This window comes from Corvus hawaiiensis, chromosome 26 (genome assembly GCF_020740725.1).
Source record: "Corvus hawaiiensis isolate bCorHaw1 chromosome 26, bCorHaw1.pri.cur, whole genome shotgun sequence".
Lineage (NCBI taxonomy): Eukaryota > Metazoa > Chordata > Aves > Passeriformes > Corvidae > Corvus > Corvus hawaiiensis.
The window spans coordinates 42,543,453-43,120,168 of NC_063238.1; the positions used below are offsets into that span (position 1 = coordinate 42,543,453).

The following is a 576,716-nucleotide window of genomic DNA, read 5'->3' on the forward strand; positions in this document are numbered from 1 at the left end:
CAGGTGTTCTCTCCTTGGCCCAGATGATGTAGAAGATGTCAAGTCCAGAATGACAATTCCACCCTTTTATATTCAAACAATAATCCAACACTTTTGGAGTGCCCAGGTTTTAAAAATAATCTTGGTCTTCATATTTTTTATCCCTAAAGGGTGCCTTTTTTTTCTTCATAAACCTCCAGTTTTCTTAAAGGAGACATGAGACTGACCTCAGGCAGCAATTATTATTCTTTACCTAAATTTATGTGCCTCTAACCAGCAATAGAAATATGACAAATGAGTATCAGTGGAAACTGTAAACCCCAGACTCCCCTGGGATTTAGCAACTTTCTTAATGAGAAAAACAATAACCATCCCAGTCCTGGGAGGGTTGAAGATAAATGACTGTCTGTTGTTGATATTTTGATCTATGGGACAAATATGGTGTTTCTATTGAGAGAGAATTTATATAAAGGCAGCTGAAACCCATAGGCTGTGTTCTTTGCAGGTAAATCCGCTTGGTCTCACTGGTAGAGAAAAGCAGAAATATGTTTTTTAAATCACTACTTTTCCCAGGCTCAAAAAGGAACTTTTTTCCCCCCTTCTCTTTTTTCCTTATTTCATATTTTTTTCTTTTCTATTTCTTGAACTAAAGGACTACCTAATGGGTGGAATAATACCTGGAAGGTCATATCACAAAATTCACAGCTTTCTCTTAAAGTGTCCTTTGGACAGTCACATACAAAGGTTCTGAAGGCTAAAGATGTTTTTTAATGTCAACGAAATATTTTAGCAGGGAAAAAAAAAGCACATGTAAAGAGACAAATTCTAATGGATCTCAAAGACAGAATTATGGTAATATTTCACAGAATTTCCAGTAATATTGCTATTTTTTCCCTTAGCTTTCAGACTGTATTGTCATACTCTGTGATGTAATATCATTATATTGTATGAAGACTATATATCACACTTACTTTAATTAACCCAGACAAGTAATTTTCTGTCTGACGGCAAGTTTCTTGGTGTCCAAATAACAGATGGGTTTTACGTTGAACAGAGCATCATGACTTTACTGACACAATTCTCTTGTGGTTTAACCCCAGCTGGAAACTCAGCCCCACAAAACCACTCGCTCACTCACCCCTGGTGAGATGGGAAAGAGAATCAGAAGGGTAAAAGTGAGAAAACTCATGGCTGGAGATAAAGACATTTTAACAGGTAAAATCTGCACACACCAGCAAAGCAAAAGAAGGAATTCATTCCCTGCTTCCCATGGGCAGGCAGGTTTTCAGCCACCCCCAGGAAAGCTGGGCTCCACTTCTGGGGAAAGAGCATGACAAGAAAACTATCAACAGATTTAGTATAATTCTGGCAAGTGGAAGCATGGAAACTTTCAGTAGGGTTGAGTTTGTTTGGGTGTTTTATTAAGAGAAGGAATTTAGCCTCTGAAACAATTTACCATATAGGATTAGCCACTTTTGGAGAGTTAAAAAATCCAGATTAGCATTGGTGAGGACACAGCCTTCTGAGTAGTAGCACACCTCCTGTCAGACCCTGAAAAAGCATTAAAAAATGAGCACAGTCTCTGTCTTAAAGTTTCCAAATTCTCAGAAACTGGAAGTCACAGCAAACCCGACACAGTGGAGGGGGTGTGTCATTTTGGGACCCTGCAACTGGATTTTCACTGAATGCATTGACTGTGCCAGCAACCAGATTAAAAAGGGAAAGCAAAGGAGAAGAGACACATTTTCACAGTGGCACACATGATGTTTTTCTTGTGAACTGTGTTTTTAGTGCCCTCCTATCGCATTTCACTTCCCGCTCGTATAGTTCCCTCCACAAATTTCTGATCCTTTCTCTCTTGGGGTCATTTTATCCTGTAGAGCTCTACCTCCACCATCTGAACTTTATAAAATCCATCTTTCCAGATTTTCCCTCTCTACAGCTCAGATGTCAAGGGATTTTAGGCAGCAGGGGCTTTAACAGTTGTGCTCACTTTTGTGGTAGATGTCAGGGATTTTATAATTGTCCATTAAGATCAAGGGGGGGAAGAATGACTAAGAGAAAGAGAAGTGTTCTTTAAAAAACTTTATTTTACAAAACTTTCTTAGCATAGCTTTGGTTACATATAATGCAAAAACAGTGAGGTGAAACCAGCAGTGGTGTTCATAAGATAAGTTAGGTCTTCATTACACAAGAGCAGTGGTTGTGTGATCATGGAATAAACACTAAAAGGCTTTCACCAACACTGCTGAGACTTTTGTTGCTTACCCTCCAAATTCTCTCTCTTTCTCCTGCTCTCCTGTTCCACTCCAGGGGTTTTATCTCACCTGCAATCATCTCTTTGGACCTTCTGACATGTTCCAGCCAGTTCCACTGGCTTCTATGCTTTTATATTACACTTATTGGCTGTGATAGAAACCAGCAAGAGGCCGTTCTCCCACTCCCAACCTCCTGCCTCCATGTAACTGATAATTGAGTTGTGGTTGGGGAACATTAACTCTCCAAAGGCGTATGGAAATGTTTGCTCTGACTGGTGATCTGGGAGATTTTATTGTCATGATTACCATCTTGCTTTTCTATTCTTAGCTCCAGTTCTTGCTTTTAGTGCTTGCCATATCTCAAGGGGTTTTGCAGAGACAGAAGTAATTTTCTGGAGAAGAATGTGGAAGTTTCCATGTGGCACGAAGTATGGAAAGGGGGTGTGGTCAAGTGAGCAACAAATCAAGATATGAATCCAAGACTGCTAAAACCGAGAGGAACAATAATATGAACTGCAGGGGCTTTGGGTCCTGGGAGGCAAACTACATCTTATAATGCCACAGCTTAGTGTACAGGGCAAAAATGTGAAAATATCACCTTTTTTGTGAAAAACTATGTTTAATAATATGTAGGAGGGACTGCTGAGAGCAGGAGAGTAGTGTATTTCTCAGTACTTCTCTATAATATTTTGTCCCTTTAGCTGCAAAATGTTTTACTGGGAAATTAAATACAATCCTTAAATCCTTTACTATCAACATAGTCTAAGTCCAAACCAAACAATGCACAAACCAGCAGCAAGCCTTTATTCCTGATCAAGTAGGGAATTAATGAGCTCAGAAGACAGTGCCAGGATTGCCTCTCTTGGCCACATGTAAGGAGAAATCTCTGCTCCAAAACAAGCATCTGTGCTCTTGCTTGCACAGATCAAATTACTCTTTATACTATCACCAGTTTGGGAGAAATCCATGGGAGACTGCAGAGAGGGAAAAGGTTTCAGTGTGGTGGACAGAGCAGTGGAAGAGGAAAAAGTGACTTTTTGAAGCTTTCCAAACTTCCTCACCACTCCAGACCTCACTGAATTGTCTTCCCACCTCAACACCTTCCTTTAGCCTCCCTCTGGTTTTTTTAACCTGTATTTCTTGGAGGCCTGGCATCATCTCCACATCCTTCCCCTGGAATTCCACCACGCATATGATGCCTTAAGGGCTGGAAATGAGAGTGAGGATCCCAGAGGTACCAGGCAAGTGTTCTGCCTTTTGGGGCCACCTCACAGATATTTTTTTTGCCACAGCTGACAGAACAACGAGCTTTCTGATTCAATTACAAACTTCCATGTCCCCACACCAGGAAAAAGGAAGCAAAAACCCCATGCACACTCAGCAGTAAATCAGGAAAAATCAAGCTCATGTATAGCCAGTGATTAACCAATTGTGAAGAATAAAAACATACTGTGGTGACATGTGGTATCATTTGTCTTTTTAGTGCTTGTCTGTTGTCCTTTAGTCTTTGGAAACCACCAGTGCCCTGTAGGAGAGGGCGAACCTTGATGAACTGAGTAGCTGGAGAAAGGTAGAATTATTCACCTCATATAAGAACCTGACAAAAGCGAAGTAATCCTTCCTGTCCTGGTTGTTCTTCAGCTTCTTATACAAGAGAAATATTGACAATTTTTAGCCCACAGACACTTCATGCATGCTGTTGATCATGGAAGAGGGGTGGCTGACTGCCAGGATAACATAATAGATCCTGTTTATGTTTTAAAGCACAGAAAATTTGATGCCATTTCTCAGTAAGATCAAAGATCAGAAACTGATTTCTGCTGATACAGATCCAACATGGAATTGGTCATACCAGGAATCCACCTGACTTGGAGGAACAAAACACATAAACTGAAGAATTGTGAGAGTTTCCACTCCTATCTTGGCTCAAACATGAAAAGCTGTTTTGTTTTTACTATATATTCATATAATCTGACTTCTCTTAAGCTGGTGTTCAATTTGCTCCCCATGCATGTATCTGCCATCTCTGAGTTATCCCAGTAATTCCTTTCACACTGTCCAGTACCAGAGTTTTGTGACCAGAACCCATGGATATAATTTCTCAGGTGTCATCTACAGTGAAGTTCTTCACAACAAAGTTTTCTGATTTTAGTAATATATAAAGCCATTGATGAGTCATCTAATGACTTTAAGGAAGGGAGAGTGACTTTTTTTCAGTCTTTGCACTATGCTTGCATTTTCTCCTTTGGGGACCTTAAATATTTCAGGGCATTTATAAAGGTTGACTTCTTCCACCTTGCCTGCCTACCTTTGTGGAGTATTTTATTTGGTCTTATGTCAAATGAAGATGCAGGCTCAGAAGGTTAGTAACACTTAAAAGCATAGGAAAGATCAATATGGGATTTGGAAAAGTGGGAAGAAGCAGCCCTGATGGAACTTTATAGCCCACCAGGGAGTCTTTTTATATTGGAGCTCTGTGAAGGGAAAATCAGTCTAGGCTCACCCCACCTAACTGAGGCTCTAAATTTTGAACACAGCAGCCCTTGGGAAACATAAGAATCTCCAGAGGGTAGTACAGTCTATCCCAAGATCTTTTTCCACTGACTGTAATAGGAGCTGAAAGTGGCTGTGCTCATTTTTTAATGCTTGAAGTAAGATAAGGTAAATCTGGGCTCAGCAGTGAATCCAACTTACCTGTAAAGAAAACAAGCTCCAAACCCATCCTGTATATTGAAGAATTGCTGAGTCTGTGCTCAGACTGTGCAGGACTGGAGGATCCTGGCACAGGCTTTCCAGCACTTAGAATTGCTGCTGAGCATGTCAGAGACACCCCAGTGGAATCATAAAGCCAGGAAACAAAAGGCAAAGGACGTCCCAGACCTGTCTGATGTTTTCCTACCTGCTGCTGTCAGCACTGCCGCTCATCCCAAACTTCTGCCTTTTGCTAACTGCCTGGTGGCCAGGAATTCCAGGAGCTGTTCTGGTGTGTCAACATTCTCTATGGAGTCCTTTTCAACTTTGTTTTCTTTCTTTATCTAGTGTGGCAGCAAACTGGATACCACAAAGTTAGTGCCACAGTTACACAGAGGGTTGCAGTAATCACTCCTGGGGTCTCTTTTCAGCAAATTCTACTCTGCTCTTGTGAGACCCCTCCTGCACTACCATGGCCAAATCTCAGGCCCCCAACACAAGAAAAACAGGGACCTGTTGGAATGAGACCTTAGAGCTTCTTCCAATATCTAAAGGGGATCCAAGAGAGCTGGAGAGATAGGACTAGGGATGATAGTCTTAAGAGAGAGGAAAGAAGGAAGGAAGGAAGGAAGGAAGGAAGGAAGGAAGGCAGGCAGGAAGGAAGGAAGGCAGGAAGGAAGGAAGGCAGGAAGGAAGGAAGGAAGGAAGGAAGGAATTCGGAAGGAAGGAATTTGGAAGGAAGGAAGGAATTCGGAAGGAACTCGGAAGGAAGGAAGGAAGGAAGGCAGGCAGGAAGGAAGGCAGGCAGGAAGGAAGGAAGGCAGGAAGGAAGGAAGGAATTCGGAAGGAAGGAATTCGGAAGGAAGGAAGGAATTCGGAAGGAATTCGGAAGGAATTCGGAAGGAAGGAATTCGGAAGGAAGGAAGGAATTCGGAAGGAATTCGGAAGGAATTCGGAAGGAAGGAAGATAATTGTATTGGAATTAATAGAATTAAGCTTTTAAATATTCATTTTCCTGCTTATTTTCCTAAAATGTCACCACATGAGCTTCCTTGCTCTCTTTATATAAACCAAAAAGGTTGTTCACCTTGGTGGTAGGTTCTAATTTAATTTCTACATATGTCTGCAGTTTCTAGCTATAATGGTTAAAGATTTTGGCATTGGTCATAACTCCATTCCACTGAAACAAAGGTTGCAAAGCAGCAACGACCTATCTTATTTTCTAAATGTTGTCTGATACTCTTAAACCTGATATTCCAGTTACTGACAGCATCCAAGAATCAAGAATCCCTGTCTTTTATTGTGAAACTCAGAAATTTCTGCCATTGCTCTGTATAATCAACAACCAAATTACTAATCATCATCATCATATTTTCATTCATCTGCTTTCCACAGCAAGGTGAGGTGGAGTTGGTCCAATGTCCAAAGCAGATGATAAATTCTAGAGCCAGTAAAACGAAGGAGAAGCCAATTAAACTTCCTTATTACATATTACTAAGCTGCCCCAGACCAATTGTAACCATATTTCTTTGTGGTCTAAGTAGTTAGTTAACTCAGTTCCACAGTGTGGAAGCCTGTAATGAGAAAGCACATGAGAAGCACAGTCCAGATTCCACGTGAGGGATCATTAATATGCTCTGGGCTGCTGCCTTGGAAGAGACTGCACCTCATTATGTGGGTTAACGCACTTAAACTAAATGAATGAGTTGCAGCCACTTTCAGTGTTTCAAGTCCCCTTGGACTGACAGAGCTGTAGATTAATAAGTTGTTAGAGAGTGATCTGTTGACCTGCTCCATCATTCTTCGCTTTCACTCCATCCGCTCTTAGAAGCGTGAAATGCTAAAGAGTGGAAATGTGTCAATCACTGCAATTCAGTTTTGTGGCTTTCTCTGGTTTTTGCCTAAGAAATGATCAAAATAGGTGAAACAGCAAAATAAAACACCTGACATGTCCAATAACTTCAGTTGGCTTTGGATCAAAATGCACCATGCACAGGAGGTAACAGGTCCCCTGCTAGCACAAACCAGCTTAGGATGAAGGATGAACTCCTTTCAGACGGGTGGGGCTGTCTAAAAGTCAGGCATATCATAGAATCAGAGAGTGGTTTGGGCTGGAAGGGACCTTCAAGGTCATCTCGTTCCAACCCCCTGCCATGGGCAGGCACATCTTCCACCAGACCAGGTTACTCCAACTTGGCATTGGAGACTTCCAGGGATGGGGCAGCCACAGCTTCCCTGGGAAACCTATACCAGTGCCTCACCATCCTTATAATAAATAATTTCTTCCTAATATCTAATCTAAATCTCTCTTTGAGGTTTATATCCTGTGTTTAACAGGCTATGAATTTATGATGAGGTGGAAAGGGTGTATTGAGATAGATTGTCAACCACTTTCCTCGATGGAAGGAAAAAATGGATATGAAATTATAGTAGTAGGAGCCAAATTCAATGAGAAAAAATAAACAACAAAAACAAACCCTGGGATTTTGGGGTTTTCTTTTTATTTTTTTTTTCTGTTGGTAGTAGAGCCTTGAAACTTGTTTTCAAACCACACCATGACCAGGAAATCCCCTCAATGGAAAAATTAGAATTGAAGACTGTGTGATTATTAGGGAGAAAAGATCAAAGGTACTTTTCTGTCTCCTATTTACTTGTTTATGGCCAGTGCTGGAGACAGAATACCAAGTGATTTAGAGCATTGTGCTAAGGCAGTAGAATTGTCCTCATGTCCTACCTTGTGCTGATGAAGGCAGAGAAGGCTTCTCAAGGCTCTCTCCTGCTTAGTTCAAGCAGCTGTTTTTCCAGCACAGGAGATTTCATAGAACCATAGAATATCCTGAGTTGGAAGGGACCTACAAGGATCATCAGAGTCCAGCTCCTGGAATTGTATATCCAGTATGTCATAAAAGGGGAGAAAAAGTCAAGCAATTGTTGAAGAGTTGATGGTATGTGCAACACTATCAGCTTTGACATCTATTTGCTTTTGTGGACCCAGCTTTGGGGAACAGTAATTTTTAAAGATCTCAGATCTGAGAAATTTCCCTGGCTCCTGCGTGGCTTGTCAGCAGCAGCATGAGACATCCAAACAGGTTTGTTTTCTCATGTTCACATTTGTCCTTAAGGCACCAGAGAAAAAACTGTTTCCTATTCCACTCCAGACTAAGAGGACCTGACAACTTAATAATTGAACTGGGTACTTAGCTCACTATGCCTCTGATGTGCCTCTTTTTAATTGATTTTGTCAGGATCTTTTTAACTTCTCGTCCTCTGTTGCCAGCGTGCTCTCGCTCCTCATAATGCCTTTGCAAAGAGGTTTTATTAGAATTTTCCCTTGTCATACCCTATTCTCACCTATTTGTTACCAATTAAGCCTCTACACCACAGTGGTTTGCAGGATCTGCCAAATTGAACTGCCTGCTGTTGGAAATCTTTGAGCTCCGTGTCTCTGCCAGAGATACTGTAAAGAAGAAGAAACTGTGCCTGTATTTTCTTCCAAAGCATCAGTAACAAAAAAAGCTGCTTAATGGCATTGTTACATATATTTTACATGAGGAGAGCAAAGGAAAGTACACCCATGAAGTGACTAAAGAAATAGAAAACGAGTCTTCAGTTGCAGTTGCAACAAAGCTTGCAGTCAGTGGCTCATTGTCCAAATGGAGATTGGTAACAAGTTGTGTCCATATTGGAGCCAGCATGATTTAACATCATTATAAATGGCACAGATAACAGGACTGAGTGCACCTTTCTGCAGGTTTGTGGATGACACAAAGCTGAGTGGTGATGCTGATGCACCAAAAGGAAAGGATGCTGGGCAGGGGGACTTTGACAGGTGTGGGAAATGTGAAGTGCGTGAAGCTAAACAAGGCCAAGGGCAAGGTCCTGCACCCCAGCAGGTGACAGCACTCAGCAGTTACTGTCATGGGCAAAACACTCCACTTGGGGAAATTAGTTTAATCTGTTACTAATGAAATCGGAGTAAAATGATGAGAAATAAATCCAAATCTTAAAACACCTTCCCCCCACTCCTCTCTTCTCTCTGGGTTTGACTTCACTCCTCAGTCCTCTACCTCCTCAGTGGGGCAGAGGGACAGAGAATGGGGCTTGCAGTCAGTTCATCACACATCTTTGCTGATCCTTTCTCCTCAGGGGAAGGACTCCTCACACTCTTCCCCTGATCCAGTGTGGGGTCCCTCCTATGTGAGACAGTCCTCCAGGATCTTCTCCAATGTGAGTCCTTGGCATGGGCTGCATTTCTTCACAAACTGCTCCAGTGTGGTCCCTTCCATGGGGGGCAGTCCTTCAGGAACAAGCTGATCGCTTCTAGGGTGCTTATGGGGACAATCAAACCTGCTCCAGCGTGGACATCTGTCTCCACAGGGCCACAGGTCCTGCCAGGAGCCTGCGGACCTCCATGAGTTGCAGGGGCTCAGCTGCCTCACCATGGGCTGCACCCCAGGCTGCAGGGGAATCTCTGCTCCAGCACCTGGAGCAGCTCCTGTGCCTCCTTCTTCACTAACCTGGCTGCCTGCAGAGTTGTTCCTCTCACATATTCTCACTTCTGCTGGTGTTCCACTGTTCAGCCTGGAGAGGAGAAGGTTCTGCCCAGACCTTATTACACCATTTCAATATATGAAGGGAGCTTATAAGAAAGACAGATTTTTTTTTTTTTACCAGGGCGTGTAGGGACAGGAAAAGAGGCAATGTTTTTAAACTGAGAGAGGGTAGATTTAGATTAGACAGAAGGAACAAATTGTTTACAGTGAGGGTGGGGAGGCCCTGGCACAGGTTGCCCAGAGAAGCTGTGGCTGCCCCATCCCTGGAAGTGTTCAAAGCCAGGTTGGGACAGGGCTTGGAGCAATTTGGTCTAGAGGAAGGTGTCCCTGCCTGTGGCAGGGACTTGGACTACACAATCCTTGAAGGTCCCTGCAAAACCAAACCATTTCCTAATTTTATGATTTAGCAGGAATATATAATGCTTTATAATGACCTCATGAATTGTTTGGGGTTTTTTAATGACATTTGCCATTATAACCAAGTCTATAATATACAACAGCCTCTCTTTGTTGCCACATGATTTCCTTCTTGCTCAAAGCCAGGCAACCTCTGTAGTTTCAGCAGAAAAATTCTTTACCTAGGTCATCGGTGCCAAATGATCTGCTGTGTGAGCTGGCCCAGGGAAAGCTCAATCACACTAATGAGGTAATCACTGAGCTCCTAATGAATGGGATTAGCTACTGGGCAAGTATTGTTTGTCCTGGATCCCTTGTCCAAATGCAGCTCGAAGCTCTCAAAATATTTGCGTGCAATCATCTACAACCTGGGTTCATTTCAGCTCTCACTAACTAGATGAAAATTCTTTTCATCTCTGCAGGATTTTCCAAATGTGCTGATGGAGGCTGTCTGCAGTTTGTGGTGGATAGAAGAGGGGAGTTCTATTTCAGAAGTAAACTCTCTGCAGTAAGGTAAAGCTGTAGGTGTCATAATTTCTAATTTCATGCCAGCACGAAGCTTGGCTGGAGAAAAAGAAGAGTATCACTCTATTAATTAGCTTTACTTAAAAGCAATTAATGAATATTTAATATAACATATACCAGTTCAGTTAGATAGATTGCGTAGATCTAAAGAAAACTCACCAGAAACTGTGGCTTGTGTTTCTTCAGCAAATCTGGCTGTGCTGATTCAAGAAGTTTCACAGTTTTGGCCCTGAATGAGCTTAAGCACCTACAAGATTTCTCTGAGCATTTTCTTTGCTCAGCCTTTACTGACCAAAGACTGTGTCAGCTCTTTGGAAAGGGAGCATGTAACTGAAATCAGTGCAGGTGAGAATCCAGTTTAATATTTGTTATTCTTTTCTAAAACTTCACGGTACCCAAAACCCCATAACATATAGAGGTAACATTTTTTTTCTCTTTTTTTTTTTTTTTTTTCCTGGTGAGAAATATTTTTGTCAAAAGATTTTGCTTTTCCCAAAGAGTAAAAAATATATAATTTTGTTAAATTCTCCTCAATAATTCCTATGGCATTTTAATTAAAGCCATTTTTGAAATGCTTTATTTACTAGAGGAAAGCTGCATTTATAATACATGACACATTTAAAGATGAATTTAAATGGCACTTTCAATCATGTTGTCAGGAGAAAACATTGTGGATGAAAATGGAACAAAATCACAAATGCTGGTTGGATTGAAACCTATGAAATGAAATCTAAAGTAAGATTTGGCATTTTTCATGAGATATCTTGCTTGGTTCTTTTTAAAGGCCTTAAAAAAAATGTAATAGTATGTTTTGCTTATTTGTCCTGCTCTTTCAGTGGTGTTTCTCATGAATAAATGTAGCGTTCTGTGCATACAGTGGGATCAAATAAGCATCTAACCGATGTGTTGTAAATGGCACATGTAATTGTGGAAGTGCTTAGCTCAGATCCAGCAGAGCAAATTCTAAAGCAGCAGTGCACAGTAGGGGAATCTGAGCTAAGTTAATTTTTAAATGTACAAAAACAGTAACAGAAAAAGAAAAAAACAGAACCAGACAAAGCATCTTGACTTTCATGGTTTTAAATGAGCAGAATTGGAGAGCAGGAGCACGTTAAAAACACAAACAATAGAGATGAATTAACAGCTACTTATCTTACAGCACATTGTATGGCAAATCTGGAGGCAAAGAAATAGCATTCCCCAGACACAGGGGATGTAATTAAAATCTGTAACATAAGGTAAAACATTTCTACAATGAAGGGGGGGAAATAGGCAAAAATATTCACAATGATAGCAGCACACAGTATAAAACTTAGCTTTTCTTTCATACAATTAGTGCTTGGTTATAGCAGGTTTAACAGGACGTGATCAGTAGCGCAGACATGGATGTAGGGCCTGAATGTGCAATGCCTTGAGAATCCATTCCACTTCCCAGGGTGATCACAGGCTCTGCAAAACCAAGAACAGCTGGTGAGTATTCACAGGATCCTCGAAGGATTTCTGATGCAAAGCTGTCACTGATGGAAGGGTGGCTGCTCCCCAAAAAAAGGCACAGTCAACGACGAAGCAGATTAAGCTTAGGAAAGTCTATTTTAACTGATTCCAGTCTAAGGTAATTGTGGAAGTGGAAGGAATGAGGAGACTGGGACAGTTACCCACAGAGGATGTGGACTCCCATCCCTGGAGTTGTTCAAAACCAGGTTGGAAGGGGCTCTGAGTAACCTGGTTTAGTGAAAGATTCCCTGCCCATGGCAGAGAGGTTGGAACAAGATGATCTTTAAGGTCCCTTCCCACCCAAACGTTTCCATGGTTCTGTGGTTCTATGACTGAGAGTACAGACAAAACAAATTCATCAAGAAAATAGAGCATAGGCTGGTGTACCAAGGAAAAGAGTAGATTTTGTGTTCTCTTCAATGCCAGCAGTTCTCATACCTGGAGAAAAGTGCATTTAGTTTTAAAAATACATTTTTCTGCAAAATAGACAAATAATAGAAGACAGTCTGTGACACTGGTGCACTTTGCAGCACAGAATATTTCTAAGAAATTTTAATGTTTCCCATTTTGCCAATCAATGAAAACCTTAGACACTCCTCTGACCAGGAACAACTCATTATAACTTGTAGATCTCTAATTAGAGATCAAAACTATGTAGATCTAAACCACAAAATGTTTACACTATTCATATAGACAGTTAATGGAATTTTAAAAAGGCAACTTTTTATGAGAGAGCCTGTTCCTCTCCAATTACTGTAAAAGAAACTTCTTAAGAAAGACGTCAGCAGCAGGGTAGCACCTCCGGGATCAGCACTACAGACTTCTGAGGTTACACAGATCGTATTTTTTCACTCACCACCCCACAAAACAGCCCTGTGTGTTTGTAGGAAGCATCACCTACATGATGAAATACATCAGCAGGCTTTTGTAGTGTTTGTGTTTATTCTACCTCTACTTCCTTAGTGACTATTGTTTGTGTGTACATGCAGTGTAAGAAAATCTTGTTAAATTTGTTATCCAGGGTGAGGAAAGGAATGAAAAACTGGTTTGTTATTATTATTACTGAAGATATAACTGATAACAACTTTTTTTTCTTTTTTTATAATATTTTTAGTACAGGTAAAAGCCTTAGAAACACTGTTTTAATTATGCTTTACTGCAAACCAACAAGGTGTTAAAATAGTCCATGATCAGACACAAAGCAGCCAAATATAGACACACACATATTTCTATTTATGCTAGTTTTTTAAACTGCTCATAATAAGATTGTTCAGATAATATTTTGAAACCAGATGTCCATTGTGTGCTGTGCTGCAGATACAAAGCATAGATGAGGGTTCCTCCCTTGTATTCACATAAACACCTCAAAGAGGCAATAGAAACACTCTAATGTGAAGGGTACTCTTCTGAAGATGACATTCATCGCAGCTAATTCAAGGTGTAAGTACCTCCATCTGAGTATAATGACTCCCAGGCTTCAGGCTCCTATTACATTAATTACAGATCTAATCAATACAGCTGAAATTTTTTAGGGTGGGGATCATCTGAATAAAGTAATCAACTCCCTATTGACCTAAATTTCACTGGCTGGTATTGACTTGTATTAACTGCAGAGGGATCTTCAGGACGACACTCTCAGATGCAGAAAGGTTCATTCTGACATCTAAATTTAGCTGCACCAATTCAGCTGGCAAAGTCCTTTTAATGTCGCAAAAGGAGTTGCTCGAGTCACTCACATAAGTGGAAAAGCTCTGGAAAGGGAATGGACACCACTAATCATTTAACCTTTCCTTCCACTTGGGAACTATTCTCGCTTTTCTCTTCATTTATTTCACAGAACTTTTAAAAGAGGCAAGGCTTTAAAGTGACCCTTGAAAGCCCCTTCCAACCCAAACCATTTTATGGCCTTATACAATTCTATGATATTTCTACAGGTGCCAATCACCAACATTTATGGCCATAAAAGTCACAGAATCACAGAATGGTGATTCTGGAGATGAAGCAGGGTGATCAGGACTGTGAAAAGCTGGAATTTGAATAGCTCCAAGGCTTTAGGCTCCATAATTCTCAGCATCCTGTTTTCCTCTTTGACCACTCTTCTATTAAAAAAAAAAAAAAAAAAAGCTTATGTTTAAACAAATTTTCATATATTTCAGGTTGTGCCCATTGTCTTTTGACCTGTCAGTAGAAATCACTGAGAAGAGCCTTGTTCTACCTTCTTTATCCCCCTGCCTCAGGTATTTATAGATGGGAAAGGTCCTCCTGAGCCTTTCCTTCCCCAGGCTGCAGTCCCAGCTCTCTCAGCCTCTCCTCATGTGTCAAGGAGCTCCTGTGTAGGCACACACATGCCCGTGTACAGGACAAGAAGAACACAGATCTTGTGGACCTTGGATAGGATTCTCCTCCACGGACTGGGATGAAGGGTACCAGGGGTTAGACATGAAATCAAACCCTACTACCAGCCCAGGTCATTGCTCTTAGCAGGCCCTGCAGCTACTGGGGATTCTGAATTTTGATTTGCAGGCAGGGAAAATATTTAACGTTAAAAAAGCCATTTGAATTAGAAATAGGTATTCTACAGACTTGGAGTGCAACAAGAGAGATTCTCCAGAACACAAGCTGGCTAAAAGATATTCTGGGCCAACAACCCAACAGACTTCATATATGTTTCAGGTTTACTTGAGGGTAAAATGAGTTATTATGAGTTACTGAGAAAGAACTTGAGTTCTGTCATACTCTAGGTTACGATTAAAGATGGTTTTTTACTTTTTGCTGTAGTAACAATTACACTGAGTTTAGCAGATCTACTTACAAAGTATACAGTCTTGTCTTGGTTGCTATACAAACAGAGAAATAAATAACAATCTTTAGAAAGAAAGAAATTAAAATTATGTTAGAACATATCTTAGGGGTTTTATTAATATCTGGGGAACTTTACCAGTAGAAACCTGTCTGACTTGAGGCTTTGTCTGTGCATTTTTCTGTGAGTTATTTCTATTACTTTCATAGTCATTCAAAGGAAACAAATTTATTTATCTTGATTTTTTTTTTTTCTTCATGCATAAAGAGAGAGGGCAAATAAAAAAAGGACCCTGCTGCTATCAGGGTGCTAAAATTACGTTTCTGTGCAAGCTGACAGATCTCTTTACTAAGAACTGTAAAAACAGACTGTAAAGAGCTGCTTCGGCCACATGGTAGCTCTAAGCTGCCACAGAAACCTGAGCTATGGATCCATCCTCCAGCCCTCCTTGGCTTCAGAGAAGCATCTCTCCCTTCTTTGAGGTTTACAGTGTAGACTCTGCTCATTTATTTAGTCTGGGCTGTTCTGCCTGTGAATTAAAGAGGTGTTCTCATGGGACGATAAATTATCCAGAGTAATAAACTAATTTGTCTCTACCTGCTGTTATTTCAAATCAAGTGAGATCTCTGTCTAGGCAAATATGAGGACACGTATCACACTGTGTAAATAAGCTGTGATAACGCAACCTTCGACTTTTGCAAATTTGTATGGATTTAAGAATTTCTCATAGATATGAATCTCAATGAACTTCTCTGTTGGAGAAGGCTCATCCAGATAAATCATAGTGCATTATTAATAGTAGATGACCATTATATATGCAGAGGGTTTTGGCCAGTTAAATGGTTCTCTGAAAGTGTGAAACAATGACATTCATTAGAAGCTGACTGATATGATCAGAGGTGGCTCACGAAATTATCAAGTGGAATTCTGCATCTGTGAAAGAGGAGAGATGATCCAAAGCTCATTAAAGTCCACATAAACACTCTCACTGACTTTATCCAGCCTTGCACCAGGCCCATATGAAAGCTCTTGCAGCTGCTCTGCAAAGTCATAGTCTGCAAACCCACACTGTTAAGGAAAGACTGATTGATTGTCCAAAGGATGGAAAATATAGGACAGAATGAACAGATGCATTTTGGTGGTGAGCACTGAAAACATGGACATGAAAACAGCTTGTCTGAGTTATTTAAAGGCTCTTCCTCAACATGTCAAACTCAGGCACGGAGTGAGCACGTGCCAGAGCTGGACCCTCAGCACAGGTATCCTGAGTTGCAGCCAACAGAAAGGAAATTTAAAGTCCTTGAGTCAATTTTGCCTTTTATTTTTTTGTTTATTTCATTTTTATTTTCTTTTATTTTGATTTTTTTCAGTGTTCTAATGGACCCCTTTCCAAGGCACTACTCGCTTTTGATATTTTCAAACTGAAACTTTCCCATATGCAAATTTACACTAATTAAACCCATGTCACAATATACTTTATTTATCTACTTTCCTCTGAAACTGTTGCATATTCTATAGAGTTTCAGATGTAAATTGCAAAGTAGCTTCCAAATATCACAGAGCTGAAATCCTGTGACACCATCTCATTCATGATAAGAATGTAGAACCTAAATTAATCTGTGAGGCTGATGGTGGAGGGAGCATCTTGTAACATGAGGATCTAAATTTTCTATTTCTGAACCCCCTAAGAGAGTATTAAAAGGAAAGTAGGAAATCTCTGGTTGTTTACATTTTTCTGGCTCTAGTCCCTTGTAGTTGCTAATATTCTGATTTTCTTTTCCTGACAATATGGTAAATATGCTTTGGTTCTCTGTTCAGGATTCAACAGATCACCAGCTTTGGATATCGACATCGAATTTACCCTAAGTCAGATAACCTTTCTCTGCAGCTGGGGTGCAATTCACAGCTTAACTCATTTGAAATTAATCTCTTCCATCTGTGCTGGTGGGAAATGGCCTCTGAAAACCCTTTCTGATCACTTTGATAAAGGTTTCAACAGGGGCCTGATATAATGGCTTTATTATATACATAAATTTTAGTGATGCATTTTCAGGATAGAAAAGAAAAAAAAAGACATGGAAAGGAAGAAAAAGGTCACAATACTAAGAAAACCTGTGGTGTTTCCTGTCTCTTTCAAGTTGAAGTTAATCAGATAGCAGATTAATCTGAGAATTATATTACTGACATTGTAAACCTTCCAGGCCTTTAGCTGGACCTTTTTTCAAGGGTAGTACATGATGATGAGATTTTGCCTTCAGTAAAGACTGTTTCATCAGCTAAAGTTCGTCTTTTTAAAGAATCCTTCCCAGTAATTTTCTAGGGAAGCAAATGATGTCCACTTTTCATTACAGGATTTCTTTAGTGCACAACTGCCCACAGCAGGAAAGCGGCTGTTTTTATTCAGCCACACTGGTCATTTCTGCTTATACTGGAGTTTTAACAGCAGCTTCTTAAAATAGGACAGACCTAATAACCCAAGAGTCTTGTGTCAGAAAAAAAATGAGATGGCAGGATGATGATATACCCCGTGCAATATTGCTTAATATTCACTTACACATTTATTTCCCCTGTGCATTCTCTAAATGGCATCAATGGTTCCCAGCAGCCACCTTTGTTTCAACTTCACTGAAATAATTTCTTTTTTCTGTTTAGAAAGATGCCTCAGTAGAAATCCAGGTCCTTTGGAAGTATAGAAGATTTTTGGCCCTGATATCAAGTTCTTCAAATTTGGCAGCTGCAGATCATTGTTAAAATAGGAGTTTTAGATAAAGATATTAGTGTAAGTGCATGGGCATCTTTTAGGGACCATCACAAGAGCACAGGTGGGTTTTGTGGAGAGTATGGGTTAATCCTAAAGCACAACTAAATCAAGGAATTAGATAACACTGGGAACAAAACAAGACAAAAAAACCCCCAGCAACAAATCCCAAGCCCATAGTCCAGGCACTGTTTGGGGGTCCAAGGAAGGTGTTGTCTATCTAAGTCACCTCCTTGGGATTCACTACATTAAAATAAATCCCAAATCTTTTCCATCTTCGTGCTTGAAGTTAGTCATGTGCCCAGTAGGAATTTGCCCCATGCATTTCTGTCAGAACCCTAAAGATTTGTCTTAGCAGTGAACAGGGCATGGCAAAGTTTTTAAGAAACGTGCAACTGGTACTCATATAAACCTGTAAAAAAAGGTCTGCAGCAGTTCAGAGTTTGCACCTGGGAGGCAAAGCTGCAGAGGATGGCATAATAATGGCAAGAGATATAATAGCTGATATCACATTTCAGAAGTGAATATTGCTAGCTGAACTTTGGGGATCATGAGAAAATTCATTTCACAAAGGTGGAATGCCCAGCGCCTGGGAGGTGACACGTAATGAATTAGAGTAATTTGCCCAACCTGTTAAAAACAAATGCTGTTATAGAAGTAGCAGGACCATCTGCATAAAGATTTTTAAATTACCTGATGTTGAATATGTGAAACATCGGGTAATGACATTGCAAACTCAGCTCTGATTAAATGGTAAGTGAAGAGTGAATCTCAGCAGCATTGTCTTATCACATTAAAACAAGGGGAAAATCTATTTATGAGTGAGTTGACCTCATTTTTTCTCTCATAGCCCGCTGTACGTGGCAGAGTTGGGTTTGATTGAAAAGTCATTGCATAGTTCTTTAACATGACAGTGTTTAATCCAAGTAAAAGTTCCTTTCAACCTCCAGCAACATTTTTTTTTTGAGTGATACACTTGATATAAGCCCTGAATGCATTTTTCGAGGTTGTGTGAAGTTTAAAATTTGGGTTCTAACAAGTTCACCCAGAAAGTTTTGACAGGAAACCCCAGGAGCTACCTAAAGCACAAACTTCATGCCTGTACTACAGCAAGTAAGAAGAGAGAAAGAATCAAACCCACTCAATAATAAGGTCTTGCTTCTTCTCAAGGTCACAAATCACAGAAGATGCTTCCTCCAAAAAAATGTGTACTCATTTTCTCTTAATATTACTTTTCTTGTAGAAGCATTGTCATCCTGTTTAGCCTGGAGAAAAAGGAGGCTGAGGGGTGGCCTTATTGCTGTCTACGCCTACCCGAAAGGGAAGTTACAGTGAGGTGGGTGTCAGTCTCTTCTCCCAGGTAACAAATGACAGGAGAAGAGGAAATGGTCTCAAGTTGTGCCAGGGAAGATTTAGAGTTGATATTAAGAGAATTTCTTTCACAGAAAGAGTTGTAAAGCATTGGAACAGGCTGCCTAGGGAAGTGGTGGAGTCACCATCCCTGGAGGTGTTCAAAAAATGTGTGAGTATGCACCTGAGGACTTGGTTTAGTGGTGAACTTGGTGGTGGTGGTAGGGGGACAGTTGAACTCAATGACCTTAGAGGTCTTTTGGAACCTTAATAATGCTATGATTCTACTTCTCAAAAAAAATCCTTGTCATTTGGGAGTTCCTTCACAACACTGCAATAACAAACTAAAGAAATTTATCTGGAGTCATCTTTTTCTGAGGACTGAAATGCAGAAGAGTGAGGCTCAAGGTGCAGAGAAGAGCTATGACTTTATTTTGTTGCCTTGACAAAAAGGTTAAAATTTCCAGCAATCTATGATCTAAATTTAAGTGACTGAATGACCAAGAAAATACCATTGGTTGTTCTCCATCCACGGGTTCACTTTGCACTTTAAGCTGCAGTAACTTTGCTCAGCTACAAGAGGGTTCTGTGAAAGAGGCCACATCTCTTCTGGTCTGAGAAGCCACTGCCTTTCTCTAGCAAGACAGGGCTCCCTGACTCACATTTGGCAATTCCTGTAGTGAGGAGGGAGGAAGGAGAGAGAAGAGCAGCTTCATGAATATGTGGAATTATTCTGGGAAGCACTCAGGATAATGTGAAAATGAGACACATAAAACACTGGCCAGCTAAGAGACTAAGAGAGATTAGATAGCAGACCTGGCAAGTCATCCATTTGCACCAATGTGGCAAATCTTGTGGTATTTTGGGAACAGGCAGAATTACTGGCATTTGGCTTTCATCTTGGATTAAGGATCAGGAAGAAAAATGCTGACTTATGTTAAAATGTGTCTGGTTGCAGGACAAATTCAAGGAGATGGATGCTTCAGCACTGGAGTACACAGCCAAGGCTGCCAAGGATGCAAATCTCTCAGTGCCCATCCAGTGCCTCGTTACTATTTCACCATCCCTGAGAACCTGCCGTGGGGAAATACCAGGCTTTCACCTTGCAGCTGCTTTTAACTACAGAGCAAGCAAATCAGAGCTGTAAAAGGTGACAGAAACCCTTAAATTCTCATTCACGTGTTACTGGAAATAAACCTTAAAAAAGCCCACAAAATGGTTGGCATTAAACTATTCCAGCTAAGGGAGCAAGAGCTGTGTGCTCCAGTTCTGCTTAAAGGGAGCTGGTGGAAAGAATAATGTGGTTTGTGCAGAGCTAGAGAAAATGAGAGCTGAAAAGGTTTCCTGTGAGGAAAGAAAAACACACTGGCATAGCAAGTGTTGCTGTCTCACACACTGATGGGTGTTTTCACAGCAGCAGCAATACATATTTAAACACAGGAAATACCTTCCTCAGATAATTTTTTAAAAGACTACTTAACTATGAAGGAAACAAAACTGACTTTAGTCAATGAGGACAGAGATGGAATGGATAAAACTCCTAACGCTGGAAATAGAACTGCAACTTCACAAGGTTTTCATTAAGAACAGCACTGGAAATAAATTGCTGCATAGAGAGATATTTAAAAAAGAACTAATAAATTATATAGATGTAAATACAATGCATTTTTTTCATCCATCTGAGCTCTGGCTGTTATACTCTGGGTGATGCTGGTTTTACACACATATGTTGGTGTTATTCCCACAGATGGTGCCAGGGCTGAGGCACAGGATGGAAGGATGCTTCACATGTTTGCTTTGCTTACACTCTAACAGTAAGTGCTGGATTAATGCAAACCCTAATCCAGAAAGGAGATATTTTAGTAGACACCAGGGAGACTAATGCAGTTGATCCCTGTTTATGGCAGGAAAATGCACATATGTCAGGGATTTCACTCTGATATTTGTAGATAACCTTGATAAATCTTTTGGACAGCTCCTCATTTGGACCTTAGTGGGCTGTTCATACATACGGGTAAAAACAGCTGAGCTGACTTTCCTTTTGATCTCTTCCACCATCCTTCCAGTGTAGATGGGTGAAATATCCTGCCTAGTGGATGTTTATTCTGTTTTCTACTGCTCTAGAGTAGTCAATATGGAATATTATGGATGAGATTCTTTTCTTTCAAATTCAAATGCTCCAGATCAACACAAATCACCCTCATTTCTCTTTAGAGAGGAGAGAGGACAGTCTGGCTCATCTTTAATGAATCTATCCAATAGCTAAAAAACCAAAAATCTATGTATTAGCCTGAAAGGGAACATCAAGTGACAAGTTCAGGTTTGGTTGTCTAAACTTCAGTGACATTAATCTCATCTTTCTTCTGTTCACAGGTTTTTATGATTTGGCTTGCATATTTTTTCTATAAATAATTTTTAGTGACCAGATAGACGAGTGTTGCAACCACTAGTATCAGAAAGAAGCCGTTATTCATAATGTGCCCTGAAATTTAGAACATCTGCCCGCCCTTCCTTCCTTCCTTCCTTCCTTCCGAATTCCTTCCGAATTCCTTCCTTCCTTCCTTCCGAATTCCTTCCGAATTCCTTCCTTCCTTCCTTCCGAATTCCTTCCTTCCTTCCGAATTCCTTCCGAATTCCTTCCTTCCTTCCTTCCGAATTCCTTCCTTCCTTCCTTCCTTCCGAATTCCTTCCTTCCTTCCTTCCGAATTCCTTCCGAATTCCTTCCTTCCTTCCTTCCGAATTCCTTCCTTCCTTCCGAATTCCTTCCTTCCTTCCTTCCTTCCTTCCTTCCTTCCTTCCTTCCTTCCTTCCTTCCTTCCGAATTCCTTCCTTCCTTCCGAATTCCTTCCTTCCTTCCGAATTCCTTCCTTCCTTCCTTCCTTCCTTTTTTTTTAATGTACACACAGAGTGTTCCCATTTTCATATGGAATCCAGATTATCTTCATTTTCTTGGGCAGCATTATTGGAAATAAACATAAGTATCAACTCTCATGCTAGATCCTACTGAGACCCATCTAATGAAAACCTTATAAATTCTTTAGTTACCGCATGGATACAACTCCCATCTTATTTTCCCCATAATGCTCTTCATGCATGGAAAAGCAATCCTCTCCTCTAATATGTATGTTCTCCTGCCATTCTCACCAAAAATGAATAAAATAAAATCCACAGACTGAAGGGAAGAATAGAAAAATATTTCAAAGAAAGAACTCTGAGTTACTAAGCAAGAAACAATGTCAGAATTTCCTGAGCATGAAAATCAGAAGCTTGGACAGTGCCTGAGAGAATATTTTATGTACATCTGTCATTACTCTTCCTTGGGTGTCTGTTCATGGGTGCTGCTGGAGACAGTGAATGGGTGAAACATTCTTTTGTGCTGGCCAGGCTGGGTGTCCTCACATTCCCCAAATCAGCTTTGTCAGATTTATCAGGGTGCTGCGTCCATTTAACTCCTCCCTGTTTATTATCACTGCTGGGAAGAGCAGCACTAAAGGGATTAGGTAGAGTTCCAGAAGTGTCCTCATTTTCTTTTGAAAAGAAACAGGAGTTTGTTGGGGAGGGAGGATAATCATGAGTAGTCACTGAAGAGCCAGTTGTGCATTATATAGTCTGCATTGTGCCTCTGGTTCCATTTCTGTGAACAGAAATGATTAAGATTTTACTTACTCCTTAGCATGCAGTGCTATAAGGGATTAAGAGACAAAAGAGGGGAGATGAAGTATTTAAGGGCTCCAGGAGACAAAGAGAAAACTTTTGGGCTTCAAAGAAGCCTTTTTACAGCTCAAGTCTACTAATAAACTACTAAACAAAAGGCAGAGAAAGAAGAAAGGAATATTTTTTTAGGCATTTTTAACATATCTTGGATACTACAGTGACTGAGGTGTTTGATATGCTTAACATAAAAGTGAAAAACTAGTGTAGACAAAATACAAGATAGGAAACTCCAGGGAGTTACTGTGAATCCATGGAATGGAAAGAGATTTTTCAGTTTTCTTTATGTCTGTGTAGTTGTTTGAAAAGCAGAATAATTTTGGTAGTTGATGCACAGCCTTCTCTGTCCAGCATAACCGAGATCTCCAAGACAATGGCATTTAGCAATGAATTTTGGCACTGCCCATGGACTTTTTCAGAGTGATTTTACTGGACATCATATTTAATGGGATTGAACAGAAGCCTACACATCCTCACATGCGCCAAGCAAGTGGAGATCCTCTCCCCTCGGATACTGAAATTTCCTCTTAACAAGAATGACAGCAGCACTGAAAAACAAAGCAAGCAACCACAGAACAAAAAATCCATAGTATTTATTATTTATCAGCTGCAGTTGGCAGCAGTTGGAAGAATCAGAATAAACTCAAAGTGTACCTTGCCAAGTCTCTCTTTAGATATCTTTTGCCTTCACTGCATGGGATTCCTAGTTTGGAATTCCTTCTTTGGAGGTGGCAGATTCCTGCAGCACCACACCCCAGTCCATCACTCGAAGTGACACCTCAAAGCACACAGATCCTCTCTATATCCCCCCCTCAATAAAGCTGAAGTGCAGCTGCATCTGGAAATAAAGAACTCCCTCCTCCTCTGCAGCAGATGGAGCCCAGAGCACACCCTTGTCTCAGAAGCAGTTGGAAAGATGTAGTTGGAAAGATTCCTCCACAGTAGGAGAGACCACATGCTCTTAGGAGAGCAGTTTGCCTGTTATCACCAACTCTGAGGATGAAGGAGAAGTGAATCATTATGAGAAGGATGGGAACACTCACTGATACATGTCAGGCTGTGATTTAGACCAGCTTCATCTTTGTTCTTTGGTGAGGAATAGTAAATATTTTAAGGGGAAACCACGATGCTACTTAAAAAGCACTTACCTAATTAAACCTCAAGTGCAGAAATCTTTATTCTGCAGAGCAGCACTCTGTGGTGCTCAGCACCTCAGGCTATACCTCAGCCATATGGCACTTTAATAGGCACTAGCAGAGGGAGCCCTTTTTATATTTTAACAGATGGGTGCAAGCTACTGGGGTTGGAGCAGAGGGCAGAATGAAAGAAAATGTAAGGAAAGAAAATCAAGAAAAAGTTCAAAGGATGAATTCTTACTGAACTCTTCCACTTCTGCTTAAAACAGCTTGAGGTCTTGTTTCTTTCCTAGAAGGAGCTTCTGTTGTTTCCGGCCCCTTGGACTCAGACTCGCTGATCACAAACCATTTCACAGCAGATTTACTGTGTGAGGCATTGTCCTTGCAGCAGAAATACTGCTGATTTCAGTCTGCTGGTCCAGAAAATACTTGCATAAGTTTAAGAGTAGGATTCAAGTTTTACTAGTGGGTTTTTTTTGCTGTACCTGTGCCCCTGCATATCTCAACAAGTTTGGGCTGTACAAAAAAAGACTAGAAGACCTCAGAAGGGAAAGTCAGTGCAGAGCATGTGGCAGAGGAAACAGGGTAAAGAGAATCTAAGAATTGAGAGACCTATTTGAAAATAACTAATTTATTGAAATTATTAACTTTCAGATAGGTCCTGATCTTGTGGCCAAGAAGGCCAATGGGATCCTGGGATGCATCAGGAAGAGCATTGCCAGCAGATTGAGGGAGGTGATCCTGCCCCTCTACTCAGCCCTGGTGAGGCACATCTGGAGTGCTGTGTCCAGTTCTGGGCTCCACAGGACAAGGGAGACATGGAACTCCTGGAGCAGGTCCAGGGAAGGACTGTGAAGATGATTTGAGGACTGGAGCATCTCTCTTACAAGGAAAGGCTGAGGGAGCTGGGGATGTCCAGCCTCGAGAAGAGACTGAGCGGGGAGCTCATCCCTGCCTGTCAGTGTCTGCAGGGAGGCCTCAGAGCAGGGACCAGGCTCTGCTCGGTGGGGCCCAGCAATGGGACAAGAGGAATGGGCAGGAACTGATGCCCAGGAAGTTCCACCTGGACATGGGGAAGAACTTCTTTCCCGTGCAGTGACCGAGCACTGAACAGATTTCCCAGGGAGGGTGTGGAGTCTCCCTCACTGGAGATATTCCAGACCCCTCTGGACACAATCCTGTGCCCTGTGCTCTAGGATGGCCCTGCTTGAGCAGGGAGGTGGCACCAGATGACCCCACTGTGGTCCCATCCACTCTGACCCATTCTGTGATTCCATGTGATCTGGTGAGACTGTGCTTTTAATTACAGCAATTTAATTACAGCAATTAGACTATCAGCCAAAGGGACCATAGGGCTAAAGGAATATTATTCCATTTACATTGTGGTTGCTACATGATTTAATGTTTCCCAAATCTGTTTGGATGGCTGCCATTTCATAGCTTTGTTGCCTCACCCAAAATGTTGTGTTATGCCTGCCACACCTTCCTATCTTTCCTTTCCAGTGTTTCCATAAATACCATTCCTTTCATCACATGCACTTGTTTCCCACTTCACAGGGTAAGTTTAATTTGTCCCAAAAGGCCTGCAGCAACTTGGTGGCAAGTTTTTGCCCTCTGGGGATTGATAGGCACCTCATTCTAGGGAGCTCTGATGCAGAGCTGCATCATTCAGCATGGCATTGCAGATAATGTTCTCTGCTGACATTCCTGCACCAATTCTGGGACTGTATCACCCAGGGTTAAGTACCTGCAGCAGCTCAGATAACCTTCTGCAAGAACACACAACATGCAAGGTATTTAATGTGTGCTCTTGATAAAACACTGTGTTACCTTATTCTATAGAAACTCGGAATCCATAAAATGTATTAAATATTTACTTAATCAGTGATTTTTCTCTATTTGTTCTATCTTCCAGTGTCCATCCATAAAAAAAAATGTTCTGTGAATGTGTTCTCAGAGCATTAATTCCTTTATTGAGAAACTTTCTCATTATTTTAATCCTCCATTTGAATTTCTTATGAAGAAAATTATAATTAATGTAGAGTTTTTATTTTCATTATTATTCATCACTCTCTGCAATAGTTCAGTATTTTAAAAAGGCAAAACTGGATGTTTCCAACAAAGCACAGATTTCATATTGGATTTTACTGAATTTTAACTCCCAGAAATAGTAAACGGAAGTGTGTTAAAATGTTTATGTGTATTTCAAATTGTATTTCCTGAAGTGTCTGTAGATCTATGCCAGATTTGAATGCCTGTGGGGGAAAATTAGATCTACTCATGGCTGTCACACTGGAAGTCTTTTGATGGGCCTAGCAGGTCATGCCAGCCATGGTATCAAATTATATTCTTAGAACATTATCAATTCTTATATTAAAATTTCCTTTTATTTAACACTCTGGAGACTTTTGACTGGAACTACCTGGTTTATATGTTTAGGGTTTTTTTTTATTTTTTCCTACATGGCCAGGCCTGTTTTGGTCAGGTTTTACTCAATAATTGAGAAGAAATTGTCATGGATCAGCTGTACACAGGGGTACGATATTCTAAGTCCAGCGTGGGGTTCATGCAGTCAACAACAGAGTTTCGGCAATGCATCTGCTTTTTTCTGCTTTGGAAATGCCTGGTTTTAGTTGGGTTTTTTTTTGGGAGGGGGATTCTTTTAATGGATCTTTTCTAGCTGAACCAAACCTGTGCAAACTGAAAGCAAGAAGCTCTTCCAACCTGAAAGTGAGAAAACAGCCGTGATGAACCCTCTGTTAGGAAACTGGAAGGCGTTGCACCATCTTTGGGAAGCTGGTTGTAAAACTGCTGCAAATATACTGGGTCTGGTTCTCGCATTAGGAACATTTTATGCTTAATGTAATTCAGTTTATGGCCCCAATGCACTGCAAGAGTGGTGTAAATTGGCGTTAAAGTTAATGAGAATTAGGCCTAGGGAGTCTAATATTTGCTTTCTACAGTGTTTGAAATTACTTCTGTTGTTTTATAGCAATGTTTAAAAGTCAGCACAGAGACATTATAAATAAAAAAACTTGGGTCACATCCATCCCTCTATCCATCCATCCAAGAGAAATGCAACATTTGATACAGAATGTAAGCCCTGATTTAATTACAAGTAGGATTAATTTGGCCTTTTAAATGTAGATGTGGATACAGTACTTTCTCTAAATCCATGTCTTTCAATCATTTAAAATCAGCAACACTTTATTCAAAGGTAAAAGTTTTCATGAGCTTCATTTCACATTTCTTCTGTGAGTAAAAAATGATGCAAGGATAACAATGATAAATGCAAATAGTGTCTCATGAATAAGTTTCAAAATGCTGACAGAAAATATTTGCCCTTGAATGAAAGAAATGCTTTGGGAAAACAGAAACAGAGATTTCCTTTACCTTCAAATGTAATAACCTTTTTAATGACTTGGGAGCCATCTGATTGTTTGTTATGAAACTCCCTGTTTCTGCTTATGTAGGGATTTTGTTTATTATTATGGTGGTATTTGTCTTTCTCGATCTAAAACTGGTTGGTGCCCAAAGGAAAGCATTAAAAAAGAATTCACAAATTTCTGGTATTTCATCATTTCAGTTATATTTTAGCAAATATTCAGATCTCTGAGGTACTCTCAGAACTGTATTTTGCAGTGGTGTTATATTTCTATGAGGCTGGAGAGAAATATCGCAGAAATCCAAGAATACAAATGCATTGAGACTGTTCTTTTTAGAAGGGAAAATCTGTATGACTACAAAAAAGCAGTTGCAATCCATGCAGATGCTCTTTGCATTTTCTTACTAAAAACTATCATTTTTATATGGACCAAAATAAAACAAAAAAATACTTTTAAGTATATTCACTGCCATACATTATTTGAAGACAAAGGGCAGGAGATAAACCTTAATAATTCACACGACAAGGGGAAAAGGCCTCAAGTTGTGCCAGGGGAGATTCAGGTTGTATATTTGGAAAAGTTTCTTCACTGAAAGAGTGGTTAAACATTGGAACAGGCTGCTCAGGGAAGTGGTGGTGTCACTATCCTTGGGAGTATTTAAAAGATGTGGCACATTTGATATGTTTTACTGGGCCTGATGGGATTCAGTCAGAGGTTGGATCTGATCTTTGAGGTTTTTTCCAACCTTAATGATTCTATCATTCTATGATTTAATACAGGTAATCAAAATATTCCTTGGAAATGGTGCTCAAAGTTCAGTGTCCTGAAAACCATCTCAGAGAGAGAGCAATACTCAAATGACATGGCAAAGGAGGTGTCTGATCTTTACATAAACTTAAGTATTCTTATTTTTTGAAATTTCATAGATATTCAAGGTTGGTCTCTCTATGGTATAAAAATCCTATTGAAGAAGCATTTTTTACATGGACTATCAATTTGTGATAACTGAAAATATGTCTCATGGGAATCTCTGCAAACCTCAGTGACAAAATTATATGCTCCAGGCTTGAGGTTTCTTCCAGGTAATTAAAAAAGGACACATAGCAATCCCAAATCCAGTGAAGAAAAGATCAAATTAAAAATATTGCCTCCAAAATGCTGCAAAGTATAGTCCAGAAAACCATACAAAGGCTTTAATATAATCCTTTAACATAAAACTGGAGTGGTTCTTTTGGAAACTCAAGGAATTATGATTCACTATTCACAGAGTTTAAAATCAAAATACACATAAACATAATTTGTAGCTAATTTTTTTGGGGTAGTCATTACAGAGAATGTTCAATAAGGGACTTGAAGAAGAAAGGGGAAATAAATTTCCTTTTCTTTCCCTATCCAGGGATCAAGAAAGCAGAAATGCCAAGGTCCACTTACTGCCTTGAAACACAAAGGCTGTCAATTAACATTTCTATTTAGAAGTTGGTGTAATTTTCTCCTCTCCAGTATGCACTAATTAGCTCTGGAAATGCAAAATATGTTTGTGTAACTTTGTGGATTCTCATTTTTAAACTTCGCAATCAGAAGGACAGAAATTCCTATTAATGCCAATCTTTTTGCTTAATGCTTTCCTCTTCTGATTTTTTTTTTGTTTGCTTGTTTTGTTTTAAAGCACTGCCAGTGGAAGAACTACACTTATTTTGTAGAATATGTTTCTAAAGTGCATAGATGAGTTTCCAAATCCTATAAAATCACACTTCTTATGGTAAAGGAAGAGAGGAAAAAAAGGACAGTTTGCTGAAGCAAATTATCTCTTGAAGAATTCACAATCACATGGGCTGCCTTCAACATCAGCAGAACATCACACTTCAACATAACCATATGTCATGGTTTAGCATAGTTTGGTTTTTTAGTAAAGAAGGCTCCATCAGCCACGGAAGTGATTCTCTTGCAAAGAGGTGCTTACAGCTTCCTCTGTGACCTGACAGAACCTATCAACTGGCTAGTTTGAATACTGGCAACTTTTTAAGCCACTTAAGAAGCTTGACACACCTCTGTGATCCACATTTAAGAACAAACAGAGCCTCTCTTGTCTTCCGGCTTTCAGACAGGTAGCAAGGAAGGAGAAGGGCCTCTATTCCAAGAGATGAAGATGCTCCCAAAGATGGGTGAAGAGAACTTTTGTTTTTGAACAGCTCAACCTTAAAATGGTACCCCAGTAGCTCAGGATTGGACCCTTGAAAGCAGTTGTGGGGAAAGCTGTAAGTTGGGGAAAGGGACTCTCACATGACGCGAGCAGAGAACCAGCTCGGGCGGCTGTCTCGTTGTGATACTGAAGCCATGAGAGAACTTCTTGTGGAGATGTCTCCATAGCACGAGCAAGAGAGACTCCTCTCCCTAAGTGAACTGGAAAAGATTATTACAGAGGTGGTAAACTGACTGAAAATCTCAAGGGTTGTCTTTTTACATTGTCAAGAAAGGTGGGGGGAGGAGAAGTGTTCTGAAGGTTTAGTCTGATTTTTTTTTCTTTCTTTTAGGTCTGTTACTAAACTTCTTTATATTCTTTTAAGTTTTGTGCCTGCTTTGCTTTTTCCTAATTCTTATCTCACAGAAGCAAAATAAGTAAGTAATGGATATTTTGAACCAAATCACTACACCATAAGTTTGTAGAAAAGAAAAGTTAAATATTCCATCACCAGCACATCCATCTCCTTCTGCCATATGCCATTTCCCTTCTCCTATTTGCATTTGAAAGTCTTCTACAGCGTTGCCTCCATACCATATTTGGGGAAGAGACCTCAGAAGAGACGGCTTGAAAGGGAAACATCTGTCATGGGCCCTGGTGTCACATGCTAGAAGTGACTTTGTGAGTTGACAGTTCATTTGAAGTTGATAGTCCTGTTTTTGCTACTTTCTCTTGCTTTCTAGCCCTGCACACACTGTGCCATGAGGCCTTGACACCCTTGTATTTTTTAGCCCATGGACTCTAAATATGAACTATGTTCACAAAATAATAGAATCAGAATGGTTTGGGTTGGAAGGAACCTTAAAGACCACCCAGTTCCAACCCCTGCCATGGGCAGGGACACCTTCCACTAGACCAGGTTTCTCCAAGCTCCATCCAGCTTGACCTTGGACACTTCCAAGGATGGGGCAGCCACAGCTTCTCTGGGCAACCTGTGCCAGGGCCTCACCACCTTCACAGTAAAGAATCTTTTTCCACTATCTAATCCAAACCTACTCTTTTTCAGTTTGAAACCATATGTTCTAAATTATACAAGCCATGTCTGAACATAAATGAAAACTCACTGGGAAGTTGGGCTCTTGCCTTATCTGTGAGGAATAAAACTCCCTACCTGGTACTCTAGTTTTAGGGATGAGATGGGCAACCAAATGCAGAAGGACCTCATGGAACCTGGAGTGACAAACTGGAAAGTCCAGGTCTCACTGAAGTGTTTTACACTTAAGGACTTAGAATGATCAAAAAGCTTTAGTGATGTTCTGCCAAGAGGTACTGATGCCAAAATTAATTTAGGATCATGGAATATCTCAAGTTGGAAGGGACCCATACTAAAACTAAGCCATCTGGCTAAAAGCGTTGTCCACACATTCCTTGAACTCCGACAGATTTGGTGTCAGGACCACTTTCCTGCTGAGCCCACCAACTGACCTCCCCCTCAGAGAAGAACCTGAAAATACCTCTTATCCTAATGGAAAACCTTTGAATCCTGCTGGATGAGGATTTGGTTTGACCCCCTGTGCTTCCTTAAAGCTTATGTGCTTTCCTCTTCTTTTCATAAAACATTTGGAACAGACCATGTAATTTTCTGTTTTAACAGTGGCTTATTATATATGAGGTCATTAGGAACAATTAAGTGATAAAGTTGAGCATTCTAATAATGGAATTAGAAATCTGAGAAAGTACAGGAAATGTATAATTTACGTAATTTGGGTCCCAGTTCACCCAGTTCTGCTGCTGCAACTGCTATGTGTACCTTCATCACAGCAGACTTGCCTCTGTGACCTCTACCTTGGCACAGAGTGAACAAGATTTACTTTGAATTCCACTCCATTTGTGATAATTAATGAAAACTCAGTGGATTTTAATATTAAATCCCATTGATAGTGGGCTGGATTTGGTTTGTGTTCAGAGAAGAAAGTCACATTTTTCAAAATGACAAAAAAACTCCACCAATAAAAAGGAGAGAACAAAAACATTATTTACAGCTTGAAATGAAATAGTTTGGGATAACTCATTCAAATTCCCTTTTGTCTGTTGAACCAGTGATCTCGTAAAGATGGGAAAAGTGTGTTACAAAGGTAATATCTTTTTTATCCCAATTCTGGTAGCTGCAGGTACTGTGTTCAGCCTTAGTGGAGTACAGGACAGGGTTCTGTGCGTTGTTTTAGATCTTTTAAAAGATGCACACAAGTTTAGCTTTTGATTTCAGCTCTGGAAAAAAAAAAGAGTTTGGTTTTCTCTGTCTGAAGCATCATTCAGTCCTTCTGGCACCAAACACCAAACAGCTGCAAAATTCATTAAAAACTAATATCCTATCATGAGTGGTTACATCAACACCCAAGCTGAAGCCAGTCACCAATGGGACTTTTTTCTTTTTTTCTGTTTTTTTGTTTTTTGTTTTTTTTTAGAACAGCAAAACAACAACAACAACAACAAAAAGACAAGAATTTAGTCAGATGAATATTTCATCACCCGGTTTACTTCTCCACTTTGAACACAAATTGATGCTTCAGCAGGACTACAAGGCAGCCAGCCACCTACAGAACTTCCCCAGGCAGAAATCACATGTACTTTTTGAAGTTAAACAGAAATAAAAGAGTGACAATTTTTCCATTTTGTTCCCCTAATTGCCAGACAAAGTGCAATTTTCTGTTCTGTTCTATCAACCAGATGCCCTTGTCATCCACCATCATGCTACAGTAATGGAACTTGACGTCCTCTTTGTTGTTTCTCGCTGCATTTGTGTGACTCACTGCTCAAAATAAAAATGTACTAAGAATACCAAAGGTTGTTGTCATAGAAAAGTTATGAAATTCCTTTAATCTAATTGCTTTCAGTTAGGCTTTTTTTCAGTTCTGGGGCTTTTGAAGTTGTCTTGATATGCTGTGAGCACTCAGCCATGGGGCTATGTACCAGCCAACACATCAGTTTTCAGCAGAAATGCTGCTAAAGGTGAAGTTTTCCAAGGTACTTTGGCACCAAAGCACCGAGTGCAGACCTGTGCAAACTTCTCAAAGATATGAAAGCTGCTGATTGTTTTTGAATATTTTACTCAGTTGAAAAGCTGTCCAGAAATGACAAATGGCCATGAATTACCCCAGAGCACTACAGTTCACGTGAAGTTGTGGTGCTCACCACTTGAGGTATTGGAGCATCAGAAAAGGTTAAGAGGAAAGGAAGGACCTGTGCCATTGGTTCTTGAAGCTGGGACATACAGGTGAGTCTAAGTAGGAGAAATTCCTTTTGTTTGTTAAGAATTAAGAAAGCAAATCGGCGTTTCCATGATGGCTTTACAGCTCCATGTCAGTAAAAATCTCCGACCAACTTTCATTTGTGAGGTCAATCCAAGACTGAAACAGCAATTTCACTTGGAAAGGTAATGACATACTGAAAAATAGAATGGGATGGGATGGGATGGGATGGGATGGAATGGGATGGGATGGGATGGGATGGGATAGAAAAAAGGAAAGGAAAGGAAAGGAAAGGAAAGGAAAGGAAAGGAAAGGAAAGGAAAGGAAAGGAAAGGAAAGGAAAGGAAAGGAAAGGAAAGGAAAGGAAAGGAAAGGAAAGGAAAGGAAAGGAAAGGAAAGGAAAGGAAAGGAAAGGAAAGGAAAGGAAAGGAAAGGAAAGGAAAGGAAAGGAAAGGAAAGGAAAGGAAAGGAAAGGAAAGGAAAGGAAAGGAAAGGAAAGGAAAGGAAAGGAAAGGAAAGGAAAGGGGAGGGGAGGGGAGGGGAGGGGAGGAAAGGGGAGGGGAGGAAAGGGGAGGGGAGGAAAGGGGAGGGGAGGAAAGGGAAAGGGAAAGGGAAAGGGAAAGGGAAGGAAAAGGGAAGGAAAAGGGAAGGAAAAGGGAAGGAAAGGAAAAGTTCAGTAGGAATGAGGCTACAGTGACCATCCAGACCAGGGGATATATTTTAAAGTTCAGATCACTTTTCTTCTTTACAAAAAAGTAGGTGCAGAAAAGTCAAAGCAAGGACAACAAACACTGAAATAAAACTGATGGACTGACTCATGGGAAGAAACATTAAAATTTAATATATTTAATTTTCCTTAGTGATTTCGGAACATGATGAGAATTTGCAACAATGGCAAATGTAAAATTAGAGGTGGCAGGTCAAACATTTAGAGCCCAAATCAGAACGAGGTGAGGAGATGGTGATGATGGAATGACTGGTAAGAGGAAAATATTCTCCCAAACAAGAGGAAAAGTTTGGGAGGTTTATTATGCAAATGCAATGACATGGTAATGTAGTCAAAAGCATGTAAAATAATCACATTTTACCAAAGTCAATTTATAACTCAGAATTAATCCAGAATTATATAGAATTATAGAGTAGGAATAAATTGAAAGGCTGTATTCCAAATGACTGACAAATCCCACACATAAACTTACATCTGGACTGTGAAGCCCACTGCCCTGTGATGCATTTCAGGTTTTAGTAGAGCAATTGCTAGAGGTGTGGATAATAATGCTATCAAACTTCATCCCAAAATATCAAAAAATATTGAGAGGATATCGCACCTTCACTGTTAATAGTTTTAAACCCCAACTTTGGGAATCAACAATTAGTATGAAATTATAGTTTGGTCAAGGTGCAGGAGGAAGTACTTTCATCTTGTATTTAAAGTAGTCTGCATTTTATTCTGAATAGCTGCACCAGAGCTCAGGGATGCTCCTCTCCTGTGATTCCAGTGTAACTCAAGCCAAGGAGGTTATGGGCTGAAGAGTAAGAATAGAAGTAAATCAATAACATTCTAGGAAGAGGGGATAGGTGAAAATCCTGAAGTGAGATACATTTATAACAAAACCAGACAAATTACTTCATCACAGCACCTCAGCCAGACAGGAGCCTCTCTCCACAGCATCCCAACTGTACTATGGCAGCACGATGGCCTTATAGATCGTTTTTCACCTTCAAGTCTTGTGAAGTTTGTATATATTCTATATATTCTTATTTTAAAGGATTTTTTTTTCTGCATTTACCCTTATACCTCACTCTCACAAGATTTGATGCAGGCTTGACCAAGTCCGAAATTACATAAAATCGTTCTCAACCCAGAATGGGAGTCACAGCACAAGGAAAAGCTACAAATTCAACTATTTTCACAGTCAAAGGAGTTTGAAAAGAAAAGGCAAAATTCTTAAACCTGGAAACATTAACCTCTGTTTCAACAGGACTCTGCCACACTCCTTCTCCCATAACCAATGTCTCATTCCAGGTACAGTGAGTTGTTAATAAAACTTTGCTTGCGTTAGGAATTACATACTCACGTTTTCATCCCAAAGGAATTTTGCTGTGTTCTGGGTGTCAGATGGTGAAAGTAAAACAGAGTTTAAGACTCCTTACAGGCATTTTGAGCCACAAGGAATTCAAATGGCTCACCAAGAGCAGTATGACAAGCAGATGACAGCTTTTTATCACGGAAGTGGATAAAATAAAGCTCAAAATTCTACTGCAACAGCTATGGAAGACAGTGACCCATGTGCTTTAGTACCATTTGTTTTGTATGAATTTATCCTATAATTAGACAGCACAGAGTTCCCACCTTTTTATGCCAGAGTTGCCTAAATTTATTTCAAGCTTTAATTTCCGCTCCCTAAGGATTTATTTCCATTGTTACATGGTTTATCGTGGATGCTCGATCACTGGTTATCTCTGAACAGCAGTAGGAATGAATTGGCTTTGTCAAAATCCTGTCTTTTTTTTTTTTTAACTTCTTTTTCTCCCCGTTTTGCTGACTTTTTTTTTTTTTATTATTATTCTCTTCTTCTCCCAAGTTTGTAATGTGCAAATGTATCCATTGCTGGAAATAACCTTAGCTTTAATAGCCTCATTGATGAGGCCATAAGGGGGCACATAACCATTTAAATGAGCTTACCCAGAATGACTCGCTGCCAGAAATGCTTGAAACATCCTGTGCATCTCTGCCTCCCTTTCAATGAGGGTCATTCTTTGCCTGCTGATTACCACAGATCACTTCATACAGCAATGCAAACTCAGTAAAATTATTAAACTTTGCTCTTTTTTATACACAGTCCTGAAATAGTCTTCAGATGCCTCCCTGAGAAATTCTAATGTAGCCATTCTTCAAACAGGGGACTGATACTGGCAGTGGCACCCAGAATATTGCTTTTGCCATTCATCTGAAAAAGAGATGCAGGGCTGGATTTGCCTATGTTAACTATAGGCATCAGGATGTTCACTTCTAAATTCTTCAGGAATTTAAAATTCTTTAGAAATGTCACCTGCATGACCCATCCAGTTGCTCTTGTCTTCATCCCACAAGCTCTCAGGAAGTGCAGGTAAGGGGAATGACTTTGCTATGCTTCCCTTGAATTTCACTCACAGGGAAACAACCATCCAGATCTTTGGGTATCTGCAAAGCTTCTGGGAATGCACATCTGCTGCTAAGATCTGTTGTGAACCTACAGGCTGTCATATGGCTCAGCTCTCTGAATAAAAACGGCCGTAAGCATGAATAATTAAGCATCCAAATGACACCAATCACTTTTGACAACAACATCTCTGCACTTCAGGTTTTCATTCATAAAATCTGATCAAAAAAGAGTGATCCTACATAAAAGGGATGTTTGGGAGATAAGTCCTGATAGGCAATGGTTAAGTGAGACGTGGATGCTCCCAAAGGAGAGATTAAATTTACGTTCTGGGTTTGGGTTGTATGCAGCAAATTAGACCTGTGACCACACAGTAAAGATGAGAGAGAGAAATGATTGTTCACTGACCACTCACCATCCTGTGCCTAATGTCATGTTCCCTACATGAGTGAAGTTTTTATCATACCAGAATACATACAAGAGAGAACTGAAATAAATAATACAAGCAATATTAATTTTTATCTTTGCTAACCATAAAATAGTTTAATTTTTAAATATTATACTTTTTAAAAGTTCTATATATTTGCATAGTTTATACTCATTTCACATGAAACACACTCCTGCTTTGTTACTGAATCATATGATTATTTTTTCTTAACAGATTCAATTTAAGTTGAATATATGTTGAAAAGTGGTAATTCCCATGTGACAAGTATTTCATTTAAAGTATCACCAGACCACACTGAAAGCCAAGCACTGAATGCAAAATTTTTCAGTCAGACATGACAGCTCTCTTTGCCTTTTCTTAGGTGCTTTGCCACACCATGCCACACATTTTTGGCGACAGCCTATTAAAATCCAAATGCCAAAGAATTCCTCTCCTGTTAGGTTCCAATTAGGATTAGCCCTAACTACACATCTGGCTGTTCCTCTTTTATGAGGCTCATCTTGCTTTGCAGCCTGACTGCTGAAGGCTCATTGCCTCTCCCTGGGTGTCAGATATAACTCGATGGGATGTGCCTTTAGGGGGTTCTTACACTCCCTGTTGGAGGAGTCAGTTGCCATTGGAGGTTAGAGATTCCAATATATTAGTTTTGTCAAGGCTGCTGTAAAAATAAACCAATCCTTCTCTCTGTGTGGAGAGGCTGAGGTGCCTTTCACATTCGTGGCAACTTTCTTTTGATGCTGCAGGGAGGCTCCCTGTGGTTTCAATATCACTGTTCACATTTCATCGGGTTTAATTGCTTAATGCAGGACGCATCGGCCTGGTGCTTCCCTGTCAGTGCTCTGAACTCTTCTCCCTGAGCAGGGACAACAGAACCATTGTGGAGTAGCTGCTCATAATGTCATTGATTAAGAACCAGAGCAAAAGGGGCTTCCTTGCTCTTTTCGTAGATTATCATGGTCCAGGTGTTACTTGAGATTGGTGTCTTTAGGTTGTTTAAGTCTGATGCTGCCCAGCTGTGGTCTGCAGCTTTCTCACTGATCTCTTCTATCTGGTGATCAGTGACATGACCTGAAAGAATGTCCTAAAGTTGTGTCAGGGGAAGTTTAGTTTGGATATTAGGAAAATATCACCCAGAGGGTTGTCGGGCACTGGAACAGGCTCCCCAGGGCAGCAGTCACAGCACCAAGCCTGGCAGAGCTCAAGAAGTGGAAACTGTTCAAGGCCAGGCTGGATGGGGCTCTGGGCAACCTGGTCTAGTGGAAGGCGTCCCTGGCCATGGCTGGGGTTGGAACTGGATGATCTTTGAGATCCCTTCAACCCCAAACCATTCTGTGATTCTTTTACTCTCTAGAATTGGACCTACCAGCATCTTCAAGGGAGCACTGCCGAGTACCAAGCCAGCAGGGACAGGACCACACAGGCTCTGCTCTCAGACTATCTCATCCATTACAGCTCTCACAAAAAGAACAACCCAAGCCAGGATGAACTGCGAGAAAATCCCTACAAAAGTGAATCCATTACAGCAGAGTTTGGGAGCACAGCAGTTGAGATCCTACCACCAACGGCAGGTCCCACCAGCTAACGACAGACTTCAAAGGTGTCTTCATATAAAGAGAAGGTTCTTTTATCTGCCTCCTGCCAGGGAAGCAGGTTAGGAGAAACTGAGCAGCACTTTTTTCTAACGATGCTCAACAGGAGCCTTGCTGCAGCGATTGAGATGAAAGTGATATCAGCTTCTCAATGCTGGAAGGTTCAATTTGGTGGCAGTCACTTTGCAGCCTCTCCAAAGCAAAGTCAGTGGCCTCATCCCCATTCCTGGGAAGCCTTGATGGTTAAAGGTACCAACGATTGTGGCTGTGCTGCTGATATTGTCTGGAGAGGTGCCAGGGGATAAATTCTTTGTGCCTCTCAAAGGTTTTAGTGACTTTGAGGGACAGCATGAAGTCTTCTATGACTTTTGGTGAGAACTTAATCACTCATTAATTTCTTGAGCTTTGATAACACTTTTTTCCTCACAGAGGAAATATGTGCACTCATATATATATACATGCATAGGCAACTTTACCCAAAATATATAAATTAGCAGTTCAAATTCAGGATGTGAAATGGGGAGAATGTGACTGAGGATGTGAAATAAGATGCACCATTCATACTTTGAAGAGGGATCTGGAACAAAACTTTTCACTCAACCTTGAAAGATGTCCTTTCTCCCTGTTTTTTATTTCCCCCTCCTTTCCATGTAGCACTTCTCATTTCCCATCACTTCAGCCTGCTCTGTGTCCATGGAAAGGAGACTGAGGTGATTTGAGGTGCTCCCACTGTGCTCAGAGATGGTATTTTGGAGGCTGTGGATTGCAGTAGTTGTGGGGGCTGCAGAAGGGTGGGTGCAGCACAGCCAATCCCTTGGGACATGGTGCTGCAGAGGAAGGCATAAGGAGGATATTCCCCGCTCCCCCCATGTGCTGAGTGAAGGATCCTACCACAGCTCCCCATGACATCAAGACTGCACCTCCACACCACAGTATGAGGTGTTTGTGGGCACAAATGTAAACCAAAAGCAATAAAGACAAAACTAAATTTTGATTCTTCTTGTTCTTTCTTTCCTTCTGATTTATCCTAGGGGAGTTTATAGAAGTCTTTTAGAATGTTGTACTTAAATTTGTTTAGTATGGCAATTTATAATCTTAACTAACCTCATAGTTCTGCCTCTCATTACAGCTCTTCTGATGTCCCAGCTTAGATTCTATAGTGCTTTGTCTTCTTTTGAGAGACTGGAGAAGAGGGAAGAGCTGAATAATCTATTCTATAAATGAGTGCACTTTTAAACGAGCAGATATACAATGAGAGTTAAAGTGTCAAATTTTCGTCCTGTTGTCTGCAGACAGAACTGGGAACAAAATCACTGCAGGATCAATCAAGTTCATAGAATAGAAACACAGAATCACAGAATCATTAAAGCTGGAAAGGACCTTTAAGATCATCAAATCCAGCTGTCAACCCAGCACTACCACCATGATTACCATTAAACAATATCCTCAAGTGTCATATCCATATGTTTTTGAGCACTTCCAAGGATGTAGACTCTACCACCAAGATGTTTGGCTGGTGAACTTCACTATATATTGTCTACATAGCCATGTCTTTGGGTTTTTTAGATAGCAATTCTTTTTCTCTTCAGTTCTTCTCTGAAGCTCTCATAAATCTACCTGAATTTTCAGCCATTAAATATGAAATGTTATATTAAATTTTACAGGTAACAGAGTTTTATTTTTTCTTATCTCTTCCCTTGTGGCTGGAGAAGTATCTGCCAAGAGAAAATGCTTGTGTCCTTGTATTTGAAGGTTGTGCAGAAGCAAGGAGGAGACCGAAGGTTGTACAGAAGCAGGAGGTTATCGTTGGACTTGAAATGTGTTTTCCTTCTGAATTTGTGGATTAAAAAAAAATCAAGATCTGTTAACAACAACAAAAGAAGGCATTGGGGTTTTGACTAAAATAATAAAAATAAATAAAAGAAGCAGGAGGATAAAACCCTATGCTTAAATACTTTCAAAAGCAAAAAAGAGAGAATTCAAAAGTCAAACAATTTTATTTCCATTTAAAATTTCAAAGTTAAGAAACAGAAGAAATTAAAAGTAACCAGAACTGAAGAATTCAGTTTGACTTCAAGCCTTAACTTTCTGTAGTCTTCTAATAGTCTTTTAATTTTAACTTTGATTTGACTTGATTTTTTTTTTTCCTTTCTTGTTCTTTAGATCTATTTGACACTACAAATGTCCCGGATTTTCTTAAATTTTGGAATAAAAATTGATAAAAATAAAAAGACTATTAAACAGTGGCATCAGGGGGATCCATACCAGAGGAAAAAATAACTTCTCTGATGCGCCTGAGTAAACTAAGGATTCAAATTATGAAAAAATACTTCTTGTTAGGTTTATCACCATGATGTGTCTGAGGGAGAGATTCCTACAGGTGCTAAACCCCAACTTCAGCCCTTTAAAACCAGATATAAACATGAGTCCCCATTATAGACTGAAGTTCAAGAACTTTGTACAATTCTAGTGGACATTTTATGGGGATCAGTCCTACCAATTGACCTGTGAGTGATCCTCAGTTTTAAATTCCTTGCACCACAACACTTTTCAGCCATAATCTCTGTCCCCTATTTCTGCACTCACTGCAATAGGTGCACACAGATGTGTTTTCTCCTGTGCACACAGTTTCATGTGTCAGCTCCAAAGTTATTGGGAATCATTTAAAAAAGTATTTCCTACAGAATTCCTCTTGACACCTCCCAGGCTACTCCAGATGTCCTACAAACTATCTGTGCAACATAATTAAAAAAGCTGACATCTTTTCCTCTGCAGAATCCTGCCTTAGAAATTTCTGTACTATTTTCATAACTCAGTCTTCCCTTCCCCAGTGAATTAACTCGAGTTTTGCCATTTAGTTCCATGGTCACAGGACTTGACCTGCAGACCAGGCAGGTCTGACATCTGATCCATGCTCTAACACTGGAAAAAACTATGGTGACCTAAAATTAAGGCATTTCTAAGTCTTCTCCTAAACTTTAGGTGCCAAAATGTTAAAAAAGTTGTGTTTAATTTCCAGACACCAGTGGGAATTTTTTTGTTGTTGTTGTTTTGCTTTTGTTTTGGTTTGTTTGGTCTGGGTTTTTTTGTTGGTTTCATTTTGTTTTCTTTTTTTACATATGAGATAATCTAGGACAGGTAATGGCAATGAAACCATGTTTTAACTGCTCCATGAGTAGGCCTCAGCTGAGGCATGAAGGATTTCAGACAGAGGTGAGAGGCTCATCTTGTTCCCAAATTATTCCAAACTCTAATTGTTTCCAAGCAAAATGAGGATCAGCTGATGGCAATGATGGTGGAATTAGGTGTTAGGAGGAAGATTTTCAAAGGTACAAAAGTACAGTGTTCTTCTCACTGGAAACCAATGCATTGTAACATTTTAGACTTGATTTGGACCTTTGAAAATCTCTTTTTTCTCATTAAAGAAAAAAAAAATCTTCCTGCTGACTCATTCTGTGCAGATCCTTTATCCAAATAAGCACTAAAACTCAGAAGAAATACACATGGCTACACAAGCCCATGTTTAGGCTTCTGCCAAAATGACTGGAACTCCAGATGATAACATTTGAGACCACCAATATATCTCAAACAGCACTGAGGCAAATGCATCAGCTTCAGACTGAGAGGCAAAAAGATTGTGAGATCCCTCCTGAACCCAAACACCTTTTGGTGGTGTTGCAATACCCTTCCAGATTTCCATTCCCTCTGTTCCTACTTGAGGTACTTCTGAATTTAAGCAGCTTTGCAGGTAGCACAGCAGCAATAACCAATGATGAAGAGCTACAAAGGTCTGCGAAGAGAGCACTTGCAAAAGCCATAATCCTGGAGAAATAAAAGAGTTCCCCTGTACTACTTAGCAAACTGAGAAGTCATGATTTTAGGTGGGTTTTTTTCTCTCTATGCATAAAGAAGATGCACATCCTGTATTGAGCATTCATTGGTTTGCACTCTTCCCCCAGTTCCTAAAGAGTGTGCTTAAAGTGAGGAAAGATATTGCATGAGTGGGGTGCTGGCATTTTTCCCAGCAAGGATCTGAGCACTGGCAGTTTTCCTGAACTAAGAGGGACATTTCTATTTTGTCCCTTTCTGTTTTACTTGAAGAAGGACAAAAAAAAAAAGTGCAGCAATAAACAGAATCAAGAAACCAACCCATCCTGCAGATAATTCTACTTCCAAATCCTGCTATTTCACTCCAGCACATGCTGCAGTGTCCAAGCCACTCATTTCCCTGGATGCCTCTGCATAACACACCTGTGTGTCGTATTCCAGGTGGTGCCTGTGGAGAGCAGCTGTTCCCAGGCCTGAATCTGAGCAAGCAGCTTCACTATCAAAAGGTTTTTCACAGGAATCATCCCGTATCTGTGATCAGCATCATTGCCTTCCTTTATATTTTGTTCCATGTTTCTATAACGTCCCGAGGCAGAGCAATTAGTCTGGCGTGCAGCTTCTGTATCAGTGCATCCTGTGAATTTTTACAGGACAGCTTAATGATGTTTTCTGGTCTATTCTCAAACAGTTTTCAAATAATTCTTATCATCATAATTGCCCTTTTGGCTACCACTGAGCTCTGAGCTGGCTTTTTCAGGTGATGACTTTACGATTACTCCCCCAAGCTGGAATAGATAATTTGAGTTCTGACAATAATTACATGTGGGTTTTGTATTTTTTTCCTATGCACCCATTTTTGGTTTTGTCAACAAAAATGCAGCCATTGAGATAATTTGAAGACTCGTTAGTTCTAAATAATCTGAATAACTCTCTGTAATTTTACCAGACCATTACCTCACTTCTTGAAAGAGCTTTATGCACAGCACAGCCAAGGCTCCTGTTCATAATTTCCTCCACCATGAAAATTAATCACCTTGTTTCTGATCTCTTTTTTTTCTGATCTTTTTCTCACTGTTAGTTATCAACCTTATCTCTTCCACTGTTACAACTTCTTTGAATGTGTGGAAGAATTTCTTTGGTGCAGGACACTGTGGGAATCAAAGTATCCTGTCCTGACCACTTGTTCTTGCCTGTGTGTTCTGGGCTCTGATTCTCTAGATCTGACCCTCTTCTCAGCTTTTTAAAAAACCTTTTTTTTTTGCTGTGCTTCACTTATACAGCGCTGCTGAAGATTCCTTTGAGAAATTATCCTGCTGGATAGTCATTTAAAGTTTGTAACACTGAAATTATACCAGCCAGGCTGAGAGAGACTCACAAAAGGAGAACAGACACAAACAGAATAAGAGCGAAGCGGAGGCTATGACAAAACCCCAGATAACAAATAGCATATGGAATTGCAAACTTGTGCTGATATAAAACCAGATAAACAGGCAGGGATGTATTTCCAGTAAATCTCCGAGGATATGATCTCCAGTTCTGCAGCTCATTCTGCTTACACTGCACACCCAGCTCTCTGAAAAATACATTGTTTTGCTCATCCCAATCTTGCCCTAAAACATCTGACGGGTTTTATAACATCAAGCTGAGTTTATTTGTCTGCTGGGCAGGAGCCTCTTTGGAAGTCTAACAAGCTGAGTTATGGGGACTGACTGGGTCAGTGAGATATTCCCTTTGCCTGAGTGCTATCAGTGATAGAATAACAAGAATTTCAACCGGGTGCAGAGGCAATAAATGGACTCATCATTTGAAAGGAAAGTCACTGAGAATTAAGCTCTGCACTCCTTCATTCCTAAAAAACATCTGCTTTCACTTCCAAAAAGGTTTTAATTTGAGTTTTCATGAATACAGGGCTGTTATCTTCCTACTGAAGGTACAGTGCTATAAATAAAGGGTGCAAAAAATATATATTGTTTTCTTCCTGTTTACTCAAAATCCGGGTGGTTTGTATGCCTGGCTAAAAAGGCACCAATTTATCTTGCTGTTTCCTATGTAAGACATTTTTTTCTGATTAAAAATAAAGGTAATCTTCATTTTCAGAGGCAACCACCAACTTTAGAGGAACTGGGCTCAGGCTCTCTGAAGAGGCTCTTACTTCTCGACATATCATGAACAAGTAATTTGTGCAAGGCATGTATGAAGAAAAATACAGACTTGAATAGGACTTCTGAATTCTATTTGACAACAAACACATGATAATTACCTGCACCTCCAGCTCTCTGCTATTTTAATAAATTTATGGGACTGTTGTGGAAATGGAAAAGTATGTGATGGATTTTTGGAGTTTGTTGTGTTTGCAGTTGTGTTCAGTTGCTATTTGAAAACACAAACATCATAGGATTTTTACCTTGGGATCAGCAATACTCAGACAAAGTCAGTATAAAAGTAACTTATATGAAATTATTTGGAAGTCTGTAGTAACTATAATGCCTCAAAAATAGTATTTTTGTTACAACGACTAGAAATCATTTTCATGTGTCATTGGAATCCCTGGATCATAGAACAGCCCAGGTTAGAAAGAATCTCAAAGCATCATCTGGTCCAACCTTTTCTGGGAAAGGGAGACTTGGTGAGATCATCTAGGACTCTGTTCCACCACAGATTGAAATCTTCCAGGGACAGGGACGCTGCCACATCCCTGTGGAGGTTGTCCAAGTGCCTGGTTGTTGTCACTGCAAAAAATTTGTTTCTTCTCTCAAGATAAAACCTTGCCTGGTACCTTGTCTCATCCATGTGCCTCCTTTTGATGAGAGAGCCTCTGTCCCCTTTGTAGTCACCCTTTAAGTACTAGAGTACCATAAAGAGCTTTCCCTTCTCCAGGAAGAGAAGGTCTAACTCCTCCAGTCTTTCCTTGCTATTTCCCTTATTATTTTTTCCGCTTTTATGAGGGTTATAATAACACTAAGCCTATATTTGATATTGTGCTTCTCCTGTTGGCACCTGTGTCAATCTCCCACCACTGTCGCAGGGTTATGAATGTGCAGCCCTGTCTGTCCTGCTTTTTTTTATCCAGACTTCCATCTTGATCCCAAAAAGCTGCCCTTGATTCACTTCGACAATTTCCCACACTGTGTGGATCTCTACCTTGCCTAACAGGGCCACTGAGAAATTAAACTCTCCTTGCAAACATCTTCAGCCCCCCATGCTAAGTGAGATTGATGTGAAATTAAGAACACTTTGGGGAGGGTTTGTTCAGCTTGTATGCTCTGCAGCCCCATCTTTCTGCATGGAATGTTAAACTTATGTTAATTAAAGCTGAAAAATTGCTTCTACTGCAATTGAGTATTTGCAGGATCTTTTCTCTCCTTTTATTTTGGAGTCAGAAAGCAAGTTTTACTGAGGGAAAAGCTGGAAAGGGGCCTATCAAGGGTAGTATGGGTGTACCTTGAATTCTTTGGTGAACCAACAAACCTGAATATCATGACATCACCAAGCTCCTAGCCTGCCAAATTGGAATCAATATCACTTAGGACAACATTTCATTAGAATTTTATGCCCCTAATTATAATATATACTGCAGCTCTTGGAGGCCCTGTTCTCTGCTTGTTGATTCAAGTGCCCTTGCCAAGGTAACCTGTAAACTGCATTATATAGGATTTATTACATCATTTCCTTTGTGAATATAAGGTGATTATCACCTTCATTACCAGTCATAGATGTATGCACTATTGTATTTTAAGTGTATTAGTGCCTTCCACGTGGCACAGGGTAATTTACAATTACAATCGCTTCCCCTTAATCGTTACACTACAGTCTATTAGCAAATTGCATTTCTTAAGGCCTGGAAACATTTTTTTTTAATCATCCTTGAAACACAAGGGGTTGCACTTATATACCAACTCCTAAATTGTTTTTCCTTGTCTTCTATCACCCTTGAAACAAGTGTGCTGAAGGTATTAGCCAGCAATTCTCACCTTCTTATGCTAGAAAACACAAAAATACCTAGGATGACACTGAAAAATACCAAAAAATAAATTAAATTACCCCTTACCTTACTCTTTCAAATGAATTACTCAATTCTGTGCCAAAACCATCTCAACTGCAAAGCATCTCCAAAGCAATCTCTAAACCAGACCTGGATGGGAAGGGAGTTGTTACTTCATGGCCTGAGTTGTTGTTGTTTTCTCAGTGTTTTAAAACCCAAGGCTATCAATTAATCATCACTGTCACACTCTATCCAGAATGCCACTATGCTGATTGCTAAAAAAGCACCCCCTTCCCAGTGGAATAGAGTAATAAAGGTAATATTATAGGATCTGTGTGATATTTGTTCTCCTTTAACTTCATCTTCAGCTGTCTCCCCGTATAAGAAAGTGTCTCAGATTTTTTTTTATACTATTTATACTGTTTACTCTTCAATTTATCGGCCAGATTTGACTTATCTGTAGTTTTCCTGTCACTCAGGGTATTGGCTCATATCACAGAAGTTAAATGAAAATTTTTGTAAATTCTAAATGAAAAAGAAAAAGAACAGAATGATCTGTCCTCAAATTTGATCACTGGGGAAATATGCTGGAATCTCTTAATGACCAGCAGTTTGACAACTGAATCTGAAACCTGTGTTTTTCCTGAGCGTATTCATTTCATGTGGATTCAGAAGGAAGGAGACTGTATTTTGAATATATACCGACACTCTTCCATCCATTCTTCTCAATGCTTTCTGGCCAACAGCAGCGAGGAAAGAAAAACCAAGATTTAACTTGAGGCACCACTGAGTAAATCCCTGGTCTAAACTCAGCTGAGTTCTTGAACCAAAGAAACCATCCTTGGGAGCCTTCAGCATGGCAGAGGATAGATCTTCACTTGCGGGAATGGTTTGGAAAGTGACAGTGAGAGCGGTTTGGGAAGTGACAGCAGAGCTGAACAAGCTCTGAATTTTGTATTGAGATCTGTGTTTCCCCATCAGAAAGGTTCTGGATGAGTGAAGTTGAACGAATGAGCCCTGAGTAGATATTCTGGTTCACTTATCTCCGAGCTGCAGTCTGCATTTAGCTGTGTAGCAGATTTTCTAATCTCTGTTTCCCCAGTGCTAGAGTCGGGGAATGATGGGATTCTCAGTCAAGATTGCAGGACAGACTCTTCCTTTCTCTCCCTTTGACATTTAGAGATTTAATCCTTCCTAATCTGTGCGTGTCTCACTGCCCACTACAAGATGGTTTAACCCTTTTCTAGTCTCATTCAGCATTTTTGAAACAGGACTGAAAAGCAGGAAAAAAGCACCAAAAAGCAACAGTCTGTTTGAACAGTCTGTTTGCTGGTCTCTCTACTGATCTGTAGCAAGCACATGAAAGGGAAAGGAGGAAAAGTTATATATAAAAGAGAACTTGCTTTTGCAACAGTGCATTGATTTATTAACAGTTTTAAAAACTGAATCTGCAAATCCTTCTTAGCTGGAGCTTCCTGATGGGTTTATAGAGAGTAGTTGCAGATTCCCTTTTGCAGATTCCCTTTTGCAAAAAGAGGCAACACAAGCCCTTTGTGGGTTCTGTCACATTCCATTGAACACAGGAACATGGAAGTGCTGAAGGAGAACGCACACTAAATTGGGAAAGCCATTGTAAGTGACCTACACTACTTCTAAATAGGATCAAGTGCCCCAGCCCAGGAATGAAATATAGCCCTGCTCATGGCCACGCTGAGCTGACTGGGGTTTCTCTAGAGCTCAGCTGATCAGTACAACCTCATTAGTCACCTTTTGTAAGACAATATCTCTACCTTGTTGTCACAACAACCCCATTCAGCCCTGCAGGCTGGGGGCAGAGTGGCTGGAAAGCTGCCCAGTGGGAAAGGCCCTGGGGATGCTGGGCAGCAGCAGCCAAATGTGAGCCGGCATGTGCCTAGGTGGGCAAGGAGGCCGGTGGCCTCCTGGCATTCTGTGTCAGCAATAGTGTGGCCAGCAGGAGCGGGGCAGTGATTGTTCCTCTGTGCTGGGCACTGGGGAGGCCACAGCTCAAATTCTTGGGTCAATTTTGGGCCCCCTCACAAGAAGGACATCGAGGGGCTGGAGCATGTCCAGAGAAGAGAACAGAGCTGGGGAAGGGTCTGGAGCATAAGGCTGATGAGGAGCAGCTGAGGGAGCTGGGGGAGGGGGGCTCAGCCTGGAGAAAAGAAGGTTCTGAAGGGACCTGATCACTCTACAACTCCCTGAAAAGAGGCCGTAGCATGGTAGGGGTTGATCTCTTCTACCAGCTGACAAGCAACAGGACAAGGGGAAATGGCCTCAAGTTGTGCCAGAAGAGGTTGATATTGGGAAGAATTATGTGGTCAGACATTGGAATAGACTCTCCAATGAAGTGGTGGAATCACCACCCCTGGAGTTGTTCAAAAAACAAGCAGATGAGAAACTTCGTGATATGGTTTAGTGGGCACGGTGGTATTTGGTTGACAATTGGACTTAATGATCTTGGAGGTATTTTACAGCCCTAATGATTCTGTGAGTCTATGATTCACTAAGCAGTAACTGCTTCTCCCTCTGCTCCATCTTCCCAGTGTGCGTTTATATATCTTAACCATAAGTATGAGCTACATTCCAGAAGGAAATCCTGTCATCGCCTGTGCAATGCCATAATTGTGTATCCCCACTGGAAATAGATTAATTGATCAAGGCATGATGAACACACCACATCAATGCCTCACCCTCTGATCGGCCACGTCCCTGGATGAGGGAAGAAGAAGTGGCGTCATTTCTCTGAGTATCTCTGCACTGTGCTGGTAAAAATAAGCTTTGTTTCTCTGAACTATCACTGTGAGGAAAATGAGATGAATTCTACTCTGCCTCCTATATAATGCACTATATATTTTGTCTGAGTATCTGTGACAGGATGTACTATTAGTAATGATGGGTGATTCAGAAAGAATAGGGGGATTGTCATATCCCAGGCATGATCTGGTCTGTATCGAAAAACAAAACTTTAAACTGACATATAGAAATGTCAGTTCATTTTGTAGGAGTGATTTTCGTTTCTCTTTCCACTGGAGATGTACTATCTTTGGATTTCACTGCAGCATGATGTTAGACTCATTGTAGTACTGAAGAAACAACTGCTCTTGTGAGCAGGAATGGCAAACAAAAATGCTAAATGACCATTAATCTTGATGTTCTGGTAAAATGTAAAAGAAGAGGAATATTTTAAAATATTTTAAAGTAAACAAGATATTTAGGTTAGATGTTAGGATAAAATTCATCACTGTGAAGGTGGAGAGGCCCTGGCACAGGTTGCCCAGAGAAGCTGTAGATGCCCCATCCCTGGAAGTTTCAAGACCAGGTTGGATGGGGCATGAAGCAACCTGGGATAGTGGAAGGTGTCCCTGCCTCTGTCTGCCAGGGGGGCTGGAATGAGATCATTTTGAGCTTCCTTACAACCCAAACCATTTTATGATTCTATGATTCTGATTTTTATTTTCTCTAATTTATCTCATTTAAAAATTAAATAGTAAAGTGGAATTGAGAGAGAATAAAAACCTGTTGCCTCTCTCTGTTCCAGTAGAATCTGATGCCTTTGTGTGAAATGGGAGAGACCCATATGTATTTTCTAAAAGTAGGGGAGATAAAAGGCCCTATCGAATGCATGTGTTGCACAGCTGCAACTATTTTAGAATATGCAGATGACCACCATGCAAACAAATGGTTGTTTGAGATCCCAGAAGCAAGAGAGAAGTTATTAACAAAGCATAAATCCATTCTCTTACATTACAAGAAACAGCATTAAGATCACACTAAATCTGAAGGGAGCCAGAAACTGGTGGTTTTTTTCACAATAATTCTAGAAGCATTGATGAAACTCCTAATAAATAAGTAATGTTGAGTTTTACTAGTCCCACATGAAGAAAAAAAATCTAAAATCTTGGTAGAAGTGTAATCAAAATTAATCTTTAATGTTCCAAGAACAAAATCCATAGCTTTTTCCACAGGAGAAGGAAATCCTGTGCTGACTGCTCCGACAGAATAGAAACGATAAAACAAAAAGACCAGATAACATATGAGGACAAATGTTAAATGCTTCGTCAGGCAGGAGCAAGGAATTATCTCTTAACAGAAGAAGTTCAACCCTCTTTGGTTTGTTTCTGTAAAACTGAACTAAACAGACAGTAAAAACAACCTTTTACTTTGGAGTGTAATGGAACAGATGCTCTTTTTTTTCACCTCTGGTGCCTTTTCAGAACAGGGTTGTGTAAAGGTAACTTTTAAGTAATGGAACATCTACCTTATCTGGAAATGCATTTTTAAGAACAACATGGTATACAGTAGGATTATAAAGGTATTTAAGTTTACATAGTTTTCACTCTTTATTGGTGAAAAGAAAAAAGGAACATTTTGAACATTTTGGTAATAAAAAAAAGACTCTGTTCTCATCCTTTAAAAACCTAAATTTTGCCCCTTTAGAGTTTTATTTTTGATCCCCAAAATCCTGTTTCTTTGATAAACCTGTTTAAGAGATTAATTTCTTAAACTACTAAGAATTAATGACTGAATTAAAAAGCAGTCCTGACTTCAGCAGATATATCATTGAGGAGTGCATCCTCACAATATTTGTGTTCCTGCAGTTCCCTCACTCACAAATTGCTGATTACCCTCTCACCCTACTACAAAATACCCCAAAAAGTTCATAAAAAGAAACAAAATCTGAAATAATTAGATTTGGTGGCAGTTGTGCAGTTCTCTGAAGGAGATAGCTGACTCCTAAGGAATTACTGGAGAGGAAAAGGCGATTACAGCAAATTTGAGCTGTTTGAGCCAACACATTCTGCTGGGCAGAAGGAACAAGGTAGAATAATTTTTGTGCATTCATGAATTTATTTAGATTATGTGGACTGAAGGGCATTGAAAATGATGCCCTGGTTTCCTGTTGGCAGGCAGGACTGTCCCAACACAATTAACTCCCAAATCCATTTAATAAATCCACAAATAATGTAAAAATGCAGCAGTAGGTCTCCCAGATATCCATGGAGCCAAATACAAAGCACAAAATCCAAACAGATCTAAGAGAATTTGGTAGAGGAAGTTCATGTCACTCACTATCTACTTGCTAATGAAATTTGTGAGAAGCTGTAAGCTTGATCACCCCATTGTTTGAGGATGTTTAGCTTGTCCAGGCAACAATGTTCCCAGTTTTCTCTACTTATTGGCACCTGGAACCAGAGACTCATGGAATGGTTGAGGTTGAGAGGGTTGCTGTCCAGAGGGAGCCTCTTGTGTTTCAGTTTGTGCCCATTGCATCCGATCCTGTCACTGGGCACCCACTGGAAAGAGCTTGGCTCCATCTTTGCACCCTCCCTTCCCATTTTTATGGATATTTATAAGATTCCCCTTCAGCTTTCCTTCTCCAGGTGGACCAGTTCAAACTCTGGGAGAGATTCTCCAGACCCTTATTCTGCTTTGTGGCCCTTTGCTGGACTCTCACCATTACATCCATGTGTCTCTTGTACTGAGGAGCTCAGAACTGGAAATAGCACTTCAGGTGTGGCCTTGGAAGTGCTGAGTAGAGGTAGAGATCACCTCCTTCACCTGACAATACATCTAATGCAGCTAAGAATTCTGTTTGCTGCCTTTGCAGCAAGGTCCTGCTGCTCGCTCCTGCTCATCTTGGTGTCCACCAGCACCTTCAGGGCATTTTCCACCTGAAATTTCAGAGAGCTTTTTCATACGTAGTAGGACCAGGTGTTCTTGAAAGAACCAACATTTCTCTTAAGGGCTTCCAGACCTTGTTGAAAAAGTAGGAAAGATGCAGTACTTGAGTTCCAGGCTGTTCAGTAACACAGACAAAGTGCTCAACCATGTGAAGACATCAAGCTGTGTGGGATGAATCTTAAACCATGGGGAAAGACAATTGTATGGGAGACAACAGGATGGTTGGTTTATGGATGTGGATCATTACCAGCGAATCGTATTACAGAGTTAGAGAATGGCTTGCGTTGGAAGAGACTGCAAAGAACATTTAGTTCCACCCCTGGCCATGTGTAGGGACACAGTCCACTATCCCAGGTTGCTCCAAACCCCATCCAGCCTGGCCTTGAACATTTCCAGGGATGGGGCATCCAGAGCTTCTCTGGGTAACCTGTGCCAGGGCCTCTCCACCACTCAGAAAAGAATTTCTTCCTAAAATCTAATCTAAACCTGTCCTCTGTCAGTTTAACACCACTGCCCTTGTTCTATCATACATGCCCTTGTCAAAAGTTTCTCTCCAGCCTTCTTGTAGGCTCCATTCAGGCACTTGAAGGCCAGAATAAGGTCACCCTGAAGCCTTCTTTTCTCCATTCCATAAAGTCAACATATATTCACAACTGGTGAATTTCCAGCATTGTATTCATAGTTTTGAGCTACAAGTTCAGGAAAATGCTGTTGGCTAAGAACACCACAGAGTCCTCCGCTCATAGTAGGAAATAACATTGCATTTGACATTATTCTTATGAGGACCCCATTAATTTTATAAAAACTTTGATAAATTTTAAAATACCACTTTCTGGCCACAAATTTCAAGGGTTGCTTAGTGTGCATGACCCTCCCCATAAACCACAAAAAACTAATAAAAATAGGGTTTTAACTCAACTAGTGCAGTCTATATTCAAAAATACATTGGTTCCAGTTTTAAGTACTGGCTGCATTAGCACACAGGAGCCAGCAAGTCTCACTGCTGGATAAAGTACTCAGTCATTTGATGAAGACTGTTAAACTATTTAGTCATTACTGATAATATAATTTACCTTGCTATTATGGTCATTATTATCAGTATTTATGTTGCTCCTGGAAGGTTGGATCAGAAAATGCATTCAGTCACCTGGACTTTACCTGAAAACACAGTAATTCCCTCCAATATGTTCCCCAAGCCTCCTGCAGCTACAGAGTGGCAGTCCTGCAGAGGATCAGAGTGGCCTTTCTCAATTCATAGAGCTATTTCCATCACAGTTTTGGCCTGGGACAGCTACTCCTGCCCAGAAGAACTTACAGCTGTGGCTGAATGGTAGAAAGGATCAAGGACAATGGACCATTCCCCACATGGATACAGAAACTCCATGCCAGTTGAGCCTTGACACTCTTTTCTGGAATGGATGTCATAGGAGAGCTCTGCTCTTCCCAAGCAAACAGAACATGGGCAAGACAAAAGAGATCAGCTTCTATTACTGACCTCACTGCCATGTGATGGTGGCAGATGTGGGGCTGTGATGTGCCTCAGGAGACACAACCTTTCTAAAAAGGCTTGGTAAAATACCTGTCCTGATATCCTTTATTTTACCTTTTTTCTTCCTCTTAAACAAAGTCTGGTTGCTTTTTGAAAGCTGGGACTGCTAAGCAGGACCCAGCTGAATTCACCTGCACTGGTGCAGGGCACTCTTTTGCAAGCTGGCTGATCACAGTGATCCCATTGTGGGTGGCCCCTCGAAAGCTCCAGGGACACTTCAAAGGAAATACATTGAGATGGGGAAGGACAATGGAAAGGAATTTGCATTTTAAATATGACACTTCCATGAATGAATAATAAGGGATTTGTAAGGCTGGCCACCAAGAATTAAAATAATAAAACCCTCTTCATCAGTGCTACAGTTAATTCTTCAGGCCTGTTTTCCAGTGATACTAACTCACAGTTTCTTCCAGCAGAGGCTTTTTGGCAGCCAAAACGATTAAAGCAGTCCATCAGTTAAATAACAGGCTACTCTAGGGAAGGTGGAGCCCAGAACTTAATCTTATGACACTTGAAACTTGTCAAATTGGCAGCTGGACTTTTACAGGCGGTCTCCAGTCAATCTTAGAAATGAACTGGACATCTTAATATTATGAAAATTAGCATGAAGCAGTTTTCCTATTATCTCTTTAAAATGGAAGTAATGGGGATTTTTTAATTTTTTTTTTTCAATTCCACTAGATTTCTAGATTTTCAATACTTCATGTGTAGTGGGTTGTGATACTCATCAGGAGTAACTCAACAGCATCTCCTCTGTGCTTTGGCCCTACAGTGTTGTGAGAGAATGAAGAGAATGTGGAGAATGAAGAGTTACCTTCACTGTGGTGTTGTGTACCCTTCATTAGTCCTGGACTTATTATTGTGAGCATTTTAACGTACTACAGGATTTAGAGCCATATCTCATTTATGGCCCCTCAAATCCTGGTCTTCCAGCAAGAAAAGTCTCGTATGACACTGCACGTGCTGAGAAACCTCAGTGATGAGCACCATCAGAATTAATTAATTAATAGATAAACAAATAAATAAATAAATAATTAGTCTCATCTCTGAGTCTCAAGTAACTCCTCCCCTCGGTGACCAAACTGCATCCTAACTATGATCAGTTTGAAAAAGAAGAGATTCTTCCTCTCCTGTTATCAGGGTAACAATTAAAAGATGGATTTATCATTAAATCACATCTAACCAACCGCAGCCGGTGCAGGAAATTCAGCTGACAGAGGATGGAAATGGAGGACATGTTGCAGTTGAAGTAATCATGTGGCAATAAAACAGGAGGAGTTGTGGTCCTGTGCTCTAAAGTCCTTTACTGTGGACTTTCAGTGTGATACTGGGAAAATTGCTAAACTGTGTGCTGCTGTTTCCTCAGTCACTAAGGCATAGTTAATATCATGTGATTTCAAAAGCATTTGGAGGTCTCCAGATGAGAAACTGTGCTGCACAGACAGACAGAATACTTCTCCTTTTGATTATTATTATAATAGAGAAAAAAAGGACAAAACCAGGGTTGTTTCCTCCTCTGTAGTTTCCAGTATCATTTAGAAAGGAAAATAAAAAGCTATTTCTGGAATCATTCAAGTCATAAAATAAGAGCATAACTAGTACCTCACATGAATATAAGAATTATTTTGAATTTTAGATGATTAAAAAAAAAGAAAGAATTATCAGAAGACACAACACTGCTTCTGGTAGCTGAAGGCAAATTATATATGATGCCACTTGAGCTGCATTTTCAAGGTAAATTTCAAAGAAAGAGGTCTGAAGCATAAACAAGAATTTATTTTTAGACATCTTATTCTAATATTTGCCTTATTTTTATCTTTCAAATACAAGGGAGAAAATAAAAACATTTTTCTGGAGAAGTACTGTGTTCTTCTTGTGAAGTCCTGTCCATTTTTTTGAGCAGATTGTTTGTGGCTGTGAATCACATTACAGTAAAAAAAGGTAGCAGTCCTAGTTCCACGTACAGACTCCCTGAATATGGAGCTGGATTCTGTAAAATATTTAAGCATTCAGTAAAGATTAAGTTGTTTTGGAAGGTACTAAAATACCGTTCCAACTCTCTGGTGTTTTAGCAAAGCCAAAAAGAAATGAACACAAAGCTCTGGCCCAGCTGGAATAAAGGAGGCCAGAAATCTGAACTTCACACTGGCCTGTTGCAAGTGTTTGAGGGCTACTTTAAAATAATTAACAATTTTTTTTGACCTGATGTCCTGACTATAACACCAGGGCTGAAGAAAATCACCAATAGTTTGGAAATAACAATAAACTAGATAGTGTTTTTTGTTACTTAACATCAAACTGTCCCCCTGCCTACACCCATGACCAGTTTATCCTACTCCATTTTGTCCTCAGTTTTAGCTGTGGGCTCTTCCCAAACACATGGGATTAAGCTTTATGTACTGCACAATCCTCACTGTCTAGTTGGGTGAATTAGAGGCAGTAAGCAGAAAACAATGAGTTAAACTCCACGGTGGATCTTTTTTTAAAGCTTTCAATGATCTAATTGGTTCCTTAAATGCTTCTTGTGCTTTTTTTCTCACCCATTTTCTTCAGCATCCCTAAATAGGTCCCATCAAAAATCAGGGCTGTGGACTGGATGGACTTCTGTCTTTAAATTCTTCTCTCTTCCCTCTTCTTCTCTTCTCTTCTCTTCTCTTCTCTTCTCTTCTCTTCTCTTCTCTTCTCTTCTCTTCTCTTCTCTTCTCTTCTCTTCTCTTCTCTTCTCTTCTCTTCTCTTCTCTTCTCTTCTCTTCTCTTCTCTCTTTTCTTCTCTCTTCTCTCCTCCCCTCAGTTTTCCAAAGGACATTTATCCAGACCTGTGCAAAGGGGAAGGGGAAGGCAGCTCCAAAAACTATTTAATCCTCTGAGATATTATTAAAAGAGAGGCAGGACTGCTCAGCCTCTGGTTATAGCTACAATTTTGACTGTCCAAAGGGGAGTTCAGAGAGCTCACTTAGGCTGAAAATTTAACATTTAGATGGACAAGTTCAAGATGATGAATCTGACTTTCTTCATTGGACTTCAGTTTGCTTTTTCTTGGGAGTCCTTACAGCTGGTTCACACAGAGGTCTGTTTTGTTTTGGGTTGTTTTTTTTTTTTTTTGGCATGAAATGAGGTATAAGAAAGAAAATTTGATGTTAAGTATCAACACCTTCCTCATGCAGGGGTCACAATCAATATTTGACCCAAACACAGAAGTGAAATTATTAGTAGAGGTTGTTGGTGGGGGAATACATTTACACCTGAAATCCCTTAGATGGTGAAAAATATACTGGGGTGGAAAATAATGAAACACTACTAAATCCAAACAAAATTATCAGCATGAAGACCAATGACTTACTGCAACCCAATACAATCAATTCCCCAGCAGCCCCAATAGATGGGACCAGTGCTCTTTAAATACACACAGCAGAGTTCCTGGTATCTACTCAGAAATGAGCAGATCAAATTAATCCCCAAAGCACTTCTGCTGAAATCGTCAGATTTATGCCACAGATATTTTCCCTTCATTTATCTAAACATATACTTCGAAAAGAGTGTGGTGCAAATAAAATCTCTTTGAGCTTCCATGGCGAGAGCTTGGGAGCAACTGACACAATTGTGCTTCTCCAAGAGCCTCCAGCAAGTGACTTAATCTCTTTATATCTCAGTTTTACTTCCTTTAAAACAAGAATATTGAAAGTTCTGCCCCTCAGAGGGGTGCTCAGAGTGTAAGCTGAGACCTGCTGGATGAAAGGCATGCAGGGCTTTTATTTACATCTGTGTTACACCACCTTCACTTCAGCACACAGGTTTACAGTCGATGAAAGGAATGTGAGGCAAACAGCACTGTTCAGCACTAAATGCTTCAATTCATATTTCTAAAAAAAACAGTACCTGGATTCTCACTGAGTTCCAGAACTGACAACCTGAGTTCACTTAATGCCAGCCCTCGCAATACCCTTTTATAAATCCATTTTTAATTTATTATTTTTTACACTTGGCTACATGCAATTCTGCTGCTTCTTGCTTGTGAATCAGACCCTTGGTTTCAGGCTTTGCAAAACCTGATAGTGAATTTCTCATTATGTCCATAGTAATTTCAATTATTTTCCTTTGTCTAAGATTTCCGTTACGCTTTGGTGCCTGTAGACATTTTAAGTAACTACCTTTTTTATTAGCTGACTCAACACATGACAGATTATTCTGTCCAGCTCTTCTCCTTGGGTCCTTTTATCAGCCTAAGTCCTTATACGACCTCTCTTAATGTTCCTGTATTATCTGTGAGGGTGGAAGCATTCAGTGAATTTGACATAAAAACCCACCTTTGGGTCAGAGATTTACACTCATTTTTAGAAGAACTGACCCAAACGACCCAAATAACATATAATTGAAACAATTGGTCCAAACACCACTGACCAAATCTGGGAAAAAGAAATGAACACAAAAATGGGCTGTTTTCCCATGGAAAGAGTGTTTTCCCATGGAAAGAAACACGTCAAAATCAAGATTTAAGCTGGGATTGTCACTTCTCCATCCAGTTCCTTATCAGTCATCAAATCAGTTCTTCAGTACAAAGAATGAAAATAAAATATAGGTCTTGTGCATTCTGAAACCTAATTGCTTGATTGTTTCTTGGGGTTTTCTTCTATAGAAAGACAAAGGTGAAGTCCCTCAGCTGGAGTTGTTTTTCTTGCAGGAGTATTTTCACTTTTGTCATTGTCTGTGTCTCACACTGGTCCTCTACAACATCAGAGCAGTCAAATATGTGAAATCTGTGCTACCTGAAGGTTTCCCCATGGTAAAACTGACATTCTCAAGCAGAACACACCACTTTCCTTCTACCCAAGAGTCTTCCTAGGGGTGGATGCCTCAAACCTCCATTCCATTCCATTCCATTCCATTCCATTCCATTCCATTCCATATTATTCTATCCTCTCCCTTTGCTGAACACCACCATGCCTTTGAGAAACCTTACCACAAATACACCTCTCCTTGCTGTCTCTCTGGAGATGACTCAAACACAGAAGTTTCAGACACAATCTACCACAGCTCTGCCAAAAGGCTTCCCAGCTGAAGCTAAAAAATCTCTATACTTCTTGCAGAAAATTTTGTGGCACTTCTTAGCTCAAGTGCTCATCCTCGCCAGCAGAGTGTAACAGTGTGGGTACTTCCAGAGACAGAAACAAAACAAAAATGTATAAAAACGTTTTAGGACCACAAAAGAATCACACAGGACCCAGACAAGACTCAGAGTGAAGGAATATGAGATGCTACTCTGCACTATGGAACTGCAGGATTTGCTTAAGTAACAAAGCTGTGTAATTTAGCCCTGAGGCCAGAGAAATGTTCTTGGTATTTTTAAAATAAGCAACACACCTGAGGCCCCTGGAGGTCTTGCTTGAGCTAGAGCAAGGGCTATGATTGCAGAATACACGAGTGTTTATACTCAAGCATCCTTTAGTCTGCTTTTCACTTGCATGGCAGGAATTTTCCTGTCAGTACCACCATCACACTGAGTTTTCAACTCTTCTTCTCCCCCAAGAAAAGCAACAGCAAGCAAAGTTTGTGTCTGGAGAAAAATCCTCATTAACACTCTAAAATAAGTTGGGTATATTGTGACATTTTCAAGAGATCGTCCTTCCTCTAGGATTCATTTCTCCAGGAATTGAAGTCAAAATGTACAGAAAAGAAACATCAGATCCAATGAGTGGCTCTTCTGTCAAAAGACAAAAGGACAAAATAACACAGAAATTTTCCCAAGCCCTGAAACAGCCCCCTTAAAAATCAAAGTTTTCCCTTCCTTCTGACATAACATCCTCACCTGCAAAACAGGCTCTTTGATGGGACTGTTTCTGCTGTCTCTGGTTCTGGACACTGTGAGTTAAAAAAGAAAAAAAATTCTGAAACTAATATTAAGTTCAGAACAAGTCTTAGTAATCTCACTAAATGCTAATCGAGTTTTAATGCTGTTTTCATTAACTTTGTGCCCTTTCATATAAAGCTGGAGGGCTACTCAGTGATAAGAAAGCCCCACCAATAGAGCCATATGAATGGACGCTAAATGCAAATTCTGGAAGCACTGGGCAATGCTCACAGCAGGGCTTTGACAGGATAAAGATTTTATGGAGTGTCATATCAGGACTTGTTGAGGAGGCTGAATGTCAAGAGTAAAAGCAACAGCAGAGAAAAATGAAAGCAAGAAGGACTCTGAAGTGAAGAGGGTGTGTTTTATTTTGTTGGAAACCACAATTTAAAAAATTAACTTTCTACTGTAAGTAGCTAAAAACCCAATAGGAAGCTCATCAAAAGGAGATTAAAAATAAAAATCAAAATCTGACAGAGAGCAAAACCCTGCCTTTCATTGGAAAGCCTAAGACAGGCTTACAAAATATTTCTGGCAGGCCTAAACTTTCCCAAAACGTTTCAGTAAGGGATTTGGTTCTCTGAGCTGCAGCATCGAGCGCAAAGCTTTGGCTGGATGAAGAACTTGTACGTAGGCTGGCAGGAGAAAGAACCCTCATGAACACGAGAGTCTTACAAAACCAAAGTGTGTCTCTACATGGAACTGCAAGGAAGGTTTTGGGGAGACATTAAAACCCCTTCCAGTACCTAAAGAGGCTCCAAGAGAGCTGAAGAGGGATCTTTTACAAGGGCATAGAGGGACAGGACAAGAGGGAATGGCTTCACACTGCCAGAGGGCAGGTTTTGATTCAAGACTAGGAAGAAAGTCTTTACTGTGAGGATGATGAGGCACTGAAACTTCTCTGGAAGTGTTCAAGGCCAGGCTGGCTGGGGCTTTGAGCAACCTGGTCTGGTGGAAGGTGTCCCTGCTTATGGTGGGAGGTTGGAACGAGATGGTCTCAAAAGTCCCTTCAATTTCAGTTTCACAGTGGGTGAGAGAAGTGGTGCAGTGCCCTGGAAGATGAAAATCTGCTTTCCTGGCTACTGAGCAACTTTTCTCCACTCAAGATCGTACCAGAAAAAAGGCTTTGTATGGACTCACAGTGGGATTTTCTGTTCCCATGGAAGTAAGCTCATTAACTTCCCGGGTGTTCAGAAAAAACCAGCCCTCATGATTACTCATTATAAATAATACAAAAGAAAGAATGGCCACCTTTTTGGCTTAGAAAAACATTTCAAAGGGAAAGCATTCAGTGCTTATTCACAGCAATGGAGAGTAATTTTAAAGTCCTTTGTTTTGAACTAAAACAACTGAAACCAACAGTATCTGATTTGCACCATATTTTATTGTGAAACTAAACTGGTTTTAGCAAAGAAAGTGATCATACAATCAGAATGACTTGGCTTGGAAGGGACCTTAAAGGTCATCTCATTCCAACCCACTGTCATGGGCAAGGATGTCACTCACTGGATCCAGTTGCTGAGAGCCCCATCCAACGTGACTTTGAACACTTCCAGGGATGGGGCAGCCACAACTTGTCTGGGCAACATTTTCCAGTGCTTTGCCACCCTCTGTGTAAAGAATTTCTTCTGAACATCTCATCTGAACCTGCTCTCTGTCAGTTTAAAACCATTTTCCCTTGTCCTGTCACTATCTGCCTTTACAAAAAAAGTCCCTCTCCCTTCTTTTTATCAGCCCCCTTAAGGTACTGGAAGGTGCTCTAAGATTTTTCTAGAGCCTTCTCCTCTCCAGGATGAACAACCCCAGCTCTGTCATCCTGTCTGACACAGATATAGACAGAAAAACACACATACACACACCGGTTCATGCACGTAATACCTAATCCTGGTAGTCCTTCAGCTCCAAGAAAATGGAAGGGAAGGCTGGCTGTGTGTTAACCTCATGCACTTTGATTCCTCTTCATAGCTGGAGCAATCTTTATTTTTATCCCCAGCTGTAATAATTTTTGTGCGTTTTTTTCCACAGACCAAGTTCAGGATTTTTTTTAGTGTTGCTGATTACCCCAGATTCCAGGTGCGTGTGTGTGTGCATACACACTGTGTGTGCTCTAGCAAAATAATGAATGTTGAGTTCACCTAAAAAAACCACCCACAACAGAAAATTGAATTGAAATTGTCACTTGAGCACCAAAACGTCAGCAGGTTCTAAAACTCAGTATATCCACAGTTTTAGAAAAGAAATCCTAAGGTGATGATCTTTCCTCACCTATGTTTGTCGACAGTTGTATGAGACTCAAATTTTGCTTTATCCCTGTGAGAATGTAGGACAGAAATGGCTCTGCCTTGGAGTACTCCTGAATGCTGTCACATTGGTCCCTTTAATCCCACAAGAGTGAAGGAGAAGAGTTTAGTGCTCCTCACAATATTCCTTCCTGCTTAAATTTAGATGGTTAAATGAGAATTCAAATCCAGACCTTGCCTTAAACCCTGAGTAAGGATTTGAACCGGATTCCTGCTGGTATGAGGGTATGAGACAGGCAGGAGAGGTCACCATTTAATCTGTTTTGAAGTTGCTTCACTGTTCCAAAGGTGTAAATGACTGCTAAGACAGACATTAAACAGGCACAGTGCCATTGCTTGATAGCAAAGACAGGAATCAGAGGCAGTGCACTCCAATTCTGGTCTTTTCATCAATAAATATTTAAGTATTCATTGAAAGTGGAAAAGATGTAAGGAAAAGAAATCTATTCCTCCCTGTCTCTCCCATATCTGAGCTGATGTGAGTTCCCTTTACCAAACTGAGCATCGTTCTGTCTCTGAGATAATTCGATTAGATTTAAGGTAAAGTTGCTCTTTAGTTTCGCTTCAGATCAAAATCAAGAATGTATTAGAGATGGAGAATGTTCCCTGGTGATCTGTTGGAGAACCTGAGCCATGAAAAATCTGCTTCTCTCTGGCAGATATTGAATCCAGGTGTGCCATGGATGAGGTACCCTCTGGCTGAGCCAGACACTGAGCAGAGGGCAGGAGGAAACTCACTTTCCCATAAAACAGCTCGTTACAAACAAAAAAAATAATAAATATTTAACTCAAATCCAGCTTGGAAAATTGGCTCTCCAATTATCTCTGGAAAATTGGTGAGTTTAACTGTTTGTCAAGCTACTGTGATATGCTTTGTTTATATTAAACAATAAACTATACCAGCCCTTTTTGACCCAGGAGAAGTAGATGTAAATTAATATATACCTGACTCAAGATTAGCATCTGCTACTGCCCAGAAAACCTGTTGATTAAAAGCCACCACTATGTAGCTCACAGTAAATACAGTGGAAAATTAACCAGGACCAAAGAAGAAAATCAGAAATGATTGCTAGTAGTAGATAGCAGAGAAACATTAAAAAAAAAAAAAAAAGAAGTACAACTGGCTATTAAAATATATTTTGTACTGATAAAATTAGCCTTAATGAACTATAAAATAAATAAGCCTTAATGAACTATAGCAGCCACTTGCAATTATTTCTGTACTAATAAGCTTGGAGAATATATTTGCCATATACTGGTCATTAACAAGATATTCTTTGAAATATGTAATTCACTAAAGGAGAAGTTGCTACAAATTAAAGAGATTCCAGGGAATTTTTGTGCCTATCACCCCACAGAAATATTTGAGTGTCAAAAGAGAAGATTTCCTAGGCCAGTGAATACCCAAATTTGTTCATACAAGTTGAAATGGAGTTTTTATAGCTCCTCTCTTGCATTACATTTCTTCTCTATTGTTTCTTTGATACTGTGCTCTGGAAAAAATGTAAATAAATATTGGTCATTGGGATCTGCCTTGTAAGAACACTTAATTGGAGTCCTTAATTTCCTGTTGTAAACATAATACAAATGGCAGTTGTAAAACTGAGAACAATTTTGTTCCAAATAATCAACAAGAATGCCTCTTCATAGAGGAAACTCTTAGAAGACACAGAACTATACCAAAAAAACCCCCCAAAAAATCCACCAACCCAATCCTTGCAGGAATTGAAATAGAGGAAATTCCATTTTTGGGTTAAGAAAGAAACTCTTGCTTCATTGGATAGGATTCTGTGAGAAAGCAGATGCCTTGAAAATATTCCACAGATGATACAGCTTTTTTTTTTTTTTTAATATCTGAAGAGCAGGCACACAATGAAAAGGGATCAAATGACTGCTGTTTAATGAGTTACTGCTTGTCAGCTGAGAGGCAGCAATGGCTGGGACATTATTCTTAGCAAGTTTTGATGACATGACATCGAGACTAATGCGTTCTGCTCTGCACTCTCAGCAGGCTGGGCATGGACGGCCACAGCAGTTCAGCTAACGAGAGGTAATTCAATCAACTTCGCTAATGAGCAAATTGAGGTGATCTTCCTCCATGCCACCTTGCTCATTGTTTCAGTGACAAGAAGCTTTGCCCACCTTCTGGGCTGGGATGATGAGATCCATTTGAGGCGCACAGTTGTAAATATGGTGCCTCCGTGTACAAGCCCCACAAATGCAGTAATTTCTGGTGACCTACTTGTGAGAGGAATTAAATGGTTTATTTATAGCAACACCGAAATGTAAAATTCCCATTTCAGTGTCAAAATATGGCTGTTAATTGGGGAATTCATGATCTGTCAAATCTCAAGCACCTTCCATACCAAACTCAAAAGTAAAAACACTATTTCTCCAGCAGTTACTCAGGAAATAAAGATTGCTGACTACTAAAGTCAAAAGTCTCCTTTTCCAGATACATCTAAAGAGCCTGTTTTGAGAGCTGAAGCATATTCTGTAAACGAGTGATTGTTGTGAAGCAGATTCCAACTCCTTTTAAACCTTAATGAAACTGCAAGGAATATTTCAGAAAATTCACTGAGTGGGATGGAATTATAATTCTCTTTTTAAAGCTGGTTTGAGAATCTCACATCAGAGAGATGATTGCAATTAGGAGGTTAGTATCTACATATTGAACAGACTATACATTGTCAAAGATATTTTACCAAAATGTGGACATTTCTAGTTCATCTCTAGCAGGTGGAGAGCTAACAAAGACATGGTTACCACTACATCAGAAAGGATGCAGAGAAGTGGGATTTTTAGAATTTCTATATTATTTTTATGATTTTAGAATTTTTATATTTTTATATTTTTATTTCCTAAGAAGAAAAGGAGGCCACAGAAACACCCTTGAAGAAGCCCTCTACCCTTTGCCTGACGTCACTCTCAGTTTTAAAGAATAACTCCCAGATCATTGCGGCTGCTTGGAAAAAGTCACGTGGCTGCAAAGGAGAATTTAACAACCTGCAGCACATCGTGGGATGAGGCCATGTCCCAAAAAAAGGTTGGGATCACCACCAGGGCTTCAGAGGAAATGGCTGGGACAAAGCACAGCAATTCAAAGAGTACATTTAATCACTTGCAATGATTTTCCTCTGACACTGAAACTCTTTACAACCTGGGGAACATCCCAAGACAGCATTTGAATTTTGGCACTAAAGAAACAGAACAATCTTCCCATCTACCTCACTCTGAGAGGCACAACACCAAACACACTGTCCTCTTGAACATCTTTCTTCTTTAAGAAATAATCACAGATGTATTGCCTTTCTAAGAGTCTGCCCTGCTGGGACATGAGATTTTCCAGCTAAACTGACAAAATATTTATTCTTTAACACACTTTTGCCAAAGAAAACCTCCTGTGCTGATTTTCAGGTTTTCTTCCACAGAGCACTGATCCAAAATTACTTTGTTTTGACACCACCACCAAGGATAATAGTCAAGTAACACTTTCAAGCAGCTTGGACACTGTCATGTAGAGAATGGCTCTGATGAACTTTGTGCTGCCCTATTCCCAAGGAAACCTCTGAGAATCTGTGGTGGGTTGACTTTGACTGGACACCAGGTGATCACCAAGCTGCTCTATCACTCCCCTCCTCAGCAGGATTGCAGCAGGGGTGGGGGTGGAGAAAATAAAATGGAACAAAAAACATTTGGACAAGGTAAAGGCAGTTTAATAAGACAAAAGTGAAGGCTTCACATGGAAGCAAAGGAAAACGAGATTTATTCTCTACTTCCCATCGACAGGCAATGTCCAGCCAGTTGAGATGACTGGAATGATGATGAAACATAGAGAATTTGTGGGGTTTGTTGGATCAATACAGGCTAGAACAGAACTGGCCACCCCTGATCCCCCAATCACCAAGCTCTGCACCCAGAAGCAGCAACCTCATCCATGTTCCCATCATTCCCAGGCCAAGAAGAACTGCTCTCCACAGAGGAATTCACTCCTTTAGCTTTACCAAAAAGAACCACACACATTTCCAAACTGACTTCACTGCAAGTCCATGGGCACCAGGATGAATGATGGACTCTCTTGTGCTGATCTTTGCTCTTGTCCCTCACAACAACAAAAGCTCAGTGTATTTTTGGGGCTCAATGAGAGAGATAATTCCAGAATTTCCAGCTGAAAATATCAGCTGATAGTGGTGCAGTGACGTGAGAACAGTTTCTGACTCTGTGTTGCTCTTCTAAAAAGTTTAATCCTCCCTTCTCCTGGGGCTACTGATTTATGCCTCAGAGAACCCTCCTGAGCCATTAATCACTGCAACTGCTCCCTGAGCCAAGCACCAACTTCTCCCTCCCTCAGACATCGCTGCTCCCGAGGAACTGAGACTATCCATAGGGAAGAGGATACTTGGCACTGACTCATTCAAATATTTTAGACATACATTTATAACAGGTTTTCTTCTCCAAGTTGAAACTGAAATTTTAGCCACCTAAAGCCACACTTGGGCTGCTGTTGCCCACAATTCTAGCGGAAATACCAGCTTTTCACATGTTATTTCCTTAAACATCTGTGAATGGGACAATAAGTGAGAGACAAACCACTGGTCTGAATCAGTGCATCCATTTTTGTGCTGTTTCACAGTTCAAACTGTGAGTGCTGAAAATCTCCCTCTTCTGCCAGGTCCTTAGAGGTGTGTCAGGATGGTTTAAGTTTAAAGGAGTTACAAAGCATAAATAATTACTGTCTTCAGAGTGCTTTGGGAAGTTCAGATCAGAGACTTGGCATCCATCGGAAGGGTCAGCATCGTGCACAGACATTCAGTGGGAGTATCCCATTTTCCTACTGATGGCAAAGAAACCTGAGATGGGACGAAGAAAGCTGCTGGCAGTTCCAGAGTCCTACTGACTTTGGAATCAAATCAATGAATTCAAGTTAATTGAGCTGCAGGAACTGCCTGCACATCGACTCTTAAGCAAAGGTAATGTGATACATCCTCCCTTCACTCTCTCACAGAGTTAATGACCTGGCGTTATGTGATACTTGTAAAGGTCAAAGACCGTGAAGATGGGCAACAATCATAATCTGAAGCACGTTAAAACACAGTAACCTGATGGTGTGATGTCCCATCCAAACATTAATCTGTTTGGAGGTTTGTCTCAATGGTAGAAACTCTGAAATGAATCTGCCTATCTCCTGGCACTTCTGCCTTTCTTGCCCTGTTATTTTGAAGGATTTTTTTGCATAAAGCAGACTCTTGTCTCTTACAATTTCTTTTTCTTCTAGTAATCATTTCTCTCTTCTGCGCATTCATGGCAGAGATTATATTGTGCTGTCAGGGAAATAATTTAGCAGAGAGAAGTGGAGACATGGCCATTGGAATCAAGAAGGTCTTGAAGAATACAAATGTTAGCCTAATTTAAGAAATTGGGCAGATCATAAACCTAGGCCCATTATATATTATTCAGTGAAAATTCAGATCTCATTTTTGACTAACTTAAATTTGAAGCAAAAATTTACTGCAGAATCAGGATGTACCTCAGTCTTCTTGCCAGAGCAACAATTGAGCAGGGATGCCAGGATAGGAGCAATTAATTATAGACTAAAAGATCAGAAGTGAAATGACAAGAATTGACACCTGACTCTAAATGTAGGAACTTTTTCAAATTAATAGGATACAGGGGAAAAAAAAAATATTGCAGAGCTATTGATTCCAGATCGTACTGCAGAGCAAACGTGGCAGCAGTGCCACAGCCAGGGCAGAGGGGTGAATTATTTTAGGATTTCAATGACAGCTGCCAAAAATATTATGACCCTTACAGAGCTTGAAAGGGCCAAACAAGCTTGAAAACTCAGCCACTCACATATTAAGCCACATATAGAGATGTGTGGTGAAAACAGAGACACCAAGTAAAGCTCTGTGATAACAATTTAAAAAGCAAAAGGAATGCCACGAAAGAGAACTGTCTGTGCTTTGCCCTTATTTACAGTGTTCCTTAGGTTAAATTATTTCTCTGTTCAACACTGAGTAGGAGCTGCTGTGCTTTAGCAACCTGACATTGCCAGGGAGAGATGCACCAGACAAATGTCAGAATTTCTGTTGTGTGTGTCAGAAGAGGGTGCCCAGACTTGTCTCCTGCTTGGAAGGAACAACAGACCTGCAAATGCCAAGTGCCACAAAGCCACTTGTCAGTCTTTCCCTCTCTGCCACCTTGGCCCTCACGAGCCTGACACACAGAGGCTGTGATTGCATTTGTTGGTGGCAACAGGAACAGCACACAGGGACAGTGTAGTGCACGAGGGACTAAAAAAATCCAGCCAATTCAAAAAACATAAGTTCTGAAAGGAAAACAAACACCAAGGATGAGCTGTGTAAAATCATCTGTCTGAACCTCATCTTCATTGATCAGGTTACATAAAACACTTAATCACATAAGAAACCCATAAATGAATTACACAAGGAAAGCTGTAACTGTGAGGGAAGGGAAAAATAATCCAAACTAAACCAATATTTTCTGTTTTTCTATGATAACTAATTCAATTTAAATTCAAAACAAGACAGTTGCATATTCAGGAAACACATACTTGGAGCCTGATTATTACTTTTTTACATGGACTAGAGCCCCATTAAGGAGACACTGCCCAAGATCTTACGTGAGATATTAGAAAGAAAATCTTTATAGTGAGGGTGGTGAGGCTCTGGCACAGGGTGCCCAGAGAAGCTGTGGCTGTCCCATCCCTGGAAGAGTCCAAAGCCAGTTTGGATGGGGCTTGGAGCAACCTGGTCCAGTGGAAGGTGTCTCTGCCCATGACAGGGGGTTTGGAACAAGATGATCTTTAAGGTCCCATCTAAACACAGACCATTCTACGATTCTATGGATTTTCTGTCTGTACATTCAAGATTACATGGAGACTGTAACTAGAGTGCAACTCCTTGCTCACGATATTTAATATTTTAGAAGCTTACGATGGTTCAAAATCCAAGTGGTCAAATTATCAAAAAAGGAACGAATCAATGTCTATTAAAGATTAAATAACTCTTCTCCTGTATCAGTAAGGCTTTGAGTTTCAAGTTGCTGAAGGCTGGGAGAATCTAATGAATCACAGTCCACAGGATTTAAGGAATCTACACAGCCAAGTCTGTGTGCTCAGTCCTGTACCTTTGTCTGACAGAAATGTGTCTTGGTAATGGGGTAGGCACCCTCTGCTGCAATGACTTCTTCCAAGCAAAGGGCTCAGTCAAGTCATCATTCATTCTCTCTTTGTTTGGCTAATGGGATTGAGATGAGGAAGTTGTTACTGGAAACCATATTTTCCAGCTGTCACATACATGCAGCATCTTTCTCAAAGTTTGTCACCTCTATTTTCCTATAAAAAAACTTAAAACTTAGGATTCTAACAGTCTTGATTGTCACTTCGGGTAAGTGTGCACTCATGCAAATGAGTCAACAGAAGGGCACAGAAGGTCTGTCTAGGCTGAAATATTGACATTACACAAAGCTGCTGTTAACAAAAAGGCTTCTCTCAGACTGCTCCTGCAATACTTTCCTTTTAAATGGTCACTGATGTTGATGGAACAGCAACAAGAGCAGCTGCAGTGTTGCTCCAATATGTGCACAATGTGACCCAAAAGTTCCTGGGCTATTTTCCTAAGGTGTCAGCAAACAAATGTTCAGACATAAGTCCTCAGGAGTTTCTCTGCATTCGCTGTAGACACTTTTCTCTCTCTCTGCCAGACAAAACTGCCCCAAGGGAGCAGTGACACACTTATGGCAGGGCCCTCGACAGGCAAAAGTCAGGGCTGGGAGCTCTCCTGAACAGCTGCTCTCTGCACGCACTGAGCCAGCAGCTAATGATGGCACAACTGCTTGGGAAACTCACAGGGAAAACTGCTTTTGATTTTGCAAGATTCATCAAGTGATCTCCCTTATAGAAGGAATGGGCTTGTCTGTCCAAGCCATGTCTGATTTGTGTTAGGAAAAAATTCTTCTTTTGAGAAGAACTGTTAATTCAGTATCATTACTGCAAAGCAGAAACACCAACCAATTAAAAAAAAAAAAAAAAAAAGTAAAAATACTTTTTATGCTAATGATCAAAACAATAAATAGTGATAATAGATATTAATGGCATCATTTCTTTAATTCCCTGAATAGTGACCTTCATATTTTTTATCATCTGTAATGGAAGCTAAAGAAGCCTAACTTTAATATTCTGCAAGTGGGATTTAAAACACTGGAATGGAGTGACTGGTGCTTTTTCTTTTGGCTCCTTACTAATCCAGCATGGAGCCAACACTTTGAGGAGATGTTAAATGGAAGTTCTTTCCAGTCATTACCAAATTTGGGATTTTATTCAGTGATATGTCCTGTGCCAACCAGAGTATTTAGTAATTAGTTCTCTCACTTGCTTTCCTCCCTTTACTTTCTCTGAAGTTATGCAGAGCTGTTACACATTAAACTCCAGCTGTTCCCAATCTCCCTAAAGTGTGTAAGAGAGTTTTATATGAACCTGTTTCTTGAGGTGGTCTTTAAATCCACTGATATTTTAATATCCACAGACTTTTTAAAAATCCATTTGGATTAAAATTCAAAATAGAATTGTATCTATCTCTATGGACATGGAAACCCTGAAAACATCCTGGTTTAGAAATCTTCAAAGCATAAATAGGAAATCTGCTGCACACCACTTGGGCTAACCCAGATGAAGAACCACTTATAAAGATCAGAAATCATTCTTGTTCCAGTAGAACTCAATTCTGGTCCTGCCTCCAGTTCTACTGCTGCAGAGCAACTCTTGTTTTAGAAGCTCAATAATTAGTTTCACAACTAATGATGAAAAGTAGAGCATTATATTTTCCTGGGGCTTTCATTAGTATCTCTAAGTTCACTTCCCTCAAGACATGGATCTCTTAACAGGAGATTAATTTTACTTTTCCAATGGAGTTTTAGTGTAAGAATATTTTGTTCTCTGACTTTCTCCACTAAAGGGGTTTAGATTAAAATGTGTCTAGATGTAGTCAACTGTTGATAAGATTTGTAATTTCCAGTAGATAGGAATATTTAACTACACTAAAAGAAATTGTATTCTATTGCAGATTACTGTGATGGAACACATTTCCAAACTAATGCAGAGTAAAACCAGAGTTATGCAATTAAAATTATTGTAGTTGCTCTAGATTTAAATTATCAGGACAGATCACTGTTTGCACCCATAACAGTGTCTATTCTATAAAAATGGGATAAAAAAAAATATAGAAATGCTAAAGAAAGAAAGAAAGAAAGAAAGGAAGAAAGAAAGAAAGAAAGAAAGAAAGGAAGAAAGAAAGAAAGAAAGAAAGAAAGAAAGAAAAGAAAGAAAGAAAGAAAGAAAGAAAGAAAGAAAAGAAAGAAAGAAAGAAAGAAAGAAAGAAAGAAAGTGCTTTAGCATCAATATTCAATCAATTAAAGGACCATTTCACTGATATCATCCTCATATCAGGGCTGGCCAAACTAAGTGAACATTCAAGGGTAGCAAAATATTTCTGTCTGGTTCTCCTAGCAATGATGTAGGGCTTGTGATCATCCTCATCCAAACCAGGGAGATGGTTCTTGACATCCTTCAACAACTTTGTTTTTCTTTCTTTGGTTTGTACAATTCCTTCTTATACCCAAATTTTGACGTCCACAATGTCATGGCAGAAGAAGTTCCAGAGCTTTAGAAGTGTGAAGAATCATCTTTCTGTGATGGTTTTGAACCAACCCTTTTTATTTTCCAGTGGAAAGAAGGCACATTAGAAGCCTTATCCTCAGGTGGAAGGAGAGCATTCTCAAGTAGCACTGAACCCTTGTTAAACAAAAGAATTAACAAAATCTCTCAATCCCATGCGCTTTCCCTAGGAGAGTTTCACAGGAAAGCTGCTGCCTGCAGGAAAAGTCCCATTGGTGCTTTTGGGCTCTGGCTTTACCAGGTGGAACCCCTGCCCTGGCAGCAGGCACACAGCTCCCCTTTGGGAATAGAAAATCTGTAAATCTGATATGCTCTCCTTGAATAATGGCCTGGTAGCTTTCTAAAGAAGAGAGACCCAGACATGCTTTGCATCAGAAGGAGAATATCAGAAATAATTGATGAGTCATTGTCCCAGGGCAATGAGGGAAAAGAAAGGAAAATAAAAGGGGTTTTGGGTCTTATACTTGACACTTAAAGCAGATTTTGTTTTACAAAGTAAACATACCATAGGTGAAACTTCACTAATAGGATGAAGTTGCTTTGATATCTCACCTGTATTCATATATTACAGTCCAATCCTCTTACTAGAGACCAATATTCCTTTTAGGGGTAGGTCCAGAGCAAAGTTCACCAAAATTCCATTTTTATTTTTCATCCCTACTAAAATCTCCAGTTGTTTGTCTTCCTGCTCCTCAGGAGGGTCTCTGGAACATCTCAGAAGACAAAGCTCTTGGAAACACCTCTGGGCTGTTGGATTGCCCCTCACCCTGCTCCAGCCGGGAGTCTTTAACACTCCTTCTGCATTTCTAACTCTTAATCCTAAAAATTAGTATCCATTAGTTAGCAGTGCTACAAGATTCATGTAAAATCAAACATGACACAAACAGTAGAGGAAAGAGTCATATGATGTTTTGTTGGAATATCACCTTGGCTTAATTTTTAAGGATCCATTAAGAATATTTCTAATACCCTTTAAAAGAAAATATTTTAGAAGGCCAGACCTGACTCTGCAGGTGAAGATATTTTTTTCTTACCATGATTAGCTTTTTAAACTGTCTCTCAGCCACCTTAGAGTATGATAAAAGATTTGGTTAAAGGGTTTTACCTGTGCAAACCTCAACCAGGTCAGCGCTTGACGGAGACTGCAATGATTATGACAATGAGCAGCAGAACGGCCAAAGCGATGGAGAGAAGGCAGCACTTCATCTTCCTGGCTCGTAGCTGAGAGGAGAAAGACAAAGAAATGAATTCATGGAGATTAAATCCACAGAGAAATGTTGTTATTTTTCCATTGGAAGAATGGTTTGGAACAAGAAGCAACATAGAGAATTTGTCTACTTTTTTTGACTGACTTATCCTTCCAGATAATCCAGATTCTTCCTCGTCCATACAATCCACTTTTCTCCACTACTTTCTTGCTGCTTAAATCACTATGTCACTCTAAATTTTCAGGCTTTTCAGGATCAGATTATCTTAATATTACTGCTGCTACCCACTTTCCCTTCCTTTCCTTCCCCTAACTGCTGCAATCAGGTCTCCCAGTCTGCCTTGGATCCTTCTCTAACTGCGTTACACCACTCTGCACTGCACTGCATTTCCCACAGAGCCATTGTTTCCCAGCTCTTCTGTTCTATGGATGTTTTGGTCTCTTGTACTGCAAAAGACAGGCGATTCATCTCTTCCATTGGTGCTCCAAACCCAGTGTTCCATTCCCTCTCAGTGCCCAAACAAGCTGGAGAAGCACTTCCAGCAGGGAACTGTGATTCATGACCTGTCTTCCAGAATCAACCACCAACCAAACTGGTGCTTTCATCAAAGTGTGGATTTCCAGATATTATTTTTTTTCACATTAAAATGCTGTACTGTCCTGCCTCCCTAGCAGATAATCAGGGAATCATCGTGGCTCTCCATCAGTTTTTCAATCATTCAAATAGATACGTTTTCTTTGGTTTGGAAGAGAAAAAAAGGTGTTTTAAATATATCATTCCACGTGCACATGTGAAGAAAGAGCTTCTTGTCAGGTGTGCTCAGAGGGAGTGTGTGAAGGGACACTATTCCCCTTCCCAAACCCCTACTTTGGGGCACAGATTTATTCACACTTTTCCATCAGTTTACTGTGACTCTTGGGGGAGAATATGGGTGGACAAAGGCTCACAGAAATTACTGTGGGGCTGGTGAGGGCCTGGCACAGGTTGCCCAGAGAAGCTGTAGCTGCCCCATCCCTGGAAGTGTCCAAGGTCAGGTTGGATGGAGCAACCTGGTCTAGTGGAAGATGTCCCTGCCCCACGGCAGGGGTTGGAACTGGATGGTCTTTAAGGTCCCTTCCAACCTAAAACATTCTCTGATTCTCTGATTCTCTTTTTTATTTTTTACACACACAAATGGATGTTTCTTCATAGTGGATCCTCACCTGACGGTTTAATTTCCTGAGGAGTAATTGCAGGGCATCCTGAAAGCTCAGCCCATGAGACAACAGACTTGCTACTGCCTCCCCTACAATTTTAACCTTCATTAATTCCAAGTCAAACCAGGAAACCTCTGCTTCAAACTGCAGACTTTCAAAGGCACTTGGATGTCCTTGCCCACTTCTAAAATGTCAGAGCCTGTGTTTGGTCAGCAGAGGATGCTAATGGGTCATTTAGCTTCAAGCAGCATTCTCAGATAGTCCCAATAAGCGCTTCAAAGACTGCACAGTTATCACTTCACATGGCTTTTCCATCACTCCCTTGGCAGAGAGATTCCCTTCTTTTGCTCTTTCTAGCACTACAAAGTCCTAGTCCCTCTTATTTTGCATTTGCATAGTCTCTTCTCCATTCCCTTTTTCCTTGCTTTTAACCAACTAAACCATAAACAGACTGAGACTGATCAGAGGGCGGGAGAGATGCAGCCCAGCCTGAATCCTGGGATCTGGTTCATATTTTATGAGCTTGTCCTGGCTGGAAAGTCAGGATAATTATTCCTGTTCTTTAAAATATCTCCTAGCAGATTTAGTATAACTGTCCTTCACAGCTGTATATCCTGTGGCAGGATTCTCCTGTTTATTCCTAGTTTTGTTGCATTGGTTTTTTTTCCTTATTTTATATTTCAATAAGGAAAATGTTGAATTTGAATTTCTTTAGTCTCCAGCCATAAATCTGTACATGCTGGTGGAGCAGTAGAAGCAGCTTCTGATCCCTGCCTGAACACATCACCTTTCCTACAGATCCTGAGGAAGCGTGGCAGGATACCATCACCCCAGCTTTTTGTCACTGGGTTAGAAAAATACTGATAGATGAGCAAAAGCAGCATCTCCCTTCACTGCACAAGTGCACACCCTGCTTCAGGAAGGGCCTTGAAAGAATCCCTTCAATGAGACTTGGCACAAAGGTTGGATGATCTTGGAGGTCTTTTCCAGCCTTAATACTCTATGATTTTATGATAGCCCGTGGAGCTCACCAAGCCTGTCCTGTGGAGAGGACCAGCCTGAATTTCTGTGAGCTCCTGGGACCCTTTCCCTGCCTTTATCAGAGGAGAAAGACACAAGCACAGAGGGTGTTGAACAGTTCCTCTTCCCCAGACAGAATCTGAGTGCTGTGGTATGGGCACCCTCACCTGAATATTACATAAATATACACCAATAAGCAACATAAATAATAACATTACATCTAACTCTGCTTATTATCCCTAATTTAGGTTAACAGAATCTGATTGACAAACTGAGATTATAAATGATGCCTTAATGCCTCACTGCCGTTCTTGAGGGAAATTGAGAGACAAAATAAACACATCCCTTTTAATGAGTTTTTCAAAGAGTTTTTTTAATAACCCTGAAGTAACCATCACACACTGGAAGCACAGCAACATCAGAAATGTAAGCACTGAGCAGCTGAGACATTCCAGAGTTTGTGTTTTCCATGTATGCATATATGGGAGCAATTATTCCCCTCCCTCTAAAGTAGGATTTCTGCCTTATTCAGTAAGGGAATAATTATTATGCTGTGTGCATCATACATGTTTAGAAATGTTACTTATCTACCCAAGTTTTTTTAGGACATCTATCTAAAGTCATGTTCACACGAGACCATGCAAAGCTTTCAGTTAATGTAAAGATCCTAATTTTTTAATGGGGTTTCCATGACAGTAGATTCCTGTAATTAATACTTTTTCTCCCAAACATCAATGCAGTGATTAGGTTATATCTATTTTAAGTGGAGGAAGAAGGGACACATTCCATGGGTGAAAGTACAGCTGATCTCAAGAGAGTTCCAGTTTTCCAAAGGAATAAAAAAAAAGAATAAAAAGCAAATGTGATTTATGATACCACACCTTGAATCAAAGTTAATCTACACTTATATGGCAATGGAAAACTGTTTCCAAACATGTAACAGGATTTCTCACCAGGACAAGTTCCTCACTGCCCCGAGACAGACACTACAAGGTTTCTGCCACAATTTTAGTAGTCTCAGAATAACAGAACCACAGCCACAGAAAAGCTGAGGCAAAATTAAAAAAAAAAACCAAAACCAAAACAACCCACAAAAAGCCAAACCACCTGTAACATGAATCATTTATATTACAGCATAATTCTTCAGGGAGCTTTGCATTTTTACAGCATTTCCCACACATCTGACTAATACGCAGTTGATTCCACTCATCTTCTCCCAGCTCTTTCTTCCCTCAGCTGCTGAGGATCCTTCTCTCACACTGTGCATTATTCCTATTCCCTATCTTCCTTGACTTTCCTGGAAGCTCTGAGGCAATGTGACCTCCTCTCAGTTCCTGCAACCACACCCATGGTTCCTCAGAGGGGCATTTTAAGACCATTTTGCCCAGAATCTTCTTCTTGGATTTGGAGCATTCTTAGATGTTTCCAGACAAGATATATCCAGGACCACTGGCACAGCAGATGGATCAACAGCTGAGGGGCACTCTTGGTACAAACAAAATTTGGAGGCTCTTCACTTCAAAAAGTATCCAGAAAACCTGAGGGAATAACTGTTTTGTTGTTTGTTTGTTTGTTTGTTTTTCCCAGAGACCTGGAGTTTTTGCCAAACACTTCTGGAGGTCACAAAAATCTATGGCTGCTTTCTCCAGTGTTTGTCCTGTTATATTGCAAAACTCTGTCCACATACAGGAGCTTCTGGAATTTAACAAAACCTCCCAAAAAACATGTTCCTACCAGGGAAACATGCATCTTGGAACTCACTTTGGAAAACACCAACTCCCTTTAACTATCTGTTAAAATGAGTGTTTAAATAGAGATAGAGAAGTCAATGCAACAAACAACTTCAGGCTCAGTTTGGGAAAAGTTCAAAGCTACAAGATTATCTTCTGCTGGAAAATGTATGAGAAATAATTATAAGCCCACTATCTGATTTCATTTTAATTATCATAGCTTATTCTAAACCTTGAGTGCTATGCAGCAGCACTGCTCTGGTTTTATAGCTCTGTCCCAACCTGTTGTAAGTCCATTTCCCATAACACCTAGAATTTGTTGATTAAATTGGAGCTAATCGATTTTCTTTGTACACATTCTCCCAAGATGAAAAGGATGCAACATGGGACCAAAAAAATTCGAATCCTGTAGCAAGATGTAATGGCTTTTTACAGCTGTTTTTTTCTGGGCTCTCAGGGTTTTTTAGTAAAATAAGTAAAGATATATTTTAATCCTGACAGAGGCTCTTTAAACACACATGTGAAATAGGAGTGAAAAGCAGGGAAGAAACGAGCAAGGCTATTTAGGGACACAGCTGAGAAGCACTTTATATTGACAGGCAAGCTGGATGTGACTGAGCCTGGAAGAAACCTTTCCCTCATTGTTTCAAAAAATTAAGCTGCAAGTCATATTTTATAGCCTAGAAGATATTTATTTCTTGGGGGTGAAATGTTTGAAGATATTTTAATTATGTCACAACAGATAGTTAAGTAATTAAAACCCATTAAAGCCCATTACGGCCCCAGGCCCAGAAAAGCAACTTTCATCTTGGAAATTCCTAAGCAAACCATTTACAAGGAGGAAAAAAAAATGCTATCTTGCTAAGGATTCAAAAACTAGCTGAGGGCAAGCATAAATAATAGAAGAGGCTAAAGGAAACTCTTTTTCCAGTATTTATATTGAATAGAAAAAAACCAAAAAACCCCAAAAAATAAAACAAAACAAAAAAAGCAGCATTGAGCTTCTCTACCCTCTGTGGATTTGTTACATTATGGACTGTAAGGCTGGGAGGTTGAGATTTATCAACTGCCTCCACAAAGGAGGTGAAAATCCCTAGAAACAGGAATTTTAGTTCAGACAGGGATTTGTACTAAAACAACTGCTCTATTCTGGGAACATCAGAGCATGTGACACCACTTCAGAGCAAAGATACACCCTACAAATTCGTGGCTGGGGCATTTTCTACGTCTTCTGCAGGAAAAAATCGGGCAGGTTGCTTTTATTAGCTCAATTAATCTCTCGAGTATCCCACCTTTATTCCACCTCTCCCAGGTCTCAGTCCTGGCACTGGGATAAGGATGATGACAGTAACCAAAGAGCTTTGTCCAAGAGGGTTAACTCAAGACCACATGACTCTGTCCCTCCCTCCTGCAGTGTCAAATAATATAAACATTCATAGAAAAATAGGATTGTTAAGATTGGAAAAGACCTTTACAATCACCAAGTCCAACCATCAACCCAGCAAGCACCACCATGTTCACCATTAAACCATGTCCTCGAGTTTAATATCCACAGGCTTTTTAACAACTCCAAGGAAGGTGACTCCACCACTTCCCTGGGCAGCCTCTTCCAATGCTTGACAACAGTTTCTGTGAAGAATTTTCTTCCTAATACCCAATCTAAACTTCCACTGTTACAATTTGAGACTATTTCCTCTTGGCCCATCACTTGTTACCTGGGAGAAGAGATTGACCCCTACCTCATTGCAATCTCATTGCAGGGAGTTTTAGAAAGCAATAAGGTCTTCCCTCAGACTCCTTTTGTCCAGTTTAGGAGAGAGGCCTAGGAACAGGCCTGGAAATACCCTGGGCTTTTCAGACTTTGGTTTTATGAGCAAGACTGTCTTAGAGGAAAAAAGTCAACTTCTTCATTATCACTTCTTAGGTTATTATGGTGAGCAAGCAAAAATCTAGCCATGTACTCAATGCCAAAAGTCCCGATAAGACAACCCATTTTACTTTCAGAGAGGCTTACCCATATTTTAAATGCAATTTTAAAATAATGAACAAATCATGATGCATTTTCAAAATGAGCCAGGACTGCAAGAACTTCTGAAAGTACAATTCCACTACGCGAGCAAAGAAACCACTGCAGACTAATCTGCTCTGGAAATTTATTTCCTGCAAACCCATTCAGCAGATAACAACAAAAATTATTAAATTTAGCAACCACACAATAAGAGCCTCCAGTTACCAGGTCAGGTCCTTTTAAGGGCCTCTGTTGGGCAATGAAAACCCACCCTGATTAATTTTCAAGTGCTGCTTCCTTTATTGTAAGATTAACAAATCTGTTTGACATAAAATGGTTCATTTTATATGCAAATCTCTGTAGAGAGTTTTGTGACATTAAAGAGGTTCACACAATTTTGTTCACCCTGACCTCAGAGGTCATTTGGAATTTCATGAAAGCATTTGTCTATGCCCTTAATATGCATTTTGAAAGCTAATTTCAGGTCTGCTGGATTGAGAGCCCAGGTTCTTAATTACATTTGGACGTGTTTATACAGAGATGATATTATGAATCTGAAACTGTCATTCCAATGGACAATAGCGGAAGCTCTGCTGAAGGCTGGGGAGTTCTCATGGGAGAGGAAAAGGAAATATTGGAGAAACACAGCAGAAAATCAGACTTTGTAGATGTGTGTACCTCCAAGAATTATGTAAATATACAGAGGGGAAAAAGTCCCCTTGCACTTGCAACATTACTTTCATTATTATTACTCTTATTATTGTTATTATTATTATTAGCATTGATAAGATCCGTTAGCTAAGCCATACACAATCAGCTCTGATAAGAGAGTAAACACTCTGTGTTATTGCAGTGGAAGGGAGGAACCTGACCTTTAACGTGCGTACAAATTAAAACGCACTGACCAAATTTGGTGACCTTTATGGTATAGCTTCCTTATAGAGCCACAATGAATTTGCTATCAAATATCACTGCTTCTGCAGGCAGGCTAGAAAAGGCCAGGAATATTATTAAGCACTTACAGTGTTTTTAAATGAGAACAAAGTAGACAAGTTACATATTAATAAAACCCAGAAGATATGAGAGCAACAGGGAAAGGCCAGCCCACAGCAGCAAGGAAATAGATCACTTGGCTTTGACATATTGTGTTTGGGCCTTCACTTCCACGTCATTTGGACTGATTCCACACTTTCCTTTATGAAGCTGTGTCTGTGTATTTGCTGCTTTCCACTCATTCTGTGCAGTATTCCCATTCCCCATAAGTCTCTTCATTATTCCCTTCTTATTAATTACATTTCTTCACGTATTTCTCTGGAAGTGTTCAAGGCCAGGTTGGATGGGGCCCTCAGTAACTTGATCTATGGGGAGTGTCCCTGCTTATGGCAGCAGGGATGGAACTGGATGATCTCTAAGGTCCTTTCCAACCCAAACTATTCCATGATTCCACATGTTTCTATGCTATATCCCAAGTGAAGCCAAGTGCCATCAACAGATCTGATTCCTCAGCATATCCTACAGCAAGACTGTATTTTCTGCCACTTATTTAGCCAGGGATAACCATCTAGGACTGGATTTCCACACCTGGAATCTACCTCAAAATTAAAAGCTATTAAAAGCTTTTCCTTTAAGCTATTAAAAACTATTCCTTTTAAATTAAAACATGCCAGCCAAATCAAAGAAGAAAACTATTGAAAAATGTCTAAGTGTCCCACCCTGAAAAAGAAAATGGACACATTTTCTCTAGTGCCTCCGTGCTTTGGGGAAAAATCACAGAATCATTAAGGTTGGAAAAGACCTCCAAGACCATCAAGTCTGACCTTTGGCCGATCATCACCTTGCCCAATAAACCATATCGAGAAGTGCCACATCTACTTGGTTTTTGAACACTTACAGGGATGGTGACTCCACCCCATCCCTGAGCAGCCTGTTCCAGTGCTTGATCATTCTTTCAGTGAATAAATTTTCCCTAATGTCCAACCTGAACCTCCCCTGGTGCAACTTGAAGCCATTTTCCCTTGTCCTCTGTAATAAGGAATGGGGAGAAAGGGGATTGTCCCTTTGATGAGGGTGCTCATTTTAGTATTTCTGGGAAATTTGGCTCAGTTTAGGAAAGATATGACTTCTCTCAAACCCTTATTCATGTACACTCTTCACTAGTTCAAAATCTGAGATAATTTTCACCATCTGCCACATCGATCAGGATGAGGATGGCAGCACAATGCTTTCTGTGTTGACTTGCCTAAAAGCTGACAGGGGCTGATGTTGAGCCTGTACACACAGATTTAATTGCTGCATTTTCTACCTTCTGAATGCTTGAATTAGCAATCTTAATATTCCCCTAATACACTTGTTTTTCTAATGGCTGAGACATCATTTGTAATAACACATGATAATGGCTTACATTTCCAGCACGCCTTTCAAGGCAGCAAACCTCCAACGTGATTTACAAATTCACTATAAAGAGGATTATCTTTTTACCAGCTCTGGAATGAAGCCACCTACCTCTGGCAGCTGTCTGAGTTCTACACAGCAAACCCAGCCAGCAATTTAAAGCAGGTAATGACTGGTGTGTGCACCTGAAACACCAGAGACCGCATTTCCCAAATCAGAATTCACCCAATGTAGCAAAACAAGCGCTTATACTTTTGCAGAAACCACCTTGAGATGCTTAAAAGCCCCACACAAGCAGATTCAGAGACAACTGAACTGCCCCAGCAATTCAAACCCGGCAAGGGAGAAACACGGCAAGGGAGCAGAGCAGAGAGAGAATGATTTGACCACACTAAAGCTGTGCAGTGCTCAAAGAAAACCTTCCTGCTGAGCTGTGTTTATTAGTAAGATTATATTATTTTATGAATGGGACTACTTGGAAGGAGTGGAAATGACAGATTTTGGCTCATTATGCTGCCAATCTCAGCATTTTGAGCCCATCAGTTCATCTAGCCTTTGACCAACATCACTTATCAGTTTCTCTTTCAGGGCAGAAAGTCTTAATTCTCAAACCAGCTCAACCTCTGCCCCCAAAAACACTTGAGCCCACCCCCCCCCCACAAACTGGCCCCTTTTGCCAACAACAACCAAGTCAAACTCTGCAGAATCTCATAAGGACCAGAGCCAAAAAAAGTATTTAGTCTGGCTTAACTCCAGTGTACTCTGATGAGACTCTGGTCCAAATAAGTTAAGAATTTCTCCTCACTACGCTGTGTATAGCTAGAGGCAACATTTTTATTTGAAAATTCTGATAAAAATAATATACTTTCTAAAAGGGTGGAACATCAGCCATGAAGGATCTTTTGAACATCCTGAGACAAATGCAAACGTCATATAAAGAAAACAAGGGCACTTCCAGGGGGTAGTAGAAAAAGAATCACAGAATCATTTGGTTGGGAAAGACCTCTAAGACCATCAAGTCCAACCATTAACCCACCACTGCCAAGGCTACCACTAAGCCATGTCCCATTTTCACGTGTTTTAAATCCTGCCAGGGATGGTGCCTCCAACACTTCACTGGGCAGCCTTTTCCAGGGCTTGATAACCCTTTTAGTTCAGGAACTTTTCCTAATATCCCACCTAAACCTCTTCTGGCACAATTTGAGGCCATTTCCTCTTGTCATATAACAATGTTGTTCATGCTGGAATGGAAAGAAAAGTTCTCTGTCTTCAAAACACTGTGTTCTTGAACTAAAATTTGCCTTCAAATCTCACCAGTAATTAAGATAAATTATCCTCAGTGAAAGTCTTCAGGCACCAAACAACTGAAGGTCTAAGCTGGCCTGACCCTACCACCAGAAGGTATCTGTGTACATCAATAGAAGTCAGTACATTACAGTAACTGATCCACAAAAAGCTCCTCCCAGCCCTAGGAATCACAAGTAAAACTAAATTTTGGAAAGAGTTTCATGAAGTACTGTGCCATTAATGCCTCAGAGTTAGGAGAAGATGACTCTCCAGAGAAAAAATGTCACAGAACCATAACAGGCAGTGTTTAGCGTCTGTGTTGCTGTTAGATTTATTGATGTGGCTGGGAAAAATCTTTTTGTTATTTTCTTTACTATGTCCATTGATTTAATATAGAACATTACTTCCTACAAGCTTTGCTCACCACTATCAACATCACTCCTATCTTTACCACTACTAAAATATTCCCATCATCAGCGTGTCAAGCAGTGGTTGACAGGCACAAACTACCCTGCATTATTTCATAATGTCATAAAACAGAGCTGAACTTCTGTTCCACTGAATTTTAAACAGACCTCTAAATACAGTAAATTGTTTTGGTTTTTTTTCCTGGTACTGAAATCCAAAGAGTGTAGAAAATATTCACAAGTACCCACCATGTCCCTGCTGCTCCTTTGCACTGTGCAGGATACTTGGGAGCAAAGGACTAAGGAAAAGTGAGGAAATTACCTGGAGTCCAGGCATGAAAATCTTCCTTGTGAAAAGCAGTAAGTTGCGTCCTAGGATTTTGCTCCTTTGCACTGTGCAGGATACTTGGGAGCAAAGGACTAAGGAAAAGTGAGGAAATTACCTGGAGTCCAGGCATGAAAATCTTCCTTGTGAAAAGCAGTAAGTTGCGTCCTAGGAACACAAGGAAGGCACACCCCACAGTTTGCCTAATGCAGACTAATAAAAGCTAGTTTACAGCTTCTTAAACCCATTAATACTTTTATAAATGTGAGTCTTCACCTGTTCAAAGTAGAGCTGAGACATAAAAGCTGAGAATCTTTAATAATTGCTAAATGACAAAAGGATATTTCCATTTTACTACGTACTTATGTCTGTCACAAAAAAGAAGTGGATAAAGTCACACCTCATGTAACACCAGTAAGAAATAGAGCTTCCATATCATTTTACTGGGTGGCACAGAATTAAATTTGAGGCAGCTTGATTTTCTGTAGAAGCCACAGAGAACTAGTTAGGTTGTCAAAATATCTGATCTAAGCCTTTGTTTAAAATCAAACAAGTTCTTCAAGGTTTGAAGAGTATTTTGACTCTCTATTGTTTTTTCATTTTCATTTTTCTGGTGGATTAAATGCACAAATGGCAGGAGGTAGCCTGAGTTGATATTGAACTCCTGACTCCAGGAGAAAGCACAAAGTATTGGAAAATCTTGTGTGAGACAGTATTCTCCTGAGGTTTGCTGCTCAGTTTAACAGATGGAGATCCAGGGAATGTCAAAGAGCAGAGTTCAGGACTTGTAAGAACAGCATTCAAATATTGTAGTGGGTTGAACCTTCAAACCATGACAAACATAAATACAAAATAAATAAATCTCAAAATAGCAGGCAATGAGGGCAACTCTACAGACAGAGTACATTTTCTCATTAAATTGTTATGTGACCATTTATAAGTAATTTAACTTCTTCCTTCCTCATTTTCCATCTAACATCAGGGATGTGACTTCATTAAATGAATAGAGCAAATATAGTGACACCTGTGATGATGGAGCCATTATTTGCCAAGATCAACACACAAACACTGTTTTTTTTAAATAGCCAGGTTTTACAGGGTTGCGTTTTTCTTTGGTTTCGTTTTAGGTCAACTGTTTCAGCCATTTCTAACTTAAAACCTTTAAAACTTTCTGGGATGAAAGCACTTCATTATGTAGTCACACAATAGAGTTATGGATATGACACTGGAGCTCATATTACAGAGGAATGAGTTTTTGTCCCTTCCTTCATCTCTCAGACAACCATTTTAAGCTCTTGGCATCATCCTTAGATACACCCTAAAGTGGAGTTTTGTCTGATCTAAGCTAAGGTGGACAATGAATATGAAAACTGAGAATGACCAGAGGTCAAAATGTTTCACTGTTCCTCAATCCCTGGCAATGAGACAGCATTCAGAGCATTCTGAATTATTCACTGCCATCAAAGCCGAGAGTTTCCTGCATCTATGTCAAAATCATTGTGTAATTGCAAATTGTAATGGATTCTGAATAAAAGAGATGATTGTAACAAATAATGGAATATCAGCATTGCTTCACAAATAGCCTTGGAGCCTGACTTTGCTGGTCAGAACCTCTGTCCCCGTGTCTAGGCAGAGTCTTGTCAGCTCTACTAGCACAAAGGGCTTCTTACGTGAAGTGTGTAGGAATAACTCGACTGTGATAGACAACATAATAGAGCTCTGGGAATGTCACAAAGCACAGTGCCAACAGTCTGTCCTACAGAGCATATCAATCCCTCACAGCAACGAGAGGACAGGCTGGAAAAGAAAGAATTAACTTAAATTACAGGTCTATAACGATGGAAGTGAAAACAGTTTTCATGTTTGAGTTTTATCTCATTGCAAGCATGGAAAGGGGCAGAAAGCAATGAAATGTATTAAATCCAACATATCTTTGTGTTTATGATTTCTGTCATGGTGCCAGTTTGGAGCCAGGTTCAGATTAGAAAGCTCATCCACTTCATCCAGTTATGCTGTGTAAGGAACAAACAACTTGTAAACATTTCCTCCAAGTAACAAAACAGCAGAGAGATGGGATTCTCCAGAATCGTAGAACCCGGGACACGCAGCCAAGAGGCAACATGTCACTCAACCATAACTAACTTTTAGCCAAGGAAAAGAAATTTAAATTACACACCACCTACAGAAATATTCTTAGAGATGCACAGACAACAAATTAATAAACTGCCAACTAAGTTAAGTTAAAAAGGGGTATATGTAGTTCAGTTTGTTACATGGCTTTCTTAAAAATGTGGTGAGTGGTTCTCCTACACTGTTGAGAAGATGAGGACATTAATCACTCTTTAGGATAAAGCTGATCTGAAAATCCTCCCAAACTTATCAACAAATTCTCCCAAAGTCCTGAAACTTGGACTGAATGACTGGTTTGAAGCTCTGAGAAAGTTTCTAAAGTAGTTCTGAGCACTTCCACCTAAACTGAAACCTCCATGGGAGATTATGCCCTGGTGCTATTTGGAGAACAACTCAAAGACAGATATCTCCAGGGAGGTCCCGCTTACAGATTTTTTTTTTGAGGTTGACATTGAAGAAACCAGATATTTTTGAAGAGTCTGGAGAAGTGAAGGGAACTTCTGGACTTGTGAAGTGTCCCAGCTTTTTTTACATGCAGCTGATCAAAGCTTTTAACTCTCCATTCCTTTTCTTCCAGCATCTATGACAAGAGCTTAAATAGTTGAGCTGCACATGGGGAAAAACCCATATAGATATCTGTATGGATGTGTGTACATTTTCCCCTTACTGCTTGTCAGAGCCTCTGTACTTAACATATTAATTTACCAAGTTTAACTTTTTAATGCTAGCTCCTTTAAGTCATTAGAGATCCTTTTTTCACTATAATCCTCTTATTTGGTAATCAGTCTAAGCCTGTCTGTAATTTTAAAGAATATTTTAACGTTTCTGGTGGAGATCAAGGAAAGTTTTCTCTTGCTCTACTTCACAAACTCCAACTTATTATAAGTGGTTCAGTGCAACACTTAGACTACAGCTGTTTTTTTGCACTTCTATCTCATCCTTTACAGAGTCATATTATCATATAACTATTTAGACTGAAGAAAAACCTCAAAGATCATCGAGTACAACCATTATGAATGGAAGTGTGACTTTTAAATGCATAATGGCTGTTGAAAGCTGACCAGAGGAGAGCTGGGAGAATGGAAATGGATATGGCAAAGATGGTGGTAATAGCTATCGTAATGTGCTTCAACTGGAAGAGCCACCAACAGACCCTTTTCCTCCTTGAGTCATTCCTAAAATTGGTCATAATGCATTTCTTAATGCTCCTAATTATTTGCCATATGGGACAGTCTTTACACAAGAGGTCTGAGAAGATGAACTGATCTCAAGGCACCAGGCAGATATTACACCATGAGCAACAAACCTCCAGCTACCTCTGACTCAAGTTTCTATTTCTAAAGACAAATAAATCCACCCCTCACCATTATCACCCCTCCTGCTGCTCACTAGATGTGCTTTAACAGCCAGAGAAATAATGAATTCATAACTACATCACATCCCAGCTTGAATGTATCAAGGAAATTCCTCATAATCCCTTTGGATCTCAGCGATGGGGCGCAGTGAAACTCACTGAAGCAAAGGGCCACAACAGACTCTGCAGAAGTTTAACAGCTCCCCTACACCCTCTGTGAGCTTTCAAACTGTATACAAAGATAGAACTTCATTTATCCACTTCAAGCAAAAAGCTGTAGACAACAAGCTGCTTATGCTTCTCCCTCAGATCTAATGTTCACTGGGGTAGGAGGAAAAATAAGAAAAGCAGGCAGTGTAAGGGCAGGCCCACATCAACTAATCTCTGCAACCAATTAGTGAAACAATTATATTAGCCAAGCCTTCGCTTCTGACATGGCACAGCTGACATTAATTGGGCCACAATCAAGATAGTAATTCAGGTTAATTGGATTTCCACTGTCAGCAGCTATCAGCTTGTTTCAATATGCTGCTGTCATTTAAGAATAATTAATCATGGATGACTTTATTGGATGGCACTGGTTGACAGCTGATTGCCTGGTGACGCTTGAAAAAGTTGGTGACTGCTTTAGGCCCAGGGAGGGGGAAATCTGGATTCCTTTGGAGAGATTACTGTACTACCACTGAATGTCGAGACCCAAAATGAGCTGCGGGAAGTGTTGAGCCAGTGATAAAAAGAGTGGGCTGGAGAAAGAAGGAGCTCTTCCCATGGAAACAGTGCAGCAAAAGGTCAGAGGGATGTGCATGTTCCACCACCTTCAGTTATTGTTTGGCTCTTGCTACAGCAGCACAGGATTCAATAAAACACCCACTGACGTGCTGCAGGAGCAGAAATGCCAACCTTCACCTGGTGTTGCTTTTCTCCATTCATAATAGGCCATTACTCTGTCTAACACTGGATAATATAATTTATTCAAATCTGTTGTCAGAATGTCTGCAAAAATGTCAAGGAACTGATGAAGCCAAGTCTTTATTAATAACTAGAAGAAGAAACAACAACAAAAAAAAAAGTGATGCAATTGTTGTGGGGAAGTGGGGGAGGAAAAGCTAGAAATTAAAATGTAAGCCGAAAATAGTTTAGAGTGTTCCATAAGGAGTAATAGGAATACATTATGCCTCTGAAGAAAAAAAAAATAAAAAAGCAATTTAAACTTCAGGAGAGAAAAAGCTTTAGCACCAAGTTCTATTAGACTACATAATTATTCCCCAAAGGGGAAAATATACATATATATATAAAATTAAAGTACGATTTTAGGTTATTCATGACAGAGTGCTAAAAAATCATACCAGAAGTGGCAACACTACTTTGACAGCTGGACAGAGAAAATTTTCCATCAGAAATATGATGAATTTATTGTGTAACTGCCAGAAACCAGTTCAAGATGGATGGAGTACACAGAATCAAATTTCTAAAGGAAAATTCGACACCATGGCTGATGAATTTGGCTCCCTCTTTTTTAGCAAAATATTGGGCAAAAAATGATCATGTTCACTGCTCAGCAGAGCACCAATTTCCACTTTGGATATATTTTCTTGCTGTCAGTCAGAGAAGTCTGATGATGCAGAACCACCATTAACCAAAGCTGGGCAGAAGAAGCCATTTATTGTGACTTCTCTTCAAAATGGGTCTGGCAGTGCTGGAGGTACAAGAGACCAGCACACAGGAGGTTTTTCCCTTCTGGGGCTTTCAGTTCAGTGAACTTCTCCAGCATTTTACCTTCTATAATAGCCAAGACCTGGTTGCTTCCTTTACCTTATTTCCTTGGGAAATTCCTGGGTTTAGGGCATGCTTCTCTGTTAGGATGCAAATAAGCAGTCTATAAGAAGCTAGGAAAAATCCTTGCTGAAATCCAGCCTAGCCTGAACAATAGGAAAAAGCATCTACATTTTTTGGCTTTTTTTTTTTTGTGTTTTGTATGACCAGCAGGTCGAGGGAGGTGATTGTGCCCTACTGCTCTGCCCCTGTGAGATCCCACCTGGAACACTGTGTCCAGTTCTGGGCTCCTCAACACAAGAAAGGTTTGGACCTCTTGGAGCGAGTCCAGAGGAGGCCATGAAGATTCTCTGGAGACTGGAGAACCTCTGCTGTGAAGACAGGTTTAGAAAATTTGGGTTATTCAGCCAGAAGAAGAGAAGGCTTCAGTGAAACCTCATTCCAGTAACTAAGAGGGCTTTTAAAAAGGAGGGAGAGGGACTTTTGAAATGGACAGATAGATAAGACAAGGGGGAATGTTTTTAACTGAAAAAAGAGATATTTATATTAGATGTTAGGAAGAAATTCTTTACCGTGAACGTCAGGAGGCCCTGGCACAGGTTGCCCAGAGAAGCTGTGGCTTCCCCATTCCTGGAAGTGTCCAAGGCCAGGCTGGATAGAGCTTGGAGCTGATAGTGGAAGAGCTGGGATAGTGGAAGGTGTCCCTGCCTGTGGCAGGGGGGTGGAACTGGATGATCGATAAAGCCCCTTTCAACACAAACCATTCTGTGATTCTCTGATTCAAACCATGCAGTAGGTGGTTGCCATTTAAAAGAGGACTAATTGGGAATGTCAGTGAACTGCTTTGCTTAGTTCACTGTTGAGTTGTTTGGTTTTTTTTTAATCCATAATCCTGCTAAATCTTATCAAAATGCTTTGTTAAATTGTGGGTGTAAATTACTTCTCAAACAGGGAGTTCCTGAATAAAGAGCCAAAAATGCTGCCCTACAAGTGAGGGTTGAAAACAGTTGATGCTTATCAGATTATCTGTGGGATCATTGCTGACAGATAAAAATTGAATCTGAAGCTACATGTTTTTTAAATCTTTTTTTGTCCTTCTACACATATCCTTTTAAAGCAGGATTGATGCTCCCTGTCAGTAGCCTGTAATTTGCAGGAAAGCAGGTATTCTGTTTGTCAGTCCTTTTCCTGCTGCCAAGCGCTCCAAAACTTCTTTGCCAAATTCAATCACATCTGAGAGAGGAGCAGAAGCATCTAAAGTACTTCTGTGTTCAGGATACTTGATGCCTTGTAGAGAAGACACCTCCTTCTCTGGTTAAGCAGAAGTTACATGGTTAAACAGCAAAGAGTGCAGTTTTTAGAAATACCATGTTCATACAATTTATGTATAGTGGAGTATAAAGGGAAGAAAAGCAAGAAAAAGAGAAAACTACGGTGACCATGGCCACAGCTGAAAGCAAATTAGGCATTATTAATTCTGCTCCTGGGAGAAAAACTTGGTTTTCAGTCCTAGAGTTTCAGGAAGTGCTTCTGTGACACAGTGAAATGCAATGTCCTGTTACCCATGACAGCTACTGCCTGTAGGTCCCTCTGGAGACTCTGCAGACCACTATGGCAATATTTGGACTGGATGTTCTTCCCAGCTCAGGATATTCTTTGATTCTATGATTCTATTTGAGGAAGAACCTATAGCAGGTAAAGATATGATAAAATAATAATTCATTTCCCTCTGTTCTAGTCTCTTTATAAGGCAAAGACCCTTTTTGGATCTGGTCTCAGATAATTTCTCCAGCCAATAAAAACATGACAAAGCAGGAAACAGCAGCCATGCCTCTCAAGCAAGTAGATAAAATGCTATCTGAGGGGTTGGATCAAGAACAAACACTGCTCCCAGCCTTTTAGCAGTAAGGCCAAAGACTGAGATGATCATGAACTTTAGACTATGCTCACATCTCCAGATTTAATAAAAAAATGAACCATGGGGGAAGCAAAGGTTGCCTTCACAGGCAACCATTTTTTCACTGGAGGTTTTGCTCTTGAATAGGAAATTTTCTGCTTCGTTGTCTCAGCCCACCCTCACTCAGGAGCTCTCCAGTTACTAAAAGCATTTGAAAACCAGGAGGAAATTCTAAGCACTCAAGTGAGCTACATTGCACCTGTGATGTGAACCACGGGAGTCTGTCCCAGCAATGTCAGAACAAAGCTAATGGTGCATGGACATGAAGGATGTCAGGGGAGCTGTAAATTTGGGACTGCTGTTGCCTTTCAGCTGTTCACTGACATCTGATATCTCACCCTCCAAGGAGCTGGTAGGCCATGACAGTATTGCCAAGTGCTGTCATCTCTACAAGCTGTCACTGGTGCCAAGGGTTGGGAGAAAGGAACAGCCAGTGATGTTGGAACTGTGGTTTCAATACCATTCTGGGCATTAAGCTCTTAACCTTGTTCCTTGCCAAATATTCTTGGGGGTTTTTTTCTCTTTGTTTTCATGCAAAGATCTCGGAACTGTTTTCATTTATTTATTTATTTATTTTAAATAAGGCTCAGAAAATGATCCAGATGGCAAGCAGGTGAATGTAATGGGTTTTTTTCATCTTGGAAAGACACAAATATGATGTTTCCAAGAAGGAAAAAATACCTATGTCTTTTGCTCCACCTGTTAGAACAGAAATTATATCAAAAGATTTGTGGAGGGAAGTTATTCATTATTCGTTTGTTTCACACAGCTAAACATTGGAATATTTTGGGTTTTTGATAATTGTCTGCACTTGTGGCTTAATCCCTCAGAGCACATTGCCATAGATAACAGATCATAAGGACCTCAAAGCTTTTAGGTCTAAAAACTGCAGAAAAAGCCAAGGTGTGTGGGTAATTCAGGATAGAGGAGGGGGAAATGTAGGTGATTAGGGACAGGCATTCGGAAGATATCGCGTTGTATGGGACAGGTAGAACCCCTCCCCTCTACAGGTAATACCTGACCAGAAGGAAGTGATGCGGTAAACCCAGGTTATTTAACCCTATGTAACCCATGAATAAACGCCATTTGCCGTCCACCACATTGGTGTATGTGAGCTGATGGCCCGAACGACCTGAGGTGGTCGTCGTGCTGTTCCTGAACCAGGTCACTACGCCTCCGAGAGGCAACAAAGGTGTTCCTCCTTATGTAGAATTACCATCTGATGTAGCTTATACTTAAAAAAAAAAAAAGGTGATTTTACCTCTCATGTTTACAGGTATCTAATACCTGGGTGTTAAGGAAAAGATAAAAACAGGTCCATCCTTTTAACCTCCTGTTGGAACAGCAGCTTACAAGAAGACAAGGTGGGTGGGGATCTTGTACGTAGCATTTTTCTGAATTTCTCAAATTCACATGCTTAGTTTGTAAAATCCCTGCAACTGGAGCCTTTTTGGATATATCAGCCTATGATGTTCAAAGCAGTGGAACTGAAATAATTACCATCTCTCTGTAATTAGTTCTGTTAATCTCATCAGCTGGGCTCAGGTGTTGATCTGTTGATTGTCAACTTGTAACTGCCATGAATCAATAAATGACTATGTGGGTGTGGTGGTAAAAGGGAAGTGAGAAATTGTGTGGTTTTTAAGAGAGGTTTCTCTTTTCCTTAGACCTCCTTATTTTATTATTTGCACCTCCATGCAGTGGATGATTCAAGTTTTCTGACTTCTTTATATTTTTTTTCCTAAGAGCATAGAATTTCTGGGTAAGCAGGCTCCAAAAATCCAAGTATTTCAGAAGAAAACCCCCATAAGATAGGCAAGAGAACTTCCACTTATCCTTCATCTTCTATGACACCTTGGAGGTGACATTGCAAGAGAATAACTCATCGAAGAAGAGGTGTTCTGAGCTTGTGGCCTGTTCAACACTTCATCCTCACCAGGACAGTCAATGAAGATGCTGTTCTTGACCAGATTTTTCTGGTTAATAAACTGGCTGATCTTTTGTAGAATCACAGAAAATTAAGGCTGGAAAAAAACTCTCAGATCATGAAGTCCAGCCTTTGACCCAAAACTGCCACACAGACTCTTCATCCAAGACACTGTTTTTTATTAAATAATTATTAACAATTAAGAACTTCAGGATTATTTCTGAGACATTATTGCAAAATAATTCACAATTCTGAAATTCAGTGCTACTAAGTAAAGCCCAGGAGAAGACACAGAGGTGGGGATTTGTTATAACTATCAAATAAAACAGAGAAAATGAAGTTATTCCTTAAGCACCTGCCTGTTGATGAGGGAAGATTAAAAAATTAAAACCAGAATCTATGTTGTGAAGGGAAATTTCAGTTTGTTAGAAATATGATTAAGGTTGAGAAGAGTCACTATTAATGCATAAAAACTGCAGCTGCTATTTCTTTTATCAGGGTACTGTAGCCACGACAAAATGACTTCGTTGCACTTGATTATGAGGGATATAGATTAATTACTTACTGGGTTGGAAATCTGTAGGCACCCAGGGATGAGTGATCATGATTTGATTACATTCAAGATGAAAAACAGAATCAATTCTCAATCAGTAACATCTTATGTATATAATTGGTGCCTCAAAAGGGCACATCTCCTGAAACTGAGGAAGTTCTGAGAAAAAAATCACAGCAGAAACCATGTAAATAGGAAAATGAAAGAGAAAATTGAATGTGCTCAGAAGAACAGCCCATTAACTGGCCAGGATGCCTTGATCTGACAATTAAAAAATGGAGAGTTTTAGTTAAAACCTCATGCTGATTCAGTGATAAATTTTGGGCAACAACTAGAAGTTGAAGGATTTGTGCTGTGAATGGGGGAGGAATGTTCTCTGCAATCCTCTAGTTCTACATCCAGACTGGAAATGTCCCTGCTTTGGTAACAACGGCTCTTGGAACTGGATGATCTTTAAGGTCCCTTCCAACCCAAACCACTCTGTGATTCTATAATTCTCTTACAATGGTGGCACCAATGGCATATTCCATAAAATCCCCATGAGGGACACCCAAACCCCACGTTAATCTGATATCCCCAAGTCTCAGTGACGACAGCTTCTGACAGAGATTGATTAAATACACCTCATTTACTTAAGAGCTGGAGCTTAAAAATATAAATGTAATATAAACAGACAGGATGTAACGACAGCTACACGTTACAAAGAGAAGATAAAGGCACCAGTAGAAACAATTCCTGGCCTGGCTAAAGAAAAAAGTTTTGAGGATTTGGGGCAGAAAGAAAGAAAACAAACAAGTCCAGCGAGACAGGTGACTACAATGTGCTGTTCGACCTCAAAAGAATGCAAAAACACAGAGCTCAACTAAGAATGAATTAAAGTGTGGGGCTGGACCAGTACTGGACAATACATATATATATATATATATATATATACTTAATTTTTTAAAAACATTAATTATTGGGCTTAATTGCATTGCATTCTGAAATTTAAAAAAAAAAAAAATAAAAAAGAAAACCGATTGCTGAAAGTGATTAATAATCCAATTGTCAAGTATGAGGTCATTGACTTCCACAGCCCAGAACACTCTGATGGAAAATGTAGCACCGAGAAATTTCCATGGAATCGTAGAATGGCTTTGGTTGGAAGGGACCTTAAAGATCGTCTTGTTCCAACCCCCCTGTAATGGGCAGGGACACCATTAAAACATTCCCATTTCAAATAAAGGTGTGGGCATATTTCCAGTATAGACATCACTAAGGAATCAAGTTCAGGAAAGGCAAGGAAAGTCTGAGAACATCAGTAATCCCTCATGATCCATTTCCTGCAACATGGTCAAAGCTTTCCAATTCTTCATGCTGTTGTTGAGGAACTCATTGGACAGAACAAGTTCTAAGGTGGTTCTCTGAAATAGCCACTGGATCTGACATTTCTGGTCTTTGCACCAGTGTCCAAACTGCTGCAATGAACACAAGGCAATAGAGATGATAAAAGAGACCCAGTCAAACAAATTAAAGCATTTCAATGCAGATAAATGTAAATCCAGACATCTGAGAATTGCAAATATATACCCTGGAAATGGGAAAATGTATTGTAATATGCAGAGAGTGCAGAGGATTTAAGAGTCAAAGCAGATAAACAGGTCGAGATGAGCTATTGGTGCAATCATATGACCACAGGTCTGATGCAAACCTTGGTCACGCACTGGTGCAATTGGGAGTGGGAGATTTCACGGCTGTGTGACACTGATGAAATTGGTACGAAAATGTTCAATGCATTTCAGTACTGGTGGTTTAAAATGGATGTTAAGTAACATGACGTGAGTCAGAAGACAAAAATTATTTAAGGCTTAAGAGACTCTTTTTCAGTAAAAGACAGAACATTAAAACCTTTAAATATTTCCAGGGACAGAAAACAAAAAAACATCTATTAAAAGACTCTTTAAGCTAAAGGGAAAGACAACAAAAGGGAGTGTAGTTGAAAACATCAGTTATATTCTAATTAGAAGCAAGGTGTGGTGCTTGGGAGGTTGATTAACCACTGGAACAAATGGTCTAATGTCTGAGTCTGGTTTGCTGGTTAAGCCTGAACATGTTGGAGTAATAAATACTTTTAAAAAACACAGTTATGAGACTCAATGGACAAGTAATTAAGCTGGGATATAAGCAATCAGACAGATCTTCTAATTACTTCTGAAAATCAATGCATCATCAGTGTCATACACAAAGTTTTTTTGAAGTTTCAGAAGTGTAAATTTCACCACTTTGACTCAAAAAAGAGAATATTTCATGCAGCAGGGTTGTGTGCTGCTGCAAACTGGAAAGCACCTATTGCCTAGACGTTGCACTTGCCCTGAACGTGAGCTGCACCATTTCCAAACAGAATTATCAAAACTGTGTAAATGCATTCAACGTAAATATATCCATAAAATATGTCATTCAAGATAATTTGTTTATATTTAGACTGCATGTCAGTAAAATACTCTAGAAATACACCATTTAGATAGATCCAGGTGGAGCGTATTTATTTCTCACGTGCTGCTGTCTACAGTGCTACATTTAATAAAAGAGTGCGTTGCATTGGGGAGAGACAAAAAAAGGATACCAAAACATGTGGATGTGTAAACAACAGAACTCATCTGCTGAGAAATTATAATTACAAAAAGCATTTATTAGTTGTCTGGTAAAGGTAGCTAAGACCACGCTACTTTCTTTGGAGGTAAAGTACTGATCTCATGAATAACCGGCAAAGTGTTTCATCACACCAACCCTCCCTGACTCTGTGAGGACCCAGATCCACAGTCCCTTGTCACATATCTAGTGGGTGACATCCCTTCCCATGCCAGAGGGATTGGAACTGAATGATCTTTGATGTCCCTTCCAACCCAAACCATTCTATGACATCCAGGAAGAAAGGCTTTGTGTCACCTTCAGTGCAACAAGGTCTGTTCATGAGGCTTAAACGTACTTTATAGTCTATGTAGTTATGAAGAACTCTGTGAAAATGCCTAAATTATGTCCACTAAATTCCAGAGTACTTCCATGTGGCTGGAAATGATCACTACATGCCCTCCAAAAAGTTTCTGTAGTGTCAGCCCACAGGCACATTTTTCAATTGCTATTCCATTCCCTGCTCTGAGAAAGAATGGTGTGATTCCTTCTTCACTCATTTTAGTGTCACCTAAAGCAGCTCAGGTGGGAGGTAAGGAGAGAAAGAGGCCCCTCTTTTCCCCCACTGTTGTTCACTAAACACTTGGAGCCAAGGAAGCTTCTCTTTGCTCCAGAACTATCTGCAAACTCGAGAGTGATCTCCATTCCAGATTGTTCCCAACACCATCACCAGGAACCCTTACTGCCCTGGAAGGCAGACAGAATCTGCCTGTAAATACATCATTAGCATCTCCCATCTGCTCATATAGACAGCTTCGTTTGACAGCAAGACCACCTGCTGTGAAAGCATGGCTGTTTTTCCAAAAATTGTCTCCTATAATAAATAAATAAATAAATAAATAAATAAATAAAATGAGGAGGGGGGCCCACGCAAACCTCAACAAGGCCAAGGGCAAAGTTCTGCATCTGGGTTGAACCATCCCCAGCATCACGAGACTGGGGATTAAAGTTTGAGAGGAGAGAAGGACTTGGGCATGCTGGTGAACGGAGAGCTAGCCAGGACCCAGCAGGGGGAACTTGAAGCCCAGAAAGTCAATGGTATTGGGGGTGTAGCAGGATGCCTCGCCCTGACAAATCTTACCTGCTTGGTCTGGAACCCAGTCAGAAGATACGAACAGTACAAGCTGTCTGTGGTGAGTTACCTGAGGTACCAGTGGGGCTTTTTTGGTGTTCAAAGTGCTAAAAAGCCACTCTGGCCCTGGTTGCTTCCCAGGGATTGAGAGGAAGAGGGAGAAGTACCCCAAAAATGGAGGGGGAGTGGTGACATACATCAACCTCTCCTTAATGTTTCTCTTGCTAGCTTTAATATATGATTGCTTTAATGTTGTTGTTTCAATACAGTGCACTTTGCCATTTTATGTTACAGTCAACTACTGGTTTTAGCTTTTGTGATGTGGAATAAGTAATTCTGATTTAAATCTTCTGTCTCTTCATTTGTCTTAATAAATAACTCATCTTTCATAAATATAGCTGATTTGTCATCATTAAAACCTGCAGGACAAAGTTTCAAAACTTAAACTGTTGACAGTCCAAATTCAGGCTAAAATTGGATCCCACTCCCCGCAGGCTCCTCTCTGAGAAGGAGTTTAGAAAACAAACAGTTCTTCTCTGTCCTTCATGATTCAGGGGCAGGGCTCCTTTAATAAACTTTGTCTGAAGCTCCCATTCTACCCATGACCAGGGGCTGCAACTAAAGCAGTGTGGGCAGCAGGTGAGGTCAGGGTGATCCTTCCCCTCTGCTCTGCTCTGGTGAGATCCCACGTGGAGCACTGCACCCAGCTCTGGGGTCCCTGACACAATAAAGACATAGACCTGTTAGAGTGAGTCCAGAGGAGGGTCACAAAAATTATGAGAAGGAGGAAGAAAGACTGAGAGTGTCTGGGTTGTTCAGCCTGGAGAAGGGCAGACTCCAGGGAGACCTTTTTGGAGCCTTCCAGTCCCTAAAGGGGACTTAGAGAAAGATGGGGACAGACTTTTTGTGTCACTGTAGTGACACAAGGGACAATGGTTTTAAACTAAATGAGGGTGGATTTAGATCTGACATAAAGACGCAGTTTTTTGGCAATGAGGGTGGCAAGACACAGGAACAGGTTGTCCAAAGAAACTGTGGATGTCCCATCCCTGGAAGTGTCCAAGGCCTGGTTGGATAGGGATTTTAGCAACCTTGTGTATTGGAAAGCATTCCTGTCCATGGCAAGGGGACTGAACTAGATGACCTTTAAAAGTCCCTTCCAACCCAAACCATTCTATGATTTTATGATGCAGAATCACTTTGATAATGCCATAACCATATCGAATAGTTTTATGTTTCATCTGGTTCTTCTCCAGTGCTGTTTGCTACTCGGTACTAAGCCAAGTGCTGACTAAATCTGACCACAGTGCACCTGGTAATATTGTGCCCACGATTCAATAGGCAGTTTCAACCAGTTCTGGAGAGAAGAGCTGAACACTTCCAAAGAGAGGGAGTTTGCAGTTCTGCTCCATTAGCCATTTCCAGTTCTTGCCTTCTCAAGAAAAATCCAATGCAATAATTCTCTTTATGTCAAAGTAATGAACACATTTCATCACAACCGAGTCCACAACTGAGAAACTGGAGTATCCCATGCTGTACACTGTTGGGGTCTCCCACAGTACACAGAGAAAAACTGTTGAGAGGAAGGAAAAACCCTAAAATCTCTACTATTTTTGGAAGGGAAGAACTGCTGGCAAGCTCCATATTTTGTTTAAAAACAACCAAAGTTCACAATGGTTCAACAAAAAGGGTTGAATCGTTTGGTGCCTGAAAAAAATCTGTTTACTCACTTGTTTTCAGGTTAAGCAGGAGAAGGAAGAGGTACTGACTTGGCCATTTTTAAGAGGTGCACTCCTTTCAAAAATGGTAGTGCTCCTCTTTTTAAATGGAGTTTGTGCCACTGATGGTGTTACTACATCATTTTCCACTCTGCTATTCCAGACCAGCACGAGTAATCAATCATTTACTTATCACACCAGCAAAACAGACTTTTCTCGGAAGGAGTGTAAAAAGTACTACAATAAAGCAATTTTGCCAATTTGAGTGTTCCACTTGACAACTATTTGCATAATAAGGTTTTGCCAAGATAAGAAGATTGGTAATTTTCAGCAGTATGGAGGGGATTGAAGTTTTTAAGCTTTTTTGCCCACTATCTACACACTCACAGACCTCCGCTCTTGATGTATGGTTCTTTTTAAAGTACTCCATCTGTCTCCGTTGTGTAATGAATTCTGTCACTCTCAATTGTGCTCCTGAGCACTGAGCAGTGGAGGGGAGTTTGCATTTTGATTACAAAAAGGTACCGTCAGCTCTTATTACAATGGAAAACCCATCTCCATGTAAAATTTTAAGGAACTTATAAGCTTAGTCTCCCCCTCAGAAGCTGCCTGTAGATCACACTGTCACTGTCTGACAGGGAGAGTACAGGGCTGGGCTGCACTGCCAGAAGAGTTCAGAGAAATGGGAGTAAATCCAGTTTCTTCCCTAAGAAGCTCATGGGAGGGATACAGCAGTGCCGTCATGTAAAAGTTGTTCCACGTGCAGTTTGTGCTGGAGCTCTGAGGGGCTATCTGGAGGAAAAGGGTGGCAGGAGGAGATCAAGCCTGTCAGCTTAAGTCTCTTTCCTTCTCCTCACCTTCAAGAGCCAGTTTATCTCATCCTGAGACTTGTCAGAAGTTTTCTGTTTGGGATAGTGGGAGGGCAGGAGAAAGATTAGCAGAGCTTTTTTACAGGTTAAGCATTAACATACTTTTAGGGGCTTTGACAGGAAAGCGCTCAAGAAGGATTAGGATGTTAGGGGAAAATGTAGAACATGTCTGCACCATGCAGAGGAAAGAGCTGCACAGATCCTGGGCTGGTGAGAATAAACCTGCTCAATGTGATGCTGTGTGGAACTTAGACTATCACTCCTGCTAAAGGACCCATAAATTTACTTTTTCCTAAATATTCTGGAAGCAGGTTTGCAGATTCAAAGTGTCCAGTGTGCAGCCAGCTCAATGCGCAACTTTTAGCCCAATTTTAGCTCCAGGTGTGGTGCAGGTGGACTTACCTGGGTGAACTAATCACAGGGAAGTCTTGGCTGTAGTGAGCCTCAATGAATGTAACTCAAGATCCCAAAAGGATAAGGAGGAAGTGAAAATCCCAGACTTTAAGAGCATGTTTTGATTTACTGAAGGAACCAGGCAGTGGAAACCAAGTGGGGCTACTCTGAAGGGGAATGGAGTTAAGAAAATTTATCAGAGTTTTAAGAACAGCATCCTCCAAGCACAAGAATGGTGGGAATGGGACATCCCAACACTCAACAAAACAATCAGACATACCAGAACACGAGTCTGGCTATGCAAAAAACTCATGACAGGCTCCAATGCACAAAGGTAGGACTCAGGGGGAAGAGGCAGCAGGTTTTGAGCTGGAGTTTGAACTGCAGAGCTGTTGAGGTCCCTTTCAGCCTGAATTATCAACCAATCTTATGCATTCCCCTGGAAAAAATCATCATGTACCAAACCCAAACCAGGAGCTAAACAATCTGGAAAATGAAGACACCCTTTCATTCACAGCTCTGGATTTGTGTGTCCTACATCTGGGGAGGAATAGTCCCACACACCAGCATGGGCTAGGGCTGACTGGCTGCAAAGCAGCTTTGCACAGCAGGACTTTGAGGTCCTGCTTGGACACCTGATTGCAAATCTGTCAGCAACAAAGACCAACAACCTCCTGGGCTACACTGATTACATAAACATCGACAGCAGGCTAAGGAATGTGATCCTTCCCCTACACACAGACCTGGTGAGACTTACTAGGGTGCTGTGGCCAGTGCTGGGCTTCCCAGATAAAGATGGGAATGGACATACTAGAATAGCTTCAGTATATGGCATTTAAATTCATTAAGGGAGTGGACTAAGTAATACAAGGAGAGGCTAAGAGCTGGGTTTTTTTCAGCCTAGAGAAATCTCAGGTGTATTTTATCCAGGTGTAGTAGTACCTGAAGGGAAGCCCTAAAGAAGAGGGTGCCAGGTGAGAGAAAAAGAGGCAATGGGCACAAATTAAAATAGAAGAAATTTCATTTAAGCACAGAATTTAACATTCTTCTTGTCTTGTGAAGGTGATCAAACATGGGAACACCTTTCCCAGAGAGGTAGAGAAGTCTCTACCCTTGGAGATATTCAAACCTCAGCTGAACACAGCCCTGAGAAACCTGCTCTAGCTGACCCTACTTTGAGAAGAGGGCTGGACGATGTTTTCTCCAGAGACGCCACAAACGGAATTATTCTGTGATTCTGTCAGTGCATTCCTACCCAGCTCCCAGACAGACATGGACTTCCTAGTCTAGACCCAACAGTCTGTTTTGCTTTGCCACCCCTTTGTCCTCTCATTACAAAGTCCCAGAGAACTCCTAGTTGACAGCAGAGAGCAGTGAGAAGAACACTGCACAGTTAAAAAGCAGTGGTACCCAAAAGCCACCAGTGCAAGGTCACAGAACGTGTACAAAACACCATCCAGAGGCTACAAATGCTGCTGCTCACTGCTCTCCAATCTGGGCTACCAGCTGTCATATTAAGGTAGGAACTGGCATGATAACAGCGTAAAAACTCCTTGTTAAGACTACATCTGTGCCTCCAAACCGTTCCTCCACCCCTCCCTTCTAAATCCCTTTTGTAAAACCCACTTTATGGCTGACAGCCTCTCATACACTTAGCAATAAAGAGGTTTAAAAGAAATAATCACAATAACTAACTAATAAACATTCTTCATTATTTCGAAGATGATAATAATCCCTTGCACTTGCATTGCACTTTACATATTCAGGCACTTTATAATCATTAACTAATTAGTCCTTGCAAAGCTCATCTAAATATTATTATCCTGTTAATGCAGAAAGAGAAGCTGTAGGAGAGAAGGTAGAGAATTTGCCTAAGGGCATACATCAAGCCATTTGCAGAGCCAAGACTGGAATTCAGCTCTTCAGCATTCTAATCCTTGGCTCATATCCCTCTTGCTGTCTCTGATAATAAGGGCTAAATTACGTGATAGTAGGATCATTTTCTTTAATATTCATCCCCAAATACATGACGTGGAATATTACATTTCATCTCTTTGTTGTCCTCAGGATCACTTATTTCTTTCTCCCCCTCCTTCTGTGCTGATATTTGCTCCTGCCTTTATATCATGACGAAATATTAGTAGCACCCAGGGCCTAGCTCCCATTTCTGCACTGGGATAATGGACTCGGCCACGTTATCCAAGGATAAAAGAGTGAAATTTGGGCATGCACCTTTGAGCAGGGGTAGGAAACTCCAGGTCTTAAGGGAATAACCTTATCGATGGTTCACACACAGAAACTCCAACATACTTTGTTATTCCCCTTCTGGTGCTTCAACTTCACAAGGAGGGGTTCAGGCTGATTTACCCCAATACCCCTTTAATACCCCCAAATTAGTGTGTGGATAACCCCCTTTCCATATTTTGTTTTAGATCAGCTGAGGTTGGTAGTAATCACAGAATCATAGAGCGGCCTGGGTTGAAAAGGACCGTAAAGATCATCTCATTCCAACCCCCCTTCCATGGGCAGGGACACCTCCCACTAGACCAGGTTGCTCAGAACTCCAGCCAACCTGGCCTTGGACACTTCCTGGGATGGGGCAGCCACAGCTTCTCTGGGCAGCCTATGCCAGGCCCTCACCACCCTCAAAGTAAAAGATTTTTTGTCCTAAAATCTAATCTAAGCTTACTCTCTGTCAGTTTGAAGCCATTCTCCCGTGTCGTGTCACTCCAAGCCTTTGTAAATAGTCTCTCCATCCTTCTTGTCATCTCCTTCAGGTACTGGAAGGCTGCAATTAAATCACCGAAAACCCTTCTCTTTTCCAGGCTGAACAATCCCAATTCTCTCAGCTTTTCCTCACAGCAGAGCTGCTCCATCCCTCTGATTCTCTTGGTGCCTCCTCTGGACTCACTCCAACAGCTCCATGTCCTTCCTGTGCTGGACCCCAGAGCTGGATGCAGCTGTGCTGGTGGGGTCTCACCTGAGTAGAGCAGAGGGGCAGAATTCCCTCCTTTAACCTGCAGGTGTAGACAGGATTTTGGGGAAGGACTTTTTTTTTTTTTTTTGTGGTTATTTTTCCCCCACTCAGATAATTTATACAAGAAAAACAGACCTTCACATGAACGTATCATATGGCAATTCTGAAACACAATGAAGGATTTTTTTTTTCTCCTGTCATATGAATCCAGACTGTGGAAATTATTCCTACACAAGAGAGTGAATGCTGAATGCCTGTATGGTTGCAAAATGTGAGTAAAACCATAGAATCATAGAGCAGTTTGGGATAGACAGGACCTTAAAAGACCATATAGTTCTAACCCTCTTGCCAAGGGAAGTGACACCTTCCACTAGAGCAGGTTCCAAGATGGAGTAGAAAATAATGGGGAAAAAAAAGTATATTTCCATCAAAGAGTATTAAGGACGTGATTAGCATGGTTAAGAAAATGCCTGAGCCAGGGAAAGTGGTGTCAGGGATGTATCATCACATGCCTGTCCCTGTCGTTCTCCACAACACTGAAATTATGAAGAAAGTCAAGTTTTTCAAAACATGGTCAACTCCTATGCAGAAACCCTACCCAAATCAACCAAATTTGAGGTAGCTCCTGATCTCCTACTGTACTCTCTCAGTACATTCTCATTGTCATTTTATTTCCTGCAGCTGTCATCCTAATTCCCTAAAGTAATTTTGGTTAATTGAAAAGGAATGATTGTGTTTGAAGGCACTTTTCCTAGCGAGGTAAATAATGTGTTTCCCTTTACCTTAATGTGCCATTGGATTTTGTTTAAAGATTTAGTTCATTTTAATTATATGCCTTTTTATAATTGAAAAAAAAAAAAGGCAATAAATTAAATTATTATTTTCCACACCTGTAGGGACAATTTTCTCAAAGAAATTAAGCTGTTTTATGCCCATGACTGCGTCTTCCATATCTGCAGTAACATTCAATGTGCCCCTTAGCCTTCCAGCACAAGTCCTTTTGCCATTGATGAGGACAAAAAATCAGACTGTGATCCTGCAGCCCTGAAGATTAAATCTGAATTAAAACATGGTGGAATCACCATCCCTGGAAGTGTTAAAAAAATGTGTGGATGTGGCATTTGAGGACACGGTTTAATGGTGAACATGGTGGTGGTGCTGTGCTGGTGGTTGGATTAATGATCTTAAAGGTCTTTTCAAACATTAATGATTCTGGGGTTCTATGAAATCACCAGCCAGTGATCAAATTTGAATGGGAAATCATGTTTCTGTTGAATTATTCAGTAAAATGGAGTTCAGAATATCTTCACATGGTATTTGCTTTTACAGAAACTTAATAGAAACTTAATACAACCCCTGGCTGACCTACAGTCCATCATGGCAGGCTACTCCAGCCAATTTGAACAGATTTAACCTGATCAATGCCTTCAGACAATCAATACATTACATTGCACTGATGCAGCATTTTAAATTCATTATTAGACATTTAAATCACAAATTTCAGAGCCTCATGAACTTTTTAATGGAAAAAAAAATAGCCATTCTGTTTTTTTCTGAAGCTCACGGATGTATTCAGTTTACTTCCAAATAACAACTGTAACAAAAGCAGTGATGAATTCCCAGGTAAGCTTTTCCATGATGTGGATTCACACCCAGGGTACATCCAACGGAGTTAGTTTGGCATTGTCCACCAACATTCCCTGAGCCAGCACCTTCAGACATCTCAGCTACCCCATGAGCATCCACTAAAAGCAGTTAGATTTGAGGTTAGATACCTCCTTTTCATTAAAAAAATGGGAGTTTATTGCTCCTTGGGTCCTTCTTGGTGCCTCCTCAGTCAAGATGCTGTCCCTGATACTCTTCCTGCTGGAACAGCCCGGGAACACTGATGTGTTCATTCATAGCAGCTCATCTGATAGGTTTTAATTGGAAGTTGAGGTGTGGAGGCTTTTTCAGCTGCTATAACCTGACTGCAAGATTAGATGAAACTCTATTCCCTTTAGCAATGGAGAACCTTTGAACTAAGAATTGGGAAGGACTCAGAACTCCCTGATGGTTCCTGAAACTCAAGGTCAGCTCCAAACAGATCATGGAAAATGAATCTCCAGTAAGGAACAGTAGGCAAATTAGCAAAATAACATTATTTTGGGTTTGGTGCATGTGCTTCCCATAATAATGGGCTTGTAATTTTTAAATACATTTTCTCAACTAAAATCCATATCACTTTAGGGAAATTTTCCATCTCAGTCCTGTATCACACCCCCTTTGTTTGCAGTTGTGCTCCATGACCATGGAAGCTTTACAAACCCAGTGTGGTTCATCTTGAAGAGGTTTTCTTTTTGCAGTGGAAGAAGCTTGTGAAGAGAGGGTGGAAAGCTGATGGAAGCATCAGCCTGAAGGAATCTGCAGCAGCCACTGCAGAAATTATTAATATATGCAAGCCAGAGGGGCTTCTGATTGCAGCTGGAACAAATTTCTTTCCCAAGTTGCTGAATCCTGTGTGCTGCATAACAGTCTGCAGTGATAACCAATCTCAAACACTTACCACAGGGTAGGATAACTTCCTTATTGAAGGAGTCTTTCTTTTCCCACTAGGAGCCCAGATGAATTAGTTTAAAGCAGGCAAATCATATTTGGATGGTGTAAATTAGCTACAGCAAATCCTGATGCTTTTTACAGATAATTCATAAGCTGTTTCTTAAACTGAAGTGACTCTCCACTCTCTTCTAGCATGCAGGAAGGCTGAGTGTGCTTTACATACTGTGACCTGTGTCTAGACCTGCCTTCCTTAAAGATATTTAGCCTTAAGGTGGTCATAGTGACCACAGGAAATTTCCCATCCCTATTTCTGAGGGATAGATTTATTGGTCCATTTCTTTTGGTCTGCTTTTTTTTTTTTTTTTTGTTTTGTTTTGTTTTGTTTTGTTTTGTTTCAGAGCAGGCTCCTAGGATTTAAAGACAAGTATTTTTCCAAGTGGGCTCGTTACAGCTCTTTAATTACACCTACTAAAGTAGTAATGCATAGTGATACCCTGAACTTGTCCCTAATTAAAAATACTGTACTCAAAGCTTGCATGATTCCCTTCTGCTGAAATCTTTAATCAGGAGATGAATAAGGCTCTGGAGCCTTGATTAATAATAGGACCAAGTGCTGTGCCGCTGAAAATGCCAGGGTATTAAATTTCCTTAAGTCACCTGGTGTCCCCATCTAATAGAGATCCTGGCAGTGTTACTTATGCAATAGCACAGAATAATTGAGGTGTAAAGTTACTGGTCCCAAGTGAGACAAATTATCCCAATTCTCCTGGAGATAAGTCACTAAGGTAATAAACAAGATCCCTTCATAATTGCATCATTAATTTAAAAAAATGGCCTTCTTCAAAGTATCACCCATGGAATCCAATGCACAGGTGAGATGCACTGAAATCTGAGAAAATCTGAGAAAATCTGAGAAAATCTGAGTATGAGGGAGGTTGGGAAAGCACACGGAGATAAGTGTCCTAAACAAAAAAACAAAGATATGACAACCCTGAAAGTCAGATGAATTTTCAAAGGAACAAATTTTGCAAAGAAGAAAAAGGTGTCTGATTCTTTTACTAGAAGTGCTGGGTTTGGATCAGGCAAAGAAACAAACCGAACATAATCCAAAGCTCATGGATATGAGCTGTGCTTTTTCTAGGCTGGTTTGAGAACAGCTGGTGGCAGAACAGATTCACAATTCTCAGCAGCTGTGAACAGTTAAAACCAAAAAGTTAAGAAGAAACTGATCCCCTACATTTTTAGGTACAATCTCCTCCTCTTGAAGAGAACTGTGTCATGTAATCATAGTTCTTGGCTATTTCACTGCACTTAAAATAATGCAACATTATTACTTTAAAGGCATATAAAGGAATGAAAGTGATAAGAAATAATTCCACAACAGGTCCCAGGTACCACTAAAACTAAAACAAAGGTTGGACTTTTGATCTTAGAGATTTTTTCAAACCTTAATGACTCTATGATTCTGTGATATGGGGAACACTGTCACAGGAGCAGTGTAGAGTCCTGAATTAAGAACTGCAGATGGGAGGCTGCAAAACTTTTCTTGAAAGGGCTTATTACTATGATTATTTTAGGAGCACACACTGAATCAGGCACCTAAATTGGTGCCCTGTCCCCTGCTATTGCCAGCTGATCAGGATCCACCTAAACCCGAGTCAGGTGGTCTTTCCTGGACAGTCTGAATCCAAATTTGGCATGAATTTATTCATGGCTATGGTATAAGTGTTTGTTCTTCCAGTATTAATGATCTGAGGGACAAACAGTTCCTCTCAGCCCTTCATTAGCTCTGCTATTATGTTGTATAGAGACAAACTTAGCTCTGAGTGACTTCACTGAAGGGTCAGGTGCAGGAGCCCTGGGTTTGGTATTTGGGAAGTAAACAGCTGAGTTTCCATGCTGGAACTTTATCCATGCACTGCCAATATTTGCATTTTCTGAGCTATCCCATATGGAGCCAGCCAGCACATTTCAGTGCTGAGCTGCAGATCGCAGCAGGTAAAAATGTGTTTCTTGAGGTAACATCCCCCTCTTCCCATCATGTCACCTTTGCTCTTCCCTAAATCCACTTTTTTGCTCAGAATAACCCACAATACTCCCACTGAAGTGCCCATAGTATCTGGTACAGTGGCAATAATCACTCTTAGCACCAGAAATACCTTGTCTAACACATATTATGGCCACATGTGTCTTTTCAGGAACCTGTACATTAATAATTTATTCCCACCCTGGAAAGCACAAGCTCTTTTCTTTCTCAATTTCAGCTGATGTGATACCATTTTACACTGAAAATTATTAATCCCTAAGTGAATAACCTGGTACTTTCTGTTAGGAAATGTATTTGCAGCTTCACTAACAGGGGTAAAAGTATTCTCTGTGATATCCTTTTCTTCCCCTGAGCTCCCAATACCTCCTGACTGAGCACCAGGATAGAATAACACGTTGTGAAAATCCTAAACAAGATCAGTCCCAGTTTGCACTGCCAATTCAAATCCAGCAGCTACTGATCATATCTCAGCATCTCCCCTAAACCAGTGCTTTATCCACTTTTAAGGGCTTCCTGTAATCTCCATCTTTTTCAAATTAAGTATTCACTTTCCAAGTGATTATATATCAAAGAGCTCACTGATTTTTTACATGCATCCCATCAGCTTAATTTCCTTATCTAAAACCCCTGGAATATTATCATAAAAATAAATATTTTTTGTGGCTGATTTAGCAAATGGATGTTGGTCTCTGAAAACAGATTACACAGAAAAACAGAGATAACATATCACTACATGATTTTGACCTATAGTTTCTAGTGTCTAGTTTAGTAATTCCAATATGGAACAGTCCATGAATTAAAAGCTTTTGGTTTCCACCCCATGCATTGCCTGCTACCACTACCAAGGGCTGTAATCCTTGCACATACAATCTGAATATGATCCCTGAAAGACAGATGAGGGAGAAATTATAGTGAAAGCAATTGTAGCCAAATTAAAAAAAAAAAAAAAAAAAATCTCTTGTGACTCCATCTGCAGGTAATAAAGTGTTATTGAATTTTTTTTTTTTTTCTGTTGCAGTGTAATAATTCCCATATTGTTTTGGCATAGGTAGAATTGTAGTTGGAATGCGTGTTTTAAAGGCTGTGGATGTGTAGAAGCCTCGTAAAATGCATAATATAATGTGCACTTTTAATAAATACTGTTAATCATGCTTATGGCAGTACTTAAAAAGGGGTCTGGAGTGCCAAGCACGGTACAAATACTGTCAGTCCTCGGCTAAAGGATTGGAGCTGAAGTGGTTGCCATGAAACAGGTGAAATCAGTGGAGTGCCAGAGGTCAGCTTCGTGTGTGGGACAACAAAGAGGATGACAAAGCTTCATCCCCCAGCACAGGTGGAAGCCACAACTCCGCAACACAAAATGAGCTGGGCACTGGGGATGCCTTTGCCACACTCTGCTGGGTGCCAGGCAGGGCATGACCTGGGCTGGGACATGTGGACCTGCCTCCCATAACCCGCCCACCCTTCTCCTGTTGTCCCCCACTGCCAGGCTGCTGAGGCTCTGGCAGTCGCTTCCAAGATGTCCTGCCTAGCCAGGCAAGAAATGATCAAAGAAGAGGAATTGCATAAATTCTCCCAGGCCTTGCTTACCGCTTTTAATAAGAAGCGGATTTTATGTAAGCAAATTCATTTGTGTTTCTTCACTTATATTTTCATTGTGAGGCTTAGATCAATGCCATATTAGAGGCTGAAAAATAATCCACTCAATGGTTATTACATTTATTCCTTCCTTTTTTTTTTTCCTCTTAATGCAGGCAGCTTAAGTACATAGATCACTGAGGAATTTGGCCAGTTTTTAAGACATTAAAGTGCACAGAAAGTGAAGTAATTCTTCAAACGGATATGATGGCTTGGATGAGCAGTAGCATGGCCAGCAGGGCCAGGGCAGGGATTGTCTCTTTGTGCTGGGGACTGGTGAGGCCACACCTTGTAAATCTGGAGTCAGATTTGAGCCTCTCATGATAAGAAAGACATTGAGGGGCTGGAGCACATCCAGGGAAGGGCAATGGAGCTGGGGGAGGGTCTGGAGCACCAGGAGTGGCTGAGAGAGCTGGGGAGGCTCAGCCTGGAGAAAAGGAGGCTTGGGGGGGACCTTCTCATTCTCTACAACTCCATCACAGGAGGGCGGAGCCAGGTGAGGGTCAGGATCTGCTCCCAAAGGGGCAACAAGATAGGGTGAAATGGCCTCAAGTGGTACCAGGAGAAATTTAGATTGGATATCAGGAACAATTCCTTCACAAAAGGGGTTGTCAAGCAGGAGTTGCTACAGGCTGCCCAGGGAAGGGGTGGAGTCCCCATCCATGGAGAGATGTAAAAGATGTGCAGATCTGGCACCTGGGGACATGGTTTATGGTGAACCTTGCAGTGCCGTGTTAACAGTTGGACTCAAGGAGCTTCAGGGTCTTTTCCAACCTAAGAAATTCTATAATTCTACATAGGAAATAGATCAGAATATGAAGATGGGAATCTACACCAGTGTGGGCCAGTGGAAAATGGATAGAACTGCAGGAATGATTTCCCCACTGCTTTCAGTATTTAGGTTAGGATTGCCTTATGGATTCTCCTTTGTCCCTGAATTTTCTCCTTTGACCTGGCCAAAGGTGAGTGATTTGTCCTGTACCAGAGAAAGGGCTACTTCTCTTACCAGAACCTTCTCAAGTACCTCCACAAAGCAGCACAATTTAAGATGCAGATGTTTCCTTAGAAGGGTTGCTGAAGTTACCTAAGACTGCCTGCATTAAACACTGTGGCTCCCAAATCCCAAACCAAGCTCAGGAAAAAGTGTGCCCCTTAAACACAAACCTCTGGCATCACCCAGATGGTGCTTCAGGTCTTTCTTGAATTCAGGTAACAATAAAATAATCATGATAATGACTTTACCTTTTGCTTCCTCAGGTCTCGAGACATCAACTGAGTAGGCATTTCCTGACAGGGGAAATCCTGACATTTAAATGACTCTGTGACAATGTGGGGAGTGGAAACTCATGGAGTTTTCCTGGAAAGCCTAGCCATGGATTTCAGCCAGGAGGCAATCAATCAGTGGACCATCATTTGTTAAAGAAGTTGGGCTGAAATTCGTTTGGCAAAAATTCTCCCAGCATTTTGTCTGACTTAGTTCAGATCATAACTTACCATAAGATTTTTGAGGTCTAATTAGACTAAACCAAATAGCAATTACAATTCCATCGCTTATGTTATTCTGTTGTCAAAAAAGAAGGGGGAAACCACGCAGATTTTGTTTGATTTTAGCTTTGTATGTTAACTAACATGAATTTACCCTTTTTTCTTTTTCTAAACAAAGTGTCATCTTGTCACACCTCCCCCAAAGAAATTACAGTATAATTAAAGAGCAAACACAGGGAACCAGATGAATCGCATCTTCAATTTGCACAGAAAATATTTGAACAAAAGTAAAGAATTTTTTCCAAGATTCACTGGACATAAGGGGCATCTTTCAACAATGGAAAATGGAATTCCAGTGTCCAAATTGTAGTCCAAGTACCCAAGTGTGCTTTCAAACAAATAGTGCATGTTTTTCTAGAAGAATATAAAACTTCCCTTCCCTTCAGGATGAACAGAATTTAAATATTCCAAGACTTGGCACTGTAGTTTGCAGAGGTGAGATAAACCAAGATATTTGTAATGAGAAATCTGTCTGTTTTAATATAATCCTATACTAATCATTTAACAAATTAATAATCTCACGATAATTAAACTCTCCATAAAGAATATGCACGTATTGGAGAAACTAACTGATTAAATTCTAGCTTTAAATCCCACCATGCATTCATTTTCTCTGATTTTTTTTCTCTCTGTTTTGTAATATTGAACTTAGTCCTGTCAGGAATGTTTTAGCTCTCTGCTTGTTTGCTTCCCTGACTTTTGGAAGTGAATTTCACAAACCTCACCACTTATAACTCTCTGTCTCCCCTGAAGATACGGGGCAGATAATGTCAACAAACGGCTCTTCGTGCGTTCAGTGAACTAGAAAGCAAAATTTTGTACCTTAAAAATGCTCTTGTTGGAGCCCAGACTCCTGGACAACTGTGGAAGGTTAAGTAAATTGAGAGAGACTGTCAGTGCTACAGGGGCTTTGCTTTCAGTACCTGGGAGTTTTACTGAAAAGGCAGCGTTGAGATTGGCAGAGCACAACAACGCTTTTAGGGTCAGATGAGTTCCTTTGAATTTTAGCCTCACTGAAAACAGTAGAAAGCAACATGAATGAGGATCTGCTGTGCTTTGCATTTTGGTATGAAATCCTATGTCTGGGATAAAAAAAAAGTGACAACTAAAGCTATACTGCATGATGTCTTTTTCTTTTTCTCTTTTTTCTTCTTTTCCTTTCCCTTTCCCTTTCTCTTTCTTTTTCTTTTTCCCTCCTGTCCTCTCCATTTGCTGTTTGGATTTATATTTATCTACACTGAAATGCTTTCATTTTTTTGGATGGATCTCTCTCATCCATATTGCCTCATGTTCATTGCCAGTTCACAGAATCACAGAGTCACAGAATGGGTCAGGCTGGAAGGGACCACAGTGGGGTCATCTGGTGCCACCTCCCTGCTCAAGCAGGGCCATCCCAGAGCACAGGGCACAGGATTGTGTCCAGAGGGGTCTGGAATACCTCCAGAGAGGAAGACTCCACACCCTCCCTGGACAATCTGTTCAGTGCTTGGTCCTTGCAAAAGGAAGTTCTTCCTCACATCCAGGTGTTAACTTCCTCGGTATCAGTTCCTGCCCATTCCTCTTGTCCCATTTCTAGGCACACCGAGCAGAGCCTGGGCCCTGCTCTGAGCCCTCCCTGCAGACACTGACAGACAGGGGTGAAGTCTCCTCTCACTCTCTTTTTAAGGCTGAACAGACCCAGCTCCCTCAGCCTTTCCTCATAAGAGAGATGCCCAAGTCCCTAACCACGTTTGCAGCCCTCCACAGGATCTGCTCCAGGAGCTCCATGTCTTCCTTTTATTATCTGTATTACCCTGTCATGAAATCATCAAATTCCTGCCCAGTCTAACTCTTAAAATATGGCATGGAAGAATGCCAAGTGTCTGTGCCTGTAAAATACCCCAGAGATCACAAAGGCAGCATCTGTCCATGCAAGGCAGAGCAAGACTCGACCAACAGCCTGATATCAGATGGTTACTGAGTGCTGGAAACAAGTTACGAATAAATGACAAAAAAGTGCCTGCTCTCCTCACAGAGTAATCTGAAATGTGCAACTTTGCTTGCAGAATGTTGTATTTCCATCCCCTCTTGCCAATTACTGAGTTAAGTGGTGCATGGAGCCTTTTAAAGACTAGAATTATTTTCTAAAGAGTAAGAGAATGTGAATCAAAGCTGCTCATTACATATTCTCCCAACTTGGATGGTGTCCTCCACAGTAGGCTGCAGCTACTGGTTATTACACTTTTTTTTTCCTGTTAACAACAAGAATAAAAGGCTCTGAGCCAAAACCTGGAAATATCCACCAAGCAATTATAAAACCCCATCAGGAAATAGCTGCTGGTTGATTCTGCTTATTATAGCAACTCCTAATAACAACAATGTACTTCTAAAGTCAATTTGGGCACCTCGTGCTGGATGATGATATTTAAAAACACATTTTGGAATTTTCCAGGATGCCTTTCATTGTTGGATGTGGTCACAGAATATCCTCCTGAATTAACAACCCTTTCCTCAGTTTTACATCTATTATGGATGTATGGGGAGACTTAATTCTACTAAAATAGAATCTACCTATCTATCTATTCTAAATATATATCAAGGGAGGAGAAAAAAAAAAAAAGGTTTCCTCTGTTAGATCATTTTCTGGGAGAAATGCGCTTTCCCTTTACACTGAGGAGTAGAGTTGGTGATTTATTATTGATCTTGACACAGAGAGCAGAAGTTTAACACAGCAGTTCTGCCACAGACTGCTCATTGACTTGCTTAAAGCTGCACCATTAAAAAAAATCTGTTAATGTACAGTTCTGAAAAGAATTCAATGATCTGATACAAATTCTGAGCTGGAGGAAACAGTCATACCTCCCACAGACTTCAAAGGCTGCTTCGCATTCCTGCACTAGACATACCTTTTTTATCTCTCTGGGATGTATTTAATCCTGCCTCATCTCCTGTGTAGCTCCAGCGAAGATCCAACTACAGAAAATCAGCATATTAAATACACGTCAGTTGTACTGAGTAACCCTGAGACATGTTTGGGCTGGACAAATGGACATGTTCTCCTTGAAGACATGAAACTGTGAAGGCTGTCACATTTCTCTGCCCATCAGCCCCTTCTTCTCCCTTGTTCTTACTAAAAACCAGACAAAGAGGAAGCTGCTCTGTTGCACTATTTCTAATCTTTAGAGCAAAAAATATCCGTGGTAGAAGATCCAAACATGCACGAATGTGGGTATAAATGACATGATTTTAAGATTCTCCTGTGAAGAAGAAATGGCATTGCATGTAGCAGCTTGCAAAAATGGTCCTGATAAATCAAAGCAGCACTACCAAGAAAACAGACAAGGCTGCCGCTTCTGTTTTGTTGTGGATTTCATGTTTTTGTTGGTTTGTTGTGGTTTTTTTCCCCAAACCTCTAACCAGGAGGGCTCTAATGAGACATTGGACTTGCAGTCTCCAGATCTAAAGCACCTGATGCATGTGCAGCTAAAAATACTTGAGTACCCAACAGTTAAAAATATCCTCTCTCCCCAGAAGCAGAACCTTAACACTTGTGTTACCCTATGATTTCCCTTGAAAAAGGATGTTCCTTGAAGACTTTACACCCCTGAGGGTCTAAAATAGCAGCCCCTTTAAAGGGGTACAAGCAAGACTATGTTATGTAATGTCTGGGGTAAAAATACGAGAGTTTGAGTCACGATCCTGGTTCACGCAAAGCTCCCAGTAAAATCCTGAGGAGCTTTGCCTCAAATATCTCCAGTGCCTTCTTGTGCTGGCTCCACATTCAGTTGTTAAAGCTGTGGACCTAAGCAAGCCTCTTCATCCCCAAATTTATAGGCTGCTGGATTTATATTTGATCCCATTTCTCATTAGCATCAAGGTAATGAGCATAACTGAAGGTCTTGGAAAACTTATTTACACTGCACTATTTGTAATTGCTGAAAAATCCCTTGAAAAGAGACATCTGTTCCATATGCCCGGTGGGAATCAGAAAGTAACATTCTTTGTGTGTAGGTAAATCACAGGATATTAATAGATCTCGAGAAGGAGCTGGCTGTGGAAGGATGGGGTGGAGGGAAGGAGTGGGCTGGTGAGACACAATGAGAGTTTAACCAAGAAAACTCAGAAATTGTTGCTAATTGCTGCTTCAGGGGCTCAGTGCTGCACACAGACCTGATCCCCTTAAAGACAGCACATGTGGGTGGCCGGGCAGCTCTGGAATGGGAAAGACACTGACTACAGTCTCCAGGAATTGCCTCATGACCCAGGCAGTGCAAACAGAGTGTTGGTCTTGCAGGAAAACTGGGCTGAGTTTGGGGTTTTATCTGGGAAGTGGCACAAATTGGGAAGGTGGCCACTTGCAGGGGTAAATGCAGATCCCTTGGGTCTGATCTGTCTATAGCTTGTCCAGATACTCCATATAATAAAACCAAAGAGCTTTTGAGAGGAGCAGAGAAGAGGACATGAAGCCATACCAGGATGAAGTGGTGACTGTCCCGCTCTGCTCTGCACTGGGGCAGCCTCACCTTGAGCACTGTGCTCATTTTCTAAATTAGAAGAATATAAAGCTATTAGAGAGTTTCCAGAGGCGAGCCAAAAAGATGGTGAAGGGTCTGGAGGGGAAGTAGGAGGAGCAGCTGAGGTGGCTTGGTCTGTTGAGCCTGAAGAAGAGGAGTCTGAGGAGAGACCTCAGTGGGGTCTGCAACTTTCTTGTGAGGGGAAGAGGAAGGGCAGGCACAGATCTCTTCCCTGGTGACCAGTGATAGGACACAAGGGAATGGCCTGAAGTTGTGTCAGGTGGGGTTTAAGTTGGATATCAGGGAAAGGCTCTTCATGCAGAGGGTGGCTGGGCACTGGAACAGCTCCCCAGGGCAGTGGTCACATCACCAAGCCTGACAGAGCTCAAGAAGTGTTCGGACAATGCTCTCAGGCACAGGGGGGGATTCTTGGGGTTATCCTGTGCAGGGCCAGGAGTTGGACTTGGTTGATTTTTGTTCAACTCAGCATATTCTAAGCCTCTATAATCCTACGATTCTACGACCAAACAATCCAGCCCTCCCCCACAGTCCCAGATCTTTGCCCACTCCAAAACAAAAAGTCTACTGACATCATCTAACACCTGAGGACTAACAATGTCCCACATCCCGTGCTGCTGTGAACACCAGGGACTGCTCCACAGTTACATGCTCCACCTTCAAGCTGTGGAAACTACCAATTCTAACATTTTTTAATTCCCACTGATGCACAAACTCTTGAATTCTACCATGTGATCCCACTAACACCACTTCACAACATGATCCTACGTCCTCCTTTACCAGAAACACCCCACTTTCTACCCAGGTGTGGAAAAGATTTCTTCTGTTAAACTTTGACAAACAGCTTGTTGAAACACCCCCAATCAAGATTTAGTGCTCAGTGTAGCAATTGCAGTTCTGGTTCTTGATTTTATTATGTTGTTTTGATTGGATTTTTAATTTTCTTTACCATGTTCTTCCAGGCCCTTCAATCTCTAACTTGTCTCTAAGGGTGTCTGTCACCCAGAATGAGATGAGTGGATGATCAGTTTGTCAACATCTTCCTGGAGCCATTTACCATCAGGAGGAGAACATGCTTCAGGATGAGGAAAACCAACAACCAGCATCCAGGATCTTGCTCTGTGGCAATCAATCATTTTATACACCCAAATACATACATACATACATACATACATATATATATATATATGAGAAGGTTTAATATTCTCCAGCTGTTAAAACCCCAGAGCTGAAGGAGAAGGCTCCTATAGCTCATACTGAAACATAACAAACCTCTTCTTGTAAATTGTCCAAAAAATAAAAAAGCCAAAACCACACCAAGAGCAAAACCCCAGAAAACCCCAAAAAATTTAAAAAAAAAAAAAAAAAAAAAAAAAAAAAAAAAGACAAAATCCCCATACCAAAAAAAAACCAAACCAAAATCCCCACATCACCCAAAGGGGATCCTGTGACTAAGTGTGTGTTATACTCATAAAAGCCAAAGGGCTATTAGTGCACACTTGAGATCACTTAGAGGAGCCCAAGGGAGATGCTCCAGTATTACTGTCAAAGTAACGCACAAAGAAACTATGTCTCTGAATACCCTGAAGGGATGAAAAAAATGTTTAATAAATGAGTTCTTTTCAGAGGTCAAATATTAATGATTTGTGTGTGTGTTTTCTATTGAAATTTCATTTTCTCTGTTCCAGCCTGGACAGGGAAAAATATCAGGAGACAAAACTTTGATTAAAATAAACGAATCAACACAGAGCTGCGTGCCTGGGTGAAGCTAATGCATGAGATTATAGAGTGCGACAGCTGCAATATTAATAAGGTGAAGAAGAGGAGAAAAAAGTGATAGAAACCTCACAGACTGATTTTATTTGGCTTGATTGTTCCTGCATTATCTCTAGGAAAAAAGTCAGGAGAACTGGACAAAGAATGATCTCTATTATTCTGGATATTCTTGTTTTCTGATTCTCTGGTATGGTTAAGCAGAAATGGAGAAGGAGGGGCAGAAAAAATTAAAAAATAGACATCCTGGAATCATAGAATGGTTTGGGTTGGAAGGCATCTTAAAATCATCTTGTTCAATCCCCTGCTGTGGGCAGGAACACCTTCCACGGGACCAGGTTGCTCAGAAAGAAAAAGAAAAAATAAATCAAGAGAAATATTTTTTTTTAAATGCTGCCTCTGAGCGGAGCCCACCTTGGAGAATCCTTGATGTAAGCCCTGTCCAGACAAAGTTACAGCTGCAGGATTTGTGGCTGCACAGGGCTGATGGCAAAGCTTCCCCATGCACCTGGCTCTGCGTGGCAATTTGTAATAATGAGATTCATTAGTGCCACGTGCTCCACTGGAAATGCTTCCAAAGGTTTAATCGGAGCCACACAAATGAGTATCTACTTAGGTAGCACTTCATTAGCTGCTCCTGCCCTGCTGTGTAATATGGGATAAATTACTGCCTGGTGTCGCCAGCACTGCACCCAAACTGCCTGCCCTGCTCATCGTACCACCATGCAGGCCATCAGCTGCATGGGATTCTGTTTCAGAGCTGAAAAGATATCACTCCTGAACAAAAAAAAAAAAAAAAATCCAAAATGTGTGCAACATTTCGATTTCCAGGCACAAAATTTGTGGCCTGTATAACAGAATGTGGTAAGTGCCAGAGAGAGAACCAAGTTTCCTCTCCTAGGTAACAAGTGTCAGGATGAGAGGAAATGGCCTCAAGTTGCACCAGGGGAGGTTTCTATTAGGTATTAGGAAAAAATTCTACCTGGAAAGCTTTGTAAAGCCCTAGAACAGACTGTCCAGGGAAATGGTGGATCCACAACCCTGGAAGTGTTCATAAAACGTGAGTGTGTCACTTGAGGACACGGGTTAGTGGTGAACACGGTGGTGGTGCTGGCTTGACAGTTGGACTTGGTGATTTTAAGGTCTTTTCCAGCCTCAAACATTCTATGATTCTATGAATAACTTGCTATGCATGGCTTGAGTTTTTTCCCAAGCCTTATAAATCCACAGAGCCCACAAAACAAAAGTGCCCTTTGCAGCCTCCCCTGCTTTCACCCCTTTTGGTTTTCACCATATTCTTCACGGACGTTCACCTCAAGAGCACCAAGATCTCAGGTGTTTAAAGCAAGAAGAAACCATAGGTCAGGCAAGGAACTCAGAGACCCAGAGCTTGGACTTGGTCTGTTTAGGGGACCTGGGACCCAAACCGGTTTGATAGTGGGGACCAGAAGCCAGTGACAACACCCCATTGTTTTTAAATGCTCCTCTAGTTTTAAAAGATACCAGTCCCAGCTGCTGCAGCCAAAATCAAGCTGGTTTTTACTAATGGGTTAAAACTGAATGTCAAGCCATATATTTTTTACTTCTCTATGAAATGAGGCTGTTCCTGTGTCTGTGGAGCTGACACTGCATGCTCCCAGCCTGTGAAGTGTGGCACGTTCCTTGTCATTTAGATTGCAAGGCAAAGGGTGGCAAGGAGGGGTCTTTGCATGAAGATCTGGGCCAAGACAAGTAGAAACTTGAAATCTTGCAAATTGCTTTCTGTGGGATTTCTAATAACACAGAGTCTTCTGCAACTACTGAAATGTGAAGAGGCAAACACAGGCTTTATTAATTAAGCCTGTGAAATACAAGTGAACATCTTCAGCTAATGATGATGCAGGCAGCAGCATTCCCTCCCCTCATTCCACAGGGAAGCCCTGGCTGTAGTGGCAGTGGCCTGGTGGACAGACAGGCACTAGACTTGAATCCCTTTGGGCTGCTTTGTCAGTAGGTTCCATGGGTAAGTTCTATGTGCTCCAGCAACTCCTGGATCCATTAACCTTTACATTAGGCAGGATGAGAGGGGGCTGTGAAATCCTGATGTGTATTGAGCCATTTTCCCCACCAGCACCAGCTAATCACCCTGGTTTTAGACTTAATTACTCAAGCATAGGACTCAAATATTTCCTGAGGCTCTTCCATCCCAGCAGCAATTTTGGTTTACATTCATTAGTTGGATGACAGGAGACCTCAGGACAGCCACAAGCTGTCACATAACTCTTTAGGATACTTCACTTAGCTCACAAGACCATTATCTTTGTACTATTTGCACAGCACCTTTTAGGCTGTCTCTGACAATGATTTTACAGGCACGAGTCACAGACATCAGACTGGATATTGGGAAATCAGGAAATTAGATTGGATATTAGGAAGAAATTCTTTATTGTGTGGGTAGCGAGGCATTGGAAGAAATTGCCCAGGGAAGCCGTGGCTGCCCCATCCCTGGAAGTGTCCAAGGCCAGGTTGGATGAGGCTTGTAGCAATCTGGAATAGTGAAAGATGTCAGTGCCAGGGGTTGGAATGAGACGATCTTTAAAGTCCCTTCCAACCCAAACCATTCTATCGAAACACTTAGAGAGCTGGGAAGATCTGGAATGATATATTCAAAGCCCCCAAAAAAGAAAAGTGGCCAAGCACTCTTAAAAACTGTAGGAAGCTGTAGGTTTTTCTCAGTGTCTTTCAAATTCGTGCTCCTCTGGCTTCAAATTTGCTCCAAGCAGAGCACCATGAAGGACAAGCCTTGCAAACAGAAGTAATGAAAACAAACCAAAATTATTTAATTATTTTCTAAAAAAAAATAAAGTAGCTATGGCAGTAAAAAGTGATGAAGCCATGGCTAAGATGAACACTATCAGAGGAGGCTTTTGGGGTTATTTTCCATGCTCTGGGTGTGAAATTCCAGAAAATCCTTAATGGGCAGCACATCATGCCCCCGTCCCAGACTCTCACCTTGCAGAATAAATCAGTGCAGTTCCAGTGCAGGCTACCGACTTCAGCAATATTGAATCACACCATGGAGAAACCGGGGATGCTGCCACGGATGGAAAATGATGTGTGATAAATATTCATAACCAATCATTGGGATTTCTTTGGACAGACCAGTAGAATCCTGGACTTGACTGGGAAAACCACCAATCATCACTTTCAACCCAGAGAAGCTGCCACAATCACCTAACACCTCTCAGGGAGTTACCAGGGATCTTTATAGCTCATGTCTGCCTTGAAACTGCAAATATCCAAGGATTTAGCAACCTAAAGAAGCAGAGCATCCTATTCCATGAATGCCTTCCTATGTCTGGAAAGTCATCTTCTTCTCCCCCATCTCTTTCTCATCCTACAAATAGTTCCCAAGACTCCTCACTCAGCCAAAGCAGTGCTCCATGCACAGATTTTATGCAAATTATTTTGTTTATTTTTATGATGTATGCAAATGAAGTCTTTACTCCGAACATTCTTTATGGTGCTATAAATGTAAGAACAGATCTTGAATTAGCCCTGTTCATTGTCAGAGTGGCATTAAAACCAGCTAAGGGATTCAGAGGTTTAAATGTGTAAGCAGTTGGGTATAAAACAACTTTTATATCTTGTAAAAATTAAGGGTCTGGGCTGAGGTATTTGAGCATTAAAACAGGATCTCTAAGAAGTTAGAAAAAACACATTTTTTCAGAGCTAAATGGAGATCAAGACAAGAAATCAGTGAGTGAAGCAACCTGTGGTTTAACAACCTCTTTCCTTTTAGTATTCCTTTTCCTGTATTAACTGGGAACTTCTAATGGAGCTAAAGATGGCAATTCCAGCAGGAACTGAATAAACAGGATGATGCTCTATCACTTTTTTTCCTCCCTTATGCACTCCATTCTCTGCATTTTCACATTGTACCCAATAGCCCACACTACTCTAAAAATAGGTTTACTTGGCAAATTATATCATCAGATAAGCTCCACTTTTACACAACTGGGACAAAAGGAGGTGCACAGGTAGGAAGGAATAAGAAATAGGGAAGAACTGGAATAACAGGAGCAGATGAGGGAAGATCAGAGGCCACGGACTGCTGGCAAGCTCTGAGGTAAACACTTGACTTTGCCTCTAATTTTGTGTAACTCAGGCTGCTGCTCAAATATAATTCTTTTCCCTCCTTAATCTAACTGTCCTGTTCATGGAAAAAAAGGAAACTATATCCCAGCCTTTTCCCACAGAGAAGGACAAAAATTCCTTCCATTGGGATAGTGGAGTACAAAGAGTCAAGCAGGAGAACACTCCCACTTTGCAGGTGATCAAGGTAAATATTCTTGCCTGCAGATATTCTACACTTAACAGGTGCCTCTTCGGTGAATGAAGGGAAAAGGTGTAGGAGATGCTGGCACTTGCACAGGGCTAGTCCCCATGGTTAAAAAGAGTCTCTAAATTTATAGATATGGATAAATATTTTCTCTTACTCTACTGATTTACAGTAGAATATGGAAACGTAAAGGTTATTTCATTCAAAAATTCCCCTCCTTTCAAAGAGCCAAAAAAACACTGTTGCTTCCTGTCCCATGGCAGGGGGTTAGAACTGGATGCTGTTTAAGGTCCTTTCCAACACAAACCATTCTGTGATTCTATGATTCTGTGTTATTTCCATAATATCAGCATCCTGAAATCTGCTAACATGGGTAAACAAGAAAGTCACTGTTCTAACTTTCTTGAGGAAACTCAGGTCTATCATATTTTTGTATCACTGTTTTGATCAACACAACACAAAAAAAAATCACCTAACATATGAAGCAAGGAATAGGAGAGATGAAGGGAATTTTCTTCTCTAAACTTTGTTCTCAAATTGAATAGCCAGGAATACTCTGTGAAGACAGAATTGATAGTCTGTGCTTAGGATTTAACTGCACATGCCAGCTGGGATAAAACTGATGCTGGAACTGGGAAACTGCTGTGGGAACAGGTTTAACACACAGTAAGAGGGGAAGGTAGAGTGGAGGCTCAATGAAGGAAAAGATTTGAAGAGCTTAAGGGTTTAAGTATGAAAATATCCATGTTGACATGGTGCCAGTGGTTCTCTGTGCCCCTTGCAAGGAGTCAATATAACCCGAAGCTCCTGTGAGGAGAATTGATCTCCCTGCCAGATGTACGGCTGGCAGGAATTTGCCTTTACGCGCTGATAAAGTCAGTTTGAACACAGTGTGAACACAGGCTTATGCACACAGCAATTCTAGACCTTTCTGTCCCAGAATGTCCAGACGGTCATCTCTGCTTCCACTGGACCATGGAATTCTTGGAAACCTTGACTTTCTTTGCAGCAGCCCGTGATGCCACCTGCCTTGCTGAACAGAACTTAGCACACTCCTGCTCATCTTCCCAAAGAACATCCTTTGCATGGGCAACACTGGAAGTTTATTAAGATTAATTTAGACTTGACTGCATAACCAGTTCCTGTCTCCAACTTCCCTAACCCAGAAGAAGAGATGAACATGTCTTTTCTCACAGAGTGGTTGCTTCTGAGGCCAGTCCTAGAGCAGGTGCCTTGGTAATGCCCTGTCAATATTCTCACTGCTGGAGCCCAAGATGTCTCCACTGTGCTCACATCACATCTACACCGCACTTCCTACAACACAGGACAGAAATCCTAAGGCACTGAAGAGTGAAAAGGTCAAAGATCTGCTGGGAGGAGTCTCATGGAAGAAAGAGAGGCTCTAGAAAGTTGATTAACATTCAAGGAACACCTTTTCCAAGTTCAAGAAAGCTTCCATCCCAGTGAATAATAATAATATAATAATAATAATAATAATAATAATAATAGCAAGTTCCTAATAAGAAGTTAGATTAGAAAATGCTGTTTTATTGTTGGAGAATAAAAACTCAGTGAGACAAAGCATCTTATTCAATATTTTTCTGTGTCAGGAACTGACCTGAACTCAGATCCAAATTCTTTTTGTAGAGATGAGGAAACTTCCTTCCCTAGACCTCCACCTCCTCTACAATCAAAACAAAACAAACCACAACAATTCAGCCTAAGATTTCCATACAGCCAGACAAAAGTTACTGTGGAAAATAAGAGTGAAGAGTTTGCCTTCTGAGCTCGTAATATAGAAGCCTGCAGTGACCTCTACATTCTTCCATTCGGAGTCCAAATATGGATATTTTCATGAATATATCTGCCACATCCACAATGGCAGTTGCAAAAGAAAAGAAAATCCTATTGTGCAGAATGCATAGAACTGAGAATAACAGTGGAAGTGGCACCATTATAGCATTTAATGAGATGTCCTTGTCTGGAATATTGTGCTCAAGTTTCACTGTACTGCCTCAAAATTGAAATGAAATTAAATGAAATTAAATAAAATAGAGTAGGTAGAAGGGGAGGAGGAGGCTGGAAGAGGTAAAGAAAATGATCAGAAGCCTGGGACACCTTGTGAAAAAAGTAAGAGAGAGAAGATGGGAAGAGAGAAGAGAGAAGAGAGAAGAGAGAAAGAGAGAAAGAACAACAAGCTATTTCATTTGGAGTAACAGCACAGCAGAATTGTGATTGGCACAAGGAAAGCCAGGCAAACAAGAGAGGGAAAAGATAGGGGGAAGAGAAGCTGGGAAAACTAAGACAGCACAGCCCTGTAAGATTAGGGCAGGAGACAGAAAAGGAGAGATAAGCATTTTGTGCCATAGTACTGAGTAGATTTCCTAAATTACAACTTATGCTTTTGCTTTGTGAAGGTTTGAAAATCTTGTCTCTCTGCATCTTAAATAAGCAGGTGGGGCAGATAGAAGTTGTTTTACAAGTGTGAATTCTTCTTGTAAGAAAAGGCAAATGAAATTAATGAAATGAAATTAATTAGATGAAATGAGATTAACAGCAAGGAAGAGAAGCATCTATCTCATGTACATGGCTACATGGTTCACATATATCTGAAATAAAGTTTTATTACAAATAATAATAACACAGCACCATGAGGCAATTAATTAACTCTTCTGGCCACAAAATATCCCAGGTTTCCTACTAGGATTCCACATGTATCAGAAAAAACCTGTCTTCCTAAGCCACCCAACCAAGTTTTATCCTTTGCTGGTGCAGTCTCTTACAGTGTTTCAAGAGTTTAAGCAAAGACCTCACATAGTACAGACCATCCCATCCCAGAACACCCACTAAAGCCTTTAAAGTCTTCAGCCAGGATCCACAGCAAGCTGCTGGGTACAGAGGACCAGAAAATTTGATGCATCACAGAGGATTTTGGGGGGTTTTGAGTAATTCTGGGGCTTTGCAGAAAACCATCTGATCCGAAGTGAACACCTTACCCTAAATACACACAGTTTATAAGGCCTTGGGGCTGGGAGCATATATGGGATGTGGAAAAGCATAACCAAATCTTTGTGACAAGCTCCTTTTTGTTCTCGTGTTTCCATGTTCCCACTGCTCCTGTCACCACTGCTCAACATGTTCTGACCATGTTGTCACCACCCCTTGGGAAGAAGTTAGATTTAAATCTTCCCTTCAAACCCCTTTCCCCAAGTTGGGCTCAGTGGCAAGGAATCTGGAGCTGGGAGAAAGACACTGGGAGTTGAATAAACTTTTCTGTCTCAGGATTATTTTCTGTTGATATTCACACTGCTACAAAATGTCTGCTCTGGGACTTTGACTACAAAGGGCAGAGTAGCTCTGTCTACCTTGTCCTGAACTGGATTCTCTGAAACGGATCAGGCAGGTCCTTGGTCAAACTATGGTACCTTCGTAGCTCCAAGATAGGGAATCATAGATTAATTGAGGTTGGAAAAGACCTCCAAGATCATCAAGTTCAACCATTAACCCAACACTGCCAGGTCCACCACTAAACCGTGTCCCCAAGCACCACATTTACAGGCCTTTTGAACATTCCAAAGGAGGGTAATTCCACCACTTCCCTGGGCAGCCTGTTCCAATGTCTGACCACCCTTTTGGTGAAGAAATTTTTCCTAATACCCAATCTAAACCTCCCCAGTGCAACTCACTGGTTACCTGGTAGAAGAGATTGATCCCACCTGGCTCCCATCAGGTGGTTTTAGGGAGGGAGAAAGTGTCCCCTGAACCTCCTCTTCTCCAGGCTGAGCTCTGCCAGCTCCCTCGGCTGCTCCTCATCAGCGCTCCAGCACCTCAATGTCTTTGTTGTTGTTGTGATGGGCTGAAAACTGATCCCAGGTTTCAAGGAGTGGCCTCATCAGTCCAGAGAACAGTGGGAAATAATTATCAAGTTTTATGTGTAGGGTTTTTGTTGGTTTTTTTTCATGTCAAAGCTGCCTGAAACACCTGAAAACTTTGCTGCTGCCACCATGGTTGCGTTTTATGGCATGATTGTATGAGGATATTGGAGGCTCACTGTGGAAATCCAGTGAAGTGTTGGAGTGCTCTGGATGGGGCAAGAAACTCAACCTAGTGTGTTTCCATTCACACAAAGGGGATTCATCCCACAATCATCCAGGTTTCACTTTGGATTGGACCATTTGGCTCACACAAATAAAAAAATAAAGGCAGATAATTAATATTTCTGCAATGTGGATGATTAGGGAACCAGGGTGTGGGAGTTTTTTGACAGTGCAGATGCATCTTCTGCAGTAGCCTTTGTTTGCTCCTCCATCCTTTATCTCATATTGATGTTTACAACTTAAGGTTCCTGAAGCAGGAACAAATTCTCCCTCTGGATTTGGGTAATGTCTGGTATGAGAGGTCTGCAATCTCAGCTAAAACTTACTGTCATATCAATACCAACATTCTGTCTTATAGATGGAAGAACCTCACAGGACTTTATAATTTTAAGTGATTTACATAGGCTGGGATTGCTCTGTCTGCTCCTGAAACGCTGCAGTCTCTAGGGGAGAAGGTTTTGGCCTATAAAGAACATACAGACTGTGCATGAGGGAATTGGGATTGAGTAGTGATCTCTCTCTCTCCCACAGAAACTTGTTCCTCAACTGCTTGCACTTAAAGGAATTTAAAATGCAGCCCATAAAATAGATGCTAAGTAAGGAAACCAGCAGTCTGCAGAATAGGTTGTACATATTCTACAAAAACCTATTGAGGGAGAAATATTCTCATAAATTGTGTGAAGCACAGTGTGCTAAGTCAGAAGCACGATTCTGACAGAAATTAAAACAGTAGTTGGAAGGCAAGATATTTTGGATCTTGTACCACGCCAAACAGGTTGTACAAGGCCTGCTTGGTGGGCCTGGCAGCAGCAATTCCTGGTGTTTTCCTCTGCCACAGCCATTCCCCAGGAGATGCACCCCTGTGGGGAGAAATTCTTGCACAGAGAGGTTGTAGGCTGCCTATCCCTAGAAATGTTCAAGGCCAGGTTGGATGAGGCTCTGAGCAACCTGGTCTAGTGGAAGGTGTCCCTGCCCGTGGCAGAGGGTTGTAACTGAATAAACTTTAGGGTCCTTTCCAACCCAAACCATTCTGAGATTCTACAATTCTCTGAAATTTGGCCCAGGTTGAACAAACTGAACGTTAATATTGTGCCCATCGATTACAAAGAATTTTTGGATCACTTTTAGGCCTCATTCCTCACAAGTTGCTCAAGTTTAGGCCCCAGACCTCTTACTCCTGGCCCTGCCTCTCTGTGTTCACCTTATGGCAGCCAAATTCACGGCTGCTTGTTTTTAGGTCACCAGCAACAGAGAATCTGGCAGGAGTGACAGCATCCATCCCTTCCCAAGGATACAGTAGGTGACATAAATCCTCGCCCGATGGTTGGGTTTAGACCATTTTGGGCATCAAAGCAGGACTTCCATGGCTTTCAGGACAGTCTGGCTTTTGCACACATAGGTAAAAATAAATTAATAAAACACCTGGCTTCAACTGGCTTGAAAATTGACCAGCTCAGCCTCAAACCGGATTTGCTTCCCTGTGCTGTATTGATGATAAGGGAAAAATATTTAGAGTAATTTGCTGTTAAAACGTAGAGAGCTTAGCAAGCTCAGAGATTCTTGAATACAGGGAGAATTGATTTTTCCCAAAAATAGCTGATGGGGAATTTCTCTGCCATTTATACAGCTCTAGTGCCAGAGGACTGCTTCTAGCTTGATGTAGAAAACCTGCTAAGGACAGGACAAATGGGAGTGTGACAAAATAGAGCCCTGCTGTTCTTTCAGCAGTATCAGCATCTCTCTGAGTGCAGTAACCACCATTTTAGGGCTCATCCCCATGTTTCATTCCTGCCATTGTCCATACTGCTGGGTTCACTCCCAGACCAGAAGCATCTGGTCCCTTCCCTCACAGACACTGGTGAGATTCCAGGTGATGGTTTGGATTTGTCTGCTCTTTACAGAGAGTAGGGATGGGCGTAACACTGGGAGTTGCTTCCTAGAGGAGGTAAGAAAAAAAAAACATAGAAAAGTGTTTTGGGAGGGTTTCATATCAAGGAAAGGTCATGTTGACTCAGGAGCTTCTGCCAGATTCTGGGATGCCACCTTCCTTGAGTACTGAGGACAGTATGGATTCAGCATGCTATTTTTGGAGGTCAGAAGCAAACAATGAATCCAAGTCAAATGAAAATGGATTTTTCTTCTGATTCTGAGTCAAGAGGAAGCCACTCACAAATAAAACCTAATAATAAAATAAATGAATAACAAAACCTCATTTCGCAGACCCCCTTTAGTCACCAATATTCTTGAGTGGCTTTTCCTCATGAGGACAAAACTGGGTCTGCTGGGAAGGAAGGCTGCTAGGAAGATTTCTCGCCCTTTTGTGGGAGGAAGTTTTTACCCTGAATTACCACCCAAACACTATTTGCATTTTACCATACTCCTCATTCACATCATTTTGTTTTTCCTTTAGCTGACAGATCAATACAGAGAATTCAGAAGCTGGTAAAAAAAGACATGTGCAAGCAGGATTCTGAATCATAATGTATAAGACATGTGTTTGCCCCCTCAGCAGCAGACAGTGAGGATATATATAATTGGCAGATTTTTTTCTTCTTCATGCGCTCTAACTTTGCCAACAGCAAGCTGACAGGGAAGCTGAGAGAACAGCAAAAACTTCTCAGGTTGCAGAGGAAATGATGGCCTCCAGCTTAGCCCCAGCTTACAGAGAGTAGGTAAGTGGAATGTTAGTTAAATGTGGAAGGCCAGAGTGCTTCAGAATTCCTTTTCCTTGGGACTGCTGTAGGGAATTAAATGTGAGTATCACCTTGTCTTTGAACCATGAGTGAACAAATCTGACACCCACAGGAAAATGAGCAATGGAATTCCTCTGGAAGGGACGGCTGGAGAATGCATGGAATGAGGATATCATACAAGGCCAGTATCAGAACCAGAGAATCACAGAATGGTTTGGGTTGGAAGGGACTTTAAGGATTATCTTTTTCTGACCCCCTGCCATGGGCAGGGACACCTTCCACTAGACCAGGTTGCTCCAAGCCCTGTCCAACGTGGCCTTGGGCACTTCCAGGGATGGGGCAGCCACAGCTTCTCTGGGCAGCCTGTGCCAGGGCCTCACCACCCTCACAGGGAAGATTTTCTTCCTAATATCCAATCTAAACTGACCCTTTGTCAGTTTGAAGTCATTCACATTTGTCACTCCAGGCCCTTGTCCAAAGTTGCTTTCCACCTCTCTTGGAGCCCCTTTAAGCACTGGAAGGGGCTCTAAGGTCTCCCTGGAGTCTTCTCTTCTCCAGGTTGAACAACCTCATTTCTCTCAGCCTGTCTTCATAGAAGAGATGGTCCAGCCCTCTTATATGGCATAGCCCCTACCCAGACCATTTAGTAATGATCCCTGTAGCTTTCCTAATGCAATTCCCCAACACAGGAGTCAGTGCTGTGATAATTAATGACAGGACAGTGAAGGAGGACAACAACAAATAAACTTCTGCACCATCACATTCATTTGTCTCCTGTGCTAAGTCTTAAATTCTCCTAACACATCCCATAACAAGGAAAAGTCAGTCAGATCCTGCACGACATCCTGCTCTAGGGTTTAACCTGTAACTTCCTCATTTTTCTGTACATTAATGATATTTTCCCCAGAGGAACTGGATCTGATTGCACTGATGTCAGGAGAAAGCATTCCAATTGCCTACATACAAGTCATTACTGCTTCTGAAGGCCTGAAAGGAGCAATATCACTCTTGAAAAGTAGAACAGAGAAGTCTTACAACTGCTCTGTGGCTTGGGAGATTGTGACGAGGCTGTTTGTTCCACCAAAACCAAGTTCAAATCCCATGAGAGTTGTTTTGACGATTGTGTGTTTCATTTTGAGTGTGTGTGTGTGTGTGTTTTTACACTACCCATGGCTGGTTTAGACCATGAGAACAAAGGCTGAGGAAGGGGATGGCCAATCTCTATGAATAAAAGAGAAGAATCAACATGAGGGAGGGAGACAAGCTACTTAAAGCAATTGAAAAAGTTGTCACAAGGACATATTCTCGCAAACTAGCCACAAAGACATGGAGACTAAAAATTCGAAGGCTGTCGACACAAGAGTTGTAAAGCTGTGGAACAGCCAGAGTGGGAAGTGATGTGGGAAGGAACAAACTGATAGGTACCAAGATAGAAACTGATGCATTTATATTCTTAAATAATGAATAAATAATGCTGGTTGCATGCACTAAGTATCAACCAGCTCTCCTCTCCCTGTTAGCACACAAACCTTGGGGAGGACCCAAGGTCAGTTTCGTGTTTTAAATTGATGTATTTTCCAGTTTTTTTCTCCTCCAGAGAATCAGTAAATAAATACCCACATAAATTATAAATCTGAGCTGGAGAAAACAAAACAAAAAAATGAAAGCACCTAGAAAAAATCAGAGAATGAACCATCCTTCAACCCCAGAGGAATTAGGAGCTCATTGCAAAGAAAGTCACCAAGCACAGTGACTGCGTGTCCCTGAAGCCCTGTCTGTGAATGTTTCATCTGTCCCTACAGCTAGGAACTGAGAACACTTAAAAAACTATACAGTGTTCACAGATCGGACCCAGTGACATGTGACTGACATACGAGAAATATTTGGTTCTGTTGGGAAAACACTGAGAAATTGAGATTTTTTTTTCCCTGCTTTTTACTTCAGACAAAAGGCTTTAAAACCATGCAGGCAAGCTCCACAAAAAGGAATTTTCTTAGAAGAAGACTGACCCACTTAGGTTTATTTTTAATAGATCTGGAAGACCTGAGATTTTTCAGAGGCTTTTATTCAGAAAAATAAAAGTAAATAGCACACCCTTGTTTTACTCTGTAAATGGTGTAATGAGAGAAATACTGGAAAACTGCTGCCTTTCAGGAAAAAAAAGGCAAAAGAAAATAAAAACTAGATAGTGGGTGGGAAAAATAAGCAAATATTATTCTAAAGCTGAAGGAAAAGCTTTAAGGAGACAAAGAGATAAATTTATTTCTTAGGATGGCTTTCTCTTTTATACAAAGAAATGAGAACAGGTTCAGGCATGTTCCTGGGAGCGTGACAGAATACTGTGCCACACTGGGGATTAGGGCATCTGGAGCTGAATTCAGGCCCCCCTTTCTTATCTGTGTTTACTTGTAAAACTCAGTTTGGTGAGTACTGAGATGCACAGGTTTGTTCCAAATAACAACATGATCCTGATCCTGCAGCAGCACCTTCACCCCGGCTGTATCCAGTTTCCATGTCCTTTATAAAGACATTGATGCCAACAATTTTCTACCATTGTTACACTTCAAAGAACAAACAAAACAAGAGTAGTGAGTTGTCCACAATACCGAGAACTGACAATAATTACAGAGACCCAAATGGTTTTTCTTTTCTTCTGGTAATGGGAATGCAAATCACCCACTTCCTGGTTCTTAGAAGCATGAAATGACAGAATCATTAAAATCGGAAAAGACCTTTAAGACGATCAAGTCCAACATCAACCCGCCACCACCACCATGTTCACCACTAAGCCATGTCCTCAAGAGCCATATCCACGTTTTTTTAACACTTCCAGGGAAGGTGATTCCACCACTTCCATTGGCAGCTTGCTTCAGTGATTTACAACCCTTGCCATAAAGAAATTTCTCCTAATATCTAACCCAACCTCTTCCAATGCAACGTGAAGCCATTTCCTCATGTCCTGTCACTTGCAACCCAGGAGAAGAGACCAACACCCACCTCATTACAACCTTATTTCATGTATTTGTAGGGAGCATAAGGTCTCAGCCTCCTTTTCCCTAGTGGAGGCTACTAAACCTTCTTCCTAAGATTTTCTTCCTCTGGTTGCAAGCACAGAGAAAAGTCCCTGTCTCAAAGAAAACTCGTCAGTGATTGTTTCTGCAGCAAAGTGCAGCAGGATAAACATTGATGACCAGAAATAGTGGAGAGGTGGGAAGAAAAGAGCCATAAAGTTCCTGCCCAGCTTTGGGGAAGCGGAAGATAATTGAACTACCTGAAAGGAGGCTGTGGTGAGGTGGGGATAGGGCTCTTCTTCCAGGCAACTTGTTATGTGACAAAGGGAAACAGCCTCAAGTTGCACCAAGGGAGGTTCAGGTCAAATATATAGAAAAAATTTCTCTGTTGAAAGAGTGTGTAAGCATTGGAACAGGCTCTCCAGGGAAGTTCTGGAGTCACCAGTCTGGAAGTGTTCAAAAAAAAATAGACATAGAACTTTGGGGTATGGTCTAGTGGATGTTCTGGTGTTCCATTAAAGGTTGGGCTTGATGATCTTGAAGGCCTTTTCCAACCTCAATGATTCAGTGCTTCTAAGACAGAGTTTCCAGATCCCATCACTGGCTCCTTATTAATTCCTCCTGTGGCCGAGACAGTATTTGTGGCAAAACTGGTATCCAAATGCAAAGAAGCCTTCCTTCAAATTTCCTCCCTCTCCCCCTCCTTCAGAGGGGATTACAAACACGCTTCAGCCTTCACTTTTTCCACTTGTGCTTCATTGCTAAAATTGCTGCTGGTTCTGTAAAGGTTCCCTTTGTTTCAGAGTCATCGCGTGTTGTACGCAGCAGTGGAAAGAAAAAAAATAAAAAAGCAAGAGGAGGCTGCAAGTGAAACTCTGCCACGTTTATTGTCATTTCATGGGATCCTAACCAACTAAGAGGCTTCAGAAAGCTATTAATTTGCTCAGTTGTGGCTGATAGATGTTAGCTCTTTCATTCCTGAGAATCCATCTCTTTCCTCAAAGCTTGTCAACAAGTACCCTGAGTGACACTACAACCTTCACCAGCGACAGATCTTGGGGCTTCATTGTGAAAGATTTTTACATTGTTCAGTGATTTGTGTGTCAGTAGGTGCTACATACTCACAAATCTGCATGCAGAGACAAGAGAAAGACAGCGTGACAGTTTGGTTCCTTCAGCATTTTCTGCCATGGAGTAAAGGAACACATTGTTCAATCCTCACAAAAAGAGAGGTTTGGTAAAACCTCTTGTCCTCAGCAACTCAGCCCAATCAGATCCAAAGTGCTCATTAGCTGATGTACTCCATGACAAATTGTCTACCTACTACAATATGCAGAACCTTTCATACCAATTGCACCCATGAAATGGTCTCAAGTTAAATAAGATCGTTACAGCTAAATTATAAGTGAGGGAAGGAGAAATTAACAGCCAGGAGTCGGGGAGAGATGAGCTGTTCTCAACTTATGTTTGAAATGAGTCAGAACAAATGGGACACAAGGATAAAGTCAGAGCTGTAGAGAAGACACCGGTAGCAGAAATAGCCCAGGAAATGCCTGCTAATAATGAAAGAGAGGACAACTGTGGCAGAGGCTAGTCTGCTGCTATAGTGAGTTTTATAACACAGAAGGGTCATTTTAAATTGGATGGTGTCATGAATGAGGGAGTTCAGAGGAAATGTCTAAGGCAGAGGACAGAGTGGACTTTGTCTTTTAAATATGTAGAAAGTGGCAATAGCGTCTGTGCTTATCCTTGATGAACTGCAATAGCCAAAGATGGTGATAGTGGTAATGAAGACCAGAGGAGAACTAATTAAATTCAATTTATTATTATTACTCTCTATTGCTCCATGTTCCATGCTGATTATTACATCTCTGTTTCATAACTAGGCTCCTCCTGCTGTGCTGTTTCCTAAGCTGCACTGACAAGCATTTGGAGTTTCCAGGATGCACCAGGTAAAGCCACTTTGTTTGGGGTAAACATTCAGATTGGAAATTAACTGCTGATTCCTACAAACAGAAATCTGGGAGTTAGCCCACAGGGAACTTCCCAAATCCTAAATGAGTGTTGAAATTAGAAGGAATCAAAATTTAAAGTCTCTAGTTGGGGCACACAGCTGAGGATAAAGATGAATTTGTATTGCAGAGCAGGTGGAAGGTGTTTGATAGGTGATCTCACACGGGAGAGGTTGTAGCCTGTCCTACAGAGATCCCAGCAGATCCTATCAGTCCTTAGAGCAGGAATCAGAGAGGTCCTGGAGCATTACACAGCACACAGGAAGGGTCAGGAGGAGAAACTGCCTACCCCTGGTGAAAATCTCCTAATCTAGAGAATAATAGTGAAGTTGGAAGAAAAATAGGATGAACCATAAATTTACATGGAAAGAAAATGGCTGAAATATACCTTGGCAGTTCACTATCACACTTAGCTTTTGTTTCTTTTTCCTTTCTTTCATGTTTTTTTTTTTTTAATTCTATGAAGCAAAATTCTTATGTGAAAGAGAAAGACTCCACTGGATTTAATAAATCTGCTCCACTTTGCCCAACCTATGACTCCATCTGACTTTCTGCTATGACCTACCATTATCTTTCTACTTCACTACTCTTTATTACTTGATTCATTCTCTGTAGACACCAACACAGAAGTCCTTAAGGAAGGAGGTGAGTGTGATTTATGCAGTGAGTTGATGGATGGGTTCACAGAAGGGATGGGACTAATTTAATTTCACTTTAAGGTTCTGATACAGGTGTCCCACCTGAGTCTCTTGTCTCCCATTGAAGACACTGGAGGTACAGAAAATGTAGTCAACGGAGCTCAGAGTGAGTCATCTGGCCAAATGTGGGTGCCTATTTTGGGATGGGAAATCACACCCTAAGCTCCACTGACTCTGCTGACTCACCCTCCATTGACTGTGAGCAGAATCCAGGGCAACTTGCCCAGATACTGACACCCACACTGCAGATAATCACAGCTAATCAGACAACTCCCACCAAATGTGCTCCAGGTGAAGAGCACGACCTGCAAGGTGTCAGGCGAAGGGGCTACCTGGGACAGAGGGACAAAAGTAGTCCTTCTACAGGGTGTGGGATACAGAGAAGTTTTTTTGGCTTGAGAATGAAAAGGAAGGGATGGGAAGGATTTGGCTGTTAAATATTTTTGCAATATGCTGATCATTAAGAGGCTGATTTTCAGAACTGCTGAGCAGCCATGACGCCCACTGAAGACAATGGGAGCTCAGCACTTCTGAAAATCAGACTCTTGATGCTTACACTGAATGTAATCTTTAATATTTAAAGGAAGAAAAGGGTCTGGGGGGTGGATGTGCAGGAAAGTGAATGAGCTTCCTCCTCAGATGCTTTGCAAAGCCCTTTCCATCATAATTATTAATGCTTCCAGACATTATGTACTAAGGAAAACTACAGCTGTAGCATTACATGGAAATGAAGACTGCAGAAGGTTGGGCAAACTTGCTGCTGTGTTCCAAAGGCTGATCCAATGATTAATTAAGTCTAAAGGAAAACACCTAGTGGAGTGACAATCAGAAGAGAGGTTTTATCTGGTTGAAAAGAGGTTCCCAGTGGTTGATGTCTATTGAGGGGCACTGGAACTCACTGTCCCCTCAGGGTGAAGCTGTGTCACTTGATTGAGCTGATGTAAAAACACATCTCTCAAAAAATGGGAGTCTTGCTCCTTAACTCCTGTCCCTCCTCACCCACCCTATGTGCCAGAGTGTGACAGCTCCAGTCCCGGACTGAGAATTGCAACTCCTTTCTGCTTCTGAGGAATTTCTCTGCTAGGTGAATAAGCTGAACTGGCTCTCTACAGCACTGGGCAGACACCACAGCCAGTGCAAAGCAAGGTGAAGGATGAGATTTTGGGAAAAGGGGAATGTGTCCTCACCCTTTTACAGGTGGTAACATGGTCACCTTGGGGAAGTTTGCCACATGTAGCTGCACCCTGCTGTGCCTCTCTAGAAGGAGGCTGGAGTGAGGGGGGAGTTCTGACATGTCTCAAATGAAAGAGGAAATGGCCTTAAGTTGTGCCAGGGGAGGTTCAGATTTTTTTTTTTTTCTCCCACTGAAAGAGCAATTGGGCATTGGAGTAAGTGGCTGAGGGAGCTGGTGGAGCCACTGCCTCTGGAAGTACTCAAGAGATGTCAGGATGTGGCACCTGGGGATATGGTTTAGGGGTGATTATGGTGGTGCTACACAGATGGTTGGACCCGGTGACCTTGAACATCTCTTCCAACCTTGACGATTGTGATTCTGTGATGTGCTCTGAAAGAATTTATGAACTCACAAAAAGGTGGTGAGGAAAACAATATACTTCTTTCTGGTTTATTATTTGCTTTGTATAAAACCACCTGGATTATTTTCCCGGCACAGTTTTTGGTGTGACCAAACGGCAACTGCAGCAGCAAAACAGGGATGAGGCCACTTCACCACTTAATTGCTTATTTCAATAATCAAGAATACACAGGAGCCCTGGTGAATCCCATTTGCAAAGAGACAAAGCAACTCCTGAGCTTCAGCTCTACCATCAGAAAGATAATAATGCTTCCATAAATCAGAAGTAAAACAGAGATGATTAATAAGGGTGCAGAGAGAGCTGAGGTACCCCACAGATGTTTTGTTTGTCTTGGCAAGGATGGTAACCTGTGAGTAGGTGCTGACAGAGTTAATCTTACCACAGGAGACTGGATGGAGTTTGTGTGACAGGAAGAGTGGGTTTGAAGTATTTCATGATGGCAGAGATGTTTGAATCAGTTGGGACTTCAAGGTTTTGCAGGAAACCAGCTAAAGCAAACGGAGTCATTAGTGATTATCTTCAAGAGTTTGCGGAGGATCCAGAAGTACCAGAGGACTGAAGAGGGACAAATATAGAACCTGCCTGCAAAAACAGAGTTGATGACTGAGAAATTACAGACTGCTAGGCCTAACTTCAATTTACGGGCAGATGCTAAAAGAAATTATTAAGCAATAATCTGCACATACCCAGAAGATAATCATCTTCTTAAAGACAAATAAATAAAATGCAAATGTACTATAAGAAATAATTCCAAATAACCTAATTTAATTCCTCACTTAGAAAAAGCCAGATGAGAGAAAGATGGTAAAATAAGATGCTGTATGAAGCTAGGAAAAAATTTTTAACAGTAAGGTTAGGAAGAACCAATTGTAGTGAAGAACGGATAATTGGCAAATCAGTTTTGAAGAGTAATTTTCAGAAGCTTCTTAGCATCAGAATAGAAGAGGATCTTAAATGAGATATCTTGGTGATGTTTCTGCTGCTATTTCAAATACAACCACTGACTTGTTTCAGTAAAAAAAGTATAACTAAATGTTTGTGAATAACAGCAGGGTGGGGTAAATGTAGAAGCATTTAGGTGAACAGAAGTGGAATCTAAAATGGTCTTGAAAAAATGGAGAGATGTGAATTTAGGAGGAAAAAAATTAATTTGCAGACATACAATATGCTATGCCAAGGATTAGGAAGTTAAATCATAGAATCATGAAATGGCTTGAGTTAATGACCATTCAGTTCCAACCCCCTGCCATGGGCAGGGACACCTTCCACTAGACCAAGTTACTCCAGGGCCCATCCAACCTGGCCTTGAATATTTCCAGGGATGAGAAATCCACATCTTCACACCTTTTCTGGGTATAAAGCACAAATGTAACAATATTTGGCAGGATATTAGACACAATTCTGGTACTGAAAGGGGACCTCCAACTCCCTATAAAGCAACGGTGTAATGTTGTACATGAAAAGTAGAACTCCTTTGGGAATATCTTGACAGGACCAGTATCAGTCAGGCAGAGCAAACCTTTCAAGAGAGCTCAGTGCCAGCAGGGTCAAATGCTGCAGCTGATTTTGGACGCTGCACTTCACAAATTGTAGATATCACCTGGTAATAGTCCTGGTGGAGCAACAAGAATTACAAAAAGGTTTGCACACTTGTTATATCAGGAGAAATTGGGTAAATAACCCTCTTCTGTTTCAGCTACTTCAAACAATTCTTCACCTCTCAGACAGTTCTCTGATTCCCAGAAGCAAAGTAATGCTCACATTCCACACTTGATGTTTTGACCATCCTGACTTCTTCCTTAAAGACCTTCCTCAGAATACCCAGGCAAAATTCCTTCTTGTTGCTTTCCACAGAAGATCTACATTCACTGCTTCTCCACACTCATCTGTCAGTTCCTCATTGAAATTTGGATCCCCTCTGCTCTGTTCCTTATAGGATGTGGGTCCCTTCTGCCCCACCGCTACCCTAATCCCCTCAGGGGAATTCCTCTTTTATGTCTCTTATTGGCCTGACTGAAGAGGGAATCACACTTCTTAACTTCAGGAATGAAAACCAAACATCTTAGTTAGATCTACATTTACCAAGACTCCTCCTCAGTTAAAAGAAAGGGAATAATTACTGTCTTCTGCAGGGCCAGGAGTTGATGATCCTAGTGGGCCCCTTCCAGTTCAGAATATTTCTATGATTCTATGATAATCCAGTAGATAATCTGGTACTTCAAAGGTTTGAGCCCTAATTTGGGTACCTCTATTAAATGCATAAAATCAAATGCTGTAACTCCACTCCAAAACGTCCTTCCTTAAGTCATCCACATGGACTTCATCCTTCAGTGGAACCTTCAGAGAAGTCCTTTTTTGTTTGCAAGGATGCTTGCAAGAAATTTAGAATGTCATCACACAAGTCACCATGTTCCCAACTCTCTTAGAAAAAATAATAAAATATATAATACTTTCCTGCCCTAACCTCCATGTATTTTCATTTAAATAATAGGACCTCCTCAAAATAGGGAGCTTTCAAGAACTGGCACCTCACAAGCACTATAGAAACATTTTATAAGCAATACATTTAAAAAATTCCCATTTCTCCCTTATCTTCAGCATTCTTGTCCACATAAAATATAAACTGTCTTCTATTTCCATTCTTCCTCCCTCTAAAATCTTATTTTCCCTTACAAACCCAGAATATATGTAATTTGACATATATTTCCAACATTTCCAGAAAAAACACTCCAAGTTACTTTAAACCCAACCCTTTAAGATAATCCCCTGCTAATCAACCATGAGCTTCTCTATTCCAGAAAAGACTCTCCAAAAGCATCACACACTAATATTTAAGGAAATATATTTTCAACCCAAAATTTTGACTAAGTGCAGTGAAAAGACATTAACTGCAGGCAACACCTCTTCATATGTGAACTTTTCATCCTCAGCAAGAAATGTAGCCTTGTGGACAGGGAGAAGTCAGGTTTCCAACCCAGCTCTGCAGATGATTTACTGCCCAGTCTCTTGGTTAATTCAGTTATAAACTCTGCTTATTTCCTGCTGTGTAAATCAGAAGGGATATGAACTTAAAAATCTCATCAGAAGTGGAAAGTTCGCTATGGTAAAGGAATTAATATTTCCACACTGGCACTACTCATCCAGTTTTCTGTTTAAACTATTATTGTCTGGATCTGAGTTAGATGCCAGTTGAAAAGTCACAAGAATTAATGATAATTCTTCATAAAGTTGTAAATCAGAAAATTCAGCACTGGAAAGTAAAAGACCTGATTCTGAAATAAAATGGTTGCAATATAAAACTCAGAAAAGTTCTGAAAAGAAAACAAGCAGTGGTAGCTAAGCCTGTAACCTAGATTTCCTTAAAATTTATTCTTGAATTGTAGGAACATAAATTGTAACTAAATTTCATTTTATACCAAATTGTCATTTGGCACCTTTGCTCTAGAGGACTTACTTCCCATGCCAGTCTGTTCTGTAGGGTTTGATCAATAAAAATCCCCAGATATTTTGCAAACAGGGGAAAAAAATAAGGATGTGTTATAAATCAGAGGATGGGAAATGAAGAAAATTCATCAGGTGAACTACAGGGCACATGACAAAAACTGTGACTGGCAATAGTAGGGACAATAAAGAAAAATTTTCCACACATGAGAAAAAGAAAAACCAAACCGTAACAATCTTAAACTAGAAGCTATTATTGCAGGTGAAAGAAAGAGTATCAATAATAAACCTGAGGGGGAAAAAAAATGGTAAGGTGACATTTAGGTGACAATTCAGTGACATTTAGGTCCACTCTTTGTGAAGAAGATGATGTAGACAGATCAAAAAAAGGAGCGGCCAGGTAATTACAGGCCTGTCAATCTAGCATTGATCTTAGTCAAAATAGTGGAGCCACTGATGCAGGGCTCTATTAATAAAGAATTAAAGAAAATTAATATAAATCAGTATCAATCATCACTGGCTTCTGGAGAAGAGAACTCATTAAATAAATGTTATGTCCCTGTTGGTGAGGATATGGGACAACTTGGTGTGATAAAGCCAATTATGTAAAATTAATGTCTGGACTGGTGCAATGAATCCCCAGGACACAAATGATACCAAGCAAAGGATGGCCAAGCACTCTGGTCTCTGGTTGTCCCAGTGATCAGGAAAATATCCCACAAGAAAGTGGTGATATGGTTTTCCTACAGAAAAATGGCCCCTCTGAGTATTTCTGTCAGCAACATGACCAAACTACCACGTTGGACAGATTGTTGTGGGATCCTTGTTGGTATCAAGGGATGTCCATAAGATCAAAGCAGTCAGTGGGAACAAATTGACATCCAGATATGGATTAAAAAAGAATTTGAGATCCTGGAAGGAATGTGGGACTCCCAAGTATGAATGAGAATTTATTGCTGAAGTGCTGAGATCCACATCCAGGATCTACAAGCCATGAAATATTTTTTGGCAAATTGGAAAGAATCCAGCAAATTTCAGTAAATGATAAAAACCAAACAGTCCTACTCACAAAAAAAAAAAAAAAAAAAAGCCAATCAAACAAAGAAACAAATAAAAATCCAAAGCCCACATAAAGAGAATGGGATAATGGGATCAGGAAATTGTATGAACTGTCCTTATAAAAGAGAAATGGAGGTCTCTCGTGGCACCAGGATATGGCTGGTTGGGGAATATGACTTTGTTAATGAGGGGTTTGATAAATGATGTAAGGGAAGAGTAAAATACCATGGTAGGATCATTAGATGGACAAATTCACTTTGGGAATCCGGTGTGGGTTGTGAGCACTGAAGGGAATTTCCATCAGAGAAGCAGAATGCAGGTTATGGTCAGGCCTCTCATCATTCAAAATTTAAAACTGTAGTTCCTCCCTCTATCTCTCTTGTCTCCAAGGTGAACTAGTTGAAGTCAAAACTTATTTGGGTGAAATTCACTCTGTAATGGTCACTTTATGTGATCACAGCAGTTCCTTCTGCTTTCATCATTTAGGATCCCATGCCTGAATCCAGCAACTGATAAAAGCTTGCTGGTACTTCGATACATTTTCTGCCCCTGCAATGTACTTACGTAGTGTAACATATGTTCACTGGGTGCACAACACGCTATTGTTGTTATTAAAAAGCAAAATTAAAGGAGGAAGCCAAACAGACCTTCCCAAGCTGTATTTGCTTCACACTGATGTGTGTTTTTCATCCCATAAATTTGTTATGGCTTCAGCTCCCAAGCTTGAGTGAACATTCATCTTTCTTCCTTTACATATACACCCAAACAAAGCCGAGCTGTGGGCTGGCAGTAAAGAAACGAGACTCACATTATTGGCTTTGCAGTAGGTTTGTTTATAAAAGACAAGGCATATTAATCATAGATATCTACACTGGGAGAAGCATGCAGCAATGCAGGAAATGTATTCATTCCAGAAAAGCAGAATGTCAAGCAGACCAGGAGGTGCTGGGGATTGATGCACTGGCTTCTCTCTCATAAAGAAAACTAAACAAGATTTTGCTCCAGCACAGGCAGAAAACACAAATTAACCCTGCCCATTTCTGGCTCCCCAAGGGGCACTTTAAAACAGGCTTTTTTTCCTTGGAGTTGCCAATTTGCTTGCACTGCTGTGACAGTCAGTAGGTGATGCGTAAACAAGGATTTGCTCCAAAACATGGTCCTTGTCATGCTCCCAGAGGACATGCCTCCCCCATGTGGATGAGGTAATCGGCTACTGAAGGACAGGCTGGAGAGTCCATTTGCTGCAAATCTGGTTGCTTCAAATTTGAAGGTTAATTCTGCTTTGACTTTTTAATTCCATGCAAAGAGTCAGTGGTACTCCACCGGGGAATATCTGCTGAGTGGTGGGAACCTGCCTTTAAGATGGAAATTTGCCTTAAAACCAGGGGTAAGGGAACCTTATCCTATTCTGCATACAAATGCTCAGGCAAAATTAGTGGGGAAAAAATGTTTTGATAATGGGAGATATTCCAGAAGTGTCTGGACAAAATTCTGTGCCACGTGCTCTGGGATGGCCCTGCTGGAGAAGGGAAGCTGGACCAGGTGATCTCAGTGTGATCCCTTCCAACCTCACCCATTCTGTGATTCTGTGATTCACAATTACGAATTCACTGCTATTAAAAGGCAGCACAAATTGTGCAATGACACACTGAAGGAAAGAAAGGGACTCTGTCCAAAGGAACTTTGTTTTAAAACAGCAGCCCCTGGGGACAAGTTCTGTTCGTAAAATCTTCCACAGAGCTGTGTAGGAGATTTGGATACATAGTCCCAAACAAGAGAAATTTGACCAAGAGTAATTTGTGGTGACTTGTTCCTAAGTTGCTTCTCAAATTTCTGCCTATAAATGTGACCAAAATTTTTTAGAGGCTCTCAGCTAGCTGCACAAACAACTTTCAGATGGGTTGAAAGACACAGCAGACAGTCCCAGTTTCAATGCTAAAATAGGAGCTCTTTTCCTGTGGTGGTGTGGCATGGTGATAGATCATTAACCCTGGATTTCTCTCTAGCATTGCATGACTGAGAAAAATGGGATTGACAAAATCCTGGGAGGAAACTGAGCTCAGCTGGGTTTTATGGGTTCAGTGACCCTGGAGTTGTTAAGAAACAGCTGTTGATAGTGAAAATAATACAAGAATGGCTGCATGACTGTCTTGCATGGAGGTGATTTGGGAAGTCATTCACAGGAATGTTAAGAGGAATGTCAAAGGCATCACAGAGTCTGGAGATCTAGAACAGATGCAGACACCTGGGATATTTCAACCAGAGGAGACAAAAAAAAACTTCTAGAGTTGGAAATGAACCACCCTACACAAAAGAAAGTAGTAGAGGCTTCCACATTTATTTCTTTGCATAAATATAATTAAGCAGCACAAGAAACTGACTGTCAGCTGACTGTGGCGCTCAGAAGTCAGCAGATACCGAGAAGAAATGGTCTTGGTGGAGAAGCAAACTGATGCAGAATTAATGAACAATGGATTTTATTCTGCAGACAAAACTCTTGCTCAGTCTGAATGGGAACAAATGACTGGGAGCCTGTGAACATCTATCTTTATTGTTTTATTTCAGATCAGCCAGGATCTTGATCTAGTCATGCCTCCAAAGTTCTTTGGAGGATTTCTCTCTCTCTTTCTTTACAAAACTACTACTCATGGGAGATGGAGGTTTTGACTGGTCATGTAGTCTTGAACATCACAGACAGTCAAAGACTATTCCCTTGGCTATGATATGGAATCAAAAATGGGTTGAAAAAGTGAATTAACTTAACCTTCAAGGATAAGATGTGTTGTCCTTTAGAAAACCACAACATGCCCTCTGTTTTCCGATATTAATCTCTCTTGAGAGAACGCTCTACAGAAAATCTGACCTGCAGTTCCAGTGGAATGCGAGTTCTTTCCACAGCATCTGTTCTGTAACATAAGCAAAGCAGAAGAGACAGTCCACAGGACAAGAAGAAAAATACTAAAATCCTCCCCACTGACAGAGAGATCTCACAAAATCACAGAATGTTTGACGTTACAAGTGACTTTTGGAGGTCATCTGGTTCAACCCCCCTGTCCAAGCAGGTTGACCTAGAGCCACTTACCCAGGCCCATGTACAGGGTTTAACACTTCTTGTTCAAGTTAATGAGGTTGCCGTCAGCCTATCTTGATCGGCTTTGCTTTCTGCTTGCATAGATTAGAAAAAAATACCCCAAGAATTCATTATCCATCAATCCTGGTTATTGTTTGTGCAGGCCACGTGGCAATTTGACTTCTCACCTGCAGCAGTGATGCCACAGATCATAGAATCATAGAATCATAGAATGGCTCTCATCACCTTGGTGGCCTCCTCTGGACTCGCTCTAACAGCTCAGCGTCCTTCCTGCTGGGAAGAACATGTGCTGGGACCCCAGAGCTGGAGGCGGCTCTGCAGGTGGCGTCTCACCAGAGCAGAGCAGAAATGCCACCTTAGATACCACAACACGTAACCCCTGTCCATACCAATGTCCTGTCCCTCTCCAAGCTGAAATAAGAGGAATGCTTGGGGTTGTCCTCTGCAGGGCCAGGAGTTGGACTCAGTGATCCTCATGGGTTCCTTCCAGCTCAGGATATTCTGTAATTCTACAGTGCTTCCCCTCAATCATCCTCTGGTTCCAGCCTCTGGCAGTCAGTTTAGTATTTTCTTGACCCAGAGACCCACATGAACAGACATAGCACACATGGTCTGACAGCCACCTCAGCAGGCCCAGCCACAGAAGAGAGTGGTAGAACAACCAGAAGAATGAGTCACAGCCCTTCTCCTTCACAGCCTGTGTCATCAGCAGCAGCTGCAGCCCAATTCAGCTCAATAGTTTACAGGTGTCTCCAGGAACAACTGTCGTAAAAAGCTCCTAAAATATGCTTTTTTATTTCTTGTTTTATTTTTTATTTTTTTTAATCAGTCTTAAAATTTTGTACAGCAACAGTTACCCAATGAAAGCAGGAATTAATGGAAACGAAAGGAAATGAGAGACACTGAAGGAAAAACAAACATAATCAGCCCCAGCTGCAGCTCAATTAAACAACTGCTTAGAGGAAACTACTCATTCACAATTTACTCACAGAAATCCACTTTCTTACATTCTCTTTAGGATTTCAGAAGCACTCTACACTTTAAGACTCCTTACAAAGTAATTTAAGGCCCTCCAAATTGCTGAGGCAAATGGCACCTGCTTCACTGGCCACCCTCGAGAGGTGAGGTGAGAGGTGCGGCCAAGACATGATCTCCCACTTGTGCCTTAGGGAAGAGGTTCAGAGCCTGCACTCACAAGGATAGAAGGAAAGAAACCTGAGTTTCTTCTCTTCAGGGGTCCTGAGCTCTGCCTGCAGCCTCCTCTTCGTGGTTTGGTTGGTTGGGGTTTTTTTTTGGCAAGAGTGTGCACTCACCATTTTTCTTCACCCACTTGGCCTTATCTCACATCCTTCTTGTCTGAGATGATCCAAATGTTTTCAGTTTGCACTAGAAATGTCTTGTGAGTGCAGTACAGATACAGCTGGTGTCAAATGTCCCGGGAACATGATTGAAGATTGAAATACTTTTCCTTCAGACCGACATTGAAATGTTGATCCCTCTTCCCAAGAGATATGAGCCCTCTCTTCATGTACTTGTCTCACCCCAGGAGAAATCAGCTTTTATTCCAGCATGAGCAGGAATGAGCTGTGCAAGCAGCAGTGAGGAAAACTCTCAAACTGGAGAAGGGATCAAGTACAATAGTGTGCCTTCTTATTTTAAACCCAGCTCCAACTGTGACTAAACAGTGTCCTGAAAACACTTCTCGTATTGCCCTCTGTGGGAGAGTAGCTGATCCAGTGTGACCAAAGCAGACTGTTGGAATCTTTCCTTCCAGCATTTAGGATGGGTTTGTTTTTTTTTTTTTGTAATGTACCATGGTTTGCAAAACCATGAATTCAGAAAAACATGGATGCAAACAAAGTTCCTCCAAATATTTCTCAAACATCAGCAGAATATACTTCATCTTAGGATTTCAAAAAAAAAAAAAAAAAAAAAAGTCTTATCTTGAGTTTTAAAGGATGGATAGGTAATATAGAGAGGTAAAGGGAGAAAGTATTTTGTCTAAAATCTTGCTGCTACTGAAATAGTTTTCAAGGCTCACAATACTATTGGTGTGTTTGGGGAAAGGTGGATGTCACTCAACCACTGACAAGTTCTTAAAGTGCAGCCTGGGAAGACCAATACTCACTGGCTTTGCTACTTATCTATCAAGCCTTAATTTCCAGTGTCTGGACATTGGATACTGCTATAGTTTCTTTCAGCATGTATTTCACATGATATTGTGATTTTCTTAGGCAAGCACAACTGCACTGACATTTCTTTCCTCCTGCTGCTCACAGATAGCAACTAATAAGATTCTATTCCTACATTTTTTGTCAAAGAAAAGCCAACCCTCTTGTCCACTCACAATGGTAAAGGAATAAAGGATTTATAAAACATGAAAACAAGACATTCACTGCATAATCAGTGGAATTAGCACTATTTGGAACCTTGGTTATAAAAACACATTTGTGTTGTTTTCAATGTCTGAAAGCCACTGAAGTCTGAACTCTGCTCTTTCTTCAGACTTTTCAAACCAGAATTGCCCTGTGCTGAATCACACAGTTCTTCCATGAGTGAGTACAATTCCCTCAATTATAGGGCAGGATGTGGGACAAAATATTGTGAGTAGTCTCCTTATTTAGTAGGGAATGGTGTTGAGGAGCACAGTCACACATTGATTCTACATATGGGCCAATGAAGAGGACCTGTCCAGAGAGGTTCTGGACTCCCCATCCCTGGAAGTGTTCAAGGTGAGATTGGATGGGGCTTGGAGCAACCTGGGATAGTGGAAAGTGTCCCTACCCATGGCAAGTGAGGGTGGAAGGAGAATATCTTTAAGGTCTTTTCTAACGCCAAACACTTTATGACTACGGTTCTATGATCCTATGACCTTCCTTAAGGTGATCTTCTAAAATATGCCACCATGCTCTATTTTTCCTTTACAAATACAGCTTCTACCTCTCCTCATCCTGCTTCAGTGCACACTCATCATCGCATTTAATATCATCCTGAAGTATCTGTAACTGATTCAACCTCTGGTGAGTTGCTCTGCAGCTTAAGCATGTGTGGATGCCCTGGATCACAACCTAATAGAGAAACACAAGGAAAAGGCTGCAATGAAACAAGGGCCCCTGAGGAATGTGCTGTCAATATCCCTGCCCTCCATCAAGCCCCCAGCCTTGAACTGATGGTCCCCCATGAATTTCCCACCAGCAGCTTGAGCCTGTTCTGGGAGAGCTGTTTTTTCTTCCTCTCTAACACTTTGCAGCAGTGCAGCTCTCAGACTGAGGGAGATTCTATCCATCACTAAATGAGTATTTAATTCATTACCGAAACCTCTCCTTGGTGTAACACCAGGTCTAATGACCAGGCTCTGCCCTTGGGATACACAGAATTGGGAAGAAATTACAAGACCCTGGATTACCTGCACCCATCTAAGAGTGTTCTGAGCATGAGCCTCTTCAGCATTCTGGTGTTGAGAAAAGTGTTTTTGCAAAATTGGTCTATTCATTGCAGTAAAATAGGAAGAAAACTCATAAATATTTAGATTTACTCCAGAGCAAATTTGGGATAACAAATTAAATATTGAAAAGTTTCCAAGGGAGAAACAGAACCAAACCAAACCAAAATAAAATCTTTCCTGGCTCTAAATCAGAGTCCCCTGTCCTGCACATACCTCTACATAATTTTATTGAATTTTTTACTGTTAAATTAATTTTCCTTTGCTCAAAGTCTGAGACTGAGTATTATCTTCCCATGAATTTGGGCGTGCTCCTTCCTTCCCCATTTTAAAAGCCCAAAAAGGCTTATCAGGACATTCTGGGCAGAAAGTTCCATGGGATAGCTTGAAGACATTTCTCTGACTAGAGAGTCTCTTTGTCCTGTATTTACATATTTACAGCTGCAGTCCTTGGGAAAGCTGTTGTGTCATCTGGCTTGGTGACCAACACAAAAGTGCTGTGAACACCTTTTGGGACTCTGTAAATGACAGATAAATATTAATAATAATGTGACTTAACAGCTGTTTTTTTTATCTTTTACTACCCTGCTTCCATGCAGTAAATTGCAACGCTATAAAAATGATTGAAGAGAAATTTTAAGATACATTATCAATTAATATTTCAGCATGGAGAGCTGAATAATTCTTGGCAAAGAATCTCACTGAATTTATTCACTCTAAATTGCATTCAGTGCCAGGAAAAGGTGACCAGCTGACATCACTCGAGGCAAAACTTCTGAGAAACAGATCTTCACTAGGAAAATCATCTGTGCCTAATGGGACTTAGCAAATGAAAGCGAAAGGGAAGGTGTGGAAGTTTCCAGGTTTTACTTTATCTAGAAGGCCACAATAAACTCAAGACACTGCAGTCACTAGCCCAAACTCACAGCTGACTGTTGTGATAATGATTTTTTTTTTTTGGGGGGGGGGGGAGGGGGGATAGAGTGAAAAATTTGTGCCTTTTAGTAAGAAAGGAATTAATGAAAGCAAGCACAGAGCCATCGCAGTGGGCAGGGGCAGCACAGGCTCCTGCAAACATTTCTGTAACACATCTCTGATGTCACACAGAAGGATGATGTCCAAGGATAAAATCACAGAATCATAGAATGGTTTGGTTTGGAATGAACCTTAAAGATCATCTGTTTCCAACACTCTTACCAAGAGCAGTGACACTTCCCATTATACCAGGTTGCTAAAACCAAGATCCAACCTGGTCTTGAAAAATGCCAGGGATGGGGCAGCCACACTTTCTCTAGGTAACCTGTTCTAGGGCCTCACCACCCTCACAGGGAAGAATTCCTTCCTAGTATCTAATCTACCATTCCTGAAATTTTTTAAAAAAACATGTGGCTCTGGCCTTTGAGGACATGGTTTAGTGGTGAACACGGTGGTGGTGTTGGGTTGACAGCTGGAGCTGATGATTTCAGAGGTCTTTTCCAACCTAAACAATTCAGTGGTTCTATGAAAAGAGGTGTGAGACACATCCAGCAATGTTGGGCTCTCTCTGTGTTGTGTGGTGGGAAACTGCATCATCCTGTGGCACAGAGCACGACATGTTGCAAATTATGGGACAAGTGGAATGGAGCACTCACTGCCTTAGGCCTTTCCTTACTAAACTGGCACTTCCAATGTACAAAAAAATACCAAAAATACCAAATTACCACTGCCAAACAGAGCACATGTGGTTTTAAACAGGGATTAAATATGGGAAAAGCAGTGATCTTTGGATTAGTTCATGAAGAGTGTCTCATGTAAGTGGCAAAAGTCAGTCCGTGAAGAGATGCCAAGCCACCCAGCTCTTCCAAAAGCTGCAAGGAGGTGCAAAACCTGAGCTAATAAACCCTTCCAAAAATTTATGGTGTTCCCATAGAAGTTCAGGTGCTGTGTATGTTCCTGTATTTCTATATAATGCTGTATCACACCATGGGTGTGTTTTCCTCATGACACACTTAAAAGCTGGGAAGACCAGTGGATCATGGAGTTTATAAAAACTCCGTTAAACACAGTCAGGGTTTCTGAAAATGCTCCAAAAACACTTTTGCAAATATTATCCCCAGAGGTCTGAGATGGAAAAAGGCAGAGACCAACGTGCATCCCACCTCATCCAAGCATCAGTTCAGCTGAGCAGCCCTTGTGCAAACATTTTCAAACATTGCGCTTGGAAAAGAAAAACACAATTTGGGAACATGAATGAATGAGAATGGAAATTACACGGCTGCCTTGGAAAATAAGTGGAAAACAATGGAGTGAAAAATAAGTTGAATAAAAGAGAGAGAGCAAGCACAACGCTAATGATAAGGCAAACTTTTCCAGATGTGAAAATCAATTTTATTCCAAAACTTCCCAGCCTTTTCATTTACAAAGCAATAAAATTCTGTTTGTCCCCCGTTCATTTGCTACATAAAGTGCCACTAAGCTACTTGCTCTCGGCAACCACACAAAACTTAATAGGTTAGGACTGCAGCCTTAAAATATATTAGGGTTTTTTAATGAAACCAATTTATATCAGTTTGTGCCAGTGAAAGGGCTGAAGCAACTTAATTTAGTTTCATTTTCCACACATTTGTGGCCAAAGCTAGGATTCACTTATTTCTAATTCAGCCCTGCTTCCACTTCACTGCCTAAGCCGTTTCTAACTGATTTAGCTGGTGACCTCTATTAAATAGTCAGGTGTTGGGCTCTATTAAATGGAAAATCTGTTGGTACCTACACATCACCACGGCAGCCACCTCCTCATTTGTACAGTTTTGATTTGCACATGTGCTCAGTCAGAGGCCACAGGACTTCGTGCAAGTGAGGGGGAAAATTACAGCCATAAAATTGACCATTCTTGTAGCTAAAACCTGTCTGTGTCTGTCCATGCTGCATGCAACATCATTGTAATCTGAGATTTAAACATTAAAAAAGTCCCAGCTGCACAGATTTTCAGGGCTTGAGTCTCTAATTTAAACAAAATAACTTCTTCTTTTTTTTTTTTTTTTTTTTTTAAATCTTTCCTTGTCTGGACACTGTTTCTTCACTTCATAAAATCATTGAATCACAGAATGGTTTAGGTTGGAAGGAACTCTATGGATCATCCAGTTCCAACCTGCCTGCCATGGAGGATTTGTGGCTAAGTTAGATCAGGGTGATGTCAGCCAAAAAAGTTTTGTAAGAGGAGCGTAAATCTTTTATTTGAGAGAGGAAACAGCTGAGGGAAGAAGCAGAACCTTTGAGGCACATGAGCCATTCTTCAGGCCACTCCAAGGGTCTGTGCTCCTAAGACAGTCTCCAGTTTTGTTTTTTCCCAGATATCTGGGTCAGTCTAATAAAAAACATAATATTCACTACAAATCCTGTTCGATTTTTATCTCAGAGCACCACAAACATAGTCAGTCCATTTGCTCCATGCTCTCCACTGCAGTAATGGTGGATGATTTTGAAGTTCAAAATTTAGTAACTCAGAGAGCACCAACACTGTCACAGTTGTTCTTCACAAGCCTTCTGTTATGTGGGGTATTTCACATCTAGCAGGGAATGAACTTGTCCTATACCCATTCCCCTGGTGGAGGTGTTAAGAGTATTCCTCCTCTACCTGGGTAGAGGTTTTTGCAAAACTTCATACGAGTGTAAAACTGAAGATTTCTGCTTTGGCCAACTTGGTAGAAATCAGCTGAATGATTGTAAATTTATGCAGAGTAGAGAGGACACACAGGTGGGAAGACCCACAAATGGTACACGCATGGAAGCAACATGTCTGCGCACAAATTGGAAAGGAGACGAAGGGAGGTTTAAAAGAAAAAGAACCATCCTGGTTTCTATAAATTCAAATCCAAAGTCAAACTTGTTGGAAAACAAATTGGGAGGAGGTCTTTCCACCTGTCCTCACCCTGTTGAGACCCTGCCTTGGCCACAGGGATTAAAAAATCTCTATCCAAGGGATTCTTTGGACCTGTGGAAGGAGTTTCATTTTATGTTCAGTGGAAAACAGCAAAACAATCTCCTGTGGTCATTTCTCAAAGGAGTGATGAAAGGCTGAACTTCTCACCTCTCTGAGGATGTTTACTTTGCCATTATTCCTTAGAGGATTACCATGGGACAACGCAGTTAACTGTTATACAGGAATAACATCCTACCTGAGGTGTCCCATGAACAAAAAGGTTTGGAAAAAGCTCTTTTTTTCCCAACACCTGGGAGCATTAAATATGAGAATGAACAATGTGTTGCTGTTTTGGGATTTCATTTTTTGACAGTCCAAAGCTAATATTCTCCGGTCTGGGACTATGAGATCAAACACGATGTTTGAATACAGCAATCTTTCATACCTTGTTTATTTACCCTCAGACAAAAGGGGGGTGATGATTTTTAATGTATGGGGTTGTTCAGCCTGGAGAAGTCTCTGGGGAGACCTCACTGTGACCCTCCAGTACTTGAAGGAGGTTTATGAAAAACAGGGAGAGCAGCTTTTTAAACAGGCAGATAGTGATGTCAGGAGGAACAGCCTTAAACTAAAAGATGAGAGAATTAGATAAGATGTTAGAAAGAAATTCTTTATTCAGAGGGTAGTGAGAAACTGCAGATGTTGCCCAGAGAAGCTGTGAATGCCACATCCTTGGAAGTGTTCAAGGTCAGGTTGGATGGGGCTTGGAGCAATCTGGGATAGTGGAAGGGATCTGTGCCCGTGGCAGGGGGACTTGGAACAAGATGATCTCTAAAGTCCCTTCCAACCCAAGTCCGTCTATGATTCCATGATTCTATGATTATTCTCTTTTCCCTTCTACAAAATGTGAATGCTTTAGTGAACTAATTGGTTACTGCTACACAGATTGAACTGTGGTCGTGTCAAAGTGTTTAGAGATTCATTCCACACCTGATGGACTGAAGTGCCTGTTCAGTGTGGTTGGAAAAGCAATGCATCACATATTTGGCTCTGCTGAGACTGATTTTCTATGCAGAAAGTTATTTTTAGTAGTTTTCTCTCTCTCTTTTATTGCTGTTGTGATCAGAAAAGTGACTGTGAATATTAATCATTTTACTTTCCACATTTCTCTCTTCATCTGGTGTGAATTCCATCACTGTATATGCCAAAAGTTTATTTCTGAGAGCCAATATTTTAAACTTCACAAGGGATTTGATTATCAAGATGTCCGTCCTTTCTCCTTTGCTCATCCTCATCATTCACAGAGATTATAGAAAAGTATTAAATGACTGTGTTGTTGTTGATGCACAAGGCAGAACACCACGACATCCACCCTGCTGCAGCTCCATCAGTCTGCCAAAAAACGGGTGACATGAAAACTAATACGTTTTAGTAAAATCCATCAGAGTCAACGTCACAAAGGACAAGACTGGCGAGAGGTGGGAGTTGATGTAGTGCCACAGGCTGAGGCTTTGCCAAGTTTTGCGGCTGAAAACACAGTCCAAGGGGAGGAAGTTTCAGATATTAGATTAAATATTCCTTTATCTTATAGACTATAGTGACACTTCATTAAGTATGAAGGGGCAGGGGCGAGGATGTCAAATATGATGTGCTTCTTCATTTGCTTAAATCTATTTGAAAAGTTGAAAATCCTAGACTTACTTTTCCTTGAAAATTAAAGCTGTCCTTTAAAACTCTTCTGGTGTCTCTAGCTGTACTGGTAAAATACAGACCTTCAGGAGCTCTGGTTTGGTTTCTCTTTGTGCTCATTTGATCTTGCTTGTTAGCCCTTCTCTTCACAGTACAGCAAATCACTTCAATTAAAGCTTCATTAAATCGACTTTGCCATAATCACCATATGGTACTTATATATTTTTAAAGCGTAACTGTTACCAACTGATCAAAATACAAGTGGGCATTTTATATGTCTGTATTCTATAGTATACATACACTATTTACGGTATACTTAAATTTTCACTTCTCTCAGCACGGACCAGAAGGAATTGCTGAAATCATTTCTACATCCTGATCACAGTTAGATGCACTTGTGGATTCTCAGCTTTGTAGTATCTGTGTTGGAACTGCTGTAGCTTGAAGTTGCAGAAGGGCTCAGGTAAAGAGCAGCTGAGAGCGGGAAAGGATAACCAGGAATAAAACTCCCAATTTTCTAAGTGAAAAAAAATAATTCCTTTGATCTCAGTGATATCAAGAGGCAGAACGCTGCTGGCATACAGCACTAGCTCCTGCCCACCTGTGTCTCTCTCACAAAGACATCTGTGTAGGTTTATTTTGTCCAGTGCTCAGTACTGAGGCCAGTTCTGTTCAATATCTTTATGATCACCTGGACAAGGGGATCAAGGGCACCCTCAGACAGTTTGCAGGCAACACCAGTTTGAGCTGGAGTGTTTATCTGTGGGGGGTAGGAAGGCTCTGCAGAGGGATTTGGACAGGCTGGATCTGTGGACAAAGGATCAACAAGGCAAAGTGTCGGGTCCTGCCTTCATGTCCCAACAAGGCCCTGCAGTGCTCCAGGCTGGGGGCAGAGTGGCTGGAAAGCTGCCCAGCAGGAAAGGCCCTGGAGGTGCTGGCCAACAGCGGCCGAACATGAGCCTGAGTGTGCCCAGCTGGGCAAGGAGGCTGGTGGCCTCCTGGCATTCTGTGTCAGCAATAGTGTGGCCAGCAGGACCAGGCTGGTGATTGTCCCTCTGTGCTGGGCACTGGGGAGGCCACAGCTCAAGTGCTGTGTGCAGATGTGTGCCCCCTGTTCAGATGTGGTTAGGGAGAGGCGCCTCTGCCCGAATTAAGGTGCCAAGGGGACCATCCACCAAAGTCAACAAGAGGGATTGTATTTAACAATAAATGTGGGGTGGGGACATAGAAAGGCATAGGAAAGAGCAGGGTGAGAAGGGAAGAGGGTGGTTGGGGTGGGGAGGGAAAAATCGGGGGTTGGAGGGTGTGGGGGAAGAGCAGGGCTGGGGTGAGGTGGGGAAGAGATCAAACAGAAGAGAGTCCGAGATGCTTGGCTCCAGCAGCATCCCGTCGGTCCTTTGTCACCCCGCGCTTCTCTGCGCTGGGGGTGCTGGTGGTTCTTGTGGAGGTGAGGACGCCCGAGCTTTCATCCGGGGTTAGCACCTTTCTCCCATCCATGTCGAGGGTATCCAGGGAGGCATTTTCCTATTTGCCATGTGAAAGGAGGATGGGCTTTCCTTTGCCTGCAATGCAGAGGCCCAAGGAGCATTTCTCAGCTCCCAATGCAGCCTGGGGGCAGGGGGGGGATGGACCCCCACAATAAAGCCTGGGCCGAAAGTCAGCTTCTGTGGGATTTGCCAAGGCAGCACAGTAATCCTTCTGCAGGCAGCTCTCCCTGACCAGGCTGCCTGGCAGTTGGCATGGGGGTGAGGGGCTGGGGCCAGCAGCAGGACCTACCGTTGGCAACTGGTTGCCTTGGGCACCATCCATCCATCCATCCATCCATGCATGCATCGGTGCCTCCAGTGTTTGTTTCCCTCTCCAGTGCTGTTGCCTCCGGTAGCTGCTGTTGCTCCTGGGAGCTGGGCGTCCTCAGGGTGAGCCGGCATCTTTGGGGATCGTCCTGGTGCCGGCAGTGGGGCTCACTCCTCCAGCTGCCTACTGAGGCAGCTGAAAGAGAAGAGCCGGCGCAGAGCCCGCCGGGCCGTCTTGACGATGGAGCGCCATCGCCGTGGGGCCGGGGGCCGCGGGACAGTGGCCATGCCAGCGGGGGGAGAAGGGCCACTGCGTGCCAGGGGCTGGGCAGGCAGCGGGCAAGCTCCTGCCGGCGTCCCATCCCGGCAGGGCTTTGCCTGGGGAGGGGCGGCCTGGGCACGGCCAGCCTCCATGCCTGCTGCGTCGGCCTCGTCCGCGGGATCGGCAGGCGAGGCACAAACCGCAAACAGCTCTGGCTCTTGGGGCGGTGCCGTGGGGAGAGGCTGACTGTGCCCCTCGTCATGGGGATCGCTGTCCACGGTAGAAGCTGCTGGCTCTGCTTCTTCCTCTTGCGGTGGGAGAGACGAGGCGCTCTCTGGCTCGCTGTCCCTCTCTCCTGCCGCTTCTCTGTCAGGGAGCTGTTCTTCCTCCCACAGCTCCCTGATGAGAGCGTCGCAGGACAGCGAGTCATCGGAGACGGGGCACAGGTCGGCCAACAACTGGTCAAGAGACACAAGCTCTGAGGAGCTTTCTGTCTCTCCTTCGGCATCTTTGGTCCCTCTGCAAGTGCCGTGCGGCACTGAGGGACCTGCAGCTGGCTCCAGGGTGGGACTCGATGGATCCCTGCGGACGCAGCTGGACGTTGTGCGGCTTTCTTTGTTGTCCAGGGAGGAGAAGATGGCTCTAAACCTCTCTTCGTACACTTTGTCTTCCAGCTCCTCCAGCTGCTCTATCTTTTTCCGCAGAAGATGCATCAAAGCATCCTCATCCTCTGGGCACAGCTGCTTGCGCCGCGCAGTTTGCTCGGCCGGCCGACGCGTTCCCTGCGCCCCTTGGCGGGCACTCAACCACTTGGGAGTGCTTGACGTGGAGCTGACGGACCTGTTCTCACGCAGATACGGGGCGAGGTCTCTAAACAGGTCACTGCAGGTGTTGCCACCATGCCCCTCCTGCACCTTGATGAGCTCCTCTGTCTCAGAGTGCCCCAGGTGCTTCCACGCCGGCTGGGTCCCTGTGCACATCTGCACATTGCGTGCGGGTTGCACGGGTGGCAAGCGATGGTCCTGCCTTGCTGCTGACCCATGCCAGAGCCCATCCCTTCTCCTTGCCAGGGAAGGCGTTACCCAGGCCCCACCAGCAGCCAGAGTGCCCCTTGGCGAAGGTGGCACAAGCTCTTGGTGGCCACTGGCCACAGGGCCCACCGAACGTGCTGTGCCTCTGGGAAAAGACCCAGGGATGGGCGTGACGGTGGTCCAGGTGACCTGCGCTGCCTCCTGTGGCTGCCTGTGGGTCACCTGTGGGAAGCAGGGGGAGGCGCAGGATGGAGGCGGCTGTGCGGGCACGGTGTCCCCCACGTGCCGGCAAGCCCGGCCCTGGCCCCGAGGCAGGTGCTGGCCACGGCAGCCAGGCTGGGCTGGGTTCCCAGCTGTGCTCGCTGTCCCTGGGGCATTGCTGTGCCGGGCCCATGCCAGCACTGGCCCATGCCAGCGCTGGCCCCTCCGCAGAGCAAGGCCTGGTGCCAGGCCTGGCTGTCTCTGCCCCAGGGCTTTCCCCGGGTCCCACTGCAGCCTCTCCCTCCATCCCCGTCCCTCACCTGCCGCCACTTGTAGAGCAGTGGCTGCCCCTCGCGGGGCTGCCCGTGGGCATTCGCCTGCTGCTCCTTCGGCATTGTGGGAGTGCTCAGATGAACACTGGCCACAATCACCCAGGGGAGCTGCTGCCTCCAGAGAAGCTGCTGCCTCCTCAGAGAGCTGCTCTCCTGGGAGTGACCGCTGCAGGGATTTGGAGCGCCCAGGGACATGACACGGACCCACGTCACAATGGCCTCTGGGCACGATGCCACCGCGGGTCACAAAGGCCTGGTGGGCACGGCCGCCCCTTGTCCCAGAGTCCTGGCGGTTTCCATGGAGCCGCCCCTGGTCACAAAGGCCTTTGTTAGGCCTTTGCCCCTCAACTTTTCCTAAGTTTGTTCCTCTCCCCACGACCTGCACCTCTCTCTTGTCCCACCTTATGTTCCTCCCCTACACATCCCCAAAGAAGCCCTGTGCCGTTCCAAAGTGCTTAACCCACCCAGCCCGCCATGTGCCCAAGCCCTTGGCCCCGGCCTCAGGTAGAAAGATCATCAGGAAGGCAGAAAATCTGTTTGAATTTAATCTGGCCACCACTGTAAAAGACAATTGAAAGTCTTTGTTTAAAAAGATTAGGAACACAGGAGTGCCAAGGAAAATCACCTTTCTTTAGTCGGTGCGGGGGTGAGGGGAATATGCTCACAACGGATGAGGAAAAGGCTGAGGTACAGAATTCTTTCTTTTCCTCCATCTCCTCCAACAGTCAGATGGGTTATCTGGAGGACGAGCAGCCCCCTGAGCTGGCACACAGGGCTGGGGAGCAGACCAGACCCCCTGCAGTCCCAGAGGAATTTGTTAGTGAATTTGCTGCAGAGCCACTTAGACGCTGACAGGTCTCTGGGCCTGGCCCAGAGTCTCCCAAGGATGCTGAGGGAGCCGGCAGAAGAGCTCACTAAGCCACTCTCCCATCCTTTATTATCATCATTCCCGGCCAGTCGGGGAGGTCCCGGACGACTGGAGGTGCCACTGTGAGGCCCAAGAAGGGCCGGAGGGAGCACGAGGGGAACTGCAGGCCTGTCAGCCTGACCTCGGGGCCCGGCAGGGTTCTGGAGCAGATCGTCGTCAGTGGGATCGCACGGCCCATGGAGGGGAACCAAGGGATCAGGCCCAGCCAGCGTGGGTTTAGGAAAGGCAGGTCCTGCCTGAGCAACCTGACGTCCTTTGAGAAGTGCGTGACCCGCCTCAGAGCTGAGGGAAAAGCTGTGGATGGAGTCTCCCTGGACTTGAGCAAAGCCTTTGACTCCGTCTCCCACAGCGCAGTCCTGGAAAAGCCGTCAGCCCAGGGTTTGGGCAGGTGCACTCTACCGGCTTAAGAACTGTCGGGATGGCCGCGTGCCGAGAGTTGGGGAATGGTGCCGCATCCAGTTGGCGTCCGGTCAGTAGCGCTGTCCCCTGGGCCCAGTCCTGTTCGGTGTCTGTCCTGCTGATGTGGGCAAGGGCATCGAGCGTACCTCGATGCCTTAGGTTTTAACTTTCATATTTTTGAAATCCTGTACTGCCTAGTGTGTAACTCTGAAGTTTCTTGTAGCCTGTTGACTTCTGCTCTCTCATGCTACGTAGACATAATAAAGCCTCTCCAGGCCTGCTCTGCAAGGGCACTCAGACCGTCCTAGGCCCAAAATGTGTAAAGCAAAGCCTCTAAAAGGGGGGCAGGCTTGGGGAAACGGCATTATTAACTGAAGGTTTAATTGGAGAATGAACCCTGATATGCAAATGAACCGGACTTAGAAAAGTGTGAAGAACCTGTGACCTGTTGTCCATCTTGGGGTCCATTTTTGGCAGTAGCCTCTGGGCTCCCCAGGGTATACCTCAGAAGGCCTTTCAAATAAATACCTACCTTTATTCCCTTATTCTTGTCTAGTCTCTGTTTTTAGGTGGCCTTTCAAGCATCACCCTCAGTAGTAAATTTGTGACCACACCAAGGTGCGTGGGGGTGTCGATGCCCTGCAGGGTAGGAAGGCTCTGCAGGGGGATGTGGACAGGCTGGCCGGATGGTGTGAGACCAGCGGGATGAGGATCATGAAGAGCAAGGCCTGGGTCCTGCCCACGTGTCCCAACAAGGCCCTGCAGTGCTCCAGGCTGGGGGCAGAGTGGCTGGAAAGCTGCCCAGCAGGAAAGGCCCTGGAGGTGCTGGCCAACAGCGGCCGAACGTGAGCCTGAGTGTGCCCAGCTGGGCGAGGAGGCTGGTGGCCTCCTGGCATTCTGTGTCAGCAATAGTGTGGCCAGCAGGACCAGGCTGGTGATTGTCCCTCTGTGCTGGGCACTGGGGAGGCCACAGCTCCAATCCTGGATTCAGTTTTGGGTCCTCACATCAACAAAGAAATTGAGGTGCTGGAGTGCATCCAGGGAAGGGAAACAGAGCTGGGGAATGGGCTGAAGCACAGGTCTGATGAGGAGCAGATGAGAGAGCTGGGGGGGCTCAGCCTGGAGAAGAGGAGGCTCAGGGAGGACCTTCTCACTCTCTACAACTTCCTGACAGGAGGCTGTAGCCGGGTGGGGGTTGGTCTCTTTTCTTGTGCAGCAGCAGGACAAGAGAAAACTTCCTCAAGTTGCACCAGTGCAGGTTTAGATTGGATATTAGGAAAAATTTCATGACAGAAAAGATGGCCAAGCATTAGAAGAGTGTGCCCAGGGCAGTGATGTGGTCACCATCACTGGAGGGATTTAAAGGACATGTAGATGTGGCACTTGGAGACAGGGCTCAGTGGTGGCCATGGCAGTGCTGGGTTAATGGTCAGACTCAGTGATCTTCAGAGCCTTTTCCAGCCTAAACAATTCTATGATTCTGTGATTATTGGTTTTCAAAAGCCCTGTGCCCCTGTGATAATGCCATCCAGCATCCATGGCCTTAACTACTCTGATACTTTTCAGGTCTTTCAATCTCTCTCCTATTATTCTGATATCATTATTCTGATATCAATATTATGGAATCCAGAGGGAAAGAGAGGCAGCAGAACTCTCAGTGGGATAGGACCTGGGGGATGGACAGGGCTTTAAGCAGGAAGGAGGAGCTCCAGCCGTTGGTAACAACCTAACCACAACTCCACAGTCTGTCCTCACTGGCAGGAGCAAGCTGGATATGGTGGCACCAGTCCAACAGCCCTTTTGATGGCCACAGAAAATAATTCTCGCAGCAGCGAAGTCCGGATGAAGAGGAGCTGTTGGAAATCACTGGGATTTTCTTGGCATGCCTCTCTAAACAGCCTGTGGTTATGTGCAGATGGACCAGCTGATCACATCATGCATTTCACATGATGTCAAAGACAATAACGAAAAACAGTAGTTGTCAAACCCCTGTGTTTATACCTGCATTTTTCATTGTCTTGGAGCCTGATTGAGTTTGAATCAATAATATGATTCTGGTGCTTTACAGAGCAGGGAAAAATTTCAGATCCAAACCTCTCCAAAGAGTGACAGTCACATGGATCCAAGACCCCGGCTCAGACCCTTGTGTGAATATTTATCACTTCTAAAGGTCAAAGGGAATAAAGGCAGGATTGTATACTCAATTATAAAACAAAAGTATAATTATCTCAATTTTGCTTTCCCCCAAAAAGTCACTGACAGTCTGTATTCAAAACCAGTTAATACCAAAGAAATACACTTTTTTTGTTTACTGATGAAGGTCATACAAAACAATCCTGACTGCATCCTGCTGGTCTTCCAAAGATTTAGTAAATGACACATATGAATTATTCTACTGCTCAGAAGAGTAGATAAGGATTGGGGTTTTTTTATAACCTGATAACTTGCTCTTGCAACTGCTGAAAACTGGTACTACGTGCTGTATCTGGATTTGTTGCTGGTGTATGGAAAGATGCATTTTATTCAAAGAGAAAATGTCCCAAGATTTCTGGTGTAGCCAGAGAATATGCATATGAGGAGACAGACAAAGAAAAAGGAATGAGAGACAAACAAAAAATCCAGGGGAAAACAGCAGGTATATAAAACCTTGGAAAACTGGTCCTTGATTTATTAGCTGTAATTGCGTTTAGGCACACATTATTAGTACTTACTGTTTGTGTGCCAAAGGAAAGACTAAGAGATAAATTAACACTTTGTGTGTCTTCCAAAAATGTATTAAACAAATGAACAAGGTACTTACTAGGAAAGCAAAGCTAATTAAAATTGTTCTGTTGTAAAGATTGTTCTTTGCAAAGATTAACTTTACAATGCCTAGTGGTATCAAGGCATGCGCATTTTTTGCTCGCCTCTCTCATCCCAAAGCCTCTAAATGCAGAGTTTGATGTTGCTGTTGGTTTTTTTCAGAATGCTTCTTGTTTAGGAGCAAACTGCAGTTTAATACAGGGTGAAAAGAGTTTTTTCCTTGTTCAGAGAAACAAGCTCAGATGCCTGTCACATTCAGCTGTTAATCCATATTTATAGTCAGTGTGATAGGAATAAAAGCCCTTCACGACCAAGCCACAACTCTGAGTTCACAGTTCAGAAAGGGTCACAGAAAGACAACAAAGGGAATAATCGATGTAAATCCAACCCTGCACTTTTAGACTGGCTCTCATCAGAAGGCAATGAGAAGTCAGACAGAAAAGAGAGTTAAAAGGACAGTTCCACACAAATCAATGCAGAGAGACAGAGGAACAGCTCTTAAAACTGGATTAATGCCTCTTTTCTTTCCCCTGCTGAGAAGCTATGATGCCAGCCTAAGCCAGGACTTCAAAAGGTATTTGGGTACCAAGTGAAGAAAAATAAGCATTGATGAATGTATGATGGATACAGGGAACACAACTCAAAACCTCTGGAACGTAGTACATGAGAAAGTAACTATCTATGCCATTAGAAACTGGGACACCAGAGCATCAGGGCAAGGTATCTGTGGTGTTTCCTTAGGGAGGTATTTGTTAAGTGGCAGGGAAGAGCACAAATCTGGGTAGGCAGCTCCTCAGGCAGGAGCAAGAGGAAAATAAGTAGGATTCGAATTTGGGGCCTCAGCTCAGATGTCTCAGAGTTTAGTGCCATTTGAAAGACTTTGGGGCATCCCACACGGCCTCCAACTGCTGATCCAGAAGGCAATGAATTTGCCCTGGTCCTGTATCTCACCTGAAACAGAGGATTTCATTTGGGGTGTCTTGAAGCCACTGAAATGTCACAAGCAGCACTGAAAGTTTTGCAGGGTAATTCTTTGGTGACCTATAGCCTGGACAGTCTATTTAAACTGTGAGTTTCCTCAGGAGGAGAATTTCTTTTGTGATACATCTACCATGACGGAGGTCCAGCTTCAGAGGCACTAACATATAAGAAACATATGTAAGAAACAGAGAAAAGGAGCATTTCTTCTATTCTGTGATGTGGAGAGCAGGAAAACCCTGTTGTCTCTCCAGCTCCTCGATGGTACATATCTCCCACAAATCTCAGAAACATCCTTCTGCATCGAAATCATAGGAAGCTTTCCATGGACTCTCACTGCAGGAAGCCTCAGCGCTCCAATATCTAAGCAAATTCATCTGTCAATCCCTCAAAACCTCATATAAAACAATTTTGTTTTCACTGTAGTTCTCCATTCTGCTCCAACAAAAATCAACACTTCAGCTTTGCTTCTTGTCCCTCAGATACTGGAAGCTTCTGGAAATGCTGTGGTGATGTCAAAGACCTGACTTAATCACCTACAACACAAAAGGTCACAGTATCCTTTCAGAAGGGGTAAACCGAGGCATTTTAACGACAGCTGAGGACACTGAACCACTGACAGACCATGAATAGATTCACTCTCCACTATCCTATGTATTGGCCTTTTCTTTTAAACACTCCTTTTGTCTTTGTAGAAGGACTTGGTGATTTCTTTTAAACACTCCTTTTGTCTTTGTAGAAGGACTTGGTGATTTCAGCTGATCTCTAAACTGACAGGTACCAGCCCAAACTCTACTCCAAAATGTTTCCAACAGCTGCCAGAGCTATCATCTTTGCTTGGACCCATCTGGCTAAAACTCAGCCCTGGAGCTTTTGGCTATGACAGAATGTATTTATTTTGTATTTAAGGAATAAAGCTAATTAATGTTTTAGACCTTGCTGAATATGAGACTCTTCTCCTTATTGCTAGCAGTACTTACAATGGATCCTTTAATGCTTTTTATACTGACCAAAAAAAAAAAAGAAAATTTAAAAAAATCACAGCTTTAGCTGAATAAGGCATTTCCTAATGGTGGTACAGGACCTGGAAGCATTAGAGCTAATTGAACTTACTGTTCTTGGAGTAGACACACAAAGGTCAGGTTGTCTTAACAGCTTGTAGGCTGTCAGGCTGTATTTGTTCTTGAACACATACAGCAGTCCTTTCCACCCCAAGCAGTAATGACTCAGTGTACCCAGCTCCAAGAACCCTACTTGAGAGCCAATCCCTTCCCTGCGCTCTACTAAAATAGAAAAAGGCAGGCAGCAAATACCAGGGATTTACTCCATGAGTTCCCACAGACTGGGGATGAGAAGAACAATTATGTCATCTGCATTAATTCAGGCTGCCTGCCTTGGCACCACGTGTTTGGAGCAGGGTGTCTCACCCCCCTACAAGAGCTTATCTGCTGTGTGTTATGCAGTCAGGTAACTCAAGCAGGACAAGCTGTTTTGTAGGGAATTATTTTGGTGCCTTGGGGGTACCACTGGTCTGGCAACTCCCAGCTGCCAATAAACATCTTACTTCTGAAGTGAGATCTGGCAAGAGAGTCTGGATTTCTGACTGACAGACATTCACTTTACAGCTTTAAAAGCCACACCAAACTTTAACAAAGTAGAAATCTTCTATACATTTCCCTGGAAACGTGTGGAGCTTTTCCTGTGAGTGGGTGTGCCGGTTTGAGACAAATTTGGAGGAACATCCAAACTTGAACGTCCTCTGATAGAAGGCAGGTTCCAGCTGCCCCTCTCCCACCAGGTTTGGGAAAAAATTTTCTCGCAGGAAAGTGAAGGAAAAAAGACTATTTATTTAACAAAAAACACGGGAAGAGAATAATGCTAAGTGATAAAACCACTCGCTGTGGAGAGAACCTGGTAAAATTCAAAGTGCTTCTTCTGTAGGTGTGGCTGTTCTCTCTCGGGAGCTGGGGTGTGGCCCCTCCAGGCTGTGGCGTTTGCCTCCCGGTGCTGGTGGTCCGGACCGGAGCAGAACAGTGCAAGGAAAGTTCTTGCCTCAACTAGCGAGCCGGCTAAACAGCAAAGAATTTTAACTCTCTGTCTCTCTCCTGAGAAAAAGCCAAAAAACCCGGGGGAAAAAAAAAAGGAAGGGGGCTTCCTCCGCTCTTGCTGCCGTAGAAGCACGCAGAGGAGTAGATTGACCTTGGAGCACAAACTGCTTTGAAAAGTTCGTCTTTTTTTTTTTCTTCTCTGGCACCCAGTTTTAAAGACACACAAAGGCACAGGAATCATGTCTGGGCCTAGAGCAGTGACAGGGGATACACATCATAAAGTCACCCCAAGACAGCAGGGGACAGAGCTTCGTGGTTACTCCCAGGGGTAGAGTGAAGGAATCTGTCCATTATCATCATTTTGCTGTAAATTACATTCGACTCCTAATCAATACCATTTCTTTTGCTGGCTTTATTACAGGTACCTTGATATAGTGCACTGTTTTATGTTATGCTGTAATCTATTAGTAGTTCTTTTAGTTTATACTGTGCAGTAAGTATCTCTGATTAAGGTCTTTCATGTGTTATCTCTTATCTGCTTAATAAATAGTTATTTTTTACAAATAGATCCGATTTGCCATCATTAGAACTTGTGGGGCAGAGCCATTCCTTAATGTGTTGCCAAAATTTGAGGCCAAGGCAGGGCTTGTCTGAAGCTGCCACTCCTTGTGACAGTGTTTCACATGCACCAGGTACAAATAATTCCCAGAGAAAGCCATCACTGAGGAAGGAAAGCAGCGTGGATTGCAATACAGCAAGATGAAAAACCTTCTCTTTTAGTAATCTCCACCAGTTTTCTATTACCCTTTCTGTTAGAAAAAATGAAGTAAAGTATAAAGTGCCTGGCTCCAGCTTCCAGGCATTGATTCTTGTTATGTTTTCTCTCTGCTACATATCAGAACCCTCAGTGCTCAGTATTCTCCTGCAAGCACAGTACAAGTACAGTGTAATAAACCTCCCTCTAAATCTTCATTCTGATAATCTATACACACTTCTAGTTTTTTCATATATGCTATTCTTTTCAACTTGGCATTTTTCCATATCCCTTTTGAAATGTGGCAGAAAGAGGTGCCTATTCTTGACCATTTGATGCAGAATTAAAACCTCCTCCTGCATCCTCTGGGGGACTCACCTCTCCTGGATTTCTACTGGGTGGAATTGAGAGTACTCAAAGGATTATATCTAAAGATATAGGTCTGAAGTTACAGTAATGTAAGAACAGGTTAAAAATGGCAAGAAAACACCACAGTCATGAGCTTCAGTAACAATGTTACGGAATCTTGGAAAAACTGATTCTTCCCTTTCTACTATATCACAGACGTGGAGAGACTCATCCCTGAAGTCTCTCACTAAAAGAGATGCTTAAACTGAGCAGTAATTAATCCTCACACATGCAACATTCAGGATCAGGACACATCACTGGCAACCAGAAGAACTTATTTCACTCATTTTTAAGCCACTGTTTCTTTGGGGCTCCCTTCTAAGTCCCAAAGTCCCTTTCTCAGTCCTTTTGAACTCTTAAGCAAGATTGATCTGGTAACTCAATCTCTGCACTTGCAATTGCTAAGTTGATTATCTTCCCTCACAGGTCTGCAAAGGCATTATTTAGCTTTCTTCAAACTTTAACTCCCTCAGATTGTCTGAGAAGCTGCCCCTTTCTTGAGCTATTTCTGTTCCAGCCTGACAGGAACAGTAACTAAAGCACAGGTCTATTGATTAAATATCCTTATTTTTTTCCCCTGCAACAGCCTAAGGCATTTAATCAATATGGCAATGCCCCATATCATGGACCAGAGATACAATATCCAGTGATCATAAACTGCTCTAAGAAGTGGTATAAAGTGATTTTATAACCTGACACCTGCTAAAGTATCCATTCTTAGTGGAATGGATACATGCATTTCCTTCTGCAAGCCACTTAAATAAAAAGAGCTGAACATCACATGGAGCAGCTGAATCACAGAAAAGACCCGTACAAGATTATGATTTCACATACATCAAAAGGAAACAGGTTTTGCTAAAGCATTTCTATACAAAATGCCATTTATTTCTTGAAAGTGATGCACAAACACTTCCCAAGAGGAGAAGGACATGGCAGTCTATAGAACATTATTTATATGAATCCTCCTCCTATAACCCCTGAACTGCTCACAAGCTTATTCTTTTTTGAATTTAATTCTTCTCACAACCTTTTTGGGGAACTGGCTGGTATATTTATCCTTGGGAATGTAGAGCTGATTTGTATTAAAATAGTTTTTCAATTCAATAATGCCACTCGAAGCCATTATTCTTGAGGCTATGTATAAACCGGTGAATGCCCTTCTGCAGATACACCTGTTTGTAGTCAAACAGACAAAGAAAACCCAAATGAACTAAATAACAGCCCTAATAACTTGGAGGTAAGTAATGGAAATAGGATAGTGGCAAGTGTTACAAGTGAAAATACCTATGAACAAAATAGTACTTTTTTTCCACTCCGGGCATGGTTAAAAAATTGACATTTTTTGTGCCACTCTTTAAGACCATGTGTCCATGTGGCAAGAATTTTAAGTGACTCTTTTGTCAATGTCCTAATTGCTTGGTTGGAGTTTGGAAACTGAGACTAATTATAAAAACTCAGTGGTCATCAGCAAAACTCAGTATTCATCAGCTCAAAGCTCTTGAAAAATTAAAGGGCCAATCAATTTCTATGGAAATCTTAGGAGACAAGCCAGGGTTATTCATCTTATATAAGACCCATGAAAGACTGGGAAACAAAACTTACTCTGGTGATCACTATTAAAATCTGCTTTTTCCTAAAGTTTTCCAGTCATTTTATCAGTAAATCCATGAAAAATAAACTAGGTAATTCTGAGTCCTGTCCATACTTATGACCCTGTTCTGAAAGAGAAAATTTTTTAAAGCTTCTTCACTCAGTCCTATTTGGCTGTGAGGAAAGATGTATATTTACAGCATTCCTTCATTCCCCACCATCTCCTATTTCAGCCCTTCAGGGCAAAAATCTCCAGGATTAAACCTGATTTGTTTGGTCATAGCATGGACTGTCTATTGAGGTACCTTGTGTTAGGGAGCCGTTTGGGCTATGAACCAAAATGTTCAGTGTGTCAGATTCAATGCACTCAGCATTAAAAATCTAAACCCCAGGTGATCAAACAACCTGGGTAAGTCATTGAATCCTGAATTAGATCTTTGAAAAGGGGGAGGACCTTCTACAGGCACTGATATTTCTCAAGTGGTTCTGAAGCAGAGCTTGAGAATTGGTTTAGCACAGGTTCAGAGTGAGATCTATGTAGCCAGCCTAGCCATCCTCACACTCCTTAGAGCCAGGAAAGGGTTATAGATGCTTTTTGGATATTGGCTTGTTTGTTTTGGTTTTTTTATTCCTAATTTTAGCTGTCTACTGTAGGAAGATGTGATTGGTATCCAAGTACAGGATGAATGAGAAAGAAAATAAATGGAGAGACAGTGACTTCCTTCAGATTATTTATGCAGTTATTAGGAATGTTTAAGGAAATACAGCTATACCTATATATGTAATTCTCAGGCTGATGTGATAAAAGGTTGAAAAATTATGTACAATGTATTCACATTTTACTTGGAAAGACGTCTTTTTTCCTTTAGACATTTTGAAATAGCTCAAAATGTTCCATCCTTATTGTGAAAGAACACACTGATTAAAGTTTTTTCAAGGTCAGTTTCATATTTTGCATTAGTGTTTGCATATAACAGAAACATCCAACCACTGCTTCTGAAACCAGGGGGTCAAAGGCATGGAGATCTGAAGAGACTTGACAGGAAACCAGCCCTCTGCTTTTAAAGGGGGGAAAAATCAGTAATTAAATGTGCAGTTCTCATAAGCACAGCAGCGATGGTACATAATGCCACAAAAATAAAAATTTATAAAAATCTGATCAACTGAATGACATTTGCAAAACTGCTGCCTTCAGGGGAGTTCTGATTTGTTAAAGCCCATTGTAGATTTGGATGAAATACAGTTCCTTATAATTTAGTTTGATGCACCTGAAATTAAAAGTGTAAGCACTTCTTGGGGGTGGCTGGTGCTGGTAACAATAAGTGAAGTTCTGTTTTTACTGCCCTGAAGATACACTTGGAGTAAGTTCTAATTTCAGCATTTAGTCCAGTTTACAGTGGAGTAAGTTAGAGTCAAATATTCTACAGGAAAACTGTAATTTAAACCTCAAAAATCCACTACTGACAGAAGGATAAAAAACATTAAAAAAAAAAAAAAAAAGGAGCAAAACAAAACAAAAGGACAAAATAGTCCTGTTACTTGGATTTATCCCGGAGTGTAGTTTGGTTTGTTCACTAGATCTGGACACAGATAAGGCTAAGGAGAAGGAAATCTATTCTAAATTGGATTTTCTGGACCATTCTTTATTAGGAGGTGAGCTCAGCTGGAAGCAGACTTTGTTTTTAAGATATGATTGTAAATGCAAAGAAGCAGAAACAGCCATAAATAGGGAATTTCTGTGAGGAAAGAAAGGAGCAATTATTTTAATCCTATTAAGAGCCTGATTAATGCAATTAAAGAAACATATTTCAATTAGGCCATGTTTCAAGCTGCTTTACTCCAAGGCACTTCTCCCTGCAGTATCACCCTTTAGCATCCTAGATACCACATCGAGGTTGGCACTGGCAGTACAATCCTTCTGTCCCATTTACCCTTCAGGAATTAATTTTTTTTCATAGTTTTAATAATTTCAGCCTAAAGGATTTAGACATGTAGAACAGGGATATAGGTAGGATATATCACAAGTTCAGATTTCTTCATTTCTGGCAAAGCACAGAAATGCTTTTGTTAGGAGGCTGCAAAGCAAACAGAGGAATAATTTTTACGTTTTCCTGTTTGAGGAAGAGGGAGGAAGATTTTTTTGGGGCTGAAACACAGCCTTGATAAGCTGAACTCATGCTGGGGAATTATGGCTGTGGCCAGGATTGGTGTTATGGGATGAAGGAGCAATGGCACCTGATGTAAAGAGAAGGTAGATTCTTGTTTTGCTCAGTGAAACTCTCAGGAAGGTCAGGGGGAAGTTTTGACTATTTTGTTTGTGAAGCTCACTGCTGAATCTTGGACTATTGAAAAAATAAGGCAACTGCAGGGAGAGGGAATAATTCAGTTTGGATTCATCCTGGGTTCAAGAAAATCCCCAAACCACCCCACATCCACAGAAAAGACCTTTTCCACTCCGAATTAAGTTTGGTACTCCAGACATCATCTGGTAAAGGATGTCCTTAACTTTTCATGGTGTAGGGAGAACTGGAATCTCCTGAATTGCATTTGCCTGTATAATTAAAAATGGGATTTCAAATGTGAAATGCTGACTTTCACATTAGCACCCCTGGACTTTTCCTGAATATGGGGTAAATATCTGTAGAGCTTCACTAATGAAAACATAGGAAACGCTGATTGTGAATGAGAGAGAAAAAGAAGCTTAGGTGATGAAACATCAAGGTACTTCCTTCTTCCCAAGTGCTTCAAAAACACACATTTTGCCATTGACTCATCCTGTTCGTTCCTCAGTTTGAGGTAGATGGAGAGAAAAAACATGAGGGGAAGGAAGCTTTTCACCCTGAAAAGCAATTTTGTCTTTGTCTTGGAAAAACAAAACAAACAAAAAAAAAGAACAAAAAACAAGAAAGAAAGAAAAGTGAGAAATAAAGCTATGTACAAGTTCAGTCCAAGAGACCTCATAGACCTGGGAATGAAAAATTTTAAATGAACCACTGATGCGCTCTGATGGAGAATGCTATGGAGGAGAGAAAAAAAAGGAATAGAAAACAAACAAACAGGAGTGAGTTTCAGTGGGAGATTGGCTTGTTGCCAAGAGCAGCATCTGCAGAGCAAGAATTACAAGGGCCACCTCACACTCAGTGCTTCTGGGTACCGGATGCTCACCAGCTGAGGTCATGAAGACATCTTCACCACAGGGCATGGATGTGCACATCTGAATCTCACTGGATTTTTCATGCATTTGTCCAGAAAAAAGCCCCAAGAATTCCATAAAGGAATTGAATATATATGCTTATTTTAGGCAACCTAAAAAATGTTGACAGCTGAGCAATGAAAAATTTTCCTCAGATAAAGGAAGAGTTATAGCAAAGTTAGTCATGCTCTCCTCCCTTGTGCTGGTGAAGGAAGAGATGGCTAAGCCTTGACTACAACATTAATGTAAATGCAAGGAAGACAAATAATTCAACATTTGTGGGGCACAGTTATTTCAGATTTGAGGAAGATTTCTATCACACTGCTTAAATCTGTGTTTGTGCATCAACAACCAACCCTGTTGGTTTGTGTGGTGGGAAGCATCCCAATCTGTGGTGCTGTTTGTTCTTCATCTGCTGCCTCCATTCCAAACTGGACTTTCTGCTTCCTTCTGCTTTCATTTTGAGAGTCAAGGGGTCACAGATTGACTTGCTTTGCATGTAGACAAATGAGTTTGGAGGGGAGCATCCACACTTACCAAAAGGTTGGTAAGAAAGATCAGCTACAGGTGGAATGTTTGGGAAAAGACTGGGAGGAAATATAGCCTAGGGAGACAGGTTAATTAATAAATAGCAAAAAATCCCATAAAAAAGAGATGTTTGTTTTAGTAATTAGTGAAGTCAATGTTAGACTAACATCCTGGCAGGGGACATTTAATGCTTCACAAAAAAATACACCCTCAAAAAGCCATTCAAGCAATTGATCAGTCTGACAGAGAGGAGTGAAGAAAAATTCTCACAGGAGTATAGAAAATTCTCATATTTTTCTTTAAAATACAGAAAAACCAAATCAACTACAATGAAATGAGACCAACAATACTGGAGTACTGCTGAACCATTCCCAGCTGGAGGTGACACAGGGCCAGATGTTGGTGATGGGCTTTGCAGTACAGTCCTCCCCCAGGTATCTACAGAACAGAGCATAAATACAAATACAATCTAAAAAAGAGTGATTAAGACCATGTTGATGGCAGGGGGATTGAACTAGATGATCCTTAAGGTTCCTTCCAACCTTAACCATTCTATGATTATCACAAGGAAAGTGCCAGGAAATTTGAAATTAAACGTTTTTGGTGATTGAAAGGAAATTGAGAAAAATGCAGTTAAAGTAAATCTTGGTTTTGGTTGAAAGTTCTGTGTTTTCTTTACTGTCAATCACATCCAGCATGGACATTCCATGGCAACACAGGAGCAGTAGGAACTTCCCTGCACCTGTCACCTCTGGGGTGTAGACATCCATTTATCCATTTAGTGCTGCAGACCCTGTTTTGCCAGCAGTCACTGCCAGCAGGGACATCTACACTGGGAAAAAATAATGTATTGCACTGCCACAGCAGAACTGAATCGATCTACAGCTTTTCCCAGGTTGACATCTGATGGTGCTTTCAAGTTCCAGCACACTTTGTTAGCAAGGTGTCAAGCCAGACCCAGCTCAGGGTGCAGCTTAACCGCACATAAATGTACTCAGCATGCTGACAGACTTCATGAACCTGCAGGGAGCCACAGAAGCTTTATGCTGGGGAAAAAGAGGCTCACAGGGGACTTATCACTCTCTACAACCCCCTGAAATGAGGATGTAGCCAGGTGTGGGTTGGTCTCTTCTCCCAGGCAACCAGTGACAGGGCAAGGGGACACGGTCTTAAGCTGTGCCAGGGGAGGTTTAGGTTGGACATTAGGAGGAACTTCTTTACTGAAAGGGCGATCAGATATTGGAATGGGCCGCCCAGGCACTCAGTGTCATTGTCTGGTTGACAAGATGGTGTTTTGTGATAGGTTGGATTTGAAGATCTCAGAAGTCTTTTCCAACCTATTTAATTCTGTCATTCTGAGGTTGGGGTGCTTTGGGGACTTGAGCTGAAGCTCTTTTTAATAAAAGTTGTTGTCTGGTGTGTTGTTACAGTTGCAGTTACACAGATTTTTCAGGCTACTCAGATGATTTCCTGATGCTGCTCTACCCCTGACATACCCCTCCCCATCTTTCATCTTGCTCCAGGTAGGTTCAACAACTTGGGATCAGCCTTTTCTCCCAGGCAGTTAGTGACAAGACAATGGAAAATAGCCTCAAGTTGTGCCAGAGAAGGTTCAGGTTGGATATCAGGAAAAAAGTCTTCACTGAAAGAGGGTTAAATACTGGAACAGGCTGCCCATGGAGGTGGTGGAGTCACCATCCCTGGAAGTGTTCAAAAGAGGAGCAGATGCGGCACTTTCCGATATGGTTTATTGGGCAAGGTGGTGATCAGCCAAAGGTTGGACTCAGTGGTCTTGGAGGTCTTTTCCAACCTCAGTGACTCTGAGATTCTGTGAAAAATAAGTCTTCCCTTCCACCTTCTGGAGGTGAGTCCTTTTCTTATTGCTCTCCATCAATCGATCTGAAATGATTTTGTTTTGCTTTTATTATGAAAAGAGTCTGCTGGCTCCTTACCAGGTCTTCAAGGATTGGAACTGCATTTAGGAGATGGACCACAAAACCCCATCTGTGAGGCAAAGCTTTACAAGTTTATGCTTGTTTCTCTCTGAAGAACCATCTGTGGATGGCTACACAGGGGTCAATGCTTTATTCATTTGTGCAAACAAAGCAGGTACACCAGAATTTTATGATCTGCTCGAGAACACGCGTTCACTAATCTCTTTCTATTGTTCAATCCTAATTAGCTTTGGATGCTAAAAGGCAAGGAAGACCAGAGTAAAGCAATAAAACAACACCCACACTGCCTGTTGCTGAAGGCAGTGCTGCTGAGAAAGGCCGGGATTCCTGTTGGAGAAGTAATCCAGTTCCTGGTATCCACTGGGTGTTTATGGCAATGGTCATGGATGCAGCAGGCTGAGGGCCGCAGCCAGCAGACAATGCAGGCATTTCACTACATCTGGGGCTGGGGAGAGAGAGCAGACAACGTCCCTCAGCTGGTGCAGAAGCAGCATGGTCAGAGTGGGGTCAGAGTGCTTTCTTTCTACCAGATTATTCCTGCCCCAATTCCACAATGATTCTCCAGATTCATGGCAATGACTCCAAAAGAAGGCTGTGACTCGCTGGCTCTTTTGCTGCATGCAGGAAAGCACTCCAAGTATTCAGAGAGAAACTTAAATTAAAAAAAAAAAAAATTAAAAATTAAGCTCAACTTTGTCTCTCATATCCTTCTGCTCCTTTGTATTTCTCTGTGCTCTCATTTCCTGCTGCACAGATCAATCTGCTGCCTGGTCTTGGGCATGCTGCTCTCATTTCCAAATCCTTGGACTTTCAGGTCTTAATTTATGGCTTGCTGCTGATCCTCTGCTATGTTTAAATCCTCTCTAAATGCAATACCCAGAATTCAATGTCTTCCCTGCCAACACAATTTGGCTTTATGCAAGCAGTACCTATATTCAGCATTCTTTTTCCCTCTACAATGAATTTCCAGGTAGATACAGAAATACGTCATCCCACTTTTGTCCTCCAGCATATCTGTTCCTAAAAGTTGTGAATTCTAGTTGCCATTTATAGAGGCTTTCAGACAATTAATGACCATCACCTTTGTGATCATGGTGGAAAAGATTTGTTTCCATGTGTTATTCAGGATTAGTCTCTATCGGAGCCCAAGGGTCCAAGTAGCACTTCAGTCCCCTCTTCATTTTGTCTCTATTATCTCTTTTAGCACCAAAAAACCCCTGTCTTATCAAACTAAGAATTCCTTTTGGCCATGGAAAAGTACCATGAGTAGTAAAACAGCTACTCAATATCCTCACTGATCACACTGCAGCTATTTCAAAGTCAATGGGTCAAAAAAGGTTTCTTCTCTTTGTAAATACATCCCCAAAAAACCAACAGAGAAAAAAACAAAGTGAAAAAGCACTGAATCAAACAATGAGCACACAAAGGTCATCTCTGACTGCACCATCAGAAATAAAATTTAGGTTTCTTGTGACTCACAGCACAACTACCAGAGCTGGTGAACACTGGGCTCAGCTTTCTCAAAAACCATTTGAAGTGATGAGTAAGTTTATGCATCCCTAAGAGAATTTTTATTTTGAGTTGCCAGGGAGCTTCAAGCCCAAGCTGCTCTTCCAGGGAGGGCAAACCAGGAGATGGGGTGACAGGAAGGGGAGCTGGGGCAGCACCCTCACCACTGAGGGCTCAGTCCCACAGCACCCAAGCAAGAGCAGAGCAGATCCAGTGACAGAAATCAGGGTCAGCCCAAGGGTCAGGGATCTCCAGAGAGGAAATAAAGGAGATGCAAGGCCAAGACAGAGAGATAAATGAGTGATCTGGGTCGGGTTCAGCAGAGTGCATGGGCAAGGAGGGCAGAGTAATGGCACAGCTCAGGCAGGGACGAAGAGCAAGGGACTGGAATTTCAATGTATCTGCCAGTCAAAGAGGTGCTGCTCCCATACAGGCACCTCACAGCTCTGTAATCCAAGGATGCAGAGGGGTGTGTATCAGACCTGGCCTAAATCATGGTCATACAAAACCCTGGGGCAAGGGGAGGATAAGCAGAGAGTGTCTGTGCACAAACTTTGGCAGAAAGCAGCTGCTTCTGTACTCATATATCAAAGAGGGATGAGGCAGAGGCACAAATGGTGGCTCTTCATCATCCATGCATCCTTTTGGGTGCAGCTTTGTCCTGTTCTTCCAAGGAATGACCCAGGTCCCATGTAGCATGTGGCAGTGACCATTCCCAGCGGAGTGTCTGGATGCTGTCCTCTTTCCGCATGGGAGATGTCCCTGCTTGTTGCAGGAGGTTGGATTAGATGATGTTTAAAGGTCACTTTCAACCCAAACCATTCTGTGTTTCTCTTTCATAATTTAATCATGAGGACATAACCAGGCCTTGGATTCACAGGACAGCCCCCGGCCTTATTTTATTCAGCAGCGGGGATATATTCCCTCCTGAATTCTACCATCACATTCATTTTCCCTCTTGCTATAAATCCTCCTTATTTCCAGCCCTGATGCTAATCAAACATAACCAGAACTCAGAATTCCAACAGCTTGTTAAAGTGAAATGTGGTGATTATCTGTTACCCTTAAAGGAGGATACAGTGCCAGCCCAGCTCCCACAAATGTCAAATCAATGATTGTGTGGCTCAGCTGCCTCATCCAAAGGACTACTGAGGACACACACCATGATTGTATTGACTGCAATTCTGTGGAAATAATTTGAAGAACAAATCTGGGACACCTGGAAGCCATGTAGAAAATACTTGGATAAAGTGATTTATGGGATTCAATGGCTTTAAGATGAAGTAGGATAGATGTAGATTAGGTATTAGGAAGAAATTCTTCCCTGTGAGGGTGGTGAGGCCCTGGCACAGGTTGCCCAGAGAAGCTGTGGCTGCCCCTGGATCCCTGGAAGTGTCCAAGGCCAGGCTGGATGGGGCTTGGAGCAACCTGGGATAGTGGAAGGTGTCCCTGTCCATGGCAGGGGTTTGGAACTGGATGATTTTTAAGGTCCCTTGCAACCAAAGCCATCCTGTGATTCTAGGACTTGTCCCCAAAAGCCAGTCTAAGCAACAGAAGGTGACAGAAGATGCTGAGTCTCATCACCTTTGTCAAACTAAATCAGCGATTTTGGTCCCTAAAGCAGTTTCCAAACACATTTCTTTGGAGGGGAGAAGGCAGGCGAGGAGGAGAGGATGGGAATGAAAATCAAAGAATGATTCACAACTGCAGCATTTTCTGATTAGATAACGATGGTTTGTGATACAATATGAACGTGTCCTGTTTACATTGGACTTTGCAGCGTGATCTGACAGGCAACAGTAAAAGCAATTATACAAACACCACTCCTGAAATATGTTTCACTAGATACTGCTACAGATACCCAGTGCTAGAGACTCTAAAATCTCCCCAGAAAGTATTTCAATCTCCTTATCATTATACAGCTTTTCTTAATATCAACCCTGATTCTTCCTTGCTGCAGCTTAAGTCCATTACTTCTTGTTCTTCCCAACTGTAATAAACAAAAAACTAGTGATTGTTCTTTTCCTCTTTGCAGCAGACTTTTATGTACCAAGAGACCTTTATATTCAACTCTATCTTTTAGCTAAAGCAACTCTTTCTGTAATCTCTCCTCTGCAGCCTGGCTTGGCAGCTCTTGGATCACTCCTGCTGCTTTCCCATGCCCTCAGTACCTGCCCCATGCCTCAAAGTGAGTGCCCAGCACCAGACAGAAGATTAAAGTGGCCTATTCTAATGTAATGAAGACTCACACAAAAGCCACATTAGGATTAATTAATTTAATAGAGAATTAAATTAATTAAAGCTGCATTAAAGTCAAATTAATTAGAGAATTTGTTTTTGAGGAAACTAAAGCTTATGTTCTCAACCCAGGCATAATAAACTGCCCTGCAATGGGATCTCTCCAACTCAGTGTGGCTCACTCCCACCTAAACACAAACATCTGGGTATGAGATGCCCTGTGGGAACTGGCACATCCGCACGGACCTGGGGGATATGGCACAGGCCATGTCTGAGGCTGTAACAGACCCCAATCACTGATCCCATCTTTCAGTGGCCATATCAAACCAAAATGCTTCCTAGATCTCTAGTGAGGATGTAGGGTACCTGGGCAGCACAGCCAGTGATGAATTCCTAATTTGGATACACCCAAAGTCAGTTGAGGTGGATCTCACCTCATGCATCAGCTGAGCTGTAATGAATTCCATGTTCATGTTCGTTGCTTGTGGCAAAGAGAAGCAGCACTTAGATTTTCTTCTGCTTGAGATTTAAGGAAGCCATGCTGACAGTCACCAAAAATTAGGTTTAATTGTTTCTTCACTAGTTTCAGATCTATTTAAATCTTGTCTGGATGGGGAGAAACATGGCTTAGTATTACCAAGATTACAACCTCTCAAACTGGATCAAGATTAGCATCCTTATGAATCCTTATACTCCTCAGTATTCAATAATAAACCCTTTCAAAGACACATCTGGGAAGAGTCAGGGAAAGGTTGGAGACTGTGAGTAGAATTTAAGATTTCTCTGCTTAGAAAAAAGTAAACTTACCTGCATGCTCATGAATTCTACCCAGTCCTATTAAATCAGCAAATGTGATCTGTATAGTGGATAAAGCTCTATTCTCCTTCCATTCATTTGCCTTTGACATCAGTGAAAGCCTGAAGTTACAGATTATTCCCTTTTCTTTAAACTCTTAACCAAAAAAAAAGTGTTTCAGGAAGAGGGTAATATCCACTGGGACGGACTCTAAAGAGGAAAGATAAATACAAATAGAGTTTATTTTACTTTTTATATGTTTCAGGTCTATGTAAGAAAAATGTCTTCTACAGTAAAAATAACTGATGCAAGAATTGTTTCTCGTAAATGGAGAGCATTGATGTCTGTAAAAAGGAAGAATGATACATTGTGGCTCACTAGGCAGAAAAGGAACACTATGAAGAATATACCCAAACCCACTAAAAATGGATCAAATGCAGCATTTACCATGACATAAAAATCATAATGAATTTTTGACCCACCATGTAAATTGTTTTTCCTAGAGTCATCTTAAAAAAAAGTAGTAATGAAGTTGTGCTTTATGAAGAGGAGCCGGTTCTTGTACATGTTTCCTAGTCTCCTAAATTCATTCCACAGAAAACCTTAATCCCTTAATTCCCCAGTATGGAATATAGGAATGACTGAATCTTGTCAAAGGCTTGAGCTGCCAATCCTGAACTCATAACAGGGTGTGATGTAGAAAAAAATTAAGGGACATCAGAGTTGGCCATACAAAAGCAAGCTGTGGCCCAGCAGTTCCTCCTCTCCTATGAATCTTCCAAAGAAGGACAACCCTCATGTGATAGAATTGTAGAAAATATTTCTCTGAAGGCCAGGAAGTCAAGTGTTCCATTGTCTAAGGAAATCCTTTCTCCTCACAAAGAGAGATATGCAATGACTCTTTCAAAGTGAAATGAAATCCCAAATTGTCCCACCCCATGCAGAACTCCTTGCTTTTCATTCCACATTTCAAAATGTTTTCAAGAGCTTTGCGTGTTGCTGAAGTCAGATTTAGAAGGACTATAATTGACTCTCTTTTCTCCTCTTGAGCACAAGTTGAACGTAACAATTCCCATTCTCCACTTCTGATAGCGCCAGGCCATGACCCGAGAGCTCTGCTACAAAGGTGTCCTACCAAGCCTGTCATTTCTTTCAGGAATATGGAAAAGACCTTTGATTAAAGTGCTTCCAGGCTTTGTCAAAATGGAAATAAAAGCAATTTCATTTTCTGTAACTTTTTTCTCCTTACGTATCATTTTCCCTTCATGATCAATACAGTTATTAAAGCACAACAGGGGAATAAGCATTTACTTTCTCAGCTACTTCCTGACGGTTGGAGATGCCCCAGGTTCTCTGCAACATTTAAACACAGCTGGCACAGGTGACATGTGATTTGGGGAGGAACAACAGCCTGCCATAGCAGAAGCCAGAAAGGCAGCAGGATTCCCGACTCAGCACAAAAGGATACTAAATATTAGTTTTTAGGCAAAAAAGTCAAACTCTCTCTGTCCAGCAAAGTTCTTTTTTGAAGGTACTTGTCTATCGGCATGAAAGCAAAATGTTCACCTCCCAGGCACTGTTCATCACAGACACTGAGGTACAATGTCCAAGAGAATCAGGATGAGCAAACTTCAAGAGGCATGGGAAAGAAAGCTCAGCCTGTCTTCTTCCAGCTGCCTAAATTTTAACTACCAAGTCTGATGAGATGATGCAATACTGACTGCAGGTCCCTGAACTGTCCCTATGGAAAGATGAACTGTTAAACTGGTGCTCATCAAGTAAATCAAGTTAAAAATCAAGACACAGAAATCGGAATATAAATCCCCACAGTACAATGAAATTATTAGTTTCACTGTGGCTCTGAAAACCAGTGTAGCATCTTTAGAATTACCCAATGGTTTTGGGTTGGGAGGGACTTCAAAGATCATCTCATTCCAAACCCCCCACCACAGGCAGGGATACCTTCCACTATCCTGGGTTGCTCCAAACCCCATCCAACCTGGCCTTGAACACTTCCAGGGATGGGACAGGCACAACTTCTCTGGGTGATATGTGCCAGGGCCTTCACTCTCATAGAGAAGAATTTCATCCTTATATCTAATCTAAATTAACCCTTTGTCAGTTTAAAGCCATCGCCCCTTGTCCTGCCACTCCAGGCCCTTGTTAAAATTCCCTCTCCAGGTTTCCTGTCCATTCCCTTTTGGCACTGGAAGGGGCTCTAAGGTCTCCCCAGAGCCTTCTCTTCTCCAGGCTGGACACCCCCAGCTCTCCCAGCCTGGCTTCAGAGCAGAGGAGCTCCAACCCTCTGAGCATCTTTGTGGCCTCCTCTGACTCACTGACACTTTAGTGACATTACATGAAATACTTGAGGAATGGTGGCACTGCCTGGACAGTGTTGCTGTGCCAGAAAGGAAAACTGAGCAGGAGAACACTGCTGCCTGCATGTGCAGATTTTCAGCAGAGGTTTCCAGTGTGAACACTGACTAGGCTTGACCATTTTGCAGCTTGATGAGATGTGACAAGCTCACAGCCCAGTGCAATAACACTTCAGGCTACACAGCTGGGGCTCAAGGATACTTAAATTCTGTTCCTCATTTTCATGGATCCCAGTTAGGTATACATCTCCAGGGATAATATTCCTAACTCCTTGGTATCCCCAGCCCATTTAGAGGTAAGTTTAATACAATTTCTCAAAGCTTTGACCTTTGAGCAGGGCAATTTATTATATGTGCTGCCACTGGGCACAAAGATGAGTCTAAATGTGGTTTTCCAGTCAGTAACCAAGGATTTCCATTCACTCCTCTGTTAAATGAGGCCATTAAGAGAAATGTAACTCACTAGTTTATGCTGCTGCTAGCTAGGGAAAATTGCTTTTTAATCTCTGGCCCCTCAAAATGAAATTGTACCCTGGAAAGAGATTCTGTTAAACAAATGAATTAGAAAAACAAAAGGACAGCCTGTGATTTCCTTCTGTCTCTGAATTGTCAGAGATCAGACTTTTTCAGAGCTTTCAAACAGAAAATTCTTGCCTTTGAAATACTGAATGCAGGCCACCACCAGCAGTGTAACTGGTATTCTTAAATCTTGACTTGGAACAGTCCCAGTGCTGCATTCCACCAAGGTGAACAGCCAGTAAAATCTGTGTTCTACCTACTCATCTTCTCACCAGAGAAAGACAGATTGATAACCAGTAGCTCACCACTAAATGTGCTCTCAAGTCTTTCATATCACACAGAATCAAAGAATGATTTGGGTTAGAAGGAACCATAAAAATCATCCAGTTCCAACCCTCTGCCACGGGCAGGGACACCTTCCACTTTCCCAGGTTGCTCCAAGCCCCATCCAACCTGGCCTTGGACACTTCCAGGGATGGGGCAGCCACAGCTTCTCTGGGCAACCTGTGCCAGGGCCTCACCACCCTCACAGGGAAGAATTTCTCCCTAATATCCAATCTAAACATTCCATCTTTCAGCTTAAAGCCATTCCCCATTATCTTATCACTCTGTGCCCTTGGAAAAGTTCCTCTCTAGATTTGCTGTATTCCCCTCCAGGTACCTCAAAGGCTACAGTCAGTTCACCCTGGAACCTTCTCTTCTCCAGGCTGAACAATCTTAATTCCTCACAGGAGAGGTGCTTCATCCCTCAAAGCATGTTCATTTCCTCCTCTGGATTCCTTCCCTTCTCCACCTGTGCCCCTTCCACTTCTTCCTTGAATGGTTTGTGCTTAAATGAAAAATGAGCTCACAGGGGATAATTTTTTTTCTCCCAAAAATTTCACAGTTGGTGTTTTATAATAAAGGAAAAAAAAAAAGACTAAGCTACTACCTGGATCAGGCATCTCTCCCTTTCGGATGGTACAAATGATGAGATGTTCTGCTGTGATTAAAAATGGCCTGAAAGATTTTACCTTTACACACAGGAACACCCAACTTCATGACATCCAAAAGCTCTAAACAACCCCTTTCTTAATAAATATTTGATCACACAGATCCATTATTTACAGAAAACAAAGAGAGGTTTAAATAAATTTTGTGGCTCAGACCTTGCTGAGGTTAAGTTGCTGCATTCACACAGTTCATTTATCACACGGACTGGCGCTGACTTGAACACCACTTCCCACGGAAAGCAGCTGTTTTGTAAATGGCTGCATTAAAGTACAGTAAAAAAGCAGGCACAGACAGAAGCTGCTTCAAAATAAAGCACTCTTAAATCTGAAAACTTAGCCTGCCCTTCATAGGGAGCCAGTGAGCAAGGAAAAAAGGAGGCAGAAGTTTTATACCAGCCAACTGCTGTTGGTGAAAGGTCTGGAGCACAAGTCTGGTGAGGAGCAGCTGAGGGAGCTGGGGGGGCTCAGCCTGGAGAAAAGGAGGCTCAGCGGTGACCTCATTGCTCTCTGCAACTCCCTGAAAGGAAGGGGTAGCCAGGTGGGGGTCAGTCTCTTCTCCCAGGTAAAAAGTGGTTAAGGGGAAATGGCCTCAAATTGTGCCAGGGGATGTTTAGATTGGATATTAGGAGAAATAATTCTTTACTGAAGGGGTTGTTAACCACTGGAACAGGCTGCCCAGGGAACTCATTGAGTGGCCATCCCTGGAGGCATTTAAAAAACATCAAGATGTGTCACTTAGGGAAATGGTTTAATGGTGGACCTGGCAGTGCTGGGTTAATGGTTGGACTGGATAATCTTAGTGGTCTTGTCCAATCTAAATGATTTTATGATTCAATTTAATTTTAGAAAGCACTGCCCCAGACAGATCTGCTTTCTGCCCAGACCACGCTGCCAAGACAGATGGAGCCTGAAGGAAGGGGCAGCCCTGCAGCAGCAAGGACTTGCTTCAAGGCTCTGTAGCAATACAGACCATGTTCAGGGCACATCTGACAGGAAATACAGGCAAACATCCTCATGTGGGAGGTTTTGAGCAACCAGCAGATTACTGGGATCATTATAAGGGAATGTTTTGAGGCAGCAGTGTTGCTGGCAGCCATGCTTCAGCAGGGGAGGACTGGGAGGTTGCAACTGGCAGCAAAAATGAAAAAAATACGGCTTAATGGGAGAGGGAAGGGGTGGAATTTAAACAAGTGCTATGGGGGAGAAACTGCTTTGAAGTTGAAGAAATTCAATCGGAGTAGGAAGCCCAGGCAGGGGTTCCTGAACTGAACTGGTGTGAATGTGTTGCTGTGGACTGAGAGACAGAAAGTAGAGAGGGTCTGCAAATTGGTTTGAGAGATTCAAGCAATTTGTGTAGGACTTCTTTTCCTAACTGGAGTTCATGGTACAGAACCATGAAGACTCTGGAGGGCGGCAAAGTTTCCTTCTTCTTCTGAAGAGGAGGATTAAGGCTCAGTCGTGTAATTAAAAAGTCACTTCAGTAACAGCTTTTGCTTGGAGACCTTACAGAGCCCTGGGTTCCTACTGCAGCTTTAATTCAGCTCCCATCACTTTCACAAGCAGGAACTGCCAGGAGAAAGAATAGCTCTGTAATCCCCCAAATGAAACTTCCAAGTGCTAATTATCCAGAGGAGCTGCAAACTCAGCCACGCTCACCACGGTGACAGACATGGACAAACAGCAACACGAGGCTGATTGTTTACCTTGCATCTTAGAGTTTGCAGTAGAGTGACATAGCATCTCTGTCACAAATCTGTTGTATGAGCACACAGCCTTTTCTTGTCCTGGGAGATCACAGAATCACAGAATTATGGAGTCATTTAAGTTGGAAAAGACCTCTAAGCCCATTGAATCCAACCCTTGACTGCCCACCACCTTGTCATCTAAGTGCCAGCTCCAGTCATTTCTTGAACATCTTGAGAGATGGTGATTCCATTACGTCCCTGGAGAGCCCGTTCCAATATTTGACAACACTTTCCATGCAGAAATTCTCCTTCAGCCACTTCTCATTGTCATGGGTTAGCATAGCTACGGAGGTGATTCTCTTGCAAAGAGGTGCTTGCAGCTTCCTCTATGACCTGACAGAACCTATCAACTGGCTAGTTTGAATATTGACAATTTTTTAAGCCACTTAAAAAAGCTTGACACACCTCTGTGATCCACATTTAAGAATGGACAAACCCTGGGAAAGCTCTCTCTTGCTTCCGGCCTTGGGACAGGTACCTGGGCTCGGCCCGTGCGGCCCAGCGGGGCCGGGCCACAGCCATCCTGGAGCCGTGTGGTCCTGTTCCACCCGTGGCCCCTCCACAGCCCTGTTACGTGCAGACAGCGTGGCCTGGCTTCCCCCTCTCCAGTGCGGCTGAAGATTCAGCTGAGGCTGCCCTGCTGTCCAGCAAAGATGATGTGACCAACAGCGATAAGAGAACTCCAGCTGCAAGGCCCGGGTGAGGTTAACCCTTTTAGTGCTCTAAGTTCCCTCCAGAACAGATGAAACCTGCAGACATCAATCCTCTCCCAAGTCTGAGGAAGAGGGAAGGTGAAGAAAACACCATAGAGACACCAAAGCCAGTAAAGAAGGAACAGCTTAAACCCTGAGGGAGGAGAAAGAGGAGATGCTTAGAAGCTGAAATTCTGTTGTAAAGCTATGGTGATGGACTATGATATATCAGAATACCCATTGTAATTTCATTAAAGCGTTGGGGGTGGAGCATTCAAACTGTACTTGTGAGCAAAAGTACCTGTGCTGAAACAAGCAAATGCTGAATTAGCTGTGATTTGAAGAGATGTTTGAACAGGGAGAGATAGAAGTGATGAGGACTCTTGCTCCAAATTGGAAGGAGAAGACCTCTGTTCCTAGAGATGCTCCCAGAGATAGTCCTAGAGATGAAGATGATGAGAACCCTTTTTCTCCCAGGGAAGGGGGAGGGCCTCTATTCCTAGAGATGAAGATGCTTCCAGAGATGGGTGAAGAGAACCTTTGTTTCTGAACAGCTCAGCCTTAAAATTGTACCCCAGTAGCTCAAGACCGGATGCTCGAAAGCAGTTGTGGGGAAAGCTGTAAGTCGGGGGAAGGGACTTTCCCATGAAAGCAGAGAACCAACTCGGGTGGCTGTCTCATTGTGATACTGAAGCCATGAGAGAACTTCTTGTGGAGATGTCTCCATAGCATGAGCAAGAGAGACTCCTCTCCCTAAGTGAACTGAAAAAGGTTATTACAGAAGTGGTAAACTGACTGAAAATCTCAAGGGCTGTCTTTTTACACCGTCAGTGGGAGAAGGGAGAAAGGGGGGGGGAAGTGAAGTGTTCTGAAGGTGTGGTCTGACTTTTTTCCTTTCTTTTAGGTCTGTTAATAAACTTCTTCATATTCTTTTAAGTTTTGTGCCTGCTTTGCTTTCTCCTAATTCTTATCTCACAGAAGGTAAATAAGTAAGTAATGAGTATTTTGGACCAAAACCACTCCATCATCCAGACCCTTCCCCAGTTCTGTTACCCTTCTCTGGACATGCTTCAGCACCTCAATGTCTTTCTTGAAGTGACAGGAGCAAATTAAGCAGCTCGCTTGCATCAAGATAATCCAACCATGCTGGTCCCCTGTGGCTTTGCAGCTACTGGATGACTGCTGCACATGTCAGGGTGCAATCCCATCATATCATGGTGCCAGTTGGCTGTTAATTATAAAACTAAGGTTAAAATTATTTAATGGCAGCAAAAGACAAGGTCTTAGGGCATATCCATTGTGAAGAGGAGGAGATGATCTTCATTGTCACAATATTTATAAGTAACAAGTGCTTTGAGGGGCTACCATGCCAGAAAATTTCAAAGACTCTGAGAAGGTGATTTTTGAAACTCAAGTTTTCTTTTGCTGTTAAAATACCAATGAGTTATTTGTGTGAAAGTTGAAGACACTCCCTTATCAGTGGTCCCCAGGCGATAAGATCTCTGCAAATATCACAGACTTATGAGGCTTTTTTTCCTTAGAGCTCCAGCCTTCAAAGTGCCCCTCTGTGTACCCATGAAAGCCAGACCCAGGAATTGCTTCTTTACTGGAAAAAAACCCCATTGTTCTTAGACTACACAAGTGGGTCACTGAACTGCTGTTTGCTTTTGCAGTACCAGTGCATCCAAATTAGCTTGACTTCCACAGAGGATACAGGGAAGGAAAGTAACCAGCATTAATCAGAGCAACAGAAGCAGCTCTTCTAAAACAAATTAGCTTCAGCAGTCAGCACACAGAGTCCTTCAGTCAGTGAGGCCAAGCTGAACTTAGGCCAAACTTTGCATAAGAAAAGAGCAACTGGTTTAATGTGTACCCATGGAGTCTGCATTGGTTTCTTTTTCTTCCTCTCAATCCATCTCAATCCATCTGCAGGAAGCTCTGAGCAAACTGAGAAAAGTAAAAAGCCATCCCTTTAGTATGATGTCCAGCCCACCTAAACTAAGCTCAGTGGCAGGTTGGGTGTCTAGATACTCCCTTTTTTCCAATAAAGAGACAGGTGATAGGCATGGGATTAAATTTCCATTGAAATATTTGTGTTATAATTGATATAATCTGAATTTAATGGACAAAGGAGAGAACAGACCTGTCATGAGAGGCAGCCATCAGACCTACCTATGTCAGACATCTCCTGTGAGATAAGATGTGCTGAAAGCAATTTCTTCTGAATCATGGAAAGGAGGTTTAGACACTTAAACACACTTCACCACCAAACACACTCATATTTGGTCTGATAAATCCGTCTCTTCCAGAAAGCACCAAGCTAAAATTGATGTTTTGAGATAGGTGGGATGAATAATTTTCTCTGGGGGCAGGGACAAGGAAATTTCAAGATGCAAATCTGGGCCATTGTTATTAATGGCCAGAGTCATCGTTCCTGCTTGAGACCCAAGAGAAATGAGACCCTCACCAAAAAGAAAGGCATTGAAAAAAGACCAGTGCAGGAGATAATTTCTACTGGCTTCTCCCTACCAGATTTGTTCACCTCAGCCATTTTTCAAACTCAAATTTTCCAGGGAAAGTAGAATAAAAAAGTAAAATTGTCACATTTCTGCCACCAACAGGGAAAAAGGCCTCTATTCCTCTCCTTCTTGTATCAATATTCAACTCTTACTGCTTTCATCTGCATTTTGACCCTGTGTTCCCACAGATAACGCAGTGGCCTAGCTTAACTGCTACCTGTACTAAAAGTAAGTTTAAGCACAAACAATTATTTTGCAATTATAATTTAAAATGAAAGGAAAAAAATGTGCTAGTATATATATATAAATCTTTATTCCAAAGCTCTGACAGCTCCCACTAAATCTTTTAGAGTTTAGATGGGGCACATGAGAATTCGCTTCAAGTAATAAAACACTGCTGTTAGCACACACATCTCAAGAGGAAGGAGCACCTTACCAAATTTAAAATGCAGACAAAGGAGCCCTGCACGAAGATATTTACTTTTTTTTTAACATTTCTATAATTTCAGGGAACCTAAATGCTTCATTTTGTAGTAGCTAAGGAAAAACTATTTACTGGTGCTTTGTTATGTTAATGTGCAGGTTGGGACTGGTTCTCCAGGTTGTATTGTTGAAGTGACTGCATGGATTGCTTCCAAACATTGTATTAAATAACCAGCCACTTAATCATTATTCCTGAGAGAAATCCCTCCATTAAGTTCCACAGAAGGTCTTAAACTTGAATGTTTCAGCAGTGTTGACATTTCTGATTTCTCAATTTATGTATACATTTGTTGACAGACTAATAAAAAACCTACACAGACTAATAAAAATACTGCATACACACACACACACACGTTTATATACATATAAACAGTAATAAATAACCAATGTTTGTAAGCCAGTCTGCGTTTACAGGATAATCACACTGTAACATAAGTAACAAGCAAATATACTCATGAATTAGCAGTTTAACAAAAAGAGGAAAACTGCTCAGTAAGATTTAAGAAACAGCCTGTGCCTCTGATCCCTGAGCAGCACAGATGAGCACAGGCTTAATTTAGAGTGTGTAAAGCTCTGGCAGGTCCCTTAAAAGCAGTTCACCCATGGGGCCATCTGGCTGATCACTCTCCCAAACCCATCCCAGATATTTCCAAAGCAGCCAAAACCAGGCAAACCACCCAGGAAGGGTGACCTGTACTCACACTGCATTATCCATATGTATGCAAGGGGCATCAACATTCCTCCCGACAGCAGCCCTGAGGGCTGTGGGATCAGGGCCCTTGCTGTCACACCATGGGGACAGTGTCCCTTCGGGTGTAAGATGAGCAGATATCATGGCACACAACACATGAGGCATCACATGCAATTTGACCAGCCCCAGGCCAGCAGTGAAAGTGACAAAAATGCTGCCTCATTTTCCGGTCACATCCCAGGGAACCTCATGAAAGAGGTGACAGAGGGCGAGCCATTTTTACATGTGTTTGTCTGGTGATCCACACCCAGTAGGGTACAGGCGAGTTCCCTGTGCTCCACAGGAGATCTGGATTGCATATTTTCGTTAGCAGATGAAGTTTTCTCAGTGATATTTGTCTATATGGGCTCATTTCAAGCGCAAGAGAGACTCTGTTTTCTCATGTACACCAATCAGTTTATATTTATGCCCTTAGCAGGGGTTGCCTTGCTAAAACTGGCTATATCTTTATCCTGATGAACATATTTGAGGGAAAAATGGCCTCCTGTCTGGGCAGACTCTTTCAGCAGTTCCTGCTGGCTGAAGAAAGCAGATCCTTTAGACTGTACTGCATTCATTTTCTGCCTGACTCCTCTTCGACCTTTTTAGCCAAAGTCATCATTAACTCATTTGCAGCTTTGCAATCAGCTTTACAGTCAGGTCAAGTATTAAATTCATTCCAGTTTCATTTTAGACTTCATGTGGTATGTAACAAGTTATTTTCAAAGTGAATGCAGGATTACATGCAGGGTGACAAACATAATCTTGAATAAATATACATTAAAAACCAAGATTTTGCTGTAGACCACGCTTATTTTCTGCAATATCAAAGTTCTACAAAACTCATTACCCAAAATTGGGACAATATGGTTCACCAGAAAATGAGCTATAGATAATTTTCAAATCACATCACTCCATTACATCAGAGTAAAACAAACACCTGTGAGTCTCACTCCCTTGGTCTGGAGGTTTGCCCCAGAGCTTCAGAGTCCATTGTGCCCAAGGACCAACTAAAAGGCACTATGTGCTCTCTTGGAGCTCAGCCACATTTTGTCAAAACTCCAGGCACATGAAAATAACCAATTTATGCTTGAGGAAAAAAGAAAACTAGCAGGTTTTTTTTTTTTCTGTCAGTCATAATGCAATTGATAATAAGTTTTTCTTTGTTCATTCCCCCACCCCCGTTCATCCCTGGAAAGTACTAACAATTACCACCGAAGAGTTATTTCTGCACAAGCTGTTTTCAAAAAGATTAATGTTTCTCTGTGTGTATGTGTGCGTGTGTGTTTTATTCTTGCTCCAATGAAGAAAAAAAACCCAATTCATAAAAAAATCCCTCAAACTGCTGTTGAAAAGTGCTGAACACCAACACCACCACAGCCATTATTCACCAACCACATCATATTGTTTGACAACTCAAGTTCTTTTCCTAAAGTACTGTTGCCTGATTATAGGGAAACACACCAAACAAAGCACATATAAATGATGTGCTTTTTATGGTGTCTTTCCAAGAACAAAAGTAGCTAATTGTTGACTTTCCTGCTGGGAAATGTCTGTTTAATATGCAGATCTCTTAATGACTGCTCTAAAGCAAATTGTCTGTGCTACGGTAATTTAATCATATATATATATACATATATATATATATATATATATATATATATATATATATATATATATATATATAAAAGTTTAGCTCCTACTTGGAATATGCTTTATTGTCTTTCCAGGTAGCACAAATCCATGTGCCCAGTGGTTCACAGCTGCCAGGTGTTTTGTTTATTGCAAATACTATTACTGAAAGCATTTGTAGGGTTTTTATAGTCCCACTTACTTGGTGCTGACTTGCTTTTGCCAACTGCTCGTTGGCTGATTCTACGTTAGAAGAAGAGGTCTCAATGTTGGCTTCAATGCTATCTGCAAATTAAAAGAATAGAAGATAATTACAGGGTGCAAACCAAAACCAAAGGCTTTACAGCAACAGCAATTCAGCAAATTATTCATGGGCATAAAGAGAGGAGCAGCCCCTTGTTTGTGACCTGTAGTTCTGCAGGGAAGTAGGACCAACACCCATTTTGATGAACATCCAACCCATCAGTCAGAGGCAGGATGACTGACAGCTCTCCATGGGTTCTGTGACAGGATGGAGGTTACCTCTCATCCCATTCCCACTGAAATCGACGGGAAGAGTGACAGGGAATTCAACGAAAAGCAGCTCAAGACTGATAAATTTACTAGATTAAATTATAGAAGGGACATGACACCTGAAATTATCTCGTTATTAGAGTTCAGGGATAAGATTCATTCCGGTCCATGTGGGTTATTGACCATGCCCGGGTATCTGTTCTTGATCAAATCATCTCAGACAATATCACAGAGAACAAATCCATGGTGTGCAATTCCTCCCACTCTCCAGGAGTTGATCAGATTAAACAAACCACAGGCCAAACTCCTGGACCACATTTCCAAGCTGCAGTGGAGCGGCAACTTGGCTCAGATTGAGGCAAATTGATGGAATCTAAAATTAAGCAAGGAAAATCTCACCCTAAATTGGTTTGTCTGGCACTGGGGGAAGCCTGGAGGAACCACAAGGAATCAAAATGAGACTGGAAAAGAAAGATTATCAGCTACACATCAGAACTGGAAGGTCCCCACTTCCACAAAAAACAAGTATTAACTTTGACTCTTGACTATGCTTAGAAAGCAAGACACCTATGGTATAAAACCTGCATTAAAAGGGTTTGTTTTTCCAGCAGAAATCTTGGAAATCTTGACCAGTTTGTCCCCCAAGAGATGTGCAGCCAATAATTTCTGGCCACAGTGGAAGAGGAGGTGCTCTTGGTCTGTTTCCAGGAGCATTTGAACACAAAATACACCACACAGTGCATGAACATGATCAGGAGAACTCAACCTCAGGTAGAAATTGGAGAATAATGTTCCAGGGATTTCTCAAATCCTTAATAAAACCAATGGAAATTCTTCAATTAATAGTATTGGGGGTTGGATTAAGACATGCCACAAAAGATTCAAGTAATTTATTCTTTGGTTCTAAAGGAAAGAACAGGAATTAATCTTGCCACTTCTGTGGTGGACAAAGAAATGAGAGTTTGCAGATAATTTGTGGAAAGTGATTGCATTCAGGTTTTGCCATTTTTAAATGGAACTGTGTTAAAGTCTGTTAATGTAATTATGCACTTAAAATAAAATAAATTTTTAAAAAAGCAAAGAAAAGAAAAAAAAAAAAACAAAAATCCACAATCAAAGGAGAAGAAGAGCAAAACCCCAAGGGCCTAATCAATGTAACAGAACTTGCTCGTGTATAAAGTTTCTTGGGATCTTAGTGCAGACACCTTTCACTGCTCAACGTCTCTTAAAGGCTGACTGGCCTCAGAAAATTAATCATTTAGGCAGAGAGGAGCTACAGAGGAGAAATGTATTAAATATATCCTTCTAAAACAAGAGTAATCTGTCTGTGCTTCTCCTGGGGAAGAAGGCAATCATAGAAGCTCCTTAATTTAGCTCCCTTAAAAGGCCCTCTGGAGGAACCCAGCGCTTTCCGCTGCCTGCAGGGAGGCCTGAGGAGATTTGCCATCGTTAGATAAAATTAAACACTGTGCACACCCCCTCAGCGCTCCATGGAATGGGAGAACCATACCTTAGGCACTGTTTTTGCAAACAGCATCCAGGTTTTCCCCAGAACAGGCTTTCCCAAGTAAGGATGTGTGCTACCTGTCCTGTATGAGTCGAAGGATCTTACAGAGGGAGGTTGGGCCCTGGTGGAACTGTTTCTGCTCACTCATTCTCCCAGTGGGCGAATACCAGCCTTGGAATAAGTAAACCTCCCATTTAAATTCTATTTTTTGAAGCAACTTGTAATCCTGAGGCACAGGGGAAAAACTAAAACAAACGAAAAAAACCCACCAAACCAGCTCTAAAGCTCTAAAATAATGAGACATTAATATGTAAAGCAATTTAACTAGAGATTTCTGATGATTAACACAGGAAAGCAAGGAGAGGAAAGAGAATTTGGCTCAAATCACAAAAAAAATAAGCAATAAGTCAATATGTTACTAAGTCAATGATGAATATGTCACTGACAGGCATTTCAGTGAATGTTTGCTGAACTAGTGGTGGTTCAGGACTCACCTTGGCCACTTTCAGGCTCCTTGCCAAGGTACCTCGCTTGGGGATAGAGAGATAAGGGTGGTAGCATCCTCAGTAGGCTGAAAAAACCTGCTGGAGGGATCTGCCTTTTCCTTTCCTTTTGGCTTTGTGATGAAGGGACAGTGACTTTGTTCCCAAACAGATGAGATAACCCAGCCCTGGGTCTGGAATTTCTCAAAGAAGCTGAATCCCATAACAACTTTCTGCCCTCAGACTCTGATGACAAATTTATTGTACAACTTGAAAACAAAAATCCTAAGGGGATGAGATCAACATTTTGGTAAACTGAGGGACAGGCCTGCACCAAAGCACATGGTGTTTGCAACCAAATACATCAGAGAATTAGGAAAATATTTATAATTTTTCATCTAAAACACAATATTGCAATAGGAGTTGTGAAGGTGACAGAGCTAGCCAGGGTTTAGATTCAATTTTTTATGATTTTATGACACATTTATCACACGGAGATGAAAATAATGATGACCCCAAGAGGTAGCTTTCAACTATCCAGCTATTTATCTGGGTCCTGCGATCAAGCCCTTCTAATGACCAACAGGAATCTTATATGGGAAAATACTGGAATGACAGTGGCTGGAGTGGGGGTTCTGCCCTAATCTTTCAAGGAATCACTCACATGACCTGAATTTTTACAGCAGCAACAATGGATTGGTTTCACAAGGCAGAATTTCAGCTAAACCACTTTAAAGACAGGAAAGTGAGCTTGTGAATGAGAATTTTTAAATGCTCCCACTTGGCAGTAACCAAAATGGGCCTCTTCAGGTTTTCATAGTATGGTTTTATTTTTAGCACTTTAATAAGCTTAACTCTCTTTTATCGCTACAACTTCTGGCTAAAAATAATCAATACAGCATACTGAGAGGCACAATAAAAAGAAGAAGGGGGGAAAAAAGGGAGTATTTTGGTAATACATAAAGGTTTCTTTCCTAATTAAAAGCCAAGTTTGGAGGGAAATTGCTTTCAGCGTGAAAATGAATTTTGCCCATTCGAATTTCCATGTACTTGGAAAGTTTTAAGCGAGTGTCATTCCACGAACAAAAGACCCTCAGGCTTAGTGCAGACAGAACTGTGGATGTTAAAGGGAAGGAAAACTATGACAATTCTTCCAGAGCAAAGTTTAAAATGGCTCAGGGTTAGTAATTTGCAAACTTCAATGTAAACATTGAGTTATAAATCCTGCACACGAGAGGATTTATAAAATAATTGTGCTCATATGTTAAACTCAGGCTAAATGGGTCACACTGGCTTAGATTGGTGCAAGAAAATACAATTTTCAGCTCTGTGACTCATCAGGAGCTGTGGTTATTGCTTCCAAAAAAAGGCAGATAGAACCTACCTTCCTATCTGATTGTAGCAGATCTCTAATTCTTCCACACAACAACACATCACAACCCTCAGAGGTAAGGACTGAGGCACTGAACAACCAGTCAGCACCATTTTCCAGGCAGGCCTGGAAAGAGTATTTGAAGAACCCTAAAATGTCATAACCAGCTCTTCCTGTTGGTTTTCTTCAGCCAACAGCCCAAACCCCTTGCTCTGAATGAATAAAAGTGGCTACAGGGCAATGGCTGAACACCAGCATAAATTTACAGCACTTTTTCTCCTGAATGATTTATATTGTCCTTGAAATGCATCTTGGAAATGTCAAGCATCTGCTACATATGGATGTGCTGAAAAATGGTACTGCCCGGCCAGAGGTTTGCCATGCCTGCCAGAATACCTCTCCCAAGGATTTAAAATTCAAACATTGTCCTGTGTGTATCTATTGGAAACAACACATCCTGTCAGAGAATAAGGCACTTCCTATCATCTGCTCGGTGCTAAATGGCAGAGTGCAGAAATATTATCACTGTGGCATTTGCAAAGCAGTTTACTGCTCTTTCTTACAGAGACAAGTGGCCTCAAATTCCTGATGTTTGCCACAGGAGAAGAGTCAGCACGTGACGAGCGTCCTGAGGGTGCCTGTTCTGGACTCAGTGACCACTGCACACTCTCAGTTACCCATCCAAGGTGTCCTTAATTCCCATATGATGCTCTCAGATGGCCTGGGATAATCAATCCAAGGCTCTAGCTTTAAACCCACAAAATTTGCACATGTGAGGATTTTATATCATGGCAACAGACCTGATCAAATTTTTTCCCTATTTCCTTCTTTTTCTGATTAAAAAAAGTTATTTTGACAACAGGGTTTTTTTCATGAAGTAATTTATGGGTGTGTCAGATTTTTTTATTCCCCAAATAATCTCTGAAAGCAATTTACAGAGCAAAACAGCTCAAATTGCTTTGAATGGGAAGTTCCAGATATTTTCCTGTAGCACACCCTTTCCTTCCATAGAATCAGAGAATTGTGGAATGGTTTGGATTGGAAGGGACCTTAAAGGTCGTCTTGTTCCAACCCCCTGCCAAAGGCAGGGGCACCTTCCACTATCCCAGGTTGCTCCAAGCCACATCTAACCTGCCCTTGAACACTTCCAGGGATGGGGAGTCCATAACTTCTCTGGGCAACCTTTTCCTTGTGATTTACACTCAGTACATTTTTTTTTTTTTTTAATTCTGTAAGACATCCAAGTTAAAGAAAAATAAAATATGTTTCTTTAAATTTGCAAATAAAAAAAAAGAAGTAAAGATCAAAATTTTATTTTTTCTGCAAATACATCTAATACATCTCATGAATTGACACAGTTTGGATAAATCCCTTAATTTCATTTGCATGCAACATTTTTCAGAAGTCCACTTCTGTCTATAATTAACACAAAACTCACTTCCCATCACACAGCTGAGTTATCAAGTCCTATTGCTGATGAAAGAAGTTTCTGAGTTTGTCACAGGAATAAATAAGTTTGGTAGGGGTGTGGATTCATAGAAATAAATATATTTTATTTCTGCTTGCTGCCTTGGAAAGATCATATATTTTACCTACCAAGTAAGGTCACTGATATTTACAACTTGCTTGACCTCTTTTGCTTTACATGGCTCTTTTGATTTACTTAAACTTCACCAGTCATGTTTCCCAAACAGTCTGGCAGAGAATTGCACCTCCCAGCAGAAATAAACCACCCACCTGGGCAGCTTCTGCCTTTCTGACATTTACTGCTCAAGTGCAGTGTTATTAGAAACTGCGACTGCGGCAGTTCTAACTAAAAAGCCCAAAAACTGCTCTGGATAAATTGATGTGAGAAGAATCCTACGGGTGGCAATAAACCTTGTGGAAGGAAGAGCCTTGCTTCTTGTACAAAATTAGCTGGCTCATTAACTGTAATTATACCAGCCCAATCACATTATGAGGGTCAAACACAGAAGCAAACACAGCAGACAAATCTTTAGGCGTTAGTAAATTTGCAAGTGTGGAGTCGCCCATTATTCTTCTCCTTGTAAGCCAGCATGTGCTGTCTTACCAGCACTGCCAGCATGAGAGCTAAATGTGAGAGTCCTCATGCAAAGGATGACACAAATAATCACATTCACAGAGAGCAGAAAGAGGAGAGAAACACAAAAGTTCATGCAGTTTTTGTGCTGCTTGTTATCTCAAGTAAAATGAGTCGGTCAGAGATCACAGTAGTCCACACCTGGCTCCAACAACTCTGTCGTAGCAGAGGTCACCAAGCAGTGCCTCATATGACACTGAGCACCTTACAGGCTGCCCAGCCCTGTCCAGAGAGCTGTTCAGTGGACGCCACCACTGCTGCAGTCCAGATAAACAGGGAAAGCAGAGCAGTATAAAACACAACATAGAATCACAGGCTAGTTTGGCTTAGAAGATACCTTAAAGATCATCTCATTCTAACCCTCTGCCATGGGACACCTTCCACTAGACCAGGTTGATCAGAGACCCATCCAACCTGGCCTTGGACACTTCCAGGGGTGGGGCAGCCACAGATTCTCTGGGAAACCTGTGCCAGTGACCCAATGACCATGATTTTCAAATTGTTGCCTACAAGGCAATTAAGAATAATAATACCATACAATTTCAGCAGCTGGGGTGGTTTGCAATAAAGCTTTGTTAGACTTAGGAGAAACACAACTGATGACAAGGCATATACTGAAGGTGAACAAAGAAATGGGAAGTTTCTTGGGAAGTTATAGGGAGTTTTAAGATAGAATTGGGTTGTGAGCTGTAAAACCTGCCTGCAGAGGCACATGGCAGCACAAAGGAGCACATGGTGGCACACAGAGGCTTGTCTCCACCGGACCCTGGGGGGAGGAGGTGTCACAGGGCAGAGCCCTACCAAGAGGAGTCTGCCGGGAGCTGACGGGCGGGTGAACAGCGAGTGATCATCCCATAAAAGGACATTGAGAAAGTGTGTTGCTGATGTGGCAACACGGGATAGGTCACGCCATATAAAGAAATACCGTGCCTTAGGAAAGTGTATAAAACCAACTGACTCCTTTGAATAAAGGATTCAGATTCCCTGCCGATCTGTGTCTGTCATTCAATCACTGATAGGAAGTGAATGGGAAGTGGAATACATTGTACATGACTCAGAAACACTCCAGTGTACCCTTCGTGCATGGGCTGTGCTCTGTACTGACACATCATTCTGGGTCGTATCAAGTCGCTGAAAGCAACACAGCCAGGAGAAGATTTTCCAACCCATCAGGAACCAATAAGAACATAAATGTACATGCTCCCATAACAGCCTCCTCTGAGAATCACTTAGGAATCTTAAGCAAATGAGAGACTTTGCAGGTGACATTCAACTGATTGGAGATGTTAAAGCTGTTACATTCAGGTGTTAGGGGACTGTTCTCAAGATGTGCTCATTTTCTGCAGATGTCCCAAGCTGAGACATATAACTCGGGAGGGTTTAGTTAAGACTCCAGTTGAATGATTTCCCAGCTCAGTTTGCAGTCTGACAGCAGACTCCTGGCTGTGCCATCCAGGCAGTCAGACTGGAGGAGGATGTGCTGATGGGCCCTCTTGACGGCCTTCAGGTCAGAAAGGCAACAAAGTGGACTTGATTTCACAGGAAAAAACCAAAAAAATATTAAAAAAAAACCCTCAAAAACAAAACTGAAAAAACCTCCCCATATCCCAGAGCTTCCAAAATACGCAACCTATTTGCATTCATGCAAGTATCTTTTCCTTTGAAGGAAGTTTATTGCTATTGTTACCATCACTAGGCAATAAGTGACAGTGTGGCACATCAGTGAATGGCAGCATTGCTCAAGGACTGAATACATTGGCCCATCAAGAAGTTCCTCCTGACTGAAGGAAAGCAGCAGCTGCCATGTCTTGACTTCTTTTTTCAGGTCTGTGGGCTCCAGCCTGACAGATACCAGGCAGAAGTGTTTGTTAAGTGAGGAAACATCAACTTTAGATCACATAAAGAATTTTTTTCACCCAGTTATTTTTAGATATAAAAAGTCCAGACTTCAAGAATCAAGTGAAGTGAAAGCTAAGTAGCACCAAGATCTAAGTCTGGATGAGTATTGGTCTAAAAAGAAAGTCTGAGGAAGTCTTAAGCTTGACACAGTAGGACATTGATCTGTTCTGAGGAGGCCACCAAGTTAATTAGAGGGATGGAGCACCCCTCCCTAAGAGGAAAGGCTGAGACAATTGGGACTGGAAAAGAGAAGGGTTTGTGGTGATCTAAATGCAGCCTTCAAGTACCTGAAAGGAGCCTGCAAGAAAGATGGAGAGACTATTTACAAGAGCCTGGAGTGACAGGACAAGGGGGGATGGATCAAAACTAGACTAGAGTAGGTTTAGTAGGAAGAAATTCTTTCCTGTTAGGATGGTGAGACCCTTGCACAGGTTGCCCAGAGAAGCTGTGGCTTTCCCATCCCTGGAAGTGTCCAAGACCAGGTTGGACAGCGCTTGGAGCAATCTGGTCTAGTGAAAGGTGTCCCTGCCCACGGCAGAGGGTTGGAACTGGTTGATCTTTAAGGTCCTTTCCAACTCAAATTGTCCTATGATTCCATGATTCTTTCAGCCAGTGAGATTTGCGCAAAGATAGATTTGTCTACATTTATTCTGGACAAAGAGGTAGAGAACTGGTAAATTCCTTCCTGTGTTTCTGTTCTTGCAATGTTAAAATACGTGGCCACTATGTGAACTTGGGATCTTTTCCCAGTTTAGGGAGTTGGGGAGGTTACAGATACAAAAAACTTGTTTCCAAAACTGCTCAAAAGAGTCAGAAATGTGACACTTTTAAAACTGTAAAATGTTTTCAGATCTTTCCTTGTAGCTTTGAGAAATGCGATTGAGCTGTAAACAGTGATAGAAGTGGTGAAAGTTGAAATCAAGCAGTTTAGATCAGGAATGTAGATTTTGGATGTTATTCTGGCATAACTACTAAGGTTACATACACAGGTAAGATGGAAAAAGAGCTCTTCTAAAACACAGGACAGCATTTCCTTTAGCCTCGGGCAAAAAAAATAAGCACTCATTCCTATTCAGGTCAATTTTGTTCTTGGTTACAAGACAAACAGAAGCCTAGAAAAGTGGACAAATGTGCACTTGCTTTCATCAGGTTTCAATACAAATATTTGCATTTGTGTTGTTGACACTTTCTTCAGAGGAACTGAGGATTTAAGGATTCTCTTCTCCCTAACACCAGTCACAAAACTGATTCCATGGAAGTTTGCCTACATATCCCAGTACGACCAAAGTACAAGCTCGCACATCAAAACAGAGATGTTCAGCGTGAAACACTGGGAATGTTTCAGGCTGTTGGGGAACTTACATTTCAGCTGAGTGGACATCTATGAGTATGGAAAGGAGGGACTGTTGCAGCTGCAATCACCTCCAACATAATTTTCTTCTCACAGTGCCAAGCCTTTAATCCTTGAATGCTTTGGCTGCAGAATCCTTCTGCTACCATGACAGTAAAGTTTAGTGGAGATGAACCTCTTCTGGCCATCTGGAGATCTTGCCATTTGTCCATCAGATCCCCAAAGTTGTCCTCAATGCATGCCAGGAATAGTTATGGAATAGTTATGCCCTGCTGTGTTGTCCTTCCAACTGATGCTGAGGTGGTTGAAATCCCCTGTGAGGACCAGAACCTGCAAAGGTGAGGCTGTTCCTGTCTGTCTGTAAAGGGCCTCATCCACTTTGCCTGTCCTCTTTTTAATCCTGACCCATAAAATTTGCACCAGCTTTTCATCCATCTCCAGGCAGCATGCCATGCACTCCAGCTGCTCTCTCACATAAAGGGCAACTCTTCCTCCTCATTTTCCTATCCTATCCTTCCTAAAGAGCCTGTATTCCTCCAAGGCAACACTTCGTCACGAGAGCCAACCCACCACATCTCCATGATCCCAACAAAATTGTAGCTCTGCAACTTCACACAGATCTCTAACTCCTCAGGTTTATTCCCTGTACTTTGTGCATTTAGCACCACAGAATCTTCAGTTCCTGCAGAGGATTTGGGATATTTGTCCATGATGGTGGTGCCTGGTAGGCAACTTCCCTGCTCACTTCCAGGTCTGAAGGTGACCCTGCCCACACCCCATTTTGATGATTTTGGGAACCTTTCCTGTCACATCACCCCATGTCCTTTTCTCAGCAATCCTGTCCTCTGCTGCCAGGCAGGGACTGCTGGTCACACCCTCCCTCCCCCATCATTACTAAAGTCCTCCTTATGTAGTGGATCCCATCTCTCCCAAGCAGCTGCAAATCTGCAGACAGGGTTCCATTGAACCCAAACCATGTCACCAACACCAGTTCTAGAGCCAATTATTGCTTTGTCCCACTAGTGTCCTCCTCCTTGCTCTCTTTCCCCTCACGAGCAGCCTATGTGATGAAGCTGCACTGGGATGCTTTTGCCAGGAGCTCCTGCAGGATTGTTTTGGGGAGACTGCTGATTCCCAGCTAACCCAGGCCATTGGTTTGTTTTGGTTTCAGAGGCTTGGGCTCACTGATACGGTAATGCATAATTAAATATTTGTACCAAAAAGATGCCAGGACCAGGAACTTGGGCACAGAGTTTGTTTGCAGAAGGTATAAAATAACAGAGATATCCTCTCCCAAGTCTGCATTTTATTTCTTTCCTGCATGACAGAAATTGCTCTCTCCCCTAGGGAGCATTATCAAGGTGTTCCTTAAGGAACTGGCCCACATGCCAGAAAAAACTCCTTTTAGGTTTTTGCAAGAAGCACGGGTTACTCTGCCTGTGCCATGCACAGGCCAGACAAACTCTCCCCACAATTCTCCCCAGCTCAGGTGAACCAGAGAGGGGATTTCGTTGGGAGCATTTTGCTGAGGGGCTCATCTCATATTCCCTGGTTTGTGTCTTCCCTGCGTTTCCTAAACAAGCGCACACAGAGCTTTCATTCCATGCATGTCAGAGGAACAGACTTAAAAAAAAAAATAAAACAAGTGCCAAGAGAGCTGTCTCTTGTCATCATGAAATTATCACTGTGGGGGTTTCAACATCCCTTGCCTCCTGATTCTTCACCTCACTTACTTTTGTGTAATATGAATGTCAGAAGATAAACAGTGGGACCCTTCAGCAATTGGTTGGGAAGATACCTTGATTGGCTGTCAGGATTAAAAGATAGTCAAAAAAACCTGTTAAAAATCTGCTGGAGTCTAAGAGGAAGAAGAAGAACAACAACAAAAAAACCCCACAAAAACCTTATGCTGGCTCAAAAACAAAATGTCCTACTTAGTCTAACAGCTTCTCACAGGGAAGTTAATACTGGGATGGCTTCTGTGCATGGGTAACATCTTAAAATAATAAATATTGCCTTAAGAAAAGGAGTTGTGAGGATCTTGAAGCTAGTTGATGTATGTTGTCATGTCCCTCAAGGCATTAGCATCTGATGTGCTTTTAGAGATGAATCAGGCTCCAAAGTTATCCATGTACAAAAATAAGCTTTCAAACCAGCATTAAGGGAAAAAGAAAAAATAAAAAAAAAGGAAAAGAAGTAGCAAAAAAGAAGAAAATATACAAAAAACTTATTTTAAATATAATTTAGATTTTTTCCTGCCCCTGTGAACCCGAGTGGTGTTTCTCAGAGGGGTGTAGTTCTTGTATCTTATGCTAATGGAAATTTGCAAAGGTATGAACTTGGCAAAGAAATCCAGAATGATTAATAAGCAGAAGAGGAGAGTTTCTGCTTTAAAGGTCTGCATATGGCTTGCTCCTGCTCCCAGGAGCACCAGTGAGAACTCCAGCTGAGACTTGAGGTGAGAAATAGCCCCACAAACCTTGCTCCTCTGGAGTTTAGGTCCCTCAACGAGCCTTTAGGACTATTAGCTCTCAAATTTGGAAGTAGGCTGTTTCAGAAGTACCACATATTATTATTGTGCATACACAAAATTAGAGACAGAAAAAAAGTCCGATTTTTCTTCATCAGAAAAGAGCAGTGACAAAGACAAAGGTCAGAGGGAGCTGATCTAAAGTGTTTTATTTCTCTTTTCACAAAAAGTGGTGGCTCTCAGTGATGGGGCGCTTCTAAAGATAGGACTAGGGGTCACTCTCATCTCTTTTCCCAGTTTCCTCCATCCGGTTTTTTCCTAGTCATTGGTAGCTGGAGAACAGGAGGAGATCAACTAATAGGTAGAAACTTCAGACTGTATATGAGCACATCTTGATGTCAGGCTTCTGTAAATTTAATTAGACACACCCTGCTATGTGGAATGAAAATTCTATTTGGAAACAAAAAGCTGCTTAATTTTCTCTAGTTTCATCAATACTCATAATAATAATTACCACTACTATTGTTTTTTAATTACAGTTCCAGGTAGAAAGGAAGAATTAGATCCCTTTCCAGTTAATGTTATATATTCTCCATCTTCCTTTTTGCAGTCTAAAGGGAATGGATTTATCTCCCTGTGAATTCTATTTTATGCTAAATATACCAGCAAACTGTCCATAACATGAGAACCTTATTGCACAGGGCAGCTTGTCAGATCAAAACATCTCTGGATGTACAAAAAGCTCAAAACACAGGGAAAATAATCACAGCATCAACAAAGGGCTGCTCGTGAGGGACAAGATCACGTTGGAATGGTGGCAGAGGGTAATAAAGCCCATAATTTTCATGTGACACCTACCTATTGTGTCTCCTTGCTCATGCACCATGGAGGCCAGGTCTTTGATGATCTGGTTCACATCCAACATGTCACTCTGAAAAGACAGAAATCCGAACATTAACGAGGAATGGGGAATATCCAAGCATAAAAGGCACGTTCCACAGTCCAGCCTGGCAAAGAAAAACACAAACCCAGAAATCTTCATCGGAGTACAAGTAAAAGGGAAAATTGTAATGCTCCCATAGTAAATAAAAAAGTCCCTCAGAGCCATGGTTTGCTGGATCTAAGTCAGCCAGCTGACTCAAGCTTTGTGAGAGGAACAAGTGAAATGATCAGATTTTATGGCTGCTTTTCAGAATTGTGGAGGACTAAGGAAAAACAACAATAAAAACAACAGTGGCAAACCCTTCTCTTTCTAAAAAAGTTATTGGTGACGCAGGCTGTTCCTCCATTCAGACTGTTTTCTCCTACACAGAAAAAGGCCATCTTCAGCACAGCATCCATCTGATGCTATTCATAAACTGATGGAGATACAATCAAAAACTCCCTATTGCTAGGGCAATAAGGAAAGAGCTGTTTCATGAACAGATTCATTTATACGTTTTCAAGTAGTAAAAAAAAAAAAAAAAAAGCAACGACATTCAGCTCTGAAATTTTCTCTGTGAAAACACAGCAAATTACCCATGAGTTTGTTTCCTTCATTTCTGAACACTCACCATATAAAGGAGCAAATGTGAGCATATGTTGACATCATATGACACTGTCTCTCGTAAAAAGAATTAATTTAGCAATAATAGACATAATAATATAGACACTGCTAAATGCATTACCAGTAAGGGAACATTACCAGAGCACAAAAAACAACACTAAAACAGGATGTATTCTTTTTTTCAGCTGTACAAATCAGAGAATCGCAGAAACATTGAAATGGGCAGGAAACTCTGGAAATTATTTAGCCCAACAGCCCTTCTCAGAGCAGACAATTAATGTAGTTTGCTCAGGGCCATAGTTTTGTCTGCCTCCAAGGATGGAGATTCCACAGACTGTCTGGCAAACTGTAAGTCCATGGAACCCTGTGTGTGGTTTGACCATGGCTGGATGCCAGGCACCCACCAAATCTGCTCTCTCACTCCCCTCCACAAGTGGACAGGGGAGGGAAAATATAATGAAGGGTTCATGAGTTAAGAACGTGGAGATCTCCTCCTGCAAATATTATCATGGGCAAAACAGACAGTTATTAATTGAATTTATTACTAACAAAATCAGAGCAGGATAATAAGTTTCTCAGCTGTCTGGACACAATCCTGTGCCATGTGCTCTGGGAAGACTCCGCTGGAATGGAGAGGTTGGACCAGATGACCCCACTGTGGTCCCTTCCAGCCTGACACACTCTGTGATTCCATGTTCATCCCAAAAGATCCAATTGCTGCCACCACACTTTTTAAAGGACTCCGTTTCCCTACTAGGAAGTTTAGAAAATGGTGCAAAATGAATTCATGTCCTCCTACTGAAGTTTGCTATGAGAATATAACTGGCATAACACTTGAACACGTAATGCAATAGAACTGCATCAATTTAAAATGAGGTCTGGGAGTCCCACTGTGAGTGGTAGAATACACCAAATTGTTGAATGACTGAAGATGTAGGAAAAACAAAAGATTGAAAAAGCTGTGAGAAATCATAATAAAGCAAAAAACACTCCCCCCACCAAAGACTCCCCCCACCAAAATGCACTTCATTCCTTCCCTTGTCAAGCATAATGAAGCTTTAATTATGGATGGTATTATTCCTAACTTGTAAATACTGCAGAATATTTTGCAAAACAATGAAGATTAAGTAACTTGAGATTGTACTTGAGCACTGTGTTAGTAAATCATTGCTGGGAAATGAGGAGAAATTAGTGGTGATTTTTTGTTTTGTGTAGGGAAGTTTTCTGAGCTTTTTGTGAAAGTATTTCAAAGGAGAAAGCTAAAGTTTAGCAAAATGTGAAGAATTGTGATTTAACTTTAATGTGTTGTTCTGCTCTTGTTTAACTGCTTTGCAAAAGATGATGAAGGAAAATACAAACAAAAAAATAATAATACTAAAAAAACCCAGAATGCTGATTTTTCTGTCTTGGCTAAATTGTTACTGACATAATTTTTGGTTTCTGTTCTTTGCAATATAAACACAATCATTTCTGCACTTCAATCTGCTTTATTTTGTTGTACTTCTTTTTCAGCACTTTAAGTGAAGGTGGCTTAAAACTCACAAATACATTTTTGCATGTACATTTGTTTAGACAGAGTTTATTGCAATACATTGAATTATACATGGCCTTCACCCACCCCAAGCATTTCCACTGGAATAAAACAGATGATACACTGACTTCTTATAGGGCCCTTCCCAGCTAATTTAGCCATGAGGAGTTGGGCTGTCTGTGTCCTGATCCCCAGATATTACATGAGGCAGGGAAGGATGAGAAAGGAAATTCAATGCTGTGTGTGAACGGTGCCAGTTCAGCTTTGCCATTTGTATTCAGGTGCTTGGGAAGAACCAGCCATCTGCAGCTGCAGAGTAGAGATCCTTTCCATAATGTTGCAATAACACTTTAAATTACTGTTTAGCAAATATGCATCAGTGAGAGCCAGCGCTGAGTTGTGAGGCAGGAAACGCTGTGACTACTGCACTTAAGGAAAAGCAAACAGGAGTGAGTTATAAAGCACAGAGAACAAAAAAAAATCTGACCTGAAGGAAGAAATCTGTTGAATAATTTAACCTGGCAATGTGAAGTTTCAAAGTCCTTGATATATGTCAGGAAAACAAAGGAAGAAATAGAAGAAAGAAAAATACCCAGAAATAAAGACCTTCCATAATGGAATATACCTTGGAGCTAAGCTCCTGCTCCTTCTTGCCAGGTCTGCTCCATCCCCAAGTACCTCTGAACTTCCAGGCATCAGAGTTTGTTAGGAAAATCAGATTGCCTTTGGTTTCCCATGTTTGCACACACTTTGCAGAATTCCCAATGAAATACAGCTCCTCATAAATCTCTGACTCCACAGAATCCAGCAGTGCAGCAGCCACCACCATTCCCAAAATTCTGTCTCCCTGCCAGCTAACTAGGCTGGGGCTCCCTAGGTTTTAATTAACACCAGCCTTTCCTGTCTGGCGACAATTCATTCAGTGTATTCTGCAGCAAGAGGGAGACGGGTTTAAACTGTTCCATATAAATCCTCTTTACTTTTCTTTTTTCCCCCAAAAGGAGAAATCCGTTGTTCAGATTAGTTGACAGGATTTAATATCATCCATTCTGGAACAAAAAGAATTAAACTAGTCAACAATAAAATGAAATGGCAGTAGCTAAAGATGGCCAAAAAAGCAGAGAAGTGATAGAGAAGAAAACGAGAGATGTGAAAGAATTTGAGGCCCCTAAGTTCCAGAGGATTAACTCTCACTAGGGAAAATTAGTTTGGGAAGTTCTTAACAGAAAGCACTGGGTTAAAAAGGCAGGACTATTTGAATAATTTAACCTGACTCAACAAGAGAATAATGTCACTGCATAGTACTGAGATTTTGGGAAAAAAATTAAATTTCTAAACCTGACACAAAAATGGTTGGAAATATGATTTTGCAGATAAACCAGAAATTTCAATTTCAAATTTTTGCTTTAACAAGATAGAGATTTCAGCATTTTTGAAATTAATTTGTGAGCAAGTTGGGTTATAAAACCCAGACATTGTCACCAATGTGAGAACAATAAGTCCCAGCAGCCCATTTCCCCACGTAATGAGCATTACTGAAGTTTTTCCAAGACAGCAAAGAAGCAAACCTCTTCTCTCTTCCACTCTCATGCTTCGTGGGGTGAAGATTTACTCACACTGAAAACTTCCAACATAACCCTGCCTTTAATGATTTCCTAAGGACACTGCTGTATTCCAGCCATGGGAATGGTGTTAAATAAACCAGAGAGGGGAGCATGCTCTCCTCAGAAGGACACAGAATAAATCTGTGTAGTCAATAATTCCTCTCTCACATGGAGCCAGATCCCAGCCTCCTCTATCAGTGTCAGCTCAGGTCCTCAAGGGAAGAGTCACACTAATTTCTAGGAATGTTTGCCTTAGGTTTGTATAAAAATGGGATCAAAAGTCTCAGTGGTCTATCCTATTTAGCATATGCGCTTTTGTATTTACTCACAAATCAGCCACTCATTTTTTTAAAGGACTATAAATTAGCATTTAAGTTAATTGCTGCCTCAATATTCAGGAGCTGCTGAGTTTTTACAAGCGAGGTGACATTCTGACCCATCATCTACTCTGCAGCAAGCAGCCAGGAGAACTATAAAATAAACCTCAAGGAGATGCTGAAAGATGTCCTATAAGGCCCAGGTGTGTATTTCTGCACATGGAAGCACTCCAAAACACAATAAAGCAAAACAAAACCCTTGTGCTTGTTATCTTTGGGGAAAAGAATAAAGAAACAAGAAAAAAACCCCAACCAACAGCTCTTTGTAGTGTCTGTCATGTTTTACCAAAGAGATGCTGAGATGTTTCTCGTGTGTTGTCCCATCTGCAACACCCGTGGGGCATCTCCTGTGGTCCACCATGTATGGACATGGAAAGACAAATCAGAGCATGGTGTTTGTCTGTCCTCATTCCTTTCTGAGAGACAGAGGAAGGAAAGGAAAAGGAAAAAATAATATAAAATGTGAGCAAGCTTCTGATGCAAGATGGGCAGAAACTAAATCTTGCTGCAACAGCCTTTCAACAAATATTTTCCTCTTGTCTATGGGTGGGGAGAAAAAAATGACATTCAATAAATCAATCTGATTCAGCCTAAGCAACAACAGACCAGCAGAAAATTGTTTTGAGGGCAGAAACTATCCAGAACAGCAATTACAGACTGAGTTAGATCTCCTCTGGGACTCAACAACAGCCAGAGTGTGGAGTTTCTCTCTCTCTCTCTTGCCTGTGTGCATTTCCTTTCTCTTTTGCTGTCTTAGAGGTCTGTGTCATCTCAGGGAGTGTAGAACTGTGTTGCATAATTAAAGCAGGCATGCTGAGCTTTGGGATGCAAGTCCAGCACCTACCTGGGGACACCAGGTCAAGAAACACAACAGGAAGGGGGTTCCTGTCCACCAAAAGCCAAATGGGGAGGCTGTGGGAGGTGAGATGCCTGGAGCTCATCAGACAGAGCCGAGGCCATTGCAGAGGGCACCTCACCAGGGATAAGTACAGAGATCCTGCACGCTGCCAGCTGCTATTTTATTCATTCTGCCCCTGGCTGGATGCCACGTGCCCACCAAAGCTGCTCTGTCACTCCCCTCCTCAGCTGGACAGGAGAGAGAAAATACAACAAAAGGCTCGTGGGGTGAGATAAGGACAGGAAGAGATCAGTCATCAGTAACTGTCATGGGCAAAATAGACTTGATTTGAGGACATCATTTTCGTTTATTACCAGTGAAAATCAGAGGAGGGTAATGAAAAGTAAAACTAAATCTTAAAACACTTCTTCCCAGCCTTCCCTTCTTCTTGGACTTAACTTCACCCCCAAGTTCACTCCCTCCTCCACCACTGTGGCACAGGGGAATAGGGAATGAGGGCTGTGGTCAGTTCATCACACATTTCTTCCTTCTCCCTTAATTCCCAGCTCCATTGTGGGGTCCCTCTCATGGAAGACTATCCCCCACAAACTGCTCTAACCTGGGTCCTTCCCATGGGTGCAGTTTTTAATGTGGGTCCCCCACAGGGTCACAAATCCTTCCAGCTGTATCATCATGGAATCAGAATCATAAAATCACAGAATGGTTTGGGTTGAAGGAAACTTAAAGATCATCCAATCCCATCCCCTGCCATGGCCAAGGACACCTTCCACTATCCCAGGTTGCTCCAAGCCACATCCAACTTGGCCTTGGACACTTCCAGGGATGGGGCAGCCACAGCTTCTCTGGGCAACCTGTGCCAGGGCCTCCCCACCCTCACAGGGAAGAATTTCTTCCTAATATCCAATCTAAACGTGCCTTGTGCTGGTTTAAAGTCATTGTCCCTTGTCAGGCTTGTCTAAGGGAAATATAATAATACAAACATAGGAAGAGGTAGCTTGTCTTTTTTAAAACCCTTTGGATCTGGAAATAGGAGATGTGTTAATGGAGGAGGTCATCAATAATTCTGCTTTTTGAGTCAAAATCCTCACTTTATATTTGGGAAATATAATAAAGCATCAAAGATCACATAAAGCATTCTTTTTACCGACTTTGATTCTGATCTTCAAATTAATTAACACCCCAAACTTCATTTAAATTCTTCAGTTTGTAAAGGTGAATTCCTGTATGTACGTGCATGTCAGTATTTATACAGGCACATAAGCACATGTATTCTCATGTACCACGAACACTCCCACCTGTATAAACAGCCACTGGATATAGAGAGACAACTAATAATTTTAAGATTAACTTGCCCTGAACATACACCAGGTGTTAAATGCACATTTGAGGCTTAGCAGATTGCAGAGATATAAACACAGCCTATTTCTGTCTACAGTAGCAGAAAACATACCTTAAATCTCAGGCTTCATTTTCCTGGCTAAACACTCTGGTGTAAAATAAGCATGAACACTGATATGATCTGATAACAGGCAAGTAAACAAAAAAGAAAAGAAAGGAAAAATTTGTTTGCTTTGCTTAATTTTAACCCCCCCCCCAAAAAAAAAAAGCTGTGTTGATTCCATTTTGTCTTCAAGTTAATGCTGTGATAGCTTTGATACCAGGGAGAGCAGGAGTGATGTGAGCAGGAATGGGTCACATCAGAAAACTGAGATATGACAGTTGTGTCAGAATCATAAAGTCACAGAATAATTTAGTTTGGGTTTGAAGGGACCTTAAAGATCATCCAGTTCCAACCCCTGCCATGGGCAGGGACACCTTCTGTCACTGTTGTCCCCAGGGATGGCGAGAAATGACACAAGTCCGGGATAGGGTTCAAAGGCCAGAAATGGCTATATTTAATTATATAATTCAGCTTTTATAGCTTTATCCGCAAGGGTGGCATAAAACCATTGGATGTTTGACCATCCGCCTCCCAGAGGGATTGGCTGAAAGGCATAACACCCAATTTCAAAATATTTTTCCCAGTGAACCAAAACATTCCACTATGTTCTCACAACAGCCCTGCAGGTGTGAGATAGAGAGTTAGTTTACAGAACTGTCTTCCACTGTTTCTCAGCTAAAGCATGAGAAAGGAAAACTTCACAAAATGCTTCAGCAGCTGGAAAATTCCTCTGCTCCTTCTTTTTAGCATCCACAACCTTCCACTGCCCCAGGTTGCTCCAAGCCCCATCCAGGACACTTCCAGGGATGAGGCAGCCACAGCTTCTCCGGACAACCTGTGCCAGGGCCTCACCACCCTCACAGCCAGGAATTTCTTCCTAATATCTAATACAAACATGTCCTCTGTCAGTTTAAAGCCTTTCCCCCTTGTCCCATCACTGCATGCCCATGCAAAAAATCCCTCTTGAGCTTTCTTGTAGCCTCCTTCAGGTAGGTCACCACCAGGTCACTCCAGAACCTTTTCTTCTCCAGGCTTAACTATCCCAACTCTCTCAGTCTTTCCCCATACGAGACATTTTCCATCCCTCTAATCATCTTTATGATCCTCCTCTGGATCTGTTCCAACAGGTTGATCTCCTTCCTGTGCTGAGGACTCCAGAGCTGGAATCAGTGCTCCAGATCGGGTTTCACAAGGGTGAAGAAGAGGGACAGAGAGATGTGGATAACAAAGGAATTATGCTACAAATTCGAGGTGAAGGGCAAATGGAGAAAGTTTCAAAAATCATCCATGATGGAGAAGAGCATGTGAATTTACATGTTTTGCAGTGCCCTGCCCTTCTTTCAGCCCCACCACTCTCCTCTTCCACCAGACACTCATAAAGTCCACAAAGAGTGAAAGAGGAAGGGAGATCCACAAACTAAGGAAAGGAAGTGATTTCATTACTCTCCAGAGTGACCACCAGCTCTGCTCTCCAAATGGGAATGTGCTGCAATTTTATTTCTCTTTACTGAATGTCTGATGTTCCTGTACCTTGTTAGCACAGCTGGAACATGATTCTGGGATGTTACAATGCATATTTGTAATCAACAACCCTGAGCAACCAGATCCATGGCAGTGGAGTTGGACCAGGGTGATCTTTAAGGTCCCAACCCACAGCAGTCTATGATCCTATGATTTATTTTCTCATGGTTGCAAAAGAAAGTTTCTGCACCCATACTACAAATCCAAACTTTTGCTCTCCTACAGCCAAGTTTCTATCTGCTTTACCACCAAAGAAAGATTAATATCCTTGCTTTTCCAACAAACCCTTGGGCTGGATATGAAAGAGACTCACAGATCAGAAATATTGCTTCTGTTTTCTGATATGCTAGGAAGGTTTTTGTGGAATTTTCTGCCTTCTCACCTGTTCCAGCTCCCTGGAGTTGAATTAAGGAGTCCATTCTGAGTTAATTCATGTATGTATATAGGCTAATCAAATGGCACAAAAGTAATTGCATGAAAGACCCCAGGTGAGCAGAGATAATGAAGTGCCTGACATTGTGGCCTTTGTAGACCAGGAATAAAAACACTCAGTGAAGATGAAGGTTCTCCCAATAGAGGAGGATATCCATTTGTATTTCAAATATATGTTGTAGCTTAGGGTTTGTGAAATTTGCTGGCCTGACACTCCAAAAGCAAAAAATTAAATGGAATACAAAAGGTAAACATAAAAGCCATGCAAACCAGAGCAGAATTGTCCACCCACAGTAATCCAGAGCCTTGCCCAGGAAAAGGCTTTTATTAGCAACAGATCCTTTCTTTTCTGCAAGAGCTGGGCAATAACCACAGTGATTTGATGCAATTGTCACCGAGTGCTTCATGTGGTAGGTACCTGTCCAACAGGAACTATTTGTCTGCATTGCACATTTATTTTGCTCTCCAACAGCTCCGTGGAGCCATTGGTCTCTACAGCAGCAAACTGCAAAAAGTGAGATATATGAGTTCTTACAGCAACCTATGAAAAAAAAGTTATTATTTTTTTATATGCAATAAGAATGCTTGTTGGGGACACTTAGTCTTTTTAAAATAAAATAAAATAAAATGCATTTAACATTTACAGCTACACTTTTTTGCAGCTGCTCAGAAGAAGGTCTCCTGAGTACCAAGTCACCAAAGATATGGAAATCCATAAGCAACTCCAAACTCAGTTTGTTCCACACTGACGTTTCCTTTAGCATCTCCTGCTTCCTGCCCCAGGCTGCAATGGATGAACTAATAGCAGTGGTGAGGGAAGTATTTGTAATCTATCACCCTGACTGATACCAGCCCCAGGAAAGGCAGTTTATTGCAGGTGGTATGTTATCTTCAAAAATAGAAACCGTGCAAAGATTATGACAAAAACTTCAACACTTTCTACACTTTGTTTGCAGCACTATTAATTCTCCACTCTGGATTTATTTCCATGAGGGTCATGCAGCCAGAAAAAAATACAAAGGAGGAATTCATTTTCTTTTTAGGAGTGTTCTGGGAAGCCAAGCAATTAGAGCAATTTTAAGCTGTCATGTATTATCAATTGCTGCTCAATTATTTTACTTAAATAAAATACTGATTGCAGAGTCTGATCTGCAGCTATCAACAGAGTGATTCATTTAGGTGCACTATTTATTCTTGACAAATTAAAAAAGAACATCTAACTTTAACTGAAAGGAGAAAGACAAAGGGACAAGGGAAATACGCAGCATTTTTTTACAATTCACTGCTATGCTGCCAATTCTCTGTTTAGAAATGGCTGAAACTGCTGTGCCCTGTACAGAGTTTGGAGACAACTCAGTCCTTATAAATGGAGTTCATGGGTTTGGTGCAAGAGAAGAAGGAAGTCGCAATCTCTTACAGAGGTCACTGAAGGTTGGAATCATAAAATCAGAGAAGGGTTTGGGCTGGAAGGGACCTTGAAGATCATCTGGTTCCAACCTCCTGCCATGGACAGGGCACCTTCCATTAGACCAGGCTAATCGAAGCCCAGTCCAGCCTGACCTTGAGCACCTCCATGGAAGGAGCCTTCGCAACTTCTCTGGACAACCTCTTCCAGTGCCTCACCACTCTTGAAGGAAGGAATTTCCTCCTAATATGTAAAATAAACCTACACTCCTTCAGCTCAAGGCCACTTCCCCTTGTCCTGTCACTCCATCCCTTGTCCGAAGTCCCTCTCCAGCTCTCTTAGAGACCCTTTAGGCACTGGAAGGGGCTCTAAGCTCTCCCTGGAATCTTCTCTTCCACAGGCTGAACACCCCCAGCTCTCCCAGCCTGTCTCCATGGCAGAGGTGCTTCAGCCCTTTGATCAGCTTAGTGGCCCCCTCTGGACTTGTTTGAAGAGGTCAACATCTCTCTTGTGTTGGGGGTCCCATAGCTCCAGGTGGGGTCTCTCAAGAGGAGAGCTCTTGTCCTCTTTCTTCAGGAGACTGAAGAGGCACAGCCAAAAAAAGTGGTATGGCTGTCCAGGCCACCAGTAACTCCATATCCAAGGTCTGCCCAAAGTTCACCTTCTCCTCAATGGTGCAAACTGGGCAAAAAGAAGATACATGTTCCATACAATTAAAAAACCCTCTCTGCTTTACATTTCCGTGTGCATTCCAAAGCCAAATGCTACGGTCTTTGTAGGCTCGTCCAGATTTTGGCTCTGTGGACTGCAGGCAATGCTGCTGACAATTTTCTTACGTATTTTCAGTCAACAGTGCAGGTTACCTAAAAGGCACAAATGCTGAGTAAAGATGTCTGAGGAAAAATTAATTACAGCTGTAGCTAAAAGGCTCAGAAAAGAAAGGTTGATGGGTATCGCCTCCTGCAAGCTGACTCTTCCAAATAGCCTCACATGGTTTTATTCTCCATTCTATACACAAGAGACTGTCCATTTTAAAAATATCCATTATATCCAAAATGATTCATCTCATTGTTCAAGGGTTTTTTTCTTAATATTTAATTTATTTCTCTCTGTCCTTAGTTACTACCTGGTAATTTTTTACTACCTTCAACCTTAATATTTTAAATTATTCTACCCTTTTTTCAATGCTATTACACATCAAGTATTTCTACACAGTCATCATGGCTCAACTAATCACTGCTGCACTTTCTGAGCCTGCAATTGGTAAATTCCTGTAATCTCTCTTCATAAATTATACTTAATACTTCTTCCTCATTTATTTCCTTCTGGATCACCTCCAAAATTCTAATAGAAAAAGGAGGCCAAAATGCTCTCATTTCTCACACACCTTCTTATCATATAAAAGGTGCCAACGTTTAAGGCAGACACTAAAGGCTGTGTGACAGTTCACTTTATTTTCCAACTGTCTGTTCTCAGTATCCAGTTGAAAATTTCCAAATGCTGGTTAAAACTATCCAACAGGTCCAGTGGCACAGCTTCTTTAGTTGGCTCACTCACTAGCTGTGTCAGGAATTTATCTTCTACACACTTCAGGAACATCCTGGACTGTTTCCTCTTTGCTGTGTTGTATTTCCAGCAGACATCTGGTTAAATTGAATTCACCCATGGGAACAAAGGCCCAGCGATCATGGGACTTCTCCCAGATACTTCTAGAACAATTTATCCATGTCTTCATCCTGGCTGGGTGCTCTGTAACAAACTCCCACCAGGATATCTGGCCTTCCCCAAGATTCTGACCCATAAACACTCAGCCCTATTGACACAGGGGTTACCCCACTGCCTCTCCTCCCTTGTCTGTCCCTTCTGAAGAGTTTACAGCCATCCATTGCAGCACTCTGGTTGTGTGAGTCATCCCACGCTGTTTCCAATCACAGTTTTCCAGTGGCACAATGGCTTCTAGCTCCTCCTGTTTGTTGCTCATGCTGTGGGCATTGGAGCTCTCATGTTTGCAGAAACAGTACAATAACAGCTGGTGTCTTCCACCCCAAACCCAGAAATCTCATGTTCATTCTCACATCAAAATTGTGAATTGCAGTTCCATCCAGTAATTAAAATTACAGGTCTGAACAACAAGCAGCTTGCTCTCCGATCAAAGGAGGTATTATTCAAGCAATTAATCATTCATTTCATTTTGACAGTTTTGCTTATGTGTCATTGGCAGATGGGGAAGATGCTCTCACAGAACAAAGTCTGGGTCATTTTGATCTCTAGAGGAAGGAGGCATTATTTATAGTGTAGGGTTGTACGGGGAAATTATATGTTGATGTCTTCTACATTTACTGCTCAGCAATTTACCCTGGCTCCCTTCAGAATCAATGGGGAGCCGACACTGGGATTGTGGAGCTCAGATTAAGGGTTAGGTATTTTCAAACTGTCTAGGACTCATAAATTCTAAGGTGAAATTTTTCGAGAAATATTGAGACAACCTTAGAGCTGTAAACTGAAAATTCATAGGGAATCAACTGAATTTCCAGAAGAGAGAAATGAGAGAAAAGAGAGTGTCTGAACAGTGCAAAATCCAAAAGTCTGGGAATTAGAGGCCAGACATCTTAATGCCAGCCCTGTGCAGTCCCAGTTGTACAGATGACGGGGGAAATAATCCAATGTATGATTTTCTGATGCACAAAACACAGCAGGAGAATGAGCAGCAAGAAGAGTGCATTTGTCAAAAATTACCTGGTACCTTTCTAGGACAGGCAACACCAGAGGAGGGGGAAAAGCAGCACATGACAAATACTCAAGTAGAGCAAACAAAGTCTAGATGAAAATATTGTAAAAAATGGCTGAGAAGTCATAGTTTAAAACTACTACAGAATTTACTGTCCATCAGTAAATTCTCTTTGGTAATGGACTGCAAGGATGCACGGAAAGGACTTCAACATCACAAGTTCAACAACGACAAATACAAGGCTCTGCTCCTGGACAGGGACAACCTCCAGAATCTGAACAAACTGGGTGATGGAATGGGAACAGTCATGCAGAGAAGGAGGTGGGAATAATTCATAGATGAAAAACTGGTCATGAGCTGGCCATGTGCACTTGGAGCCAAGAAAGCCACCCATGTCCTGGGCTGCTGCATCAAAAACAGAGTGGGCATCAGGTGAGGGAGGGGATTTTATGATACCCTGAGTTCTTGTGGTTTTCCTGGATCCAGGACTGACCAATATTTTTCAGGAATGGTTTAGGTGATGGCATAGAAAGGACAGTTCATAAATAAGAAGGTGCAGTGAAGCACAGACATATTTTGAGCCTGTCAGAAGATATTATTGGAATTCAAAGGGATCTTGTTGAAATGGGGAAACACTGTAAGGAAAAAGGGTGAAGCCAAATAATGAAAACACAAAGTTCTACAGTTAGACATAGGGAATAGGAGGCAATTTCCCAGGCAGAAGTCCTCAAAAAGGAAATAAATAATCAAGCAAAGGTGCTGAGGGGTGCTGGGGACAAAGCTAGTACTTGTGAGATAAAATATTGTGTCCAATTTTGAGCAATAAATCTCAGGGGGACCACCTGGACACAGCTCAGAGCAAAGCCATGGGAATGATCAAAGGTGTTAGAAACACAGCCTGATATGAAAACCAGGAATTCGTGTGATTTTCAATGTAGAAAAAGCAGGGTGGGTGGGGTTGGAGGAGTGGGGGGGACACAACAGATGTGATAATGCTTTTCTGAAAAGAGGAACAGTTGCAAATAGGAAGGGAATAACCCGTTCTCCATATTTCCCATCCAGATGACAGAAATTCATGGACTGAAACTGCAACAGGAGACATCTATATAAGAAGTTAATGATTTGGGTTGTTGATCCTGTCTTAGAGCTGAGAAAAGGATTTGATGATGTTTAAAGATTGCTCTTAATTCCACTTGTCTAATATTCAATGCAATCAATACAAACCCTGGGAAGCAGAGAGAGAGAGGGGCTATTTCAGACTGCAGCCACAAACTTCCCATCAGCTCCAGTCACTAAACTAATTAAATCATGCACCTCTCCCTCAGCCTTTCCGAGTTAAGACAAATTCAGCAAATCTCTGCTCTGTTAAACATCCTCGTCCACAAAAACAAAAGGTGAAGCTCAATAAGCTTTAACCAACTTATCAATAGCCACAAAGACACTTTCTGTCATTAAATAGCAGCAGATACAATCAGACAGCAGTGTCTCCCCTTCAGCAAGGAACAATGGCAACTGCAGCAGGGAATTTTGACAACAGTGTGCCATCTATCAGCTGTGTGTGACAACAAACCACGGCCAGCCCCTGTCCCAAGGGCTGCATTTAGAAACCATCAAGCACATCTACAGTGACAGAGCAGATACTCCTGCACTTATAAACCCACCAGTCACTTAGCAGAGAAGTGAGTTATCCTGCTTTCCTTCCCACCTGCATTGCCCCCTCCCCAAGGAAATGCTAATTTGGAAGAATGTGGATTCAGCTCTCCAGTTTATGACAAAGTTTTAAGCATTTATATTCAATCATGCTCAGTTTGTGCTCCCTGAGTTCAGATTAGCTTTCAGAGGACTATTTTAATTTTGTTTTAATTTGCAAATGAGGCAGGTGAGGGTCTAGACTCGAATAGGGGATGGCTCAGCTCATTCCCTGCCACACACTGGTGTCTCTGGCTCAAAGGATGAAGCACTGGGAAAGCTGGATGGATCTAGAGATGTGGGGAGAGAACTGGAGGAACTGGGGAGCTCCTTTCTGACTGAATGTACCTTGAAAAGGCTGCTGTTTACTGTTAACACTGGAGATAATTCATTGCTTTTTCCATTCAAGGAATTTCAGATTGCCAAAATAAATTATTTTCCAGCACAGAGGACTTTAGGCACTACACCTATCATATCTCATGCTATGATATGTCATAGAGTATGATACAGAATCATAGAATCATTAAGGCTGGAAAAGACTTCCAAGACCATCAAGTCCAATCTTTGACCAAATACCACCATGTCCCCTAAACCTTATCATTAAATGCCATGTCTGCTCATTTTTTGAACACTTTCAGGGATGATGACTCCATCACTTCCTTGGCTAGCTTGTTCCAATGTCTGATCACGCTTTCATTGACAAAATTTTTCCTAATATCCAACCTAAACCTCCCCTGGTGCAACTTGAGGCCACATGTATATTTGAACTTTTATTAATACTAAGTAATATCAAAATACTTTTATCAGGCTTTAATGAACAATGCTGAAAGGCCACTGAATTAGTTCAAATAGTTCTATAACCAAGAGGAAACACCCTTTTTTTAGGTTTTTGGCTCGTGACAATAAGTTCTCACTGTTTGATGACTCTTTGGGATAAACTGATGTGTCTTCCTCTCTGTCCAGTCCGTACCAAACACAACTGCAGCATTTCTTTAGTTGATAATATAAGGAGGCAATTTAGAACAGAAACTGAATAACGTTTTAGTTTCCATAACCAAACCCAAAAAAGATAGAATTATAGAATAATAGAATATCCTGAGTTGGAAGGGACCCATCAGGATCATTGAGTCCAGCTCCTGGCCCTGCACAGGACAGCCCCAAGAGTCCATGTGCCTGAGAGCATTGTCCAAAAGCTCCTTGATCTTTTAAATTTGGGCCACCTTCATGAGCAGCTACTGTCCAGCCAGCCTCAGCTCAGCAGAAAACGGAACTAACATCCCTTTGCATATTTTGCCCATGAAAGACCCCAAGCCATGCCCACAGAGTGGCTCCTGCCTTTGCAAAGTGTGAAATATCAGGAACCAGCCCCCCCTTCCTCAGCATCATCACACACTGCTGCATTTTGATTTACTGGGCTCTCAAAATGGTTCATTACAGGAGAGTGTTTCTGCCCTGATTCCCACCCTTACATGTGCACTGAATCCTCACCTCTGTCTGAAGCCTCTCTGAGCTTAGGTTTGTATCTTTTCATTGTGTTCTCTTTTTTTTTTAACTGAAAATAGATTGCCATAAATTTTGCCCTTTCAAGTGTTTAGTGACAGAGTGGTGTTGCCCTCACTCACATCTGTTTATCCTGGTAAGCACATTTATAAAGTGATTGCCTACCCTCGTTATTCTGTCAATGGCATTTCACACTGCAGCTACTTTAATGCAGCATTTTATCACTTGTCCTGAGGGCTGCTGACAGCTGCCAATTTCAAGGCTTCATTCCAGTCTTAATTTTCTTCTTTTCCTTTTCTTTGCCCTCATTCCCTTTCCCTATTGCCTCCTTTATTTTCAGAAGAAAGGGGAGTTAGATGAGTGCAACGAACAATGAGGATTTCCTCTCCCCTTTAACACAGAGACATTATAATCCCATAATAATCCCATAATGTGAAGTATGTTAGTGAGGAAGAGTTAAAATTCAGGAGAGTGAGGTTGCATTTCAGTTGACTATTGGACTTTCCTTCTTTTCTCTGACAAATTCTTCATTAATGCTCTTGGGTTAAAATTTCCCTGCTCCCTTGCTATGAAGAAATTGGATTGTTCATCTCCCAGGGAAGTGAAACATAGATTTAGAAGAAACATAAAGATTTTAGTTATAGGCTAGCTGTGTTGAGATTAGTTGGAATAGGAAGAAATTTGGGCCCAGCTAGAGTTAATTAAAATAGTTAAGAGAGCTGGACCTGAAATGGGTTTGAAGATGTTAGTAACTGATTACCAAATAACTGATGATCTGTTATTTGCATGTTTGCTTAGCTGTGCTTAGAACGAGGAATAGAAACTTTGATAAGTTGGTGTAGGGAACAAGGACAATTACCAATTTCCTCCCTTGGTGGGAACCCGTTCAAAAGTCATGCAAGAGGAAACTTAGAGGTCACTAAATTAATTAGGATTGTTAAAGTTCAGAGAGGCGAAAAGGTCAAAATGAGGAAGATGAGTTACTTCATCTTTTTAAGACCACTGACCCAATTCAAGACCACCAACTCCATTCAGAACACACACTACGCATGCTTAATGACATTTAAGTTCATTTCCATACGAAGTGGAGAATGGGAGGTGTTAATGTTACGAATATGCATTTGTATTTTGGATATTCATAATATTTAGAAATAAAAGGTATCGTGTTTGCTTGTATCGGGGCCCTGTGTCTTAGGGAGCTATCCCACACAGTGCCTGGCACCAAATAAAACATACACTTTCTAACTCTGAACTGTGAGAGAGTTTTTGTCCGTCTCAGTTGGATATCGATATTAGATCGATATTCATATTTTGGTAAATCAGAAGGTACTTTATGTTCTTGCTTGCCATGATTCTCCTGCCATCCAGAATTATCTAAATCAAACCAGAATAGGCTACAATCCAGATCAAAGCACAGGAGGACAGAAATTTTACCTAAGGAATGCTTTTTAGAGCACTTTGGGAAAGTTTCCTTCTTGCTGCAACACTTGTATTTCATAAAACCATAGAATCATTTAGGATAGAAAAGATCTTTAAGACCACTGAGGCCAACCATTAACCCAGCACTGCCAAGTCCACCACTAAAACATGTCCCCAAATACCACATCAACACATTTTTTTAATATCTTCAGGAATGGTGACTCAACCACTTCTCTATTCCAGTGCTTGACAGCTCCTCTGTGAAGGACTTTTCCCCTAATATCTGTTCTAAACCTCCCCTTGCATAGCTTGAGGCCATTTCTTCTTGTTCATTTGTTCCTTTGGAGAAGAGACCGATCCTCACATTCGTCTATCCGTGACCATCCAAGGAAATTTTTCATTGTCTCAGGCTGAGTTTGCTCATGCCCTAATGGTAATTCCTAGTTTCCTCAGTGTTCCAGCAAGGAGCCTTTTACATAGGAAGAAAGCATCACAGGAGCCTGTTCCAGTACCGTGGTTGGGTACTGGAACCATCAAGCTGGCTGTTTGTTTGTTGATATTCCTGATATCCAACCTAAACCTCCCTGGACACAACTTGAGGCCATTCCCTCAACTCCTGTGTCTGATCACCAGAGAGAGGAGATCAGTGCCTGCCCCTCCTCTTTCCCTCACAAAGTTGCAGACTGCAAGGAAGTCTCCCCTCAGTTTCCTCCAGACCAAGTTGCTTCAGCCTCTTCTTGTATGGCTTCCCCTCTGGAACAAAAATTATGTTTTGCCAGCACCAGAAATGTTGGCGTGGTTTGAGATATTCTCACTGGTTTGCAAGGCCATATCAAAGTGGGTCTTGCATCCTTTTCCAAGACCAAAAAAAATTTCATCTTGACATGAGCCAACCATTCTCTTGCTCACATTTTCACTTAGTTTTCTGAAATAGTAAAAACAGTTTTCTTCTTCTGATCTGCAATTAACATGAAATTCAATTACTGGGATTTTCTTCCAATCGAATCGATTTTTTCCCCATTTTGTTGCTGGAATGTACAGTCACGTTGGTGAAAAAGGGCAACGTGCCAGAATATTACTCAGATAACCCTGACATGCTTAAATGGAAGACTTTTCATTTGTTCAATTAAAAGTACACATCAAAATCAGGATATTGTTTTCCTTTGATTTCATTATCTGAACTGATGGCTTATAAATGCATTTACTCATGGGATCATCAGTCTGTGATTATCAAGAGAATTGAATCATAGAATGGTTTGGGTTGGAAGTCACCCTAAAAACCATCTAGTTATGCCATACTCTGAAGAGGAAGCAGAAAACAAGTAGGTCAAGAATGGTCTCTGAAAAAAAATACTTGCTATTTCCTTGAATACTTCCAGAGATGCCCCATCTCTGGAACTGTTCAAGGTCAGGTTAGAAAGGGCTCTGAGTAACCTGGTCTAGTGCGTGGCATCCTTGCTGAGGGCAGGGGTCTTGGAATTAAATGATCTTTGAGGTCCCTTCCAACCCAAGCTTTTCTATGATTCTATTATTTTTATGATTTTATAGGTGCAAGTTCAGATTACAAAAACTTCAGATGACAAAAATCTTTCCAACTTAGACACAAAGGGAGGAAGTGCTCTAAGAGATCGGGGTGACAGAAGCTGGGATGCAGCACTGCCACTCAAAGAAAATTTAAAAAAAACCCAGAAAATAGTATTTTGTCCAAACCATCTGGTGAAGAAGCAGCCTACAGGTGTCATTGATTATGGATGTATGTTTGAGCTTTTAAGATAGACAACAGGAGATGTTCTAGAGCAAATTAAGAGAAAAAAAGCTGATCATGGGTCAGCTCATGATGGAACAGATGCCTAAAATCTTAGTGGATTACCTGTGTTCTAAAAGTGTGTTTTCATAGATTATTTTGAGACCTTAAAGTCAGTCAGGGACATCTACACCCTAGAAACCTCCAGTTACGGAAAAAGTACCTTGCTCTGGGTGACAAGAAATCCTAATGACCTGTAGAATCCCCCAGACTTGCTAACAGGAACATCTAATCCCTGTTTAGGAACAAGCCCTGTTGCAGATTTCCAGTTACAAACAACTGAGCTTTACAAAGTCTTGGCTGTTTGAATGATGAATAGAGTAATAAAACCTTACACATCGTGGTAAAATGGCTAAAACAGAACAAAACAACAAAGCACATGCAAGGCTGTGATAGTCTGGTCCTTGTAAGGAAAATCACAGCTCACTTAGCCCTTGCAATTCTTTAAACAAGTCAATAACTCAGTGGAAATGAAAAAGAAACTCCAAACCAGTTGCTTTAATTCTTTTTCAGATTATAGAGGTCTGTGATGTTGTCACTCCTCAGGTGACTACAGAAGGTAACTACCATGGAGAGAGGTACAAAGCAATGCCAAATGCAAAAGCAGGTCAGGAGAAAGAAGATAAAAAAAAAAGAAAACCAACCAAAAAACCAACCCAAAATAAAAAGTAGGTCAGTTTTCATCCTGACAAAAGGTTAACAGCCAGCTTCCTCTAGGAATTTTGCTGGATGCCACATTGTTAAATATATTTATAAGTAATCCAGGAAGGTGAATCAGTGGTGGAGAGAGGCAAAAGAAAAAAAAGAAATCCCAAAAATAAGTAAAAAAAAATCTCAATCTGTCATCATGATAATCCTGCAAATTCCATGTTAACATGAAGGCTCTATTCAGGTGCAGAAGACTGTAACCTTTGGTGAGCTCCCTGGGGGCAGAAATCGGATACAGAACTATCAAAAAACCCAGGATCACTTGAACAGTCTCATCTGGAGGCTACAGAGGTGAAGTAGACACAGTTATTCCAGGACAAGGGGGTTACAGGTAGAGCCAAAATCTCCAGGCAAGCCTTGAGACTGGAGGATGGAAAAACCTGCCAGAAAAAATGGAACATGGAGCTGAGTCTGGCTGTCTGGGGAGAAGCAGAGTGTCTCCAAAACCTAGGGAGGGCCTGGCTAAACATTACCAGGTCTCAAAATACTCTAGGAGGTGCCCAAATCCAACAAGCCTGAATTTGGGCAGCAGATCTTGGGCCTTGTGGGATGTGCCAGCTGGATGTTAATGCCAGATTGCATCCAGAGCAATGCCCATTGTGCAGGGCAGTGAGAGGACATTGTCTGGAATGGGTGGAATTATGAATAGCATAGACTTGGTACACACAAGATGTAGAAGTCAATGCCTGGGGAAAATCACTGGGCAGAACCAGACTGTATTTCTGTAGTCAGGCTTGTCAAGACTGGACAGAGCTGTTGCAATCATTAGAAAGTCCTGAGCACTTCCAGTAATACGACACAGAATGATGTTCAACACTGATTAATTCAAGTGTGAGAGAAGGAAATGAAAATGGCTCCGGCAGCTCCTGTGACTCCACATTTGGCACACAAGTCCAGCAGAGAGACTCGAGCAGCCCAAGGAAAACCACTGCTTAATGCACTGGTGCCTTCCAGAACAGCAAACAAGGTATGAGGACACACAGTGAACCAGGCAATAAATAATACAAGGTTGGCAGTCTGGCACCACTTCCCAGCTCCAGCCTCGCTCAGGAGAGAGGATTAATTTATCCCTGTGCTAATGCAACACAGCCAGTGAGTGCCAGCACCTTGGTGGCTGACAGGAACAACGTGGCCGAGGCAGGTGGCACTTCAGTGGCACTCCTGACCCCGAATCTCAGAGGAGAGAGTCCTGCCTCACCTCGTTTGAAGGTCACCAAGCATCAGAGAGCCTTCAGCACAAAGCCATCTGCTCAGCCATCCACTCGACTCAACCCACCATGGCGCGGGGCCGTCCCGACGCCTACAGGGAAAACCCACCTGGGAAACAAAGCACTGGTTCCTCACAGCTCCTCCAAAGTGATTGTGGCAGCCTGTTTGATGGCACACAACAATAGGTGCTCTAACTCCACAGGCATCGGGAGAAAAAGAATAGCAAGAGGTATTTGTATAATAGTCTTTAACCCAAACCCCACCGCTCCCACACAGAGTGCTGCAAAATTAATCAACACCAGTTTCAGGGGGAATGGAGGGATGGAGAAGAAGAAAAGAGAGCTCTGACTGAGCCAGATTTGAAGTATACACTGTTCCCCATGGTATAACAACTGCATGGGTTTGGTGGGGATGTACTGGTGCCCTGGGGACATCAGAGCTGTAAAAACTCCTGATATGGCACTGTCCCCTGTTAGGAGATGATGGTGCTACTGTGATATTGGAGATACTCATCTTGCCCCTCAGCCTGCTCCAGACCTTCTCTGTGTTACACAGTCCGTCTGGACTGCCCTCTGCCTGCAGCAAGGATGGTGATCCCATGAGGTCTTCTCAGCCCTAGGAACACAGCAGGAAGGAATCCTAAAAATATTCTGTCTTCTTCCCATCCCCCAGCAAAGGTCCAGGGTAAAGACTGGGACAACAGGGAAGAACCACTGCACCCTGAGGTTTGGGGGATAGCATGGTACCTTGAGGGAGGGACAAGGACAGAAAAATGTTGAAAGATGATCTAGTATGGCAGGATCTGTTTGAGTGTGGCTGTAAATTACCTTGTGCTCCTGCAAAAACACCCAGGGGAGAGGAAAGCTGTGCATGACAGAAATGCTGTTGATGCTTTTCTTTGGAGGAGTTTGAAAGTCATTCAAAATGAGACACCAGTTCATTGACAGCATGGAAGTTAGCGGATCTATAGCATTTTGCCATAGCTGGGGATCTACCCTATAAGCAAATTAATCCACTCACCAAATTCCCGAAGTTTGTTTAGGGAAGACCACCTATATTTAAAATCTACTCTTTTACAAGAGACTCTCCTTGGGTCTCTCCTATGAGATGACTCAGGAGAAGCAATAATCTTCCTCCTGCAGTCCAAATAAAAGGAAGGAAGTTCCTCTAAATCATAATAGGTGAGCTGTTAAAAGTTGTGACACTCAGCAGCACCTGGAGTTGAATGGGAAGACGCAGGACTAAAAGACACAGAGTCCTTAATCCTCAGATAGGGAGACAGGTGACTGGTGGAGAAATGCACAGCCAGTCCCTGTTTGCATTTAAAGCTCTTGATTCCCTGGCTCAGCAATTCTGCTGCGACATTTATTTTTAATGCTTTAGTTTTGCAATTTGACTTTCTGGTGGCAACACCTGAAGTCACCTTGCTTAACCCTTCACAGTGATATAAATTAGAAAGAACATCAGGGAAACAACTGAGGGAACACGACTTAGCCCTGTCAGACTTCAGCAGGAGGTGACTCCCTCCTTAGCAATCAGCACCAACATGCAAAGGTGCAGGATTTCCTTTTATTTCCTTGAGACACACTCGGGATAGAAGGACCTAATCCCAAAAGTCCTTGCATCCCAATGCTGAGATTTATATTTACAAGCATGAGCTGAAATCAGGGAGGCAGAGAAGTCATGGGGTTTGCTCTTAATTTCCTTTCCCCCACCCCTCCATCCCCACTTTACATTGTTTGGATGCATGTAGAAAGGAAAAAAAAAAAGGGAGAAATCCCTTGTGTGGCAACTGCAATACTCCAGAAAGTTTATTTTTAAGGGCTGTTTTAAAGGATCCTGCCAAATACAGGGGGTGATGCTTACAGAGTGACTTTTGGGTCCTGGCTGCTGGCAGCACCCAGTAATCAAATCAGGCTGAAGGACTGAAGTTTGCAGCAGGGTGTTTATAAGGACTGTAAAAATGAGACTAAATATGAAATTCTGCTGAATCATTGCTGATCAAGACATCCTTCACTTTGCCTCTTTACTGGTCTCCTAGTCCCCACTGCCCCTACTCCATGCTAAAAATACCAAAAATAAAGAGACACTTCTGCTCTCACCTGAGTTTTATTGAAAAAGACACAAATCCCTGGAAACAACAATGAGGGAGACTCTCCAGGAGTAGCTGTGTGTGTTTTGGGCAGTGGGGAGAGCACGAGTTGCTTTGTGCAAGCCCCTTCAGCTGCAGTGATGGGGTACAGGCACTTTCTTGTCTGAGACTGAACCACCAAGTTAATTCCATCCTTGTTAAACTGAAGTTTTCTGAAGGCACTTTGGTTTACCAGAAGCCTGGTTGGTACAAATGAAAGAACTGCTGAAAAGACTCCATTCTGAAGGCAACAAAAGGCACAATGTCCAGACCAGACCCACTTCTTAGGGCAGTCTGCTGCCTCCCTGGGGTCTGGGTTAAAGCTGTGAAGAGAAAACTTCCTATCCTGTTACAACCCTCAGATTATTGTCCAGTACTGATTTTTTTTCTGCTATGTAGCAATGAAGTTGCAATGAAAAGGGCAATCAAGAGAGTTCAAGGGTTTGGGATGACTGATTAAGGGATCAAGAGCACAAGCAGTGTTGTCCTCTATCCTCCCAGGAGGTTGCTGTGAGGTGGGGCTTGGTCCCTTCTCCCAAGTAACGAGCAATGGACAAGAGGAAATGGCCTCCAGCTGCACCAGGGCAGGCTTAGGTTGAATATTAGGAAACATTTTTTCCCCAAAAGGGTTGCCAAGTCCTGGCACTGGCTGCCCAGGACAGTGGTGGAGACATCATCCCTGGGGGATTCAGAAGATGTGTAGATGTGGCCCTTGGGGACATGGTGTAGTGTTGAGTTTGGCAGTCAGATCAACGGTTTGACTTGATGATCTCAAAGGTCTTTTCCAGTCAAAACAATTTTATGATACTATAATTCCTCAAAATCACTGGATTTATGGCCAATTCCTAAAAATTGGTCAGGCAAAGAAACAGTAGCTGCTACCTTCAAACACTGGTCTTGCAGATGAAGTTGAGTTTTTTCCTACATGAGGAAATAGCAGCCTTTTTAAAGAGCCTGCAAGAGCTCTCAGTGCTGTATGAGATTTAAAGTTGCTCCTCCTCAACACTAACAGATACCTCACCACTTCCAGGAGAGAAAGGGGTCTGCCAAGAACCATGAGAAGGGCAAAATAAGCATAGACTCCTTTTGCAGCCAGCAATAAAGCATTGTTCAGAAAATCAGCACATGCTCATTGAAGTCTCCAGCACTCAGCTCTGAGCACTGAATCCCTTTTGCACATCTGTCTCAGGCCCACAACACCCAGAAACTCATCTTTTAATCCCTCAGCAGCATGTTGTCTGACATAGCTGACATTCACCTGCAAGCTTTCCTGCAGGTGTGTTTTGAAGGTACAAGCACAGAGCAGATCGTTTCCCCCCTGCCCTCACTCCTGCAGCCTCATCTTCACGTCGGAAGATTTTTCAGAGGGTAAGAATTTCTCTGTCTCTGACAGAGCAATCTGTGCTTTCAGAGACACAGGACGATGTTCAGCATCTCCCGATAAAGTCATGATATCATGGGTGAAACTTCATATCCCAGCAAGCCCCCCCTGTAGGGAAGATCTGCCTTCAGCTACAAATGATGATCAGTGTTTTCCTTGAGCTTCATCCAAGCTGAATGGATGACAGGGTGTTTTCTGAACAGGAGCACGTTCCTTCTGCCTGGCAATTCAAATACAGGGAGAAAAATTAGAAGCTAAATATGCCAGATCTTGTATTTGGATCTCTCATCCCAGCACAGTCTGAAGAGAATTGGGTACGGAAGTACAGAACAAGCAGCATTTTAATCCTGGCACAGATCCTGACTCTTTCCCAGGTCTTAAGCAAGGCATTTACATTTCTATGGAGCTCCACTGGCAGAGAAACAATCCATAATGTCTCAGTTTCTCCAGCTGTGAAATGGGAATAGGAGCATGGTAAGAAATCTGTGGCAGCTTTTATTCCTTGTGGGAGAACTGACAAGGAAAGATGAAACTCAGGAACATTTGATCCAAAAAATCACCAGCTCCAAAGGTGGAGTTAAAAATAAGCAGATGTTTATTGCTGTAGGTAGAGCAGAGAATCATGGAACGGTTTTGGTTGTACAAGACCTTAAAGCTCATCCAGTTCCAAGCTCCTTCCATGGGCAGGGACACCTTCCACTATCCCAGGTTGCTCCAAGCCCCCTCCAATCTGGCCATGAATACTTCCAGGGATGGGGCAGCCACAAATTATTCGGGCAACATGTGCCAGGGCCTCCCCACCCTTACAGGGAAGACATTTTTCCTAAGGTCTAACATAAACCTGCTCTCTTTCAGTTTAAAGCCATGCAACAGTTTAAAACCTGGAGAGAATGAAGTCTTATACATTCCCAGGAACACTTAGAGTGATCCAGAAGAATCCTTTTAGTCCTGGCAGCTTACTAAAAGATGTTAAGAGTAAAATTACAAAAAACTGTCTGAACATGTTTTGACCTTTGATCTAAAATCCTACCACACATCCTTCAACAGCAATACCTTAGCCTTAAATTAGAAGAAATTTCAACTTTTGTTTTATATCAACAAGAGTCCACATTTTTCAAAAAATGCAGTTTTAATACCAACATGAGCAAACCACATCTGCATTCCAGTTGTTGCTGGACAAGAGAGATCTGAATTCTTCTGAAACATGACTCTGGTTTTATTCCTGCATCAAAATCACAGAATGGTTCGGGTTGGAAGGGACATTAAAGATCATCTCGTTCCTATCTCCTGCCATGGGCAGGACACCTTCCACTATCCCAGGTTGCTCCAAGCCCTGTCCAACCTGGCCCTGAAGACTTCCAGGGATGGGGCAGCCACAGCTTCTCTGGGCACCCCCACTGATGGTACACAGGCACAGGGTCACCTAAGAGGACTTCTCTTCCAGAGACACCTATCTTTCTGATGGGTAAAATATCCTAATTATTTCCCCAAATAAATGACAAATGTGGTATGAACAGAGGAGCAAAGAATGAACTCCTGCCTGTGGTGACAATGGATGGAAGAGGAGGGAGAATGAGGCTGACTTGGGAGCTCACACAGGCAGGGAAATCGAGATGTTTTGGCTTTAGATTGAAGCAAGATTAACACACGAACTTCTGGTAGCCCTCAGTGGTGCAGTCAAAGGAGATGGAGAGATAATGGGATCATGAGATCACAGGATAATTCAGGTTTGAAAAGGCCACAGGAGAGCTCAAGTCCAGCCACTCACTCACAGCAGAACCAACTCTGAGGTCAGATAAGGTTGCTCAGGGGTCTAGCTAAAAATTTGCACTGAAGGAAATATATTAAAATACTAAAATTTGCAATTCTTCATAGTTTCTAGGTGAGTCTTAATAGTCTTTCTGCCTCAAGTGAGCTGTCTGAGAGCCTCAATACAGAGGAGAAGAGGTGACTTCAGTGCAGAGAAGGAAATGACAACCAGAGGAGATACTCTAGGTAGATAAATGGTGAACAGGGTGGTGAGGAAAGACAGTTCTGCAACATCCATCCACTTTCATAAAGGAGCAATTAAAAGTATTAAAGAATACCTGAATGAAATGAGCCTGCATAGTGCAGAGGGCATAAACTAATACTGCCTTTGTCATCAGCCTCTAAAATTTGACATTCATTGTTAACAATGTTAACAATGTGATTTTCAGTCTAATTTCTGCGAGGATGTGGGAGAATATTCCTGTCAAGGATAATTTATAAAAGACCAGGCACCTTTTGGTAAATAGGAGGGAATGGGAACTGGTCTTGCTGTGAAATGTGGATTTCATTATCCTTCTCAGTTATCTCTTCCCTTGTTACCTCTGTGGGGTCTTTATCCTTGGTTCATTTCCCTCTCTGCTGAGCTCTGATGAGGGAGGCCTGACTCAGTCTCCAGTGGGTTCTTGAGATGCTCCAGGGCTTTGCCAACAGGAACTTTTATATTTCCATGACTTAAGACTCACCTGTGGTTACTTCACCCATCTTGACTGGGGAAAATTTTGATTTCCCTACCCCAAAAAAAAATTTTAAAAAGAAAGCACAGCACTCAATCCAGGAAGGTAAGAAGCCAAACCTGCTGGGGCAGCTCTTTCGAGCACTGCTAGAGGATCTCAGCTGGTTGATGGGCTATCAATGTCCATTGTTATTAATTAGCATCAGAGAACTAGAGAGTGAACTGCTCTAACCTAAGTGATGGGTGAGAGGGGTAATTCCCCTTTGGGGCAGAAAATCACAGCCACAAAAATTGCTCTATTGATGTTCGTACTCTCTGTGCTAACAGAAATAGGGGCAAGTAATTACCTTTGTTGAGACAATCATCATCTGGTGGCAAAAACTTAGGCAAAAGTGCAGTAAAAGGAGGATTTTAACAAAAGAAATATTAACACTTAAGCAGGAGGATTTGCAGAAGATAAACAGTATTTCACCACCAGCACTGGAGATGTCTCTCTTTCCAGCTCTCTGCCATATCAATGAACATTGACAGGTCATACACAAGACTTTAACTCAGCTCAGTTTCTGTGGATATAAATATGCAGATGTGTCTCGCTAAAATTCAGATTTTTAGCAAGTTATGTGTGTCTCAGCACTATTTTCTCCTTCTGCAGAGGAAATACTTCACTTTTAGTAGGTTCTAAAGTCCATCCCTATTCAGCAAAGCCGTTAAGACACACATAAGGGATTTGCTGAATCCAGGCTTTCATTACTGCCTTCTTCATGCAAGCTCACTGAAGGAATAGTGCATGAAGGAAAGGGTTTAGGGCAGGACTCTCTGACACTAACAGTCTTTGGATAAGGCACTGGGAATGTAAGTGAGAAAAGGAAAATTATCTCTAGCCCACAGTGGAAACCTCTCCAATTTAGTTAAAAACACTTCACCACACACCGTTTACTCATAAGGTTACACCTGAGACATGAGAAATTGCCTAGGGCTAAAAAAGATTTGTGACATATTCCTGAAACCTCTCTGTCTTGCGAAGGGATATCCAAGGCTGTACACATATCCCTGGTGAAACTGATTACAAAAATGTACAAGCTGTAATCATTTCCATAAGGAGAAGAAGAAATACAGTTTTAGCCAGGCAAGAAGAAAAAGTTTGGGCTTTTGCATGTAGTCATAGCAAAAGTGATGTTTGAGCAGAAAGGAGATGATGAGAGAATCTTCACAATGTGTTACCCAGTGGTATTTCATCTCTTGCCTCTCTGTCAGGATGCAGTGGGATTACAGGACCGATGGATGTGAATTGACATATTTAAACAGCACTTAATAAAGAGTAGGAAATACAGCATGTGATGTGCTTGCTATTTTAGTGGTAGAACCTGAGGGAATGGCCTGAAGCTGTGTCAGGGGAGGCTTATGTTGGATATTAGGAAAAGATTCTTCCCCCAGAGGGAGGTTGGGCACTGGAACAGCTCCCCAGGGCAGTGGTCACAGCACCAAGCATGGCAGAGCTCAAGAAGTATTTGGGAAAAGCTCTCAGGGACATGGTGGGATTCTTGGGGGTGTACTGTGCAGGGCCAAGAGCTGGGCTCGATGAACCTTGTGGGTTCCTTCCACCTCAGGATATTCTGTGATCCTCACAGAACCCCTGAAACTAAAATGAATAAACATTTCAGTGCTGCCTGGCATGACAGTGGCAGTTTGAAAGCAACACACTGAAGATGTGCAGATTGAATGTGAGTGGTTTTGGCATGAAGGGAAGTCCCTTATAGCAATTCAGGAGTGTTGGAGGCCACATGGGCACACAGAGGGAGGCACAGTTTAATCAATATTCAATGGAAATGGCTACTGCAGGATTCCACTGGGATAGGCTGCTCTTTGTTCTCCAGAATTGCTGAGGCTTCTCCACATTTTCAAACAGGCCAGATTCTATTTTCACATACACCTCATTTTGCCCTCAGGCTTGCACAGCTTCCCACAAAATTTACCCTTCATTCACCTTACTCTTCCTCTTCCCTAAATGTTAGTGAGGACTAGAGGAAACTTTTGCGATCAATTCATAAATCAGTAGGGCTGCAGCTGTACAAGGACATGGGAGATGCCTGTTCTCAGGCACTGAAACTGCACTTCACTGCATGCACATCATTAAGTCCCCTTACCCTCTGAAAAGGGTGGCTGCACCAAACTGCTTCTGGAAAATGTTACCTCTCAAATTGTGTCAATAACTGGGTAATAACTGGCTTATCTGGGTCAAAAGTGTGTCAGGATATGCTTAACAGTTACAAAGTGTAATGAGCAGGCTCTAGTGTCTTTGGTGAGTTTACTTGTGCAGAAATTATCTAGAAATTTTCCATCAGCACTTGTAAGCTCTGAAGTGGATCCATGGAGCTTTTTACACTTTTTTTCTGTTCAGCTCTCGTACAACACCAAAATCCTATATACAGTCTGCTGCTGCAGGAGCAAAGAACTAACAAATGGGAAATAATTGAGAAGAGAGCACTGGAGTGACTGAAAAGCCACGGAGACCAACTTGTGAAGAGGAGGATAACTGTTAGCATTTGAGGAGTTTAAAAGCCAAAGGGGAAGAAGAATTATTTGAAGGGTCCAGCAGAGTTTCACTAGGTGTAAAAAGCCAAGAATGAGAAAGGGATCTTTAGCAAGAACAGAGGGAAGCATTTCATCAACACCGAAGCCTGCTGGACCGTGAAATAGTCTCCCGAAATAAATGGTGGCAGTCCTGCAGCTCAGGTAATTTTAAATTAGACTGGGCAGGATACTGGAGCTGGTTCTTTAGGGAACAACTCAATACCAGTCCCAGGGATGGCCATGTCAACCTGGCAGGCAGCTCTGCAGCTCAGGATAATTAGGCTCCCCAACGCTGTCATGAGAAGGGTTTGACACTCACACAGATTGTTCACAGACGGTGCTTGTCATGATCTTGTGTTATTTATACATTACTCTGAGTCAAAAAGCCTCTGTGAAGACACAGGCAGAGCCCTCATAAGTCAAAGCCCTGGACTATTGAAGTTGATGAAAGGTATAAAATAGCTTGCACTAAACCCTCTAAACCGCAACCATCGGTGAGAGATTTTACCGAAAACACCCCTCAGCAAGAAATGATATGTAGTAATGAGGGAACAAGGAACATGTTTGAACTAACAAACACACTCTTCCAGGCTCTGTGGGGCTTTCTTTTGTTTTATTTTTATTGTGTTTCATTTTCTGTCTGCCTACAAAGGCTTGAGTGACAGGCGTGGAGGCTGGCATCTATCACTTCTCTTCAAAACAGATAGGGAACAAACATCAACACTTCTAATGACGACCCAGAGGGAACATCCTCTCCTAAAAATAAAAGCAGTTTCCTCACACCTGTTGCCACAACCTATCCATTTCTCCTTCTTTTGCCAAGGGATGCATCAGCTAAAATGCAGTCGCTGTGATGTGTTTTGCTTTCTTCAGGATATCACGGAATCACAGAGTGGTTTGAGTTGGAAGAGACCCTAAAGATCATCTTGTTCCAAGCCCTGTGCCATGGGAAGGGACACCTCCTGCTCTTCAAGGTAGGAGAACGCCCACTCTATGGAAGCAGAGGATGGGGATAGGAAACTGCTCTGAGAGAGGAAAAGGGTTGGTGGACCATCTTGGGGGAGGTTTTCCTCATTTTCCTTTCTCATCACCTCTGGGGAAGCTGTCTGCATGGGGAGGATCACAGGAGACTTTCTGAATCAATACAGCATTTAGAATCTTTTTTTTATATATCTTTCCAGTAACCAGCTGAAATTCTGTGAAGTTACCCATTCAGTGCTTATCCATTTCTTCTCAAACTTTTATCACCTCCCGTTTTTCAGATGACCACAGGTGCAAATGAAAGGCACGGGATGGTAAATTACATATATTATATATATATTGGCTATGACAGAGCTTGTGCCAGCACTGAGCACTGACAATGCACATTACAGTTCAGCTCATGTATTTCTGATGGCACATTTTACAGTGCTATATATAAAGTTGTTATGGCATCTATTATTCACTGCCAATACAGTTCAAGTTAAAATAGGTTTTATATAACAGTTCAAAGCAATATTTTAAGAAATAACACTTGTGTCAAGGCTGCTGCGTCCTACCAGATTTTGACATTTCCAAGCAATAAAGATCTTTATCCAAAATGTAAGGTTTTGGCGAGACATCTCCCTTGCAGACGTCTCTGGTTTTAATCTGCAAGCAATAGCAAAAGGAGCACATTTAAATAAAATGAACAGCCAGGTGAACTTTTGACTTGGCTCTTATCTTTCTAGGTGGAAACTGTGAACATTGCAAAGTGCCTCGAGGGATTTCCTGACAGAGAACAATGTCCTATTAACCTGAACCTCTGAAGAGATTCTGGAGATGTGGAAAACGCACAAGTGGGAAAAAGTCATTGGAACATTAAGAAAATGTCTATTATGGGCACAACTTCATATCTGTTTTTCAGGGCACAAGATGGGAAGAGAACATATTTCCTTATTTCTTCAGCAACAAAAAAGTTTTTATACCTGTTCTTGCAAAAAGGGCAAATTCAATGTCTCTTAAAAAAAGCCCCATGACTGGTACCAGCACCATGAGCTTCTCCAAAGTTGTGTGTAATCAGAAGATGTGATGTTCTTTCAACATCTCCTGCACTGCTCAAGATCTCCATGTTTCTGGTGCAGGATATGCAGCAACATGGAAATCCCAGTGAGACCAATCTGCTTGCACAAGACATATTTTGCACAGCTCTATTCTTCATTCAGGTCCCCAAAGAACAAACGACAACAAATGCTATACATCAGTTTGGCAATAAATTTAGTTTATTAGTCATGTTTGACAGGAATAATGTGTCATGTTAACCTTCTTGGCTACTCACTGGTTATGAAAATATACTGGAAAAAATTGTTATGGTGACTTAGAGTTCAGGGAATCCCCTGTGTACCCACAATTTCTACTGAAAACAGGGAAGCTTTAATTTGCAAGATGAGTCCTTTCACAAGAAATATGCTCATGTGGGTCAACAAACAGAAAAACAAAACACAGTGAAAATTATTTAAAAGCACCATCTGCTTGTTCAAATACAGCTGGGGAGAGGAACAATGCTGTCCAAAAAACCTCATTTTCATTATATTTCTTTCAAAAGAGATGTTAAACAAAATGCCATCGGTCCTAAATGTTTTCCTCCTGAGGAGAAATGTTTAAGCTACATTTGAAATAATGTTTGTGGAATGCAGCCCTCCTTAGAGGATGAACAGGGATCTTGGAAAGCAAATCAAAACGGATAGAGGAGATGGGGAAAAAACAGGTAAAAAGAAAGTGCACACATTCTCAGGAAGCAAAAGCCTAAATAACATTAATTGCTTAAGCTGACTAAATCATTAATTGTATAAACTGAGCTATTCAGAGATAAAATCATGTCAGGCAGAAAGGTATCCAGGACCAAATCAATAGATACAAACCCTGCACAATACATGAATGTAGATTTTAAGTTATTTAGGACTGTGATTGGGTTCATTTCACCCCCCTCAATCACCCCACCATTGCCACACAGTCCTGTGCAAATTGGTGCAGAGACACCAGATTGTGGCACAGAAATGGGATTTAACCAGCAAAATAAAGATCTCTCCAAGGAGACACAACTGCACATCTTGACTTTCCAAAGCTGGTGTGCTTGAGGCTGCCTTGGGGGTTGTCATTCCCCACTGCCTAATGGGAAAATATTAAATGGGTTTTTTTTTCTCTGGGGAGGACAGGGGCAATGCAAAGACAAAATAAAAAAGGCTCTGACTATATTTCAAACCAAAAGGATCACAAAATCACAGAACCACAGAATGGCTGAGGCACCACGGTGGGGTCATCTGGTCCAACATCCTTGCTCAAGCAGGGTCATCCCAGAGAACTTGGCACAAGATTCTACTCAGACAGTTGTTAAATATCTCCAGTGAGCTGGTGGTGTTGCTCACAAGATCATTTCAGAAATACATTTGCTACCATCCTTCTTGAACATCAAAGTGCAGGAACAGTCCAAAACATGCATTTTCTTTGCAACAAAGTTCCCTACACTTTGTCCTGCTGGATGCACTGAGATCCTTCAAGTGTAGAATGACAATTCACAGACAAAGATACTCAGTGTGAGAATATTCTTTGACAGTTTCACCCCTAGTAATGGACACAAGTCCACAAAGCTCATTCATCTCTGCTCAGTGAACCATAACAGAAATTAGACAAACACTGACCTCGACCTGCTCCTGTAAAACTGTCAGCATTTCTGACTTGGAGAGTTGAGTCATATGTGGGCACCACTGTTTGCAAACAGAGGGCCCAACCTCAAAGCGCCAGCCCCCAGCAGGAACTTTTGTCCCCTTTTTGCACTGTTAGCTCAATCACAATTCCTGCAGTATAGCAACCAAAATCTATCCTGATAAAATTAGCCCAATCCAATTAAAGGACAAAGTTTAGGCCTTAATTAAATGTTCTGATTATTCTGAAGTCCTCTTTTTTTGGTTCATCTTGAGTTTAGGTCTGTAAAAGCATACAAATTAGAAAGGTTTAATATGTTCTTGTTTTACCCATTTATCGCTTAAATTTACCTAACAAGAGTTTCCCAAAAGCATAAAAAGAAGTATAAAAAGAAAAATGTGGGATGCTTAACTTATTCAGGCCTCTTTTTGTTCCTTTTATTTCATATTTTTACAGTGCTTTTGAAAAAAATAAAAGGAATAAAAATAGTATGTCCTCTTTTAACTACATCAAGAGCATCCAAATACTTTAAAGTAGCAAAATATTGAATTATTTGAAAAGGTTAACAAGTTGTTTCCTTTTGTCTACCTATTATTCTCTCTAGTGGTAAAGCTGAGTATTTTTTGCCTGTGACAAACTCCAGTTTCAAGTTTGAGTGCACTGAGAAAGTTGCTTTGCTGCAGAACCCAGCTCAATTAAACCATCTCACTACAGACTCAGCTGTGGAAGACTCTCTGGGAAGAACCCAACCATTAGCCCATGACCATTAATTAACTCTTGTAATTTTCATTACTAATCATCTGGCTTTCCAACTTTTCCTTCTGTCACTGATTCCCATGTTTAGAAACACTGGATAATCTCCCTGTCTTTCGTGATGCTGTACCGACAGCAATGCAAATCAGCATTTCCTTAATCACGTTGAGCAAGGCACAAGGCAAGGACTCTGCCTTTCCAGCTCACAAAACCATGGTGGGAGGAGGTTACTGACCTCAATCTGCTGAATGGCTTCTTCCCGCTGGCGGATGGCTTCCAGATCCTCCTCCGTGATTTCCGAGAGCAAGGCTTGGTCCTGGCCCTGGTTCTGCCACACGCCATCGCCTCCGTTAAAGATCTTCTCGTCGTCAGGCAGGTCAGAGAAGGGGGTCTTGGGGCTCTGCTAATTTGGGAGAATGAAAAGAAAGCAAAGGAAGTGTAAATGTTTTCTGGTTTCACACAGCTTTAGTGTGGGAAAAGAAAATACTGATATAAGAGATGGAGTAAACAGTGGCGAAAAGATGGAGAGGAGAAAAGTAAATTGCATGAGAGGAAACATTTGAAGTCTCAAAGGAAATGTTGGGACCTGAAGTCAGATCTCCTGAGCTGCTTTGGGTCCCCTGCAACCAACTTCAATTTTCCACAGTTCTGACAGAACAAAACATTTATGTGCAGCTGAAAAATAACACATTTACCTTGTTTAATTTCCCTGCAAATTCTTCCTGAATTAGACACTTTCTCAGGTACACAGAAATCCTATTTATTTGTCTTGAAGACTTTATGACCCAACTTATAAGGTTCAAAATACAAAGGTTCCAGTCCTCTCCATTTATGACATAAACAGCACAGTTTATAAAAGGGGAAATCACTGCAGTGATGTGAGTGCAGAGTGATCAACTCGAGCAACTCACAGGTTTGTGGTGTTCACTCTGTGGAGTTGACCTGGTTTTGCTGACACATCAGATCACAGTCACTGAACCACAGAATGGTTTGGGTTGAAAGGACGTCAAAGATCATCTTATTCCAACCCCCCTGCCATGGGCAGGGACACCTTCCACTATCCCAGGTTGCTCCAAGCCCTGTCCAGCCCGGCCTGGAACACTTCCAGGGATGTCCTTCTCTGGACAACCCATTCTAGCACCTCACCACCCTCTGAGGAAAGAAATTCTTCCTAATAGTTAATCTAAATATCTCCTCTTTCAGTTTAAAACCATTCCCCAATGTCCTATCTGCCTGTTTAATAAGTTTTTTCCCCTCTTTTTTAAAACTCCTTAACTTGTTTTATAAGCCCCAAGATACCATTTCCTACTATCTTGGGAGCTGCACTTATATTCATATCCAGATTTTAAAACCTTGTTCAAGAACCAGTTGTATCTACACAAAAAGTAGCAGAGGTTTAGCAAGGTCTTCTCCACCCAGCCTGTTTAGGTTCTGTGCCAGTTAGGTTCAGTCCTGACTGGACTTGGAGAATGAACTGACTCAGGGTTGGTTTGGAGACTGAGCTCAAGTTCTAACCTAAGAGGTGCTGATGAAGGCTCCAACCTTACAACTGCATGAGGGTTTCACTTCAAACAATGTTCATGGTCACCTAACTTGCTCTTGAGCTGAGCTTTGACTCCTAAATAAAAGTTAGAATAAAAAAGCAAACCATGATGCTCTGCAGTTGAACGAAGAAATGGAGTGGCCACAGCACATCCTTGACCTAAATTTCCCCAAAGCCTCTGAAAGCTATAGGAGAGAACAAGAGCAAGTACTCAGGGGGGTGCTCAGTTCTCTGAGTCTGGGTTTACCTGAAGCACAAACACTGGGAGCTGTGCCTGAAAAATAAAAGCCTTTGCTGTCTCGCTGTGGCTACATCTTCAGAAATATAAATTTCCCCAAATTCCCACAGAGTGAACAGGAAAAGGAGCCATGGGACAGTTTAATGGAAGGGCACAGGACTGCAGAACTGGAAGGAGTGGGAGGACTTGAGTCTAGAAATGTTTGTTTAACTCTGTAACTCTTCTTTAGCTCTTTAAAAAGGATATAATTCCAGTATTTAGAAACAAAAGAATTTTTGCTTTTGCCTAAACTTAGACTTTGTGTTAGGAAATTATTTTTTTATTATTATTATTATTTTTATTATTATTATTACCATACCTAATTGGAGACAAGGAAAACAACACAACTTGGTGAAGGAAGTGGGGTGATGGAAGAAGTAGCAGGAAATGGGAAAATCAGCAACAGTCAAGTATCTTTCAAAATATGAACAGCAGATGAAAGTCTTTGACATTGATGTCTTATTTTTTTTCACCTTCTGCTTTCCAGGGATCTACTGAGAAAGGGTGTGTTACAGGAAGAAAACCATCATTTAAAATTAGGTTAAAGATTAATTTACACTTTAAAAGACATATTTTAATAGGATTAAGATACTCTTGGGGGTGTTTTATTCACTAATTATCACGTGCCTTGGACACTAACTTCCCTGGTAGAGTGTTTCAGTGCAAAAAGAGTGTATTAATGGACTCAGGAAAATAAAGCCTTGGGGAATCCTAATGCTTCATTTAGTGACAGAGGTGTCCTCTCATCTTCACCAGTGGGTTAAGATGAGCAGAGGCAAACTGCACACGCCCAAGATTCTTGGAAGATCCCAAGAATCTGCCCTATGGAGACACAGGAAAAGTGTTCTAATGAAATTCGTGCACTCTGGTCACAGCAAGGACTCTGCACCAAGGACCTCCATGCCCATGAATGGACACACAAAGCCATGCTTGTCCTATGCAGGTCTGAATTTCAGTGGAAGACGACAAATGTGCAAGTGTTCAAATGTTTCCTGTTCTGATTTGGGAGCAGAGGGATAACAGGAGAGCCAGCAACCAGCTCTTCAAATTAGATTAGTCCATGGAATAACACAGTTGTACCACAAATATGCTTTATCTTGGCCTGTGTCAACTTTATTTGTCATCCTCACTAGCTGGGCCTGGTATCTGTAAATAACACGTCCCCCCTGCAAATTACTCAGATAATGCATTGCAAGGGCTGCTGCTCAGTCATCTCTTAAAAAAAATCAGCTACTCATGTGTTTAAATAGGTAAAGGTCTAGACACAGATCGTTTTCTCTAAACAAAGTAGCAACCTAAGCTAATTTCAGAGTTGCTGAGGCAATTACATGTGTTTGTATCCTTAACATCTGAAAAAATCCGACCACAGCTGCTGAATGAGTAAATCAGTAAAACAACAGGATGCTGGGGGGCTGATATTTCCTTCCAGACGTAAAAATGGCTCCATAATAATGTTAAATACAGTCACCATGACCTGCTATCAGAGTCTGTATGCTGTGCTAACAAATAAAAGTGATTTTGTGCTGTCGATGGTACAGAGCCCCTCATTTCTGTGATAAAGTGAACAAATCTTAAATCTGAAACTGGGAAGAAATCTAATCACTTCTAATGCTTCTGATTGAAAGCTACATATAGCTTGGCTTATCAGTGTTCTTCATTCCCTTTTGAGCTATGTTCATTGCCATGTCTGACAAAACATTGTATTTATAGCAAGAAAAGATCAGATGGAGGGCACTCACTGAGCCTCCACAGATAAAGGTCCCTTTGACACTGCACTGGAAGGGGCCGTAACTCCCCGTACAGGCATTTCCACAATAAATTTGATTTAGTGCCAAATTTTATGCCCTGTGAATCTCTGTGTAATTTTCTGTTGGATTTCCTTCCATAAATTGTTAATTGGATGTGTTTGAAGTTGTTCTTTTGTTGAAATTTGCCTCTGGCAGATTTTTGTCAAGACATATCTATAACCTGAACTCTGCCAATGAAAAAAAAATTATAGCAGAGAAAAAGTTGAGTATATCTGATATGCTCAGTAGTTCTTTTAAGACTAAATCCCTAGGACTGAGGGTCATACCATTCTGTTGTTCATCATATCTGAAAAATTATGCCGAGACACAACATTTTTCCTGTTGGATAAAATCTTTTCACCAGGATAAAATCATTGCTGCTTACAACTACATTTTTTTATCAGATTTATTCTACCAATGGGGAGATGCTATATGCAGCTGCTGATAGGGGGGGGGAAAAAAAAAAAAAAGGTTTTATCTGGATGGTGACAGCTTCTGTTAGTGCCTGTGCTTTATCAGCAGCAGAATCTTTGCCTCAGAAGTTGCATGTCTGAGACCCCTCCAAAAATAACCCCCTCCCAATTGGTGCTGCCTCACTCCCCATTTGTCTATCAGAAGGGACAGAACATCACAAGTTTGACAACTCATGTCACACAAAATCACCAAGCAAGGGGTGGAAATGACTTCTCTTCTAGCTCCCATATGGTCTTTATTCCACAGAGAAGCAGAAATCCAATGGGAACTCCAGCTAATGTAACACCAACCAGCTCATCAACCTCACAGCTCATCTCCAGAGAGCTGGGAGTCTCCTGTAGCAGTGAGAGTGTCCTGATACCTCCTAGTCCTGCAGCACTTTTTTACCTCACTGACTTTAATGATGACATTCCTGATTGCTGGTTACAAGACTGTTCCCTTACCACAAATTCAGGGCATGAAATATTGACTGGAGATGGATGAAAAATGGTTTTTACTTCCAGTGAAATGTTTAGCAATTTCAAAGGAAAATTTCCTCTCCAATCTCCCCAAAACCTGAAGATACAGAGAAAAATTATACAACAGAGACAAATAGAGATACACACACTCCCTCCAGCTCAGGTTAGTAAAAGACAGATAATAAAGGTGAGAAATAAAATAAGCCTCTCACAGCCTTGCCAAAAAGAACTGTAAGAGTTGATGTAAATAACCAAGATTTATTGAAGCTGGGTTTACAGACTGGCCACCAGGTGAGTGACACCACAGGCATGGGAGAAGGAAGGGCTGAGGAAGACATTCACAACCTTCCACTTTCAACCTCAGCATGAAGACAGTTGAGAAGGGAACTTGATTAAGCCTGGAATGAAACGTGAACCCATTTCTACACCATCTCCTTCCACTCCAAACTCCACCAGGACTTGTGTCCTGGGGAGGAGGGTTTCATTTCTGCGTGTGAAAGTTTGGGAAGAGGAAACAGGCACAACATCTCAGGATGGATGCGGCAGAGCTGTTGTCAGAGTGGGGATGGGGAGCAAGAGGCTTGGAAAGGGATCTGGGGGTCCTGTTGACAGTAAGTTCAATTTGAGCCAGCAGTCCCTCACTTGGACTGAAAAACTAATTCTGGACAATAAGAAGGAGCACAAGTTCCCTTTTTTCTGACAACTACTCCATTCACATGCACATTTCACAGCTGGAGCATTGCTGGGCTGTAAGGCCCTGGAGATGCCTTCGATATGCACAGCACCATTCACAAATTCCTTGTTTCCTTGCAGTTTATACGAGCACAGGTAAAACCAGTCTCACTTGTCTGAGCTAATTTTGTACTACAGACTGCCGGCAGCTCCAAGGAAATCTTCTGCAACCATGAAAAGAGAGTATTTCAGAGCTTTTATATGACTCAGGGAGTAAACCAAGGAAGGTTGCTCTCTCTTCCCAATCTCCAGAAGTCTGCTGCACCTCTAGCAGGGATATGGCCAGCTCCAGCAGCAACCACCACACATCCCACAGCTCCTGCATACTCTCACATCTCCTTGGGTAACATTTTGGCTCCGGCTTTCAAACAAAATGCAAATGCAGAGATGTTTATCTCTTGCTTTATAGTACATATAGACACATAAACAGCCAGGCAACACTTTATGAGGATCTCCTATTCTCAGTAGCATCCAGGCTCAGAGTTTCACATTTTATTGCATGTAGAATAATGAGGCTGGAGTGTCTGCATTAGAGATCAATAAAACACCGTGCATGGAGGGCCACAGTGCAGAGCACTGCTGGAGTTACTCTGCCTGACGCATTTTTAATCGCAGGTTGGCACCGCAAAGCTGCCTGGGACAAAAATGACACAGAGCAGCCAGTTTAGCCTGACTATCCCCAAAATACAGCCAGGTTAAGGCTGACAGATAAATTGGATTAGATGATCTCTCTCAAACCATCCTTCCAAAACAACTAACCTTGCAGGCTCAATGAGATTTAGAGCTGTACCATGCCAAGCAAAAGCCCAAAGCAATTACAGGTAGAAAGGCCTCTGGCAGGCACAGAACAAGCAGCCTGGGACTTCTAAATCTTTTAGAGGAGAGAAATAGTGATATTACAATTTTGCATTATCTTTCACACAGAAGATCACAGCAGTGATTGGTAATCCAAGCTCTGTTGTCTTAGGAGAGGAGCTTCCTACAACTGGGAAAGAAATGCATCACAAGAATTCACAAATTAACCATTCTCTGTTCTTCCTTTTCACTAAAAAAAAGGCCAAATGTAAAACTACCACAACAAGGACAACTTTCAAGTGAAATGTGTTGAATCCTTCCTGCATGCATCACTGACATGGGCAAATACAGAAATGGATTCCACATTTTCTTCAACTTATGCAAATTTGATTACTCTGCACCAATCTAGCATGAGACAAACCAGGATAGGGAAATTAGCATAAAGGGAAGGGTTGAAGTGCATTTTTATTTAAATTAACTAGAATCCTTCGTGTGTTTCTGTCCTCACTCTTGATCAAGGTGTTTGCTTTTGATTGAAAGGAATGTGAAATTGAGCAAGAAAACCACCCTCTGTCAGTTTCCTACTACAGAATCTGCAAGAAATTACTGATTTTAGGGAAAATGTATTAACAGAAACTATTTTGCTAGTTTGCTTTTCAGCATTTTTAAATTTACTCGTTCAGGTCTCTGCAGTCATGAGGACTGAGAAAATCTTTTCAGTTTCCTGGAACTGGAAGAGACTTAGCAGCAGAGTACCTAGTTCATACCTCCTACTGTTTTCTTCTTCTTTCGTTTGCCTTCAAGACTTTATTACTTCACCAAATTCATTCTAAGCAATCCTGACCTCATCACCCAGGGCTGCTTGAGTTCAGAGTTGATCTTACTGTACTCAGGGTGGGAGAATTAAATGACCTGTCTGTGGTAGATGAATAAAAAGAAAATAAGCCAGGGGCCCGAGGTTTAGCTCTCTGATAACTGATGTGCTTTTAAGAAGCACAGCACATTTTCTCCCCTCAGTGAAGACCAAATTTAGGAGGAATGTCCTTCCTACCAGGCTTAGATGGTGGGGCTGACACTCGTATTTTGCTCATGGAGATCATCAGCTTCTAGGTCAAACTTCAGTTGATCATGAGGGCTATGTTTGCCATGTACTTTCACCCTGTCTGATTGAAGCAAGGAGCAGCTTGTTCTGTTCCTATTTCCAGTCCTTCTCCTTTTTTTTCCCCCCTCTTGATTTGGCAACTTTATCTACCATGTAAATAGACGGTCCCACGGCGATGTGAGTGAAGCAAAACAGCATCAGTGAAGAGAGGCACACATCTCCCCTCTCTGTAACCCAACATGCTCTGCTTTTCAAACCCATTTCACTGAATGACTTCAGCCTGACTGCACCCATCCTTCCCAGAGCCAACTGCCTGGGCTGCCACCACCTCCAGGTGGCATCTCCATACGCGAAGAGCAAGCAGATAAAACATTTCTTTAAGACTGTCTGGAAGGAGAGCATTCACTGGTGTTTTTATAGCATCACAACACATTCCTAAAGCTGCTCCTGCCCTTTCCTAGCTGTCTGTGCTATATCCTCAGCATCCTCTGTCTCCGCACATCTCTGCTGGCACCACATTTTGGCTGGCAGTGCTGTCTGAGAGCTGAGCTCTGCATTGTCCCTGGATCCTGATGCAAGACAGAGACTCCCTCACCGAGCAGCTGAAACCCCCAGCACTTGTGTAAATGGCCAATGCTTGAAAGAGCTCACAGACACATCAAGACTGTCTAGAAAGGATCGTGTTGTCTCTGCCTCCCAACATATGTGCTGCCCAGCTGGTGAGCAGGTTCCTGCTAGAAAGGCAAACAAGAGGAAGAATGAGTCACTGGCTCACCCATTAACACCCATCTAGTACCAAAAAAAATAAAATAAAATAAAATAGTGAGGAGTCCTTTTTTCCTGGGTTCACATGGAGTCAAGAACCAAATTCAGCTTGATTTCCTGCAGCAGAGACAACCCCAGCACGGGCACAGTGCCACTCTGGAGCTGTGGAAAAGTAGAAAGATGCTGGAAATAAAAAGTATGTCTCTATCTTTCAAAAAATAGACTGCTTTTGTATTTTGCATTTTGTTTTTGGACTGCTCAGCCACTTTTATTTTTAGAAACATGGTTGACTCCCACAAAACTTCATTGGCATCAATTTTTTAATCTCTCTTTGTTCCTGGCCTTTGGCAGGGTTTCAGTGGACTGCTCAGTGTCTGAGCAAATGTTCACAGCCTGAGACTGAGAATCACTCTCGTTTAGTGACTCTTTATAAAAAGTATCTGCCCATTTTACAGCCCTTCACTGCCAGGATGTTTCTGTTACTGCCCAAAAGCCTGATCCCAAATCAGGACAAAAATCAGAGGAATCTTGTCACCATCTGGAAGAGCCTTGTAGGGGTGAGTGGTCACTTGATGGGAATGGGGCTGGGGACTCAAGACAAGGTTAGAGTGGGGTCCCCCCTTTGTGGGAGAGAAGGATGAAAGTAGGAGAAGAGCTTTGAGCAGCAGGATGGGACAACACCTCATCATCCCACCATAACTTTTGGCACCATCGACAAAAGAATCTCATTGTGAATAATCATAGAACCAGAGTAATGTTTGGGTTGAAAGGCACCTGAAAGACCATCTCATTCCAACCTCCCTGCCATGGGCAGGGACACCTTCCACTATCCCAGATTGCTCCAAGCCCTGTTCATCCTGGCCTTGGACACTTCCAGGGATGGGGCAGCCACAGCTTCTCTGGGCAACCTGTGCCAGGGCCTCACCACCCTCATATTAAATAATTTATTTCTAATACCTTATCTAAATCTACCCTACTTCAGTCTGAAGTCATTTGCCCTTGTCCAGGCACTCCAGGCCCTTGTCCCAAGTCCCTCTCCAGCTCTCCTGGAGCCCCTTTAGGCACTGGAAGGGGCTCTAAGCTCTCCCTGGATCCTTGTCTTCTCCAGGTGAACACCCCCAGTTCTCCCAGCCTGTCTCCAGAGCAGAGGTACTCCACCTTCCTGAGCATCTTTGTGGCCTCCTCAGGACTCACTACAAATGATCCATGTCCCTATTACATTGGGGGGACAGAGAATTGATTTCCTATTACAATCTCCCCATGCTTCCAATCAAACTTTTTTCCCCCCTTTTCCTCCAAACATCAGATGGGACACAATCATCCAAGTGGCAATACTGGGATGAAATAAAGATGCTTGGAAATTAGAATTTGATTACAGTGTTGTCTTTTTTAAGTGCACAGTTATGGGAGAGCACTGCACAGCAGAGCCCAGTTAGACAGGAACTTTTACTATCAAAAGGTTCTGTAGCATTTGTTCCTAAAGATACATTCAGTGAAACAGAATGTATTCAACAAAATTGGCCAAATGGCTTCTGTCCCTCTAAGTGTTCCCACTAAAGCCCCAAAACATCAATGGGGACTTTCCCAGTGCCCACCTATCCACGCAGGAGGGGTTGATGGTTCTTTCTCCTGGCCAGTGATAATTCCCACCTAACTCAGCCTAATCTACCCACCTGTAAACAACCTTAAAATATCCTTTTTATTGAAGGGAATTAAATGCTTGCCCTGATTTCTGTGTGCTCTGACAGTGAGGGCTGACATGGGCAAGAGGACATTGTTTTACTGGAGATATTTAACAACAGTCAACTTTGTTCAGAGGATGCGAGCTTCAATCTCCAGAAAAATGAAGAGTGACAACTTGAATTTCAAGTCAAATCAAGTCAGGATATTTACTGATTTAGAGAAAAACACAAGAGCAGAAAGAAAATCATATTCTTCCTCAAGAATAGTGATAGAGTTATTACAGATCTAGGCAATGTCTCAAGGAAGAGAAACTAACAATATTAGGGAAATTTGGACACAGAGGTATATTTGGCACCAAAGTGCCTGCAAAGTGAAATAATGAAAATAGGAAGAGTAAACATTGCTGAAGGGAACAAAATCTTGCTTCTGAGTTAGTTTGTCCAGGGAGAATGAAATAGGGAGAATTTGGCAGTTTGCTAATTTATCCTGCATGAGTCCTTTACAGGGAAGGATGAAGTGAATTTAACCTTCCAAACAGTGACAAGAAATAGGAAGTTTCAGGGAGAGAAGCAGTGCAGAACAGCTTTATTATCCTCAGGTGCTCCGTGCTGTCTTGGTGATATACGCTCACAGAGATGTTAACCTTTCCTCACTCAGTCCCACACCACCCCATTAGCATACAGGCTTTCATGAGGATTGAAAAGCTACCTAAACTGTTTCCAAAATAAAGCATTCAGCGAAAGGATTAAGATAAAAAAATGCTGAAAGGTTTTCCGCTCAGCGCCTCCGGAACGTGACATGTAACAAAATCGTCCATAATCTGCCCATTTTTCCAGTTAATATCAGGACAATGTCTTAACTGCGTCAGAGGCAGGAGAGGCCACAGATAAACATTCAGATAATTTCTACCACAGATTTTTATTGCACTATCATTATTATTTATTTTACTTCTGTTTTAACTGTGCTATTGACTTTGCAAACTGATGGGGTTTTAACCATCCACATGAGTGTTCTTTATTAGTTTTAGCACTTAACCTACATGTTTCTTTCCTAACATCAGGCTATTCTGGCTTCTATCATTTAACTCCGTGAATAATTCACCTGGTCTTCATTTGTATTTTAACCTTGAAAGTATTTATAGACTGTAATCATGTCTCTATTGATACTTTCTCCAAGACTATTTAATTTAGCTCCCTCATTTTCTCATCTGATGTTTATAGACTATATACCTCATGTTATTTCACTTGCCCTGTTCGTGTTCTTTTTTATTCTCTCTGTACATACCAATGCCCTTCCCAAGTCATAAACTCCAAGATTTCATTGCTTGTGCCATAAAAATATATTTCTGTTTGAAACTTCCACCCAAACACAGGAGAAATTTTGTCACATGTTAAAGTCCACTCTCAAAAATGCTGCATGGGCCTTGGATTGGTTGACTTGTTGCATCTTGATAATTTTCCTAACTATCTGACCTAGTCCCAAAGGACTCAAATCTGATCATTTTCCACTCCTACAGTAATAAAGAAGTAATGAACTGATTCTGAAAGGCTGGGACACACTCACTGAATTAAAATCATATTTCACTCCCTGAAAGAGACCTCTGTCTGCAAACCCACATTGGAGCAGGACTCTCTGTGGAAAGAGGACAGTTTTCTGCTGTTCCTCTGAAAGTCTGTGTTCATGAAAATGAGATTTTTATCACATAAACCCAGATTTTCACTGCACAAGAAGCCCCTCACTAACACAATTGTGTGCAGACACTGGCACTGAACCCATGAATTCTGTGGGGACAAAGGGATCACAGTGAACTACAGAAAGGATGTTTGCAGGAATTTATTTCCTTCTGCTCCCTGTCTACTCAAAACAGTGAAGTGTATTTCTCCAGCAGGAGATTCAACCCAACAAAGTTCTGCCCTTCTTTTTTTTGGCCTTTTCTCCAAACTGGCAATAGAGACAAGGAGCTTTATCCTGTTACCAGAGCTGCCACTTAACTCTATCAGATATCAAGTGCCATTCAGAGAAGAAGGGATAAACTAGGCAGATGCTGGTTCAGGACCGGTGCCATTGACATGTAAGTGGGATCCCTCTTAACACCAAATTGAGATGTTTGCACAGTGGATATCTTTGTTTGAATTGATCAGGCAGAAATTGAACTGCCAGAAATCCACCTCTCCAAGCTTTACATACCCACAGTGGAGGCACTGACCTCCGAGCTCCTGATTAAGACTCCCACTATAATCAATGGAGACATGGTCAATAAAGTCAATGGAGATAAGAGCCCTATTCTCCAGATTAAAAAGATTGACAGCTACTTAACATGAGATTGTGTCATAGACTGTAAAGGGAGCTTGAATGTCAGGCTCAGAAGTAGAGATTTACACTACACGTGCCCAGTTGTGGCCAAGTGAGATGGGAAATAAAGAACAAACCAAAACAACACCAAAAAACCCCTTGACTGAAAACCACACAGATTTTTTTTTTCCCCATGGAAAACAATATATCCTACTTAGCTCAGCTGAGTACAATAAGATGTGTTTGTTTCTCCCAGCTACCTGTAGAAAGAGTTTTGTTGCCTTCAGAGATAGGAATCCACACTGTGGAGGAATTAACAGAGATTCCCTCAGCATGCATGGTTTGAGTTCCCAGTAGATTTGTCAGGGACTAGATGAGGACAGAGAGGCAAGACAAGTCTGGGGTGATGCCTTAGAACCTGCCTCCTGGATTCCCTCCTCATGGAGAAATCCTGTTTTTCTCCACATGGCACATGTTAGAGTAGAAAACGTGTTTGCAATTACCTGGCCAGTGTGACAAAGAAGCGGCAAAACCGCCTCTATTTTACTGATGTGCAGTTTGTTTATTTACCTGCCACACAGAATGACCTTCTGTCTCACCACACAGAAGGCAGAATCATGTGAAACGTTCAACTTATTCTGACAAGTTTCCCTTAGCTGGTGAAGACGGGAGGCAACCAGCATCTCCCTCACAGACCAGGTCTTTAATAGACTCAACACCATGAGAATATGAAGTGATCTAAGCTATATATTCACACTGTATGAGATCACACTGCATCAAAACTTTGATAGATGCCTCTGCTGTTTGCTCATCCTTAAGGAGCAATGACCCGGACATTAGCATGTCTAGTAAATTGTTCTAATGTGTGGTGAAAGGGGACTAATGGATACAGTAATTGATTGTTTGATGGATAGCTGGGGAGCCCTTTGATTATGAGTTTTTGCTACGGTCCAAGACATTTTCATTCTCCAGTTAACCCAGAGCTGATTGCTTGCATGAATTATCTCCTTCTCTGACTGCAAATATCATTCACTTAATAAATATTTCATTAGAAACAAACCAGTGGTGGGGAGAGAGGAGGAAGCAGATGCTCAGTGCTGTGTTTTTGAAGATGTTACAGAGTTTACAGAACACACACAGATTATCCATGAAATGTGCTCGGGTCAGACAAGAGGTCTTTGCTTGTCCAGGATTTAGTGCTCAGAACAATGTGAGAAGCAAAAAGAAGCCTGGAGGTCAATTTATATCAATCAAGGGAGGCCCAGTGTGGACCAAGAAGGATGTACTGCAGTGCTGAGGCCACTGTGTAAAAGTTGGCTTCCTCACAAATCCCACCCTCTTCTCTCCCAAGCTCCAGGCTGAGCTTTCATGTTACAAGGAGGGATCCTGACCAAGAAATATAATATCACCAAGAAAACAGTTATAATTCCTGGGATTTAGTTGGTGAGAGTGGAATTTTTATCCTAGTGAAGGCTACAGAAAAATTTTCCTGCCTATTAATGGAGTCCTTTTTGATCCTTTATTTTCCCGTGATGTCTCTTCAAAAGTTATTTCCACCTTTATTTGGCTTTTGATATTTAATTATTCAGTGGCACCTGTACTGAACATGTCTGTCTCATTTCAGATGGTTACTTTCCAGCATGACACTTTACTTTTGAGTTATGAAGATCACTACTTTTCTCTCCAAGGAGGCTGCCCCGTTCTCCTAAAGGGCAGTGCAGAAATCAGGCAGAAACTGACTTTTTTTACCATTCAAACTCTGAACCCTGGATCAACCCTGTTTCACATCTCTTCAAGTTTTCAACTAAGAAAAGAGCAATATTTGCTGAGGACACTTTGGACTTCCACAGGCTCCAGTGAGATGAGGAACTTCACAAACTAAGCTTGAGTCACAAGTAGTTTGTTATAACATGGAGTCACTACAAAAGCTAATCCCAATTCACCTCACACTCTTAACATACTGAAAACTGCAGCAGTTTTTAAATCCTCTTTCACTGAAAAATTGTTGATGAGCAAAATACATAATGTTCCCTATTACTCTCCACCTTGTGTACGTCCCCTGGGCATTGAGACTCTCTTATCTTGTTTTCCTAGCTGTTCCTCCAGCATATTTATATTGTTAGTCTCACAATGGGTATCATTATGTCAATAAGCACAATTTAAATACTAATCCTATGGTTATGGGCAGAAATGTAACTGATCATATCATATGCTATAAAAGGGGGATTTCCATCACAAGGAAATGGCTTCGGTGCTGTTTGCTCTCAAATGCTTTTTCAAGAATTTTACAGAGGAGAATGACATGAACAGAGTAAGGGGAGAAAGCAGAGATGGTGACAAAGGAAGAGGGACAGCCAAACAAATGAGAGCAGGGACTGTGCAAGAGTGAAAGAAGAACATAAAAGGTGCTCAGAAATGGGACCCTTTAAAGATTAAAGAAAGCATGGAAGTGAATTAAAAGGAAGCCAAAGGCAGATCCAGGTCACCTTCAAAATGCACAGATCTCCCACGCAGGTATGACAGGGGCTGACATAGGACCCTCACAGGGACTGGAACTCTTGCTAGTGCTGATATATTTCAGCAGGAAGGGTAAGAGAAGGAAGGCAGAGAATCTTTCCAAAACTAGAGTAGCCATTATGAAAATCTACAAATTCCTGTTGTTTCTCCTTCATTACCATACACAGACCAACTATTGGGGAGCAGGAAATCTCATTTATAGGCAAAAATATCTCTCTTCTGTTGAAGAAATATTTGTCACTAGTTTCTGAAGATAAACTAACATTCTGCCCACATTCTGGAAAAGAATCTTTCTTGCCACAGAGTACTTCTAATAATAAAGACAAAAATGGGAAAAAAAAAATTGGAAAAAACTGCTCCTTCAGATAAATACTAAACTCTGTATTTATCTGAGATCAGACTGAGAGAAGAAATTGTTGGCACAGTTAGTGTTGGACATATATTTTCCACGCCAAATTGCGGAAGGTGACTGAGTCCACAATATCCCTGCATATTTTATCATAATCATGAGGCTGCACACCGACTTTCTCCATGGGAAGCTCTCCCTGAACCACTGACACTGCCTGCTGAGGGAGGTGACACTTTCCATCAGCAAAGGAGCATCGATCTGGCTCAGCATTTTAAAGTCCCTGGGGAGTTTACATTACCTTTCTGCTGGAGTCCTTCTATTTGCATCCACTGCCTGTGCTCTTACCCCTGCTGCTGCTCAGCTCAAACACAGCTGTGCTAATACACCAAAGCCACACAGCTAATCCATACTCCTCGAATCTATTTTCAGGTCTCATCTGGCAAACGGAAGAGGGTGAGACCAGCGGGAACACAGAGAAGAGACAAGCCCTTGAGGTGTGTCCTGGGCCAGTCTCCCAAGGACGCTGATATGGGCTTAAGTTTTGTAAGAATTACAGAATCACTGAGGTTGCAAAAGATCTCCAAGATCACCAAGTCCAACTTTTGAACAACTACCACCCTGTCAACCAGACCAGGGCACCAATTGCCATGTTCAGTTGCTTCTTGAACACTTCCAGGGATGGTGAGTCTACCACCTCCCTGGGCAGCCCCTTCCAGTGCTTAACCACCCTTTCCATGAAGAAATTCTTCCTGATGTCCAACCTGGGCCTCCCTTGGCACAGCTTGAGGCCATTTCCTCTCATCCTGTCCTTTGTTCCCTGGGAGAAGAGACCAACACTACCCTGGATACAATCTCCTGTCAGGGAATTGTAGAGAGGAAGAAGGTCCCTCCTGAGCCTCCTTTTCTCCAGGCGGAGCCGCCCCCCCAGCTCCCTCAGCCTCTCCTCACAGGACTGACTCCCTAAACCCTTCCACAGCTCTGCTGACCCTCCCTGGACACACTCCAGCCCCTCTTGACCTGAGGGGCCCAGAACTGGACACAGCACTTGACGTGTGGCCTCACCAGTGCTGAGTACAGAGGAACAATCACTGCCCTGGTCAAAAAAAGAAACTACACTTGGCCGAGTTTCAGAAAAGGTTCTGAGCATTGCCCACATCCTGAAGTCCCAGGAATTTTTCCAAGAGGAGCTATGATAGCTCAGTTTTCCTGGATGAGTGTTGTCATTGATAACTCCATCCTGCCAACCAAAACATGTCTACTGGAGTGTGAGGATGGAGATATTCTTCTCCTCCAGTCTCCCCCTATCATGCAGTGACAGTGCCCAGTCCAACACTCCTCAGAAGAAATTGGCTTTCTCTGAAAGAAATCTGAGGCCTTCTACCCTGACTTATTTTAAATATGCCTGGTAGGTCTCATGAGTAATGTACCTACACAAAGAGATCTCAGAAAATGTACAGATTGTGCGGGAACATAAATTTTGACTGAGCAAGTGATGAATAGAATGCAGAGCAACATCCTCAGATTTTGGGCAAAGAATATATAATCATTCAGTGGTGTTTGCGAAACATGTCAGGCTCTGTCAGGAAGAAGGGTTATAAATAAATGTGAGGGAGATACTTTAATAATACTATTTCATATACACTCAATAATGAACTTTAATTATTTCTTTGGGTTTCTTTCTTCTTTCACTGTAGCAGATGAGTCAAGCCCAGATGTGTAATGAAACCGATACCGGCATCGCAGCATTTTCTTTAGAGGTGGCTGAAAGAGCTCTATGGATCAGCTGTCAAATCATTTCTCCTCCACTGGGGTTTCCTTCATGTGTCTCACCCAGAATTTAATTCCTCCACATATGGCATGAGTGAATCATAGCACAAGGAATTTTCTTGATGGAAAAGATTTTGCAGACAAGCGGTCTTCTCACATCACTTGTCCTGAAATGAAGCCAAAGTCATCTTTATCATAGGCAGTGGAGCAACCTGCCAAGAGGAACCAGTTGCCATGGTATGTAAGACCATAGCATCTATAACTTTGCATTCTGAAACTATGAAAACTAATTTAGAGCTTATCAGTAACCTTATCACCAAATATTTGCAGCAGGGAATGTGGAGATTGATTTGTTTCCTGCTGTGATGCTGGGAATTAACAGAGGATATCAAAAGGAAAGCTCCGAGGTGTTAAATGTAATGATGTGGATAAATATGAAATATCTCACCCATTCCTTGGCTTTTCAGTAGAAACTCAGGGAAATGAACAGAGGAAGGTGTCACATCACTCCTTTTGCAAAATGACTTCCTGTCAACATCTGCAATGACTACACTTCTTTCTTGAAGAGGAAACCACATGTGATGAATCTCACTGAAATACTTTCATTCTCCCTTCCATCTTTCCTGCTCTGTAAGCAAGGAAAACAACAACACAACCCTACTGAAAGAAACAGGATGTTCTCCAAATCTCCTCACCATGAAGACACTGCGGCCCGATTCCTCTGCTTTCAGAGACAGGAGCTTTCACCAAGGGGCCACACAAAAGTGTCTGACTTCACTTGCCAGGTTTACTCCCATTCCCACACCCAATATTCCATGATAAAGAGTGGATAAACAAACCCAGGAAACACACCAATGCTGTAGGCTCTTTGCATGCAAAAAGTCCTTGCACCTGATAGCTACTCAACCTATTCCTCTTTATAAACACATCCAGACCCACCAATTTCCATTTCCTTCTGAGAATCATGAAAAAAACAGAACAAAGAAACAGAACAAAAAACCCAAGACACAGCAAAGCAGAGAACCCTGGCAGGACCTGTGGATGTGTGGAGAGATGAGCCTGTGCTGGAGGAGTTTTGCTGGTGGGACTTGAGACCCTGTGGAAGGGCCCCACTCTGGAGCAGGGTGAGGAGGAAAGAGGAGCAGAGATAACTTGTGATAAACTGGCCCCATTTCCCATGCACCTGTGATGCTGGTGGGGAGGAGGCAGAGAATTCAGGAGTGAGTTCTCCTGGGAAGATGGGAGAGGTAAGGGAAAGATGTTTTATGATTCCGTTTTATTTCTCATTATCATACTCTGATTTAATTGATAGGAAATTAAACTAATTTCTCCAAAGCAAGCCTGTTTTGCCGGTGACAGTAACTGGTGAGTGATTTCTCCTTGTCCTAATCTTGACCCATAAGCCTGTCATGACATTTTGTCTCCCCTGATCAGCTGAGGGGGGTGACAATGCAGCTTTTGTGGGCACTGGTGTCCAGCCAGGGGCCACACACCACAAATGGGGATGGGTTCTTCCCCCTACAGAGCAGAAACATCTCAGTTTGCAAACTGTTTGTGATCTGCAGGGGCATCTACTAAAATTCAGCATTGGAAGGTTTCCCAACTTACCTCCTCTTTAGTATCAAGTCTTATATGCAATCACCAGTTTGTAAACAAAGAAGCAGTTCCAAATAAAGCAGCTCCAAAAATAGCCCACAAAGCTCCAGACCACACATTTTAAAACCTTTGCTTTCGTGGTCAGTTAATAATTTGCAACGTTTGTCTGCTCCTCACAGCTTAGAAGGGCAAAAAGCAGCAGTGGTGAGCTCTGAGATTGAAGAGGGAACAAGGGGAGAGTCAAGAAGACAAAAGGGTGATTAAAGGGATTTTGTGTGAACTCAAGTCTACAACGGGTCAGTGCCTGTAGGCTTGGAAGCAACAAGCAATGTTAGGAGGAGAAGAAGGTTTTATAACACTGGGTATCATCAAGCCCAAAATAAAATGCATCTCAAGAGAAACAGGATTGGTGTAGGACAAGAAAACAAATGACATCCCACATGCAAAGAATGCATCTTTGTAAAACGAGCCTCTTTGTATGAGGGACAAAACATATAAAAACAAAACAAAAAAGAAGGCAGACAACAAAACATTTAAACAAAAAATATGGCTCTCTGTAAATAAAAATCCCTTTCCCCCTTTTTGTGCAAAACACTCCCTCATACCCCACTTTTTGCAGTCTGGGACTGGCTGGCAGCTCCGACCAGGCAGGCAGGTGTCCAACAGGTGAACACCATTTTCTATCACCATTTACCTGCTCTCACACTGAAGAGCTGAGGTTTCTTGTTCATTTAAAAAATTACAAACCTTTTAAACTCAAAAACAGCAAATTAGCACTTCCCCATGCTACACCAGAAATGTGTCACCATGTCACCCTCTGCCATTTATCAGATGGCCTTCCAGACCCTACTGTGCCTGAGGCAGATGTGCTGATGAGCAAGACCTATGCTCACTCTCAGTGCCAAAACGATATGAACTGGGTCGAGAGAGGACCTGCACAGACAGCCCTGTGGACTTTAGTAAAGATGAGAACCAGACCAGCTGAGGCTAAAAACTGCCTAGCTCCCAACAGATGTGAGCTAAAGCTCAAATTCCTCCTTCCTAGGAACCTCAGAAGTCATATATTTATACACAACATCATTAATATTATACTTATTTAAACCCTGTTATTATGTGTGTTCTCCTCAGTACAGAGAGGGGACATGGAGCAGATTTCCACAATAGAGCAAGGAATTCTGTCCCCAACAGACACACAAAACACCCTGTTTCACCCCAACTCTTTGCAGAGTTTATTCTCATCTCAGTGATTCATCAGGGCTTCCCTGACACCGTTTTCATCTGAGCACTGCAAAACCAGGCTCCCACATCCATCCGAGTCCTGTGCCAGCAGATGGCACTCCAAAGTGTGCAGCATCCACAGCTTCCCTCACCCCACTCCCAGCAACTGCTGTGAAAGATGGTTTGTGTTTTTTTTTTTTTTTTCCTGTGCCTGACTCTTCAGTGGTGCTTTTAATCATGCTTAAATATAGGGGTCAATGAAGGAGCTCCCACCGTAGGGCCATCAAACTTCCCAGTGCTCAGCTTCTGGAAGAGGTCACTATGTCCTGCTGCACATAAAAGCCACATTCCCAGTCTCTTTCCTTAAATCATCTAACTAGTTACAAACTACTGGGCACAGAAAGGGAGAAAACACCTTCCTTGCTCACCAGAAATCAGTTGTGATTGCAAGAAGATGCTTTGATGTTTTTATTTTTGTTTGCTGTTTTGTTTTTGGTTTTTTTTTAGAGCAATCATCTTTGTTTCTCAGCACATCACTGCTGAGCTCTTCATGTGAATGCAACCCAATACAGAAAGGAGAAGGGGAAGGGGAAAGGAAAATCTTTCTTAAAGCAAGAAATGTAGCAGATCAAGAGATTCAATTGTGTCAGGTGTAATATTGACTTAAGGTTCTAGGAAACATCTCAATAGTTTTATTACATTCAGGACTTTACAGACTCAGTGAAGGTAGAAAATAAAACACTGAAGCATTTCATTTCATCCAAGTGAGGTGTGCAAACCACAGCTCACAAAAAATCCAGGGCTTGCACGGATTGGAAACAGGATCTTCAGCTTTGCCCCATGGAAAACTGGGTTCATGGAAGTAAACATTTGTGGTTTCATCCAGTCTCTCCACACAGCCACTAAAGGTTTCTCCATGGCACGGTCTCTGTGTGCCAAGGAGGACCTTGGGAACCTCTTTTCTGTGAGTTTGGCTTTGGGAAGTTGCATAAAAAGGGGCAGAAGAACAACTTTCATTTCCCATGAGGAAGAGCCTTCCTTGCTCTACCATTCCCAGCTCCCTTCCAGCATCTGGAGAAGACAGTGAGACAAGAGGTGAGATTAAGGTCTTAACTGGTTTAGGGAGCAGGGAAAAAGTCCTTTTGCACCAAACCAAATTAATCCAAGGCTCACTGGAGTGACCTAATGCTCATCCCAGGGTATCACGTGGTAGCACAGCTTCAATTAAAGCACATTAGTGAAGGGGCACTGCAAAGCTTTACTGTGATTTACTGCAGGGGACACACTAAGATGCAGTCCTGTCACCTCACTGTTGAAGTGACAAACTGCCCATTTGAACACCCACAAGAGGAGAAGATCTGTGATGTCTTAGCTGCATCACTTCCCCCAGGATTCATTAAGACTTTACAGGGATGAGCAGGGACAAGGGTGATGCTCAGCAGGTACCAACCACACAACTTTGATTTGCTCCCAAGAGTGGCAGTGATGAACAGCACTCAAGGCTGTTTTTTCATTCACAGAAATCACAGAATAACTCAAATTAGAGAGCAGCCATGAGGACCATCAAGTCCAACTCCTTTCCATTCTTATCTGTGGAAGCATATCCTGGAATTTTCATCAGGGTTTGCCCATGGCGTAGGCTCTGAACCACCACCTGTTTCATATTTGGGACAATTGGGTGAAAAATTCTCTTACACTTAAAGGAATTATTTGCTTCAGAGGCACCTTCTCAAATCAACAAGTTTGTGAGATTGCAGTGGAGAACCTCCATCTGTGTTTAGGTGAACACATTTATTTTATTTATCACACAGACTGTTGCTATCAACTCAAAAATAACTACTTGAAATGTTATCTGCACCACATGCCTTATCCTACAGAACCTGTTGTGTTTTATAATGACACTGCATATAAATTACCTCTCTGATACATGTCCAGCTTTACGAGTTAACTCCAAAGGAATTTCAGCATCCTGGATTATCATTAAAAGTGAGGATGAAACTCTATAATAAACCAGTAAATCAGCAGAAGTTTAACTTGGCAAAAACAACACAAATTTGGGTTACAGTTTTCAGAACTAAGGAACAGAATAAAGAATCAGAATTATAAGCGTGATGCTGTGTTTCCTCGTATTTTCATTAAATCAGAAATAATTGGGACCAATTGAAAGAGCCTGAACAACCTGGTCTAGTGGAAGGTGTTCCTGTTCATGGCAAAAAGTTGGAACATTCAAACTCAAATCATTCCATGATTCTATGATTTCATAGGTGAGATGCAGTACAGGGGAGGTAACAGCACTGCCTTGTACACAGGATTGAAAGAGGTTAAATGTCTTAAAGTTTTATGGTGGAAATAACAATGGTTATTTAGACCCTGAAAACAAATAAGACATGCCCTAGAAAGGTCAATAAATATTATTTTTGTCTTCACCCTGGTGCAGCAAGGGTTAACATATTTCCAAACACATTTCTTAGTGGGAAAATACCATTGCTGTCCCCATTTAATCATGTGATAAATGCAGCCATCAAAGTGGGTTTAGAAGAATACAATTTCCTTCCTTTCAATAATTCATCTCCACAGGGGGGTTTAAATGTATTAAATAACACTGCATTCACTTTGGAGCAAGGTGACACACTCAGTAAGGTTTCACATTTGTTACTCTGGTTGCTGCATGTGATGCTCACCAGGGCAAAAGTCAATTTAGACTCTTGCAGTGCAACTCAGGGACGGTGAGGTTGAAGGAGGAGAGGTGGATGGGGTTCTATGAGCAGCCCCCTCACTCCAGCAGAAACCACTTCCACTGGGAAGAAACACTCACTATATAATTATGCTTCTGAAAAAAAAAAAAAAAGAATATACAGGGAGTGAAGCCCATAAAGTGAACAAAATTCAAGCTTTTAATTCATTTTTTAAATAATTATAGTACTGCCATTGTGGTCACACACGTCCTGCAGACCCAGCCTACATTTTGTCAGCTCTGGGATCTTGGCCTGTGTTTGCTCTCCTCTTCAACTGCTGTCACACAGATCTGGCAGTGCTGCCAGAGGTGACCCTCACTGCCCAGAAAAGCTGCATGCAAGGACAAAGCTCTCTGAGCAAGGTGAGTGTCCATCCAGCTGCCACTGTATTTATAGTTATATTTCATTTTATTTTTTATTTGTATTTATTTATATTGATGTCGGTGTAGATATCTACAGATATATGCATATATTTATAGATAAAAATCTGTGCCAGCAGTGCTGACTGGAACCATGAACTGCCCACATTCACTGGGTAAAAAGCAACACTCAGGAAGAAAGAAAATTCAGAATTCCTTAAGACCACATCTGGATTTCATATGATAGGGGAGAAATGTTTTTCTCATCTATATGGGTGCAGCGACCCCCTCCATGAATGAACCTGATGCGGCAGGAAGATGTGCATTTTCAGTATCCTTTAAATTTAGGAGCTGACAGTACCTAAGGGGGTAGAAAGGCTGGAGAGAGATTTTTTGCAAGGGCATGGAGTGATAGGACAAGGGGGAATGGCTTTAAGCTGAAGGAGAGTAGATTTAGATTGGATATTTGGAAGAAATCCCTCCCCATGAGAGTGGTGAGGCCCTGGCACAGGTTGCCCAGAGAAGCTGTGAATGCTGCATCCCTGGAAGTGTTCCAGGCTGGGTTGGATGGGCCTTGGAGCAACCTGGTCTAGTGGAAGGTGTCCCTACCCATGGCAGGGGGTTTTAACAGGACGATTTTAAATGTTTCTTCCAACCTAAACCATTCTGTGATTCCACGAGACAGAAACACAGCAACCACCCCGGCAGCCACCACAAGCAGTGGGGAAAAATATTTGCAGAGCTGTCTCTGGGCTACAGCAGAACAATAATGTGGGCATCAGCTGAGTGATCTGTCCCAGCCTCTGGGCACAATATAGATTTTTCCCTGTCAAAGTGCTCTCTCCCATTAGCAAGGCTGGTTCATGGCCGTGTTTCATCCTGTGGCCTCAAACGCCTCTGTGCAACCCTGGTGTCACCATTCCCTGGGCACAGCCCTCCCAGTGGGGTCTGTGCCAGCGTGGGGTGAGAGGAAAGTGTCTCCCAGGATTTGGGAGCATAAAAGCAAGGGGTTGAAGAGCTGGGGACGAGGCTGGCACATTCCAGACAAAACAACCAGCAGTGACTCAGAGCTGGGGTAGAGGAGCCAGCGAGCTGCTCTGGAGGAGGCTTCGTACAAAAGAAACCCTTTCCTCGCCTTCATCCTCTGCCCACACAGAAACCTCTGTCCTTTCTCACTCAAACAAAAGGGAAAAAAAAAGAAAAAATAAAGAAAACTACACAAAGGAACAAACAAACTGAAAAAACCCTTAACTGACCAAAACCCAGATAGTGAAAACTCAGTTCTTTGCCTGGGTGCTGATAGAGGCAGCTGGAGTTTCACCAGCAGACACAGGCAAAGGGGGCTGATCCCTTGACAAGCACTCGATAGAGGATTGCCAAGGAAAATCCACAATGCTCAAATTGTTTGGGGATTTAGGAAAAGGCCAGTTCCCCCCAAACCTCATGATACACATTCCTTTTTTATATAGGTTTGGGTTTTTTTTATTTTTCTTCTCTTGTAGGATAAGGAGATTGGAAGCTCATACCTCCAGCTTTTGAAAATTCCTTCAATTAAAGATATAATAGCATTTGGGGTGTTTCTTACATGTTTTTACTGAAGCCCAGAGCACTCCTGGTGTCCCATAAAACCTGCCCCCAGCAGCACCAGGAATCTGGGTGTTTTCCCAAGGGCTCTGGTGCAGGATTCTTCATTTTAAGTTTTACAGTTGAAAAATTCTGCATTCCTCTGACAAAAGGGGAGTTTAATGGTTACTTAGAGAACTTCTGTGTCTTTAAAGCCCACTGGAATTTTTTTTTCAAGATCGTGGGCATGCTGAGAAGAAAAGACCTTCCCCTCCCAGGCACACTGGAAGCAGAGCAAGAAGAGTACTTTGGGACATTCGGAATAGATTCCACCTCCATTGAAAATACAGGGAACAAATTAAAAGATTAGGTGTGAATCTATTTCCATCCACTTATTAAATCCCTCTATGAGAATGTATTTCTCTACCCCCAAAGAGGCAGGAAAAGAAAATATTTAAATTTTCTTAAGAAAATTGCTTTAATGACTGCCTTAAAAAAACCCAAACTCTTTAAAACCAAACAAAAGCCCACACTTGAGTAAAGTCAAGAAAAAATAACTGTGTGATTTAAATGCTCCATATTGACAACCCTAGGAACAGGGGAGTGGGTTGATTACAATATGGCTTTTAATGGATGCACAGTCATTTAAAACAAAGTTGACATTATTGAAATAACACTTTCTACAGAAGTAGCTGCATCCCAAATGACCTTGAAAAGACATAGCAATTACTACCACATATGCAAGATAAATTATCACCAAAGCTAGGGCTTGATTGTTGAGATACTGCAGCCAGACTGGAACATTAGGAACTGGGATGAGTTCTGAGATAAGATGGTGGAGTCAATAAGACAAATGTGTAAATAAAAAGCTCCATTTGCCGAGGCAAAAGCTGTATTTTGATTGTGAGAAATTAAATGTTGCATTTCAGGAAAATACACACCACGTCCTCTCACAAGTGTAGAAGCTGATTTCAAACACGATGAGCATGAGGAGCACCCACTGCATTAAAAACTCATCATTAATTATTGTCCAAAATAAGCTGTTGGTGTTGGCTTAGCCTGTGAGGTCCTCAGGATGGCACAAGGGAGTAGCTGTGCTTATACAACACCTGCCATGACAAGGGCCTGCTAAAAATAAAAGCCCAAATAACCAAAGTCATTACACACACACACATCCATATATGCAGTTTATGCAGACATTATTGCCAAAAAAAGTTATTCTCCCATAAAGCCAAGGATTGGATTGTGCTGCCCCCAAAATGAGAATTCTACTCTAATCATATAAAAAGAACAACTTCATAAACACAGGAAGAAAGGGAGAAATGATGCTTCCTGTGGGAAGGAAGTCCATTTAAAGCAAGAATAAACTAATGCAGTCAGGAGGAAAAAAAAAAAAAAAAGCTTGTGTATGCAAATAGATGTTTATTACCCATCTTTGTGCTCCTAAGAAACATAATTTACTGACCTTTGAGAGACAGGTCAAGTAGGCCCATAGAATATGAAACAAAGGCATCTTTCTGGCAACTGCCATATTCCAGAGCAGTAGTTATCCTTTCCTCTCCCCATGTGCAGCAGGAAATGAAGAGGGATGCCATTACACCATGACAATTACTGTAATTTTAATTTCTAAATATTGCTAGGAAAGTTTCCTCCAAAAAAACCCACAAAAGTCTGTTCAGATTTTTGGTGCGGTTTTAGATAAAAACTCATTCCTCAGCTAAAACAGAGCTGTGCTTCCCCTTCTCCCACTCCGTTGGGGGAACCACCCACAAAGTCTGCATGGTGAGAAAAACCCACTTTTCTCCCCATTAGTGGAGAAGAGAGAACTTCAGAGAATCACAGAACGGTTTGGGTGGGAAGGAACGTTAAAGATCATTTTGTTCCAACCCCCTGCCACAGGCAGGGCCACCTTCCATTAGACCAGGTTGCTCCAAGCCCCATGACTTGAACTTACTCAACCATGGGCACAACAAGAGATTCTTTCTGTCAGAAGCAGATGAAGTTGGATGCACTACAACCATAAAGAACTAAAAAGAAGGATTCTTTTCATCTCCTGTGCTCAGAGACATTATTGGCTCTGTTGTGGATTTTCCACAGTCTACCATTAATTATTTTAATATAATGGATAATCTATCCTGTGCTATTAGAACACCGATGCCACCCAAGAGGACACATCTGCTTGGCTGTCCAGCCTCTCCTGCCACTGACCACGCTGTCCCAGGCTCCAGGGGACACCTGAAACACTCCTACACTGGACTCTGCCTGGGAGAAGGAATTTACACCTTGGTGCATCTGTTCATGGGGAGAAGTGGGATTTGAAGCCCATCCCAAAAATATTCAGGAGCAGATATCCCCAAATCGTGTCTCTGCTGTAGGCTGTGCCATCAATTCCCATAAACTGGAAACTACCTTCCAAAATTCCCCTTAAAGAGCCTTTTGAGGTCTTATTTTGGCTAGCAGGTGAATATTTAAAATTACTTTCACAGATTCAAGGGAAAGCATTTGGTTGGGGTTTTTTAATTGTTGCCACAAGGCACGTTCAACAATGATCATTTAGTGTAGTAAAAAGTTGTTTCTTTCAATATATGCACCTATAGAACTCCATCGATTTGTCTATACACAAATACATTCCTACAAACACATATTTGATTAAGAATTTATATAACTTCAGGCTTCAAGGAATTTTGGATCAATGCCTTTATTTTGCCTTTATAAACAAATAAACTCAATTAAAGAGTACTTACAACAAACCACAATGGGCAGGAAACTAATTTTCCCAAGGCTTCCCATGGCAATTTTTACCTGTTACATGGGTCTAGGGAATCAATTACTCCCTAAAGGGAAATTATTAGGGCTTGTGTTACCCAACATCTCACCTTTCCCACTCACCATTGGAGAGAACTATAGGGACAGGCATCCAGAAAAACGAGCATTCTTCGAACCTCTTACAACTTGCTGTAATAAATTTAAGTATAAATAAAAGAGAACAAAGCCCTACAGGCAAGCAGTGTTTGAATCAGGGCTGGATCTGCACCAAGTCACTGTGCAGCTTCACAAGGCCCATAAATCAGGTCTCCTGAACATATGTAGTATTTTGCATTACTGTATAGGGCGTTAACTTTAATGCCTTAATACATTCACATGGTGGTCAGGTTACAGTTCCTGTGGGAACCATAAATTTGCATGTCCTGGCCAATCTGCTGCTGGAAAAATAATAATAATAAGTTAAAACTAATCATACCACCACATTGCCTTCAACAGGCTTTATACCTTTAATTTTTCTCTTTTCTGTACTTGAGGGACGAAGAAGAGGAGACGTGTGAAGCTGCAAACGTACAGGGAAGCTGAAGCAGATGTGGATTAATTTTCATCCTTTTCTTGCATGAGGGCTCATGTGTCCACAGCCCAAGCAAGTTGTCACTGCATGAAAAAGGTTTGCTCTTGGGTGTGAGCAAGCCTCTTTCTGAGTCAGAACCATCTCACCAAGGACAAGCTACAACCTCCTTTTTTGTAATCCACCGAAAACACTTCACTTCACCTGCAAGTGACAGCTACAAGGAGAAACAGCCTGAGCTGATCCAGTTTAACCCAATTTCTGCTGATTCAGCCTGACTCACACCAAACAGATCCTGCTGCAGTCTCCCAGTGGTTGGATTCCTACCTGGTTTAAGGCAAAGGGCTTTGTCTCTGTCCCATTCTTCCTCCAGCCTCCTTTTGCTTCCAACCCCACTATTACTTGCTTCAAGATTTGAGTATTTTTGTCTGACATCCTATTTTTTTTCCCATATTAAAACTCTGTTTATTTCCAGAGAAAGTTGGTTTTGGAGTCATCAACCATTTTCAACATACCAAAAAATTCTGGTTTCATCCAGGCTCACTCCCAGTGCCAACAATTCGCAGTAATGAGCACTCTTCATTCTATTGGCACTGGTTAATGGCCAGCAGAGTCCCACATCCTAAGGAACAGCCATGACCATGCCACCACGTGGTAGCCCAGGCATGAACAGAGCTGTTCCCTCCTCTGCAATCCACTCCACCAACAGCAGTCAAACAAAAGTGGTTAAAGGCCCAAGAAGTGATGCAATACAGATGGTGTGAAAACAAATCACAGTAAATTTGCACAAAATGACCCAAGAAATATTTGATGTATGTTGGATTTGACCACAGTTAAAGGATATATTATTTATGCCCCTGTTCAACACAGATCACCAGCTGGGGGACAAAAACAGTTAGTTTTTATAAACACAGAGCTGAAAAGTAACATCTGTGCACAATCTCTCCAAAGGTGGTGGTGGGAACCCTCACTCTGCATAAAGGAATTCATCAGCCCTTTGGTACCTTATCTTCATTTCAGTGACACCTAAACCACCTAAGCAACAAAGTCTAAGGCAGAATTGTAATTGCTTGAAACTCAGTTAATAGTAAAGCTTTGGTTTATTTATCTGCACTAATGGTGGGGTCTTCAGTGGGACTGTTCCACCCTTCTTCACAGAAAAAAATGAATTTATAAGGTACAACTATTTCTTATATACATTAAGGAGGTTGTATAAAATCAGGTGGCACAACAAGGTAGGGAGAGAAAAGTCATTAGGAAAGGAGAAAACTTGCTGACTGCCCCTTAAATGAAAAAAGTATCAAAAATATCAGAAATGATCACTGAAATCAGGCATAGAGTTCTGGGTTTTGGTGGCACAGTATCAGTTGCAAATGCCTACATGTTTCTTACCATGTAGGATTTAAGAGACCAACCTAATCTCTATTGGACCCATACTGCAGCCAAAGGATCTCTTGGCATCAAACCTTTCTTGGAAATCTTTGGAGATTTTTTAAACACACACACACACACACCCCTACAGATATTAAATCTATAGCATTTTGCATTGATATTTGTGAAAGAATACACACATATGCATATATACACATATACATCTACACAAAAATATCTTTATATTCTTCATAATTTGCATATGTTCACTGGCACACCTGCATCTAATTATATTTTATATATACATTCACAATACATGCACATATGAAACTTAATATATGCATCATATATGGAGTAATCAGAGTAGGTATGAATAGGCATCCACAAATCAGAATAAATATATATACTCTGATTACATATAGCATTTATGCACTGAAAAAGTTCCTAATATGAGCTAAAAGAGAATAAAAAGGCTCAATTTGCATATGTATATAATAGTTAAGCACAGTGCAATGTAGCCAAAGAAAGAAGAATACATAATCCCTCCTAAAACTGGGGAAAGGTTTGATAAAAACTCCTCTCAATTCCTTCCATGAAGTTGTCCTTGGAATGTGATTTCACTGCGCCTACAAGCCCAATTTCCAGGAAAAGGGAGTGTAGGACTGCTTTTTGATATATTTAATAGCAGACAAAACTCCCATGAAGAGTGGAAAAACAGCCCCATGAGGACAGAAAAGCAGAGAATAATTAAACAGGTTTTATGTAAGTCTTTTTTTCCCCAAGTCCTGTTATCATCCACCTCCAAAGACGTCACACATCTCTATTGGAAAAACTCCTCACTGGCTTCAGTGTAGGCAGTGGAGGAGCTCCAAGCTCTTCAGCATCATTACTTGGGTTAGAAAACAGCTTTATTTTAGCACTGTACTTACTGCCACACAGACTCACGTGAACTTACCTGCTTGGTGCTTCTCTGCCCAGTAGGGAGCAAAGCTTTGGATTTCTCTGCTATTTTCTGTTAAAAGGAAAAGAAAAAAAAAATTAGAGGGAAAATGGCTGAGAAAACAGCATCCAAATATTTAGGGAAGGAGTCATATGAAGCTATTTTCTTCTGCTTTCTAAAGAAAAGTACATAGAGAAAGCTCTTACTCTTTAGAAAAAACAAGGGAGTATAAAAGCATTGAAAAGTTCAGTCTTGCAGGCACTAAAAGTCTTCAAAGCTTCCAGAATGACAAGGTTATCAAAACTGAAACAGGCGTTTAAGGAATGACAGCTAGGACGTGGATAAGTAGCAATTTATCACTCAGATTGGTTTCCTGACGCAGCCGGGCATTCACAAACTGCAGTGGTTAATTTTGGCACTTCTGAATTGATGACAATTTTTAAAATAAAAGAAATCCAACCTAGATATACAGTTCAGATGGACTGTACTCAGGAACATTAGAGAACAAAAAGCATAAAAAAGATGTTTGTGTATGGGGGGGAGCTCTACCCGAATCATTCCAACTTTCATTTAACACATGAAATAATTTCATATAAAGACCCTACACTTAGTTTCTTGAATAGGACAGGTAAATAATTTAAAATATGAGGCGGCACTAGAGATGATGCAATTCTATTACACAACAGACATGCTGTTGAACTGCAATCTTATGTACATCCATCTATTTATTTATTTAATTTTTAAGGCACAGGCAGCAAGTGCTGGGAAATCAATCAGTCCAGAGTGTTTCTAATAGAGACACATTATTAAGTGCATGTTGCCAGCCAAATTTCATTACACCTCTATAATTACAATATATCCTTCCCATTGTTGTAGGCATGCGTCAGACTCATTAAAGTGATATAAGAAAGCCACCAGAGTTTGTCCAGGTTGTATTTCGATTAATCCAGATAGATCTCCTAACTTGCACTGCTGGGGAGGGAAACAGTTTGGGGATGCTAAATTTAAGTCATTACTACAGTGTTTAAAAGCAAAGCAAATCTGCTCTCCAGCAGAGCCTCCCCAGGGTAAAGCGGGTGAGCAAGAAGCAAATGAAGGAACTGGAGCTGCTCAGGATTTGTTTGCTTTATTAAACAGCTTGATCTTGGTGACACATCCATTCCACAAAATGTGCCTGGAAACTTTCTGGCACAGCTAAACAGCAGAGCAGAATTATCATTTGAATTATCAGTGCTGCCTGCCCATTTTCCGCAAGCAGAAAAGGAGAACTGTTACAATCCTTCTCCTTTTCCCGTGAGAGCGAAGACGCACCCAAATAATGTCATGGCTAAGCCAGGGGAAATACAGACCCCCTCAGCTTGGCACTGCGGAGGCCACACCTCAGATCCTGGGGTCAGTTTTGGGCCCCTCATGCCAAGAAGGACATTTAGGGGCTGGAGCATGTCGAGAGGAGAGAAAGGAGCTGGGGAAGGCTCTGGAGCACAAGGCTAGTGAGGAGAGGCTGAGGGGCTTGGGGGGGCTCAGCCTGGAGAAAAGGAGGCTCTGCAGAGACCTCACTCATTACAAACTCTCTGACAGGATGATGTAGCCAGGGGAGGGTCAATGTCCTCTCCCAGGGAACAAGCAAGAGGACAAGAGGAAATGGCCTCAAGCAGCCCCAGGGGAGGTTTAGATTGGATATCAGGAAACATTTCTGCAGAGAAAAGCTTGTCAAGCATTGGAACAGGCTGCCCAGGGAAGTGGTGGAGACACCATCCCTGCAAGTGTTCAGTCAATGTGTGGATATGGCCCTTAAGGACACGGTTCAGGTGGTGCTGGGTTGATGGTTGGATTTGATGATCTTAAAAGTCTTTTCCAACCTCAATTCTATGATCCTATGATTGCCTGACTGACAAAGAAAGAGAAGAGGGAGGAAAGTATACATTAGCAGCCCTATGGAGATGCTCCAGGCTCCTAGGAATTGCACTCACACTTAACACATTCCCAAATCCACAGACTGGAGAGTGGAAGCAAGAGAGACACTCACTTTCTGCACAGCTCCGTATCTCTGGATGGCATCTGACAGCTGGTTCTTCAGCCTGTCCAGCTGAAGCCGTTCTTGCTGTTTTAGGACAAAAGAAGGCTGGTTATCAGGTCTGTTAGAGATAAATCCAGTAGTAGGCTCTGCCTGCGATCATGAGAAATTGTCCTGGTGGGAGACACCAAATAAAAAAGGTGGGCACAAATGGTATCCTAAAAAAATCAGTCACACTGGGGCTGCCAGGATGCAACAGGATTTTATTTTAGGAAACGTGATGCTTTGGTCTTTCAGGCCAAAGCAACCAAAAAAATGCCACTTTGGATATTCAAGATAGCATTGGACAAAATAACTGAAGGGATCCTCCTATAAAAAGTTCTTTATTCAGATAACTCCTGATAGAACTGATCACCTCATTTGGGAGATTTACTGGATTTGAGAGGTCCATCAGCCGTAACATTCCCTCTGCTTAATCTGACTGTCAGAAACCAGCTTCATGTTTTCCAACACAAATGTCACTGCCTTTCTGTCTGGATCTTGCTCCAGCAAGGTTTCAATCTATGTTTTTAAAAAAAATGCTCTTGGAAGGAAGAACACAGTCAACCTGATGTAACTCTCCAACATGCTTCGAAACCTCTGCTCTCAGAGGGAATGACCAAACCCAAATAGCTCTCCTGGAACTTTCCTACACCCTGGATTTTGGATTTCACATGTGCAGGAGCTCACGCATCCAGATTTTACAGAGGGAAATGCTGCAAGGAAGTGGGATGTTACCTTAAAAAACAAGTGGCAAATGAAACCCGATCTACACTAATGCTACTGAGCAGAAATGCTCATTTTACAGCCATTTCAGCTGCTTCAGAAAACTGCGTAAGATTACAAAAGTAGATTTCATAAAGGATGGGACAAACATCTTTAATTTTAATGGCAGTATTTTCACACACAGAAGAATACCCCAGTCTTACAGTTCTTCATCTCAAGATTTAAAACCATTTTTAGAGCAGGGCAAGTATAATTATTCCCATTCTATAGACAAAGGTCCATAAACCTTATGTTTGTTCCACATACAAAATAAGATAAGACTGTCACCCCCCGGAGAGCTGATCTTATGCTCCAGCACTCAGCCTACCAAAAAATGGAATTGCGGATCTACCTCTCCATTTACATCCTTTGAGGTTAGTTTGGAGTGAAGCCCTAAAAGAGCCATTTTACATCAGTCTCCTGCCTTGTGGCACAATGTTCCACTTAGAGCAGCATCTTTGCTCCTGCAACACTATCAATTTGCTCAGTTGGGCACCCTGACTCCAATAGCTCCAGCAGCACTTGGAGATTTATGGGAAGTCAGAGAAAGTCCCATATTGCATCTCATTGGCAGTACATTGCTGGTGGAAAATAAGGAAGAAAAGGGAAAAAAAGCTTTTTTTTTTGGTCCTTGTGTGCATGCAAAGCAATCCACAGAAAAATGGATTGGTAAGGGCTAACTATAAAGCTCTGTAGGGCTTTTCATGCTGTGAGTAATTTTATGGGAGGAGAGTTTGCAGTGCTACTCAGATTCCCAAGAGGGACTTACTGACCAGCAGCTAATATCCACCAGAACAATTTATTCTATATAAGAGATGGGGGCTACAGGCTTTGTATCAAAACTTGTAGTTTAATTACTTAAACTCCATACTGTTAGAAAAGAAGAGTTAAAAAACATAAAATATGCTAAATTAACTGACAAGTGAGCAGAAAAAAGTTATTATGAAATATAATAGAGAGCAGCAAGTTCATTCGTCATATTGCTGAAATTTTTTGTGTGTCTATTTCCTTCAGCTCTTAAATATTTTCCCTTCAGCTTTGCATTTTTCTCCCCATGACAGTAAAACCTCTTCTCCTGAGAGTCCCCATCATCTTCAGGAGCAAATAATGACATTTTTGTGTGACACTGCAATTGGGTTTAATGTGACCTTGCCTGATTCTGCTTTGGACCCAATTTATGTCACAAAATAGAGCCTGGAGACCAGCACAAAAAAGCCCAGATTCCCATATCTCCAAGGCAGCATCTTCAGTTTCATCCAGCTCAGATATAATTATTCAAGAAAATGAAAAAAACCCAGTCCTTGCCATCCATCACTAATCAAAGCAACATGTTAAAAATTATGCTGGTATTAAGTTTGATGTCTACACGTGGAAACAATCATTCCAGGCTTATCTCCCCACCCTCTGGAGTAGACCATCACCCATTCATTTTTTTTTTTAGGTGGGCTGAATTGCATATGGTCCTTCACAGGTTACCAAGGTAGCCTGGGGTGATTCAACTTTTAAATCCAACTGCCTGTTGCTAAGTGCCATAAATCCAGGCTGTAAAAACCACTTGGCCAGAGATGAGTAGTGTGTTTAGAGCAGTCTTATTTCTAGGTGGAAGGGCAGTGAGAACAGAGTTGAAGTAATGCAGGACTTTGCAAAATGGCAGGAAGTGAGTGAGAATAAAACATGAATTCAGGAAAGTTCCTGACTGAGAAACCATATGGATACTGGCAGCAAGAATGTAACAGAAATTTTCATTTCAGGTGGTGAATCACCTGTTACGTGGGTGAAACTTCTCCTCAACTCTCACACCAGCTGGAATCTGGTCCCCACAGTTTGCTTGTGTTCTTGCCCATGATGCACATCATGGGACAAAGTCAGCAGGAACATCTGGGGTATAAAACCAGTGTAGGAAAATCAAAGACCCTCTGTGTGTTCAGTCTTTGCACTGGGGACAAAGGGATGGGGGTTCATTCATACCCTGTGACACTGCTGCTCATATGAGTTGAACCTACAGATGACAGCCCAGTCTGCCCATGAAACAGATGGGATTTTCTGGAGTAAACTGGAATTAAGAGTGGGGTAAATTCTAATTAAAAATCCTGCTCTGATCTGGCCACAGCCTGTATTTACCCATCCCCAAAGCTGTCTTTGCACTGGCACACAGCACCAAATCAGTGTCATATCCAGATATAGTCCATGGCTTTGGCCTTTCCAGACACTTAACACACTCCCAAACACACCTGCACCCCGTGCACCCATAACTGAGCCTTGGAATGCCAAACTCATGTGAAGCCAGATGATTTCTGCAATATTGTCACCCAAACTGAGACCCTGAGATGGATGTGAACTGGCCAAAGGCTTTGCTGCTGAGTTCTTGATTTCCAATTCCACTTGATCCAGTTTTGGGAGGAGAACTGGTGTCTGCAGCTGTTTTCCTCTGGGTCATTTATAAGTGAAAACTACACTTGTGTAACAGGAAAGGAAGTTATAGCAAGACACAGAGCTTAACAGCTTTAAAGCACCCACTGCCACTTCTTATTTTCATTATTCCTCCTTCCATAAGACCCATCATTCTCCCCCAACAGCATCTTGACTGACACATACCCTGGATGAGCCTCTGACAATCTCAGACAGCTGCTTGATGGCTTTGGTGCTAGTCGTGATGGTTTTATTAGTCTCCTGCTGGGTGGCATGCCTGCAGAAGAGAAGAGATGATGGGAATTGCAATTGAAATTAATTGCATAATGAGACACTTGGAGAAATTTATCAAGCTGCAGAGCAATCGAGACAACACAACAACAGCAGCACATGGAAGCACAGCAGGGCTACAGGAGTCCTGGGTCTTGACCAGCAACGGAAGCCAGAAGGAAATACTGGGAAGGAGGTGCCCAAAATATTCTTCCTGTTGTCAGCACAAAGACAATGCCTGTGGACCATTCAAAGGGAAGTGATAAGGTGGAAACAGGGGCTGGACAGGGAAAAAGGCCATCACAGATAGTTGGCCTTGCAAATTTTCAAAGAAGGGTTGTACAGCAAAAGGAGATGGGACTGGGGAGTGGCCTGACAGCTTGCCCAGGAAAATATTGTACTCGGGAGAGAAATCTGAAATTGAGCAGGACGAATTTACTTACCCTGGTCATCTACCCCTTAATGACACAGTATCTCCAGGAAAGCATTGGGGATGTGAAGGTGCTTTACCAGCACAAAAACAGGCAGGAACAGAGCCAAACCCCTCCAGTCATGGGTGTCCCTCCCCTTTACCCCCAAATTCCAGTACCATTATTCCTTGTAAGCACTGGTTGCTGGCCTTGCTCTTTGGGACCACACAAACGAAGGGGAAGAGACATAAATGCTTCCCAAAGGTATTTATTAGCTCAGTCCACTAGTTCTCAAGATTTGTAAGGTCAACAGAGCACTCTCAGCCTCTAAGCTTCTCCAGAGAGCACTTTATATCCTTTTAGTCAAAAAAGAGTGGTTTTCCAAGAGTTTTCGTTCAAAAACGCAAGAAATACTTGGAAAAGACCTGGAGAAAATGATGGTTTTTCCCCCTTAGAGGACATACATGAGCCAAAGTTTTACTGAAAAAAAAGACTCATTTGTCAGTTGTTTTTTTGCTGGTTTTTTTTTTTTAGAGTGGTGAGATATGGAATGAATGGAAGTTCTTTGACCTAAAAAATGTCAAGATGTCTATTTATGGTCCCTTAGTCTTGAAGACCCAGAAGTCCTCGCTTGTCCTGACTCTTCAGCTCCTTCCTGCTTCTCTGTCAATTCTGATGGAGAGCAGCTCTTTTGAGACTTAAGTCAACTCTTCCAGCACCTCTTTTGAGGAGCAAAGCCAGTCCCCAAACAGCTTTTACCAAACACAACCTTAACTACAAATAAATTGAGACCTCTCTTGTTGAGGTCATAAGCCAAAGGTTGGCAGTTTTTTTCCCACTTCAATGTTTTTGTGCAAACAGCTCAGTTGGGAAAGCTGTCCAGGATCATGGAATCATGGGATGGCCTGGGTTGGAAGGGACCTAAAGATCATCTTGTTCCAACCCTCCTGCCACAGGCAGGGACACCTTCCAGTGGACCAGGTTGTTCCAAGCCCCATCCAACCTGGCCTTGGACACTTCCAGGGATGGGGCAGCCACAGCTTCTCTGGAAAACCTGTGCCAGGGCCCCACCACCCTGCCAGTAAATAAAAGTACACTTGATTTCATACAAGGTACCAACAAGTGAAAGCTTAGTGTACCATGAAGACAACACCTCTTAGATGCAGAACAGGAATTCAGATGTGTGTCAAGGGTTGAACACTCACACAGAAGGCATGGATTCCTTTGGCATCATGCAAGAAGGAGAAATAATCCCATATGAAGACAAAATTGGATCCAATAATGAGTTATTACCTCTGTTTATTTAAATTAAGATACAATTTCTGTGTTCATTCATCAAAATGCACTTCACTTACTGATGATCCTAGGACTCACTGCACCAGCTGAGCAATTACATCACTTTTAATTTGAGATGGAAAAGATCATATCTACCACAGACAGGTATTCCACACTGCCATTGCAAGAGAGGGAGCTGGGAATTGAACCCTGTCACATTGCTAACGCTGAGGAGCACACAGTCAGCCTGATCCCCAGCCTCTTAATCAAGTAAATCTTGCCACCAAATGCATGAATTCTATAAGGAGCAGATTCAAAACTCAGATTTCCATACCTAATTCCTCTTACTGGAAAGCAAAATGCTGAAGTTGACATCCATTTTGCAGACCTCATTAAATTATCTGCCCACAGAACAACTCAGGGATTTACACACCAGTAAATCCCCATCCCCAAAGTAAAATGGCTTGTTAGGCTCTTGCATCTGATCCTTCCCAATCTCTAAAGTTAAATAAAGTCTTCTTCATTTGCATTGTAATGTAAATTTTATGTTAGATATCTTATGTAATAAATTCGTGCTGGGCACGAAATTTACTCTGCTGCAAAATAACTGGGAGCAGGAGTACAAAAAAATAAAAGTTCTGCCTTACACCTCTTAATTCAAAATGCACTTTAACCAACATTCTGGTGCTTGATTTTTACACTTCTCACTATGTTGTCAGTACAATTAACTTCTTATTCTTCAGCGCTCAGGAATCAGACAATGATTATATTTAATTTACATTCAATGCTATTAAGATCTTAATTTAAAAAAAAAAGCCCTCTCGAAACTCTGCTTCCTGCAGCATTTTATTTTAATTTGTAATGGTAACAAGATATGTTGTTGTTTTTGTTGTTGTTTTTATTATTAACAGTAGTAGCACTATTAGAATTATCATCTGTCTTTATATTCTGCTCCCCATGGAAGTGTGGAAGTTAATTAAAGGGGTGTCTCTGATGAATAAAATTTCCTTTTCAAAAGAGTCCTCCACACAACAGTAAGTTAGTACTCCATCTGTGGAGCTACCAAGTACCCAAAATACAAATGTAGTAAAAGATTTCCCTCTCTACAGCTCTACTCTGAAAACAAGTCCTGGAAGGGTAAAAACCAGAGAAGGCATCTCTTAGGAGGAGTAACATCTCTTGCTGAGCATTTCTGCGTGCACAGACACTGCAAAGACAATGCACTAAATAATCCAGGAGATGCCAAACTGCTGCCTAAGAGTTCCCCATGGCTGCTGTTTCCTTTGCTGGAGGAGCACGGTCCAGCGCTCTGTAATCCCCAGCTGCTCACGGTTTGTTCTTTGAACGATCATCTCTCTGATTTATTTACCCAGTTTTAAAAGGAGCACTGCAAACAGGCAGATGTTGCGGCGGCTGCTCCCCTTCTCCGCAGGGACACCGGGAAGGAGCTGAACTTCTGCCACTGCTGCTTCTTTGAGACACTCGATGAATGACCAAGTCAATGGAAAAATAATCAGACCCAAAATGCAACAGCAAACACCCACAAGGGAAGGAGTTCTCTCTGCCTCACCGTGCCTGCTGATACTTACAATAATCCCAAAGAGCTTTGTTTTCCAGCTCCAGCAGGAAACGGCATTTTCACTTATTAAACAAGATGTAGCTTATTTTATTTTCATCTGATCCCTAATGGAAGAGCAATAATGAGTTCTTTGGGTACAGATCAAAGATACCTTTGTTGTAGTGGTTTGAACATCATTAGATTTAGAATCCTCTTTGCCACAGGGCAACTGCACAACAGTGGAGTAGTTTTTTGCACTTAGGAGTGGTCAAGTAGGATTGGCAAGAGTTAAGCCAGAGAGCTCAGCATAACTCAAAACTTGTCTTTTTCACAGCTGCTCTAATATTTACTGCAGTTTTCTTATCCAAAAAGAGGTAAAAATCAGAGCACTTTGAGCAGAGCACTGAGCTGCAGGATCTGTGGCTTAAGCAGAAGTAGGTTGAGCAGCTGCATTTACATTTGTTCCATTGCTGCTGGAGACAGAAATGCATAAGGATGCATCAAATATGCAGAGGGAAATTGTTGGCACCACAGGACATCCCCTTCCTGTCTTACAGATAGATTCTGTGAAGGACTGGCGGCTGTGGGAACTGATAGGCCCCAGCAAACCACAAATACATGTAGATAAAACTTCATGCACTGTCCACAGGGACAGCAATGGATCCTCAGTATCCTATCCCCCTTTCTCCACCTAATAAAGGTTTTTAACTACAGAGCAAAGCCAGTGGAGGTCCTTTGTAGTCTGTGGAGGGGGGCACCTGTAGCAAGATGTTCTGCCCTGGAATGTGGTCAAAAAACCTCAAACAGTGGGATTGCAAAAGAGGGATTTTGCATGCTATTAGTGGTAGGCTGAGAGGGGCACCATGTGCTGGGTTTTGGTGTTGAATTGTATTAAAACCCATCTGCCACACCAACCTCAACACCCTGATAGTGAGGCAAAGATTTGGCAGATGAGATTCTAAGCTGACCTAGAGGCACACAACTGGCAGTCAGCCCCTGTATACTTTTAAAGTCCAGTCCACTTTCCATAGGGTAGGTTCTTCTATCATATTCTTCCTTGGAATGTGTGTGGAGATCCATTCCTGTCCCAGTTGGGTAGGGGATGCTCCCCAAGGATGTCCCTTGAGGCTGAGTGAAAGAGATTTGCCCACAGTCATTGGCCTGGGTGAGTTACATCAACCTCTAACAATTGTTTCTTTTGGTAGTTTTAACATAATTTCTTTAATATTGCTTTGATATAGTGCACTATCCTATCTGATACTATAATAGTAGTTTCAGCTTTTGTGCTGTGCAGTAAATAATTCTGATTGAGTTCCTTTTGTCTAAACATTCATCATAATAAATAATCCATATTTATAGACACATATCTGATTTGCCACCATTAAAGTCTGAGGGACAAAGTTGTAAAACTTAGACTGTCGACAAAGTCCAGGGTTAAGCCAGGATCCAGCTGTCCCAGGCTCCTCTCTGAGGAGTTTAGAAAGCAAAGGGGTCCTCTCTGCACCTCATGATTCAACAAGAGCTTCTCTAATAAACTTTGTCAGAAGCTCCCACTCCAACCTGCAACAGCACCTCAAAAATGATGCAGAGAATCCACACTTCAGTAGTGACCCACCATTCCAGTATCCTACACAACCAGGATGATCCTACAGCAGAATCAGAGAATCAGAGAATATCCTGAGTTGGGAGGGACCCATGAGCATCATCCAAGACCAACTCCTGGCCTTGCACAGGACAATCCCAACAATCTCACCCTGTCCCTGAGAGCGTTGTTCAAATGCTCCTTGAGCTCTGGCAGGCTTAGGGATGTGACCATTCCTTGAGGAATGTGTTCCAGTGCTCGACAACCTTTTGGGGGAAGAATCTTTTCCTAATATTCAACCTAAGCCTCCCCTGACACAACTCCAGACATTCCCTCAGGTCCTGTCACTGGTCACCAGTGAGAAGAGATCAGTGCCTGCCCCTCCTCTTCCCATCATGAGGACTGTGAAACGCTCATCTATAGGATGGAAACTTCTGATGCCTTAGATCACTGCACTTTACTGCCCACAAAAAGCCCCGAACCTCATTCTACAGGACGTACAGAAAATCACGCTATGAAAAGGAGACAAGAGGAGTCCTGCAACTTTATTCGAATAAAGGGAGAGACTCCACTGGAGCAGACACCCAGGGGGGGTTTTCCTCTCTCGAGGTTTCGGAGGACACAGCCTCCTTTTATCACAAACCCCCGGCTGCTCGTTGCCCTCTTCCTTTCCCCATTGCCTGAGGTACCAGGAAGGTGCAGCCTTCCCGAACCACCTACTACATATCCCCCCTTGAACCTGTCATTACACCCCAAAGTTCAGAAACTCAGGCTTATGTGGACCCACACGTCTGTTTCGGGAGTCAAACTGTCTGGGCTGTGTAACAGACCTGCTGCTTGAAGTTGGTAGAGACATTAAGACCCATCCCCTCACCCACGGAATGGTTTGTAAAGACATTAGCACACATCTTTCCTACCAAGGACCACGGGCTCTGTTTCTGCATGTTTCCGCATTCTGAATGCAGGGGGAATCTCTCACCTCTAAGCATTTATTGCAAATGTAAACAAAGCAGAAAGATGAGCTAGGAGGAAAAGTTATTTTTTAGAATCATAGAATCACAGTCTCACAGGATGGTCTGGGTTGAAAGCAACCTTAAAGATCAAGCCCTGTGCCGTCCCCGGGCAGGGATGCCACCCACTAGATCAGGTTACTCAGGGCCCCATCCAACCTGACCTAAGTTGTTTCATTAGGTTTCACCAAGCCCTAAAATATATTTACTGTGTTGTTACGGTCATCAAAGGAAGAAAGGTTAAATCTACTTATTCTGGCTCCAAACTGACTTTCTCAGCCTTTTTTCCCCTCCCCACTTTTTCTTCTTCAAGACCTAATTGTGCATGTTGAGGAAAAGTTTACAACAGAGCAAAATAAGAGCTCTAACTCTGATCTGTCAGCAAAGCCCTTTGCATAGGTGTAAATCATGCAGCAGAGTAAAAGTCAGGAGAAATACGGACTGCTGCTTCCAGGATTCAAGCCACACAATATTCTAAAATAAAAGCATCATGGATTTCCAATTTGCCTGTCACTTGAAAGTATTAGGAGACATGGCACTATTTTTCTTACAGGAGCTTAGGGGATGCTCTGTGGCTGTGTGGGAAAAGAAGGGGAGGTATTTCAAACCCACCTGACACGGGTGAAATACCATCTCTAGAGGGGAACACGGTTTGCAGTTCTGTTGTTCAGTGGTTCTGCATTAAAACAGGAATTTCTGTCAGATAGCAGCCCTCACAAATTTCATCACAGAAGTGCAAACCTTGGCAAATTTTTTCATGGCTTTTTCGATACCTATTTTTAAGTACCTTTTTTATCATGGCTTCTTAAAATTAAATAATCATAAATAAAGAAGCAGTTAGTGCTGGAAGAAGGAGAATGCTTGCTCCCCTGCAGGATTTGACCAGCTGCACGCAGCTAGTTACTCATTAACCACTACCAGCAATTCAGATTTGTGTTTTTCAACTAAATTATCTGCAGAACAGTTTATAAGACCCCCCCCCTTAACCCTGCATCACCTACAGATTAGTTCAGCATCGCCTCAGACTCCATCTGTCAAGTCATTGCTGACAGCTCTCAAAACAGGACCCCACGGGAAGCAGCTCAACAATGTCACTGTCATTAGTCACCTCTCACGTTGTTTTTCTTTCTCCCACCCATACTATTCTCAAGTAAGTTTTAATTTTAAAAGTTTCACTTTATTTCCTAATGGGAGAGCCCCTTGAATCCTTTGTAAGAACCCTGCTAGCACCGAAATATATTACACCTCCCTCTCCCTCATTATGCAGTAAGCCTCTTAGCTTATGAGAGGCAGAAATTAATTTAATTTGCCATCATTTCATTTTGATGAACCCTGGTGCCTACTGATTATGATAGTTACATTTTTTTTTCCTCCAGGTGCTGATAAACTGCTTATTTCTTTTTAACTATTCTTGCAACTTCGCTTGTGCTGAGGTAAACCATCCTCCTGCACCAGATTTCTGCAAAAAAGCAAACAGATCCCTCCCTTCCCAGACCAAGGACCTCAGCTGCCCTCTGTGAGCTCTTAATATTCACCCGACTTTCCGGAATGGCCCCGATAATCCTTTTAGCGCCCAAAGATAAATGGCACCAAACTGTGACCGCTCTGATTTCTTTGCCCGAGCTTTCTAATTCTGTCGTGCCTTTCACATTCCTGCATTAACGAGGGGACCACGGCTCAACATCTGTCAGGGAAAGGTCACTGGGATGTGTTCCTGCAGCAATTCTCAGCGGCAGAGCCGGAGGTGCCTGCAGCAGTAATAGAAAGCAACTTGAGCGACACACAGCCTACAGAGTTGTTATCACGCCTTCCTTCCAGTGATTTGCTGCAGTTCCTTGCTGAAGCTTGGATTGGAGCTGTATTTCCAGGTTTTTCAGGGTTGGAATTCAATGATCTTTAGGGCCACTTTCAACCCAAGCCATTCTATGATTTGACGATTTTGCTTCTGCGCAAGGAAAGCTCAGGGTCACTGTTCTTAGGGCTCTGTAGCAGGATTTAAGTCAACTTGCAGGGAGAGATGGGGAGAACTAAAGATTTTTTGAGTCCTGATTGTAGTCCAGAAACACAGAAAAAAAAAACAAAAAAAAAAACAAAAAAAAAAACCATATATACTGTAAAAGAGTGTTGGAAACTGGTGGAAGGTGTCCCTGCCCATGGCAGGGGGGTTGGAACTATGTGATCTTTAAGGTACCTTCCAACCCAAACCGTTCTATGACTATGATGAAAATGTCCTCCTTCCCTGGAATGGCAGAGATGTGGATGTTGTCTTGGCTTCATCCTCAAATCTATTTGTGTGTGGACTCCAATAAATGCAAACTCCCTCTCACAGTGTGCTCGTTGCAGAACACGGGCTGGAAGCTACAGACACAAAATCCAAAATATAACAAATCCCAAGGACTTCATGAAGATAAAAATGATGACTGATGTATCTGCTTAAATAAGTTTACTCCAAATTTATTCTCCTGTATAGATTAGCTCATGTGTTTCAGTGTAGAATCACAAACAGTGCTTTGAGAGTACACAAATGTGCCAGAAAGTGTCCTGCACACACACAGACACGTATGTAGGAAAGACAGAGACAAATGGACAGGAGACAAATGGCACTGCAGATTAATGTAGTCGATTATCCTTCCCACACTCCCTCTCTTGGTTCTAGCATTTAACATGCATTCAGTACTCGATAGGGCACTCTGAAAAGCAAAGATGAAGGGTACTTTACTGATGTGAATGAATGATCGATTGCTTCAGCTCTGCTTGAGAAATTACAATGGAACCATCGTTAATAAAAGAGCCAGTACTTGGAGGGTGAAAAGTTTTGGCGAAGAGAGATGTAGAATTTTTTTAGGCTTTATTTCGATTTTAAAAGTTGCTTTTGCTGTTTCATGTGTTTTCTTGCCACCAAAGTTTTTTCAGTGGTGAGAACACGAAGAGCAAACATCTGCAAAAAGGGAATAAATCACATCAATTTCTGAGATGTAGGCATTTTCATCCCAGAAAATACATGTTTCATTTAAAAAAACCCAAAAACCAAAAAACCCAACATTGCTTAAACCCAGGCAATTTTAATTGAAAAATGAATCCATTTCACTCAAACAACTGCCATGAGTTTTGTTATTTTGTGAAGTGAGCAAGAAATCAAAGGCAAACAAACAGCTCGAGACACTTTTCAGCTGGCTGTGGTTATTTGTGTATTTCTAGTTAGGGGCATTAAAGCACAAATGCTCCTGTGTATATGCTTAAATTAAGTGATGTGCCCAAGCCCGGTTCCTCCATCAGGATTTAAGTGAGGAGGAAAAGGCATTAGCAGCAATTGTGCCACCGGAATTGTCAATGTGGAGCAAACAGGCTGTCTCATACAGCCATGAAAAATGTCCACCCTTGGACTAGCAGGAAATCTAAACAGAAAGGCAATGACCAAGCAATTCTTTTGCAGTCCAAAGAGCAAAGCCAGGTGGTTTATCATCTCCAAGAAAGTCAGCTTTAAGAACGAGCAGACAAATATCCAGAGCCCTGCAGCAGTACACAGACACGGTGGCTTCATGCACAAGCCCAGCAGGAATCAGGTGCTGTGGGGTTCAGGAAGAAGTAGCTCAGCAAAGGAAACACAATTGTTACTCTGATCCCTAATTCCATCCCAGATTATAAATCAAGGAAATGTCACCATAACGTTCATAGACCGAGCTGGAGAAAGGTTTGATTCACACTGGTTTCCTTAATGGGGAATATGAAGACAATGTTTCAAAACAACAGCACCAGAGACACCAAGTTTGTTAGAAATGCACTTTTTAGTCATTGTAAAAAGACTTCATAAACCTCCACATGGACATTAATAAATACTGCCCTGTAAATGTCAATTATTTAAACTGTCTGTGCAATGCAAATGGACTGATATTTACAACAGGTGCTGAAGATGATGAAAACTCTACTAAGAGTGAAGTAACATGCAAAGAAATCCAGTGTTTAGCCAACTCCTGCTCTATTTGATTTGTTTTGGTACCGTCACTGGCAGAGGCAATGGCGTAGCTTTTGGCTTCCAAGATAGACATGTATAGATCCCACAACTTGGGTTTCTCCTGACATCTCTTTCTTTTCCATCTGGAAACTCCATTCAGATGGGACAAGACAATTTTGGGTTTATTCACCTCGGATTTAAATGCAACTTCACAAAACAAGTCCTGCTTCAAACATGGCTCATCCATAGAGTTCTTATCCTTCCAAACAGAAAAGCATCTTTTGCGCCACTCAGGACACTGACAGACCCCTTTCTGTCCCCAAAAAACATGGTCTTAATATGCTTCATTTATGTCCCACATTTCAGCTCCCTGGACCCAACCCCTCTCTCTCACATGTGCTACGGAGAAGGAACTAAATTTTCCCTCCATACCATTTCCACACCCTCAACAATATGAACTTCACCAAAACCAACCACCACCACAAGTTCTCTAATTCCTAAAACAAAAAACCCCAAACACTTTCACACCAAGAGTTTGCTACTATACTTTTTTTTACATCAATCTCCCTAAACTCCAATGCCCAATTCCAAACTCATGTGTAAATCTCCCCAGCCCTGGTGAGGCACATCTGGGGTGCTGTGTCCAGTTCTGGATTCCTCAGTACAGGAGAGACATGGAGCTCCTGGAGTGGGTCCAGTGAAGGGTTACGAGGATTATTTGGGGACTGGAACATCTCTCTGATAAGAAAAGGCTGAGGGAGCTGGGGCTGTTCAGCCTCGAGAAGAGACTGAGAGGGGACCTCATCCCTGCCTGTCCCTGTCTGCAGGGAGGGCTCAGAGCAGGGCCCGGGCTCTGCTTGGAGGTGCCCAGCAATGGCACAAGAGGAACAGGCAGGAACTGATGCCCAGGAAGTTCCACCTGGACATGAGGAAAAACTTTCTGAGCACTGGAATAGATCACCCAAAGAGGGTGTGGAGTCTCCCTCCCTAGAGATATTCCAGAGGCATCTGGGCACAATCCTGTGCCCTGTGCTCTGGGATGGCCCTGCTTGAGCAGGGAGGTGGGATCAGATGACCCCACTGTGGTCACTTCCAATCTGGCCCATTCTGTGATTCTGCATTCCCAAAACATTTCCCCAACCACATCACCTGAGCTAGGGCAGGACCTGCTTCCCCATTACATCTCCACGCACTTGTGCAGCACGGCCACTCACACCCCTCACCTGTCCAGCTCCAGCAACTGAGACCAAGATACCAGCACTGATCACTCTGGTCCTCTGATCACATCTTCCCTGATAGGGGATGTCCAAAACACCTCCTCACCCACCAAAAAATTCACCCCACGTTTACACCCGCTATCATGTCCTGAGCCAGACCTGTAGCTCTCAGCCTGCTGGTAGAAAAATACTGGGACCATAATGGGAAGCTGCAAACTGCTGCTGCTTCGGGCAGAAAAAAATTACCTTCATGACTCCTTCTCAAGGTGATCACTGCTGCTGAGAACATCTCTGACTGCTCCATGTCCTGTGGGTTGGGGATCTCTGCTCTCACCAGTGCCACTTCTGCTCACACTGAATCTGTTGTACCTTCTTGAGCAGCTCCCTCAACTCCACAGCAAGAGCAAACACCAAGTGCTGCACAACTTTGCTTTTTCTCTCTCTCCTCCACCTCTTCCTCTGCTGGAAGGGATTTTGGAGTACGGTGCTATGCAGAGAGGGAGGTCAGCTGGAGGAAAGAGAAATTTTAAAGTACAAAGTGAAGCGTAAAAGTCAATGTTGGTAACAGTGCTGGCACTTTCTGAACACACTCCCTTGAGGCACTTGCGCCAAGATCTATTTCTTCCAATTTTTTTTCTTTTTTGAGAAGAAGATGGGAGAACAGAAAAATGTGAAAATAATGTAAGGCAGGAATCAGCTTTAAAACATGTTTGTTTGAGAGCAGGATTTTTTTTTTTGTTGTGGTTTTATTTGTTTTCATATTGCACTTTGCTCTCAAAAGCACAAACATGACTGGAAGGAATTGTGCTGGGAAGAGAAATGGATCTCAGCAGCCTACTTACCACCTATTGCTCTATCCCTTATACTTCATGTGCCTCTTTAAATCTGACATCTCTGCAACTTTCTGAACATAAGGGCAAGCTGTGAAGTACAAGGCAAATTAATATATTTATCCCGCACAGAGTGCAACATACTCAAAATATAGAGTCTAAATCTCTAAATACTTTTCTTTCTCCTTCACTGTCCTTTCCATTCACCTTACATTTCCCTCTGCCTGGAACTGCTTTTTGAGCAACACTTTAATCGAGCAGGCAGAAAGATGTATCCGCTTCTTTTCAGGAATGATTACGTTTCCAAAACAGGCAAAATCTTAACAGAAATGCCACCAGTGAGACTTCTCTGCTCATCAGCCCCACATTTCATTACTTTAAAGATCCTTCATGCTCTCAGGTGACAATAATGCATAATTTCCAGCGTGCCAGAAGTCGCTCTTCCCCACCACCCTGCAAGTGACATCAGACCATAAAGCAGACAAGCACTTAGATTACAAAAACACAAGGCACTTTATTGGCCCATAAAACACCCGCTAGAGCGGCCATGTGAATGAAGACCCCGTTTTGTGGGGCAATAAATTTTGCACTAGCACCCAAAAGGCACTGCTATTACAGGAGTTGTGCAAATCACCATCCCTGGCCCATGACAAAAATCCTCAGGCTGTGGCCAGCGGGATCTGTGCCTCCACAACAATTAAAATGCACCACTGCCCGTCCAAAAAATTAAACTTCAAAGACATCCTGCCCTAGTAAGAAATGGGTACAAATAAAAGGATAAACAAACAGAATAAAAGACCTGAGGAAGTCCATTACAAATCACCAGGCTCTGAGGTTTGTTTCAGGTAAGGCAAGCCTCTCTTTCTGCTGGCAGAAGGCAATGAATGAAGCATTTAATGAACTCAGATACAGCAACTCTCTGTTTACAGGGAGGGCCAAGGGAAATATCCAAGTGTTCCAATCCATTCAGATGTGAAAACTGTAAGCCCCGTTATCAGAAACCTCTGCTGCTGATAGCAAATTTGTTCTCTAGGGGGAAAATGGATTCAGCTTAAGAACCACTGTTAAGAGTCCAATGCAGGTTCTTGAAAGAAAATTACCTGATGAAAGATCAATAATGTTTCTCCTCTCCCTGAATCAAGGCTCATGTGCAGAATAAAAAATTACAGAGACTGATTCTCTATCACCTTGCTTCAACACGAGCCATTGTAAATGTAACCAGGGTAGGAAATTAAGTATTTAAAATCATGTGGTGAAAATCACATTACATTTGTGCAGGTAGGGACCCAAAAAGAGAAGAAAACAGAGGAAGTCACACTCAGTACACTGTAAAAGCAGATGGAGCAACCCAAACATGTTTCCTTGCCTCCTTAGTGCTTAAAAACAGGCTTTCATACAAAATGGTTAAGTGTGCTAATTTTATGCAACAGCTGCCAAAAAGTTGAGCACACAGATCCAGCTGACCAGTTTCCTAAATGAATTCAGCAGCAATATCCTTTAAAGGACCAAAGCACCACAGGAAAGATGTTACTGAAGCATGTGACTGACCTTTCCTTTTAAAATAAAAGGATTTTACATCAAAACAGGGTCGGTCAGGCTGACGTGCAAGAAGCTAAAGGGAGTAATCCTAAATATATTTTATATTTTTTTTTCCCTTTTCCTTCCCGAATGGACAGAAGAATTTGTTCAACTGAAAATGGACTTCTGGAGTACAGTGAAAATCTGGAGAATTTCAGACGTGAGATCTTGGGTAAATGATGATGGTTCAGCTATTGTGGAGCAGATTTTTCCCTCCTTGTCAGCTCACTAAAATGTCTCGGTGTGTGCTGTGGTAGCAACAGGAGGCTCCAAACGTCAACTCCAAACTTCTGGGCTGCTTTTGAGTGATCTGAATCAATAATCCCATAACTTTGTAAATAAAACCATTGAAATTAAAAGTTGGAGATAATTCATTATATGGAAAGTCCTGCCCTTGGGTCACACCAACCCCCTGCAGTGCTCCAGGCTGGGGGCAGAGTGGCTGCAAAGGGATTTGTTAGTATCTAGTGTTAATTCTTTAATTGAGAGAAAATCAGTCAATATCAGATATCCCAAATCCCAAACCAGTTCTTGGTTTGTTGTTTTGTTTTGGTTTTTTTTCAGGCCTCTTCCCAACTGAACAAAACATGAACACTAGGTGAGATCCAGACTCATAACTACTGATGCATGTGACATCCAATCCACCCATCCAACCACCTCTTATCCAGGACTGAGTCACTCTGCAGGTACCAAAACACAGAGTGTGGCTCTCTAGTTACTTGAAAGCCTGTAGGAATATAGTGGCTGTTCCTTTCCCGGGTTTAGAAATACCAGCTCCATGGAGAGAGGCAGATTTGCTGCCCTTAAAGCTCTTCTGCTCTCCAGGCTGATGGTTCCTGCGCAGAGAACGCCACAAATCAGTTCTGCTGTCAACCCACAAGTTGCACCATGTCTTCTGGCTGGAGCATTCACCTGGATCCCTTCCCCTTATCTCGAAATTGCTGAGAAGATACAAAGATAAGCAAGCTGGAGGCATGAAGTCGGCATGGGTAAGTGATAAGACATGAATGAATCCCACTATTTTCCTTAACTGAGGTCTGTTGCCACTTGAGGCTGCCAGAAGCCTGATCAGAGTTGGCCTTGTTCTTGTTGTTTTCCCAGATGACATCCAGAAAACCATCCCAACCAACATGATTTTGTGATGTTTTGAGCTCTGCTCAGATTACTGGATTGATGCTTTTCCCCAGAATTTATCACCCTTTTCCTTTCCCCACTTAATTCCAAGGGTAACTGAGGGTTATCTCTGGTCAAAAAACCAGAGTTTATTGAAATGTTTGGAAAGCCCTGAAGCAACCATGCAATTTAATTTTTTTTTTTTTTTTTACATCAAAAATCACTGCTTCCTGATTATCTACTTTCGCTTATTAATGATAAAAAATTAAAAGAAATTAAGTCATCACTGGGTGGAACAGCTAAGAGAACTGGTGATATTTTTAGCTGTACTGCCGAACAGAAGTGTTCTGCCCATACATTCCACCCCGTTAGACCAACATTTAACTGGGTATTTTGGGGCTGTGGGCTCCTCTAAGCAACTCCATCAGACCACGGTGCCCATGGTGGTCCTGGACACAGCTCCAGCCATTCCCAGCCCTGCCTGTTCCTGTCACTTCGCTGTCACAGGCAGTCACAGCTTCAGCTCAGCAAGATTTTGGCAAATTTTACACCCTTGGTGAGATACAATTTTGTGCCATGGAGGTGCCTGATAATATCTGCTCCCACTTGTCACCCAGATGGGTCCCTGTCACCTGCTTCTCCTCCATCTGCAGGCACGGTTCAGGGTGGTGCTGGAGGCTCCTCTTCCTCCTCTCTCCAGCTGTGAGGACACTTTTTCTTCAGATGGCTGCTGGAGAGGGCACTCAGCCAAGAGCGCCAAGGAGCTTCATGGAACCAGAGTCATCTCACTGCCAGTGTGAAGTTGGATGTGCGTCTCTGACACAACATCCCTGTCACACCCGCAGGATCTCAGGTTTAGTTCTCAAGCACTTTCCCTACCAAACAGTCATGGAAAACAGAACCCTTTTACTCTCTCTTACAGAAGATAAAGGATCTCTATCATGCAGGATCTTATCTGCCCTACAAACTGCCAAAAAGGAACTTGCTGAATCAGCTGTATTCCTTTGATTACGCCACATCAATCCCTTGCATAAATGTATTAACTTAATGCCACTTCAGAAGTGTGCTTTATTATTACTATTTCGGAGGCTGGAAGATGTCAGAGATAACTACGAAGAAAGGTCTTTGGTGCTGTCTCACTGAGAACAGAAAATAAAACCAGCAATCCACAGCAGCAGCTTTAGAACAATGATAAAAAATCAACTTGTCAAATGTCTGGATGTGTGGCAGGGAACCTGATGAGGCAACTTTTTTTCTTAATAGAGATAAAATTTTGCAGAAATATCCCTCTTCCCTTCTCCCTTCCCTCCCTGAAGAGCTGATTTTTAACACCCCTTTACTACTTCCCAACCAGCCTGGTACTGGCCAGGACAGTAAATTGGAGATCATAAAAAGTTTACCAGAGCTTAAATAACATTCCTTGTTAGAAGAGCCCAACAGTTCAGTAACAGCTGTTATCTCTTGAGAAAATCTGTTTGCAGGTGGGAAGGCTGGGGGAAATTCAAGGTACTTCAGTTAATTGTTAAAAATGCAGAGCATCTTAGAGTCCCTCTGAAGCCACACAGATGTTAAGTAATAATAATAAAAAACTAATAAAACTGTGTTCAGGAGAAAGCACTGACCATAACAAAGCCTATTTCATATATGCTGGCTTCTTCCATGTTCCCTATTCAGCAAATCAATTTCTTTTGTTGTTGTTGAAGAAAAAACCTATTCCTTACCTGCATGATAAGATGAAATTTAACACTGTGACTGCCATAGCTGATATTTGTTCAGATGTTGACTGGAGGAAAAAATGATTTTTTAAAAGCTTGAGGAAATAACCTTAAAAATGAGATGTTTTCCTACCCTGCATTTTCTGTCAGATTCCTTTTTTTTTTTTTTCCTGCAAAGATCAAAAACCTGAGGTCACCCAAGACTGCTCCTTTCCAGCCAAATATCCAACTGTCTCACATCAGCTGCCCCTTTCAACACTTTTTCTTTGTTTGTTTTTTATTCCACAATGGACTCCAAGGACAAGCTTTCCTCCACACTGAAAGCACTGGCCAGGTGCACACTGCTCCCACAGAGAGCACAGCACTTGTTTTTCCCTTTACAGCACTATTTTTAAAAATGCATTAATGAGCCAGGTTACTTCTGTTTTAACATTTTGGCTTTTCTGTTTCAGTGCCCCTTTCTGTTGCACCCAGAACTAATTTCTGCTCCTTTTCTCCTGTTTTCTGTGCCTTGTCAATGGGGGCTGGAGGTTCACCCAGTACAGCAGAATGATGCTCTCATTTGTGCTCTCAGTGCACTACAAATGCTGGCAAACAATATCAAAATCTCATTTTAGGACCAAGATGTAATTGGGTCTGAACTTACCTCCGGTCTTACCCTGACGTAATTCCATTACCTTTAATGGAATTACTCTCGATTTGCACCGGTGTCTTGAATTGAACTTTTGCTTTTCAGGATTTATGTATCTTGTTTTCCTACCATTTAAAACAAGAAGCCAGCCAAAGTCATTTCCAACTCATTTTCCACTCCTCAATAAATTCAGGCATTATTACAGTTTATCTCTGTGACCTCCACTTGCTCTTGTACATCATCCATCTCATTATTCATGGTTTCTGCAGGACGTTGCATTCCATTATCTTCTATTTATAATCCGAGATGTCTGAGAACAAAAGCGGGCAGGGTTCTCCAGAATACACCTTTCTGGCCTTTTTACAGATTTTCTTACTCTTTTCCAGCTGCTCTCTGCCTACAGCCTCTTCTTTATCCTCCTGAAATTTGTTTTCTGTCCTTTCATTACAGATCCCTGTGACCCACCTCGTGACTAACAAAAGGAAGATCCAAAGAGGCATTGCAGATAATTTGTGACGTAGCAGAAACATAAAGAGACATTTGCCATGATCCGGTGTTTAGTCCAGTCCAGGTGGGAAACCACAACTGGTGATGTGCTGAGTGATCAGAAAAGGAGAGGTAGGAGAAAGGCTTCCAGTTCATTATCAAAAAACATTATTTAGCCCACACTCTGTAAATAATACTAAATTACTTAGCAATGTAGTGGTGGACAAATTTTGTAAATTAAAAAGAAAGGGGAGTAAGAAAATAAAGGAATTAATATATCTGGATACAGTCACCAAATGGGAATATTCCAATCAAATACAGGCAGCTCTATGTCTTGGCTGACTAAAGAGCATTTTTGTGTGACCAGCTCAGTGAAAACACCTCTGCTGCAAGGTGTGAATCCCTCTCAGTAGGAGAGGAGACCTTCTCACCTCCAGCCTCTGCCCATCTTCACAGGGTAGGAGCATTTCCTCCTGTTCTGGGAGCATCTCCTCAGAAAAATGCAGTTCAAAAGTCTTTCAGGTACCTGCTCAACCTCTCTTTCATTTCACTAGTGGAGTCAAACGTGCACAGCAAAGCCTTGGTGATGAGTTTCCCCAGTTAAGCACACTCAAGTCTATTCGTTAATTTTTTTTCTGTATTTTTTTGTGTATCTTTTTCTTTAAATTTTTCTGGTGTTGACTTCTTACCCTCTCTTCTTTTCACTCCTTTCCCTCATAGACTTAAAAGCTTTTCCCCCTTGAAGGGGCTTGTACTCTGAAACAAGTCACTTCTCAGCCTCATTTCTAAAAAAAATAAAAAAAACCCCCAAAAAACAGACTGTGTTACAAGGTTCACTGAGAAACACCTTCTTTTTTTTAACAGACCTCGATTACATCTTGTGTTTTCTCAGGTTTTTTTTTTTTTTATATACTTTTGCCCCAAAATGTGAACACTGAAAAAAATTCCACTCTGTCCTGCTGCACAATCCCTTAGTTATACAGAGCGACAAAAAATTCATCCTCCTTTTCCAAACTCATTAGTGAAGTGTTCATACCCGGGAGTGCCATTCCTGGGAATTCCTGCTGAGTTTGTTGACCCACATCAGGTCACTGCTTTGCAACGCACACCCCTGTTTTAAAAACGGTTCAGATAATTTCTTTCTTGCAATAACTTCATGCCTGGCTCTACAGGAACATGCTGCTGGGCAGCGCTCAGCCTAACACAGCTCCTCCAGCCTCCTCAGGAACTTCCTTGGTCTTTGTGCCAGCTCTGAATTTTAGTAGAAATATTTTCACAGCCACTTAGCACTGACAAGAGAAATCACTTATGAGGATCAGGCCTGATAGCAAACACAGAGAAAACCCATTAGAAATGCTCAGTTTTGATTCCAGTTAACTTTGCACAGAGCTGTCACACACCTTATCCTGCCTTTCAGACTCAGTAGACCATGGAGAAAAACTCCTTTTAGGTGTGTCTGTGCTGGGAGAAGAGCAGAGAGATTTGGGTAATAAGAATGATGGTTTTAGGTGACAAGGGAGCGTTTAGTTCTTCATCAGAGTGAGTTGTGGGCATTTATCCTTCTCCCTCAAGCACCCTTTGCCTTGAAAACTGAAGCAGGTTGTACAAGCTGGAGGAAACACAGTCTATCCCAGCCACATCCCAGTGGCATCCTGGAATTCTGTGTCAGCAATAGTGTGGCCAGCAGGACCAGGGATTGTCCCCCTGTGCTGGGTACTGGGGAGGCCACACCTCAAGTGCTGTGTCCAGTTCTGGGCCCCTCACGACAAGAAGGACATTGAGGGGTTAGAATGTGCCCAGAGAAGGGAACAGAGCTGGGAAGGATCTGGAGCACCAGGAGCACCTGAGGGAGTTGGGAGGGCGCAGCCTGGAGAAAAGGAGGCTCAGGGGGGACCTTATCTCTCTCCACAACTCCCTGACAGGGAGGTGTAGGAAGGTGGGGGTCGGGCTCTTCTCCCAGTTAACAAGTGACAGGATGAGAGGAAACAACCTCGAGCTGTGCCAGTGGAGGTTTAGATTGGATACCAGGAACAATTTCTTAACCAGAAGGGTTGTCATTGTTAAAAGCAGCCCAGGGCAGTCCTGGAGTGACCATCCCTGGAGGTGGATGTGGCACTTGAGGACGTGGTTTTGTGGTGACCATGGTGGTGATGCTCAGTTGGCAGCTGGACTTGATAATCTAAAAATCTCTTTTCCTATCTGAACTGTTCTATGATTCTCTGACTCTGTAACACCACACTCATACAATCCATGCCAGACTCCTGATGCACATCTCACCACGAGGGTCAGATACCCTCACAGCCCCGAAATAACTCTGCCCAGGCATGTGATTGGCTGAACATCCTTCACAAGGGCTCAGTTTCACAGAAACCATCTTCTGCCTCCACAGGAGCCAGGGATGCACTCCATAGTGCATCTTCACCTGCAGCAGGCAGTGAGGAACATTGGCTCTTTGTCCCCTCCACAGACAAATTATCATTCCTGGGACTAATGAGGAAAGTGGAAGTGTCTGCTGTGGGCAGCACCAAGACATGAGGAAGCAACACATCTCATAGTGCACAGCACACTGCTGAAGAGCTGTTATCATGGACCACCAGCCCAACACAATCAAAGGAATTTAACAATCTTAATTAAAACTCAAAACCCTAGGTGATAAAATCCACTTGCAGAACAATATGGGTGAAAAGTCTTCATTTATTCTGTGGGGTTTTTAGCTAAATTTTTCTGAGCTCAACTTCCCATTAGATGAGAGCATCAATCCTTGCCAACTCTGCTATGCTTCTTCACTAACCTCAGCCAAAACTGGAGTGAGCTGTCAAAAAACCCAAAAAAAACCCCTTTGATGTCTGTGTTTCCCTAGATGTTGCAGGGACAGGGAGAGGGTTTCCTTCTTCTTCTTACTGAAAAGGGATTGTTTGAATTGCTGCTGATGCAATCCTGTTGATTTAGAAAGAAAATGCACAAAAACCTGATCCTCGAGTTCAGTAAAATGAGGAAAAAATCCAACTAACAAATAACACTAAACCAAGAACCAGGGTTTTTTTCCAAGCTGCCTCTCTGGTGAGCTCGGTGGCCCAAAGTCTCCTGTCCATCCCAGTGCTTCCACAGCCACCCCTCCAGTCTCGTTTGCTCTGCATTCTGCAGGGTGAGAGCTTTTATCAGCTGCATAATGGAGCTTAACTGTTCCTTCTGGTTAGTCAGAGGAAAAAGCGGCCTGAATCCCATCAGCTTTGGGAGAGGGAGGTTATCGCTGAGCAGTTACACTTGTGGGACGCAGCCACCTATTTCTAAACACTTTAGAAAATAGTGTTACCCCTGGAACCTTTGCTGGCTTTTTGTTGCTGCAATTACCGAGCGCAGAAATAAAGGTGCTGCTAATGCTGGGGTAAAGTGTGATTCCACTTCTGACTGACTTCACATTTCTGCTTTGTCTTCTTTTTTAAATTTTTTTTTCCTAATGTTCTCCTTTATGCAAGACCTTGAGTATTTATTTTGACAGCTTACATTATTCAGCAAGCAATTAAACTTTCAAATGTATTGTGTTCTCATAGCTTAAAATAGCTTTGGCAACATCAGTAGGGTTTCTCAATCCCCCACACAACGCAGATAAAGAACTTCTCTGTTGAATTTTTTTTTTTTTCAGGTTGCTTATTTTAAGCAAATACAGTATTTTAGAGAGTCTTCATGTTTTGACATCCTTACACAAACCAGGCAAATACTACCCATGGAATTTCCCCCAAAAAAGTTAAATTGGCAACAGGTAAATAAAATGTGATATAGGATAATGGAAGTAAACAGACAGAGTGTGAGGAACAAACCAGACTGCTCAGCTCCATAAGTTCCTCTCGTTCATGGCTCTGCCTGTCCCCTGCACTCACCTGTGGAAGGTTATGGGGGTGGGAGAGAGAAAAATATTTCCAGGATTCAGTTAAAAGAGATAATTAAAATAATTGTGAACACCCCCAGCTCTCCCAGCTTGTCTAAAAGCAGAGGTTTTCCAGCCCTTGGAGCATCTTTGTGCTCTTCTCTGAACTCACTCCTACAGGTCCACATCCTTCTTGTCTTGGGGGCCCAAAAACCCAAAATCTTTGTTTGAATAAGTCCTTTGGAAAACTCGAGGAAATATAAGCTACCAAACACAAACAGTTTTTTCCACATTTCCAAGTACAACTCCGATGCTGTTTTCCTTCTTTTACTGTTTCTCTAAACCTCCATATTTTGCCAGCTGAAAAACAAGATTTTGTGTCATCCAGTCTTCCTTTTATGCTGGAAATCGCTACCAACTGAAGAGCCACCTCTGCTCACTGCCAGGTGCTCACAATGCTGACCGGCTAATCCACAGAGAGCCTTCAGCCAGCGATTGCCTGCTCAATTCCAGGACAATGGTAAGGCTGCTCCTCCCATCAGATAGTGCCTAAGGAGAGCTAGGATGGCTTTTAGACATCCCTGCTAGCTTTTAAATGGAAATGGGATGGAAGGGCTCAGGGAAAGTGTAATACCAGAGTTTCCAGCTCCACATTGTGGAGAGGAGAGGAGAGGAGAGGAGAGGAGAGGAGAGGAGAGGAGAGGAGAGGAGAGGAGAGGAGAGGAGAGGAGAGGAGAGGAGAGGAGAGGAGAGGAGAGGAGAGGAGAGGAGAGGCTGCATGGGATACACATGATGACATCCTGTGGTTATTATTCTTTCTTATACCATTCAATATCCCGGTGACGTTGGACTGAAGGACTCGTACCTGCGAGTGCACTGAACTGCTTATTAGAGTAGTCACCACTCTCTGTAAACACACTCAGCTGTCTCTGCTCAACAGAGCAAGGATTAGCGGCTATTTTTTTCCCTCTGCGATTTAAAGGAGACAATCTCCTTTTCTCCCTCCAGTAACCTCTGCTCCACAGTAATTTATTGTCCTACTCCTCTTGGCTTCAACCACCCAGTGCCAGAGGAGAGAGGCAGGCAGTACCTCAGCTGACAGCCTTAAAATCTAAAACTTGCCTTAGATTTTCCACCCTTTAAGTTACATGTTCAAGTGAAGGGATGTCTCTGCAGAGCAGCTTGCAAGTTTCTGCACGGCAATCCAGTCCCACCCAGGAACCACAGCAGCCCCAACCACCTGCAGAAAAAGGAGGTTTTTCTTCCTGAGTACCCTGGACAACCTCCCTCCTTTCCAAAGGTAACAGATAGTAAATGGCTGTAGTTCTGGTCTGAGAACAAACATAGGGCATTTTTAGGCAGAGGTAACCTTTTTTCATCAAAACAAGTGGTGGAGCTGGAAGAAGCCTTAGGCCTACAAAAGTTCAGCTCCTGTACAGCTGAAGGAAATTTATCTATTTTTACAGCTCTAACACTTGGTCTAATAGAAGATGCCAACTCTGTAACACCCAGACTAAGCTAGGCCAGGTCTCCCTGAACAGCACAGTGCTGAAACATCCATCTTTACAAGGCAAAGCCTAAGCTTGGTCTGCTCACACAATCCTCCTCATTTTATACCCCCAGACAAAAAGTGCTGCTTTTCTGCCTTGCTTTGCAAACCCAGCATTAAGGCTGCCGTTGCATGCAGCATCACAACCCTTGTTTTCCTTTCCATTAATACAAGAAAATTAACAGGAAAAAAAAAAAAGCCTGCTCTAATTTGAGGCTCAGCAGAGGAAACTCATTTGCAAAACTGGCAGGTCCCCCTCACTGCCTTGTCCCCTGTGTAGGAGGTAGCCAGGCAGGAGCAGGGATGTCACCACAGCTCAGCCATGCGTGGTGGGGAGGAAGGGGCACAGCGTGCTGGGGACCTCAAATTTGGTGTCTGAAAGGCAGAGCCACAAGGCAAGGTCACAAAACCTTGGCATTCTGGATGAGCCATGAAATTTTTGTCCACCCCTGCTGGCATGTCACAGCCTTGGGGGAAGTGGGAGATGGTGAGAGACGTTTTGAGGCAGCCTGGGAATGTGTAGCTGCTCTGGAGGGAATGGTTGGTTCCTTAAGCCCTGCTGATTTTTGTTTGCTGCATTCACCACTCTGAACACTTTGAATCCCTAGCACCATCTTCAAATCAAACGAGCTTTGCTCCACCAAGAGCTGTGTTCAGCCCACAGGGTTTGTTTAGGTAAAAAGCAGCATTCCCATGGCTGGAGCTGGCTGTTATCAATCTGTGGTTTCCTTGGAGACATTTTTCATGGAATGAAAACAGTGACTCACTGGGTTGCAGGAGTGTCCCTCTTCCCTGCTCTTCAGAGACCAGCACCATCCTCTTTGTCTTCTGTGAACACACACCAGGGCTCCTTTTTTGACACCACATCAACTCACACTTGGCTTTGAAGTAGCCCCTGGGGAGAAAAAGCCTTTCCCTCCCATCTCCCTTGAAGACTGGATTATGGAGGTCAGTCCCAACAAACCCATTTGCACATCCCAAAGTGATTGATCACCACCCAGGCTGTCCTCAGACAAGTAATGAGCCACCAGCATTAATCCAATGTTCATGACAGAGAAAGTTTAATTAACAAATTGTATTTTTATATGAAATTTAAGATTCAGTGTGTGCAGCTGATAATTGAGAGTTTGAATACCACCCTGCCAGGCAGAGGAAGACAAAATGTTTTAACTCTCATTAGTTTAATGATCTCCCCATAGTTTAGTTCAGTGCCAGGACAATCAAAAGACTTAGGAGAGGACACTGGAAGATCTTTTTGAGGAAAATCAAGAAATGCAGAAGGAATTGGAAGAAGCACCAAAAAAAGGAAGGGAACTCCAGGAGACTCCCAGAAGGTAAAAAACCAAACCAAACAAAAAAAAATCAAACCAAACAAAAAAAAAAAAAAAAAAAAAAAAAAAAAAAAAAAAAGAAAACAAAAATAAACAAAAAACCACCAAAACAAGCAAACAAACAAAACCAGAAAAATCCCAAACTCCCCCAAAAAACCAGGGGTGAATTACAAGCTGGGAAAAAACCAAAACCCCAAACATCTCCATCAATCATCTCCATCTCATCTCCATCACTTTATGTCTCTTTGCCACTTACAAAAGCAAAGTCAAAACCCAGTCTGGGAAGATGGGACAGAACACACAAAAGCACAAAACTGAATCCACAACAAAAGGGTGGGGATAAACCAAGTTAAATCTGCATTGCTGGGAGCTGCATATGAGCAGTATGATCCTTTGGGCAGGAAAATCTTTTATTAAGAGGACACCAGGAAGGATGAAGGGAATCTTTGCACAGAAAAATGACAGACCTGATGTTTTCTCTTTGATATTTCCCTTTAATGGGAGTGATTTCAAATTTATCAGGCATGAAAAATGAGTGAACACTGCCTACACCCCGAATTTAAAAAAAAATAAAAAATCCAGCTTTAATTAAACTGTGCAAGTCCTCAACACTCTTTCTCTAGAGCACATCCTTCTTTTTGTTCAGGGACCGACACCTGTGAAAATATTCCATATTATGACAAAGACGAAGAAGAAGAGGAAGAAGAGGAAGATGATGAAGACTATGAAGACAAAGAAGAGGAAGAAGATGAAGAAGAAGAAGATGATGAAGAAGATGAAAGAAGAAGAAGAGTTTTTAACTATAAAAAAGACTTATAGAAGATCTTTTGGTTGCTTGTTCTACATATTGAATAGTAATTACCATTTGTTGCTTGCCCTCAGATTAAGTGAATGACCCTGGAAGAGAGGGGCTACACTCCAAACCTGTCACCAGGATTATGCCTTTTTAGAACTACAATGCTTCACCCTCAAAAGTAATTTCTAATTTGGGACACATTGGTCACTCAGAGTCATTCATTCCTTATTTCAAAATTATTTCCCAAATCTGGAAGGACTGGGCACAACACAGAGCTGTTTATGACACTGACCTTAGCTCTTAACAGAGTCTCAAAATTAGCCTCAATCCTGTTTTCTGGGATAACCTGGGTTGTCACTTTTTTTTTTTATTAGTCACACCAAAATTTGTTGTTTCTGCTTGCTGCTCTGACCAGAAAAGCAGTCAGAAAATAGGATTTTTCCATCATTAAGCAAAGAGCCAGTTTTTGGCCTGACCTGACAGTGCAGGGTCTCAAGGACTTATCTGAACTTGTCTTGACCTGAGCTCATCTGAGATTATTTCAGCTGCAATAACAGCTGTCTGGATGATTGCCACTGACCAAATTTGTTCTGGTTTTGTGTCAGCTCACAGAAATAACAGGTAACTACTCTGTGTAAAGCCTGGACTAGAATGAGGTGTGGATGAGTGCAAGCACAGGAGAACAGCAGCAATCCCAGTCTAACACAGCTCACTGTGGTTCATCACTGCTCATGGCAGCAGCGGTGCCTTGTGAACCAGGCAAGGACTTCAGGGAAGGTAAGGACTTTAATTTAGAGACAAAAAAGAACAGAAAACCTGAATAAGTGGGAACTCACAAAACAAAAGTACTGGCAATAACAATTTTAACTGTATATTAATTCATGAACTGTAGCAATAAATAACTTAGACAATAAGAGTGTGAAAAAATTCTCTAGACTAACAATAAAACAGTAAAACTGGAGTAAGAATAAAACTATTGTGCTCCCTTTTGCCTCCAACAAGATTTGGGGAATAACAAAATGCACAGCCCTGTGGTGTTGCAGGGTTGGGGCGACTGGAAGACGCCAGGAACACACTGGCAGGAAAATTGATGGCATTGATCTGCTGGATGCTCCAGTCCCCAGACGACTGCTACAAACCTGCCCTGAGAGACACAGCCCTGCTTTGGAAGTGAAATACTGATCCTGACAGTGACTAAAACACCTCCCAGCAATCTCTCTCATTCTTACCACTGTTACAGCTGCTTCTGGCACAGCCGCTGCCCCAGCGAAGCAAACACTGTGGGAGTTTTACACACCTTGTTTTGCTATTCAAAGGACTGCTGACTAAAACCATAATAAATACCAGGAGCTCGGACATCGCTGCAATGGAGGCAGGGTGGAGATAAATTTAGGTATGTGCCAAACCAAATGCTCAGGCTGTGATGAATTATTTTAAGCCTGGAACTTCACTTGTAATATTTTACCCAGAAACACTGGCTTTAGTCAAGAACTTGAGTCAAAGAGCAAATTTAAGCCTGGCTACTTCCTCAGGGTGAAGGGCAAACCAAATTAATTTTATAGAACATTTGTTGTCACATTATAATATAATTTATTTTGTTTGTTTCTTACTGAAATGTAAATTTACAGAACAAACTATTTGGCAATAACAGAGCTTTTTATCAGAGGAATAAAACAGAACCATAATGGTGCAGGGACACCCCAGAAGTGCTTGCAGAAATACAAGCTTTAAGCTTTACACATTTTCAAACAAGTCAGGTTATTTATCAAAGCAAAGAAATGGATAAAGCCCCAAAATAAATAAGTAAATAAATGTCAGCAGGCCTTTTTTAGTGTGTTTAAATCAGGCATCCCCTAATTACCCCATTAAGGAGTGCTCTACACCCAGGAAGTGCAGTAGTGCTTCTGTCAGAGGACAGAGGACAAAGCTGGAGACTGGGAATGAGCAGAGGGATGGACAACAGGCTTGACACGTCCTTCTTTACCCAAGCACTCCTGAATTCCAAGGATTTTCCCCTCATAAATGTGCTTGGAGACTGGATGGATAAAATAGCTTGGACAATTGTTTCTAGATCTTAAAAAAGGCAGATGCCAACATCATCTAAAAGCTTAAAGCCTCAAATATTGTCCATGTCACGTGCTTTGTTAGGGGCATGGGGGTGCTCAGGGCTCCTCTGTTTCACCCCTTGAAAACCAAATTAATCATTCTGCATTACAGCACTTTAAAGACATTGCAACAAATTGTTTAATATGAAGTAACTTTGGATTATACGCAAAGCATGAGGTTGAAGACATTTCAGAGGAATTGTTTTACTACATTCCAGTACCACATATGTACAGAACATTTTTTTCTTAAAATATCTCCTCTGAAAAAATTTGGGATTGTCTTAAGGCTTTACAGGAAATAAAGGATTGTATTTTTTTTTTTTTTTTTTTGCTTGTTTGTCCTTATTCTCACCAATCTGGATTTCAAAAATCAGAGTTAAATGTTCCACCATACACACAGCTCAGACTCTGCAGCCACGTGTTAACAGCAAAAAAACCAGAGGGAAAAATGATTTAAAAAGGATTAAAAATAATCTGTTCATTGTTGTTTTGCATATTGAGTAATCACAGCTGCGACAAGTAAATTGAATTAAAAATCACTCCAGTCCCTAAGAAACCCCAACAAACAAACCCACAAAATAACCTGAACCCACCACTGAAGGAAAATACAAATCACCACAAATAGTAAGCATCTTCCCCAAGCCCTCAGACATTTATGAATAGAGCAGCACCTCTTTAAATGCTGAAAAAAAATACAAATGGCTGCATATAAATGTCAGACAATCCCCAGGTGAGCAGACACCTGCCTATAGGCATGTGCTTTGCTAAGATCTTACAGCTCTAGTCAAGGGAACCATTTATAAAACCAGTCCTCAGTTGTCACAAGGAACTAAAGCATCCATGAAATCAGCATTTAATTAAGAAAGTCACAATATGTGATTATATTAGATCACAGAATTACCAAATTGTAAAGGTTGGAAAGGACCTTTAAGATCATTAATCAACCAGCACCACCACCATGTTCACCATTACACCACGTCCTCAAGTGCTACATCCCACATTTTTTGAACACTTCCAGGGATGGTGACTCCACCACTTTCCTGGGCAGCCTTTTCCAATGCTTGACAACCCCTTCCACGATGAAATTTTTCCTAATACCCAACCTAAACATCCCCTGGTGCAACCTGAGGCAATTTCCTCTCATCCTGACACTTTCTACCTGCGATAAGAGGTTGACACCCACCTCACCACAACCTCCTTTCAGATAACTGTAGGGAGCAATAGGGTCTCCCCTGAGCCTCATTTCCTCCAGGTTAGACATCCCCAGCTCCCTCAGTTGCTTCTCATGAGACCAATGTTTGAGCCAGCAAAATACTAAAAAGAATGCCCTAGAAAATACAGCAAATTCACAAGTGTAATAAATAAGGATACAAGGCAGGTAGGTCAGAGTGTAAACATGCTGCCACCAACGTGGAAGAAATCGAGCCACAAAAGCCATAAGAAAGGTCATGAAAGAAGGGAGTGATTTTTGTTAAGCCCATTGATGAGAGAGGGAAGAAGGGCCTGAAAAATCCTGGAAAAGATGATGCTTATGGGTACAAACAGAAAGGATGGAGTCAGCTTTCCATGTTTTCTCTATTATGTACAGCATTCTTTTGAAGCCGATCCTGTTCTTCCTTTCACCCAGGAATTATTCTGGGTTTGTGTTTTCCAGGCATCTTTGCAATTTTACAATCATCCTACACTGTGCCAAGGGTAGTTTAAAATGTAATATGAGGTTCTTTACTTACGTTATTTATTTTTTTTCCTGGTTTCTCTGAACACTGTTTTGTTCCTGCTTGGGCAAACTTTGATTTCAGCTAGAAACTCTATTCCTCCATGAAAACAGAAGGCAATGGGGAAAACAGTGAGCCGTTCACACGCCCGTCATAAATCTCTCCTCTCTCACAATAAACAGTCCATCATGTTCCAGCTCCCCCTCACGCTGATGATTTTCCCACTCTACAAATGCCAGATTTAATGCCTCCTTCAGCTCCTACTCCTCTCTTTGTGCCTTCATCTGCACCATCATTTATTAATAAAATGCTGCCTGTATCATAATTTATTAAGGTACCACATTTTCTCCATAGGTCCAACAGCTCCTGCTGATGTTAATAAGACTCTGTACAGAGAAACCTCAGAGAGGGATGTCACACCAGGAACTGTGGAGCCTCTCACAGAATGGTTTGGGTTGGAAGGGACTTTAAAGATCATCTAGTTCCAATCCCCCTCCCTAAATACTCCTGTCCAGGTGTTAATCAACATGCAAAAGCAACAGATTTGGCCAAGATCCAGCCAGGAGGGTTCCTGGTGAACTATTCAGAGCATCCTGCATCATACAACAAAGGAAGCAGCTCTTGGCACCACAGCTTTATTTTAAGACTAATCTTGTTTATTTTAAGCCTAATCAGCACTGAATTATTTCTTAATGCTTTAGAAGATAATAAGAAGTTAGGGCTGAGCCAACAAAGAACTACATCTTGATTTTGACCAGTCCCCTCCAAAATCAAGGGAAAAGATCCATTTGAGCACAGTCCAAGGCAAAATCCCCATGAGCAGCAAACCTGTGAATAATAGAACCACATTCCGTGCAATTACCCAGCAACAAATGACTTTGATCCTGGGTAGGTGTCATCTGCCTTGAGTCTTGCAAAATACGGAGGGAAGGGATGAGAGAGGCAATCCACCAAGGTGCATTTTTTGGGAGCACTACCCATCTGCACAGGAATAATCTCCTTTTGCTGAGCAGGCACAGCAGCTCATGCATAAACCAGATCTGCCCAGCCCTCTCCATGTCGCAGCCCCTGCTGAATGCAGAGAGGGAAGCAGGTGCTTCTGTCGTTTTATGTGTATTATTTGGATGGGTAGATTGGGAAAATTGCTCAGACCAGTCTAGGGAAAATGCACTTTCTCTGAAAAGGAAATCTGGGCAACGGCAATAAAGAGATGCTCTGGATTTCTGAGACCTGCACAATGACTCTGTGATCTAGCAGCTGGATTCAGGAATATCTTCACAAGAGAATATAATGTGGTTTGCTTTTAACAGAATATAAGCATCACTGACAAGCACAAGAATCTCTTTTTTTCCTCTTTATTCATCATTTTTCCAGTTGACAGGCATGAGAAGAGTACTCACAACATACTCATTTCACTTCTAAACAATGGAGAAAAAAAAATGGCCAGCAGTCTTGAATGAGAGACGAGCCCAATACTAAAACATCCAATATTGGATGAACTTTACATATTAGAAATGGAAGAGGAGGTGTATAACTGATTATATATTGTTGCTATCCACATAAAATGATACCTTTATTAGAATCGTGGAATGGTCTGTGTTGGACGGGATCTTAATGATTGTCTTGTTCCAACCCCCTGCCACGGGCAGGTTCCACTAGAGCAGGTTGTATTCTTATATCCGTTTCCTCTATGTTGCAAGATGGAGCAGGAGAAACTTTTCAGTGGGAGCAGCAACTACTGCAGCAGGATCAGGAACTGCAAGTGCTCTGTTGGACACAAAACCATGCCCCTGAATGGGGGTTTAGACAAATGAAAACCCCAATCTTTTTTTCACTTCATCTTTTTCCATGCCTAAGTTAATGTGTCTGTCTAACAGACACACCAACACAACGAGACACTTGGAAACACAAACCAAAATGATTATTTCATATGGGCAATTAGATCTTTTACATATTTATATAAGAATGTCTATGTAGCGTACATAGACACACATATATATGCACACAGCTACATGTACAATTTATCTCTAATTATATAACTGGAAAAAAACCCAAACAGGTAAATGCTAAAATAATGCTTGTTGGTTGCACTGCGTGAGCAGAAAGAAAACGAGCCCCAGTGGCTTCATAAAAATTAGGATGAAACATAGCTGACATTTCCTTGGCTCTGACTAATAAGCACTGAACAGCAGAAATGACGTGTGCAGGAGCACTTCTCCCTCAGGCAATGGCCACGGCTCTGAGTGTGACTGGGATTACTGAGCGGCAGCACCACAACCCATGTCCCAAATTCTCCTGGCTCAGCATGCAAGTGAGCTTAGATTTGGGGAGAGGTAGGATCCAAAAGCCCACACCTGCCTATACAGAAGAAATCACCGTGGGAAGTGATGCGTTGTTGGAAGTGGGTGGGTTTGGGCATGAATTTTGTGTGGAGTCAGACGTCAAAGCTGAGATCAGCTCCTGGAATTAAGGTGTCTCATGTGCCAGCCCCCCAGCCCAAAGTCCTGGACGCATGGAAATACACGACAAATACTGTCCTGTATCTTTTGGCTTCTCTTTCTTTCCACAGCAATGAGCCTTGTGGAATTTCCTGCAAGGCAGGACAGGGAAAAACAACCACCCTGAAGTCCACCACCTCTATCCAAAGCATCCATCCATCCCATGTTTCCCAAGGGGTGGAAGGATCCTTTGCTTCCTCAGGCTGTGTGCTTGTTACAGGAATTGTGTTGGGTGACACAGGCCTGGTCTGATGTCCAAAAGTATTTCCAGTGCCACAACCCAACCTCTTATCCCAAGAGCATTAGCCCCAAACCAGAGGGACCAGCTTCCCACCAACCCTGGTGTCTGCCCCTTTGTCCAGCATTTTGCTGTGTTAAAACTAGCCAGGCAGCTCAGGGGTGCACACCCAGCCGACAGCTTCTGGAAGAGAACTTTCAAACATTTATTTTTCTTTTTTATTTCCTCATGACCACGTTTTCCATCCCTCATCTTCCTCCCCTAGGTACAGACCCGCTATGGCACATAAAATGCCAGAGGCAGCCGTGCTCTTGCCATAAAAACAGATGCTTTTTTAATTGTCCATCTCACAGGCATAATTGGTTGAATGAAGAAACACATAAAATAGACTGCAGCACACGTGTCAAGGGAGGGAGCTTTCCTCAGCTGCTGGAAGAGGAAAAAATCTGCCTCTCACAGCCTGAGAATGTAGTAACTTACATGGGCCCACTCAAATTCACTTTTCAGGGCTGTAATTAGCATGTTCTGGCCCTGTAATGTAGCAACCTTTACCCTGTGACCCTGCTGTCTTTTTATGGCTTGTTAGCAGTGTGGTCACTCAGGCACAGCCAGGAAGAGCAGATTCATATGGAGCCACAGCACTGCTGCCATCCGTGGGAAGGGAGCTCCCGGGTAAAATGCATCTCCTCACCTACTTAAAACTAATATTTCTTACCCTATTCTGATCATTTCTATGCAGGAAAAAAGGTTATTCCCTCTTTCCCCCCCCCCCCCCCCCTTGTCATTTGCTCATTGAAGGAAACCTTTTCTCTTCTCAGCTCAGTCAACTCTAGAATTAACCAGGATGCAAAGAGCCTGCACTACCAGGTCTGTGTGAAATCATAATCATATTCAATAAAGATGATTAACAACCAGAATTCTGGTAAAAGAAGTATTTAAAAAAAAAAAAAAAAAGGATCATGGCTTCTTTTATTTAAACTTGTTTTGGTATTTGACTAAACCTTTCATAATGGACTGCTCCCCAACTTTGTGATTAATTCACTGTAGAACCTTAAAAATTCATAAGGCTTCTTTTCTCCATCTGTAAAATGAGGAAATAAAACTAGGACTAGATTTTCAGCATTTCTACCAAGGCTTTTAAAATGCCTGTTGCTATAGTACTGTGAAATCTTTTTACAAATGAGTCTGAAATATTACCAGCATTCCAAGAGGCAATTACAAAAGAAAAAAAAAGGAGAAAGAAATCACTATTTTTTCTTGTGTCCTTTACAACCTTTAAACCTAGATTTGTAATTGAAGTGCAAACTGACCTTTATAAACTGTACAGCATCACTAAAATACATTATTCTGCAGGGCTTGGGGGAATTTCCCATGCTCAGCAATTCAATAATCTCACTTCCTTCCATTTCTGCTCTCCAGACAATGTGACATAGCTGGATTTTCCTTCTTACTCCAGTGACAAATCAAGCAGGAGAGACTTAGGAGCTTTATTAATGTTATAATCTAAATCTCCTGTCAACTTGCTGCTGTCACCTGCCTTTTGGCAAATAACTCAGCAGTCTTGCCCACCTTCTCAAACATCTCAGCAGTTAATACCAGCCCATATTAAATCCCATTTGCAATCTGCTACCTCAGACAGTTCAATGGTCTATGTAGAGAAATGATCCATCAGCACCAGCTGAACCAGTTGAGATGATTTTATCTCTAACCTGGCTGTACAATAACACAACTGCAATCACGTGCAGTACCACGAACACAGCCCAAATGTCAGGCACCAGGCTTTGCTACAGGGTAACGACACTGAAAGGAAAAAAAAAAAGTGCACGGAGAGCTGCACGTGGGAAAATTGCTGCAATCCTGCACAGAAGCAGGAAGCTCCCAAAGCACCGGTTTCACAAACCTCTTTCAGTTCTTGGGAGTCCACCCACAGACAATCATTTTAACTGTGCCCAAACCCCTGCTCTGCCCCAGCCAGCTCTGCTCTCTGCCAGTACAACCCCAGCGTCTCCTGGTTCAGACGGGTTTGCACTGTCAGGGCTGTAGAATCACAGAATCATTTTAGTTGGAAAAGACCCCTTAGATAATCAACTCCAGCTGTTAACCCAGCACTGCCAAGCCCACCACTAAACCATGTTCCCAAGTGCCACATCTGTGTGTCTTTTAAATCCCTCCAAGAATGGGGACTCAGACACTTCCCTGGGCAGCCTGTTCCAATTCTTGATAATGCACAGTTTTTCCTAATATCCAGTCAAAACTTCCCCTGGGGCAACTTGAGGCTGTTTCCTCTTATTCTGCAGCTTACTATTTCAGAGAAGACATCCCTCACCTGCCTACAGCCTCCTGTCAGGGAGTTGCAGAGAGACAAGGTCTGCCCTGAGCCTCCTTTGCTCCAGGCTGAGCCACCCCAGCTCCCGCAGCTGCTCCAGGTGCTCCAGACCATTCCCCAGCTCCGTTGTTCCTCCCTGGACATGCCCCAGATCCTCAATGTCTTTCTTGTCGTGAGGGGCTCAGAAATAAACCCAGAATTTGAGGTGTGCAACCTCTGTGCCTGCAACTGCAAGGCTTTCATTCTGCTCTCAACCCCTTCCTTCCACTAGGGACAAGTTCACCTGAATAAGGGACACCAATTTGCCTCCCCCCATCCTGCAGGCAGCATCATTTGTGTTCATCAAACAGCAACTTGTGTCACCCCTTTTCTTTTACATGTTTTTGTCAGTCCTCTCCATCACCTTCCTCAGGAACCCTGAAATGCTGCACAAAGCCATGCTCAAAAACACATCCAGGAGTAGCATTTTCACTCAAGGGTGCTACAAGCTCTCCAGACAGCCCAGATCAGCTACATTCTATTTTTGGCCATAACCGGGATTTTTCAGTTTGCACCTCTTGGAATTCAGCACCAGAAACAAAAGCTGCTGCTCCATCTCCTGCTGCTGTGTTTGTGTTTCTCCCCAGGTTTTGCCTCCAAGAAGCAAGACTGGACTCCAGCCATAATCACCTCCTCTCAAGGCAACAGATTTATCCTTTTTTTTGCCCAAAAGGGGGTATATTATAATCTATAACACCATCCAAAAGGGTGTTAGACAAGACTTGGGCACACAGGGTTAATGCTTCCTGCAGCTTAAGGGAAGGAAGAGGAGAAATACAGCTGAAACAAAACACTCTTGAACGTCGTAACAAGTTTGCTTTGTCTGCACCTTTCATAACATCATTGTTGCCATGGGACCAAGTGGCAGAGCACTCATGGCCCTCAAAACCACTCAAACTTCATGGAACTGTTTACTGCTGCAAAGAGCAGGGAGTCAAGTGAGCAGTTTGAACCTTCTGTAATTATTTACCGTATCAATACTAAACAAATAACTTTAAAAGGAGGTTGAAAATTCCCCCTCAGCTAGTTTAATCCCTAAGGATGTACATTGGGGAAGCAAGATTTTTTTCTTTTTCTCATTCATTATCTCCAATCTAGAAAGAAAATTCCCATTTTGTGACACTGCAATCTAGGAAAGAAGCATGACATTACTTGTTCATTATTCTGCAAGACTGAATGCATGAAGATCACAGGATGTGAGCAGGGAAAGTCTCCATGTACAGATTGCATCTGTGTTTTGTGAACAAAGAGAATATAATCAGACAGCAATATAAAAGATCCTGGTAAACACATATAATCCCCTCGAGGTTTCAATTATTTCAAAATAAAACACATCTGTTTGTTGAACACTTGACCTTCAGCTTTGTTATTCAAGAAGATGTCATGGACCCATGGCTGATCACAATTATTTTCTGAAGTAAATATGTTAATTCGCATGCTAAATGACAAAAAGCTGTGACATTAGTAAAACACAGTCAATGTTGCACTAAAATTTCCTTTCCTTTCCTTTCCTTTCCTTTCCTTTCCTTTCCTTTCCTTTCCTTTCCTTTCCTTTCCTTTCCTTTCCTTTCCTTTCCTTTCCTTCTCCTTCTCCTTCTCCTTCTCCTTCTCCTTCTCCTTCTCCTTCTCCTTCTCCTTCTCCTTCTCCTTCCCCTTCCCCTTCCCCTTTTCCCCCTTTCCCCCTTTCCCCTTTTCCCCCTTTCCCTTTTTCCCTTTCCCCTTTCCTCCATCTTTTCTCTTTCCTTCTTTTTTTCTGTTTCCACCTGGCATTATTCACTTCTATTTCTCCAAGACATTTTCCCAAAGATCATCCTTGTCTGCCTTACCCAGTTTCACTTCAAACAAGACAGTAAAAGACATTCAAACCAAATCCCCTACGAGTTTCCAGCTTTGGTGGAAGGTGTTTCTGCCCATGGAAGGGGTTTGGAACGTGATGATTTTTAAGGTCCCTTCCAACCCAAACCATTCTATGGTTCTATGATTTCCTTCTGACCTCACAATAGTGCTGAACTTGGAAGTGTTATTTGCCAAAAAAACCATCTCCTTACTCAGTTTAAGCATCCAGTGTCCACACAAATAACCTAAAGATCTGCTTAACCCCTGGTGTGCCTCCTGCAGTGGGCAGATGGAGGGGTGTCTGCTCAGAGGGTTTATTCCTGACTGAGCAGCGAGAAGGAATCACCCACTAAATCACTGCAGGAAAAAAGTGCAGCTATTCATCCCAGAGTGACTTCCTCAGCAAGCAACAGATCAGCAAATCCTTGTACTCTGCTCTGAGGTTGGACTCTGTCTTTCTTTCTTGCCCCTCAAGCACAGCAGACCTTCCAGAGGATGCCAATTGCTTCCACAGACGCCCTGCAGAAACGTGGGATGGATCAGCCAAAGCCACAGGTCACAACAAACATCACTCCTCATGATGGGACTGTCGCTCCCAGCTTTTTGGGCAGCATCAGGCTCAAAGGACAAGCCAGACCTCACCCAAAGCCAAGAGAAGGATTCCAAGAAGCATTGGCATGTTTGGATTGCTGTGCCAGAGCCCTGGAGGAGTCCCTGGAAAAATGAATGCTCAGCCCTGAGAACTGCTCACTCCACATGTGAATTCCTAAACAAACCTCATCCCACAGGTCCCTCCAGCCAATCTACAAGAACTGCATGGCTGAATTTGGAACTAATGGCACTAAATCCCACCATAAACATGCAGCTGTCCTATCTTCCCTCCAAGAATTTTTTTTTTTTTGGCCTTAAAAAATTTACAAAACTTGCATTTAGAGAGCCAGAGGGAAGTTGCTGCAGTCAGGATCACAAGTCATTAGATAAACTTCCTGCCTGTGGATATTTCAACCCAAATATAAAATTATTTTCCCTCTGCAGGCTATGCTAACAGAAGGTGATCTTGTCTTGCAGTTTCTGTAACTCTGCAGGAGGAAAGAGGCAAAATATCTGAAGCTGGTTTGTTTTTCAAGGTGAGGGAGGATGAATTTTTCTCTGTTGACTCAAAACGCCAATTTTTAACCTAATCATATCCCACGTTTCATTGCTAATACATGAAAATGTCAAAAGACGTAAACCCCAAATTAAAAAGCTACTATTTTGGTAATATTAAGAGGGGAAATTTGCATATATTTGTAATGATTAATCTCAGAAAGGCATCTGAAAAATTAGCAAAACTATCATGGTGGCCCAAGAGATGAAAAGAGAAGAATGCTTTATTCTATTTATTTCTTCGTCCTTCTGTCACCCATAAAACAAAAAAATAAAAACAACATCAGTGCAAAATCAGCATTTCCCAGATAAACATCTAAGAATAAATTTATGGAAATAAAACCCCAAACACGACAGTATTTTTATACATTGCAATATCCAGCTACACTTCTGGTAGTGTACAATTTTCTTGCTACAAATAGAGAGCTCGCTGGGGGATGCAGTTGGCTTCCAAAAAGGGAGATGGAGGAGCTTGGAAGCTAAGGGGGAGTAATGTGAATCTCTCAAACACTGATAGCTGGATGGTCGTGGAGCCAAGCAAGGGTTGTTGGCAATAAGACACTGTGAGCAAGAACAGGATGTGGCTGGAGAAGGGACCATGCACAGGTAGGGGCAGCTCTTTTCTGGGAAAAACATCCAGGTTCTGGCTCCTGGAGATTGGCACAACAGCACAGTGCAGGTTCAGGAATGAGGTCGAGAATAGGGCATGGACTGTAGGAGGGATCAAGACCACACAAGATCCCTGAAGGCTCTGACCCATTTCCACACAGGTCTAGAAGAATTAGCTGTCCATGACAACTTATTTGCATAAAAAGAGAGAAAATAACAGGGAAAACTTATTTATAAAAGGTACCCCCATGAAGCCTGGGCACATGGGCACCCCAGGATCCTGGACACCCCATCAGCTGGATCAATGCTGGAGCCAGCACTGATGATCTCTCTTCCCATGTTTAATCCATCTCTTTCTCTTCCCTTTCACCCTACCCCCTTATCCAAAACTCACTTCCTTTTGCTTAGACAGGAAGTCAGGGACTAATTTATACTGATTTCCATGCCAAATGTGTAATTTACTAATAAAACTTTGTACACTTGGGTGGACCGTCTGACTTTTGCCAGTCCTTTTGAGTATGGACATCCATAAATCTCAGGTGTTCCCTTCCCCTTAAGGCTGAACACTTTTCACCTGGGGCACCAAAGGGGGAATGGGGTGAGAAGATTTATTTTTCCAGTATCTAGTCACTGGCAGAAGACAAAAAATCATCTAATTGTTTACCCATATCTGTGCTCCAAATGGTATAAAAACCATGGGACGCTGCTGCAGATCCTTGGAGCAAATGTGCAAGGGCCTGGGCTCACATTGTGGTAGCTTCTCCTGTTCCTCATTTCCCCTAGAGATGTTACAGCCCTGGTGTTTAACCAGCTGGACCTAAAGCCAGTGGGCAAATCTGCAAACAGGAGATGGGAACAAGGAGATATGGGAAGGCTTGGGCTCTGAAGCAACACAGTTTTCACCAGCGCTGAGTGTGCTCTTCTTCCCTTGACTCTTCAGAGCTCTGAGGAGTAAACCAGGGAGTCCTGGTGCACAAGCAGCAAGGTGCCCATGTGGCCAAGAAGGCCAGTTGGATCCTGGGGTGCATTGGGAGGAGCATTGCCAGCAGGTTGAGGGAGGTGATCCTGCCCTCTACGCAGCCCTGGTGAGGCACATCTGGAGTGCTGTGTCCAGTTCTGGGCTCCTCAGGATGAGAGAGATGGAGTTCCTGGAGCAGGTCCAGTAGAGGGCCACGGAGATGATTTGGGGACTGAAGCCCCTCACTTATGAGAAAAGGCTGAAGAAGATTGGCCTGCTCAGCCTTGAGAAGAGACAATTGAAAGGGGACCTCATCCCTGTTTGTCAGTGTCTACAGGGAGGGGTCAGAGCAGAGCCCAGGCCCTGCTCCATGGGGCCCAACAATAGGAGAAGAGGAACGGGCAGGAACTGATGCCCAGGAAGCTCCACCTGAACATGAGGAAGAACAGCACAACCCACTGTGGTGCCTTCCAGCCTTCCTCAGGCTGTGATTTTCTGTGATTCTCCAACTCACCACTGCACTGAGGAGAAGACAGAAACCATGAGCTGAGACATGAAAGCATTAAAAAATTACATAAACAGCAGCGGCAGTAGGAGACCTTCAAGAGGAGATTGTTGGTTATCCCACAGATGCCACCGTTCTTTGTCATCTCCTGGAGCATACATCCCTTGCCACAACAAATAATCATTGTTCCATCATCACAGGCTTTAAAATTCCTAGCCTACATCTAAAACCCTTCTTGCTGTGGGAAGACGCTTTCGCTTTGGCCAAGGTTTCTGGCCACCTCGGAACCCTGGCAAGGACGATTTGGGAGGAAAAACACTGAAAAGAAAAACTTTGCTGACAGATTGATTTGTAGTGACCATTAGAAATTGCTCAAGCATGTGAAGGGATACTCCAAGGACCTCTCTAAGCAGGAGAGGCAGTTCAGAAGTGTATGAATTTATCATCATTGGAGAATTCTGCAGTTCATCACCAGCTTTTGTAATTTATCACAGGGATGTCACATATCGGGAGCTCTGGGATTCTTAAGGGTGAGATGTGTCACATAAATACAGTTATTAAGGCAGCGAGTGTATTATACAGTTAAATACAAATGTTGCAATCTGGCAACCAATTTTTACTGCCAAAACCTAGAAGGTTTTTCCTGTCAGAAATTGATGCCAGCAGCGATAAATGGGGGATAGATAAAGTTAATCCGACTGCTTTGAGTTGAACAGGGAAGGTATTACTTTGAAGGGTTTAACATATTAACGGAATCAAAACGACATTTCAAAATATTTATGGAAATCTTTTTTTTTTTTAAAGCTTCTACAAGCAGTATAACAAAACCATATAAAACATTATTAAATCCTACCCTTAATTAAACATGCTGACACTTAAAAGCTTCTGTCTGATTTACTTTAACAAATCTTCTTTCCGTAAATTATGACTTTAAAACATCATTCTGCTCTAAATGAATCTGTATTGCAGAGGAATTAAAACCTTTTTAACAGACACTTTAAAAAAAAGTAAATTTTTAAGCTATACCTCCAACTTATCAAACATAATGGTGAAACAAGAAAAGAAAAGGGAAACAATACACATAAATGGTAAAATTAACTGAGAAAAAAGTCTTTATTGTTTCATGTCAGTTCAGAAAAGCTGAAGGACATGGATTCATCCCCCTCTGCAGCAGGTTGGTGAGGCTTCAAGCTATGAGGGGAACTATTCAACCACCTTGGAGCAGCCAGAGGAACACGAGAATGTCCAAAGATCACTTTGGTACAGCTAAGGTACAAATGACCCCACAACCCTCCCCAAAAAGCCAAGGGCTACTACGTTTCTCAGTGTAGTATGAGTTAGGTAGGAAGAAACTGAAAGATGAAATACCAGTGCCAGTTCCCTCACTTGATTCAGGGGGTCACGTAGTGTCCCTTGAGATGTCCCAGTGTGCCACCACACCTAATGCTGCCATTTCAGAAGTGAAAGAATGGCAAGTCCTGTACCAAAACTGCCAACCCCACCAATGTTTCTCAGACACCCTGGAGTGTTGTATACAGGTAAAACCTTATAAAATGAAGGCCTTGTTGCCTTTGTAAAATCGTGGCTCAGGCCTGTTACTTCTGCTAGAGAAGGAGCGTAGGAAAGAGGCATAGCTGAAGTAGAGGTAGAAAAACATGCTGCGTGATTATCACCCAGTGGTGTGTGGTGATTGGTTGAATTAAGCTTGTTGTGCTTTAAAACTCTGTAAACAGCTAAGAAAGCATGAAAGACACTGTGTGGTATTAAAGATAAGCTTTTTGCCTTCTGAACAGAGTTGGTGTGCGTGATTCATGAGTGTCACGTCCATCTCAACTGCGACACTGAGGCACCTCAACAGCCCCAAGAGCCACCAATCACATCCTGGGCTGCACCATAAGAAAGTGTGGCCAGAAGATCAAGGGAGGGGATTCTTCCCCTCTGCTATGACCTCGTGAGGACCCACCTGCAGTGCTGTGTCGAGCTCTGGGGTCACCAACATCAGAAGGATATGGAGCTGTTGGACTGAGTCCAGAAGAGAACACAAAGGTGCTCTGAGGGTTGGAGTCCCTCTGCTCTGGAGAACAGCTGGGAGAGCTGGGGGTGCTCACCTGGAGAAGAGAAGGCTCCAGGGAGACCTTAGAACCCCTTCCAGTGCCTAAAGGAGCTCCAAGAGAGCTGGAGAGGGACTTTGGACAAGGGATGGAGTGACAGGGAAAAGGGGAATAACTTTGAACTGAGAAGGGCAAGTTTAAACTGGACATTGGGAAGTAATCCCTGGCTTTGAAGGTGCTGAGGCCCTGGCACAGGTTGCCCAGGGAAGCTGTGGCTGCCCCATCCCTGGAAGTGTCCAAGGCTAAGTTGGATGGAACGTGGAGCAACCTGGATTAATGGAAGGTGTCCCTGTCCACGGAAAGGGAGCACTGGAACTATACAGTCTTCAAGATCCCATCCAACCCAAACCATTCCATGATTCTCTGACCTTACCAGGATGAGCTGAAGCTTGACAGACTCCAGAGACCAAGATAATGTAGGCAAGCACCTTTAGGTTCTTACCCATAAGAGGGTGTAACAACCTGTGCCAAGCAAGACTCATAGATAAGTCCAGCCCATCACAAACTGACTGATTCTATCCTGAATGTCAACATGGGTCAAAAGTGCTTCTACAAATCCAGCAAAGCACCTCAGACCGAGACTGAGAGCTCTGAAGAGCTCATTCTCACAGTTTAATTGACTCTTGATGTTCATAATGGCTTCCAGCTTGGACGTGGATGCTGCTCTTCCCAAAAGCACTCCAAACTGACAATACTTCACCCTGGGCTTCCATCGATTTTAGGCTGGCAAAATAAACTGATGAAGGGATTTTGCTGTTCCCAAAAAAATCTTCTGGTGATGATACAAATTTCCTGGGGAAGGGTGAGGAAGATGGAATTCCCTTCAATCCCAGTAAAGAATATAACAATCTATATATGCATGCCCAAGGAAAAGAGGTGCTCTGTGAAGTTAATATTTGACCAAAAAACAGGTAAGAGCAGCAATACAAAGGCTGAACTTTCAGCCTTTTCCAGGACTCTTGGATTGTGTCACCCTGAAGCAGCTCAGATCTCAAACTCAGCTTTCCCATTTGGAAAATACTTTGAAACTCCTTTGTGGCCAAAGGAATTCTCTGCCATGCACCATTTTAACCAAAGTTTTGTATCAGTTCAATCAGAAAAGCAGGTTTGTTCTCTCACACTGTGCAGATGTAGAGCTGAGCCCTCTCTCTGGTGCAGGAAAAAAATCCTACATATTTCAATAATGTGCACTTCTTAAAAAAAATTAATACCAGTGGGAAAAGTGAGGTGAAATCCAGAAGTCTTTTTTTTTTCCTCAAATCAGGAGAAATCGACACTTTTTTTAGTAAATCTCATCAATGCTAAAATCTCATCAGTGCTAAAAGCCCCAAAAATATCCTTCTTATAACTCCTTGAACAGGCAAGTTCTTCTGCTAGGACTAGTGAAGGATCCAAAAATGCCATGGAGTGAAGACTCATGGGCTACATCCCAGACACACCTGAAAATGGGTAATAAACTGTGATTGTGACTCAATGCTCTTATTCCTCTTGACACACGGTCAAATGTCCAATAAGGTGAGAAACTCCTCTCTGAGGTGAGCAGTGCAGGCAGCCTGGTTTGGAAAGCTCAGATCACTTCTGTAGCCACCCAGCCTCCAAGGAAAGGACATCAAGGACCTTTCATTGCCACTTCAAGCTCAATCTCGTGTCTTCCAGGCAGTCAGCAAATGCCTCTTGCAGCCCACACGGCCACTTTGCTTTTCTTGAGATCACAGTAAGACAGGGTTGGGTTGTGTGAAAATGAAAGACTTTTAAAATTGTTTTTCTTCTTCTAACACACTTCTCAGAGAGCATTTTCTGGGTTACAGGGATGTGTTCACTGCCAGCCGCTTTGTGGAGGATGCTGGGAGACCAACCAGCCACACCAGTCAAAAGAAAAGAGACTGACTCTTGGAGACAGTGCTCTACCTGGGTGTTTAATTTGATTTGCCTAAATTAAAAGCTCATTACCTTCAGTGCCTAATGTTGGAGAACCCCCTCATCCCACATACTCTGGCTAAGGAGGCAGATAAATGCCTTGGAAGCCTAGATTATTAAACCAAAGGTCAGAGAAAAAAACCAAATCAGTCGATTTTTCCTGCGTCACTGGAGGAAGCCTCAGCTTTTCCTCTTGGCCTTAGCTCCACAGCTCAGCTGCATGCACTTTTTTTCCTTTTGCTCCCACTCCCTTCCCAATTAATCCAGAGCCAGTTGCATTCAGCCAAGAGTTCTGTATGGGCATTTATGTTTTACTTGCCAGGACATCCAGCTCCAAGCATGCAGCACACAAATATTTGTGCTGGCTTTGGGAAGAGCTTTGACCAGGATTATTCACTTTGAGTCCCATATACACCCTGCTCACAGCAGCAGCCAAGTCTGTCTCACTGACTAGAGCTGGCACTCCACTTGAGATAAACTCTCCCAAATTCACTCGCCACAGATACAATCCTTATTCTGAAAGACTCAGCTCTCAAATGCAGAGAAACTATTTCAGAATAGGGAATAGCCCAATTTGACAGAAAGAATCCTGCCTTCATCTCATGCCTTTGTGAGTCATGTTCTTAAGAGGCAGAAAGTCTGCATGAATTTGAAAAGGAATCAGGTAACTTTGGTCTTTTTTTTTTTTCTGTTTTAGCAGGACCCTGCTGCTAGGTAAGCAAAACTTCTGCAGTTTACAGTCCGAAGCTGCTGAATGTCCTGTGTGGCAGAACAATTCACCATTAATCCCTATTCCCAAATACTCTGCCTTCCCTCATCTGCCTAATTTTAGGCAGCCTCATTTTAGGCAGAGTGACAGCCACTTAACAAGAAAGTAGAAACTGTGGCAATTTTACTACTTAGAGACCCAAAAACATGGTCGTTTTCCTAACAGCCAGGGCTATAAACCTGCCAAATGTTCCCTCACTGCTCCCATCTTCCAAGCTAGAGGGTGTTCAAGGAGAGACATACATCAGCCTCTGAAGGAAAGGGATCAAGTGGCAGAGGAGGAAGATTAAGCCATGATTTGCAGCCGGGGAAGCAGAAAGCACTGCCCCAAAGGTCTCACCTGAAGAGCTGACCCTCCTGAGCAGAGATCTACGCAGCCCTGCCAGCTCTCCTGATTCATGGCACACTGCTTTTTGCTGGTGCAGCTCTCACAAGAGACAAGCAGAGGTTCTTGTAGAGCACCCGAGGCTGTTTGCCTGCATTGGTGATGAAAAAGGGGGGGCAGTGGAAGGACACGTCAGTGTCAGGACAGGATGAGAGAAAGGGAAGATTGAGGGGAAGGGAGCTGCTGGTCCTCTTCAGCAGAGCACCCTGGAACTGTTCTGCCTGGAGATACGAGAAGTCAAATGGGAGAAATGGGAGACCTGCTAGAGCATGGGGAGAGGGGATGAACCAGGAGACAGCTGGAGGAATTCTGGAGCTGATGACAGGGGTAGGGAAGCACGGTTAAAATTGAAAAAAAAGCTGCATTAACTATCTGGACAATTAATGGTAATTCCAAGATCAAAAAATAATTAGTGCAATTAGTGCCTTATGCATCTATTTATGTAACTGCTCAGGAAAGGGGAAAATTATCCATCCATGTTTCTGGAATGCTCTGAAGAGTCGAGGAATTGATTATTTAATTTAAAAAAAGAGAATAGTTTAGGAGAGCAGACACAGTATCTGCATGATGCAGAGTCTTTCCTGGGTTAAGGATCTTCAGCAGTTATTAAGGTGCTTTATGCTGCAAATAATTTTGTACATGTAAACATCTTTCCTGATTACATCGATCTCCACAGGCTGAGTTTATACTCTTACATCCTCTCCAATCTCCTAAATTTACTTTCAAATCTTCTGACTATTACTATTACTATTTTTAATGCTCTGGTTTGCAAAACAGAGTATATGTGAATTAGGGCAGATCTGATGCCCTGATGAAAGCAGTGGATTGGAGAGAAAAGGAGAGACACTGCAAACAGGTCTGAGAGTTTATATTGCATGGAAAAGGTCAGCCAAGTCAATCAGGCAAATATAGAAATAAACCCCAAATTCTCCTCTTTCTTCTCAGCCAAGTCTCAGCAGGAACTGCAGTCACACACACGAAATCAGAGCCATATCCTAAACACTTGGTTTTTGTGCGCAAGCTCCATGAAGGGAGGCACCTTTAATGAATTGTGCTACATTTGGAAAAGCCATTTGAATTCTGTAATTAGCACACATACAGTGAGAGCTAACTGTACGTGTTTGTGTGTACACAGCTCTGGAAGAGGCAGTTTAATGAACTGTATCTACTGCAACTGCAACGCAAGTTTCATTTTGTCAGTGTTGTGCCACATGATGCTGTGATGCAGCTTCCAACAGCAGAACACACTTCTCCTCCTATAAAATCCTCTTCCCTCCTTTTTTTCCATGGAGTTGTGGAATAGTTTGGGTTGGAAGGGACCTTAGAGATCACCTGGTTCCAACACCCCCTGCCTTGGGCAGGGACACCTTCCACTATCCCAGGTTGCTCCAAGCCCCATCCAACCTGGCCTCGGACACTTCCAGGGATGGGGCAGCCACAGCTTCTCTGGGCAACCTGTGCCAGGGTCTCAGCACCCACACAGGGAAGAATTCCTTCCTAATATCCAATCTAAACCTACTGCCTTTCAGTTTGAAGCCACTCCTCCTTGTTCTGTCACTGCATGCCCCTGTCACAAGTCCCTTTTCTCTTTCCTCTTGGGTTCACGTACCTTGGCCAAGTGGAACTGGGGGGTAAAAGAAAAGGCAAAAGAAAAGACTACACAAACATCTGTTTAGGTTTAACTCCAGCCAGCAATTAGCCTCCCACAGCTGCTCATTCACTCCTTACTTGCTGGTGTGGTGGGGTGAGGTGAGAAGCAGGAAAGGCCTTGACTCTGTAAGAACTGCTCAGCAGTAACTAAAAAATCCCTGGATTATCAACACTGCTTTCATTACAAATCCAAAACATAGCCTCACACTGGCTACTGTGAAGAAAATTATCTCCATGCCAGCCAAAACCAGCACAGCTTCCTACTCCGGCTTCACTTTAAAAATAAATAACCACCACCCCCAACAACAAGAAAACAACAAAAACCAGAAAAATAACTCCACCTACAGAACCACAGAGTGCCCTCTTTCACTGTGGGCCATCTTTTTTGTGTTATCTCCACACCATTCTCTGCCACCTGAAACCAGCACAAGCAAAGCTTTATACGATCAATACACATCCTACTGCCATTAATCACCAACAGAAACGGAAAAAAGCAAAGTAATCCTGACAAAAACATGTCCAGCTATAATAAAAGGATGGAAAAAAGGGTGAGGATAGATGAGGGGAAAAAATGGAAAGGCTGGGACAAAGAAAGATCTGCAACAATTTAAAATAAACTCACAGTCCATCCTGCAGCTCTTGAGTATCATTTGAGGTCCCCAGGGATCGAAGACTTCTTTCCAGAGAGGTCACTGTCAACAGCAGAGAAAGAAAAGATAAAGAAGCAGTACACCTTTTCAGAGAAAAAAAAAAAAAAATACTGGATCTTAGTTCTGTTGTTTGTCTTTTAATTTAATTTTATTTTTTAAAAAAATACAATGAAGTATTTGAACAAGTAACCTGTGAGAGAAAGGGGACAACATCTACCAATAGCCATTGCCACAGAATGATAAACTAGGTCCTTTGAAAGCATAAATGGTGAATCCCTGTATAACATTCCATGACAGGATGGAATATGACCCCTTGTCAGGAAAACCTCATTTCCATGGACCTTGCACAGGTCTCTGACTCCTCCCGCCCTGAGGTGATACAGAACTGTGCACAGAGCATCTGCAGCTGGAAACGTGCCCCTGATGAAGAGGCAAGAAATTGCATAATAGCTATTTATTGCTCTGAATAATAATTAAGAGGAGGAAAACTGATGTCTACTCTGATATCTTCCACCTTCTTGTTCAAGACTTTAACAGTCGAAACGTTGTCTCTCTTTTGGCTCAGATAAAATGGAGCTGCAATCATCTCCTGTGTTTGTGCTCAACTACTTCTTGGGCTTTATCATCAGGAGAAGAGAATACTCTACCTTAAAAGCAGCTGGAAGGTGGAAACATAGTTTGCTTTGTAATTTGCAATGACTTCAGATTTAAAAAAAAAAAAAGTATGTGTAGATAAAAGCAGAAATCTAGCAGTACTGTTGTCTTTTTCCACCCTTGAATTTCACTGTCTCAAATCCAATTTCAAATTAACAACAGGTCACTACTTTTGGACTTAGCACAGTGAGCAAGAAAAGCACTTCAAGATTTCCCACAATGGAACATGTTAAATAAATTACATTCTTGGTATTTGCATGTGGGATTTCTCTCAGGACGTTTCCAGTTGTAAAAACCCATAACCCATTATCAGTCACGCTTCAATATTTAAGGATAGAAAGAAGAACAGATTAGAAACATGGCTCAATTATTTCTGCAGAAATTTAAGAAATCCTCTGTTTTAATGATTCTGCAGACTTGGACTTGGCCTGTAATTTTGAACAAGCCACTTAATTATATTTCCACTGACAAAATCCTCTCTTCTCTTTTGGGTTCTGCTGGCTTGACACCAAAAGTCACTAAACAGCATAAAAAGTTACTAATATGCCTGAACTACATAAATATTAAAAAAAACCTTGAATACCACCATGTATTTCCACCAATGCTAGTTCTCAGTAACAGTTTTTACTGCTGAGTTTGGAGATTCAGTAAGATAAAGCCTCAAGGAATTGTCTATAACTGAGCTAATAATTACTCTTTGCTGGAAGTACAATGTTTTAAAGAATAAATTGGAAGTTTTCACTAATAACCATTTGCTTCTGTAGAAGGACAGCACTAACCCTACAGAGATCTCATGGATATTATAATTCCCTCTTTCCCTGTCCACAATCCTAACAAATCAATTCCCCATGGAATCCACATGCTGTCCAGTTCAAATACAAAGTCTTGCATCAACTAAAAATACTTTTGGACCCATCAACCCTTTGGAACAAAGCAGAGTGTGGTCCTTGGAGAACAGACAGCAAGCCGAGGTGAAGAAAAGACCTGTGAGGACATTGAATTTGTAAGAACAAGTTAACATCATGTGTGCAACTCCAGAACAAAACCAGCAGCTACAGCATCCATGAACCTTTCTAACCTGACCTGCAAAAATAAGGACAATTCCAAGTGAGTTTTGCTGCCGCCTGCTTTGGAGAAGACTGGAGTGGGAAGCAGCTTTCCTACTGTACAAAACAGTTCAAGACTTCACACTCACGCCATTGTACACTGAGGCAAATCAAGGAGCTGTCAGATTTGTTCAGTATTTTAGAAAACCCACAAAAAGGTGAAAAGAATCTGAGACATAAATGCAAGGGGTGAGGAAAGCGTTTGTCAGTCAGATGAGAAAGTGACCTGGGATTAAGTTCTTATCCAATAATTTTACCTAATATTCCAGTTCAAACATAGTATTTGGACAACTAAATAAATGTCAGTTATCTCAAAATGACGAGTTATGCACTCTGGAGGAGCCAAAGGTCACCATTTGATATAACCCTCATCTGGAAAATAGCAGGACTAAGACTCCAACATGAGTCTCCTGAATCCCAGGAAAGCCAAAAGTATCCCAGGCTACCTCAAAAAAGAAGTGGCCAGAAGCTCAATGGAGCTGATTCTCCCCCTCTACCCTCCTCCCATGAGACCCCACCTCGACTGCATCCAGCTCTGAGACCCCTAACACAAGAAGGATGTTGATCTGTTGGAGCAAATCCAGAGGCGGCCACGGAGATGATCACAGGGCTGGAGCCCCTCTGCCCTGGAGCCAGGCCAGGACAGCTGGGATTGTTCAGCCTGGGGAGGAGAAGGCTCCAGAGAGAACTGGAGAGGAGCTTTGGACAAGGGCATGAAGTGATAGGACAAGGGGGAGAGAGGATTTACTCTGATGGAGGACAGGTTCAGACTGGATATTAGGAAGAAATTCTTTACTATGAGTGTAGTAAGGCCCTGGAACAGGTTGCCCAGAGAAGCTGTGGCTGCCCCATCCCTGGAAGTGTTCAAGGCCAGGTTGGATGGGGCTTGGAGCAATCTGGGATAGTGGAAGGTGTCCCTGCCCCATGGCAGGAGGTTGGAAACAAGTGATCTTCAACCTTTCCAACCCAAGCCATTCTATGATTCTATAATTAAATCTGAGCTACTCTGGGCTAAATCTAACTTGCTTTGACCAAGAATGACTTTATCAAAATCTGTGCAGTTCTTGTGCTGGATGTGGAATATCCCTCTCCAGGTACCAGTTCTGGTAACATGAGCAGTAATTTGATCAGAGGAGCAAAACATCAAGCTCTGCTGGAAGGATGTATGAAGCCATTCTTCAAACAGGAATCTTATTTTAAAAGCCTTGCACTTTTTGTTATTAAAAGGCACACCCAAGTCCTCCAGGATGAGACACACTCACAAGGCATCAGTGATGTTGGAGCTGCACTGATTTACTGAACAGAGAGCTTGGCCCAAGCTGTCTGTGCCATTGCAATCCTTAAATCAGGGGGGGATAAGAAACCATCCTGAGATGGCCATGGAGACTCTATCACACCTGAGGGAGCTGGAAAAATCCTTTACTCAGCCTTTAAGATCAAGGTAATGGGACTGCACATGGTACCAACCTGTTATGGGCAGTCATTAATGAGTGAGGAGCAGGAATTAGAGAGGCAAGAGACCCATTAGAGAGTTCAGGTTCTCCATCTGGCCAGCACAGGTCTGATTCCTCCAGTATATTCTCCACAGATCAGACAAGATGCACCAGAGCAACTTCATTTAGGAGTGTTATTTATTGTACTTATTTATAAGACACCTACTAAGAGGCAGCTAAAAGTTATACATGAAAAAATGTAAAGCCTTGATAAAAATATGTAGAAAAAAAAGACATAAATGAGACAAATTCAGGCAGTAGTTGAGCTTCTTTTTGTGTCCTGATAGGAAAATCAACTAAATTTAAAAAAAAAAAAAAACCAAACAAACAAAACATAAAAGTTGCAAAAGTCAAGGCACTATGTGAAAATCTGGTCTCGTGGAAGGTGTCCCTGCCCATGGCAGGGGGTTGGAACAACATGACCTTTAAGGTCCCTTCCAACCCAAACCATTCTATGACTCTATGATTCTATGAACCTTCCCCATTTTCAACAGGGACAGCCCCAAAAGATTAAGAGAGAGAAAGCAGATGCAAAGATTAGGAAAAATCTCCCTCTATCCCTTCACACTTCCATAAGAGATGGCATAAAAAAAGTCTATAAGCTCATGACCTGGCAGGAGAGTGACTCAGTAGCACATAAACAGAGCCAGCTGTCCTGGCTAAGATTTCTATTCAACAAATAAGGAAGATTTCCATTTTCATGGCAGAAAAAGGGAGTAGGAAGCATTTATAGGTGAGAACAGCCACAATCAACTCAGAGCTATAAACTCCCCCTTGGTCAGGAAACAAATCCTGAAGTGACCAAGAATTTAAGTCACCCCAAAGGCTCAGAATTCTGCAAAAAGAATAAGGACAGCAAAGAGGGACAAAGTACACAGGGTTTATTACTTCTGCAGTGTTACTCAATAAAATTCAATGGTGCTTTAAAATCCCGGTACAAAGTTGACTTCTTGTTTCATTAAAAATAGTCATTCCCCAAAGACATAAAAAGTATTGCAGAGATAGGCCACAACCTGGGATTTTTAGAACCTAAACAACAAAAGCATAACATGGCCAGCTCCTGACAGCTTGGAACAGCCCGGCCAGGGAAGGGGCAAAGTCACAATTCCTGAGAGTGTTCAAAAATAAATCGACAAGGCACTTCACAAGGTTTAGTGGCCTTGGTGGCATTCAGCCAAAGCTTGGACTTGGAGATCTTGGAGGTCTTTTCCACCCTTAATGGTTCTATGACTCCATGATTCTATGATCTTTAGCACCCCAAGAGGGAGAAGAGCCTTTCAGGTGCGTGGTTTGATCTGCAAACACAGCGGGGAACCTGAAAAACCCCAGAGAGGCTGCAGAAAGCCAGGAAAAGGAGGGAAAGAGGGATGGGATTTATGAATTTGTAGGATGTTCAACACATCACACCTGGCACAAGAGGAGTAACCCCATCATCTGCTGAGCATCTGGAATGTAGATGCTCATTTCTTGCTCAGCCACTTTCATGGTGCTACACAAACAACAGCACTGACTTATTCTCCATCCTCCAAGTCAGAGCTTCCCGAGTTTCCTGAAGAGACTTTATGGTACAGGAAGAATCATGAGCATTCTTCCCCATTTTCTAACCCTCAAAAGTTCTTTACCTAAAGTGGATTAGCTCTGCCAGATCTTAGCAGTACACTCAGCAGCCTTCCCCTGAAAAGCTTTACCCACTTTTTTGGGGAAAGACTGTAAAAAATAAACTGGTTTTATCAGACAAAAAATACTATGGGTAGTGAACACAGCAACAACACTAGAGTATCTTATGGGTATTTCTTCAACCTGAAAGCACTTTAAAAGGCATTATAGATTCATAGATTCATAGATTTTAAAAGCCAGAGAGAGCAATTCTGATTATCCAATCTGATTTCCTCCCATAAAATTTTGTCCCATCACTCCCACATCAAGACTGTAGACTGCAGCTGGACTAAAGTGTATCTTGTAAAAAGACATTTGAATCTTGATTGAAAGGTTCGTGGCAAAGCCAAATCCATCGAGCCCCCTCCATAAGCAGTTCTAATGGCTGCTTATCCTCATGCAGAAGGATTGAATTTGTGTAGCTTTAATTCCTATCTCCTGATCTCCTTCTGTGTGAGAACGACAGATTAACGAGCCCCTTGCTATCTATTTGATGTCTTTCCTCCTAGAGAGGTACTTATCACGATCGAGTCCTCTTAGATGTCTCAAACAGAAATTGGGATGGCACGAATTTTAAGGTCTGATTTTCAGACATCAAACAGGTTTGGCTTTTCTCTGCACCCTCTCCATTTTTTGCAAAATAGTTTTAAGTATGGGCATTGTCATTACCTGCTTCACAGAGCATTCAATTCAGGCAACTCTTAAGAGAAAACACATCATCACCATCTCAAGAGGAGAAATAACAGCAGCAGAGATTGTCAAACACGAATTGAAGGGGTTAATGCAATTCTAACAAAGAGTGAAAACAGAAATTGGGTTGTGGCATTTCAAAAGAGATGTGCCATTCACCTTTATGTTTTCTCAGCAGAAACTCCACCATAGAAGGAGTTGTGATTAAAGCACAGGGACACATCAAGTCAGCCCTAACCCAGCCAGTTTGGGCAGGAACAGCACACACAGACTCATGAGTAGGTTGCACAACTTCAGTCTGAGCCCTCAGTTTGGAAGCAGAAGTGCTACTACCACTCACCACTGCCATTGTCAAATTAAAACCATTGGTGCTGGAGCAACAAAAAGCGGTGCTCATGCAGGTATTTCTGTGTGTTATGGTGTGTTTGTTCACCCGCCTGCAAGCCAAGGACCTGCGGCCACAGCTGGGAGGTTCAAGCTGCCACAGTGGCCATAATCCCTTTTTTACATGGGATGTGGGTCACCAATACAAGAGTCACCGAACCCTTGTAGTCATGGAAAAACTGGTGCTTGAATTTTCCTGGCAGATGGAGCGTACACAACTCATCAAAAGTAAAGACAACTTTGTTTTATAAGTTTTTAATTCCATCCTTCTTCTAACAAGGATACCCTGCTACAACAACTGGGGCTCCACCCCTGGGACACACTGGGGAATAATTACACAAATAAGGAGGCACTTAAATCCTTTCCCCACACCTAGGCCAGGCCTCTCTGTCACCCAAGACACAGAAAAAACAGACACCGAAGCTGTCCAAGTGGTTCTAAAGCAATTTCAAAGTCTATCATAAAAACAGTTTAGATCCCTGTCTGACACTGTTGTATTTTAGAACTGGGGTACTATGGAATTACCTTCCATTCAGCAATGACAGTTCATATCTGTCTGCAAGATAAATTCCTCCAGCCTAACCCAACAAAACTGATGAGCCAGAGATTGTTCCAAAGGAAAGAAGACTGCACCTCTAGGGGCTGGGGAGCCATGAGGAGGAATAGCACCCCTTCCCAGCCTACAGAGAGGAGAACAGCAGAGTTTTGGTGCTGGTGTTTTTCTAAGGGAGACAGATGTTTTGCAAGCTCATGTGACAGGCTCTGAACACAGTAGTGCTGCAACATATTGGAAAACGAGCCTGGCTTGTTCCACCTTTCTGAGCTCTAACTCTCTATTGTAACAGATGACACAATTAAAAATAGAAAAAGGATGTGGTCTCAGCAAGGATTGGAATATATCTGTGCCTGTTGGATGGAACATATGGTGGAATATTTTTACATCTTATAAGGAGCTGTGTATTGGACATGTGCTGCTGCTTGTGAGATGCAGCAGCAGAAAAGCTGCATTAATATTTGCTCCCTGACAAGAGGAGCTGCCAGGGGCTGTATCCATGCACAGGAATCATCTGCAGGGCAGCACAGAATGCACCGGGAAACCTTTCATTTTACGCACCATTGGAGTTAATTCGGAAGACATTGGCTGAAGTCTCCTGAAAAAGTTCCTGCAGTTCGCTGGGATCAATCTGGGTGGCTGTGAAGAGAAAAACAGAAAAAACTGTATTAATACTGGACACCACCAATCACTCTGAAAGGGGGATGGTGCTTTGAAAGGGAGAATGTAGGTTCCTCCTTGCTGCAGAAATTTAGCCCAGGTAGGGTGTTCTGATGCAGCTTTACACAGTGCCTGGTCATGGAACTTGCACTGGACAGGCAAACCCAACACCACCAGGACAGTGAAGATGCTGCTGCAACACAGGGGGTGCAGCCCACATGGATTGACATGGCAATTGTAGGGATCATCAGCAATCAGAATAGAAATAATTCCACCTCATTTATGAAGTGGGAGTGTCAGAACCACGACTGAACAAGAGACCACAATGCCAAGTGATGGTCAACCAGCACTTTACAGAGCAGGAGGGCCCATGAGCAGGTCCTGCCTATGGAAAAGGGGAGGAAGAAGTGAGCAGAGGGCACCTGCCCCATGGGGTCAAAGCTTTTGGGGTGGTGATGCCATGAAGATTTTTTGCCTTTTCTTTTATACCCCTTTGTACCTTTTTACAACTTCTGTATTCTTAGTGCTTTTTGCCTACATTCTTGGACTTGTTTGTTCAGCCAGGAGAACAAACATTTTAGAAGCTTTTTAGGTAGAGGATAGTATGCCAGACCCCAAGGTCCTCTCCAGGACACATTCTGTAAACTAAGATAGAACCATCCAGGGGAAGGTTCCTTGGGGAGGGGGCTCACCTGAGCCTCTCATTGGGGAATCTTTGATAGATGTGCTAATTAGTAACACCTATAATGTTATACCCGATCTATGGTGGGTGTGCATTGCAGTGGGCATTGAGGTGCATTCAACCTGGATGTGTGCACCTAAGGATCCTTAAAGTAAATACAAAGTAAAATCCCTTTTTCCCTTCTAACCGTGTCTGACTCTTGATTTTAAGACCAAGAAAAGGCATCAGTAGGAGGGAGGTGGGAGCTCAGATGGGACCTCCACACATTCCTCTCCTAACCCCCAAGGGAGGCTCCTCTTCCTATTTCTACCTGATAGCTCAAGTGCAAGGGGCAATGAGTCAGTGCCAGGAATTTTTTCTGCTGATGCCCAGAAAATTTCTCACAATTTCATTTCCAAGGTCCACTTTAGCCAAGGTACTCAAATCTGCCCTGCAAGGAGAACACTGAAGTGAGGGTTTGAATATTTTGGGGTTTCAGGGTGGCAGGTGTAGGTGGAATTGTTTGGGGTGTTTTTTGCCTTTTTTTGTTGTAGTATTTTGTTTGTTTGTCTGTTTTAGGTAGTTTTTTGCTTCTTTGTTTGCTTTGGTTTGTTTCATGTTTTGTTTTTAACTTCATTTCCCAACTTTAAAATCCCTGAAACAATTCCAACCTTCTCCACACTTTCATCATCCCCAGAAAAGGAGTGATGTGATGTTGGACTGAGCTATACCAGAGAATCACAGAATCACAGAATGGTTTGGGTTGGAAGGGTCCTTCAAGATCATCTCCTTCCAACTCCCTGCCATGGGCAGGGACAACTTCCACTGGACCATGTTGCTCCATCCAACCTGGTCTTGAACACTTCCAGGGATGGGGCAGCCACAGCTTATCTGGGCAACCTGTGCCAGGGCCTCACCACGCTCACAGGGAAGAATTTATTCCTAATATGCAATCTAAATCTACCTTCCTTCAGCTTAACACTAATAACTCTGACTGTGTTAAGTTCATATTACAGAGAAAGGATATGTCACGAAAATAAGATTTAAACAAGCATTTCAATTTTGATTGGGCACAGTCACCAGAGAAACACTCATTTGTAACTATGTCTTTGGCACCAGTTTTATGGCAGCAGCTTTCCAGAAGATTTTCCCATGGTTTTCAGGCCTATTCTGCCTCCCACCTGTGTCAGCTTTTGTAGGGCTCCCAGAAGCTGCTCTACCTGAAACTTTGGTCATGTCCTAAAGCACCCCAGGGCTCCTCCACCCAACACAGCCCAACAGCCCCTGCTATTCCCCAGCTGTTCCTCTGAGGTGAAGCGTCACAGATTCAAACAGGAGCTGAGATCAATTTCTTCCAGTCAGCAGACTGGAACTCTGACCTGCTCTTCATCCCTTAACCAGATTTCCCTAAGCTGCTAAAACACCCCACACCCAATCTGCACCTGGCAGAGCAGAAAGCCAGCAATGGAGCAAGGCAAAAATTAGGGAAATTGGGCAAACTGAGAAGCCTGCTGGATGCAGTGCTCAGGTTACGGCTGAGGATGCATCTCCCAGTGCTGGAGGAGCAGCTGCACACACAGAGAGATGATTTCCACTGCTTCTCACACTCACTGAGACGGTTCAGCCCTGTAACAGCTGTAAATAATATCATGGATCAGCCTGTCAGGATGACACAAATCCAGGGAATTGAATGGTGTTTAATCCAAATGCACAGGGCCTCATTGATAGAGATTTTCTCACTCTTCTCTTCCTGCAATTCCTCCTAAAACAACTGTCCCAGACACTCCTTTCCTTTGCTTTAGAGATGAGGCTGCAGAACAGCAGAAATTCCCCTGTCCCCCAGGAATGTCACTTCTTACTCACAAGATCCAGCTCTCATTAAATCACTGGCAAAAGAGCAGCACAGGATAAGATTTCTAGATCTTTACAGATTCTGATGACCCCCATTTTAGGAGGGGGGAAATCTTGGATTTCCAGGGTGCTAACATGTTCCAGAGAAAATTGATCTGCACATTTTGGGATAGAACTCATTTTGGATGGGTGGGGGTTTTTTTTAGAGGAGGTGGGGAGGGTTTATTTAACTTCATTATTTCTATTCTTTCCTTAGAAACACTGAATTTACCTCAACAGATTTTTAGCCTGGCCCAGTAATCCTGACTCCATATGCACTGAGGTACTGGACAACGCCGCAGATGAACCATGAAGCAACCAAACCAAGGGCTGGGAACTTCCTCAAGACCTCAGTTGTAATCACCCAGCTGGGAATCATCCAAATAATCCAGACTGCAGACTTCAGTGTGTTCCCATGTGGGGACACTCCTGCACAGCATCCAGCAGGTACCTCTGAGGACTCATTTAAAACGCCAAAGTCACACCAAGACCAAAGATGAAATATCCCAAATGTTGCAAAAGGCAGGAGAAGCACCAATTTCACTGCACAGACTGTGCACACCTGAGAAAGAAACACTGAGCAACACTGGGAGTCCAGAGTTGTTCCATGAAGTTAAAAACTACCCAAAAATTCAGGCGCTAATTTGGGAGGGTGAGATTTATTTATACTTATTGGTGAGAGACCAATTTTCTTACCCTGTGCCACAATTCCCTAATGGAAAAGAGTCAAAATATAACAGGACAATGTGTGAGGACCATACTCTGGATAAATGGAAATACTTCATTTTTTAAGTCTCCATGTATTCACTGTAGTGAAGATTATTTATTCATTTAAATGAAAGAGGACTGTGAGGTTATGAACTCCCCCTCAAAGGCCTCTCAGTCCACACCTATCCAACAGCACCCACAATCACCCTCCCACCTAAAAAAAATGCAAATTAAATCTAAAAAAAAACCCAACAAGGCAAATGAAACCTTTGTCCAAAATTTCCAAACAATTACTTAGAAAATGCAATTGTTGGAGAATGTTTTTTTCTGAGGAAACTGCACTCTATCTGGCTTGCAGTTTCCTGCTCCTGGACTTTTATTTCGTGTCACAGCATGCTGCCAGCTCTGGTTTTATTTTGTTTTTATTTTGCAAAAGAAAAGAAAATAGTAACAAGGAGGATGTTTTAACTACTCCAATTTCAAGCTTCAACACATCAAGCTGAGATGATGTAACTATTCATGGAGGATGCAGCAATTCAAGCAGACAAGCAGAACAATTTAGAAACAGCAGCGGAAAGCAAAGCAAAACCGCATCTGTACTACCAAGCCAAGGAAGAAAAACCCAGACTGAGAAGTAAAGTGGATGTGAAGTCTGATAAAAAATTAAACATCTTGATTACATCAAGTGAATACTTAAATATTAGGATTCCCCAAGAAGGAGTAGGAGGTTTCTGATATGCATTAAATGATGTTATGCATTAAATACCCCTGACACTAACAGAGTTCAGGGTCACAGCCAGGAAAAAATGACTTTTATTTACACTGTGGGTCCTCGAGGCTGTGAAGGTTTTGCAGTGGATGTGTTACAGAATCCCACACACAAATGGTTTCTCCTTTACTTCCTTAACTGGACATTTCCAAAAAAACATTTTTTCTGTTTCCATTTATTTTCCCCATTTTTTTTTCCAGGAAAATCTCCTTGGATCCCAGGACAGCTCAACTTCCTCTGCAATCAGTTCAGCCTTCTCCCTGCCTAGCATACAGTGATGCCCTGCTATATTTATTGCTTTTGTATTTATTTTTATTCATAGAAATCATAGAATGTTTGGGGTTGGAAGGGACCTTAAATATCACCTGTTCCTGCCACCGTGGGCAGGGACACCTTCCACCACACCAGGTCACTCAAAACCCCAGCAATTCCTAAAGCAGCAGCAGCAGCTAACATTGGCATTTCTGATATTTGCCTATTTAATTCTTCTTTCCTTTGCCTGAAAAGCCCCACAGGCACCCAGGTAAGTGCAACAGATGGAAAAAAGAGCTTTTCAATACCTGCTCTTCCAAAGCAAAGTGTGTCAATGCTGTGAATGGGATCTTGAGGAACTTTGTGATTTGGGTGTGGAGTTTTACCCCAGAAATTGCTTCCTCTAGGCAAAAAATCTGTGAGACTGCAGCAAGGTTGAATCCAGCCACGCAACATTGCCTCACACCCATCTGCTATGCAGGGCCGGCATCTTAGACCTCTGTGTTACCTGTCACACTCTGCATCAGCGCAAAAAAAGGAGAGGAAAAAAAAAAGGAAAGAAAGAAAAAAAGAAAAAGGAAAACTGAATCATTGAATCATTTAGGTTGGAAAAGACCTTTGAATCCAACCATGAACCCAGCACTGCCAAATCCACCACTAAACCGTGTGCCTAAAGTGCCACATCTACACATCTTTCAAATACGTCCCGGGATGGTGACTCAGTCACTACCCCTGACAGCCTGTTCCCATGCCTGACGACCCTTTCAGTGAAGAAATTGTTCCTAATATCCAATACAAACCTCACCTGGTGGATCTTGAGGCCATTTCCTCTTTTTTTCTACCACTTCCTCCTTGGGGGGAGTGACAGACCCCAGCCTGGCTGCAATCTCCTTTCAGGGAGTTTCAAGGAGTGGTTGAGAAGCTTAAAAATCCATGCAAGCCTTACATATGATTTTTGCAACCAGTGTAGCAGAGAACACTCAGAGTGCATCACTTTCCATGATTCAGAGCAGTTATAATCTTTAATTCATCACAATTCTGTGAGACGCTCTGGATGAGGACTGGCCAGTGGAGGGATGTGGTGTCTGTTCTTGGAGCAAAACAGAACCCAGGGACACATGGGCTGCTTCCCCCAGTCCTGCTCAGGAGGGAGAAAATAGCTCTGCAGCACCTGGGCATCCCTGGGGCTCCCAGGCACTGGGACAGTCGACAGCTCCAAGCACCACCACCAGTGGCTTTGGTAAGGAAGGAGAAATCCCAGCAGGAATTTCTTACAGTTCCTCTTCAAGACAAGCCAAATACGATTCCTGACCAGGCCTATAAGGTCTTGTTTTGAGTGATCTGGATATAATTAATGTCCAAAGGGAATTGCTGGAGGTCCAGGACAACACACATGGCAAAGGAACCCACATGAACATCCTTTTGCTTAATGTTAATGAAAAGTGCCCGTGTTTGCCACGTTAATCTTCCTTTCCTATTAATTATTTCACACTAATTTGGAGCTCCTAATGGCTTTTCTGCAGCCAGGTGAAGTCAATTGCCTCCCTGAACTCAATTTTGCAGCAAACTCAAAATAACCTAAAAGCTGCAGAGAAGAAGAAGAAGCAGTAATTAAAGTAATGCCAGTAAAAAAGGGGAAAAGAGGAAAAACAGAACAAGAATTTGATCTTTCTACTTACAATACTTAATGTGGCTGTAGAAAAGCAACTCAGCACCCCAAATTGTCATGGATTTATCCCCAAAGCATCACCAAAAATTATATCTGTGGTCTCCTTAAAGAAAGTCACAGATTTCAGATTTCCTGCAGCCTCTCTCCTTTGAAAGCTTTAACTGAATTTACAGCATCATTTTTGCCAAAGAAGCTCCCACAGAAAGTTACTTGGTCTCCAAACTCCTCTTTCGTACCATGAAACACCTGCAAGGAGTGAAAAGCAGGCAGGAAGCAGCCTGCTCACTCTGATTTCAAACCATCCACCCCAAATCCTCAGTTTACCTCTACCAATAAGGATCAAGCACCACCACACTCAGCCCTGTGGCTCAACCCTTCCACAGCCCAGATGAGTGGATGAGTCTTACCCATCCAGCACTTTGCTCTTTCTCCAGGACCACTGGAGTCATTGCAAGGCTTCAATTCCCCTCTTTTCGTAGCATTATCCAAGAGAAGAATTCCTTATTGAAGACGGAGATCCACAAGAGCCATGTGCCTCTGGCACTGGGAAATGAACTCAAGAGAGAGGAAGAGATTGATTTCTGGCTGCTGGCCATAGAGGAAAAGCAACTTGCTCTGGAGAAAAATGGTAAATTCACGCCTTTATTTTAGTTTTTTCCACAACAGTTGGCATAAAAATGAAAAGGTGGAAGAAAATGAAGGAGGCAAAGGAGGAAAAAGAGTAAAGACAAAGAAGAAAATTATGATGGGGATTAAAAAATGCTAAAGAAAACAGACAAGCAAGAATTAGTGGATGCACAGACACCTAAACACACCCCAGACAAGTCCTTTAGTCCCCAGTACTCAATAGCTTGCCAGGGTGTTCCTCCCTGTGGATTCTCTGGTGTCTGATCCCATGTTTCACACAGCCCTTGGTCTCTTCCACTGCCAGAACACTGTTTTGGTCTTCCACTGCCTTCCCATTTCATATAATCCACAAGAACCTTGATTCTCCTTATCGCCTCTGCTCTCCTGTTGAAACTGGTCAAGAAAAGCTTCAACAAACACCAGAACAGAAAGGATTGGCCCAGGGCGTATTTGAACAAAGTTCCTTTCCTCAAAACAAAGGGCTTAAAATAGAAAAGGAAATGGAAGAGAATGAAAGCAGCAGCACCATGTGTAATGTGAAGTTGCTCCTGGCATGCAAGCTCGGGAGGTTTTTATTTCCTGCTGATGAAATCTGAGTGAAATAAGGGATAAAGGAAAATGTAAGCAAAAATCATACTCATCAGGCAACATGATTTTCATCAGTGTTGGAAAATGTGAGGCTGTTTCACATGGAAAAGCTCTGAGACTCTTTGCTACAGATTTGTGAGGTGACTTTTTACAAAAGGCCTGGGCCTCCTCACCATGGCCACAGCACGAAGATGGGGCACCTATGGAATTACAGGCGTAAAAATTGGGATGAAGCTGGTGTTTGCATCAATCCTCCCTCAAACCTCTTCTCACACAGCAGGGTCAGTGCATTAAAGAACTCAATTCCCTATGGGTTAACTCAAGGTCTCTGTTTGCATTAACACTCATAAACCCTTATTCTTTTTTTCCTTTTTTAATCATCTTCCCCATTTGTCCAACTTCTCATGAATGTACAAAATACTTTTTTTTTTCTGGTTTTAGAAATGAAGCTTTACCTGAAGGCAAAATTCTTCTCAGCTGGAAGAACTCCTTTCATCCCACTCATCTAAAAGGGAGAGGTGTAAGGTAGTAGAGTACCTGCCCCAAGGGAAAACCAAGAATCATAGAATTTATTGAGTTGAAACCCATAAGATCATTGAAGTCCAACTCCTGGTCCTGCACAGGACACTCCCAACAATCCCACCATGTGCCTGAGAGCATTGTCCAAAAGCTTCTTCACCTCAGACAGGCTTGGTGCTGGGACCACTTCTTTGGGGAGCCTGTTCCAGCACCCGACCACCCTCTGGATGAAGAATCTTTTGTTAATATCCAACCTAAACCTCCCCTGACACAACTTCAGGCCACTCCCTCACGTCCTGTCACTGGTCACCAGAGAGAAGAGATCAGTGCCTGCCCCTCCATTTCAGCCTTGCCCTACATAAGGACACTGCTCCCACCTTACTTCCCCACCAGATACACGCCCAGAAGAATTATAGAAAAAATGAGAGTAAAACCAACACATCTACTTTCACAGAATAGATTTTTTTTTTCTCTGAAAGTCCTACCACAGCTATAGCAAGTTGACCAGAGGAGACAGATTTCAAAATCTCTAAACCAAGTTCAGGGCCTAAATTCAATGAGTGGATATGACCAAGGAGGTAAAGCAGGGAGAATCATTTCAGGTTGGTAAGGACCTCACCTAGGGTCTCATTTTTGTCTTGGGCTCTCTGAAATGGTTTCCATTCATAAACCTTTTCCAAGCCTCTAAATTTATGCTTAATTAACACATTCCCAGAGAAGCAACTGCAGTGCACGGTGTCCCCAGCACAAATGCTCCTGGTAGAGCTTGTAAGTTTTAACTGGAGCTCAGCATGAATCTTTCTTGGAAAATCCTGTCAAATAAAATAAAAAGAAGCTTTGAATATAGATACAATACATGTTTCTGAGAGAAACAATAAATACAGTGCCTATCCTAAGGAGAGTTTAGGAAGCCAAGGAACAAGGCTATTCAGGCAAAAGTTTCCCATGTAGGTGATGTCCAGGGAAGTGGGACCAAAACTTTGCAGCTTGGTGGCACAGGAGGCATTTCAAGGGACAGTCCAGACATGCAGCATTGTCCCTTATGGAATATGAGAAGGTAAAGGGTGAGCATTAATTGCAGTGAAAGTCAACTTCAGAAATTGAAGAAGATACAAAATTTAGAAACTCTCTCCTTCATAACCTAGATGTACACAATTTCTGCACTTCCATTTAAATCAGCCAAGAGATGATTTTGTCCTAAGCCACTTGGAAGGAGCATTAAACCCAGGAGTGCTTTGCCATATTCCCATCCTCCCCATGGGGGAAACCGCCCCATGCAATTCCAAACACAGCACCAAGTCCTCAGCCACAAAAATATAAACCTGTGTGTACCCAAGGAGTGGTTCAAAGAGAGAAGGAAACACTAGGAAATGTTAGGAAACATTAGAGATTGATGAGGCACCAGCACAGGTTGCCAAGAGAAGCTATGGAAGCATCAGCCATGGAAGTGTTCAAGGAAAAGTTGGATGGGACTCTGAGCAACCTGGTCGAGTGGAAGGTGTCCCTGCTCATGGCAGGTGGGTTGGAAGAAGATGATTTTGAAGGTCCCATCCAACCAAAACCATTCTCTAGTTCTATGATTAATTATCTTTTTACAGTGCGATCAAGAGTCAATCTGATTTGCTTTGTATTATTTCTGGTTAAGATGTTTTTCTTCACTTTGGTTTCCTTCTTTAGCATATATGCCAGTAACAAACTGTTGAAGAAGAAAGGAAAAGACTCTCTAGTGAAGAGCACCTCACCTGGTGTGTCCAGGACAGCACAGACAGTGCTAGAGTCTCAGCTCAAGTAGGAGTCTGGCCAAGGAGATCTGCAATTGTGTTAAAATCACAAGAATCACAGAATGGTTTGGGTTGGAAGGGACTGTAAAGATCATCCAGTTCCAACCCTCTGCCATGGCCAGAGAAATGTGTTGACAACTCACTGTTCAGCTTTGCCAAACCACTTTGGATCCATCTTCCTGAGGGTACAGCTCCACCTTTCTCACAGCAGCAATAGTTAAAAACATCCTCCCAAACCCACCCACGTGGTATTAAGGAAATAAAAAGAAATATCCAAACTGTCCACCGAGAGAAGCAGCTGCTCCTAGAGCCAACCCTGAGACAAACACTCTGCCCCACCATGCACTGACTCTTGGCCAAGTGGAGAGGCTCCTCCTTGGTGAGCATCGCTTGTTCCATGCGCCCAGATGCGAGCAATTAACAGCCCTGCCCAAATTAGGTCCAGTTCTGAAGGTGGATTTTGCAACTGAATGGCAAATCCATGACAAAAATCCTGGAAAGCATGTACAGTCTTGACAGAGAACAGAGAAATCTCAGCCAGGATCAGAAACAGCAGGAGAAAAAGCTGTTGGCATCAGGTGTCACCCCGAAGATGAGCTACACTGCGTAGTAAAAGGAAAGTGGTGAGATGAAGCGGAGATGCTGCTTCCAACTCATGATGGGGAGGAAAACACTCAACAAAACTCAAGAAAAAAAGCCCCAACCAACCAACAAACTTTGTTACATTACTACCCAAACAGTTTATTTTAATTTATTATTAACAAGTTTAGTGCTTTTGAAAGACCACTAGAAATACATCAGATATTTTCCCAGCAGTGAGTGACAGTTTGTGCTTCTAACTCTTTTCTTCTCAAGCTTGTTAAAGATGTTACAAAGCAACATCAGCCTTCAGTTCAAAACCTGATACTCTCTGTATCTGCACTAATGCTGACAGAAAAACCTGCTCTTATCCTATGCTCCTGCTTAGGCAGCAGGGAAAAAACTAAAAGCAAAAAAACAACCAACATGGAAAAAAGAAACCCCAAACACACTGCCTTCTAATTCCTACAAGAAAAACAGCAGCTCTCGTTGATTTAGTAGAAGGAAATGTCAAAGACTCACAAGGCTGTTACTAAAATAAGGAGCCCATCACTTCATGGGGACAACACAATGGTTAAAAGTGATTTGAAGGTCAGGCGAGGCTGGCAGCCCATGGGAAAGGAGCTGGTGGGATCCTCAGCCCTGTTCCACCTGCTCAAGCCTCTACAAAATGAACATTCAGAGAACTCCCACTTTCACTGCGGGAATCCACACGGGCTGCGCTGCTCTTCTCCAGACAGGACAATTATGGAGAACGTTGATTTTCCATGATGGTTAAATGCAAAACAGACTTGGATTTTAAGCAAAATTTTATGAAGAATAAATGCAGAGCAGAGCTGGGCAGTGGATTAAGAAGCTGCTAATTCTGGCAGTGTGGAAATTTTGGTTTTGGTTGGACAGTTTTACAATTAAGAGTTTTTCTCCATTTTTAAACAACGGGGAGACAAACTTTAAAAGGTTTTGCATAATTCTGATGTGTTACCACGACACAATTAAATCCCTTTTAAATGAAACCAATAATTTTGGTGGGTTTTTTTCTTTTTAATTATTTTTGTTGGTAGTGGATTAGGATAGAGTTAAAAGGACAATTCATTTTTTATTGAAATAAATCAATGTACTGGAAAATACCAATTAATTTGTGAAATTTCCCTATCAAATCCTATTGCTTCTTGCTTTCCAAGATGGAAAGTCTAATCATGTTCCCTCCTTCATGCTCCAAAGCAGTGGCAGAAGCAAGCAATAAGGCAGTGTCTGCCTGTATTTTTAAAAGAATACCCAAGTTATTTAAAAAAAAAGGCAATTTAAGGCAATTTGACAGTTTGTATCATTTTTTAATATTGATGCTGTATGAGGATATAAATAAAACCTGAGAGGAAAGCAAGTTTTGTTTGTACTGCCATATTCCTGGGATAGTCTGCAGTCCTGTGCTAATGCAAACACAAACAACAGCATCAACAGGATGCGAAAATGTAAAGGAATTGACTGGAAAAGCAAAGTGGAAATGATTAATCTTACACTTACTGCCTGAGCTGTTGGGACTGTAACGTGAAAACAGCCAGCAAAAAAGATGAAGAATCCAAATATTTTTGAAATGCCATTATTTAAAAATTTATTGGTGATATAAATCACAAAATACTGCTTTTATTTTTAAACTAGCAATTAATCAGCCTCTCTTCTGGCCTTATTAATGAACTCAGCGCTAATTGCCTTAGAAAATATCTTTTTAAAGATTCAGGCTATTAATGACAAAATGGAGATGACTTTTTTAGTTCTGATTAAGTTCATGTGATGCAAGGGAGTGGTATCAGAAAAATCAGCCCTGTGAACAAAAGAAAGAAACCTTAAAAATATTACCTTGCCACAGCTCTCCGGTTGAACAAACACATCCACTGGGATGGGAGGCTGTGGCTGCCTCATCCCTGGAAGTGTCCAAGGCCAGGCTGGACGGGGCTTGGAGCAACCTGGGATGGTGGAAGGTGTCCCTGCCTTCCCTGGCAGGGGGTTGGAACTGGATGAGCTTTAAGGTCCCTTCCAACCCAAACCATTCCAGGTAAATGGGTACTTCTATACTCTTTGTAAATGTGATGCTGGACCCTCAAGCTCATCCCAGACTCAACATTTGTTGCAGCACAAGGCTGAAGAAGTTTGAGAGAAGAAAATGCCTTTTCTTCCCATTTCCTTCCTCTTCATAACTTCCTTCATAACTAAAATTTCAGGCCGTTTCAAGGACACAGAAGACAAATTGCTCCCACAGTAAGTAAATACAAAAATCTCAGAGAGACCTTGCAGTGCCATTGAGACCTGCATGAGGGGTTTTCACAAACTGAAAGCCCTGGAGAGATGAAGTGAGATCTGGGATGACAGGACAGCAGAAATGACTGAAACAGAGACAAAGTGCATGCAATGGACAATGGCAATGGAGCAATGCAACGGCTGGCATCCATCTATGGGAAAAAGAGTTTTGTGCATGGGTAGTATTGCAAATGCTGGGGTAGATTTCCCAGCTCAGAGTAAAAGTTCCAGTTGGTTCACCCTCCTCTTCTGGAGAGCTTCAATTCTCCAGGAAAAAAAAAAAAAAAAAATAGCAAGGTCCTTTATCAGACATTCTAAAAAGAAATGAAAAAGGCTAATACACCCCTGGCCATTTATTGGTAATCTTTATCTACAAGTTTAAATAAGAAAACTATACTGCTAATTTATGCATAATACTTTATATACCTTTTCAGCATTTACTGAATGAAGGAAGGAAAATTACTTTTGTTTGCTTAAGATTAACCATAATAGAAACCATCTGGCTCCAAGAATCAGCTCTTTTGGAAGAAATCATAAAACCTATACAGGGTTTTATAATCCATATGTACCAGACCCCATACATTGTTCAGAATGATAAAGGGCCATCTGCCAGAGCTTCTGGAAGCCTCCTGGGTTTGTTTCTGTGGGACATTTTATGCAGATCTGATCATCCACAGCTTATGGGATCTGCAGCTGGTCAGTAGAGGTTGTAGCAATGGCCATAAAATGTTCCTTGTTACACAGCTACTGCTGTAGTTATTCCCTGGAAAAGAAAAATTAGTAAGGAAGGGACAGGCTCATCTGCCTCTCCCTGGGATTTACATGGACCAAATTTTGATTTCTTAGACCCTGAGCAAGTTACTGGTGAGCCCTTGTATTGTTCATCACAGTGAAATGGTCAATGTGGGGAAATATTACAGAATTAGTCTTTTATTTTTTGTACAGAGAGGAACATTCACTCAGGAACAGACCCTCCCCATCTACCAAGGCAGGAGAGCAGAGAAGATCATCTTACTGCCAAATATTACATAAAACAAAAATTACTCTGCTGTTCCACAGATGATTGCAGGCATAAACACTGAGTTGTGGAATGATTTGGGTTGGAGGGGATGATAAATATCATCTCCTTTCAACCCCTTGCCACGGGCAGGGATACCTTCCACTAGACCAGGTTGCTCCAAGTCCTGTCCAACCTGGCCTTGAACAGTTCCAGCAGCCACAGTTTCTCTGGGCAACCTGTTCCAGTGCCTCAGAACCCTCACAGTAAAGAATTTCTTACTCATATCTAATCTAAAGACGTTCTCCCTTGTCCTCTACACACCCTTATCAAAAGTAAACTCACAGACCTGTTACTGTACAAGGAAACCTCTAACCCAGCACAGCAGCACAGCCCTAAAAAGACAGAGCTAAAAAATAAAATTAAAATAAAAGAGAAGTTCATTAGAAGCTTATGCAAAGCTACAGAAATGTTTCTCTCTGTGTGATGTGATTTGGACGATGAACTTTACTCCCATACTTGCACAAAAAAAAAAAAGAAAAAAGATAAAAAAAGGACTGTATGGGTGTCAGCATTTATTAGCCATTATTATATTACCCTCTGCACCTTTGTACAGGAAAGAATTTCTCTTCCTCATGGGTAAACCAGCAGCATTTACACTGCACTGGGGCTCAGCCCTCATGTTTCTGGGGACTGATCCATCCTCAGGGTCAACTGTGCCTTCAGCTGCAAGACAAAAAGTGGCTTTTTGCTGTTTAATTCAGCAGAACTTTCCTCTGTTTCTCATTCTCAGCATGAGTCATTAGATATCTGCGGATCAGATTTTGCTCTTCATCTTAATTGAAAAGACTCTATTATGTACTTGAACGCAGACTTTCTCCCTTTCTTTCAAAATAAAACTGAGACATGGCTTGAAGTATTTGCCTAAAAAAAAAAAAAAGAAAATTCCACGGTACTGTGATACTGATGAGTATAAGAAAGTGGAAGTGAAAGGAAACTGATGAAGAAAAGGCTGAATTAAATTTTTTAGACAACTGGTTTATTAGCTGAAGCATTCGGGTTTAGATCAACAGATACAAATGCCAAACCCAGTAAGCTGGTTTCAGATGGAAGTTGTATTTTCTTCCTCCCTTTACCTTAGTTGAAGCAGCCCATTACAAGCTTTCAAAGGGAAATATTTTGACATTTTGAACTGAAATACTGTGTGTTCTCAAAATTTGCTCACATTAAAAAAACACAAATAGCAAGAAAATTAGGAAAAAAAGAGGGTTTTCCCCAAATACTTCAGTCAGTTCAACTCTCCTTTTTTGTTTTTTTTCATTTGCAGATAAGTTATAAACATAATTAGCAGCCACAAGGAGGAAAAACTTTAAAAGTAAATAAAAATAATTTACTTGTAATAATTCACCCTCCTGAGTAGCAGTATCACTGCTCATGCAAAGAGAAATGCATCAATGCATGTACAAGACATAGCAAAGAGGCGAAACCAAAACACATCTGAAAGGTTTTGTCTCCAAATGCAAAGCTCTGGTAGATGCGCAGCCTCTAGAGAAGTCAATCCTTTATTCCCTTTGGAAAATGTCAAGGAATCCCAAACTGAATAATCATTTAAGGGCTGAGGCAGTCATTCTATCAATAAATCAAAGAAATTCCATTTTTAACTATTTCATGTCCCTTTTCCTCCTGTAGCCTCTCTTCAAACATTCTTGCAAAGTGCTACAGGAATTTTCTAGCACTTATTCCATGACATGTGATAGAATCACAGAACCACTGAATGGTTTGGGTTGGAAGGGACCTTAAAGATCATCCAGTTCCAGCCCCCTGCCATGGGCAGGGACACCTTCCACTATCCCAGGTTGCTCCAAGCCCCGTCCAGCCTGGCCTTGGACATTTCCAGGGATGAGGCAGCCCCAGCTTCTCTGAGCATGTTGCTGTAGCTGAGGTCAAAGAACACCCATTCCCCCACACCTATTCCCTATCAAATGCCTATGAAAGGGTTAACACCTGATTTCCAGCACACCTACAACCATTCCCTTCTCTGCACACCTCTGTTAATAGTAAATCTGAACATGTGACCAGGGTGCTGCCAGCAATGGCTCTCTGGATTGTTGTTGACACTGGGATTGCAATAGGAAAATATAATGTTCCAGAAGAAGGAACAGGACTGCTGCCAAATCCCTGCTCCACCACATTCTCTCACACTGGTTTTGCATCCACCAGCATTAAATGGTGAGGACAGCCTCTGGCTGGGGCAGGGGATTCATTCACCCACGAGCCAATAGCGGCCACCTAATGGGGACCTATCTCAGATGTGAGTCTGGGGATACCCCATCCCTGGAAGTTGTGAGTGTCCCATCCCTGGAAGTGTTCACAGAGAGCTGGATGGGGATCTGAGCAACCTGGTCTAGTGGAAGGAATCCCTGTCCAAGGCAGGGGATTGGAGTGAGATGATCTTTAAAGTCTCTTCCAACCCAACCTATTCTATGATTTCTTTTACCTCTTTTTGCCTCCTTTTCCTTTTCCTCATTCCCTCATCCTGTCACTTACTTTTCCCACCCACCACTTTTGAAGTCAGCAGCAACTGCTGCCATGCAGAGCTCACAAAGCAGGAGCTGAGGGAGACTGAGATGTCTCACATTCTTCCCTGGGAAAAATTCCCTCCTTGTTGCTTCTTAGGAAGAGAAGGTTGAGGCCAAAGGGTCCTCAAAACTGCCTCCCTCTCTGTTGCCAGGATGGTGCACCCCCGGTGCCTGTGTTCATCTGCAGCAAACTTCAGCCCATCCATCCATCTGGCCCTGCTTGAGTGGAGATCTTGGACTTTATGAACTCGAGGTTCCTCCCAACCTTCCATCATTCTACAGCTCCTCAACAGACCCTTCCTCTTCTTCCTTAAAATAAATAGTTATGAAGATCCAAGGAGCAGGACTGCTATGATTTTCTAGTCAAAAGTTGGATTTGATGATCTCAGAGGTCTTTGCCAGCCTTGATGATCCTATAATTCTTTTGTGGTTATATCCTGCCTTTCTTCCTTCCAGCTCTCTGTGCAGAGGGGACAGGCATTGAACAGCAAAACAATCTGCAGGAAATGGGCTACACCGCTGCTCAAAAAGGTAAAATGGTGCTTCTCAGGGGCAACCATTGATCCTTAAGTGGTCAGAAGTTGCAACCCACAGATTTTCCATCATCTTGCAGCTCCCAGGTGTTATCCCTGCACCAGCCCCACTGCGTAACCACAAGACAGATCATGTAGACTAGGTGGGACACATGGATCTACTGGGGAAGGAGATGCTTTGCAGGCCAATGACTCCACTGCTGGTCAGCATTGGTGAATGAAGTCCAGGAAAGCACAGAGAAAAACACATTGGGCATGCAAAAGTCATGGTAGTCAACTCCTCCTGAAAACAGAAAATATCTCCCGCTGGATTCAAAGACAATACATCCTGAAGCTCCTGAAGGCTTGTCAAGAAGGTGGGGATCACCCTGTAACACCCATCCAGGTCCAACAAGTTCACAGCCTATTTGGAAAGTTCATTGGGTGATTTCCCCCAAAACAGGTGGAAACGGGAGTTTGGCAGCCTCACTCATTTTCATTTCCCACTCCCTGCACTTGCTAATTCCTCACTTGAGATGGTTTAACCTCCCCCAGAGATCTGAGGAGGTCAATCAGCACTTGTCCTCTAGTTCATTGTACCCAGCAGCCCGAGCAGTTAGCAGCAGTTCCTTTGAGTGAGTTGATTTTATCAGAAATTCCTGCTGCCACCTCCGTGCATGCACAAATGCCGTCGAGGCTTCTATAATTAGAGCACACTGAGAGAGAAGCAATTTGTAAGGAGAATGACATCTCTAAAATGTGTCTTTCTCAGAAAGGTGCTGCCTGCATGACTGGGGGGAAAAGCTTGAATATTCAGGAGGAAATTCTCTGTACTGATGCCACTAGACATTAACTAGAAAACTAAACTAATTGGTTTTTTTCTCCGTGTCTAACAGTCCCAAGTCATAAAAAAAAGAAACAAAACCCCACATAGGCACACACAGGTGCAAGCTTGCGCACACCCCTCCGTCACCTGTGCTTAGTCAAAGACAAGATACACATAAAATAACCAAAATATCAGCCAACATGCTGAGCACTGTGACTGTGGATCTGTTTGCAGTGCAGAGGCACGAGACCTATGGGAACAAGCCTGGGGTAAATTCATACAGGTTGAGATTCATAACAGCAGAGCATGTGGTGCTTTGGACCATGCTGGTATTGATGTTGCTCCAGAGCAAGAGCATTTTGATCTACCAAACCCCATTCCACTTCTGTTCCCAGGTGTTTAAATGAGGCAAGATGAGCTTGCTGGGGAGTTGCATCCACCAACTGCTACTGGGTACTGGGGTTTTCAGTCTGGAGAAAAGGGGGCTCAGGGGAGACCTCATTGCTCTCCACAACTGCCTGAAGGGAGGTGTGGTGGTGAGGTGGGGGTTGGACTCTTCTCCCAGGAAACTGGTGATAGAACAACTGGAAACAGCCTCAAGCATCACCAAAGGAGGTTCAGATCAGATATTACAAAACATTTCTTCACTGAGAGTGGTTAAGCATTGGAACAGGCTGCTCAGGGCAGTGGTGGAGCCACCATCCCTGAAAGAGTTAAAAAAATGAGTCAACGTGGCCATGGTGGTATTCAGTTATAGGTTAGACTTGATAATCTTTGAGGTCTTTTCCAGCCTTATGGATTCCATGGTTGTGTGATCCCATGAAAATGTTCCCACCCACAGCCAACCCAAGGCTGTTTGCTGGTTTGGTGCAGCTAAAATGCCCCTGTACAACCCTGACTGGGGTCTCACCTGAGTCACGATGGCTCCTTTTGTGTCCCCTTCCCTCCCTGCAGACCCACAACAGGCAGACATGGCACCACAAAGCAGAACCACTCTGCTCTCTGGGCCACCACACGAGAGATTTGGAGTTATTTTTGCAAAACAGGAGGAGAATAAGACCTTACCAGACTGTGGGCCATGATCTGTGCAGGCTGAGGGCAAGAGCAGGGGAGTGGTCCTGAGTCTCGGCCCTGACCCTGCAACATCTGAAGCTCTCTCCCTTCTCCACTGGAATCCTGTCCCCTATTTCTATGGAGGCTGGAAAATCTCTGTGATCCTGCCTGCAAGACTGAGGGGAAATGGCAACTTGGGGTCCCAGTTGCAAGGATGATGCAAGGAGCTGAATATACATCCAATAATACTGCAAGAAGTTTTTAGCACAAAGGTAGTTCAAAAAGACTGACAAAATAATCTCATGATCCCTTCCAGCTTTAAAATCCATGATTGCAAGAGCTGAAAGATATGCCAGAAAAAAATATATAACGCTACTTAACTGGTAATGCCAAGGCTAGATGTATTTTCACCCCAGATCATGGCTAAATAACAGGATTTCAAAACTTCCAGTAAAGTTTTGCACCTATAGACTGTCTGAGTAGGTGGAAAACAACACTTTTAAAAGGAGCATCTTCCAGCAAGAATGCATCACTAAAAGCACTCTCTGTCTAAATGGGCTGGAACTACGTCTGGGGACTTCTCTGGCATTGTCTTGAAATATTGTAAATATAAAAAATTAAAAAAACAAGCTTCGCAGACAAGGAAAGTTAAAATTCTTGTGCCGCCATTAAAAAGCTGGAGGCTTCCATTTCTCAAGCAGTTCTTGGTTTGTTTTAAGAACAAAGCTCAAAGGCCATTAGCAAGATTCATCTTGTTAATAATTCATTATCATTCTTTTCCTCATTCATCAAAATGTAGATTTTTACTCAGAAGGTTGCAATATACAGAGATTTTGAAGACTGTTTTGTTCTTACCCTGTTTCCCTATTGACAATAGACGAAGATGATACTTTGGGGCATGGTTTTGTGGTGGATTTGGCAGGGCTGGGTTTATGATTGGACTTGATGATCTTATCTTTTCCAAACTAAACAAATCTATGATTCTATGATATTGGTCATTGGGTACTAATGGGTTGCCCAGAAAAGTCGTGGCTGCCCCATCCCTGGAAGTGTTCAAGGCCAGGCTGGACAGGACTTCCAGCAAACTGGTCCTGTGGAAGGTGTCCCCATCCATGGCAGGGGTTGGAACTGGAGGATCTTTAAAATCCCTTCCAACCCAGGCCATTTTACGATTCTACAATTCCAAAAAATGCATTTGCTGCCTGTATGAAGGAGACACAGTCCCACATGCCCTGGGTGCATTTTGGTAGCTCTAGAAAACAACTTCTGGCAGCTGGTGAGCTCTAAGATACACAGTGACATAGAAGATCTCTGTAACCTCTGCTGGGATCTGAACCCAGGTCAGATCTTAGCTGTGCCAGTGTTGGACAACCTAAATACAGAGACGTGGTACAGCCCAGGGCCCAGAACACAAATATGTGTATCAAATACTGGTCTTCTTAGAGAAAACCCATAAAGGGTGCCCTAAAACACCTGCAAGTATTTCCTGTCCTTTGCTTAGCTCTTATCTGACTGCTCCACCTCTTCACCCATCTCATGGAGGGAAATTTCCTCGCAGGCACCGGCTCACCTCAGACAGGGGATGAAGGACACACCTGAGCTGTGGAGAGCAGCACAAGGGAAATCTTCCCAAGCCAGGATGTTCACACCAGAAGTCCTCTAGGTGAATGTCCCTTCAAGTTGGTCTGGACAGCCTCTACCCTCTCTCATGAAGAGGGTCAAGAGCTTCTCCAGTCCCTCTACCCAGCCAGAGCTGGCAGCACTGCACTGAGCAGCATTCAATTAGGAGAGCTCCCTGTGAGCTGAGAGAGAGCTGAAACACAGAGGGAGGAAGAAGCCAGCTCAAATAAATGGATAATTGCCATTTTAATTCCCACGTATTAGATTTGGCAATACTCGCATTACGGTTAAGTCAATAAAGGAACTTTGACTTGAGCCTTATTTGAGGATGGGACAGACTGATCAATCTGTCTGACAGGCAGCTCACAGCCCTGCCAGGGAGGCCTCAGGGTGGGGACAGAGGAAAGGCCACTGCCTGACTGCCACGTGTGGAGGGAAATGGTCCTTTGTGAGCCAAAATGAGTATTAAGCAATGATCCCATTCGTGCTCTTCCTAAATTAGGCAGTTTTGTTCATGGACAATGCATCCCCTTATTCCTACACCTCAATTAGGCTGCACAGCAAAACCCAGCCACCTTGCTGGGAAGGTGTTGCTGTGCCAAGCCAGTGTGTCCATCATGTCCACATGAACACAGCTCAGGAAGCAAGTCCATGTAGGAAATTCACTGGCAGGCAAGTGGCTCAAGAGAATGAGCTAATTAAAGTGGCAGCAGAGAGATGAAAACTTCCCAGTGCTGCCTCACAACTTGTCATTCCCACCTGGCTGCACATCAGTGAGGGAAGGATGTCCATGAAACCTGCCACTGCCAGTGGGAAACAGCAGAGGGCTGGGAGGGAACAGCCTTTGCCGATGTGTTTAATCCAAATCAATACTAGTAAATGTTTCCTGGCATCCAGCATCAATAGATCTAAAATAATTCATTTACAGGTGCAGCTCCCTTTCACTGAGACAAGTGAAGCCCTTGATTTTTTTTGGTGAGCTACAGTTTCCTTTGGGAGGGACAAAATCTGCCTCTACCACAACACAGAGTTGCTCATAAGAGGAGAGGGAAAGCAAGTGAGACCATGGGAATTTGAGTTCAGCAGAAAATATATCGAGACGGAAATGGCACCAATAATGCAATATTATTATTATTATTATTATTATTATTATTATTGCTGCTGTTGTTATTATTACTGCAACCAAAATGCATTATTTTGCCTTACATGGCATCAATAAAATAGAATTCCGCGTTATGTAGCATTGTTCTAGGTGTGTGCCAGGCATCTGCCCTACCCAATATACACAAGAATCTATGAAAAGCAGAAGAGGAAACCACGGCAAATTGGTTTGGGCGAGCACACAGCCAGGCATTGCACAGGCTCTCAGGCTCTATATTCTGATAAACCTGGAAATCCCTGGAGATATTGCCATTAGTTTCAGTGGATTTAACATACAGAAGGCACATTCAACAGCAGGATGCATCATGAGAGTATTCAGCCATATAGACTGAAACTTCACCAGTGTGAAGAGGGACCTGTTCATTTCTCACTGCTTGAAAGGAAAAACAAACAAACAAATCAACAAAAAACCCCTCACAACAAAAAACACATTAAAAAAATCAAAGATCCCCCCAAAACCAAACTAACACTTTATTTTATGAATATCAGAGCAAGCAAACTAAAGAAAATATCTACATTCCTCTGTACATTTGTTACCACTAGAATATTAGTGATAACTCTTCACCTTACAGCAGTTAGATAGATGTGATGTGGCTATGTACATACGCAGACACAAATATTTATTATTTATATATAATAAATAACATTATCTGTTTATTAAAACACATTATTAGCATATTACTGTTTCAATGTAAATATTTTCCTGACATGTCCTACAAAGCAAGAACATTAAAAGCACCTGCTATTAAATCTCTGCTAAAACCTCCAAATTTCTCATGAAAATTCAAAGTGTGCTGTTAATGAAATTGTTGAGTTTTTAATGTACATGTCATTCTGATGAATGTAGAACATAATTTCCATAATGTCTTACATGTTTCACGCACTTCTAGGTATTATACCATCTTCTGAATAACCCAAGGAAACAGATTATTAGTAGATTATTAGGAAGGAAAACAGAATTATGGAGCCATGTATGGTTACAGAGAATTTGCTTCAAGGTAAGAATTACTGCATAAAACTTCCCAAGCACTTGCTCACTTTTCCAGCCACTAGATTAATACTTTCTAATCCTTGCAATAATTTAATTAAAGTGATCAGAATATGAGAAGTAATACTGCATCACTGAATCTAATTAAACTTCACGTTTATCCTCTAGAAATCAAGAAAAATACATATTTCTTCAAGGAAAGACATTCATTTTATTCTGACAGTGGAGAGGATAAAAGTAAAAAACCAATCAGATTTGTTGATAACATCTCTCTTGTCTCTCTCTCTCTCCAAATGACAATTCTTGCCTGGCTAAATAATCAAATAATAAGCATTCTGCAGAGCTAATCTTCTTTTTCTGAGCTGTCTGAGCCACTTTATCCCATCCCACCCCTGCCACTGTATGGCAAAACAGCAGTGCCTGCGTTAAAACAGCAACAAATACACAAATGGAGGGGAGGCCTCTACCACGCTGGAGCCTGCCCAGAAGAGAATCATGGAATCATAGAATGCCCTGAGTTGGAAGGAACCTACAGGATCATCAAGTCCAACTCCTGGCCCTGCACAGGACAGCCCCAGCAATCCCACCCTGTGCCTGAGCACTGTCCTTGAGCTCTGTCAGGCTGGTGCTGGGATCATTGCCCTGGGGAGCTGCTCCAGCACCCAACCACCCTCTGGGGAAGAACCTTTCCCTCATGTCCAACCTAAACCTCCCCTGACACAACTTCAGGCCATTCCCTCAGGTCCCGTCACTGGCCACCACAGAGAAGAGATCAGTGCCTGCCCCTCCTCTTCCCCTCATGAGGTTGCTGAAGACCACAATGAGGTCTGCCCTCAGTCTCCTCTTTAGGCTGAGCAGACCAAGTGACCTCAACCACCCCTCATGTGGCTTCACCTCCAGACCCTTCCCCATCTTTGTAGCCCTCGTTTGGAATCCTCATAAGAGCTTTGTATCCTTCTTATATTGTGAAATATTGTCTATTTATTAAAACCAACATGTGAACATGAGATGGTGCAAATGAGATTTTGAGAAAGGCTGAGACCACTCAGGTCTCTGATGAGAACTTAAATTCCACATTCACTGAACCAAAGCCACTTTTCATTATGGTATAATGAAGAATAAACACCAGAGCATTACTCAGCTCCCAGCACTTAGAGCTCAAAGGACTCCGAGTGGGTGGCAGAGAAAAGCTGAAAGCAAAGGAAAAAATCAGACTCTGCACCATGGCATTATTTGGAGCTGGTCTTCTGTTCTGGCTTTGTCTAGAGGCCTATTCCTGATAAATCATATTGTCACACCACAGTGCCACTCTCAGATCAGCAGGACCTAGCTTTACTTCTCTCTGCTGAGCGTCTCTCTGATGTTGATCCTCACCATGGTGAGGCAGCTGTGCCCCTGCAGCCATGGAAATACAAGGGGGAGCAGAGATACACATGCAGCCCATGAAGTATCCCACACTGGTACAGGGGGAGGCCTGAAGGGGGCTGGACTCCAGGCTGGAGCAAGTTTGCTGGCAGGAATTGTGACCCCATGAGGGATCCTCGCTGCAGCAACCTGTTCCTGAAGGACTGGCCCTGTGGGATGGATCCATGCCGGAGCAGTTCACGGCAACTGCAGCCCACGGGAAGGACTCGTGTTGGAAACATTCACAGACGACTGTCTTGCATGGGAGGGACCTCACGCTGGAGCAGGGCAGGAGTGTGAGGAGTCCAATCCCTGAGGAGGAAGGAGCAGCAGAGACAACCTGTGATGACCTGACCATGAGCCCCATTCCCTTTCCCCTGCACCACTGGAGGGGAGGAGGTAATAAAACACTGAGTGAAGTTGAGCCCAGGAAGAAGGGAGGGGTGGGGGGAAGGTGTTTTAAGACTTGTTTTTATTTCCTGTGACCCTAACCCAACTTTTGACTGGCAATGTTAAATTCATTTTCCCTAAGTCGAGACTGTTTTGCCCATGACAGTAATTCTCTCCTTGCCCTTATATCAAACCAAGAGCCTTCAATATATTTTTTTTCTCACCTTTCCAGCTGAAGAGGAGAGTGAGAAAGAGATTTGGTGGGGGCCTGGCACCCAGCCAGTGTCAACCCACCACAGCCAGTACCCACTCCAGTACCTTTATGGGCTGTGCTTAATGCAACGGAAAGTGCTGTGGAACATTAAATTTCCACCTCGAGGACAGACAGGACTGAAGCTGCTGCTGCTGCTGCCTGCTGAAAGGGATGTGCTGGAGCCAGCTCACCCCTGCTGAATTCCTCAGACACAGGCAGGATATCTTCTTCCCTCAGAGGCACCTGCACCTGACACATGAAGGTGAACTTTGCTGCTGTAACGCTGGATCCAAAGAACAAATATTAATATTAAATACATATATATCTAAAAGAAAAGTAGACAAGGTGAAGATTCTGCTGCCACAAGGGAATAAATGCAGTAACAACAAGGAAAGATTTGTTTTTCTCTATCAATATTAAAGAATTTAAAAGCAATTAAATTGATTCATTAAATACTTAAAATCACCAAGCAGACAGAATCACAGCCTTGTCTTTATCCGTGTGTCTATGTTTTTAGCCATAAATTAAAATCCAGAAACTTTTAAACAAAAAGAGGAGAGACTTAGATTAGATTTTAGGAAGAAATTGAATGTACTGTGAGGCCCTGGCACAGGTTGCCCAGAGAAGCTGTGGCTGCCCCATCCCTGGAAGTGTCCAAGGCCAAGCTGGATGGGGTTTGGAGCAACCTGGGATAGTCTAGGAAGGTGTCCCTGCCCATGACAAAGGGTTGGAATGAGGTGAGCTTGAAGGTCCCTTCCAACCCAAACCATTCTATGATGCTACCATCATCCCAGGAACATGAGAGCAGCCTTTCCACATCAGATTCTGCCCAAAACCCTTCCAGAAATTCCTCCCTTTAAAGAGGATACCCTTCCCCAAACAACAAAACCCACAGAGACTGCCAGGGTGGCTTATCAGAAAATGCAACACTTATAATTGCAGGAATGACGATAAAAAGTAGGTGGAAGTTCTAATCTTAAAACATCCATGTCTGAAAAACAAAATATATTTCCAAACCTCACTTTCTAATATACCTCAGAATTGTGAGGAAGGCAATAATTATCCCTAATTTACAGAGGGAGATGTAGCAGAGAGAATTAAAGGCTCTGACTCACAGGCACTAAAGCAAACAGTGGCAGGAGTACACGCTGGTTCACACCCCAGGCAGATGGGTGATGCCAGTCACTGCCAAAAATATTAATAGAAACTCTTTTTTATTGGTTCTTTAGGATAACACAGGTTACAGCGCTCACTTGGGAGAGAGCAACCTCCAGATCTGAGCTGGACTCCACATATGAAAACAGGGCAAAATTTCTCTGAGGTCAATCTGAGCCCAAAATGACATCATTTGGGACTCATTCAATTAATTATGGAGCATGGCAGTGATGAGCACAGCCAATGTCGAGGCTCCTCCAAGGATTTGCAGGCCTGTCCAAAATGCCCTTCAAGCCCATGGAAGTGCTCACCATGAATTGTGCACGTGCCAGAACAAAAGCAAAGTTGGAAGTGCCCATGGCTGTGGGAGCAGAGATGTTTGACACACACAGGTCCCCAAACGCGGCTTGAAATATCTAAAGGTATTAACCAGGTGCTCAGCTACCATGAAAACTGACCTGATGGGAAAAGGAGTGAAAGAGCTCTGAGGGAAAGTAGATAATAAAAGTTGTAGAGTTTCTTCTGTGCTTCATTAGTTGAACTCAGGTTCAACTTTACCTATGAAATAATTATGGATGCATAACCTAAGCATAAAAACATACTTCAATTTTTTAACAGGATTTCACATTACTTCAGATTTAAAAAATACATTTTTGATAGGTTTTCCCATCACTGCAGACTTAAAAAAACCTTTAGTTGTTGTTTTGTTGTTTGTTTGTTTTTTTTTTTTTTTCTGCTGTAGAGCAGTTTTTATATCCCTGAAGCTGCCTGTACAAATAGGCTGAATTCCATAATGCTGGTCATAGGCACAGGCTGGGAGGATGACTCAGCCCAGTCAAATGATCAGTCAGAAGTCCTGCCAGGATCTGCAGGACTAGAAACAGGAGCCTTAATACAGTGTTCCAAGGTATTGCACCTAAACAAATTCACAAAACCAGAAAATGTAGGACAAACAAAGGAAAAAAGTCGTATATCCATGCTATAGAATTATATACACACAGAAATGCAATGTCAGTTTTGGGAACTGATTCACAACACCTGACATATATTAAAGCAGATAACAACAGAAAAGAATTGCTTGCTCATGATTTAAAAACTGTAAGGAGAGGGAGAACAGCAAAATCCCCCACAGACACACAGACCCAGCTGCAGAAATGAGCCCCAGCAGTTCTCAATGATGGTCACGTCGACTCCTGCACCATTTGAGACCAGACCTGCAAAAGGCACCTTCTCTGCTGGGAACACCTGCTGCTCACAGAAACAAGACTGATGTGTATTGTGCTCCTACAAATAACTTACATTCTCATAAATGGGTCAGATTAACCCTGATTTATAGAACTGAAGTTCCCACTCAAACTCCTGCACAAGTCCAGGAAGACAAATTCATTCTTATTGCAGAGTCTTAACTCACCTTAAATTTCTCTGTTATGATGAAGAACCCGATATTTTAAACCAGAAGAGGCTGTTGATCCTTTCTATTGCAACGTTTTCAAAACTTGTTAAATAGAATCATAGAATCAATCACTGAATGGGTTTGGTTGGAAGGGACATTAAAGATCACCTAATTCCAACCCCCTGTTATGGGCAGGGACATCTTCCACTATCCCAGGTTGCTCCAAGCCCCATCCAGCCTGGCCTTGGACACTTCCAGAGATGGGGGAGCCACAGCTTCTCTGGGCAACCTCTGCCAGGGTCTCACCATCCTCCCAGGAAAGAATTTATTCCTCATCTAAAGCTGATCTAAACCTGGCCTCTCTCATTTTCAAGCCACTACCTCTTGTCCTGTATCACTACAGATCCTTGTAAAAAGTCCCTCTTCGGCTTTCTTGTAGACCCCCTTTAGGAACTGGAAGATTGACTTTGGATGCCTAGCAAGGGTCTCAGAAAAAGAAACTTGGGCTTCTCAGCTCCCCAAAATAAATCAGGCTTCTGAGGAGCAGCAATGGTACCATTGGCTTATTAAGAAAAACACACCTCTTCCCTTCCCAGTAGAATTTGCGACATCTTTTCCAGAGGTTTGACTGGACCAGAATATCACAGAATCATTACGGTTGCAAAAGACCTCCAAGATCCATCTAGAGTTGGTCTTAGTGGCTACAGCACCATGCAGAGAACATCCCTGCACGCTGACAAGCCTTGTAACCACCTTTGCCTCATAGAAGAGTAGAATCATGGAATGCTTTGGGTTGGAAGGGAACTTAGACATCATCTTGTTCCAACCCCCTGCCATGGGCAGGGATGTCATTTGCTGGATCAGGTTGATCAGGGCCCCATCTGATCTTGGCTGGATGTCATATCAGGACATGCCAACCTTTAATTCAAGACGCTACTCCTCACAATTTATACAAAAATCAGACCTCAGGACACATGCAGAATTCCACCATTAATCAAATTGCAGCTACACCTCATATTTAGCTTCCATCCAGACATTACTGATCTTGCAGAAAACTACCAAGAAGGCAAAACTGTTATTCAAAGAGTACCAAAAATACTCTTAATGCCTATGTAAAAGTTTTTCCTTTTTCTAGATAGCTGTCTTAAAATTCAGGCAGTCTTTGTCCATAATTAGTAAAAGAAGCTATTGTCTGTTCTTCTTAACACGACACTTATCTTCCCAAGTCTAGTGAAGTATTTCTTAAGTACTGACAAAGTTCCTCACTTCATATTAATATTTTTCTACTTAAGCTGCACCCCAAAATAGCAACCAATTATTTCTTCAAACACTCTTATGACACTGGTGAGCAAAGTGCTTGTTGATCCAATAATGCCACAAGGATGTTGCTAAATCCAGCCTTATGTTCAAAAGAGATTTCCAAATATTTTGCATCTCAAAAGTAGTTTGCATCAAAAGTAAACTTCTGAAGGCTGATGGAATCTCCTGGCTCTTGCAGAAGGATGTGACCCGGGCACCATCCACGTCTTGCACGAGGCTATATCCAAGCATAAAACACATCTGAAATTTAATAATCCCACCATAAACACACATCTGAAATTTAATAATCACTCGTGGAAAATCAGATTCAGCGGGGATGTTTGCAGAGCAGCCTGTGCACTTTTAAACTGAATTCTTGGTGCGACGCGAGAGCGATTGGTGTCAGTATTCCAATGACTGCGAGGCACAACCAAATTACACCACTGAGCCTATGGAACCAATGTGCTCTCAGTCAACAACCAACCAAGATAAATCTGCCTTGCTTGCACCCATGTGAAAGATTTAGGTGTGTGGGTTTTATCTCACATTTGCATCAGGTTCACTGGACAAACCACAGCAACTTTTTACACTGATGTGGCTTCTCTGCACTACAAAGCATTCCAGGGGATAAAACCCCACACTCCTTGATCTCAGCAAAAAGCACATCCATTCTGTATGTTCACTCAGGCCTTTCTTCTAAATCAGAAGTCCATTTCCTTGATGCAAAGGATTCACATTGTGAGAAGAGTTAACTACACTTTCTCCCCCCAACCAAAGTTCTGCTTCTACCTTTATTCACCGTATTTGAGACTCAGCAGAAAAAAAAGGCATCTGTGAGTCACACCATGAACAACACAAAGCTGTTTTACTCACCTTTCCCAATTTTAAAGGAAAGTCATATCTATTGCTTCAACTTTACTATAATACTCAAGATTTACTATAATATTCAAGATACATTACACAGAGTACAGTGTTACTTTCTGGCTTGATTTTTTTTTTTTTTAATAGTAAGGCACAAGTTGTCTTCTGAAACACTTGGTATATTCCTGGTTGACAGAGGTAGGGGTTTCCCCAAGTATTTCTTTAACTAACTTGACATTTCATATAATTATATCTGCATCCACAGAGTAAGCACTCGAGCTATCACATTATCCTAGTTTTGCATATATGAAAATAATTGCACCATCTCCCGAATCAGGGAAAGGCACAACCAGCCTGGTTAAACCCTAGTATTAGTAGGATAAATGGCTATAATTTTATTAATCACCGCTTTTGCACCGGTGCTGGGGATGAACTGCTCCCTGACGTTCCAACACGTGCACAACACACACGATTAAACCCTTCCTGCCCAGAAGAGCCCACTCTGGATGTTTCTTTGTTCCATCCCAGTACATGAACTTGCCAGGTGTGTAATTAAATCTGCTCGTTCAGGGTGGGCCTGATCCCACGGACATGTGTCTATTAACAGCCCCTCCAAGAATAACCAGCTCTCCCAGGTGTGAAGCAGGGCTGGAGCCCCAAAACAAATGGATGGGATGAAAGGCAGGCGTTCAGTGCCGTGGTATTTATTCCTTTCAGGCAGCCAGGCCAATCTTTTTCACCCAGTCCATGAATCCTGTTTTCTTGAAATGGAAATTATGCTCACACCACACCAGTGTCCTTGGGCAGGAGACATATACAACCCTCTCCTGGAAACTACAGTTTGGAAGAAATGAAAGATCTTCTCTACTTTGAGCACATTGAAGCTCTACCAGTCCTTCTCTGCAAAGAACAAAGCCTGGTGAACATGATATGTACATCTGAGAGACCCAAATATGTGTGTTCAGTATTAAAGGGGGCTTATAGAAATGAGGGGGAGCAACTTTTTACATGTGCAGATAATGACAGAGCAAGGAATGAATGTTTTAAACTAAAAGAGGAGAGGTTTAGGTTAGATATTAGGAAGGAATTCCTCCCTGTGAGGGTGGTGAGGCCCTGGCACAGGGTGCCCAGAGAAGCTGTGGCTGCCCCATCTCTAGAAGTGTAGAAGGCCAGTTTGGATGGGGCTTGGAGCAACCTGGGATAGTGGAAGTTGTCCCTGCCCATGGCAGGGGGTTGGAAGGAGATGGTCTTTAATGTCCCTTCCAACCGAAACCACTCTATGATTCTACAACTACATATATTTATTTGCATTTCTCAGCTGTGGGCAAATTGCAAGTAGCAGCAAATTTTCCTCCCCCAGTGACGAAAATAAACTAAGCCCAAAAAATTTAGCTGTTCTTTTGACCTCTTACAAGAGGTTCTTTTGACCTCTTACAATTTTTTGCAGATTCTTGTGATTGGTGTCTTGCCATTCTTTTGCATTGCTGAAGCATGGGGAAGAACACTGGCCAGCTCCAAGGAATCCTCTGGAGGCTTCACAGGCAAGGACTGAGTTGTCAGCACTGGTACAGACTGTGAGGAAGCTGCCTGGTCACTTTTCTTACCTCTCCCTTTTCTTTCCTTACAACACACGAAAAATCACGGAATCACAGAATGGTTTGTGTTGGAAAGGACCTTCAAGATCATCTTGTTCCAACTCTTCCTGTCACGGGCAGGGACACCTTCCACCAGACCAGATAGCCCAAAGCCCCATCCACCCAAGAGACAAAAGCCTGCCAGATACAGATCGAAGGATGGCAACCACACCAGGAGAGGGTTTCTGAGCTAAATATCCCTGCCAGTATTAGCTTAGGAGCAGCATTAAACTAAATCCAACCATCCTAAATGGGCAGCTGAGCTGGTGGCTCACAGAGCCTCATGCCCCTTTAGGAGAATGTATTGAATTATTCTCTCCAGTGGCTAAAGACACGAAAAAAGAGTGAGAGATGTAGGCTCTGCAATCTCTTACAGCAACCCTCCAGCAAAGTGCACAAAGTGACTTGATATTGCTTCTCATAAAGCCACTTGCTCCCCTCTTCCCTTCTCTCTAGAGGGAGAGATGCATTTGCAACACAGTGCCTTGCTTTGCTTGAGTACTTAACACCCCTGGTTTCCTTAAGAGTTAAAAAATGCTGCTGAGCATATTTACAGCCCACATAAATAGTGTTTGAAAAGTAAAAAAAATACCCTTCCACTCCCTCTTGCTGTGGAGCAGCATTGGAGGCGATAGAAGGGTACATTCATCCCAAAGCTCCCTTTACTGCAGCTGTCCTCGAAAAGAAGGAAGACTTATTTTCAGTACATGAGTATCAGTTATACCGGGAGAGAGAAACAGTAATTCCCTCCAGAGGAATTCAGCTAAATCCACTCTGTGGTCCAGGAAATAGCTGGTGGAAGAGATCACACACATTACATTCCCAGGCTTTGCTTTAACAAATCCCAGTGTCACAACAGCACACCTTAAGCATCAGCAAGATCTTTTCTGTACTTGCCTTCCCAAAAGACAGCACCACCTGTCCTACTCTGTTTTCACTGCCTGTCCCTCTGTGGTGGGAAAACACAACTTGGAATTGTAAGTCTTTGCTGAGAATATAAAGCAATGAGTAAATGCACCAGAACCACAGCTGAAAAGGGATGACAGAGACAGATATAATCCCTATTTTTCAGGGAAAGAATACTGATCCCCCTCCATTAGTTTTGGGAAGTGATGTTTACATAAATATTAACAGTTTTCATTTACTAGTTTCCCACCTTATGGCAGATACCCCTCTGAGGAAACTATTTTTCCACTTTCAAAACTACACCCAAATTTCCCAGCTGAAGCTGTGAAGCAAAAACAAGAAATTCCCCAGAAATCAAATAGCTTTCACTTTTTATTTGTGTCTTCGTTTGTCTTAACCCTATAAAATATAGGCACACAAGGTTTCATGCCTGAGAAATTACATCTTTGCCATTCCTTTCACTTTATGTGGGACAAAAGATGAGAGAGGGAAGAGGTGATGCACTGCAGTTGGTACGTGTCAATATGTTAGAAGGCCAGCAGCAAGAGGTCTTGCTGTCTTTGTCTCTTTTTCAGAAATTTGAAGGTTTCTCTGTCTTCCACTACAAATTCTGGGCCAAGTTATCCCTGCATCACGCCATACAACAATCATTGAATCACAGAATGGTTTGGATTGGAAGGAACCTTAAAGATCAACTCATTCCAACCCCTGCCAAGGGCAGGGATGTCATTCACTAGACCAGGTTGCTCCAAGCTCCATCCAGCCTGGTCTTGAACACCTTCAGGGATGGGGAGTCCACAACCTCTCTGGGCAACCTTCTTGCACCTGAGTAGATCCAAATGGACGAAGACATTCTCAACACATCTCATAATCTGTGAATAAAGAAGGAAAATGGGCAATTGCTACAAATTAGTAGGAAGCTCACTACACACAATTGAATTCACCACATTCCAGAAAAAAATAAAACACTGATAAAGGGATTTCCCACCCTGGTGAGCAGATCTTCTCTGTGGCACAAGTGGTGGATGGTCAATCACATCCTCTCCAAAGCACTTCTGGAGAAACAGAAGGTGCACGAAGTCCTTGGTGCTGTAAATTCAGCTCAGACATTAAATATCCATTAGAAATGGGTAATTAAATTAAGGAGACAACTGATAGGAAGCAGTGCACGGAGGGAGCCCTGCTGGTGCTCAGCAATGGGGCCAGCCGAGCACCAGCAAAGAGCAAATTGAGTGTTGGGAGGAGGGAAATAAAGCAAGTGCCAGAGCTCTGCTTGGCAGGAAAAGTGTAATAGATTCTGTCTCGGAGATGTATCAGCATCTGGGGCTTTTAAATCATGGAGGAAGGCAGAGGGGAGCAAAACTTTTAGCACTCAAAGCAAAATCTGCAATGAGACCTTTATGATGATGAAATGCACTTGGGAGTGAGGGAATTAAGAACAGGCAAAAACATCTGGAAGGAGACTGGACGCTGCAGCTCTTCCTCCATTCTTTACCAGCATTTTGATCCCTAAGAAGAAGATGGTAGGATTTTTCCTCCTTCCTTGTTGCCCAGTCTGACAGCTTGGAAACACAAAGCTATTTCTTTGCAATTTCTGTAATTACAGCAAGATCCTCAAAATGCTTCGAAAGAGCAATGTGTAACACAAATTACCAACATGATTACAGAAAGAAGTACTGCTTCCGATTCTTCCCAGAAATGGTGAAGGAATCAGTGTCAGGTTTGAGGTAAGACTTGCAGTATCCAACTCTTCAGTCTTGCCCTGAACACCAGGAAAAAACAAGTTTATACAGTTCCCACCATCTCCTCTTCCTATGCAGGAAAGATGGAGACCTTATTGAAAAATGGGAGACTTCTGGGCCCCATATATTTTCAGAAAAGCTTCAGATCTAAACTGAACATTTTGGAGATAACTAAAAGCATCTGATTAAGGAATTGCTCATTCCAAAAGTTTATTTTCAGTGACACATCTCGGCACTGCTTGAACAGAATTTACTGTCCACGTCAGATGGCAGCTGAACCATCACATCCTCCCCTTTGTCCACACAAACAGCAAATCAAATAGAATAATTCCGCATCTTTTTCTGCACCAGCATATCCCTAAAAGAACAAACGCTTGCACATTACTAGGCTGGTTGTGTCAGAGGACAGCACTACTGGAGATAAAGAGTGCGTAATTATATTATCCACTTTACAGTGGCAGAAAAAAACCTCGTTTACCCCTTAAAATATCTTTGCAACACTAAGAAAGTGGAATTTGCTTTGTGTATCTACAAATGTACCTCTGCACACACTGGCAAAGTGCAGCTGCCCATGGCATGAGGCGGAGAGCTGCTTAACCCCTGAGCTAAAAACCCACGTGGAGCTCTCCATCAGACTGATCAGGACCTTGAGAGGGAAATAATTAATACAGACCAAAAAGCACAAATTTCCGCCTCAACAAGGCCAGGAAAGGTGAAGCAGCATCATTTTCCAGTCTCACACAAGGTAGCTCACAAGTAGGGAAAGGTGTTAAGAGCCTACAAGATTAATTAAGTTAATAGTTTGGGATTTAAGACAGGACATCAAACATGCCTGCTATATTACAATCCATTTGTGTGTGCCTGCTCCAAAATCCCAGAGCAAAATTATGTCACTGCAGATGCAAAGACACGGGTTCTGCTTTGCAGATTTCAATCAAGCAGGATTTGCCATTCAGCTGGGTCCTTTCTGGAATGCAAGAAGTTGACCTTGAAGAATTACTATGAAAGCTTCAAAAGATGGCTGGTGTTTGATCCTGAATAAAATGCAATCACCAGGAATGTCAGGAGATTGTGTCCAAATGAGCACCCTGCCCTGTTCCACGATGGTCTTGTTCTCCTATTAGCAAAGTCAGTGATACATTCTTGCTCCAGTCTCAGGAGTGGGAAACTCACCATGCACAAAGTATTTCTCTGATCTCACACAAACACCAGGCAATGTTTGCACAGTCTGACCAGGAAATTTACTTTTACCCAAGTGGGGTTGCAACTTTACCTTGGTCTGCCCCTAATTACTGCAAAGAAATTAAAATATTCAGACACGGCAACTAGCTGTTCTCCATTTCTTCTGCCCTGAGGATGGCAGTCCCACTTCCTGAGTCTTATCATGGAATCAGAATGGAATCCCAGGTTGTTCCAAGCCCCGTCCAACCTGGCCTTGGACACTTCCAGGGATGGGGCAGCCACAGCTTCTCTAGGCAGCCTGTGCCAGGGTCCACCACCCTCTGAGTAAAGAATTTATGGCTGCTCTGCCCTGTGGGATTGCCGCAGCCATTCTCTCCATCTCTATCTTCCTTCCCCACTTGTTTCCTCTCCCACACATGGCAGTGATGTGAAATCCTTCCAAAACCTCCTTAGGAGGACAGCAATGAATCTCCTCTTGGCCAGGTTGCTCAGAGAAGTTGTGGATGCCCCACTCCTGGAGGTGCTCAAGGCCGGGTTGGATAGGGCTCTAAGCACCCTGGGATTGTGGAAGGTGTCCCTGCCCATGGCAGAGGGTTGGAACTGGATGATCTTTAAGGTCCCTTCCAGCCCAAACCATTCTGTAGATTCTATGAATCTGTTCATTCATTCATAAAGTCCCAACCAGATACTGTAACCACTTCTGTAAGAGATGATTTTTTTTTACCTTGTCCCTAATCTCCCTAAATTTATACTGTGCTGTTCTACAGACATTGACTGATTCTTTATCCTCTTTATCCTCCTTCCCTTCCAAAACATCTTCCAGCAGAAAATTTGGAAGAATTTTCTCCAAATAAATTTTTTCCCAAGGCAAGCATAGGTATTATACAAAATCTGAGCCAATGGCTCAGGGCAGAAATTCATGTTTCAACACCTGCCTCCAGGACCTATGGAGAAGTTACAAAATGGAGAGGTAACCTACAAGGGAATGGTCTGTCTAAGCCTTCACTTTTTAGGAGTTTTTTTAATACCTTGAAGGAGAAGGGTTCCATCTCCTTACCCTTTCCCAGAACCATTACAGTTGTGTATATTCTTTGGGGTGACAGAAATAGTTGGTTCCTCTTTGTGCTCAGATGAATTTTTGGCCATGGTGATGCCTTCCCACAGCACCTTTCACTCACTGATGGGTAGCTGGAGTCTTCCATGACCAACTTCGGACCAACCAACCAAAACAACTTCTTAACACTTACATCCCAAAGCATAAAAATTAAGCTCTACACATGGCTTAATAGCAGAGTATCTGATTATAGAGCCTTGTGTTTTAATGACCCTCAAGTGTGCAAGCCCTGAAGGAGAAACAAGGTGTCTACAAACACATTCAAGCACTTGATCTGTTTCTAGAGCCTCCTTGCTCCTGCTCAAATGTGTTTCTCGATCCCTGAAGCATCAAGTTCCACAAATTATCTGTGAGCAGAGCAGTTACAGGTTTGATATCAATGCAGGTATCAATAAGCATTTTACCTTTTTTAACTTTTAACCTGGAATTACAAACATCCTCTCTAAAAAAAGCAAAGCATTTAGCCCACCAGAATATCCAAATGGAGAACTGTCTTCAGACTTCCTCTAAAGCACTGAAGTTTGAAAGCCAGTTATCAAGTATATTAAAAAAAAGGAAAATAAAAAGGAAAAAAAAAATAAAGAAAGTGCAGAACAGCTCCTGCATTAGAGCACTCCAACACGAATTTGTTTATTTTTAAAAAATTGCCTCTTCAAACCTGGTGATGCTCCTCCCAGGAGGCAAAGCCAATATTCGGATCTATTTTTTGATCTTCTAAATGCAGGCACAGCTAGAGGAAGCCAAGCTCAAGCCTAGGGGGAAGCATTCACATGCTGCAGCCCAGGAACCAGCCCTGCCACAAGGAAATTCCAGTTGGGTCCCAGGCCTGGGTTAATCACTGCGTTATTTCCCGGCGCTTGGGCAAGTTCTGTACATGACTTTTGCTGCAAAGCCTTTCATCTGTGGGCATGTGTTTCTGCCAAGCTGCAGATAAAACTGATCTCGGCCACTGGGGGTCATTAAAAGGCCTGTTAGAGCCTCCTCCCAGGAACTGAGCTATTTCCCCTGCTGGAATCTGACATCTGCGCTCCTTTAAGGATTTCTCAGGGCCTCTGTGTTATAACCCTTTAGGACCAGCAGCCACTAAGTCATCTTCGTTTTCTGACTCACTGTAGAGGTTTCCTCTCCTTTCCTGCTTCACTTAGATCTGACACAGTCACTGTTGAAAGGCAAATCAGCTCCCAAAAATCATTCCAGGCAAATGAATATGACTTAGAATAGAACAGCAGAAGAAATGTATCAGCAAAGTCTCCTGACTCTTGAGCTGGTCTCCTGATTGCTGTCCTGTTTGCAGGCTGGGCAGGAAAGGAAACCTTCCAAGGAAGTGGTGATAATTCTCCCCCTCCCCTCTTTCATATCAAGGAAGCAAGACACACATGAGGATACTTTAGTAAAGCCTTTGACACTGTTTCCCACAGCATTCTCCTGAAGAAACTGGCTGTTCATGGATTGGACAGGTTTTCTGTGTGAAAAACGAGCTGGTGGTGAATGGAGTTAAATCCAGGGGGTGGCCAGTCCTGAGTGGCTCAGTATTGGGGACAGACCTATTTAATATCTGTATGGATGATCTCCATGAGGGGAGGATGTTTAGCCTGGAGAAAAGGAGGCTTGGGGGGAACCTTCTCACCTTCCACAACTCCCTGACAGGAGGAGCAGCCAGGTGGGGGTCAGGCTCTGCTCCCAGGGAACAAGGGACAGGGTGAGAGGAAACAGCCTCAAGTTGCCCCCAGGGAAGGTTGGATTTGATTTTAGGAAAGATTTCTTCACCAAAATGATTGTCAAGCATCAAAGCAGAATGCTCAGGAAAGCACTTGAGGATTGTGCCCACCCTTCCCATGCAGATGCAGGTCAGAGCTGGAGCTCCAGAGGATTTCAGGGTAAGGGCTGGGTTTGAGCATGAAGCCATTCCTCAGTCTGCGCTGACCAGGACGTGGACAGAAATAAGCTCGTGCCAAACTAGGGGAAGTATTTATACAGCACAAAACCAATGTAATAAACAATGTCATTGTCTTGGGAAGCCTGGTCAAGCAAAGCAGCAGGGGCAAGGAGGAAGGGACTGAGAGATGGAGGATGAAAACATCTGGGGAAAAGAGAGAGAAAGAAAAAAATGGCAGGCGGAATAAAGATGAATCCCTGCTGTGTCTACACCAGTGGATATGGAGGGGGTGGGATTTTTAGAAATGGGAAGGAGAGGGACAGCAGATCAAGCGGAATACCCAGCATTTCTCCCTGAAAGCAAGGCTGGCTTTTGTTTTCAGCCAAGAAAAGGAATTCACAGCGTGTTCCAGCAGTGAAAGTCCCCGGCCGTGGGCAGGGAATCTCTCCTGCCTGACTCACAGGCCCCCTGATGCAAATGCCAAAGAGGAGAGAGATGCTACCAGGAGCTTTTCTAAGGCTTTCTGCTGCAGACAGGCCCTGCCACTGTCTAGGGTGATGCTGAAATGCTGGCCTTGTCCTCACCCCTTCTCTCTCAGTTTTGAGGATGTCTCAGACATGCCTGGAAGAGGTAAAACATGGCAACTGAAAAAAAATAAAAGAAAAAAAGGGGAATGGACCAAAGAGGATGGGACATTCAACCAGAAACCTGAAACAAAAGAGAAAGCAGCTGCAAGACAAGCAGCCCTCCTTCCACCAACTAGACATCAATAAAATAAAATAAAATAAAATGAAATAAAATGAAAAATAAAATTAAATAAGAGAAAAATAAATGAAGCAATGCTGGATTCTTAACAAGTCAAATCTGAGGGAAAAAGAATCATTGGCATAAGACTCTGACAACTCAATTAATATCCCTCATCTTGTGGGAGCAGAAGGTTCCCCAAATACAAAGTGGCCCAACCTCTTTGATCTCCAGGAAGTTCAATCTCCCAAAAGGAAGCTCTTGTTTGCCACAGTGGCTGTTTTCTTATTGTACATAAACACACACTTTCTCTCCTTGTCAGGATGTCAATATGGGCTGGTTTCTTCTTCACTAATGAGCAATAAATTTGAAAATCCCGTGGAAAAGAAAAGAAAAAATTTTAAAAATCACTGAAAATACTGAAATGGTGTTAACAGACCCAAAATTTAAAAGTATGAATTGAGAGCACTTTGGTTTAGCAGTAAGAATATAAAAGGAGAGGTATGAAATGACAATATGACTGAAACGGCCAAATTGCATTTCAAACCAACACACACACACTGCACATCCATCCCCCCCAGGTATGCACATCCTGCATATTTCTAGTGATTTTACTGTTGTTAGATCCTGGTTTGGAATTATCTGTGTATTGTTCAAAGTCCCAGCCATCTGGCTACAGTCTGGCTGCTAGAGCACTTCAGGAAAAGCAGCAGACAACTCCTCTTTCCCCACCTGCTTAATTCCTGCAGTACCTGAAATAAATCTAAAATAATGACTACTAAAGGATTGTAATAAAGGGTGTTTTTTTGCTGCATTTTGTCATAAACCCAAGTTCTCTGCAAACTTTATTTTACAGTAAACCCTCTTTCTAAATCTCTGCTTTACACCATCTTGCAGAAGTGAAAATAATAATAAAAAAGAACTTGGAGGAACGAGTGGGAGAAAGTGGTACAGAAATCTTATTTTGCTCAGCCCATCGCTTTGGTTGCCGCCACACATGTGGAAAAGTATAGGAGGTCTGAAATTTTCAGACTCCCAGGACTGTTTTTTCCCTTCAAAACCTCTTTTTTAAGGGAGAATGGGATGGTTCTCAGTGGTCTTCCCACACAGCTTCATACCCAACAGACCTGTTTCAAATGCCAAGTTCAAGGCATGTGCTATTCCCAGCCCCAAAAGACGGATTTATGACTTTGAAAATCTTCAGATGGATTTACAACTTCAAAAAATCTTCTTTACATAACTTTGTCCTTCTACTTTGCCAGCTGTATTCCTATTTCCATTTCTGTATCTCCACTAGGAGAGGAGAAGGAATAGAGGATATTCTATTTTATGCAGCATGGCTGTGGTCAACTCTTCATTTTTCTGCTCTCCACTAAGGACCTGAGAAAAGCATTTAGAGACAAAAAATAAAGTAAAATCCCCCAGCTAACCAAATAATGCTCTGTGCATTCACATGTATGGGGTATTCTTTGTCTCTCTGAAAATCAACTCCCAAATCTCTGGGTGAAGCTTTCAAGGCAAGGAACAGCCAAACACACAGAAATATTCATGGGAAATATTCCACTTTAGCACACTGCTGGGCACCAAGGGATTTAGGAGCAATCAGGTTTGGCTGGCTATTAAAAAACCAAACCAAACCAAACCAAATAAACATTGGTTGAAATTTCAAGAGATCCTTCCTTAAAAACCTTCCAGAGCAGAAAGGGGCCTTGGACTATCCACTCCCACACCCCAAGCTTCATCATTCAAGTACTAGGAGATCTGTGAGGTCTCACCTTAAAGAGTTTCTGAAAATAGGACATAAGCTGTAAAAAAGCCCACTGGGAATATTTTAATTCTGGTACTTTATCTCCCATGAATCACCTGCCTTCCACTTCAAGCTTGATTTCCACAAAAAATATTGGCTTTAGAAGGAACTAAAGAAATTTACTTAGGACGTGTTCATGTAGGAAAGTATCATCATCCCATTGCAGCCCTCCGCAGCCAGAAGAAGATGAGAAACACAGAGATATCCCCCAAAGGTGTTTCCAGCTTGGGATCAGGAAATAATGGGAAACCGGTTTTAGAAACACCCATACAACCACTTGTACACCTCAGAACCTCTTCAAGCTGCTTCTTCCACCCCACCACAACCACCTGCAGCACCGCCACTACCTTCAGCCACATCAACAGCCACGGAACGTGCTCATAAATCCCAACCATTAATATCCAGGTATAACAGAGAAATGCAGGGAAGATCTGCAATGCATACATGCTAACATCCAATTTAAAATCCTTCCTTGCTCCTAAACACTTTCCATCCACACTAATTCACCTTAATCCCCAATCTACCTGCTTACATCTGTCAAGTCCTTCCCCACTGTTGATCTTTAATCCCTGCCCACTTCTGGCTGCCAGTGTCAGTCTCTAAGCAAACGTCACCTGGAAGAAGAGATATTCAGAAATAATATTTCTGGCCTGACAGCATGGATAAATGCTTTATTCCTCTTTATTTTTTTTCTCTCTCCACTCAAATTCTGTTTGTGTCATACGTATTTGGGTCAGCTGTGTCTACCCCTCCATTATGTACAGAAGTGAGATTTGTGTATGTTCTGCAAATAAATACATCCTTAGAGTGGGGCTGTAGAACAGAAATCCACAACTGTGTTTTTTCAGTATCTCTATAAATCTCCATCCCCATTTTCCTGGCAGAAGGTAATGCCATAAAACTCCACTTGCATTTTCAAGGAGAAAAAAGGAAGATGCATCATACACAAAGGATGCTAAATTCTTTTCTTTCTAATCAATTAAGAAATTCTATATCCTTGAGAATTTAGTTAATTGGATAATACTAAGTATAGGAGGGAAGGAAACAAGAAAACAGGGAAGTTGAGATTTACACCTGGCCACACTACAGAGTAGTGACAGAGGTGACCAAGAGATGGATGTGCTCTCCAAAATATCAAAGGTAGGCTACAAGCTGCATTCATGCACAGAGATTTTACTACTTTATCTACTATTACTTTAAATATTAATATTTTTAATATTATTAATATATGAACATCTCAAATACGCAGAGTTCCATCCCACTCAGCATGTCCTGCAGCATCCACTGTCCCTATCACAACAGCACAGGCAACAAAGACGTTTTCCCTTCCTAAACTTTATCCCAGGCTTTAGACTTTTTGGATTTGTTCCCTCTCACAGCCAAAACACCAAGAAATTCTGCAACAGAAAAAAAAAAAAAGGGTCTGAAGCAATTCAGTTAATATCAAGTTTAGTTTGCAGCCAAGGATCAGGGTGAGGTAGCACAGTCTCACCTGTGCTAAGAATCTCAGCTGTGCCAATGTCTGATTCACACCTGGGGAATGCTTGGGACAAAGAAAATTCATGCCAGGTACTATTCTAGCTCTTCTTCCAAGGCCCAGGAATGTCCATTCCCAAATTTACTGGGGTTACTACAGCAATAGTAGAGGAAACACAGCAACACTGTACATGGATATCCTTGCAATCCAAACTAGGACAGACCAGGCTGAATTCAATTTCAACCTCATTTGGTTTCCTGATGAGCACATTAATAAAAAAAGCCAAAAGAAAAAAATAAGAAAAAAAGATCTTTTAGCAGCCATAAGGGCAATAAAAACTGACAGCACCTTCCCAAGAAGGGAATACAACACGGAGTGGAAAAAGCTGTGCTAGAAATGCCAGCCTGCTCCTGGACACCAGCTTTTCCAGTGAAGTTTGGGGGTTCTTCCATTCATATATTAGAAAAGAGTTGCAGAACCTCAGGAAAAATGCTGGCTGCAGTACCTAGCCTGTCTGGAGCCCGGTTCTGCTTCCTCCCTGGGGAGACAGCTTGATGAACCAAAAGAGGTCGGAAATATTCAAGCAAACATGGAAAAAGCTTTGATCTGCTCTACCCCTGGTTTCAGAATGAAACCATCGTGGCAGCACATCTGCCTGGCACAGCAGGATGCTGGGGAGCACTGGGATGTGCATGTAGAGACAGCTCTGATGGAAAAGCAAACAGCTGCAGAAGGGTTGCTCCAACCTCATCCTCTTTCCCATGGATCCCCATTCAGCAAACATGGACAGATGTTCATACAAGGTCATGCAGCAGTACTACTGCTCAATTTCAAATGTATCTTGTTTCAGGTGGATTTTTTGCAGGCACAGCTCAAGAAAAACAGGCTTCAGATCCTATCCAAGCACTGGATATTGCCATGATGGAAAGAACAAGGATGCAAAGCACAGGGTGGAAGCCCAGTGGTGTAGAAAATGTTGAGGAAGCCTTGCAGCACTCGCGGGAATTTCATATTACAGCCAAGGACTCCCTTATGGCCTGTTGGAGAAGGGCTCTGCTCTCCTAACTGGAGAAGTGCTCTCAAGAAACTGAAAATGTTTCAAAAAACACAGTTGGATTCAATCTACAGAATTAAAGAATCTTGGGAGCATCAATCAGAGAATCATAGAAACACAGAACGGTTTGGGTTGGAAGGGACCTTAAAGATCATCTCCTTCTAACCCCCTGCAATGGGCAGGAACACCTTCCACAATCCCACGTTGCTCCAAGCCCTGTCCAATCTTATCTTAAACACTTGTGGGGCAGCCACAACTTCTCTGGGCAAGCAGTGCCAGGGCCTCACCACCCCCACAGGGAAGAATTTCTTTCTCACATCTCATCTAAACCTTCCCTCTTTCAGTTTAAAATTGCTGAAGTCTTGTCTAGGTGTGAACAGCTTAAACAAGAGCTGGTACAAAGTTCAAATGAGGCGGTAGCTGAGTTTTATTTTGTTAATAAAACTTTTCTTTCCTCCACATCCAAGACAAAGAAAAGCTTTTGCAAGAGCAGCCAGAAGAAAAAAAAAGCGTTGAGCTAAATTAATTTCAGGAGCTGAAACTAAAGCACAGGGCAGTCTCTTCTCCTTTAGGAAAATATACCCATGTGGAAAGACAACCCAGAAGGGCAGCCCCAGGTCTGGGCACACATTGGGAAATTAAAGGAACCACAATCCATGGAATTATAGAATCACTGAATGGCCTGGGTGGGAAAGGACCTTAAAAACATCTGGTTCCAAACCCCGACAAGGGTCAGGGACACTTTCCACTGGACAGTTTCCACCAGCAACATTCATTCTCTTCTGCTTTCCCTACCAAGGGACCTCTACCCACACGACAAGCAGGCTGCAGGCAGAGGATCTTCTTAAACTACTTCTAATTCCACAGTAATTGAGTGGAAAATGAAGCAAGCTGTTCTGAGAGGATGTTTAAATGCATTTCCAGCTGAAATGCCCAAGGAAGGGTAAGTGTCTTTGATTTCTGATTTTCTCTCAAAGACTGGGACCGCCAGCGTGATTTTTACATGTTTACATTAAAATTGCTTTGAGTAACCAAGACTAGCAAATAAAATTGGTAAAGAAAAAAAAAAAGTTTATCTTTACCCAAGAGGTTTTTGGATTGGTTTGTTGGTTTTGTTGCTTTTTTTTTTCCCTGCTAAGAAGTTGTCATCTCGCCCTCACATATTTCATTAAAATACTTATTTATTCCAATGGTGTGTTCTGTTTTTTCTACTTATATAAATAAATGCATAACCACTTACATTTCCTGAAATACTGAAATCATAGCAAAACATTTATTATAATGGTTAAAAGTGCCAGAAGGGATAGGGCAGAGGTTTTCAAAACAGTTTCAAAGTCAATTTGCGTATGAAAGTTAATTCTGCTGGCAATTCCTTTTGCTATAAAACATGTTGTTCATTATTCTTTAATATGTTTTCTTAAGTTTAGGCTTATTAATTCATTAAATCATGAGATCTCTAAGAACTGGATGTAAGGCAAAGAAGATCCTCTAAATCTAGTGAAAATGGACTGAGAAAATAAATGTATAACTTTTGGAAGTTTTGCACAATAGCAAAGAAACAACATGGAATAATTCTGTAGATGCCACAGAAATGTTTTTTGGGGTTGTCTAGTGAGAGAGATCATCTACTTATTATTTTTTTTTTTTTTTATTGTTTGCACTGAGACTTTAACCTGCACTTTACTAACGACTTATTAAATGACACCCAACTCCTCAACTTCCGTGGGACCACAAATTCAAGAAAATACGATGAGACCCAAGACTTAGAAGCAAAACTCAATCATTAAGACTCTCAGAAATGTTTTACACAACATTTGACAAGCCACGTTATTGTTTAGAGCTCTCTAACTTACAGGCAACTCCAGGAGGTAACCTTGAAGCAGTATTTTGAACCCATCTATGCATGGCAGAGAAAAGCTGCCACAGGAGGTCACATCTTCAGTCCTTCCTTTTTTGAAGGCTGGACTTGATGGTCTTGGAGGTCTTTTTCAACCTTAATGATTCTCTAATTCCACACTTGACAGGACTCCATCCCAAAAGCACACTTTGGTTAAATTACTGAATGTGATCTGGTCCAGCCCTTCAGTTTGAGACTTCAGCCTTTGAAAAAATCACCCCTAATATTGCAGAGTAGCTTCCAATCTCCTCAAAAGATTCAATGATTTTGTTCTTGCTTTCTTTCACTCTTTTAACTCTTTCTAGCACTCTTTCCTGAGGACATTTAAGTGAATGATTGTGTTCCTCATTGCCCCAGTGAGGAACAGTTGCCACAACCAGACCTGGACCTCCCACCAGACCCTTTGGACAATGCCTCACACTGCAATGACCCCAGGTTTCAAGTTCCCTTCAGCAAGGCATTCCAAGTACTGGAATTAATTTAAGAGGCCAATGCAAAACTAAAGCAGCACTCAGGCCCCAATACAGCAAAAAGATTAACCAGCTGCTCAGTGTTGATTAACCTCAGGGGGACTCCTTGTGTACTCAGGAGTTTGTGCTGCGCTTCAGCACTTTGCAGTGTCGAGACATGGAGCTGGCAGTGGATTCCTTCCCATGGTTTGACACCAGACCTGGGGCTGCAGAGAGGCCACGTTGGTGGTCAGGCCATGGTGCTGGTTTGTACCCGAGCTTTTGAGTGAGTTTTGTGTTCAAAACAGAGCTTCTGCCATCCCCACCCCACCAAAGGCTCTGAACATCTCCCTCCCATGGAGCACAGGAGCTCTGTGACTCTGCCAAACTTCGAGGCAACCACGAACCCCATGATGGCTTTTTAAGGACAAATCACTTTCCGAAACTTCTAGAAAACCGAGGAAAACAGGATTGGAGAGGACAGAAGGGTGGTTCATGTGTAAGAAGGATATTTATATCGGATATTTGGGAAGAAGTCTTCACTGAGAGGGTTGTCAAGCCCTGGAACGGGGGAGTGGCTGAGTCACCACCCCCACAGGGATTTAAAAGAGGTGTAGATGTGGCACTTAGGAGCATGGTTTAGTGGTGGCCCTGGCAGTGCTGGGTTAACGGTTGCACTTGAGGATCTCAGAGGCTTTTTCCCACCCAAACAATTCCATGACAGGTCAGTGACAGCACTGCCAGCACTGGCACATGACTTTCCACCCAAGAGCTGGTTGGTGCAGCACAGAGGCCAGTGAGTGGTAGAGAGGGGAGGGCAAAGAAAATTATAGACATGATTCCAGGAAAAAAAAAAAGTTAGAAAAAATCATTTAACAATTGTTAAGTATTAAAATGATAATTAGGTGATTTATACCCAGAGAACAGTGCCAAGAACAGCTTGCAGGGACCAATCTCATTTTGTTCAGTGACAAGATAACCAACCTTATCCAACCAGGAGAAAGACTCATGTGATATATCTTGAGTAGAACCCTGGCCAGTGTCCCACACAAAATCTTCAGGAGAAACTGAGGGGAAAATAGTCCAAATGAAGTCACAGCCAAATTAAGCACTGACCCTTGAGTCCCTTGAGCTCAACTGGAAGCAATGCACTGCGGGAATATGAAATTAACCTCACCTTTCCAGAGCTGGCATTTAACGTCCAGGTTACAGTAAGGTTAATAAAAGCAGTGCTAAAAATTTCCTGTCTTGTGGCATTTTAATCCAAGCTATTTAAATTCCCTGACCTATATGCCTCCTTGTGTAAAGCAGGTTTTGTTCATTTTCCCCACAAAAAGATGGTTTGGGGAAGATAGGTTGAACATGGTAGAGAGTGCAGGCTGCATACAGTAAGAATCCAGGGTTTAATTTCTACTGCTGTACAATGTTTGGTCTCTGTTTATCTCAGACATGTCACATTACTTAAAAAATAATATTTTTGAAGTCAATCTTTTCCACTTCTCAGATTTAAACTTAAAAACAAAACAAAAACAAACAAAAAAAACAACACCAAAACAAAACAGTAACTTTCTACCACCTGCTTTCTAATTTGTCCATGCAACACCAATGCCCAGCTGAATCCCAGAGAAGCTCCTACAAGGAAACAGGGGAACACACAGGTTTACACTGATTTTGGGGATCAGAATGAGGATATGAAAAGCAGATGTTGCTGGAGGAGGCTGTAACTCCCAACTGCAAAGCAGGGACATGGCTTATGCGTCCATGTGCCACTCCTGGCTGTCCTTCAGTGGCTGTGGGACAGCCAACCCGCCAAAGTGCTCTACTCCAGGTAATCCTGGTGATCCTGCTTGTGACACACCTTAGGGTGCTCCTTGGTTAAGGCTACAGAATATCTGAATTCTGCTGAGCTTCCCTCTCACTCCTCCCAAAACCTTGCCGATATTAAAAAGTAATGAGTGAAAAAAAATACTTGTTTTTGTTTTCACCAGGAAACCCTGGATATCCACCATCAAAAACAGAGTCTGAACTAGAGTTTTCTGACACCAAGGTGTCCAGGGCAAACCAAATTGCTGAAAACACTGCCTTGGGATTCTTTCCCAAACTGCTACAGATCAAGTCTGTGGACCTCTCTAATTAGGCTGGTCAGCAAGATTAACTTCCACATGGCCTGAGGATGGGCTCTGAGTCCATCCATCATCACATCAGCCTGGAGCCAAGGGGTCACCTTCAAGTAATTAAACTTTCCCATCCTGGCAACACATTTGGATTGAGCATGGAGGAGACAGAGCCAAGACAAACAGATGCATAGGCACAGAGGAAACCCCCATGGCAGTGTCACCCTTCACTAAACAAAAGCAAACAAAGCCTAAGCCCCCTTTCCTTTGCTCTCTGTATTACAGATGAAGCAGTTCCGTATCTGTCACTTTTATTGTCACAGTATCTCAGGGATTCTGTTGGATTCAATATCTGTTGGATATTGAGTATTACCACTGGACCACTGTTGGACATTTACCTGCAGGAATACCTGGGGTTTTTTATTTATTTATTATCTATAAAGAGAGGGACAGGTTAAAACTCACACAGAACATTCCCATCAAGGTTTGCCCCTGCTGAGAGCAGAGACACAAATGCTGCCAGAAGGCCACGCTCCTTTGTTCCAGCCGTACCATGATCTAATACAAAAGCCAATTTTTCTTAGCAAACCAGTCATCCATCATCGAGAAGCAGGAGGCAGATAATTAGTGTTGCATTACTCTCTCCTGACACTTAATTAATGGCAATATTTGGGGGTAGTATGACAAAAGGCATCCAATGTGTCAGTCTCCCATGGCGAAGGGATCCAGGTTCAGATGAGCACAGAACAGAATCACAGAATTGATTCTGAATCCACAGGTTGGAAGGGAACCTCAAAGATCATCTGATCCAACCTCTCTTGGCAAAAGCACAGCCTGGACAAGATGGCCCAGCACTCCATCCAGATGAACTTTAAAGTTGTCCAACGTTCAAGAATCTGCCATTTCCCAGGGGAGATTATTCCAAAGGCTGATTGTTCTCACTGCAAAAAAATGTTCCTCTTGTCTGAGTCTCTGATAACTGAATCTCCCCAGGAGTAACTCGAACCAATATCCCACATCTTTTCCATGTGAAAAGAGAGTCTTCACCTCATTTGTAGCCACCCTTTAAGTGCTGGAACCCGGTGAAAAGGTCTCCCCTAAGCCTTCTTTCCTCAAGGCTGAACAAAGCCGCCTCTGACTGAGACACACAGAAAGGAAACTTCTCCAAGGTGCCTTGGCCAATGGGAACCAAACAGGTTCCTCCCCTCACAATCTCTTCCACAGGGATGCTTAGCTAAGGTACCAACCAATTTTGGCTGGCTGGGAAAATCCACCCTGAAGGACCCTGGAGATGTGTCCATGGCAATGCCACCAGACAGGATGTGTGTATGTCTGGTGGAAATCAGCACTCAACTCCCAGCCATAATCCAGAGCATGGACAGGCTCTGCTGGGCAGCCAACAACACCGTGGCTGTTCCAAAAAAGCTGATTTTTCCACACCAGCTCCTCTTTGCCATCCACTAAGGGTGCCTTCAGCATCACAGCTCCAACTGCCAAGCCGTGGGCAAGCTGGGCACAATGAGGGATCTCTTCAGATATTTAGAGATTTCAAGTGTCTTGAGTTATTCTGTGAATTTGCATTAAAAACAGTGGGTTACTCATACAGCACAATAAATACTCATTTTTTTTAAATCCAAGCTACAATGCACTGAGATTCATTGTTTGTCTAGTCCACATTTCAATTCTCTTTTCTTACAGTTCTTTGATTGTGCCCAAGTATCCCATTCTTCCTTGCTTTTATGCCTTTAATTTTGCCTTGCAGAACAGCCTAAAAATCACCATTCACAACTGAACAGACAATTTGCACTTACTTCAATACCTTCTTCCTGTTCAAAGAAAAAAAATCAAAATTAAACCCAAATTTGTAAGAAAACAGGAACCCAAGAGACACTTCTATGTATTTGGTTTTTTTTTTTTTTTTCATATTTCCATCCAGGGAGAACAGCTATTTGCAAAACAAAGAAATGCTTCCCAAAGAACATTTGCAACCCTCAAAACATGAACACCAAATCATGCTGTGTTAATGAATGGCCCAGTTGAAATCAAAGGCAAGTGGAGAGAGGGGTAATGTTCTTCCGTGGTGAAAAAAGGAAAAGAGAGTTCTTTGCCATGTTACAAGAGCAAGCCAGCTCCACGAACAAAATGAAGGATAAGTTCCAGATAAAAAGGCTTGCTGAAAGCCAGAGTAGATAAGCCCAGATCAGCCCTACAGCTGGTCTAGTGTCTGCTTAAAAAAATGACACAAAGAAAGAATCCACGGCCATTTGCAAGCCACTGTTTATGGTCTGAGCATTTCCTGAGTGCGTTTTTGATCCTGTTTGCCACATCCAAGCATGTTTCTCAGGTTCAAGCAGCTTCCACCACAAAGTTATCCTCTGGGAAAGCACAGCCCACTGCACTTTGTACATCTTCCCATCCACTCCCACCGTCAGCCAGCCCTAGAACAACCACTGAGACAAACTTCTTATAAAGGTGATGGGGAGATGAGAAAAGACACAAGCCAATTTAGAGAATATTATGCATTTCTCCTTCTGGTCCCCCAAAATTCCTCAAAAACCCTCATTAGTGCTGCTCTCCCATGTTGCAGCCTCAAATCCTGAGCATGGTGAGATGTTGGGCCTCAATCACACAAATCAAACTGAACAAGTTTGGAATTCACCTTTGAAAATCAGTGTCAGAAATGACCCCTGGTGAGGGTTTGATATTTATACAGCAGCCACACTGAACCTGAGCAAGTCAAACTTCAGCTCTCAGGGAGCCAGGTAGAATAAATTACAGCAAGGGATCAATACTTCACCGAGAGGTTGATAGCCTTGTCTCGAAGGGCCTCCAAATGGGTTCCTGCTCCCAAATCCACTCCCATCAATGGATCCATAAGACATTTTCTGGATAGTGATGGATGCGGGATTGCACTCCAAACCTAAAAAACAGAGAAAAAGACAGGCACAGCCCTGTTAAAAGTCAGTTAAACCCCAGCAGTCCAAGAAAAAAAGAGGACTGAAAAGGCAAATAGAACATACAAGGCAATCTCCAAACTTCAGGATGCCCACCTGCAAAAAAATTAAAAGCACTAAAATCCAGGTTGTCTGGACTACAAATGATGTTGAGGGCAAGCAAGCCATTTGACCTCCCTGTGTCTTATTTTCTCCACTGATAAAGGGCAACTTTTAATTCCTCCCTGTTCACAAAGTGCTTTGAGATCCTGAGCTAGAAGGCAAAGACTTAAGCACTTGATCAAAAAACGGTAAAGCTGTCTTCTGGAACATTACCAGTACACAGCTGGTTGGAGTCTATCCATCACACTGCAGTCCTGATGAGCTCTCAAAAAAGACAGTTTGCTGCTACAATCTCCTGGGCCTCCAGTAGAAATACTGGAGCCAGAGTTATTTTGCCTGCAAGGCCTAAGGTAGCAGAAGCAGAATGAAATAAATGCAGCAGTCAGAGGAAGACAACTTCTTGCTCCTTCCCATCTCCTTATCCACAGAAATGCCTCACCCAGACATCCTCCAGCACTTCAGCAGTGTCCCAGCGCTTTGGTATCAAAATAGTTCAACTCTAAGGCATGGAGATGATGGCAGCAAAGGAAGAGGAGAGATAAAGGTGCTGTATGAGCTGGGAAATGATACAGGACCAAACCCAGCTTCTGCTTTCTGACACCAAGGCTATAAAAATACCACTCCAAACAGGTGTTTCTACCACAAAAAAAGGTTACAATCCAACAAGAATTGCAACATCTTTGGTGTGATGGCAGACTCAAAATGGTTTGGGTTGGCAGGGACCCTTCAAGGTCATCTAGTCCAACCTCCCTGGCCTGAAATGTTTCCAGTGATGGGGCATCCTGGTCCAGTGTTTTATCTTACCATAAAATAAAATTCTTCATTATAACTATTCTGTATCTAATCTTTTTAATTTAAAACCATTGTCCTATCACTACAGGTGCTGCTAAAAAGTCTGTCTTCATATTTCTTATATTAAGTAGTGAAAGGCCACTTTCATTAAAGACTCCCCAGAGCCTTCTCTTCTCCAGGCTGAACAGCCCCAACTCTACAGCCTTTCTTCACAGCAGAGCTGGTTCATCTCTCTGATCATTTTAGTGGCCTCCTCTGGTCCTGCTTCAAGAGGTCCATGTCTTTCTTGTACTGAGAAACATGTTGGGGTATTAGGCTGGATGATATGAGCTGCGATGCTTCATTCTGGGCTCGGATATTCAAATCTCTCATGTTCTGGACCAGCCATTTTCCCTCTGACATGCAAAAAGCTGGGAATGGCCTCCACTTTCTGTGGCACATGACCACGTATCACATGATGTCCTCATTGATAGATACCTCAGGAAAGGGCTAAAGTCCCTTTTTGGATGCACTGACTGACACTTGCAGCTATTCCTTTGGTTTGTTCTCCATGGAAAGTAAAGCACCAGAAAATCCCAGTTCTGCGCTGTACTGGGAACAGCCTGATGGCTCAGGAACCTGTTCTACTTCATTCCCCTTTTTTTTTCCTTTCAGAGTTTCAAAACCAAGCAAAAAAATCAGCGCTGAGATGCACCAGCCAGCGAAACTTCAGAACCAAAAGAAATCACTCGCCATCCTCCCTTAACTGGGCCAGACACATGAAAGAGGATGAAAGTGCAACCACCTTGAGAGAGAAATGGTTGGGAGCTAAATCCATTAAAAGTGGAGTAAATCCAGAGTACAGCATCCCCAGCCAGCCTCAGTGTACCACATCCACACATAACTGGCATCTGAGAGGCTGCAGGTGCCCCCCGACCAGAAATCCTTCATTTTAGGGAAACAGCCTTCAGCCCAAAGTTACGGAAGCCAAGCTGTGAAGCCCAAGCAGCCAGAGAGAGGGTGAGGGTGTGTACTGGAGTGTGCTTCAAGGAGACGGAAAATGGAGCAAACAGGAGGAACCAAGGAGCAAAGTTGTAAATCACGGATTTGCGAGACACTCAACAGCAAAACAACCCATCGTGTCAGCTGTGTAAAACCGTAAAACCATGAGCTCCATGGAAATACACCCTACAACTGTACTCTCTCCCGGAGACCTTAGAGCAGCTTCCAGTAGCTCACGAGGGTCTTCAAGAGAGGTGGAGAGGGACTTTGTAGCAGGGCATGGAGTGATAGGACAAAGGGTAATGGCCTTGAACTGAAAGAGGGTAGGTTTAGACTGGATATTTGGAAGTAATTCTATATTCAGAGGGTGGTGAGGCCCTGGCACAGGCTTCCCAGAGAAGTTGTGACTCTTCCAACCCTGGAAGTGTTCAAAGCCAGGTTGGACGGGGCTTGGAGAAACCCGATCTAGTGGAAAGTGTCCCTGCCCATGGCAGGGGGTTGGAATGAAATGATCTTTAAGGTTCCTTCCCACCCGAACCATTCTGTGGTTCTGTGGTGTCTTGATGGAAATTCTTGATCACAACCACAAAACATTACAAGAAGCAGCTGAAGATTTAGTTGAGGAGTCTGTGATAGACCTGGGAACAAACCTCAGCTCTCCCAGGTCTCAGGTGAGCTCAGAACTACCAACATAACCTTCATCACAAAATGCAACCCAAGATCCAGCAAAACTCTTACCTGGGAAAATATGGGCACATGAAAGATGGTTACAAGAAAGTCTCTGGGCACAGATAAGGAATTATCTTATTTTCTTTATCTCCCACAGTTTAAGACCACTGCAAGCAGGGATGTGGGACAACCAAACAGCTTGGGAACTGCCTCTGTACAGAGATTGTTCCTTACCCACCCTGTCTCTTTAGAGATAAGCAAGTGGAAACATTTCCTGCCATGACTTCCCCAAGGCCACAGACAACAAACATGGAGTAAAATTCTACACCCAGTTGTAAAATGACTTGATTACAACTGGGCAAGTGTTGTTTTGGCAAACAGTGAATGTATCTATTTTTTCTCCAACAGAGTGGTGTGAAAGGGGGAGAGAAGCAGGGCTTTTAGAGCACTCCAAGTGTTTCATGTTGATTTATCATTTTCAGGACGTGTTTCCATTTTAAAGCTTTTTCTCCTTGTTAGGGAGGAAAAATAGAAAGAATTGAAAACGAAATATTTTATTGTAGCTTAACCAATCTTTTTAGCAGCAGGCACCTCCCACCCCATCCTACCAAGCCATTGAAATATCCCTTATTCACACAGCTCTGGAGCCACATTCTTACCCCACAGTAGTATATTTACAGGAAAATTTAAGAGCAGATCTAAATGCCTTTAATTTGATTGGCAATAAAAGCATTTCCCTCCCCATCCCCATGGCACTTCCCAACTCTTTTGTCTACTGCTCCTCAGGGAGACATGTCCAATTTACTGTGAAGGCAGTTTGTACAAATTGGAACAAGCATTTCGTAACGTACTAGACACAGAGGGAAAAAAAAATTAAAAAGAAAGAAGAAAAAAAGATTTTATCACAGGTTTATCCTCATCACCTAAAATACAAATAAAAGAATAACCACATCCAAGCCAGACTAAAAGGACAACTATCCTGCCAGGGGCATGAATTTGTATTTTAATGAATTCAACTACTTCTTGCTTTGTATATCCTGTAGAAGCCAACCATGCCATGACTAGAACAGTAGGATATAGGATCTCAAGGAAAGAGTTGGTCCATATTTCTTGGACTAGGAAAGATACTGGCAGGTAAAACCAAGCAGGCAAAATTATTTAAGAGTTCTACACCCATCAGTCTCCATTTAGAGATACTTGGGTGGGCAGCATTAGTGGTGAAAATGAAAGGTGAGATTATAGCATGGAAGAAATTGGTTTGTTGTTATTATTATTATTATTATTTTACTATTACGTCTCAATCATTAAACTGTTCTTATCTCAACCCACAAGCTTTCTCACTTTCACTCATCCACTTCATTTCCACCAACCTGCTGGGGATGGCAAGGGAATGGCTGTGGAGAGCTTATTTGCCAGCTGGAATTAAACCACAGCAGCACTTCAGACAAGTGATATGTATTTAAATTTGAGTTTGGCTGAGAAAGACATGAGCTGGGACATTTCTTTCCAGACAATACTGGAAAAAAATGGGAAAGGAGGAGAGACATGGACATATTGGAGAAAATCCAGTGCGGGACCATAAAGATGGTTAAGGGATGGGAGCACCTCCCATAGAGAGGCTGAGGGAGCTGGGACTGTTCACCCTGAAGAGGAGAAGGGTGTGGTGGTATTAAGGTGTAAAAATATCCGATGGAAAGAAGCAAACACGATGGAGCCAGAGTCTTCCTGGTGGTGGTCAGTGACAGGACAAGAAGCAAGAGGGATTTAAATACAGAAAATTCCACTTCAAAAAGAAAAAAAAAACCTGTTTGTTTTGGGGTTGGAGTGGCTTTTTTGCTTATTTTGTGGGGGTTTTTTTATGGTGAGAGTCATCAAACATCAGCACAGGCTGCACAGAGAGGCTGTGCAGTCCCCATCCTTGGGGATATTCAAGCCCTGACTGATCATGTGCCTGAGAAACCGGCTCTAGGTGACGCTGCTCTCAGGAGGGGTTTGGACGAGATGACCTCCAGAGGTTCTTTCCTACCGCTGGGATTCTGCAATTTTCCTCCTGTGATACCTGAAGCAGCATCAGGGCAGTTCATGGCCCTCTTGGCAGACTGAAGGACACTTGCTGCGCCTATTTACTAAACGGGTGGAGAAAAGAAGAGTAAGGAAATTGCAAACCCACAAGGTTTTTTCCCATTTCCTGTAAAAACACTGGAATAAAGCCACTGAAAGTATGTGATGGTGGAAACCAGAATGACAGCCCATTTTAAGTCAGCAAGAAGTCATATCAAATCAACCTTCAACTCTTTATAGAAGTTAGCAGGTAGTGAAGTTAGCAGAGAATCAGCTGATATTATCCTGTTAGGCTGTCATGTTTGCATGGCCAAAGAAATGGATTGGAGGTGCAGGGAATTTTTTTTATTTTTTTTTTAAATCAGAAAAATCATACAATTATTGAATGGTTTCTGTTGGAAGGGCCCTAAAAATCCTCTGGTTCCAACCCCTTGTCATGGGCAGGGACACCTTCCACTGGACCAGGTTTCTCCAAACCTCATCTAATCTGGCCTTGAACAATTCCAGGGATGGAGCAGCCACAGCTCCTCAGGGCAACCCGTGCCAAGGCCTCACCACCCTCACAGTAAACAATTTCTTTCTAATACCTAATCTAAACTTACTCTCTTTCAGTTTAAAGCCATTAAATGCTCCCAGTGGACTGTTGCCATAACCAAAGAACAATCTTTGTATGGCGTCCACCATACTCTGCTCTCCCCATGTGTATTTTGAGCAGTGAGCTGGATGATGGAACAGGAATTATCCTCGTCAAACGCACACACAGCACCCAACAGGGGAGTTAGATGACAGCTCCAGCCTCCAGAACAATCTTAACAAACCAGAAGTGATGTGCAACGAAGAAAATAAGGCGCTGCATAATCCAGGTCAACTGCAGGGGCCTGAATTTAGAAAGAGTAAACAAAAACACCAACAGAGGATGGGGAGCTGCTGGCCAGTGCTGCAGAGAAGGATGGATGGATGCCACAGACTTCAAGCTGAACACGGATCTGCAGTGACATTTCCTGTAACAGCGGCAGGCATCATCACGGGATGTGTAAATAGGATTACAATCTTCTCGACAAGGGAAGCAAACCTTTTGCTTGACCCCACACTGAGGAGTAGGCAACAAGCTGTAGGCAACAGGCTCCAGCAAAGATTTTGTCAGAGACTGAAGAGAGTCTGGAGGGAACTCAGAGAATGACAACAGGTCAAGAAAACATAACCTGATAGGAAAGATGGAGTAAATGGGGTTGCTTGTCCTATAGAAGGGAAGATTGATGGGAAGACTTAATCCTTCAGTTCTGCAAAGCTGCTGCAAAAAGACAGGGAGGAAAACATTCTTTACACTCCTGTTGGGCAAGACAAGGGACTAGCTCTAAACCAAAGCTGGAAAGATGAACTGAGACATTGGGAGAGCCTATGAGGAAGGATGGAGCACCTCTGGGAACAGGCAACATGGAGAAAGGTCTTCTTGTACCTGGAGGTGATAAAACCAGATAATACTGGGTTCAGCCCTGTTTAACATCTTCATTGATGACCTGGATGATGGGGCAGGGTATCCTCAGCAAGTTTGCTGGTACCACCAAACTCAGAGGAGTGGCTCCAAGTCCAATCCAGCCTGGCCGTGCACACTTCCAGGGATGGGGCATCCACAGCTTCTCTGGGCAACCTGTGCTGGGGCCTCACCACCCTCCTAATATAGAATTTCCTCCTAATATCAAATCTAAGCCAGCTCTCTTTCAGTTTGAAGCCATTACTCCTTGTCTTGTCACTTCATATCCTGGTCCAAAGTCCCTCTTCAGTGCTCCTTTAGGCACTGGAAGGGGCTCTAAGGTCTCCCTGGAACCTTCTCTGGTCCAGGCTGAACAGCCCCAGCTCTCTCAGCCTGTCTCCACAGCAGAGGAGCTCCACCTCTCTGATCCCCTTCATGGGTTTCTCTGGACTAGGCAGCTCCACATCCTTCTTATGTTGGGGACCCAACAGCTCCAGGTGGGATCTCACCAGAGCAGAGCAGAGGGGCAGAATCCCCTCCCTCACCTGCTGCCCACCTTGCTCTGGATGCATTCCAGGACAGGATTGGCTTTCTGGGCTGCCAGAGCACAGTCACTGGGTCATGTTGAGCTTCTCATGCACCAACACCCCCAAGTCCTTCTCCTCAGGGCTGCTCTCAATCTATTCTCTGCCCAGCCTGTGCTTGTGTTTGGGATTGCTCTGACACAGGTGCAGGAACTTGCACTTGGTCTTGTTGAACTTCACTGGGTTCACACAGCCCCACCTCTCCATCCTGTCCAGGTGCTCTTTTCCCAGCTCTACCACCACCTTGCTGATGGAGAAGTGTCTTCACCAGGGGCTTCAGAACTCATTAATGATGATGACACCTCCACTTCTGGATGACCCACCTGATATATTTTTCTGAGAATTTTCATCCAGATAAAATCCTTTGATCAACCAGCCTGACCTTCATAAAGAGCTTACAGATCATTTCACATAAATCATCTTTACACATCAACCCCTACATCCTCTGGTCAGCCTGGGTCACCTCTTTCCATAAGAGCCTCCCTGAGGCTCCAGTTAATGAAGGATCAGCCTCAGACACTCTGTTAGGAGAGCTTTGTCTTGTCAACTCTTAAACTTTGCTGTTTGATCTCTCTTTTGCCTTTTAACCTCCCCTCAGATGAACTAAACAGATTGACCTCCTTTCATTTCTCACTGGGAGATTTGTTTACACAGGAACCACAAGGAAGAATACTCAGCATTTCCTTGCTTTCCATACAGCTGCCTCCACTTCCCTGCCTGTAAAATTGACAGACAGATGCAGAGCTCTCCTGCTGGCAGAGTACAAGAGACTCATGGGACAATTTGTGTTGGAAGAGACCTTTTTAAGGTCATCTAGAACAATCCCCCTGCAATGACCAGAGACCTGATTGAAGATATCTTCAATCAGGACTCACTTGGTTAATATGAAAGTTTTTCCAAGTCATGAGATCAAAGGGCATATTTGCAAAACCTTCCACATAGGATTGACTCTGTCACTCATGTCCCAGACATGCTGCTTTTCAGCTTCTTTTCTTAGATTTTCTCTCAATTATTAAAAACAAAACTCAATAAACCTGGAATTTACCTGCAAAATTGTCTCTTTTCCCTTTCTCCCAGAGACTGAATTTATGAACAAACTCTGTTGTTGAATCACCTTGTTTTGTTGGTTTTTTACTCAATGGTTTCAGCATCGAGTTGGTGTCATTGCACAAATCCCTGAGTGCCTCATAACACAACTGTCAGAGGTCAATCAGAGTAGCTGGAGGGGACGACTTTCTTCTTTTTCACCCTGGGCCTTTGAGGTAATTTATTCCCTTCTGGATCTTTTGTGTAGTTTGTAATATTAACGTCATGTCCCTGGGTGGCTTTGTGCAGGCAAGGAGAGGAGAGCAGTGTTCAGGAGCTGCAGAAATGCCTGGCAGGAGGGTGATCAGGAGCAATGCCCTGCCTGCAGCAGGACTGGGGGTGCAGCAGCACAGATATTTCCTCACACTTTGCTTCCCAGCTGAGTTCTAAAGCTGATGGAAGAGTGAAGTCATCCCTGTCCCCACAGCCTGAGGACCTCACTGTCTAGCCTAGGTTGACAAGACACAAAATATGACAACAAAAACAACAATAAAACCCCCAGGGCATAATATCCATAATCTTGTACAAATTAAACAGACTTCCAGAAGCTTCTAGAGACACTTCTGTGGTACTTGACTGGTGTGACATCACCAATGACTGTAAACAGCCTGACCCAACCCCCTGAACCGTGCTCCTCTCCCCTCCTTCACTGAAGTGCACGACAGAGCAGAGCAAATGCCCATGGCCCAGAGGCATTGTGGAGTAGGTGCAAAGTAAAACCAGCAGAGATTATCTCAGAAAAGAGCTGCTCCTGCTCTTCTCAAGATTTGCTAAGAAACAATGACAAAAATTCTCTTTTTGCATTCCTCCTCGTCAAAGTCCTTATTTGAGGAAAGCACCTGATCACTTCCTAATGGATTTGGTTTCCTTTCCTGTGAATAGCTGCCACTGTAGGTGTCTCCAGCAGCAGAGCATTTTGTCCCGGGAAGAGATAGGATCAGGACAGGCTGCAAAGTCAGAGACAGCGAGATAAGACATCCATGACATTTTATGGAGATACACACCAGCCACAAACAGAGACAGCCGGTTCACTCGGCCTCTAATTGCGATGACACCAAGAGCTCTGTCTGCTCTCAGCACATCTGATTGCACCCTTTGCTCAATCTCATTTTTCATCCAGCTCAGCAACACCACACAAAGCCAACAGGAACAGTTCCTGTCTATCCCCTTCTTTCATCACTCAGTCATCCCCAAGATTTGCAGCTATAGCAGCACCTATCAGGTAGAAAAGACCCTTTCCTGTCCATCAAAAGGCACCACCAACCCCACCAAGCTCTGGATGCCTCCACGCAGGACCTCATGTTGATGTCAGAGGGCTTCAGGTCTGATGGACTGACATGAAACATAAAGGAGAAGGAAACCACAAGCAACACAGATAGGAAGGGATGGATGCAATTCATCTGTACACATTTCACGTTACACCAACGTCTGCACATCAGACATGAAGAGCAGTGGCAAGGAAAGCAATCTGGAAGCTTGCTGTTCTCCTTTCATGTCAGTCCCAGCTGCCACTTCAATACACAGACTCTTCTTCCAAATCTACCTGACTGCACGTCTTCTCACAAGAGAACAGAAGACAGGCTTCAAACCCTGCTATGAGGCACCAGAGACAGGCTGGCCTTAGGCAAATGCCAAGGAGAAGGGCTGGATATGTTCTGTTTACCTTGGGAATCTCAGATTCACAGACTCCCCTGCTCCCCCCCTCCCAATTAAGCCGTGTAAACTTCTTGAGAGCAAAACTACCTGCTAGAAAAAGTCTTCCATCAAAAGGATCACAGATGCCATGGAAAGATGGATGCCTTCCAGCCTCAAAGCATGAGGCAGCACACCCCAAGACAGTTTGGTTCCCCAAAGCAGCAGCTGAGGGTGATAAATGACAGAGTGATGGCACAAGCAAGGCCAGCCCTCAGGACCCAAATACTTTTATTCCTGGAAAAGCAATCAGGATGCTGTGTTACTGAGGAATTCAGATCAAGAGAAAAGGAGGCTCCCAAGTGTTTGGGAGACCAAAGATCTTTTGGGCACTGAGCTGTGTGTAATGTTTTCTGCTGTTCCAGGCTATATCATGGCAGTGCTTACATGACTTAGTGCCAGGTCACTCTGAGCTCATTTTGATCAAGATGTGATGTCATCCTTCCTATTTTTTAAACTGACATTAATACAACAGTTAAACATTTCTTCTGGCAGAAGATGATCTAGACAGCTTCAAACCTGAATTGCCTGAATACAAATGCTCCAAAACTCTGTTGCTTCTACCTCAAGGGTTTTCTTTCTATTTTTACCTGTATTGCCTTCTTCTATTTGCCGTTTTGTGCCATGCTGTCTACTTTTTGTGAACCTTGCATGTAGAACAGTCTTAATCTATCCATATGCTAGACAAACACAGAAGTATTACATATTTCAGTGAACAGCAAAATTAAATTTCCAGTCAGTTCAAAATCCAGGTTTCATCTGCCTTTTCACTGCTTACAAAAGATGAATATTAATGTCTATTTGCTGTAATAAAAAACAGGGAGGAGGAACACAGAAAAGAGGGAACTGGTGTCTAGTTTGCTACTCTGACGTTAGAGTAAACTTATTAATTATAAAAGATGTACACGCACGAATGGACAGAGACCAACTGCACCACACTAGGTCAGCTTAACAAAATTAGAAATGGCATTTATAAATTTATATTGGATTTCAACAGAATACTGAAAAATGCATCTGAGGATGGCAACAAATTCTGAGTCCACAGGAACATCTTGATAGACAAAACTGCAATTTCTTAGGAGAGGAAGATGCAGAGCAAAATGGGTGAATTAATAAAGTAATAGATTCCTAAATCCCAGGATCCTGCTCCTCCATCACCAAACATAACTCGTTTCCACTTCCCAAAGCAGAAATATAGTTATTCAACATGCACAATCAGAATATGCTCTCCCCTACACCAGCGTTCACCACCAGCCACATTATAAATAAATCTTGCAAAAGGATAAATGAGAAGCAGCATGGTCTGGCGAAGACATAGGGCACAGTGGGAAATAAAGAATCTACTTCTACCTTTGGTTGCGATTTGTCAAGAAACACAAAACAACTTGGTATCTTCATTGCAGGTTTCCTACCAAGACTGTGGGAGATCATGGAGGTCAGTTATCTAACTCAACAGATCACAGAATCATGATGGAAGAGACTTCTAAGATCATTGAGTCCAACCACTAACCCAACATGAGCAAACCCCCAAGGGCCACTTCCACGAGCCTTCTGAACACTTCCATGGATGGCGACTACACCACCTCCCTGAGCAGCCTGTTCCGGTGCCTGACCACCCTCTTAGTGAAGAAATTTTCATGAATCACAGCCCAGAGTCAGCAGTGGCTGTGAGCCAATTTTCCAGCCAGATTAAAGTGAATTTGCTAAAAATCTTCCAGTGAACCTGCCATTGTACATATTTGAGGAAAACCAAAACTACAGTCAATTTTCCAACTCATTCGCTTTTGCCTCAACCCCTCACTGACAGAGAACATGGTTGATCCCTTAATTCTTTCGAGGGGTTCTTAAAATCCCACCAATCTGCTGTTCACAGGAGTTTCTGCCTGTGTTTTTAAACCACAACACAGTCTCCCTAAGCCAGGAGGGAAGCCCAGTGAGCACCATGATTATTTCAACTTTCCCCCTCCTCAAACAAAAAACATTTAAAAAAAAATATTTTTAAAGTAAGGAATGCTCCACAGTAGACACAAAGTCACAGAGAGGCAAGGAATTGCTGGGGTTGCTTGCAACAAGGCAACAGGATGGATATTAACATGGACGGAAGAGGAACGAGCAGTAGAGATGTTTTTCACCACGGACATTCACCAGGATGCAGCAGAAAGACACAGCAACAAATCCTCAGAAAACATGCTAACAACCAACCCACATTAGCCGGGGATGCTCCACGATGGAGCAGAGCCTCCTGCCACGTCTCCTGCCTGCAGCAGAGTGTGGTAAGAGAGCACAGGATTAGCATAGCAGGAGAAAAGAGATTTCACCTCGTTTGAAGGCTTTACAGGCCAGGACAACAAGACAGCGAACACGGAGCATCTGGGTGTGTAAATATGTGCTGTCAAAGGAGTTTGTCTTCTCCAGACCAGCTCCACTCACAAAGCATTTGCTAAGGAGACGGCAGAGACAGCTACCAGCCCGAGGCAGCCTGTGGAGAGCTAAATTCATCCCCTTCCCATCTTTCTTTCACCCTAATGACAAATATTTTGGAGTACATCCACCCTCATGCTGAGAAAACCGTGTTGGCCAGGTTTGCTCTGACACAGCCTCTGATCAGTTATGAAGAGATCCTAAAAAGCCCTATTTCAGCCAATTTCCCAGTTCACGGGTGTAGTGGTTTGGTTCAAAATATCCATTACTTACTTATTTTGCTTCTGTGAGATAAGAATTAGGAGAAAGCAAAGCAGGCACAAAACTTAAAAGAATATAAAGAAGTTTATTAACAGACCTAAAAGAAAGAAAAAAAAATCAGACCAAACCGTCAGAACGCTTCTCCTCCCCCCACCTTTCCCCATTCTCCCACTGACAATGTAAAAAGACATCCCTTGTGATTTTCAATCAGTTTACCACCTCTATAATAACCTTGTTCAGTTCACTTAGGGAGAGGAGTCTCTCTTGCTCATGCTATGGAGACATCTCCACAAGAAGTTCTCTCATGGCTTCAGTATCACAACAAGACAGCCACTCGAGTTGGTTCTTCCCTTCCCCTGACTTACAGCTTTCCCCACAACTGCTTTCGAGGGTCCAATCCTGAGCTACTGGGGTATCATTTTAAGGTTGAGCTGTTCAGAAGCAAAGGTTCTCTTCACTCATCTCTGGGAGCATCTTCATCTCTAGAAATAGAGGCCCTCCTCCTTCCCTGGGAGCAAGGGTCCTCATCACTTTCAGCTCTAGGAATAGAGATCTTCTCCTTCCTTGGGAGCAAGGGTCCTCATCAAATTACAGCTACTGTCATTTGCTTATTTCAGCACAGGTACTTTTGCTCACAAGTACAGTTTGAATGCTCCACCCCCAATGCTTTCATGAAATTACAACGGGTACTCTGATATATCATAGTCCATCACCATAGCTTTACAACAAAATTTCAACTTCTAAGCTCGAAACATCTCCTCTTTCTCCTCCCTCAGGGTTTCAGCTCTTCCTCCTTTACTGACTTTGGTGTCTCTTTTTTTTTCCACATCCCTTCACCTTCCCTCTTCCTCTGACTCGGGAGAGGATTGATGTCTGCAGGCTTCATCTGTTCTGGAGAATCTTACAGCACTAAGAAAGGGCTACTCTCACCCGGCCCCACAGCTGGAGTTCACTTATCGCTGTTGGTCACACGATCTTTGCCAGGCATCGGGGCAGCCTTCGGCCGCACTGGAGGGAGGTGGGGACCTGGGCCGCGCCTCCTGCATGGAGCAGGGCTGTGGGGGGGCCACGGATGGAACCGGGCTGCACCACGGCCGGAAGACAAGGGAGCTTTCCCGGTCTCTGTTTGTTCTTAAATGTTTTTAAAAGTGGCTTAAAAAATTGTCAATATTCAAACTAGCCAGCTGATAGGTTCTGTCAGGTCATAGAGGAAGCTGTAAGCACGTCTTTGCAAGAGAATCACTTCCATGGCTGATGCCCTCTTTACTAAAAACACAAACTATACTAAACCATGACAACCGGGCATTGGAGGACTCCTCCTTCCTGCTCATTAGCTCGTGTAGCACATGACCAAAGGGAACCCAGAGCAAATATCAGGGAGGAAAAGCAGCTCTGCTCCAGCGCGTGACTCATGTGAGAGGAACGCCAAGCCCTGAGCGAGCCAAGGCAAAACAGCTGAGTGGCAAAGCCTGCACAGGGGAGAAGAGTTGCCCTTAAAAATGCAGACTGCATTTTTTTCCACCAAGAAAGAGGCTGTATTTTTTATACTATGAACTGTATGTAAGACCCTGGTGAAGACAGGATGCACAGTGTAGGGTGCATTTGTTGAAATGTGGGTGCCAAATACCATCTCAGATGTTCTGTGAGGCCTGGCTGGGCCTGGAAGATCTGACTGGTGATGCACAGCCTTCTGTGCTGGCAGAAGAATGGGAAACAGCTGCAAATTAAGGCACCTAAATCATAGAATTTTTTGGGCAGGAAAAGACCTTTAAGATCACTGAGTCCAACCAGACACTGCTAAAGCTACCACTAAATCATCTCCCCAGGTGCCACATTTACACATCTTTTAAATTCCTCCAGGAATGGCGACTCCACCACTTCTCTGGGAAGTCTGTTTGGATGCTTGACAAGCCTTTTAGTGATGATCTTTTCCCTAACAGCCAATCTAAACCCCCCTAAGCACAATTTAAGATTATTTCCTCTATTCCTATCACTTGTTACCTGGGAGAAGAGATCAACCCTCACTTCTCAGTGTGCACCCATAGCTACTGGGAGAGACCTAAATTAGTACAGCCAGTGAAGAGCGAAGAGCCAGTCAAAATACACAGGAGGTGCCTACTTTCCAGTAGACAGAGGGAGTGGAGGAAGTTTGCAGCTCCTGGGAAGCACAGACATACAACAGATTTTAAAAATCCCTGAAAATTTACCTTTAAATTTATCATTTTCATCAGTCTTTTCAACATTTTATCCAATTCTACTGCTTTTTTCCTAACACAGTAGAAGAACTGAAAATTTAATGTCTCATCAGACTGGGAAAAGAATGTTGGAGTGTGGGAAAAGCCCATAAAATAACACCCCATGGATTCCTGAGTCACCTGGAAAAGGCAAACCTCTCCTTCTTTTTTCCAGTGTAAGAACTGTGGGGTAATGAAGCAAATCCAGGAGGAAACAGAAATGAAAGAAAGAAAGAAGGTAACCCTCATGTAAAGCCTAAATGAGCAAGAACTTCATGCCACAGACTGTTGTGCATCCTGAAACCTTACACAGGCTTAAAAATGCAACAGGACTATGAAAAGAAGGAGGGGGAAAAAAGGAAGAACAAAAATACATTGCGTGGTATTAAATGTACCACCTCTGACTGAAGGAACATGGGAAAACAGTGGGAGAAGCCCATTGTTTTCTCTTTTCTCATGTTCTTCACAAAACAGCCTGGATTTGGTTCATTTTCCATGGACACACCTGTCCTGACCCAGTTCATCTCTTCCTGTGACAATTCTAGAAGGAAATCTTTCAGGAGAGCACGAAACCAGACAGCTCAAGAGCTGCCAGGCTACTTGAAATTCGCCCCTTCTGGTCAGCTGCTCTCTTTTACCTCTCTCCATGGCCATGGTGAGGATGGCTCCACTCAGCCCCAGTAATCTGGACTTATAAACAAGGCTAGACCCAGCCCTAAGAGTGAGGTTTGAAGATAACCAGATCCCCATCACTCAAGAGAGGAGAGAAAGGATGAAGGAGAAAGCAAGAGCATTAACAGAGGCCTGTCACATACCAAGGGCTCGTGGCTGAGCATCTTGTCTCCAGGCAGATCAAATCTAAATCCATCACTGAGTTTATGAAGGTAAACACATTTTGGAGACGAAAGTCAGGAATGGGAACAAGGAACTAACAGGTGCCAAGTTCACACCTGATTAAGAGCATGCAAAAGATACATCTGCGTTGTGCTTCATTTTACTGCTCTGCACAGGAATACTGTAATTATGTCGTATAATTGCATCCCTGTTCGAGATGAACGTGAATTAAGGTGGTTATCAGGTATAAAAATATTTAAGTCTCAATAAGGTGAGGTGAGAGACAGACTCTGCTCTGCTGTACTTGCTCTCAGCTGGTGACAGCAATGCCCACAGAACTTCCATCACACAGGAATTCCCATTCCAACATCATTATACAGAGGTGCAATATTGAGTAGAAATACAGACTCCCACACTTGATTTTTTATATTCTCTATCCAAGCTTGTCTAATCTCGCTGGTCCCATTATTTTACTGGTTGGTGGGTGTTTTTAGTGACTTGACTCTACATAAACAACAGGATCCACATTTGAGAATTGTTTCTCCTTGCCCTTTGTAGCCATCAGCCAGGTTTTTAACTGGTATTTTTTTGCCTCAGAAACCTTTTTCAGCCTGAAGAAAGTGCCATTCTGAAAATAAACATAAAAGGAAGGAGACCTCTGTAATGGAGTTGGGACAAGGACCAAAAGAACTTGTATTTCAAATGTTCTATTGCACCGTTTGCTTGCGCTACATTCAAAGCTTTGGGAAGCCATCCAAACCAAACAGACACAAAATACTCCATGGAAATTACAGCTGCAAGGTGCCAGTGACAGCAAAAAGTGTTTTGATGGAGAAAACAAAACCGAAAATTCAAGTATGAGGTGAAACGCATGGAACAGCTTATGCAGGAAATGTCCAAAAAATAAAAGGTGGACTGAGGATATTTGTCACCACCACCACTCCCCAAAAAATAAAGAGACAAAGGCAATGACAGAAGCCCTGGGTAAAAATTAATTGGACAAAAGGTGGGGGAGTTTTCATCCTTTCCACAGGTTTTTGTTTCCTCTTTTATCTCACTGGAGGATCTAAGAGGTCTAGAAGAGCCTGAGGGGACGGGATGTGGTGGTTGCTGAGTCCCTGAGCACATCACAGAAAGTCTGAGGACACCTCTCTGTTTCCAAAACCACTCAAAGCTCATGGCTCCTCTTCAACATTTTTACAAGGACATGTGGTGATAGGACAAAGGGGGAATGGCTTCAAACTGAAAGAAGACAGGTTTAGATTGGATATTAGAAAGAAATTCTTCCCTGTGAGGGTGGTGAGGCACTGGAACAGACTGCCCAAAAAAGTTGGGGATGCCCCACCCCTGGAAGTGTTCAAGACAGAACTCTGAGCAACCCGGTCCAGTGGAAGGTGTCCCTTCCTGTGGCAGGGGAGTTGGAACTGGATGAGTTTTAAGGTCCCCTCCAACCCAACCATTCAATGATTTGTATTCCCCTTGGTAAATAACCTGATTAAGTCGCATTTACCTTGAAAAAAAGAATGCTCAAAAGACACATCACCTATGCAAAAATGAAAACTGTCTTTAAATTTAAAGAGGATAGAAAAGCTTATCTGTTGTACCTCTCAAATCAAACCCCAATTTCACTATTAAGAGGAAAATAAAAACACTGCAACTGGAGCATAAAGGGAATAGTTTAAGGTCAAATAAAGCCACAAACAATTCAGACAATTAAGATCATGGAAGCACTGGGAGGGTGCAGGGAGTTGTGTCTAATGGGTTCCACAACGAGACCAGAAATATTCAAATCGAGCAGTGCCTCCTCCTTTGTGCTGCCTTAATCCAAGGATTAAATGTTTTCCATGAAAGATATGAGAATCTGGCCCCTAATGATTACATGCCTATAAAAATCAGAAGGTATTGCTGTTATTTCAAGTAGGTATCATAAACCACTGCCTCAATTAAATTTTGCCAGGCACTGTACACACTGCAGATCTTTCAGAATAAATTGTTTCAGTGCAAAAACAGAGGATGTGCAGCCCCAGCAGGGAGGGGTAGTCCCACTTTAAATTGCTCAAAGGAAACACCTGCCTCTTACAGGCCATTATTTGGCAAGGAAACATTTTAAAAATCCATTTTCAAATATTCAATCCAAGAAGTTGAGATAGGCGCTCTCTGCAGATAAAATTAAAACAAATTATAAAAGAATGAAAGGCTAAAAAAAGAAATCTGGTCCAGATGGATTCCCAGCTGAATTCTATAAAATATTTACAGATCTTCTGCCACCAAAACTTACGTTTCTTTTTCATGAGGTGGAAACCAAAGGCTCTCCACCTGTCTTATTTTTATTTTTTGTTTTTAAACCCTCATGGAAGATATAATTAAGGTTTTTAGAAGGAAAAAAAAAAGGAAAAAAGAAAAAAAAAACCAAAATAAACCACCAAAACCCAACTGACTTTAATCAGTGGGTAGTTACTGCAATTCCAGTTAATCAATGCTGATTCTACAAATTCTACACAAAAGATAGATTGTCCCTTTGCTTCATTTTGTCCAAATTTTTTCCCTAAATTTTAAGTTCAAGATTTTGATCATTAAAATGGGCTTAGCTCGGATAAGCACAGCCTGATACCACCATCATTCACATAATATATTAACAGCCTAGTCCCATGACAGTGCTGTCTCTAGATACCAAAAGATACTTCATCATGTGTCAGAAGGGTAAAATATCCACTTTTTCATTTCAGACCAGCCAAAAAAGTTCTCAATTTTCTGCTCCTAAATCCTCACATTCCATTTTCCAACAGCCAGACGGACAGAGCTCAGCTCCACAAGGAGGAGGGAGCAGTTTATATGTACATGACATGCTGACTGGCTTTCTGTTTGCTGTGGTCCTGTGGGTGATGGAGCAGACGGAAACAGAGCAATCCTTTAAACTGCCAGTTATCCCATCAGTCCTGGCAGGACTTTTGGAGAAGGATGTGACTGAACACCAGCAACTCAACCCTTTTGTTTCAGGGTGGGAATCCAGGCACTGTTTGGTACCTCTGGATTTGATCTACTGATACCAGGGGATGAAGATCCAGGTCGTGGCTCTCGGATTTCTTGCTCAAGGCTCTGCATCTTTGTTCTTCTCCCTGCCTCCAGTAAGGGAGCCAAAGGTCTGAGAACATTAATTCCTACCACAGCAATCACAGGATCATAGAATTTGTTTAGGTTGGAAAAGCCCTCTAAGATCATCGAGTCCAGCTCTTCCCCCAGCACTGCCAAGGCCACCACTAGCCCATGTCCCTAAGTGCCACATCCACACATCTTTTAAATCTGTCCAGGGACGGTGACTCCACCACTGCCCTGGGCAGCCTGTTCCAAGGCTTGGCAGCCCTTTCAGTGAGGAAATTTTTCCTAATGCATGTGCTAGACAAGAATTTTTGTCTTTGTTGGCTGTTCTCAGCTCTGTGCAGCACAAAGAACTATCTCCACATATCTATTTGCAGATTAAAAGGGAAAAACAAGCAAACAAGCAAAACCCACCCCACTATGGTCTGCTTCCAAAGCCATTTCACGTATTATGAGATAAGAACTTAAAATGTTTTCGATGTTGGAGGTGTATCCCTTTTTTTCAATCTGACCTTGGATTCATTACTCAGTTATTATGCTTTTTACAAGTGAAATATGAGACTACATAATGATTTGGTCTCCACTGGATGTTGACTTGATAAACACTACAATTAATTCAAATTACCATGCTGCCCTTCCTTTCCCTTCACACTTTCAGAAACGTCTCTCTAAACCAAATCTATGATTACCATTCATACACAAAAGCTTCAGAAAAACACTCCTCCACAAGCATATGGCAGAGCAAATTTGTCCAGCGTTGCCGGCTTCCCATGGCATTTATCTTGAGGAAGGCATTACACAGCGATAGAGATATCTCCACATGTTGGCTTCGCTCAGAAAGGCACAGAGCTATCCTTCATCCCATTATGGAGTGCACTGTATCCTCAGGAGAGCATCCTGCTCCCAGAGATGCTTCAGGCAGATGAGGACTGTAATCAGCTATCCATGATCTCAGCTGTGATATCCATTCTTAAAGTTAAGGCTGTGCTTTCTAGGAGCTGTACCAGACTTCAGGCACACGCCATGGCAACCAAATTCAAGTGCACTTGTTCGAAACCCTCACTTACTCAGAGAAAAAAAAAAAAAAGGGGGGGGGGGGGAAGGAAAAAAAATAGCAGCAAGTTTAACTAAGCACTTTATGGACAACATAATTCACAGAATCATTTAGGTTGGAAAGGATCTCTAAGATCATCAAGTCTCATCTTTGACTGATCTCCACCTTGTCAACCAGACCAGAGCACTGAGTGCAACGTCCAGTTATTTCTTGGACAACTCCAGGGATGGGGACTCCACCACTTTCCTGGGCAGCCCCTTCCAATGTTTGACAACCCTTTCCATGAAGAAATTCCTCCTGATGTCCAGCCTGCACCTCCCTGGTGCAGCTTGAGACCATTTTGTCTTGTCTTGTCCCTTGTTCCCTGAGAGAAGAGACCAACACCCATCTGGATGCATCCTCCTGTCAGGGAGTTGCAGAGAGCAGAAAGATCACCCTTGACCCTCCTGTACTCCAGGCTGAGCCCCCCCAGTTCCCTCAGCTGTTCCTTATAGGACTTATTCTTTAGACTCTCTCCCAGCTCTTTTCCCTTCTCTGGACATACTCCACCCCCTCAATGTCTTTCTTGAAATGAGGGGCCCAGAACTGGACGCAGCACTCAACACGTGTCCTCACCAGTGGCCAGCACAGAGGGACAATCACTGCCCCAGTCCTGCTGGCCACACTATTTTTCATACAATCCAGGATGCCCTTGGCCTTCTTGCCCACCTGGGCACACACTGGTTCATGCCCAGATACACAATAGTCACTGTTTAAAACATGGCAATAATCAGCATGCCCCCACCACAGACCCACAGTTCCTGATATTCCCCTATGCAAGAGAAGGAAGAGCACAGGGAACAGCACTTCAGCTATCAAACATTACAGCAGCTGCTGGTATGAGTTAACCTGAACCATTACAGCCTCCCTCCTGTATCAGGACATTGTCCCAGAGCACACTGAAGCAATTCAGCCTCCCGGATTTAACAGCATGACACTGGGTGCTCAGGTACAGCAAGATGGAAAAGCTCTTAAAATAACAGCCCCAAACGGTGTAATTTCATTAAGGCAGGCTGACCCTTGCTGCTTCTGCTCATGTTCCTCCCTGGTATTGTTACTCTGTGATTTAGTTCACTCCCTGGCAAAATTCCTTTTTCTTTCTTTCTTCCCAGTCATGTATATATTTATAAATATAAAGGAATAAAGAGAACAGAGATAAACCCTCAAGGTATTTCTTTCCATGCTGGCCCAAGCGAGAATACAAGATATTCTGTGTGTTACAGCCAGTGGTTTGCAAGAGTGTGCACAGCCTTCCTTCAGTGTTCATTTAATTACCAAAAACAGGTACAAGAGTTAACAGTGCCTGACGGATACATAGAAGACTCTCCAAGCTCAGCTGATGGTTCTGCAAGTTAAAGGCTCAAAAGTTATTAAAAACTACAAAAAACACAAAACCAAAACAAACAAGGAAACAAAACCCAACAAAACCCCAAAAACATAGGATGGTTTGGGTTCCAAATCTAGCCCTGCCCTCCCTGCCATGGGCAGGCACACCTTCCACTATCCCAGGTTGCTCCAAGCCCCGTCCAACCTGGCCTTGGACACTTCCAGGGATGGGGCAGCCACAGCTTCTCTGGGCACCCTGTGCCAGGGCCTCACCGCCCTCACATAAAGAAACATAGAATTTGTTTCTAATATCCAATCTAAATCTTCCCTCTGTCAGTTTGAAGTCATTTGCCCTTGTCCTGGTACTCCAGGCCCTTGTCCCAAGTCCCTCTCCACCTCTCTTGGAGCCCCTTTAGGCACTGGAGGGGCTCTAGGTCTCCCTGGAGCCTTCCCTTCTCCAGGTTGGACACCCCCAGCTCTCCCAGCTGTTCTCCAGAGCAGAGGGGCTTCAGCCCTTGGAGCATCTTCATGTTTTCCTCTGGACTCACATCAAGAAGTCCATGTCTTTCTTATGTCGTAACCTCAGACCTGGATAAATTACTCCAGGGGATCCCACAAGAGTGGAGCAGAGAGGGAGAATCCCCCTGCCAACGAAAATGACAGATAAATTAAATTTGAAGAACTACCTGGACTTGGTAACTCAAGGCAGACTTAAATTTGCAAAACCTGAACAGTCTGAAAGCTGCATTTCCTGCAAGGGGAAGACCTGATGAGTCTTCAGGCATTTCATTCTCCAGCTCTTCTCCAGGAGTTCTGCACACAAAAGTTTCTCCTTCAGAAAAAAAAAAAAATCGCTTTTGCAGGATGGCAATCTCTGTATTTTAAATTCATGCCCCATTCCTGGAAGTGTCCAAGGCCAGGTTGGATGAGGTTTGGAGCAACCTGGTCTAGTGGAAGGTGTCCCTGCCATGGAAAGGGACACTTACATTCATCCTTATATTCATTTCAATTCTATACATTAATTAGCTTTTGAAATAACCCAAAAATGAGACACCTTCCAGAATCTCTTTAAAATACTTGTATTTGTCAAGCAAGTCTCAATTCCATGTCTAAAATATGTAATTCCATGTCTAAAACAAGTCTGTAATGAACCAGAGGCACCAGAATCCCAAATAAAGACCATCAACCTCAACCTAAAATCCTCTGGAGAGGGTGAACACCAGTCTGTAATTTCAAGCTGTGGTCTCAAGAGAGCTTCTTCATTTCCTAAATCTGTCAGAACTCTCAACTATCACAGTCCAAGCCAGCCTCTCATGCTGTTTTACCCACGGGATAACCCAGAAACCACATTCACCAACCTTTGCAGAAACCTGTCAATTTTTTTATTTAATGAAGTAAAATTTAAAAGCATTTGAATAATTATTTGACACATTTCATTACTCAATCAACCCAGAACTTTTCAGCCAGTGAGGAAGACAGGGATGTAAACTTCATTACAGTTCAGTACAACTGCCAGGAAAGGAAAGAACTTCATTAAAAGGGTTGGTTCAGTACATCAGTGCCAACCTTTCTGACAGGACTGGGTTATTTCACCCACCAGCCCCTCAAAGAGCATTTGGTGGTCAAAATATTCAGTCTTCCCATTAGGGAAGCTTTGATAGCCACATACGGATTGATACCACCAAAAAGGTGTTCCTGCCCATGGTGGGGGGTTGGATAAGATGGTCCTTAAGGTCCTTTCCAACCCAAACCATTCAATGATTCTATGCCTGAAAACATGTAGAGGCTTTTTTATACTCGGGACATGACTTTTCCATGTTTTAACCTCTTCAGGAGTCACCAGCAAAACAAGAGTATCCAAAGCCACAGGTGACAGCACTTCCACACCACTGACCAACACGCCAAAGACAAGCACTTGCCTATGAAGTGTAAAGAAAAATGTTTTCTTGAGGGACTTCAGTCTAACCGGCATCTGCTTGAAGCTTCCCGCTGTCAGGTCTAAAACACCCCTGGAATTATTAAACATTACAGCTGACAAGTTTCCTACCTCAGAAATATTGTTCTTCACTCCAGGGAATTTTGTGATAGACCTCATCTTGATATAGAGGAATTGATCAAAGAACTGAAAATTAGTGGCTGCTTGGGTAATCACAACTTGTTCACTTAAAAAAAAACCCCTCAAAAATTATTAAAGAAAATTTAAGTCTAGAATCTTTCTGGTTTTAAAAGGCTTGTTTTAAAAAGGCATTTAATCAGAAAAATAGAAGGGTGTAAGAGATGATAAAAATAACAACATGTAGGAATTTCAAAGGTATCCCTTCCTGGATATCCACAATTCTCAGCTAGGGAAGATGGAAACCTTCCCTACATGGGGTAAAGAACTGCATAAAACACTCCAAAACCTTATGCTTGGATATGTACTTGGGGAAAACAGAAGGAAAACCAATCAACCAGAGAAAAAATCCACAAAAATCTCCCCCCTGGATACAAGAAATCTACAGCCAAAAAAATAACCCAAATAACCAAGAAGAAAGAGGTGGAGGCAAAAATTAATTTTCACAGTGGAGCTGGTACAGGACAGGAGACTGAACTCAGGAACAATTCAGATAAATCAGGAATGTTTGTAAATTATTTCAACCTTTGGAAAATATTTGAAAAACATTGAAACACAAAATTTCACTAAAAGTCAGTGGAAATTAATGTCCACCCCATCGGTTGCTCAGGAAAGTCCAAAAATAGCAGCTCAGATGTGATTAAATCCAGCAAGCCTGGGTAACACAAGCACCAAATGCTGTGAAAGAGCAGGGCAAGCAGCGATTTGGCTCATTAGTGCTGATTTGTGACACCATTTGGAAAGAATCAAGGGAATTCCAGAAGAAAAGCTAACGTGGAATCAAAGCGAAAGGGTAAAGCAGGTAATACTGTGCTCATTAATGGCCTGCCAGACTAACAACAAATCCACGAGAAGAAGAGAAAAAAAAAAATGAAAGGAAAGATGAAAAAGAAGAAGAAACAGCTGATGTTGGACTCAATTATTAAAGAAGAATTATTTAATTTGGATCTGCAATGGGCAATTTAACACTTCCTTTCTCGCCAACAAGGAAGGGACAGCTCAATGCATTGGTTCTTCAACTGCTGGAAACCTCAGCCATGAGACACAGTTATTAAATATTCAAATCAGTATGGATTTATGGAAACTGTGGTGTATTGAACCTCAGGAAATGTTCTCATCCACAGGACCATGTCACACTGATGACATGAAACCCGTGAGGCAGAGATCATCTTGAGTGACCAAAGAAAACTGATGTGTCCCAGAGTTAAAAAACTCATTGACCACAAGGTATCGGGCTATAATTACATGCAAGCCAATTCCAGAGGTGGGACAAGTTTCTAAAACAGTCCAACAGTGATGGGTTAGGCATTGGAATAGTCTGCCCCTGTCCAACTCTACTGCCAAGTTTGATGAAACACTAACAAAGCATCAAAAGAGAATCCAGAGAAAACAGGGCCTACAAGCGAGATGGAAAAGGACTTTGGACAAGTGTACAGAGCCACAGAACAAGGGGGAATGGCTTCAAACTGAAGGAGGGAAGGTTTAGATTGGATATTAGGAAGAAATTCTTCCCTGTGAGGGTGGGAAGGCCCTGGCACAGGTTGCCCAGAGAAGCTGTGGCTGCCCCATCCTTGGAATTGCTCCAGGCCAGGCTGGACATAGCTTGGAGCAACCTGGGATAGTGGAAGGTGTCCCTGCCCACGGCAGGGGGATGGAACTGGATGATTTTTAAGATCCCTTCCAACCCAAACCATTCCATGATTCTTAGAACTTGTTTCCTTGGCATGCAAAAACTGAAGCTCCTGAAAGAATGCAGCACCAGAGACAACTGAAGTGGAAAACTGATGTTCAGCATAAAATTATGAGCTTAGATCACATAAGTTCAGGAAAAAAAGTCTCTTTTGGCACTGAGGTTCTCAGGGTTTCCAAGCCATGCTGCCTGGATCAGTAACCTCTCATCTGGAGGCTTGTCTTGAGCCAGTGGTTGGGATCCACAGCAGTGTCACCAACACCCTGGCTTTGCTGTCTGAAGTTCTCAAAAAAGGAATCATCCTCTTCCCCAGGAGCTATTTACATTCCTTCGTTGTTTCTCTCTCTGTCGAAGTGTTTAAATTATACAAATACATCACAGCCTTACTCTTCTCCATTAAATATTAAAGGGATTTTTTTGTTTGTTTGTGTATGTTTACTTTGGCTGTTTGATGCTTTTTTTTAAATTTAGAAACAGAATGCAAAGAAACAACCATGCTCAACTTTGCATTAGTGCTGCTCTACCTAAATTATTGTATTACAAACATGCATCTTTCTTGTCTTTGCACAAAATTTTGTTTGATAATGGGAGTTTAAAACATTCTTGGTATCTCACCTAGGAGGGTGTTTCTTCCAGGAAAGCAGAACTACAAACAAATATATTTAATGCAAGAATACATAAGACCATTAACATCATGTAGTGAAGTAACTACAGCACTAGGAGGGGAAAAAAAAAGAAAATAAATAAAAATAAATTTAAAAAAATAAACCCAAAATATTAGAATGGTGGATTTACATTTACAGAAACTTAGAAAATTTGGAAAGACAGATTTTATTTTAGGTCATGGCTTGAAACAGCTCCTGGGTTTCTTCATGACGGGAAAAAATCTGCGGTACGGAGGGAATGTGTGGGTTTAATTTCATCTTTATTTCTCACTACCCAAATGTATTTTAATTTGCAATAAATTAATTTTCCTCAATTCAAGTCTGTTTTGCCCATGAAGGTAATTAGTGATCTCCCTGTCTGCATCTTGACCCATGAGCTCTCATATCCTATTTTTTCCCTCTCATCCAGCTGGGAAGGGGGGAATGAGCAGCTGGGTGGGCGCTTGGCTGTTTGCAGAGGCTGATCCACCACAGGAAGCAAGAGGTGTAAAACACAGCAGTTCAAAGGTAAAATGAGAAAGTTCAGGTTCAACCACGTCCAATTCTTTGTGGGTCCATTTTGCCATATATGTTCTTTAATAGGCAACTTGGGGATCCCAGGTGCTGCACAAACACAGGAGAAAAAAAACCAAAACCAAACAGCTTCCATGTGGAATTGTTCATTTCAGATTGTGGAGGAATGTTCTAAAGGGTGCTCATATGTTGAGTAGCAAGAGAGGAAGGGATAGGTTGGGAAATAGCTGTTCCTGTAACTCTTCTCCTGACCTAACTCCTGCCTCACACATTCATAGAATTTTTCCCTTATCCTGAGATTTGACACTGCTGTTCTTCCACTCACTCAAGATTCCCTACAGGACAGTATTTCCCTCTTGCAAAGCTATTTCCCAACCTATCCCTTCCTCTCTTGCTACTCAACATATGAGCACCCTTTAGAACATTCCTCCACAATCTGAAATGAACAATTCCACATGGAAGCTGTTTGGTTTTGGTTTTTTTTCTCCTGTGTTTGTGCAGCACCTGGGATCCCCAAGTTGCCTATTAAAGAACATATATGGCAAAATGGAGCCACAAAGAATTGGACACCAAAAAAAAAAAAAAAAACCCGAAAGACTATAACAACAGAAACCAGCAGAGATATGATTTAAAAAATTGAAACAAAATCCACCAATCTGCATTCACCCCAGCTTTGGTTTCAGCTATTAATGTGCAAATGATGGCTGCTCAGATCTGCTGTGCTGCAAATTGCTCAAGCTCAGATTCACTCACCTCAATAGGAAGCGAATAAGAAAAATGTTATTATTCATCTCTGTTACGTTTTCCTGTAAGTGATGATATGGGCCATGCACACAAGATCACCACTTTTGATTCTTAAGACATGGACATCTAACAAGTTGTTTAAGTGCCATTTTAGCTACGTGCAGCCCAATGTCCTTTACTCCAGAGAAGTTAGTCCAGACATTTTAACTCCAGAATTTCATAAATTTAAAACAGAGAGTTTAGTTTGTTCTCTTCTAGAACATCAGAAAGTTGTCAAATTCCCATTTGTTGCCTTCTAATTCATTTATGTGACCACAAGGTATCTTCCAAAGAAATGTCTGTGTCCATGCAAGAGTACCAAAAATTACTGAATCCATTCATTCCTCCTGCAATTCGTCCTACTGGCTTTCATGCCCATTGCTGGAGGTGCACACACACCTTTTCTCTCCTGGCAATTTATTATCTCCCTGTTCCAACATGCCACCATCACCTTTTTTCTTTTCCTGAATTACATAAAATTGCATTTCTGTGTAATTTTGTGCTTGATTATGTCTCTAGCATGAGGAAGCACATGATTACCATGTGTGGGTTGTAACACATTTTCTCTATTAAATGTGGTAGCCTACAGTCTGCAGAAACCACTGAGAATTATTATTGGCTACAAGAATACTATTTTTCGGTTGAGGTTGTATTTTTGCTGATTGGTTGGGGAAGGGTTTTTTTGGTGTTTTGGTTCATTTGGTTGTTTGGGGTTTTTTTCTTGCAGACCACAAAAAACCTGCAAAATTTGTTTTGATTTCTCTTTCCTCAGCAATCTCCAGATGGGGAAGACCATTAGGGGAAGGTTGAAAAACCCAACCCATAGCAACCAAAACCATGCCATTTTCAGCTCAGACTCCACTACAGATTCTGGCTTCTCTGACACCTGGTACCTTCCACTCACCTTTTATCAGCTCACCCTGCACTAAGTAAATGACTGCAGTGGTTTTTAACATCTCCATCATGTGACTCATCCATTAACACCAGTCCTACCAAATTCCTTCTCAAAACCAGGATACCCCAATTCCTCCTCTTCACCCCACTTATCCTCCATGCACCACCACAGCATGACAGACAGGTCATGGAATCATTTAGGTTGGAAAAGACCTTTAGGATCATCAAGCCAACCATTAACCAGGCACTGCCAAGGCCACCATTAAACCACGTCCCCATGTGCCACATCTACGTTTCTTTTCAATTCCTCCGGGGATGGTGACTCCATCCCTTCCCTGGGCAGCCTCTTCCAATCCTTTTTATGGAGAATTATTTCCTAATATCCAATCTCAATGACCCCTGGTTCAACTCAAGGCTGTTTCCTCTTGTCCTGTGGCTTGTTACTTGAGGGAAGTGCAACACATGGCTCCATCTGATATCCCTTAAACCAACAGCCTCTAAGTGCACAGCCTTCTCCATCTATATTTGGCTTCCCATGGAGGAAAAGATAAAAGGGAAACAGAAAATAAAAGCAGGATGAAATCCCCCTGATGGTATTTATCTACTCTCTCACTTGCCCCTACAGACATTGTCTGTCTTCACCCCAGAGTCACCAACCAGGTTACAGAGCAGAGGAAGGAAAAGCAGATTTAATGATAACTCTGATCATGAAGATGCTGCCAACCAAAGCCTCGTGTGCAACAACATTTCATTCAAAACTAAATTAATTGCAGAAGTTCAGATAATAAAGCACATGCATTTAAAAAATAGCAGTTTTACCATCCTTTAATGCTCAAAAAAAAAAACCCCAAGACACCACTGTGGAAGTTAGATGCTCAGCTAAAGTGAGTGGTTTAAACCTGCAGAAAGGATCTGACTTGGATCAAACACTCCAGACCAGAAGAAGGGAAGGGAAGGGAAGGGAAGGGGGAAGGGAAGGGAAGGGAAGGGAAGGGAAGGGAAGGGAAGGGAAGGGAAGGGAAGGGGGAAGGGAAGGGAAGGGAAGGGAAGGGAAGGGAAGGGAAGGGAAGGGAAGGGAAGGGAAGGGAAGGGAAGGGAAGGGAAGGGAAGGGAAGGGAAGGGAAGGGAAGGGAAGGGAAGGGAAGGGAAGGGAAGGGAAGGGAAGGGAAGGGAAGGGAAGGGAAGGGAAGGGAAGGGAAGGGAAGGGAAGGGAAGGGAAGGGAAGGGAAGGGAAGGGAAGGAAAGGGAAGGAAAGGGAAGGGAAGGGAAGGGAAGGAAAGGGAAGGAAAGGGAAGGGGGAAGGGAAGGGGGAAGGGAAGGGAAGGGGGAAAGGAAGGGAAGGGAAGGGAAGGGAAGGGAAGGGAAGGGAAGGGAAGGGAAGGGAAGGGAAGGGAAGGGAAGGGAAGGGAAGGGAAGGGAAGGGAAGGGAAGGGAAGGGAAGGGAAGGGAAGGGAAGGGAAGGGAAGGGAAGGGAAGGGAAGGGAAGGGAAGGGAAGGGAAGGGAAGGGAAGGGAAGGGAAGGGAAGGGAAGGGAAGGGGAAAGGGAAGGAAAGGGAAGGGGAAAGGGAAGGAAAGGGGAAAGGGAAGGGGAAAGGGAAGGGGAAAGGGAAGGAAAGGGGAAAGGGAAGGGGAAAGGGAAGGAAAGGGAAGGGGAAAGGGAAGGAAAGGAGAAGGAGAAGGAGAAGGAGAAGGAGAAGGAGAAGGAGAAGGAGAAGGAGAAGGAGGAGAAGGAAAGAAGGAGAAGGAAAGAAGGAAAGGAGAAGGAAAGGAGAAAGTAAGATATAACCTTCCAGTCTCCCCAGGTTGTCACTGCACCATCCCTTTCTCCTCTGTCCCTGAAAAATTCACACGTTTTAGCCATACTCAAGAAACTCATGATTTATAAAACTACGAGCCTTTCTATGTATCATGCCCTAGTTGCTTGGGAAAAAAAAATCCAACCAACCAACCAACCCACTGTATTTGGTGGGAAGATGCAGTAGTGGGTATATAATCAAAACAGGCAAAATCCCCCTACTTCACTTCCATAAAAACCTCTCCAGAACTTTAGACCACCTCTACTACTACTTTTTACTACTGAATAGCTCCATATTTCACAGTCTCTCTCTCTCTGCACACGCCTTGGATTCCCACATGGCCATCCAGGAGCTCAAAAATGTCACGTCTGTTATTAAAAATAACATCCAAACACATTTTCCTTCATTCATTCATAGCAAGAGGTGTTTCTTTCTGGGTGAACTTCCAGCCTGCTTCAGCAAGCAGAACTGAGTCACTTCTCCCACAAACTAGTGCATGCCTTTTACATTATTCATACTCCAAGTTGTTATTTCTCTGCATTAGCAAACAAGAAAAAATATCCAGAGTTTCATTTTTATGTCTTTCAATGAGGTGAAAATGCTGTTGATGGATTTCTTCCTCAAGAAAAAAGTTTGCTGGACCAACAGCCTGCTGTAATTAAGGTTAGACACCTCAATTAAAAAAGAAAATCCAATTTTTGGTGTGTTGTTTTTTTCCTTGGCAGAATCACCATTTCTGTATGTGATACGTGAGTTACAGGATGCTGCCAGATAACACATAGCACATAAATATAAAATGATAGAGGTTATTAAAGACTATTCTGAGTTAAATAATAAACATACTGTAGCAGAATTTTCTTAAAGGTGCTGGACCAACATGCAAAGGGTTGGAGATGGAAAAGAAGTAATTAAAGAGGTAACTCCCATCCCTGACCCGGCTGCTTACCCAATCTTCTGGGTGTTTATCATGGCCTGAAGCTTTCACCAGTTTTAGTTTGACAAATGGGGAGTGGGGAAGAAAAAAAAAAAAATAGATAAAAGCATTATTTAGGATCTCTTCCATATTAATTAAAAACCTGCTGATGAGACAGAAGAAACAAAGCAAGTCATGTTAGCACCCAGAGAGGATGTGGATGCCTCATCTCTTTGAGTGTTCACAGACAGGTTGGATGAGGCTCTGAGAAACCTAATTTAGTGAGTGGCACCTCTGCCCATGGCAGGGGGCTGGAATTAGGTGGTCTTTAATGTCCCTTCCAACCCAAACCACTCTGAGATACTCTATATATATAATATATAACAAATAAAATGTCTGCAAATACAAATACATAATTTGGTAACTTTCATACTGAACATGTTTGGTTAATGGCTTGAATACCAGATTAATCAGATCCTCTGCTCCCCACTCCCCCTCATCCTTGGTCACCTGGGATGCTCCCACAGAGCAAGGGATCATCCCAGCTCTCTTCCTACCCCATTCACTGGCTGCATTTAGAGAGCTCTGCTTTGCAGCTAAAAACTGCAAGGCTAACTGCAAGATTTTCCATCCTTTCTCAAAATACGGGTGGGAATGATGCAAAGAGCAACGGGATTCCCTTCCTGTTTCTATCACTTCTTATTTTTCCTTTTTTTTTTACTCTGAGTTTCCTTTGCAGCAGAACTTGCATAAATTAAACACTGAAGAAGGGTGGAAGGAGCAGAGAGGGAAATGGAAGGGGGAGGGAGGTGTAATGCAATTATAACACCTAAACCAATCTATTACAGAGCTGCAAGGGACAAGGACAGAGAGATCCTGGCGTGAATAATTGCTGCTACTCACGAGGGCTTCACCAGCTCAGCTCCAGCCTCCAACACCTTCAGCACCAGGAGCAGGAGCTGCCTGTCCTGAGCATCATGGCTTAAACTAACTGGACAATGGAAAGATGTCCTGCTCCCCCTGGCCAGGAGCGATGCAGATGAAGCACAGCCGAGCTTTAATTAGAGAAGAACTGATAAACACCTCAAGGTGATGGGAGAGTTGCTCTGCCAAGGTGAGTTTTGCAGGATTTAGGGCTGGTTGGCTGCTGGTGCCACTGGACACGTGTGACCAGGAGTCAGGCTGTGTAAAACACATTTACCAAACACATCCTCTTCCTCTGAGTCAGTGAAATTAACTTTTCCTTTGAAAAAAAGGCAGGAAAAAAGTGAATGCCACAAAGGAGATGGGAAGTTCCAGATGCTTTGTCTGGAACTTCATGGGAAGAACTGCCAAGACCTCAGGGTGGATGTGGAGCACTGACATTGTAGAAAGGAGTAGGGAAATTACAAATCGAATTCAGATTTTCATTGCACAAAAAGGGAAGGGAGAGGGATGAAATCCTCAACTGCGTGCCACCGTGTCACTTCCAGAGAGTGGCTTTTCTGACTGCCACCGTACTTCACGTGGCAGTTTTAAAGGTTATGGCTGAAGGGGCTCTTCCAGCAAAGCCTTCAATGAACTCTTGAGTAAAATAAAAACACACACGAAACAAGCCAATGACAAAAGCAAGGCAAGGACAAAATTTCTGAGCAAACACCCTCCGCAAGGGCTGCTGCCTTGCTCTGGAAACCTTCCTGCCACCCTGCCTTCTGCAACACTCTCCTAAATTAATTTACTTGCAGGATCATTTATAGCAGCACCCAGGTTCAGTAAACAGTGAGGCACATCCTACCACAAGGTCAGGAGCAACCTAGGACTGCAATTCCTGTCTGTCCAGCCAGGCAAAATGAGTGTGCATCACCACTCACATTTCCAGGCAAAATGTTTCCATTTTCAGATACCTGCTACTGGCAGTGAAGCGCTCACAAATAATGGATCATGATATGAGCTCAGAGAAATTTTTAGAGGAATCAATTGAGGATAACCAAGTCCAAACAGGACTTAAAGAGAAATCCTGCCAATTCACACTCAGGAAAACAACAACCAAACCATAAATTAATAAAGTACACCCAGCCAGTATACACACTACTCCCTGTTTTGACTTGAACAATAAAGTCCTAGGAGTTCATGATGTTGTCCTCCAGCAATCACCATCATCTTGCTGGTGTCTAAATTGGAAAGGAGGCTCAGGGGAGACCTTATTGCTCTCTACAACTACCTGAAAGGAGGCTGTGGTGAAGTGGGGGTCAGCCACTTTTCCCAGGCTTCCAGTGACAGGACAAGGGGTACTGGCCTCAAGTTGTGCCAGGGGAGCTTCAGGTTGGATATAAGGAAAATTTCCTCACTGAAAGAGTGGTAAAGCATTGAACAGAGAAGCAGTGGAGTCATCATCCCTGGAAGTGTTCAAAAAAGGAGCAGATGTGCCACTCTGCCATAGGGTTTACTGGGTGTGGTGGTGCTCGTTCAAAGGTTGGACTTTGATAATCTTAAAGGTTTTTTCCAACCTTAATGATTCTATGACTCTATGATTCCACCTCAAGATGCTTCTCTCTGGACATGGTTTACCCCAAGGGCCATTCAACAGCTCCACCAGGTGAGGCTATCAGTGGTGCCATCACAGTTGATAGTTACAAAACTGCCCACAGGCAGCAGAAACAAAGCTGGAAGCTCCCTGAGAGAAATATGATGTCCACAAGTGCCACCCAGCTGGAAAGTCATGGCAATCAGAGGACACAAGCTTGGCCTCAATCCTATTTCTTTTCTTTTTGGGCCAGTGGTGTTATGGAGAGGTCATGGCTCCCCTGGGCTGATGGAGAGCCCTCTCCAGCTGGTTAAGGACAAGGGCCTGGCTGTAAAACAGGAGACTCATGTGGTGCTCTCACAGCTGAAGAGCAGTTTGCACATTCCAGATCAGCTGCAGCCTGGAGGGCAGATAAGTGAGTAAAAAACATACCCAAAACCACCTAAGGAGATATTCTTCAATCAACAGGGACCCAGAGAGGGAAGATCTACTTTGATGCAGTAGGATTCGTGAAGTATTTCAAGAGCCACATTTGCTCACAGGCATCACAAAGAATGGGACATTCCCTGGCATCAGAAATATTTTGACTTGTAATGGGTGTCCTGGAGTTGTGATCATTTTCCCACCAATGCATCACTTACACCACCTAAAACATACCAACTGAAAACTCTTTTTCTATTTCTCTTCCTCAAGCTGAATCACACTTGGATTTTACCTCTGGGGTAACAAGGATACTGATGCAATAGGAACATCCAAAACCAGAACAGCAAATTCCTTATTCCCTAAACAGTGAATAAATGCTGCTTTGACTTTTAAGGTGAAAACCAAGTGTTTTCATTGTTCACTGGGGCTCTGCATGTGTGTGTGTCCTGGTGGGGGTGGGATAACCATAAAAACATCCCACATGGAAACAGCATTAGCACATTCCTTTCACAGATATTTTTCTTCTTCTAACAAGGAACTACTTCACAGATTAACCCCTCTCGTTCACTACCCAGCACAAAAAATAAAAATACATCAGTCTATGACTACAAGGGCAGAAGGTGATTAATATCAGATAGTTTAAATCTTGTTCTTCTTGCTTTGTTCCACTGGTTGCAACCTTTGAGGGAGTCAAGCACCTTATTTAGGGTATCTGCTTTGGAATAAAAGGAATAATTTTCCAGACCATAGAGGGGCTAAGAGCCAGATGCACTTTAATCCTTTCGCTGTGGAGAACAGCTGGCTATGTTCCAGTAAACTGTTTTACTTATTTCCCATCTTTCTATTTATCTACTTGTTGATATTAATAAAAAAAAAAAAATAGAAAAAAAAGAAAAAAGGAACAAGGCCAAAGGAGTGTTGGATAGCAGGTGAACGGTTCAAGAGCTGCATGTCCAATGTGCACCAGTGGCAAGAAAACCCATCCATCATCAGTTTGACTTCCTCAGCAAAAATCATCTCGTTTCCAAGTGGGAAACAGAATCTTCCCCATAAGCACATGAACACCTGCAGACCCAGGATCACATTTTCAGTACAAGTGAAATTTCAGTCCACAGGAAGCCACAGAGATGCTCTAAGGGCTGGAGCCCTCTGCTCTAGAGACAGGCTAGGAGAGATGGGGGTGTTCAGCCTGGGCAAGAGAAGGCTCCAGAGAGATCTTAGAGACTCTTCCAGTGCCTAAAGGGGCTCCAAGAGAGCTGGAGAGGGACTTTTGACAAGGGATGGAGTGACAGGACAAGAGAGAATGGCTTTAAACTGACAGAGGGGTCATTTAGATTGGTTATTAGAAAGAAATTCTATCTTTCTTCACGTGAGGGTGGGGAGGCCCTGGCACAGCTTGCCCAGAGAAGCTGTGGCTGCCCTGTTCCTGGAAGTGTCCAAGACCATGTTGGATGGAGCTTTGAACAACCTGGTCCACTGGAAGATGTCCCTTCCCATGGCAGGAGGTTGGAACTGGATGGTGTTTAAGATCTCATCCAACCCAAACCATTCTGCGATTCCATGATTTTTTGGAGGATGAGAACATCCTGGGCAGCTGAGGGCAGCATCTGTTTGCAGCAAAGCCTCACTACCTGCCCTCGAGGTTTGTTTGCATTCTGTCACACCGAGGTGCCTGTGTTGCCAAAACCCCACGTGTTTAACAGGAGAAACAAGCCTTTTGCATTAGGAATTAAAAACCAAATATATTATAATTATAAAATACCCAGCCACCAAACCCACCTCCCTCCTGACAGACATCCCTGCTCTAAAATAAAGAAATAGCTCAGAGGGACTCTCAACATCTCCCCTTCCCCAAGCACAAAGTGGATGCTATTTAAATCCAGTGACAATCTACAGCACACGAAGGACAGAGGAATTGAAGTTTGTGGAAAAATGGCGTAATACGGTGAAAAATAATAATCAAAGGCTGAATTCTGCTATTTCCAACAGGCAGCTCAGCATCCATAGCTGTGTTCCTTAGCTGTGTTCTCTTACAAGAGCATCCTGTCAAAAAGTAACACTAAGTTTCTACAGCCCATATATAGCAGTGACATTTTTATACTGCTAATTGATTAAAAAAGGAGGCAAAAATAAAATCAACTTTTGAACTACCTAAGAGCAGTAGCTTTTTGGCATGGAATGATGTTATTTGAGTGCAGAGTCCTTAAAACAGCACGTTTGCCATGGACAAAGCTCTCTGCAGGCACCTTCTCTTGCCTGCAAGGATGATAATTATTTTCAGAAGAATAAATCCTAACTTGTAGTTTGTAACATCTCTTGCAGCCCTTTGAAACAGCATGATCTGAATTCTTTTCAGTGCACCACTGCTGACCTTCACACATACAATATTACATTCATTAAATATCCTTTCTAGATTTGTTGCTGAGTTTTACCACTCTGGACAACTTTTCCTGTCCAAGTCTGTAACTCCACACCATGGAAGGAGAGGACTGTGGGTAGTACCCATGAGGGTCTGATGCTTCTATTTTTTTATTTTCATGCATCAATTTTCAAAACAGGTTAGGAATAACTAGAAACTTCTTAATTTCCACTGTTGGCAGGCCCCACTCCAAAAGCAACTACGACACTGTGGCAGGAAAAATCAAACTTCTGTAGATTTAATTATTTGCCATTTAATTCATTAACAGAGTTGTGCTGTTTACAACTTTGTAACTCTCTGAAGCTTTTTGATGTTCGGAGAGAAGGGGAGAAGACTGAGTTCAATGCATGCATCCAAACAAAACACATTTTAATGCTTAACAGGGACACTTTGATGCATCAGTACATGTCACACCTTTGGAATCCACAGTAAGTACACGCTGTGGGAATCAACACATCATCAGTGCTTCTAGAAGCAGCAGAAATGGACCAAAAATGGATTAGACGTTGATATCTTTTGGCTGGAAAATAAAGCAGATTGCTTCTCAGGAAGGCACTCGGAGCCCAACTTCCCAACCTCGCTGCAAGCAGTGGCACAGTTATTTACAGGCAACAGGGGCCTACACCAAAATTTACTAGGAGCACTCAATGCTTTCCCCTTCATTTCAAGTTCCTTCAGCCCAGCATTTTCCATTAGTGCCCTTAATGGATGACTTTGTCTTTTACTGAGGACATCACAACCCCGAGTTTTTTACCAAACAATCTAAACCATGACATTTTAAAGGCAGCTAGGACTCCAAAGGACTTCCACATAGCTCCTCCAGATCACATACCAAGTCCAATCAGAGAAGAGTGGTTGTGTCCAAAGGGATAAATCCTCTCTGGCTGACAGATTTGGAGTCAGGCACTTCAGAGACAGTGTGAGATGGGTGGGCTGATTGCACAGTCCACATCCTAAATTCACCTGAACATTTCCATCTAACAAAATCTCTGTTATCACAAAACCAGAAGAACCTTAGAAATGCTCTTCCCATTCCTTTTCTAGGGTAACTGGGTGATTTGCAGCATTTAGTAGGGGGGAAAAGGGCAGAAAGAGAGCAGAGCTACAGAAGTAGATGCTCTTGTGGATGGCTCTTATAGAAATCCATCAAAAGTCTACAAAATGTCATAAAAGGAACTTAAAATGGGATACGATGACCCAAATCTACTCTACTGGGATTAAACTGCTAAAAATTGCTTTGAAGCCCTTCTGTCTGCCTAGTCAAGGACCACTCAAAACTACTCCTCAAAACACCATGTATTTTTCTTCACCAAATGCCAAATATACCAAAATGCTGTTTTCCACCTGCTTTTCCAAGAGACCAGTGCAGAGTGCACCACAGACCTCATGTTTCAATAAACCAAAGCCTCCCTACACACATCCATTAGGATTAAAGAACATTCAGGGATCACAGAAGCTGCATGGATCCAAGAGAAATTCAGGAACACTGATCCTTCTGGGATGGTATCTGCCACAAGAGTGTTATTTTCCAAAATTTCACTTATGATCGCCAAGGAAAGGCAATTACTGGTTTACTCCATGTATAGAGACATAAGGGAACACCTGAATTTAGCAGCAGACAACTCAAAGGATGGCCTGGTCCGGTGAGAGGTATCCTTGCCCATGGCAGGGAGGTTGGAATGAGAAGATCTTGAAGATCTCTTTCAGCCCAAACAATCCCATGATTCTATGACAAGAGCACTTCAAGATGTGAATGTGAGGGAAGCAGACAGCTTCTGGGTAAACCATCCAAAATTATTTCTGGAACACTTAGTTAAAGGCAATGAATTCAATAAGAGAATAACAGGGACAGATGCAAGCCCTCCTGCAGCACTGGTTCTTTGCCTCCCACCCTTGCATCCCTCCTGCAAAACTCTTAAGAACTTAAGAAATAATTGTAAAATGCTAAACTAATAATAACTGTATTGTAAAATGCTAAAAAAAAATTGTAAAATGCTAAAAAAAAAAAATTGCAAAATTCTAAACTAAAACACAAGAAAAGGCCAAGTTGAATTACTGCATTTCAGATAAATGTTCATATTCATCTTCCCACTGTGCGCAGTGCTGAGCGCTCCTGGAGACGCAGATGAAGGGATTTCGGAAAGAACAAAAATGAGAGTGGTGAGGTACAAGAAGGATTGCCCAGAGAACTTCTGGCTGCTCTACCCCTGGAGGCCAGGTTGGGTGGGGCTTGGAGCAACCTGGTCTGGTGGAAGATGTCCCTGCTCATGGTAGGGGGCTGGAAAAGGTCTTTTCCAACTCCAACCATTTTGTGGGGAGGGAAAAAAACTCAACATGGAAGTTTGTGATGAGCAATGATGGCAGATCTCTCTCAACATCCCAGAAGTGGTTTTGTGCTGCACTGGGAAAGGAGAGGGAGGTTCAGAACTGCAAAGTGAAGAGGAAAAGTCAGCAACTTCTCCACAGCCAGAACCACTTGCAAGCAACGAAAAAAATGGTTACAGAGAAACCTAAAGACTCAGCCTCTATTTTATAAACAAGAATAACACTGACCTACTTTCCAGCACACTCGCAAAGCTGCTGGAGATGCCACAATGAAAGGCACTGCAGAAACCTAAACACCACCTCAGATATGCAGCAATAAGGTTATCGCTGAAATGCAGCAAGGCACTTTCTACAGTGAAGGTAACAGATAACGGATCAAATAATACAGAGAGCTGGAAAACTTTTTTTTTTTTGAAAATATGTTTCTAAAAAGCATTCAGGACATACTCTTGAAAATGGTGCCCTAGCTCTTTTAATAATCACAAAAAGTAAAAGGAACTTCTTTACATAGCAAGGATTGTCTCTGGAAGAACCCCATGAGATAACCTGCATGGAGCTCAAATTATTAGCTTAAAATATGAGGTTGAGCTGATCCAGCCAGGATTCACATCTATATGGGAATAAGGAATTAATCAGGTCTTGGGTGACTCAAAGGAAGCCCTCTGTGGTAAAATGGAGGAATGTAAAAAGAACAGAAATTTCCCTGGTGGAGAGAAAAAGAGGCCTTGGACACTGTACAATATATTTAGCTTTGCTAGGGAAAAATCAAAGCTAGGCTGTTGAGTTCTTTAGAAATAACTTGGTTTCTTGCTTGCATTCGTACAGCTACGCAAATGAAGCTCAAGCCTCCACCAAGATGTACATTAAAATTATTATTTCTTTTCAAAATGCTGAATTTGCCCTTACCATTTATAGAGACAAGTTTTCAAATCTTCTGCTGCAGCAGTTCCTCCCCACATTCCCACCGCCTATGAAAAGACTCTCTTTCCTCCAAATGGGAAAAGAAAGTCAATCTTTGCAGGATGGGGGCTTTGGTAAGCAGAATGGGAGTGTGTCTGCACAGATTACGAAAAAAAAAAAGAAAAATTGGAGATAAAGATAGCAGGTCCATCAGGAAAGCTTTGAAAATGTGAAAAATAACCATCAGCTTTTGATTTCAAGAGCTCTATTGCACCAATCAGTAGGTACTTTCATTTCAGCCATAAGACCACCACCTGCCCAACCCTTTATATTTCTTCAGAAATCCTATTCAGACCTAAAAATGAAATCACAGAATCACAGAATAGGTTGGGTTGGAAAGACCCTTTAAAGGTCACCTAGTTTCAACCCTCTGCAACGAGCAGGGACATCCTCAACCAGTCCAGTTTGCTCAGAGCCCTGTCCAATGTCACCTTGAAGAGTTTCCAGGGATAGGGAGGCCACACCTTCTCTGGGCAACCTGTGCCAGGGCCTCACCAGCCTCAGCATAAAAAAATTATTCTTAATCTCTAGTATAGATCTACCTTCCTTTAATTTAAAACCATTACCCCTTGTCCTATCGATATATACTCCACCAAAAACCTGTCCTCACTTTTTATGAGTTCCCTTTAGTATTGAAATGCCCCAGTAAAGGTCTCCTAAGAGAGAGGGCAATCAAATCCTTTAGATAAGCAAGGGAATGTCTGGAATTAACCATTCAGAAGCCATCAGTACAAAGGAACACAGTCTGCAGTCCAGTAACACACAGAAACTTCGGCTGTTTCATAAGCAGCACATCTCAAAGATGTTTTAAATCCCACAGACTCATTGGGAACAGCCAATTCTGCTCCCAGCAGGACCCACCCACCCTGCGAGCACCTGCACCTGGAAAGGTGACCCCCAGCATGGGCTAATCCATCCCAACCAGGTCACCCAGGCATCAACACCTCCAGGGGGTATTTTCCCATCCTCTGGACTGCTTGCCTGGCAATAACTCAAGCCACGGTGCTCCCAGTGCCCCACCTCAGAGGCTATTTCACACCTTCATAGATCTAACTCCGAAGGCATTTTTCCTCCCAGTCTAATCTTCGGAAAAATTTGACAGCAATAAAAATGTAATAAACCAACCAGTCGGATTATATATATAGTGCAGTCTGAGGAAGATGAAAGGCTGTATTGTTAAGAGATATAATTCCAGAGGCTCCCACAGTGTAGCCTGTGCCTACACAGAGGAAGAAAAGGAACTGCAGCAGCTTATATTTTGTCTTATAAGTCGCCTAAAATAAACCCAGCTTCTGATCCTCGGCTCACATCAGGAGAACGGCACTGAGAAAGCCAATAAAGACCTGCCAAATATCTCATGAGGACAAAATACCTGTGTGTTCTACCCAGCTCTTGCCAATGCATCAAGTGAAGTGATATGGGGAAGGCAAAGGAGGACTGTGTGCTTGGAAATCAAATATTCAAGAGCAGAAGGAAACATCTCTGGAGTTATTCTGCTCGGGTCATTTTGAAGAGAAATCACTGCCATCAGATTGTGATGAGCAGTAACTGTGTGGCTACAGTACCTCTGCAAATACTCTTAATTTCATTTATATTGGTAGACATTAAAATGCTCTTAATTTAATTTCTATCGGTAGACATTAAAAAAAATGAAACAAACAATAAAAAAAAATCTACTGTGCCTCAAGGAAGAAAAAATAAAAATTAAAAATTTAGCCATGAGGCCTGATCAAAGATAAATTGCAGCTTTTATAATAACAATAATAATTTATTCCACTGTGGCACTGGACAGCAGATGATGAGAGATGAGCAAAGGTCTCCACGTCTGGATTTACACCAGGCCATTCCATCCACTGGGTTACTGGAGCAGCAATTAATCACTGCTGGAGAAGGGAGGCATCTTAAGAAAATCTTGAGGTTTCAGAAGTGAGTTGTAACACCTTTAGGAGAGCAGTTTGTCTCCTCAGGAGCTGAGACATCTTGAAAAAACGGTAACTTAGAAGATTTTAGCTTGCCTTTTTAGAGAAACTGCTGTCACCCTTTCATGTTAAGGAAAAACAAAACAAAATAAAACAAAAACTCAACAAACCATCACAAGAAACTGTTTAGACCCACAAATTCAAATGCAACCAGCATTTACCAAAAAGACAATGGGACACAACTGAAGACTGCTAAATAGAATTTGACTGCAAAACTCTCGGAGCAAGAGGAAGAAGCTACCACATGACATCAGAAGACATCTAAAGAAAACATCTCTTTTTTTGTTCATAATTTTCTGATGGCTGCCTCATCAAGCCAGCAGCCACATTTGAAGCCCTGCTTCCAATTCTACTCAGAGAAATGAAAATTCCAGTCTGAGAATAGCTGTTCAAGAAATAAATCTCTTCAATAGCTTGATGGCAGAAGTGCAAGAAGGGTAATTTCACAGTTATCATCAAAGGTGTTCCAGAGACCTGCCATTTCCTACTGAACACAGGGTAAATCTGTGCAGATCCTCTCCACGGGGTAGGGAGGAACTCCCTGATATTCTCCCCTAAAACAAGACAAACTCAGAGTCAAAGAGAAGTTTAGGTTGGAAACAAACTCTGGAAGTCTCTATGTCTGTTCTTCTCCTTGAAGCAGCTGCCGTTCAAACCCTGGCTACACTTTTGTTAACACAGGATGTGGTTGGCCTTCTCTGGCACAGGGAACTCTGCTGACTCACATTCAGATTTATATTTACATCCTTCACTAAACTTGGACTTAAAAATTCACCAGTGTGGATTTTTGGGCAAAGAATGACCTTCCAGTAAACCACGTGGAGGTTAAATCACCACCCTCTGTCTTCTCACTGTTGGGGCTCGCTTTGGCTCTGAGTCCTCCTGGTCATCACTTTTTGCCATCAGTTGATTCCTCAATACTCTCGCACAAAAATAACTTTCCCCAGTCTTTACAAACTAGTTCCTCAGATCATGGAACTAATATTTCATCTTTATTATGTGGGCAAGGGCAAAGAGAAGATCCTGCAAAGTTTTGACTACAAAAAAATATATAAAAGTTCATTCAATTCAGATTAGAAGCTCAACTACATCCGTATGTTTTTATTTTCTTTCTTCTTTTTCTCCCCCGAATCCAGAATTCTACACATATAAAGGCTCTAAAAAAAGTATATTGAAACAAACAAAAAAATATAGTATGAAAGAACTTGTACTGAATTAAAGTACTCAGGAAGAAAAATAATTTCACCAGTGGAACAGTAGTTTTAAGAATCCATGTTTTGGTTCACTTCACTTAAAACCAGGCAGCTGCTTTCACAGTCACCCACAAAGATGACGGAGAACCTGAAAAAGTGAAAGAAGGGCAGCATGATGGGAGAGAAAAGTTGAGAGAATCAGAGTATAAAGTAAAATATATTTGGAAGAAGCTTCCACAAATGTATTGATTTAAAAAAAGATCATGGAAGCCACGTCCCATTCCACAATATAATATCCTCATTCTTCATTCTTGACTGGCACTCAATTCCTTCCCCTGGAATCCCTTCTAAAACAAAGCAGCATGACATGATCACAGAAGGTTAGAAAAAGGCCACACGAATTCTCATCTCCACTCAGACCTTCAGATGGAAGGAGGATTTCAACAATTGTTATCTGATGATGTATTTGAAAACACATTAAAGAATTAAATGCAGCCAAACAAAAAATAATGATCACTGAGCAAAGGATGCTGGAAGAGGAACAACGATGCCAACCAGGAGATTGATTTTGTGTCATCTTTTACGCAGAGAAGAATATTACACAGAGGAAGTTTGACAGACCAGATAAATTTGTGTTGGTTTGACTCTTCCACCTACAATCAAATACTCATGATCTATGGAGAAAAGCCAGATAAGGGAAGAACAGAAGGAGAACAGGAAAAAAAAAACCAACACAGCACCAGCCCCAAAAATGAAAATCTGTCCTAATAAAGATCTGAATAATAAAGGTTTTTTATGAAAATAAAAATAAGAAAAAAAGCCTTTACACTAGATAGATAGCAAGTAATTAAAAGGAAATTTCATCCTACATCAACTCAGAAACTTTGTTTTCCCAAGCCCTTGGAGGGCATCTCATCTGGGAAGCAAAGCTCAAAGGTCTCAGCTTAGTCCTTCTTGACAGCACTTCAGAGCAAAAGCCCTTGGGGAGCCAGTTTCCTTCTCTATGAATTGGTAACATCAGTACTTGACAGTCCTCCAGAAGCTCCCTGAGGGAAAAAAAAAAAAAAAAAAAAAGGAAAAAAAGAAAAGCTGATTTTGGTTGCATCATTCAGCAATACACCAGAAGAAATTCTACAAGTCCATGTGGAGATCCACTCCCACATGAGAATTATGTTTTGCAGCACACTTAAATACCATCTGCAAGAGAGATAAGGACCTGGAAGACACTCACAGAGCTTCAGAACTCAATCATCAGTCATCCTCTCTCTCTAAAACTAACAAGTGTTAAAAAGAGCCACACCAAGAGGGTGCAGCAAAGATGTGGGGCTGATTAATAATTAATCAGTAAACACTTCCCAGTCCTGCTTGGGTTGACAGAGGAAGAATGAGCCCAGGGGGCAGAGGAAAGCCCTGTGTCATGGAAGGAAAAGGGTGAGCAATGCAAGGTTAACACACATTTTGCCCACAAACTCGACACCCACATATTGCTCCAAGCCCCATCCAACCTGGAACTGTTCAAGGCTAGGTTGGACGGGGCTTGGAGCAACCTGGTCCAGTGGAAGATGTCCCTGTCCATAGCAGGGGTGTTGGAACTGGATGATCTTTAAAGTCCCTTCCAAAACCCAAACCATTCTGTGATTCTATGATTACGTACATACGCAGTTCAGACTTCACCCAAAGGCCTTTACAACATTAGATGATTTTTTTTCCCTTTTATTTTCATGGAATCTGCATTAGATCCTGTGGTTTTAGGCCGAAAGCATCAGCACAGAATTTATTTCACAGCTATTACAAGGTACATTACGCTAATTAGGACACACATTATGGCCTGCTCTGTGTCCTGTGATAAATCACACAGTGCCATGGTCTGGGGTAAACATTGCCATACATCTCTGGACACTACTGCATGTTTGACCACTTCCATAAATACAACTGTTTCTGTGGTACAAGTATGACTGGCTACAGGGACTAATTTATCACCATTTTCTTTCAGCACATAAACAGCGTAGTAAATTCTGCAGCTTCCAGGGGAAGAAAAAAAAAAAGAGGCAGCAGTGGGATTTCCTTCAGTGAAGTAGCATCAGTTGTATTTTTCCTTCAGTAACACACCAATTGTTCTTCATTTTCCAAAAATATACTCACTGTGTCATGACTAGTGTGCAGTCAGAGAGAGGTTTCTGGCTTTCAAGCTTGTCATACCTGAGAAATTGAGGTGAAGGGAGGACAGCAGGCTCAGGCTCACAGTTTCTACAGACATTGGTGGTATTATGAGCTTTTCTTCCAACTATCCCCACACAGGTTTGTTCATACACAAAAGCTCCATCTCAGAGATAAGCCTTATCATTCCATCAAATGTGCTGAATTTCACACACTGTTCAACAAATATGGGAGGGGGAGAAATGCTGACAAAATGAGCAGAGGTTGGAAGCTTAATGTCCCACACACACATCAAATGTGCCACCATGAGCCCAGCACGCTTTTCCTGGGGAAGAAGTCTTTATTCCAAAATGCTCAGGCTCCATCTAGAGCAATTGAGACAGTTTTATAGGCTGTGTCCTCTCTGGGACAGAAGAACCAGAGCTGGAGCACCACCTGGGAGTCAGGGCATCACCCAACTAGAGCAGCATGAATGGGTCCTGGGACTGGAAGAATTTAATTTCATAATTAGTTAACCAAACTTAGTGTAGTGTCTCAAGCACACAGCATCCATTGACTCACTGTCCTCCAGTCCATCCATCCAAAAAGCAGTAAAAAAATGCATGGACAAAAGAAAAGTTCCACCACCAAAATTCAGAAAGCAACAGCAACTTTGCCTCCAGGTCTGCCTTACCCAGAGTGAGACTTGAGAGAGCAACAAAGGATAGTTCAAGCTCCCAGGAAAGCCACCAAATAAAAGAAACAGCTTTTATATCATGCAAATGACAAAGGGAAGGAGACAAGGCGTTTTGAAAGGGGACCAGAACATCTTGTATCGACATGGAACCCCAATTCAGCAGGAGACAACCTGACAGGCAGATGTGACAGCACAGAGAGGAGACCAGACAGAATGAGACAGCTGCTTAAAACTTCAAAGGATTGTGATTATGGCTTAGATCCTACACAGGTATGGCCTGGAAAAAAAGGACAATAAAGGACACCTCCATGTTTCAAAGTTTTGAGGGGTATCTCAGAGAGGTCTATGGCCTTTGGCAAGTTTAAACAACAGGACGCTGGTTAGCCCACACCGGAGATGTGGTAGGATATGTACCATTAAAACCCCCTTGATCCCAGTGGGAACCTTCTTCCATGAACCAAGAATGAGGAGGATCCCTGGAGTTGTCTTGTGCAGGAGACAACACAAACCAGCTTCCACAGGCTGGTGGGATGGGACTTCACCACACACAACATGAGCAAACATGTACGGATTTGTTCTTCAGACCTAAACAGATTTCTAAGAAGTCTTCTCTGTGTGTTTTTACCTGAAGATTCTTTGCATTGTGACTGCAGTCAGATTAACATTTCCACTACACTGAATTTGACAGTCAAGAGAGATGAATGTCAGCAGCCCAAGCAAGCAGATCAGTCAATGCACAAAACCCAGATAGCTCAACATGAACAAAAGCCAAAAAGTGTTAAGCTCTGCTGCCACTCCATTTCCACTCCTTAGTGGCATTTCAGAGCTCAGCCATGCCTTGTATCACTATTAAATAGGAATATTTCAAAAGGTGCTGCATCAACAACTGAGAGTGGAGCTGTGTGGCACAACTATAGCAGCAAGCCCTTGGCTTGCCCAAAGGACCAAAGTCCTTCAGAAAGGTGTCAAATAGGGCTTCAGCCGGACAGAACACCAAAGCTCATCCTATTAATAGCCAGAGAAGTGCCCAACCATGAACAATCACCTGATATCCTGAAACAACCCTGCTGCAGGCACTCCCACATGTAACGGGTCAGCAAACCCTATATCCCAACTCAAGGGGAAGAGCAAATTCCAGATTAGAACAATGGGAGGGGATGGAAAATAAGGACGGGCACCCTCCCATCATGCCCAGGTGAGGAGGCTGGACCACACAGGCAACAGCCACAGCAGTAGAATAATGGAATCACACAACATCCTGAGTTGGAAGGGACCCATGAAGATTATCAAAGTCCATCTCCTGGCCCTGCACAGGACACCCCAAGAATCCCACTGTGTGCCTACAGATGTACCAAAGCATTCTTGCACACACATACCAGTCCTAAAAAAACAGCACTGAAAGTTAGGATAGCAGCTTCCAGCTTCTCTTTCCCAGACACCCTAGAGACTCATATTACTTCCTCAATTACTTTGAGGGAAGAGCCAAGAAAAACAAGGCTGTGGTCCAGACATCTCTGCTGAGCCCACAGGGAAGACTGGACAGTGGTTAGAGGATTGCAGACCAGGAATTTGTTCAGAAAGAGAAAAATCCACAGCCTCAGACCTCCCACAGGAGCTGAGTTCTTTCCTGCTCTGTATAAATTTATGTTGTGTCCAGCTTCAAGGCAGAAGTGGCCAAGTTATGACATGCAGGAGGAAATTGAGCCAACAAGACACCACTGTGCACTGTGCCTGTGTCTGAAGGAAAGAGTTAGGGCTGGGCAGCCCTTCTTGGCTCAGGCAGGCACTGAGCAGATTCCTGAGTGGAATCTGTGTGTCCAGCTTGGAGCATCTCCCTCAGCACCTCCAACCACTTCATTCCACCTGTTCTTCCTCAGGTGGAGGAGATGAAAAACCTCTGACATGAAGCCAACACATGGTGGAGGCTCAGCAAACTTAAACCACGGAACACACACTGCCATGAGCCAGAGGCAAAGGAGTTCATAAAATAACACTTTGCCACAGACAGCCAGGCAGAATGAGATGATCTTTAAGGCCCCTTCCAACCCAAACCATTCAGTGATTAAGAGCCCAATTTTCTCCCATGAGCTGGGCTAAACCAAAAAGAAAGGTATGAAGATCTGGACCTGGAGATGCAGCCACAACAGCATAACCTGAAACAGCTCTGTCTTCATAATAACCCCACTACAAGATATCCAAGATGCTGGCTGAGGACATGCAAGGAATTGAGACTTTTCCAGCAACTTTAAAAATTCACTAACAGCAATTCCAAAGAGTGCCAAACTCTCACCAACTAAAAAATAAGAGAATGGGTACTCACTAAACCTCACAAATTTCTTTTTCTGACTCATATGCTCCCTGATTTCCTCCCACAGAGGACAAACCCTCCCAATTTTCCATTTGAGCAGCGGGATCAAAAAGCTCATACAACCACATGTACAAACAAAGCGACCCTGTAGCAACATCTCTGCTCAGAAGTGACATTAAGTGCCACCAGTAAAGCTATTCTTTTATCTGGAAGTCTGTGGGACATACAGATATTTCATGTATTAAAATAAAGGTGCAATTACTTTAAGTAAATAGGTGTAGAGTTTTTAAAAGACTGAGTATTTTATAGCAAGGCTCAGGGTTTTCTCTGAACATCTGCAGGCAGAAACAGGACAAAAAAAAAGCCACCGGAGAACTTAATCATAAAAGACAGAAAAGTCAAAGTTAGTTTTATCCAGGTCACAACTTTTCAAAAGTTGGGATTTTGTTTGCTTTGCTCTCATTAGAGGGAAATGTTACTGCAGAAACCATGGAAAAATTATGGGTGGGTTCACAGCTCAGGTCTGTGCCAGTGCACTTCTCCTTGGATAACATCAGATCCTTGCAAACCCTGTCAGAGCATTGCCAAAGCTGATTTAACGGGGTGTGACAGAGCCAGAAAGCTCTTCCCCATCAAAATCAGTTAGGACATAATAGAAAGTCTATCAACTTTCAGTCCTGTAAATACTCACTTTCAAAAGCTATTGTAAAATACAGTCCTTTGGGTTTTTGAAGGAGAAAACTGTTTATTGCTTCAACACCATGAGTCAACTTCTCTACTACCCAACTTTCTTCCTCCCCTTGTTCTCTTATAAATAAGTACAAACCCACATTTTAAGAGTATATTCCAAATAACCCATCAGCCTGTAGATTGTCCTCCCCCCACCCATATTCATCTCTCACCATATTTAAGTACCTGCTAAATTAGACAGTAAAGGTTTGCTTTGAATAATGGCTACCCTATAGCAGGAGCAGAGACTACATAAGTTACTATAAATAGAGTTCCTAAAAGACAATTTGAGCTCTTTATCAGAAATGTCGTTTGTCAGAGTGGTTGTGAGAGAAAAAAATCACTTAGTCCATCCAAAGCCAACAGCCTCTGCAGGGCAGGTCTGGGAAAACTTCACCTCAGCCAAGGAAGAGCATTTAGAATCATGGAATGGTTTGGGTTGGAAGGGACCTTCAAGACCATCCAGTTCCAACCCCCTGCCATGGGCAGGGACACCTCCCACTAGGCCAGGTTGCTCAGAGCTCCATCCAAACTGGCCTTGAACACCCTAAGAACCATTTTCTTCTAAAAATCCCCCATTGCATTGACAAGAAAGGTGGAGAGAAACTTTTCAGCAGGGCTTGTTGTCATAGGACAAGGGGTAATGGTTTCAAGCTAAAAGAAGGATGATTAAGGTGAGATTAAGATGAGATACCATTTTGGCAGTAAAACACTTTAAAAGGCTTCCCAGAGAGGTGGTGGATATCCCATCCCTGGAAACAGTACAGGTCAGGCTGGACAGAGCTCTGAGCAACGTGATCGGGTTGAAGATGTCCCTGATCATTGGACTTGGTGACCTCTAATGGCCCCTTCTAACCTGAACTATTCTATGATTCATGTCTTGTAGACTTTTCCAGCATTGACCCCTTTGTTTATCCTGCTTTCACTGTAGACATGGTAGGGAAAGGAAAAGGAAGGAAGGGGAAAAAAAGAAAAATAGAATGGCAGGAAGGAAGAAAAGGGGTGAAAAAAAGTATCAAACACAGGGTTTTTCTTGTTCAATTTAAGGGTCAGAGAAAGAATAGAAATACCACCCTTCCCTTAACTGGCACTGGGAGGATATGGAGCTATTTAAAAATACAGTGATATGCCAAATGTGCTAATTCCTACAAAAATCAATGTCCCCAGATGCAGGGGTTTTTTCATCAATAGAGGTCTTGCACATGCTTCAGTTAACTGAGCTTTGGTTGATACATGACGTAATTTTACATATTTTTGTCATAAAAATGCCTCTGGTGTGACAAAAGGCTGGTTCTAAGTGCAGGGGAGGAAACAGACTGTTTGATGCCCCTGGCAACAGCTTAACGGGAAAGCACAGATATTTTAAATTGCTTTTTAATCACTTCTAGATATTTCACCCCCCAAATTGTAACCACTTCCTGAACAACTACACCTCATTGGGAATGAGCAATGCCAGCAGGCACAGACAATATTTTGCATTTGACAAAGGTGCTCTGATCCCAGTGAGGCCTTTGGAATAATATTCACACACAAGGCACTGAAGTTGAGTGCCTTTTCAATTCTCTGTTTGCAGGGTTTTTTATTTATTTCTGCATTTATTTATTTCTGCATTTATTTATATGTTCTGATTAAAAACCAAAATTGATAGATTTCTTTATCTGCTTCCCCGTTGCTCTCTCAAAATAGACAGAAAACACTTTTTTCTAACTCAAAATACAGTCCTAACTCAAAAGTTTCCAGGACAAGATTCTTCCTGGCTGGCCAGCTTGACCCCGAGCAGATCATCTCAGGCAATTACATTGCTGAGGAGACTGGGGCTGACGACATAAACCAACCTGCAGCACAACTTTAAAACAACATGGATTCAAAACATCTTGAAATGCTGAAATGCTCTCCCTAAGTGACAGGCACTGTGCCATGGCCTCTCCCCTACATTATCCTGACCCTCCTTGACTTTATGAACTCTCCTGCCCTGCTATAGGTTATAGCGATCTGGAAAATGAGAGTAGGAAGCTAAGCTGAGTTGGGAAGTCACAAAGAATTTCAAAGTTTCATCATCAGTTCAAATTTTATAGAAAATCTGTCATTTTAGAAGAGAGTGATGTCCTTCCCCTTGAAAATCAAACAAGAGATTTGGATAGTGCCACAGGGTTTCCTTCTCTTACTGTTTGATATTGGGTGAGTATTTTTTGGGCTCTGGAGACCATTCCTGTGCAATCACTGCTTGTTTGCCTTCCCTCTGCTCTGTAGCTGCCAACACAATCCTCTTCCAAACCTACACACAGTTCAACATTGTGATCCATCTCCGAGGGATGCTGATCACAATGTTGAACTGTGTGTAGGTTCGGAAGAGCATTTTGTTGTTGGAACGAGATGATCTTTAAGGTCCCTTCCAACCCAAAGCATTTTATGGATTCTGAGATTCCCAGAGTGCCTGCTCTAACACCACCCCTTACATGGTATCTCCATTTTTACATACTGTGAGAGGACAGAAAAAAAGAGGAAAGATCCCAACCATGGCTCCATAAAAAAACCTCAATTTTGCAGCAAGCAAGCTGGAAAGCTGCCATTTCATTCAGCTGAAGGATGAATACATTCAGCCTTTTGGATCTCTAAAGGCAGAAGTAACTCACATCAGCTTCTTCCTCTCTGCTCAGGCAAAATAAAGGGACATCTGGATTTACCTCTTTCGCAGGTACCTTGCACAACACCAGCTCTAGGCTGTCATCCCAAACCAGCACAGGACCCTGCCTGTGTGAGGAGGAGATGTTTTTAAAACACACCAAAAAAAATCCAAATCTGGACATGGGGAGCGAACAGAAAGCTGCAAGGCCCAGGGATGCAGATAATTCAAAATATACTGATGTGCCCTGAAAAATGGAGGCTGCAGCCAAAATGCCCAGCCTGACACAGGACAGATTCACTGGCAGCTCGCTGCAGAAATTAAGGTGTTTGCACAGATGTGTCTGCCTTAAGACAAGGAGGCACCTGCTACTGATTGTGGGACCTGGGTTTCTGTAAATTCCAAGTCAAAAGAGAAAACATAATCCTTCTCCTTTAAAAACTAGATGCATAAATAAATCAAGTTAAATCCTCAATCCCCATCACAGAATCCCAACTAGAAGTTGACTTTCATTTGATAGAAGGAGAGCAAGGACAGCTTCATCTTCCCCCCCACCCCACTTTAGCAGCACAATAGGACATTGATAGGCTGGAAAAGAGGTGCTGCCATAGTGTCAGATGTGGAAACAACATTAATTTCTAGATCCATGTGTTTTCAGGTGCTGGTGCTTTGTCTAAACACCTGCACAGTACAGGAAAGCTTCCATCAATCCCTTAATATGTAGTGGAAATAATCTCATTTTTTGAAGATTAAAAACATCCAGGAGTTGTCCTTAGCAATAGCTGCTGCAGTAACTGTAATTTCACTTCCCTGTATTCCCCCCACATCTCAAAGAAAAAAAACATCATAGAATCATAGAAGAGTCTGGGTTGAAAGGGACCTTAAAGAAAATCTTACTCCAACCCCCTGCCATGGGCAGGGACATCTTCCACTATCCCAGGTTGCTCCAAGCCCTGTCCAGCCCAACCTTGGACACTTCCAAGAATGGGACAGCCACAGCTTCTCTGGGCAACCTGTGTCAGGGCCACATCACCCTCGGAGGGAAGAATTTCTTCCTAATCTCTAATCTAAGTCTCTCTTCTATCAGTTTAAAGCCTTTCCCTCTTGTCCTGTTACTCCAGACCCTTGTCCAAAGCCCCTCTTTGGCTTTCTTTTAGCCCCTTTAGGCACTGGAAGGGGCTCTAAGGTCTCCCCGGAGCCTTCTCTTTTCCAGGCAGAACAGCCCTAACTCTTTCATCCTGTCTTCCTAGGAGAGGTGTTCCAGCCTTCTGATTAGAAATCCTTCCTTAACACCCAGGTTTTCCCCATCTGAGGAGCAGTCCCAAATCACAAGAAACCCTCTTCCCATGTGGTGCATGGCAGACACCTCCCACAGCCAGACAGCAGCGCTCGCATCCAACAATGGAGACCTTCCCTCTATTTGCATGCTCGGCTCTGCCAAAAGCAAAGCACGCTGCTCAAGTGGGAGAACACCTTCCTACTTCTTCAGGGAAGACCAGGGAATTTGTGCAGATCCCTGGTTACTTGGAGGCAGCATTTCTCAAGGAAGACAACCAAGGGATCTCAGAGCAGCAACTCTTTCAGTGCTAAAGAGATTAGGACAGCGGCCCAGGGAATCAGCAATCCCAGCACACCACATCCACATAGCTTTGCCCACGGCTGTCACTTTGAGGAGAGTTTGCCACAAAACCAGCACAGAGATTATCTTGTTCTCTTGCAGGATTGAGATGCAGGGGAAAAGCAGCAAGACGGGAGCCGCAGGCTTTGTGGAGGCGAAGCCAGCTCTGCTCACTGAGCAGGGACCACCACATGGAGGAAATCTGGCCAGAAACCACCCCAGCGCTGGAATGCAGGCCAAGAAACTGGTTTGAGAAAACACAAAATGTGCCAGCAGCCTGATGACAGTGCCCATTTGCTCTGAGGAGGGGGTGCATTGAATGCCAGGACATCCCAATGAAGGCAAGTGTGGGTAGTTATCAGATTAAGCCGCCACTCAGGGAGAAGGTTTTGTGGGTCACCACAGTGCTCACATCACATGCTGACAGCTGGCAGAGCCACACAAGGGTGTTGCATAATGGCTCCTTTTCCTTTCCACACACACTCGATGGCATCTCGCAGAGAGGTGTCACAACCAGGAATCACGTGTGTGGTGAGGACACGGAGCAGCTCACTGGGAGGGGAGCAATGGCAAGCCAAGTCCACCAGGAGTCCACACAGAATCATGGAATTGCTTAGGTTGGAAAAGACCTTTAACATGGTCCAGCCATTAACCAAGCACTGACTGCCAAGGCCACCACTAAGCCATGTCCCCAAGTGCCACATTTTGCACACCCATTAAATCCCTCTGCACTTCCTTGGGCAGCCTGTTCCAATGCTTGACCATTCTTTCAGCAAAGCAATTATTCCTAGTATCAAATCTAAACCTCCCCTGTCACCACTTGAGGCCATTTCCTCTTGTCCCATCACCAGCTCTGAGCCTTTTTATGTGCCCTTGTACAAACAAAGCCCCCAGTTCCTTCACGCCCCTAAAGGCAAAATCAGCACATGGTGGAACAGTTCATGAAAAACAGCATTTGTGAGGGTCACCATTGACACCTGAAAAGATCAGGAGGATGGGGACAAGGACAAAATGAAAAGAGATCTAGCAAGGAGCTGGGTGCAATGAGGCCATCAACACATGGATGTTACATCTCCATTTGTTTTAACCGACAGAGGTTTATTTTATGGATAGTTGTGTGCACACAGAACTATTTTTATGACTGATAAAACCACAACTTTTCCAATTACTATGCCTCAAACTGAAAGCACCAATAACCAGTCAGAGACAAAGACAGAAAACCACTTAGTGGCACACAAAAAGTTTGAGTAGTGAAGCTGATGCTGGACACAAATGCAGGCACAAGCTTAGCCCCAGTCAACCTCTTACTTGCATCACCTGAATGGCTGAAATACAGGTCAGGCCAGTTGAACGAAGTCCCCAGGGGGGGCCTTCTGGTCTACTTAGCAAGGAGTGGCCTCTCCAGACCTCAGCAGCCTCCGGCGAACACTTGGTGATGTGGAGGAAGAGCTGGGGCCAGGGAGCACCTTGTGCTTGTGCCCTGTGCAGCCCTTCCAGCAAAAGTGCCCTCACCAGTGCTCACTTGGCACAGAGCATCAAAAAGCTAAAAACAACTCCACTGCCTGGACTTCCAGGGTACCAGGAGATGAAAAAGAACAAATCTGAGCAGGAAGAGACTTGGACTCTCTGCTGCAGTGATGCCCTTCCATAGCTGTGCTCTCAAAGCAACACATGTGGCTACCAAACAGCGAGACTTTCAAGAGCATCCTGCACCCAAACTAGAGCTGGGGTTACTCTTCCCAAAGAGTTTCCACCCACTTTCCTCATCATGCAGGCAATAGACAGGGAGAGCACCAGACCCCTGGTACCCATGGAGCGAGGAGAGGGCAATTAATGAGTGTGAAAGAGCACAAAGACAACACAGGAACAGTGACAGGGCTGGACAGGTCACCAAATTGACAGGGGTTAAAATGTCAACACAGCCAAGGACCACCATGACAGCTGGGCAGAGAGATCCTGACCCCAGCCTGGCTGACACCATCAATGCAGCTCTCGAAGCACCACACGACTTTAACATTTATCACACTTGGTGCTCTTTACAATTTACACCACCACCACCAACACCCTGCACCGGGCTTGTGACTCCAGGTCCAGCAAGAGCAAGACTGGTCACAGACACAGAGATGCCACAACAGTTATTTCCCCCCTCACTGATGAAACAATCTGCCCCATCACCTGGCTGACTACAGCTTTCTAACCCATTGGTCCAGGCTGCTCCCAGAGGCCACATTCCCATGTACCTGCTTCCTTCTGCCACACAGAAGAAACTGCACATGAAAGTAAGAGATGGAAAGGGAAAACCATAAAGCTGAGAAAAGATGCCCTCAGCAAAATTTGTTTTAAGGCATGGCTAGCTCGTACTGAAAGCCAAATCCTCTAGTTTTCAGTCCAGACCCTTGAGGGAGGACAATTTATGTTCTCTCCAGCCAGACATGGTGCTGTGGGAGTACTCAGGGCAGCAGTAACACCACTAAAGCTCTTTGCTCAGTAGTGCTGTGAGGAGATCCAGGGGCAATGAGCACTGGTATTTAGGGAAACATCATGTGTATCAAAAGGGACACCCATCACACTGATTCAGCACCAGTGCCACCACAGGTGACAGGAGAGTTACACAAAGCACTGCTCGCTCCCCAAACACGAACCTTGTGGGGGATGAATCAGTTTCTGTCTCCAGGGACACTAAGGAGGAGTCCTGTAAATCTCCCATTCCTCCAAGGGGAGGTAAACAAGGTGTGAGGGCCAGAACAGTCCCAGAAAAAGCCAGTGGGACTTGGCGGTGGCTGTGCTGTCCATGAATGGATCTGCCACTGCTGAATCTGCTGCTGGAGCAAAAAGCAATTTCCCTGTGAGGGGACCAGTGAGCATTCAAGGGACACATGAACATCCCACCAGTGTGGCATGGGACCAGCATTCCCCTGCTTTCCTTTCCCACTGCCCAGGAGACCAACAGGGCCTTACCACCCTGGCAGGAGTTTCCAAGATGAGGACCATGAAGTTAAACCCGAAGACCTACAGAACAAAATGGTTCTCAGTGATTTCAGTGAATTTGGGGAAGGGCTTTTTAGAAGAGCCTGTAGTGTCAGGGTAATGGTTTCAAACTGAAAGAAGGTAGAGGTTCAGGCAAGATAGAAGACATTTTTTTACCACAGGGGTGGTAAGACACAGAAACAGGTTGCTCACAGAGGTGGCAGGTGCCCCATTCCTGGATAGATTCAAGGTCAGGTTGGATGGAGCTCTGAGCAACCAGATCAAGTTGAAGATGTCCCTGATCACTGAAGGGGAGTTGGATTTGATGACCTTCAGAGGTTGCTTCCAACCCAGACTATTCCATGATTCAAATTCTGCCCAGCATCCTTAAGCACCCAAGTTTCAAAACACAGCCATTCTCCATGTTTATTTTATTCCTGTGCATGGTTTGCTCTAGAGATCAAAGACATGGAACCAGCAAAGGTCCAGCACAACGAGAACACAGGGAGAACATGAAAATATGGCCAAAGTTCTGAGACAACTCTTGGATAAGGTTGCTTTCCATTGCATTGGCTTGGCACAGCCTGGTTTTAGGTAGCAGGGCCACAAAGATGGCTCCTGTGAGGAAGCTGCTGGAAGCTTCCCACCATGTCCAGCAGAGCCAATCCCTGATGGCTCTGAAGATGGACATGCTGCTGGCCAAAACTGCGCCAATGAGAGAGGTTGGTTACACCTCTGTGATGACAGATTTAAGAAGAAAATCAAAACAAAGTCACAGGATTTTGGATTCTAGTCAGAGAAGAGGAGGAGGTGAGAACATGTGAGGCAAACCAACATGGAGACACCAAGGTCAGTGGAGAAGGAGGGGCAGGAGGTGCTCCAGGCGCCGGAGCCGAGGTGCCTCTGCAGGCCGTGGTGCAGCCCATGGTGAAGCAGCTGTGCCCCTGCAGCCCCTGGGTCCATGGGGGATGCAGAGATCCACCCACAGCCCCTGGGGATCCCCGGGGAATGCAGAGATCCACCCGCAGCCCCTGGGGATCCCCGGGGGATGCAGAGATCCACCCGCAACCCATGGGGATCCCCGGGGGATGCAGAGATCCACCCACAGCCCCTGGGGATCCCCGGGGGATGCAGAGATCCACCCACAGCCCCTGGGGATCCCCGGGGGATGCAGAGATCCACCCGCAGCCCATGGGGATCCACGGGGGATGCAGAGATCCACCCACAGCCCCTGGGGATCCCCGGGGGATGCAGAGATCCACCCGCAGCCCCTGGGGATCCACGGGGGATGCAGAGATCCACCCACAGCCCATGGGGGAGGTGTCCGTGCCGGAGCGGGTGGATGCCTGGAGGAGGCTGTGATCCAGTGGGAGACCCAGTGGAGAGAGAGGGCCCTGCTCCCAGGCTGGAGCAGCCTGTCCTTGGAGCACTGCACCCCATGGAAAGAGAGAGCCATGGCACAGCAGTTTTGGGAGGGCTGTGTGCCCATGGGAGGGGCTCAGGCTGCAGCAGGGGCAGTGTGGCTGCTGCTCCTGAGAGTGGACCCATGCTGGGGAAGTTCACAGAGAACTGTCTCCCGTGGGAGGGACCCCACAGCCTCACAGGGGAGGACTCCTCTCCCGGAGCAGCGGAAGGAAATCTCGGTGATGAACTGACCAGACCCCCATGCCCTGTCTCCCTGAGCTATCTGTGGGAAGGAGGGAGGGGCTGGGGGGTGGAAGGTGTTCTAAGGGCTTATTTTACTTCTCATTATTCTCCTCTGATTCTGTTAGTAATAAATTCACGTCGCAACTGAAGTTGAGCCTGTTTCGCCCTTGACATGTTTCTCGTGGTCCTTATCTCACTCATGAAGCATTCCTTAATTTTTTTCCTTTTCCCTCCTCTGCCCAGCAGGAGAGGGTGAGCAAGTGGCTCTCGTGGGTGCCTGGCATTGGGCCAGTGTCAAACCATGCCATCCATATAAGTGAAGATAAAGCATTCCCTCCCCAGGCTCATCAACAAAAACTTCCATAAACCAGCTCTCTCTTTTCGCAACTCAGTCAAAAAGAGAGTGAAACTCCTATAAAATGGAAGTCATGGAAAAAAAAAAAATGTTCTCAAGGGCAAAATTTTATTTGCATCTGCCTGAGCCCCATCATTCCACGTTCAGGTGGCCTTCTCCTGAAGAGATGCTCTTACCAGCTGCTTCCCAAGTCCTGCTCTCCTGGGCACACAAGACTTTCTTCTAATCTGGAAGAAAAAGCAAGACAACTGATAAGTACTGGGAAAAAAACTATTTCACTGTCATTGTTAAGTACATGGTGACCATCAGCACTAGGAGCTCTGGTATCCTGACACAACCTGCAGTCTCTGAGCTGGGCTGTAGGAACAGGTACAAAAAGAGCTGTTGGTTCCTCAAAACATAACTGCTGAGCATGGGAAACAGCACGTCCTTTTCAACAGAAAGTTGATATAAATCTTTAAAATTGATAGAAGGTTTTAATATTTCCAGATTAGCAATGGTACAAAAGGAGGGGGTTGTAATTGTTTGCAGGATGGCTGCAGAAATAATAAATAGCAAATAAAAACCTTCAATAGAAAAGGAGAAGCACTTGTTTACGTGTCTAGTCTTCTTTAAGATCCCAAACCTGCTGTGGGAGGAACACTCTGGCTACAATCCAGTTAAGCACTTTGTTGTGTCAGATTTGAGAGAACAGCTGGAGAACCCTGCTGAATCAAGGTCTTGGCATTTCCCACCAGCCGCTTGTTTCTCTCTCCTGCTGGCCTTCAAACACGTACACACGCTCCTACCTTCCAAGAATTTCCCATTTTAGTTTTTATTCTAGAAACAACACCTCTTGGCTACAAAAGCAGCCGATTCTGCTGCCATGAAAAAGCACGGGTGCAACGCCAAGAGGCAGGTCCTGCATTAGACGAGCACCAGGCAGCTCTCAAGAGCTCACAAAAGGCCTTTTAATTAATGTGCCTACTTGCTTTGCTCAGTTAACACCAGCAAGGAAGCCCTTCACACACGGCCTTCAGCTCTGGTCACTGTGGGCTGAACACTTAAAAAATCATTTTACATTAATAAACACTTCCTATATGAATGCTGTATACTTCCTACATACATGCTCTACACAGAAAGCTCAGTAAAAAAAAAAATAAATAAAAAGGATGCAATTTCCCCAGAGAGAAAAATTCAGAGATAAAATTGGAGCAATGATTTATATCTGCCCAGAGCAGCAGAGCAGCAATCCCAGCCCTTGGTGACCTCTGTGCAAACACACCAAGCCAATTACACAGTGACAGAAGATTTTCCCCTCCTGGAGCAGCAGCCTCTTGCTGCTCAGAGTGAGAAACATCAGAAGGCAGTGCAACAAGTGAGTGTGTGTTACTGAGCAGGCTGGGGACAACCAGCCTCGAGGTTTAATCAAGATTTGGATCCAATTGTGTGAGGGGTTTTGTAAACATTGATCTTATTGAGTTGTTACATCTGGAGGATGTAATTCCCAACGACCTGCTCGTTTAACCTATGGAAATCACCACGGGGCAACTCAGCTAAGTCCTCCCACTCCATCCTCTCTTGTTTGCCAGGGTCTTTATTAGCAGATGAGTGCTAATCCACCTCATCCTTCAGCATCCTACACTTGGGACATGCCCAGCAGCACTTCCATGTCCTTTGGCAAGATAGAACTAACAAGGAAAACACAAACTTTTTAAAGCCACCAGTCATAGCTGACAGCTGACAGAAGAAATGCTCTCATCTTCCTAGAGTGACAGAATAATTTAGGTTAGAAAATACCTTTCAGATCCATTAGTCCAACTACTAAGTACTGCCAAGACCACCACTAACCCATGTCCCCAAGTGCCACATCCACACATCTTTAAATACCTCCAGGATTGGTGACTCAACCTTGTCCCTGGGTAGCCTCTTCCAATTCTTGAAAAAAACCTTTCAGTGAGGAAATTTTTCCTAATATCAAATTTAAACCCCCCTGGTGCAAACTGAGGCAGTTTCCTCTTGTCCTGTCACCTGCTGCTTGGGAAGAGTGGGCAGGACATGGTGATGTGCAGCCTCCCCGTGCCCTTGTTCTGCCCAGGACATCCCAGTTCCAGCTTCTTGCTGAGCCACATCATCACTCCTCTGGTTATAAGGATTATTTTTCTGCTGGACATCGCAGAGCCCCTTTCCTTCACCCTGTTTCTTTAGAAAGAAAACCAAACAACAGGGGCTGAGAGCTGGGAATTTGTGACTTCACAGCCATTCTTTTCTGCTCCAGGAAAAAAAAAATTAGGAACAGTATGATGAGGAGCATGTAAGAGGTGAGTTTAGGTCTGGACTTCAACCATCACAGGCTCACTATCCCTGTTTACTGCAGGATATTGCTAAGAGTAGCTAAACCCCAGGCAACTCCAGCAGGAGAAAGAAATACAGCAGCAGGCACTTCAGGAGATCCAAACTCAGCTCATCCTACCAGTGCCCACAAGAACACTGTAATTCCAGATCCCATCTGCTCCCCAAAAGGGGAAGTTATCCCTCCTCCTGACACGTTTACAATGGGGAAACCACCTCAACTCCCCAGCTGGTGCTTTGAGTCCTCCCCAATCTGCTCCACCTATGCTGTGCACTCCATCATCTGCTTGGAACTGAGATGGGAGCATCCTTTTTTTTAACACCCCAAACAAATGCACCAGCTTAATGATTATACTTCGGGCTTTTTGGGGGGTTTTGCCTATTTTCGTCTTTGTCTGAAGCATTCAACCATGGGACAAAATGATTTCTGCCTGCACTGAGAGAGGAAATGCTCCTGACTGTTTAGGTGAGATTAATTTCAGGATTGTGGCCAGGCTGAGGAAATTGGTGGCAGAAATCCTTCATAGCTGGATAATGAGGTTGAGGCTTTATGAGTAATTCTTCTGAGTTATGCGCCCAGCACCTTGGGTGTGGGTGACACATTCCTTCCTCTCCTCCCTTTTTGAATGGGAAATGTCATCCAAGCACACAAACACAATATTTATTTAAAAAAAAATAAAAATAGCAACACCACAATTCATGAGGTGGAGGCACAGATTGCATCTCACTTGTAAAATGTCCAATCAACTGCTATCTAGAGGAATTTCCTGGCTGGGTTCTCCAGGAACGTCCTCAAATTCCATCACAACCACAATGTACCCAAAATCCCCAAAATCTAAAGAGCCTCTGGGGTGGAAACCAGGACAGTACCAAGCTAAATCAACAAAAACACTCCCCTGAACACCTCTGCTGTACCAATGCTTTAGATATGGAGAGATGAATCCAGGCTTCCTCACTCTCTGCTGCTGAGCCACCTAGCATCCATACCCATGGTCCCGCACACGCTGTCCATGCTGATGCCACATTCCTCCTCCCAGCCCAAATTGGCATCACTGGATTGCAAACAGCTCCTCCTTTTTGAGCAAGCAAAGGCTTTCACAAGGAGGTTACCTGAAGTTTTAATGCTGCCAGAGTTCAGCTGCAAGGAAACTGGAGAGGAGAAAGAGCAGCCTTTTAGTGGAGATGCCTCTGCTCCAGCAGAAGCCATCACCTTTCATTACTCAGCTGCCTTTTTGGGAATTCTCCACGCCTTCCCCTCTGCCATGCCCAGGCACTAGACATGGAGATAGCTAATGACAGTTCCTGGTGGCATGACATCCACCCTGCTTCTCCTGGAGGATGAATGAGCAGATGGGACCAGTGGAAGATGGCTGAACTGGAAAGCTGGACAACTGGAGTCCTTCCAATCCAGTAACTCCAGCCCAAAAGACTGAGGATGCAAAGATCCTTCGGGGTCAGAACATTTCTCCTAGGGATAGGAAGAGGTCAAGGAACACATGCAGGTGGTTACTGACAGGCTGTACAGACTAACTCATGTCTGCGTGGTTTGTTTTATCGTTCCCCAAATTCCTGCTTTGCTTGCTTATTCCCCAGCCAACCCACTGCACTATTCCAGCAAAATAAGCACAATCCTGAAAAGTTTGGAAATTAATATGATGGGCTTGTGAACATCTTCCATCATGCAGAACTAAAATTAAAATGTACACCCGCCCTCGCCTCACTCCCTGAAATCCATCAGGCAGAAACTTCCCTGTGTCACGTCAAGAGACTCCAACAGCTGAAGGAGCTAATGGGAAACTGCACTTCCAGCTGCTCCCAGGCTTCAGAGCAGGGCTCCAGCCCCAACACCATGTCTGTTCCAGCAGACCAGCCCCTGCCTGAGACAAACAAGTTTCCTCCAATTCAAATGGATATGAGATAAACAGAAGAATAGTGGTTTCCAGACATTTTGGAGAAGGAAAAGGCAGCCACGTGGTTTTCTCTGGAAAAAATTGCTGAAGAGCTCATGCATGTTCTGGCTGTGCCATCACACTGACATGAGAGAAGTAAAAAATAGAAACCAGAAGAAAACCAATTCAATATCTGCAAAAACCTCAGGGGACAGGTGAGAGCAAACACAAAGTTCAGGGGCAGCAACACAATGACACCTCACGAGGCTGGGCATCCCTAAGGAGAAAAAGCTCCTGAGAATCACAGAATGGCTTTGGCTGCAATGGGAGCTTAAAGATCATCTCGTTCCAAGCCCCTGCATGGGCAGGGACACCAGACCAGGTTGCTTCAAGCCTCATCCAACCTGGCCTTGAACATTTCCAGGGATGGTGCAGCCACAGCTTCCCTGGGCAACCTGTGCCAGGGCCTCACCACCCTCACAGGGAAGAATTTCTTCTCAAGATCTTATATAAACATGCCCTCCTTTCAGTCTGAAGCCATTCCCTCTTGTTATACCCCTCCATGCCATTGTCCAAAGTCCCTCTTCAGCTCTCTTGAAACCCCTTTAGGCAACTGGAAGGGGCTCTCAGCTTTCCCTGGAGCCTTCTTGTCTCCGGGCTGAACAACCCCAACTCTCTCAGCCTGTCTCCGTAGCTCCAGCCCTGTGATCAGCTTAGTGGCCCTCCACCTGAACCACCTGGGCAAACATCTCCACCCTCAATGCAATATCAACAGAAAGGTTTGGGACAAAGATGTAACACTGCACTACCAGACCAGGGCAAACTTGATAGCTGAGCTACAGCTTGTATAAGGACTCTGCAACTCCAGCTCAGATGAGCAGTTCTATCAGAGGGAACACTGGAACAGACACTGACTCACACCCCTGAAATCATTGTGAAAACCCTGTTCAGCAGCAAGGCACCAGTATGGCAAGACAAGACATTCAAGGTCTTGCTGCAAACCCTGACTGATATTCTTTTGCTCATGCACGTGGCTGATGGTTCCTTCACGGCTCATCACACCATCAGGACCACAGCAAGAAAACTGACACCCTCTCAGACACCTTTTGGGACAGCAAACACAGCTGCCTGCACTTGATGGCTATTTTGGGTTTGAAATTGAGATGCAAATTGCTGCCAAAACAACTACCATGGGTGAGCTGTTGCTTTTTCTCTTGAAATGAAGAGACATTTTCCATTTCTTCCCTCCCATTCCTTCTACTGATTTTACCATATTTCTTAGAGAAGGAAACAGCAACTGCATGACTCAGAGGGAGTATCATCTTCTACCCATCACAGAAATGCTCATGTGCACAAAAGGAGCTGGGTGAGACACGGTCTTTTGTCCCAGACCATGGGTATCAGACTGGCAGAGCTCTGTAATGTGCCCAGGAGAAAACACAGGCAAAAGAAGAAGAGCAGAACCAAGAGTCAGAGGCTAAATTTGCAGGCCCGTGACAAATAAAAAGAGGTTTCCTCCAAGGAGCCACCAAGCCAAACATGAAAGTCCTCATCCCATGTGCAGAGGAGGTCACAAGAGGAGAAATCTACAACTTTCTGCATGGAAGAGGCTGTGTGGGATCAGGTCAGGATGATCAATGTGGTCAAGGGATAAAAACCATGCCCAGGAGCAAAGTGAAAGCAACAGCCCTCAGCCATACCCACAGTATCTCATTACTATGCTGACTCGCCTTCTGCACATGCTTTAACATTTTGGAACACAGCTCCAGAAAACATTGTGATTGACTGGAATGTATTTTCCATTGTCTCCACTTTTACTGCATTTTTATTGTTGTGCCCAAATATCCAATTGTTGAAAAGGGGGAGGGAGGGGTTGGTAGGGCACATGAAGAAGCACCAGGAGAAAATGGTTCCTTTGAGGCAGGAAGAGAGGTCTGAAAACAGCCTCTTGCACTGCAACAAAAGTCTTACCATAGGAACAAGAATGTGATCCCCGGCAAAACTGCAAAATTCACTTGATGGTGTGCAGATATTTACAGCCCCCAGGGCTGTTTTCACAGCTATGATTCCTCCTTATCCCTAATACAGCTGACAGCAACACGTGTAGGATCTGGAGATTCAGTGCAGGAGAAGACAACTCACAAAGGCATCAAGGCATCAGTGCCTTTCAGCAGGGCCTTCAGAGTCAGTTATCTGAGGCTTTAGACTTCACTGGCGGCATTTATGAGTTTAAAAATGCATATAAGGCTTCAACATCCTCTCCCAGCCACTCTCTTTAGGATGCAAATGCAGTTTAATGCAATTATGCAGGACAGAAAGCCCAGACATTCTACAGGATCAACTGCATTCCAGTTGTCAGGGAAAATAAAGAGATACCAGCTCAACAGGCAGGCTGGACAAAAGCCTGTTGTCATCTCTGCATGATTTTCAGATCAGCACAGGACTGTGCAAGGAGGAAGAGCCCTTTTCTAAAAGGCATCAAGCCCTGCTACAGCTCTACATGGGGGAAAAAAATTGCCAAAAAATAATCAAGTAATCCTATATTTGTTAGCAAGAAAATACAAATTAAGAAGTACAGATACACTCCATTAGAAAAAATCTCATCTTTAAAACTGGGAGAAAACAAAACTCCAAGAAAGTTGCCAGGGCACATTGCTCCATTTAGGGATGTAAATAAAGCAGGGAAGGAGTAAATGAAGGAAGGCAAGTTTAGACTGGGTGTTAGGGAAGAAACTCTTTACTATACAGGTGGTGAGGCCCTGGCTTTGGTTGCTCAGAAAAGTTGTGGATTCACCATCCCTGGAGATTGAAGACCAGGTTGGATGGGACTTGAAGCAACCTGGTCCAGTGAAAGGCATCCCTGCCCATGGCAGTAGCGTCAGAATAAGATGATCCTTAAGGTCCCTTCCAACCCAAACCATTCCATGATTCTGTGATTCTCTGTGTTATCTGAAATTCCCAACATCAGGACAGAAAAGAGAGAGGAGAGAGAAAAGGAGAAAGCTCTCAGTGTGAGGCTTCTGGAAGCCCAAGGCATTTATTTCCATTGCTCAGGTTTCAGAACCGAGAAGCTGACAAAGTGTCTGGAGGTACCTTGAAACATTTCCCATCATGACTGCTCTTTGCAAAGGAGAAGCAACTTGAAATTGGCAGGAAGTAGGTATTTCTACATAATTTGTCATCTTTCACAGAAAAATCAATCATCCCTAATTCTAAGTATTTCCTTTTTTTCTATCAAAAGACGTAAATAAAGCATTTCTGTTATTGCAGACTGCAATTAAAAAAAAAAATTTAAAAAAAATTTTAAAAAACCAGATTTATTAATTAAATCTTCTGGAGCATCTCATCTATGAAGACAGAATGAGAGAGTTCATGTTGTCCAGCCTGGAGAAGAGAAGGATCCAGGCACACCTTAGAGCACCCTTTCAGTCCTAGAGGAGCTCCAAGAGAGCTGGAGAGAGACTCTGGACAAGGACCTGGGGTGACAGGACAAGGGGCAATGGCTTTCAGCTAAAAGCAGAAGGATTTGGATTAGATATTGGGAAGAAATTCTTTACCATGAGGATGCTAAGGCCCTGGCACAGGTTGCCCAGAGAAGTTGTGGCTGCCTTATCCCTGGAAGTGTCCAAGGCCCCATTGGACATGGCTTGGAGCAACCTGGTCTAGTGGAAGGTGTCCCTGCCCTGCCCTGTCCTGTCCCTTCCAAACCAAACCATTCTGTGACTCTGTTAATGATTTTTGGATCTAACCCTGAACTCCCCAGTGACTCTAGAGGACCTTCAGGTGGCAACAGAAACACTGACAATACATTTCTAGGAGAAATTAGAGAGATCTTAACTTGTGCTTCTCTTTCTAAACAACGAGGATCAGGAGGCTCTCAGAAATCATCAGTTTGGCTGCTCTATCACTGCAAGAAGAAGTGAGATGGAAAAGCACCTGAGGACAGGTACAAGGTGCCAGGTGCTGTGTTTGCACACCTGACATGCTGAAGGTGCTTGGGCCACTCCCACATCCCTGTGCCTCCATCTCCCACCCTAAATCTTGCACCATAGCACTGACCTTTGGGAAGTGCTTTGAGACTTCTGGGTCTGTTACACAAACTCAGGTGTTACCACCTCGAGTCCAGGTAATCCGACACAAATCACTGCAGAGAAATAATGGTGTGGCCTCTCTGAAAATAGACAGAAATCCCCACCAAAAACATCTAAGTCGTCATGATAGAAAAATAAATCTGGGCAGATTGTTGCTTGCATTGTGTGAATCATCATGTTGTTATAGCAACTTCGTATCTGCACCCAATCTGAAAACCAAGCACAGCTGAAATAATATAACAGCATTAAGTTAAAATGATATATAACAAGACAAAAATGGATCGGCTCGATCTCCGAGGAGCACCCACACTTCTTTCTCACCCTCTTCCCTCCCTTTGAAAACATTGCTTTGCTGTATTTAAACAATAAAATTTAAAAAAAAAAAAAAACCACCAGACTTGGAGCTCATGAAGAAGAGGAGCACTAATGGGCTTTTGAATTCAAGGAGAATCTCCAAAATGAAAAATCATAGAATCATGGAATCACAGAATCATTTAGGTTGGAAAGGACCTTAAAGATCATTTTGCTCCAACCCCTCTGCCATGAGAAGGACATTTTTCACCACCTTTAAATAAAAACAAGTGCAATTGCTAATTATAACCACCAGACCCAGCCAACTGCCCCTATTATTCCCATGTACTCCAAAATTCATGAATTGAATGAATTACATAAATTTTATAAATTTTTTATCTTTTTAATTTTTTTTTTTTTAATTCATGCAGTGCAGGAATTATATAAATATATGTGCACACTGTGTCCTGTTCTGTTCAGGAGTCCTGAGCAGAGATTCCAGCCTGACCACAACATGTAGAAGCGAGAAAAGGGATGCAGAAGTTCTAGTTTTCAAACTGCAGGTCTGTATGGTTATGTTATTGCTGGAGAAAAAATGAAAAGTGTCACCAAGGTTCTTTCCATCGGAGCAGCAAAGGAAGAAAGGTAAATAAACAGAATTGTTTCAGGGACTTGGCAGGAAAGTACAGCTCCTCTGCAAGGCAAAGGGAGCCCACCAACCTCCAAAACACTGCAGGTGCCTTGAAAGACAGCACTGTGCTCCAATTAGTGCCAAGAATGACCAGAAAGCACCACGGGGCACTGAACTGCTCCTCTCCCCATGCAACGCTGCCAGCAACAAGGTTTGAAGGAGAAAGAAGGGAAATGGAAAAGGAAGAAGCTCGGGAGATTTGCAAATTTTGCTCTTGATGTTTCAAGCAAATTAAGACCAAATAAACCCCAAAATAGAAAAAGCAACCCACAAACCCACAGCTCTAGTCCCAACAAAGGCCTATTAGTCTTAACAACAGCACAAAAATGACTCAATTAATTAAAAGCAAATAAAAAGAAGCAGCCTAACTTATTCTTTCAGAGTTCAAGACAGCAAAAGCACCAGTCTGCCCCAGACAGAACTGTATTTTTTCTTTTCTTCTTTTTCTTAAATGCATTTATTCATTAAGGCTTCCTCGTAGGCTGTGTAATGAGTCACTGCTTGCTTCTCTATGAAGTGCAAAGGGATGGAGAGGAATAGGATTTAAATGGAGGATGGAGACACTCACAAAGCCTGTTAGAAAAGCTTGAAAAGCTTTTGAAGGAATCACAGATAAAGTGAGGCAACTCCTCACACGGACCCCAAACCCTCTTCTCTATCACCAGACCTTTCCCAGGGTCGAAGCCTGACTGTCTCCTCGCTTACAGCCAGCACAGAAAACCACCCCCTCTCCTCCACGGAGCTTTCTTCCTCCCCAGAAGAGCTTGGGATGAGAAATCCAGAGCTCAAGCAGGAAGCAGGAGCGGTGCTGCTCCTCCCATGGACGCGGTGGCCCACAAGTGTGGATGTGGCTATCTCTGCACCAGGGGAATATGAGCAGGGGGGGATCACATCAGCTGGTATCATCAACAGCACCAGGATTTTTATGGCTTTTACCCTGGCAGCCAGAGAAGCCCCAGCAGCCTCCAGCTCAGAGTGAGCCACACATGTCCAACTATTCCACAGTTGTTTTTCCAAGAATCGCAGAAACACAGAAGGGTTTCTGTTGGAAGGGACCTTAAAGATCATCTGGTTCCAACTCTCTTGTCATGGGCAGGACACCTTTCACTAGAGCAGGTTGCTCCAAGCCCCACCCAACCTGGATTTCCAGTGGGGAGGAAGAGTCTGTCCAATCCATCAGATGAGTAACACCAAGCTCAGTGAAGACAAACTCTGCCGTCATCAGCCTTACCTCAGACTAGATCTGGAATATGCTGATTTGGTCCCCCAATTACTGTCAGGAGTTTCCCCAGACTCTCCAGGTCCTTTGCGTCCTCCCACCACAAGTTTTGAGGAAGCAAAGCCAGCATGGAGATGTGACACAAGTCTGCAAAGTGGCTGAACAACACGAAGGGCACACGTGTCACTGCAATAAATACAAATCTCAAGAAAAGCACAACCTGAGCCCAAACCCACTGCTGTCCAGCAAGGACTCCCATCTTGTCCATGTGTAGAAGTAGAAAAAATGTGAAATAGATACTAGGACAAAATAAATATTAGGGAAGAAATTCGAAGAAATTCCTCCCTGTGAGGGTGGTGAGGCCCTGGCACTGCTTGCCCAGAGAAGCTGTGGCTGCCCCATCCCTAAATGTGTCCAAGCCAGGCTGGATGGGGCTTGGAGCAACCTGGGATAGTGGAAGGTGTCCCTGCCCATGGCAGCAGTTAGAATGAGGTGATCTTTAAGGTCCCTTCCAACCCAAATCATTCTCTGATTCTATTTTTCTGTGAATATTGCTCTGGTGACACCCACGATCATGTGCAATTCCCCATGGTAGAGATCTTCTGCCTTCCCTAGAGTGGTGTCTCTCACTTTTCTAACATTTATTCTATCTGAGAAAAAGAAAAATTAAACCAGAAAAAAAAAATAAACAAAAGCCAAACTTGAAAGTGACAAAAAGCCCCCACAGAATCCAAAATAAATTTAAAAACCTCCTAAATACAGAATCTAGGGGAACTTTTTGTTGCCACCTAGACCCCTTCCAAAGGGTTCACATGCCAATCTAATAATAAAGCTGTCATATGGGGTGATGTGATTTTAGCTTTCAAGCTGAAGGTTGCTATGGGAGGCTGTTCCCAGCAGCAGCGCTGCACAGCATTTGTAAAAGCCCTTTCCAGCATCAGACTTTTGATTTTTGAGTAGGAAAAAATTCACTACTTTTGTTTTTAAGAAGTCCCATAAAAAGCAGCAGTGCTGGAGAAAAATGTAGAGAAAAGAAGTGAAATAAAAAATGGGGCTGTAATTCAGATGCCTGTAGAAATGTGGATGCACTAAAATCCCAAAGCTAAAGCACCAGGAAAACCTAATTTTTTTCAAATCGGTGCACATCAGCTGAGTTGCTGCATTTGCCAACACCAGGTTTGCTGGGATGTGGCAGAAGTTAAAGACAATCAGATGATCCCAGGTGCTGTATGAACGAGGTGCAGAAATGGGAACAGTTATCGCAGTGCCTCGGCTGAGGGCTTCTCCTGTGCACTGAGATCTTGACTCAGATAAAAATGAGGCATCACTTCACAACAGGTTGAGGAAGTTTACCCAGCTTTTTAGAAATAAAAAAAAAAAAAAAAATATATACAGGGATTTGTGCAAGGAATGAAATATTATGTGTCTGTATATATATACACACACACACAGAGTTATGTAAAGCTGGTCAAACACAAATGACTCTCTCAAAACTAACAAACAAGTAAACACAGAAGATATTTTCCACAGCAATCTGTAAGATTTAGGAGACTGTTACAACCTGCAGGATTTACAGAGGAAACACAGTAAGAAGGAGGATTTAACACAAGGATAGAGCCCTGAAGCAGCAGGAGGAGATGCAGTCGCTTTTTACCTTTACACAATGAGGTGAAGACTCTGAGTTATAAAAGGCTTTCAATTCATGTTGCCAAAGCCTCCAGTCATTAAGAACCTTAAATCCTTGCAGGTTAAGTAGAGTTGATAGATGAGATCTGTGGATGGGGATGAATATCTAGAGAGCAAACACATCCCAACTGTAGATGTGAGAGCACAGGAGAGCACACAGCCAGCTCCCTGCCCATACCCAGGATATGGAGAATGGTGACGATCAAGATCATTCAGTTCCAATCCCTGCCATGGCCAAGGACACCTTCCACTATCCCAGGTTGCTCCAAGCCCCGTCCAACCTGGCCTTGGACACTGCCAGGGATGGGGCAGCCACAGCTTCTCTGGGAAACCTGTGCCAGGGCCTCACCACCTTCACCAGGAAGAATTTCTTCCCGATATCCCATCTAAGTCTGCCCTCTGTCAGTTTAAAGCCATTCCCTCTTGCCCTGTCACTCTATCCCTTGTCCAAAGTCCCTCTCCAGCTCTCTTGGAGCCCCTTTAGGCTCTGGAATGGACTCTAAGGTCTCCCTGGAGCTTTCTTTTCTCCAGGCTGAATTCAATTATTTTTTGCCTCAAGTCTTCAGTGGGAAGTGCTACAGTGACACCACTGAGATGTTCCTTCTTCATCAAGAGCCAGGAGGCAAGAAACCCTATAGACAGATTCCAAGCAGAAATTTCTGTGATGTCAAAGGTTTCGGACCCAATGTAAACTCTGATGGAAGCTACACACAGGTGAAATCTTAAAACAAAAGAAGAAAAACTGATTTGAGTCTAATGTTCAGATAAGCAACTGAGATGCTGCAGCAGAGAGATTTCCCAAGCACAGATCCAGCTTGGGCCCTGCACCCCACTGATTTCACAGTTTCTGTGTCTGAGACAAAATATCAACAAGGAACGGAGAATCTTTTGTGAACAAAAGCTTTTACCAGTACATACAAATAACCCAAACAGAACCCCTGACCAACAAGTCAGAATTTGTTTAAATGTCCAAACTCCAAACATCAGAAGCCCATGGTACCAAAACAAGAGCCATCACTGAGATGCACTGACTGCAGTGGCACTTCCAGGCACACATCATTCAATTAAAGTTATTACATTAATTTTGGTTTTTTGCTCAAACAGAACCAAATTATTGCAGAAGACCTCACTATCAGCCCAAGGCTTTGAAACGCAGCCAGCCCACCACCACCCACCCACCCTCCACATCCCCAAAACTCCTCCTTCCCCAGCACTCTGCTAATAAACTCAGGGATGTCCTTCCCAGAGGTCTCAACGCCTTGTCAGCAGAAATTCAAATCAATCCAGCCCTGGAAGCAGCTGCAGCAAATAGCTCAATCACGTTCATCATTTTAACTTATCCTATTTATGAATCAGGTCAAGCTTGAAATCTCCATTTACATTATCAGCCTTCATGATATTAAGATAATCATGCAGAGGACTGATCAAAGGTTCTTCGTAACTTTGGAGTGCAGGAATTACCATACAATAACACTTTATCTACTCCACTGTCCTTTGTGACTGTCAAGAATACTTTCTTGCCTAGAAAATAGGACAAGGAACAACATGCTGAACAAGAAGGCGCTGCCAATACTAAATCTAAGAGTAACAGGGCAGTGGGTACTGTACACACATCTCAAAAAAACCCACGAAGATCACCATTTTTTAAAACAGAACAGGTTGGGCAGGGCTTTGAGTAACCTGGTCCTGCCCCTGCCCATGACAGCGGGTTGGAACTGGATGGTCTTGAAGGTCCTTTCCAACCCAAACCATTCTGGGATCCCAATATCTGCTGAAAGTCTCTGAGAAAAACAGAGACCTTCAAGCTGCCTTGAATTACCTTTATTTTATCTCGCCTGTATGAAAGGACACTTTGATTTTTCCAGACTAATACTGAAAATCACCTGAAATGGTTCTCTAAGGGGCCTCAATTTCTCTCAGCCCTGCTTTGATGGGAAGATGAATCCTGCAGCCTCCTGACACCCAGAAATACTCTGCCAATGCTCTTAAAGCCCATTCTCTGTTGTCCCTCCTGCAGCTGCAGCACCTGCACAGCATCACCAGGTCACTGCTGCAGATCTGACAACAACCACCAAAACATAAGAAAAAAGCAATTCCCATCTTCTCAAGGAACTTTCATTCTGCTGTTCACCTCGAACTCGCTGTTTTTCTCCCTACAACAAATAAAATGTAGTATCATTCTGCTATTTTTGTGAAGAGATGTTTTATCCAGAGTTTGGGCAAAGGGAAATAATCTCTAACCTGATTTTAAGATTATTTAAAGAGGGTAAAAAAAAATAGAAGGACATACACTTGTAAAATAGTCTTATGTGCGGAAAAAATACAGGAATACTTTGTTGGAAGTGCTTCACTTCTGATACCAGCTATTAAGAATGTAGATATAATCCTTTATTTATCTCATTTGCAGCAAGAAAACTCTACACACAGAGAAAGAAAAATCACATGGGATATAATCCAACAACAAGCTCCCCCATTAACTCGAGAACGATGTTCTATTGAATATTTCAAGCGTGATTACACTGTAACAAAATGGCACCATGCCACCAAGTCCTGTAAATTATTTTCTCTCAATACTTCCCTTCCTTGCAAAGATACCAGGAGGCTGGATAAAAAAAAGTTCTCCTGGATCAAAATAAAAGGCACAGAAGAAACAAGGAGGATCCTTCAAGTGACCATCCCAACGTTTGTCCCAAAGTGGAAAGATGACCTTAGCAGTTGGTGTTGCGCCTTCTAGGCAGGATCTGGGCTGGGAACTATTGTCCCAAGGGGTTATTTTCTGCAAAGGAATTAAATACACAGGATGTAAAATGATGGCAACCTGCTCCAAGTCACAATTTTGAATGCAGTTAATGCTTCTGCTTCAATTTTAGGGCTTCCAGTGGTAGAAAAATTTCACCTTAGTTTCTCTAATGTGGAAAAACACCACAAACTGCAAAGATGAAAGCTCAGAACAGCTCCCTGGGTGATGCATGAGCTCAGAGGGATCCCAGGTCCAGTGAGCTTTGACTGGGAATCATGGCTGTCTTTTTTTCCAGTCATGACTTAGGGAGGCAGCAAACACAAACAGAATCACAAATATTGCCAAGTCCAGGTAGCGAGGCTGCAACACAGCTAATTAAATACATTGTCAAAGATTTTCCGATCATTCAAAGGATTGGGATGTGCAAGAAGAGGCTTTCGGGGGTATGAACAGCAGCCAGAGTGCTGAGTGAGCACATCTGAAAGCGGTAAACACTAACATGGATTCACTTTAAATTCCCTGAACGTGTTAGGGAACAGAGAAGGGAGAAAAAGCCAAGTTCACCCACATAACTGAAGTGTTATGTCTACAAATCCAGCTCTACAGCCAAGGAAGAGAGACCAGAGCCTCCTCAAAGGTGCTCCACTGACCATGGAAGGCGTCACAGGTCTCCAGGAACTTCAAGTCCCTTGGGACTGGTGTCATCACTACCTGAGCCTGAACATAGAAACGAACACAACCAGGATAAGCAACCTGGTCTAGTGGAAGGTGACCCTGCCCATGGTGGAGGTTTGGAACTGGATCATCTTCAAGGTCTGTTCCAACCCAAACCATTCTGTGATTCTGTGATCATGGGGGACATCAGTTGATAGGCAAAGAAGAGGGATGACATGTCAAGTCCCTCCCAGAAGCTCATGGTCTCCAAAATGCCAACTCACTGCCTTCTTGAGCATGTAAGATGATTGTTCCTCTTATTCAGAAATTTTACCTCAATATGGCTTAGAATTATCTACAGTAGGCCCAATAAATGTAAAACAATGACAGAGAGGAAGTGTTGTAGCAGGCACACTCCTAACAGAAACTGAAGCCAACGAAAGGAACTGGATGTCATCACTGGCACCTCAAAAAGAAACTTTGCCCAAGGCTAATCCTTTCAGGTGAGCAATGGCATGCATAGGAAAGAAGACAATAGTATAAAGACTATTATAAGGAAAAATATAATTATTATAGATCACTATAACATAAAATACACCACTCAGAGGGTGGGGAGGCCCTGGCACAGATTCCCCAGAGAAGCTGTGGCTGCCCCATCCCTGGAAGTGTTCAAGACCAGGTTGGATGGGGCTCAGAGCAACCTGGTCTAGTGGAAGATGCAGGGGTGTTGGAAATAAGTGATCTTTAGATCCCTTACAACCCAAACCACTGTAGAATTCTATGAAAATTATAAGGTAAAAGTGGTGGTGCAGTGTCATTTGATTCTTAATCTTTTTAATAGCGAAGTAGCTCAGAAAATGTTGAGAGATGAAAACTTGAAACGCTTCTAGCCCCATGGAGACTGGGCAGAAGAAAGGAATCACACTGAAACAGTGAGTTTGATTTGGAAACTGGCACCAGATACAGCAGAAAAAGACTCAATAAGAAACAGTTTAGAGAAAAATCTCTCAGCTTCCTACTACATACTAGAAAAAAAACCCAGCAAATCTCCCTCAAGAAAAAAAACAAGTCAGGAAATAGTAAAGAGATGAGAAAATCTGTTGAATAACTGACCTATAGCACAGCCTTCGGAGGCCAAGAACTCCAGGATCCAAAGGCACAGGAAAGCACGTAACAAGACCAGCCAAAGTTGCCATAACTAAGTTGCAACATGAAATGCTGAAGCCAAGCCTTAACAATTTACCATCAGGAGAAACCCAGGGAGGAATCATCACCACATTTGCATACCAGGACACTGCTTGCTCTTCTTTTGAGCACGTTATTACTGATCACCATCCAAAAGAGAGATTCTTGAACTAAATGAAGCCTGTGGCTCTCTAGGCAATTCCTAGAGTACTTATAATTAAAGGCACCATTAAGCCTTCAGAGAAGCAGATGCCAATCCATGTCAAAAGTTACCCAGCTGAGCAGGGTCTAATTACACTGAATTCAAGAGATACATCACATCCCCAACAGATGTTGTTTCACAGGAAGCTTTTTCTATATCTCACAATCTTAAGATGGTTTGAGATGTTCTCCCTTTTCTTTAGACAAGAAAAGACCATCCAGAGTCATCTGCCTGCAAGCTTAAGATGGGGTAAGTGGCAAACAGAAGAAAAAGACACTGATACAGTGGGGAAGCCAATTTGGAAAAATACATTTTTTTAAGTTTACATGGAGAAACAATTCCTTCCTTCCCATTTCACACTTTTTTTGGTGGTAGTATGATATTTTGGGCTCCCTTTTTTTGCATGTTTATTCAGGGTCTGTACAGCCAAGCAACTGCACATTCTTGTGAACTAGTAAATGCTACAAGCCCAGTTCATCCATTCCCAAAAAAGAGTTTTATGAATGATGCAAAACAACAATTAAGAGCCACGAAAAGGGTTCTTGCACAGCCTGGTCCAGGCGGCAGAACAACCCAAACTACCTTTTGGATTAAGACACTGATCAAGTTTTATCCTCTGCATTTAAATGGGAAAAGAGAGTCCAAATCAACTCAGAAGCAACCATCATAGAAGATACTAAAAATATCACCATCTAAACACAGAAAGGTCAAAAAATAAATTCTTAACTGCCTGCTCAACATAACGCAGGAAGCACATCTATTCTTAAGCATTCACCAAGGCCAGTGATTTTGGGAAAAAGACAGATGGGAGGATATGTAGGAGAATATGTTCTCTGAATACTTCCACAAATAAGCCTATTTGACTTGACTACCAAAAGTCAAGAGAGATGCTGTGTCACAAGGGATGCTGAAGTCACAGGAGATGCATTTCTTGACATTCCCCTCCAGGAGTGAGATCTTCTTGAGCAGAGAGAGGAGTCTTTACTACTTGTTCCCATGGCACTGCCTCCAGACACTCATCCTATAGTTTTCTTATAGGTTTAAACAAAATGGCCCCATGGCTCTGGAGTGTCAGATGTCACTTTTTCAGCCTTTCCCAGCAACATGGTGATGATCATCACAAAGACTGACAGTGATATGAGAATCATCAGTGGTCTGTACTGAACTCCCCTTTTGCTGGTCTCATTCTCCTGCCTTTTCAGCTGCTCCTGTAACTTGAAGCTGTTGGATAACTTCAACAAATTGGAGAAAAGAGAAAAATAAATTTTAGAAATCCTAAACTATAGTTATCAGCCTGAAAATCAAGGGAAATGTTAGGGGTAGGAACACTTCTCCTATGAAGACAGGCTGAGAGAGCTGGGGTTGTTCAGCTTGGAGAAGAGAAGGCTCCAGGAGACCTCAGAGCCCCTCCCAGTACCTAAAAGGGGCCTACAGGAAGGGTGGAGAGGGACTTTTTGCGAGGGCATGGAGTGATAGGACACGGAGGAATTGCCTTAAACTGAAGGAGAGTGGGTTTAGATGGGACATTAGGGAGAAATTCTTCCCTGTGAGGGTGGGGAGGCCCTGGCACAGATTACCCAGAGAAGCTGTGGCTGCCCCATCCCTGGAAGTGTCCAAGGCCAGGTTGGATGGGGCTTGGAGCAATGTGGGATAGTGGAAGGTGTCCCTGCCCATGGCAGGAGTTTGGAACTAAATGGTCTTTAAGGTCCCTTTCCAACCCAAATTATTCTGAGATTCTGTGATTCTATGAATCAAGGAAAGAAAGATAATTAGCACCAGGGTGGAGAAACAGACCAAACCACACTTGCAGCAATTACCCAGTGAGTGGATAATCTATGAGAAAACAAATGGGAAACCAACCAGGTTTATGGTTTCTCCATGGTGGTGGAGGTGGCGAGTAGACACAGAAAGTGGCAGATGAAGTGCCAGGAGGTGAAAGGCACATCTGTGGAGAATGAGGCGCCTTCTACTTGCTCTTCAGCAGATGGAGTGTGGAGAGCAGATGGAGATATTCCTTCTCAGGATCATGTTTTAGCCATTTCTTTCGTGACATCCTGGCTGGTGTCCCCATCAAAAGCAAGGCCAATCTTGGTGGTGTAACCAAAAGTAATGGAGTCAACCACTAATGCTCCAGTTCTGAAGTCACTTTCATGTGGCAGCACAATGTTAAGGGTTGGACTTGATTCTATAATTCTGTAATTCTAAACCGGGCCATGAAGAGGGATGGAACACCTCTCCTATGAGAAAACACTGAGAAAATTTGGATTGTTCAGCCTGGAGAAGCAAAGGCTCCAGGGTGACCTTCATTGTGGCTTTTCAGTACATGAAAGGGGGAGGCTGTAAGAGAGCTGGAGAGGGACATATAGTGATAGGACAAGGGGGGATGGCTTCAAACTTAAGGAGAGCAGGTTTAGATTAGGTATTAGGAAGGAAAAATTCTTCTGTGAAGGTGGTGAGACCCTGGCCAGACTGGGAGGGCTTGGAGCAACCTGGTCTGGTGGAAGGTGTCCCTGCCCATGGCAGGGGGTTGAACGAGATGATTTTTAAGGTCCATTCCAACCCAAACCATTCCATGATTACATGATTCAGCAACTTAGGTTTCTCATATACATAATCTGACAAGCATCAGAGTATCAGTGTACTGCATCCCAAAAACCCCCTGTAAGAAGCAGATGTCCCACAACCAGAGGCCTGAAGACTCTGTTCTTGCTTCTCAAGTATCCTGTGCTCAGCCAGAAAATTACAGTTTGTTTCCAACATAAATCTGTTGTGCTCCAACAAATGAATCCACCCACATTACTCTCCCATTGTTGAAGAAACTGGGACCATAATTAACAGGAAAGTGTCCTTCAGTTCAACAGTGACCTGATTTTTGTCACTTTAATCCAAAAATTAGATCTGTATCATTCATTGCATGAATTTGCTTTTCTATTCTAAGGATTTCTCGCCATCTTGACTGCAAACAAAACACAGGGTCTTGTTTGCAGTCAAGTCAGAGCAAAACTAATGAATGCCAACACAGCTGGATCTCAACAGCCCTTCCGCTAAACTGCAGTGTAAAAATTAAGGGAGTGACAGAGATTACCAAGAAAAATACAGCAACACACCTGTAGGTGTCCAATCAAAAGTCATTTCATGGAGAGGGAAACAATTCCAGGTGCAGAGGAAGCATGCAAAGGAAGGCACACATAGCAGAGTTTGCATTAGTGCAGCTGCCTTTATTGCAATGACCCTAATTGGCACTTCCAGATGCGAGGCAGGAAAATCTGATGATGGGAGCATCTTCGCCTGTAACCCTAGAAAATCTAGGCTGAAGGAGACAGAGCTCTATACAAGCCGTATGTGAAGAAAAAAAAAAATTAAAAATCCCTTCTTCTTTATTTTCCACATATTGAGCTGGTTAAAGCAGTCCACGTTCTCCAGTTGCCACCAGCAGCATTTATTTATCACCATCCTCAATTATGAAAGCAAACTCCAAGTGATAATGCACAATCTCCCTGCAAAACCAAACTGAGATGGATGGAGGACGAGGGGTATAATTTAAGACAGTTTACATTGTTCACAGTACCAGGAACACTGCATTCAGGCTGCAGGAAAGGTCATTAGTAAATTGAAGGCAGCAGAAGATAACAGAAAAGTTTACAAACAACATTTCAACAGGAAAAAAATGAGCTTTTTTGGCCATTCAGGGAAAAGAGCAACCAGAGAGGAAGTTTGGATGTGCAAAAGCCTTCCTCACTCCAGGCAGAGGAGCGAGCTCATCTCCAGTGCTCATGATGGAGCACACAAGATCTGCATCATCTGCCATCAATAGTAGCACCCAGTGTGACGGGAACCTCCTCCTTGGCAAAGTCATCCATACCAACAGAACAGTTTGGAGTCATCTCCTGCCTCGCAGATGGCGCATTCCTGTTAGTGCAGAAGCCTGGGGAGCCAGGATCTCCCTGCAGCAGAGTGCACGGGATTGCTGCCCTGAGCTGGCTACGCTTCAGCTTTCAGCCTTTTTGTGAACACTACAGGAGATAAGCACTGAGACACAGGAGATAAGCAATGTAAAGAGTTCACTTCTTCCCTTCCAAACACTGTCATCTGATGAAAACACAGTTTCTCAAGTAAAGGGGAGACTCTTTAAGTTGTTTTTTGGAAGAACACAATGGAAGTCTGCACTGACTGTAACCGGGTCTACTGGAAGGTTCCCCGCCCATGGCAGTGGGTTGGAATGGGATGGTCTTTGATGTCCCTTCCAGCCCAAACCACTTCATGATTCCGTGATTCTATGCCATCAACAGACAACTGACACACACTGGCTTCAGTGGGTTCTCCATGGTTCCAAATCCAGTTGGGAATTTTAAGGAGAAGAGTCTTTCTTGTGAGGAGAGACTGCAGGAGCTGGGCCTGGTTAGTCTGGAGAAGAGAAGACTGAGAGGGGATCTCATCAATCCATACAAATATCTCCAAGGTAGGTGTCAAGAGGATGGTGCCAGGCTCTTTTTATGGTGCTCAGCAACAGGATAAGGTCAATGGCCATAAACTAAAACACAGTAAGTTCCACCCCAACACGAGGAAGAACTGCTTTCCATGGAGGGTGCCAGAGCACGGGAACAGCTGCCCCCACCCCAGGGAGGGAGCAGATTCTCCCTCTCTGGAGACATTCCAAACCCACCTGGATGTGTTCCTGTGTCACCTTCTCCAGGTGACCTTGCCTTGGCAGGGGGTTGGATTGGATGAACTCCAGAGGTCGCTTCCAACCCTGAAGATTCTGTGATTCTGTGAATATATGAAGAAGCTCAATCAAACAGGCTGAATCTCACCCTACTTTCCTTTCTAAATTTGGACTATCCACATGGACACGCTTGCCTCAAAACACCTGAGAATGAGATGGCTACACAGGTAGCCACCCTGACCTCACAGAGGTGCTACTTCTCATAATCGAGTTCCTGGACATTATCATCAGTTCCACTTCCAGGGGAGGAGAGGGCATACACCAAATATATGGAATGTTAGGTAATTCAGTTATTTTGGATCAGGAAGATTAAGGACAATGTCCTAAATGCCCAACTTTCAGAACATCTTGGAAAAAAAAGACACACGTCCCTTCTACTCTTTTGTCTGGTCAACACAAGGCTTAGCAGCGATAAAGCCACACATCTCTGTTCTGCAACACACTGAGAACTACAGAAATCCACAGTGAATCCCCACCCATGTCCCCTACAAAATGCTTCCCACCATGATAACCCCTGTTCCCCTCCTCCATATCCCCATATCTATCAGAACCTCTCCACGTCCTCCCTGTATCCATGGACACTCCCTCCCTCTTCAGCTCCGAGTCCCATCCATGCCTCAATTTGTTCTCCAAAGCATCTACAGCTTTGGAAGCAGAAAACAATGGGTTATCTAGACCTGGACACGTGCTGATAGGCTGGATGATACCAAAACAACAGATAATCAGTGAATTTTCCTGAGTTTTCCTTGCGGACATTGAGATATTAAGTCCTTACGTGCTTGGCGAACAGATACATTGATGGTTGGGTGGAGGAGAAAATCAGTGAACTGTAATTTTTTCTCTGATGTGATTAACTCCATCAACCTACTTAGTGTAAGAGGCAGAAAGACATCAACAGGAGAGAGCCTTAAAGGAAGTGAGAGATTTCAAACTATCAAAAAAAGAAAAAAAAAAATTTCTGAAAACAACCCAGTGGTGCTCATCTGCTCTTACTTTCAGACCTGTGCCCCATATACTGTGCTTGTATTTAATTTTCTGGTTCACCAAGTAGAAAAATAACCCACTCCTGAGGCTTCCAGCTTTATTTACACACTTGGTTAGGACTGAGCTGAACACTCAAACCTGTCATTGAAAGTTTCAGGTGCTCCCAGCTCTGGTTTACACTCCATGAAGGCTTTGCTCTCCACATCACAGACAATCAGAGAATTAAGGTTGGAAAAGACCTCCAAGATCATAGAGTCCAGCTGTTAACCCAGCACCACCACCATGCTCACCACTAAAACAAGTCCTCAAAAGCCCTATCCACACATTTTTTGAACACTTCCAGGGATGGTGACTCCACCATTTCCCTGTGCAGCCTTTTCTAATGCTTGACAACCCTTGCAGTAAAGAAGCGTTTCCTAAAATCCCATCTAAACCTCCCTTGGCTCAATTTGAGCCCATTTCTGCTCAACCTGTCACTTGACACCTGGGAGAAGAGACTGATCCCCACCTCACCACAACCTCTTTCCAGATAGTTGTAGAGAGTGATAAGGTCCCCCCTGAGCCTCCTTTTCTCCAGGAGAGAATGACACTGCCCAGAAGAAACCACCCTCCTTCCTACCATACCAGCCAAGGACCCACCATGTCCCAGTAGCTGAAACTCAGGCTCTTCAGCTGGGAATGCAGTAAGATTAATTTAACCCAAGAGAAAGCATAAGCTGCTTCGTAAGAGTGGAAACTGCATCTTGTCTATCCAAAATCTAAGCATTTTTAAAATTATTTTTTGGTAGGGTTTTGTTTGGAATGAATCAGACTCTGGTGTTGGCTTAGCACACCAAGGCCAAAATGTTGGACAGGGCTGAAATCCATTAATTCACTTACAAGAGAGTGAAGCCCTGACTTCTAGTGGCTTAAAACCATGCAAAAAAGCCTCTTTGGGCTGCAGCTCTGTGATGAATTAGCTCTGACAAGGAAGGTAACTCAAGACCTCCCCACAGCGCTCCCTCCCTGCCCCACACCACAACTGCCTCTCCACTCTCTTCCTGAGACAGGGACCAGAAGCTTGTGCTGTAAATCAGATCAACGAAACATTCAGTTAAAAATAGCAGCCCAAACCTCCTCCATTGCAGGAGAGCCTTTTGGATCACAAATGATGAAAGCACTTTTCTAAAAAAAAGCAAGCTGAGTTGAGAGCGGTTTCTGAGAAGGTGACAAAATAAACAGCTCCGAGCCCAGCCAGCAGAACAAGGGCTGGGCTGCTCCAAGCATTGCTGGGACTCCAGAATAACCCTGGCAGTGGGAAAACAGGTCTCAATACCCCCAGTGAGTGGCTACCTAGGTCAAAGATGGTGCCTGGCTCCTATCCTGGTAATGCTGTAGGAGCAGGACATTCAGAGGACACCACCACCCTCTATTGTGAGCTATTCCTTGGGCATCTCCTTGCTCACTGGCTGTGTTATTCCTGCCTCATAGCTGGTAGACAGGGAGAAAAAGTTGGGATGCATCTTCTGGGGTCAAGAAACATCATCCTCGTGGTACCCACCAGCACTTGGCCTGTGGGACTTGGTGAAACTGTGAGGGAAAAGAGAAGCAACATCCCTGAGGTTTCCTACAACAATTTTTATGATGAATGCTGGGAAAGAGAAGAGGGAGTGGGGAGTAAGGTTTTTTTCCCCCCTTTTTTAATGTAATCTAAGCACCCACTAAACAAACAACCAGCTGTCTTCATCCTGCAATCCAGATGGATGTCCCTCTGCAACAGGAGGATGCAGCACAGCATCTCGCCTCACATTGCCAATGCTGGGATTCAATACAGCGACTGCAGCTTTTCATGCCTTTTACAAACATCTAATTCACTCTGTATTAATCCCTCAGAGCAGCTACTCCTTCATTTTACCCTTGGAGACATCAAGCTAAAATATTCATCGGCTTGAACACAAAAACCTACAGCTCTAAGCAGTTGTTGAGGACAGAGGACGTGCTGTTACCCAGTTCTCTGATATATACAGTAGTATAACACCATCCTTGCAATAAAAGTACAGAATGAGCTTCTAAAGATGCCTTTTTACTAGATGTTTATAAGTGGATTTAGGTTTAATGACAAGCTCTTCTTGCTTATTTTCCACTTTTACTCATCCTTCTTTTTGGAGGGAGGGCGGCTGACAGGGGCTGTTCTTTCTCAAGCTCAATATTAAATAAAAGAGACCCAAAAATATATTGAAAATGCACTCTTAAGTCATGGCACAAGGCATATTTCAAATGAATGCAGCTGAAAACCTCCAAACTATCAAAAACCTATTTCAATAAGGGATTTTCACTTGCTGGAGACATTCGAGACATTGACACAACTTCCAAGTATTTGTAACTCAATTAAATTCACCAAATCTCCAGCACAGGAAGGTGAAATCTCCAGCACAGGAAGGTGACAACAACCCCATGCTCCACATTTCCTGTCTTCCCAAGCTACAGAGGGCTTCCCAAAGCTCTCTATTTTTGGGAGAGCTTTCAGGCAGTCTCTCAGCTGACTCTTGCAGGCCATGTCCAGATATCCCCAGAAATCTTTAGTATTGAAGGAGCAAACCATGTAAGCGTGCATTTACTCGTGTGTATTCCACATCTCAGCCACAACAAATCACAAACATGGAACAGGACCTGACACACACTATTTAATTTGACCTTAGACAACAACAGAGCCAAAGCAAGGTGACTCCAGCCCATAAATATTCCTGATTCCACCAGCATTGAAGATGTTCAGACCTCAAACCTTGAATGAAAATGAACAACAGCATCAAATCCCCGCAGTTGTTTTACCTTAAATAGACAGAAGGGAGGTGTTGACACTGAAGTGATGCTTTGCAGTTCAGGCAATCTGTGTTCAACTGCCAGGCTTGACTAAACTCTGGATGCAGTAGGAGAATTAAAGACAAACCACAGTCCTCTCACCTCATCCAAAGCATCCTGAAGCTGCAAAATGCACAGGAAAGACTCCTGGTTGAATGGGATGTTACTGTGCTTCAGCACAGCACAGCAAGGAATGGACGTTCAAGTAGATTAAATTAAAATAGTCCAAAAAATCACAAACATAAAAATACACAACAATTGTAATCAAGGTGGCAAGAAACTGGCAATGTGCTCACCAGTGGAACCGTTTGGGAGTTACCCTGAACCAGTTCATACCATTGATCAAGGCATTTTTTTGCATCAGCCTGCTGCAGTAGGCAGATAAAACGTGCTGTGCTGTCTACATAAAACGTGTTTAGATACATAAATCCTTGCAAAGTGTCTTTTTATTTTGAGGCAAAACCAGAAAGAATTATATGCTGCATTAAATATTTTCTTCTTTGTCCTCTTCTCAACCGTCTGCAAGATCAATTAAAGTGCTTTTGCATAAAACAGGCAGGGAGGAGCATGTTCCAAAAAATAAATAAGTAACGACATCACTCTTTGCTTTCAATATGATGCCTGAAAAAAACAAGCATAATGACTTAAAGATTCCCACAGTGAAAAAGAAGAAAATGATGAAGGTTTAATCATACACTTACAAGGCAACAAAATAGATTTCTCAAGTCTTAATATCTCTTGTGAAATTTTAAGCACTCAGACACAAATATTAGTAACAAGCTGCAGCAAGCTGAGTCGTTTCTCCTGCCCTCGCACAGGAATATGTGAGAGTCCCTCCCTTGCACTCACACACACATTTGCTGTTTCCATCACTTTTCCATTTGCAAAAATACCCAAATGAAACTATGAGCATTGAACACGTTACGGTTTAACACGTTCCTCGCCTGATGGAGGTCTCGCTGTCCTGGAGCTCAGCAACCTCTCTGTCCAGCTGCATTGCAACATCTGGAAGCACCAGCACAACTTCCCCACAGGCTGACCAGCAATGGGATTCCTGGCCACAGCCTCAGCATGGAGAGACAACACTCAGACCAACTGCTCTCCCAGTTACCAGCTGGAATGGGGAGCGGGGAAAACGGGGGAGAGATCACCCCACCAAAAAAAAAACTCAAGACCTACTTTCTTCTCCCTCAGAATGCCCTTTTATCATGTCTTCATACCACAGGGGAGGAACTAGTTCCATAAGAAAACCCCATCATTTTAGTTTCTAAGGAATTTTTTTTTTTTTAAATGAGGGTGGAGAAACATTGGCACAGGTTGCCCAGAGAAGCTGTGGCTGCTCCATCCCTGGAAACGTTCAAGGCCAGGACGGGGCTTGGAGCAACATGATCTAGTGGGAGGTGTCCCTGCCCATGACAGGGGAATTGGAATCGGATGATCTTTAAGATCCCTCCCAACCCAAGCTATTCTATGATTCTATGACCCCATCTGGCCCCAAAGACTTGTGCTGGCCTAGGTGGCACAGCAGGTCACTAACCATTTCCCCTTGGATTATGAGGACTTCATTGTCCCTGTCCCTCCAGCTGTGGGAGTCATCCCACCACGTTTCCCTCACAACAACTGTGCCATATTTTTCCAGCTGCAGAGTGGCTTCCAGCTTCTCCTGTCTGTCGCCCATGCCGTGGGCACTGGTGCAGATGCACTTCAGCTGGGCTATTGTTCCCACCACCTTTTTTGGGGAAGAAGCCCTAATTCCTACATGGCCATTCTCAGGCACTTCCATGGTTTCTAACACATCAGTAATCGTGGTGCCTTTGCTGCTGCAAGGATCTCCTGATGCAGGTTCAGAGGCAGGTGTTAATCAAATGGATCTTCCCTGTTCTCCCTCATTATTCCCTGCAACTGGAATGGTAGTGGAGAACACTACTTGTGTTCCTGGTCCCTTAACCAATCAACCTCACACCAAAATACAAAAGAACTGAGAGGAGAGAGAAATCATTGCTCTACACAATTGAAATAGGAGCAAAATATCTTGCAATAATAAAATACATTTTAAAAAAACACACGAAAAAGAAAACCAAACACCCAAGAAATGAAAACAAAAGCTAAGAGGTGAATAATTCATCTAGGCAATGTGCAGTGCCCAGTATTCTACCTGAATTGCTTACATTGAAGGTTCATGGCTTAATCAGAACTGCTGGAACAAGAAAAACCAGAGTCATAAGTACAACATTTATCTTGAGTAAACGAAATAGGTTTCTGGGTAAGGCATTTTCATCTAAAATAGGAAAAAAAATAGGTTGCAGTTTGTGAAGTGACCAGCAAGGGGAGTTGGTGCCCAGAGCTTTGAGGGAACCATGCAGATGCAGTTTTGGGTGGAGAAAACTCAAATAAACAATTCTGGGGTACTGACATTGATAAAACATTGAAGACTGCCACAGGATCCTGGAGGATGATGGACAGAGAGCAGAAAATGCACTGAAAAGAGAGAGGGCTTGAGAGATACTAGAGTACAAAAATAATCATGTTTTGCTTGGAAATTGGAATTTCTGTCCCTGCAAGACTTAATGGAGAGCATGTAATGAAGAACTCTTAGAGGAAAAAGGCAAAGGACAAATGAGATCAAGTCAAGATGGAGCTTAGGATAAGAAAATAAGGGTTAATCTCAATGTACTTTTGCGTACAATATTCTGACAGTAACACAAAAAGACTTTGGCCAGTTCCTCTGGTGGCCTTGAGGAGACATCCAGGAGGGTACCAGATGTCTGGGAGAAGATGTCAGAGGACTAGGGCCAATCAGGCACCTTATCACTGAGCCCCAGAACCAGAAACAAACAGGGGAAAAAGCCATAAATAAAGACTATTAAAAAAAACCTTGCAAGGAGTGGGATTTAATAATATTATACAGCATTTAAAGCAAAATGCCAGCAGTAGGAACTCATTAGGCTCTGTATGGGGAACAGCAGCAAAATCACTGCTGCAGCTCCAGCCATGCTGGGCTCGTCAACAGAAACGGGGCCACCCCGGGCTCCAGGGCCACGGGGAGGGGCACTCAGAGCTTTCATTCCTCTGCCCCATTAATCTCATTAACCTTGTATTTACTCTGTTGTTGGTAATTACTCAGAACGTTAATAGGCACAATTTATGCATATTATTTACTGAACGTTACAAATCTCTTTAGCTCTGTGTACAAATCGGGGCTGGAGGATGCCAATGCTCCAAGTGCTACGGAAAACGGAGGTAGAGAAATTAAAAATATTTAAAAATTTAGAAAACATTTTTAGGACTCGTTTCAAATTTCTTCAATAGCTTCAACTTCTTCTTGCAAGATAGCTGATCAATTCAGATAAATATATAAAACCTATCCATTTTACTAATTCCATAATAGCATTCTAACAAGAAAAAAACAGACACTAAACCAAAAACACCCAAGAAAAGACTTATTTCCTCCTATTAAGCTGGAGTCCATAAAGCAACTATTCCAGCCATGATACAAATTACCGTTAACGATATTCCAGGTGGGAAAAACAGATGCAGTTTAAGAAAACTGTTATTGCTTTTAAAGAACTCCATAGGTTTCCCAGACACAGTCTGTTACACCTTGAAAAATGGAACTTTCACTGACCATCTGTTCCTAGCAAAGAACTCCCAGCAACTCTGGCTTTGGCCAGAAAGCCCAACTCAAAGTCAACGTACCATGAGCAGGGGACATCCCAGAGCTTAATGACCAGCCAAGATCAGATGTCAGGGGGAGAATTTGGATGGAGATCACCCAATATTAACCAGTTAAAACAAGGAAACCACTGCAAGAGCAGAAGATGGCATCCAGAGGTGAACATCTGCAAGAACGAAGCCCACAACATTCCTACACCCCCACTCCAGAGCCTGCCTCTACAACATGCATCACCTCCGATGAGCTGAAAGGATATGGAGAAAACTAACCAAAATCAAAGACAAAAAAAAAACTGAAATGAGAAGGATTATCAAGGAAAGAAAACAGCAAAAATTACCTCACCCACAATTTTATTCCGCTGTGTTGTGGAGCCGCTTGTTGGGAACTTAGTAGCAATAACCCAGTGGACCCAAGGCCCAGCTCAGCAGTATTGTTCCTGTTCAGATAAAAGAAAAAAAAAACCAAATCAGATGTGAAAAGCACAAACAGGCTTTTATCTGCTCTGTTTCCCTCAGTCTGAAGCTCAGGGATTCCCAAGACTGAGGTTTTAGCCATATCTTTAGATTCAACTGGGAGTTTTCACACCCTGTGAATTTGTTAAACATATCCATCTATTAGGCAAGCTTTGCTTTTGGCCTACACAATGTGTGTTGACAATGGAACATACACACAAAAAAGGAAACAAAAGAACACTTATTCCCTTTAATTTCAGGGTGCAAACATTAGGGGATGCCTAGTGAAGCACAGCAAGTAATTTTCATTTTCTGCAGTTTGTGATTTCACATCATTGTCATTTCCCCTGCTTAGTGATGTCCTATTTTATAGTCAGTATCAGCCAGTTAAACTGGATCTGGTTTTAGTACATTTTTACTACATTTTTACTACATCTCCTGCAAAAAGAAAGCCCGTGCAACTAAAGAGATTACTGAGAGAGAACCACACAACTGAGACAACCAAGTGGACCCAGCACTGGACTTTTGAATAATTTCAGGGATGGTGATTCCACCACTTTCCCAGGCACTCTGTTCCAATGCTTCACCACCCTTTCAGTGAGGAAATTTTTCTTATATCCAATCCAAACCTCTCCTGATGCAACTTGAGGCCACTTCATCTCATCAGGAACAGCCATCCATAAGGATTCAATGACTCAGACAACTCTGGAGACTGTAATGACATCATAAACTAATTTCCCACACACACGCTTTCACAACTGATCTCTTTTTTTTGGTCCAAATTTGGAAATTAATATTTCAGAAGGAATTTAAGACACTTTTAATGCAGTTTACTATGCTTTAATAAAAAAATAAAAGAGAAAATAAGAAAAAGAATGGTTTAGGAAACTCAGGTAGAGGCACTTACACACTGTGCAAAGTAAGGAAATAGAAATATTACACTTTTTACAGTAATTATTCCTCAAAGGAAGTGTTCTAATCAGAATGCTGATATTGTGGGCCTGTTTTAAGCAGGAGGAGCATCATCACACAAGACACAACCTTCCAGACTAACCATCAAAGCTTTCTAATCCCTCCTTATGATGGGATGATGGAGAAAGTCAAATCACATGGGATGACACTGGAGCTGAAGAGAGGAGCAAAGGATGCCAAAGGAGCTCGTGCCCTGAGTTTTTCTACCCTTAGAAAAACCATCCAATTACCCTTTCCTCCTCTTTGATTACACAATCGACTTCAACACCCTCAAAAGCCAACAGCAGAAGACCCAAAACATGGGCAAAAGTAATGATTAAGAGCCTTTAAGTACAGTTCCCAGAACCAGTTTTCAAAGGCAGGGTAAATAAGTAAGACCTTTAAATTTTAAGATGTTGCTCAGCAACACCTTGTCATGCCACATCACACAACACTTCTTCCTGTTATTTCTCTGTCCAAAGGTCAAAATTCCTCTTCCCAAGAGACAAGCCTTCATATAAAAGAGTGGTGAAACTTTTACATGCAACTAATTCAGGAACAATCCACATCTTTGTCCTGGAGACATTCCTACATATGATTTATTGCAATTTAAGGTGGGGAGGGAAATGACAAATTTTGTCTCAAATCGAGGCAAATGAAAACAGAATTATTTGTCCAGCACACACAGTCCAGCTCTGAAATCTCAAGATGCTCATGGCTACTAAGGTAGGAGTTTTTATCACCCTCATGTAGCCTAGGGATAAGCATTTTTTAGCTGCCTGTACAAGCAAAAAAAAAAAAAAAACCAGTGGTCAGTTCAATTTTTCAGAACAAGCTAAGTCATGGCACACCCCATCCTGCCAAGTGGGGATTTGGGTCCTTAAGCAGAGAAACCTGGTGGTCCAACTTCCCAGAAATATCATTATGCCCATCTCCCAAAGCACCCAAGGCAGCCCTAGGAGGATGAAAACCAATATTGAAATGATCAAAAACACACCGCGTTGCACATGAGACTTCTTGCCCACCCATCTTCTCCTTATCTCATCCTCCCACCAGTTCCATCCTGCGAATGGATCTGTCTTCTTCTCCCATTCAGTCTTTTTCTGATGGTTTCTCTGTAGCAAGGCCTCTCCTTTGTGTCCTTCTTGCATTCTCCATACACGAATGCAAGAGGGACATGATCCTTGGTTGGCATCCACAGGGACGACTCCAGTATAGGGAGGAATTAATGACAACTCCGCCCACCTGCAGGTTTTTGGGGTTTTTTTTTAAGCCATCGTGTATGTAACTCACATGATGTGAGCAGGAATATCACACTAAGGCTCTGGAAAGTAAGGGCGGGTTTTCCTCGTTTCTATGGTTATGAGCAATTTTAATGACCAACCTAAATAAAAAGGCTGGAAGAGAGAGAAAGTAGGAAGGAGTGAGGTGGGTGTTTAATTTTGATTGACAAGACAGAGCAGAACTAGTTAAGATCTGTCAAGTGCTTGCTGAGGATCACAAATCCTCAGCACAGTCTACAGCAGACAGAATTAGTCTGAATGCACAGCTTTACAAAAATATTTCTTATCTGCTGAGATCAGAGTTCAGCATTTCAGTTGCCCCACAGAAAGCAGCTGATGTCATAACCACCAAAGGAACCAAGGTAGGGCCAGAAAAACATTTTTATTATTTGTATTTGATTTTTAAGTATCAACATCTACAATGTCTTAATTTTTGTCTCTGGCCTCTATATATATATATATATATATAAATATTTATATAAAATGACAGCATTCTCAAGATTGTTAACTACCAAAACAACAATTTTAAAGGTGTTATCAAAGGCACCACTTTGGAATCACATCTGCATTACATGAAATGTTGTATAAATACAGAGCAAAGAGATAATTCCTGCAATAAAGACTTTAAAATAGGAGATTGAACGCAGAAGGAGTTGAACACAGATTTGATGGGAAATTTCAGGAAACACAATCTGGAAAGACAAAAACACTGGCATGACAGTCAGCTGTGATATTCCCTGAAGATACACCACTAAAAAACAAACTTTGGGGAAGATTAAGAACATTCCTACAAATTAAATCACCAAGAAGGAAGAAGAATCAAGAGGTGGAGACTTGGAGCATTTCATAGTCAGGAGCAGAGTTTCATGACCTTGGAGGGAAGAATCAATACCTCAGCAAGGCACAAGGCAGCATGAGAAGACTAAACCAGCATCTTGCGTTTAAGGCTTGGGAGAAGCAGGATGTACCAAAGGACAGACACAAGGAAAATCCAAGATGTGCCTGAACCAAACTTGAAATATGTTTTTCTTGTACTCACTTGGCTCTGTTGGGATGCAAGCAGGACACAGTGATCTTCACAGGGCTACACACCCGTGAGCTTTGCTGTTTTATCAAACAACGTTTGAATTTTAAGGAGAAAAAAACTCGTCAAGAGAGGACGGGGTTACAAAAGAAGGAAGTCAGCAGCTCCTGAGATGCCTGCCAACAGGATCTGCACTTAAGGCGTGCAGTTTTGGCAGAGAACATTCTCAAAATCTGATATTTAAAAGTCTCATGGTGTTGGAACGTATAATTAAAGTAAAAGGATACAAGTGAACTAAGATCTGATCAACACAAACTTGTATCAAAGTCAAATGTGTTCTCACAAAGACTAAGCCACCTGGTTCTTCCATGCTTCATTCAAAGAGAGAAAAATTAGCTACCAACTACTTTTTTTCCCACTCAAAATCATCCCTCTCCAGCTTCTAAAAGGGATGGATTTGTAACAATCTTCAAGAATTAAAAAAGCCCAAGCAAATAAAAAGACCCCAAGCAAACCCCAAAACTCACAAGTTATTTCATTTACTGCCAGTTTCCAATTCTAGAGCAACATATTTGTTGTGATACGAACTTTTCCTTCACCCATCAGTGCCCAGGCATTGATGGATGAAGGGCACAAAGAATAATGAAAACACCTACAAATTCGTTCTTGCTCCTCAAAAACTGGAATAAATGAAAGAATTCAAATCCTTCATTGAGAAAAGCCCTGAGGAGAGGAAAGACTTGGGGATATAGGTGGATGGGAAGTTTGACATGATATTATAAATGGTAATGTGGCTGCCCTATCCCTGGAAGTGTCCAAGGCCAGGCTGGACAGGGCTTGGAGCAACCTGGTCTACTGGAAGGTGTCCTTGCCCATTGCAGAGGGTCAGAACGAGATCATCTTTCAGGTCCCTTCCAACACAAACTGTTCTAATATTCTGTGAATTTACTGCTGTTTCCTTCCCAGCAGTGCCACCTTAATAACCAAGAAAATAACAAAAAAACCCAACAAAATAAGGAATTCATATGTGATCTGATTTCTTACTGCAAGGTTTCCAACAGCCAAGCTGTCCATCACCGTTGAAAAGAAAAGTCAAAGTAGCATGGAATCAGCTGGCACAAGCTCATTTATGATCAGGTAATGCCTTGAAACCTCCCAAACCAACTCTGCTGCTATCAGAGCCACCTCTTCCTTGGACAGCGCCCAGGAACTACTTGCAAATGAAACCCAACCAAATTTATTCTGCAAGCCTGGAAATTTCAGTTACAGAGGTGACGTGACATTTCGTTTCGCCAATGCTAATCTAATGCCTTTTTAAAGGTGCATACGTTTCACCCTGTTGGCTTCCAACACTGAATTACCAGCTCTGCTAAGCTTCAGAATAAATGAGACTAGCGTGGCCTCCAGGCGAAATCCCTTTGCTGTAATCTTTATTCAAAACACACCGCTCCGGAGACTTGCATGCACTGCCAAAAATCGCCTTGAGGTTTGCTCTTAAGATGGCAATTTGCATATCAACATTTTGCTGCAGAGCTTACCCAATGTCCCCGCTATTATTTTAATACTGGGCTGTGGGCGGCCCCCTGAGCAGCTCACAGAAGTGCAGGCTAAAAATATTCCAGCCTTCCCCACCGGCTCCACACATGACCACAGCGAGCGCCGGCTTGGATGCAAAACCGGCAGTGATGGCATCCACCCGCCTCTCCAGGAGAACACGCAGGCTCCAAGGTGCTCAAAGAAACATGGCAAGAAGGAGAAAAGTAGCTCTGCATGGATGGAGGAAAAATGCACATGCGCCGGAGGAGGAAGAGCGCAGAAAGGGCCGGTTTTACGAGGGAAGCTGGAGAAGTTTATCCGTGTGCAAGACATTATTGGGAAAACACATTAAGAGGTAATAAAGCAGGTGAGGGAGGCACCACCTGGGATATGAATTTAAGATGATGCTGAACAGAGGAAGGGAAAGAATTCTCAAGCACAGAACAGGAGCGATGCCGGGCGGACGTGAGCACAGCCTGATTCATGCCCCAGAAGGGAGATCCTGATCCCGCTGGCAGCACCATGTTGATGACAGCGCACGAAAAAACATGGATTGCAGGTTTTTCTCCTTGCTCTCCTCCCCCTCACCCAGTAAACCCCAGGCTCAGAGGTTGTAATTATTTCTGGCAAGGTGTAAACAGGTCTGGGAAATGAAACGGAAAACCGGAGCTATTTATGAGATGCCACGCAGGGAGTCGGCATTGGAGCCCAGCTACCAAATCAGCGAGTGCAAGGTCACCCTGGTCTGCTCAGGAAAGCGACTTTGCAAAGTGGTTTGCAGCCAGCCAGGCAAAATAACCAGGCTCAGTCTGCCCAGGATGGTGAGTTAATGGAAACAGAGGGTGGAGAACCACCAGAAGACATTGCTTCAGCCAACGACAAGGGTTTTATCATGATGTTGGTAGGCTTTGAGATAATGTCCATCGAGATGACATCCACTCATGACAACCATCTGCTCCTCTGGGGCGTGGGAAAGGAGCAAGGAGGACATCAAGTGCATAAATCTCCCTACACCAAAGTCATTGCAGAGGGAAGCAGCCAAAGGACTCATCTGCCTGGAACTGTTCCAGGCCAGATTGGATGGAGTTTGGTCGAGTGGAAGGTGTCCCTGCCCATGGCAGGGAGATTGGAACAAGATGGTCTTGAAGGTCCCTTCCAACCCAAACCCTTCTATGATCTGCATGTAAATGACCAATGGAGACCACTCATCCCTTACCCTGCAGGCCATCACTTTCTTCCAAGGAATTGGATTATTGCCCCAACCCAGGAAGAACCACAAATTTTGAAAATCAATTTCCTTTCTGCTGTGAAGAAAAGAAGGAAAGGCCAAGCCCTCCCAGCAGAAGGATCTAGGATCTTACAGCCCAATGGGACTGAAGGAGCCAGCAGCATTTCAAGCCCACAAAGCAGCCACTCAAGGAAAACTCAAAAACTCTTTTTGGTCTCACCAGGAAGCAAAGGAAAAGAGATGATCAAATTCAGGAAGTACAGGCAGTGAGGCAGTGAGGCAGTGAGTGCCCCTGGGGACAGCAGGACCTCCAGACTATTTTCTGCACACACTCTTTATATTCTGTGCTCAAATGCCTCATAAACAGGACTACGATGCACGACCCTGTTTCTAAGTATGAGATTATACTTAAATTCTAATTAATTTTAAAAAGGATGGCAAGCACAGCACAGTAGGAAAGGAACTGGCCAAAGAAAAAAGAGCAAGCCTGAAGACCTCAGAGCCTGTGGGACATCTGCATATATGAAAGGAAACAAAGGAACATGTGAATAATGTGCAAAAATAGAAAATAGAAACAGAAAAAAGAAAATAAAAAAGCAGACCCTGATTTCCATGCACAGGGAAGAGGATCTTGACAATTAATTTGCCAGTATTGTCATAATGGGGAAAAAAAAAACCCCAACCAACCAGAATTCCAGTCTCATGATTGCCTTATGTTTGGGACAAAGGAGACGAAACCAGAGAAGTTGTGGATGTACCATCCCTGGAAGTGTTCAAGGCTGGGTTGGATGGGGTTTGGAGCAACCTGGGACAGTGGAAGGTGTCCTTGCCTGTGGCAGGGGGTTGGAAGTAGGTCCCTTCCAACCCAAAGCATTCTAGAATCCCAGGAAACCCATCTGATTCAGCTCTGAAGATGATCAACAGGAAAATATCTGCAGTGAGATTCTCAGTTTGCTTTTCCAAATTCAAAGGTGCCCTGTTTTACACAAATATTGCAATCCTGTTTTCACCACTTGCTAAGACGCCTCTCCAAGGGGCTGGTTTGGGCACTTGGCTAGGACAGAACCCATTACATTTTTAGAAAAACCACCCATAGCTACGAAACCTCCCTGTGGTGCATGATCAAAACTTAGGAGGGCTTTGGAAAGCACACAGTTGTTCTCTAAAATAGAAGTGTCAAAAACTTTGGACAGCATTTCTCAGGCTTCCACACCCACATTTTGCCACCTATTTCCATCTTAGAGCACTTGCTGTTCATGGAAGCTGAAGGTCCTTGACACTGAGAAATCAAGCCTCTAACATGCAGTGGCTTCAACACAATTTAAGCACCACTACTTCCATTATTTTAGATTTTTTTACCATATTTATCATTAGTAAAAGTAGATTTAGTAAAATGACTTTTCACCATCACCACAGTTCTGGATAGCTTTAAAATCTGCATGGGATAGTCTGTAAGAGGATGGGGAGCATCAGGAGGTTGGACAAACTTCCCTGATCACAGCTATGAGTATTCACCATGGCCTCACCCTGCCCACATCAATCCCACAGCACCTTTGGCAGAGAAAAAACTAAAACTTCCAATTCTTTAAAACAAAGGCCAAAAAAACAGAACATAAAAGCAAACAAAACCACATCCAGTATTATTATATATATGTGAATTTTATATATAGCATCTTATGCACTGTATTACAGAAATTACTTGTTAATTTAATAATAGACATATATTTGTAAGCTTAATTTTTCATGTTTTTTCACTGAGCATCCACAACCTGCAGCAGAGTATTTGATAGGACTGATATTAGGGTCATCCCAGCAATGACAGGCACTCGGGTAAGGGAGCAGCTGGGGATTATCAGACACACAACAGAACACATCAAAACATTTGGGGAAGGTAAATTACATCTCAAGCTATCTAACACTATGTCTAAACTTGTATAAATCAGGTATTTTAGAAATTAGGAGGTTCTCAGGAGAGTCTAGAAAGCGAATAGTGTCACAAGAGATCACAAATCAATTGGTTTTGTTTGTGAAAAGCTGTATTAAGTTTTAGCTCTTGATTCACTTTGTACAAAGGAAAATCTGAAGATCTGCAGGTTCCAACAAGAAAATCTGTCATGTACAGGGTTACAGGAAACAAGGTGCTACCCAGTGAGCCAGCACTGCACCTGCAGCCTCATCGACCTCCCCCATCTCCAAAAAGATGCACAGCAGCATTTTTATCTCCAAAATTAGAAGAACTTGGAGCATGGTGAACATCTCCATGCTGGGACCCAGGATGCTGCAAAGCATTTGTTAATAATTCAGCTACAATCTAATTGCAACTACCTCCAGTGAGCTGCAACCACTGCTCCCTCTGATCCTGAACACTTCCCATCCCTGGAGTGTCCACGGCCAGGCTGGATGGAGCTCTGAGCAACCCGGTCTGGTGGAAGGTGTCTCTGCCCATGGCAAGGGGTTGGAATGAGATGATCCTGAAGGTACCTTCCAAACCAAACCATTCTACGATTCAATGAATCTAAAATTGAAGTGACTATTCCACAACTTGTAGACCCAGTGAGACATCATCCAAATCTTCCCCAAACAGCCCATGAGGATTTTTCTCCCCTAAGTCACCCCAAAATTGGGCTACACAAACTGGACAGGCATCACCATTGCATGAGGACTGTGATCACAGTCATGAGATGTCACAGGTTGGTAAATCATGGAATCACAGAATGGTTTGGGTTGGAAGGGACCTTAAAAATAATCTCATTCGAAACCCCTGCCATGGGCAGGAACACCTTCCACTAGACCAGGTTGCTCAGGTCCTTCAGCTTAAAGCCATTCCCCCTTGTCCTATCACAAATAAATAAGGGAACTTCGAAGTGGGGGAAGAAAGATGAGAAACAGCATTCCTGGCTGTGTATGGGATTTTGTACAAAGCAGCCAGTAATAGCAAGTTTGGGAGTTCCCTCATACCATATTTGAGTCTCTGGCATCTCAGACAGCCAAGAAATGGGTTAATCCAAAAATTTGGGTTGTAACACCTCCAAATCTGCCTGGTTTTTCACATGTAGAAAAATAAAGGAGGCACCTCCCTCCTCCACGCAGAAGCATCACAAGAAGATTCATTATAAATGGAAAAAAAAAGGCAACAGGTTTCAGCAATGAGTGTGATCAAAGTCTCTTGTGGAAGAAGAAAATGTTTTATTTTACAGAAATAAGAACTATGGCAACAGCTCTGGAATAAAATCCTACAGCACGGCTGTCTCCTGCACTCCTTTACTCCATGCACCAGATGATGGAGGGGTCCTACAAGGGGAAAAAAAATACATGGCCAAGTTATTCAAGACTAGAATGACAATAAATGTATGCAGAGAGGAGAAGGAGGACAAATAAAGTCCTCTATAACCTCAAAAAATCATATTTTTGCAATGCCTGGCTTTGCAGCAGGGGGGACAGGAGAGCAAGAACAAAACAAATGCCACACAGTGAAGAGCATCAAACATTTTGCACTTATTTTCTGCTTTTATTTAGGGAAGAGATGACAGAGAGAGTGAAGAAATCACCACCTAACCCAACATGAGTATTTACTTCCAAAAAAAAAAGGAATTTTACAAAAAACAAAAAATACTAAGTACAGGTATTGCAGCCGAGTTTGACTTCATTAAAGGAGAAGCTGGAAAATATTGTCCAGATTATTCTTGCAGTATCCCAGCAGATGAACTGCCAAGACACCTAAACTGCCCTTGGGAGAGCTTTTCCCAACAGCTCTGCACCCCATCAAAAAAACCAAAACATCCAAAAACACCTGCTGATACACCATTTCTTCTTATTTTTTATACCAATCTTCAGGACATATTTAAAAAGCAACTGATCACCAGTGCAATCTCTATTTTTCTAATGGACACGCAAAATGGACATAAAAAAATAAGATAATCCATCCTGCCCCTTTTTTATTTTAGTTAAATGCTATTTTTTCCATCATCAGAAACACTGCAGAGATGTGCCCATGCACTGCAACAAAGAGATGGCACCTGCCTACTGAATTTCCTGACTAGTGACACTTCGAAGAAAAAGAGTTTTAAATAGAAACCTCCCTGCAAGTGTTAAATCAGATTAATTTAACTCTTGCGTTATTTTAATCTTAGACGCCACCATTTGCAAGGCAAGCAGGAAAAAAAATAGGGAGTAGGAGTCTTATCTTGACCATATTCTTTGGGAAATACAGTGTATTATTAAAAACCACAAAGAACCTTTCTGACAGCAAAATACACACTTCTGGCTCTTTGGCAGTAGAAAAAGAGCACAAATATTTCATGAAGCTTTCTGGGCACTCAACATCAAATGATGGGCAGAGCTTCCCTCCAGCTTTGCAGTGCCCCATGACACTGCCAAAAACACCAACGCAAGTTTGGGGCCACATTTTGGATTTGCACATTGCAAAAAGTGTTCTGCAAAACACAATGCAGTTTGAAAGGTTGGTGATGCTGCTGAGGAAGAAGTTTTGCAGCATTTTCCCCGCAAGCATCATCATGGAGCCACACCCTGCTACTTCAGCTGTGACTTAGGCTCATGCTTAAATAGCTGTATTAAATTCAGACTGAGTAGATCATGTCATAGGAAGGACACACATTCTAATGGTCAGGAATCATGGAATGGCTTGGGCTGGAAGAGACCTTAAAGATCATCCAGTGTCATCCATGGGCAGGGACACCTTCCACTGTCCCAGGTTGCTCCATGGCCTGTCCAAACTGGGCTTGAACACTTCCAGGGATAGGACAGCCACAGCTTTTCTGGGCAACCTGTGCCAGGGCCTCCCCAGCCTCACAGCAAGGAAATTCTTTCCAATATTGAATCTAAACCTGCTCTCTGTCAGTGGGAAGCCATTCCCCCTGTTGTATTCACTCCAGGCCCTTGTCCAAAGTCCCTCTCCAGCTCTCTTGGAGCCCCTTTAGGCACTGGAAGAGGCTTTATGCTCTCTCTGGAGGCTGAACATCCCAGCTCTCCCAGCCCCCAGCCTGGCTGCAGAGCAGAGGGGCTCCATCCCTCTAATCACCTTGGTGGCCTCCTCTGGACTCGCTCCAAGAGCTCCATGTCCTTCCTATGCTGGGACCCCAAACCTGGATGCAGTTCTACACGTGGGTCTCAGCAGAGTGGAGCAGAGGGGCAGAATCCCCCCTCAGCTGCTGCCCACCCTGGTTTGGATGCAGCCCAGGACACATTTGGATTTCTGGGCTCCAAGTGCACATGGGCCATGTCCAGCCTCTCATCCACTAGCACCCCCAGGCCTGTCTGCCCAGGACTGCCTTCAATCTGTTCATCCCCCAGCCTGGACACCAGAGGTTGAACACATGACCAACCATGCCCTGGGTGGAAAAACCCAGTCACCCATCATCCATCCATCCATCCTCACTGGGATCAAACATGGACACACTCATCCTTTCCAGTGAAAGCAGCCTTTGCCCTGACAATGACGACTCCACCCCTACATAAAACAGTCAGAGGCTCCTCCTGCCCCCCCAAAACCCTCAGGTGTCACAGATTTCCAGTCCCCTGAAGCACCAGCAACCCTGGGAAGGTCCATAAAAACCCAAGTGAGAGCCACCCAGCTCACCCGACTGCACAAAGTAGGTGAACTGCAGGAAGGAGGATAATAAAGATGGGAAAAGTAAATTAAAAATTTTCAACAGTTCATTCCACTTTCATCGAGCAGAATGTGTTTATGGTACAAGGAGGGAATCAAAAGTATTATTTTTATCTTGATATTATTTACCCTTTCACACTTTCTATTTAAATATTCCTGAAATCCCAGAAGAACCAACAATTCAAAATACCATTTCATATATATATTTATAAGGAAAGAGAAGCACAGACTCATTCATTCTCAGCTTCCGTCTTTTTTTTTCTTTTCAATTAGATTTTAAGTGCTTTAATCTCAATGTGCAAATTTATTAAGACACAGAATACTTATTTCTCCTCCACTCCCAGTAAAGATTCTCCAGACCCAGAGCAAGCATCTTGCTTGCTGGGAAGCCTGGTCACACCAGAGGGTTGCACGATGAGGAGTAAACGATAAGAGGTTTAAAATATTTAAAATAAATAAATAAATAAAGAGAGTTGTGAGAAAATGAATGAGGTTGCTTGCACAAGACAGGATGGGAATAGAATATTGCAATATTGAAATCTCTGTTCTATCAGTCTCTTTAGCCAATCTCAAATAAATAACTTAGAGAATCACAAAACACTTTGGGTTGGAAGGGATCTTAAAGATCATCCAGTTCCAACCCCTTGCCATGGGCAGGGACACCTCCCACTAGCCCAGGTTGCTCCAAGCCCCATCCAACCTGGCCTTGAACATTTTCAGGGATGGGGCAGCCACAGCTTCTCTGGGCAACCTGTTCCAGGGCCTCCTCACCCTCACAGTAAAGTCTTGCTTTAGACACGATAGCAGGGGGAAACAGGGATGGAATCTGAATCAGAAGCCTGGACCAAGCAGGACATGTGGCTGCACTGATCAGCCTCTCCCATGTCCATCAAAGCTGCATCAGTGGTCGGGCTAATTTTTAATTGCATTAATAAACAAAAGCAAACCAACAAGGTGGGAGGCCTTGGAGAATGCAAGAACGGTGATTTGTTGCTTGGATGACCACTGGAAAGTGGGAATCAGCACATTTAACACTCCAGAAAAAGTCCAGAGACCAACCTGAGGATGAGATGAGAGGGAAAAGGATGTTGCAGCTGGTGAAGATGGTGGAGCAGGAAGGCAACAAGGGGTCAGACAGCAATGCCCTGACACATCAGGGATTTTAAAACCTGAATTTGCACCAACATAATGAAGAGGGATTTTCCAGAAGAGCACAGGACAAGGGGATAGGACAAGGGGGAAATGGCATTAAGCTAAATGAGGGTAGATTTAGATTGGATTTTAGGAAGAAATTCTTTACTGAGTGGTGAGGCCCTGGCACAGGCTGCCCAGAGAAGCTGGGCCCAGCACTGGAAGTGTCCAAGGCCAGCTTGAACAGGGCTTGGAGCAACCTGGGATAGTGGAAGGTGTCCATGGCAGGGGCGTGGGACTGGATGATCTTGAAGGTCTGTTCCAACCCAAACCATTCAATGATTCTATGATTAACACTCCAGAAAACATCCAGAGTCCATCTGGAGATAAGATGGAAAAGGGCATCACAGCTGGAGAAGACAGTGGAGCAGGAGAGCATCAAGGGGTCAGACAGCAGCTGGCCTGAGTCAGTGGTGATTTAAAGACCAGAAACACCTGCAGGGACACCTGGACCACAGCAGAGCCCAGCAGGGCAGGATGGGGCCCTGTATGTTGACAGCCCCACTGCAAAGGCAAAAACCAGCCTGGAAAAAGGGATAAATGCTTGAAAAAGTATAAACCTTATTGCTAAACAAAAAAAGGAGAGGGTGGGGGAAAGCCCTCATATTTTAATCAATCCTTCCCACTCCACAGCACACAGCTAGTAAAAATTTAGGATTCAGTCTGCTGAATCTTAAATCCTTTGTGCAGAATGAAGCACAAAGCAAAACTTGAGGCCGCCACCCCACGCAAGGGTTTGCAAACAAACATTTCCTTGTTCCTGCAGCACTCCCAGAGACAAGGATGCACCTCAAGCTCCAAAATGTCACAGAAAACTTCAAATGCAAGCAAGCAGAGGGTTCTGCAGGGCATATTCAGTGTGCTGGTGGCAGAATGAAACGTGCTTTTAGCTTTCCAAACCCTCTGCTTTTTGATATGCACACAAAGACACCGAGCAGTTCCATGGGAACACGAGGTTTCCCCAGCAAAGTCCACTCCGGCACCAGATGCCGGAGGTTAATTGTACCCCACAGCTCAGGGGAACTTTTATTAAAAGCTTCAAACCACAAATACTTTTCAAAGTACAAAAGCAACCAAAAAAAAAGTTTCTGCAGTCAGCCGAGGACCACTGCAGAAAGAGGCGCATTGTACATTTAAAAGAGGTTTTATTTCCTCTCCTTGTACTTCCAAATGCATCCCATTGCCTCAAGCTCCCTGAATGAGCCTGGAAGGTGTAAAAAATAATAAATAAACAACATCATGGCCTCTGTGAGTTAAAACTGAGCCAAAACCTGGCAGGTAACAACCCAGGAGCAATTCCCAATATTGTCATTGTGCTGGAAATTGATAAATCAGGGTTTCTTCATGAGCAGCTGTGGGACAGTGGCAAACTGGGTGCAGGGACATCCCATCCTCACCCAGTCACTGGTGACATGGGACACAGGTGTGGTTCACAGCTCGTGCGTCCCTCCCTGCTCCCAGCCCTGGGCAAGGCCAGCCCTGTCACTCACTACACACATGCCATGCTGTGCAACAGCAGCCACAGTCCCCAAGTTCAACCCACAGTCGCTGTGCCAGCCCTGTCCCTATGTCACACACCCCCCCCAGCCCAGCTCTGTCCCCATATTACACACTGCCCCCTGTGCCACGGCAGTCCTGTCCCCACGTCACATCCCCCTGTGCTAGCCCTGTCCCCATGTCACACACATCCCCCCGGTGACAGTCCAGCCCTGCCTCCTGGTCACACACACACACACATCCCCCCGGTGACAGTCCAGCCCTGCCTCCTGTGTCACACACACACACACCCCTGTGCCAGGCCAGCCCTGTCCCTGTGTCACACACACACACCCCTGTGTCACACACACACACACATCCCCCCGGTGACAGTCCAGCCCTGCCTCCTGGTCACACACACACACACCCCTGTGCCAGGCCAGCCCTGTCCCTGTGTCACACACACACACACAACCCTGTGTCACACACACCCCTGTGCCAGGCCAGCCCTGTCCCTGTGTCACACACACACCCCTGTACCAGGCCAGCTCTGTCCCCAAATCTCACACACACACACCTGTCCCCGTGTCACACACACCCAGGCCAGCCTGTCCCCATGTCACACACGCGCAGAGTGCCAGGTCAGCCCTATCCTCGTGTTACACACTCGCCCCACCCAAGTTGTGCCAGGTCAACACTGTCCTTATGTCGCACACCCATACACAGTGCCAGGCCATCCCTGTCCCCATGTCACACACACACACAGCTGTCCCCATGTCACACACACCCAGTGCCGGCCCTGTCCCCGCGTTCCCAGGCCGTGTCACCGCCGGCTCCCCAGGGCAGCACCGCCGCGCGCCCCTCACCTGCCGCCGCGCGCCCGTCACCGCCGGCACCCAAACATCACGTGACGACCGCAGCCCCGCCCACCACGACCACGTGCTCCTCCCTCCTCCCCCATCGTTGTAGTCCTCATCCCGCAGGTGTCGCCGGCCGCGCGCCCATCTTTGGACTACAACTCCCAGAGTACACCGCGAGGCGGCGTCCCAGCCCCTTTACCCGGCTACCAATCGGCGGAGGGGACGGCCCGAGGGGGCCCCGCCCACTCCCCTCAGCACCTCCCTGCTCAGGGCGCGGCCCGGGGCCGCCCCTCAGGAGCCGCTGCCCGCCTTCCGCCGCTGCCGGGGATGTTCCCGGTCCCGCACTCTCGTCATCCTCACTGCCCTCCTCACTTTCCCCCTCCTCGGGGGGAACCCCAGGAACGGCTGAGGGAGCTGCAGGTGTTTATTCTGTAGAAAGGAATCTCAGGGGGCACCGCGTCACTGTACAACTCCCTGACAGGAGGGTGTAGCCAGGCGGGGGTTGGTCTCTTCCCCCGAATAGCAAGAGATAGCGTAAAAGGAAGCGACCTCAAGTTGCACCAGAGGAGATTCAAGTCGGATATCAGGAAAAATTCTTCACTGAAAGGATGGTCAAGCGTTGTAAAGGGCAAGCAGTGGGTTCGCCATCCCTGGAAATGCCCATTAAAGTGTAGATGTGGCATTTGGGGACAGTGTTTTGTGGTGAATTTGGCAGTGCTGGGTGAGTGGTTGGACTCAGTGATCTTACAGGTCTTTTCCATCCTTAATGATTCCACGATTCTCTGACAGGTCAGTTCCCTCCTTCGTAGCCACACAGTGCCCGGGGCACTGCTCGCAGAAATGAAATGAATAAACTCCAACTCGCTGCTACTAAAGCCACTAATTCTCTCCAAAACACCACAAATTGCAGCCGGAGACTGGAGGTTCACCCAGCCAAAGTGCTTTGATAGAGCAGTCTGGAGTACAACTGCGAGGGGTTTGCTTTTTATTTGCCAAGCAACAGCAGCTTTACGTGGTGGCTGGCTTGCCAAAGGAGTTGTAAAGAGGATTTTCTTGATAGACCCTTTAACCAACAATTCATTTTAACAAGGGACTGACAAGCCCGCTGCCTGTTCAGAAATGGAGTTCTGCACCAGTAGCCCTGCTAAAAAAAGCTTTAAAAGGGCTGAGGGGCCACCTGAGCCTCCATAAACTTCAGGGTTTTACAGCACTGAACTGCTATCGGAGCAGTTTCCTCCATCTTTTGCTGCATTGATAATCATTTATTTCTGTGGACTCTGAAGAAAATCCCTTAGGAGAAGGGACATAAAAATATACTGATAACGAAATACAGCTGTCTGCTTGTCGTCTGCAAAATCCTCTGACTACAGCTACATGTGCAACACACTGTGTCTTGCTGGGTGGTTCTTTTGGGGGAGGAAGAGCGAGTTAATCCTGCAAGAAGCATAGATTACATTTCAAAAACCAGTGTGAAAATTTTGCAGTAATTTTCAGTACAAATCATATTTACCTCCAGCGTGAGCCTCATGAAAGTAAATAAGAAAAGAAATATATAAACACATGCCAATATAAAACAGCCCAAGTATTCCAAGGGACAGCAATCATAAAAATTACAGTGGGATAAATCTCATATGACTGCTTTGGTTTGCAGGCTGCGTCTTGCTGGTTTTGCATTTTGGAGCTGGAGAAATACTGCTTAATCAATATGTGCGTTATTCATACAATAATAATGCTGCACATTCTCTTGGGACATTTTTCTTCTCAGGAATTTGAGCTGTTGGAAACCTTCTTATTGTGTGCAGCAGGGCTGGTCCTTGTTATTAACAGCTGCTTATTGATCTGTAACAGCTTTTAGAAAGACCAAGGGTGGGTTTTGGGCGTGGTGTGGAAGTCAGGTCTTTTACATAAGCAAGGCAAGGCATTGTGCATCAAGATGTTGCTTTCTCTGAATTTAGGGGAAAAAACCCAAATAATTAACAGCTTTGTTCCATCCCACAGTGATAACATCTATAAATCTGAAAAATATACAGTCAGATGTATGGGAACCAAAAGCTCCAGGGGCCAAAATTTTATTAAAACAGCTTAATCTTCATGTTTCTCATCTTCTAGTGGGAGGAGGTTGCCCATTTCCCAGCTGCTGTGTGGCGTTTCCCAGGGTGGAAGCGGTGATTTCATTCCACATGAGCAAAACTCCTTGAGGCCAGACCTATGTACCTGGAGGGGTTTGGCAAATGTGACTTGGGGGTGAAGTTGTCAGTGGGTTTCTGCTTTGGAAAACTGCCCCAATTCCTCTATGAAGATGAAATGGAGGATCTCTGCTGGAATTTAAACAAACCCAGCTGTGATGCTTTCACCTCATCCCTGCTGAGATGTGTTGGGGCCCTCCCCCTTGCCATGTGGTCCTGGGAGAGGGGCCCTGGGGGGGAGACACGGAGTTTCCCTCGCCCCTGGTCAGCCTCATTCCTCATCGGTTGTTTTGTGTTCCTCTGCGTGGGCAAGAACCCTCGGGTCCCGTGATTGAGCAGCTCCTCAGAACCTGGGCAGAACCCGGCCATGCGGCTGGAGAAATAAACATCTCTGAAACATCTATCAAGAATCGGTCCATAGATATTTCTTTTCCATGGGCCTCGTTTGATATGCTTACTACAGTATCCGCACTGTAACAGAGATGATTATCCACTTAGGCTGGCTGTGTCTTTAGGGAATTGCTTCCACTCTTTGGAAGGAGTTTCCTTTTGGCTCACAGGTTTGTTTTGTGAATCATCTTAAATCATAACCTCTTAATAGCTGGGCCATTGAAGTATTTATGGCAAGGTAATCCAATTGTCCTCTTGGTTACTTTTTTCCTAAGACGTGTGGATTTGTTCACTGTAACAATTTGTATTACACCCTATTACATACTTACAGATAACTCATTCCTATACTACAGGCCTTTTCTGCAAAGCAGGAGAACCCAGACATATAACTTGCATTAAATAGAGTGGGGGGGTTTAGGTTATAATTTGGATTATGTTCTTAACATCAGGTATATAACCTAAGGTGCTTTTAACTTCTCCCCTGTTTTGGATTGACTGGAAGTGTTGCTGAGTTCATGAAAAGTGAGGTAACTAAAAAATATATCACAAGAAAGTGTCAGTGAGTGCTTAATTTATCCCCTTAGGACGCAGTTGCTGTGTCATTCCCAATATCCATGTAAACATAAGGGAAGAACAAAGACCAACTTACCCTTGCAATTACATGAAGGAGAAAGCCTGGATATTTGTCTGGAGTATGTACAAATAAATTTCTCCAGATTTTAAAATGTTCTAGGAATTATTTATTTAGGATAGTTTTACATTTGTGCTTAAGTAGTCTCCACTTGAAAAAACAAACAAACAAAAAAACCAAACAAAAACAACAAAAACCCCCAGCCAAGCAAACAAACAAAACCCCGCAAAAACAACAGCAAAAAACCCCAAAAACAGAAAACAACAAAAAAAAATTAACGAAACCCCACAACACTTCTTTTGAGAAGTTTCTTTCTTTATTTGGTTGAGTTTCTTTTCACATTTAAATAAGAAATTTTTCCCCCCTTTCCTTCCCAGATTCCTGCCTTCTTTTACTATTTTTTCCTGCTCTTTTCAGTAATTAGGCTGGGCTTGTGGCTTTCCTGAAGACTGCTAGACAAAATAAAGCTGGGTTTTTAGCAGTACTTAGCTTTTCAATCCTGAATTAATTGGCCACTCTCACAGTTGGAAAAGCTCTTTTTTCTTTGATAAAAATGCTGTTTTCCACTCAAATGCCTTATACACCAAACAAGTCAACTGCAAGGAGCACAGCAACAAACACAAGTTGGCCTCAATGCTTCACAAAACCAAGGCTGATTCTTATTTCCTATTTCCAGACATCCATCCAGTGACCCAAGATTCCCTGAAAACAGCACGGCTCAGAGAGCTTATCACAGCACATCCGTATGTTGTTACCTGTGAGCAATTTAATAAAAAAAGATATTATAGCAGCAATAAAAGGAGTCTGGAAAAAGCCAGCTAATCCCTGAACAACCTTATTTCAGTCTATTTAAAGTCCAAGTGAGACTTGAATTCCAGGACTGAGCAAAATCTGGCATAAAACAGATGTTTTCACCAAGTACTGCAGTGGCAGCAATACATGTCCCAAGCTGGTGACTGCCTGGCAGGTCTGGTACGTCACAAGGAGGAATCACGAGCCATAAAGAAATGATTTTCAATACTTTGTGCATTCCTGCATCAGTTACATCTGGTTATAGCTGCAATAGCTGTGGATTTTAGTGGCATTTCGCCTGGATTTATCTGAGCATTGCTACATTTGACCCTTCCTTTTCTGGAGACATGTGATTGCATCTGAATTAGGAAAATAAAAGCCGTGAGCCGATATAAAAAACTTTGTCTCCGAGGCAATGATAAGTCAATCACCTCATCAATAAAGCGTGTCCAATACTCCCAGTAATCCTGGTGATCAGTTTTGCTTATGGAAGCTGGAGATACTAAATCGAGCTCGTAGCAGGGATGACAAGTGGCAATTGAAAGTGATGTTGACAGAGCTAAAGGAGCCCATGCTGAGAGCAACAGATGTAACACAACGGTGAGGGAACGGGGCTAAACTGGCTGATTGTGAGGAAAACTCAGAGGTCGGAACAAATCCCTCACTCCACTTAACTCCATGACAAAACACCAGTGATCTTTTGCTCGGTTCAGCAGTGCTGCACCTGGATAATCAGGAGGAAAAATTGGAGGACGCAGAGGAGCTGTGGTCCAGGAGCTGCAGGTACGAGGATGCAAGGAAAGCACTGCAGAGAGTGAACCGAGGGAGATTTCAGCTCTGAAAATCTCAGTGTCTTGTTCTTCCCTATGACTGTGCATCCCCAAGGATGGGTTGGATGTGGTTTTGAGCAACCTGGTCTAGTGGAAGGTGTCCCTACCCATGGCAGAGGGGCTGGAATGGGACAATCTTAAGGTCCCTTCCATCCCAAACCATTCTGGGACATCTAAAAACATCAAAGTATCAAGAGTATAATTAAAAACCTTTTTATGGTGTACTTGTGAAATTAGGAGCCTGGAAAAGGAACCCCTGAAATATAAATAGATGTATAGAAAAAAGAGAAAATGGAAAAAAATACAAAATAGAAAATAAGAAAAACATGTGGATTTAAAACATCTAATTGTGGTTTAATTCATTTCCCAGTTTTAAGGCTGAATTCCCTCTAACAGAACCAAGTCTGTTACTGTTATTAAAGCTGCAGTTACTACCACTCATTAGTCAAGAATTGTTCTTCCTGCCTCTGCTCTCATGCAGTTAATAGTTAATAATAATTTTTTTCCCCAAATTATACATTTTCAAAGGTAAAAGGTTTTCTACACATTTGTGCTACATAATGTGGCACTTAAGGACATGGTTTAGTGACAGACGTGGCAATGCTGGGTCAATGCTTGGACTCGATGATCTTGGAGGTCTTTTCCAACCTTAATGATTCTGTGGTTTTATGATTCTATACGTCTCTCACAACAGATTATTACTCTGTTCAAACTGCAAGTGCCACTGAAGAATCATTTTTAACTAATAATACTGGTCTGAGAGATGTGATAAAATCTTCCATTTCCTAAAGAAACTTCTAAAAATGCCGAAAGACAAACACTAAGTTTTGGGGATTCAATGCCAAAAGCAAACATGCTTTTCCCAGTGCCTGTAAGGACTGAGCAGAACTTATGTTGAAGTTTCTGTCCACCGTATAAGACAGTGAGAGAAAGTCCAAAAACCAACTGCAAGAAAGATCCAAGATCTAGACAATATCATTAGGAACAGAGATTAGAAAAGATGAGCTTGGTGATTCTAGAAAATTGAAGATCTGGGGAAATGGGAATAATTTCTCTGATACATGAAGCCTTACTGCAAAAAGAAACAGAAAATCTGTTCTCCATGCCCACTGAGGATAGGTCAAGAAGTCATTGGCTTAAATTGGCTTGGATTGCTGGGAGAAGATTTAATTTAGATATGAAAAACCCCTGTCTGGTATTAAGGTTTGTAAGGAACTTGTGCAAACTACCTGAGAAGGCCTGGAATTTTGGCTGCTGGAAGTTTTCAAAACCAGATGAAATCACAAATCATCAGTGGAAGTGGTTTGTTTGTGATGGTTGAGATGATTTGAGGATGGACCAAACAATCTCCTGAAACTTCTCCCAGCCCTACCTATTCTGTGATTTGGACAATCAATTCCCCCTTCTGTGGGAAGGGTTGGGTTGATTAAGCCCATAAGAAATTCAAACCCATTCTGTTTTAAAATAAACATTTTTTAAAAATCAGTTGTTGTTTCAGACCCAGGTACATTTGACCCCTCTTCTCCTCCCATCACCAAAAGTGGGTGCCAGAAGAGCACAGGGGAGACTTCTGTGACCACTCTGCCAATCTCCAACTGCTGTCAGTTCTGAGATTTCCTGGCCCTGTTGTGATCCTTGCTGACTCCTTCCTCCAGCTCCCCACCCAGTTTTAAGCCCATAAAAATGTCCATTTATATTTTTCATGTCTGACACCGGCTGCATGAAGAATTTTCTTGTTTTATTTTAATTCCCATTGCCTTCATTTAAAGACACAAGTCCCTTGCACTAGAGGAAATCAAATTTTTGCTCTCCCCCTTTGCTTCCTGCCTTTAAAAGATTCTTTGTATCAGTCAAGACCAGATAAGAGGATGATCTTATCCCAAGGCTGCTTATTTCCTTTAAATACCTCTTGTTATGTTAAACTTTTTTTTGGCCACCCAAAATAATTTTATTTCCTGGGTTATTGGCACCCTGTTAACTCATTAAAAAACCCCAAGATGTCTATAAGGTGCAGTTAACCAGAAGTGAAACCTTTTTACCTCCCTTCATCAAAGTTTCAGATAATTTGTCTGGTTCACATGTCAGGTTTATAAGTTTGCAGTTCCCTGGATCTGTCCTGGATCCTCTCCAGTCTTCACATACCAGGGACACTTTAAGTGAAACATTGCACATTGCTGTTAATAATTCAGATATTTAATTTTTTATTTGCTGTAAAACTCTTGGGTAAATGTATCCAACCCTGCTGTTTTGTCTGTGGTTATTCTGTATTTTTAATCCAAACTTTCTTTTTTCAGGCAGGCTCTTTCCTGAATCCTCTCAAAGAGGGTTTGGGATGTTTATCACCCCTGTTTCTTCCATATTTCCTCTTATTTCTAATATCAGTTTTACCCTTCTGTTCAACCTTGCTGGCTCAATTTTTTCTCCAAGAGCAAACCAGCAACACACCAGTGGCTTGTTTCCTACTCAACACCCTGACAATACTGTCAACACCTGTCAGGATTTAATTCCTTTAACTTCCCCTTTTAACTTTTCTTTAAGAGTTTATTTCTACCCAGTCCTGCTGCTGGATTGGAACAGAGCTTTGGTGGATGCTCAGCCCCTTTGTTCCCATTGGGATGTTGATGCAAGGTACATCATGGAATTTGCTGCACATTGCTGACTTCATTATGAGATTTGGAACTAGATTTTTATAGCAACCCAGGGGTTACGTATCTTCTTCTGGGATCAGTCACCAGCTGCTGCTTCAGACTCAGATGTGACCTTTGCTCAGTCCCCGCGGAGGGAACTGAAATCACCCGGAATGCTGGTGGATGAGAAGCCACGTCCTGGGTTGCAGCAGAAGTGCGGCTGGCGTGTCAACAGACGGGATTCTGCCTATCTACCCCCCTCTGGTGAGACCCTACCTGGACTTCTGTTTCCAGCTCTGGGGACTCCGAGATAAGAAGGATGTGGACCTGTTGGAATGAGTCCAGAGGAGGAGATGAAGATGCCCAGAGAACTGGAGTGCCTCTGCTATAGACACAGGTGGAGAGAGCTGGGATTGTTCGGCCCAACTGAGCAAAGAAGGGAGACCTTAGAGCCTTTCCCAGTACCTAAAGGGAGCTCATAGGAAAGGCTTTTTATCAGGGCCTATTGTGACAGAACAAGGAGTATTTATTTTAAACTAAAAAAGATGAGACATTTAGACTGGATGTTTGGAAGAAATTCTTCCTGTGAAGGTGTTGAGGCCCTGGCACAGGTTTCCCAGAGAAGCTGTGGCTGCCTCATCCCCAGAAGTGTTCCAGGCCGGCTTGGACAGGGCTTGGAGCAACCTGGGATAGTGGAAAGCATCCCTGCCCATGGCAAGGGGGTTGAATGAGATGACCTTTAATATCCCTCGCAGCCCAACCCATTCTATGATTTTACGATTCCACTTCCTGCCATCCCTACCTTTTTTAGTTTTTTGGCATCAGTCAGTAGTACCTCTGTACAAGTGTGTAGGAAGGTCAAGTGCCCCAAGGGTGCATTGCTCCATCTTGGCTTGGAGTTTCAGTTCACAGAGATTCTTGTTGATGTGTTTTCCTCTCTCCTGCCAGCATATGGCTTATCTGATACAGTGTCCCTTTGATTGTTTTCCCTCCACCAAGTTTTTGATCTGTGCACTTCCATCTCTTACTCAGGCTCAAAAGGGCCAGTTCCATCGCCGGCATTTCTGAGGTTTCCAGCATTTACATAGTAAAACACCTACTGCCACGTGAGCTCCTGTCTTGACAGCCTTTTCAAATGTCAGTCTTTTTGTTTTCCATTTTCTCTTTGATTATTTACTTCCCATGACCTATTCTTCATTGAGAGGTACCTACATTTGTGTCTTCATCTTTAGAAATGTCATCCCAAACCATATGCTCTGGTTTGGCTTCCCTCACTCCCCACTCTAAAAGATCCCTCCCAGCCCCCCTGATTTTAAGTGATAATGCCTCAGGTGAACTTTGTCTCTCCTGTGCTGGATTTTGACATGCTACGCATGTCATATGAGCCTGAAATTGTCTTACATTCACACTCTGCCTCTCCACCAGTCTCCCTGGACCTGCAAGAGATAAGGAGAGAACATCACCTTCCTTTTGGTTTCTTTTCTAGGAGTCTAATTTTTGCTTCCACACACAGGACCTCCCTTACCTGTGTCATTGATGCCCATTTGGGCTGTGACCACAGGCATCATGTGCCTCTTCAAATCTTCCATCTACCTCTAGATCTTCTAATGATAAATGCCATCATCTTATATTTCTTAATACCTTTAATAAGTGATAACTGCTTTCCTGATAGATCCTCCAAGCATGTTAATTTTGCTGTCCTCTTGAAAAGGGTCTTAATATCTTATTGATGGGGGCTTCTATATCATCTCTCTGGAGGAAGTAGAGAAAAAATATTGCATGGTAATGAAACAAGAACCTTTCAATGTGATTTAAATTTTGTAACGACCTGGAAAGGGGACGAGGTAAGGGAGATTTAAGGATAGCCCACTGCAAAGCCCAAGAACATATGCTTTAATTAAATTTAGCAGCCTAAATCAGCTCCTCCCCTCCCATCTGAATGGCTGGCAGATAGTCTGCGATCAGGAAAATATGCTTTCCTTTGCCCTTATTTATGTTGCTAAAATTCCTCCTAAAATTTCTCAGTGTCATGACTGCATTTAGCAATAGTGGGAGCAAGAAATCAGACAACAAGATATCACCCAGACCCACATGAAGCACTTTAGCTAACAAGGTGATTGTAGTACAGGTTGCCAATATTGATTGGATCTCTGGTTGCTTTCTAGCACTGGAAATTAGATCCAAATTAAGAAATTTTAGTAATTAGGCCCTGTTTCATGAAAAAGGTTGGGATGGTTACTCTGCAAAACTGTCTGAGAAAAGATTTCCTAGGGTTTTTTTTAGGCACCTGTGTCCATAAATGCCAATGTTTTTCTTATTAGAGTCTTACAATATTTGGTGTTGGAAGGAACTGTGAAGTCCCATCCTTAAGGGAAAGGGAGCACTCAAGATTTGTAGATGCTCCTGGTCAAAAGGAATAGCAATAGTCAGACAAAGTTTACAAAGTTTTATTAGTAAATTGCACACGTGGCATGGACATTTATATAAGTTACTCCCTGACCTCCTGTGTAAGCACTGGCAGTGGGGTCTGGATAAATGGGTAGAGTGGAAGAGAAGTAAGAGAGATGAATTAAAGAGGAGGCAAGGAAAGGAAAAAGGGAAGGGAAAGGAAAAAGGGAAGGGAAAGGAAAAAGGGAAGGGAAAGGAAAAAGGGAAGGGAAAGGAAAAAGGGAAGGGAAAGGAAAAAGGGAAGGGAAAGGAAAAGGGAAGGGAAAGGAAAAGGGAAGGGAAAGGAAAAAGGGAAGGGAAAGGAAAAAGGGAAGGGAAAGGAAAAGGGAAGGGAAAGGAAAAAGGGAAGGGAAAGGAAAAAGGGAAGGGAAAGGAAAAGGGAAGGGAAAGGAAAAGGGAAGGGAAAGGAAAAGGGAAGGGAAGGGAAAAGGGAAGGGAAGGGAAGGGAAGGGAAGGGAAGGGAAGGGAAGGGAAGGGAAGGGAAGGGAAGGGAAGGGAAGGGAAGGGAAGGGAAGGGAAGGGAAGGGAAGGGAAGGGAAGGGAAGGGAAGGGAAGGGAAGGGGAAAAGGAAAATAAAGGAATCACCAGTGCTGTCTCCAGCAATCTCCATCAGCCTTGATCCAGCTGATGGGGTGCCCAGAGTCCTGGGGTGCCCATGCACCCAGGCATCATGGGGGTACATTTTTATAGATAATTTTTCCCCACACTGGAGATAAATTTCTCACTTTCTATGCAAATAAGTTGTCATCCACAGCCTGTTCTTCTAGACCTGTCTGGGAATGGGTTGGAGGCTTCTGGGGTCTTGGATGGTCTTGAACCCTCTTACACCAATTCTCGACCTCATTCCTGTGCCTGGGCTTTGCTGAGTTGTGCTGATCTCCAGGGGTCAGAACAAGGATGTTTGTCCCAAAAAGTACTGCCCTACTTCCATATAGCCCCTTCTTTCAGCCACAACAATCCTTGGCTGGCTCTCCTGCTATGCAGCTATTGGTGTTTGAGAGATGAACATCAGCCCCCTTTATCTTCTAGGCTTCTACAGGGACCTTAAATATCTCATTTCCATGGGCAGGGACACCTACCACTAGACCAGGTTCCTCAGAGCCCCATCCAGCCTGGTCTTTAACACCCCCAGGGAGAGGGAGTCCAGGGATAGGAAATATTAAGTGTTAGATACCTGAAATTTTCTCCGGTGCATATCCAGAGGTGCTGCTCTCTGAAGCTGAGCAATTCCTTCCCAGCGCTTCATGAGATGCAGGACCCTGGTTCTCTTCTCCATCACCCCAGGGAAGCTCATCTCAAAAGCATGTTCTGGGTGCATGTAATGATCACCAATGACACAGTCCTGACTGTCTGGTAATGCAAAATCTGTCCTTTTTGCAGTATAATAGAGATCATCTTCTTCGTGTAGGAAGTGGGTGGTTTGGACTCAAGTCTCACAGGTTGGGAAGTTTCCAATCCACCATTCCCATGTCCTAGAAAAATGTGCTAATCACGCAGCTGGGTTAAAGCTGCTTTCTATCCTGCTAGGCAGAGCTGTGCTTTTGTGTGGAAAAAGGGCCCTAAAGCTCCATAAAGCCAATGAAGGAACAGCCAAAAAAGCAACATGACATTGCAACTCATGAAAGAGGGGATCCTAGGCAACCTCTTGGGGGAGAGCGTCAAAAGGGTGTAAAAATACACTGCAGAGGACCCTTAAGGTTAAACAAAACACGTCTGACGTGATAAAGAAGAGGGAATTTGCTTGAATTTCTCTAATCCTCATATGGAAGAGCTTTTTCCTAGAGGGTGTCCGATGAAATAATAGAGGTTACCTTCCTCGATAGATGCCCTTTGTAATGTTGTTGAGCCTCGTTCCTGCTCTTGAATAGATTGCCCAGGGATTGGAAAATTACTTTGCCTTTCTTCTGAAAAATGAGCTTTTACTAACTATCATAGTGAGCTACAACTGTATGTTTCAGAGGAGAGGTTTTATCACTGATTCTTTTCAGCCTGAGCATCCTTTATCGAAAAGGGAATAAATGCTGAGTGCAAATAAACCCTGCTCTCATTAGGACAGCTTTGTTCTTTGTGTTCTGTAAGTGGGAGAGATGAGCACAGGTCTGTGAAGTGCTTCTGACTGGAGAGGGAGGACACACAGCAGCTCTGAGACTGGCACGTTACACTTGGGTCTGTGCTGCGGTGTCTGGGCATTTTTAGCGCCTCATCCCCGCCTTTACTAAGTGTACTTCCTTAAAATATCCTGGTTGTTCAGCCATTTCAAAGCTATCATCGATGGCAGACCTCCAAGGAAGAGGCTGGATGGTGCAAAAGAGGCATCCACAAGGTAAAGCTTTCTCTGCTTCAAAGCTGAACAGATGTTCCAGTTTGTGGCTGCATTATGGGGAATCCCTGGATCCTGAATTAGTTAAAGTTCCTTCAATGTAAAGCAGTGTGGCCAGCTGGTCGAGGGAGGTGATTGTCCCTCTCTGCTCTGGTGAGGCCCCACCTGGAGCACTCTGTGGTGGTGGGTTGACCCTGGATGGACACCAGGTGCCCACCAAAGCCACTCAGTCACTCCTCTTCTTCAACTGGACAGGGGAGAGAAAACATAATGACTCATGATTTGAGATAAGGACAGGGAGTAAACACTCACCAATCACCAAATTGGGCAAAACAGACTCAAGTTGGCATGAAACATAGATTTAGAAGAAACATAAAGATTTTAGTTATAGGCTAGCTGTGTTGACATTAGTTAGAATAGGAAGGAATGTGGGCCCAGCTAGAGTTAATTAAAATAGTTAAGAGAGCTGGACTTGAAATGGGTTTGAAGATGTTAGTAACTGATTACCAAATAACTGATGATCTGTTATTTGCATGTTTGCTTAGCTGTGCTTAGAACGAGGAATAGAAACTTTGATAAGTTGGTGTAGGGAACAAGGACAATTACCAGTTTCCTCCCTTGGTGGGAACCCGTTCAAAAGTCACACAAGAGGAAACTTAGAGGTCACTAAATTAATTAGGATTGTTAAAGTTCAGAGAGGCGAAAAGGTCAAAATGAGGAAGATGAGTTACTTCATCTTTTTAAGACCACTGACCCAATTCAAGACCACCAACTCCATTCAGAACACACACTATGCATGCTTAATGACATTTAAGTTCATTTCCATACGAAGTGGAGAATGGGAGGTGTTAATGTTACGAATATGCATTTGTATTTTGGATATTCATAATATTTAGAAATAAAAGGTATCGTGTTTGCTTGTATCGGGGCCCTGTGTCTTAGGGAGCTATCCCACACAGTGCCTGGCACCAAATAAAACATACACTTTCTAACTCTGAACTGTGAGAGAGTTTTTGTCCGTCTCAGTTGGATATCGATATTAGATATATTTTGGTAAATCAGGCAAATATTAATTGAATTTATTACCAATTAAATCGGAGTACAATAATGAGAAATAAACCCAAATCTTAAAAAGACCTTTCCCCCACCCATTCAGGCTCTGGAGTGACCTTAGAGCACCCTTCAGCAGCTAAAGGACCTCCAAAAGGGCTGGAGAGGCATTTTGAACAAGGGCATGGAGTGACAGGACAAGGGGGAATGGCTTCCCACTGTCAGAGGGCAGGGTTAGATGGGATATTTGGGAGAAATTCTTCCTTGAGTGGGTGCTGAGGCCCTGGCACGGGGTGCCCAGAGAAGCTGTGGCCGGCCCACCCCTGCAAGTGTCCAAGGCCAGGTTGGATGGAGCAACCTGGTCTCGTGGAAGGTGTCCCTGCCCATGGCAGGGGATTGGAACTAAAGGATCTTTAATGTCCCTTCCAATCCAAACTATTCCATGATCACTTGCAATCAGTAGGACAGATGAGGATAGTTAAGAAAGGACATCTTAGTCTTAGGCTGAGTACAAGCTAAAGAGTTTTATTCTGCCTGCTTAAATTTCACCAAGAAGTCAAATCACGATAGAACTCATTAGGACAACATGTCCCAAAATTTTACACAACAATTGGTGGTGTTGTGCTGTTGAATAACACCTCCACTATGGATCAGAAGTGGCTGCACTTCAGTACTGGATCAGCTGCATTCCAATCCTGGCCCAGCGTTAATGTGAAGTCAATGGAAGAACTTCTACTGAGTCAATAATCCCCGGATCAATTTCCTACTTCAGTTCACAAAGTGCTTTTGAATAATGTATCTTGAAGGCTTTATATAAAATCGAAATTAGTGTTTTCATTTACTTGCATATCATCAGAATAAAACTTTTTTTGGAAATTGTTTTACTTAGTTATTTATCTGTTTGGAGATTGGAGCTGAAGTCTATTGATCAGCCTGATTAAAGAATGTGAAATCAGAGTGAGGCTGGCACTCTAAGTTTAATGAGTTAGTGTACTCTTTTATTTTTCTCAGACAGATTTGATAAAATGAGATACAAATCTACACACCTGCAGGCCATTGAGATAATACTGTGCTGGGGTAGAGAAATGGAGAGAGGATACCTGCATTCATCAGCATGATAAAAGGAAAAAGGGAGAATGATTAACTTTGGAAAATGTTTTTCATAGTCCACTAGCTTAAGATATTAATGAATTGCTGCTTGAATGAGCCAGACCTCTTAATCTTAAAGTGATATAATTTCAAACGCAACAGAATTAAATGTGGGCCACTTGATCCATTTGTTGGGAGTATAGAATATCATAGAATATCCTGAGTTGGAAGGGACCCACAAGGATCCTTGAGTCCAGCTCCTGGCCCTGCACAGGACACCAAGAATCCCACCATGTGCCTGGGAGTGTTTTAAATGCCCCTGACTTAATGTTCTGATCTGTGTTATACTCTGGTCTCAGTGTGGGTTGCCACCAGAAACACAGCTGGTCCTGCTCCTTCCACTTCCCAGCTGGCCCTGGTTGCACATTCCTGTGCCTTCCCACATTTGGCTTAGCAGTTGTGTAGGTGGGGGCAGCAGAAAGGACGGGAATCACTTCTAGCAGCAGCCGGGAGCTGGACCAAGTAAGAGTGACATGAAACCTGAACTCTGAATGGCACCATAGCCCCATGTGGTTATGGCAACTTCAATAATTAGAAAATCCTATGTGGTACAGTGGTAACTTACTTCAGGAGAAATAAAAAGTGATTTTTACAAAAGTAAAAACAGTGATCGCTTTCTTTTTGTCTTCAAGGTGATTCCTGCAACTGAAATAATTCATTGGAAATGAAGATGGTGAAGGGTCTGGAGGTGAAGCCACATGAAGAGTGGCTGAGGTCACTTGGCTTGAGCTCAGAGAAGAGGAAGCTGAGGGGAGACCACATCGGGATCTGCAGCTTCCTCATGAGGGGTAGTGGAGGGACAGGCACTGATCTTTTCTCTCTGCTGACCTTACAGATCCTGAGGAAATGGCCTGAAGTTGTGTCAGGGGAGGTTTAGGTTGGATATCAGGAAAAAGTTCTTTGTCCATAGGGTGATTTATCAATGGAACTCCCAGGCTCTCCAGAGAAGTGGTCACAGCACCAAGCCTGACAGAGCTTAAGAAGTGTTTAGACAATGCTCTCAGGCACAGGGTGGGATTCTTGGTCTGTGTCCTGTGCAATGCCAGGAGTTGGACTCGATGATCCTTCTGGGTCCCTTCCAACTCAGGATGTTCTATGATTCTGTTTTAAACATTTGAGTAAGACTTTAGTGAAGTATAAGTGATAATATAATGGGAGAGGATGGAGGTGCATCCTTTAGGCAACAATGTCAAGGTTCAGTAAAATCTGCCTCCTGGCAGGTGGAAAAAAAAAAAAAAACAGAAACCACCACAGGTGTTTTTCAACCTGTGTTTTGCAAAGATGAGATTTATTAGGATCCTCGGAAGGGGAACTGCTTCAACTGAAATTGCCTTAATAGAGAAGTGGGATTAAGCAAAGACCTTACAAAGAGCAAAAAGCTCAGAAGAGGAAACTGCATTTTAGAGTTCAGAAATGCAGGAATAGCATGAGCATTCCTAAAAGTTAATTCAGATTAATCCTCACAAGGAAAATTAAAATACAGAGCAAGGATTCTTCAGCACTTAAACATGAGAACAGAAAGAAATGTGGAATAAGAAATACAGGGCACACATTGAAGATAATGGAAATATGACCCTGCAGTTTAAGGTCTACTTCAGCTCTGTTTTCTGTAAGGACTCTGCTGTTGAACCTGCTAAGGAAAGACAAGATGATTAATGGGAAGAGGACTGTGGACATGGAAATTTCTATTACCAAAGTGGAAACAAAACTCTCTAAACTAGTTTCATTTAGCCAGGGAGAAGGGAAGAGATACAGAGCCAGGTAATCAGCATCCTTGATATTTGAAAGAGCTGGCTCAGGAAATCAGTGCTCCATCTCAAAGCTCTTTAATAAATGTATGAAGTTGGGGGTGGCTCCATCTGTGTGTCAAATAATAAATATAGCGTCCATATATGAGTGCAGAAAAGCAACCACCCAGCCCCAGAAATGTGCAAGCTTTAGAATAAATCTTCCCAAAAACAAAAATGAATGAATAATTAAAGAAAAGGAACAACCAAAGGAGGTGAAAATAAATCAAGATGGGAGGGAATACAGATTTATCAAAGGCTGTTTGTGTCTGATATCTTTCCTTAAAAAGGATAACCAATTCTTATGGATGAGAAAAATGCTTTAGACATAATCCACTTAGACTTCAATGAATATCAATATTGTGCCACATGGGATATTATTAACTGGAGAAAATGTGGATCATTTCCAAAATACTAATGTGGTAAGTAACTACTAAAAAGAAATGACCTGGGATTCTGAAGAGAACTTGTAGTTTGCAGCGCAGCTTTTAGTGGAGTTTCACAATGCTCTGTCTTCAGACTAATCTTATTTAATGTTGCCATTGGTGACCCTGCCTTAAAAAATAGAGCTTTACTAATGACTTTTGTAGACAGCACAAAGCTGGGAGGTACAGGCAATTCAGGAGAGGACTGGTGTATTAGTGAGGTGAATTGGATGGAGAACTGAAAAATATAATGGGACAAAGAGTAAGGTCATGTGTGTGGGGATTAATAACAAGAGAATCAGCTCTAAAGCTGGAACAGTGGAAAATGAGGGAGTAAAAAGGGCACGTTGTGTTTGCTGATCACAGAATGATACGGCCCTGGAAAAGCAAACATCCCAGGGCTGCCTCAGCTGAGGGGTTCTCAAGAGAGGTCTTTGGTGAGACTGGAATGAGGCCTCTTACAGACAGGGGTACAAAATCCTTGGCTCCCACAAACAGCACATGTGACTTCAAGCTGGTGCTGAAGGACCAGTGGCATGGAGAGGTTACCAGGTAGGAAAACCTAGGAGTGTTTGTGTTTTATACAGCCTGGGATAGGGGCAGCTCAGATGGAATGTGATTATTCTTTAATATAAGTGAACCTCAGGAATAGAGAAGGATTCTTTGAGCAGAGAGAGAACTGTGATTATAGAACCATATAATCATAGAAAGGCTTGGATTGGAAGTGATATTAAAGTTCCAAACCCCATTGATGGGCAGGGGCGCCACCCACAAATCAGGATGTTCAGAGCCCTTATGCAAGAATAGTGCAAGAGTGATGCAAGAATAAATTGTTATATATTGGACATGGATTTATTTAGTCTGGAAAGTCTTAAGAATTAAGATGGAAGGGTCTGGGACAGTGTCCTAATGCCAATAGTGGAAACAAAAGACCTTACTTATAGACAGATTTATGAGGTAGAAACTGGAAGATATCACCAGCTGTTGTACAGTATGCGTTTTGATTGCCTGGAAAAAGCCTGGGTACTCTGAGCTCAGCTGTGTCACCTACAGTCCCAAATTGGGATGACGCTGCGCTGACAGTTCTGTGTCTCTGATAGAATCACAGAATCAAAGAATATCCTGAGCTGGAAGGGACCCACAAGGATCATTGAGTCCATCTCCTTGCCCTGCACAGTGTTGGCTTTGCCTAGTCTTAGAATTAAGAGCCAGACACGGTTAAGGGGTTTTTACCTTGGTATTTATTTAAGGGTCCATAAAGGTGCACCAGTGCGCCGAAATGCACCCCGAAATGCATGCGCCCAATGATAAATCGCGTATACAATTTATAGACCTTTCAAATTAGCATATCTATCAAAGATTCCCCAATGAGAGGCTCAAATGAGCCCCCCCATCCTGAGGAATCCCCCCCTGGATGGGCCTGTATTAGTTTACAGAGTGTTCTAGGGAAGACCTTGGTTTCTCAGGATAGTGCAGGGCTTTCTCTCCTCCAACTGCGAGGACTCCAGGATGTTTGGTCTCCTGGCTTAACGGAATATTGGGTCTAAGCTAAGTTATCAGACTTAAGGAATTAGAAGTATGCATGCTAAAAGCACTGGGGATATGTAAAAGCTATGTAAAAGGGTATGTAAAAGGTATATATATATAAAAGGCAAAACATCATCATGGCAGCAACAGGACACCCCAAGAATCACACCCTGTTCCTGAGAGCATTGTCCAAATGTTTCCTGAACTCTGGCAGACTTGGGGCCTTTTTGTTGTTCTCTGTTGCATGGTGCAAACCCATCTTAGATGAGTGTTGAGTGAGATTTTGAGGTCTGCTGCTGGTTCTCCTGACCTTTAGGTAGAGGAGATAACCCTGAGGTTAAACGAGCTAAGCCACACTCTCAAGGTGAATCTTTTTCTATATAGAGGAGCTTGGGAGCCCAGAGTGCTTCCTATTTTAGTTTAAACACTACCATCAGGCCAAAAATGAGCAAGGATGAATCAAAGCCACTCAGGGGGAAAACAGCTTGGGCGTCTTGGTTAATGAGAATCTCAACATGACCCGGCAATTGTGCACCTGCAGCTCAGAAAGTCAACCCTGTCCTGGGCTGCTTCCAAAGCAGTGTGGGCAGCAGGTGAGGGGAGAAATCTGTCCCTGTACTGTTCTCTCCTGAGACCACACCTGGAGAACGTCATTCAGCCCTGGGTCCACAATAAGAAGGATGTGGATCTGCTGGAGCAAGTCCAGAAGAGGCCATGAGGGCTGGAGCACCTCTGCTATGAAGACAGGCTGAGAGAGTTGAGGTTGTTCAGTCTGGAGAAGGTTCCAGGCAGACCTTAGAGCTCTATCTGGTACCTAAAGGAGCTACAAGAAAGTTTGAGAGGGATTTTTCACAAGGGCATGGAGTGACAGAACAAGGGGGAATCACTTTACAATGAAGGAGAGTAGATATAGATTTAAGGAATAAATTCCTCTCTGGGAGGCTGGTGAGGCCCTGGCAGAGGCTGCCCAGAGGAAATAAGGCTGCACCATCCCTGGAAATGTCCGAGGCCAGGTTGGATGAGGCTTCGAGCAACCTGGGATAGTGGAAGGTATCCCTGCCAATGGCAGGGGGTCAGGGGCTGGACCTAGATGACCTTTAATGTCCCTCCCCACCCAAAACATTCCATGATTTTATCATTAATGAGCAGACCAGGCCTATGTAAGGAAGGAAAAAAATCTCTCATTTGTACTTTGCATTTCTACCTGCTGGATCGAGCCTATGCATTACAGGACTGCAGTTGCAACTGGAGGACATTTCTGCAACAAGAGGGAAGGACATGTCCTTATCGAGCTGTCCTTTCACAGCTCCTCTGAGTAAATGTTTCAGCAGAACACGAAGTTTCTCGGTACAAGGCCAACCTGCTGTACTTGCACAAAACCATTTACATGCTCACTCACACCCTGTATCCAGAGGAAATGTTCAGAACCAGGCAGGACACCTTACTCAGCAGTGACATTGCACTCTCGTTCTTGTAAAGGATAATTTACACAGTTTACTGAGTGAGTGAAATACAGTAGAAGGTTAAATGTCTCACCTACAACCAAATACAACCTCCGCATTGCCCTCCTGAAACTGCAAAAATCCCTGCAATGATAAGGGGAAAATGCATTTCTTAAAGGCTCTGAGAGTCACCTCAACAGTAAAATAATGAACAATAACAGAGAAATTTATAAAAGAAACTTTTTCTCTTTTAGGTAATTTAAATGTATATCTCCTTACACTGCAGTGTCTTACCCACATCAAAGATGTATTCCACGGGTTAGTTAAGAACAATGTGTTGTTCATTGCTCTTGACAGTCAAGGAGTCCTCCTTATGTGGGATCAGCTGTGAGAGAGCAAAGAGAGAGGCTTTCCCCCGTACACAGAGATCAAAGTGTCACTTTTGGAGTAATTTAACAAATTCTCTGCCCTGTTACCAGGGGCGTCTTGAGGGAAATTATCTCTCTTGTAGCTGCTGCAAGCTGGGTGCTGCCAGGTCACTGTGACCTGACAGACACAGCCATGGGGGAGTGAAGTGGGGGAGTGACAGCACAGTTATCCTGGGAAGATCTGAGAAGGGTTTATGGAGCAGTCAGAAAAGCAGGATGTATTTTTAACATGTACTGAGAAAAAGGAAAATGCTAAAAGGAAAAATAATAAATGTAACTTCTTATTTAGAGATGATCAATTTATTTTTTTCTTTTCAGAAGCCCACACTCAGGTGACAGTTGGTGATATTAAAGTCTGCCTGTATTTGGGACATGTCATATGAAAAGAAGTGATCCACTGAACAGTGGGGCTGGAAACAATGAGGAATATCTGCCCTTGTTTGGAGAAAAAGGTTTGTGGAGGAGAAAACCATCATAACTCCCTTGTATCCCCATAGTGACGGGAGAGGACAGCCCTTGCTGGTATCCATGGTGTGTGTAAGCGAGGAATATTCGTGAAACAGAAAAGGCTGAGAGCTGCTGTCACAGAGTTTTAGTAATGGAAAGGGAATGACAGAAATTCAAAAATGATTCAAAAACTGTCCACCCATCTATATTTACTCTCATTTTGGTGAGTCAAGCAGAGCGATGCTCTTTGGTGAGAGGACTTGAAGAGCTCAACTCTGTTTTCCCCTGGTTCAACTCCAGCGTGGCACCTGGTTGCAAGCCAAGAATTCCCAGCAGAAGAGGAGAAATAAAGAGCAGAGGGTAGGGAGGAGATCAACACCAACAGAGGACTGAGATTTAATGAAGGAACAGAGGGATGTGGTGAAGAAAGGAGAGATTTTTCCATTCATGGAATCAGGTGTAGTTCAGACTTGATGCTGCAGCAGAATCGAGACTAACACAAAACATGCCCGTGGCCTTGGTAACTTCGAGCTGATCGTTGGAAGGCAGTGATGGATTCTTAAATTTAAATCACTAAAATAAAGCCAAATCAAAGTAGCTTCTGAGAATCCATTCAGAGAAAGCTCTCTTATTGTGCCAAGAGTAGCCTGCATGCCAGAGCTCTAAATAAACAGTCTAAATATACAGGTTCATAAATCTTGTGTGAGAAATTAAAACAAGGGAAAGGACATTGATTTATTATATGTTTGCTGGAAAGCTTAAGACTTCATCTTTCATTATAATAGTGTCCCCCGTGCTCCGTAAGGGGGCAGAAGTGCTTGACTTCAATTGTGCTTTCCTTGGGTTTTTTTGTAGTTATAAGGTGAGTAGGAAGTTTTCCCAGAACAGCAATCTTATCAGCTCCACTTTTAGGTTGTTTCTAGATTGCCATTAAAAGTTCACAGCTCAGTCCAAGTTTCCCAAAAAGAAACCGACCCCTTGAACTTGCAATATGGCTCTTGTTTCAGGGAAAGGATTTCGCGGGAATCGCCATAAAAATCAGAAGAAATATTTGAGAGCTCGGTGGTCAGGTTGTGACTGATGGACATCACATAAGTGTTGCTTCTTATTAAGAGTTAATCATAGAATCATAGAATGTTTGGGGTTGGAAGAGATCTTCTAGATCATTTTGTTCCAACCGCCTGCCATGGGCAGGGACACCTTCCACTATCCCAGGTTGCTCCAAATCCCATCCAACCTGGCCTTGGACACTTCCAGGAATGGGGCAGCCACAGCTTCTCTGGACAGCCTGTGCCAGGGCACCAGCACCCTCACAGGGAAGAATTTCTTCCTAATATCTGATCTACACTTACCCTCTTTCACTTTAAAGCCATTAGTGAGGCCATTAATGAATCGCCAGGAATTTTACTGGATGCAGATACAGCCCAATGTATTAAAAAGACATCTTATGGATAACTCCTGAAAATGTAGTGGGTTTTCTCTTTTTTTTCTCTTTTTCTGTTTGTTCCTTTGTTTTTTGCCCCTCACTTGTAGTACCTCCATAACCTCTAGACCTGAGTAGCCCCACTATTGTGTGCTGTGTGGAGAGAAGGGGGTTAAATCCCTACATCTCTGTGAATCCCAGCCTTGCTGTCCTCTGCAGTGAACTAGGGCTTGTTATCTCTGAATTTGGGATGTACACTTACTTTCCAACTCTGTCACTTTTCATGATCTTTATCTCCCTAAAACTTTCATGATCCAGATGTTCCCTGCTGGCTTAGGTGGCTGTGCTGGAAACCATCCCCACTTAGTGCTGCCTAATGCCTGTGACACAAATCTGTGTCCAGTAATCAGAGGAAGCAAATGGTATCTGCAGAGCATAGCTGGATTTAATTAGAAGAATAATAAATATCTCAGACTTTGGCACTCTACATCTCCATCGTGGTTCACTGCCTGTACAAACAGCTCCATGAACAGCTATTCCTCCCCTCCGTACCTCTAAGCTGACTCTACCTGGATAATAATACTCACTTCTGAGGCACTTAATAAGAAGAAATATTGTGTCAGGTTGGAGGAAATCAAAGAAAAATTATCTGGGGAAGGAATTTTCTTAACGTTGCTCAGTGTCACCATCTGAGTGAAGTTTTAGGAAGACTGTCTTCAGTGCTGTAAATAGCATCATGCTAGATTGATACCATAGAACACCTGGCACACCTGATTTTTTTTTTGATTTTTCCAGATGGCTAAAGAAAATCTTCATGCCACTCATGGTTTTTTCTGTCAAGTTGTTTTGCATTGTTTATTTTTTCTTGTTTTTTTTTTTTTTCTTTTTCCTCAAGGCAGGGATGGGATTTGAAAATCTCCCTTCTTAAACTGACCTCCTCTTACATAAATCGTTATAACTCAAAAAAAGATACTGAATACAAGGGGTGGGCTTGAGCCAGCAACCAGAAAAAGGTGTTCAGGACTTTAACTGGAGGGTTATATCCTCCTCTGTTGTATCTCAAAGGCAGTACCAAACAGGATGTTCTAGAAAAGATGCCTGTCTTGGAAAAAAAAAAATTGTCTTCTGTTTTTGTCCTCAACATTTTATTTTATTCCCCTAAGAATTTCTTCTAAACCTGGATTGCTAAGAAAAAAAATCCTCATTTCCTTGCATTCCAGCTTGCCTGAACCCACTGTGAAACAAGGCTTCTGTTAGCATGGGGGCAATGAACACAGGCACGGCTGCGTTTGGCAGTGGCAGGATGAGGTTGTAGTTGGCTTTTCCCCATTAAAGTCCTTCAAATGGCCAAAGCAACAACTTTTTCTCCCATGGATTGTAGGCTGCCTCCTCAGTCTAGAAGCAGAAGTGGTTCTGGGCTGGAGTGCCAAGTAACTCGACTTTCCACCCAAATTTTGCTGCTCTGCCAAGCAGAGACCCTTAAAATTTGGACAGGTGCCATTAAGACTGATATCCCTGTCTCAGTGCAGATATGGACCTGATCATCAACATGCAGAATAATTCCTTGCATTAGCTGACCTGGTGGCCCAGATGACTGTTCCATTTCACATGAGACCCACCAAAGACCGCAGGTCATTGGCTTAGTAAATCCTGTGAGTCCCTCAGCAAAGGAGACCTTCCTCAAGGCAAAAAACACCTCTACACGGAGACCTTGGAGGGCAGACACAGGAGGAGGGTAAGAATTTCCATCCCACTCACTGAGCACAGAGGGCACCGGGAGAGCAAGGCCACCACGATGGACACTGGACAGTGTCCGTGCTTGGGCTGGAGAACTCTGCCCACATCCCAGCTTTGCTTTGCTTCCTCACTGCAAAGGGGCCAAGAATTTCCCCAAGACTCTTGAGATAAGCAGATGGGAAAACTTGATTTCTAGGGAGTTTGGGTGTTCTTTTCTCCACAGTCTCAGTCCCTGAGATGTCCCTGCTCCCCAGGGAAGTGGTCATGGCATCAAGACTGCCAGAGTTCAAGAAGTGTTTGGACAACACTCTCAGGCTCATGGTGGGGTTCTTGGGGTTGTCGTGTGCAGGGCCAGGAGCTGGACTCGATGACCCTTGTGTGTCCCTTCCAGCTCAGTTGGGCCAGTGAGATGGAATTATCTTCTCTTTCCTTAGAGCTGATTTTTAGGAGTTAAGTGCCAGAATTCCCTGGAGGTCAGTATGCCTTTTTTTGCTCCTTTCACTGGATAATAGAAAAGCCAGAGACTTCAGCAAGCTGATGAATTTCAGCAGTGGCTGAAAAGGCACAGTACAGAGTCCACAGGTACTGAAAAACCTCTGGAGAATAACAGTGAAAATGAGAAGAGGATGTGAAAACAACATGTGAAGAGAAAGTGAAACAGTTGGGTTTGTTTAGCCGAGAAAAGAGAAACCTAAAGGAAGCTGGGTGTGTGTTCTTCCAACAAAGGAGAGGGAGGCTATGGAGATCAATAGTTCTGTGCCCTTGGTGACTAAAACAACACGAAATCTGTTCCACTTCTAGCAAAGAAAAGAAATTAAATGCCATAAAAGAAAATGAAGAGCGAATGTTGTCTGGAGAGGCTGTGAAAACTCCTTGGATGTTTACCAGGAAACCTGAGGCAAACAAGCTGTGGAGTGGTGTAGGTGTCCTTGATTCTGCCTTGGTGCAGAGGAGGGGGTTAGGACAGAGGTTCACGATTTGGGACAAAGGATGTACCTGAGAAGGTGAGAAGCCCCAGAAAATTGCTTTCAGCCTTGTTCTTTGCTGCTTCTTTGCCCAAAGTCTCTATTTTTGAATCTGTAGGAAGAAAAACAAACACACACCACCTCCAACCTCCTTTCTTTTAACCAATGCAAACAGCTAGACGAGAACAAAATAATTTCCAAGGGAATTTGGGAAGAAGAGTGAAGCAGAGAGGTTACTCATCTACTATAGAAAAGAAGGATAGCTCAATATTAAAAAGTCCAAAAGCTTCGGGAGTTGACGACCTTTAGGTCCATTGCATCCCTTGGAAATCCACTTCTAAATAAATATTGCTGGCTGACGCATGCTCTAATAAAAACGGCATATTGCAGTCATTTGCTGGTTGGTTCAGAGTCTTGTCAGCTCATTCACAGCACATTTACTGCCAAATCATTCCTTTAATCACAGAACAAGAAATGTTACACACGCCGAGCAAATCTCCCTCATTAGCTTGGGCGGGTTACCACTGCAGCCTGGGAGACCTCAGCTTCTATTTTTGGAGGAGGCCCTGTAACCCACTGTGTGTGTGAGTCACAGCTGTCATGTCCAGGACTCTGTCAGGATGGAAACTACAGCCTTGGACTCTCATAAAGCTGACTGTCTGCTTCTGAAGATGTCTTCGGTATCACTGCCCTGGGTCAGACATACCTGTGCTTCATTTTAGCTGCATGCAGCAATCCACTGAATGGTGCTTTTTATTCCTAGAAGTCTTATGGAAATAATTAAAGTCCTGCTCAACCTCAGTGTAGTGTTGGGATTTGACCCTTTGTAATTGTGATACAGCAGGGAAATTAAATAAGTAGAATTAGTAAATTAAGTAAAGCGAGTAAAATAAATAAATAAATTAGTAATATAAGTAAAATGAGGTATGGCTGCAAGTGCCCCTTGTGCCCACCATCCTCAGTCTGCTGAAGGACATGGAGCTGTTGGAGCAACTCCAGAGGAGGCCCAAGATGATTAAAGGGATGGGGAGGCTCTCCTATGAGGAAAGGCTGAGAGAATTGTGGTTTTTCAACCTGGGAAAGAGAAGGCTTTGGAGCACCTAATTGTGTCCTTCCAGTACCTCAAGGGAGCCTGCTAGAAAGATGGAGAAGGACTATTTACAAGAGCCTGGAGTCACAGGACAAGGGGGAATGGCTTTGAACTGACAGAGAGTAGGTTTAGATGAGATAATAGGAAGAAATTCCTCCCTGTGAGGGTGGGGAGGCCCTGGCACAGGTTACCCGGAGAAGCTGTGGCTGCCTCATCCCTGGAAGTGTTCAGCCCAGATTGGGCGGGGCTTGGAACAACCTGGGATAGTGGAAGGTGTCCCTGCCCATGGCTGGGAGTTTGGAAAGAGATGACCTTCAAGCTCCCTTCCAACCCAAACCATTCCATGATTCTCACACCTCAAGTTTTACTGTCAGCTCTTGCAGGGGGGACAAATAATTCAAGTTGCCATTAATATGTGAAAAAAAGTTAGGTAATGCCTGAGGGCTTTAACCTGTACGAGCTGTGGGCTGTGGTTTAACACTGCACATAAACAGAGGCTTTCCTGAATTAGGGCCCCTTGCAGATGTTTGCAACCAGCAAAGTGAGAGCAGAAATTCCCACTGGCTTGCAGAGGCAGAAGCTGCAGATGCAATGTGCTCTTTTTTCTGGGAGACTCTGTCTGTGCTTGAAAATTAAATATACTTGGAAAATTTCCTGTGCAGTGAGGGCAACTGGCACCTCCTGAGCTGCCTCCGTGCTAGGGACTTGTTTAGATGCAAAATGCCAAGTGGGCCTGAACCCTGGAACGCGCTGATGCTGGAGTTGGGGCTGGGAGGGATTTGGAGAGCCCCAAAGGCATGCCAAGGGCCTCTCCAACAGTTTGCTGAGATAGATGGATCATGTTCTTCTGTCTGAGGATGTTCCCAGACAGTTCAATGTAGTGCTACGCAGCCATCCAAAAATGCTGTCCCAAACTCATCTTCATCTTTGCAACTCCAGCAAAGAGAATTTCATGCCAGCACGTGCCGTTTCTTGACAATTCAATCACTGTCATCCTGATTTTGTTTTTTTTCTTAACACCCCTTCTGTCATCTGAGGTCACCAAATAAAAGGCCAGTCACTTATTTTATAGAATCATAAAATCCTAGAGTGGTTTGAGTTGGAAGAGGCCTTAAAGACCCTCTATTTTCAATCCCCCTGCCATAGCAATTTCATATTTAAACTGTTCAGGAAAACTCAAATCAAGATAAAAAAAAAAAGAATTTTGAAGCTGCAGTGGTCAAATGCAATAAAAAACAAAGATCTCTTTAGTTTAAGGTTATCCCATTGTGCCACTGGCCTTGGCTCATATTAGTAAGTGTTATCACACTCTTCAGTCACTTTTGACCCTCCAGACCAGGTTCCCATTTTCCGTGTGAGTTAATTAGTTTCCTGGAAATCCAAAGGAAACTGAACTTATGCTTGAAATTCCTTTTTCCCCGCCCCCTTTTTTTTTTTTTTTTACAAGATGTTAATCTCTTAGGAGTTTCTAGAAAATTTTCATTTTAGAGAGCACAGATAGGCATTGATGTATATCAGAATGACTTATTCAGTGGTAAGATGATATCAGTTAGGGAAAAAAAAACTTGTGAAACACGTAGTTTCATCTTTGTAACTCACATTGTCTCTCTGCTCGTGCAGTATTTGCTGATCTTAAATGTTATCATCAGATCGATTCCCTCCTGCAAAAACATGGCTATTTTAGCACCTGACAATATTTTTATTTCTCATCGTGATTATTTCCCACATGGATATCAGCTTTATCTGGGGTGTGATTGCACATTTCTGCCAGGCTCTATCCCTCACACATTAAACCTTCCATTGCCCTGCCTGGATTCACTCACGGTCGCTTCACTTGGCTGTGGAAATCTTGACCCAGGAAAGTCCTGTCCAAATCCAGGTGCTACCACCACAACACCAACCTGTTGGATCTCTTTTGTTCAAAATGAGCAATTTCCATCCAAATTTGAGGTCCAGGAATGTTCAGAATGGCACATTCAGACCCCAAGTACAAGAGGCATTCAAATGAAAATGTTTAGGTTATTTGAGTGATCTTTTGTACATGAGAGATATTAAATCCCCTGCATTAAAGGCTATATGATACATGTTCAGAACAGAATAGTTTATGATATCAATGTATTTGCTTCTATTTTAGTTTGTTAAAGGGAATCATAGTTGGCATATGAGCTGGTTTGTTGACAGAGGGAGGAAAAAAAACCATGAAGCCAAGCCAACCCATTCCACCTACAATATTAATTAGCTGCAGTATGAAGAAGTCATTCAGATTTTATCATTTTTTCAAAAATATATTTATATACTGATTAGAAAAACAAGGACCAAACTACTGTTTATCGACTCATTTGAGCCAGTTATATTATTAATATACTAAAAGTTTAGATGTCCTGTTATTTAAGTGTTCACATTCTCCATCCTATTTGTGAATCAGATCCAAACCGCATTGAACACAGGGGCTTTTATTATCAAAGCATTGCCAAGTGTCGCAATAAAATCCTGCCTCTTGTGAGATTCAAAAACAAATTATTACATACAAGCCTCAGCTTCTATTGAACAAAATAAAAACAAAAACAGTAATTTCAATTTTGGGGAAAAGAGGCTGGAAGGTGGGATCTGAATTGATCTAAAAGCTGAAAAACAGAAATTGAAAAAGACTGTTTATCTTTGTTGAATTTTTTTTTATCAGAGGGTTTTAGTCCTGTTGGATGAAAATCACAAATGTTTCTGGTCATTCCAGGGTTCCTCAGTGCCTTCCTCTACAGATCACTCTGGAATATGGCAAAGGACACACCAATGATCTCATCCCACTTCCGGTGGAGGCAGGGACTCCCAAACAGAGCAGGAACTGCCAAGACAGGCACAACCAGGGCTGCATCTGGGAATTAGTGCCTTTCTGAGAGGCTCCTTGGCTTTCCTGGTGCTCCTTGGCTTTTCTGGTGCTTCAAGGGATCTGTGGGAAGCTGCTGCTGAACAGGAGTGTTTAAGGAGATTCTGCATCCTCAGAGCTCTCCCAAAAGAGCAGTGAACTCTGGTGGTCAGGGCCACAAAGATGATTGGAGGAAACACCTCTCCTATGAGGAAAAGCTGAGGGGATTGGGATTGTTCAAACTTGAGATAAGAAGGCTGCAGAGAGACCTCATTGCAGCCTTTCAGTACCTAAAGGGGGTCCAAGAAAGCTGGAAAGGAACTTCTAACAAGGGCATGATAGGAAAAGGGAAATGGCTTTAAGTTGAAAGGGAGGAGGTTTAGATTGGATATTAAGAAGGAATTCCTCCCTGTGAGGGTGGGAGGCCCTGGCACAGGGTGCCCAGAGAAGCTGTGGCTGCCCCATCTCTGGAAGTGTCCAAGGCCAGGCTGGATGGAGTTCTGAGCAACCTGGGCTAGTGGAAGGTGTCCCTGCCCATGGCAGGGGGTTGGAACGAGATGAGCTTCAAGCTCCCTTCCAATCCAAACCATTCCATGATTCTGTGATTCTATATTTCCAACTATGGAATGCCCCCTGAGGTGGGACTCTGGTGAGAAACATGTGGGTACAAAACATCACACAGACTGTGAGCCTTCTGCTAGCCCTCCAAGACAGACAATATTTGAGAATAAAAGACGCTGTAGGTTTAGGGAGTCTTTAGTTAGGGAAAAGACTTGAACTTGACTAACCATCCTGTTTTCCAAGGTTTATCCCTTATTTCTGAAAGACCTAAAGGCAACAAGCTCTCCCTTTGTTGAAATAATCATGGAATCACAGAATGGTTTGGGTTGGAAGAAAACTTAAAGATCATCTAGCTCCAGTCCCCCTGCCATGGGCAGGGACACCTTCTATTTCACCCATTTCTTCTAGGTAAGTGAAAGATCAGCCTAATAATCAGCCACATTTTTGCAGGACAGAACTGAAGCAGAGTGGGTGTTTATGGCACTTTTCGGTGCAAAACCTGCCTTGAGAAACCTTTTAACAAAAGTGAGCCCAAGCCTGGACAAATTAGTTTTAAGAAAAGCCCATTCATGTTGCCTCAGCAGTCCTCAACTACACACTTGAAAAGAAAATAATGGACTTGCCTGTCAAAATGTGCTATTACCCCATAAACTCCACCTTTTCACTTTTTACTCAAGCAGAGAAATTGCATGCAAGGAAGCAGATCTGTGAAAGGCCCATTAGCAGCTCGGCAGGCAGCAGATGCTCTCACCAGAGGTGCAGATCAGCCTCTTTGCAAAGCTGCAGTGAGGTTATCTGTGGGTTAAAGCCTCCAGAGGTGATGGCAAGTGAGCTCTTTCTGATGGGTCCTGTCCCTGGGAACATCCTTCCCCGGTTACTCCGGTGTGGATGCAACATAAGATGTGTCTGGCTCCAGCCTGGGTCAGCAGGAACATCTCTGAACTACATCAAGAAGGGATCTTGGCTCGAATATTGGAGAAAATCTGGATAGAAGCTCTGGAAGGAGCAATTTGAGAAGGGCAGCAAAGCTGGGGAAGGGTCTGGAGCACAAGTCTGGTGAAGAGCAGCTGAAGAAGTTGGGGGTGGGGCTCAGCCTGGAGAAAAAGAGGCTCAGGTGGACCTTACTGCTCTCTGCAACTCCCTGACAGGAGGCTGTAGCCAGATTGGTCTCTTCTCCCAAGGAACAAGTGACAGGATGAGAGGAAATGGCCTCAAGTTGCTCCAGGAGAGGTTTAGATAAAATATTGTGATTTTTTTTTGTGTGTTCTCATTGAAAGGATTGTAAAGTATTGGCACAGGCTGTCCAGAGAAGTGGTGGATTCACCATCCCTGGACATGTTCAAAAAATGTGTGGATGTGGCCCTTGAGGACACAGTCCAGTGGTGAACATGGTGATGGTGCTGGGTTGATGTCTGTACTTGATGATCTTAAAAGTCTTTTCCAACCTTAATGGTTCCATGATTCTATGATTGAGAAAATTCTCCTTACTTGACCATCACAAGTAAGGCAACATGAAAACAAAGCAACTTATAAACAAATTTTATACACGGCTTAAACACTTGAAATGTTTTGCCTAATGAAGATGTGAAGAAAATTACACATTCTCACTTTGATAGGAGCAACTTGTGTGCCACAATTGTATCTACAATCATTCCTATGGGTCATTAGATTGAAAGAACAAATTAAAACGAGTTCTTCTGAAAAATTCACCCATTGTTAAATAATATATCTTGGCAGAATAAAAGCATTGCATGTTTCGGGTGATATGCTAGCTCCATTTTCAATCAAAAGAATCATTAAAGGCTTGGTTGAAAAGGGTGTATTTTCCTCTGTGGCCACTGGTGCTTTAAACTATGGAAATATTAAAACACTCCTGGCAGATGCTCATTCCTATACAGTAGAAAGAGAAGTGATCTATTGTCTGCTTAATTATTTTTAATAACAGAGAAAAAATTCATTAGAAATGCTTGAAATTGCAGGGAGTGTATTAAAGTCAATTGGCTTCACAACATGTCATCGTTTGCCTATGACAAAACTCACACTTTCTTCCATGGGATGAGTGCTGCTGTTGGTCCTTGGTCATAGGGAAATGAGAAGTAAACAAAGTTCTTAGCCAGAGATAAAATCTCTTCTTAGACAAGCTGATATTTTTGGACTCCTCGCTGCAAGAAAGACTTTGAGGGGCTGGAGTATGTCCAGAGAAGGGAACAGAGCTGGGGTAGGGTCTGGAGAACCAGGAGTGGCTGAGGGACCTGGGAAAGGGGCTCAGCCTGGAGAAAAGGAGGCTCAGGGGACCTTCTCACTCTCTACAACTCCCTTATGGGGAGATGGAGCCAGGTGGGGGTCCCAGGAAACAAGGGTCAGGAGAGAGGAAATGGCCTCAAGTTATTCCAGGGGAGGTTTAGATTGGATATTAGGAAGAATGTTTCATCTGAAGGGTTGTAAAAAGATTGGAACAGGCTGTCCGGGGAAGTGGTGGAGTCACCATCCCCAGAAGTGTTCAGAAAACATGCACTTGAGGTTCAGTGCTGAATGTGGTGCTGCTGGGTTGACAGTTGGACTTGATGATTTTAAAGGTCTTTTCCAACCTCAACGATTCTGTGATTATGTGACATAACTGAGGAAAAAGAAAAACAAAGAAACAAAAAAACACATGAGCTTTTAGTGCAAAAAGCCTTCAAATACAGAATAGAATCAGCAGCCTGCCAAGCTCAATAGAAGGGAGGAATTATTATTCAAAGTTAAACTCATTTATTTTTAACCAATTTTTGGAAGAAAGGCTAGGAAGTGTCAGCGGAGCCAGAGTGATGTGGGAAGCAGGACAGATCATAAAGTGGTTGGCATGTCCTGGACATAGGGAGAGGGTGTTCATAATTCATCCTCTAAATAAAAAGTGGAAAATGCTGAAGGTTGAGTTCCAGAAAATTCCTAAACAGTGAAACTTTTAAAGGCAGAGACAGCAAATAGTATGATATGTATGATACGTCAAGTGAATATTCAACAGCATTACCAACCACACTTGTGAAATTTATCCCTAGGTTAGTTTTTTTGAGAAAATTTTGGTTTTTAAGGCTCTTGCCTTTATTTTAGTCTTCGACTGCTGGAGAATTTCACAGAAATGTGAACTCCAACATGCTTGGAGGACACTCATGGAAGGCACTTAGTGCAGCCTCCTGCCTGAAACAGGGCTGTTGCCAACATTAGATAAAGTCACCAATGACTTCTCCCAGTCAAGTATTGACACTTCCATGACCTCTCGAGTGAACAGGTTCAGTGCTTTTTTAGTGCAGGAGTTGTTTTAGGGTTTATTGAGGGGCCATCCAATGATAGAACAGTAGGGAAATAACTTTAAGCTGCAGCAGAGTAGGTTTAGATGGAATAGTAGGAAGAAATTCTTCCCTGTGAGGGTGGTGAGGCCCTGGCACAGGTTGCCCAGAGAAGCTGTGGAATTCCCATCCCTGGAAGTGTCCAAGGCCAGGCTGGATGGGGCTTGGAGGAACCTGGGATAGTGGAAGTTGTCCCTGCCCATGGCAGGGGGTTGGAACAAGATTATCCTTAAGGTCCCTTCCAACTGAAACCCTTTGATATTTTCTGAGTTTAGTGCCATCCTTAAATTTGCTGAGGGTGCACCGTGTCACCACATGGACACTGTGGGAAGGGAAGGATGATATCAGCCCTGGCTGTTCTTGTTATGAGGTGCCTGACAAGACACTCAGCCCTTGATCCCTGTCCCTTGAACAAGGTGATCCAGCCAATTTTCAACCTACTTGACAGCCTGTTCTTCCACAGCTCCCTCCAAACGAGAATGCAGTGGGAGGTGATATCTGAAGTCATATTAAGCGCAAGACATGACAGCACAATCTTCTCTCACCCACCAGCCATCCAATTCTGTCATAGAAGGCAATTATGGCCCTCAGTCACACTTTGCCCTTCCTGTTGAATTCCATGAATTTTCCAGAGAGGAATGACTTGGAATGACTTATAGTTTCTAATATTTTCCTCGTTCCAATATTTATTGTTGCTGTTTCTCTGTTTTACTTACTTTTGGTGATTTCTTTTAACATCAGCTTTTTTCAGTTATCAGGGATCTTCTCATATCACTTATTTTTCAATCAAATTGACCAGGCCTTGAGTGCTGACCAGGATTTCTTAATGACCTTTCTTCATCCTTCAAAAAGAGTTTAAAATTTACAGGGCATATTTCATCATGTGGTTCTTGAAACCAGAAAAACATTTACACACATCCACAAAGTGTATTTTTTTCATGATTTGTGATACATTTCAATGTGTTTGCCTGCCATAAACCCCTTCTTTTGCATATTAGGGGAAAGTTGCTTGATTTAGTTTTCTATGTTCTTTAAAGAAGACAAAAGTGAGGACAGACTTTCTCACAGTCACTCTTAATGTGTCTTTTGAAATGTGTTCAAAGTCTATCTGATTTTTATGGTTCAACATTAAAGCTTAGAATTGCACTGAAGTTTAGACAGAACATAGGAACTAAAAGAAAACTTATAAATTATTACAAAAAATTGGTCATATATTTGTATCTTAGCTATAATGACTGAGATAGCAAAACAGGAAATAAATAAATTTAAAAATTCTATTCAGCAACGTTAACTACTTCTGAAATACCCAAGGTTTGTTTTTCACGGAACACTGTGTTCTTAATCTAATTTATCGATGTTCTTTATAAAAAAAATAAAGTTTGCTGTTTCAGGATGTCATAAACATTACGAAATAAGTGGGATCAGCAAAAGGATAGAATGAAGTGAAAGATCAAGTGGAGTGTGTTTACATGCCTCAAGAAACATCCGCTCAGAAATGATCACATGTTTTTTCTTCAAAGAACCTTTTTTCCATTTTTTTAAATATTGTGGAATTTGATTTATTCACAGCAGCTATGAAAAGCATCTTTTCTTTGTGCAAGCAAACAAGTTCCTGAAGCTGATAAATACTTATTCTATTAAAGTTAAATCCATCATCTCTGTAAAAAAAAAAAAAAAGTAATAGATTCTGAAATTAATGTTTTATGAAATATCTTAGAGACTTTTTGTTATTTAGAAAAGCAAAGCTTGTAATAATTCAATGGTGTATTTGAGGGCAATATAAGGTTCACTTTAGAGGAAAATGCCTGATACTTTAGCAGAAGCAGTTTTCCCCTAAAATACCTCTTGTAACAAAGCCTTGTCCTTTATTCTGTGTGCTTTGCCTGGAGCATTGATTAGAATGTGTAATCACAGACAAGCTTTGCTGAAATCATTATTCAAAACAGGCTCCACAGAGGTTGGGACCAATAGTTCACACACAAATATGCAAGTGGGGAAGGGAGGGTGGTACCTGAGGAGCAGCTCTCTAAAATCATCCAGGAAGGTTCTGTGGGTCTGCATCTTGCCATGCACAAGTAACAGGAGATAGGACAAGAGGAAATGGCCTCAAATTGCTCCAGAGGAGTGTTAGATTGGATATTAGGAAACATTTCTTCCCTGAAAGGGTTGTCAGATGTTGGAACAGGCTGCCCAAGCCAGTGGTGGTGTCCCCATTCCTAGAGGGATTTAAAATACCTGTGAATGTGGAACTAGGGGACAAGGGTTAGTGGTGGCCTTGGCAGTGCTGGGTTGATGGTTGGACTTGATTATCTTAAAGGATTTTTCCAATCTAAATGATTCTGTGATTCCATTTTAGCACCTTGGCTGCCAAATCATGAGCACTGGATTATAAATTATTAGAAAAAATTGGTCATATATTTGTATCTTATCTACAATGACTGAGATAGCAAAACAGGAAATAAATAAATTTTAAAATTCTATTCAGCAACGTTAACTACTTCTGAAATACCCAACATTTGTTTTTCACGGAACACTGTGTTCTTAATCTAATTTATCGATGTTTTTTTATAAAAAAACCCAGGGTTAACTGGGACGAGCCTCTGATACTGAACTGGACAGGTGCTCTTTGTTCACTGGAGTTTGTGCACATCAGGTTCATAAACTGGTGAGAAGAGGATGGAAAGAAAAACCCAGGGTTTTTATGGGAAAACTCTCCTGGGATAAAAAAGCCTTGTGGAGCTGAGATGAGATGAGGCAGCACTTCAGACACTTCAGCTCTCTCTCCAAATACCTGATTCTCCAGAATATAAAAATAAAACAAGGGAACACGAAGGGACAAACAAGCATGGAGTAGGAATGAGTTGGTCAGAAATTCTGGAGAAGGAAAACCCATGGGAAAGGGTTGTTGTGTAACGGGACAGACTCATGACAAGAAACAAACTGTCAACCCATGAAAATAAAATATTTTTGTTACAGATCGACTTCTTAAGAGTCTTCTGTGCCCTAGGAAATATTAATGAATTGTGCAACCATGCTCCCCATTTCTTCTGCCTGTATCTCATCTCTTGTCCTGAACAAACTCCCTGCTGTCTCCCCTGCCTCTAACTTTGACTTATTCTGGTTAATCCTTATTAAAAGGATTTTCAATCATTTTAAAAATGCTGAGTTTTTTGGAACAGCTCACTTTTTAGGTGACTGATGTGAAGTATCCTAAATTGATGCTGGTTTAGGAACATGGGACACTGCAAGTGATTTACATACTTAGCAATATAATTCCAGTTCTTTTCTATAGCTCATTTTTTTGCATTCTTAGCTTGTCTTAGTAGGTACAAATAAATCTCTTTTTTTTAGCATACAAGATCAACTATTTTACTGAATGCCAAGTTGTCTGTAACAGCTCATGGAAAATAACAACTCCTGAGCATTTTTGGGGCTTTTTATACTGATTAATGTTTTCCAGACATTTTTCTGGAAACCAGGTAGGCAAGGGATCTCATAAACAAGCAGTGGCATGCTCAGAAAATAGAAGAGCAGTCCTGATCCCCAGGAATCTCTCATCTGGATGCTAGGAGGACAGATTGTAAAGACAACTGTCAAACAGTCCAGTCGAGCAAGGCAACAGTGACTGGCAATGACAATATTGGAGTAGTTAAGTGGTGCTCATACACAGAATCATGGAATGGGTTGGAAAAAGAACCTTAAAGATCATCTTGTTCCAATCCCCTGCCATGGGCAGGGACACCTTCCTCTAGACCAAGTTGCTCCAAGCCCCATCCAACCTGGCCTTGGACACTTCCAGGGACGGGGCAGCCACAGCTTCTCTGGGCAACCTGTGCCAGGGCCTCAGCACCCTCACAGGGAAGAATTTCTTCCCAATATGCAATCTAAGCCTACATTTCCCCATGTCCTGTCACTCCAGGTTCTTGTAAAAAGTTCCTCTCCATCTTTCCTGTCAGCTCCCTTCAGGCACTGGAAGGCTGCCACTAGGTCACCTTGAAGCCTTCTCTTCTCCAGGCTGAGCAATCCCAGTTCTCTCAGCCTTTCCTCACAGCAGAGCTGCTCCATCCCTCTGATCGTCTTAGTGTTGCCTCTGGACTCTTTCCAACAGCTCCATGTCCTTCCTGTGCTGGAACCCCAGAGCTGATGCAGCTGTGCTGGTGGGGTCTCACCAGAACAGAGCAGAGGGGCAGAATCCCCTCTCTTGACCTGCTGCCGACACTGCTTTGGATGTAGCCAAGGACAGGAGGGCTGAAGTTAAGAAAATTTAATAAAAATTATTATTTCCAAACCATCTGCAGTATCATGGTGTCCCTTATTTCCTCCTCCAAGTCATGTTATTGTCATCTGGAGTCTATGTTGTCTTCTTCATCCTTCCCTACCTTCCCCCATCTTCCCAAATGCTGAGACGCTGCTTCTGCCAGTATTTTCTGAGGTTTGTTTGTTTTTGTAACAATGAAGTAAAAGCCTCTGAAATCCCATTTTTTTTCCACAGTTGTCGTAACTGCCTTCATTAATGATGCTTCTCTTTGTTAGGAGGAGCTGATTTATTTAATTGTATTTGCCAGGAATGTATATGGAAGAAAAATAAACTGTGGGAAATAGACCTTATCATGCCATGCACGCCTGAATTTCAAGCTGATTTTACTGGAAGCTGCATTATGGGGACAAAGCTGAGGCACTGTCGTTCTTCTGCACCTCAAAGACACAGCAAACCTTGACAATCCTCCAGGAGAAACTCTGGAGCTTAGCTGTGTGTCCATTGAAATTCAAGGAAATGCCTTTCCTTTCCTTTCCTTTCTGGCTTCAGACTTTGGAGTTCACAGAAATATTAGGCAAGTCTTTTGCTTTGAAATTATCTTCCCCTCACGAAGCTGGGAGTCACCTTGGGTAGCCAGACTCAGGCATTCAGCTTTAGCACATAGCTACAGGACATTTGTGTCTTCTGGGAGAAGAGCTGAGCAGACTAAAGGTATTAAAGGTGGTCCCACTGACTGTCCATTTCTACTCATCAGAAACTGCAAATCCCACTGGAAAATGTCTCTCTCTGCTTTAACTTTAGAAAATACAATAAAAAAGTGTGTCTGGTTAAAGATATAAGGCAGCTTGGAGGAATCCCAGCAAGGGCTGACACAAAATAAGGCAGAAGCACTGAAAGCATTCCATCCAGGGTGAATTTCCTCTGGGGTCAACAGGATGATCTCCAGAATGAGAGTGGACTTCAAACATTCCAAATCCTCTCTGGCCATGAGAATGCTGGTGATGGTGCTGCTGAGTCTTGTGCCACTGAGAGATTTCCATTTCTGTGAGCAATTAACTTGGGATAATTGGTAATTGGGAAAAGCAATTTGCCAACAAATCTGAGGGTGTCATTCTCCAGCTGTGTCCTGGGCTGCATCTAAAACAAAGTGGCCAGAAGGTCAAAGGAGGGGCTTTTGCCCCTCTACCCTGGTGAAACCCCACCTGAAGCTGTGTCCAGCTCTGCGACCCCCAGAGAAAGACCTGGACCAGTCCAGAGGAGGTCATTAAGATGATTTAGAGGAATGGAGCACCTCTGCTCTGGAGACAGGCTGAAAGAGTTGGGATTGTTCAGCCCGGAGAAGAGAAGGTTCTGGGGAGAATTTAGAGCCCTTTCCATTACTTGAAAAGAGCTGGAAAGGGATTTTTTTTGCGAGGGCTTGCTGCGACAGGAGGAGGGGGAGTGGCTTTAAGGTGAATAAGGGAAGATTTAGGTTGGATATTAAGAAATTACTGTGAGGGTGGTGAGGCCCTGGCACAGGTTGCCCAGAGAAGCTGTGGCTGCCCCATTCCTGGAAGTGTTCAAGGCCAGGCTGGACATGGCTTGGAACAACCTGGGATAGTGGAAGGTGTCCCTGCCCATGGCAGGGATTGGAACTGGATGATCTTTAAGGTTCCTTCCAATCCAAACCATTCCATGATTCTGTAAGTCTCCAAAAACACAACCTAAGGTCTTTGGTTTCCCAGTCCTCTGCCTCCAGCCCCCCCTTTGCACAAATACTCACCCCTTGGGTGAGCCTTGTCTTCTAGAAAGGAATTTCTGCACTTTGATGGGCAGAGTGTTTGTGCTTAGGAGGAAGAAATGGGTTACATTAATTCTTATAGGATTTTCTACATGAGAAAACTGCATGGAAGTCTCATCCAGGGTGCTGGATAATGCATTCCACACTCTAGGAACTGATCTAGAGCCATATTAAATTTTGACAAGTGACTGTGACAAGTTTCACAGTTGGGTGTTCAGTATGAAGCCTAAGTCCGAAGTTCAAAATCCCCAAAAGGAGAAGGAAAGCTGAATTTGAATTTGTGATCTGAACCTTCTAAGGATAACTTTCTATAATTCAATTCTGGGTTCTAAAACATGTCCTGCCAACTTCCTATTAATGAAATCAACATTAATTAACATTGCTTTTACCATGTTCTTTGCATTACCATGACTTTCCATGACTTTTACCACTGATACATTTCAAAATTATCATTCTAAACCTGTAAATACCAAAATTAGTCAGTAAGAAGCTGTACTAGAGCCATGCAAAAAGTGATTCACCTGTTTCACCATGACTCAAATACAAATAATTTGGAATTTTTTCATGGAAAAATAATTTTCAATAACAGTATTATATGGGAGAATGATTCTTGACTAACCCTAGTTGTGGTGTGTCAGTGATGCAGCAATGACTAAATTCAGGTAATATTTAAAATTGCAGCTTATAGATTCAATGTTTGCTCTATTTTCTTTCTAATTGACCACCATGCACTCCCCATGTGGGCTTTGTTTCTTCCTAGGCCATGTCTGCATCATCCAGTAGAGGAGTTGAAGAAGTTCTGGTGAGTTAAATGTCCCCACAACCGGACCCCAAGGACCTTCCCCTCCCAGCGAGCTGCTGAGCACAAGATAGGCAGTTCCATTATCTTCTAATTTACTTATTTATTTTACTTAAAATTGATCTGGAACCTCAACTAAGATTTATACATCTTATCAGTGTGACCAAAAGTGAAATGGGTAATGTGTAGTGGGGATGAAGAATAAGCAAAAAGCCTACCAGTAGGTAAAAAACAAATTAAAATAAAAATTGGCAAGTCCCACTTGTGGTGTCTGCAGTGTCCTGCATGCCAACACCTCTGCCTAAGTTTGAACCTCCAGAGATATTAATATTGTGCTAATAATAACCAGCTCTGTATCTCTGTGTATTCTACATACGCGTAAGATGTTCATTGCTAATTTGTCTGCAGGAAGGTCTGAAATCCTCTCTGAAGATTTAAATGTCTTACAAGTTTTATTTTTACACTGAAGTTGCCGAAGGTGAGCCCAGTTTCACCGCCCACGCATGCACTGAAAAAAAAAAGCTTCTAATTTGCTGGAGAAGGTCCTCCAATCCCCACCCACAGCAGGATGGTATTTTAAATTTTCCCAGAAGAGTTGGTTATGGCGAGACCCTTAAATTACCACCTACGTCCACACACCCACGGGTAGATGCACTGGGGTTCTTGTAACATGGAGCCCTGGAAAATTGACTTTTTAAGAGATCTGGATGCAGGTTTCTTCGTGTTTGTTGACAGAGCAAAGGTGAGAAATACAAATGCATTTGGAAACTCTGCACAGAGGAGTTTTCGCCACCAGGAAACAGTGTCTTAACACAAGCTGGAGTTCGTCTTCAAGCTTGCACACCTGTAACTGTTTTTTCTTTGGATTCAGCCTGGAAATTAAGTTAATTTTCTGTGCTGCTGCTGTCTTACATCACGGTGATGTTTCAGTCTGGGTAGAGGTTCTGCTTATCTATTTAAAAAGGAAAAGAAAGCACTCAGATTCATTTTGAGCCTGTTGACAGAGCATTTCATCAGGGGGAAGGTGAGCAAGCAGAGGTCCCTGCAAGACCAGCACCATCCCGTTTTGCCAGGCACATGAGGGATGAATGCCATGACTGATTAATGTTCACTGCCTCTTGCCAGGAAAGAGTTAGGAAGAGATGTTAAATCTCCCCATTAGCAGTTTTCTGTCTCAAGTACTCAAGTACTTCTGCATATTTTATCCCTTCCTGTCTCTCTGGGACACTCCAGTCTCTTTCTCTCCACTGAGCTTTGATCTGCTCCCAGAATTTGATCCTGTGATGTTTCTGCACTCTCTCCCAGCCAGGGATCCTGTTTTGGACCCAGGTCACCTTTGAGGCTTCTTGCTGGAACACCACAAGGAAAGAAGGATATAAAGCTGTTAGAGAGCATCCAAAGGAGGTCATGAAGATGGTGAAGGGTGTGGAGGGGAAACCATAGGAGAAGTGGCTGAGGTCACTTGGTTTCTTCAGCCTGGAGACTGAGGGGGATATCATTGAAGTTCTTCAACATCCTCACAAGGGGAAGCAGCAGGGAAGGTACAGATCTCTGCTCTCTGCTGAACAGTGACAGGGTCTGAGCTGTGTCAGGGGAAATTTAGGTTGGATATTAGGAAAAAGTTCTTCCCCCAGAGGGTGGTTGGGCACTGGAACAGCTCCCCAGGGAAGTGGTCACAGCACCAAGCCTGGTAGAGCTCAAGAAGTGTTTATACAACACTCTCAGGCTCATGGTGGAATTCTTGGGGTTGTGCAGGGCCAGGATTTCAACTTTGACGATCCTCATGGGTGCCTTCCAACTCAGGGGATTCTCTGATTCTAGGAATCACATGACTCTCTCTTCCTAAACAATACAGTTATTTCCCCGAACCTCCTCACTGCATCTCTGCAGAGTTGCAGGGATTCTGGCTAGAAAGGCCCAATTTCCAAAAGCAAATGAGGTCATTAACATCCCAGCTGAGATTCTCAGTATACAAAAAGCCAGGGCAGTGAGAGATATTCAAGATCCTTTTAACACTGGTACATTTTGTGTTGACATTTCAAAACTCATGGTTGGATCTTACATTCACAAATGGGAATAGCATGATGAATTTAAAAAAAAATGAAACATAGAATCATAGAATATCCTGCTTGGGAAGGGACCCACAAGGATCATCAAAATCCATCTCCTGGTCCTGCACAGTATAACCTCAAGAATCCTACCATGTGCCTGAGAGCATTGTGCAAATGCTTTTTAGGATGTGGCTGCAGTTGAACAGGAGAGACCTTGGCTGTATCAGGACTCATTGCTTTGCTGTACATGTATTACACACCTTTTTTTCCTCCCATCTGTTTCAAGTTAAAAGTGAAAAGCTGATTACAAGAGTATAGAAATGGCTATAAAAAATCAATGACATTGTGTCCCCAGGTTCTAGGTCTGAGATTTGTCCTCGTGGTGTGATTCTCAACAGCTGAACGGGGTATTAGAAATGTCGTACACTGTTCTGAGTGCTTTCCCCATGGTGGGTGTGCAAAAATGCCCAGAGAAGATCTGTGAATGGAGTTCAGCTTCTCTTCTCCACTCCAAGGAGGTCCAGAAAGGCAGTCAGAGATGCATGGAGAGAGGAATTCTGCCACTCTTGGCAGCAGCCAGGGAGAGGAATCAGTGATTCAGGATCTGCCTTTTAGACAGCAAGATGTAGTAGCATAAGCCTTAAAACTAGAACATGGTTGGAAGGGACCTGTCACATGCCAGTTCTGCCAGCTTGGGAAGGGGACCTGAACTTGAACAGTCATCTCACCCCAAAGCATCCAGAACAGACTTGGGGTTCATGGTTCCATGGCTTGGTTTAGGTCCTGTATGTCCATCTCAGAATATCCCTTGCCTAGTCCTTGGTGGCACTTAAGAGCTTGGCCAGGTCATGCTGGTGAGGGACATCATGTCACAGCATTAGTGACAAGGTGTCTGTGAGAACAGACATCCCCATGAGTGGAAACTAATTAGGCTCCTTGTTCTGGGGCTGATTAATGAACCTCCAGGGAGGAGCGAACCTTGTGCTCCAGGACTTGGTGAGCTTAGAAAAAAACTCAGTGAAGTTTGAAGTTAAAAGGCTGATACATTTCGATTGCTAAACAAAGAAGTATCCATCTGATCTTGAATTCCTCATGGCGGGGGGCAGGAAATTCAGAGGAAAAAGTGGGATGATGGAATTGTCTAGGAGTTAGTGGTTCTGAGTTGTCAGGCTGTGGCTGAGCGACTGCTGGGTAAATGTGACCTTTCCTTTGCTCCCTGTTCCTCCACATCACTCCTACCTCCTCAGAGGTGACAAAATAATATCTAACAGGCAGTTTCTCACCTCTGTAGGCTATGACTGACACTGTAAGGAACTGAGGCAATACATCTTCAGGGTTTTTTCCTCTTTTGGTTCGAGCCAGGAACAGCAGATCCCCACCAGACGTGTGATTTGGAGTCATGGAAATCTTTGCTGTTCTTATTCCTGCTGTGTTCCCCAGTCATATGAAATGGCCTCTGGACTAGAAAATCTGCAGGATGGTGGAGTTTCTCTCATCTCTGAAAGACAGTGGTCATAGAAGTTCTACCTCTCAGTGAAATCAGCCAAATTGATCAGATTTTGACTTGAAGTGGCACGGGTTGTGGACAGACTCACCTTCTTTTATCGCTGGCTTTTACCTTCAATTAATGACTGAAAAAAAGATGCACATAAGTACCCAGCATATGTCTACCTTTTCAACTGCTCATTCTGAGCCCACATAATAAACTAGGAAGCTCCAGATGGGGCATGAGATCTTTTTTGAGGGAGGACCCAGGATGTTTGGTGACTCAGAATATTACTACGACCCCTCTGAGCCCGAGCTAATGCCAAGGAGCAGCCAGGAGGGAAATGAAAAGGTGATAACTACATCCACAATAATCTGCTCTGAATTAGCAGTGACCCCTTAGGAAAGAGATCTTGGAGTCACTGCAGACGCTTTTATGTGTCATCTCAGTGGTCAGCACAAGCAAAGTATGTGAATAAAGTCCTAGAATTTACTAGGAAATGGATGGAAAACAGAGCTTCTGTTTAAAAGTGTGTGTATATAGAAATCCCTGGTGAACCTAAATCTGGGGCAATGTATGGACTTCCATTCATGCCATATAAAAAAGCATGTGGTAGAGTTAGAAAAGGCGAAAAAGAGGATGATCAGAGATGTGGAGTAGTTAATAGGATGAATGGCTAAATAGTAATTCTCACTGCAGCTGAGAGTCATTCTGTGCACCAGCAGCCATCTACAAAGTGATGACGAGTAGAAAAAGGCTGAGTAAGGAAAGGTTAGTCATTACTTCTCATCCCGTGACAACCCAGGGACACTAATGAAGTGATCAGATAGCAGGTTTAAAGCAAAAATAAAGAACTCCCTTTACACACATCCTGGAACTTGTCACGGGAGTTAGAAATAGAATGTTTTTTGAATTTTTGCACAGCCTTTTCTGCTCCTCACCCCACCAGCGAGTGAGCTGGGGCTTCACAAGTTTTTGGGAGGGGACACAGCCAGGACAGCTGATCCCAAATGACGCAAGGGAGATTCCAGACCATGTGACATCATGCCCAGCATATAAAGGGGTTAAAAACAAGGAAGAGGGGGACATTCAGGGTGATGGAGTTTGCCTTCCCAGGTCACTGTTGCGTGTTCTGAAGCCCTAATTTCCTGGGGATGGCTGAACACCTGCCTGTCCATGGAAAGTGGGGAATGAATTCCTTGTTTTCCTTTCCTTGCATGCACGGCTTTTTCTTTACCTATGAAACTCTCCCTTTTTTCACAACCCTCTATTTTTCTCACTTTTATCCTTCTGATGCCTTTTCCCATCAGGGCAGAGTGAGTGAGTGTCTGGGTGTCACCCAAGCTGGGGCTGGAAGAGTTCAAGAAAACACCAGGTTTGAATGGGACCTTCTGGACGGAATTTATGGCTGTCATTACTGTTCAGCTGTTAATTGGCAGCCCCTGTGTTTGCCCGCGTGTCCATTTGAGCCCAGTGCTTGTTAGTGGCTGCTCTTTCCTTCCGCTGCTTGCTGTGGTGCTGCTCTGCTCCTTATCTGCCTGTGCTGTGCCTGGGAATGCTCTGATAACAGCAGCAGGGATGTGCCTGCCCTGGCAGATGGCCAGGGAATCACTGCTCACTCTGTGCTGCTGTACTGGACAGGCTGGAACTCCAGGGTGAATTTAAATCAAAGAAAACATGACCTGTGGATGACTCCACCAGAGAACAGAACACCCTGAAACACCTGTGGCTGTGATTGTGCCACGCCAGGACAGGTTCTTCTTGAAGGGTCTGAGACAGGAGTTTTGTCTGTGCCACGTCTCTGAAAGGATTTTGGCCAAAAAATAAATCCAAGCCGGAGAAGGCACATCTTGAAGCATCGGTGGCTGTGCATGAGGTCACACTGGAGCACCTCAAAGCTTGAGGCCATGGATAAGCCCATGATGGAGCAGGTACATCCCTGCTCAGGCTGTGTTGGAAGAGGTTTTCTTCTGAAGGGACTGTGACTGTGGATAAATCTACACCACGGAGAGATTATGGCTCACGGATAAGGTTCCAGCTGGAGCAGGTACATTCCTAAGGGACTGCAGTCTGTGGATAAATCCAAGCAGGGTTAAGAGCAAAGGCAGGAGTTCATTGCAATACTAAACCTTATAACCTGATTTAAGGGGACCAGGGGTGGAGATTGTAATGGAATACCTTAAAATTGTTGTAACCCGTGGTTTGGCTGCATGTTTTCAGCAATTATTCTGGCAGGAACCACCCGAATCCGTGGAGGACAAGCTTTATAAGCAGCAAGTGCAGCAGTGACCTAACCTGAACTGGGTTTGATGCTCTAAAACTTCACACCACACACCACCTTTCTTTTCCTGAGTGACCACCATCACAGCTGGAGCCCAAAGTCATGGACTAAATGAACTCAGTGGACGTTTGTGGATATTTGTGGACATTTTATGGGCATTTTATGAACATTTTGCAGGATTTATCCATAGATTGCAGGAATGATGTCTATGTATTATTTCAAATGATGGGAAGGGGCGTGGAAGATAACACAATGTGTTGGATAATGTTGGACCTGAGGTTGTTGAGAATGGTTTGGAATAATGGGCGGAGAAGGTGCTGCTTTTGGCTGTTAATTTAATTTTCTTCATAGTAGCTGATGTGTGGCTATGGTTTGGATTTGTGCAGAGCCCTGCTCTCCTGGACATGACTGAACTCCTGTCTGCCCATGGGAAGTGAGGAATGAATTCTTTCTCTTGCTTTGCTTGCATGTGTGTGGCTTTTGCTTTAACTATTAAACTGTCTTTATCCCAACCCACAAGTTTTGTCACTTTTGCCTTTCTGGTTCTCTACCCCTTCCCACTGGAGAGGAGTAAATGAGCACCTCTGTGGGGTTTAGTTGCTGGCTGGGGTTAAGCAATGTCACTAATTGAGAATAATCTGGCAAAACCACTGGGCAAAAGTGAAATTCCCTTTATACCCTCTTTCTTACTTCCCCCCAAAGTGCCTTTATCAGTAGGTCTGTGACTGGGCAAGGAAGATTCAGTTTTGACCATGATTACAAATTTCTAGCAAGGAAACAAATGTTCCTACACTCACCCTTTAGCCTGGTTTCCTTCCAGCATGGCCTTAGGAAGCCTAACTTCAGTAATTTCCCAATTTATTTCAGGGCTGGGAACAACTGATCAGACATCAGCACTCAGAGAAAAGAAAAAAAAAGAAAGAAACCCACACCTGGAGGCTGTAATGAATCACAGCCTGCCCCCAAATCAACACATTGTGCTGTCATGGAAAAGATGAACACAGTTCTAGGCAGTGTAACCTGCCAGAGATGCTCTGCTCACCCGTGGGAACTCCTCAGGTGGAGGAGATTATGTAAAGTGGGGCACTCCATTTCCAGAAAGATTTGTCCTACTTCAGGAATACCTAGTGGGAACCAAGAGAGTAGCCAACAGGGAAAAACTACCTGTGGGGAAATATTAAAACCATTATCTCCTTCAGAGGCTGAGCAGAATATGGTAGCGCTGTTCAAATCCATGAAGGGTTGTTTTATCATGGGAGAAGAAATCCATGGGAAAAGTTTAAGCTGCTTTGGGGAGGAGGGGTGTTGGATTGTTTGAGCAGCTGAGGGAGAAAAGCCTGGAGAAAAGGAGGCTCAGGGGGGACCTCCTGGCTCTGTACAACTCCCTGACAGGAGGGGGCAGCCAGGTGGGGGTCAGGCTCTGCTTCCAGGGAACAAAGGACAGGATGAGAGGAAATGCCCTCAAGTTGTGCCAGGGGAGGTTCAGGTTGGACATCAGGAGGAATTGCTCCATGGAAAGGGTTGTTAAGTATTGGAAGGGGCTGCCCGGGGAGGTGGTGGAATCCCCATCCCTGGAGGTGTCCAAGGAAGGCCTGGACATGGCACTCAGTGCTCTGAGCGGGGTGACAAGGTGGGGATGGGTCAAAAGTTGGACGCAGTCTCAGAGGTCTTTTCCAATCGAAATCATTTTGTGATTCTGTGATAATAGGAGAGATTTTTCAATGGTCAGGACTGCAAAATACTGAGATTAATTGCCTGCAATATCTCCATCATGGGAAGCCTTGAAAAAAACCAACCAGTTTAAACAAAGATCCATCAACAGTGACCTAGAAATACTGTGTCTTGCTTTGGGACAGGAAAATAAACTATGCAACCTCTTGAGTTCTCTCCCAGACCTATGAATTTGTAATGCTGTCACAAACCTCTCCCGTAGGCTTGATAATTTGTGTGAAAACACTTTGGGTGTCTTGAATTAATTACAGAGCCCTTTACTAGGTTGTGGATTGGGACTGGCAATGTCATTCCAGCAAGGTCCATGAAACACAACTATTTTAGGTTTCTATTCCTATGGAGACGTCGTCATTTCTCTTCCCTGCAGTAGGGTTCAAGAAGAATTCGGGCTTTTCTGGGTTTTTAGGGTAGAAATTGCAGAAGCAACACAAATGATATAATCCTTATTTCTTTAATCACAGCTGGCAGGAGCACGGGGTGCAGTTTCCCTGTCCTGGTTTCTGTTTTTCCAGAACAAAGATTTCTGTTTTTCCAGTGGTCAAAGATTTCATGGTCACCTGTGAGGAGCTGTTTTGGGAGATTAGAGAGGAGAAGGTTCGGCCACAGAGGTGGTGGCAGAGGTTGCTCAGAGCACCACAGCATGGGAGGCAGCACGAATGGATGTGTGAATGAGCTCAGCCACTGCAGAGCAGGACTGGGCTCTTCCAAACTCTCCAGAGGGGGAATCCCAGTCCTATTCTTCAAGCTTGTGTCCCCATCAAAGCTGAAAGGCAAAATCTGCTCTTACCTCACTTTGTACCATTGATGCCTTTTAATCCCCCTTTGCCATGGGTAACCTGGAGGCACAAATGTTTGTGGTGCAGGGCTGGAGTGAGCTGCCCTCTGTCACGCACTGACCACTGCTGCAAACCCCAGATTCCACCACTGAGTGACACCTGGGGCAGCATTTGGCTCATGATGGTGCTTGTTCAGCTCACAGCTGCTGGAGGAAGGAGGCACGACCAGGACCTTCACATCTCTGTCTTACCATGGGGATGAACTTCTCCCAAATGTCTGCCCTGGCTATATAAGATGTAAATGTCGGCCCTGTTTGTGACTGAAATCAGCAAGGAATGACTTGGAGAAGGCTGGGAGAATCAGCCAGAAGATCTGTGTGCTCTCTGTAGGTGATATTGCTGGGGCAATGCCTTGTACACAAAAACTAAGTGAAAAGAATATCATCTTCTTTTTTTATCAGATTATCTCTCAGTGCAGCTGGCAAATATTTGCTACAGCTTGTAAGGAGCAGTCAGTAAAAGTTTCTACAGAGTCTGGAAATTCTCCCTTTCTCAGGCAAAAACATCTAGTTGGAGGAAGTTTTTTCCCCCTGATGCTTACAGAGTTTTTGGTGTGGTTGTCTGGGATGTTCTCGGTGAGTTTGTCACCAGATGAGCAGATTGTTTACTCTGCTCACTGCCTTCAGCTTGTGTTGTCAGGCAGGGCTGCTGCAGGCCCCTCTCCTTGAGTCTGCTGATTCTTCTGTCTTGCATTGGCTTTCTGGCACGAACAAAAGGCAACAGGGAACATATTGGAAAACAGTTCCCTGAGGAGACCTGCCAGAAGGAGGTTCAGGATTCACTTGGGCTCTGAACATCACCAAAAGACTGGAGCATCTCTTGGTGAGTACAGGCTGAGAGAGTTGGGCCTGTTCAGCCCTGAGAAAAGACAGCTGAGAGAGGAACTTATCAATGCCTAAAATATCTACAGGGAGGGCTCAGAGCAGGGACCAGGTTCTGCTCAGTGGGGCCCAGAAATGGCACAAGAGGAACAGGCAGGAACTGTTGCCCAGGAAGTTCCACCTGGACATGAGGAAAAGCTTCTTTCCTGTGCAGTGACCAAGCACAGAGAGGGTGAGGAGTCTCCCTCCCTGGAGATATTCCAGAACCATCTGGAGACACAATCCTGTGCCCTGTGCTCTGGGGTCACCCTGCTTGAGTAGAGGTGACCAGATGACCCCACTGTGGTCCCCTCCAGCCTGACTCATTCTGTGATTCTGTGACTTCCATGAAAACCCATTCATGAGCTGCTTGGCTTTGTACTCCACTTGAGAGGTGGAATAAATGCCTACAGCAGTTCCTCTATGTCCTTCTCTATCGCTTTTCTCCAGATTGTGTGAAAACACTCCAAGAAGTGAACAAGGACCACCCAGATGCTCTGTGTGGAATGTTTCATGCTGCGACATCGGATACAATCCAAGACCTCTCAGTGCTGCAGCACCAGAGACAGCAACTTGTGTTTCCACTGCACAGGAATGGGGAAGGAGATCATTTCAGCACAGCTGTTGTTGGCTCTTGGTCCCAGACAGCCTGGGATGGGTTCTCATCCAAAATGTACCCCATACTGTATTTTAATTAAACTGAACAAACAAACCAATCAGGAAGCCATCCAGCAGAGCTAACTTTGCTTTGTGGCTGAGCTGGACTCTGCACCACTATGAGGAGGGAAACTGGATTTTGGCACAGTTCGTGCTGTCTAAATACTCCCAGCCAAGAACTAGGATATACTTTCTTACAATAAAAAGTTGCTGGGGAAAAAAATCCCAAAACAACACAACAATCCACAAAGAAAATGACTTCAGGACTGTTCTCTTCTTGCCCATATTTATTCAAGCTGTCTTCCTCTCCCTGCAAATTTGGCAAACAGGGTCTGGCATCCCAGCTCAGGGGACACCTGTTAAATAAATAGGCTCAGTCTCTAACTGCTGCATTCATGGCAGAGTTTCCTGGTTCCTTTAGGCAGCTAATTTTTGTTGATTATCATACAGTACAGAGGGATTGTTTGTGCCTCTGCATCCCATCCCGGCTCTGCCGCTTGTGACAGGCATGGCCATGTGACTCAGGCCCACTGTCTGCGTGGAATAAAGAATGATTTGATTCTAAGATTCCATGACTTTTTAATGTGGATCACGGCACAGGGAGAAGCAGCCAGGTGGGGTTCTTGTGGAGGTGAATTGAGCCCCTGTTGATTTGTTCGTTTTTCCCATACCAATGCCTTTTCGAAGGAACCTGAGAGCTGGAGAGAGGCTTCACTGAGAGCAGAAGTTATTGCCTGAGGCAGAGAGACAAATAAGCTTCCTAGGAGGCAACAAATGGACTGGGAAGTCCTCAGAGAATGGCTGAGCAACAGAAGGCATTGAGGGTGATGGTTTTAGTACTGAGGGCTTCAGGATACTCAGAGGAATTTGAAATTGTGGACTTCCCCTCCCTGGCACTGTTCAGGGCCAGGTTGGATGCTGCTTTGAACAAACTGGTCTAGCACAAGGTGTCCCTGCCCATGGCAGGGGGATGTAATGAGATGATCTTCAAGGTCCCTTCCAACCAAACCATTTATTGATTCTATGATTCTAGTAATTGAACGGTCCGAGGAAATGCCTGCACACAGAAGGAGACCTTCATACAACACACAGGCAACATGGAGAAGAGGAGCATGGAGCCACACCAGTGGGGTGCTTTACATCATCTTGGGTCTATTTCTCCTGAGATGGGCCTCAAAACTTACATACAGTGCTGGTCTAGGACGTTTTCAGTGGAGAACTTATCCCTCACGAAATACAAATAGAGGCAGAAAGAGCTCATGCTCAATTCCCTCGGCCACACAGTCTGGTTGTGTGGCAGAGCCACCTCCAGCAACCCAGAAAGTTCTCTGTGTAGAGGTATTATTATTAGAGGTTATTATTATGTTATTATTATTAGAGGTGTTATGAGCTTATTAGTGGTGGTTTTAATTAATAAAATCATAGGAACATAGAATGGTTTGGGTTGGAAGGGACCTTCAACATCACTTTGTTACAACCCCTATGCCATGGGCAGGGACACCTTCCACTCTCCCAGGTTGCTCCCATTCTCATCCAACCTGGCCTTGAACACTTCCAGGGACTGGGAGTCCACAGTGTCATTGGACAACTTGTTCCAGTCTCCCACCACCCTCAGAGTGAAGAATTTCTTCCTGATATCTAACCTAACTGTACCTTCCTTCAGCTTATAACCTTAAATTGTAAGGGTTTAAGGGTTTAGGAGCACAAGAACATCATTATGGTTCCTTTAACTTGACTTCTCAATGTCTTCACTGCAGTGTCTTGATTGGATGTGGGCTGAAGAGTAAAACCATTGGCTTCAAAACAGAGGAGAGGAAGACTCATACTTTCAATCTTGATGGGCACAGCTGGGACTTCAGGCTTTGGTGCCCACCAGCTCTCCCTGAGGTCTGAAGCTTTAACAATGAACTTCAAAACTCAATAATCAATGGATGGTGTTGTGTAGTCTGGAGAAAAGGAGGTTTCAGGGCAACCTCGTAACTCTCCACAGCTCCCTGACATGAGGGTGGAGCCAGGTGGGGGTCAGTCGTCTCTTCTCCCAGGTAACAAGTGCTAGGACAAGAGGAAATGAATTCAAAGTCCATCAGGTGAAACTTAGATTGGATATTACAAAAGATTTCTTCACCAGAAAAGTGATCAGCCTTTGCAACAGGTTGTCCAGGGCAGTGATGGAATCACCATCCCTGGACGTGTTCAAAAGCCTCGGAGATGTGGCACTTGGGGACATGGTTTAGCACTGAACATGGCAGTGCTGGGTTAATGGTTGGACTTGATGGTCTCAGAGGTATTTTCAGCCTTGATCATTTTATGCTTCTATTCTGTTTCTTGTTAAGTTTGGGAAGCAGATGGCTCTGCTCAGTTTGGCTTCTTTCTTCTCCATGTCTTGTATTCTCCATTTCAAATCCTGCCTCTTCCCTGCCCAAATGGGGTATCCCAGTACTGCCATCCTTGTTGTAGGCAAGGCATAAGTTGCATATGGAGGCAACACCCTTTGTTAAACCAAGAAATACATTGAAAATGGAAGAAAGTTGTGTTCACACACACTTTTTTGTCAGCCAGATCTGCTCTGTCCTCCTGAGAAGGCTGGGATCTAGAAAGGGGTGGATTCACTACAAATATTGTTGAATTAAGGGTGGGATTTCTGCCAAGGATTTAACTGAGAGGAGCAGCCCATCTATTTCTGTGTGTTTTGGACTCCTGTGTGAAGTCAGAGTCTTGAGGGATTCTCCATACTGGCCAGAAAGATTCATAGTTTATTTCTGAGCACAGAATAAACTGAGTCTATCTGTAGATTTGGCTCAAAATTGGAACTCCCTGGGAATTCCACTGAAAAATCCTCTCTGTTTTCTTTTTAGAGATAATTATTCTGGGATAGAATGAAACTAATATCCTGTGAAATGGGAACTCTCACACTCAGTTTTGATGAAGTTGTGAAGGGATTCCCTTTAAATCTTCTTCAAGCACGTCTGAAGCTCTGTGAGGAGCCTGAAACCCAATCTGCCAGCTCTGTAAAAGATGGTAACCCAAGCAGTCCTGAGAATCCTGAATAAAAGCCAAACACAATGTTGCAGAAAATTGGGGCAAAGTTGATTATTTTTTTCCCAGAGTAAAACAGTTGATATTCTATGAACTGAACTTTCTCAGATAAAAAAAAAAATTCTTGTGAAAATATCATATATATTCTAAACCAGTGCACATTTAATGGCAGTGATGCTGCTATTTCATGTATAGAATCAGACTGGTTTGGACTGCAAGGAACTTTCAAGATGATCCAGTTACAACCCCCTGCCATGGGCAGGGACACCTCCCAATAGACCAGGTTGTTCCAAGCCCTGTCCAACCTGCTCTTGAACACTTCCATGGATGGGGAGTCCACAATCCCTCTGGGTAAAGATATATATGACAATTATACAATCCCACTGAAGAAGGCATCCAATTTTCCAAAAGAAACCTCTAAAAATTCTTAGCCCTGGCCTCCATTGCATCAGACTTTCAGAAAAAACAGAAGAAAACTCCCCTTTTATGTCCATGCATGTGTTGAATGAGACACTCATCTGATTCCTTCCAGGGGTCTACCAAACCATCCCTAAAATAGATGCCCACCTTGGCAATGGGTCTTGCATAACACATTTAGCTGCCTAAAAAGAACAATTTATTCACCTCATCCAAAAGAGGAGTGCAGGTTTGCTTGCAACATCCAAACATGCATAATCCAATTTCCCTTTTCTTCCAACCTCCTTGATGCTTCCAGATTTTGAGGTTGTGCCTGTGAAGACCTTCTCAGTCTGAGCCCATTCCTGTTTCTCAGCCTGTTCTGCAGCAGGGAACAGCAGGAGCAGACACGGTGCTTTAGAGCTGGGTGCATTAATAATTGTCTTCACTCAGGGTTTCCCTGGACAGACATCCAAGACTGCATTTCCTATTTTAGCAGGACTCTGCTTGCCTGGCTGAATGTGTTTTGAAAGCCACAATCCCCTTCCCTGTCTGTTGTTGTCATTGTTTGTTAAAACCTGACCTTGCAATGAGACAAATCTAAACACATTGTACTGGGATAAACCCAGCTTGCCTGGGTTCAGCCTCAGCTGTGAGGAGCAGGAGCAATCTTCTATTTTTCTTGTCTTCATGACTGATCAAAAAAGGTAAATTCTTGGCTCTAGCTGCAAGAGAGGGTATTAAAATGCCATTACACCCTCCATCTTTGCTTTTGGTCTATCAGTGGATCAGTTACGGTGTATCTGAGTAGCAGCTGAAATCCCTGTTTTAAAAATATTTGCTGTGCTGCATCAACAGAAACTCAGGTACCAGGAATTTTTTTCTCCATTCTCTCAAATCTGCCCATTTCTCCTTGACTGTGATTTTGCCTCTTTAATCATTCATTTTCATAGAATCATAGAATGGTTTGGGTTGAAGGGAGCTTAAAGATATCTAGCTCCAGCCCCCCTGTGATGGCAGGGACACCCTCCACTAGATTTTAATGGGAGTTGATTTTTTCCTTCACATTGATTTTAATGTGCATGTCAACAAGTTACACACACTTTTGACTCAACACCTAAAAACCAATATATCCTAATCTGCTTCTTTTATTGGTGTCATTTGTCTTAATTCTAGCAGGGGCAATATTGCTTACAAGGATTTTGCAATACAATAAACTAATTTTATTTTTACTGTACACCTGGTAAGTCTAAAATATAACCACTCTTTTTTTTTTTTTTTTCATCTTATTACAAGAATGACACATCTGGATAACTAGAACTTATTAAGTCATCTCTCCATTTTAATATCTGCCACTCATGCTGTATACGCAGAATAATTTAAATAGCAGTAATTACCTAGAAAACATCTTTGTGTTGGAATAATTTGCAATTTGCAGCACTGTTTGGCTGCCTCTCCTGAATGAAGAATTGTGGGGGTTTTTGGGTATTAAGTAACTACACAGGAGCAGAAACTTCAGGTGATTGCTAGACATGCCCGTTATTCAGTAGAGTTGTGTGTTGCTTTGCTTCATCTCAAGTTTTATACACTGAAAAGTGACATAATTTCTTTGCTGGAGTGAGATCAGAAGGGCTGTGCTCATGAACACCAAACATTACCTTCTCATGACAGAAGGTAAGGAAAGAGGTAAGACATGAAACATAACCAAGGAATATTGACCAAGCACTGGTTCACATCCAGATTTGGGGTCTATTCCCAGCTGTGCTCAGACACATCACCAGACTGCACAGATGAGGAAGTTTTTGGAAGCCACTCATTTAAGAGTATGTTATTTAAGCTCTTTATTGACTTATTATGAACCTATTCAGGTGAGAAAAGTTACTCCAGAGTTCACCAACTCAGGCTTTGGTGTCACTGCAGGTTTTCTTTGATCACTGTTGAGCAGGAACATCCTTCTTCAAAGCCTGCAGATGTTTTGGGAATCTGTCCATCCAACCTTCCTTCTACATCACTGCAGGGGTGGATGAAGCACTCCAAGGATGTGCTTTACTTCTTTTTGATCCCTTTTGAAGCTGGACAGTGAAAGACCCTCCATGCATGGGAGCTGTTGTTAGCACTGGGGTCTTTCACTGCAGTGTTTGTATCACTCCGTGTCACCCAGCTGCTGCTGCTTCCACACGGATGACTCAAGAAGCTGCAAGATAACTGGATATCTACCCTGAGATTCTCTCCTTTCTGCACTTTCACAGTACAGCCTAATTTTAGCTGCTGCTTCCACACCAAATCATGCGGATTTTAGATGCATGAGCTGCTCTGGATCATTTAAATGTGCCCCAAAAGAAGAGGAAACACTTCCAAATAGATGGGAGAGGTGTCAGGTGTATTGGGAGTGCATGATCTGTTCTGAGTATGGAAAAGATGATGCCTGAGGGGTGGAAAGATTGATTTTAAGACTAGGGGGAATGGGATATTGAGGAGTGGGATATTAAATTTAAGCTGTTCTAGTTACTGATTGAATTATCATGAGCATGGCTCTTTAGCCTTGAAAAGAGGCAGTTGAGAGGGGACCTCAACCCTGTCTGTCAGGGTCTGCAGGGAGGGCTTAGAGCATGGACCAGGCTCTGCTCAGTGGGGCCCTGCAATGAGACAAGAGGAACGGGCAGGAGCTGATGAACAGGAAGTTCCACCTGGACATGAGGAAGAGCTTCTTTCCTGTGCCTCCAAGGTCAGCTGGAGGTTGTGAAGGTGGTTTGGAGCCATGGAGTCAGACCAGAGATCAGAGACACACAGAATGGTTTGGGTGGGAAGGGACCTTAAAGATCATCTCATTCCAGCTCTCTGACATGGGCAGGGACACCTTCCACTAGCCTGGATTGCTCCAAACCTCATCCAACCTGGCCTTGAACACTTCCAGAGATGGGACAACCACAGCTTCTCTGGGCAACCTGTGCCAGGGCCTCCCCATCTACACACGGAGGATTTCATACCAATATCCATGCTCCCACATCAAAGTGTTTTGATTTCATTGAGGAAACTCCATGATTGCCTATTTCTGGACTTGCTTAAGTTTTCCAGTTAACCAAAACTGTCAGCAACCTTACAGGGCTCAAGTCTGACACCTGAAATCCCTCACGGCATGTAATGATCTGGCCTGGGGAAACAGAGGCGGATAAGACCAGCTTCCTTCAGCCACCCTTTCCTCTGATCATCCCAAGGAGCAGCTCGCGTCAGGAGTGTTTCCATGGTTTCAGTGTCTTGAACAGACAAGTCTTGAACAGACTGTGTGTGGTTCCATCCCATGCATTACTCATGACAGACACTGATGTTGGGGTGATTCAGGTGGGCTTTGGGAACTGGGAGTAATTATCTGGAATGAATTTTCGTCCTGTTCCAATGTGCATTTTGAAGCGGAGAGTCACTGGGAGAAGATAAAGCATGAAGGAAGCAAAGACGTCATTCACAAGAGCAGTAAGAAAATGATGGGAAAGCTCTCAGGGACTCTGCAATTGCAGTTGTGGGAAGAGAAGGTGGCAGGTTGGGGTTAAATATTTGCAACCTGAAGGTTTTCCATGCTCAGGTGGGAAACCCTGGCTGAAACAAATGGCCAAGGTACAATGATGTATGCATGAAGTGCTCCTCATCCTTCATATGTGCAATAGAATAAATGAAGGACATGGAATTGCAGGACATACATTAATTTCTAAGATCTGCTGGAAACTGAAAGATTATTTTCCCAAGAAATGGCTCAATACTATTCCCTGAACATGCTTTATTTCCCCTAAGTAAGCAATTCTACAGGTCTCCTTCTGGCCTTCTAGATACTGTATTTTTGTTTGGTTTGGGTTTTTGGGGAGTTTTGGGGGTTTTTGGGGGGTGTATGGGGGTTTTGTTGTATTTTTCCACACAACATTAAGAACATTTCAGTGACAGGTTTTTACAGGGCCTTGTCTGTGCATTCCAGACCATGAATTTCATCCTTCTTTAGACATCAGCTCAGAAAAGATCTTTGAGAAAATATTTTTGAGAGAAAATTTTTGTAGCTACAGTTCCGTTTTCTCCCAGAAAAAAAAAAAAAAAAACGAAACATCAATGAAACAAAAATGCTTATCTCAAATCCCACCACCTGCTTAAGAGTTTTTCAGCAAAGGGTCATCACTTTTTGAACAGTTCAATTTTTTGGCTGTTGTAATAGCATCAAGTGGCTTCTTGTTGTCATGGAGAATGAATTTACTTGCCTAGACTTGGATACTCTGACGTAAAAAGACCCCAAAAACATTTTTTCTCTGGGATAGAAAGGGACCATTGGCAACTCGAGTTGAGGCTGGCTCCAAGGCAGCGAGGAAATGCTCTTGTGCCCTGGGTTTCCCTCTTGGATAGGTCCAGTTTTGTATAAACACAAACCAAAGGAGGATAATAGATGTCCAAGGACAAAGTCCATCTTTTGTAGTGGTCTGGGATTTAGAAATAAGCTGCCCAAAGCAAAAGTAGTCAGAATTTGCAGCCATTTTCTAAGTTAACCCCTTACTGTGATGGTTGGTTTGTTGACACCTCTGAGGCTCACTGCAAGCTGAGATGAAAATACCACGGAATCATGGAATGGCTTGGACTGGAAGGGACCTTAAGGATCATTTCATTCCTATGCCCTGCTGTGGGCAAGGACACCTTCCACTATCCCAGCTTGCTCCAAGCCCTGTCCAGCCTGGCCTTCTACACTTCCAGGGATGGGGATCCACAGTTTCTCTGGGCAACCTCTGCCAGTCCCTCACCACCCTCACAGGGAAGAATTTCTTCCTAATCTCTAGTTTAAAATAATATAATAATTAACTAATATTATATAAAAATACAATAATATAATTATTAATAAAATAACATAAACAAACTATATTAAAATAATCCTAATAGCTAATCTAAAATAGCTCCATAAGAGATGTCTAATTTGCATTTTGTGGGTTCTCCCCCACACCTGTTGGCATTAAAATTGGATGTGGCCTTGCTGATGTTGTTGGGAATGGAAGATGCCAGGCTGAGAGGCAGCTGCAGGTTGCACACCAAGTATTGAGATCAAACTATTCGGCCTTTGGCAATCCAGTAGTTCTTTTATGTGGCCTGAAAACACTCCTCTCTTTCTTATTCAAGTTAGTAGGGGTAGAAACTTTTCCCTGATTGAAGCTGGAGCTTTGTGGCCTGATTTTGGTACCACACACAAAGCACTGGTGTTCATATGTTTCCTCCCAGGCTGGATATGACTGAATACTTGACTTCAGTAAAGTATAAGCAAGAGGGAAAGAGAGTTGGTTTCCTGCTGCATCTCATGATCTGAGTGGCACCATGTGATCTTAAATAATCATCTGTTGATTATTTTTCTCCTGAAGATTGATGGATATGATTCATGTCCCTTTCAAAACAGAGCTGCTCCCTGAAAAAAAATGTGAGAGCTTTTGTGAGAGCAAAAGAATCACAAAACCATAGAATGGTTTGGGTTGAAAGGGACTCTAAAGATCATTCAGTTACAACCCCCTGGGGTGTCTTCCAAACCAAAGAAGGAAAAAATAGCAGATAGATCCAGACCTTCTGTATATTTTACAGAGGAACTTTGGGCAGTCTTGCCAAGACCACTGGAGTCTTCCTGAGGTTTTCTAGGAGATTTTCCTATATTTCCTTGAGCTATTCATCCAAAAAAGAGTTGCACGCAGTTATTGCAGCTGAGGTTGGCAGTGCATTGCAGGACTTCTTCAAGACCCTGGGGGAAGGGTCTTTGGACCAGATTTAGATTAGATATCAGGAAGAAATTCTTCCCTGTGGGGGTGGTGAGGCCCTGGCACAGGTTGCCCAGGGAGGCTGTGGTATCCCATCCCTGGAAGTGTTCAAGGCTGGGTCAGATGGGGCTTGGAGGAACCTGGGATAGCAGAAGGTGTCCCTGCCATGGCAGGGGTATGAAACAAGATGATCCTTAAGATCTCTTCCAACACAAACCGTTCTATGATTCTAAAGGAAAAGAAAGTCAGATTTCCCAAAACAATCCCAGAAGATTCCTATGCCTGAGATCTCAGTAAGGTGTGAAAAAAATCCTCTCTTGCTGGAATCTGGTCAGAGCCCATCATTTCAATCATATTGAGTACTCTGAGCTGGATTTCCCAAGCAGCAGCTTCCCCTCTGACACCTCTCAGAGACCTCCCCTGGAACTTTATGCAAGAGATTTCAACTGCCCTTTGCCATCATTTCTCTTATTTCTAGAATAGAAATAATACTTTCTGAAATCATTGAAATGGTACAAAGGTGAAATTTCAAAAGAAAATTGAAAGAGGATGTTGAAAGGTAAAACTGAAAGGCAAAGCTGAAAGATTTTCTTTTCTTAAAAGAAAAACAACCAACAAACCACAGAACAAACAAACAAACAAACAAAAACAGGAAAAACCCACACAAGTTAATTTCTGCTGGAAGTAACTTTTTTGCAGCTCAAGCACATGATGTCTCTGTTTACTCCCAGAATGGGTGGAGTATAAGCAACAGCCGGATAATCTGGAAATTAAAGAAAGAAAAGTCAACAAGTTGAAATGATGTATTGTAGTCATTAGTAACAGCGCTGCAATAACCCAGCTTTCAGCACATTTCCAAATGCCCGTCTCCTTGTGCAGTTTCTTATGATAAGAATAATTTCCCTACCTGTTCTCCCAAATCCCTTTAAACGATGCTGGGGCAATGTTGTTCTACTTCCCCTGGGGGGAATCTTGCGTTATTACTAAAGGGGGAGCAATATGAGGTTTTTATAGAAGCAAATCTCACCGGCACTTTTTTCCTGTGGAAGAAGCTCTAACCATTATTCATGCCTCTGTTTGCCAAAGTTTTTCCCTGCCCTGCTGCGTGGAGCAGGTCTGGAATCCCTGCACCACCAACAAGAGGGGCCCTGGTAACACAGAATCACAGAATGGGTCAGGCTGGAAGGGACCACGGTGGGGTCATCTGGTCCAACCTCCCCGCTCAAGCAGGGTGATCCCAGAGCACAGAGCGCAGGGTTGCATCCAGGCACTTCTTGAATACCCCCAGTGAGGGAGACTCCACAATATCTCTGGGAAACCTGAGGGAAGTCTTGGTTGTACCTCGTTTTTGGCATCTATACTTACCCCACCTTCCACCTTTTCAGACAGGTCTGCTACCAAGTGAAGGTTTTATTTGAACCTCTGGTCCCATCACGAAGCAGAAGATATGATGAACAGCTCTTCCTTCAAGGATTCCTGGGGTCTTGCCTGAAAAAGTCCCAATATAACCTGTCTCAAGTGGCTAAATTTGTAGGGAATAAATTTATATATAGCTTTATCTGGCTTCATGGAAGGATTTTCTACTTGTCTTGGTTAAAGAGTTGGGAGCATTCAGGTTTTTTTCTGCAACACTCCCTGGCGTGGAGAGCAAACATCTCTGAGATACTTCAGGAGAAACACTCTGGGATCTGGTACATCACACACATTAAAAGGAGCTGCAAACTTGTGATACCAAATTATTGCTGTCAGCTGGGCAGGTTGTAAACTGCTTGATTAGACTGCAAGGCTCAAACACCCACCTTTAAATAAGGCTGCACCAGCAGAGAAAATAAGAAGGAATGGTTGGACCAGAAAGGATCATATTTCAGCTCTTTCCCCAAGGGAACAGTGAGGGGGCAGTGAATTCTGTTCAGAAAGTCTCACATATCAGGAAAGGGCCTCCGTTTGCTCCAGGGAAGGTTTAAATTGGATAATGGGAAAAATTTCTTCACTGAAAGGGTGGTCAAGTGTTGGAACAGGCTGCCCAGGGAAGTGGAGGAATCCCCATCCCTGGAAGTGTTCAAAATAGGTGTAGATGTGGTATTTAGGGACAGGGTTTAGTGATGGACCATGGTTTAGTGATTTGTTTATGATCTTAGAGGTCTTTTCCAACCTTAATAATTCCATGATTCTACAAAATTCCTTCACCCTGCTGGGGAAGTCTCTGCCTGCCTTGCTGTTGCCCTTGTGTTTCATCCCACTTTCCCTTGTGGATCAGCCCAGACTTGAAGCTTCCTGACACCACCCATGAAGAATTTTTGATTGCTGGGTAATAAAACATTGGGTGGAATTCACTGGCATTAAATCCAAGCATTGCACACAAGGAAAACAACAGTTCCAACTCTGTGCATGGTGATGGGCTCTGAGCTGATTATTGCTGCCCAGGAATGGCATTTGGGTCTTATAATGAACAGTTGAATGAAATTATGAGCTCATTGTTCTGTAGCAATCAAAAGAGGAAATTGAATGTTAAGGATTATTAAGGAGGGAATAGAAAACCAAACAGAAATCATCATAATGCCACTGAAGAAATGCATTTTGGACCTGCAGCTTGAATATTGTGTCTGGTGCTTGTCCTCCCCTCTCAAAAGGCTTTAGTGGCCCTGGAAAAGGCTCTGAGAAGATGCCAGAAGAATGATAAGGAACAGCTGCAGCAGCACAGGAAAGGATTAGATAGATGTGCACACTTCAGTCTCAAAAAAGACATTTTAGGGAGTGGTTTTTTTCAGGCTAAAGTCATGATGGGTGTGGAGCAGGGGTGGGGAAATTGAGCAGGTTCTTCACTGGCAGTGTGTGGTTGAGCTGTGGCATTCCTTGCCATGGGATGGGGTTGTCTCTAGGGGAAAAACAATGGAAAAAAATCTGTTGAAGTTTCTTAATACACTGTTTAGTATCAGAGCCTGGCTGCCTTGCTTTTGCACTCTGTAACCACTCTCAGTCACAACGTAGGCTGAAATTGTTTTTTGATCAGACCCAGTATTTTTATTTTAATGTACTCTTATTTAAGGTTTTTCTGCTGAATTCTTACAGATTTACACAGCCACAGCTGCATTTATTAGGTAGAAAAGGAGAGGAAGGTCTCATTGAAATCACAAAAATTATTTATTTGGTAAACAACAGGAAACAGAAATCCCACGGAAAAGCCCCAACACAAGGACAGAAGTGCATAGATGGCTTCTAAAACTGCAGTTACTGCTATGAGAGGACATCATCCAATCTATGGCTGATAAATAGGGGAAAGAAGAGTCGATAAGAATGTCAGAGCAAGCTTCTCCCATGAAAAGCTCCAAGGAATTGGTAATGCCTGTAATATGAACTGGTGCCAGGCCTCTGCAGCACAGCCAGCTGCAGGCAGAATAACCTATTTAAATAAAAAATCCTCTCTTTTCTCACTTTGTACTCTGTTAATAATAACAATAATCATTCAGGTTGAAATGGGCAGGCTTAGAACCAGTGAAGCAAAGATTTAATAGGGTTCAAACAAGTCTAGATTTAAAAAGAAATGTGCTTTTTCTGCAGTGTGCTCAAGGCCGTACTGCGGGTTCACACTTTTAATAACATCTTACATTTATGGAAAGGTGGGGGAAGAGGAATTTCCTGGTTCACTGTGTCAGCTTCTCACCTGAACCATCACACCTGAAAAACCAGGCAAAGGATCTCCCTTTCACTTGCTCCCTCTTTTAGTTTCTCCTCTGTTTCCGTTTGGATGCACCTCTCTGGAATATGAGTTGGCAGAGCTCAAGGACTGGGTGTTTTCTTGAGTCTTTGTGAAAGGACATCAGCACCTCTTCCCTCACCTGAAGTAAAGGTCAGTGAGTCACGGTTTTTCCAAGAAGGCTGCCAGGGACACAAATATGTACTGGGTTAGTGGATCTCTGTTTCCAAGTGCATGCACAAGGATAACCTGAAAGAAAGACAGATCTGAGTGGTTTCTTGCTAAATTATCCCCTCTTTGATTAGATGATGCTTTTCAGCTTGATTTGCAGTTGCAGATCTGGAGTTTACAAACAATAAGCATCAAGTGTCAGACAGCAAATTAATCTTCTGTTGAAATATATTGCTAAGTGGAAAACACTTATTTTTTCCCTTGATTTTACACTGTTTTATGTCTCTTGCAATTTGCAGATGGCAGCTCTCGTAGCTTTCCTTGCTCGTGGCTCTAAAACCAAAGAGTTAAAATTATAATCTCCTTTAATTTCATAAGTGAATCAACCAGCAGATAAAGTAAAATAGAAAAGAAAAAAAAAAGGAGAGGAAAACAAGATATGCTTCTGGCGACAGAGTTGTGCTGTGGTGGATTTGAGTTAGATGGGAAAGTCTGCTGGCTTTCTTTGAGCAATGACTTTGCAAACCCTCCTCTTGGGGGAAATAATATTTTTTTTGCGCTTTTATGGAGCTTTTCATCCATCAGTTTATGAAGGAATAAGTACAAAGTATTGTTAATGAGGATGGCTGGGACTCATTTGTAGACTAGGCATTTAACAGAAAAATTAGAGAGCAAGTTCTGTGCTGGGAAGAATTTACAATGTCAGAAGGCAGCAAAGATGAGGGATGGGAGGTGACAGAATCCAGCAGTAGGAAACAAACAGTGGTGGCATAAATCCTCCATCCACACAGCAGTGATCACACTCACTTTGTTCATTTATTGACATGCCCTCAAGGACTACGGAGCTTTCCAGTAGGGCCTTAAAAACGAAGGAGCTGGGAGTGTGAGGTTTAGGGAGGAGATCTGCAGTGAGACACAGAGGGAACGAGCAAAACCATTTCAACATTGCAGCCACCACCAGCTGCAGCCCAAGGTGATGTCCCCACAGCAGATGTACCAACTGCCCTTCCAGAACACAAGCTCCTGCTTTTTGATCCATTTGCCTGAGTTACATCAGGCTTGTTGAAGTCGGTTTATGCTCACTGAGTCCACAGATGCAGATTGTACAGATCGAGCTCTCTGCCAGCAGGAGGAGGAGATGGATATTTTTTTCCCATGTCAATGCCTACCAATGTAACCACATGTTTGCCAGGGCTGAGAGAAGCAAAATGGATGTGTAAGAGCAGATAAGTTCTGTGTGGGTGTGGAAAGAAGCCGGGTGAAGTGAGCTGGACTTGCTTAGGGCAGGATTTGGATGAGTAAACAGAGGTGTCTATTCTGGAAGTGCCAATATCTGAGGCCATCAGGCTGGCTCCCTTTAAGGTCAAGGAAGAGTGAGTCAGCAGAGGCAGGGGTTTTTTGGACATTGATCATCTCATCTCCACCTTTATTTGATCAGACAAGACCTGTCCCATGTTTTAGGTGGGATGAATCCCACCTCAGGCCAAGCCTTTGCAGCAGGTTGTACCAAAGAGACCTGCTCAGATACAGTCTCTGCAATAGTTTTTTTTCTGGGAAAACTGAATTGATTTTAGGGTATAAAACCCTCACTGAGCTCCCTGCTACCACAGACACACTCCTGGCTGTAGGCACATGAGATAATTTAATGATAACTTATGGAAAAGTCTTCCTGAGCTGCAGTAGAAACTGCTTTGGCATGTGTGGCTTGTGCCTAGGATAAGATTTAATTTTGATGGCACAGGTGATTTTAACCAAAATTTTTAGGCTGGAGAGGAAAGCCTATCACTTGTTTATGCATGGAAAACCTTTAAATTAGAGATCCACCTCCCTTTTTTCTAGTTTCTTGGTTGTGTACACAAATAATTAAATGAAAATGTTCCCTTGAATGACATGAGGGAAGTGGTAGGGACTGGTTGGGTGACCACAGCAAGGTCATAGGAATATTTTCTCCCCTCACTGGAACAATTCTGTCCTAGATCTCGAAGCTCCTGTCCCCAGTAGTGCTGGAGAGTTTTGGGACCATTTACAGAAGACTGGTAGGGCATTGTGGAATGTATTAGGAAGGCTGGCAGACCCCTCCTAATGGAGCTTTATTGCTTGTGCCTATCCCTGTGGTTATTTTTTTCCCATGCTCAACTGTATTTACAATCTGAACTACGTTTATCTCATGTCTTGCAATCAGCTGGCACAATCAAGTGGGATGGCCAATTCCAGGGGCTCTACACCCAGAATTACACCCTCAACCTGTATCATCCACTGCAGAGTCATTTTCAATAACATCTGTCAATCCAAGAGGCCCAGAAACCTCTGAGCCAGCAGCCACTTGCAAACCTCAGCACTGGTTACTTAAAATAGAAGAAAGTCTAATCACTGTGATTGTAGGTCTGATGGTTTCCACCACCTCCACTGGAGCTTCCCAGATTTACCTCTCTGATGTCAAGGTGTGTGATTGGACTGATCCAAATATAGATGAATAATTCATGTTCCGTTATCTACCAGACAGTTACTGAATGATTTCCTTATATTTTTTATGGTGTCTCCATGTCTGAAACTCCTTTAGTTCACATGAGTCCTGCTACCTCTGCATAACCAAGTATCACAAACACCAAGCTCAATGAAGATTAACTTTTCCAAGGTCACTGAGATCATTTTAGACCAGGAGTGAAATTCAGAATGTTCTACAAACTCAATGGACAATTATCCACTGGCCCAATCATTTTCTATGTTTTAACCTTTAAATACAAGCTTCCAATTTGCAGAAGAAAATATCAAATAAAACCAAACACGGCCAAACTTTATCAGTAAAATAGAAGTGCTGACTCACTTTTTTTTTCAGTGAAAACTCAGTTTAATCATTTTGTTTTGCAGGAATGGGGTGTAATTAGAGAACCAGTGAGCATGTAACTTAGAATTTATTATGCAAGCAGCTATGAAAATGACTGTCTTCAGCACAAAATGATTGAATGTCATTAAGAAGAGTGAATCCAAGGGTGAGCCCCCAGTGGGATGCCCTTGCATGGGGAAGCGTAATTGGATAAAGTAGCATGGGGCCATGAAAACCCAATTTGCCTCTCTCTGATGCTTGCATGGACTTCCTCCCCAAAATCTTCATCAGCTGTGGAACTGGGAAGTCAAATGAGGCAGATCAATCATTGGGATGAGCTCTGCCATATGTAGGAAAGCTGTTCTGGTGCAAAACAAAGCAAAAAGCAGTTAAAGTCACATATTGATGCTAATATGTCCTTCTGCAGCCACCAACTCCTTTTGGCTGTTTGGGCGTTGTGGAGTGAGTTGAGTGCTGGTGAAGATAATGGAATCTGTACACTTGGGAATTACCAAGTCCTTTACTGAGTCACCTTCCAGCATCTCCTCCACCACTGCAGGAATCTGAGTAAGCAGAGGTTGCTGAGGAGACCCAGTCCCCAGAGCCAGGGGAGCAGAGACCCCATAAGCTCCGCTGCAGGGACTGGTTTTGAGTGTGCTCGTAGCCCAATCCGCTGGGATTTTCTGTGATTGAGCCCAAACCAGAGTGAACAGGGAAACAATGCAGTCTGATAGCTACCACAGCCAGCTGACAGGTGGGACTGTGCTGAAAGAACCACAGATCTGAGCCTTATGCTTCTGAAAATAAGCATTTCCTTTAATTATGTGAGTTGAAGGACGTAGCCACTGTTGTCCAAAGATGAGCATCGACTTGTTTGTATCCTTGCAAATTCTGTAATCTGCAGACAGCTCAAGGAATAAGTCTGAATAATTATTAGGATAAATAAATAATAACTTTTCTTGAAGGAAACCATCCCATGTTTTAATGAATCCCCTCTTTTGAGGAAGTAATTGTTTTGGTTATTGCTATTAGAAAAAGATGGTTCCCCACAGCCTTACAGCTGCATTGCAGTTGTTAGAGATTTTGCATTACTGACTTCCATGTTTATCTAAGGATTTACTCTTAACTGTACATGCCCTTGCGAATGATAGGACAAGAGGTAATGGCTCTAAACCAAAAGAGTTCAGGTTTACATTTACAGACTGGATATTAGGAAGAAAATCTTGACTGTGAGGGTGGGGAGGCCCTGGTGCAGGTTGCTCAGAGAAGCTGTGGCTGCCCCGGCCCTGGAAGTGTCCCAAGCCAGGCTGGAGGGCTTGGAGCAACCTGGGATAGTGGAAGTTGTCCCTGCCCATGGCAGGGGGTTGGAATGAGATGATCTTGATGATCTCGATCTCCTTCTATGAATGCATTTCGCAGGGCTTATCTCTGCTCTCATGCAAATATTTCAATATCAGTATATTTGCACTCTCACATGCAAGTGTGCAGTGATGCTTGTGAGCCAAAGTATGTGAGCTCTTCGTCTGCAGAGTCTAATTTACTGCTGAAAATAATAAGGTGCTTTTCACCAGCACATAAATTCACTGCCTGCTTGTTGCCTCTCCTGCACTGTGAGGACACAGACACTTGTTAGTTTGAGCTACTGCTCCAAACTGTCAGATTTCTCCCTGGCCAAGCAGAAGGCAAACAAAGCGCCTCCTGAAAGTGCTGCTTTTTCTGAACCTGGGCAAAATTTTTTGGCTGATTTAGGGAATTGATTATGCAGGCCTGGGGGCACCTTGTACCTTCATTTTATATCACTGCTGTCTTATCTCCCCTGTGCTACCTGTTCCTTCTTCCTTCTCCTGCAAGTCTTTGCCTGCCCAGGAAATATCAGGTGGAAAAAGCTTTGTTGAAGGGGGTTGATGGAAGAGCAAAGATAGGCTCTCCCTGGGCAACAAGTTTGGGTGTTATTTCATACTCCTCTTTAAGCCATATACTTAAAAGTGCAAGGTCAGTGTTTCCCCAGTCTTGTAATAATCTGGAATCAGATCGGTTTTCTAAAGACTTTTTATTTGAGATATGAGAAAGTTGCCTGAGACCCTGCCTGTAAAGAACAGAGTTATTACCTTTGTGGAGAGAGCAGCTGGAGCATAATTGATGTTCAGCAATATGATAAAACTGGTATAGTATTAAGCTCTTTGGGGAAGGGTTTGTCCTTTAGCAGGATGTTGATATAGTGTCTGGATGCTGCTGCAGTCTGAATGCAATGAATTAATATAATAGCAATGAGAGGCAACAGACTTTTTCCATGCAGAGTATACAGAAAGAATATTTTTGAGTTGCAGTTTGCTCCTGGAATTACTAATTTTAGTTATTCTGGCACAGAACATTTTCCACTGGAAGGTTCGTTGCCCATGGCAGGAAGGTTGGAACTGAATGATGTTTAATGTCCTTTCCAACACAAACCATTCTATAATTTCATTATTTCATGATTTTATGAAACAGGTACCTTCAATACTAAGGTGTAGCTTTATAAAGGTATCAAATGAGCCTGGTATCAATTTTTTTTTTTTTTTAATTAAATACATAAATTATTAAAAAAAAAAAAAACACATTAAAAAAACATATCAAATGAGCTGTCCAGGAAGGTATCATTTCCATACAAGGAAAATTGTTTGCAGTGGTGCAATAGAGAAAATAAACAATGTCTTCTGGAGGGGAAAACCGTATCTCAATAATCAACAAGAATCCATTGCAAAGGGTTGTGAGATGAAGTCATGGTGGATTTATTTGGATTACCAAAAAAAGAAAGGTAATGTTGTGCATAAGACTATTGTGAATCTGTGTGGCCTTGGGAGAAGAGTTGCAGTCCTGTCATGGACTCAAAGATGTTTAAGAGACCACATCTTCCACGGAGCCAGGCTGGGAGAACTGGGATTGTTCAACGTGGAGAAGAGAAGGCTCCAAGGAGACCTTAGAGCCCCTTCAAGTGCCTAAAGGGTCTCCAAGAGAGCTGGAGAGGGACTTTGGACAAGGGCCTGGAGGGTCAGGACAAGGGGGAATGGCTTTAAGGTGAATAAGGGTGGACTTAGATTAAATATTGGGAAGAAATTCTTCCCTGTGAGGGTGGTGAGTCCCTGGCACAGGTTGCCCAGAGAAGCTGTGGATGCCCCATCCCTGAAAGTGTCCAAGGCCAGGTTGGATGGGGCTTGGAGGAACTTGGGATAGTGGAAGGTGTCCCTGTCCAGGGCAGATGGTCTTGGTCCCTTCCAACCCAAACCCTTCCGTGATTCTGTAATTCTTGCTGTGAGTGTGCCTAGTTGTGAGCGCTGTGTTAGTGAGGGGTGGGCTCCCAGAAGGTGAATGCAAAAATAGGTACCAGCAATGTGACAAAATTTGCAGTTGTTCAAGTTGAGCACGATGAGAAAACTGCAAAGAACAGCAGAGGTTTGAACACTTTGCTGAATAAATGCCTGTTCAGTAGAAAAAGAAGCTCCTCTTTACATATTTTTGTAAACAAACAAGCAAATGAGCTTTCACACTTAAAACTACTGCACTCTGATTTATGAAAGATGATCATAGCTGGCAAATATCAACAGATAAAAGTTTGGAAGATCTCATATGGGATTGTCTGGAGCAATAATTCTCATTAAAGTTGCAGTTAATTTGAAAATTTAGCAGCAACAAATGACATTTTAAAAACTATTTTTTGTCACAGGCACTCTCACAGGATGGAGGTAATTTAGAAAACAAATTTTATTGGATATTTTTAGTGGGAAACTCTTTATGGGGAAAAAAAGTTCGATCATTTTTAGCAGATAATTATGATATCAGGATATTCAACTGTTGGTATTCAAGGAAACACACAGACTGGAAGAGATATATCTCCTAGGGAACCCACTAAAAATACCTTTAGGATTATTAATGTTATAGATAAAGAAAATTAAAAGAGCAGTGACAGAATGAGAGCAGGTGGTGAAAAAAGAGACCCATTCCCTAGTGTCTTCCATAAAAGATTTAGGAAATGACCAATTTCTGTGGTAGATGAGACTATGTGGGTCTGTCAGGCCCTCAAATGTTCTCCCTGTGATTACCAGCTTTAATCTCTGCATTGCCTGGGCTCCCACCCCCAGCCAGAGCACAAATTGTGCAAAGCAGCCAAAATGGGTATAATGACATCTTTCACTGCTTTTTTAAGATCCACAGAAACCCCCATTCCCATCCTCTTCCCTCTCATTTCATTTTCAAACCCCCAGAAAAGAAGCTCTGGCAACTACAGGGTCATCTCAGGTTCGTTATTTCACACTTTTGGAAGACCAAGCATCAAATGGCCAAGACACCATGAAGGCAATTTTCTGGCACTTGATTCTTATAGAATCCTCGAATGGTTTGTGTTGGAAGGGACCTTCAAGATCATCTCATTCCACCCCCCTGCCATGGGCAGGGACACTTTCCAGTAGACTAGGTTGCTCCAAGCCCTGACTAACCTGGCCTTGAGCATTTCCATGGAGTCCACAACCTCTCTGACCAAGCTGTGCCAGTACTTCACCAATCTTATAATTAATAATTTCTTCCTGATACCAAATGTAAATCTCCCCTCCTTCAGTTCAAAGCTATTTCCCCTTGTCCCTGTGGAAAGTCCCTTTCCATCCTTCTTATAAGCCCCTGTTACACACTAGAAGGTGCTCTAATGCCTCTCTCTTCTCCCTGCTCTCCCTTAATCAGCTTTTGCCAGTGTTCCACATTTTTTGAGGTGAGATGCTCAGAACCATGGCTGGTTTAGAGACCTTTCTAGGGCTCAAAAACTGGATAGGAATCTGTGGGCAAAGTTGAGTGGGTGAGTCTTGCAATCTTTGCTCCTGCATGGATATCTTGGCAGGTCCCTGAATGTTCCCCTTGGATGCACACATTCACTGTGAAAGCATGACAAGCATCATCCCTCTGCGGGTACCCACTTTTTCACATCCATCTTCACCACACTTCCTTATCTTCCTCAGGAAAATGTCATTTGAAACACTATCCAGAGCCTTTCTACTGCCAACTCGTAGCCTCTGCTGCTTCTCTCCTGCTCCCAAGACCCATCATCCTGTCCTGGGAAAACAACGACAATTGTCTGACATAATTGGTTCTGATAAGCTGAAGATTTGGAGCTAGCATAGGAACCAGGATAATAACACGAGTCTGGGAAATAAGCAGAGATGAGGGGAAAGAGAGAGGGAATTCAAGTACCAAACACAGGCTGAAACAGTGGAAATTCCTGGCCAGATAAATCTGGAAGATTACTACATGGGCTGTCTTACCACCAGATCTCATGGGGCAGCCCTTTGTGCCACTGCTTTGGTCTAGATGGCTTCTGGGGACTTGTTTGTCTTCTGCTTGTTAGAAAACCTCACCTGAGGAAAGCTTGAACAGAAATGAAGATAAAGCAGCATGGTTTCCTGTGAAAAGGAGACCTTAAAATGATTTCTCTGATCAATCAGCCTTAACAGTTCTTCTTCCTCCCTCCTCAGCTGTTGCAGGAGTCCACAGCAGTTTTGCCATAGGGCCATTATTTTCACAAGAGATGCCCCCAAATTATTTTCCTTCTGGGCATGCCCCACTTTTATTTAGAGACAGAAGTCCTGAGTCAGATAATGCCTCACTTTGCCAACTACTCCGTCACTCTCCAAACAGAGACACCCCCCCAGCCATCAATCCTACAGCTTCCCCCGCCTCCACCAACCGATCCTCTTGCCAAGAGCAAGAAGCGCTTCCCTGTTCCCGAAATCCTGCCACTCTAATTTAGCAGGTTTCTCACAAAGTCTAGACATTTCCTGAATTGCATGCAAAAAGATTCAGCTCCACTTCAGCTCCATTAATCCTGCAACTCCAGGCCCACCAAGGCTGATGCTTCTGCAGCGGCTCTGGGTGAATTACAGTTTAAATGACAACCGCCTAACTTCTTGGCAGTGGCTCTGTGCCCTTCGTTCCTGTGTTTTTCTGGATGGAAGGAAAGAAATGATAAATCCCTCTGAAGCTTCTGTCTGTCCCATTAGAGCAGAAATTAACTGGGCTGGGAGAGTTCAGTGCAAATTGGATGGTTTGTACCACAGTTAGTTGATAGCATCCCCCTGCAAGCCAGTAAAAACTCTGCTCTGAGACTCTCAGGGTGTCTCTGTTGGCTGTGTCATAGATGGAGAAGATGAAAGAGGGCTAATGGAGCAGTTAGAAAGTCTTTTGGTGCCTCATTTACTTTCTACAGAGCCTTCCTTGGCATTAAGTTCAGTCTTGCTTCCAGAGTCCTAAATAGAGCTATTTGCAATATTTTCTTTTAAAGTTTCCTTTTAGATAAAAACGACTTTTTTCCTCAAACAAACACAAAACACGACTGTTTGTAATTTTCATATTTTCCGAGTTTTAGTGATATCTGGAGAAATCTTTTGAAAAATCCATCAGCATTCGATATGCATTTTACCCATCCTTTCCTTCTTTCTGAATTCCTCTTTGCCTGTGCTGAAAGAGAAAAAAAATTAAAATAAAGAGGAGCAAGAGAGAAACAAGAGACATCAATAAATTCCTATTCATATTCACCACTCTAAAAGCAAGAACTGAATTAAGTCTTTTTGCCACAGTAGTGCATTGGGAGTTCATGGTCAGTGGCTTATCCAGACACGGAGGGAACAATCTCCAGGGCTGGGCTGCTTTTCTTCATAGAACATTTCACTGAATCATTTTGTTATTATTTATCCATTTTTACTAATGCTCTTTTTGTTGGTGTACATGTTGTGTAGATTAGGTAGAGAAATCGCCCCTCTATATCCCTCTAGAAACTCCTCTTTTCCCCACTGAGGATTAATTGTTATTGATTATCTATTTCATCTGTTTGCCATGTGTTTTACCAATATCGCCATCTGCTACTTTTGTCATCACTGCTACATCAAATGCTTTGAGAAGGTTTGTTCCTCTGCAGAAGAATGCACAAAGTAGCTTTGCAACCCCAGATCAGTTTAATTCCACTTCATCAGCCGAGTGACATCCACACTCCCACATTTAATGTCTTCTCAAAAGCTGACTCCAAATGTAATGCAGCCATTTGCCTCTGCATTTCAGAACTTCAGGGTATAAATCACTCTGCCTAAACACTCAATGTATTTCTGTCAGCAGATACGCATTACAACACTCTTGGTTCCTGAACAACTGCAAAGGCTTTGACACCCAAAGGTGATATTACTTTCCCACCATTATTGTTATTCCAAAGGGATAAAAAGAAACACTCACTGTATACTTTTTCTTAGACATCATAAGCCATCTCCATCTATCACTGAGTCACATATCACTGCTATTTTTCCCTTTCTCTCCCCAAGTGCATGGCCTTTTAATTGATGCCTTCGTTTTTTTCCTGGATGGCTTCTCAGCACTTCAGATATTATTCAGCTCTGTTGTTATCACTTTCCCTTTTCATCACAAGTTATTGCACTGCTTTTGAGTCTCTAATCAGCATTTTTCAGGTCGCTCACAATGAGGGGTTTATTGTGTTTTACTGAACATCTTGTGCAATAGCAGTGGCTTTTACAATGCTGTGTCATGAGGAGGAAAAAATATAGGCTGTTAGCTAACTTGTCCTGCAGTTAGGATTGCTCCTGACTCCTTGCTTGTAGTCTCTGCTGGATTTCTGTCTCTGACCTCTCCAAAGAGAGGTTCTGGTGGTGTTCTGCAGACACTCAAGCTGGGCTCTTCACTGCAGCTCTTTTTCTACATGAGCTCAACTCCTCCTCAGAAACACTTGTGCAGAGCACCCAGGACTGATTTTTCTCACACATTTTTTGCACATCATCAACACAAGAAAGACTTGGACTTGTTGGGATGAGTCCAGGGGAGGCCACTAAGTTGACCCCAGAGCTGGAGCACCTTTGCTATGAAGACAGGCTGAGAGAGCTGTGGCTGTTCAACCTGGAGAAGAGAAGGCTTCAGGGAGACCTTGGAGCCCCTTCCAGTGCCTAAAGGGAGCCTACAGGAAGGCTGGAGAGGGATTTATCACAAGGGCATGGAGAGACAGGAGAAGAGCCTTAAGCTGAAAGAGGGTGGATATAGATAGGATATTGGGAAGAAATTCTTCCCTGTGAGGGTGGGGAGGCCCTGGCCCAGGCTTCCCAGAGAAGCTGTGGCTACCCCGTCCCTGGAAGTGTCCAAGGTCAGGTTGGATGGGGCTTGGAGCAACCTGGGATAGCGGAAGGTGTTCCTGCCCATGGCAGGGGGTTGGAATGAGATGATCCTGAAGGTCCCTTCCAAACCAAACCATTCTCTGATTCGATGATTCTATGACCTTCCTCACTAAAAGGCTTCCTGACAGGACTTTTCTCAGGACAATTCCTGAGAAATTAAACCCATTTTGGTGTTTCTTCCCTTGTGAGCCGTGTCTTGATTTCTGTACCAGTCTCCAACCTGCAGTGGCCATTAGGATTCTCCAACTTCTGCCTTCCATATTGCTATTAAGGCATTTAAGCAGATTGATCTGACATTGATTCACATTGTAATCCAAGTGACAGCTCCTTGTGACTCACAGGTACCTTATATCCCAAAGCAGAACATGCTGCTATTAAGGCACTGGATTTGGATTCTGGAGGTCTGGCACTTGTCCATCTCTCTCTCATTTATCTTCTTGCTGTGTTTGCACAGGGGATTTATTTCCATTGAACTGTTTCTCCTTTGGTATGGCATGGACAAGGTCAGTGCCCTCCCACAGGGAAGAATTTTTAGGTCATACTAATTAAATTTCCTATGGGCACTGTGTTACCACATGAAGATATCCACACTGAGGAGTTTCTGGTTGGTTGATCTGTTTGCCAGTCTGGAGCTGATTTTGTGTATCCCAAAAAGAGAGATTTCTTTATCCCTTGATTTCTCAGGAGATGGCAAATATGAATTTTTGTCATCTCAGGTACTTGAATGAGGCACCTCCTCCAGTCACTAGAGCTAAAGGGACTAGAGCTGGGAAGTCTTCATCAGTCTTCTGCTGTGATTGTTGCCTCAGTCACCAAGAGAGGGCAAATGTTGCAAATTCTGTGTACAGTGAATTACTTTAAGTTCCCAGTAGCTTGATTTTTCTACCTGGTTAAAAAAAAACAAAATAAAAGGACAAAAGAACCCCTTGGATTTTAGTACTTAATTAAAGACATTATTAGTGCTTTTTACCAAAACTGAAGTTTATTGAGACCTCTCTGTGGGTGCACACCAGTCTGGATAAAGGTTTTCCTTTGTTTTCTATGCTCCCACCGATTTTAAACTCAGCAGTCCTCTCACAGACAATATCAATTAATATCATGAGATATTTTTTGTGTGAGGCTGTTTCAAATGTCAAGTCATTAATTGGCATATTAAATCTGCAAATTTCCCTTCACCCAATAATTTTATAATTCTGCCAAAGAAAGCAATTTTTCATGCTGTAATTCCTTTTACCCCTTTGCATCCATCCCCTGCTACTCACCACTCAAAAGGTGGCACATTTTATGGTGTTGTTATTTCCCTCACCCCACACTTCTGTGCATGGGGCTCTCACCAGAAAGGCTGGACTCATCCTGGCCACAAAATAATCAGGGTGGCAGGTTTATGAGAGAAACTGTCCCCTTCTTCCTTCCTATTCCCACATTCCAAGGAGTTTTCTGCTCTGAGCTGGCTCTCCTGCTCTTTGGCTATTTGGATGGGGAAGGAAGAAGACCTCTGAAGGATGAGGAGTTGTGGCCATTAGAAAACGCACTAAGATCATTCCAGTTCTACTTGTGTTCAAGGCCAGGCTGGATCAGGTTCTGGTTAACCTGGTCTAGTGGAAGGTGTCCCTGCTCATTGGTACATCAAGGACAAGGTCAGTGCCCTCCCACAGGGAAGAATTTTTAGGTCATACTAATTAAATTTCCTATGGGCACTGTGTTACCTGTGGCCACATGAAGATATCCACACTGAGGAGTTTCTGGTTGGCTGAGCTGGTTGCTCATGGAAGGGGATTGGAACTAGATGATCTTGAAGCTTCCCTCCAACCCAAACCACTCCATGATTCTATAATTCTGTAATTCTACTTTGAACATCAAAGTAAACCTGCAGAGTGATCTGAAGTGGAGATTCTCACATGGGATTCTTCCACAGAGTGAAAGACCACATGTCCTTGCTGCCAAAATCTGGGCCTTTAGGCTCAGACTCTCTAAAGAGAGCAGGAAGCAAACTCCCAGTAGATTTATCCTAATCATAGTAAAGCCTTCCAGGGTAGGTGGCCTTGCTCTGCTCATGCCCTCAGGAAAAACGAGTAGAGATGGTTTAGTCAATGTGTGATCATCCCATCAGAAACCTGCAGCTGCTGTTGGGAGTTGGTGGGACCTGATGATCTTGGAGGTCTTTTCCAACCTTGAAGATTCTGATTCTACAATGATTCTGTGAAATGTCATTGATGAGGAAATGTCATTGTGAGCCCAGTTCTGGTTTGGATTTTCATTGAGAGAGGGCAATTGTGGAAATGGAAACTGGGACCCTAATCTCTGCTTCTCTACAGAGGTGGCATTGTCTCTTCATTGACACAATATCAGATTTCCAGATTCTAAATGTAGATGGCTTGGTGGAGAATCACAGAATCATGGAATGGTTTGGGTTGGAACAGACCTTAGAGATCACCTCATTCCAACCTCCCTGCCATAGGCAGGGAACCTTCCCCTAGACCTTGATACTCAGAATTTGAGCCAATTACTCAGAAACATGATTTAAAGAGGCCTGTCAGACCTGTTCCAGTGGATCAGCCTGTCCCTCAGCCCCACTCCCCTGTCTGTGACACTTAGGCTAAGAGCATGAAATGAGAGTTATAAAGAGGTAATTTCTTACATTTCCTGGCTTGGAGTACATCTGATTAAATAAACATCTTTGTCAAAACGAATGGGGAATAAATTGAGTCAGTAAATGGACAGCTAGTCAACACAGACAGTGGAATTTAGGACATGATTCATTGGATCATGAAGCAGATTTATAAAAAAAGGTCAGGTGACTCATTCCTTAAAAGTGCCTATATCTCTTCATTAATTATAGAGACAACTTGCTTTGACATGTTCAGTCTCGATTCTGTAGACATCTACAGCTACATGGCCTGAGCCAAATTCAAGCTGTGTGATAAAATCCTACCATGGAGAGCTTATGTGATAAAATCCTGTCCTGGTGAGCATATTCTTGAAGGGATTTTTTTTTTTTTTCCTACCCCTGAAGTCTTTAAAAAATATGTACTTGTTCACCTCTCCCCACTCATTTCAGAAACTGAGAACTTCGGGTTATCTTTCCATAGACTTTCAAAACGAACAGTGCAAAATTGTCATTTAATTAATAACTTGCCACCATCAGCAAGAGTTAGTTTGAGCAGAGACCAATTCATTTTGGAATTGGATATTTCTGTTACAAACAAGGCAGCAGCGAGTGTGATCTACGGTGCTTGTAAATTTTACCAGTAATAATTTTTTTGTATTCTTTGAAAATCAATTTCAAATTCTATTAGTTTACTCCCCTCTTCCCCCTCCCTCACCATTCAGATTTAGATCATGGTACTTGGAATAGTCTTAATCCATTACCTGAATCATTCCAATTATCATTTCATACTAGTTTTTATGGCCTTTAATTTTACTGCTAATTTTTTTACCCCCTCAGTTACAAGACAGAACCATTGCCATGGCACATTAAATGCAAAAGTGGATGTTTAGGAACATTTCAAGTATGGGCTAACCCAACTTTTCCAGGTGTTTTTGTACAGCTGTCTCTATCTATTTTTCCCACCTGTCCTTCTGTCTGGTCCTGACAATTCCTCTCTGCTGCAGGTGTGTGGGGAGTTTGCAGGTGGAAGCAAATGTCGGGAGGAAGGATTCTGGACAAGCCCCGCTCCACCTGCTCTGCTTTCCCTCAACAGGGCACCAGCCATGCATGAAGAATGATAATTACACACTGTAAATCAAGAAGAGTCAGTTTGATGTACTGAATTTTTATCACCCCCCTCTCTTGCCTTTTTTTTTCCCCCCTTTTCTTTCGGCAGGATTAATATTCACGCATGTGGATATGGAGACAGGCAGAAGGAGAGAAAATCTTTTTAGTAAAATTGCAAGAAATTGTGGTTGTTGGTTATAACAAAGTGCTTCCAGGACCTCAGAAGAGATCAGGACTGTACTTCTGTAGATCCTAAAGCAACCCAGAACATTTCTAGTCTGAACAAGCAGGGCAAAGAACAGTTTTATACCTGTTTAGCAACTGGAAACTGAGGCAGGTGGTTTTTAATAAGTTCAAGCTGGTACTACACAGGCAATTGGTGCCACAGTCAATGGGTGATTCTCATCTTTTTACTCTTGAACAAGGTCTTCAATGACAAGAACACTGTTGAAAACTGTCTCCCAGAACTATTTAAGATGGAATCATAGAATCACAGGATGGTTTGGATTGGAAAGGAATTTAGAGATTGTCTTATTCCAAGCCCCCTGCCATGGGCAGGGATACCTGCCACTAGACCTGGCAGGTCAATGCCCCATCCAGTCTGGCCTTGAACATCCCCAGGGATGGAATATAAAGGATGACACCCACATTAGGGACCATTTGAACAAAGCTGTTCTGATAAAGTTTGAAAAATCCAGCTTATGTTTGTGGGGGTATTTCTGCCTTGTACTTGCCCAAGTCCAGCCATTATTCCAGAGTGTTGGGGTTTGGGGAGTTTTTCTTTTTCTTTTTCCTTTTCCTTTTCCTTTTCCTTTTCCTTTTCCTTTTCCTTTTCCTTTTTCTCTTGAGGAATTTTTCCCATATATGTTGCCGGGGCGACAGATTGCTGGGTGCTTGGGAGAAACAAAAGACCTGGCCACAGAGGGAGGGGTCCAACTAGCTACTCTCTTTCACCTGGGGTTTTCTTGTGTAGGATGGGGGGATCCCGTGAGATTTGAACTGGAAAAAAGCAGGTTGGGTGCAGCCCCGGGGTGGGTGATGTTCTCGGCATTCAGAGGGAGTTCGTCAGCACTGCAGGCTTCTGCTTTCGGCTGCCTTCCTTCTACCGTGAGTGGAGCTTGCTCACTGGAGCGGCTGTTGCACTGGGACCCTAACACCCCACCTCACTAAAAGAGGGACCTATTCACCATCTGCTCAGGTGCCTCAGGGAGAACCCTGGGATTCCCAAGCCTGCCTTTCCCTGCTCTGCTGGGAGCCGAGCCGCGACTGCTCTGCCCCCGCCGTTGCTTCGAGCCTTTGCTATATCGTAGCCTCACATGCCCTGCCTGCTGAGACCTCCCGGGGTTCCCACTGCAGCTCTGGAATTCCATACATCTCGTCTGCCCCCCGGGATTTGTGCTCGTCCCTGCCACTCCAGCCTGCCGCTCCAGCCTGCTGTTCCCGAGGGTCCGGCCGGACACTGGGATCGGCTGCCCAGGGGTTTGTGAAGCCTTTGTCCCATCCCTTCCCGGGATCCCGGGGCACCGGTGCCGCGTGCTCCCCGAGCTCGCTCCGGAGCGCCCCCTGCAGCCGCGGGGGAACCATCGCACCTGCCCTGCTCACCGGGAGCCGCCAGCGCCCCTGCCGGCTGCGAGCGGAACTGCACCCGAGGGGAAAGGGCCTGACAGCCGAGAAGGCTGGCACTGGGTTTGTGATTGTTTGCTGTTACTGCCATAGGTATTGTTGTTCATTTGCCTTGTCATACATATATATATATATTAGTAAAGAACTGTTATTCCTATCCCTCATATCTTTGCCTGAAAGCCCCTTAATTTCAAAATTATAATAATTCAGAGGGAAGGAGGTTGCATTTTCCATTTCAAGGGAGGTTCCTGCCTTCCTTGGCAGACACCTGTCTTTCAAACCAAGACACAGAGTTTGGCCCACATCTGTGCTACCAGTGATTTTCAAAAGGTGAGCTACTGAATGGAAGGATGATGTGTACCTGACCCAAATTTTATTATTTCACAAATATATTTGCGATAATGGATTGAAAGGCTTTATTTTATTTGCTTTTACAAAAGGAAAAGGTGTTTCATTTCATCTTCAACCTCCCTGACCCTTTGTTTTCAAGGTATGGATCTCCCCTCTGCCAATTCCACCCACAAATCTGTATTCCAGTGCCTGCCTCAATTGCTGAAATTACTCATTCAGAAATCTCCAATGGCCTTTGCCAAGCCAAAGCTAAGAACAGCACTCCATTTGCTTTTTATTCATCATGGACTCCCCTTGTTCTCTTTTAATTTCCATGATTGCTGTCTTCTACCCCTCCCATGGCTCTTGTGAGGGATTCTCCTTATCCTCCAGCTGGTTGGGGATTCCCACCAGCTCGTGGCCCTGCTATTGTCACCTGCCCTTTCAATTGCCGTCCCTGTGTAGCTGCTTCAAGACTTTCCTTTTCATCAGATGTCTCCTGAGGTGGGATTGATCTTGCCTGGTTTTATACAGGTGCAAGAGACACTTCTGCATCTGAGCTACTGATGAAAATTCTTTTTGTGCATAATGGGAATTAACAAGTACTTTTGGAACACAGTTCTTCAGACATACTTCAGGGTCTCCCTAAGGACATGGTGAGAAGCACTGAGAAATATTTGTGTCTCTCCAGTGGCTGTAGGGATTCTCAGTGTTGAGCTGAGAGGAGGGAAGTCTGTAGGACAGAAATCTGAAGTTAAATGAGATGAATGTTAACCCTTCTGCCCAAAACCATTAACACAGGTGGTCTCCCTCTGGCATCTCCTTGTGGCTGACCTCGAAGTGGTCTAATATGTCTAAAATAAAGCTTTAAATATCCCTCCTCACTGCAGGTATCAACATCCTGCAAATCCTCCGGATCCAAAACATGAGCATCACCACCAGCTTGGACCTTGCACGTCCTCACCTCACAGGACCTCAGTTCTCCTATGGAACTTCTCTTTTTCATATACACAGGGACTATGCTGCACGTCCCTGCAAGCCCCACCATGTGTCAAAGGACGTCACATTTGATTCACTCAATTTACTCTTTACCTTTGGGATATCCCTGCCTGAAATAGCAGGAAAATGCCGAAACATGGAGAAGAGGTGTTGAGGAGGACAAAATAGCCTAAGAAGGGTCAGGGGCTGTTAGATGAGCTACAACACTGACCACATGTGTTAGACCATGTCTGGATCTGAGTTGGACATCTCTGTAGTGCCTTCTCATTATTGTTGTTTCATTTCAGTGTTCTGACATAGCACTGGACGTGTGGCAATTTAATCACAGAGAACACCCATAAATTCTCCTGAGCACTCATTCAGCCTTCTGTTGTTCATGAAGCAAAATGATTGACAGCACCTTTTATCTGCCTCAATCTGTAAACACACGTCACTCCACTGCAGTATTGCTTCCCTTTCCTTCCTGAACACTCTACATAAACAAAAAAAAAAAAAAAAAAAAGTGAAAAAATAAAATTAAAAGGAAGTATTAAAAAAGTATAAAAACTCCCTTTTTGATCAACACCATGTCCTGTTTTGAACAGAAAAAGTCTGATATAAAAATAGAAGTGTACAATGCAGACCCAGAAGAAAACATTATCATTCATCTGCTTCAGCAGAGTTTAAGTCTCAGCTTGTTTCTTGTGTGGCTTTCAGCTGATGAAGACAGAGCAGTGTGAAATGTCTCTACTTTCTGTTGGCATGTGGGGTGGCAGAAACCCACCTGAGCAACAAGAGGTTTTTGTTGCATCGAGTATAATTCCCTTGCCATAGAATCATAAAATCATGGAATGGTTTGGGTTGGAAGGCACCTTGAAGATCATTTGTTTCAAATCACTAGACCAGGTTGCTCAGGACTCCATCCAACCTTACCCTCACAGGGTTGGGGCATTCATAACTTGTCTGGGCAACCTGTGCCAGGGATTCACCAACCTCACAGGGAAGAATTTCTTTCTAATATGCAATCTAAACCTGCTGTCTTTCAGTTTAAAACCATTGTCCCTTGTCCCGTCGCCCCACCCCTCCAGGGTCTCTTAGAGACCCTTTATGCACTGGAAGGGGCTCTAAGGTGTCCCTGGAGCCTTCTCTTCTCCAGGTGAACATCCCCAGCTCTCCCAGACTAGCTCCAGAGCAAAGGAGCTCCAAACCTCTGATCATCTTCTCCTCTGGAACTGCTCAAACAGGTCCATGTCTTTCTTGTGTTGAGAACTCAGAGCTGGACTCATCAGAAGTATTTGGAATGTGAGAATACTTCTTTACTTCTTCCACAAAGTATTTGTCCCCAAAAGACACCCAAATGTCCAAATGAACACACACACACACATACATATATATGTATATATCTGCACAAACCAGTTAAAGGGAAGGAAAGCCAGGCTTTAGGACATCCATACCTATGGCTGCTTGTCATGACACCTGCCAGACTCTCAGGTCTCTCTCCATGCCCTGTTCCATTTTCTTGGATTGAAAAGTCAATCTGTTTCCCCTTCACTTCCTCCTTCAGCTCTGCTGGCCATGTGAAATTGCTTTCAGAGCTTGCTGCAGGGTGAAAGTGCTTCGGAGCTTTGGAAAACATGCAGGCAGCAAAGCACCAGGAATTTAGCAGAACAAAGGAGGAGAACAAACAAACCCATTTTCCTATTTGCTGCTACATGTCTTCCAGCCTCCAGCCCTGTTATTCTTCCTCTTAGAATTAGAAAAACCCTGTTAGCAGAAAGTGTATTTGCTCTTTGACAGTTACCAGCATATTATTTAGATGGATACAGCAATTCCTTTCTCCCCTTAATAATAATCACTTTGCATTTATATAGTAGTTATATATGTATTTAGATGCATAATTCTGCAGTACATAGCTAAACTGAGGTTTGCAGGAAGCTCTCAAGGAAAGTGAATGTTGTATTCAAGAGCACTGATATTCCGTGATCAAGATGATCTCTGATCTCAGACCTACAGATAACAGCTCTGCAAAGAATCACCTGCCAAGAGAAACTGAAGGAGCACTTAAATGCCCCTTCATCTCTAACATGGCCAGAGTCAATCAGATCTACTTCCCAAGGCAGTGATCCACAAGATTAAAAAAAAAAAAAAAAAAATCAAACGCATAACCATATGCCAGTATGTACTAGGGGATTAAAAACGGGGTTTTGTAGGACTTTTTCATTGAATCACAGAATTCAATGGAAGATTGGGGTTGGAAGAGACCTTTAAGACCATCAAATTTCAAATTTTTTGCCATTGGCAGGCACACCTTCCACTAGACCAGGCTTCTCCAAGCCCTGTCCAACCTGGCTTTGAACAATTCCAGGGATACAGTAGCATTGGGTGCAGTGGAAAATAGGACTTTAGGATTTTGTAGCTACAATAGGGCTTGTGAAAGGTGAAAATGCCTGCTTGACTGCTGGATGAAGTAAAAATCAGTATGGAAGGCCCATACACTGCTTTAATCCAGCTCGTGCCTTACTCAACAGTCTCTAAATCTCCACTGACAGCCCAAGCCTCTGCATGGAAATTATTTTTCCCTTCAAAAAAGTAATCCCAAAGAGATGTGATTTGGTTGTGACCAAAATATTGCTGTGCTGAATTGTTCAAGAAATAAATGTAAACCATATATTTTAAATGTGCATAGAAATTGCACAACCACACACACACGATGGAAATGTAATTCTTCCCTGTGAGGGTGGTGAGGCCCTGGCACAGAGAAGCTGTGGCTGGAAGTGTTCAAGGCTAGGTTGGATGGGTCTTGGAGTAACCTGGTCTAGTGGAAGGTGTCCCTGCCCACATTAACCAGGATCTTCTTCGCATCCATAAAATTTGTGTGCTTGGGAAACATTTTCAGTGTATTCATGAGAAAATCTATTCAGGAAGAGTTCACATGTCTGGGACTGGATTCTTCAATGTGCTGAGCATCTCTAGTTTCCAACAAGCTGTGAATAACATCCATGGCCAACTTTGTCTTCTTCTCCTAGATTTTTTGGGAATTTTACTTGTTCCAAAAATACCAAAATTTGGCAAAATGCTGCTCTGAAAGTTGTTTCTTCTCCCATTGGCTTCCCTCTGAGTGCAGCAAACACCCTTTCTCCTGCCCTTTCCATTTGCTCCTGGCTCTATCCTGAGTATTGTCCAAGGGCTTTCAGGTCTGATCTAACCCTTTTTCACACCCAGGAGCTTCATCACACCTGGCAGGTGCTGGGAATCCAGCCAGGTCAGGAGGTACCAGGGATGGATCAAGGCTCTCCCAGAAGTGCAGTTGTGCAGCTGAAAGAGCTGTGTGAGGCCCTGAGCATCACAGCATTCATGTGTTACCATTAACACTCCATCCTGCCCGTTTGAGACTGTTTCCCCTTGATTACCTCCTTAAATCAATACTAATGGATTTTCTCTGAGGTTTTGTTTTTTTCTTTCTACTTTCAGTCCTTACCCACCACCCATCCCCACCACTCTCCATCTCTGGAATCCTTGCCAGCTCCCTTCCCTTGCATCAAAGCCCTGTGTTCATCACAAGAATCTAATTCATACAATTTCTCCTGCTCGCTTTGCTTAATTGTCTCATTTGTAATATTCCATCCTTTTTCCTTTTCAGTTCGTTCAGAATACCCAGACTGGATAAAATAAATATGTATTTTTAATTTTAAGCAGCCTAATTTGATTTGGTGAGTGCAGGATGAGTATTAATCAGGAGTGCTTCTGAAGCCAAGGTACATCAAGTCTCAGCCATGAAAACAGCATGTGTGGCTCATTTTCACACCTCTCCTGTCACTTTTCTATAACATGCAAAGCTCTGAAATTCTCTGCTTGAAATGCAGGTATTCAGAGGACTTCCCAAACTCCCCATGGGTGGTTAATAACCAAGGAGAAGTGGAGGCAGACTGGAAGACAGAGGGCTCTGACAGGGATTTTACTCAAGGTCAAGATATACCCAGTTTTCAGAGGCGGTTGGAGTAGTTCCATTTAGTGTAAACCTTGTTTCCCAAGTGTTTCTTATGGACCATTTGCTGTCCCCACCAGTCCTTGTGTCCTGTCTTCATCACTGGCTTTATCCCACCCACTTGAAATAAGACCCCAAACTGTTTTTCTCACTGTACCACTACCTGTGAATCCCCACCAAAAACTGGCTGTGACTTTACAATTAGAATAATTTAGGCTGGAAAACACCTCTAAGGTCATCAAGCCATTTCAAGGGGTTTTCAGTTTACAACGGGCTCAAAGTTTTACTCTAACTTGGTATCAAGACATTTTTTAGGAGTTTCTCCCTATCTTTCATCTACATGTGAGAGTTCAGAGTATTCAGTGCACATTCAAGTGGGGCCTAAACTCTTCTGGCTGTTCTCTTGGTGACTGACCCCTCACCCCATTGTGTAAAGGCCCTCCAGGTCTTCAAATCACATCAGTCCTAGGGAAAAAACATCCAAATGTTGATGTCTGGAGGGTTCTTAGTGGCCAGGTGCATTCCTACCCTATCGCAAAAATTCTTTTTACAACTGACAGTAATGAAGGAACCGCCCCTTGCAGAAGTCTTGGTGGAAAATTCAGGATGAGAGTATGAGGGAGTCTAAGGGGCCAGAGCTCCCTTCCCTAAATGTCCATTTCTCTGTCCAACAACCCTGAAGGTTACATCAACCCTTCCCTCATTTCTGCTGATGCAAGAAGGGAGAAAGATGCTAAAGCTGAGGGGCAGGATCAGGGCTCAGGTACCCAAATTATGATCATTTGAAAACTTTTCTTTGCCAGGATGTATTCGGCTTTCCCCCCACTCCCTGCTTCCATGCTTCCTTTGCCTTCCCAGTAGTAGATCCCAGAGCTGATTTCCCAGCTAAAATATACATCCCTGAGATGTTTCCAACCAGTTTCCCAAGGTGTCCCTCCTGTCATTCCTGGTGGCAGTGCACCCTGATGTGTCTGAGAACACAAGGTCTGAAACAGGGTCTGGGAAGTGTCAGATTCACAACAGGAGCTGGAATGATGCACCTTCATCCAGTGCCTGATGAATTTCAGGTGGGCTTTGCAGCACTCAGGTGGGGGCTGCTCCAAAAGCCTTTTCCTGGACTGTTTGTGCCCATTGCCCAGGGGTTCACACACAGCTGCTGAGCTGTAATATCTTGTCTGTATTTACCAAACTTTGCACTAAACCTGTACAATTTCATGTGAGTGCATGATCCAGTGAGACAAGTAGAAATTTATTCGAGAAGTTACGACGTTTCTGTTTGCCAGAAAGTGACAAAGAACTCCAGTACCTCTGGAGATATCCCTCTTTTCTCCCCACCCTCTGCTGCCCAGGACTCCCCCCGAGCTGTTTTATTGTGATCTGTGCACCATTACCAGCAGGAATAGGAGTAGCCACTGTTAAACAAGGTAGATGTAAAACTAAACTCAGGGAACCACTTCAGCTCACAATAATAGTGCCCATAATTTTTAGGGCTGCATAAACGGTGCCTCATATTTTTGCAACATCAGTTCTTATCATGTTATCTCTGTGAATTTTATTTATGCATTTTACTTTCTCTTTTTATTTGATGTTGTTTTACCATGCTGAATGCACCTGCAGCACAAAGGAGTGGAGGTATCTGAAATCTTTGGCTCCCTCCTGTGAAAATGACCCCTTAAGTGTGTAGTGGATTTGGGAGCAGTGTCAGTTCCAGAGGGCCCCTCTCCCTGATGCAATGAATCTGAGTGAAAATGATGTTTTAAAGAAATTTTTTTCCCTTGTGTTGTTTCAAATATTTTAGGAGGTTAAAATTTAGGAGCTAGGGTGGAAGAGCATTCACTCTTCCATTGGTTCCATTTGGAAGAGGAGTTGATTCTTGGTAGACTCCCCTGTCTTCTGTGTCCTGTTGGAATGTTTTGGGAGAGGAACACATCCAGCTCTCTGCCAGGATTCAGGAGTGCTTGGGGTTTGATAAACCACCTTCAGATAAACACTGGGGGTCTCAGGTGTTTCTGGTAGAGGTTATTGAGGATTGCAGCTATGCAATCCCAGAACATCAGTCTCTAGAGGGACTACTCCTAGAGCTGATTTCAGGAGTGTTTCTACTCTACTCTGGAAGAGAGCCCCAGCAGAAATAATCCTTGGAGCTTTTATTTCCCTGTGATATTGTGCACAGGTGTCCATCCACAGGGAGGCAGCAGGGAAGAGCTGCACTCAGGGTTTACAATGCCCTCCCTCTATCCCAAGAGTCTCTTGTTCCTGGGAAATACTGATCCTGACTGTTCATCTTGAGTCACTTTAGGCAATGCATTGATCTCTTTTATTCACCTCCACATAGCATCTCCATCAGATGAGGTTGTAACCCAGGCTGCATCTGGGAGAAGGAAACTTCTCCTCTCCGTTTGGGAACAAAAATATTCACAGGATCACAGTTACTGGAGGAGAACCCACACACATTAAGGGATGCCTTGGAAAGGTTGCAACCAGCATGTGGGTGGAGTTAAACATAAGAGAGAGACATACAACGGGGCCAAGACTGACAATTCCTTCTCAGGCTGAGGGATCTTCTTCCCTAGATTCTTGGGCAGACCCCAGGGGAGTGGACTGTTTGATGATCTCCTCATCCACTACCTCAGGAAGCATTAACAGCCCCCATGTCCTGTTTCCATCCCTGAGGATGAGATGGACATAACCTTCTGAGCCGAGGGACAAGGGCAAAGCACTGGGAACAGTTTCTGGATCACTTAGCTCAGTGAAAGGTGAAGGGAATCTGGGGGATCCCTAGCAGGAGAAAAAGAGGAATCAGAGGCATAGGTTACCCACAGGGCCAGAGGGAACAGAATTGGGCAATGGGTTAAATAATGTCCAAAGCTTCACATTTTTAGCTTTTCCTTCTCTTTTTGTCCTCCAGAACATAGACAAGATGTTCTTGGTTTAGAGACACATCAATTACACTTGGAATGGCCTTGACCATCACTGATTGTGTGTCTGTGGGGATGAGACAAAGCACAACAAGGTAGGGCAGAGCTCTGGCTGGCCAGTGCTGGCATGGCCACCATTGTATCCATCCAGAGTGAGTGTGCCATGAGGAGAACAAGCTCACCCAGCCCTAATGCACACTTGGAAAACTCCTGGCCATGCTGAAACATCTTCAAGATCAGCTCAGGCAGCAGGAGGACCATTGTAATTGAGAATCTTTTGGCTACAGGTTTGATAGTAGCCAGGTTTGAAGGATATCCCATAGCTCCCAACTGTGTCTGTGCCCAATCATGAACATGGGGACCACTGCAGATCTTTTAGAGATAGTTCCAAAGGGATTTGTGGTGGCTGGAACCCCAGATTTATGGGCCATGGCACTGGGGAGCACACACAGGGTCGCCACTAGATACGGGCTTATAACAGCCCACAAAACCTTTTCCATCAGTTCCGGAAATTTCTGAGCTGCAGTGGTCAGTGTGACAGCTGGGGACAAGGGGTGGCTGATCTAGGCTGGCATGGGTGACACGAAACAGCATTCACACAAAAAAATAAAAAATTTTAAAAAAAAGCAAACCAGAAAAAGAGACCTTTTTTCCCCTCCTCTGAGTATTTTCTGCAGGGCAGTGTGACCTCAGTGCTCTACTTTACAGACTGCAATAATGGACACATTTTATTGAGTCTGTGGGCAACCTGCCATCAGTCTGGTCTGGAGGTCTGAAGTCAAAGGGCAGAGATGGCAAGTATCCCTTATTTTGTTTACTTCCAGGGACACATCTTTGCACTACAGGGACACTATTTATTTCCTCGTGCTCAAGGGGAGCTGAACTAGAACTTGGATTTTTTAAATAGCTTTCTCTAAATAAACTTTCTAAAGCCCTAGCCCAGAAAAGGCTGTTATGTCCATGTATTTTGACGAGACTCTTACTAATTCCACAGAGCCCTAAGGAGGGAAACCTATTTAAAAGCATTCGTTAAGAGAGCTGTGACTAATGTGAGCTGACCTAATTAACCCAAAATGTCCTGTGTGGAAATTGTTGTGGATGCTGAATAAAAGGCCCGGGCTGAATGCACATAAGTTTTCCGTCTGCATTTTCATTCCCGAGGAAGCAGTCAGTTCTTTAAGTGTTGTTTCTGGATTGGTATTCAGAGCCTACACCTTGCCAGTGGCTTCTTCCTGCAAGGAAGCTAAATGCTTTCACCTCACTGTGGGGGGGAAAAAAAAAAGTGGTGCACTTGACAGCAACAAATTCTTTTTACACTTGGTAATATAAGCAGGTTTCATCTGCGTGTGATGTCTTCACAGGAAACACCTGCCTTCAGCTAATTGGGAGAGATCCAGTCAATGCAGTCAGTGGAGCATTGCAGAGCTGTGTACAATTCCTTTTGTCATCAAGAATAGGCCTCCCAAAATAAAGTGGGTCAGTTGGAGCCTGGAGTATCTTCTTTTTTTTTCTCTCTGACTGTACAGGGAACCTCCAGGCAATGAGCTGTGGTGTAGATGATTCTGTAATAGGCTTTGCAGGACTGGTGAGATGAATCCTGCCCTGAATCTCAGGGCTTGGTGCCTGCTGGGCTCTCAAGCTGATGCTCACACCAGAGTAGGCCACAGGGTTACTGGGTAGGGAGGAATCTTGTCCATGAGGAAGGTTTTGCACCTCGACAGCAGAAGATCAGGGAGGTGAGAAGCAAGACAATGTTTAACAAACCACACTGTACCTTTTATGTACTCCAGGGAACTGCTGGAGTCAACAGAGATGTGTGAAAATACCCTGAGGAAGTGACTTTCCCAATGTTACATGTGAAGGATGCAGAGAAAAACTCCCCAGGGAAAATGCAAAAGACCTTGGCCCACTGGTTTGTCAGAGGGGTCAGAAAGGGGAGGTTGTAGAGTTATTAGCCAGGGTGAATCTGCAAAACCGAGGCACAGTTTGGATGGGTGGATCAGAGACAAATCTGGTCTGGAGCTGATGGACATTCAGGGCCTGTATGACAGTCAAGGAGCTGGTGTTTGCCACAGACATCGAGGAAGGAGCCAACAGAAAATGCTGTGTTGGTTTGCTGGTATTTTGAGTTTTAAACTGGAGCATTCAGGAGAGGAACAAAGGCAGAGAATCATAAAAACATAAAATGGTTTGTGTTGGAAGGGACCCTAAAAATTATCTGGTTCCAACCCCTGAGAGGGGGCCAGTCTGTAGCACAGATTTGAGCAGATAACAGGACATTTATGGGTCAATGCCAAGCAGAAAGAATGAGATTTCCATTTGGAATGTAGCTAGCAAAGATAAGGATTTTTATGGGACCCTTGCATAACAGTGATGGATAAATGTGTGTCTGCAGTTTAATTTTCCTGAAGATAAGTAGTGAGAAGGGGTCTGGAGACCCACCATAAAAAAAAAAAAACAAAAGGAGTTAAGTCAGATTCTAGAAACTGAGAAGAAACAAAATCTTAAAACCAGAAAATATCTTAACCTTGTAATTGTGAACAATTGTAAAATATCTTAACCTTGTAAAAATTGTAACCTTTTAATTGTAAAATTGTAATTATAAAGAGCCAAGAAAGGAGACAAACGATAAAGAACAACAAATAGGCAGTCCTAGACCTATTCATTCCAAAAAGGTACAGGTCACACTGTGTTTAGAGTATGCACACGAACTTGGAACAGCACTTCTTTTTTTTTAGGGAGAAATTACTGACCAGGATAAATTGACACCACTGTTTTTGAGCTCTCTGGAAGAAAATGCAGGCTAAAATTACCTTTTTTAAAAAAGGAACCATATCCCTGTTTTTCTAATCACTGACTAAAGGCATTTGCAGTGCTGGGTTGTCCCTCCCTGGTGTAGGACAACATGATGAATGATGCTTGTTTGAGCAGGAAACAGTGGAGGAGACACTCTGCCGGTATCGATGCATCACTGGTGTAGCCCTACAGATACAGTTCCTGAATATTTTGGGACAGATACTCTTGAATCATAAAGTTATCTCACTACTCCAGGGCGATGCCTTTACAGGGGCATCACCCACAGATAAGAGGACTTTATTCCGCAGCTGAACCGTCCTATTTATAGATGAGACTTGATCCCAGTCTGCAGATACCACTTCACATCTGAGCTGGGCATGTGTGAGTCAGGCTCCCTGGAGTTAACTTTTCCCTTCAGGGAGAAAATTGCAGAGGATTCCTGAAAAGAAATCCTATTCCTCATTTTGGAGCGACAGGGATGAGAAAGAGAATTGTGGGTAAACTCTACTATCTTGAATTTACATGAGCTTAATTTTTACCCCTCCAAAGCAGACTGGATAAAAGCACCTGTCAAAGAAGGCAGGAGGATGAGATTCTGGGTTAAAAAGTATCACACACACCACTGAGTACAGCACTCCCAGGTGTCATGTGTGAGGCGGGACGAGTTAAATCTGGGCACAACTTAAGGATCCGAAGTGAAGCAGCACTTCTTCAAAAGATACCAACCACCCCATCCTTCCCCTGTTTCAGTGTGGAAACAGCATCTGGATGGGCTGGAGGGATACCAGGGAGAGCAGGGCAGTCCCATGTCACAGACCAAAGCAGGGGACAGAGACAGGCTTCCTCTTTTTTATGCCTTTATCCTTTTTGTTTGACAATAGCCCGTTTAATCTGTGCTTGGGACAGAATAATAATAATAATAATGTTTAAAATCTGTGTTTGGGACACAATAATAAAAAGAATGCTTAATTTAATAATATTAACACAATTATTTTCTAGTACTAACCATGAAACAACAGCAATAGTAATAACAACAGCAACAGGCTTCTTCAGTGTTTGTGAGAAAATGGGAGGTCCTAAGACACAATTTCCACTTACAAGCAAATATATGATTTTTTTTTCTTTTTTACTGTCTAGACAGCCTGCTATTAGAAAGTCCAGTCTGTTTTGCTGTTTTGAGAAGGTGCAGTGGTTGTGTGGTTGACTCACAGCTGTCCAGTGCTCACCTCTCCTCCTTGGTGCAAACTGTTACCTTTGCAGAGAGACCATCACGTAATTGGTGGCATTGCTATATTGAAAATACGCTGGTTTTTTCATTAAAAGGATTACTAAAGGCACAGAAATGGAGCTATGCATAACTTGTGTTTCATCTCTCTGCTCCTTGCTGGCCTGGGACTTCAGCCTGTCAAAAAGCCTGAACACATCCCAGCATGGGGAGCTGAATAATGTAACTGCAACTCCCAACAACACTGTCAGGAGGCCTGGAAATGCCTCTTTCTGGGTTCCTTGTTTGGAACAGCATCCAGTTTTTTTTCCAGGTGACATGAGGTGAAGCTGCTGAAAAAAAATGAGTAACTAGTGTTTATCAAAGGTAGGATACACTGGGAAGGTTTTTATGCAATCAGATGAACTTCTCTCCTCTTCCTTTTCCTTTCCTCTCTTCCTTTCCTTGTGGCCTCTTCCCTGCTCTTTTCCAAGGCTGGTGTGGGTGAAGGCTGGATGCTCACTAAGGTCAGTCACCCACTGGCAAAGACCGAAAGAACAAAACCTTACACTTGAAGCAATTTGGGGCAGGAAGTGTTTATTCAGTGTCTCCCATCCAGGATGTCACACAGCGAGGCCCTGACCTGGTTGAGACTGTCATGAGTAATATATAAATCAGTATTAATCATCGTGAGCAGCAGCCACCTTGGGAAGAGAAAATGATTCATTACTCCAATCTGCTGAATTATTCACTCTTCTGGTGCAAAAATGGCATGAAATATGAGCTCTGAGGATGTGGAGGCTTTTATCATGATAGGGATTTCATTCTGGTACCAGAGGTAAACTACAGCTGGCACATAAAAAAAAAAAAAATTCCATCTGAAATTTGTGATGAGAAATGTGGGAGTATTTTTGCCGAATAACGCATTTCATTAAAAATATCACTTCTTTTGTCTACGCTTTTTTTTTTTTGCATTCTAACACAGAAACAGCTTGTTTGAGTCTTCACCATCCAAAATTATACTCATCACCATACAACATAAAAAGAATTACAAATATTTTAAAAGTTGAAATTTCAGTTTTATAAAGGATGAGTTGTTTGGGTGTTTTTTTCAAAAAGAGAAGTAAATATTTACTGAAAATAAGAGATTCTCTATAAAATGAGGCATTTTTCAGTTGACTGTATGAGCTTCTGGGAATAAGGGTTTCTTTAAAGTTACTGACAAATGATGTGAATAGGAAAATTTGGGAGAGATTCAATAAGGTGAATATCAGGGAGCATGTGAGTTAAAGTTAATATCTCCTGCACTGGTCTCCAAACAAAAATTCTGCAGAAAACTGTCATTTGCTCAGAAAATTAAACTGCACCCGATGTTATGATCTGGCCAGTGAGAACATGAAGCACAGAAATATATTTTGAGACATGCCTTTTTGAATATAAATTTTAACCAAATTTCCCTCTCAGTTTGCCGCTGTGGATCTCCTGGAACATCATGGCAACACTTTAATTTCTGGAATGATTATTTTTCCTGATCCTGTTATTCTGGTTGTTGTTGGTGGTGACTGTACCTTCATGTGTCCTGTGGAGCAAAAAAAGAGAAGAGAGTTCCACAGAGTGAGATGTGTAATTTAATGCAAATCAAAGAGACAATCTTGTTCTGAGAGATCAAAACAAACACTGTGAGTACCTTTTCTCTGCCAGTCTCTATTCAATAGCTGGAGCAGTGGCAGAGATGACAGCTACCAGTGCTATCAGCTCTGCCATCTCGTACAGAGAGGTTACTTGAGCTCTGAAGACAGATTTATTTTGAGTAAATTATTGCATTTCCATCATCTGATTTTTGGATCATAATAGTCATAATAATACTTCTGGCCATTTGATATCTATTTCTAATTCTAATATCTTCTTTCTTGAGGGCACTTTCAGCTAAACAATATTGGTTTTACTGCCTGTGTAGGAAATAAAACCACAGTACACAAAGAGTGACGTAAATTAAATAAACTGAACCAATAAAGTGCTTTAAAAACTTTGCCTCATTGGAAGTATTTAGGGATGTGAATGAATTAGGATATTGGTTTTCCTTTTCCATCCCAGTCTTTCCAAAGACTGCCAGCAGGGGATACGCCTTCAAGAATGTTAATGAATGCCAACCTAATGAGATCCCATTAATATTATTAAATTACCCAGAAAACACTATTCATCACTGTAAACTCATTTAGCAGGGAAGAAACTCACCTGAATTACTGTAGGGTCCTTGGCAGTTACCCAAACCCTGTGATGAGCAAGGCAAGTTCCTGACAGTTCACTGACACTGATGCTGTTTTCTGGAGCTCTCCAGTACCCCTATCCTCACATTAAACTCTGGGAGGATCATTTTGTCTTGAGGAAAAGTTACTTGGAGAGAGGAGATCCACTTCCAAGATGATGGAAAGGAATGGGCATCCCATTGCCCTTTCTACTCTGCCAAGTAGGCCCTCCTTCCCTTTTCCCAGCAGGTCCAACCCTACCCACCAGCCTGTTCCTCCAGATTGCTGGAGGCTGTGGGGTATGAAGCAGGGAGAGCAGCCACCCAGCTTCATCCATCCGCTGGAGCCCAGATGATGGATGAGCCCAGCCCTGGCAGAATGATTAGCATATAACTCATAAAACCCAGTGAACTCACAGAGCAGGGCAGGGAGAGGAACCCACAAGGGAGAAAGAGAAACGTTAAATTAAAATCAGGCTGTGTAAGCATGAAGACAGAGTTCACCTTCCAGCCTGGGTGAGCACCCCAGCATCAATCAGCCTGCTATTCGAGCAGAAAGTGTGGCATGAGAGAGAGGGAATGCTGGGGGTTTTTGTATGTTCTTGTGTTCTCTACAGTTGGGTTTGCAGGGACTGGGTTCCCCACTGCCCTTCCCAATGAACTTCCCAGGTAGTTTTTGCTTGACCTTATTCCCCTCTGAGGTAAACCTCATCTAAAGACTCTTGTGGCTGGAAAGCTTCCTGGTGGTGAAGGATCTGGAGGTGTCAGTTTGGTTGAACATGAGCCAGCTTGTGCCCAGGTGGGCAAGAAGGTCAAGGGCACCTGGCTTGGATCAGCAATAGTGTGGCCAGCAGGACCAGGGCAGGGATTGTCCCTCTGTGCTGGGCACTGGTGAGGCCACACCTCACATTCTGGGGTCAGTTTTGGACCCATCACAACAAGAAAGCCATTGAGGTTCTGGAGCATGTCCAGAGAAGGGAACAGAACTGGGGAAGGGTCTGGAGCACAAGGCTGATGAGGAGCAGCTGAGGGAGCTGAGAGGGCTCAGCCTGGAGAAAAGGAGGGTCAAGGACACCTCACTCTCTACAACTCCCTGACAGAAGGGTGTAGCTGGTGGGGGTTGATCTCTTCTCCCAGGGAACAAGGGACAGGACAAGAGGAAAAGGCCTCAAGTTGTAGCAGGGGGTATAGTTTGGACATTAAGAAAATTTTTCTAATGGAAAGTGTTGTCAAGCATTGGAACAGGCTGCCCAGGGAAGTGGTGCAGTCCCCATCCTTGGAGAGATTTAAAAGATGTGTGTGGCACTTGAGGACTTGGTTTAGTGGTGGCTTTGGAATTGCTGGCAGAAAGGTTGGAGTCAATGATCTTAGATGACTTTTCCAACCTAAACAATTCCATGAACTTTTTTGTTGTAGAGGGAAAACTACATGAAGAAGCTGACAAAAGCTCGCAGCTTATGTGTGACTGTCCATCCATATTCCTAAACTGTAGGATACTTCCCTGAATTCAAGAGTGAAGGGGTAAAACGTGATCTGAAGTGAATGACAAGACACAAATCTAGAAAAAAAAATTGCCAACATTTACTGTGATGAAAATCTGAAGTTACGCACAAGAGCAAGGATACCCTGCAAGCCATGGCAAAGGATGATACGAATCCACATCTATACTTTTTCCACTCTTCCTCATCTGACTTGCCATCAATGACATTGTGGTGGCCAGCAATTACTGGAGCTATTGCAGTGGTCACTTTTATGCTGACACACAACCATTCCTCTTCCCAATGAATCTTTGTTGCAACACTGGGACATATTAGTGAAAAATACAGGTGCTCATTATCAGCGCTGGAGTTTATTAGGCACAATTTGATATCCGGGCATAATTTGATTTAGCTTGGCAAGGGTTTAAGAGCCAGCAAGCTGAAAATGCCTGTCCAAGCTCTCCTCATCTCCAACTTGATAACTAATCATTGCAGACTGGTGATTTTACACTGAAACACATCTGGTGACATACAGAAATGGCGTGTATAATTCATAACAAACCATTTGGTCCGTTTATCTACTTAAAAGTGGCTCACAAAGAGATCACAGTTTTCTGAAGAGCAGCACATTTGCCATACGCTGCCTGCCAATAACTCTTGGTGTGTAGACAGTTCATGAGCAGTTGGCTGTGAGCATTGAATGTTTTGGCCTATGCCCATTTTGGAACAACTGTGCTGCTTTCATCTCTTCTTGGAAATGAACCCATTCAAAGTCTGGCAGTATTTAGGTGGGAGACTGCTTGGGAATCCTGGATGCTTTACTAGCAAGCCAAAGAAAAGCAGGTAAACAACAGAATCCAGATCAGAAAAAGAGGACCCAAGCCATGTTGATGAATGGGAATAGAATAAATCAGAATCCTGTTGCTCCTAATTAATGTTCCAACCCTCAGAATCATTCTGTTCCCAGCCTGATAGACTTTGCATTATATATTGTTACAGGACAATGTTCTGGGTGAAGATTAGCTAGTTAAGGGAAGAAAGTTGCTTAAAATGCTAATTTTGGCATTAATAATGTCATAGTAATAACAGTGATGCCATAATTTTGGACTGTCTAATTCTCTCTGAGATCAGGTTAACATAAACCAACTCCTGTACAGACATTATATGACAGCCCTTAATATTTGTGCTGCTATCAAATACCAATATATAACTCTTTTCCTTTAGTCATCTGAATATCCACTACCTTTGATGACCATCTGGGACATCTCCTAAGTGATGTTTTTAAGCAGTATTGAACACTCAGACTGAAATGGAACTCAGGCATTTCATTCAGCCTCTGCAACAAACAGCAAGCTGAGGAGATCAGACATTTTGAGACAATATCAATTTTTTAAAAGGTTTGCAAGCAAAATGACAGGTGTGGAAACACAGAGTGTCTCAGACCAAAGATGTCCTGGCCAGGAGAAACTCCCTGAGATAAAATGAGAATAAAGATCAATGGGTCAGAGAAAAAGGATATTTTCCCTCCTTCCCTTGTCAATTGATAGTAAAATTTTGTTGGGCAGACTTTTGTGCTTGTTTGGCAGTGTTTTATGCCTATGATCTTGGTTCTGATGTAACTAGGACATTCTCATTATCTCTGTAACGACTGAATATAGCTAGTTAGGTACAATTCATAGACTCATAAAAGCTTTAGAAGAAGAGATAAGAGAATAAGGGTCATAAGGTCATATTTTTAAACACTTTCTTAAATTCTATTGGCTCTTCCTGTATCAGGATCAATAACATCTGTTTACTGAAAGCATCCTGCCTGAGAAAGCAAACACATTTGCTCTGGAGACATCAGGAGATGAGATTCTGTCTCCTCCCCGGACAGTTTGTTTCAGTGATTAATCACCGTTAATGATGTGTGTCTTTCCTCTAATTTGGATTTTTCTGTCTTTGGTTTTCTGCTTGTGGTATTTGTTTTGCCATTCTCTGCTAGATTGAAAAGCTTGAACAGCCACAATTTCCTCTGATGCAGGTAGGTCTGTGCCACAACCTAGGCACTGCTTTCCTTTTTTATTATTTTTTCAATAAACAGCATGACCTCTTTATGTCTCATTTAATAAGGAAACTTTCTCTTCATCTTAACTTCTAGTGCAGTATTTTCTAGAACCTCCAGTGACCTTTTGAAAAAGATCAGCCACAACGTGACGCAAATTCAGCAATACCAGCTTGACCAACTCTCTCTGTAAATAGAGAATTGCTTTTCACTCCCACTCACTTCTCCCCTGGTCACCCAGCCAAAGGCTGCTCTTCCCACAATGTTGTGCTGGGAGGTCATGGCTGGTTGCCATCCAGCTCCCAAATCCCTGTTTGCAACTCCTGTGAGCTGGAAAATCATATTCTGTTCTTAAGCACAGCCCATGTTCCTTGTTCTTGGCATTCGGCTGGATGATGCTGCTGGAATGGGCCCAGGTTTTCCCATGGGACTTCCCCATCCCTATGACCTATTGCTGTGGCCACAACTCCTGCTGACTTCTGTCTAACTGCTTCTTGAAATGTCTCTGGGATCCCAAGGTGTGTGGAAACTTAACCTTGCCAAGGCTGAAAATCTCAGCGAGTTTTAAGATGTCCTAAAATAGAACAGAAATGTTTATTCAAGGCTTGAGGAGCAGCTGGGCTCACTTGGGTTGTTCAGCCTGAAGAAGATGAGACCAAGGGGAGACCTCATTGTGGTCTTCAACATCCTCATGAGGGGAGACACTGAGCTCTTCTCTGGTGACCAGTGACAGGACTCAAGGGAATGGCCTGAAATTGTGCTAGGGCAGGTTTAGGTTGGATATCAGGAGAAAGTTTCTCACCCAGAGAGTGGTCAGGCACTGGAACAGGCTGCCCAGGGCAGTGGTCACAGCACCAGCCTGACAGAGTTCAAGAAGATTTGGATAATGTTGGCACATGGTGGCATTATTGGGGGTGTCCTGTGCAGGGCCAGGAGTTGGACTTTGAGGATCCATGATGGATCCATTTCCAGCTCAGGATACTCCATAATGGCATTACTTGGAGACAGTTAAATTTTTGGCCTTTCACATTCTTGGCTTCACTCTTATCTCAGATTCCTGCCAGTCTGAGGTTTTCCCACCTTTCCTATTCTCTCTCAAAACTTTGTCTTTTTCTGTTTGCTCTCTCATCTGGGATTTCTAAGTAAAAAAAATAAATGCCAAGAAAAGTAAATAACGAAAAAAAGTGCATAAAAAGGTCAAGTGCAAGGTACTGCACCTCTGTGAAAGCCATGCTGGTTATCAATACAGACTGGGGGATGAGCGGATTGAGATCAGCCCTGAGGAGAAGGATGTAGGGATACTGGTGGATAAAAGTTTGGATAATGCAATGTGGTGAGAAGCTGGACTGGGCTGCTCAGATAAGCTGGGGATGCCCCATCACAGGAAGGGTTCAGAGCCAGGTTAGCTGAGGCTTTGAGCAAACTGATAACAAAGCCCCAGGTAACAAGTGATAGGACAAGAGGAAATGGCCTCAAGTGGCACCAGGGGAGGTTCAGGTTGGATATTTGGAAAAATTTCTTCACTGAAAGGGTTGTCAAGCACTGGAATGGGCTGCCCAGGGAAGTGGTGAAATCATCATCCCTGGAAGTTTTCAAAAACCATGTGGATGTGGCATTTGGGGACATGATTTAGTGATGAAGATGACAGTGTTAGGTTAACAGTTGGACTCAATGATCTTAGAGGTCTTTTTCCAACTCAAACCATTCTTTGATTCTATGAAAAGAATATATAAATGCATTTTTTTTCATCTGCATGAAAAAAACTCCAGTATACACAGAAGAAGTAAGGAAGAAAATAGCCATAATAAATGCCCACAGACACAAAGATAACAGGCCTATATATAGATACTTCTACTTGAGGCTTTCACTTTATCAGGAAATTCTAATGGCTTTTTAGTCAAAGCTATCCTCTCTTGATTGCGGATGCTTGGCTTTGGGCCATCTAATAAATTATTCCTGAAAGACTCTCAATTTTCATTCACAATTTCCTGTCTACACTTATGTCAATTTCTCTCAAAATTTTTCTCAGCTTTGAGGAATGAGCCCTTTTAGCACACAAAGTACATATTTCATGTTTGAGACTGTCCTTTCTATGCCCATAATAAATGTGGTCACCACGGGGAAAGTTATACCATGAAGGGAGATGAAAATGGTAAGTCCACAGTGTGGATTTTTTCCAACTTTGGATGAAATTTTCAAGTTTCTAAATCACCTGGAAGAAATTATCAGAGCTCTGCTTCAGGGAGACGTATAGCACAGTTAAAATACCTAAAATTGTGTGAGCAAGGCTGGTTCCGTGCTTTTTATTTTTACATATAACTCATTGATGATAAAATTAAGTTCAAATTTAAGCAGATTTTAAGGAAAGCACAACTGAAGTGAATTTGTCATGTCTTACAGACAGGTAATATTTTTTCTGATGTTTAGGGAACGCTAAAGCATGCAAGAAATGATCAGGAGAGGAAAAGTGAAAATAAAGTGAAATTAAGCTCTAAACAGTGTGAAATATTTTTAAATGCCCAAGTCCCATTGCCTCTGGCTGTGGTCTGGTACTCAAAAAATCTTACCAAAAAGTCAAGCTTGTCACCAATATTTTCAGACATCAGCTGGGGGGTTTGATGGAGGAGTTACTCTCAGAGTGACCTGTTCTGTTTCTCTGTTTGCTGACAAAGAGCTCGGGACAAATTCTTTTGTTTGAATTGTCAACATAATCAACAGTGTATGCAAATGATCCATTATCATATTATTAATATTTTCCTCAAGGTCATTTGAATGGAATGTATTCATGCAGAGTATAAGCAAATTGCAGTGAAGATGAGTCTCCAAAGTCATCTGTGTCTTTCCTCATTCCCCAAAATTTGATAACCATGTAACACACACCAGAGCAACCACTGGAAAAACAAGGATTGGGTTTCACAGTGAAAAAGTTGATGGCTTTTTCTTTCCTGCAGCTCTAAGTGATTTCCTGTCAATATCAAGAGATTCGATCATTCATGACAGCAAGCTTTCAGCTGGAGTTGGATAAAGTTGTGCTGCTCCTGCAGGGATGGGGCTCTGTTTGGATTGGAGGCTGTTCCTGCCACCTGGAATACTGCTGTGATGGAGAAATCTCCATCTCATAAACCCAGAAAACTCATCCCCCAGAGGGAGAGAAGCCACAGCAGCAACCAAGTCATGCTCTAGGCTGGATTTTTGCTTTAAGCCAACTAAGAATTGTACCATTTGTTAAGACAATCAAGTAGGGTTCCTCAATATCTATTAGGGCTTGAATGATGCCTCCATAGGGTGATTCATCCCACCATAATCTGGAAGGGGGATCAGATATGGGGAGAGAGGAAGATGAATCACCTCTCTAGGTGCTGATCTTGTTCTGTTGAATGAGGGAGGAGCCAAGACCAGCAGGTTTGGTGGGTGCCCATTTCATAAGTAGGTGTGATGAAGCCAAGCCTAATCACAGGCTGTCTGCAGGCAACTGACACCTCCGTTATTAAAGTGATCCCAGTTCTGGGCATAATTGGTTGTGGACAACATGAAAGATTCAGCGTGTTATTGTTAGAGCAGACCACTGGTTACTCCCTTAAAATGGAAAAGGCAATTTCAACACCCACAAAAATTCCCATGACTTTCTTGTCCCATGGAGTAGCAGCCATTCCTCCCAGTTTTGTGTCTCCTTCAAACTTACCTCCTTTTCAGTTCTTCCCTGCACTTCCCTGCACTTCAGACTACTTACACACATATTTTTTCTGGTTTTTTTTTTTCTTTTACCAGATACGAGCTCTGTCTCAGTGCTTCTTCCTTGGCCTGGCAGCCTCTGGAGCTCCGGGTGTCATAACTCACCACTGATGAGTTCTAGACTTAATCAGCTGACACTGCACACCCTAAGCCTCTGCGTTGTTCCCTTCTCGTGAATTTTGGTCCTGTTGGCCAACACAAGTGAAATCTGACAGATGGAAAACATTAAATTCTCACAAGCCTGGGTGAAAATGGATGGACTCCCAGGTAAAGAGAGGCAGAGTTGCTGGTTCCACTGGGAGAATGGTCCTGACTATTGGATTGTGATTTCCCTGCTGTTCCCTTCTGCTGAGCATTAAGACAATCTCTGTCTGACATCAAATAGGGTTGAATTCACGCTACAATTTTAGCACAATCCTCTACAGACAGTGTGAGATGAAGTTTCCCAATAAATCAGGTTTTAGTATTTCCCACATCTATGGGCCCAGTGACTTTCTCTTCATACAACGTTTTGATCTTGCTCATTTATGAAATCCACGTTTTTCTTCAGGGAGAGGAATCATAGAATGTTTTGCATTGGAAGGGACCTGAAACATCATCCACTTCCAATCCCCTGGAACCATAACTCTTCCCCGTGGATCACAGACCATGAGGCTCTAAGGTAAAGCATGGTCCTGTTCTCTCATCCACTGACAGCCTAATCCAACACTCACCATCTTTGTGTTTGGGTCCTTGCTGCTGCTACAAAATTAACTTCATGGTGGCCAGCCTGAAGTCCTGGTGGCCATTGATTTGTTCACATACTTCATTCATAGTGGACAGCTCACTTGTCCATTTTCTTACATGTTTTATAGTTTTCTGCTCAATTTCTCACTGTCCCTCTCAACAGACAGAAAAGCAGCATTTACTTTCATTGTGATGCTCAACATTTAGGTTTCAGCAGAATTAACTTAAATTTCATCACCCTTAGTTGCTTCTCTCAGTTCTTCCCACCCTGAAAGTAGATCGGTCTGGGCTGTAGGAGGACCAGCCAGTTTTACAAGCCACTGACTGCTTCGCTCTCTTGAAGTCTGTTCAAGGGAAATACGCTATAAATTGTATGCATTTTTTAAGAACTTTGTGATTGTCATGGTTTAAGCCCAGATGGAAATAAAGCAGCCACTTGCTAAGCAGCCACTTGCTCAGCCGCCCCTTTCTCTGTCCCACCCTGGTGGAATGGGGAGAAGAATCAAAGTAAAGCTTGTAGGTTGAGACAAGAACAGTTTAAAAACTGGAAAGAAAGTAAAATACAGTCATAAAGCTAAATTATAATAAAAAGGGAAATGTTACAGTGGGGATACTGCAACACGTGTATCAGACAGTGAGGCCCATGGAAAGAAATATATATGGACCCATTCTTGGTAGATATTTTCAGTGATGCTTATTTCTCCAGCCACATGGCTGGGATCTGCTGAGGAACTGCTGCAATCACAGGACCCAATGATGCCATGAAGATTTTTTGCCTTTTCTTTTATACCCCTGTTATACCTTTTTACAACTTCTGTATTCTTAGTGCTTTTTGCCTACATTCTGGGACTTGCTTGTCAAGCTAAGAGACTAAACATTTTAGAAGCTTTGTGGCTAGGGATCAGTGTGCCCCAGACCCCAAGGTGCTCTCCAGAACACATTCTGTAAACCAAGATAGAACCATCCAGGGGAAGGTTCCTTGGGGAGGGGGGCTCACTTGAGCCTCTCATTGAGGAATCTTTGATAGATATGCTGATTAATAAAACCTAAAATGTTATACCCAATCTTTGGGGGCATACTTGGCAGGGTGCATTTTGATGCATATGACCTGGACATGTGCACCTAAGGATCCTTAAAATAAATACCAAGGTAAAATCCCTTTTCCCCTTCTAACCGTGTATGACTCTTGATTTTAAGACCAGGAAAAGGCATCACCGAGGGTCCTTGCCCACGCAGGGGAACACAAAACAACCAATGGGGAACGAGGCTGGCCAGGGGTGAGGGAAACCCTGTGTCTCCCCCGTGGGCCCCTCTCCCAGGACCACATGGCAGGGGGGAGGGACCCCAACAGGGAAACATGAGTGGCACACAACAGAATTGTTCCACACCCGCTGACCAGTGCCAGAACCCACTTCCCAAACCAAGATCGGCCCCTTCCCAGTAACTCCTCCCAGTTAGCTACTGGGCAGGATGTTCTGTGGTGTGGAATATCCCTTTGGGCAGTTTGGGTCACCTGTCCCAGCTATGCTCCCTCCCAGTCTCTTTTACAAACCTCCTCTGACAGAGCATAAAACAAGGAAAAAGTCCTTGACTTTTTAAATACAGCTTAGCAAAAAAACCACCCTGTCAGTGTGTTATCAACATCATTCTCAGTCCAGATCCAAAACACATCACTGGAACACCTACTGAGAAGAAATTAACCCTACCCTGGCTGAAACCAGGACAGAGATCCAGCAATGTATTATAATGTTTTCAAAGGCAAAAAATTATACGTTTTTCCACGCAGAGAAGGAAAGAACTAATGATATTCAGGGGAAAAAAATCCATACCTTAACTTAATGGAATTTCTTAATATTTAGGCCATAAATCTCAAAAATCAAGGAATATTTTGAAACAGGCATATCTTCGGGATTTATAGGTTTTAGATTGGGACTATGTCAACTTCATTCAATGTTTTCAGCTCCTGTGGCTGGGGAATAGTTTAACCCACAAAGGCTAGGCTGGAACAAGAACCCAGTTTCCTAAATAAGCAGCATAATTTGGTAATACTAGCATAATTTGGTCTTTGTAGCTCATCAGTTGAGTTCAATGGTATGCTCAACTCCTGGCTGACTGTAGATAATTAAGGTGCCTTTTGAGCCTCAAAAATGACATTCTGTACTTTTTTTGGAGCCAAAACCAACATATGGTGTCCCTTGAAGAATTCAAGTCATTAAAATTCCCCCTGGTCTTGCCAAAAAAAAAAGTGAGTGATTTATAGGGACTGAGGGGTAACATTCCTCTGCCCTCTGAACTCAGAGTAGAGGCACTTCCTGGTGTGAACCTTCTTATCCTGGAGGAGATGTCTACAGTAGGTTTTCTGATACCTTAAAAATAATTTGTCTCCATGGGTATGGAACATTCTCATCTTCTGCGGCTCTGTGCTAACGAGTAAAGTCCCTGAATGTCCCTTTTTTTCAGCCTTCCTCCTACTACAGCCTCTTCTGTTGTCATGTCTGGGACTTCTCAAGGAAAGCTCCCTCCCTCCCACTTAGCAATATGGAATAATGGATGTTCCATCATCTGTTTTTACTTCCTCACAGGTAAGGACCTCTGTTTAAGGTAAAGCTTCCCATGGTCTTTATGCCCCGAGCTTTGCTGCTTGAGCCTTCTGCCAGCGACATCTCTGATCCGAATGCATTAAGATCACTTCTCCCCAGATGCCTACTGGCTTCTGTTTTATTTAGTGCGCCTGGATGGTTTTCTAGGACTACATCCAAGGTAGTCTCTGACCTTGCTGGTCCTTTAGTCAGCTGCGGTGCACACGGAGCCCTCCAGAAAGATGTGGTCAGTCCCTCACACCTTCCTGCAGGACGTGTCAGGTGCGCTGAATTTCGCCGCGGTCACTCCTTCTGACAGGGTACACACAGACGGGTGCAACAGCGGCACATTTTTCACAGATGCCTGTGTAAGGCCAAGAATAG

General features: G+C 42.7%; 1 protein-coding gene and 1 long non-coding RNA gene across 13 annotated transcripts; one reads left to right on the forward strand and one right to left on the reverse strand.

Moving 5' to 3' along the window:
- Nucleotides 1-11,466: 11,466 nt before the first annotated feature.
- TSNARE1 (t-SNARE domain containing 1) lies at nt 11,467-472,821 on the reverse strand. Of its 12 annotated transcripts, XM_048286668.1 has the most exons (16): nt 391,010-391,014; nt 377,687-377,701; nt 375,482-375,487; nt 373,673-373,674; nt 370,807-370,929; nt 321,089-321,166; nt 313,964-314,033; nt 267,554-267,644; nt 264,167-264,241; nt 262,156-262,212; nt 232,719-232,886; nt 198,591-198,663; nt 186,240-186,322; nt 112,161-112,227; nt 71,651-71,766; nt 11,467-11,851 (listed from the first exon to the last, which is right to left on the reverse strand). In XM_048286668.1, exons 5-16 carry the CDS (start codon nt 370,889-370,891, stop codon nt 11,843-11,845), a joined length of 972 nt encoding a protein of 323 aa, XP_048142625.1. In that variant the 5' UTR covers nt 370,892-370,929; nt 373,673-373,674; nt 375,482-375,487; nt 377,687-377,701; nt 391,010-391,014; the 3' UTR covers nt 11,467-11,842. The 12 variants fall into 12 exon arrangements, with proteins under 12 accessions (XP_048142625.1, XP_048142621.1, XP_048142623.1 ...); XM_048286664.1 differs by lacking the exons at nt 373,673-373,674; nt 375,482-375,487; nt 377,687-377,701; nt 391,010-391,014 and adding exons at nt 428,092-428,142; nt 457,455-457,548; nt 472,746-472,821; XM_048286666.1 differs by lacking the exons at nt 373,673-373,674; nt 375,482-375,487; nt 377,687-377,701; nt 391,010-391,014 and adding exons at nt 428,092-428,142; nt 457,450-457,548; nt 472,746-472,821.
- A 73,002-nt stretch (nt 472,822-545,823) lies between these two features.
- Nucleotides 545,824-555,396, forward strand: LOC125316880. The gene is made up of 3 exons (XR_007199886.1): nt 545,824-545,876; nt 545,949-545,953; nt 555,362-555,396. It is a non-coding gene; the product is annotated as an uncharacterized LOC125316880 (long non-coding RNA).
- The last annotated feature ends 21,320 nt before the right edge of the window (nt 555,397-576,716 follow it).

Bases quoted from the DNA above. Each gene is read 5' to 3' on its own strand.
- TSNARE1 (XM_048286664.1), bottom strand. From the start codon at position 370,891: ATGTCTTATGGATCCATTGATGGGAGTGGATTTGGGAGCAGGAACCCA. The intron at 314,034-321,088 runs GTGCGTAAAATG...TGCTGTTGACAG, and splicing joins CTTCCGAATTAACTCCAATG to TGACCTCTCTGGAAAGAAGT. The intron at 71,767-112,160 runs GTATGTCTAGTG...TTCTCCTCTCAG, and splicing joins ATCCCAGAGAGATAAAAAAG to CTACGAGCCAGGAAGATGAA.